Genomic DNA, 576716 nt, shown 5'->3' on the forward strand with positions numbered 1-576716 from the left:
GGGCAGAAGAGAGGTAAGGGCATGGAGGCAGGAGGAAAAAGAGGAGGACCTAGGGAACAAAACAGAGGAAGAGGGGTTCAATATTGACCCACGAGGAAAATCAGGAGATTGGAAAGCATAAATGGTGAGCAACACACTGTGGGGGTATATGAATGCATATAAAGAAAAAGTCTCTTCTCTCTAGGAGACGGTAATGTCTTGTCTCCCTAAGTGGTTCGTTCAGTAAATATTTAGAACAATTGAGATCTAGGGCTGAAAGGAACCTGAGAGGTTATTGCATTTACCTGCTTCCTGTTATTGAGAAGGAAACAGGCCAAGCCAGGGAGAGTCACTTGATCATATTCACAATGAGTCAACAGCAGATCTGGGACTCAAACTGGGTTTGAGGCCAAGGTCCCTTCAATTATTCTTTGCCGTCTCCCATTTGTTAACTGAGTGAATTGAACTTGTTCCATAAAAGAGGCATTTTGGGCAGAAGGCCATTACCCAGCTGGACTCTATCCAGGACACTCTACTTACAGCAAAGTCCCTTGTAACTCCAGAGGACGAGTTGTTTAGTCTTAGCCCTCTGTCACAGATTCACTCAGGATTCAGGCAATGGCTCAGTCAATAAGCATTTATTAAGCTCCTACTACAAGCCAGGCACTGTGTTAAGCAATGAGGATACCAAAAAAAAAAAAAAAGGGAAAAAGCCCCTCAGGGAGCTCACGATCTAATGGGGGAGACAATATTTAAACAACTATGTACAAACAAGCTATATATAGGATGAACATGCAATAATCAACAGAAAGAAGGTATTCGAATTAAGAGGGATTGAGAACAGCTTTCTGTAGAAAGGTAGGATCATATCTGGGACTCAAAGTCAGGAAGTGGGTGTTGGGAGGGAGGCGGGGAGGCATGGGGAATTTTAGGAAGCATGAAAAAGTTTGGAAGAGCCACTGTTGTGAGTGGGAAAGTGAGTTAATTAGGGAAGTGTAGAAAGATTGCCTAGCAGCACTAAGGGTCCATTTGAGGTCGAGTAACATAAATTTGTAGGGACCCAGCCAGAATCATTGTGAGACTTTCTTCACCTGTACCTAGTAGCATGTGTGTAGGAACAAAGGCAGTGGATGGTAGAAGTGATCCAAGGTTGATGCTTGTCGGAACACAGAGAACAATAGGATAAAGGGACCAGGGACTCAGGAGAAGACAGTGAAGAGTTGAATTGGTTCACCAAAGGGTCAAGATGGGGAAAGGAGGTGAGTGTGACCAGTACAAGGGCAATGGCCTGGGAGAGAACTGAGGTGTTGAGGGATTAGATATCACTGTGTGCAGGAAGCAGGGATTGGTATGGGAAGGCAGAAGGACAAGTGGAAAGCCAATAGACTATGATTGGATAAGGGAATTTCAGAGTTCATAAACATGGGGGTGGTGGCTTTGTGGGTGATGGCAAGATCTTTGTGTATGGGTAAGGTGGAGTGGAGGAGAAAGTCGTGGGAAGTGAGTAGGCTTAAGGAACTGAGAGGTTACAGAGTGTTTGAGGGAGAGTCAATATATATGTTGAAGTCCCCTCGCATGAGGATGGGAAATGGGGAGGAGAGAAAAATTGTGAGCCAGATCCCAAATTCATTGAGGAAGGAAGAGGAGTGATTTGGAGCTCTGTAGACAACCGTTCCCAGGATCATTGGGCGGTAGATACGGATTGCATGGATCTCAAAGGAAGAGAGGCTACTGAGTGATGGTGATAAGAGAACCTGGAAGTGGCTATACATACATGTATGGATGTGTGAAACATATGGCATGTAATGTGTGTAGTAAGCATACATGTGTAATAAAAGGCATGTTATGTAGTATGCTAGATGGCATGGTACACAGCATGATAAATGACATGCACAGCAGATAAATGATATAAAACAAGTGATAAATCACACATGTACATGATATTACGTTGCCTTATGTCAGATCATATCATATCCGTTCTGATGTTCTAACTTATTGGATTCTGTTTGAACCCACATCCTCTGACTTCAGAGTCAGTCCTTCTACTGTAGCATACCAACTTCCCCTTTAGATACATACTAGTGGTATGATTTTACACGTAATTTTAGACACATATCTCAAAACCTCAGTATTCTCGTCGGCCAGCGAAGACTCAGTCAACAAACACATATTAAGTGCCAACTATGTGTCAGGCACTGTACTAAAGACCTTGGACTACAAAGACAGCTACAATATTTTTCTTCTTAGGAATCTCATTTTAAAAGAACTCAGAAGAAAGCAGTGCCTTAACCCAGAAGAATGAATCTCTGATGGTGGAGATTCAGTAATTGTGTAAATTAATAAGGGAGATGGTTTGAGATAAGAGATTTCCTGGTACATCTCAAATCACAACCTTTAGGCAATCTTATACTTCACCTACAGATAAGGCCAGTCCATATTATCCCAAGTGATGGCATGTTGTCATTTTCTTTCAAAAATATTATGGTTTGTTCTACCAAGAGCTTAGAAATTTTCCAAATAGATTTAACTATTTATAACTATATAACATCCCCCATTTCTCACTAGGTTAAGAGGAGGTGAAATTATAAGACTTTTAAAAGGAGTTTCCTGTAGCTCAGTTCTCCCATCTCCTTTCCCACCTTAGAGAGAACTTTCCTCTCTTCTGGATCTACAACGGCAACAGTGAAGACAAGAAAACAAAAACCCATCCCCTCGACCCAGACTCTAAGTATATCCCTTAAACTCCAGAATCTTTCTTGGGACAGTTCAGCCATTCAAACAACATGGTAATGTAGGCTGTTTGCCCTGTTGGGGACTGCACTATCCAACAACGTAATGAGAGGTCAGGACTGGACAAAGGAGGGTGGATGTGGAGCTCTCTGTGCCTACGTGTAGGGAACACTATTTTTGCCCCACTAGAAGGAGGAAATGTCTTAATTAGGTTTAATCTTCCTTCATATCAACGGGGATGCCAGAGTGAAGGGGTAGAGACTGAACATAACATATTGATGAAAAACCAGGTGGCCAGATGCCAAGGGAAGATGAGATTTATGGAGAAAAAGGAATTGGAGGTGGGAGAGGGGAGTGAAAAATAGGAATTCTAAGTATAGAGAGGAAAGGGGACTAGACTGTGAGCCTAGACTCGTGGGTTTAGTCCAGGTTATGTTTGAGTCACAGTGTGATCCTGGGTGAGTACTTTCTTTCCTCTGGGCCTCAATTTCCCCCCACTAAAAGGGAGAGGGACACTCCTCAATCTTCACTCTGACATAATGACTACCCTCGTGGTCTGTTTTGAGCTCACATGAGAGAATAGGCATGAAAAGTGACAACAAATTGAAAAGCCTGAGAGACTGTGAGGTCACAGAGGCGACAAAGAGCAGGCCTTCTACTATGCCCTCTCTCTCATCATGACGGCAGTCAAGGCAAACCTGGGGTTTTGAAGGCTGTGTTAGCAGAACAGATGCTCTTGTGGGTCTACCACATCTGGAAGGGCTTGGTGATGGAGTGTGTGCCCGGGACTAGCCCACTAAGTTGTTGGAGGAAAGGGAGGCAGAGGAAGGATTCACGAATTGGATGAGGAGTCAATACTTATATAACAAAGGCTGTCCCCTACATTTAGCAGGAGGGTGCTGTTATGTGGCTTGAAGAGAGACAGAAGAGACACCTCTAAACCTTTCCCCCCTGCCCTTCTCCACGGAAGACTCTTAATCCCTGCCAGGAAGAGAAGCAGGAGGTTTAGGCCAGAAGCTTGGACACTCTGAGAGAGGGGGTACTGGGCTAAAACTGTATTTATTTGCTCCCTTAAACATTATTAATCTATGGGATGTGTTTTTCAGGTTCAAGCTAAATTTCTGATTGCTGCTTCTTAATGGGGAAAGGAAGACCCAAGCTTTACATCCAAGCCTTGACCCTTTTCCCACCAAATACCAGTTCCACAATGAACACAATGCAAATATGGCAGGTAGCAAGGAAATCCATTTATCTAAATTGATAGCACAATGGAAATCAGAGAAAGTATTCATAGGAGAATATATACTAGACAATATGGAGTGAAGGAGTTTTCCCATTGAGAGAACAGTCACTCAGCTCAACCAAAAGAGAGAGAGGGTCCTAGATCTCACCCAAGGGGCAGCTCCCTGACGTCTCTAGTGTAGCAAGCTGGGGATAGGGACATGATAGAAATTGCCAGTCCCTCACTTTTTAGCTTCTTCCTGGAGTGTTTCCTTCAGCAACCTGAAGTGGGGTTGGCATCATCCATCTTTTCTCTTGAAACTGGAAGCCAGAAGTGCCTGAAGACTCTCTTCTGTCCTGATAGCTCTGCTCCACCCCTCACACAGGTACAGGGCCTTGATCTCCACCAATGAGGAGAAAGTCTCATATTGATAGGCTTTGGGACTTGGGTTACACTTAATATTGTGGAATCATTTTGTACAATTCAATATAATTCAATATAAAGTATAATTGAATGCTAAGTTCTTTTAAGCACTGCAAAAATTCAGAGCAGGGGGAGCAATGAGTGACACGAAAAGGACAGTGAACATAGCTGACCCAGGCTTGAGTCTCCACTCTGACACCTGCTTCCTGGTCACTGCTGACTCATTCTCCCTGAGCCTCACTCCATATTTGTAAAACAGGGACAGGAACACATGCTCTTCCTGCTTCCCAGGGCTAACTGTGGGGGAAATGCTTTGTAAACCTTGAAGTCAACAAGCTCTTATTTGTGCCAGGCCCTATGCTAAGCCTGGGAGATTCAACAAAGGGAAGACAGACTCGACCCCCGCAAAAGCTCAATATTTAATGGGGGAGCCAACATGCAAACAACTATGTACAAACCAGATATAGATGGGAGAACTTGAAGGTAAACCCAAAAGGAAGGCGCTAGCATTAAGAGGGTGGGGGGGACTAAGCTCTGTTTTATCGTCGTCGGTCCTGGAGGACACGGGACTTGGTCTTGGAGGAGGCGGACATTAGGAGCAAGGACATACAAAGGTGGGGGTAGGCAGAGGTGGAAGTGCCTGTGTCAGGGGGCATCAAAGGACCTGAGCGGTCCTGACCAGAGTGGAGGGTGCCCACTGGAGAGCAGGGGAAGGTAAATTGAGTGACAGCCATCACCACTGCAAAGAAATTTCCTGAGCAGGAATTCTTTTCTTCCCCCTTTACAGAAGAGGACATAGGCTCAGAAAGAAGCGATTTGCCTTTGGTCCATATCAAGGTTATAATAACGGATCAATCATCTCAAGTTGGAAAAGTGCCTTCACAGTTATACAAACTGATGAAAACAGAAGAAATAAGCAGGATCAGGAAAACAATATATGAGATGACCGTGACCACAGAAATGGAAAGCACAACAAAGCAACCTGCGAAATCGATAATGACCAGGTCTGGCGCCAAAGGAATAGAAGGTAGTCCCCTCCCTTCGCTGCAGAGGCGGGCCACCGAGAGTACAGAACACTATAGATACGGCCGGACGCGCTTCATGGGTTGGTAAGCTTCGCAAAACTGTTTCTGTCTCTGCCTCTCGTGGTCATAAGGGACGGCTCTGTGGGAGGGACAAGGGATGCACTGAGAAATGCAGGTGATGCTAAAACAAAAGATGTCAAGACTTTTTTTTTTTAAGTGCTTTCCCACCCGGAATCTCATTCGATCTCGCGGATGATTCACGTGAGGAAGAGAGCACCTATTTTAGTAATCCCACCTCAAGTAGGAGGAAACAGGCCTGGGGAGTGTGTGCCTTGCTCGGGGTCACCGTGGTGAGTCGGCGGTAGAAGCATGACTACAATCCAGCGGTCCTGATGCTGCGTCCAGAGCTTTTCCAGAAATGTGGCTGCTTCAGGGACCAGAGGGGCAGACGTTGTCAGACTTCTGTTGCTTAAGAAAACAAGAGGAAAAGGGGGCAATAGAGGTGCAGTGTTTTCCTGGCTTAGTTCACCTGCCTGTGGCTAGAATAACTCATACTCCCACTCACTGACGGGATTAGAGGTCTGGTAACAAAACTGTTTGTGGAGTGTGAACATTGACGGTCAGCTTGTGGCCCTGCCAGAAGCCCAGGTGAGGAGATGGCAGTGGAAGCTGGCGCTGATGTCAGTCTAAAGACTAATACCTATTTTGAAATGTGAGGCCAAGGAGTAAATCCGCCCCATGATGTAAGGGAGCTGGAAGAGGCTTCAGGACACAGTGTCAGAGCTGGGAGGGACCTTAGAACACAGAATGTCAGAGCTGAGAGGGTACTTAGAACGGAGAATGTCAGAGCTGGGAGGGAGCTTAGAATGAAGAATGTCAGAGCTGGGAGGGAGCTTAGAATGGAGAATGTCAGAGCTGAGAGAGAGCTTAGAATGAAGAATGTCAGAGCTGGGAGGGAGCTTAGAATGGAGAATGTCAGACCTGGGAGGGACTTTAGAACACAAAATGTCAGAGCTGGAAGGAACTTTAGAACACAAAATGTCAGAGCTGAAAGGAATTTTAGAACATAGAATGTAATAGTTGAGAGGGGGCTCAGAACAAAGAACACGGAACTGACAGGGACCTTAGAACGCAGAATGTTGGAATTGAAAGGAATTTTAGAACATAGAGTGTCAGAGCTGGGGTGGGGCTCAAAACATATTATATAGAATTTTAAAGCTGGAAGGGCCCTTAGAACATAGAATGTTAGCACTGAAGAGGTCTTAGAGATCATCTAATCTAGCCCTCTTATTTTCTAGAGGAGGAATCTTAGTAGAGATTTATTGAGAGTAAAGGTTTTGATCAAGGGTACTCTGGGGACTTATGTAATGACTTCAATGCTTTTTAATGTAACTTTTATTTACTTTACCTTTTTTCAATTAATAAGTATGTATTTTCCCTCTCTCCCATGGGGGGGGGAGAAAGAAAAAGAAAAACAGAACCCTTGTAACAAATAGACATAGTCAGGAAAAATAATCCCTTTGGCCATGTTGAAAAACACATGTCTCATTCTGCATCTTGAACCCATCACTTCTGTCAGGAGCTAAACAGTATGCTTCATATTCAGTCCTCTGGAAGGGTGGTTGGTCATTGTATTAATCAGAGTTCCTAGGTCCTTCAAAGTTGTTTGTGTTACAGTGTTATTGTATAAATTATTCTCCTGGTTCTGTTCACTTCACTTTTCACCAGTTCATAGAAGTCTCCGGTTTCTCTGAATCTGTCCTTTTCATTGGTGAATAGTAGTTTTATGGTGAATAGTACTTTATTGCGTACATATACCACAATTTATTCAGCCATTTTCCAAGTGATGAGCACCCCTTTGGCTTCCACTTCTTTGCCACTAGAAAAGAGTTGTTGTTTTTGTACATAGTTGTTGTTTTGTTTTCCTATTTCTTTGATCTTTTGGGGTTCTGGCCTACATGTGTTATCACTGGGTTAAATAGTATGTATAGTTAGTTTGCTTTTGGAGTGTGGTTCCAAAATTCTTACTAGAATTGCTGGAACAATTCACATCTCCATAAATAGTACAGCAATATGTCTGTTTTCCTCAGTCCCTTTGACGGTGCTCATCTTTGCCAATCTGAGGGATGTGAGGTCAAACTCCAGAGCTGCTTTAATTTCTCTAATTATTAATGATTTGGAACATTTTTTTCACGTGGCTGTTGATAGCTTGGATTTCTTCCTTTAAAGACTCCTTATTTATATACTTTAACCATTTATCAGCTGGGAAATAGCTCTTAGTTTTATAAATTTGAATCAATTCCTTTCATATTTTGGAAATGTGTCCTTTATCAGAGAAACTTTCTGCAAAGATTTTTCTCCCCAGCTAATGGTTTCATTTCTATTATTTGCTGCATTGGTTTTCTTAGGCAAACAGTTTTGATTTTATGTAATCAAATTTGTCCATTTTATCTTCCATGATCCTCTCTGTCTCATTTGGTTATGTACTTATTTTCTATCTATAGCTCCAATATGAATTTTTTCCCTTGCTTCTCTGATTTATGATGTGACCTTTTAATATCTAAGCCATATCCCCATTTTGAGTTTATCTTAGTATATGGCATGAGGTGTTGGTCTAAAATTACTATGTGATAGATTGCTTTCCAGTTTTCTCAAGTCTTTTATTCAATGATGAGTTCTTACCTCAGCAGCTGAGGTCTTTGGGTTTATGTATCTTGTGTACCTAATCTGGTGGTCCATTGATTCTTGCTTTTTTCAGCCAGGACCATGTCATTCTGGTGACTGCTGGTTTGTAGGATAGTTTGATATCTGGTACTTCTAGGCCTCTTTTCTTCCCACTTTAGAAATCATTTCTCTTGAAAATTTTACCTTTGTTTTCTAGATGAACTTCATTATTTTTTCTAGCTCTACAAAGTAATCCTTTGGATATAGTTACTTCAATACTTGTTGCAAGTGAAGTTCAGGGAGTTTTAGTCCTGATTCTACGATTGATTTGGCTTGGGTAAAGATGAGATATGTCTCCTTTCTAAGCTTGTTTCTGAATTTTTTAAATGGGGATGAGCTGCTGGAAGTTCAAAAATGAGGATGGGTATGAAAAGTCTTATAAAGAATATTACAGGGGTAAAAGCAATAGCACTCAGTAATTATTTGGATGTGTGGTGGTGTTGAGAGTCAAAGGTAACTTTGAAGCTTTGTATCCGACTGACTGAGAGATGGTGCTATCAACATAGGAAAGTTGGGAGGAGAGATGAGTTCAGTTTTGCTCATATAATTTAAACCAGTGTGAGTGACAATGTGTCCCTTCCACCTCAAGGGGATTTCTTTTGAAAGAGGAATGGCCAGTAGTCCAATTTATGGACCCTCACTACATACTTGGACCTTCCTTTAGAGTAGGGACTATCTTTTGCCTTTCTTTTTATCCCCCAACTCTTAGCATGGTGTCTGACGTGCAGTAGGTACTTAATAAATGCTTCTTGACTCAGTTAACTTCATTAACTGAGATTAAGATGACGTTTTTGGAAGAATGGAGTTCATTCAGAATGAGAAATGATATTTTATTATTTTCAGGTACTTTATGTCAAATTGGCAACGGCTTCTAAACATGGTACTTAGAGACTTGATGCAATGAATAGGGGGAAAAGGGTGTATAATGAATAAACCTATTCATGGGGTGATAAGGCACAGCTCATTCACTGACAGTGAAAAAAATTCCTGGATTTGGATTCAGGGGACCATGGATTCAAATCCAGGCTTTGCTACTTACTAGCTGTGGCCAGTGATTTTTCTCAACAATAACTTATAGTCACGAGTTACCTAGATAACAATACTTGCAGTGAGTACCTCATAGAACTTGTGAGATCAAATGAGAATCTATGCAGTTTTCTTGTAAACCTTAAAAACTATAGAAATGTCAATCATTGTTAGTATTGCTGTTACCTGGGCAATCTTGGGCAAGTCACTGGACCTAAGCTTCTTCATTTGCAAAATTACAGGTTTAGACTAGATTATCTCCATTCAGTTTCACATCCAATAAAGGAATCCTAACAGCCACACCCCATACTTTACAGATGGACAAACTGAGGCCTGGAGAAAGAAGTGATTTGCTCAGGTCACACAGCAAATTAGTGGCAGAGATGGAGTTAGAACCCAGGTTAGCCATATTCTATTGTACAGGGCACTCATTACCATTTTATACATAAGGAAACCAGGACACAGAGAGGTGATGTAATTCTTGAAAAGTGGTAAGAAGTAGAAGTCTCAGTAAGTCCATATTATACCCAACTCCCATCCTGACAGTGTAGTGGTATAAGGGTGGGGTTCTACCTCTACCCCAATAAATATAATTATAGAAGATTCAGAAACTTCATATTGAATCAAAGTGTAAACTAGGTCTGAATAAGCTCTTTATCTATTTGAAAGGATTATAGGGTTTTGGCCAGTGGGTGAAAGGAAGATGAAACCATACAGGAAATATGTTATGATTGGCTAAAAAGATTAAGTCACACCCCTTGGACCATACATAAACCTAGCAAAGTCAGTTCAGAATAAAACTGTGAGAGTTGGAGTTCCAATTCAGAGGATCCTGGATTGAGGATTTCAGCTAAGCCCCTGAGAGGGAGTGGCTTGTGAGGAGGAAGAGAGGAGGGGATTTGCCTTTCTCTCTCTTCCCATGTCATAACCAGAGAAAATGGACCAATAGCAGCAGATAGTGTAACCAGCTGGGATCAAAGAGACAACCCATCCAGCCAGGAGTGATGGTCACCTGAGGAAAGGCAGCTTCAGGGATCAGAGATAAATGTTGGCTGTGGACTCTACTGAGGCACCGACTTTTTGGAGTCCGAAGGGGAACGTTAAGAAGTGTCCGTGAAAGGAGCAGAGAACTTCCTGGGCAGGAGTCAGGGGTAACGTGCCTCACTACTTTTATAACTAACTGTGCTCACTTCTCCATAGACCCTGTATTTGTGGGAGAATGTATACCTGGCTTTTTTGGGGGAGGGGGACAATAACTACAAGTAACTGTTTATGACTATTGTTCTTGCTATGTATGACTGCTTATTAGTGGGGAGCCCACCAGAGGTGGATCACGAATGACAGTACCAGAACCTAGGCCTTCAGTCAGCCCCCTCCTGGGGCCCCCAACTGAGAGTCTAGAAAGCGCACCCAGATGGAGTGCTACATTGATATATTCTAGTGAGATCTGCATGTAACTGGGAGACATCTTTTCTCTTTGTAAATATTATTGAGGGGTTCAATATAAAAAGAAGAAATATAACAGGGAAAAAATGTAAATTCCTTCACTTGGTTTCAAACAAATCAGCCAAATGAGTATAAGATGGGGGATGTGGCTGGGTAGCTAATACAACCTTACACTACATGAAACAAAGTCTAACATAGGATACATTCAAAGCGAGAGAGCTGACAGTTCCTGTTTTCTACCCTCATCTGGAGTATTATGTCCAGTTTGGGGGGCATATTTTGGAGACAATCTAGAGCATTTTCAGAGGAAGTAGACTGGGATGGAGACACAAAACCACCATTTAAGCATTGAAGGAACAGGGGATATTTAGCTTGAAGAAAACACAGGGGACATGATCATTGTTTCGATACCAAAAGGATTTTTAAGAGGAAGTGTGACATAAAACATGGTGGATGTAAATCTAGAAGACTGGAGTGTGAATGGTGGCTCTGATACTTTCTAGCTCTGTGACCCTGGGCAAGTTATTCAACCTTTCTGAGCCTTATTTACAAGGTTGTGAGAGAACTGATTTGTAGACTTTAAAGAGCCACATACAAACCAGACTTTTTGTTTGTATCTTCCCAGGTACAAAAAAACCCCCTTAAAAATAATTTTGTAAAAAGGCAGCAATAGACCAATGGTGGGATGAGGGAGGACTGAGAGGCTGATTTTTGTTTAATGTAAGGGAGTTAACTTCTTGGCAGAGATATTAAAAATAGAATTGCTTTTTCCAATAGATAAATGGTCAAAGGATTACTTCTCAAAAGAAGCGCTGCAAAGTATTAAAAGCCACATGAAAGTTCCAAATCACAAAGAGTAAGAGAAACGCGAATCAAAATAACCCTGAAGTTTCACCACACACTCTGCAAATTGGCAAAGATGACCAAAATGGCATAACTGATGATGAAGACTTGTGGAATGACAGGTAAACTAATGCATTATTGGTCTATATGTCCATACAGACTATTTGTGCCTGACCTGTGGCAGAGCCTTCTGAGCCCATGTTGGTCTCATCAGCCACAGGTGGACATATTGTACCTTGACTCCCAACGTAGTGATGTCATTTTGGTCCTCTTCAAGAATGACAACAGCACCATTATTGGTAGAGCTGTGAACTGCTACAACCAATTTGGAAAGAAATTTGGAATTATGTAAATAGTGACCAAAATGTCCATATCCTTTGACTCAGAGATCCAATTACTCGGCTTACACTGCAAGAAAGTCATTGAGAAGAAGAAAATCCCCACATACATCAAAACATACATAGCAACACTTTGTAACAGCTAAAGATTGGAAACAAAGTGGACACCTATTGATTGGGGAATGGCTTAACAAACCGTAGTACATAAATGTAACAGAATATTACTGTGCTATAAGAAGTGATGACTATGATGAATACAGAGAAGCATGGAAAGATCTATGTGAACTGATGCAGGAAACAACATACATAATAACAATGGAAATGGAAAAAAACATATATAAAAATATCAAAAGTAAATGTGGCAAAATTACACAATCAAGCAGGACTAGAAAGAAAAGAGAAGACAGCGCCCCCCCTCCCCCCAATCCACCCCTTCCTGGCGGTGAGAAGTTCACAGGTGTTGTGCACTGCACGTGTGTTTGGACTTTTTCAATGTATGGATCATTTGTGCTGTCTTTTTCCTCTATGTTATTATTGTTGTTATTTGCCTTTAAAAATATTACCTGTTATATGCGAGGGCTAATTGGGAAAACTAATGATATAAAAAATAAAAGATATTAATAAAAAATTATTTTAAAAAAATAGAGAGGCTATCTTGATTAAGTAATGAGAAGAAGCCTGGAAGGGATGCACTGGGTGGGAGATTACACTGATGACCCTAAGATCCCTTTACAGATCCTCAAGTCCATGATTCTCAGATCATGGAAATAAAGATGACTGATTGTCTCAAAGGTATTGAAAACTTAAAATGCAAAGTAACATAATTAAAACAAGCTGTAAGCCAGCTATTGCCCCACTGTTAAGTAAGAACACATTCTCCAACAGCTGAGCTTTGATAAGACACTTAAAACAATGAAGACAGGACTCAAAAAGAGGAAGAGGGAGGTAAATAACACACTTCACTCTAAAAATAAATACTAATCAAATTTATTTTATAAATACAGATGCTGAATTTTCTCCCAATTACCAGCAGATAAGTTTCCTACATGCCATTTATTATTGGTGGTGATTTTGAAAATTATTTAAATAATTGGTTAGGTCAGGATAAATAGACATTGTTAGGATTGCTATAAAAATATAGCTGGATACAGTCTTTCCAAAACTAATATTCTTAAAAAAAATGCCTCCAGAATTTCAAGGGTTGGGGGAGGAGCAGGGTACCACCAAGTACTGATTTGAAAACATTCGCAAGCTGTTCTAATCTTCATGGAAATTTAGTGAGGTTCTTGACAGCTTCAAAATGGACAGTGACGTGATAGTTTCCGCCCGAATTCCCACATTACCTCCTCTATCCCTCCTCCCCCTCTGCCCAAGCCATCTACATTTTTTGGTATTTTTTACAAGACAAATTTGAAAAGAAAAACTGTAAAAGCTGGGAACTCATCAGTGTTTGGGCCCTGGCCATTTAAAGCACTGGAAAAATTAAGTTTACAGCAATGAAAACTGAATTCAAATCTGTTCACTGAGACACTGAAATACTCTAGTTATAGGGAAAATGTAATTGACACTGCGAAGAAACTCAAGCTATGTTCTGTAAGGTGTACAATATTGGAAAAGGTATGAACCAAGCAAATGTGACCATCGGGGTCAGTTCCACCATGAACTGGCACTCCTGAACATGAGGGCTTCATATTGTGCAGGTCAAAGTCAGCAGATTAAACATCAAAGAGTTACAACAAGGATGACCACAGAGGGGAAGACAGAGACTCGGGCTTCATTTGGTTGAGTGGAACCTGAGATTAATGCCCACCAATGCATGTTCTCTGTGTCCTGTTCTCATCATTGGGACCAACGACTTGGTGGTGCCAGGGGCCCGACTGGAGGATCACACAGCATGCAGCTGCTCTTTGGGTTTGGCACTGACTTCAAAGACTTACTGCCAGATTTAGGAAGTAGATGCCATGTGTGCATTTTATTTTCTCTTCTGAGATGATGGTCCTGGATTTTGGTTGCTGTCTCCTCAGGTGGAGGACTGTTGTGACTCCTTCTCTAGAGGCTGCCAAGTGAATCCAGCTTCTTCCTTCACTATCTCCTCTTGAGAATAAACAAAGATGTAGTGTCCTCTGACAAAACCCTGCAGGGGACAATGAAGGGGGCTTCTGCCCTAGGCCCAGAGGGGAAAGAGCAGCTGATCTGGAATACATGAGATTTGTTCAAATGAAGTTAAAGCTTTTTCCTAGGAGTCTTTTAAAATTTCTGTGCATCTGCTCTGCCTAATACTGCAAGACAGCTGTGCGTATGTGTGTGTGTGTGAGAGAGATAAGATACATGGAAAATAATGATTGGTGGTGAGATATTCTAGTCTAATGTATCTATAAATCCAAAGGGAGCTCAGGGGAGCCCAGACAAAATATGAAGAGGATTTCAGGACCTGTTAATGCCTAAGATGTTATGTGGGAAAAATGCAGCTACTAAGCAGTGCATACTATATGTGCTATCCTATGTGGCCTAAGAACTCTGATAGAGTTAAGGAAAAACATTATATCATACATATTCACAGCTTCCTTTGGCCTGGTATTAGGGGGATGTACCATATGGTAGGTAATACAGGTCTGAAGAGGAAATTCAGACCTGGAAAGAAGAATCAGCTTCTGGGGGAGAAAACTCTATTGTTGTTTGTTTGGGTAACATATATAGTGAGAGGACTACAGCCTCTTTAAAAAGCTTGTAACCCTGGAGCTACATTCCTGAGGATACAGCACAGGCAGCAGCAGGGATGGAATCTGAGCTCTAAGAATGGTGAGTGATTAAATGGAGAGAACTGTGTCTTTATATTCACATCCACAGTATTTTTCCTCATCTCTTGACACGATCCAGCTATTCCCAATGTTCAGATTCATAGGGCTGGGCAAGCCACATTGATTTAATTGTATACAGCACTTGGCAGGGGGTTTGTTTTTCCTTCTGACTATAAATTCAATAAGTTAACATGGAGTTCAAATCTAGGGGGTTGGCCTGGTGTGTGAATTTCTTAAAAGCATGCCTGGCTTTTGGTCTCCCAGCATTCAACTCTATAAGTATTAGAGCTATGGCCCAAGAATGGGATTGCATCATGAAATCTGTAGGGTACTTGGAATCCTCTGTTAAGCAGTATTCTAGAAAATCCAACTGTTATTAAAAAAAAATCAAATTGTTGAGAGCCATGTCTAAAGAGGCCAGTATTAAAATGGAGAAAGGATGTGGCCGTTTGTTAAGACAGCACAGAGGAATATGACATACTTAAGTTTTTTACTGAGACAACTGGACACCTGAAAACTGGACACTGGGGAGATAAGCCCAGGGAGATAAGTTGTTGGATGGTGCACCTGTGTTTGAGAAACTCACCATGCTTAATTCTCAACCAGATAAAGGGCCAAGGACCTTTCAGGGAGCAGGGCAAACCTGGTCCTAGATATTCAGTTTCTGAACCACAGTGAGAATGTTACTTGTGATAAACAGTGACAAACAATAAAAGATATATTCATTCATTTTATGATTTATATATTATCATCTTCCATCCAAGGATAAAACAAAATTGTATGTAACAGAAGCAGATATACCTATAACATGGCCTGAACTAGATAGAAGCTTTTTCAAGCTAAAGAATTACTACTGACCTAGAACCAACTGTAAGGTCTGAAAAGCAAATATATGGAAACAGAGTGTAAGTCTACCTGGCCCATTCATACCCCTGACCCCATGTCCTGGCTCACTTCCCCAAGTCCACTTGCCAACATTAGAGGAATAGACTCAATCTGTTTTATTTTGCTCCATAATTAATACAAAGGATAAGTGCAACTTCATCTTCATTTGTGATCAATCAACTCTGTTCTGGTCCAGTCAATGACTTCTCCCTACCCACACTCACTTGTCCGAGCTCTTGCGTGGCCGGCGGAAGCTGGACACGTTTTCATTCAGTGCATAGATACGTCGGGAGAACTCCTCAAACTCCCCCAGCACTTGCTCATCACACTCCACAGCCACGGCCCTGTCCACTGGGATGCAGTTAAATGCTTCTATCTGGTCCCCTGAGCTCAAGCCCATCGCCTCTGTGCCAATGATCTCTTCAGCCTGTTCCACAGCACAATGGAGCTCAGCCCCTCTGGTGGTGGCAGGGGGCTCCTCCAGTTGCTCACCGCAGGCCGTGCTATTGTGCTCCCCGGGAAGGAGGGTTCCATTGACTGCACCAGGATGCCCAAGGAGCAGCTCCTGTGACTCCTGGCTACTGTTCACATTCACGTGGCCCCTGTTTAAATTATCATCAAAATCATCTTCTTTTTTCTTATTTTCTTTGGAGAAGTCCAAGGAGGTATCTAAGGAAGAGGACAAAGATGCCATTTTTTTCTCGGAATCTCCAACAGTCTTAATGGTGGCCACAGGTTGGGCTAATGCTGAGTTGTAACTGGGAGGAGGAGTTTTATACTGGAGTCTCTCATTTTCTGAACTGGCCCGTTTACGGTGACCTTTGTCTGGTGATGGGACCCCAGTAGAGAAGCCAACATCTGCACCCCCAAATATGGAACTTTGTCTCTTTGGAACTGGAATGGCACTGGAGGTGTGATGTCTGTCACTGGAAGACAAAGAAAAACAATACATTACTTCTCATTTAATAGTAATAACTTACATTTCTGTATCTCAAGTTTACAAAGCAATTTCCTTAGGTCTGTGAGGTAGGTAGGTGGTACAAATATTATTGCCCCTGTGGTATGATAAATAGGGTTTCAGATGAGGGGACCTCGGAGGTAATTTCCAACCGGGAGCCTATGATGATCTCCCAGGTATCGCCCTACATGATGGGAACTCTAAATTCCTCTCCCATAGCTTATGAGTGCTAGTGGTGTGTGTGCATTTGTAACTGAGGGTAATTATCAGAGCTCACCTAGGACCAGACAGGCAGACCTATAAATTACAGCTTTTAGCACTCACAGGAAAATCAAGCCAAATCTGCTGCCCTTAATTTGGGGGTTCTCCAGGTGATAGGTTGTCAAAACTTTACTCTGTGTGCCAAGCTTTTTTTCTTTTCTTTCTTTCTTTTTTTTTTTTTTTGGCCAGTTGTGGGACTGCTTGCTTTCTGTCTCCTGCTGACAGTGTTCTTCCCCCTCTAAATAATTTTCCAGCGAAGCTAGTTAATCAAACCAAAATAGAATATTAACACCACCCACAGACAATGCATTTGGTCCTGACAAGCCAAGCCTTTCATTTGCCACCCGAGCTTACAATAGGCATGCTTGAATTACCACAGCTGTGATCGATTACTCCAGAGTGAAATAGAAGCCACACCATGGGCAGCTGGGAACTCTTGGTGGGGAGAAAGGGGTGGGGAGGGTCATGGTCCATGAACCTGGACTGCCTTCCAGTGGACTTATGCTCTCAGTATATCATTCAGGTAGTGAGCTGAGGTGGGGGTGGGTGGGCAGGGAGAGGATGGATTCACAGGATTATAGTGTTTAGAGCTAGAAGCAAGCTTGAAGAACATCCTGTCCAACTATATTACAGAGGAGGAGACTGAGGTCTGGGGAGGGGAAGGGTACTGCCAAAGGCCAGACAGTAAATAAAATTGAGACTTGAACCTGAAACACTGTGATTCCCTTCTAAATGGACTTAATGGCTAATATTTAATATTTTTATATATGTGTGTTTGTACATAGTTACATGCATGTTTAGTATTTACATAGTGCCTACTATGTTCCAGGTACTATGCTAGGCACTTTCTGACTCAATCTCTCCCTTTCAACTAAAAAATAAATTATTAAGCACCTACTATGTGCAAGGCAGCACAGTGTAGTGGATAGACAAGTTGGGCTTGTAGGGGGGAAGATCTAGGTCTGAAGCACTTGTCTGACCCTGTCACCCCCCCATCCAATAAAACCTTGTAGCTCCCCATCACATATTCCATGATGAAATATAAAATTCTCAGGCTTTTAAAGCCTGTTATAACCTGACTTGCCTATCCCTACCTGTCCAGTCTTTGTACTACTTACTCCCCTCCATGATCCAGTGATATTGACCTCCTTGCTGTTCCTTGAACATGACACACTATCTCCTAACTCCATGCATTGATTTTCTTTTTTCTTTTTTCCTTCCTTCCTTCCTTCCTTCCTTCCTTCCTTCCTTCCTTCCTTCCTTCCTTCCTTCCTTCCTTCCTTCCTTCCTTCCTTCCTTCCTTCCTTCCTTCCTTCCTTCCTTCCTTCCTTCCTTCCTTCCTTCCTTCCTTCCTTCCTTCCTTCCTCTCTCCCTCCCTGTCCTTCCTTCCTTCCCCACCCTTCCATTCTTTCTCTCATCTGGTTTTCCCTACCTCATCCAGGCTGGATGTGCTGGGACCACACTTGGACCTAGCTTCACATGCACAGGAGCTTGGCCCTGCTCTGTTTCCAACCTCAGTACATTGATGCTGATCTTGGTGTGACCCCCAGATGAGCTCAAGATCTGCAGCTTGAGATCTGCCAGTCTCAGCTGCCCAGCAGCAAAGCTTACAGGTGTGTGTCACCATGCCTGGCTAACTCTGAGCATTTTCTCCAGTCTGGCATTCTCTCCCTCCTTGCCTTCCTGGTTTCCCTTAAGTCCTAGCTAAAATCCCATCTTGTGCAAAGAAGCCTGTGCAGATCCCTCTGAATGCAAGTGCACTTCTGCTAGGATTATCTTTAATTTAGCCTGTCTATATTTTATTTGTACATAGTTGTTTGCATGTTGTCTCCCACATTAGACCGTGGGTTCCTTGAAGGCAGGGACTGTTTTTGCCTGTTTTATTCCTACTGCTTAGCACAATACCTGGCACACAGTAGATGCCAAATAATTGCTTGCTGATCTGACATATCCTGGTCGTGTAAGTCTGACAAGTGCCTTCACTTCTCATTAGCCATGTACTTGTGTTTCAGCCTATCAGGTCACAGAGTCATGCCCATCTGAACTGGGAAACTCCTCGTCCTGAACTTCCTACAACTGAAATGGCAGGTCTGGTCTAACAAATGGAAGGCACTACATGTACGATCGAGTCCTATCAGAATACTCTGCTTGGGTTCCAGGCCACATCAGTGTCCTGCTCAAGGGGTCCCTGCTGCTTATGGGACAAAAAAAAAAAAAAAAAAGAAATGACTGATGCTGGAATGAAGGCTTCCTGTGATCTGAGTACAGGCTCTCTCCCTAGCCCTATTTCGTATAGCACATCTTCACCAATATACTCCTACTGTGCAAAAAAAGGGGTGATTCTCCTTTGTCCTGCTCATCTTGCAGGATTCCTCCTACGAGACTCAAATGACAGGATGTATTCAAAACTATTGCGAGGCATTATCCTAACTTTGTTGTATATTAAATGTTAAATGGTTAATGAATGTTCTACAGTAGAAATATCATGCCTGCCAAGATGGCAGAGAAAAGCCAGGAAGTTGCCTGAGTGCTCCTCAGTTTCTCTCGGAAAAAAAATGTTAAATCAAGCCTCTAAGAGAATTCTGGAGCAAAAGAATCCACAAAAAGAGTAAAACAATTTTCCGGCCCAAGATAACTTAGAAGGATTTCAGGAAAGGTCTGTGTCACTTGGGTAAAAGGGGAGCACAGCCCAGTGCAGATGCTGTCCAGGCAAGCCAGTGGGAAGCTCTTAGCCACAGCACAGATCAGCAACCTAGGCCCCATGGCCCAGGCTCAGCAGGCCAGCTGTGAGGTCTACAGTATCAGTGTGGCAGGCAAACTGTTAGCCTCAGAACCCAGGGCACAACACACGTGACTGGGCCAGACCACCCTACTGCAGTGGGAAAGCTACTAGCCCTAGAGGCCCCAGAGAATAAAGTCAGTGACCAGACCCTTGGCCCCCAGTGCAAGAAGCTTGGGACAGTACCCCCTGTGCTCCAGGAGCGGAGCTCAGCTTTAAAAAATGAGCAAAAAAACAAAGAAAGAGCCTTGACCATAGAAAGCTACTATGGTGACGGGAAAGATCAAAATACAAACTCAGAAGAGGACAACAATGTCAAAATGCCTAAGTGTGAAGCCTCAAAGGGGAATATGAATTGAAATTAGATGAAAACGATATCTTGCTAAAAGGTACCACAGAAAGTGAAGTAATATCAATACTAAACATATTTGCACCAAGTGGTATAGTATCCAAATTCTTAGAGAAGTTAAGTGAGTTATAGGAACAAATAGAGAGCAAAACTATACTAATGGAGGAACCTCAACCTCCCCCTCTCAGAACCAGATAAATCTAACCACAAAATAAACAAAAAAGAAGTTTAAGAGGTGAACAGAATTTTTGAAAAGTATCTAATGAGAGACCTCTGGGGAAAACTGAATGGGGACAGAAAGGCAAATACCTTTTTTTCAGCACTACATGGTCCCTAAACAAAAAGTGACCATATATTAGGCCATAAAAACCTCACAATCAAATGCAGAAAAGCTAAAATATTAAGTGCAAGCGTTTATAGATCATGATGCAATAAAAATTACATGTAATAAAGGGCCATGGAAAGATGGACTAAAAATTAATTGGAAACTAAATAATCTAATCCTAAAGAATGAGTGGGTCAAACAACAAATCATAGACACAATCAATAATTTCATCAAAGAGTATGACAATAATGAGACACCATACCAAAATTTATGTGATGCCACCAAAGCAGTACTTAGGGGAAATTTTATGTCTCTAAATGCTTACATGAGCAAAACAGAGGAAGAGCAGATCAATGAATTGGGCATGGAATTAAAAAAGCTACAAAAGAACAAATTAAAAATCCCTAGTTAAACACCAAATTAGAAATTCTGAAACTTAAAGGAGAGATCAATAAAATTGAAACTAAAAAAAAAAACTATTGAACTAATAAATATAACTAAGAGCTGGTTTTATGAAAAAAAAACAGTAAAATAAATAAGCCTTTGGTTAATTTGATTTAAAAAAATAAAGGAAACCAAATTACCAATATTAAAAATGAAAAGGGTGAATTTACCCCAATAAAGAGCAAATTAAAGCAATAATAAGGAGCCATTTTGCCCAACTGTCTGTCAATAAATCTGACAATGTAAGTGAAATGGATGAATATATATAGAAATATAAATTGCCCAGATTAACAGAAGATAAAATAAAATATTTAAATAACCCCATTTTAGAAAAAGAAATTGAACAAGCCATCAATGAATTCCCTATGAAAAAAAAACTCCAGGGCCTGATGGATTTATAAGTGAACTCTACCAAACATTTAAAGAACAATTCTAATAGCATATAAACTATTTGGAAAAATAAGCAAGAAGTCCTACAAAATTCCTTTTATGACACAAATGTGGTGTTGATACCTAAACCAGGAAGAGCCAAAACAGAGAAAGAAAATTATAGACCAATCTCCCTAATGAATATTGAGGCAAAAATTTTAAATAAAATATTAGCAAAGAGATTACAACAATTTATCACCAGGATATTACACTATGACCAGGTGGGATTTAAACCAGTTTCAATATTAAGAAAGCCACCAGCATAATTGGCCATATCAATAACAACAAAAACCATATGATTATCTCAATAGATGCAGAAAAACTTTTGAAAAAATATAGCACTCATTCCTATTAAAAACCACTAGAGAGCATAGGAAGAAATGGAGCTTTCCTTAAAATGATAAGTAGCATCTATCTAAAACCATCCTCAAGCATTATCTGTAATGGGGATACACTAAAGGCCTTTCCAATAAGATCAGAGGTAAACAAGGATGTCCATTGTCACCACTATTATTCTATATTGTACTAGAAATTTTAGCTTTGGCAATAAGAAAAGAAAAAGAAATTGAGGGAATTAGAATAGGCAACGAGGAGACAAAACTATCATTCTTTGCAGAGGACATGATGGTTTACTTAACAGAATCCTAGAGAAACAACGAAGAAACTTCTTGGAATAATTAACAACTTTAGTGAAATCACAGGATATAAAATAAACCCATATAAATCATCAGCATTTCTATATATTACCAACAAAGTTCAACAGCAAGAGATAGAGAAATTCCATTTAAATAACTGTAGACAATACAAAATATTTGCCACTTCTACTTGACAAAATAAACCCAGTAACTATATGAATACAATTACAAAACACTTTTCAGCCAAATAAAGTTAGATCTAAATAACTGGAAAAATATCAATTGCTCATGGGTAGGTTGGGCTAATATAATACAAAGGACAATTCTACCTAAATTAATTTACTTATTCAGTGCCATACCAATCAAACTACCAAAAATTATTTTATGGAGCTAGAAAAATAACAAAATTCATCTGGAAGAACAAAAGGTCAAGAATATCAAGGGAATTAATGAAAAAAATGCAAAGGAAGATGGGTTAGCTGTAACAGATCTAAAACTACATTATTTATTTATTCATTTTTGCAAGGTGACTGGGGTTAAGTGACTTGTCCAGGGTCATACAGCTATTAAGCCTCAAGTGTCTGAGGCTGTGAACTTGGATGGGAAAAAAAAAAAGTACTTTTATTTCAATAATCTCTCACGGAAACTAAGCGTTTCTTTAATTCATGAAATGCAGGCAAACAAATAGGATTTCAATGAGCTTCACCTGGTTGACCGACAGAGGGGTCATGAAGCAGAAAGGATAAATACTCAAGTTCTAAAGAGGGGAAGGGGAGCAGGTATAGAAGGAGGAAGAGGACACGAGAGAGAGTATGGTTAGAGATTCCTTTAACCAAATTTCTGGGGGATCCTGAATACTTTGAGTTCAATACTTTGATCCTGCATACTTTGAGAACTGCATTTCAATATAATTGGTATCCTTTGTGATCTTATGTATTTTATTTCATGCTTTTAAAGGTATTATTCTGAGAAAAGGTCCAGGTCAAGAACCCTTGGACTAGATGATTCAAGCCCTGAAATTCTAAGTCAAATAAAGGAGTCTCAGTACAAAGAATGTTAGAGCCTGGAAGAACTTCAGAAAGAATGTTGGAACGGAATCGTTCCTCAGAATGGAGCATTCAATAAAACAAGCCCATATAAATCATTGGCATTTCTATATGTTACTAACAAAACCCAGCAGCAAGAGATAGAAAGAGAAATTCCATTTAAAGTGACTGTAGACAATATAAAATACTTGGAAGTCTACCTGCCAAAACAAACCCAGGAATTATGTGAACACAATTACAAAACACTTTTCACACAAATAAAGTCAGATCTAAATAACTGGAAAAAAAATCAGCTGCTCATGGGTAGGCCAAGATAATATAATAAAAATGCCAATTCTACCTAAATGAATTTACTTATTCAGTGCCATACCAAACAAACTACCAAAAATTATTTTATAGAGCTAGAAAAAATCATAACAGAATTCATCTGGAAGAACAAAAGGTCCAGAATACCAAAGGGAATTAAGGAAAAGAAATGCAAGGGAAGGTTGCCTAGCTGTACTAGATCTAAAACTGTATTATAAAGCAGCAATCATCAAAACTACTTAGTACTGGCTAAGAAACAGAGTGATGGATCAATGGAATAGGTTAGCTACACAAGACACAGTAACCAATGACTACAGTAATCTATTGTTTGATAAACCCAAAGACTCCAGCTTCTGTGATAAGAACTCACTATTGGACAAAAACTGCTGGGAAAACTGGAAAATAGAATGGCAGAAACTAGGCATAGAACAACATCTCACACCGTGTACCAAGACATAAAGAGTAATACCATAAGGTATTTAGGAGAGCAAGGAATGGTTTGCCTGTCAGATCAATGGAGAAGGGAAGAATTTATGACCAACCAAAACAAGAGATAGAGAACATTATGAAATGCAAAATGGATAATTTTGATTATATTAAATTAAAAACCAACACAACCAAATTAGAAGGAAAGTAGAAAGATGGGAGACAATTTTTATAGCAAGTGTTTTTGATAAAGTCCTTATTTCTCAAATATATAGAGAACTGAGTCAAATTTATAAAAATACAAGCCAGTCTCTAATTGATAAATGGTCAAAGGGTACGAACAGGAAGTTTTCAGATGAAGAAATTAGTTATTTATAGTCATGAAAAAATGCTCTAAATCACAATTGATTAGAGAAATGCAAATTAAAACAACTCTGAAGTAAATCGCCTCACACCTATGAGAATGGCTAACATGACAGAAAGGGAAAATGATAAATGTTGAAAAAGATGTGGGAAAATTGGGATACCAATGTATTGGTGATGGAGTTGTGAAATGATTTTCAACCATTCAGGAGAGCAATTTGGAACTGTGCACAAAGGGCAATCAAACTGTGCATAGCCTTTGATCTAGCAATACCACTACTAGGTCTGTATCCTAAAGAGATCATAAAAAAGGGAAAAGGATCCACATGTACAAAAATATTCATAGCAGTTCTTTTTTTTTTTTTAAATGTTTTTTTTTTTTTTTAGAGGGGAAGTCAGGGCAATTGGGGTTAAGTGACTTGCCCAAGGTCACACAGCTAGTAAGTGCATCAAGAGTCTGAGGCCGGATTTGAACTTAGGTCCTCCTGACTCCAGGGCCAGTGCTCTACTCACTACACCACCTAGCTGCCTACCATAGCAGTTCTTTTTGTGGTGGCAAAGAATTGGAAATTGAGGGAATGTCCATCAACAGGGGAATGGCTGAACAAGTTGTGGTATATGAATTTAATGGAATACTACTGTGCTAAAAGAAAGGATGAGCAGGTGGATTTCAGAAAAACCTGGACTTACATGAATTGATACTGAGTGAAGCAGAACCAGGAGAACATTGTACGCAATAACAGTAACACTGTGTGATGATCAACTAAGACTGACTCTTCTCTGTAATACAATGATCCAAGACAATTCCAAAAGACTCATGATAGAAAATGCTATCCACATCTAAAGAAAGAACTATGAAGTCTGAATATAAACTGAAGCACATTATTTTCACTTTTTTGGTGGCTTTTCCCTTTTATTCTGTTTCTTCTTTTACGACATGACTAATGTGGAATATGTTTCTGTGATTGCACATGTATAACCTATATTGGACTGCTTGCCATCTTGGGGAGGAAGAAGGGAAGGAGAAAAATTTGAAATTCAAAATCTTATAAAATGAATGTTGAAAACTGTATGTAATTAGAAAAAATAAAATACTATGTACAAAAAAAATCATGAAAAAGAAAAAAAAATACTATGCCTTCTTTTTCTTCGGAGTATCCAAGATGCTACATATATTTGCTAAATGGTTAATCAGTCTCCAGGTAAGCCTGAGCAGACGTGCTCTTAATGTTAGATGGCTAATCATTCAATAAACATTGACTGCTTGCTCTTGTTTCTCCTCTCATAGTAGCAAACCTAGTGCTATGAACTTATGTTCTAGCCCTAACTATACTAAACCTCTGTGCTAGGGTTGTGATCTGTTTCCTGAACTGCTCATCAAATTCCTCTTCTAGGTGGCCTGTAACACTGACAGAGCAGAGCTTTCTTGGGGGGATGATGGGGAGGGTGAGAAATGAGTTGTCATCATTGTCTTTGTATTCCCAGGATCTACCACGGTGCCTGACCTATACTAGGCACTTAATAAATACTTTTGATTAATTTTGTGAAAATCTCCTCTGATTCCCCATACTGTTGGGTTGGGACACAAAGTAAATACAGGATTGGCAAATGAGCTGGATGGACTGTTACAGAGTTAGAGGAAGACAGAGTAGATCGCTATGGGTTGAAGTGGTCAGTGAAGGCTTCAGAGAGAAGTGGAAACTAAGTTGGACTGTGGATGAGGGAAAAGATTAGAAGGGGAAGGGTGGTGTTAGCTAGTCTAAGTTTCAGAAAACAAGCTCTTTTTTTGTGGAAAGGGTACAAGAAATTTTCTGGTCCTCATTAAAAAGATAGAATTCAGTGAAATGTATAATTAGGAAGTATCAACTTTCCAGCCCTATGTGCTCTACCTGCCCTCATCTACCACAGGATCACCTGAGTATTCTCACTTTCACTGATGACCAAGTTGTCAAATCTAAATTTCCTGGTAGTGTGGTACATCAGAAAGAACCCTAGACTAGATCAGAAGATGGGTTTGAATCCTAGTTCCTTTGCTCATTAGCTGGTTTTACACAAGTCACTTCATTTTTTCTAAGCCCTTTGGCTTTTTTCCTTTGTAAAATGAGGGAGTGCATCTAGATTAGGGATTCTTAACTTGGGGTCCATGAATTTGTTTTTGAATATTTTGATAACTGTATTTCAATATAATTGGTTTCCTTTGTAATCTGATATATTTTAATTTATGCATTTAAAAACTGGATTATGAGGAGGCTTTAATAAATTGACAAAAGGGTCCAAGACATAAAAAATGTTAAAAACTCTTTATGTAGAACATAGAGCAAATTATGGCCTGAAGGCTAAATTCAGCCCAACTCCCTGTTTTTTGTATGACCTGTGAGCTAAAAATGTTTTTATTGGCATAAAGCATGAAGTTTCCATAAAGAAGGTGGGTCCAGTGCAATGGGAGGTTGTCAAAGAGTGGGAGGCCCAAAAAACCAGGTCCAAAGTTCTAGCTATTCTACAGCAAGTAGAACATCTAGAGAAGAAATTTTCAAGGTCATTTCTAATACAACCTGAACACAGAATCACAGAATGTCAGAGCTAGAAGGGACCTAGGCAGACATCTAGTAGTCCAATCCATACCTGAATAAAATTTTCTTCTACAATTTATTAGCTAAGTGATTGTTTACCCTTTGTTTAAAGTCCTCTAGTGAGGCTCATGAGAAAACCCATTCCATTTCTAGAAAGGTCTAGCTGTTAGCAAAGTTCTCCTTACATAAAGCCTAAATTTTACAACTTCCATCCACTACTTTCAGTTTTAAGTCTTCAAAGGACAAAAGTTATAAAACAAGCAAGGTAATACAGTGATAATTAACCTTCTGTGATCCAGTGTGGTAGGGGAAGCTCAGAAAAAGGTGGTGGTAGTTCCATATATACTTCAAAATATTGCCAATTTTAAAAGGGGAATATAATTTAAGAAACATGAATACAAAAATGACATAGAACTTAATTAAATCTTTCAGTGATAATTCAGGAAACATTAGGATATTGTACTGCCTCAGTTATCTTTATGGATAACAGTTATCTCTGTCACAAAGCTCTGTGAATATGCCCATAAGTCAAATAGGTGAGTTCTTCCTAGCATCTCCATTTTGGAGAAGAACCCTCAATCAGCCACCCTTCATTATCTGGACTTAGCCACCAATGCCCCAGCCTGAGTATCTTTTCTTTATCTCTAATGTGTTTTAATGTGTTATCTTCTGTAATAAGCCTGTAAATTACTTGAAGGCAGGGATTATCTTTTTGCTAGTATTTGTATCCCCAGTGCTGAGCACAAAGTAAGCACTTCATGAACGCTTGCTAACTGACTGCAATGTGCTCTTAATGCTACCTTCTCTTTACAGCATTCATGGCCTGCCATGAGTTTTTCCCAATACCCCTTTCCAGCCTCACCATCTTCTACTACCCTGCTTCATACACACTATAATCCAGTAAAACAGCTCCTGCCTCTGTGCCTTTTCTTATTTCCTCCCCCTGGGTTGCCATTCCCCATTCTCCCCTCCAATCTCCATTTGCCAAAATCCTATCCATTCTTTCAAGACCCAGTTCAAATTGCCAACTCTTTCAAAAATCTTTCCCTTCTCTGAACTCCAACTACACTTATGGTACTTATCACAGTTTAGCTATTATCATAAGTATGTGTATGCGCAGAATCATAGACTGTCAGAGCTGGAAGGGACTTTTGGAGATGATTTAGGCCAAAGTCCTCATTTTGCAGAGAAGGAAATTAACACCCTATGTTATTTTCCTTTCACAGATCTTTTCACTTAAGAGAAATACAAAGCAGATCTCTTCATGCAAAAATTATGGAGAAATTCCGGGATGATATAGTCTCTAAGGCTTTTCTCCAGAATGAACATTCCAATGATTTTAAGAGATGGAGCTGTAGTAAAATACCAATGCAAGAAATTCTTCTGGACTTGTACAAACTCTAGGAACTGACTGTAACATAATATAGTAACATACAAACATTAAGCACTTACTATGTGAAAAGCCCCTGCGTTGGGTGATGGGGAGAGATGTTTAGGTTAGGTATTCCTGTGGTCAAGGAGCTCACTACCCAGTACCTTTTGAGTAAATGTCATGACAACTATTTGATAGAGGTTTTGTACGTTTTTTGCTCTCCTTCCCCAGGATCATATTTATTATTTTATATTTATAATTATCATATATTTATAATTCTTGATCATAATTACATTCAGTCTGTTATCCTTTCCTGAACAACTCACTCAAGAAGCTATATTCTCTCCTTGCTCAATTTTGAGGCAGTTTAAACTTCTGAAAAATTTTACTTGTATCTTTTTTATTTGCCTCCTGAGTTCTTAAAAGATATGCCAGAGGAGTGTGAGGTCTGGGAGATCATGTACCAAGCTAGCAAAGTTTTAAGGATGGCTTCCCTAACTGTTGTCAAAGACCAGCTTAATTAATAAGTGTAGAGAAGTGTATCAGTAAACCACCAGCTACTAGGAGATAAGTGATTTTTAACAAAAGAAACTTACAGGAGAACCTCTGGGTCATGTGAGCAACAAGATGGCTGACTAGACCTTTTCTGAGGCCTATGACCTCTCAAAGCTCTCTAAAGCAGGAATTATGTGCCAAAGATAAAGCAACTACAGCTGTTTTCATAGTCTATGGCACCCAGAATCCAAAAGGAGGTTAAAGAATAAAAACACTAAACCAAAACCTAGGAACTGAAGCTTCTCGACTCTGAGCTGACTCAGCACCCTTCCCCCACCTCTCATTTGATTGGCAGTGAGGCCACACTAGCAGACTCATGGACAATACACAGGATCACATCAAAATCTACTTCTGTACCCTGGTCCCTACTCCTTCTTTCCAGTGCTACTGAAGACTACAGCTCCAGGCCGTGAAAGTTTGCTTGGGTCTGGAAAGTCAGCTTGGCCATAGTGCTTCAGGAACAAAAAGGGGGCTTTAACCTAAAAGCACCAGTGCTGCAAAGCTCTGAACTCAGGCTAGAGAACTGAGGAACAGAGGGAGTAGGACAGGGCCCCAGGATAAGACACAACATGCAGTGTGTGTGTGCACGCGCACATGTGCTCTTGCACACACATATGCACAGGCATGCAGCCTCCTACCAAACCTGAGGGAAAGAGCATGCTGTTGGGGCTGGTTCCGATCACCCAAGTCAGGTGGGGAAGAGACCTAGGCTAGTGAACTGTGAATTGCCCAGTGAAAATAAGAAAACTAGAACTCAAGAAATTATTTGTTTCTGGAACACTCCAAACAACAGAAATGTAGGACGAGTGAATAAAATGCAGCAGGCAAGACCAGCCATAGCACCAGAGTGATAACAGACATCAGTAAGAGATTTTTTTCTAAATATACATAAGAAAATGGGGGTGAAAGTGGAAATCTAATAGAGGTAACAGAGAAGAGGGAGATGGGACATTATGGACATTCTGTCTACATGTGAACTTTTTTAAATTTTGTTTTGTTTTTGTGAGACATTACAACATGGGAAGATGCTGCTTTCCTGAGGGGAGCAGAGGGATAGAGGATAATGAGTGCTATACTGGGGTCAAGTCAAGAGTTAGCAATGAAGTAAAGGTGAACTCTGGTCACCTTTAAGAGAAGAGCTTACGGGTGGGGGATGAAAAGTCTACTTGTCCTAAGAGAGGGGGAATTAGAACCCCTGGGCGCAACTGGCACCTAGACTAACGGGAGAACACAAACACAGGAGATTTGCAGGCAAATGTAGAAAAAAGGTCACTAAAAGAGAGTACAGATCAGTACAGGTAGCCTGTATAAATCAGGAACCTCACTGGGTAGGGGCCCTTCCATGGGGCAGAGTCCTCTCTGATATCCACAATAACTGGCATTAATCTGGAAATGAAGCACATTGGAAAGGGGGAATCCATAGAGGCAAGTCCTATAAGGTAGTGGCAGAAAGTGCCCGGAGGGGAGAGCCTAAAATGGCTACCTTGGAAGCTTTGGTTGCAGGAAGAATATGGAGAAAAGAGAGCGATCAGACAAATTACAGGGGTTGTGAATCAGAGAACAAGGGTCTAGGGTAAACAGAAAGAGATGATGGATAATGAGGAGAATCAGAGAAATCTTTTTTGGAAAGGGGTACAAAAATGTAATTAAAATTAAGGAAGAGGATTAGCTGAAGGGGAAGAGAAGCAGGAATCTTTTATAACGGAGAGGAAATAAGAGGGAAAAGAAATATATAACCAGAGAAAAGGAGAGAAAAAGGAACTAATAAAAAAAATCCTAAAGATAAAGGGGTAGGAAAAGAGTAGAGGGGATCAGGGGTGGGGGAAAGAGAGCCAGTGGGAACAGGGCCACCATAAAAAAAAGACTAAAGTAAAGTAACTGAAGAAACATAATACTGTGTTTACAACAGAAGAGGGAAGTTAAAATTGAAAAGCTTCTGCAGAGACAACATTAATCCATCTAGGATAAGAAGGGAAGTGGCCAAAGGGTAAAAAAAACAAAACAAAACCTTTGTTATCAGATTTCTCTGATAAGGGTTTGGTATCAAGAAAACACACACACACACACACACACACACACACACACACGTAAATACGCACAACTAAAAGTCATTTCCATGAACTCAAAAAATAACTATATTCATAACCACATAAAGATATGCTCCAAATCACTAATAACAGGATAAGTGCAAATCAAAACAACCCTGAGGTTTTTCACTTCACCCTTCCAACGGGTAAAAATAACAAAAATGACAAGAGTCAATGTGGGAAGGGTTGTAGATAGAAAGGCACACTAAATACGTTGTTGATGGACCTGTGGTACAACCATTTTGAAACGCAATTTGGAATTATGTAAATAAAGTTACTGAACTAGAGACTCCATTACTGGGCCTATACTCCAAGAAAGTCATTGATAAGAAAAAAGTCACCATATACTCCAAAGTATTTATAGCAGTATTTTTTGTGATAGCTAAGAATTGGAAACAAAGTACATGCCTTTCCATTGGGGAATGGCTAAACAAACTGAAGTACACGAATGTAATGGAATATTACTATGCTATGAGAAACGATGTGTGTGATGAATACAGAAAAGTATGGAAAAATGTACATGAACTGATGCAGAGTGAAATAATCAGAGCAAAGAAAACAGTATACACAGCATCTCCAACAATGTAAACGTAAAGAACAATGACACACCAAAAAATCAAAAGTAAATATAACAAAATTATAAAGATGAAGTGGGACTCAAATGCAGAGTTATGAGAAGACACCTCCAAAACCTGCCCCTCTGTGTAGGTGGGAAGTTCACAAATTATTGCACATTGCACATGTTTTTGGACTTCGTTAGTGTATTGGTCAGTTGTGCTGACTTTTTCTTCCTCTCTAAAAATACTATTTGTCACATGGGACAGTTCTATGGGAGTGCAAGAGGAAGGGATATGTGACACAGTATGGTGATGTAAGAAACAGAAACTATTGATAAAAACTTAAAAAAGAAAGAAACCTGTGAAGATTGTCTAATAAAGGGTTATAGAGTGTATTGGGGAGGAAGCACTGACACCATTTTAATTATTCAAGTATTAAAGACACTCTTTATGTTCAAAGTCTTCAGTGTAAAGCCAATAGGAGAAGTGGAACCAACCCTGAAACAACTGTACTGAATCTTTAAAACAATATAAATTCTGTCCCAGCAGTGCTGTCCAAAAGTCTGATATTATAGGAGAACTAAAACCTGGGAGAGTCCTGTAATTTTGTTTTCTCATCTCAGCTCATCTTCTTTGTTTTCTGCCTTCCTCAGCACTGGTCTGGACCTTTCCTTCTATTCAGGGCATAGAGGCCTTCCCAGCACCTTGTAGCTGTGAGACTGGTGGATGGCACAGGGCCCTGAGGAAGCCTGCTTTCCTTCTCTGTCTACCTCCCTTGTGGCTGGAAAAAAAGGCAGGTGATAATCATAATCATCATAACAAGGGTTTGTAACACTTTAAAATTTGCAAAGTGCTATACATATGCTATTGTATTTGTTGAGATTTTTTTTAATGACACTTCTTTATTCAATAAACTACAGTGTTTCCCTATCGCTTCTAGCATGAAATATAAAATCTTCTGTTTGCACTCAAAGCCCATACTCTTCAATCCAGTGACACTGGCCTGCTGGCTGTTCCATGAACAAGACATGAACCATTAGTTCCAGACATTTTCTCTGGCTGTACCTAATGCTGGGAATACTCTCTGTATTTATCTCCACTTCCCGGCTTCCTTTAAGTCTCAACTAAAAATCTCATCTTCTACATGGAGTCATTCCCAACTCTACAGCCTTCCTTCTCTTAATTATTTCTTATTTCTCCTGTATATGGCTTGTTTTTACATATTTGTTTGCAACAACTATTGCCTTCCCCATTAGACTGTGAGCTCCTAGAGGACAGAGACTGTCTTTTCCTGCTTTCTAGCATATATGTGGGCACATAGTATGTACAAATAAATATTTATAGACTGATTGACTAAATTGGCCTAATACAATCCACTAGGCTTGGCCTGGGCCCTGGTTTAAACTGAGTGATGCAAATGGGACGAGAACATGGAGAATGTGTCCCTAATTTGTTGCCAAATTGGAATACCCCACACCCTTCACAGACACAGAAAAAATAGACCTTTCTATCTTTCTTGTGTGCTAATATACTCATCTATTTTCAGCAAGGCACCAGGAAGGTGAAGTGCAGGGACATTAGCCTATTTTTCTTTCCTTTTTTAATAATTGGAGAATTCATAGAGAACTAAGAATTCTTTCTTCTGTGACATATGAATATGTGATTGACCTTAAAAAAAACACACAAAAAACACCAAACCTATTCTCCCCATTTTTACTGAGCAGTGGGATATATAGCAATATGAATCCAAATACAGGAAAACCTCAGCTATCCACAAACCTTTAGAGAATGAGTTATGCTATATACCTCAGTTTTCCAGCCAACTGAGATCCTGTCCCCTTAAGCATCATATCCTCTAAAGTTTATTCATTTGGGGTAAAAATCTATCTAAAACTATCTAAAAGGTTCTTAATCTTTTTTTGAGTGTGTCATGGATTGCTTTGGCAGTCTGGTAAAACCTAGGGGCTCCTTCTTAGAATAATAGTTTTAAATACATAAAATAAAATACAAAGGAAACCAATTATACTGAAATGTAATTATCAAAATAGTAAAAAAAAAAAATGTAGACTCCTGTTAAGATCTCTTGACCTGAAAGTTATACATTCCTTTGCCTTCTTTAACAGGTTACTTAGCAACACCCTTGATAATATATAGGATCATAGTTTTACAGCTAGAAGGGCACTAAGTTGTCACAGAATCACAAATTCAGAAGTAGAAAGGCCTTAGAAGTTATCTAAACACTTCAGGGATGAGGAAACTGAAGCCCAGAGAAGTAAGGCCACTTGTCCAAGGTCACACAGGTAGTGACAGCTAAAATTCAAATGTGGTGTCAGGATCCTACATTCAATGCTCTTCTCACTGCTTCATGTTCCACCACCCAATCTAAGCCCCTCATTTTACAGATGAAAACAATGACATACAAAGATGTGAGGGGACTTGATAAATGTAGTATGTGGCAGTAACAGAAGTGGAGCCCAGGTTCCTGACTCCAAATTCCATGTTCTTTTCAGTGTACCATACACAATGCCTTCCTTGCTCATGATTGTATTATAATACATGGTTGTCCACAGGGCCTCCTGAGGTACAGAAGGCTTTGTTACCACACTGCCGGCCTCAAGGTTCCTGAGCGTACTTAGAATTTTTCTGTTTCCTTCTTCATCATTAACTGTCAATTCTCCCTGCTCTCAATCATTTAGATTCTCACAGTCCATTTCCCTCCTTTGAATATGTTGTTTCTGACCTGCCTTTCAAAACTCAAGCTAGCTTGTTTCCCATGAGCTTTTTAACCAAATCACCAAGTAGGATTTTGTCTAAAATTAAGAATGAACTGATTTTGGGAGCATTAGGGACTCTCCTATGAGTAAAATGTATGAGCTTTTAGTGCAAGGAATTTGTGAAATCTATTTTGGCCGCTTGGAAACCATACTGTGCTTCCCTCTTGGTTCTCTGATGTGTTCAGGAACCATGGAATGTTTTTGCATAGCTTCTCAACAGTCTTTTAACCCTATTTTATTTTCCTATTTAATTGAAAAAAATTTCCAAGATTTACCATTCAGTACATTTTGGCCAAAAGACAACAGATGAGATGTTTAACCTGATAAACAGAAGAAGGTGGGGTGGGGTGTGATGCTCACTATCTTTAATTATTTTATGAACAGTTAAGTAGAAGAGAGATTTGACTTCTTTTGCTTGGCTCCAAAGGGCAGAAATAGGATATATAGACACTGCAGAGTGCCAGACTTCTAGCTGATAAAAAGAAAATCTTCCTCACAGGATTGCCCAAAAGTTCTCCTTTTGGGATCCTGCATGACAGAATACAAAATGCAAGAGCTAGTAGGATATAAACTCCTCGAGGGCAAGCGCTATTTTGTTTTCGTCTTTGTATTCCCAGCAACTATCTCAGGGCTTTGAATGTATGTAGTAGGTGCTTAATAAATGCTTTCAAGCTGCTCAATTAAAATGAATTGTAGAATATGATTCTATTAGTACTTAACCTAGTGGAAAGTCCATTAGATTTACAATCAAAGGATATGCTTCTGTAATTTACTATCTGTGTGACCTTGGGCAAATCAATTACTTCTCTGGGCTTCACTTTTCTCAACCTATAAAGTGATTAGATTAGATAAGGTTTCTTCCAGCACTAAATCTATGATACTATTACCTGGATTCAAAGGATTTGAAGGACTGCCAATTACAGGCTGAAGAAGGGTGCAAAAAGGACTAGGAGATCTCATTTTGTCTGAAATTGATGTAGTATTTTTTTTCCTATATGGGAAGAAGTTATTAAAACTAATAGGTTTATTAATTACACAACCAATTAATAAAAGTAACAAGCTATTTCCTTATCAAATGAAATTTAGCACATTATGTAAGCCATAAAATACAACTTGCTAGGACATGGTTTCTCTTTTTAGAGAATTAGAACTTTAAAGACAGGGTTCCTAAGACTGGAGGCTTGGCTACATATGCACTGCAAAGGGCCAATGGCAAGGGCAAAGGCAATGCCAACTACTTCTACCCCCAATACGCCTTAAGGCAGCACTTGTGAGCTGAGGGGGAAGCTCATTTTCCACAAGACCAGGAGTATGCTTGTGTGATCTATGGTAGTGAGTCTTGGCCTAGCACAGTTTTAGCTTCAAGCAACTGGACCAAGTCCACTGGTTCACTTTACGTATTTGCCTGCACAGCCCTATGATTGGAACAGCTGTCTCCTCCAGCTTGGTTCAGAGCCAAGCTGGAAACCTGGAAATAAGACATCTGGGGCTTAATGCTGTAATTAAAGAGAATTTATTAAAAAACAACAACCCAGAGATACTGTAATTACAGATTTACTGGGCAATAGCTCCAAGAAATCATCAGAGATTGCTAATACTTTAACTGAACCCATGGCTGTTAAATGACTTAATAAACCTTACTCTATAAACAAGCAAAGCTCTTCCTAGTGGCCTCACAGTGTGGGGCTCTATGATGATTCTGTTTGAAGATATTCTAGAAGAGGGAAGAAGAAGAGGTGCTTATCTCAGATGCTTCCGAACTCTAGTCCCATCCCCATTCATATAACAGTTTCAAGTCTCTGTTTCAAAGAATGATACTGAATTAATAAGTTGATAAGATTACTGGCTTCTAAATAAAGTGGAAGGAACCTTAGACTTCATCTTTACTGAGGCCTTAAGACAGAACTAGGTGGCAAAGTAGCTAAGAGTTCTAGACTTGGGAGTCAGGAAGCCCTGCCTCAAATTAGCTGCCTGACTCTGAGCAAGTCCCTTAATCTCTCAGTTCCCACCTCAGTTTCATCTTCTGTAAAATGGAGACAACACCGATAGCTATATCAGGATAATAAAATGAGATGATGTATAGAAAGTACTTTGCAAACCTCAAAGTGCCATATATCCAATCACATTATTAAGCACATACTATGTGCCAGGCACCGTGTTAAGCACTGAGGATACAATTAATGAAACGAAAGGAGCTTACAATCTAATAGGAGAAGACAACACATAAAGGGAGGCAGGAAAGCTGAAGGGCTGAGGGGTGAGGGGTGGGGAGTGGAGGAGACTAGAGGGTATTTTGTTCTGTGGAGTTAAAATCATGCAGAGCAGCAGACTGCAGGAGAGAGTGAGCCAGAGAATTCCAGTTTCTGCCCTCTCTCAAGGAAGCATTAAGAGGACTTTGGTACTCTGCCCCCTAATCAGGGTAAGAGGCTGAGGGAAGTTGTGTCAGTCAAGGGTTATATAAATGCTAGCTATCATAATATAAATAATAGTTACAATAATGATTACGTCTTGCTTAAGGTCATATTAGTAGTAGTAGCAGAGCCGGGATTCAAATCCAGTTCCCCTTGACTCCAAAGCCAATCTACTATTCTGCATTATGAAGAAAAATAAAAATTTAGTGGTAGGCCAAATAAAAGAATTCTATATATTTTAAACAAACATGTGGTTTGAGCTTGAGGCCACTGGCTTATGCATGAATGATGATAATAATAGATGATATTTATATGTGATCTCATAACAATCTTATTAGGGAGAATAGATAGCATTTATTTTATAGCTGAAGACTCTGGGGTTTAAGGAGGTGAACATACATCATAAATCACAGAGGGCCCAGTCTTGAATTCAGACCTTTTGATTTCAAAAAGGATGTTTCTTCTGCTGCACTACACTGCTTCCCAGGCTAGAGTTTTGGCATCAAAGCCCATCCCTTCTCTAGAGCCATCCCTGACCATAACTTGTCATGAGCTCTCTTCTCAGAATCCTTCTAGCACTGAACTTCCATAGCATTCCCGTGGCACTGATTTGCCACCTGTTATTGTTAACTATCTTTTCTACTGCTCACATCTTACCTTCCCAAGTAAAATATAAGCTCTTGGAGAAAAGGGGACTAATCAGGTGAATATTGTACATTCTGTAAACTTGGGTTTCTTTGACTCACCCATTCTTTAGGATTAAATTATTGTTTCTGATTAATTTTTAATCCCTGCTTTGAATGCCCTTTATTGAATGTAAATTTTATTGCATTATGGTCAGTAAAAGATGCATTTAATCTTTCTGCTTTTCTGCATTTGTTTGTGTTTATGCCAAAATACTTAGTCAACTTTTGTGAAGTTGCATGCACAGGTGAGAAATAGGTATACTTTTAAACTCTCATGCATTATTTTCTAGAGGTCCATCATAGCTAACTTATCTAAAATTCTCTTCAGGTCCTTCATTTCTTTCTTTCTTTTTTTACTCTTTTTTTGGAGGGGGGAGGTTAGATTTATCTCCATTTTACAGATGAGGATGAAAGGAGTAAACTGAAGTAACTGAAGCTATTTTAGTTTTACTATCTATTTCTACCTGCAACTCATATAACTTTTTCTTTAAAAATTTAGATGCGATATAGAAGCCAAGACAGTAGGGTAAAAGCAGAGACATGCCTGAGCTCTCCCACAAGTTCTTTCAGATACCTCTTGAGAAGTGAATCTGAGCAGATTTGAGAGAGAAGTAGAATCCACTGTGAGGCAGATTTCCAAGCCAGGAGAATCCAGAAGGAGGGGGATCTGTGGTACTGGTCTAGGAAGGTGCCAGGTGTGCAGAACAACAGTCCACCATACTGGAGTGCCATACTGGAATGGGAGCAGGCCTAGCCCACCAGCTGCAGTGGTGATCCCCAGGCCTCTCAGCACAGGACAGTGTAATCCCGGAGAAACTCAGAAAGACTTCACTGGGCACTGATCCTTGGCACACACCAGCCAGCTCCAGCACAGCACCAGGTGAGCTGCAGCAGTATACAGCTTCTAGCTGACAAAACCAAAGGCCACAGCACACAAAGCCAGTAACCAGGCCCCTAGCTCCCAACACAAGAAGCTTGGGACTGGGCCCCAGAAGCAGAGATGCACTTTAAAAACCAGGAAGAAGGCAACGACCATGAAGAAGCAAGCTAGAAAAGTAAAAATGACCATTGAATTGTATTATCGGGACAGAGATCAAAAAACAAATTCAGAAGACAGTACTGACACTCCCACATCTGAAACCTCAAAAGAGAATATGATCTGGTCTCAAGCCCAAAAAACATTCCTGGAAGAGCTCAAAGAGGATTTTAAAAGCCAAATTAGAGAAGAATTACAGAATCTAACAGGAGAAAATGAATCCTTGAAAAGTAAAACTGGCCAAATGGAAAGAGAGATGCAGAAAGTATCTGAAGAAAATAATTTGCTAAAAATTAGAATTGGGCAAGTAGAAACCAATGACTCAACGAGGCATCAAGAAACAGTCAAATAAAATCTAAAGAATAAAAAAATAGAAGAAAATATAAAATATCTCATTGGAAAAACAACTGACCTGGAAAATAGTTCCAGGAGAGATAATTTAAGAATTATTGGTCTACCTGAAAGTGTGATGAAAAAAAAGAGCCTGGACAGTATCTTCCAAGAAATCATCAAGGAAAACTGCCCTGAGGTCCAGAGGGTAACATAGTCATCAAAAGAATCCACCAATCACCCCCTAAAAGAGATCCCAAATTGAAAACTCCAAGGAATATCGTAGCCAAATTCCAGAATTATCAGGTCAAGGAGAAAATACTGCAAGCAGCCAGAAAGAAACAATTCAAATATCGCAGAACTACAGTCAGGATCATGGAGGACCTTGCAGTTTCTACATTAAAAGATCAGAAGGATTAGAATATGATATTTTGAAATGCAAAGGAGCTTGGACTACAACCAAGGATCAACTATCCAGTAAAACTGAGCATAATCTTTCAGGAGACGGACATTCAATGAAATAAGGGAATTCCAGACCTTCTTGATGAAAAGGCCAAAGCTCAATGGAAAATTTGATCTTCAAATACAAGACACAAGAGAGGCATGAAAAGGTAAACAGGGGGGAAAAAAGAGAAAAAAACAACCCTGTTATTCAAGAAAGGCAAACTGTTTACATCCCTATATGGGAGGCTGACATTTGCTAACTTTGAGAATGGTATAGTTAGTATGACACCTAAAAGAGATACACAGACAGTGGGTGTGGGGATAAATTAACTGATGTGATTATAAAAAACTTAATTAAGGGATGAAAAGGGTTTGTAATGGGAAAGGAGGTAAGAAGGAGGCAGAAAAGGGTAAATTACATCACATGAAGAGACATAAGAACATATTATACTAGAAGGAAAGAAGGGAGGTAGAAGAGCAGTGTTTGAGCTTTACTCTCATTGGATTTGGTTCAAGGAGGGAATATACTCTATTAAGTACAGAAATCAAACTTGCCTTACAGGCAGTAGGAGCAGAAAGGGGAAAGAAGGGAGGGGGTTGGTTAGAAGAGAGGGAAGAAGTAGTAAGGGAAAAGGGTAAGATAAGGGGTGGGGCTGAAAGGGAGGGAATATGGAGGGAGGCAGTGGCCAAAAGCAAAACTTTTTTGAGGAGGGGAAAGGAGAAATAAAAACAAATGGGGAGGGGGAATAGGATGGAAAAAAAAGAAACAGATAGTAATCATAACTGAATATGAATGGAATGAAGTCTCCCATAAAAACCAAAATCCTACAATATGTTGTCTACAAGAAACACAGTTGAGACAGGGGGATACACATAGGGTAAAGGTAAAAGGCTGGAGTAGAATATATTGTGCTTCGGCTAAAGTAAAAAAAGCAGGGTAGCAATCCTAATCTCAGATGAAGCAAATGCAAAGATAGATCTAATTAAAAGAGATAAGGAAGGAAACTATATCCTGCTAAAAGGCAACACAGACAATGAAGTAATATCATTACTCAACATATATGCACCAAGTGGTATAGTGTACAAATTCTTAGAGAAGTTAAGGGAATTACAGGAAGAAATAGACAGCAAAACGATAATAATGGGAGACCTCAACCTCCCCCTCTCTGAACTTGATAAATCTAACCTCAAAATAAACAAGAAAGAAGTTAAGGAGGTGAATAGAATTTTAGAAAAGGTAGATATGACAAACCTCTGGAGAAAACTAAATGGGGATAGAAAGGAATATACTTTTTTTTCTCTTAGCAGTACATGGCACATACACAAAAACTAACCATGTTCTAGGACATAAAAACCTCACAATGCAGTGCAGAAAGGCAGAAATACTCAATGCATCCTTTTCAGATCATGAAGCAATAAAAATTATTTGTAATAAAGGACCATGGAAAGATAGACTAAGAATTAATTAGAGACTAAATAATATAATCTTAAAAAATGAGCGAGTCAAAGAACAATAGAAACAATCAATAACTTCATTCAAGAGAATAACAGTAATGAGATAACATACCAAAACTTATGGGATGTAGCAAAAGCAGTTCTTAGGTGAAGTTTTATATCTCTAAATGCTTACATGAATAAAATAAATAAAAAGGAGATCAATGAAATGGGCATGCAACTGAAAAAGCTAGATAAAGAACAAATTGAAAATCCCCAATTAAATACCAAATTAGAAATACTGAAAATCAAAGGAAAGATTAATAAAACTGAAATCAAGAAAACTATTGAACTAATAAATAAAACTAAGAGCTGGTTTTATGAAAAAAAAAGTAATAAAATTGATAAACTTTTGGTCAATTTGATTTAAAAAAAAAAGGAAACCAAATTCCCAGTATAAAAAAAGAAAAGGGTGAATTCACCTCCAATGAAGAGGAAATTAAAACAATAATTAGGAATTATTTTGCCCAATTGTATGCCCATAAATTTGATAATCTTAGGGAAATGGATGAATAATTACAAAAACATAAATTGCTCAGGTTAACAGAAGAGGAAGTAAAATACCTAAATAACCTCATTTTAGAAAAAGAAATTGAGCAAGCCATCAATGAACTCCCTAGGGAAAAAAATCTCCAGGGCCAGATGGTTTTACATGTGAATTCCACCAAATATTTAAAGAACAATTAATTCCTATATTTGGGAAAATAGGCAAAAAAGGAGTCCTACTGAATTCTTTTTATGACACAAATATGGTATTAATACCTAAACCAGGAAGAGTCAAAACAGAAAAAGAAAATTATAGACCAATTTCCTTAATGAATATTGATGCAAAAAATTTAAATAAAACATTAGCAAAAAGATTACAGTAACTTATCACAAGAATAATACACTATGACCAGGTAAGATTTATTCCAGGAATGCAAGGCTGGTTCAATATTAAGAAAACTAACAGAATAATTGATCATATCAACAACAAAACTAGCAGAAACCATATGATTATCTCAATAGATGCAGAAAAAGCTTTTGACAAAATACAACACCCATTCCTATTAAAAACACTAGAAAGCATAGGAATAAATGGAGTCTTCCTTAAAATCATAAGTAGCATCTACCTAAAACCATCAGCAAGCATGATATGTAATGGGGATAAGCTAGATGCATTTCCAGTAAGATGGGGGGTTAAACAAGGATGTCCATTATCACTCCTATTATTCAATTTGGTACTAGAAATGTTAGGTTTAGCAATGAGAAGAAAAAAAAATTGAAGGAATCAGAATAGGCAAAGAAGAAACTAAATTATCACTTTTTGCAGATGATATGATGATTTACTTAGAGAATCCTAGAGAATCAAGTAAAAAACTATTTGAAATTAGTCCTAGGACATTTAACATTTTTAATATTATGCTTTTCAAATTTTCAGATGACATAAAGCTAGAAGGGATGGTCAACATGCAAAAAAAAAAGGCCAGGTAGGATAATGGGCCAAAATTTATAAAAAATTTTTAAAAAAGAATAGTAATAAATGGAACATTTTACAGTTTGGCTCAAAATACCAATAAAATAAGTACAAGAAAGAGGAAGACACAGGTAAACAATAGTTCATGCAATAATTATATAGGAATTTTCAAACTATGCGTCAATAATGTGTAATGGCAGCCAGAAAAGTCAATGTGATTTAGACTGCATTGATAGAGGAACAGTGTCCAGAATGAGGGAGATGATAATCCCCTTGCACTCTGCCCCAAGTCTACCACATCTGTATTTAAATTCTGGGTGTTATATTTTTGGTTAGATACTGACACACAAAGAGGAAGGCAACCAGGATGGTGAGGGAACTAGAGATCATGCCATAACCATAGAGCATGTAGAAGGGATTGGAATGTTTGTCGTAGAGAAGGGCAGACTTAGGGGAGAGATGAAAGCAGTCTTCAAGTATTTTAAAAGCTGTCATGTAGAAGAAGCATTAGATTTGTTCTGCTTGGCTCTATATGGCATTAGGAACAATATGGGAAGTTACAGGAGCAGAATTCAATTTGATAAATGGAAAAACTTCTTTACAATTAAGGCTTCCAAAAAGTGGAAGGGGACACCTCAAGGAGCTAATATGGTTCTCTTCCACAGAAGTTTTCAAGTGGAGACTGATTAACATGGAAGGGATCTAGCAGAGGACTTCAGCTATGGGCTAAAGTAGATATCCCTCCTAAATCCAAAATTTTTAGTCTTATTTTCATTTCTCCTTTTCTCTTGGTACACATCCAATTTATAAAGGCTAGAGGGAGGTAAGCTCAAATCTGGAGAGATGCCTAGGACCCTGCATTGGAAAACACTTCTGACTTGACTGACTTTTTTTGGGAAAAAGTATATATGGCAAAAGTTGGGATGTTTTTGGGGGAGGTGATGGATATTGAGAGCTTTGAAGAAAAAAAGTATAATACAAAACAAAGTTTTATTTTGTTCCATATAGGATAGTCATGAGTTCTACAATTCTAGGAGTCTTAGATTCTAGTACCATCTCTGCCACTGCTTCACTTTGTGATCTTGAACAGTAATTTAAATTCCTTGGGCCTCAGTTTCTTTGCTAGCACTCACCCTATTAACACACTCTGTTGTCAGAGCTTATTGTTTTCATCTTCATGATATCTCTTATATATGTTTCCTCTTTCTGCTCACACAGAGATGAAACTTCTCTGTGAAACTTCTCTACCTTTCTAGTCTTCTTACAATTTTTTATTCCTTTTTTGTTCGGCCATTTTCAGTTGTGTTTGATTCTTCGTGTTCCCATTTGGGGTTTTCTTGACAAAGACATTGGAGTGTTTGGTCAGGTCCTTTTCCAATTCATTTTACAGATGAGGAAACTGGGGCAAACAGGGTTAAGTGACTTGCCCAGGGTCACACAGCTAGTACATATCGAAGGCTGGATTTGAACTCAAGGAGATGAGTCTTCCTGACTACAGGCTCAATGCTCTATCCAACACGCCACCTAGCTGCCCTTATCCCTTTCTACATACTATAAAATCTAGCTGTACTGGCCCACTTGCTGTACCTCACAGGCTGTGTTCAGACTCGTCTCTGCACTGTGTCTCATGCCTGGAATGCTCTTCTACAGCTCTACTACCTCCCCTGGATTCCTTTAAGACTAAGGTCACATGCCATCTTCTGTAGGGAGCTTTTCCTGATTGCCCCTGCTGCTAGTCCCTTCCCTCAAAGATTATTTTCAATGTGCACTGTATATACCTTGTTGGTACATAGTTATTTGCCTGCCCTACCCCATCATTAGAATGTGAGATCCTTGAGGGTACAATGTTTTTGTTTTTCCTTGTATCCCAGTGCCTAGCATGGTGCCTGGCATGTAGCATTACTTAATAAATGCTTGCTGAATGGATTACAACATAATAAATAGAGGACTTGCCTTAAAGCCAATAAGACCTGAGTTCAAGTGTCCCAAACTGGGATATGATATTCTGTTGCTAAAGCTTATTGTAAGTATACTTTTTCCCCTCTAAATTTTGTACTTCTCTGAAAAATAAGGACTATATAGTGTGAGCAGACCCTTGAACTGTCACCAAAATCCCCCTCAAGTTCCCACCTACTCCTTCTACTTCATCCATTCTGGTAGTCTCTCTGCCTGAAAGCTTGGCACCCTGATGCAGGATGGGAATTCTTTCACAGAATCAGATTCTTAGAGTTAGAAAGTAATCCCAAAGGTCAGGCAAGCCAATCAGTACCTAAACATAGAAAGCTCTACAATGTCCTTTAGAAGGGATCTTCCAGCTTGTATCTGAATCTATCCAGTGGTGGGAGAAACCCTCAACCCCCTAGAGCAGCTCATTCCATTGTTTTTATACTTTTAGTTGTTCAGAATTTTTTTTACTAACAAAGGGCTGAAATACACCAACCTGTATCTTCTATATATTGCTTTTCTTTCTGCCATATTGGGCCGAACAAACCTAACCACAGAAACATTTCTATTTCTAAATCCCAAGATCTGTCTTCTATTCCATTGTTTACTATAAAGTCTTCTGCTGCCACCAACTCTTGCTCTCTCTATCTTTCCCTTCTTTATTTCTTTCTGGTAGGTAAACTGCAGCCAGAAAGAACAGGGTACAGGATAGGTGATTATCTTTTAAAATCCCTCTGAAATGATGCTAAAAGTTCTACTAAATTTGTTTTGATGTTAAGCATTCTAAGAATCTATTATGAAACAGATATGAATTTGAGCCTTGAAAAATATACAAATATGGAAATATAGTGAAAATGAAATAAAGGAAAAATTTAAATATTGATGACATCAAGAGATCTCTGAGAGCGGGGGGAAGTTTAAAGCTCCTTGAGTAAAGCTCTATTTTCTCAGATACCTTTGTGTTGGCTCTATCTGACTACAACTGGGCCTCAAGCAGCAAAGTCTAGATAAAAAACAAAATTCACCATCTCAAATATGTCTTTTCCTCCCTACAAAATGTTTCCTCTGAGGAGCATTACTAGATCACAGCTGGTCAAAAATACTAAATTGTGATAGTCTGGATGCCTGCCAAAATCCACAGCTATGACCCTCTGGAATGAGAATGCTTAAAAAAAAAAACACCAAACTTTTAAACACCATTTGATCTCCCCTCCCCCTTTTTTGAGTAAGCTATGACCTCATGGCAGTCAGACCTCTAACTGGAGGTGTTTAAGTTGGTTTATGGCCATCTGAAATGTTTGAAGCTCTAGGCACAGCTCTGAGCCAGTATCATGTCAACTATGCTAAAAAGCAATAATAGTTTCTCACCTTCTTTTAAAGATTATTGCTTAAATAATGCAGAGTAATGACAGGGCCAAAAGGAGGTTGCCAATGTGAAGCTGAGGTAAAATCATGTCTTTTGGCAGCTAAGAAATTATGACAAAGTTTGGGTGTACATGTGTGTGTGTTTTAAAATACCATAAATTAAACTACTAAATGTTTGAGAAACTCAACTAAGGTTGAGCTTTATCTTTTTCTTTTTCAGATGCAAGTAGAAGTACAAAGCCACATTTTGGGAAAGCCAAATTTAACAACTAGATCTTATCTCCCCAAAGGGAGCTATAGTTTATAAGTCTGAAATATGTGGCCAGGAAGGAGTATAGAAGGTCTCTAACCATAGCTAGATTAAGTATAAGCATTTAATCTCAGTATGTTAAGGTAGAAAGAATATTAGACATGGCTCCAGAAGACCAAGGTTTCAAATCCTAGCTCGGTCAGTTGCTGACTGTAATACCTGGGGGTCAAGTAACTTCACTTCTCAGGCCTCAGATGCCTCTTGTAGATTACAGACATTTGTACTGCCTATCTCACAAGGTTACTGTGAGAAAAGTTCTTTGGAAACCATAAACCTTAATCTCAAATTTCATTGTTGTGGGTACTCCTTACAAACCTTTTGTAGACTAACATCATTTGTTTCTATGGTAGAAAAAATATATCCCTGGTGGCCACCCTTCTGGTGATGAGCCTCTTCAAGTTTTGCCAGACTAGTTCTTAGACAATTGTCTGTTTCTGTCTCAAAGCCATTTCACCTTGAGAGAACCTACCAAAAAGCTTGTACTTTTCTGGGAGTAGTTTTAAAGAGTCCAGAGGTCACCTCCCTACTATGAGGAAGCTTCAGAAAAAGACCTTAATGGAAATAAACTGTAAAGTCTTAAGCAAATGTGTTATTTGCCTTTTATGTTAAAAAAGTTTTGGAACACAGTAGAAATACAAACTATATTAGACAGCTTAGTTTGGTTAAAATCTGTGCCTTTGGGGCTCAATTGGTCACAATGCTTTGTGTTCATCTCAGAAAACTTTCTGGAAAAATCTGGCTAAATATAAACAAAGGTTATAAAAAAGTGGATCAGAACAAGGGAGTGATTTAGGTTTGATTTAAATGTGGCAGAAGTAAAAAGATGAATCCTTGGGAGACAAAGTTTCATAGGCAGAGGATAAAGTTAGTGAGCTGAATAATACCAGTCTCAAATGATGTGGTCTGGACACAGGGGCTGGTCATCAACCCCTCCTAGCTGAATCAACAGGGCACACCTTGAGGGAAGAGAGGCCAAGCCAAGAGAGGCTGTGGGGGAAATGAAGTAACACAGAGGACTAGAAGCCAACTGAAGTTGCTCTGAAGCTAGTTGGTTACAGAATTACACTCCCTGAAATCAGTAAGTATAGAATGACCCTCAGAGGAGATCAAGATGAGAACCAAATGATCCCAGGGAGGGGTCAAGTCAACAACTCAGTTCCATCAGCTTTCACCTTAAGGAAACGAGCCCCTATCCAAGGCTGGGAATTGGAAGTGAAGTTAGGCAACTAAATGTTAGGAGAGCTATAAAATGGTCTGTAGAATCTGACAAGGTCCCATCTTGATGTCATTTAAACTCAGTATAAGTAAAACTGTACAGGGGAACCATGTAAACAGAGCAAGAAAGAAATGCCAAGGCTGGTACCTGGAGGGATCCTGTGAAACACTAGAGACAATGAAGCAATAAACTGCTGCAAAGTAAGGAAAGGGAAAAACTACAAGCACAATAACATATCAACCATACTTTTGCTAGAGAAATCAAATCATGGGAAATCTCCCAGAGCCCAGCCTCAGTGAGGAGCCAATAGGCAAATTAAATCTTGATCACTGTAAACTTTCAGGTCTTCAAAAGTTTTAAGCCATGGCAAAAGGAAGTCTTAGGGCTGGAAGCCCAATGACAAAATTTATATGAAATAAAGTCAGAATGGCACCATGACCTACCATGGTGATTCTAAAGAGCTCTGGCAAGGACTACACCACAGGGACTTTATTTTGCTTGTCTTAACAGAAAAACAGCTGCCCCCATTTTCAGAAGAACTAGAGTTAGCAGTCTAATTATTCCGGGTAGGAGGGGCAGTGAGAATTTCACAGAACTTAGAGGCAGGAGGAACCTTAAAGATCACCAGTATTATCCACTCAGAATTACTAATAAAATCTTACATGTTTAGATGAGGAATTAAGAAATGGTAAGTAATTTGTGAATTATCACTTTGGTATTATGGAACTAAGTCAGGTTATGAATGCAGGTCAGCTGACTCCAAAAGAGCACTGGTGCTCTTTCTACTATGTCATGTTGTCTATAGATCCAAACTGGTACAGGTTCAACTTGGTCTCTCCATACCCTCTCCTAAGTCACACAGAGGCACTGACTATAATTGCCAAGAGACGAACCAAAAAACCAGTTGTCCATATTACCGAGAAACAATGTGGTATAGCAAAAAGGATGAACTTGAAATCGGGAGTCCCAGGCCTGGTTCTGCTACTTAGCTTTAACTAGGCCATCTTGGGCAAATCACTTTAGTGTGACAATCCTCAGTTTCCTTATTTGTAAAAAGGGAATAGTCTGGCCTGCCTTCCTACCTTTCAGAGTTGTGAGTTTTATAAACTGCAAAGTGTTAAAATGTAAAACATTACTAAAATCTAAGTAATTAGATTATTTAACAGTTTGGGAACAAAAAGAATTCCATCTGGATTCTGAAACTAAGGTAAAAGAGAACTGTTTCAATAATTCAACTTAAACTAGAAGTTCATAATGAGATGCCAAAAGATTACAGAACCTAGAAAACGCCTTAGAACATCATTTGCTTTCATCTTAGTCCACAAGTTCAATGAAGAATAAGACTTCACTAGAGAATCCTTGAAGAATTTTCAGTGATGGAGAACTATTCAGCCTAGTCCATCAATGGAAATATCTAATGGTCAAAAAGATAAAGGCAGCTACATAGCAGGGAAAAAAAATTGGAGTCAGAGGACTTAATTTCTAGTACTGCCTCTGACATTTCTGATCTGTGTGACTGTGAGAACAACTCACTTCCTCTCTCTAGGCTTGTTTCCTCATTTATTGTACTATCTCATCTCTAATGTTCCTCTAAGTTTTATGATTCTGTTATTAAGTAATAATTCCTATTCTGAATTTACTTTCTTCTCTTAATACTGATCCTTGTTAATCAGTTCAACTTTACACTGTCCTCAATTCTCAAATGTCTTACCCATTTTTCCTATCACCATTCATACTGTGACAAATCCTAACCTTACATTACCTCTACCATTTACATTCTCCACTTCTACTCACTGGTTGGTGAAAGCTGATGGAGCAAGACATACAATTGTGCTAAATGATTTACTACAAATTTGTATTATCTAATCTCAATTGGGCTATTATTGCCATAAGGCAATTACTTCCCCCCAATCGACTGTTTTAATCACATTCCTCATAGAAGTTGTTTCAAATCTTTTTCTTTCTCTGAAGGGCTTCCCTAACATTCCCTCCCTCACAGCAGAGGTCCTTGTCCCATATTTTACAGAGGAAGCAGAGGCCATCCACAAAGAGTGCAGTCTTCCCTATTCCCTAGTCTCAAAACCCCTTGACATCACTTTCTATTCTCTCTACTCCTCTAGTCCAGTCTCGGAAGAAGAGGGGGCCTTTCTCCTTGATCCAATCCAGTCTAGCAGACTGCCCCTCCCATCCCACTGTTCTTCTCCTCTTTAAGTTTCCATCTTTCCCTAGCTATTGATTACTTTCCTGCTACTTACAAAGGTGCCCAAGTCTTCCCAATCCTTACAAAATTCTTGACTTGACTCTATCAACTATTCAGATTACTATCTTAAATATCTCTAGATCCAGAGAGAGGAAGCATCTTGCCCAAGGTTTTGCAGTGAGCTAATAATGACAGAGCCTTGACTAGAACTCAGGGATCTGGGTTCTTTTCTCCCATTATACTGCCTGGGGAAGTGGTGTGGTAAAGGGGTGTCTGTGGTGAACATTTATTTCTGTGCCTTTGCACAGACTCTATCCCCAATACCTTCTGCATCTCTACTGTTTAAAATCTTTAGCTTCCTTCAAGGCAATGCACAAGTGCTGCCTCCTACATGAGATCCATTCTGAATCTCCTTGCTGTTATTTAGTTGTTTTTCAGTCGTGTCCGACTCTCTGATCCCAACTGGGGTTTTCTTGGCAAAGATACTGGAATCGTTTGCCATTTCCTTCTTCAGCTCATTTTACAGATGAGGAAACTGGGGCAAATATTGTCAAATAACTTGCCCCAGGGTCACACAGCTAGTGTCTGAGGCCAGATTTGAACTCAGGTCTTCCTGATTCCAGGCCAAGGGCTCTATCCACTGTGCCACCTACCTGCTCCATGCCATCTAGCTCTCCAAATCTCCTACCCTCTGGAAATTACTCTGCTTATATATACTGCTATATATTGGGTGTGCATGTTCTCCTCATGTGTAGAATTCCTGTGAAGCAAGGATGCTCTCATTGTGGTCTCTGTATCCTAACACTGCTTGTTGAATGAATGAAGAAGCATTTATTAAGTAAGCATTTACTATGTGCTGGGTACTGTAAGCACTGGGGAGGCAAATATGAAAAGCAAGAGACTGCCCTTGAGGAGTTTACAATTTAAAGACAAGGAGAACACGTTACATAGCAGGGAAGTGGTGGTCAGTGGTAGATGACTTGGTCTGAGAAGTTATGAGGATAGTGAGTAGAATCACTGCCATTTGACTGATGCTCCTTTCTTGGAATGGTAATGTTTATTTGATTATTACTCTCAGGGCTGGAGGCAGAAAAAGGAAAGATGTGAGACATTTGCACAAATGATAATCATGCTATCTCTGACTTAGCTCCTTGGTACACTTGGTCCTTTTGAAGTTGGCACTGACCCATTATGACTACCCTCAGGATTTGTTATTCAAGTAGTTTTGAATCCACCTAACTGTACTAGCCCAGATTTCTAACTTGTGTACAAAGACAGCATGAGTGATATTGTCAAATGCTTTGCTAAAATCTAGGTGACCTATCTCTACAGCATTCTTTTGATCTAACATTGTAGCACACCTCTTTCTAAAGAGGAAATGAGGTTAGTCTGACAAAATCTGTTCTTGTTAAAGCCATGTTGGTTCCTTGTGATCATTGCTTCCTTTTCTAACCATCCTTCTGATAACAATGTTTTTATAATTTTATCAGTCATTGAAGTCATGCTCACTTGCCTATAATATCCAAAAACTATTCGCTTTACTTTTTTTTTAAAAAGGCAAATTGGGACATTTGCCCCTTTCCAGTTCAGTAATAAATATCTTATTCTTCATGATCTTTCAAAGATCACTGTCATTGGCTCAGCAGTCACATTCTCCCATTCCTTCAGTACCTTAAAATGTAATTTATTTGGAGCTGGTGACTTGAGCAGGGCAGTTAAGCATACTTTTATTATTTTTCTACTTACATATGTCTTATATGTCTGCTTCTTAGTGGACTTTCTCTTCTGTCTTTTCCAGTCCAAAGATTCTTTTTGGCAGAGAATACAACCAAGTGAGAATTGAGTAGTTCAGCCTTCTCTCTTGTATTTGTCATAACTTTCTCACCCGCCCTCAACAATAGTCCTATCTCTTCTTTGATCCTCTTTCCCCCAACTCAGCTGAAGGAAAAGCTTTTTTGTTATCCTTAAGTTTTTTTTTTGTGTGTGCGCCAATCTCTATAAACTTTACATAACTGACAAATATATAGTACTTAAAGTTTGCAAAGCATTTCCCACATATTAATTATCTCATTTAAGTCTCTCAACTCTGTGAGGGAGGTGTTATGGGTATTATTATCCCCATTCTACAGATGAGGAAGCTGAGACTCAATTAGCTTAAGTGATTTGCCCATGATCACACAGCCAGTAAATATGAGATGAAGCATCTGACCCCAGCTATGACTTCAAGTCCAATACTCTATCCACTATGCCTCTGGACACGATTAAATTGCATAGTGCCATGTTTTCATATTTATCACCTGTTACCTGTCCTTGTCTCCATCTTATCTACGTGTCTTTTTATAATCTAACGTGGTTAACGAGTTCCCTGGGTTTTCATATTAGTTTCTTTGTCTATTTTCCTTTTCAAAAGAATTCTTTCTCTTTGGAACTTGAGAATTTGAACCTTAGGAGTTTCCCATTCCACTTAGGCAGACTTCCTCTATATAACTCAAGCTATGGATCCTAGATATATTTTCTCTGAAACATTCAAAATTTGTCCTTCCAAAATAGAGGATGTATGTCAGACCACATTTGGCTTTCCTCTCCTCTACCAGAGATTCTAAAATGGGTTAGCCACTTCCATAAAATGTTCACACCATTCTAACTCTCACAACTAGTTCCTCCCTATTAATGAGACTAAGGTTCAGAACAGAATTTCCCCTTGTTGGTACATCTGCTTTTTGAATAATAATAAAATAATAACAACAGCTAAAATTCACATAGTACTGTAAGGTTTGCAAAGTACTTCACATGTTATTTCACTTGAACCTTACAACAACTTGGTAGCTATTATCTCCATTTTACAGATAAGGAAACTGAGGCTCAGAGAATTTAAGTGACTTCTCAGGGTCACAGAACTGTAAGTGTATGAGACCGGACTTAGGCGCAGGTCTTCCCTACCCCAAGTTTGGCACCACCCAGCAGCCCATTAACTTATCCTGAAGAAGTCAAGAAGTGATTTGTCCGTCAACTGAGGAATGCCTAAACAAATTGTGGTAGATGGATGCTACCTTGCTAGAAGACTTGATGATATGGGGAACATGGAGAAGCATGGGAAAACATCTGAACTGATGCAGAACAGGTTAAGCACAACCCAGAGGAAAGCACATGATGACTGAAGAGAAGACAAACAACAGAAATGAAAATGAAAGTGAAAGCCAGTCTTGAGAAAGAGAGAAGCAACACTCTCTTTCCCTTTCTTTGCAGAGGCTGAGGACTATAGGGGTTGAACTTTGTCTATTCTGTCAGGTTGACTGACATGGTCAGTTTTACTGAACTGCCTTTCCTCCAACCTTTTTCTTATTCTTTATTATAAGGAATGGCTCCATGGCAGAGCATTTCGATGGTGGATAGCCAGGGAAAGTGTCATGTTTGAGGAAAAGCAAGGAGGCCAAGCATTATTGGGTTGAAGACTATGTGGAGGGGAGTAAGGAGATGAGAAAGGTAGTGAGGGGCCAGGTTATGAAGGGCATTAAAAGTGAAAAAGAGGATTTTATATTTGATCCTGGAGGACACAGCAGGATCCTGGAGTTACTGGAGTTTATTGAGTGTGTGTGTGTGTATAAGAGAGGGAGAGAGAGAGAGAAAAGTTTACTGAGTGTGTGTAAGAGGGAGAGAGGGTGGGAGAGAGGAAGGGGGAAAGAGGGAGGAAGGGAGGGAGGGAAAGAGAGAAGACAGACATGGATGGTTAGATTTGTACTTTAGGGAGACTACTTTAACATGCAATTAGAGGATAAAGTGGAGTGAGAGACTTGAGGCACAAAGACCAACTGAAGGTTGTCGTGATAGTCTGGTGAGGTGATGAAGGCCTAAATAAGGGAGATGGCAGTATCAGAGGAGAAAAGGGAGCACGTACAAGAGATGTTATGAAGGCAGAATGAACAGGATTTGACTTTTTGGACATGAGAGGGGTAAGAGAGTGAGGAATACGATTTCTCTCTTGAACTCCTTAGGAGTTCATAGGAGGCTTACAGGATAATTTCCACTTCAGTGTATGTTGCCACTATATATTTTTCTTCATGAGTGTATCCTCTTAATAGACCCCATTACTCTCTCCCCACTTTAATCTATTTTGTTCCTTTCTAGAACTATACTGCAATTGTGGGTCTCATTGCACCAAAGCTTAATGAAACCTATGAAGTTGAATTTGCCTCCTTGTGTTAGTATCTCCAGTTCGTATTTTCTTTGTTATCCATAATTTGTGCATAAACACTGAGACAATGAATTTTATTGCTGGCTCCTTTTTTGGATTTCTGTCTGAGTATCCATTACTCCTCTTTGTTCACTTTAACTGTTTTCCACGGATCCTAGTTTGGTGGAGATGGTGATTTCCTTTTCCCTTCCTTCTAGGTTTAATGCCCTTTTGACTGGACTTTCAAGACACCAGACAAACACATGTCATTAGCCCTTCTTAGGCACACTCTGTTCCTGGTGTATATTCTTCCTATATTTCAAAATGAAGATCATATCTCTTTAGACTAAAGTCATCCAGTTCCATCAACTACCCTATATGACTACATTTCTAATCTCTTCTCTATTGTGGTCATCTTCTTCTGGATCTGCTCTAGCTTTTTTAAATGCTGCTCCTATAATGCTGGATAGAACTGATAATTCAGGTGGGATCAAACCAGAACAGAGGACCATTACATCCTTTATTCAAGATAAGAATAAAACCAAATTTATTAAGTGCTAACTATGTGCCAAGTACTGTGCTAAGCACTAGGGATTCATGTATACATTTTGAAAAAGACAGTCCCTATTCTTAAAGGGATCCCACTCTAATTGAGGAAGATAATACAAGTGGGAGAGCTGGGCTGAGACCTGAAGGACTGCAACTACAGAAATGGCAACGTCTGAAAGACTTTAGCATACACTGAGAGGCTGCACAGGAGGAATGGTCATCAGGACTGGGCAAAAGGAAGGGAACATGCTTCCAAGAGTCAGGGTGGAGTGGAAATTCTGAATTTCAGTGGCTGGTCAGACAGGAAAACCTCCTGGACCTGTGATTCCACTGGTTTAGGAAGGTGCAAGGGTAAGGAAAATGATGATCATGCTAACAGCTAGTATTTACATAGAGCTTTAAGATTTGCAAAGTACTTTACGAATACTGTTGTTTCAGCATTTTACAAATAAGGAAACTGAGGCAGGTAGAGGTGAAATAACTTACCCAGGGTCATCCGTCAGTAAGTATCTGAGGCTCAATTCTCCCTGGATCTAGGTCCAGTGCTCTACCCACTCCTATATGTCTTTAGCAGAGTAACTTTCTCTACTAAAATAGATTTGCATCTTCTCTACATCTTATAGTTTTAGAAAGTTGCTTGGGACACTGAGAAGCTAAGAGACTTGCCCAGGATCACAAAACCAGTATGTCTCAGAGGCAGGACAACTATATGGAGGTAAAATATATCCTCTTGGAAGTTCAAGTTTAAAGCTCTGAAGTGGGTGAATGGATAAAATTCTCCTGGTAACTAACTGGTCACTCACTGGTCATAAAGAAGCCTTGGATGCTACATTAATTTTTGTAGGCCATTGGGCTGCTATGAAGTAGGCATTGATATATACTTAGTAAGTTATGTTTCCTTCCATACGCTAAATGTTGATGACTAAATTTCCTGATGGTGTTGTTTCTAACATTGCCTAAGGTGATCAAGGAATAGTTTAGACATAGGGAGAAGCTGATACATTAAAACCCACCAAATTTACTTCTAGTTCTTAGTGCCCATGGAATTCTCCATCTTTGCCACTATGCTATCAGCCTGTTTGGTACCAAAGTGGAGGTTAAATGACTAATGATCAAGATCAGAGAGCCTAGATTAATCAAGATTACTGGGCCCTGTTTGTGACATTCACTTTAAATGAACAAGCATTTTATTAAGTGCCTACTGTGCACAAGGTCTTATGTTTGCCACCAGGAATACAAAGATTAAACAGGGACACAGTATTGGCCTTCAAGCAGTTTACAACTTCTTGTGGGATGGGGAAGGAGGGGAAGAAACAAGATTGTCTTATATAAATAAGTATAATTCTCTCAATTATTCCTGTGATCTTTCAGTCCCATTGTATAATATATTGTCTTTTTCCAGTGTGAATCTTTGAGCTCTACCACTGAAACCTCCAAATAACTTCTCCTTCCTTTGGCTTCCTACAGTATTTTTTATCTTCTTCATTTACTTAGATCTAATCAGACCCCCACACACTCATTCACCCCTCATATTATTTGACTTTTCTCTGCTGTAAATCTTGTTTTCCTGAAACTGGGGGATTTCAGTCTGGGGGTAGGGAGAGGGATGGAAAAGAAGACATTGTCTTCTGCTGTCCTAATGTGGAAAGAGCGCTGGATGTCCGGTTAAAAGGATGTGAGTTTGGGTCTTCACTTCAATAATTCATTAGCTGCATGACTTTGATCAAGTCACTTCACCTGAGACTCTATTTTCCAATCCGTAAAGTGAGTGAGGTAATCTAGATGATCCCTCAAGTTCTGTTCTATTTCTAAATCCTGTAATCCATAAAATGGAGAGAATAAAACACAACGAACTTGAAAGCGTTGCTACGAAAGCACTCTATAAACCATTAAGTGACATATAAATTTAAGATTGTTGTTATGTCTTCCATGGGGTCTAGCACAGTGTTCTACACAGAGTAGACACTTAATAAATGCATGTTGAATAGCTGCTGAATGAATATATTTTAATTACTCCCAATTATTAATCACTTAATTATTCTCAATTATTTGAGGTTAAATGACAAACATTCAGGGATACTACAGAGACAGATGCAGGATTAAACAAAAGAAAGAGCCCTGGATTTGAAAACCATAAGACCTGACTGTTCAAACGCCAGCTCTGTTCTCTGGTATCTGTTTGACTTCATGCAGTCACTTAACGTCTCTGAGCCATATTTTCCTCCTATATATAAAATGAAGGGGTTAGAAGAGGTGGCCTCTGAGGTCCCTTTCAGCTCTAAGTCATTCTGGGAGGGAATTGATGTTTAGGGTAAGCGGCTAGCTAGCTATGATTAGAATTGGCTCTCCTTAAGAAGAACATACTTAAAAAAACCCCAAACCTGGTGATGTACTTAAAAATATTTAATTTTGTGCTAATGAATTATTAGTACAAAATGAAGGGAAGGGAAAACATCTAAATCTGTACCAAGAATTGGGATTGTTCAAAGTGGAAAAGAGAACCAAAAATAACTTTTATATCTATGAAAGGTGAGCATAAAAAGGATGTTGACCAGCTGTTTTCCATCCTGCCTTAAGAGAGAAAAAAGAGGAAATGGGTGTTAACCACAGGAGGAGGCCTGTAAGTTAAATATAAGGAAGAATTTCCTGCAGTGAGGGTGGTTAAACGCAGGAATGAGTTATGGAAGGAGACTGGTCCCCTTGAGATCTTAAAAAAATGGAAGAGATGCCCAAGCGCCCAGTGTATTCCTTCCTGGAGTCAGGACCTTGTCTATGGTTAGTTTCTTGGCATCAATAACTCTAACCAAACTACCTAATTCCTTTTATTGATGATTAGTCCATTTTGTTCATAGTAGGAAAACCAGCTCAAAAGAATATTTCTATGAGGCAGGCCTATCAGATGTAGCTACCTTAAACTTTCCCTTGGAGGTTTCAAAGACAATTTCATTTGACCTCTCATTAAAAATACAACTTTAGTCAGGCAACAGATCTTTGACAGTCCCTTTGAGGGTCACCTGACAGTCTGGGTGGAAATAGCACCTGTGTGTGATGGCAGAAGAGGAGAGAGGCAAATTCGAAGTGTATAAGAAGCCAAACATTAAAGAGATTTCAGTACTGGTCACTGCCTCATTTTCAAAGGCAAATGGTTTGGCTTGAATAAGCAATACCATTGTATCATCCATCACTATGTGATTTAAAACAACACTAGATTAGATCATTTTGTCTAGGTTGGAGTCCAAAGGGTGGACTTTCCTCAAAGCTAACAAAATTGGAACTCACTCAATGTAGAGCTTGCCAAAGTCCCAGAGTGCATTTGTGTTCTGCTCAAAGCCACTTGGTATGATGGCTTAAATTTGCTAAAAAGTCCAATATGGGAGCACAGTGACCCTTCACAATGTGCATCTGTGAGGACTGGCCTCAGTTTCATCCACAAGCATCAAGTGAAGTGTTTGATGCTTTCTATACCTCTTCTTCTTAGCCTCAAAGTCTGCCAGAAAGTATAGTTTGATTTTTTTTAATGGTCATTGTTTAATATTTCAGGTGTTTTAAGAATGTCATTTTCGAAAGGCCCACATCTGCTTCTGGAACCACATGTACTCTCTGATATCCCTAGGCATGAAATATGAGTGATGGCTCTATTCCTCACCACTAATATTAATTTTAACATGAGGTAAGTAGTGGGTCCAATATACATTTAAAAACTTTTTTCTAGGAAAAAAAGTGCTTAGCAAAAGAACTGGTGCATTGACTCACTAATTTAAAAGATTTTTAAATTAAGAGCTGTATGAATATTGAATGACAGTGAGCTCTTTGTCACTGGAGATGCTTTAGGAGAATGGAATACTAATTGTTAAGGATTTTTTAGAAGGAATTCAGGCAGCTAGATGGTGCAGTGAATAGAGTGCAGGGCTTGAAGTTAGGAAGACTCATTTTCCCAAGTTCAAATCGGGTCTCAGATGCTTATTAGCTATGTGACCCTGGGCAAGTCACTTAACTCTGTTTGCTTCAGATCCTCATCTATAAAATGAGCTGGAGAAGGAAATGGCAAACCACTCCAGTACCCTTGCCAAGAAAACCCCAAATGGAGTCATGAAGAGCCAGATATAACTGAAACAACTGAACAAGGAGAACGAATTCATTCACTGGGTAGGAGATTAGGCTAAATGACCTCTAAGCTTCCTTCCATTTGATAAAGGCACTAGCTGATCTCTAAAGCTCATTCAATTCACTAAAAGGAATCTCCTCTGAAGTCTCTGTCCAAAGTACCTCGAGCTGTGGACATGACCCTGATGGTTATGGAACAATGCCTAAGCTCAGGAAGTTTCTATCTAACTGGAAATGCTGTGAATGCAGCATAATAATGGTCTTCAGTTCTGTTATCAAAAGACCAGCTCAACCAAGTCCAAGCAGATTTGTTAACAGAAGGCAGGGTCTTATGGGCTCTTTTTTCCCCCTAGACAGAGTAACTTCAGAAGATTGTTCACTATATTGTGTAGGGGCTGTTGTGGTCAGTGTTAGTGAAGTGAGGATATACATTAATGGAATCATGGATCCCTGAGTTATCCAAAGGACAGGGAGGCAAGAAAAGACTACATGGGCAACAGGGACAGTTTCAGGAGATGCTGCTACTCAACTTGTGATTTTACTCTTACGCCATGTGTCCAAGTGCTTCTCTGTAGGTTATGTTACTAAGTACTCAGGGAGATCAATGGAAATCAGCCAACCCGCAGCAAAATAGTTGAGGATATTTCTCCTTTAGAGCTTTCTTCCTCTGAACATCATTGAACCTTTCTGCCTCTTAGAAAACCCAAACACATATATACATACCTGGGCCCTAAGTCGTTCAAGGAGTCAACTCAAAGTTGGCCTTTGTCATGGCAGCTGCAGGCAACTAAGTGAAGACAAGTGTAAATCTGGTTTTAGGCTTTCAGTTACACAACATGCAGTGAGAAAAAAAAACACTGTTAAGGAATTTCATGATGACACTTAAAGGTCAGTCCCCCTCCAATACAATTTCTATGTCCTGCCTCCCCAATTAGAGGTCATGTGGTATAGTGAAAGAAGTGCTAGACTCAGGATGGGAAGACCTGGTTCAATTTTTAGCTTAGACATTTTCTATCTGGGTGACCTTGGGTAAATCACTTGATTTTCTTGGGTCTAGGTTTCCTGATCTATAAAAATAAGATGACTGGATTAGGTGACCTTAGGTCCTTTCCAGTTCTAATTCTATGAAATCACCTCACCTCCCTTGTCTAAGTTTCTTCATCTGTAAAATAGGGATGATAATATTTGTACCAACTGTCTGACAAGAGCTATTTTCAGGAAAGTACATTTTGTAGGTATAGAAATGTAAAATGCTATTATTCTTGTAAACTCATCAGGGAAGAGACATAGTCTCACACAAAGGCAGAGAACAAGCAGGTATTTAGTAATTATTTGTCAAACAAATGAATGACACCTTAAGCAATATAACAAAGCGTGAAGAAAATGAAATTTGTCTTTTTTTAGAAATGACAGTTCTAAGATTAATGAGCACAGAGAACTGGATAAGGAGTTCTGCTTTCTTTTAGCACTGAGACAATTCTGAAGGAAGAAGACTAATGAAACAAGAACAAATGCTAGTAAAAAAATTCAAATCTTCTCTGCCATTTTCTTTCTATATTATCTCGGGCAAGTCACAACCTCTCTGGGTCTTAGTTTTCTCATATGTAAAACAAGAGCATTAGAGTAACTGGCCTTTAAGAGCTCTCTAATACCCCATAAGCCAAAATATTTATAGGACACCTAATATTGTGTACAGCTCTGTGCTGGGCACAGAAAGTACCCATTCCTAGTTTGGAAAAGTTCAAAGAATCATAGAGCTTTAAGAAACCTAGCTAATCCTTTTTAATCCTTCCTTATTGGAGATACAAGGAAACTGAAGAGGGAAAGTGATTTGCTAAAGGCTCCACAGCAAGCTAGTGGCAGAGTTAGCACTATAATCAGCTTCAGTGATCTTTTCATTAAAATATGTGGTGCTAGCCACAAAATGGATGAAGCAGACATCAATAATAACAACTTGTGCTCATGTGCTAAGTTTATGAAGTGCTTTTCTCCCAATAACCTTGTCAAACAAGTAGTGAAAGTGCTGCCACCATGTTGCTTCTCAAAGGTAGAGAGTAGGTCCTTGGGTTTTAACAGTGAAGCATGAGTAGATTTGGGATAGGTGGAAGAGAGTGTGGAGGCTATTCCAGTTAGAGGGATCAGCATGGGGTAAAAAATGAGCATGTGTTTGGGAGACAGGCAGCAGTTACATAACAAGCAGAGGTGGCTGAAGACTCGCAAAATGGGCACTGGCCAAGAGAGAGTTGCTTAGTTTTCTTCCTCTAGCCTGTTCACAGCCATCACAGAAAATCATCTCCAGTTCAGTTCCAGCGTACTCTTCCTGGGATCTATCACACAACAGCTCGCATGCATATTTTTCCCGGACCATAATTCAACTTTAGCACCAGCTGTATATACGTTTGTTGGTTTGAGTCTTCAGCCGTTTTATATTAAGTAGTAAATACAAAGGAAAATGAGATGTTTAAGTGACATATGGATGGCTTTGTACCAGACTATTTAAGAGAATGGCCCTGGAATACTAAGGAAAAAAAAACCCAACAACTAATTTTCAAGGTTGTGACTCTGAATTGTTACACCTGGGGTTGGTTTTCTTAGGAAAGCAGAGATTCCTTTTGGAAAGTAGTGGCATAAAACACCAAGATTACCTAGGTCTTGCTGTGCTGAAGCAAAAGCTCTGGTTGATTCACTGTCCTCCACTTGCATGCTGACCATTATGGTCCATGCCTTTGCTTACATCATTGTTCAAGACTGGAATAGATATCTTCTGCCCCATAGCCTACCTTCTCTTCTACTTTGCCTGCTGAAATCTTTACCTTCCTTCAAGTAGCAATTCTGATGCTACCTCTTCCATGAAACCTCCCTTGAGTTTTCAAAGTTGGCATTCAGACTCAGGTCTCCTGAAATGATTTCTCCCTCACAGAATTTCAGGGCTGGAAGTGACTCAAGAAGACAATACATACCTGATCAAGAATTGCTTCTACCACATACCCTGACAAATGCTCATCCGGTTCAATACAGGCTGATTAGATTAGGCTTCTTCCATGGAAGGTCTTTGTTTTAGTTTTATTGATATAGTTGGCTTCTCTATCTCATTCATTTTTTATTATACCTCTTCCCCCTTGCCAGTCTGGTGAGTTTGCCATTAGCAAATATAAAAACAAAACAAATAAACAACCAACTCAGCAAAACCGATCACAGCTTGTCTGACAGCACAGGCAGTGACTCTACATTCACAGACCCCCATAAAGTACAGGGTACAGAACTCTCTTTTTGCAGTCATTATCTACTTTGTATTATCACTGTTTATGTGTCGTCTCCTTTATTAGACTCTAAGTGATATGAAGGCAAGCATTATAAAGGTAGCTTAGTATAGCGAGGACACTAGATCTAGAGCAGTAAAAACTGGGTTTGAACCCTGGTTTTATACCTACTGCCTATGTGACCTTAGGCCTCTCATCTTCACTTCCTGACTTCTTTGGCTTCCTTCTACCTAAAATCCCACTTCCTACAAGAAACTTTTCCCTATTCCCCTTAATGCTAGTGCCTTCCCCTGTTGATTATCTCCAATTTATTCTGTCCATAGCTTATTTGTACCTACTTCTTTAGAAGTTGTTTCCCCTACTGTGAGCTCTTGGATAGCAGGGACTGGGTTATTTTGGCCTTTTGAGGGGTCTCTCTGGCACTTGGCACACTACTTGGCATATGGCAGGAACTTAATAAATGTCTATTGACTGACTTCCCCTCAATGGGCCTTTAGCTTCTTTCTTTACAAAATGGGGACTCAATAAGCATTTATTAGGTACCTACTATGTGAAAAAAAATTCCTCAAGGAATTTACATTCTACTAGTAGGATGCAATATTTACAGGTAAGTCATTTGAGGAGGGGAAGGGCACAAACAACTAAGGAGATCAGAAGAAGCTTCCTGATCTCATCACAGAAACCTGAACGGGAAGGGACCTAAAAGGTAACTTAATTCAAGCTCCTCATTTAAGTGGAACCTAAGATGAACCTTGAAGAATGCTGTTTCACACACACCAAACAGGAGGCACTAGAGTTTTCAGCCAGCCTCTAACAGGTTCATTCTTGATCTGGTCAGACAGGAAGGACAGGAAGACAGTTTTGGAGGGGTTAATAATCTTATTTTATTCTAGTCTAGTCTTCTCAAAGGGCTGCTGATAATGGGAGAACCAGCTCCTACAGCACTCCCTAACAACCCTTCTTGCAGGGGCAGTAAAGGGGGGGGGCAACTACCCCTACATCTAGATGGGGTCAATTGAGATAGGCATAGCTCATGCACTCCCCAGTACCTTCAAGCCTTAACAGGGGCCGGTTGAGATAGGTGCATGCATTCCTCTATGCATTACCTGTGGTTTCCCCCCTTATTGACCAGCGTCCACTTGCTTTATAGGGCAACAGACAAAGAAGGCATCTTGCCAACATTAAGCTCACGGGTTAACTTTAGCAATATCATCATTCCGCGTAAGCATAGTAAATATCACATTATGTAACCCCTTATCTCATGGAGCAGTCCCAGTAGGACTGCCTATCACTATGATTCTAGGAATTACTGTCTAGGATCCTTGGAGTTATTCTGGGAGTTATTATCTAACACCTGGAAACTAGACATTGCCCTGGCCATGGATCCCGAGAAACTGAACTCTAAAAAGGATAACACAATCCTTCTTACATAGAGATGCTAAAGATTCAAAGAGGAATAGGTGAGGAGGGTGTGTACCCCAGGCATGTAGCCAGCCTGGGCATGGATATGGGAGAAGAAAGGTCAAGTCCAAGAACAACAAAAAGATACTTGGTGAAGGGAGGTAATGTACAGTGATCCTGGAAAAGTGGGTTGGAACCAGGCTATGAAGAACTTTAAATGACAAGCTAAGGAGTTTATATTTTATCTTGGAGGTGAGAGGAAGCCACTAAAGCTTAAGGGAGGAGTGACATGGTCAGATCTATGTTTCACTAAGATTATTTTGGCAGCTGTGTGGAGGACAGAATGAAAAGGGAAAGAAAGGAAGCAGGAAGATCAATTAGAAGGCTACTACAACAGTCTGAACAATCATAATCCTTGCATTATCTGGATTAAAAGGTTGTGAGAAAAAACCCTTTGTAAATCTTAAAGTACTAAAGGGACTTATTATTATCATCATTTTTATTATTTTAAGTAAATCAGTACCATGATACAATTCTGAGGTCTGCTGAAGGGAGGAATTCAGTGACTACATAGACAGGCAGCAGACTTGGCCTACTCCATATTCAAAGAACATGTAGCAGTTTGCCTTTTGGGGGCCAATTTATGAATGGTGACAACCACACAGGAAATGAAAGTGTTTTGTTTTACAGAGAAATAAAATCCTTGCTTAGGGGAGTGAGTTTTTTTACCCTTTGCTCCTGAGGTTCCCAGGCTCAGGGTACTCCCTGATCCTCTGTCACTCCTGGAACTTCTCTGCTTTGTGGGTGCCAGACATGCTAGTTCTTGCTGCACTGGAGGTTATAACCCCCCCATGTTACTACTTCAATGGGCTCAACTCAGGATTCTTAGGCATGCTTCCCCTGGAAAGCTGTACTGGGGATCCCCTTGAGAACCATTTTATTAGCTCTCCTGGGTGAGAGCTCTGGGAAGAAGTTACTTATCCTTCACCCAGCTTTAATGATAGGGAAGGCTACAGAGAAAACCACTGCTTAGCAAAGGAATGGTACATTTTAGGGACTGAAATAAGTCAGTCAATAAATGTTCAACAAACATTTATTAAGCAGCTACCATGTGCCAGGGTTTGTGCTAGGAACAATATTTCTGAATACTGAACAAATATTTAATTGAAAGCTAAGGAGCCAACCACCCAGGAGAGGGATAGGAACCTGGTTCCAGGATGCATTATATGGTACAAGTTCACTTTGTAGTCATCCTGAAAAGCCATTTCACCTCTTGATTCCTCCTTTTATGATGTTTCCCAAGACAAACTCTCTACTGCTGCCAAACACATTTTTATCATCCTTTGAACAGACCTTGTGCTTTACTGCTTCTGTGCCTGGGCTTATGTTCCTCCTCTTCTTCCCTCTTAACATCTTGTAAAAACTTTTAAAAATGTTATCTTTTGCTTTTAGATTACATTCATTTCTGAGTATCTCTCTCCCCTACTCATCAAGCCTTTTCTTGTAACAAAGAATAAAAAGAAAAAGAAATGGCTTAGGAAAACTACACAATGCACCAGACATATCTGACAACTTGTTCAACAGTCCACATCCACAGCTTCTCCTTTCTTCAATGCAAGGAGATTGGTGCATTTTCTTAATTACCATCTAGGAGGCTAAGCTTGGTATTTATAATTACACAAAGCTCACTTTCATTTTTGTTGATTTTTTTCTATTTATGTTGATTTAGTCATTCCTGTTTACTTCATTCCGTATTAGCTCATAAATTGTCCCACGTTTCTCTGAATTCTTTATATGGTATAGAATATTCTGAATTCTTTCTTATGGTTCAGAAATAATGATATAACATGAATATATTATGATTTGTTTAGTCATTCCCCAGTGATGGACATCTGCTTTATTTTAAATTATTTGCTACTACAAAAAAAGTGCTGCTGTGAATATTTTGGCATCTATGAGACTTTTCTTCCTGTCCTTGCTGCCCAATGGCAGTGAAGGCAATGAGTATGGAGATTATGGAGATTTTGGCCATCTTTCCCCCGCCCCCCCCCCCCCTTCCTAAAGTATAAGTACAAACTGATTCTTGGAATGGATGGAACAATTCACAGTTCTACCGATAATGTATTTCCTATCTTTCTGTCACCCCTCTGACACTATTTTCCATCTCTGCCAATTTTCTGGGTTGGAAATGTGCCATCAAGAGTTTTTTTTTAATGGGCATTTTTAAATATTAGTAATGTTTTGGAGCAGCCTTATAGATAGCTGTTAAAATCTGCAATTCTTCTTTTGAGTACTTTTCTACTGAAGAGTGGCTCTTGCTCTTATATATTTGTTAATTCCTTATATATTCTAGGTATCAGATTCTTATTAAAGACTTTCCCCACAGTTGACAAATTTCCTTTCTTATTCTAGCTACGCTGTGTGTACATATGTGTTTGTGTACAAAAATCTTTTAATTCCATGTCATCAAAATTCCTTCTCTTTTTTAATCATCCTTACCCTTGGTTAAGGGTTCTTTACTAGCTACAGTTGTAAAAGTACCTCTATTCATTCCCCTCCTTGAAAAAAAATTGTTGGCATTTATAGAGTGCTTTAATGTTTGTGAAGTGTTAATACATATGTTATCTCATTTGACCCTCCCAAAATAGGTGCTATTATTATCTCCATTTTATAGATGAGGAAACTGAGGTTAAGAAAGGTCAACTGACTTGCCTAGGGTCACACAGCTAGTGAATATGCGAAGCAGGATTTGAACTCAGACCTTCCTGATTCCATGTCTAGTACTCTATGCACTATGCCACATTAAAGCATAACATTGGTGGAGGTTCTCCTTTATTAATATTAATTACAACACATTCTACATTGCTTTACAGAGTCAGGAAGGCCGGGCAAGTCACTTAATGCTAGTACTATTATACTAATTTTACTGGTAAGTCAACAGTAGTTAGGTAAAGAGATCCATCTATCATTACAGTAGGAAGGGGTCTTAATGTGCTCCTTTCAGACTTAAAAGAATCGAACAAAAAGATGAAGGACAAAGACATTATAGACCTGAATAGAACTTTATAAAAATTAAGAGATGATAGAACACTTGCAATTACTGAATGGCAATATAAAGGAGTTTCCCCATTTCTCAGCCAAGCATGGCACCTTTACAAAAATTGACCATGTGTTGGGGAATAAAAACTTCACAGGAAATGCAGAAAAGCATAATTGTGAAACATGTTCTTTATAGATCACAAAACAATAAAAATCAAATACAATAAAGGTCCTCTGGAGAAATGATCAAAAATTAATGAGACAAGATAACTTAATCCTAAAGAACTGATGGGTCAAAGAACAATTCAGAAAACAGTGGAACATTTCAGAGAAAAGTATGAGACAGTATAATAAAACATTTAGCTTTAGAGAACATTTATATCTCTAAATCATTTCATCAACAAAAGAGAGAAAGAACAAATCAATGAACTGGACATGCAGCTAAAACAAACTAGAAAAACAACAAATCAACCCCACCCCCACTAGACACCAAGGTAGAAATTCTGAAATTTAAAGAGATTAATAAAATTGAAACCATACCAAAAAATTGAAACCAAAACAAAACACTGAATTGATAATTATAATTAGGAGCTGTTTGAAAGAAAAAAACTAATAAAACAGATGAAAATGTAATCTGATTTTGAAAAGAGAAGAAAATTAAATTAATTATATAAAAAAATGAAAAAAGGAGAATTCACAAGAGGTGAAGAGGGAATAAGAGATACTATCAGAAATATTTTGCCCAGTTATGTGTCAACAAAACTGATTACTTATATTGTATAGATGGATGCTTCCAAATATAAAATCCTCAGATAAACAAAAGAAACAGATTATTAGAAAAATAAATTGAACAAGCTATGTGAATACCCAAATGGGAAAGGAAACCCCAGGACCAGATGGATTCACAAGTGAATCCTGGAAAACATCCAAAGAATTAATTGAAATACTGCACAAATTTGTTCACAAAAAAGGCAGGAAAAGAAGGGAGCCTTTCCAAATCTTTCTGATATAAATATGGTTCTGAGAGCTAAACCAGGGTGAGACAAAGCAGAGAAAGAAAAAGTAGACCAATAGTCTTAAAAATATTGACACAAAAAATTTAAAATGAAATATTAGCAAATAGGCTATAGTAACACATTATGAAGATTATACACTCTACCTGGGTTGAATTTATGCCGGGAATACAGGTTTGGTTCAATATAAGGAAAACTACAAGTATAATAGGCTATATGAAGAAAAAAAAGTATAAAAACCATATGCTTATAACAATAGATACTGAAAAAGCTTTAGACAAAATCCAATACTTATTTCTATTAAAAACACTACAAAGCACAGGAATAAGTGGACTTTTCCTTAATGTGGTAAGAAACAGCTCTCTCTCTTCCCCTCTCTCTCACAGACACATGTGTATACATATATACATATATATATTACACATACATACATATGCATACACATACACACATATAAAAATGGAGAAAGGTTGGAGGTCTTTAAAATAAGAATAGCTATAAAGCAAGGATGCCTAGAATCATCACTATTATTTAACTTAGTGTTAGAAATCCTAGCTATAATAGTAATACAAGAAAAAGATATTGAGATAATGACCAATTATGGGTAAAGATGAAGCAAAATTATTTTTTTCTGGAGATGCTTTATCTAAAGAACCATAAAAAGTAAATTAAAAATTAACTGAAACAATTAGTAAATCCAGCAATGTTATAAGACATAAAACAATTCCACATAAATCAACAACATTCTTGTATTTCTACCAACAAAATAAGCAGAAAGAGATAGAGAAATTACAACAAAAATAACTATGGAATGTATAAAATATCTGGGAGTTTATCTTCCCTGAAACACCAGGAATGATTTGAATGCAACTACAAAATATTCTTTATAGAAATAAAGACAGGTCTAAGTAACTTCTCACGGGTAGGTCATACTGATAAAATAACAATATCATCAAAGCTAATTTACCATCCTTAATGACCAAAGGCTTGTTTTATAGAGTTAAATTCTGGAGGAAAAAGAGTCCAGAATCTCCAAGGAAGTAATGAAAATAGTAGAAAAGAAGGGGGACTAGCAGTGTCAGATTTCAAACTACAGTAGAAAGCAGTAATTCTCAACACAATTTGTTATTGGTTAAAAAAACAAGAGATTTCTGTCGGTGTGACAGATTAGACTCAGGGCCCCCTCACCCACCTTTAATTGGGGCAAGAACTCATATTTGACTAAAATGGCTGTAAAAAGTGGAAAGCAGTCTGACAGAAATGAGGCACAGATCAATATCATATATCATGTACCAAGATGAGGGCAGTTAGGTGGCACAGTCGATAGAGTGCTGGGCCTGGAGGCAGGAAGACTCATCTCCCTGAGTTAAAAATACAGCTTCAGACACTAGCTGTGTGAACTTGGGCGAGTCACTCCAGCATCTTTGCTTAGAAAACCCCAAATGGGGTCACAAAGAGTGGAATCCGAATGAACAACAATAATCTCAAAGTAAATTGCAATTGAACACATGACCTAGAAATATAGCAACAGCACAAATCAAATTAGAGGAGCAATGAATAATTTACCTTCCCAATTCTCCAAATCACTAAAACTTAAAGAAATGCAAATTAAAGAAACTCTGAAGTTCCACCTCACACTCATCAGATGGGCAAAGATGACAAAAGAAGAAAATGTCAAATGTTGGAGGGGCAGTGGAAAGAGATTCACTACTGCACTATTGGCAGAGCTCTGAATTGGTCTACACATTTTGGAAAGCAATTTAGCACTATGCCCAAAAAGCTACTAAAAATGTGCAAACCTTTTATCCTTGTTATACTACTACTAAGCCTTGTATCTGATTTCGGATAAATCAAAGAAGGAGGTAAAGGATCTATATGTAGGAAAATAATGATAGTTGCTCTTTTTGTGATGTTCAAAAGTTGAAACCTAAGGATGGCATCTTCCCTACTGGGAATGGGTAAATAAATTATAGTAGTTATATTGGTATACATGGTAGTATATTATTGTACTGTAAGAAATGATGAAATGGGGCAGTTTTAGAGGAAATTGGGAAGATTTCTACAAACTAATGTAAGGCCAAATGAGCAGAATTCGAATGATTCATATAACAATAGCATTGTACAGAAAAAAAAAACTGTGAAAGAGCTTAGGACTTTCATTAACACAGGGATTAAACATGTCACTGACCTCCTGACAGAAAGGTAATAAATTTAAAATGTAGAAAGAGGTGTTTATTTTTGTACATGGTTACCATGGGAATTTGTCTTACCAGGCTATGAAGTTAGGTATTGAAGGTTCATTTAAAAAAAATTACTTAATGGGGATTGGGAAGCAAGAAAGATAAATTAATAAAAAAATTAAAGATAAACATGCTAATGCTAAAGATAAAAAGAAAAGAATTAGAATGAAGAAAAAATTTAGCCCTCAGATCTGTGGATAATGGAAGAGTTCATTGCCAAAGAAGGAATAGAGAGGAATACAGAAGACAAAGAGGATAACTGCTTTTATTTAAAATTAATTATGTTTTGCAAAGAAAACCAATTAGAAGAGAAACAGGTAGATGGAGAAAAAAATCTTTGTGGCAAATTTCTCTGATAAAGATCTTATATTCAAGATACTTAAGGAACATACTCAAATTTATGAGAATAAAAACAATTCTACAGTCAATGGGGACTTGGTCAAAAGATATGAAAACATAGTTTTCAAAGGAGATATCAAGCTATCAATAGCCATATGAAAAAAAAATCCTTCAAATGAATAATTACTAGAAAATGTAAATTTTTTTTATATATAAATTTATTTTTAGTTTACCACACATGGTTCTACACAATTTTGAGTTCCAGATTTTCTCCTCTCCCTCCCCCCTCCTTCCCCAAGATGGCATGGAATCTCATATAACTACCATGTATAACTTCACATTGAATTAATTTATACACTAGTCAAGTTGTGGAGAAGAATTATGACCAATGGAGTGAATCATGAGAAAGTAGAAAATGTAAATTAAAGTAACTCTGAGGTTCTACTTCAAGACAAAGACATCTTTTGACAAAGATAACAAAAAAGGAAACTGATAAATTTACTCAGCCTACCAATGTCATCCTCTAAGACTTATAAAGTACAAAACTGTACTGGTAAATAATCTCTCTCTGAAGCTAGACCACATGAGATAATGTATATAAAATATGCTTCACTAACTTTAAAATTCTGTATAAATGTCAGCCACCATTGATATCAGTAAAACGGTAGCATGTACTCTAGGACTTTGGGGCTGGAGGGCACCTTAAAGATCATCAGGTTAATCAGTCACACAAGCATTTATTAAAGGCCTGCTATATGCTGAGCACTATGCTGAGCACTGGTGTTACAAGCACAATAAATGAAAAAATTCCCATTCTTGAGGAGCTCACCTTCTAATGGAAGAAACAAATACACATATATGTTGTTGTCGTTGTGTTATTGTCTTTGCTGTTTGTCTTTTGTTCTCAAAGAGGACCATGACATCAGGGAGGTGATGCCCTGACATACACGTGAATTAGATTTAAGTGGAGGGGGGCGGGGCACTGTGTAAAGTCACCAGCCTTACTTTCTCCTCCAGAGCCATCTGGGTCCAGTGGACAGATATAGATCAGGACTACTGGAGATGGTCCTGGACGCAGTGGGAGATGTAATATCTACCTTGCCACATATATATGGCATAGATATGAAGTGGATAAATACAAATATAGACAAAATAGCTACATAGAAGGTTGTCTGAAAGGTAGGGTGCCAGCAATGAAGAATGACTTCATGCAGAAGATGGTGCTAGAGCTGTGTCTTAAAGAAAGAGGGACTTTACAAGGCAGAGGTAAGGAGTATGTGCATTCCAGGCATGGGGGACAGCTAGTGCAAAGTCATGAGGTGGAGAGCTGTGTATGAAGATCAGACACACCAGTTTAGCTGGATTGAAGAGTATGGGACATGGAGGGATGTCCAAGGAGGCTGGAAAGATAGGTGGGGCTAGGTTTTGAAAGGTTTTAAAAGCTAAGTAGAGGAGCTAATATTTAATCCTAGAGGTAACAGGAAGCCTCTGGAGTTGAATGAGAAGGGGAGTGTATGGCCAGTTTTGTACTTAAGGAAAATCACTTTGGTAGTAGCACGTATGGTAGAATAGAATAGTGAGAGTCTGAGGTAGGGAGACTGATTAAGATGCTATTTCATTAATCTAAGTGAAAGGTGATGAGTGTGTAAAATAAGGCAATAGTGAAGTACATGGAGTAAAGATTATCAAATGCAATGCATTCATTTTACAGAGGAAGAAACTAAAGGCCAGAGAAGGGAAGTGACTTGCCTGAGGTCACAGAGGTGGTAGAAGAGCTGAGGCTATAATGCAGCTCTCTCAAAAACTCAGTTCAATGTTCTTTCTACTACACCACACTTCACACCTTACAATTGGCAAGAAGAAATAAACTCCATTAGTTCCTTCCCAAACAAATTCTAGCAGCACTTAATAAATGTCCATAATATGCAAAGCATATTGAGAATACAATAGTAGCAAATTAAAGAGTTGGGCTATGAACCCAGGTCTTTAGACTTAAATTCTAGTCCTTCCACTGCACCATGCTGCTTGTAGAACGACTAACCGGTAATTCAAGCTATCATTATGGACCATGGCATTAAACGTGGCATATGTGGGAGGACAGACCCTCATCAATGCTTTCTTTGGCAGAAATGAGTTTTAGACCAACATCTTATATCATTTATCACAATAAATTAAAAAAGGATATGTGATCTGAATATCTAAGATCATACCATCAAAAGAACAGCAACAACAACAAAACACTAGCAGCAAATCATCTACATTTCATACTTATAGCTAGGAGGTGATTTTCCCCCCTTTTATAAGTAATTTTTTTCAATTATGAAGCATTTATTTTTTCCCCTCACCCAATGAAAAGAAAGAAGGAAAAAAAAGAAAGAAGGGAGAGGAGAAGAAAGGAGAGAGGAAAGGAGGCAGAACTTTTGTATTATATAAACAGTCAAAACAAATTCCCATGTTGGTCACATCCTAAAGTGTGTTTCTCATTCATTACTTTTCTGTCATGGGCCGGGGAGGGGTAGAGTTCTTTTTTTTAATCAGTTCTCTATAATCACGGTTCATGTCCTTGATCAGAGTTCTTAAGACTTTGAGAATCATTAGTTTTTATAATACTAATGTTATAGTATAAATTGTCCTTGTTCTGCTCGTTTCATTCTGCACCAGCTCACACAAGTCTTCCAAGGTCTCTCTGAAACCATCTCTTCATTTCTTGTAGTATAACAGCATTTCATTACATTCATATATCATAATCTATTCAGCAATTCCCTAGTCGATGAGCAACGCTTTAGTCTCCAGTACTTTGCCATACAAAAAAAAAAGCTGTTATACATTTGTACATATAAAACCTTTTTCTCTTTTTCTGATCTCTTGGAGACATAGGCCTGATAGTAGTATCACTGGGTGAAAGGGCATGCACAGTTTAGTAATTTGTTAAGCATAGTTCCAAACTGTTTTTTTTTTGCATAGCTAGACAGCTCTACTAACAATGCAACACTGTGACTATTTTCTAGCTGCCATTCCAACATCTGTCATTTTACTTTTTTGTCATATTTGTCAGTTTGATGGGCACAAAAGGTGGAACCTCAGAGATGTCTTAATTTTGCTGTAATTGTTAGTGACCTGAAGGATTTTTTTTTCTTACGTTCATTGAAAGCTTGGATTGACATACCTGTGAACAATGCTTCTCTAATTATTTAATTAAATCTGCCTTTGTTTCTGCAGAGTATTTATAACTAGATTCATTTAGTTACTGGGTGCAGCTTAAGAGGCAAACTCCCAAGTATTTCATAAACTCTGTTTTTATTTTAAATGGAATTTCTCTGTCTCATCCTGTGGAGTTTTACTAGTATTCTACAGAAATGGTGATGATTTGTATGGATTCAGTTTATATTCTTCAACTTTACCAAAGTTACTATTTACTTCAATTAATTTTTTAGTTGACTCTCTTGGGTCCTCTAGGTATGTCAACTGTAGTAAGTGATGATTTTGTAAGGAAGATAAGAAAATAAACAGTTGATCAGAAAAACCCAAACAACTTTGTATCAAATATCTCTAATATCCAAGATATTTAGACAACTAACAGAAATATGTAAGACCAAAAGCCATTCTACAACTAATAAGTGGTCAAAGATAGGAAGAGTTTTCAAAAGAAATGAATACTAACAATCATATAAAAGGAAGGTCCAAATCACTAGAGAAACATAAATCAAAACAACTGACATTTCACTTCAAACTCAGTAAAATTTCAAAGATGACAAAAGAAGGGAATAGCTATTGTTAGTGAGGCTGTGGAAAGATGGACTCAGTAATACACTGCTCATCAGTCCAACCTTTCAGGAAGACAATCTGGAATTATAGAAGGAAGCACATAAAATGCCTATACCCTTTGGCCCAGAGATTCTATTGCTAGGTATACACCCCAAGGAGGCCAATGGCAATAAGAAAGGCACCATATACATCAAGATATTTATAATATCATTTTGGGGAAGAATTTATGATGAAACAAGACGTAGAGAGCATTGCAAGTAAAATGGATAATTTTGATTATATTAAAAAGGTTCTATACAAACAAAACCAATACCACTAAGATTTGAAGGAAAGCAGAAAGCTGAGGAACAATTTTTATAGCAAGTGATTCTGATAAAGGCCTCATTTCTCAAGTATGTAGAGAACTAAGTCAAAATTTTGAGAATACAAGTCATTCCCAAAGTGATAAATGGTCAAAGGATATGAAAAGGCAGTTTTTCAGACAAAGAAATCAAAGGTATTTACAGTCATATGAAAAAATGCTCTAAATCACTACTGATTAGAGAAATGCAAATTAAAACAACTCTGAGGTGCCATCTCATACCTGTCAGATTGGCTAGTACGACAAGAATGGTAAATGACAAATGTTGGAGGGAATGTGGGGAAGTTGGGACACTAATGCACTGTTGGTGGAGTTGTGAACTAATACAACCATTCTAGAGAGCAAATTGGTACTATGCCTGAAGGGCTATAAAACTGTGCATACCTTTTGATATAGCAATACCACTACTACGTCTATATCCCAAAGATTAAAAAAAAAAAGAGGGAAAAGGACCTATTTGTAGAAAAACTTTCACAGCAATTCTTTTTGTGGTAGTAAAGAATTGGACATTGAAGGAATACCTATCTACTGGGGAATGGTTGAATGAGTTGTGGTATGATTGTAATGGAATATTATTGTGCTATAAGAAATGACGAGCAGGATGCTTTCAGAAAAACCTGGAAAGACTTATATGAACTGATGCAAAGTGAAGGAAGCAGAATGAGAACACTGTACACAGTAACAACAATATTGTGAGGATGATCAACTGTGAATGACTTGGCTCTTCTCAGCCATACAATGTTCTAAGACAATTCCAAAGGACTCATGGGAATCTGAATGCAGTTCAAAGCATACTATTATTTTTCACTTTGTTTTTTCATGTGTTTTTGGGAGGGGGTGTCTGTGCAGCATTCTTTTACAACATGATTGCACAGGTATAACTATATCAAACTGCTTACCATCTCAGGGAGAAGGGAGGAGAGGGAGAAAACTTGGAACTCAAAATTAAAAAAAAAAGAATGCTAAAAATTGTTTTTACACACACTTGGGAAAAATTATTATTTAGAATGGTAAAAAAAAAAAGATTCACAAGTTAGAATTTTCAATATAGAGCTACTTTTTTTGGCTACTCCATTAAGTCTTCAATTAAGGTATTCACTACAAAGATGTAAACCCAGCTGTGTTCCCCAACACTCTTGAACGTGACCCCAACCCAATTAAAATCTAATCTGTATCTGATTTTAATGTATTGATGTACAGATTAAAAAGAAAAAAAGAAACGTTTCCCTTTTGTGTACCTGACTTGTCATTACATCTCAGGAAAAAAATCAAGACTGCATTTGTGCCTCATATGGACAGTATTTTACTATTTTCCAATATTTTATTGCATTTGAGCATGATAACAATCCATTTAGGCTAGGGAGGTACTATTACCTCAATTTTATGTTTAAGAAAAATCAAGGCTCAAAAGAGTAAAGGTGTATGTTCAAAAACTACACTGCAAGATCACAGCAGACCTGGGACAAGAATGCAAATCTCTATCCTTTATTCTCTTTTCATTAACTTTTTTTCTCTAGGGCTTTGCCACCCTCACCCTTCCTCAGCAACAATGCAGTGTTATGGAAGGGTCCTTTACAGATTATCATGTGCAGCCCCTCTGACCCCACCTCCCATTTTACCAAAGCCTAGAAACAATTACTTGCCAAAGGTCTCACAGATAATTTCTTTCTTGTTCCCAGTACTTTGTTCTATTAACTTCCTAGCTACCAAATTCAAATTTATTTATTTTTTTAAGAATGAGATGTATATGTCCTTTTTTTTTCCTTCAAACTTCTCACTATGGAAGCAAACCTACAAATCGATCATAATTTTTGACCTCTTTGAGATATTAAGGGGATAAATTTGAAGTCTTATACTTTGGTTAGTAAGTCCACAAGATGGGGGGAACACGACTGTAGAGCAGTCAAGAGTAAGGACTGTGGTGTAGTATCCAGAATAAAGGTGCCAAGAGCTCCTTTGTACTCTGCCCTGGGTGAATCACATTTGGAGTATAATGCTCAGTTCTGAACAGCATATTTTAAGAAGTATATAACCTAAAGTTAGTCCAAAGAAGAGTGTCCAGGATGGAGAAGGAATTAAAAATCATGTCATATCAGGATCAGTGGGCATGGTTGGCGGGGGCGGGAAGGGAGAAGGGGAGGCAGGATAAGTAATGAACACTTGGAGGGCTGTCATATGGAAAAAAATTTAAATTCCCTTTACCTGGTCACAGAAGGCAGAGCGATAAACAATGAGTGGATGCAGTAGAGACAGATTTCAATTCAAATATACAAAAGATGAACTGCTTCATAAGATGATGTGTTTCCTACTGCTAGATCACTTTTTGGGATGTTGCCTGAGTATTCTTGCTTGGGTATTTCTAGCTTTGAGATTCTATAATTTCTGACACAACAAAGTAGAGAATTCTGACACAACAAGGGAGAGAACTATAGTAGTCTAAGGAAGCTTCTCAGAAACATTGCCCATGGTATAATAGATGGCTATTTTACAACTGAAACCAAGGACTTACCATCTGACCATCAGCCCATGCTCCATGAAATTTTTCAGGTTAGGAAGAGTCTGTCTTAAATCAGGAGTCCCTAGCCCATGTTGATATCTCAGCTGCAAAAAGAGAAAGAAAAAAGCAAAAAAACACAAACATGAAATGGGTAGGCATTGAGAATGGTCATTACCTCATTTATGAATTCGCTCATTTAGAGATGATCTGGATGAAGAACTAGAGGGCACCTCTCCAAAATGCCTCAGCCCTTTATAATCAATCAGCCCCCTAGAATTCCCCTAGGTCCTATCATGACAATTAGGAAGAACCAGCCACTCCCCATCTGCCTTGTACTCCTCTCCCTTCACCAGGGCTGCCTGTATGAAGCCTAGTGCAGTAAGTCCTAGGGGAGAGTTCGCAAGGCTAACACTTGGGGCTAGGCCCTTTGACTTCACTTACACTTTCCTTGACTAGGGTCTACCTAATCACCTGCCTCCACATACGGACATTCCTCGTCCCTCCTCCCCCAAACTGGCTGTGGGATTGATAAAAACAACCTCACCATTGCTACTGTTAAGGCTATAACAATCTACTGCCCTGAGATTCTGAGTAGAGCCATAGGGCAACAAACTGCCACTCAGTATCCCTGTGATTTTGAGTTGTACCTAAGCTGAAGCTCCTTGTCCTGGCCACCACTCTGCATTCCTTTATATGTAACCATGTCAGCCTCATCTCTCCTATGTTCTTATCCCACTCTCTCTTACCCTACCACTATTCCTTCATAGGAGCATAAATCTAGAGCTGGAAGGAAGGATATAAGAATCAAGTCTAAACACTCTCTCTCACCATTTCACGGATAAGCTACTGAAGCCAAGGGGAGTTAAGTGATCTACATGTAGCGTGACAAAGCTATTAAATGCCTGAGGCAGGATCTGAACCCATGTCTTCCCACATCCAAGGCCAGCACTTGGGGGCAGGGCCAGATTTCAAACTCAGGCTTCCTTGCTCCAAGTCTAGGGCCTATCTTCTACACTGTCCCTGCCTACCATTAGACTGCAAACTTTTCTATCAGTAGGTTCTACACCATTTATTCATTTTTGGACACAACATTGATCAGACACCCTGGCAAATGTTTGTTGGATTGAATTTTATAGTACCTTCTCTCCAGAAAATCTCATTAAACTCTTTTCTAGTTTGTATGTGACCTTCAGCTGATTTGGTCTGTAAATCAATGGTCCATTCATAGAAATAAATGTTCTGCATCCCTGCCCTGGAGAATTTTAATGGATAGTTTAGTTTGTCTTTCAGAATAGTCTGGGTAGAACAATGCTGAAGGGCCAGAGGAAGAGACTTAAATGACCTCCTGATGACCACTAACAACTGCCTGTATCTATAGTTAGTGATGTCATCTCTTGCAGAGAATACAAAAGCTTTTGCCATATGCTGATAAAAGCAGAATGGCTGATGTCTATAGCACATTCCTAAATGCATTGTTTCAAAAAAAAAAATAAAAGCACAAAATTGTTTACACATGGGCATGTACATTTCACCTGTGATTCATACAGAAAAATATTAAATATCAAAAAAACATGTTTAAGTAACACCACACTGCATTTCTGAGGCAATGCACAGTGACTCATTGTCCCACTTTCAATAATAGAAGTTATATGTTTAATTCTCTTCAGATGCCACATTGAAAACATCTCCTTCCATTGTTTCTCCCATTGAATGGGCTCTGCCTCAGTCAAAATGAGACCTTAGCTTGAAAAAGCCAAGGTCCCCCACTGCATCCAGGGCCATCTCCAGTTGTCCTGATCCATATCTGGTCACTGGACCCAGATGCCTCTGGAGGAGAAAGTGAGAATGGTGACTTTGCATAGCCCTTCCTCACTTAAATCCAATTCACTTGCATGTCATGGTCCTCTTGGAGAATGAAGGACAAACAGCAGCAAGCAAGCAGTTTCTCCCATAGTGTCTATAGTACATATGGAGTATTTGAATTGGATTAGAGCAGTATGAGTAAGAAATAGCCTAGCTCAGATGAAAGGGATATAGGCATGTAGTGTAAGAGAAGAGCAGTGCATCTGGAGTCAGAAGACTTAGGTTCAAATCCAAGTTCTGCCTGCTAGTAATGTGACCACAGATATGTCACTTTTTTTCTCTGGGCTTATTTCCTCCTTTGTAAAATGGGAGAATTGAACTAGATTGTCAATAAGGTCTCTAGCTTTAAAAACAAATCTTATAAACAAAACAGACCCCTATATCTGGTAGTCATTTACCTTGTCAAATGTTAATTCTTATTGTGTTTAACTTCAACCTTCCAGAAATAATAGTAATCATGATAATAATATACTTATACAATACCTTAAAGGTTTGCAAAACACCGCGCGCACACCATCTCAACCCTACCAGACAGATAATACAGTGCTGTCATCCTGATTTTATAAAGGAAGAAACTCATGTTCACAGAGATTATGGGAATATTGGTCCCCGGACCCACAGCCAACAAGAGTGTGGAGGTGGGGTTCACATTCGGGTCTTCTTTACTCTATACACTACACCATGCTTATTTTCATGCTAAGGATATTGTTAAGAGGCTGGTATACTGGATGTAAGCAAACCCAAATACACAAACCAATTTTAAATTACAGTTTGAAAGAAAGTATGAACTCACACACTCAGGGATTTAAACAATACTAGGTGGTAGTATAGTTCTTCTCCTACTCTGAGAGGCGCAAGAAATCTGAAATTACTTGTACTTTTCTGAAGTGGGTGTTGTCTTTATTTGTGAGTCCATGAAAGACACTCCACACTGCCCTGGAAGCTTGCAATAATCCATTGTGATCTCTCAGCAGGCTCAGATCAAAAGAAAAAGGTAGGCTCATAAAATATAGAGAAATAATTAACACACACACACACACAAACACACATATGTATGTATGTGCATGTATATGACCAAAAGCCTTTCCCTCAGTAGATAATGGCCAAAAGACACAAACAAGGAGTTCTTATAAGAAGGATTAATAAAAATATTAACAACCATATAAAAGAATGTTCCTAATCACTTATAATAGAAACGAAAATCTAAATAATCCTGAGATTTCACCTCACACCCAGCAACTGGCAAAAGTAACAAAAGATGACAATGGCCAATACTGGTGGGGTTGTGCAAAGATAGATACGCTAGATTACATTGCTGGTGAAGATGCGAATTAGCATAATCACTTTGGAAATTATGCAAATAATCAGAATGTGGAATTATGCAAATAAAGTGACCAAAATGTCTATATCCTTTGAGCTAGAGATTCCAATACGAGGCCTATATCGGAGGAGGTTTTGATAAGAAAAGTCTCCATATACACCAAAATATTGATAACAGAACTTTTTGTGATAACAAAGAATTGGAATCAAAATGGATACCCGCTGACTGATGGAAGGCTAAACAAATTGTGTTGCATGAATGTAATATGATTACTATGGTATAAGAAACGATGAATGTGATGACTACAGAAGAAATAGTGTTTAAGAACTGATGAAGGAAGTAAGCAGAGTAAATAAAATAATATACACAATGCCTAAACAATATGAACAGAGAGAACTACAAAAAAAGTGAATGCTGCGAAATTATAAATAAAGAAGAGATATGAGAAAATACTGTTACCCCACCCTTTTGCAGAGGTGGGAAGGCTACAAGTGTTGCATGCTGTGCATGTTTTCAGACTTTTTTGAGGTACTGATCAGTTATGATGATTTTCATTATTTGTCTTAAAAATACTACTTGTCATATGAGATGTCTCTCTAAGAGGGGGAAGGGAGAAGGGATACGAGGGAAAGTTATGGTGATATAAAAAGGACATCAGTAAAAACTTATTTAAAACAAAGCTGAACAAAAAAGGTAGGCTCACATATACCATGCTTATTAGTTTTCATGAGTCCGTAAAAGCATTTCTTTTCATACTCATTGAATGTCAGGGCTGAAAACAGATATTAAGAGATTATCTAGTCTAATTCTCTTATTTTAAAAGTAAGGAAACTGAAGCCTTGAGAAATTAAGTGACTAGTCTGAGACCTCAATTAATTAGCAGCACATCTGGAACTTGATTGTACATCTCCTAGCTCCTAATCTAATGCTTCTTTTATTATGTTATACTGTAGCTGATACCCAGAGTATAATATTCTTCAAAGCCTAACTGAAATGCCACCTCCTCTAGGAAGCCTTCTTTGATCCTTCATTGATAATATCCCTGCCAAATCTTATGCTATGCTTTGCAACTCCAATGTACTTTTAATGTGATATTATATATTTATAGCCATCTGTGCTTCTGTTTTAGGCTAACATATTCCTCTTTTCATACCTTCACACAGCTGTTATCATATGACCTCAGGGGCCATCCAGTTTAGTCCATGTCTGAACCATAATCTCATGAAGACATCCAGAAATGCAGAACACACTATTTTCTGTTGCAGTTGATTCCACTTTGGGCCAACTCTAAATCTTAGAAAGATTTTTTTTTCTATCAAGCCTAAATCTCTCTCTAACTTCTACCTACTGTTCTGAGTTCTGCCCTTTGGGACGTAAATCTAAAACCTGATTTCACATGACAATCTGCCAAATATTTAGATACAATCAACATGTTCTCACCCTTACTCCTTTTCCCCGAGCTTTCCGTTCTCCAAATTAAACATCTCCAGTTCTTCCAACTGATCCTCATATAGCATAGTCCCCTCACTGTACTGGTCACCCTCCTCTGGATGTGCTTCAATGTGTGAATGTCACTGGTTCTTCCTAAAATGAGCTACCCCAAAGTGAACATACTATTGGAGATACAGTGTGGGCAGGGTGTAACATCACACTACTACTACTCTTACCTCCCTAGTCCTGGGTACTACAGTTTGTCTCTATTTAACATAGCTCAAGATCACACTAGATTTTTGGCTGTTACATCATACTACTGACTCACTGGGCTTTCAAAGTCCACTAAAATCTCTGATCTTTTAAAGACAAACTGCTACACAGTCATACCTCCCCTATTATTGGATTGATAATTTGGATCCAAGTGTAAAATTATAGATTTATCCATATCAAATTTTATTTTATTGTATGTAATTCAACATTTGAGCTTGCCAAGATTTTTCTGGATTCTTGTCTAATGTAGTAACTGTGCCTTGTAGCTTTGTGTCATGTGAAAACTTGATAAGCATATCATGTATGCCTTTACACAACTCTCTAATAAAAATGTTAACCAGTCCAGGACCAAATACACTTTGCTGTAATTTTCTTTTAAGCCAATCTCTTTGGGTCCAGACAAATGGCCAGTTGTGAATTCACCTCAATGTACAACCAGGAAGCTCGTGTCTCTTCAATCAGTTTACAAGATTAGCATGCTAGGTTTTGTCAAATGTTTGGCTAAAATATGACACTGACATTCCCCTGATACTACAGTCTAAAAAATCCAGCACTTCTGTCACCAAACTTCAAGGGGCTACAATCTGGATGATTTGTTCTTGAAGCGATGAATGCTCTTTGTGAGCAGTTTCATTTCCTTTATGTTCGCTAATCATCCTTTAATAGTGCACTTCAGAATTTTGCCAGGAATTGAAGTCAATTCACTGGTGGAGTTTGCAGATCTCACTCTTTTTGTACTTTTTCCTCCTAAACTGGGACATTTGTCTTTTTCTAGCCCTATGGTATCTCTCTCATTTACCACAGTCTTTCAGAGACTACTGACAGAGGATCAATGATCACATTTGCGAGTCCTTTTAGTATCTAGGAACAATATTTGCCATGTAGTACATCTTTGAAAGGTATGGCCACTGTCCTCTAGACTCAACTGGTTCAGGGGACTACGGCTATTGATATGTGGCCTAAGTTAAAAAAAAAAAACCAAAAACTAGGGCACAAGTTAAAAGGCTTCTCCCTTAGCCTTCTTATAGGCAGATCACTGAGCAGCTAGAGGGTACAATGGATACAATGCCAGGCTAAGAATCAGGAAGACTCATCTTCCTGAATTCAAATCTAGTCTCAGACACTTACTGGCTGTGTGATCCTGGGCAAGTCACTTAGCCCTGTCTGCCTCAGTTTTCTCATCTATGAAATGAACTGAAGAGGGAAATGGCAAACCATTTCAGTATCTTTGCCAAGAAAACCTCCAATAGGTTCATGAAGAATTGAAGAGTCGGACATGACTGATATGACTCAGCAACAAGGCAGACCATCACTGCCAACACAGAGTGAGAGAAGCCACATCAAATAAGTCAACGATGTATCTTTGCTGAATATACTTTCCCTATGGCTAGGTAAACATTTTATTAATTGTTAGCTCTACAAGTAGTTCCGTTTGTTCCAATCTCAAACCAGGACCACCAAACCGGCCTGAGCCAAACCTGACCGAGAAATCATCCAGGTAACCAGGTGTTCTCTTACTAGCTCCCTATGCATCTTAGGTTTTAGCTCCCTATTAACCATTGTCATTTTCTCTCACTTTTAGTCAAAAAAGAAAGAAGAAGTAAAATATGATTTGAGCCTCTCTCTTTCCTTTCTTCCCCTCTTCCCACAACCACCCCAAGCACAAGTATTTTTCCTTCCTAGATCCACCACTTATCCTCATTAAGTTTTTTAATATTCTTTTTATTGCCCTTGGAATTTCTTGCCAACCTTAGTTCAATCTGAGTTTTAGCCCTCTTGAAACTAGTCTTATAGCTCCTTACTACAGTTCCATATTCACTCTGCCCTTGGTTCTTTCTCTGGTTGGTTGAAGAGTTCCCAGAGAATCTAGATCAGTCTCTTTAGACAATAACTCTTTTCCACATTTTAAGTCTTCCTCTTTGTACCTTCAAAATTTCATTTTTATCCCTCATAGGTCAGCTTCCTCTATAGAATTTTAGTCCATGGGATTTTATGCATCATTTTTCTATGAAATCTGTTCCCTATAATTTAGGGTACTGGTTAGACTATTCTTGGCTTTTCTTTCTTTTACCAAAAATTTTCAGATAGAGTGGTCACTTTCACCAAAAGTTTCTATCATTTCTACCTTCTTAATTAATTCATCTTGTGTGATTCTTCCTCATCTACGCAAATATCTATTCTTATATAACATAACCATTTCCTGAGAAGCTTCATTTCTACATACCTTAAAAAATCCTGTCCCCAAATTTTGGTCTAAGCTAGTCAAGTCTCTGACCTATTTGTGAATGTAAATGCCATGGGGACCAAGAGTCTGCCTAATTGCCTTCAACTGGGCTCTGAAATAAACACTTGCTGTAATAACGTATTATGTATGCCACCCAATGAAGCTAAACAATAGTTAAGAAGAATTTTGGTTTCATTTAGGTAGATCTTCAGCTTTAACTAACTGGTTTTAAGACTCTGTAGGAGTGGTTAGATTCTTACTCTACCTGCTGGTTGACAATAGGAGAGGAACACTTTATACCCAATACAGCAAATCAGGAGTACAGGGAATAGGCAATTTTTAACTGTGGATCAAGGAAAAATTAAATAAATGTTATTGTCTACTAGCAAAAGAAAACTCCTGCACTAAAATAACCAAGAAGTGAAACAATCTGACTTTGTAGTTCCTGGAACATAGAAGAGTGGGGAAAGAAAAGCAATGAGGGGAAAATATTTGGCTTAGAATAGACAACTATAACTATGTCATTTCCCTTAGCTATCCTTCCCCCTGTTTGAAAATATATGATTTTTCCAAAAGCCACATGTTGATTCCACCCTAAATTGACTATACAATCAAGGTAAGTTTCACTATGGAAGACAGATCAACTCTGACGTTAGTGTTCATGCTGTTGGATCTAACAAGTTCCTACAGTTTGATAAATGCTGCTTTGCTCAATCAGTGTTCCCACTGGCAGTTCAGGAGGTCATATTTAAAAATAAAATGGGGACTGTGCTTCTGAGAAAGAGATTCTTAGTTCTTGTACTCAGTGAGCACCTCACCTCCCACCCCCGGCAACAAAGAAGTCAATTTAAATATCGAAGTTGCTCAATTTTATTTCTATTTTTTAAATACATTTTTCCAAGCCAGGAAGGACTCTGGGGGTCCAGGAATCATTCTGTCATTTCAGTTTGGGAAGAAGAAAAATTTAGTTTAGACAACACGCGCGCACACACACACACACACACACACACACACACCCTTTCCAAACTATTTGTCTATACAAGGCCACTTAGTGCAAGGTTTATTGGTTCCATATGAGGGCTGAGCTATGCTATAGGGTTATGATACAAACCGTCTGTTATAATGACAGAATGTGGATTAATACAATCCTACAATATATGTTACTAAAAAGATCAACACTTGTGATGGGATTATAGTCAGATAGACAACAAAGAAAACTAGCCTGAAGCAACTGAAAAATAACAAATTAAAAATGTAATATATCAAAGACAACTCTGGAGTCTCATTTCTAGAGCCAAATTTTTGCTGAGCTAGTTACCAATCTTTCAACTTACCTCTAGAGTCTAAAGTTTCATAGTATGAAAAAACTAGTTTAAGAGCTTTTGAAAAACAAAAACAAATTCTTCAGTTGGAAGCAAACATACCCCGTTCAAATGTGTGTAAAAAGCTCCTAACAGAATACTTAATAAGAACAATAATAATGCTTCTAAAAACGAGTCATTTCAATTGATGCCTCAAAGGAAGAGTAGAAAACTCCAATCATAGTTCTCTAGTTGTAAGAATAACCTAAGCACTTTTCCATACCCCTGCTATCAATCATGCTAGTTTTTAAAAATAAGATGATTATGTTTTAATAGAAAGCCTGGACAATGTTGACGTCTGCTGTTTTGTAGACTAAGTAACTGAGAAAGTGATAATTTTTTTTCTTCCCTAGTCTGGTCTAGTCATACTAGTATTACCTTCTCTTAATGGTCAAAGGACCTTAAAGCAGGAAGGGACATAAGATATTATCTAATCCAGCATATATTCCACAGTCCTCTGGTGTTCTGTACACAGTGAAGAATGTGTTTTGTAGGAAAATTTTGATGCTAGTGATATTTTTCTTTATGAAATATATTAGATATAAAATCAGGTATCTGAAAGAAGACTGGGTTTGGCATCGGAAGATATGTGTTCAAGTCCTGGTTTGTGAACACAGGCAAATCATTTAACCTCACACTAGGTGTCATTTTCTCATTAGCAGAATGAGGACACTGGAGTAATGACCTTTTGAAAGTTCTTTCTAGCTCTAACAATCTATCATATTTATATGGATGGATGTGTGTTTCCATCGTCTCCACTAGGACCAACTGCAAGCCCTCCCTGTGAGATTTTTCCTTTATTATCTTTCTGCAAATCCTCTATAGAGGATTTACCTAACGCATCAGAGGCCTTCTGTTTTTGTTTTTAAGTTTTGTGAATATCAACACAGAACCTGTGTAGTCCATTTGTTTCTTCCTTGATTCATAATTTGCCCTTCTCTTTTTCCAATCACCTGTGTCCTTGATGATATTTATTAAGGCACTTTGGGAATAAAATATGTTGTAGGCTTATACTCACTACTTTTGTTGCTCTTTGGGTCATTTGCAATTCTGATTATTTCAAATGAGGCCATTCCTGGTTTCAGAGACATTGAGCATCAACAGGAATTAGAATGGAATTATATATAAATCAAAAATATCTAATGCACATAACATTTTTTTCAGCATGAAAACAGCCCCGATTTCTCTATTTTACTAAAGAATTTACATAGCCATACTGTATACCTGGGCTACTGCAGACTCCAGACTCCCATGCCCTTGTCAACCAAGAATTCACGGGTTCTACCGGCACATTTCAAAGTCAAAAACTTGCCCAAACTAAATTAATTTGGAAAATGATAGCCTAGTCTAAACCCCACCATGTAAGATATAAAGAAATTGAGCAATATACAATTATTCCTAACAATAATAGGCATGTTAGGAAAAACAGGAATAGGTAAACTGAAACACTGGTAACTAGTTCAACAGCTTACGTTTCTTTCAAGTTTTACAATTCAAAGACAAATCTCCTCAAAACTAGCTACCGGGCACCTGGGCAATTTTCAAGTGTTATCATTATCTTCATTTCCTAGATGGGGAAACAAAGGTTCAAAGAGCTGAGCTGAATGCTGCTACATAGTCAGCTAGCAGTGGATATGAGAGGAGAATCCAGGCATCTTGTCTTTTCCACCAGTTCTTTTTCCAATATTACCATATTTCCTCTTCAAGTGTTTGATATCACATATTAAGAAGAAGGGGGGTAGAGATGCGCAAGAACCCAGGTTTTCTAACTCCTACTTCAGAGATGCTTCCACTATACCATATGTTGTGCTGTCGTGTTTGATTTTAGACACCGAAGTTATTTTCGAGCTGGATTTATCAATATTGAATCTGTCAAGCCTAATCCTTCTCAAATAGGTGGACCATTGCTCCAGAATCTTCAACTGGCCAGAAAATAGTTAGAAACAATATTAAACTGATGCATCTTATTCCCTCAGAGTCGGTTTCAACTGTGGATGATGCCAGGAAAAGAGAGCTCTCTAGGTGTGGTCTTAACTACTGCCAAACCTTGAGAGTTGTTGAATAGGGTCAGTAGACCATACTGCTAGAATGGAAAATTAGGGCAGAGTTGGGCAAAGTTTCAGTTCAGGCTTCTAAATCACAACCCATACAGAAATGCCGTTCCTAACATCATTAAGTACTCTACAAAAACACAACTGATTAGGTAAAGCAACATTACAGACAATAGCTAGGTAAAGAGAAACAACAGGAACTCATTGGATTTTTGTGACACTACTCTCCCCTGGTTTTCATTCTGCCTACTTAGGAGGCTGCTAGGTGGCACCATGGACAGAGCACTGGACGTGGAGTCAGGAAGAGGTGGGTTCAAATCCTAACTCAGACAATTACTAGCTGTATGACCCATGGCAAGTCACTCAGTCTCTACAATTGAAAAATGAGGATAATAGCAATGATCACTCTTCCATCTCCTTTGCTAGTTTATCATCTATTTCTCTTATTTATTATGGGTATTCTCCAAGATTCTGTCTTCTTTCTACACTTTTTTGTGATATCATCAGAATCACTGAATATGAGAGCTAGAAAGGAGCTCTGTGCCTATTTAGTCCAACCCATATGTGAAAGGCATTCCCACTATGACACACCTAAGCATCAGCTGCCACGGGTTTAATGATCACCTCTATGCAGATGACTCCCAGATCTATGTATTCAGTTCCAGTCTCTCCCCAATCTTCAGTCCCACATCACCAATTTGGCCATTTCAAACTGGCTATTCCAGAGACAACTCAACTTTACATGTCCCAAACAGAATTCATTATTTTTTTCACCAAATCTATTCTCTTCCAAACACCCTGTTTCTGTCAAAGGTACTTCCATTCTTCCAGTGTCCCAGGTTTGTAACCTCAGGGTTATCCTTGACTCATCCACTTTCTCATCACTCCCACATATCTAATCAGTTGTCAAATCTTGCCACTTCTACCTCCACAACTCTACTTCTTCTACTCATATAGCCACCACTCAGGTCAGGGTCTCATTAGAATAGCCTGTTCATTGTTCTCCCTTTCTCAGGTCTCTTCCTATTTCACAATGCTGCCAAAGTAATTTTCCTTAAGCATAGATCTGAACGCATGACTCTCCTAGACATCTCTGTTTAGTTTTTAAAAAGCCATTCACCAACTTGTCCCACCCTGTCTTTCCAGTTTCACTGTACTCTCTTTGATCCAGCCAAACTGACTTTTGCTTTGTCACTCACACATGATACTTCATCTCCTAATGCCTGGGATGTATTCCCTCCTCACCTCAGCCTTACAGAATCCTTCTCTTCTCTCAAGACATAACTGAAGCACCATCTTCTATATGGAAAATTTCCTGATCCTTCTCACTGCTAGTTCCCTTTTTCCTAAATACCTTGTACTTAACTACATTGTTTTTACTCTCTTTTTATTCTGTATCTACTTAGGTATGTTGTTGCCTTCTCTATTACCATGGGAGCTCCTTGACAGTGGGAATTGTTTTTATTGTTTGAATATATATCCCTGGCACCCAGCAGATGTGATAAATACTTGTTGATTTATTGAACAATGTCATAGATTGAAGGAGGTAGTGTAACAGAATAGAAATGAGCTCAGGACTTGGACTCAAGAGAAATGAGTTCACAACCATGCTCTAATATTTATTAACTCTAGGTTTATAAGCAAATTACTGCATCAGAGCTGGATTAAATGGAACATGCACTGGAATGGTTTGGTCTCTAATGACTGACCAAGAATCAGTGTTGTGTAGTAGAAAGACCACTAGATTTGGAGTCAGAGCCTTTGGATCCAAAAACTGGCTGTCCTAGCAGGGGTTTCTACATCTAATGCAATGGCCCACTGAAAAGTTGAGGGTTCAGGGAAGGAAGAAGGGAAAGAAGGAAGGTAGACAGGAAATAAGCATTTATTAAGCACCTACCATGTGCCAAGCACTGTACTAAGCACTTTACAAATATTATCTAATTCGATTCTCACAACAACTCTGTGAAGTAGGTGTTATTATCCCAATTTTACAAATGAGGGAACTGAGAGAAATGGCAGTTAAGTGAACTGCCCACAGTCAAGCAGCTAGTAGGTGTCTGAGGTTGGATCTGAGTAGAGATCTTCCTGCTCAATTCACTGAATCGCCTAGCTGCTGTGATAAATTCTGTATGTCTATGTGCATGCACACACACACACACACACACACACACACACACACACCAAGAGATCAGAGGGCTAATCTATTTGAGAATCATTAAGATTCAGAATTGGATATTCTAACAAATTATAAATTCTACACACCTTAGGATTCTAAAGCAAAGATCCATCGTTGTAGATGAGTTCTGAGCATTAACATCCAATATTTATTAGAGGCTCACAAAATCATAGAATAAGAGATTTGGAATGGTCCTCAGCAGCCATCTAGTCCAACTCATACTCCAAAGGAATCAGTCATCCAGCTTCTCCTTAAAGAGCTCCAAAGGAGAGGGGGTCTATCACCTCTCAAGGCACTTTTGGATACCTCTATTAGAAAGCTGTTGTTTTTAAATATTAAGCCCACATTTGCCTTTTTGTAACTTCAACTATCACTCCTTGTTTCTGCCATCTGGAACCAAATAAAATAAAATAAAATAAATCTAATCCTTTTCCCTCCAGACAGCACTTCAGATACTTGAAAACAGCTATCTTATCTGTTCCTCTCCTCTCCTGCCCCAACTTCCTCCTCTCCAGGTGAAACATCCCTAGTGGGTTTTCCTTTCTTTTCTTCCCAGGGTTGGAGGTGGAAGTGGGATTTAGGGCTTGAGAGTGAGAAAGATATGGAGTAGAATAAAATAAACAGAGAAGGAAAAAGAGAAAACAATCTCACATACATTGATTCTATGTTTTAATATAATGTCCCCAATGAATGGGAGAGAAGTCCACGAACCATGAAGAGGTTACTAGGGTGAGGTAACTGTGTCCTGGGTGACCAGACATGGTGTGGAAGATTCAGTTGTCCCAGGTCTCTTCTCTATTTGGTTGCATTAACTTGTAGTAAAGTGGCACTGTGAAGACCTTATTGGTTCCTTTCACATAGAGTGTGGTTCCTAGGTTCCCTTAAATTCTAGTTTCTAGAACTAGAACACAGCACGTGTAGCACGTAACATGGACATTGTCATCCAGCAGAATTTGGTTTCCACTATGCTTAGCTCAGGAACTCCTTTCCTTGTGTTAAGGATATCAAAATATGCTGGGCCAGCTGAGTTCCTGAATGCTGTCATTGCAGTCTTACTATATGTGGCCCAGTTTCCTTCTTCTTTGTGTCCTAGGACCATGACAAAATCCCTGCACAAAGGCAAATGTCTTGTGGGATAAAATCCTAGGAACTCTAATCATCACCATGAGAAATATGGTCATAGGTCTGATGAGCCCTGTTATATGCTTCTATCCCTTGAAAAACTTTCATACCAACTACATGCACATGTAGACCAATACATCCAGAAGTCAATGATTTTGTCAAAGTAGGAAATTTTCCCACCAATATATTAGAAGATAACATAGATCTAACATCCAAAATAGGATTACATACTATACAAAAACATGATACATAGTAGAGTTGCACACAGCTAACCAAATAAAGAAAGCACATGCAAATACACAACAGAAACCATTATATATCCATATGCAGAGGTCATATTGAGTATATAACAGCTAAAGTTGGGATTTTATACTAAGTATACATTGTATGTACTCCACTAGTGAGTATCTATTGACTTTTTATCATTCATCAGCCTCTTCACTGGTTAGATCATAGCCTTGTGTACAAGCTGTGATGGAAGTACCTAGGGTACAAGCAGCCCTCTTGTCAAGGTGGGACTATCCAGGATCCAGAGACTGCTATGGGAGGAAGGGGGGCAGATTTTCTAATTTCTGAGGACCCTGAGTGCAGAAGCTACTACTATCACTACCTTTATTTCATTCTTCCTTTTTCTGCTTGCTTCTCCTCCACTGCTTCCACAGTGCTGTGGTACAAGAGGAAAAAGGAGTCTGACGATTAGACTGTCCCACAGGCTGGAGCCCCTGTACAGTGCTCAGGTATTTGCTCAGGTACTACTTCTGCTTGCTGAGCCTGATTCCTGTTTGAGGTAGGTGAGCTGTCTACTCTCCTTTCTACCCCAAAAGGCTCCCACAGCTAACTGGTAACTCTAGCTGGGCCAGGAAAAAATCAACTGGATGCACCTTCCACTTTTAACACCTCTGGATATTCTCTTTTCTATGTTTCTACCTGTAGCACGAGGCCTTAGGGTTCTGGTTGGTATATGTAAGGAAAGAAAAAAACACTAATACTTCAGATTTCGAAAGGATAAGCAAAACATTAGCCACTACTTCTCAAATTTCCCCCCAGTTCTCCATGGCAGAGAGCAAGACCCAGGCAGAATGGTCCAGGGAAAAGGATGCTTTTTTGCTGAGACAGGCTAAAAAGATTATTCTATATGTGAGGGAAGAGGAATGATCTGATTAAAAGAGGTCCTTTGAAAATTTTTTTATTCTTCAAGTAAAATTCAGTTACTTTTTAAAAATTAAGTTTTGGTTTCTTTAGTTGTTTGGTGAATAAAAATAACATCCTTTGAATATTTAATAAATGTCTGCCTTAAAATAAAATTCCCAAGTATACACCTCGATGGACTATGTCACATTTGTCCATGGGTCAGATACTTCTAGTATTTCTATGGTGATCCTCTGCCATACCACAACCTCAGTATCCTTACTGCCAATCTCCTACAGTCCCAATCCTAGACACAGGCTAAACACCATGATCTTTAACCCTTGTAAATCAGGCTCCATAGCTGGCCTCCACTCCCTTGGGAGTTCCACAGCTGGAAGGAGCCATAAAAACCATTTCATGCAATGCCATCATTTTGTACATGAAGGGAGGCACTCAAGATGAAACAAATAACAAGCAGGCAAAGCTAGGATTCAAAATGAGGTTTTCTAAGGTATACTTTTCTTTTTCTTAAATCTAGCCTACAATTTAATAGAGCAACAATTAAAAAAAATCATTTTCATGAGCTGCTATACTTTAAAAAAGTAAGCAACCAAGTGTGGTTATGGGCTTCTCTATATTTAGCTAATGTACAATAAAAACCTTGGTTTACCAAAAGAAATATTCTCTCTTCTCCCCCTCTCTTGATATTACTTTTTTAAAAATGGGAATATTGGGTGGTGGAGCCAAGATGGTGGCTGGAAGGCAGAGACTTGCTTAAGCTCGCCCCCAAATTCCCCCAAACACCTGTAAAAAATGGCTCTGAACAAATTCTAGAACTGCGGAACCCATGAAACAGCAGAGGGAAGCAGGTCTTCAGCCCAGGACAGCCTGGATGATCGCTGGTAAGGGTCTATAGCACAGTGCTGGGAGCAGAGCGCAGTCAAGCATGGGCCATGCCAGGACCAACCAGACTGGGAGTCAGGCAGAGTAGGCTGTAGCAGTTACCAGACTTCTCAACGCACAAATGCCAAAGACTACAGAGTAGGCTAGTGGGAAAACTGCTGGATAGAGGTTACAGGAGTCCAGCCACAGCCCTGGGGGTGGCGGAGGCAGCAGCAGGAAGCTCGTGCAGCTGCTTCCAGAGCTCCAGCATCTGCTGCTTCTGAAGTCCCTGGCTCACACACTGGGAGGAATCAAGCAGCAGATCACAGCAGGAGTGCAAGGAGCTCTTTGCTGGCACAGAGGCCAGTTCTCTTCCTTTGCCCTGCTTGGATCTGGGTTGTGGTCCTGGTTGGCAGTTCTTAGGGGAGGAGTGCTGCTGTGGCACAGCTTGCGGTGACAGTGGAGTGGAATTAGCTCTGAAAACAGCAGCACAGCCCCTCAAGCTTGGGACAAAGTACTCACTACTCTACAAGAAGTCTTACCCCAACAAAAAACTCAAGGGTCAAGTAGTTGGATGGCAACATGGCCAGGCAGTGAAAATGGACTCAGATTCAGACTCAGACTTTGGAATCTTTCTTTGGTGACAAAGAAGACCAAAACATACAGCCAGAAGAAGTCAACAAAGTCAAAGAGCCTCCATCAAAAGCCTCCAAGAAAAACATGAACTGGTCTCAGGCCATGGAAGAGCTCAAAAAGGATTGGAAAAGCAAGTTAGAGAAGTAGAGGAAAAATTGGGAAGAGAAATGAGAGTGATGCAAGAAAACAATGAAAAACAAGTCAATGACTTGCTAAAGGAGACCCAAAAAAATACTGAAGAAAATAACACCTTAAAAATTAGACTAACTCAAATGGCAAAAGAGCTCCAAAAAGCCAATGAGGAGAAGAATGCCTTGAAAGGCAGAATTAGCCAAATGGAGAAGGAGGTCCAAAAGACCGCTGAAGAAAATACTACCTTAAAAATTAGACTGGAGCAAGTGGAAGCTAGTGAATTTATGAGAAATCAAGATATTACCAAACAGAACCAAAGGAATGAAAAAGTGGAAGACAATGTGAAATATCTCATTGGAAAAACCACTGATGTGGAGAATAGATCCAGGAGAGATAATTTAAAAATTATTGGACTACCTGAAAGCCATGATCCAAAAAAGAGCCTAGATATTATCTTTCAAGAAATTATCAAGGAAAACTGCCCTGATAGTCTAGAACAAGAAGGTAAAATAGAAATTGAAAGAATCCACTGATCACCTCTTGAAAAAGATCCCAAAAATAAAGCTCCTAGGAATATTGTCCCCAAATTCCAGAGTTCCCAGGAAAAGAAGAAAATACTGTAAGCAGCCAGAAAGAAACAATTTGAGTATTGTGGAAACACAATGAGGATAATACAGGATCTAGCAGCTTTTTACATTAAGGGATCGAAGGGCTTGGAATATGATATTCTGGAGGTCAAAGGGGCTAGGATTAAAACCAAGAATCACCTACCCAACAAAACTGAGCATAATGCTCCAAGGCCAAATATGAATTTTCAATAAAATAGAGGATTTTCAAGCTTTCTCAATGAAAAGACCAGAGCTGAATAGAAAATCTGACTTTCAAATACAAGAATCAAGAGAAGCATGAAAAAGATAAACAAGAAAGAGAAATCAAAAGGGATTTACTAAAGTTGAACTGTTTTGTTTATATTCCCACATGGAAAGATGATGTGTGTAGTTCATGAGACCTTTCTCAGTATTAGGGTAGTTGAAGGGAATATACATATGTATAGACAGAGGGCACAGGATGAGTTGAATATGAAGGGATGATATCTAAAAAATAAAATAAAATTAAGAGGGGGAGAGGAATATATTGAGACAGGGAGAAAGGGAGAGATAGAATGGGGTAAATTATCTCACATAAAAGTGGCCAAAAAAAAGCAGTTCTGTTGCAAGGGAAGGGGGGGGGCAGGTGAAGGGGAATGAGTGAATCTTGCTTTCATAGGATTTGACTTGAGGAGGGAATAAAATACACACTCAACTGGGTATCTTACCCCACAGGAAAGTAGGGGGAAGGGGATAAAAAAGGGGGGATGATAGAAGGGAGGGCAGATAGGGGGAGGAGGTAATCAAAAGGAAACACTTTTGAAAAGGGAGACGGTCAAGGGAGAAAACTGAATAAAGGGGGACAGGACTGGTTGGAGGGAAATATAGTTATTGTGGATTATTGAGGAAGTGTTTTGCATAACGATACATGTGTGGCCTATGTTGAATTGCTTGCCTTCTTAGGGAGGGTGGGTGAGGAGTGAAGAGGGGAGAGAATCTGGAACTCAAAGTTTTAAAATCAGATGCTCAATAAAAAGGTTGTTTTTGCATGCAACTGGAAAATAAGATATATAGGGAATGGGGCATAGAAAGCTATCCTGCCCTACAAGAAAGTAAGGGGAAAAGGGATGCGGGGAGGAGTGGGGTGACAGAAAGGAGGGCTAACTGGGGAATGGAGGAATCAGAATATATGCCATCTTGGAGTTGGGAGGGGAAGAGAAAATTTGTAATTCAAACTCTTGTGGAAATCAATGCTGAAAACTAAAATATTAAATAATAAAATATGAAAAATAAGAAAAAATGGGAATATTGCCACTTAGGATCACAGGATTTAGAGTTGGAAGAAGGCTTTGATATCATATAGTCTACTCTCCTAATTTTACAGATGAGGAAACTGAGGACTACAGAAGAGAAATGACTTGCCTAAAGTCACATGCGTAATGAATAAATGGGAGAGGCATTCAGACTTCAAACCTGGTGTTCTTTTTAGTACACCACTCAATCCTTATTTCACAGGGATGCTGTGTTGGTAAACTAAAAAGTACACTATAGAAATGTGAAGAAATATTATTGCTATACCTCTTTGCACTAGGGCTATATGGTGACCTCACAGGAGGTGCCTGGAAGCTGGGTAGCAACTTTTGCAGTCTAACTTAAAAAAGCAATGGGTTCCCAGGCAATAAAATACTAACTTTATTTGTATTCATCAACATCAATTAATAAATGAATGTTAGTTGAGTACCTATTAAGTGCAAAATAGTGTGTTACACAAGTAAGAGAATACTCCCCCAAAGGCATAAGAACAAATTTATAGGTTCATAAATTTAGAATAGAAAGGGATCTTAGCAAATCCAGATTTAAATGCCCTCAAATGTTATAAGGGATAAAACCAAGGCCCATGGACAGACAGGTATTTGCTAAAGGTGAAATAGGTAGTAATAAGCCCAGAATTTGAAACTTTGCCCTTAAACACCAAAATTTGGGGTTCCCTACCATTTGAATCTTGCCTATAGACTCACAGAATGTTAGAGCTAGAAGAGACATGATATTATTTAGTCCAACACACTCATTCTACAGTTGATAAAGTTAATGTCTAGAAGGGGCAAATGACCTGCCCAAAGATACTGAGTTAATTAGAGGCAGGATCTAGAATAGATTCTGAGAGAATTGAATTGGCTCCAAACCTACTACCTCTTCTCAATTAATTTATGAGGGTATAGCCTCGAGTAAGCTCCTTTTCCTTTCAGGGCTTCAGTTTCCCTATTTCTAAAATGGGGATTGGATTAGATGGCTGAGTGGACTAGACTTCAATTATAAATAAGAATTATGCATAATTTCAGTTTGAGGAGATATGACAGATATACATGAAAATATAACTAAAAATACATGGCAGCCTGTGCCAACTGAGAGAACAGTAGATATAACAAGTGGTATAGAAATTCAGAGGCAGAACATTTCTGACTGGCATGGGCACAGTAGGCTTCACAGAGTTAGAAGGAAAGATAACTGGGTGTGGCATATGGGTAACATTTGAATGGTAGAGAGGTGAAAGAAAGTATATTCCAGACTGGAAGGAACTACATATAGAGAGATATGCAGGAAGAAAATGCAGGGAGTTTGGTACGCAATGTGATTATGCAGGAAGGTACTTGCAGGGGAATAACAGCTAGCATTTATGGGAGATAAGGCTGGGGTTAGACTGTGAAGAAATTTGAGTGCCAGGGTAAGGTATTTGCTCTTGCAGGCTAAATGGAATCACTGAATTAAATTCAGTAAGAAACATTTACCAAGTATTAATTGTATGCAAGGCTCTAAATTAGGTGCTGAGGAAATGAAAGATGAATAATAGTTTCCTCTAGGAGCTTACAGCGTAAGAGAGAAGATATGAGATGGAGAGAGATAAGTGATAAAATGTAGAATGAGACATGAGAAAAAAGAAGATGCATGTGAAGGACTTAAAAATTTGAGAAGGGATCAGTTTCATTTGGGGGTAACAAGGAAGGCCATGAAGGAGGTGGTACCCGAATCGGGCCTATGCTAAGTAGCCCGCATTTTATCTCATAGGCCACTAAAGGTCTGTCAGCAGTGGAGTGAAATATTTGGATCTATACACTGGGAAGCTTTTAATGCTAGTTCCATTTAAGTTAAATGAAGGAGATATCAGTTAGAAGGCTATTATTCTAGTCCAGGCAAGAGGTTATAGCAACCTGAACTAGGGTGTGGGCAGTGTAAGCCAAAAAAGGGGATTAAAGGGAGATACATTGTGGCAGCAGACAAATAAAAACATTTCTAACAAAAGGTAAATGTATCTCACATGTTTATTGGTAGAAATTACAAAAATTTTAAAAAGGTGCAAAGGAAATGCTTTATTTTAACTCTTAGCTATCACAGAAACACTTAGCTAGTTTTGCCAAGAAAATAAAACCCTTTCCCTGTTGGGTAGTTAACTGTTTGACAACAGTTACATCTCCACTTAGCTGTCATTCAGCCAAGCTGTACATATTTAATTCTTTTCATCTTTCCTTGTAAGTCAGTTTGTCCAGACTCTTAATCCTTCTTCCATTCTCTGAACTCTTTCCAGCTTGCCTGAAAGTTTCTGGTAATGAGGTGCCCAGAACTGAATGCAGTGTTTTAGAATCCTCTTGCCTCTCACTGCATTTTTTTTTCTGAAAAAAATCGATTTCATTATAACCTCTATTTCATGCCTCTTTAGTCTCTTTACAGAATTCTTCTAACCTCACATGTTTGTGACATATTTCAAGTGTAGTTGTTCATTGTTTAGTCTCTTTTTTGGACAGATCAGTAATAAAGTTCATTTCTTAGCAAAAGATTCAAGGAATAAATTTTCAAAGGTATGTCTCTCTCCCTGGACTGAATTGATATGAAGACCCTTTGGTTTGAAGTTAACTACTTTATTTCTCAGATTTACAAGTTTATTCAAAATTAGTAAGTAGTTGACAAATTAGCACTTTTCAAAAGTTAAATTTTTCTCCCATAAATGTCCTTTGTGTTCCACTAGTATTCCTCTAATGCCTCTAAGAATCACAGACATGACCTTAAGTTCTTAGAGGTTATGAAATCAAAACACAAACTCTGGGAGGCTTTATCAAGCTGGGAAGACTAAGTGTGGGTTCAGGGGTAGACTTTACTATGGCTAGAGTACAGGCTCTGTAGTGGGCCTTGTATTTGTAGTTCAAGGACCAGTCTAGCTAAGTTACAAGATGCTCATTAATAGAGGCTTGGTTTTAGGTTGATGAATTTTTTCAGCCTTAGAAAAACACGTATTCTGTGGTTCATAAGACTTGTAACTAAGTTATGACTCAAATACTTTTTTTTTTTTGGAGGGGGAGGGCAGGGCAATTGGAGTTAAGTGGCTTGCCCAAGGTCACATATCTATTAAGTATGTCAAGTGTCTCAGGCCAGATTTGAACTCAGGCCCTCCTGACTCCAGGGCCGGTGCTCTACTCACTGTGCCACCGAGCCACCCCAGTTCTAATACTTCTTAATTGTGTGGCTATGGGCAAATCACTTTTAAAGACTTGGTTCAGAATAACTGGCTTCAAGTTTAGACATTTCCTAGCTGTCTGGTTATTGCTTGCAAGTCATTTTACTTTATGAGACTCGGTTTTCTCATCTGTTAAATGTGGCCATTTAACAGTGCCTACCTCACAGGGCTGCTGTGTATAAAGTGCTTCACAAACCTTAATAAACTATATTAATGACAGCTGTTATGATGATGATGAACCAATAGATCATACCGCTGTTATGTAAAATTCCAGTAATTAAGTTTTAAATGACTGAATTTTCCCCCATAAGAAAAGTTACAAAGCAAAAAAGATTTCCAAGGTTGAAATTACATCATATGAAGTGACCCAAAAGATGTCTTGGTTGCTCCGCCAAAATAAAAAAATTGTAGAGTCCTATTGTCATTCTGCCCAGTAATCCATTGCTTGTTTTTTTTTCAAATGACAGTGCTCAACAGACCAACATCTGGAGTACAGTGTCTTGTTCTGGGCATCACATTTAGGGAGGAACATTGACAGGCTTAGAAAGTATCCACAGGTAGGGCTGCTAGGGTGGTAAGAAGCCATCTATAGATGGACCAGTTAAAGAAACTGGTGGGGCACTTCAGCGTCGAATAGGAAGACCAAGGAGGGGCATGATGGACAGGTCACAACCTTTTTGTTTCCTCATCTGTGAAACAAGAGGGTTGGGCTGAATGACCTCTCTGGGACATCTATGGCTCTAAATCTAAATTTATTTAAAATTATTATTAAACTTATGTCTTAAATATTTTAATTGAATTTAGTTTAATTGAATGTTAGCTTTTTCCTATGTATAAAAGACTATTATTGGGAAGGAAGATTATATTTTTTTTTCCTGCTTGGACAGATGGCAACACTAGGAGCAATCTATACTTTTTTTGGGGGGGGGAGGTAGAGGGAAAATACATTAAGTCCTTCTTGTTTGTCCTTCATTCTCGAAGAGGACCACGGCATTAGGAAGGTGATGTCATGACTTGCAAGTGAATTGGATTTAAGTGACAGAGGGCTGTACAAAGTCATCAGCCTCACTTTCTTCTCTCGGGCCATCTGGGACCAGTGGACAGATACAAATCAGGGCAACTGGAGATGGCCCCCACCTTAAGTTACTATCATTTGAATGGCGTAATAGAAACAGCCAAAGACACGGACTCAAGAGATCTGGGTTTCAGCCCTGTAACTGATATTCATTAGTTCTGTGACATTGCACAAGTTGTTTAGACCTCTGCAGATCATGGTTTCCTTCTTCGTAAAATGAGGACAATAATATGTGTACTCCCTTATTTCACTGGGTTATGACGGGGAAAACATTTCGTAACCTTTAAGAAACTCTGAAAAATGTGAGTCGTTATTACTAAAATATTACCTAGCAAGTTAACCAGCAAGAGTATGAGGAAATGGCCATAGGCTTGAAAGGTCTTAGCAGATTTAATTAACAAACATTTATTAAGTGCCTACTATTTACAAAGTCCTATTCCAATGTCTCATTGTGGCATGGAGGGTTCCTGAAGGCACCTTGGTAGCAATAAGTTCTAGCAGGTTTTACTAAGCTAAAGAGAGTACAAGTATAGAAATAAACATTTCTATGTGCCTATGGGCCAGGCACTGTATTGAATATTAAATATTAAGATAAATATTATCTCATTTGATATACAGCACAGCAATGGTTCAAGTCAACTTGAAAGGCAGGAAGTCTCCTGGAGTCCCCCAGGGAATCTGTGCTTAGACTTTCACTGTTTAATATTTTTATCAATGACTTGAACAAAGGCATAAATGTAACACGTTAGATTTGCAGATGAGAGAGCTGGGAGAGCTAGCTAACAAGGACTGACAGAATACAAAAAGATACTGACAGGCTACAACAATGGGCTGAACCCAATGAGAGGAAATTTAATAGGGACAATTGTTGAGACTTATACTTGCATTAAAAAATCAGCTTCACAAGTGTCTGATGGGGAAGCAGGACTTAAAAAAGATCTAGGTTGAAAGCAAAAGGGGTCAATAGGGTGAAATTGCAGACAAGGAAGCAAACGTAATCATAGTTAAGCAGCACTGAGAGGCAAGGTGTCCAGGACTGGGGAGGTGCTTCTCTCCCAGTATTTGTACTGAGGAGTGCTCTAGAGGATGGGGAACAAGGCAGAGAAGGGCCTTACATTAATTCCAGCTAGAGGACATGATAACTATCTTTTAAATATTTAAAGTACTACATATAGATAGAGATAGAGATAAAGACTGTACTTATGAATACATTGGAATAGGAAACTCCTAAATAAGGAAATTCCTACTAATGCTTATCACAACAACAATAGCTAGGTTTTTTTTTATAGTGCCTACTACATGGAGGCACTGTGCTAAGTATTTGACAAATATTATTGTATTTGTTCCTCGAAACAACCCTGGGAGGCAGTTATTATTATCATCCCCATTTTACAGATGAGAAAACTAAGGCAAACAGAACTTAAGTGAGTTGCCTAAGGTTATACAGCAAGCAAAGGTCTGAGGCCACCTACATTTGAACTCAAGTGTTCCTGGCTTGAGGCCCTGCTCTCTGTGCACTATGATACAACCAGCTGCTTTAAGGAGTTACCTAGAGCACTGAAAGGATGAGTGACTTACCCAGAAGACTTGCATGACCTGAGCAGAACCAGAAGAACAATTTCTTTGGAAGACTAAGGAACTCCTGATTCACACAGTGACCTACCACAATTCTAGAGTGCTCATGATGAAACATGCTGCTACTCACCTCCCAAGAGAGCCCTGATGACTCAAGAGTATAGACTGAGCATGTTTTCTTTTCTTTTTTGGGGGGGTGGGGTGGGGGGTGGGACTGGCTAATGCATGATTTGTTTTGGATGAACACACATCTTTGTAACAGTTTTCTTGTCTTCTCAATGGGTAGGGGAGGGAATTTTGAAAGGTGACCTGCTCAAGGTCACCCAGGTAATTAGGGGTATAGTAGGAATTCAAGTCTTAGGTCTTCTGACACTCATGTTGGGGACTCCTTGCACTACCCTCCATTGGATTTGAGCGGGTCCTAAAGGGAAGGATAAGCTTTGAAGACAGCAGAGAGGCCAGGGGAGCTCATTCAAGGTGGAAGGAAAAGAATGAACAAAAGGTCAAAAGCAAGAATAGTTATGGATGGTGTCCACTCAGTAGAAATCCTAGATGTGAGTCAAGTCATTTTTAGAGTGGACAAGACACTTTCTTCTTTTTTTTTTCTTTAATTTACTTAATATATTTAGTTTTCAGCACTGATTTTCACAAGAGTTTGAATTACAAATTTTCTCCCCATTTCTACCCTCCCACCCACTCCAAGATGGCATATATTCTGGTTGCCCTGTTCCCCAGTCAGCCCTCCTTTCTGTCACCCCACTCCCCTCCCATCCCCTTTTCCCTTCCTTTCTTGTAGGGCAAGATAAATTTCTACGCCCCATTGCCTGTATATCTTATTTCCTAGTTGCATGCAAAAATTTTTTTTGTTTGTTTTTGAACATCTGTTTTTAAAACTTTGAATTCCAAATTCTCTCCGCTCATCCCTTCCCACCCACCCTCCCTAAGACAGCAAGCAATTCAACATAGGCCACATGCATATCATTACGTAAAACCCTTCCAAAATACTCATGTTATGAAAGACTAACTATATTTTGCTCCTTCCTAACTCATCCCCCTTTATTGAATTTTCTGCCTTGACCCTGTCCCTTTTCAAAAGTGTTTCCTTTTGATTACCTCCTCCCCCTTTCTGCCCTCCCTTCTATCATTGCCTCTTTTTTATCTTCTTCCTCCTTCTTTCCTGTGGGGTAAGATATCCAATTGAGTGTGTATGGTATTCCTTCCTCAGGTCAAATCCAATGACAGCAAGATTCACTCATTCCCCCTCACCTGCCTCCTCTTCCCTTCCTACAGAACTGCTTTTTCTTGCCACTTTTATGCGAGATAATATACCCCATTCTATCTCTCCCTTTCTCCCTGTATCAATATATTCCTCTCTCATCCCTTAATTTAATTTTATTTTTTTTAGATATCATCCCTTCATATTCAACTCACCTTGGGCCCTCTGTCTATACACACACACACACACACACACACACACACACACACACACACACATGCATATTCTCTTCAGGTTCCCTAATACTGAAGTCTCATGAATCATACACATCATCTTTCCATGTAGGAATGTAAACAAAACAGTTCAACTTTAGTAAATCCCTTGTGATTTCTTTTTCTTGTTTACCTTTTCATGCTTCTCTTGATTCTTATGAAAGTCAAATTTTCTATTCAGCTCTGGTCTTTTCACTGAGAAAGCATGAAAGTCCTCTATTTTATTGAAATTCCATATTTTGCCTTGGAGCATGATACTCAGTTTTGCTGGGTAGGTGATTCTTGGTTTTAATCCTAGCTCCATTGACCTCCAGAATATCATATTCCAAGCCCTTCGATCCCTTAATGTAGGAGCTGCTGGATCTTGTGTTATTCTGATTGTGTTTCCACAACACTCAAATTGTTTCTTTTTGGCTGCTTGCATTATTATTATTTTCTCCTTGATCTGGGAGCTTTGGAATTTGGCGACAATATTCCTAGGAGTTTTCTTTTGGGGATCTATTTGAGGAGGCAATCTGTGGATTCTTTCCATTTCTATTTTACCCTCTTGTTCTAGACTATCAGGGCAGTTTTCCTTGATAATTTCTTGAAAGATGATATCTAGGCTCTTTTTCTGATTATGGCTTTCAGGTAGTCCAACAATTTTTAAATTATCTCTCCTGGATCTATTCTCCACATCAGTGGTTTTTCCAATGAGATATTTCACACTGTCTTCCACTTTTTCATTCCTTTGGTTCTGTTTGGTAATATCTTGATTTCTCATAAAGTCACTAGCTTCCACTTGCTCCAATCTTATTTTCAAGGTATTATTTTCTTCAGTGGTCTTTTGGACCTCCTTTTCCATATGGCTAATTTTGCCTTTCAAGGCATTCTTCTCCTCATTGGCTTTTTGGAGCTCTTCTGCCATTTGAGTTAGTCTAATTTTTAAGGTGTTATTTTCTTCAGTATTTTTTTGGGTCTCCTTTAGCAAGTCATTGACTTGTTTTTCATTGTTTTCTTGCATCACTCTCATTTCTCTTCCCAATTTTTCCTCTACTTCTCTAACTTGCTTTTCCAATCCTTTTTGAGCTCTTCCATGGCCTGAGACCAGTTCATGTTTTTCTTGGAGGCTTTTGATGTAGGCTCTTTGACTTTGTTGACTTCTTCTGGCTGTATGTTTTGGTCTTCTTTGTCACCAAAGAAAGATTCCAAAGTCTGAGTCTGAATCTGAGTCCATTTTCACTGCCTGGCCATGTTGCCATCCAACTACTTGACCCTTGAGTTTTTTGTTGGGGCAAGACTGCTTGTAGAGTAGAGAGTACTTTGTCCCAAGCTTGAGTGGTTGCGCTGTTGTTTTCAGAGCTATTTCTACACAGCAAGCTCTGCCACACCAGCACTTCTCCTCCCCCAAGAACTGCCAATTCAGATGGGACTCAGATCTTAAGCAGCCTCTGCACTCCTCCTCTGATCCGCCACTTAATTCTTCCCACCAGGTGGGCCTGGGGCCGGAAGCAACTGCAGCTGTAGTTCTGTCCTCAGAGCTGCACCTTCTCCGTTGCCCCTGGGGCAATGGCCCAACTGGGAACTCCTTTCACTCAGTGCCTGCAGTTTTTCCCACTTACATTCTCTGTTGTCTTTGGTGAGAAGTCTGGTAACTGCCACAGCTCACTGATTCAGGGTGCTAGGGCCTGTTCCACCTGGCTCCTAGTCTGGTTGGCCCGGGTGCAGCCCATGCTGGGCTCTGCTCCCCTCTGCTCCCAGCTCCGTGGGATAGATCTTAGCCAGTGACCACCTAGGCTGTACTGGGCTGGAGCCCTGCTTCCCTCTGCTATTCTGTGGGTTCTGCAGCTCTAGAATTTGTTCAGAGCCATTTTTTATAGGTTTTTGCAGGGACCTGGGAGGGAGCTCATGCAAGTCCCTGCTTTCCAGCTGCCATCTTGGCTCTGCCCCACCTTTTTTCAGTCTGAAAAATGTGAATTCAATATAACTAATCCCAATTCCATCTCCACTCAGCTGCTATTAACAGTCTATTACAAGAATCTACTATAATGAATCATTTCAGTGATTTCTAAGCACCTCTTACTCTGAAGAGTTAAAGTTGTGCTTCAAATGACAAAATGCTCAACAGAGTTACTCTTTGCTGCCACTTACTAATTATTTTTCTTTCTTCCCAACTTCCTCCATTTGAAACTAGATGTTGTTATTTTTGGCCCCAGTGGAATCAGGCACGTTTTAAAAGCACATACTGCTGCTTCTGAAGACAAGTCTCGCCAAAATGAAAAAGCCTAATATAAACAATATATCTAAGGGATTTTCAAGATAGGAACTGGTGTAATTTTGGGGGTGAAGATGGATTGTAGAGTGGGGCTGGAAAAAACAAAAGAAGATGACAATGGAGAGGCAAGACCCTTCTCTTTTGGAGGTGGGTTCACTCTCTGTCTCCATGCCCAAATTATAATAACACTTCACATTTAGATGACCTTTTGGTTTATAAACTGTTTTTCTAACAATAACTTAATCAAGTAGGTAGAGTTAATATAAGTATTATTCCTATTTAACAAGAGAAGAAACTGAGGCTCAGAGCTGAAGTGACCTGCCAATATTCACAATTCAAATATAAGAACCTAGATTTTAGCCCAGGTTCCAACTCTAAGTGCTTCTTTCACTGAAACATGCTGTTTCTGTAGGAGGTAAAACACCACATTTGAGTTCTGTACCCTGAATTAATAGAAATGGTAGAAATGACACAAATCAGGGAAGTATTTACATGACCTGTTACTACAGAAAAGTTAGTTTTGGCAATTTAATTTTTTTGTTACATTTTAAATTCCAAACTCTCTCTCTCCTTGTCTCCCCACCTTGCACTAGAGAAGGCCATTTCATGAACACACACACACATGCTCAAGCACAGACATACAGAACTATACTATGCATACTTCCACTTATCTTTCTCTGGAGATGGATAACATCATCTTTCACAGGTCCTTTCTACCTGTTTTTTATATTCTTAATGCTCAGAATAGCTTAATCACTCACAATTATTCTTCAAACAATATTGTTGTTATTGTATACAACATTTTCTTGGTTCTGCTCATTTCACTCTTCCTTATTTCATGCAAATGTTTTCATGTTCTTTTAAGATCACTGAGCTTATCATTTCTTATGGCACCACAGCATTCTATCATAATCATATACCACAACTTGTTTAGCCATTCCTCAATTGATATATATCTCCTCAACTTCATTTTTTTTTTGCCACCACAAAGGGAGGTGCTATAAATATTTTAGACCAGATAGGTTCTTTTCCTTTGTCCTTGATCACCTTGGAAAGCAGAACTAATAGTGGTACTGCTGGGTCAAAGGGCATACACAGTTTTATAACTTTCTGTACTGAGAAAGGAGACTATAATAGGTGCTTTCACCTTCTCTCCTCTCACTCTTCCTAAAACTATAATTTGGCTTCTGATATCATTCAATCAAAACTGTTCTCTCTAAAGATACCAATGATCTCCAAATTGCCAAACCTAATGCTTTTTTTCAGTCTTCATTCCTCTTGACCTCTCTGTAGCCACTGACACTCTCTATCATTCTTTTCTCCTTGTGTAACAACAATGTTAGTAGCAGCTGCGGTGGAGGTGTAAGGCCAATGCCAATAACACCAGCACACAGGAGGGCTGCTAGCACAGGTTCTTTGATCTGCTTTTCTAAGGAAAGCAACTTTAAGGAGTTTACAATCTTGCTTTAATTAAACATACATATATCACTCACTTAGTTCAGAGGAAAAAGTCAGCATCCTGAACTTCAGAGAAAACACAAACAGAAATTATATAAACAGAGCAAATAAACATAAATCAACAGACATGGCTTCTAGCTGTCTGAGCAAGACATTACATGCATAGCTACCAGAAACAGAAGCATCAACATCTGGGTTTTTCAAAGCGGGGAGGCTGTTTAATGGGGAGGCTCCTTAATGGCTCCAATGAGTGAGCCCCCAAACAAAATGCTAACCTCAGAGTTATATATATACTTCTTCAGGGTCAGAGTGCTGACCTCTCATGACCTAATTAGCAAAAAGGGTGTGGGCCTTCCTACAAACAAAGGCAAGACTTAATTAAAGGCACTTGGCACTGAGAAGCACTCCAAAAGAGAAAACAGTAAAAAGTCCCACTTTGCTTGCTCTTACACCTTGACATTCTCATCTCTCTCAGTTTTGGGATGTTCTGGGCCCATGGCCCACATCACTCTTGCGTATGGTCTGAATCAGACTAAAATGCAACTGGGAAGTATTAAACAAAATAAATAGACAATATTAATGTGTGGCTTTCGAAGTCAATATGTGGTGGCCTGCAGGGATTCTTATGTACAGTTTAATGGACTCTGCTTCTAATGGCCCCTGAGTTTGATAGCATTATTCAATCCTACCCTGAAATTACATATATATTTATAAAGTTTTCTTCAAGAAAATACAAATTTCTCTCACTTTTGTCTTTGTATCCTCAGCAGCCACCAGAGTTCCTGGCATATTGCAAGGGTTTAAAACATGCCTGTGAAATGAATTAGAAGTTATGCCTCTCTTAAAGGAGGCTAACATCAAGCTAATATTTATTAACTCCATACCACTGAACACTGTCATTTCCAATTTGTGTGATTTTGGACTCAGCGACTCAGTTTTCTCATCTGTAAAATGAGAGGCTTGGACTACATGGTTTCTAATACTCCCTTTGGCTATACATCCATCTTCCCTTATTTAACCTCACAGGGCAGAGAACTCCAGGACACTCCCCAGGAAACCTCTGTCTAAGACAATAAAGAACTGTAAGCCTGGCCATTCAATCAGTATCAAATCCACCTAACTGCACTGTCTTCTATCCCACCCCTCTCCACTCTTCTCCATAATAACAACACCAGCGGCTTTAACAAACTGTTTTGGAAAATCTCAGTAGGGTGTGTCTATGGCATCCCCCTCACCGACCAATCCATGAGCCCTGTTAAAAAAGTAAACAAGCTTAGACTGGCATGATCTGTTCTTGATGAAGTCACGATGGCTCTTTGTGATCACTGACTCTTTTTCTAGATTTTCTTCCCATTTCTAACAACTTGGGACACTTTACTTGATTCTGTAGTACCTCTCCCATTCTCCACCGTCATTCGAATATAGCTGAGTGTGGCTCATAGAAACATCTTTCAGTAGCTTTTCAGCATGTAAGAGGCAGATAACTTGAATTGATCAAGAATATTTAGGTGCTCTCTAACTTCCTTAATTATCTTGGGTATCAACTCCCTATTAGCTATTTTTGTTCTGTCCTTTCCAGTCCAAAGATCTTTCTCTTTAGCAGAGAAAACAGGAGAAAAATAAGAACCCAGCAGTTGTCTTCTTTTTCTCTTAATCACCATCCTACCTACCTGAAGTACTTATCTGTCTTTCCTTACACTTCCTTTGTTGTCCTTGGTTTTCTTGGAGTCTTTATTTACTTTGAGCTTTTGCATTATTGACACTATCCTTTATTTAAAAAAAAATACATTTTCATCATTTTTGTTGTTTTTATATTACCTACATTTTTCATTATATCCTTGACTCAAGCCCTCCCAGAAAACCTTCCATTATAGTAAGTTTAAAAAAGAAAATGTATTAGTTCCTTTGACCTTTTATCTTTCAAACAAATTTTATTATTATTTTTTCTAGCCCAATAAAACAATTTTTAGTAGTTTAATTGAGATAGCACTGAATAAGCAGAATTGCTATTTTTATTACATTGGCTCTGTCCACCCATGAACAATTAATATTTCTTCAGTTAAGTCTGACTTTATTTGCATAAAAAGTGTTTTATAATTATATTCCTATAGTTCTCCTCTCCAATTCTGTTTTTTAAGGTATTATTTTCTTCAGTATTTTTTCGTGCCTCTTCTACCAAGCTGTTTAATCCTCTTTTTGTCATTTTCTTGCATCACTCTCATTTCTTTTTCCAATTTTTCCTCTATCACTTTTATTTCTTTCTCTAACTCTCCTAGGGATTCTTGCTGGCTTTGGGTCCAATTAGCATTTTTCTCTGACCCTTTTCTTGTAGTTGTTTCCACACATTGTTGTCTTCTTCTAAGTTTATGTCTTTATCTTTCCTGCCACTATAATTGTTTTTTTTTATGGTCAAGTTCTTTTTTTATTGTTTGCTCATTTTTCCAGTCTATTTCTTCACTTTGAACTTTATGTTAAAGTTGGGTTCTGCTCACCCGGGGGTGGGAAGGCACTGTGCCAAGCTTCAGGCTTTTTTGTGCTGCTGTTTTTAGGGCTAATTCTGTGGGTCTGCAAATTTTGGTGCTTTCAAGTTGGTGTTACCATGGGAGAGGTGTGGTCACTGCTGTCTACATGCTGATCTTTACCCAGGAAGGGTTCCTGCCCCCCTGCAGTCAGAAGTACTAGTGCTCTTCTTGGCCCTGGAACTGTGATGAGGTCCTCTGATCTCCTACAGTCACAAGTGCTAGTACTCCTCTTTGCCCTAGAACCATGACCAGGGCCACTGCTCCCTTGTAACCAATCACAAGAGTTCCTCTCTTCCCTGGAACTCTGACCTAAAATTGCTTATGGGGAATAGAGCTGCTAATCATCACCAGCTGCACCCAATACCAAAAAAGGGTCTTATGGAATCTTTATGACCAGCTGTCTGATTCCCTTACAGTCACTGGGCTCAGAAAGCTGCTGCTGTTGAGGCCACCTCCAAGGCTCACTGTTGGTGCTCCTGTCACACTCTGGGTCTGTGCCCACCCTGTGTTACAGACCTCTTCTGCAGACCTCTTAAGTTGTATTAGGCTGGAAAAATGTCTCCCTTTGATATTCTGTGGGCTTTGCTGCTCCAAAATTTATTTGAGGCATTATTTTAAAGTTGTTTGGAGGGGAATGTTGGGAGAATTCAGCTGAGTCCTGGCCTATACTCTACCATTTTGGATCCTTCTTAGTCACAGAATTTCACACAGCGTTCCTAACACTGTTGTTATAGGACAAGGACAGGGTGCACTTGTGAGAGTGTCCACTTACGACTTGTGTATTCTTGTACAAATTACCTCCTGTCTCTTGGTGTTTTATCTATAAAATGAGGGGGCTGGTGCAGGTAATCATCTTCCCACCTGAAATCTATGATTTATGTCATGTTACTTTCCCTTGCTTCCATCTCTGTTAAAGTACTGTGCATATTTTTTCACATTTCTTTTTATTATGAATTTTAAGCCATAAAACTTTCGATTTAAAAACAATCGAGAAAACTGTACGTGAAACTGTGAACTGCTATGTATAATTTTCTTTAAACTGTGAATTAAATTTGACATGGGGGTAAACCTAGGAACAGAGACTGGACCTGGGGTTTCACTGGTATAGCCTCTTTATTAAATGACCTCCAGTTTCTCATCAACAACTGCCTACCGGACATTTTGAAGTGGATGCCCTGTAGACATCTTAAACTCAACATGTCTAAAAGTGAACTTACATTTTCCCCTAAACTCTCCCCTCTCTCAAACTTCCCTGTTAGTGTTGCTGTTACCACCACCCTCTCAGACACTGAGGCTCACAACTTAGGTGTCTTCATTTACTCCTCACTCTCATGCCTCCCCATATCCAATCTGCTGCCAAGGACTGTCAATTTTACCTTCAAACATCTCTTCAACATGCTCTTTCCTCTACTCTGACACTGCCACCGGCCTGGTACAAGCCCTCATTTCCTCGTGCATAGGCTACTTTCATAGTGTAGTGGTTGATCTGACACAAGTCTCTCCCCAGTTCTCTCCATCCTCCACTCTGCGGTCAAAGTGATCTTCTAAAGCACAAGTCTAATCTCCAGTGGCTCCCTATTACCTCCAGGATCAAATATAAAAATCTTCTGTTGGGTATTCAAAGACTTTTATAACTTATTTCTCCTACCTTCCCAGTGTTTTTAGACCTTATACCTTCCCATGTATTCTGTCATCTAGTAATACTAATCTTCTGTTCTTCAATACAACATTCTGTCCTCCAATTTCAAATCATTTTCATGGGCTGGCACACACACCTAGGATGTCTTCCCTCCCCATTTCTACCACTTGGCCTCCTTCAAGTTCCAGCTAAAATCTCACTTTCTACAGAAAGCTCTTCTGGATCCCTCTTAATTCTAGTGCTTCCCTCTATTGATTATTTCCCATTTATCCCGTATGTAGGTTTCTTTGTATATAGTTGTTTGTATGTTGTCTAAAGTGAGAGTGGGAGCTCCTCTGTATCGAGGATTGTCTTTATCTTTCTTTGTATCCTCAGCACTTAGCAAAGTACCTATCACATAACAGGTGCTTAATAGAGGCTTACGGACTGACCAATGCCAGAATAGAATTCCCATAAAATAAACTGATGAATTCAAATCAGGAGCAAAGGATAACATAAATGTGCCTTGGAGATGGCTCTATTATTTTCTGTAAAAAGGTCAGTTTGGGAGATTATGGAGTTAGTTTAAAAGGAATAGCCAACACTCCCCAGTCAAATTGTTAGCTTTGTCTGAAGCACAGCTGTTTGGATAGCTGGGCCACGAGCTTCCTTGGTTATAATAATGGGAAAGTAACATTTACATGTCTAAGTCTCTTTTAATCTCCTAAATACCATGGAGTGATGTTTATCAGGTTTTTAAGACACAGGCACATTCCACTCAGATGACTTCATCTTGAGATAACTCTTACATTACACCACTCATTATATCAGGCTTATATAAAGAAAAAAAAGTCAAAGGCTCACAAGCCTCTAAGAAGAAACTTAAGTGACATTATAAACCCAGTCAGATTTTTGTTTGGCTACATCAAGTAATTTCCTTTCTGTGGTTACTTTCACAGTCACAGTTCAAAAAACTGGATATGGTGACCAACACAATCAGTATTGTACATATCAGGTTAGCTAAAATGTGGACTTTGTTTCTCTTGCTTTCTTTTCCAATTAGGTTTCATTAGTTTTGATTTTAGTGCTTCATGGAGGGGCTTGACTCACAAGTGGTAAATACCCAAATATACAAAAATCCATTAAGGTTTCTTGGCATTCAAGGGCCTCCACCACCTTGTTTTAGCCTTTTATATACACTCATCCCACCTGTACCTGAACCTGTACCTGTACTTCACATTTCCTAATCAAATTCTTACCTTCTTTCAACATCCTGATTAGGTTCCAAATTTTCCATGAAGCTATAAAATAACAAAATCCCAAAGTTGCAATATACTTCAGAGGTTAGAATCCTACCCTTGGGAGCCAAGAGACCTGAAATCCTGTTTCTGTCCCTAGCCATGTGACCTTAACCAAGTCCATTCCCTTCCTTGGGCCTTAGTATAGTAAAATGAGACGAGACAGACTAGATAGTATTTTAGATTTTATCCAACTCAAATAAGCTGAGTTTATATGGTCACTCAGTTGAAACTACTCTAACAGGAATCCTTCCAAAACATTGTAACAAGTAATCTTCTAGGCTCTGCTTGAAGATTTCCGGTCTATGACCAAAGGGCTAAAAACTTTGACCCAACAATATGGTGACTAGGTGTATATCCCAAAGAGATAGAAGAAAAAGTAAAAGGACTCTTACATATAAAAATAATTTTAGCAGCACTTTTTTTGTGGTGACAAAGAACCAGAAATTGAGGCATCCATTTACTTATCAACTGCGGAATGGCTGAATAAATTGTGTTACATGGCTCTGAAGGAGTACTATTGTGCTGGAAGAAATGACAAGAAGTATAGTTTCAGGAAAAACCTGTGAAGACTTACATGAACTAATGCAGAGTGAAGCAATAAAGCAGAACCAGGAGCACACTGTACACAGTAAGAGCAATATTGTAATGATAATCAACTATGAAAGACTTAGCTTACTTTGACCAATACAACGATCCATGAAAATTCCAAAAGACTCATGATGAAAAATGTTATCAACCTCAAGAGAGAGAACTGATGAACTCTGGAGGGCAGACTGAAGTTGTTTTCTTAAAAATTTTATTTTCATTACTTTTCTTCCTTTTATTTTGTTTTGAACCATGCCTAATATGGAAATATTCTGCATGTCTTTACATGTATAATGAATATCTTATTGCTTGTCTTCTCAATGGGTGGGAAAGGGACTGGAAGGAGAGAATTTGTAACAAAAAAATACAAGAATGTTTTAAAAAATCAGTATATGATTAAAAAAGTAAAACACAAAACAAACAAAAGACTTCCAGTAATAGGGTGGGGAACTCGTTACCTTATGAGACAAACTGTCTTTCTGGACAGTTTAACTGCTAGGAAGTTTTCCTTTTATAGCAGCCATCCTTTTGATGGCTTCATGACAAGGGAGGTATAATTACCCACAAGAGTCTCCATTTCCTTAATTAGAAACTCTGTTATTTCTGTTACATCTCTCTTCTCATCTCATCCTGACCTATGTAGCACTTCTAAATCTATTCTTTGCTCTCACTGAGAGCTTTAATTCCTCTACCACATCGTTATTCTGTCAGGAATTATTCATATTCCAACTTCCTTTCTCTTCCTTTCCAATCTTGACCAGAATTTACCACTTCAATTCTACACTGTCCTCTGCTCTGCAATCCCTTGGCCTCCTTGTCGTTTCATTGCACATTCCTTCCAGTAGTAGGCAAACCTCAGCCTTAGAATAATTGTACCAATCACATTCTCTGACTCTATTCATGAGCTGCTGAACAGAACTAGAGGAAGATTCACAGTGTCTTTTTCCCCCTGTAGGATTCTACTCAGTATTGCTAGATAAGTTATTCATGATTGTAAGCCTAAATCTTTTGCCTTCTGGAATATATTCCAGGCTCTACAGTCCTGGAATATCATATTCCAAGTCTATAGTGGTGGCTGCTAAATGTTCTGTGATACTGACTATGGATCCTTGGTACACGGATTCTTTCTTTTGGGCTGCTTGCAGTATTTCTTTTTTGACCTGGGAGCACTGGATTTTGGCTATAATATTCCTCAAGAGTATTCACTTGGGGGTTTCTTTCAAAAGGTGACCAGTTGGTTCTTTCAATCTCTACTTCACCCCTTAGTTCTAAAAGCTCTGGGCAGTTTTCTTTCTAAGATTTCTTGAAATATGATGTTTAGGCTCTTCTTATTGGTCACACTTTTCAGGTAGTCTAATGATTATTGACCTGTTTTCCAGGTCAGTTGTTTATGCTGTGAGATATATCACATTTTCTTCTATTTTTTTCCCAGTTATTTGACTTTGAATATTTCTTGATTTGTCATGGAGTCATCAGCTTCTGCTTAGTCAATTTAATTTTCAGAGAGTTGCTTTCTTGGGTAAAGTTTTATACCTCTTTTTCCTAACTGTCAATTCTTTTTTTCCAATCTTTCTTCCACAGTTCTCATTTAGTGTTTAAGATTATTTTTTTGCTTTTAAAAAAACACTTGCTTTAACTTTTCCAGAAATTCTGGTTGGTATCCAACCTGCCTTTTTTCTTTGAGGTTTTGCTTGTAGATGTTTTTAAATCATTATCTTGTTCTGGATTTGTGTCTGGAACTTACCTATCATCATAATAACTCTTCATGACAAGATTCCCACCCCCCCCCTTTTTTTTTAAATTTTAAGTCATTGTGCAGCTGATGGCATGGTGGATGAAGTCCTGGGCCTTAAGTCAAGAAGACCTGAGTTCTAATCTGGCCTCAGACACTTCCTAGCTGTGTATGACTCTAGGTAAGTAACAACCTCTGTTTGCCACAGTGTCTTCAAATATAAAATGAAGATTTATAGCACTTACTTTATAGAGTTGTGAGGATTAAATGAGATATTAGCATAAAGTAGGTGCCATATAAATGCTTATTCCCTTCCCTTTCCTTCGGATTATTCTTCCAACCTACTTGACTTTATGTTTTTGCTATGCTCTGTGCATTTCAAAAGGGATGTCTGGCCTGAGCTTCTGTCGTCTTATGTCCTTTTGCTATTTTCACAGCTCAAGCTGGGGGTCTGCAAGTTTTCAGTGCTCCCAAAGTGACATGATCCAGGGTAAGGTCTCCTCATTTACTTCCTGGTTGGGGATCTGCAAGCTGTCCTTGGTTGAGAGTCTCAGTACACTGCTATTGGACTCAGCCACTATTAGCCCTCTGGGAGGCTCAGCAATTCCAAAGCAACTCCATTACAGGCTTCTATAGGCTAGAAATGAGTCCCCACTCTGTTCCTGGAACCAGAACTACACAGCAACTGTTTGATACCAGAATTTGTTCTTTGCTCAGTATAGCCCCCTGTTCTTCTCTGCCCTATTTCTGTGTCTTGGGCCTGGGTAGTGAGCAACACAACTGCTAGATGGCACCCATTCCTGCAGGCAGCCCGAGTTCAGAGATCTCCTAGGATCCTATTGTGGTACCCACTCTAGGCTCTCTTTCAGCACCTGGCCTCTGGAACACTCCATGGGCATTCTTAGATCCCATCCAAAGTAGCTGAAGACCTCTTTGTCTATCTCCCCAAGTTCTCCCTAGGCTGATAAAGGATTTTTTTGGGGGGTGGTGGTGGTGGATTTCTGGATCTGGAGGAGATTTGGTAGGTAAGCTAGTTTGTACTTCTTCTAATTCTTTTGCTATTTTGACTACCCTATCTGAAGTCTCACAATCTCGATGATGAGTTCATTATAAAAGCATGTCATCCAACTTCAACTTGTCCCTCACTGATGGATTCCCTAATTGATTCCCCATCTTAAGTCCCACAGACGTGAATTCAGTGTTTTTCATCCCTCCTCTTGTCTCTTCCTCCCCATCCCCCCCCCCAGCTGAGGGCTTTGTCTCTTATTAGTCCCATTATACAAATGAAGAAACTAAAGCAGAGACCAAGTGATTTACATAAGGTCACCTGGCTAGTACGTGGCAGAGCTGTTAGCTGAACTCAGGTCCACTGACTCTAAGTACAACGCTCTATCAGTTACATCATGCTGCTTTACCTTAGCATGATAATATAAGACCCTTCATAAAGTGGTTCCCATCAGGATTTTTCATATTAAGAATGTTGGACATGGAGTCACAAGGTATAGATTTGAATCCTGGCTTTTCCATATAATAGTTCTGTGACCTTTGGCAACTTGCATGTTTATGGGTCTCTATCTCTTCATCTGAAAAATGAAGAAACTGGACTCATCTTTGAAGTCTCTTTCAGTTTTAACATTTTATAACGACTTGGACAAGTAAGCAATTGACTCTAGATTTTTTCTAAAAAAATAATGAAGGAGCTCCAGACCAGACTAATATTTTATGGACAGATAAGTTAAGCAGTGGGAATGAAAGGACTAAAGCACCTTGTCGGAGCTGCTGATGCTTTCAAAATGTCTGACTCTTCGTGATCCCATCAGGGGTTTTCTTGGCAAAGATGCTAGAGTGGTTTGCCAGTTCCTGATGCGAAAACTAAGACAAACAGGGTAAGGGGCTTTGTTCAGGGTCACACAGCTAGTAAGTGTCTCAGGCCCAGATCTGAACTCACCGCGATGAGTCTTCCTGACTCCAAGCCCAGAACTCTACCCACTGTGCTACTGAACTGGACCGCTTACATTTACATAACACCTTATAGCTTACTAAGCATTTTTATCACAACAATTCTGTGAAGTAGGTAGTACATTTATTATTTATATTTTGTAGATGAGGAAACTGAGGTTCAGAAAAATTATGTGACTTTCATAAAATCAAAGCGCTTATAAGGAGAATTTGTCAAAATTGGAACCCAGGTCTTCTTATTCTGTGTGTGTGTGTGTGTGTGTGTGTGTGTGTGTGTGTGTGTGTGTGTATTGCTTCTACTAACAACTCTTCTTCATAAATACATTATGCACCTAAAAATATGATTTCTCACTACTACAAATAGTCTACAATTATGTTACACTTCTGGTTTGTACTTATTATATCATTTACTTACAGGTGTTTTTAAATCAATTATCCCTATACCCAATTTCCCCCATATTTGTTACTTTTAGGCTTTACAATTTCATTGTGGACCCAAAGTTATAAAGTCCATTTTAAGCATCAAAAGTATGTTCTCTCCGAATTCTGAACCAAGGATCATTCTCACACAAAATGAAAACGATGAGCACTCTAACCTGGAAACTGATTTTTGCATCTGTGTTACAGTGTTACAACTTATTTGATTTTGGCCATTTATCTAATGTGTCCACATCAATAAGAACACTGAAACTGGCAACTGAAATACACAAGAACACACAAGCCCTAAGATTCTACCTTTTCTAGGGAAGCTCTTCACTGATCTCTCCCTACTTGACTTTATTCTTCAGATCTCACACAGCTCTGTCTGTGCTTTTGTAATATACTCACACAATAGTGTGCATTACAGTTATCTGTATCCATATCTTATCTCCTCATTACACTGTATGCTCCATAAGGGAAGCTATACTCTCACCTCTCTCTATCCCATTCCTAGTGTAGTGTTCTACCTACAGCAGGCACTTAATATTTGGTGAATTAAATAAATTTTCTTTCTAGAATCAGAAATTTATATTTGACAATCTTTGATATACCTATTCTCCTAATACCTTTTATATGAGCTACCTCAGGTTACCCTAATTCAGTAACAAATAAAATCGGGTAAAATGTCTCCACAGATTCATGGTTCCTGATTCATCTTATGAGGATTCATCACAAAAACCCATAGGCCAGTTGCTACTCCTCTCTCTATGAGTCAATTACTTTTCTTTTGGAAAGCATCATACAGAAAGTACACTCTAACATGAAGGTATCACTTAAGAGTTAAGCCAAGCAGTTTTAGTTTATGGTGGTAAAAATTTCAGTGTAAATCAAAATAAATTTTTATCTTTTTAACATATATTTTCTCCACTACTGAAAAGAGCTAATAATCAAAACCAGCCCAATATTGACTACTCCCAGGTGGCAATAGTCAGTGACAATCCTTAAGAAGCCTACATGTAGATTACTCATGTGAACAAGCTGGCACTTGGAATCAGAAAGCACTTTCAGTGATCCCAAGCTGCTCTTTGCTGCAAAAACCCCCATCTTTTTTAATTCTATTATTTTCCTGGTAATGTTAAATGGCTGAATTGTGAAACACCATAATCTCAGAAGAATCATGTTTGTAAGTGACCTAAAAGGCAATGGGAAATGGTGGACAGGTAAGTAGGCTGTAGTACGTCATTAGTAATAACAAGGGCAACAAGTGCTGTCTTGTTTTTGCCTCTATTTCCTTTCCAATCATTCACTTTTAAATCCCTTACAATTTGGTTTGTGACCTCATCTCTCACCTAAATCAGTCTCTCCAAATTACCAATAATGTCTTCCTTTTTTTCCTCCTACAGCTCAATGAGCACTTATTAAGTATCTATTAATGTGTATGGAACTATGCTAGGATTTGAAGAGTCATTAGTGAGTCTAAACTTAACAGTTTTGGACTACTTATCTGTTCATCATTAATCTTTCCCTTTGGGATCCAGGGAATCGCTTAACTGTGATTCTTCTAGAACTTCTGATGTTCTATAATTCATATTTAATATCACCAGGAGAATAATGGAATTGAAGAGATGGGCACTGATAGCAAGGAGCAGCTTGAGATCACTGAAAGTGTGTTCCCATTCCAAGGGTCATCCAGTCATGTGTAGAGTTAAGCACTGTCACTGTCTGTTGCTCACCAAAGGGACAATAGGTATGAGACTGATTTTGAATGTCGCAGTTTTTAGGAGTATAAAGTACAATAATTAAAAAATATTTTTAAGATGTATTTTGACTTGACACTGAAGGTTTTTCCACACTGAATGAAACTAAAACTTTGTTTAGTGATAAACTCTAATCCTTTCCAATGATTAATTATTCATAGATGGGGAAACTAAAACTACATAGTTACTGTCAGAGTTGGGTTGTCAATTTGGAGGGTAGATGCTATTATCACCCCCATTTTATGAATAAGAAAACTGAGGCTCAGAGAAACCAAATACCCACTCAGAATTACATACCTATAAGTGCCCAAGACAGGATTTAAACACAGGTCTCCTTGGCAGGTAGGTTCAGCTCTCTTTCCACTATGCCACCTCGCTATCCTACCCATTTTTGTTGGACCTACCAGAACGACCAGTTATCCTTGATAGAAAGCCCAGGCCTACTGACTAGGGCTTTTTCCATTGTCTTACATTGCCAAGTCTTTATATAACTCTAATATAAAAGATATCAGGCTGAGGTTGGTCAAGAGGAAGAAAAGAAGAGATGATACCAACACGGAGAAATAATACTGTATCCATCAAGCATGAATAAGGCAATTATTGAGTGAGTCTTTCTACTTGTTCAGACAAAAGACAGGGTCTCATTAAAAAAAAAAGTCAACACAAACTTCATTGCTTCTATAAACAGAAAAGCTTGAAGCTTCAGTCAATAATGCATTTAAATTATAGCCAAAACTTGGATCCCACTGAATGTGATATTCTAATTTGAAGAATATCCCAGTATAAAAATGAAGCAATGAGGCTGGGAAGCTAGTTTTTCATATAGCTGGGAAAGGTATGGGATGTCTTCACACACACTGAAGTACACTCAAAAATGCTGCATGTGAATTACACACATACACACTTTTCAGAAAAATGGTCCTTTCCCCTACCAGGACACATAATACACTTTTTCCATGATGTTTTTAAGTAACATACCAAATGGCGTGGAGTCTGGGGATATGTAAAGATCTGTCATGCTAGAAGGACTATCTATTTTGTTACACATGGTATTTTTATCTTGCCCCCTGAAGATAAAAATAGTATGTAGAGACATGTCAAATGTATAAGACCTTTCCTCTACAAACATCTTGCTGAATAGAGTAAAAATCCTGAAGGGACCAGATAGTAAAAGAGGTACAACAGGAAATCTGTTAGCAGCAGTAGAATATAAAAGCAAAGAGCTGTAAAAATGTTATTCTTCCAGTGGGTGAAAACCAAAGGCACTTCCTTTGTAGGAACTGATACACATTTCTACCTTTTGCTTCTCTAGAATCATTAGAATGACACAGGGTAAGTATTTGACTAAGAGTGCATCATTAAAATAACTTATGGTTGTCACATTAGCTGATCAAATAAAAGGTCTCTAAATCTCTCTAAAAGAGAAAAAATTATGCCAGCCAATGAAGGGATAGTAGGGGTAAGCTGGGCGGCAGCGAGGAGGGAGAGGGAGAAAAGCAACAAATTGCTTACCTGTGCTATATTTTTATTTAGAAGATAGACACCATAATCAAACTGCAACTTCTCTCCTCCTTTGGGATACAGTGGAAACCTAGGAAAAGTGAAAGTAGCAACATTTTAGAAAACAGAAAGGACAACTGCCAAATTATAGATAACACATTTCCTGGATATGACATTAACATCTGAAGAACTGGACTAATTATTTGTAAAAATAATGGTGTGTCGACGTGACATCATCACGATGTCATCATACAAGAACAATAGCAACTTTCCTGTAGGGAAACCACGTAGCTCTTCATGCCAACAGAGAGCTAAAATACAATACTTATGAAAGTAATCCACAACCCCCCCAGGCTCAAGAGCAAAGTAGAGAACCTTGAGTGGCAATGGGGAGCAAGGAGTATTCCAATTCCACTGCCTCAAGCAGTGAGCAGAGGAGAATGAATGGAAGTGCAGCCAACGCTGGAAAGGGTGAACCAAAAGGCTGTGTCATCAGAAGGGAGCCAGGTCTTAATGACTGCCAGAAGATGGAAGGAACAGGAGAGGAAAATATTTAAGATGAAGGCAAGTTTGTTGCCTATGGAACAGGTATTCCAGAAGGCACAGTGGAATGGGTGGGTCGGTTGGGATTTGGACTGAAATAATTGAGGGGGATGTGAATAAGAAAAGGCAGAAAGATGAGGTCTGGATGATGACCTATGGGAGTTCAGAATCACTGGGATGTATAAGGAATGACATAGAGTTAATACATTAATCGTTACGTAGAAGGTGCCTCTACTTTTCACAGAAGAACCTGGAGATCGGGCAAGAGACATGTGCAATGCAAAGTGGAAGACAAACAGTCAAGTGGAAAGCCTCTGTTTCTCCTCTTCCTCTGAAAGCTGAAGGTTAGGCAGGAGACAGTGTATGTAGGAGATGGAAGTTGCATGCACGAAGCAGGTGATAAGTTATGTACCACTGTGGTGAGAGTGGACTGCAGTCTAGCGCAGGCACAAATGCAGGACACACCCCAGCAAGCTAGCAGCAGGCCTTGGGAATAACCGAATCGTCTGTGGTGACTCCCAGAACCCTCAGCCCACAGATGCTAAAGGGGTCGGGCAATTGGTGAGCAGGAGATTACAGGCAACCCTTTTCTGGAACTGGGAGCAGGACTCTGTTGCATTGAGCATATGTGGTTCCAAGTCACAGTCCCGGGGTGAGGTGGAACATTAGCAGGATATAGCTCTTGGAGAAAAAATAGATTTGATTTTCTTGGATCTGGAGATTAAAAGTTACAGAGGCAGATTTAGGCTTGATGTAAGGGGGAAAAAATCTTAGGCCATTAGAAATGTCCCAAAGTAGCATGGGATGCCATGGGAGATAACAGGTTCTTAGATGATCATTTGTCAGGGCCATCATACAGAAGATCGCCATTTAGGTAAAGGTAAGAATAATGGCCTCTGAGGAAAAAAAGATATAAGGGGACACTAAAGTTATGTTCAAGTATTTGAAGAGTTGTCATAAAGCAAATGGATTAAACTTGCTCTCCTTGGATCCAGAGAGCAGAACTAGGAACAATGGGGACAGTTTCAGAGGCATGTGGGCTTGGTATAGGGGAAAGGGGAAAAAAAAAGAACATCTCAATAATCATGACTACCCAACAGGAAAACAGGCCAGTTGCTCTTCACTAAATGTCTTCAAACAGAAATTGGACAACCACTTGTTAGAAATGTTCTATCCCCACTGAGATATGAGTTGTGTTGGTTGTACTAGATGCCTTGCTCCCTGAAGCCCCTTTCAACTAAAATTTCCTGTGACTACAGTCTAACCTTCACAATTGAACTTCTGTTCAATTTCTCACTCAGGACCAAATCTAAATGCCAGTTTAAGTCTCTTTAAAGAAACTTTTCTACATAAACAGATCAAAGATAACTCATACAGGGTTGAGAAGGAGAATTATGCTAAATGATTAATGCTTTATCTTGCTGATTCTGTAAAGGAACATGACCCTTAGGTAGAAAGCAATCTCACAAAGATGATAATTATTGTTTTCAATCAAACATTCGATTACTCTAAATGGCTAGAGAAAGACATGTGCCATAAAGCCTGTAAGATACTGATTTCTAATAAAATTAGAAGAGAGGGAAAAGAGTCTATTTGTTTTTGTTTTGACTTAGGCTCTAGAAAGAGTGACGAATAATACAATTTCAAAAAGGACACGCTGTGAGGCAGGTATTACAAAATGGTAAGCACTGATAAGTGAGCAAAGCCATGACATGCATTTATCCTATGTCAAAAAAATGCAAATGCTTAAGACCCCCCACAAGAAGATGCAGAACTAGATGCAGTAAAAATTAAGGCAGGACACATGTTTCAAACAATAACTGTAGGCATGAGAGAGTTGGGAAAATGTATCCAAAAGGAAATAATAATAAGCCATACCAGGGACTGAAGATTATCTGGGAACAGTACACATTCTAGCCTACAAAGAAACTACCTAATAGCTGAAGCATGGGAAAGAGGGCACTTTAGAACAATTGACTAGATCCATAAACCTCTGCACTCTGAGGCTGTTAACTTGGTGAGCTATCACATGTATGCCATCTGCACAGCACTCCAAATCCAGTGGAAACTCAGGTCTATCTCCATTTTCAGGTCATAAATATGGAAGTAGTTTCATATGTCAGAAGAGTAAATTGAGATAAGCATCCATTCATCTACATTCCTTAAAAATGGATTACACAATGTCTACTTTATTTTGACTTAATAGGGATTTCTTTATAGAAATGTAGATACAAGGCATATTTGTGACATTAAAACAGAATTTTAAAGAGTGATTAGCCTTAAATAGTTCACATAAGGCAGGGTTAAGGCAGATCGAATATTAAGACAGACTTCAAATTTTATACTACTTTCAAATCCTTAATGGGTCACCTCAAGTTGAACAGTATAATATCTTGTAACTACTACACATTTATCTTACCTTAGAAAACTACAGAGATTTATAGATCTTTTAAGCGATCCAGGAAAATAAAATCCACTTTAAAGCCCAAAACTATCACTATCAGGACATAAGATACAAATCAAAGGGATTTTATTTCAATATAGATGGAAAGTTACATTAGCCAAACTATCACTGAATTTAGATTATGAAGGATAAAGTTACAATTAACAGTATAATGGTCATTTAAGCATGACCATAAAACTGCCCTTAACATGCAAAAAACAGCTCATTTTAGGATAGTATTTCAGTAAATTGCTAAGAGAGTTATGTTTTCTATTAATAAAGATGGAAGCTTACAAAGCACAATTTAAAAAATTCCTCATATCAAATAGTTTTTAAATGTCCATCTCCCATATTAGAAACATGGACTAACTCTCAGCAGTACCTGGCACATAATAAGCATATAATCAATGACTGCTGACTGACTGCTTGCCTGTCTTTGTTCAAAATGTTCCCTGTTAGGAAAATATCCACCCCACTACCCTCCCTTTCATCTAATAAATTACTCTCTCAAATATTCAAATGAGTCTGTGAGCTCATCAATTTGGGCATTCTCTCCAAGGATGCAGACCTCAACCAATCTATATGTCCATTCTGCAACTCTTGCCTATTCCCTCCTGAAAATCTGTCACAGCAGGGATAGCCTGGATATGCTGGTAGCTAGGAAGCTCAGTGGATAGAGCACTTTTCCTGGAGTCAGGAAGACCTGACTTAAAATCTGTCCTCAGACACTTACTAGCTTTGTGACCCTGGGCAAATCACTGAACCTCTGTTTGACTCAGTTTTCTCAACTGTAAGATGGGGATAATGCCCTCTACCACCTAGCTGTTGTGAGACTCAAATGAGATAATAACTATAAAGCATTTAGCACACTGCCTGGCATATAGTGAGCACTATATAAATGTTAGTTAGCAGCAACAGCAAGAGTAGCAGTATTATTAAATGGTCAAAGGATATGAACCGGCAGTTTTTAGAGTAAGAAAGCAAAGCTATCAAAAAATATTCTAAATCACTAGTAATTACAGAAATGCAAATTAAAATAACTCTGAGGTACCAAATCATGCCCATCAGACTGGATGATGGAAAATAATAGGCATTCTAATTAAAAAAATGGAAAATAAGAGGAATTTTAATGCACTGTTGGTGCATTCTGCAAAGCAATTTGGAAGCATGCCCAAAAAGCTATTAAACAGTTCATATGGGGAACCTGTGGTGCCCCACCCCTGGTGTATACCCTTTAACTCAGTGATACCCCTACTAGGACTATACCCCTAAATAGATCAAAGAAAGAAGAAAAGGACCCATATGTACACAAATATTTATAGCAGTTCTTTTTGTGGTGGCAAAAATTTGGAACCTGAGGGAATGTGTATCAATTGGGGAATAGCTGAACATGTTATGGTATATGAATATGATGGAATAATACTTTGCTGGAGGAATAACAAAGGGGACAGTCTCCAAAAAATCTGGGAAGACTTATATGAACTAATGCAAAGTGAAGTGAGCAGAACCAGGAGTACAATTTATTTAATAACAATAATATCGAAGACTTAGTAATTCTGAGCAATACAATGACTAACCACACTTCCAAAAGACTCATTAGGAAACATAAATCTAACTCCAGATAGAGAGCTAATACCCTCAGGTGAAGAGTGAAGCATATTTTCTCACTCTCTCCCTTCCTTCTTCCTTCCTTCCTATTTCTTTCAATATGACTAATGTAGGATTTTGTTTTGCCTCACTATACTGATTTTGAATGGGTTTTCTTTTTCTAGCCTTCTCAATGAGTAGGGGAGGGAAAGATGCCGAGATTGAATTCAGAAGTGAAAATAAAACATATTTGAATTTTTAAAGGTTTTTGCATCCTCTACTTCTGTCAAGTAGTGCTAAAATGCTCCATCGCTTTTGTTTTAGTTGTTTTTCTTTATAATTTTCTTTATAATTTATACATTCTTTATAATCTATAATTATAATTCTTTATAATTTTCTTTATAATTTCTTTATAATTTTATCATTACTGGATGAATTGTTTTCCTGGTTCTTCTCTCTTCACTATGCATCATTTTATGTCTTCCCAGGATTCTATGAATTTCTCCCTTTTGACATTTTTGACAGTACAATAACAGTCTATCATCTTTATAAAATATAATTTGTTCAGTCATTCTCCAAATGATGGGTACACTCTTAGTTTATAGTTCTTCACTCCGGGAAAAAGGGCTTCTTTGACTATTTTTAGATATATAGGTCCTTTCCCTCTTTGGAGTATATGGAGGACCAGCAAGGAGGAGGGAGATGCTAGTACAAGTTTCTGTCATCCAGAAGGCATTCTAGGCATGATTTTACATATGATTTTGTCTTTTTTGGGGGGGAGGTGGATTATACTTGGTAATTGTTTTTGACAACCATTAGAAAATCAGTGAATCACCAAGAAAATAATGATAGGCAAAACTGTCGGTTGACTGCTACAAACTCTAATCATGTACAGAATTACTAATTATGTATTTATAATAGAACAGTCATACTTTAAAGTAATTCCTAATTACATATGTATATGTGTATATTTATTATGTACTATGTTTATTATGTATTATGTACATTTATATCTAACTTTCCATTCACTTACAGATCCAAATAACTGCTTATTAACTTGTGCTATGAACTGAGTAATTTCAAGTATTTCTCAACTGTATATGAAATCTGCTTTTAAGTTTTGATAGTATGACAGTGCGATCTCATTTAATTATGTACAATAACAATTTTCTTAAATCAATTACTTTTTAAAAACATCTTTTTAGGAATAAAATTGCAATTTGAGAATTAGAGCCATAATTTTATTTTATTATAAAATGTTATCTAATTGTAATTATTCTTTAATAATGGATAAATAACCTACATATATTTGGTAATTTTTAAAAATCTGGTTATTTTTCTTAGTTTTCAATTAAACAAGATATTGTCAAGATTAAAAAAAATTGAAATTTAAGATTCTGATGTAAAACAAAAAGCAGCTGCCTTTAACGATGAATTCATTTAAAATGTTGAATTATACAAGTGTTATAGTTCCTATAAAGTTGCAATTTACAAGGCTGCATTATGAAAATATTTATTGTAGCACGAATTATTATGTGATTTTGATATGTTCTAATTTTATTTTTACACAATCTTTACAAATAAATGTTTTCTTGTTCTATGCTTGAAAAATAGCACAAACATAAGGATTTCTGTTTATGCAACAGAAAAAGAGGATTTTATTTGAAACCATCAATCCTCAGATGTATTATGCATTTTGTAATAATTTTGATTACTTTTCTCTTTTTATTACCTCTTGGATTTCATTATTATTATTTAGAAGTATGCTGGTAATTGTGGATTTATTTTTTAGACTATGATGTTATTAAAGGTATTTTCTCAATTTGTATCTTTACTATATTCCTACATATTCTGAGTAAACCATCAGTTTATCAGTCAAAAGGGATAGTTTTATCTTTTCTTTGCCTATATTATGCTTTTTATTTCCTTCTCTTGTCTTATTGCTATTGTTCACATTTGTAGAACAGTTGGAAATGATAGAAGAGTGGCCATCTTTGCTTTACCCTAGCATTTACTAGGGAAACTTCTATTGAAACTTAATTGCATATGTTTGCTTTTGTTTTTACGTAAATATTTTTTATGACTTTAAAAAAAAAGATTTCTCAAAGCCTATATTTTGAGGTTTTTTTTTAAATAGTACTTGTCAAAAACTTTTAGAGATGTATTGGGATAATCATGGAGTTTTGAATATATTTATTTTTAATAGGACTGAATAAGCTGATTATTTTCCTAATATTGAATCATCCTTGCCTGTGTAGTATATAACTTATTTGGTTATAATGAATGACTTCTTGGATGAATTGTGATAGACTGTCTGACAAGATTTGATTTAAATTTTTAAACTCAATATTTATTAATGATCTGTAATTAATGGTCTATCATTCTCCTGCATTTTATCCTTTCCTAGTTTAGTTATTAGGACTATATTTGTTCCATAAAAAAAGTGAAGTAGGGTGCCTTCTTTCTCAATTTTGAGAATAATTTGTGTAGCACTGATGTTATTTGTTCTTTAAAAGCAAAATTTCCTGTGATTTCATCAAGACCAGACTTTTCCCCCTTTGGTAGATCCAACATGTGTAGTTCTATTTCTTTCGTTCTTTTTTTTTTTTTTTGAGATTGGATTATTTAAGATCTCTATTTGGGCTTCTGTTAGTCTAGGTATTTTATACTTTTGAAGGTATCCCCCAATTTCTTCTGTATTCTTTTTTTGTTTGTTTTTTCCCTTTAAACTTAAATACTAAAACTTACACAATAAGAAAAGAAAAAGAAGCATATTATAAACTTAAAAATTAAAACTTAAATACAAAATAAGGAGAGAAAAAAAGCATTGCCATGTGAACATCAGAATGTAAGAGAGGATTCAAAATATAAAACAATAAATTTCAATTTCAAGAAAGCCAATGTAATAAATACTATGCCTTGTGTTGAAAGCTGTCCATCTTTTCTTTGCTTTCTTCTAAGTTTCCTTTTGTTCTCTGCTGTGCATTTTTTACTTTGTTCTTTCCCCCCTTCCCCAAGCCCACCTTGGCCCAAGAAGGCTAAAATTAAGTGCAGACATATCTACATATACACAGACACACATACATATTCAAATACATACACACAAAAGAATATACACACGCATACATACCTATACACATATATTTACATACACAAACATATACTTAGGTATCCATAATCATACTCATATACACAGACATACATTCATATGCATCTATGTAAGACTGTACTATACTTATTGTCCTCTGTTTCTCTGAAGAACAGAAGGATAACCTTTTCCTTCATCAGTCCGAATCTTTCTGTATTTTTCCAAGTCTACCAACTTGTCATTTCCTGCACCACAGCAATATTTCAACCTTATACTGTCTAGTTATACTAAGTAGTCTAAGACAATATTGATTAATATGGCTGACATGTAGTGTAGTTTCCCTGTTTTTCTCTTTGATTAAATCTATTTTACCTTTAACTTTGTCTGAGGTCATGCTTATTACCTGTGCTTGTTTTTCCTAATAAATTCTACTCTTATAGTAATTGTGGCACTACCATATTTAAATTGTTTTTTTTGTTTTTTTTTTATGTTTTCTTGTTTTTTATATTTTCTCCTTGAGCTGGGGGTTTGGGAATTTGACTATCCACCTTTAGAGAATCGCTATAGGTTTTCCTCATAAGATATCTTTCAGGTGGTAGTCAGTGGATTTTTTTTTCCTATTTTTCCCTCTTGTTCTAATACTTGTAGATGACCTTCTTTAATTATTTCTTGTATGACGGTATCAAGATTCTTCTTTTGATTGTAGCTTTTAGGTAGTCCAATTTTTCTTATGCTTTGCTTCTTGATCTGTTCTCCAGATCAGTTATTTTTCTTATGAGATACTTCATATTCTGTTCTATTTTTTTCATTCATTATATTTTGTTTCATTATTTCTTGGTCTCTCATAACTTTGTAGGCTTCCTCTTGCCCAATTCTAATTTTCAAGGAGTCATTTTCTTCCTTAAGATTCTGAATCTTCTTTAATTGGTTGAGTTTCTTTTCATAATCTTGTTTTTCTTGGATTGTTCTTATTTAAAAAAAAGAGTTCCTCAATCTCTCTTATTTGATTTTTAAAGTCTTTTTAAAGTTCTTCTCTGAATTCTTTTTGGGCAGGTGACCATTTGACATTACTTTTTGGGGATAGGAGTTTTTTTCCCTTCATTATCCTTCTCTGAAGATGAACCCCATTCTTCTTTATTTATTCCCACAGTAACTTTCTATTGTTGGATCCTTTCTCCTTTGCCTGTTCATTTTTTTTTTTAAATTTGTAGTAGCTTATTTTTTTTGTTAATTGCTGCTAGTCCTGGGGTATGGAGGATAGTGCCTCTGGTCTCAGATCTTCTTTCAGTTCTCCCCTCTGGCCTGGAACCAAAACCAAGAACTCTGCCCACTTATAAGTGCCCACAAGTGTCTCTGCCCCACTGCTTCTACACTTAACAGGCATGTGCTGTTTCCTTCTTGCCCAGGGCCAAGTCTTGGCAGCACAGCAGGGTCTGGTATTCCTTATCAGCAGAAGTTCCCTTAATTTTCCCCAGCTCAGATGCAGACTCTGGACATGGTCAGGGAAGTAAAAGTTCCTGTGGCTGAGGCCCAGGCTATCTCCCAACTCAGCTAGCTCCAGGGCCACTTGCTATTTGAGTGGAACTAGCCTGGAGGTGTTTACTCTTCAGAAGGACCAAACCTCAGTCTTGGGATTTTTCTTTGGATATTCTCTCTGTTGTCCTAGGAGGATCACTGTTCTGCCCCGACTTTTGTTCATTTTTATCCTGTACATTTGTCGTGAGGTGCTATTTTGTATTGCTTGTGAGGGGAAATCTAGAGAGCTTGGAATTTTCTGACCTACTCCACCATCTTCCCAGAATCTTCTCCTTTTATTTTGTATTCTTAATTCTGGCAGCATATAACTGGGCATGGGAGATAATGATAGCTCTTTTTAATTCTTCTGGTTTTATTCTGATTTCACCTCAATCTTTTGGTATTTTGTGGATTTGATTTTCTTTCTTCTTTTTAATCAGATTAAGGTTTTATCAATTTATTAGTATTTTCAAAGAACTAGCTCTTAGAGCAGGAAATGGAAAACCACTCCAATATCTTGGGGCATATGGGGTGTTCAGGAAGGACTAGCACCTCTGGTGTGAGGCCCTGCCAAGCTCTTTTCAGGGCTGCTCATTCATCTTTGGTGTCCACCTGATTCACCTAAATCTCACAAGTGACTCCAAGCAGCTGTAGCAAGTACATTAGCCACACACTGGTAAACTATCTCAGCAGATGGGCTAAACTAGGTAATTGATAGGCCTCAAATATGCTGGTGAATTAGCGGAATGTCTATCCCAAGCATGTAAAGATGTTCACCAGCAGAATGGATAGATGAGAACAATTTGTTCCAACAGCCAGGAAGGCAGCTGAGGCAGGTACTTGTGAAGTGCTTAGAGTTTGGTCAGGCATCTAAGATGCCAAGGTCATCCACTGAAGCCTGAGCCATTGCCAGTTATGTTGATTTTTGTCTTGCCATTGGACTTCAATGACTCTGGAAGAGTGAGGATGATGACTTTGCACAATTCTGCCTCACTTAACTCCAATTTCATGCACAAGTCAAGACATCACACCATGATGTCATTCGCCCTCTTCAAAAACAAAGGATGAACAAGAGTCATTTGTACAATTTTTTTTGATTTCCAGTTTAACTACTTCTACTCTAATTTTTAGTACTTTATGTTCTGTGCTTATTTCAGATTTGTTCAGGTTGTCTTTATTTTTAAAAATGCATCTTCAGTTAATTAATCCTCTATTTTGTTAATGTTTTTAGGTTACTGTTTAAGGCTTTGTTAGGTTAGTATTTTAGGCTAATTAATTAGGTAATTAATAAGTTAGGTTAATGTTTAAGGTTTTTAGGAGTATCATTTTTCTCTTGAGGACTCCTTTATTTGCAAATCAGAAATTTTAGTATCCTGTTTCATCATAATTTTCTTTCACATAATTAGTAACTGTTTCCATCATTTGTCCTTTGACGCATTTATTATTTAGGATTTTACTGCTAAGTCTCCATTTGGGTATGTGCATTTTTGTTTATTTTCCCTTGCCTGATTCCTATTTTTATTGCATCATGGCCTGTTAAAGTAGTTTTCTATTTGGCCTTTTAACACTTGTTTGCAATATATGCTATATCCTGATACATAGTGAATTTTTGTAAAATTTTCATATGGTATTAAGGAATAAATGTATTCTTTAGCACTTCCACTTAGAAAATGGTATGTCTTTTTTAGCTCTATTTTCTCTAGGTATTTTATTTAATTCTCCATTTCCCCTTTTGTTTATCTTTCCATTAAAATTGTCCTAAACTTAGAGGAGCATTAAAACCTCCTCTAATACTGTGTCAGAGTCTATGTCTTCTCGTAATTGATTTAATTTTTTCTCATTTATGAATTTAGATGTGACAGCATTTGAAGCATATAAGAGTAATACTGATATTGGTTCATTGAATATTGTTCCTTTCAGCATAACAAAGTTTCCTTATTTATCTCTTTTTCTGTTGTGAATATTAGTTTTTGCTTTGTCTGATAACCAGACTGCAACTCTTGCTTTTTAGGATTCACCTGATGCAGAGTTTAATCAAGTCTTTCATTTTTATTCTGGTATGTCAGTTTTTTATTTATGTTTCTTGTAAGTAACAGATTGTGGAGTTTTGTTTTCTTGTCTGATATATCACTGTCATTCTATTGTTTTTTTTTTCAATCCATTCATTCTTATTTATTCATTTATATTTTGCTGTTTGTCTCCAATATTATTTTTAAAATTTGCAGAATCAGGGTTTTATTTCCTATTCTTCTGTAAAGAGCACACTATGTTTCTTAAGTTATTATATCTCCATCTATTTGAAGATAACCCTACTCCAATCAGCTCTCCTCCTCTCATCTTTAGATCCCACCCCCATTCCCCATCTGTCATCTCTTTGCCTAGTTTTGCTAAACTTAGTCATTTTTCTCTTTATCTAGTTTTCTAATTTCTCTCATTTTTTCTTCTATTACATGGTCAAACATGTAATAGAACTAGTTTAATTAATGTTTGAAATTTAATTTTCTGTATTTTCTTTTTTCCAAAAAGGATTTCTTTGCCTCACTTACTTCATTGTTTCTCTTCTTTCTATCATAGTCTCTTATTTATGACCCTTATTCTTATTTATGCCTTTGTTAGTCTCCATATTCCTTTTGGAATTAAAGCTACTAAGGTACCAATTTTGAGTTCTATCTTATAAACTATTTCTATGTTAATGCTTTAGAGATCTCACTCCCTGGGCCTTTGTGCCTTACTCTTAAAATTACCAATTTTTCCAGGTGATAAAGACAACAGAATTATTGCTCCATGGTAAGAATATCCTGTGTCCCTGTATTTGTAGTTTATTATTACCTTTTCCCCTCTCCATGATAACTTTTCGTCCATTTGCTATGAAATTTCCTTCGTGGGTCCATTACCTCCTAATCTTCTTGGGGTTAGTTGGCCACAAAAGCTCTAATTCCCCTTTATCCTGAGACAGGATAAATGGTTTCTCTAAGCCACAAACCTGTGCAGTTTATAACAACTGTAATGTCTCTATCTTTAACTATAGAGTATCACTCTTCCTTTACAGGAGAGTTGTTCAGAGGGATGCCTTCCTATCAATGAATCACGATTTCTTCTTTTTTTCTATCTCATTTCAATCTCTTTTTTTTGCCCCTTTACCCAATCTAAGGCAGGCCCAATTCTTGAAGGACTACAGGAGTTATTTCACTTCATTGTTAACCTTTGACTTTATCAGGGTACCACATGGTACTTATGCCCAAATCACCTTTTATATACTATTCCATTCTGTAATTTAGTTCCACAGAAAGCACTGATTCACCTGGAGGTGAGGTCTACACCATCACTACTATTTGACTTTGTTTACTGTTGTCAAGGATGTTGCAAGATGAATTATTTGCTCCAGTTGGTTTTCTTTGTAAGAGTGTTTCAATGTCTCTTAAAAATTTCAATATCTTTTGGCTTTTGGCATTTCTAAGGAGAAGAGAAGGGAAGCAGAATTGAGTTCTGTTGCAAGACCATAAACTCACTCATACAATCCTGCCAGAGTGTCATGGCTGCTAGAAAAAGGGTGCGAAATGAGCTCCTTAGGAATTAGCCTGCTTTGCTACTAGTTCACAGGGTTGTTGCCTTATTAAGGGTCTTGACATTTTATCTCTTGGATATAATCCTTACTTTGGAAAGGCCTAAGAGGATGTGAAGATCTGAGAAAATGTCTAGACCTCCACCCCCATTGGTCATATACCTTGGAGATATACAGAAATTTCGATGATTTTTGGAGATTTTGTATCTCCTACTTTTTACAGCCTGTTTCTTTACTGATTTTCTGGGGTTGTCTAAGTAAACAATCCATAATTTAGTTTTCTCTTTATTTATGCCTTTAATTTCTTCTTCTTGTTTTATAGCTATCACTGGTATTTCTAGAGCAATATCAAATATGAATGGGGAAAGAGGGCATCTTTCTATCTGCTAGGAAAGATAATGGTGTTTCTGTGATGCAAAAAAAATGCTGGTTTTGGTTTGAGAAACTTTTTTACATTAAAATTGGCTCTTCTATGCCTATTCTTTTAGGATTATTTGTTTTTAGCATAAATAAGTACCTGACTTTGTTCAAGACTTTTTATATATGATGTAAACATGCGATTTGGGGTGTTTTGTTATTAATATGATTATGTTCATTGTTTTCCTAAAGTTGAACCACCCATGAACTCGTTGTATAAATCCAACTTGGTCATGATGATTAATTTTTTAAATGTAATGCAGCAGTCTTCTTGTTGAGATTTTAGATAGATTTTTACATCATTATTCATTAGTGATATTGGTTGATAACTTTTGTTCCTTTTTTATTTTTCCCTGATTTGATATTAAAGCTCTACTTACCTACATACTTAGGAGTATGAGAAAGAGTTTAACTTCTCAATTTTTGAGATTAATTTGTGTAGCAAACGTATTAATTGTTCTTCAAATATTTGACAGCATTCACTTCTGACAATATATATACTCAATCCACCAAACTTTGATTAAGCACGTGCTGTGTACCAGGCACAATGCTATATACTGGAGATACAAATATATAGAATGAAAAAATCATTACTCTGAAGGAACTCAAGTTCAAAGGCGAGAGATAAGTAGATAGGAAAGTATACCCAGAATAAATACAGTGAATAACTAGCAATTATCTGGCACTTTAACATTTGTAAATATATATGAGGTAGTTAGGGGTAAGGGCACTAGTAGTCTGGGAAAGGGATCAAGAAAGGCTTCATGTGCTAAGGAAAACAATTTTATGAGGCAGAGATGAGGAATAATTGTATTTGAGACATTAATGATGGAGTGCAAAGGCACAGACATGCAGATAAAGTGTTATTTCTGAGGAATAGACAGAAATCTGGACATCTGGGCTGGATGGCAAACTGTGAAAGGAAGTAATGTCCAATAGAGCTGGAACAATAGGTTTGGGCCAAGTTGTAAGGCTTTAAATAAACAGGAAAGTTTATATTTTATCCTAGAGGCAATAGAACCACTGGAGACAACTTCGTAGGGAGTGATATACACTGTGCTTAAGGAAAATCATTTTGGCAGCTGGTCAGAGGATGGACTAAATTAAGAAGAGAATTGAGGCAGGGAGATCATTTAAGGACTCTTGCAATAAGACAGAAATGAAGTGAATCAAGGTGCTGCTGCTATGAGAAGAGAGAAGGGATCAGATGGAAGAGATGCTGGGGAGAGAGAAATAGCAAGATATGGCAGCTAAATGGATATGTGACATGAGGGAGAGTGACAGAACAAATGAAATGTCAAGGTTTTTAACCTGGGAGACTGAATAGTATGATGCCATCTTTGACAGAAATAGAGATATTTGGAATATGGAATTTGGGGAAAGACAATGCACTCTGTCTTGGACTTGCTAAGTTTGAGATCTCTGCAGGACATTCAGTTTAGAATGTCTAATAGACAGCAATGTGAGACGAATGCAGAAGACAGAATGGAGCTGGAGAGATTGAACAGTGAGGAATCTGCACAGAGATGGTAATTAAACCCATGGAATATAATGAAGTCACAAAGAAAGATAGTATAAGGAAGAGAATGCCATCTTGCTATAAACTAAAGTAGAAAACAGAGAGAAATTGCAGCTAAATGGAATAATGGTTCACAGGTTCTCTAGAGGCAATTATTGGAGTTGCTCACATCATGCATTAGGCAACAAGAAATATTATTTCATCAGATGTCTGACTACTCTGTCTTATGGAACTCAAGATATGTGAAACAACTGTAGAAGATGAAGCAGCAAAAAAAAAAAATCTACAAATATTCAATAAGACCTTTGATAATAAGTGATAATAAGAGCCTGGACAGCATCTTTCAGGAAATCATCAAGGAAAATTACCGAGTCCTAGAACCAGAAGGTGAAATAGTCATCAGAAGAATCCACTGATCACTTCCTGCAGCTTCTACATTAAAAGGTCAAAGGGAGTGGAATATGATACTCCATTAGACAAAGGAGCTTGGATTACATCAAGGATCAACTACCCAGCGAAACTGAGCAAAATCTTTCAGGGGAGGAGATGGATATTGAACAAAATAGGGACTTCCAAACCTTCCTGGTGAAAAGACCAGAATTCAATAGAAAATTTGATCTTCAAATACAAAACTGAAGAGAGGCATAAAAAGGTAAACAAGAAAGAAGAAACAACAATATGTTATTAATAAGAGCAATCTGTTTGTTTATATACCTACTAAGGAAGATGACACTTGTAACTCTTGAGAACTGTATTGTTATTACACCATGTAAAAGGCATATACATAGACACAGGCTGTGGGCATAAGATGACTTTGATGTGATGATAAAAAAATCTAATGAAATGGTAAAAAGGGATTATACTGAGAGAAAAGGAAATGAGGAGGCAGAAGGGTAAATCGCATCACATGAAAAGGCATTAAAAACCTATTACAGTAAAGAAAAAGAAGGGAGGGAGAGGAGCATTATTTGAACCCTACTTTCATCACATTTGGCTCAAAGAGGGAATAACATAATCAGTTAGGTATAGAAATCTAACTTGCCCTATAGGAAGTAGGAGGGGAAAGAGGAAAGAAAAGGGAGGGGTTGACAGAAGGAAGGGAAGAAGTAGTAAGGGTAAAGAGGAAGAAAAGGGAGGGGGCTGATAGAAGGGAGGGCAGACTGAAGGAGGCAGTGGTCAAAAGCAAAACTCTAGTGAGGAGGGAAAGGGAGAAAGGAGAGAGAAGAGCATAAATGGGGATGGGGGCATAGGATAGAGAGAAAAACACAGATAGTAATCTTAACTGTGAATGTGAATGGGATGAACTTTGCCATAAAACAGAAGCAGAGGGCAGACATCTTACACCCTATACTAAGACAAAGTCAAAATAGGTACATGATTTAGATATAAAGACTGATACTATAAGCAAACTAGGAGAGGAAGGAATAATTTACCCGTCAGATCTATGGAGAAGGAAAGATTTTATGACCAAACAAGAGACAGAGAACATTATGAAATGGAAAATAGATGATGTTGAATTACATTAAATGGAAAAGTTTTTGCATAAACAAAGCCAATGCAACAAAGATTAGAAGGCAAGCAAAAAAACTGGGAAACAATTTTTACAACCAGTATCTCTGATGAAGGCTTCATTTCTAAACTATATAGAGAACTAAGTCTAATTTAAAAGAATACAAGTCATTCCCCAATTGATAAACAGTCAAAGGATATGAGTAGGCAGTTTTCAGAGGAAGAAATTAAACCTATCTACAGTCATATGAAAAAATAATTGTGCATACCCTTTGACCCAGCAATACCACTTCTAGGTCTGTATCCCAAAGAGATTATAAAAACAGGAAAAGGAATCACACGTACAAAAATATTTATAGTTGTTCTTTCTGTGGTGGCAAAGAATTGGAAATTGAGGGGATATCCATCAACTGGAGAATGGTTGAACAAGTTGTAGCATATGAATGTAATGGAATACTATTGTGCTATAAGAAATGATAAGCAGGCTGACTTCAGAAAAACCTAGAAAGACTTCTATGAATTGATGCTTACTGAATGAGCAGAACTAGGAGAATGTTGTACACAGTAACAGCCACACTGTGCGATGACTGACCATGATAGACTTACCTCTTCTCAGCAATGCAAGGATCTAAGACAACTCCAAAAGACTCCTGGTGGAAAATGCTATCCACATCCAGAGAAAAGACTTTGGAGTCTAAATGTAGATGGAAGCATACTACTTGCTCTCCTTTTCTTTTGCTGTTTTGCTTTGTTTCTTCTTTCCTGTGGTTCCTCCCATTAGTTCAAATATTGCTTTACATCTTGACTAATGTGAAAATATGTTTAATATGAATGTATAAGTAGAGTCTATATCAGATTGCACATTGTCTTGGGGAGAGGAAAAGGGAGGGGGGAGGAGAAAATTCCAAACTCAAAATCTTACAGAAGTGAATGCTGAAAACTAAAAATAAACGAATAAATAAATAATTTTAAAAATAAAAGAAATAAGAAATGAAAGAGTTTAGAAACTTACCATCTACAAAGAAGCTTCACACTTATATAAATAATAACTATTTTCTTAAAAAAAGAAAACTTAAGAGATGGATATGGCAATGACTGAATAACACTGAAAAAAAAGTGAGAAAGAAATATTTTTGTTAAAGGAAAGACTCATTACTGATGTGGGAACCATTCCTGAATAAGCTGATAGTGTAAACAAAGATCAAAATAAGTATGTTGAAAAAAAACCTGGTGCACAATTAAAACAATTCCAATCTGACCTACTTTAAATAGTTATCAATGGGGAAAAGTGGGATATGAATAAAAGAAAAGACATCTACAAAATGTAGTAATTATATACAAAAGTTCAAACAATATAAATCAATTGCTGCAATGAAGAGACAGAAGGAGCTAAAAAAAAGCACTCAGAAAACAAACACAAGACTCACCAAGTAAAGATATAGTAGATAAAGGCAATGCCAGTTCAGAATACAGAGTCATTTTAAAAACTCTTACAAAGAAGAATCATAGTAGATTAAGATTAGTACCTCCTCATGAAACAGACTGAAATGGTGGAGGTCAAAACAAGTCAGTCAGTTAAAAAGCATTTATTATTATGTTCCAGACAAAGTGCTAAGCATTAGGAATACAAAGAAAAGCATATAGTTCCTGCCCTCAAGAAACTCACATTCTAATAGAAGAGACAACCAAGTACATGTAAGATATATAAATAGAAGAAACAGGGTAATTTCAGAGAAGGAACTAGGAGCTCAGGGACCTGGAAAGGTCCTATCAAAGGAGATTTGAGTTGAGTCTTGGAGAAAGTCAGAGAAGCTAATACAGAGGTGAGGATGGAAAACACTGCAAACATGGGAGATAGCTTATGAAAAGGCAGAGGAACAGAGAAGGTGGTCTGCTGCGCATGAGGGACAGCAAAGAGGCCAGTGAAGGGGCATCATAGATTTGTTAAGCTGTTTTTCAGTCATGTCTGATTCTTCATGACCCCATTTGGTATTTTCTTGGCAAAGATACTGGAGTGGTTTGCCATTTCCTTCTCCAGCTCATTTTACAGGTGAAAAAACTGAGGCAAAAAGGGCCTAGGGTCACACAGCTGGTAAGTGTCTGAGGCCAAATTTGAACTCAGGAAGAAGAATCTTCCTAACTCCAGGCCTGGCGCTCTATCCACTGTGCCTCCTACCTGCCCATAGAATAAGTTGAGGGAAGAAAATATGAGAAGGGCCAAGATGGCGGCCAGAAAGCAGGGACTTGCTTAAGCTCTCCCCCAAATCCCCCCAAACACCTGTAAAAAATGGCTCTGAACAAATTCTAGAGTTGCGGAATCCACAAAATAGCAAAGGGAAGCAAGTCTCCAGCCCAGGATGGCCTGGATGGTCATTGGGAAGGGTTTATCATGCAGTGCTAGGAGCGAAGCGCAGCTCCGCGTGGGCCGGGCAGGACAGACCACATTGGGAGTCAGCCTAGGAACAGACCTTAGGCCATGAATAATTGAACTGTGTTGGTTACCAGATTTCTCAACCCACAAACACCAAAGACCACAGAACAGGTTAGTGGGGAAACTGCTGGATGAGGTTAGAAAGCCATCTGGCCCCAGCCCTGGGGTGGCAGAGGTGATGCCCGGTGGTGACACCAGCAGCAGGAAGCTCCCAGAGCCCCAGGGGTCAGCTGCTTCTGGAGTCCTTGGCTTACACAGTGGGAGGAATCAAGCAGCAGACCAGAGTGGGAGTGTAGGGCTTGTTTGGATCTGGGTCGCAATCCTGGTTGGCAGTTGTTAGGGGAAGAAGAGTGCTGTTATGGCAGAGCTTGTGGTGACAGTGGAGTAGAAGTAGCTCTGAAAACAGCAGCATAGCACCTAAAGCTTAGGACAAAGCCCTCTCTACTCTACAAGCAGTCATGCCCTAATAAAAAACTCAAAGGTCAAGTAGTTAGTTGGGAATATGGCCAGGGAGCAAAAAAGGATGCAGACTCTGACTCAGATTCAAACTTAGATTCTAGAATCTTTTTTTTGGTGACAAAGAAAATCAAAACATACAGCCAGAAGATGCCAACAAAGTCAAAGAGCCTACATCAAAAGCCTCCAAGAAAAACATGAACTGGTCTCAGGCCATGGAAGAGCTCAAAAAGGATTTGGAAAAGCAAGTAAGAGAAGTAGAGGAAAAATTGGGAAGAGAAATGAGAGTGATGCGAGAAAACCATGAAAAACAAGTCAATGACTTGCTAAAGGAGCCCCCAAAAATACTGAAGAAAATAACACCTTAAAAACAGATTAACCCAAATTGCAAAAGAGCTCCAAAAAGCCTATGAGGAGAAGAATGTCTTAAAAGGCAGAATTAGCCAAATGGAAAAGGAGGTCCAAAAGACCACTGAGGAAAATACTGCCTTAAAAATTAGACTGGAGCAAGTGGAAGCTAGTGACTTTATGAGAAATCAAGATATTATAAAACAGAACCAAAGGAATGAAAAAATGGAAGACAATGTGAAATATCTCAGTGGAAAAACCACTGACCTGGAAAAGAGATCCAGGAGAGATACTTTAAAAATTATTGCACTACCTGAAAGCTATGATCAAAAAAAAAAAAAGCCTAGACACCATCTTTCAAGAAATTATCAAGGAGAACTGCCCTGATAGTCTAGAACCAGAGGGTAAAATAGAAATTGAAAGAATCCACTTATTGCCTCCTGAAAAAGATCCCAAAAAGAAAACTCCTAGGAATATTGTCGCCAAATTCCAGAGTTTCCAGGTCAAGGAGAAAATAATGCAAGCAGCCAGAAAGAAACAATTTGAGTATTGTGGAAACACAATCAGGGTAACACAAGATCTAGCATCTTCTACGTTAAGGGATCGAAGGGCTTGGAATACGATATTCCGGAGGTCAATGGAGCTAGAATTAAAACCAAGAATCACCTATCCTGCAAAACTAAGCATAATGCTCCAAGGCAAAATAAGAAATTTCAATAAAATAGAGGACTTTCAAGCTTTCTCGGTGAAAAGACCAGAGCTGAATAGAAAATCTGACTTTCAAACACAAGAATCTAGAGATGCATGAAAAGGTAAACAAGAAAGAGAAATTATAAGGGACTTATAATCTCATTATCATCAATATAACTCATTATCTTCCTCATTAAATACAATGGGCCTTCAAACTTCCCCTTTTTTGTTGTTGAGGGCACCACCATCTATCTATTTACTTAGGCCCTGAGGAGAATAAGGACCAATGAGTGATCAATGACTTTTCTATTCCATCACATACCCCTTCCTCGAAGTGGCCAAATCCAATCATTTGCCAAATTTCCTTGAGAATATCTCCATATTATCTCCTGCATTAGCTGCCTTTCTCTCTAGGTCCCTTAACTCACAAGTATAATATTCTTTCTTACTATGCCAGGTAGTCACAAATATAGTCATAAGGTAAAATCAGCACCAGAATTCTTGATGTGTAATCCAGTATTTGTTGTTCTACACAATGAAACCTTCTATCGTTATGATTACAGTTGGAACATTCAATAATTTGCACATAGCTGGTGTTGGACCCCTATTCTCAAGTGACTTGGATATCAAAGAGATACCAATCAATATATGTTTATTAAACACTAAATATGTGCCAGGCAATGTGTTGGGCATACAAAGACAAAAATAAAATCCCCTTTACTCTCAAATATCTTAAAGTCTATTAAAGAAGACAGCCTGTATGTATGCATGTATACAAAACAGTCAAAATAAATACAAGGTAACTTAAAGGGGAGGAGAAAGAATAACAGATGGGGTTGGAGATTAAGAAGATTTAAGTGGGAGGTGGTACTTGAGCTGTACTTTTAAAAAATTTAATATTTTTTTTTCATTTTTGTTAAATATTTCCCAGTTACATGTAAAATTTTTTCAACAATCATTTTTTTTAAATTGAGCTCCAAATTCTCTCTCCCTTTCCCCCTCCTTGAAAAGGCAAGCAATTTTATACTGATTTATACACGTGAAGTAACGCAAAACATTTCCATATTTGCCATGTTACAAAAGAAAAGACAAAAAAAGAAAAATTAAGAAAGTTCTTTTAAAAATATGCTTCAATCTGAACTCAGAGTTCATGAATTCTCTCTCTGGAGGTAGAGTGTGTTAGAAATATGCTTGACACTGAAATTCAGGTATCAAGGGCAATTTATTATTAATGAGGAATCCAAAGGAATTGGTAAATGTTCCTGGCCAGGAGCAGACGCAGCCCTTCTTTAGGAAGAGGGAGTGGGGAATACAGGAGTGAGAACAGCTTTATTCTGTTAGGCTGACACAGACTGATGAAGCATCAGCTCAGTACATCCCTTCAGAGAACGGATTGGTCCACTCTCTTCTGGGTTACAATCTTCCTTATACGCCCCTCACATACAACTCCTTGGTATGTTCCCCCTCACTCAACATACATCCCATGTTCAAAAATGGCAGAAAACTCCTTCCTGTGGGTGTGTGAGGTAATATTCAATTAGCTAATTAAGCATGCATGCCATTTGACCCAGTTCTCTCTTCAACCCTGACTCCTATCTGGCTGCTTTAGGCCAGTTTTGCCTATATCTGGAGTTTGTGGTTTTTAGAAAGCCACTAGCTATTCTCTCATTGGCTGGGTCCATCTACCTTAGTTGATTTTTATTCCCTTCTTTGTTCAAGCTGGCACTTCATTAATTATTCTGTGGAAACTTAACTTTCCTTAACTTTTACTAATCTCTCACAATCCCTACTCTTGTCTTTAGTAAGGATTATGTTTCCACACTTTTTCTCACATGAATTCTTCCCCTTATCCATCTTCCCTTTAAGTAGGAAAGGGGAGAGGTTGGTTGACACATTGACAAATCAAAAAGGTGCAGTCCCCTTAATAAACACAGACACAGAGACCAAAAAGAAAAATAAACTGAACAACCAGTTGTCCCTTTAAGTTTCAGAAGTTTTGTCTCATACTGCTGTTTGTCAGGGAGCATTATCTAATGAAATTGTCTGGTCCTTGGTATTTGTTCCAGCCATCCTAAGCACAACATCTCAGCATCTTCTTCTTCTTGTTTTCTTGTAGGAACCAGCTTCCTTTTGTTCATTCTCCTACAAAATCGACCTTAGCACATGCAGTTATCGATTATGTCTTTGGCAATTGCTTCTATCTCTTGTTTGGTTATGAATACATCTCCTACTCATAACTGAGGTGTATAATCTTTATCTTATAATTTTTTAAAAATATGATTTTTTTATATTAAGGTCATGTATCTATTTAGAATGTATTGTGGAATATGGTGTGAGGTGTTGTTTTAAATCAAAGATCTGCTAGAATGTTTTCCAGCTTTCCTAGGGAGTTTTTGTCCCCTAAGTAGTCTGTTTTCTGCTTTATCAAACACTGGGTTATTGTGTTCCATTGTTTCTGATTCTCCTTTGTTTATTGTCCCATTAATCTATATCTTTTATTTTTTAACCACCATCAGATGGTTTTGATGATTGTTGCTTTATACTATAGCTTGAGGTTTAAGCATGCCATTTCCCCTTCATCCCTACCTCTTTTCATCATTTCCTTTTATAGTCTAGATCTCTGGTTTTTCAAAATGAACTCTGCTATAATTTTATCAAGTTCTACAAAAAACTGCCATGGTATTCTAATTGTCATGGTACTCAAAGTGTGAATTAACTCTGGTAGCATTGTCATTTTCATTTCATGGACTGGCCAGGAGTACTGAATAAACCTCCAGCTATTTAAGTTGTCCTTTATTTCTTTAAGGAGCACTTTGTAATCAAATATATATTAGCATTTTGTGTGCTTTGCATAGATTGATCACTAGATGTTTTATGCATTTTATAGCTATTTGGAATGGGATTATCCTTTCCCTTATTGCTTCTTAGATTCTGTTGTCATACGAAATGTAGTTGATTTTTGAGGGCTGATTTTGTAGACTATAATTTTGCTGAAACTATTAATTATCTTGATCAGTATCTTTGTTTATTCCTGGGGATTTTCCAAGCATGCCATCATCATCATCAGCAAATATGGGTAGTTTCCTCTTTTCTTTCCTCTACACTTTTAGTTTCTTTTTCTTCTTGTTTTGCTACTGCTAACATTTCCAGGACTATATCAAATAATAGGGGGAAAACATGTATCCTTGTTTCACTTTTATCTTTACTGGAAAAGGTTCTAAGTGTACCCCCATTGCATATGATGCTCACTTTTGCCTTTAGACAGATGCTTTTTTATATATTAAAAAAGGTGCCTCTGTTTATACTTCACAAGTTTTTAGCATAAAGAAATGATGGTCTTTGTCAAAGGCTTTTTCTGCATCTGTTGAAATAATCATGTGGTTATGGATATTTTGGTTTTTAATATGATTACTTATGCTGATCGCTTTCCCAATGTTGAATCGTCCCTGGTATAAATCCAACTTGGTCATAATGAATGATTTCTTGAATAAATGACTGTAGTCTGTTTTCACAGAATATTGTTTAAGATTTTTGAATCTATATTCATTAATGATGCTAACCTACAGCTTTCTTTATGAGTTTTATCCTTCTGTGGTTTAAGTATTAGGACTATATGTGTCTCCTAAAAGAATTTTGCTAGGTTGCTTTCTTAATTTTTGAGAATAATTTGTGTAGTATGGGTATTAATACATCTTTTAAAAGTTTGACAATTCTCCTGTAAATTCATGAGGACCAGAAGATTTTTGGTAATTGTTTTTTATGACTAGTTTTCTTTTCTGAGATTGAGTCACTTTCTCTATCTGGTCATCTTGTCAGTCTGGGTATGTTTTTGAAGGTATTCTTCTATAACTTTGGGGTTCTCAGTTTTGTTTGTATATAATTGTATGCGATAGATTTTTATAATTCTTTATATTTCTTCTGATTTTTTGTGATTTTACCTTGTTCATTAATTTTTATTAATTTGATTTTCTGCCCTCTTCTTTTTCATCTGATTAAAGACTTATCCAATGAATTTTTTGGTTTCTAGTTTATTTCTCCTCTAATTTTTAACATGTGCATTTCTATACTTATATTAGAGTTGGTTTGGGGTTTGGGTTTTTTTGGCTTCCGTTTTTTTAAAAAAAATGTTTATTCAGTTCATTAATCTCTTTTTCTATTTTGATTATATATAATATCTAGGTAGCTATGTAATTTTTCTTTTGAGGGCTTTTTAGTTGCATCCCAGAAATTTTGGCATGTTGTCTGATCATTATCATTTTCTTTCACATAAGGTTTCTATGATTTGTTCTTTGATTCATTCATTTAGAGTTTCAATGTTTTCTCCATCTGGATCTTTCTTTTGTTTGTGGTATCTAATTCAGAGACTATTTTTATAGCCATTAGGTATGGCTGGTAAAGGATGTATTTACTATTTCTGTTACTTATCCAAAACAGAGAGAGGCACATTGAAATCTCTTATCACTATAGTATTACTGTCTGTATTCTTATTAATATTGTCTGTATTGTATTACTGTCTATGTGACCATGGAGCTCAGTTATTTTCCTTATGAATTTGGATGCTGAGGCATTTAAAACATAATTTTAATACTGATATTGGTTTGTTATCTATGGTTTCATTCTATATAATGTAGTTTTCTTGTTTATCCTTTTTATTTTTTGTATATTTCTTTTTGCTTTGCTGGATGCCATGACTGCACCTCCTGCTTTTCTTGATTTACTTGATGCATAGTTAAAAAAAAATTATCCCCTTGGTTTTGTGTATGTCTTTGTTTTGGTTCCAGTTGGGTGTTAGGCTCTTTCCTCTCAGGTGGTGCCACCACCCCTGCCCACCAGTCCCCTCCCCTTCCCACACAGAGTTTACTGACCCATCCCTCTCTTCCTCAGTTCTTTGGCACAACAGTACAGAGTACTGTCACAGGTATGCTGGTATAGCCTAGGTGGATTTCTATCCATTGGAATTTTAGTCTTTGAGGCACTAAGTGGGTGGGAGTGGGGGCTGAAAGGGGGTTGAGCTCTTGTCCAATCCAGACTTGTAAAATGTCAAGTGCTGGCTATCTTTGCCTCAGAAAATTTCTGCAGTTTAATTTGGAGCTCCAGGTACTGGAAAGAGAAGGTGGGAAGATTAAGGGCAGTTGTATTCTTTTGCAAGCCCCTTGGTAGGTTTGGTTAGCACAACCTTTCTGCCAGGAGCGGTGGGAAGTGGAGAGGGAGTGCTCAGTGTGCATGAGTTAGGCATTAGTTCATGGAGTCTTTACTTTTGGCTTCTTGGTATCCTATACCATGGAGACAACTGATATTGCCTTATGTCTGGCATATAATCTTTATTTTGGAGAGGTTTAAGAGGTTGTGGCAATCTGAAAAAATGTCTAGTCCTTCATCTTGTTGATCATGTCAGAGCTTATTTCTCTAAAAAAAATTTTCATGTCTCTATGGTACTTCAAAGTTTATGGACTGCTTTCCTCATAACAATCTGTGAGTTAAGTCATGCAAAAATTATGATCCTTGGTTTTGTAGATGAAGAAACTGAACTTACAGAGGTTAAGCAGCTTATTTTGGGTTACACAAGCAGTTAAGTGTTAAGAGTCATGATACAAACTCAATTCTCCTTCCTGACTTTAAGTACAATCTATTTTTCAAAGAATGAAAATAGGGACAAATGAAACAACCAAGAAGTCGGGCATAGGCTCTTTTATCTATGTACACTCTACAAAACATGAATAAAGCTGGCATTCTCTTCACACACACACACACACACACACACACACACACACACACACACACAGTTCCTAAAAACAGGAACTACATTTCCTTGATCTCATCCTTTTACACATCCACGAAGGTCCTGCATGCCCTGTACCTTGAACAAACTCCCTTCTTATCTCTCCAAGTTGAAATTTTTCTCTTCCTTCAAGGCTCATATGGAATGGCACCTTTTTCTTGAAAACTTCCCCAATTGAGAACTGTTTCCCCTCTTCAAATTTTCCATGATCACTTTAGTAAATTCTATAAGATGAACAACTGCCAGTATTCATTTTTATATCCTCAGTAACTAGCATAGCTCTTTGCATACAACAATAAATTGAATTTGCTAAAATAAATAGGTTATCAAAATGCTCTGATGATGAATACCATATGATTGTTTTTATTCATAAATTATCATAAGCTGCCTTACATACATTCTAGTTATAAAGCAAGCCACACACGCAGACACTGTGAAAAACGGCTGTGCCACGTTTATTAGCAGGACACTGAGAAAGGCTGTGCCACGTTTATTAGCAGGACACTGAGAAAGGAGACAAACTGGCATCACTGTGGAGATATTTGAACAACTGGTTCTATGCTGAAAATTTGTATCTCATATGTCCAGAATGCCTTTACAAAAACAAGCCATTTCAAAAGGATATTTTTAATTTTAAAAAGTTATCATCAACTGCTCAAATTAAATTCATTTATCTATTTTATTTCACATTGTGACCCTTTTTCAGTTTAGGAAGCCTCAATTCTAAGGACCATCTAACATTCCCTTGAAATAGCCTCTAACTTTAGGCATCATAACAATAATCAGTTTTAATAAGACACTAAAAAAGCAAGAAGGATCTGTTCAAACTAGGTCTACATTCTGTGAATAGCACCAATCAACAAAGGAGAAACAAGAGTGGGCAGTAGAATTGGTAAAAAAAAAAAAAAAATTAAAAAGCCTCTGAAGATTCTTAAGCTTTCAAACACATGAGGTAAAAGAATATCCACATGGGAGCAGGATTTGGCTAAACAGTAACAGGGACAAGGGAGCTTCTTTGGTTGAAAAAGCTGCTGTGAACTAAGAGGTTAAATCTCTTCCTAAAGAGTTTTTAAGGGCAACCTGACCTAGTATTATTATTTCCAAAATAGGAGTAATGACTTCCAGAGATGCAAAACAGATGAAGAGCTGGCTGGGAAGACAGACAAGTAACACCCAAACCTGTGTCACACAGACAGTAAATTTAACGTGCATCACAGGAATGAAAACTAATAACAGAATGATGAGGCCACAGGGCCTCTAAGAAGCAACCCATCATTTTACATATGGGGAAACTGAGGCTCAGGGAGATTATGTGTCTTATCCAAGATTGGATTGGTAAAGTGAGATGTATGTATGTATGTATGTATATGTGTGTGTGTGTGTGTGTGTGTGTGTGTGTGTGTGTGCGCCTAGATAGATGTATATATCTGTGTGTATACACACACACACACACAGGCAATTAAAAAGGTCCAAGAGACAATTTCTGGATGTGAGAAGGGATATTATGGTATCTTGTTTTGATCCCACAGAAGTTATATTGAGATTATCAATAGTCGTGAGGAAGCTTGCTTACCAAGATAATGGGCCATTCTGTTGTCACAGGGCTAGGCTGGGACAAACCAGTTGGACCAGAAAAGCTGGTCTGGGACAACCAGTTCAAGACTGAAGGGTCATGTCCTGGTCAAGTATGCTCACTACCTAATTTGCATAATCCGCATAAGTTCAGAAGGGAATGTAGGGAAATGAAGAATGTAAAATAATTCCAACACAGGAAAGGAGGGTAGAACCTGTTAACCTCACTCTTGTTTCTGTATTTTCACTACCATGTATGTCTATGAAACCTGTGCAAGTTAAGTAGGGAATGTAGAGAAATGAAGAATATAAACTAACCCTAACTCAGACAAGGAAGGTAAAACTGGTTAACCTCACTCCTGCTTCTATATCGGTGTGGGTGTTCCTAGTGAGCACACATTCTGTCATGAGAAGTATAATAAATGCCTTCCTCTGCCCACTCTGTTGCTGAGTTCTTTGAGTGGGAGTGGGTAACCACATGGATCTTCCTTAGGTTATGCAACCAGGAAAGCAATGAGCTATGTGAGCATGTCTTGGTCTTACTTCCTGACCCTGCCTAGGAAATCCTGTGACCCTCCATAGCCCTACTAAGGGGCCATCGCATGGTTCTTCCTGCCTAGGGAGTACTGTGATCCCCACAGCTGTACTAAGGGGCCATCACATGGTTCTTCCTCAGGGTCTGATCCTGCCTAGGGAGTCCTATGATCCCCACAGACTAAGGGACCATCCCATGGTTTTTCCTCAGGGTTTGGCCGTGCCTAGGAAATCCTGTGATTCCCCTGTGTTTCCTGTGTTTCTCACACTGGGTAATTTAATTATTTTATTAATAAATCCAGCATTTTAATAAAAGAATGATCATTTGGCCAGCAGTCTCTTAGACCAAAGACAATCATGGTAGTGGACTCACAGCTTATATGCCCATTGAAGAGGGCTGCTCCTGTGGGTGGCAATCAATTCTGATTAGCTAACTTGTGTTTGTCCTTTGTTTTGGAAGAGGACCATGACATCAGGGAAATGATGACATGACTTGCAGTTTACTTTGATTTGAATGAGGGAGGGTTGTACAAGGTCACAGCTTCACTTTCTCTTCCAGAGCCATCTGGATCCAGAGACCTGATATTCACCAGGACAACTGGAGATGGCCCAGGATGCATTAGGAGACCCTGGCACGAGTACAGGAAAAGGCATGATTAGCTAACAATTAATGAGAGAATGAGTATTACAATTGAGAGGCTGTGTGTGAACTCTGATTATGTCACTCACTTTTAAGTTGCCCCTAGCCTTGGACAATCTATTCAAAGAATTTATCCCCCACCCCCACCCACCCAAGTCAGAGAGGAACATAATGGCTTCCTCACCTGGGTGGGGGGGTCTGAGAAAGAAAGTTAGTCCGATCTCATCAGTAATGTCCTTCAAGAGACTGAACTTTTAATATTAAGACTTTGGAAAAAGGGATCTCCCCAAATCATTGTTTATTAATAATCATGGGGGTGGGCAAAGAATTAAACCCAGGTAACATGACTCCAAATCAGTCCAGTACTCTTTGTTTTATACCAATCTGACATTCTAATTTAACCAAACCATTTAATTTTGTATTAAAACTATTTGGGGACTGAATTACAATATTCTCTTAACTGATCTGCTTGATTCCAGTCTCTTCCTACATACCACTAGTAGATTATTCCTCAAAAAATTTTAATGACAGCCTCTAGATAAAAAAAAAAATCCTTCCATGTTTCCCCGACGTTTCTAGAAGAGAGTTCACGCTCCTTATACTAGGTCTTCTACAATCTGGACTCAAGCCACTTCTCAACTTGATCTTCTAAGATACCCCCATTTGGACCTTTTGTTTCAGTAAAAATGCACTACTCAGTTTCCTCCAGGCATGTGAGATGAATTTCTGCCTCTGCAATTTTCCTCATATTACTCTTTCTGCATGAATGCTATGCATCCTTCCTTTATAATATCTCCTATGACTACCAATGAAAAACAAGCATTTATTAAATGCTTATTGTGTGACAGGCACTGTTTTAGGTACTGGGTATATACAAAAATGAGTCCTTAGACTCAAGTAAATTACAATCTTTTGGGGAGACAACATATAAATTATAATTATGTGCCTATGTGTATATGTACAAGCACACATATATAAATAACATATATATACACATACATACACACACATGCATGTTATACATATAACTAAGTTACATGTATAATTGTGTACAACTAAGTTATATCTACGTGTACACATGTATATATACACACATATATACACACGCATATTATATATACACATATGTGCACGTGTATATGTATTGTATATATACATATGTTGGTTGACTGGTGTCCATTCTCAAAAAGGACCAAAATTACATCATTATGTTGGTGTCAAGGTACAGTGTGTCTGACTGTGGCTGATCAGACCAATATGAGCTCAGAAGGCTCTACTATAGGTCAGGCACAAACAGTCCACATAAACATTTGAAGTGGAGATGGCTCTAAATTTGTGCATCTGACATTTTTTCTGAGCTACTGCAACTCTGCTTTGCTCACAGAGCATAGTATCTTCTTTGATTAGGACACACTATGCTTGGTGGTCTTTTGCCAGTGTCTCCCAATCTATTTCAAAGTTCTTAAGAGAGAACTTGAGAGTGTCCTTGTTATTTCTTCTTGTGACTTCCATGTGAGTGCCTGCCTTGTGTGAGCTCTCCATAAAAATCTTTAATTGCCAGTGTCTCTCAAGTCTCACAATTGATTCCAAAGTTCTTGAGACCTTGAGAGCGACCTTGTACTTCTTCTTGTGACTTCCATATGAGTGCCTGCCCTGTGAGAGCTCTCCATAAAAGTCTTTAAGGCAAACATACATTTGGTATTCAAACAACATGTCTGGCCCATCACCTGTGTTCTCTGCAGGAGAGTTCTGAATGCTTGGCAGTTTAGCTGGAGAAAGGACCTTATCTTGCCAGGTGATCTTCAGGATCTTCTTAAGATAATTCAATGGAAGAGATTCTGTCTCCTGGCATGGCGCTCGTAGACTGTCCAGGTGTCACAGGCATACAACAATGAAGTCAGCACAATGGCTCTGTAGACCTTTAGTTTGGTAGGCAGTCTGATACCTCTTCTCTACCACACTTTCCTTCAGAGCCTCACAAACCTCACCATCTATGTGTACATTATCTTGGAAAGTATATTGCCAAGGTAAGTGAACTTGCCCACGGTATTCAAAATTTCTCTATTTGCTATAATTGATAGTTCCATGTATGGATGGTGTGGTGTTGGCTGGTTGAGAACCTGTGTTTTCTTGGTATTAATTTTTAAGTTAAAATTAACATAAGCATCAGAGAATCAATCCATACTTTGTTGCATCTCAGCATCAGAGGCTTCACTGAGTACACAAAACAACTATGAAAAAAATTCATGTACCAACTCTCCCTCCACTTCAGTCTTGGCTTTTAGTATTTCAAATTAAATAATTTACAATCAATCTGGTAGCTGAACTTGATGCAATTTTTGTCCTCATTAAAGGCCTCTGACAATGCTGCTGAAAACATCATGCTAAAAAGCACGGGAGCGAGTACACAGCCTTGTTTCTCTCCACCGGTGACTGGGAAAGCAAAAGGGCCTGGCCAAGCATGCCATCAAGAAAATGACACACAATACTGATGAACTTCTTCAGGCAGCCCAAATTTTGCCATAATTTTCCACAAGACCACATACGTACACACACCTGGTGGGGGACGGGGGTAATTCAAGGGATAGGGAGTTACTCCCAAGTAGGACGACCAAGAAAAGCCTTATATAGGAAGTGGTACTTTAGCTGAGACTTGAAGGAAGTTAGAGATTCTCAGAAACAGAGGTGAGGAGGAAATAACATTCCAAGAATAGGAGATAACTAGAATTGTTGCCCACCACCCATGGCTGAGTCAAAGATCCAAGGCAAAGAGGGGTACTTGTTAGTCTTGAGCCTGGCTGTTTGCTGAGCACAGAACAAGTTCCCAGAAGCACATGGTAGCTCTGTGGGTGGCTCAGATTCCAGGAGCAGAGCACAGCCTCTCAGACCAAATGGGAAGTTCAGTTCCTCTGAACCTGGAGAGCCTCCCAGCATACCAATAATGCCTTTAGAGACAGGAGAGGACAAGGACTGAAGATAAGTCAGAAGGGCGAGGAAAAAGTCCTGTCTAAGGGGTGGAAAACAGATTCACTTTGCAGAATTAAGAAAAGGAAAGAATGGAGAAGTCATTTGGTAGAGTATCTTAGATGCTAAGGCAGGGGAGTCACATTTAATATGAGGGGTTACTGCCTACACGATCTTGGGAAATCATCTGACCTCCCTCAGCCTCAGTGGCCGTATCTATAAATTGAATTCTGTGGACTTGACCTCTGACCTAAGACATCAGGAAGATGCTAGATATTATAGGATCACAGACTTGGAAGCACCTTGGAAAATGTAGAATCCAAACACTTCCTTCTACAAAGGAGGAAATGGAAGCCCTAAGAGGTTAAGGGACTTGGTCACAGTAAGATACAGAGCCAGGAATTGAAAACAGATTTTTTTTAGCTCCAAATTCAGTGCTATTTCCATTCCATCAAACTTCTCTTGAACATGGAAGTGACATGATGAAACCATGAAGTACTATATCCACTCTTTTAAAAAAGACATATATTGTTTTTTTTATTTTTAGTTTACAACACTCAGTTCCACAAGTTTTCAAGTTCCAAATTTTCTCCCCTGCCCCCGCTCCCCCCTCCCTCTCCAAGAGAGCATATATAGGTTCTATACCATATCCACACCTTCCCAAGAGAGAACACAAACACAGGTCCATTTAGAGACAGGGCAGTACTGGAAAAATAGAACTATGGTTCTATCAGTAAGAAGAATTAAAATTCACTCCAATGTTTGACACATATAAGTCAGAGAAATCTGGTAAGAACGAGTTCCTTTTGCTCAATGAAGAGCCTCCTTAACATAAGTTTCTACACTCTCTTTGTTTCTACTCAAAACTAAACTACAGACAAATTTCAGAAACCAGACACAAGATTCAAGTATAGAAAGTTATGTCTCTATTAAAAAGCAACTATGGTTTAAAAAAAAATCTGCCACTTAAATCAAAATCACATTCCACAACATTAACAATGATCCCAAATTTGTCTGGGCAAACAGCACCTGCTTCCCACAAAATTCACAAATGTAAAGAAAATTACAATTAAGCTTGCAAGGTGTGCAGAGCTGATTGGACCTGGGAATTCATGAAGACATTTCCATCTGGAACACAGATTGAAAGGAAAACCATCCACAATTTTAGCTTTCTAAAGATAACTCTTAACCACCACCTGAGTTTACAATCTATGTTAGCAGCACAGCTTTTAAAAAACACCTCTACAATTCCAAATAGATCTCTCCACAGCTACTCCCCAAAACATGCTCCTCAGGTTACAGAGTAAGTGCTTGAGAAATGCTTTAATTTTACTTTGGACTGTACTTGAGGTTTCCTTGGTATAGGGAACTTTGAGATCAGCACCTAGGATAACCCTTGGAGACTTCAAAAGCTGCCTGGGGCACTGAGCCTGAGGGACCTACTCAGGTGCACAGAGCTAGGCTATGTGAGAGGCAGGCCACTAAATTGAAATCTTCCTGAGTTGGAGACTCACTTTCTATCCACTGTGCAATAGGTTCCCTTTCACATATTTCAATTCTTTAACAACTATACACGATTTAAATTTTGATATTTTACATCGCCACAGATGCGTGCCTTATTTTCATAAGTAGATGATAACCACTAGGATTAAACACAAAATCCTCCGTTTGGTGTTCAAAGCTTTTCCGATCTTCTTAAACCTTACTTATCCTCAAGATTCTAATTCAGGGACAATGGCCCCATTGTTATTCCTTGATTAAAATACTCCATCTTCTAATTCCATGCAGCACCCCCCACATTTGGAATACTCTACCTACTCATCACCTCCTGCCTTCCTTGACTTCCTTCAAGTCTCAAGTCAAAATCCCACCTTCCACCTGCCTTCCCAACTCCCCTTAATGCTAGTGTCTTTCCTCTACTGCTCTTCCCAGATCTTCCATTGGAGGAGGGGGGCCCCAGGGAGCCACCTCATCATTTCCCATATGGCTGCTCTCCTAGAAGTCATCATTATCTCTAGAAACATCTTCCTGCAGGCAACATCAACTCTGAAACTCATACCTCCACAGTACCTTTTCTCATAGGCTCCTCCTCTCTGACTAGAGAGGGTGAACATCAGAGGGCTACTTCTAGATCCTCTATTTAAAAAGAGGTCCCAAGACAGCCATCTAATCGTCTCCCACCCGCCCGCAGAACTTCTTCATGGCCCTGCACTAGGTACCCTCCAAAACAAATGCTTTAAAGTTTTTGTTATGGAACTTTTTTTTTTTTGACAAAGCCAATTAAGATCATTAGTCAAAGTGTGACTATACAGTAACATCTACAACCTACTGTAATGCCTCCCCCTCTCCTAAACTTAGAAATAAGGAATCATTGAATATTTAGGTGCGAAAAGACCTCAGAAATGATCTAGTTCAACCCACACTTAAACAAGAATCTTTGACAAATGGTTATCCAGTCTTTCCATAAAGATCTCTAGTAAAGGATAATCTGCTGTATCCTGAGGCTGCCTACACGACTTTTAAAAAGTTCTTAGGAAATTCTCCCTTCTATCAAACTGATAAACTTCCATTCACTGCTGCTAGTTCTGCCATCCATGGCCAAGCAGAGCACATTTAATCCCTCTTCAACATGACAACCCTTCCAATACTTTAAGACAGTTATAACATCCTCCATGAGTCTGATCTTCTACAGGTTACTTCCTACTCATCTCATAGTAATACCTACTTCCTTCAACTGATCTTCATGGGACATAAACTTGAGGTTTGTCACCATTCCGGTACACTGTCCAGCTTAACTATATCCTCAAACTGTGCTATGCAGAACTTAATACAATACAAATACACTGTTTGGTGTTCAAAGTTTTTCTAAATACTGTCTAATAAGGGCAAATAGAAAAATAATTCACCTATGAACCAACTCTTGTGGAAAAGCTACCTAAAAACTGGTTCTACAGGGGCTAGTCTCACTTTCTCAGCAATCACAACTACTGAATATCTGAAAAAGAAAGCTCCCACCATTGTCTCTGGCATTGTCAAATGGTTCAATATCAGAATTGGATATAGTTTTATTGAGGCAAATGATACTAAAGAGATAATTCCACCTATATGGCCATTGCACCCTAACAGACCATGCAAGCTTTTCATCTGATTTGCTGCTGAAATCTGCTGTATGTGTTGCTTCCCCTACTGAAATACGAGCTCCTTGAGAGCACAGATGATCTTACTTTTCTATTGTGATCTCCAGTGCTTAGCACAGTGTGTAATACATATTCACTCATGACTTCTTTAGTCCTAAACACTATGCCTTTCAGTGCAGACAACTATTAAAAGGAGTAAATTTAAAGATGAGATCTGCTACAAAGTACAATTTGTGAAAGCTTTCCTGCTCTTTTTTCATGCTTTCCAAGATGTCTCTTTTGAATAGCCTAAAAAACCTTTTTTTTTGGGGGGGGGGCTACCATATCACACACTAAAACCCTCAGATCTTTTTCAGATGAGATACTGCCTAGTTGTACCTGTCAAATGTTTCAGCCTGTCAAGATCTTTTTGGATCCTCACACACACCTTATTAGCTGTTCCTCCCAACTGTGTGCATTTTGTTACTTTGAAAAAGCCTACCCTCTAGAGTGATGCCTTCCCTGGAGTCAGGAAAACAGGGATTCAGATCCCACATGAGATATCCTAACTGAATCTGTGTGACATGGGTGAGTTCTTTAATCTCTCTGTGCCTTAGTTTCTTCATCTGAAAAACGAAGGGGTTGCACAGGATGGCTTATAAGATATCTTCCAGCATGAAACAGATGATTGTTTGACCAGTGGCAATTGGGATTGATGGGAATTGATGGGAATGTTAAACAATACAGGTCTAAGTACATATCCCTGGGGCATTCCACTAGAAACCTCTTTTAAAGTCAGCATCAAGAAACGGATGACTACTTTTGGGGTTTGACTATTAAAACAGTTCCATGTCTGGCAAATAATATTAATCTCCCAATTGCTCTCCATCATGTACTTCAAAAAATGCATGAGTGACTATAAGAAATGTATTACCAAAAACTAGATAAACTATATCTACAACATTTCCCTGATCTACTTGCTAAACATATTTCTCAAAAATTCTGTTGGTCCGGAATGACCTGGTTACAATGAAACCATGTTGATTCTTTGAGATTGGAAATTCCTTTTCTAGATGTTTACTTCTTTGGTACCTGTCTTATGCTATATAATTTTTTCTTTCAAATAATTTTTATGGATATATTTTTTACATTATATTCACTTTTTGCCATTTACATTTTTTTTAACAATTTCTCTCTCATTCCCCCTTTCCCAATTTAACAATAAAAAACTTGAATGCTCATGATATGCATAGTAAAGCAAAACAAATACCCACATTGGTCATGTCCAAAAATATATGTCTTATCCTGCATTTTAAGTCCCTCTATGGCAGGAGGTAGGTAGCATGATTCTTCTTCTGTTAGGACTCTTTCTTTCCCAATTTTTACATTATTTTTCTTGAGATTCTTGACTTTCCCTCTTCCAAATAAATTTTGATCTTTTTCTAGCTCTATAAAATAAAGCTCTGGTTGTTTGACTGGTACATCATACATATTTCTGAATATATCAGTTTCTTACTTACATTGGAAACAATCCCTCGTAACAAAGATAGAACAAGAAAGCACCACCCCCCTCCCCCCCCCCCAAAAAGGCAGTCCAGCCAGCAAAAGTGGTCTGATCACATAAGCAATATTCCATCTCTGTAGTAAACGGGATAAGTAAATTGTTGCTATTCCTCTTTAGGGTCAAGTTTCTTAATCATTACAATTGCACAGTGCTTTGCTTTCTTTTCCTTCTTTCTTTTGGTATTGTTGCAGTATTTTCCTGATTCTGCTTACATTACTTTGCAGCATTTCATAGAAATCTTCCAATGTTTCTGGAATTCTTCTCATTCATTATTTTTGTGTCATAGTAACATATCATTATATTCACATACCACAATTTGTGTAACTATTCCAAAACTGATTGGCACCTACTGTTTCTAATTCAATTTTTGCTACCACTAAAGGTACTGCTATAGCTAGTTTGGAATACATGGGTCTTTTCTTTCTGTTTCTGACCTCCCTGGGGGTATATGACCCTCAGTAGGATTTGTGGTACAAAAGATATGGTCTTTCTAGCCACAGTTTTAAGTATAATTCCATACAACTCTCCCAAATGGTTAGAAGCAAGTCACAGCTCTATTAAGAATATATTAATCTTCACCTTCCCAAATCCTGCCCCAGCCTCCAACAATGACTATTTTCATCTTTTGTTATCTTTGCCAATTTGCTGGGTAGGAAATGAAACCTGTTAAGTTGTTTTAATCTGCATTTCTCTTATCATTGCACCTGTTAAATTTTTTTTTCCATATCTTTTTAAATCACCTCCATTTGGAACCATGTTTTAATATGGTTATTAGAAGCTTGTGATTCTTGAGAGAACTGTTTGTTCATACCTTCTGACATATCCTTTGGGAAATGACTCTTGGTCTTCTATAGCAGATCCTCTTCAGAAATATTTGATATAAAGATTTTTCACCCAATTTACAGTCTTCCTCACCATAGCTTGCATTGATTTTGTTTGTGCAAAAACTTTTCAATTTCATGTAATTAAAATTTTCTATTTTATTTTGTGATCACCTATATTTTTTGTTAAGATTAATTCTACCCCTAGAAATAGCTATGAAAGGTGCCTGATCTTGTTCTTATTTTTTTCCATCCTTAATGGAAATTTTTTTCCAATAAAAATATCCTTAGTTTTTCCCATCTAATTTTTAAAAATAATCCTTTCATATTCAGGCCAACTATAATTTGTAAGCTTCTTGTAGTTTATGGTATAAGCTATAAGATTCTGGTCTCAATCTAATTTCTTTTTAATACTCTCCAGTTTTCTCAGCAGTTCTTGTAAAACAGGGAATTCTTTCATTTTACCCTCTTGAGTTTATCAATTTTTTTTGATCTTTCAAAGATAAAGCACAATGGCTTGGCAATCACATTTGCTAGTTGTGTTTTCTCTTTATCAATGGACATAACTGGCCTCTAACAGCAGTTCTAGCCTTTTTCTGATATAGCTAATATAGCTGATATAGCTGATATAGCTAATAAAAAACAAAATCAATAACTGTACCTTCCTTTCCAGTCTAGACTCATTTTGAACTTTAGCACTGCTGATGCTATTCTTTTTTTTTTCCCACTTTCTTCATTCTTATATTTTCACTGAAAGGTAAAAACTTCCATACAGTTTTACAAGTAGCCATATTCTCTCACCCCAGATGACTACTGACAATGCCTTTATTTTTCAATAGATGCCAGGGAATCCTTTGTCTTCTTGGTCATGGTGGGGATGAGGTGCATGTGGTCATCAACACATCTGGTCATCAACACATCTGGTCACACAGGACTCTAGCTGCCTCTTCACCTGCTGCTCCTTGCTCTCAGCATCCATCAAGTCTTTGGCTTTGTCATTGCACTGCATGGTGCATTGAGCCAGGCAATCCTGGAATTTCTCCAGTTTGCTGGTCACAAGGGCCTGTGCCTGGGCCAAGGGAGCATGGCAACATTCAATGCACTGATGAAGTGCTGCATAGAGGCCTGGGTATCTTCACAGCAGCTGGCACTGCACCGAAACATGGTAGCCTGCATCTTGCGGATATTCTCCCGCTCCAGCCCTTTCACCATGGTTTCCACCACCTCCTGCACCCGCAGCTGCTGCGACTCCACCATGGCGTACACCCCCGCCCCCCAGCCCCATGCCCTGCCCAAGTGCCCTAGCCCAGGGTCCACATGGAGCCCCTTGCTGATGCTATTCTTAAGAGACTTTCATAGTCACCTTCCATTATCTACCCTTCTTTCATCTTCTTTACATGTTATTTGTTCTTTTTTTATGTTTGATTGATGTCATTTATTTTTTATACTACCATCCCTTTCCAATACATGCACTTTTGATTGCTCTCTCTCTGGTAACAAAGAAAAACCTAAGATATTACATCTAATGGTGTTTAAAAAAATGTTACGCTTCTTGAACATAAAGACATAAGTATGTTTCAACATCTGTTCCCTGACAGCAAGACAGTATTTGTAATTAATCTCTGTTCATGTATCTTTTCACATTGTCACTTGCATTATTGCAGACTTTGTGCATATAACTCTTGGTTATACTTTCTTTGCTCTGTATTCTTCACATTTTACATCTTTAAAATTTTTTATTCGTGTTTTTAAATTACTTTCATTTCCAAATATATCCCTCTTCATTTCCCTACCCAAAGTCATAGTCTGTAACAAAGCACAAAAAAGAAACAAAAAGCAGTTCTGCAAAACTAATCAAAATATCAACTAAGTCACTCACTATATGTATTGTTCTAAACCTATAGGACTTTACTTTTAAAAAAAAGAGAGAGGGGCACATTTACCCATTCCCCTGCCCCCAACCACTCCGTTGCCTCACTAGGGGAAATATAACATTCAAGTTCTTTTTTTTGTTCTTATATAGCTTTTTAAAAGTTTACAGTAAATTGCATTCACTTCAACATAAAGAAATAAGTTTTCCTTTCCTTTCATTAAAAGGTGAGTGTGGGTGTTGGGGGGGGGGTGGAGTGGAGAGGGAGAGGGAGCGAATTCTGAATTTCATTGTTAGGCAACTGATTATTTTTAGGCCTTGGAGTTCAATCTATACTTTAATTAGACCCTTTGAAACCTGTTCTCTCATTATGTAGGTACATGTCATACTATGCCTAGCTTTTCTTGACTCATAATAAATTCTAATATGGAATGATCACTTTTCTCCAAGGTTCTTGTTGTTGCCACCTCAACAACCAATTTCTCCTTGCTAATGAGAATCAGGTCTGTTACCGAAGTTTCTTTCACTATTTCCTCTCCCTTTTGAAGTATTACATTGTCATAAGACAGGAGAGTAAGGCAGGCAATAAACATTTACTGTGCACCTCCTCTTTGCCAGGCTCATATCAGCATGGTATAGTGGGTGGAGCACCAGGCCGGGAGTGAGGAAGATGCATCTTCCTGAGTTCAAATCTGGCCTCAGATACTTACTAGCTGTGTGACCCTGGGCAAGTCACTTAACCCTGTGAGTCTCAAGGACATGGCAAACCACTCTAGTACCAAGAAAATCCGAAATGGAATCATGAACAATTAGACATAACTGAAAAATGACTCAACAAAAACACAAGTGTGCTAGGCTTAAGCAATGGGGATACAAAACAAAAGTTAAAAGACAGTCTCCCTCCTTGAGTAGTTCACAGCCTGATGGGGGAGACAACATGTAAACAACTATGGACAAACAAGCTGTATACAAAATACATTGGAAATAATCAATGGAAAGAAGGCACTAGAATTAAGAGAGATTGGGCAGGGGCAGCTAGGTGGTTCAGTAAATACAGCACCAGCCCTGGAGTCAGGAGGACCTGAGTTCAAATAGGACCTCGAGTACTTGACACTTACTAGCTGTGTAACCTTTGGGCAAGTCGCTTAATCCTGATTGCCTTGTACCACCCCCCCAACCCTCCCCCACCCCGCCCCTCACCAAAAAAAAAAGAGGGTTTGAGAAAAGTTTCTATAGAAGGTGGGATTTTAGCTGGGACTTGAAGGAGGCCAGAGAAGCCAAGAGTCAGAAGGGAGGAGGAAGATCACTCCAGGCGTGGGAGACAGTCAATAAAAATGCCTGGAGGTGGAAGATGGGAGTTGCTTGTTTCAGAAACAGCAAGGAGACCACTGTCCCTGGATCAAAGAGTAGGGAGGAGGGTCACATAAGGTGTAAGACAATTAGGAAAGGTGGGGGAGAGGGACAGGTTATAAAGAGTGATGTGCTGTATAAAGTATGAACAAGAAATTATTAAGTACTGTGCTTTTTATGCTACTGAAGCATGTAGCTTTTAAAGGGAGAAGAAGTGAATACAAACTAACAGGAACAGGAAAGACTTCCATGGGAATTGGCATCTAAGCTATATTCCCCAAAAGGCTAAGGATTCTAACTGGCCCTATTACAAGCATAGGGCCAGTCAGTACAAAGATATGAAGTTAGGGGCGAGCATGTGAAGGGTGGGAAAGAGTCAAGCAGGCCAGGCCGGCTGGAAGGCAATCTATAAATGGCACAATATTAAACAAGACCAGAATGGTACACCTGAAACAGACTGTGAGGGGCTCAAAATGTCAGGCTGCAGAATTTGTACTTTAACCTAGTACAAAAGGAAGCCACTTAAAGGTCCTTTAATGGAGCAGTGACACGGTCAGAACTACACATAAGCAAAATTTTTTCAGCAACTATTGCCTTAGTTCAGAGCCCTCAATTCTTGCCTTGATCAATGCAACAATTTCCTGATTGGTCTTCCTTGCTCAAGCTCAGAGTCAAATCATCCTAATCTCAGATCTGATCATGCGACTCCCCTACTAAACCAACTCCAATGGCATCCTATGGCTTCCAGGATATTGCCAAGTATGGAGGTACCCTGCACCCTGCATTTTCCTCCTCTGATTGGCACAGTGACCAGTATAGGCTATGTCTTTAAAACCAACCAGATACAGACAGTGACTCTTTCCTGCATGCTCTTTCTGCTGCTTCTAGAGGGTAAAGCTCACAGTTCACCCGTAGCATAGGTACCATGAATTGAATCATGAATGGGAAACATTTTCTGACCCGTTACCCCTACCCATTATTTACCCCAGCTCCAAGAAAGGAACCTGGGGTCTCTGTTCTCCATTGTTTGTCTTTAGTTTCAGACACCAGTGGTAATATCCCACCAAACCCAGGAATTTGAGCCAAGGTCTTGAAAACAGGATTACAGGTGGGATGATGCAGTTAGCCAACCTTGATAGGAAAGCCCAGAGAAGTTGGGGTGCCTGGGACTCAAGTCCAAAGGAGATTTGGGACTTGGAACTGGGAATGTGTGTCTATAAGAACTGAGGAAAGCTATGACCTTAATCCTTTTCCTTTTAATTTCTTTTTCCAAAGACATCTAGTGGTATATGTAAAGCGTATAGCAATATTGCTTTGATCAGGCAGTCAGAGCCCTGTCTGTTGGTCTTTATGCTAATTTCCCTGATTGTATTTTCTTTGACTTTCAGGGGGCTGACTTTTCCCCTGAATTAGTGAATGTAATTAAAAATAGGATTGTTAACCCCTTTTTGAGCAGTCTTTCTTTAAAAGCAGAATAAAGAACCTGTACTAGCAGGCCATCCTGAGTATGCTAGGGTGCTTGCTGGTACAGCAGGCTGGCCCCAACCTGGCTTCCAGCCTCAGTGGACATTACTCTCTGTCCTGCACTTTGCAATCCAGCAAAACAGGCCTTCTCTCTCTTCCCCATACAAGAAACTCTATTCACATCTCCTTGCCTTTACTGTGCTGATTGCAGTACCTGACACATAGTAGGTGCTTAATAAAGGCTTTGTGACTATCTGGCTGATTGTTCCCCAAGTCTGGGATGTACTCTCTCTCTCTTTCCCTCCACCTCAGAGTTCTTTTCCTTTAAGATAAAGCTCAGGTACTGTCCTAAACTGTTTGTGCCCTCCTCCCAAGACTATCTTATATTTAACTACTTAGCATACATTTTTATTTATTCTCTTTATATTATTCTGTATACGCTTATATAAAAACTTTTTGTCTCCCCCATTAGAATACAAGATCCTTGAGGGCAGAGATTGTTTCAGTCTTTGTGCTCTTATTCCCAGCCCCTGCCACAAAGCCTTCCATGGGGGTGACCTGTGCACGTTGACTGAAGTAGATTTCAGAGAAGAGAATCCAATCTATTGAAGGAGGCTATTGAAACAGGTTGGCAGGAGGTAATAAAGGTGACCTTTCTCAACCTTAGTTTCCATATTTATAAAGTAAGACTGTCCCACCTATCTAAAATGGCTGTTGGGGAGATTTTTACTAGCATACTATATAAATGTGAGCCTATCCAACTGCTTCTGAATGAAATGACCATTGAGAATGCAAATCAAGCACAAGAAAAAATATATTCTGCAATGCTTAAAGTGAAATATCTGAGGCAAAAAATATATAAATGTAAAAACCAAAGTAACACTGACTATTCTCCCTCTCTCACCCTTGGTTTCATACAATTCAGATTTGGAAAAATTGTATGTTTAGAGACTAATATGGTATATGTAGTTTTTAGCATTGTATTTACATTTTGTTTTACTACTTCTTGATGCCTCATAGGTTCCACTTGCTCAATTCTAATTTTTAATGAGTTGCTGTCTTCATTCTGCTTTTGAGTCTTTTTTGTGTTCTTCTTCATGCTGGTTAGCTTTTCCAGTTGGTTGATTTTATCTCTCAGGGTGTCATTTTCTCTATTTAGATTCTGAATCTCCGTAGTCATTTTGCCAATCTTATTCGTTAAGGACTTGATTTCATCAGTGGTTTTTTTTTTTTTCATTTTTTCTTTTACCTCCCTAATTTGGTTTTTAAAATCCTCCTTTAGCTCTTCCAGCAATGCTTTTTGGGCTTGAGACCAGTTCTTATTCCCTTTTGAGGTATCAGATGTGGGTATAGTGTCATTGCTATCCTCTTCCAAATTAGTATTTTGATCATGCCTGTCTCCATAAAAAGAATCAATGGTCCTTGGTTTTTTTGTGTTCTTCTTCATGTTGGTTAGCTTTTCCCTGGCTTTACAATGAATTTTTGCTTTTGGGGTTCAGGGCTCTCTGTCCCAGGTTTCTTGTTCTGGGGATTGTGAGTCTAGTTACTAGCTTTGTGTATTATAGCCTTCAGTTTCCTGAGGCATGGGGGAGGGGTCTGGGTGCTTGAAGTATCCTCTTTCCCAGGTGTGCTCTCCAGCACTGTTGCTCTTCAGCAACGGTCTCAGCTGTTTGTTGTTTGTGCTGGTGTGTGCCACTTCCCCTGGGGGTGCAAGGGTATGTCTGGGCTCCTGGTGTTGACCCCTGCTAGCTCTGCCCCTCTGGGACTCAGGAACTCCCACTGCTCAGCCACTGAACCCCCACTTCTGTCTTCTCTATTTGTGTTTTTTTCCTGAGGAATTCTCTGGGTCGGGGTGGGGTGGGGGGAGGGATTAGAGCCATTTACCTGGCCATTATGTCTCCCCGAAGTTCAAGAAGACTTATTTCATACCTTTGGGCTGCAAGCCTCAGGAGTTGGTATCTCATGGCTGGTGGCATTACGCTGCTGCCTCTCGTCGCTTCCACAGACTCCCCTCAGGAGGCCTGGAGATCTCCACCAGTTTCAGCAGCCAGCTTTCTCCCAGCCTGTCTCACCGGTTGGTTTCTGCAGCTGCTTCTGCTTTGGTGCTGTCTGGAGCAGCTCCGCACGCTGAGCGCTCTCCCAGCCTGCAGATCCGTCCCATCGGCCTTTTGGACTCTCCTAGCTTAGAAATTTGCCCCACTCAGACTGCTAGTGGTTTCTAACTCTCTGAAATCTGCTCAGATTCACCTTTTTATAGGTATCTGACAGAGCTTGTGAGAGAGCTCCGGTAAGACGCTGTTTTCACACAGTCATCTTGGCTCAGCATTGTATTTAAAGATAGATAGAGACTTGCTGCTACAGGAGGCTGGCCCAAAGACAGAGATTTCTTTGTAAGTTTCCTGAATCATACCGTCATGGAATAGCCTTATTTACTATTTCCTCAACATGCATCCATGGTCTAATGCGACCGAATTTTACTTGTTCCCTAAAGACGCTCTGCGCTTTGCTACATCCGGCCTCTGTTCATGTTCCCTTGATTATAAGTACTCTCCTCTCAGCTCTATCTTTCTTAATTCTCCCCATTTCCTAAAGACACAACTCAAATGCCACACTCCATGGAGCCCTCTATGATTCTCTTGCCCTCAGTCAAGAAATAATTCCTTCCTTCTTTGAGCTAACAAAACTGTGTCATCATTAAATGTTTATATGTTTTATCCTTATAGTTATTTGTGTAGGCGTCTTATTGTCCCTGTTAGACTGTGAAAGTGCTATCCTTTGTTGTATTCCCCCTGCACAGTCTTACAAATATTAAGTTCTTAATAAATATCTGTTAAATGAATTAGTAATGGTAAGGAGACTAGCAGTCATGTGATATAAGGGTCAGGTGAAGAAACTGGAGATCCTTACTTTGGAGAAGAGAAGGTTCAGAAGGAGATATGATAGCAGTCTTTAAACATATGAATGGCAATATGAAAAAGAGATTCAATTTGCTCTTTTTGGTCCTGAGCACTGACCTAGGGACAGGAGGGGTACATATGCAGAGAGACAGAATGAGGTATAATGTGAGGTGTAATGTAAGGAAAAACTTTGTAGCACGCAGGAAAACTGGGCCAGAAGTGGAATGAGTAGCCTCCAAAGGTAATTAGTTCCTCATCACTGAAAGAACTCAAGTAGGGGTTGGATGATCATTTACTAGGAATGTTGTAGAGGGGATTCCTTAACAAGTTGGATTGGATGACCTAAGACTTAGAGCTGAAAGATTCCTTAAAGATTATGAAATTCGACCATTTATTTTTACAGATTAAGAAACCCATGGCAGAAAGGTTAAATTGCTAAATATCACACAAACAGTAGGTAGCAGAGACAGGCTAGGAATCTTGGTCTTCTCATTCTAAAGATAGAACCCTTCCCACTATACTATATCTTTTAGGGACCTTTCAACTCTGAAAGTTTAAGACCCTAAAAAGTAATTTGACCAATGTAGATAACTCACAATTTCACTTACTACATTAGCCTCTTCAAAAGCACCATAAGCTAACTTTCACAGTAACTCCCATGGGTTAGAAGTGAACTACAAAGTCAAAGATTTCAGTAATTAAAAGAAATTAATCACAGATAACTATTAGGCACATAAGTTGTGCAGAAAAATACATGGCATGTATGGAGGAAAAATAGGTCAAACAGATGGTGGGTGAAAAAAGATGAGAGGAAAAAAAGACTTTCTGGACAGAACAGAATCTTCATTTAGTTGATTTGTAAATCAATTTGTGTATGAATATGATATAAAGTTATCTCTGCTTTCTGGATATCAAAAATTAAAATTAAATGAATAAAGTAGGCTTTCTAGAATGAAGATACTTTCTAGGAATTCCAAGATATTTTGGAAATAAAATTTGAATTGTGAATATGATGAAAGCAAACAAGTTAATTCATTATCTCATCATACAATTTCAGAGCACAACACACAATTTAAGGAAGATATCAAAATCATTCTACTTAAGGCCAGACTTCATTTTGGGGCATATGTAAACAGGGACTGCAAGTTGATTGCAATTAATATGAACAAATTAATCAATAGCCAACTTGTTTTTGCCAACAAATTTTTCCATTTCTGAACAGTGTTTTGGAGCTACCCTCTGACAAGTGCTTACCACTCAGCAAAATCTCATTTTATTTTACAGTCTCATATTTGTTATTGGGCTAATCTTTACCTGTTCAACATCACACAACAGCTTAAATATTTGAATGGCCCAGCAATAAATTTCCATCATCCTCCTGGGTCAGTCAGATGTTAGCTGTTAAGTAAAGCTAAAAGGATCTATGCTCCATAAATTTCCTACAGGGTCCACATTTGCTCCTCTGGGCTTTCAAGCCCAAACATCTTTATAGCTATACATAGTGATTTATTAACTCCTCCTTGTTTTTATCCAATAAGATCAATCACATATGTATCAATATGCCGATGTGCTGGCGACTATTTTTTATTGTTCATATAACCACCTGCCTTTAATACAAACTCTGTTTTAAAGTTTTTGTAAGCGATAGCTAGATTTTAACTGCCCTCACCTGTTTCTAATTTGTTTTTAAAACATATGGTTTAGCTCTGTTATTCAGTTCTAAACCAGTGCTTCCTCTTGTAGACAAAATGATATGGAAGAAACAAATCCTCAAAAAAAGACATTTGGAGGATGTTTTTTCACCCCCCACACACTCTTGTTGTTCTGATTACTTCTAAAACACATTTCTGACAGATGATAGAAAAAATCATTATTTAAGAGGTATGAAGTTATTAAATTCCAGGGCAGAAGAATTCTTCATGTGTCCTAAATTAGGATCTCTGGTTCTAGGGCTTATGTTCCAATTTTAGGACTGACTAAAGCAAGGAGGTCATAGAGTTAATACCAAGGTGGAATAATTTCATGACCACAAATATTTGTAACAAAGAAGGATAATAAAGTCATGCCTAGTTGCCTGTGGGATCAGGGAAGAGATTTCACTCCTTTCCTTACATTTAGGAATCCACACTTGGCCAGGTGTAACCAAGATTTTTTATTTTCCTCCAATTTTTCTTACTCTCTTTTCCTTCCCCTAAAGCTAGACATAATGATCCAGGGGCAGGATTCCAAAAGAGACAGAACAAAGATCTTATTCAACATGGCAAATCCAATATTAAAATAAACAGTCATAGGCCCATATATATAGAAATGGGAGGGTCCTCAGAAGTCATCTTCGCCCACTCCTTTCCAGGTGAGGGAACTGAGTTCTATGGAAGTCACACAGGTGGAAACCATCAGAAGCAGAATTTGAACCCAGATTCTCTGATTCTAGAGCTATTGCTTCTTTCATGTTGTAGAGTTTTTGTTCATAAAAGAGTTTATCCTCATGAAAAATGAGTAAGAGATATGTACAGGGGAAACTCAGAAATCAGCAGAGCATTTTGCAGCTCCAACCAGCTATCAGCTGCCTTCTTCCATCGCCACCCCCCCTCCCTTTATTTCTAGCTGGATATAATGACCTATCTGCTTTTCCAGGTTTATACTTATTTGAAGAAAATGACCAAGTGTCATAACTTATGCTTCAAAATATGCAAAACACTAACGTACTATTAGTGTAATTGTGAATTAGTCCAGCCGCTCTGGAAAGCAATTTGGAACTATGCTTAAAAAGTGACCCAAAGGTACACACCCCTTCAGCCAGAGATCACTAATAGAAATATTAATTCAAAGAGATCAAAGAAAAAGAAAAAGGATCCATATCAATAAAAATATTTACTTATTGCTGCTCTTTTTGTTAAGGCAAATGACTAGAAACTAAGTGGGTCCCCATCAAATGGGGAATGTCTAAACACAGAATGGTACATAAGTGTAATGGAATACTATTGTGCCATAATAAATGACAAAAGGGATGGTTTCAGAGAAACTTGGGAAGACTTTTATGAACTGATACAGAATGAAATGAGCTGAGCCAGGAGAACTATTTATAACATGGCCACAGCACTGTAAGGACAACCAACCATGAAAGACTCAAACAATGAAAGACAATGACCTGCTATGACTCTAGAGAAGTGATAAAACACACTACTCCCCTGCTAGCAGTCAGGTGATGGGTTTAAGTTACAGAATAAGATGTGTGGTTTGGAAGACATACAGCTAGTGTAGGAATTTGTTTTGCTTGACACTATGCATATTTGCTAGAAAAGTTTTTTTTTTTTTTCAGAAGGGAAGGTAGGAGGAAAAGTGCTGGAACATGGGAAGAGAACAGGAGAGGGGAGGGTAAGGAAAGGGGAGGGAAAGGAAAGAATGAAGGCCTGAAATGATCACAAGCAGTGATTAAAATCAGTTTTAAAAGGGGTATGTTGAGCATATCATATACTTTAAAAGAAAAGCAAGTTGCACATGATAGAGATATGCAGTTTCAAGTACAATCCCCTTTTTCTGTTTTACTATGCATACGGAAGTGCTTATTGTAGTTGGTTTTTATTAACGTCAGAATTTTTAAAAAAATTAAATTTGAAAAAAAAAGTGCAAACTAAAAGCTGAAACCAGTTTAGAAGAAACCACAAAGAAAAGAGTCTAGACTTAAATGATTTTTATAGCTTACTTAGATGAGGTATTGTGCTCTGAGATTATATGATAAGAATTAATCAATTGGCTTATTTGCATTCGTTACCTTAAAAAATGGCATTCCTGAAATAGCTTTAAAAATACTTAGAATTTCAAGAAAGTATCTTAATTCTACAAAGCCTACTTTTTTCATGTAATTTAAATCTTTGGTATCCAGACCACTGGTAGAATTTGTAAGTAGTTCTTTAAGCCTAAGTATATACATACTGTATTTAAAAGTATTTACATAGTAAGTATTTACACACACAGAAAGTAGACAGAACTTTGTAAATAGTTCTTTAAGGCTATTTATAGCCTTTATTTTAAAACTGACTGAATGAAATAAGGTATTTTTTTTATCCATACCACAAAGTCTGGCTTTGTTCCCATATATTTATCCACATTATTTTCCCATAAATTTCCTATGATGCCAATCAAAGCATTTACTTCAGGGAATTGATAAAATGAATAGGTCTATATTTTCATGTAATAGATAAAGGGTGGAAAAATAATAGAGGAAGAACAATAATTAATTGATTGGTACTCTGTTCAAATCTTTGTAATAAGCTACTTAAAAAAGAAAGTAGGGAAAGATCACTGAAATTGGAGCCACCAGATCTGGGTTCCAGTTTGGTTTTCACACTGCGCAACCATTAAAAGTCATCCAAAATCTATGAAACTTACTTTCTTCATCTGTAAAATATGAAAATCATATTTGCATTACCTACCTCACAGGGTTATAGTTAAGAAAGAACTTTCTAAAGTACGATGGAAACATGAACTATCGAGTAAGATGTTTTGACTTGGGAATGGTCATAAGGACAAGAAAACACCTGAATTTCCACAAGTATATTTGAATATTTTGTATTTTATGGTAGAATCCAACCTCAATCACCTATAAATGATGCTTAAGGTTTTCTTCAAATAAGCTTCATACATAGATGAACAGTGGTTCATGAATTAGTTAATGTCTTCCATATGAAACTCACTTGACTTTTGTTTTAGATTAGAAAAATAAGCATCAAGCTGCTTAGAATATTCATTCACTTAGTCACTAAACATTTATTAAGCACTAATTATGTGCCAAGACTTGTTTAGGTTGCAATATCCTCACTCTTGAATATTCTTTCAACCTTCCCTATGGACACGCATATGAAGTAAGCAAGAGAGAAGCACAGTTTATATATTTCCTTTAGTTTTATAAAGGAAATGATTTGGAACGTTTTCAAATTGCCAAATTTTCAAACTAAGATATTGCTAATTCAACTGCTAATAGAAAAAGTAGACTTACTGTGAAATGACAACTTAATAATCTAATAAATTAAGAAAATGGGGAAAACATATAAAATTTTTCACATTATGATACTAGTAACTAAGTAGGAAACAAAAATACATTTATTCATTTCATATTAATAAATATCATTGATTCAGATAGTTAAATAAGAAGCTCTTCTGGGTATATGAGATGTAATTATGATATGAGACCTTATTTTTAAAAAGTTGACATTTCAATAAATATTTACCACAGATTTAGTTACGTGCAAAGCCCTTTGCTCAGTGCATGGATACAAATATAAAAATCAGTTAACATTTAAGGGGCTATTATGTGGCCAACTGAGCAGCTAGGTGGTACAGTGGATTCGAGCACCAGGCCTGGAGTCAGGAAGACATCTTCCTGACTTCAAATCCGGCCTCAGATACTTCATATCCATGTGACCCTGGGCAAGTCCCTTAACCCTGTTTGCCTCAGTTTCTTCATCTGTAAAATTAGCTGGAAAAGGAAATGGCACACCACTCCAGTATCTTTGCCAAGAAAACACCAAATGGGGTCCTGACATGACTGAAAAACTGAAAAACAACAACAAACATGTAGCACGCACTGTGCTAGACACAGAGGCCATAAAGATGGTAAAGTCACTACCCTAAAGGAGTTTACATTCTAAAGGGAATGCTACATACATATGTAAACACACATTTGTATTTACATACAAAGTTAACCAGAGGTAACTTAAAAGGGGGAAGCATTAGCAGAGGGAAGTGGGAGGAGGCAGGAAAAGTCTCCTCCAAAAGTTAGTATAATAGTAGCTTCCTACTGCCAAGAGTTTCAGGTCCCAAGGTGAAAGACAAAGACACAAATAAGTATGATACAAGGTGGAATGTAACAGGGAAAAAGGAAAAATCCAGACAAAATATTCTGGGAAAATTCAAGGAGGGATCAGGGATGGCTTAGTAGAATATGTTGCACCTGAACTAGGGCTGGAAAGAAGACTCAGAATCTCAGAGCTTGAAATCACCTTAGAGATTATCTACTCCAAACCACTTATTTTAAAGATAAGGAAAATAAGACTCAGTTCAATGACTTGCTTAAGGTCATTCATACATCTCATAGTTGTTCAGTCATTTCAGCTGTGTCTGATTCTTCAAGCCCCCATTTGGAGTTTCCTTATTTGGGAATTTGGATCTCCATTTCCCAGGTTTGCTAGTTCTGCCCTCTATTGTCAAGAAACAAATCTAACACTTATTCTTCATGAAAACCCTTCAAATACTTGAAGAAGGTTATCATGCTCTTTGAAGTTTTCTTTTCTCCAGGAAAAATCAATTTTCAACAAAACTTTGCGTGAGGTTTCCAGATCATTTCCAAATACTTCAACTATGCTGGCTGCCCTCTGCAAATGAACTCCAACTCATCAATGTGTTCCCTAAGTCACTATGGGCATTGTTTCTATTAATGCAACTTAGGAGAGAAGAAACCTTCAGGCCAATAAAACCAAAATTCTAGAGTAAGATTTATAATTTATTCTTGCTATATTTCATCTTATGATTCAGTCTGTTATTCAAAACTAAAATCTTTTTGAGTGTCTAATCTTTACCTGTTATATTAGCAATCTGCGTGCTTCATATTAGGTTAATTTTACTGGCAACTATCTATGATCTAAAACTCTGATGAAAATGTTGAAAAGAACAGGGATAAGACCTATGGTACTCTACCACAGACCTATTCCTGGCTGAAAACAATTCATTAACCACCACTATTTTTATCTAGTTCAGCTAGTTCTACTTCTATTTTTATCTAGTTCAGCATTAATTAATTCATTAACCACCACTATTTTTATCTAGTTCAGCAAATCTACTTCATTGTCTTATCTGCACTGATAGCATGAAATACTTTGTCAAATGCTTTGCTGAAATCCTGGAATACTGTGTCTATAACAAGCATTCTTCTGATAAATAACTGTCTTGTTTTTGATGAACATATGTTGGCTCAAAGAGGCCACTGTTTCCATTTTTAACTACTTATAGCTATATCTTTAATAATGTTTTGAAATTTTGCCAATAACAGACATCAAGCTCACTGGCCTGTTTTTGAAAAGAGAATTTATATCTGTCTGTCTCTAGTGTTGTGGCAGATCTTCTATTCACCAATTTTCAGAGCTCATCAACAGTGGTTCAAGCAATCACATGTGCCAATATTTTCAAAACCCTGGAATGCAGCTCACCTAGCCTGATTTCTCGAAATTAGTGAACTTCGCTAGGTGGTTATTTAACTCGTTTTAATTCCCTGTAACCTTTTTTGTTATAGCCTTGCCAATTTGAAGAGCATTCTCCTAGGTGGAGAAAGCAGAAAGAAAATAGGAAGTAAATAGTGCAGTCTTCCTCTGCTGACCATTATCATCACATTATCCATAAGAAGCAGTGAAACTAGCTCTCTGAAGTTGAGGTGTGGTTTATTTGTGACTCTCTCTGCCCAGTATCATCATCCTTTTTAACTAGCCCCCTGTAACCTATCTCTACCTATTCCCCAGTTGAATTTGATGAATTTCTATACTCTGTGTCTGTGCTTTCAACCTGTATGACTAATTGAGATAAAGAGTGAGGAACATTTGATACCCAATTCCACCATCCCTTCCTCCATGATTGCATAACCCTCTTCTTGTGCATCCCAAGTAGGAGAAATAATAAGTTCCATCACCTTCTTCCTTCTTTCTATTTTAGTATATTCCTTTTAGCTCTGCTTATTCTTTCCACTCTCAAAACCATCAGAATAATATAGAGAACCTTGTCCTCTGTGTACCTTTTTACTTTTCAATGCCCTTTGAGGTTATTAAGGTTCTGAAGGGAAACTTGTTTCTTTTCCCCTGTTTGACTATTAGGATCTCATCTTCTAGTCTCTTACAATTGCTTTAATAAATGTGTATTTCTAGGATTCTCTTGAGGCTTTTTAGCAGTTCAAAGTTTCTACTCAGCTAAAGTCTTTTCATCAAGAATATCTGAAAGCCTTCTATTCCATTAAAGAACCATTCTTTTCTTCTCCTATAAGATTTTACTCAACTTTATACATTATTTTTGGTTGTAAAATTATATTTTTCATCTTTCGGAATACTGTTTCCAAGCACTCCTTCACTTAATGTAAGAGATGCCAGGGCTTGTGTGATTGTGACTATAGTTCCTTGATATCTAAAATATTTCTTTCTGGATACTTACAGAATTCTTCTTACAGAAGGTAGGATTTTTATCTGAGACTTGAAGGAAGCCTGGAAGCAAAGGTGAAGAACAAAAGAATTCCAGTCATGGGGACAGCCAAGTGGAAATGCAGAGTTGAAATGGAGTGACTTATTCAAAGAACAACAAGGAAGCCAGAATCACTGAATGGTAGAGTACAAACAGGGGAACTAGGTATAAGAAGACTGGAAAGGTAAGAAGGAGTAAGCTTATGAAGGTCTTTAAATGCCAGATAGAGGATTTTATATTTAATCTTAGAGGTAATAGGAAGCCATGGGAATTTCTTGAACAGGAAGGGTGACATGTGCTTTAGGAAGATCAATTTGAAAGCTAAGTAGAGGATGGACTGGGGTGGGGAAGGAAATGAGAGACTTGATGGAGAGAGACCAACCAACAAGTTTTCGCAATAGTCCAGGCATAAGATGATAAGGACCAAGGTGCAGAGAAGATAAGTGTCAAAGAAGATAAAGGGGTCTATGAGAGATGTTTCACAGGTAAAGTTGGCAGGACTTGGCAACAGATTGGATATGGGGGAACAAAGTGGGGAAGGAATTGAAGATGACACCTAAGCCTAGCTGACTGGGAAGATGATGATGCCCTTAACAGTATAAGGGTAGTTGAGAAGAGGAGAGGGTTTTGAGGGGAATGATAGTAAGTTCCATTTTGGAACTGGTGAGTTTACAATATCTACATCCAGTTCAAAGTATCCAACAGATAGCTAGCGATATGAAACTAGAGGTCAGGAGAGAAGTTAGAATAAATTAGAACTATGAATCATGTGGCCTTGAAGCAATTGAACATAGTTAACACAGTGTTTGATTAGGACTCCAGCTACTAAGAAAAGGACTGAGAAACAAGCAGAAATTTTATTTAGACCAACATCTTGCCCCATATACCACAATAAGCTCCAAGTGAACATACAACCTATACATAAAAGATCATATCATAAATTAGAGGAATAGGGAAGGAGATATGTTTCAGAACTACAAAAAAGGAAGAGTCCTTGACCAAACAAGGCATTGCAAGGATCACAGATAGTTTCAAGTCCAAAACATCATGAAGTATGGTTATTGGTAAAATTACATTCATTTTCTAAATTTATTCACCAAGTAAAGGAAGAGACGGAGGAGGGGAACAGAACATCTGGACAATGTATGTGGAATGGAAAACCTATAGGCAGCAAGAGTAACCTGTTACTGCGCTGGTCAGAGTTCTAAGGATTTATATTTTTGCTTTGTGAGAGATAACATTTCAGAAATTTAAATGTACTATTTTCCCACCAAAATTAATTTTTTTCCATTTACCAGCTCTCTTCTCAAAATACCCAAGCAAAGAGAGTATTCTATCTTCTTAACAAAATACCAAACAAGGCATTCCTCTAGAAACAACAAAATTAAAAATGGACTAATCAAAATGTTTCTTGGGCTGTTTTTCTTCTTAGAAGATGCTTTCCACTTTAGCTGGCAGAACTACAAGCTATAGCGTCTACTTATTAGCATTCGCTTAGTCCTTAAGTCTCAATTTCAAGTGCTTTTTCAAGGCCATCGCTCTCAACCACAGGGAATTGGAGAGAAGGCTAGTTATGGCACTGCAGCCAACTGGAAATGAGCCAGTAGGGAACAGGCTTACTGAAGTATCACATACAAACAGTGGTTAAAAGCAGAGTCTCCCTAACCCCTACCAAAAAAAATTCTTCCTTTAATCAGAAGGGACTGAAAAGAACCACATTTCAAATTCTGAGAATATTACATGAATGATTAAAGTACAGATGAAAGGGGGTCAAATTTGAGCACTACAAACTATTTATCCCCCATGAGTCTCTCTGAAAAGGGATATATGGAGTGTGTCACACCTGGGCAGAGATAATCAACTGAATACAAAATTATCCTCACATATAACTGTAGTCTAATCTTTTTTGAATGTTTACCAAGAACCCAAGTTTTTGGAACATTAGTTTGGAGAGAATGGATATTCCATTCAAAAGACATCTGGTGAACCTGGTAACTAGGTGAATTCTATGAATCCTCTGGGATTTTTTTTTTAAAACAATATGCTATAGTGCTCTGTGTGGATATGTGCATGTACATACACACACACACACATATACATATATATATTTTTAAACACCTCATGTTAAATGATCTGCGGTACTTCTATTTTCTAGGTGGTATTTTGTTTTGATTTGCTAAGCCACCTCTCTGAGTGGATAAACACTGATTATTATTTTTCTGCATCTTTCTAGCCACATAAATATGTTCTTATACTTGTGTATTTTAGGGCAAGTCAACACTGGGTCATTTCAGCATATTTGCCAAATAGTCTCCGACAGGATAATTTTAGTGTTTCCATTTGAGGGTCCAAAAAAAATCTAAATAGATTTTTTTTGGGGCAAAATAACTTTCAAATTAGTCTTAGAATTTCAAAAATCATTCCCTAGCCTTGTATTAGGGTGGTATTTTAATAACAAATTGACTCTGTAATCTGGCATTCAAGGTCTGCAAAAATCTGGCCCTAACCTACCTATCCAACTTCATCTTCAACTATTCCCCATCCATAAGTCCAGCTCAAGCTAGACTGGCCTACTCACTGTGCCCTCCAAACGCCTTGCTCATTGCCACCTCCAGGTCTTTTGCTTATGCTATTCCAATAGCTTAGAGGATTCTCCCTGTACCATTCCATCTTTCTAAAACCTATCTACCTTTCCTCAGGTCTTCTCAGAAGACAACTACTTATTCTGGCTCACAGCAATCTCTTCCCTTAAATTCCTATCAGCCATATGATGACAACCACTTTGACATTTTCAACCAGTCAACATCATTTATTTTTTATAACCAGCCTATGATTTCATCAGTGTTGGTAGGAGGCTCCTAGTGAGAAGCTCCTTCTACACTGTAAATTTATATGTAATCTTCAAGTGTAGTCTCTGAAATTGTCTTGGGTCCCAAGACTTGCCTAGGAATCACACAATCCAGGTCTTTTGCTTATGCTATTCCAATAGCTTAGAGGATTCTCCCTGTACCATTCCATCTTTCTAAAACCTATCTACCTTTCCTCAGGTCTTCCCAGAAGACAACTACTTATTCTGGCTCACAGCAATCTCTTCCCTTAAATTCCTATCAGCCATATGATGACAACCACTTTGACATTTTCAACCAGTCAACATCATTTATTTTTTATAACCAGCCTATGATTTCATCAGTGTTGGTAGGAGGCTCCTAGTGAGAAGCTCCTTCTACACTGTAAATTTATATGTAATCTTCAAGTGTAGTCTCTGAAATTGTCTTGGGTCCCAAGACTTGCCTAGGAATCACACAATCCATGTCAGAGTTTGGGCCTGAACCTAGCTCTTCCTCTGCATTCACTTATTAAAAGCCTACTGCACATCAGACACTAGGCTAGGCACTGGGGACAAAAAGGAAAAAGTGAAATGGTCCCTGACTTCAAGTTCTATCCAAAACAGCACACACACAGACAGGAATACAGAAACTTGGAATGACACCACTTATATCTGTAATTAAAGACAGCAGGCATGCACTGTCTCCTATTCTTAATTATCTTTTCATTTGTGTGAGCCTCATCTCCTTAACTAGATTGTACTGTATGTTTCTTAAGTGCTGGAACTCTCTTTTATACTTCTCTATTGTCTAAACAACAGCCATCTATAAAGAATAGTGCTACAAAAATAATAATTGCAGGTGATGCAAAGTTCAATGGAAAGAAGCACATGGGCCTAAAGAGCCTCTAGCATGTTAACAGAAATAACATATGTGATAGAAGTTCCGTAAAAGACAGCATCAAAGACACAAATGAGCAGAAGAGATAAGCTAGTTATTTACCAAGAATGTGGTTAGTATGTGGAGAGCCTAAATATTATGCTGATGTCCACAAACTTTACAAATGGATAGGCTGCCACACAGAAAAACATCAACAAGAACTGCCAAGACTAAGAAGATGGAGCACCTGTATCAATGAGATCACACAAACTGAGATCCCATCTGCATAGGCTCCCCACCACCTCCAGGAACAAAGCCCTTCATAATGTAGCCCCTCCTACCTTTCCAGTCTTCCTATACCTTACTCTGCCACTAAACTCTTTGATCCACTGACACTGACCTCCTTGCTGTTCCACAAACAAGACACTCTTATCTCTTGGCTCTGTGCATTTTCTCTTACTGCCTCCCATGCCTGGAACACTCTCCCTCCTCCACTCTGCCTACTGACCTCCCTAGCTTCAAGTCCCAACTAAAATCTCATCTTCTGCAGAAAGCCTTTCCTAACTTCCCTTAATTCCAGGGCTTGCCCTCTGTTAATTATTTCCTCTTTAACATCAGCTTGCCATATGTGTGTGTGTGTGTGTGTGTGTGTGTGTATGTGTATATATATATATATACATATATATATATATATGTATATGTATATCTGTTTGTATGTTTTCTCCCCCCTTTAGATTGTGAGCTCCTTGAGGAAGGGACTGTCCGTTGCCTCTTTTAGCACCTTCTATGCTCCGCACCATGTGTGGCATATAGTAGGTGCTTAATAAATGTTTAATGACTTACTAACTGAAATGAGATCCATTATAAGCAAGAGTAATAATACTAATAATAGTTCACATTGATACAGTGTTTTAAAGTTTCCAAAATGACTTCCTCTGAAGAAACCATGAAGGTAAACACTGCCAACTATTTCTCACATTTATAATGAGGAAACTGAGGCTCCAGAAGGTGACCAGTGACACTTCTGCTGCGCCTGCTACTGTGCTGTGCACAATGCAAGAAGTAAGCACTCCAACAGTATGTGCCAAGCTAAAACCAACATTCCTTTAAGCAAGTACAGATCAACCAGCTCCAACGCACAGAACTTCAATGCTAGCAATGGCAGTTTTAATGTCTCCATCTGCATGCTATAGAACAAAGCTGCACTCAGTTTCCATTTCAAATGACAGCTAGAATTACCAATATTCTACAGAAAGGGGGCACCACATCTAATAGGGAACATGAAGAATTCTTTCCACAGAACGTAACTAAGGCTGGTAAATCTGAGTTATTACAGAGGAATAATGAATTTATGATTGCATATACAATCATTTTCCTTCTGAAAATCTTTTTAAGGGTAAATAAAACCTGAGTTTCTTTCCATCATATTTTTCTTCATCAGACAGTCACCAATTTCATGATTATTGAAAGAAAATAAATCACACTTTTGTCCCTTCAAGATCACAGCAAATATCAGAAGGCAAATTTTTGCAATAGTTTTTCTTTCGTAATTATGGACAACATAGCTACTTGATTCATAAAAAATAAAATATTCTATATGGAACATGTTACAACTTGGCATACTGACAGAAGTTCTCTCAAATAATTCATTCATCATCTACACTTTTAAAAGAGTATATAAATTTAACTGTCAATCTTGAACTCCAAGAGGCCTACCATCCACTACTGCCAGTATATTTAGCTTACCAATGTTATGTTTAAACAAATTAAAATAATAAAAGACTCCAGTTGCTTATTGGTGTAATTAACTTGCAGCAATAAATTCCTACATCTAACCACAGTTAACACATCTAATGTTTCATCACTAGAATCTCTACTTGGTGAACCTGGGGGCTGGTATTAACATTAATGGGAATTACTAATAGGCAGCATGGGAAGAATTAATTCTTTTGTGAGTCTCTTAAAAAGGTTTCTAATTAATACGAGTGAGTGGCACCAAGTCTATGCATTCATAGCACCAATTATCATGGGGAAAGTAGAGAAGCGTGAGTGGAACTGTGACTCTGGCAATAATTCTGATCAAGGAGTTTCTGTTTGGTAATGTGCAAATGACAAGAACTTTGAGAGAAAGTGGTCATGTCATCTTTAAGTTAGGAACCATCATGGAATGAAACATAGAATGCAAGCAAATGTGCACCACAGACCACACCTGCCACGGTATCCAGATGCTTCTAGACTACATAAAATAGTAATTTGTTTCCTCCTCCCAACATGTTAACTATTTGTTGTTCAGTCGTGTCTGACTCTTCATGACCCCATTTGGAATTCTCTTGGCAAAGACACTGGAAGTGGTTTGCCATTTCCTTCTCCAGCTTATTTTACAGATGAGGAAACCAAGGCAAACAGGGTGAAGTGACTTGCCCAGGGTCACACAGCTAGTAAGTGTCTGAGGCCAGATCTGAACTCACAAAGATGAGATGCTCTTTGACTCCAGTGTCCACTCTATCTACTGCACCACCTAGCTCACATCAACATGTTAATTAGTATGACTAAAACTGGTTACTACATTTTCAACATTAGTCACTAGAGCTATTTTAATATTGTTGGAAAAGAACTTTTATTTTCTTCTTCAGAAAAATAAAGATCACCTTATTTGGGAATGTGGAAACACCATTATTCCCACTGATGAGCTGAATGATCATGGACAAGTCATATCCACTTTCTGAGCATCAGTCTCCTTGGCTATAAAATGGAGATAATATGACTAACTCACAAAGACAAGGCCATCATGAAAAAAGCACTCTATAAAAAGTCTTAAAATAATATACCTGGGAGTCATCATTATTCACCACAGAGCTGAAAATAAATTATTAACTAAATCAAGTTTCAAAAGTATTTATTAAACAACTAATATGTGCCAGATTGTGCTAAGTTTGAGGAATGCAAATAAATAAGAATTTAAAAAAAAAGTCCCTGCTCAAGGAGCTCACTGTCTAAGAAGGGAGATGATGTGCAAAAAACTATATATGAATAAGGTATGTACAGGATAAATTGGAAATCATTGATAGAGGGAATGTACTAGTATTAAAGAGGAGCTGGAACTTGAAGGAAGTTATGAGATAGAAACGAGGAAGGACAGAATTCCAGGCACGGAGGATGACAAGTAAAAATGGACAGAGCTGGCAGATGGAGTACACTGAATAGCAAGGCTTGCTACAGAATTAAGAGAGTATGTTCAGGGATAAGGTATAAAAAAACTGGGAAGGTAGGAAAGGACTAAATTATGAAGGGCCAAACAAAATGTTATGTATTTGGAGGTAACAGGAAGGCACTGGAGTTTATTGAATTGAGTGGCAGCAAGGAAGGGGAGGGAAATAGTATGGTTAGTTTTGTGCTTTAGGAAGGTCATTTTGACAGCTGGATAGAGGATGAACTGGAATATGGAGAGATTTAAGGCAAGGAGGACCAACCAGCAAGTTATTACAATAGTCCAAGCATGAGATGATGAAAGCCTGCATGAGGCTGGTAGCAATGTAAGATGAGATAAGGAGATGTATATGGGAGGTGTGAAGGCAAAATCAATAAAACCTGGCAATCGATCAGATATGGGGGGGTGAGCGGGGAATGAGAGAGAAAGAGGAGTTGAGACAACAGGGTAAATTCTATTATCCAACATGGTAAAAGAATAGGAGAGGTTTGTGCCAAGAGAGCTTATATACCACATAGTGTCATAGAAAGAATCATGAAATCCCAGAATTTTAGAATTACAAGTAGCCTCAGAGACCATCTTGTGCACCTCAGAACTTGTAAGTCAGAAGACTTTAGTCTGGGACTCATAAGTGTGGGGTGAAAAATAAACAACTCCCCTGGGGAAAAAATTACAGTAATTATTCCTGGTTCTCAAAATTTTAGGGAGCTAGAAAAAAGAGTCTCACAGGCCACTATCCTAATCTCTCCAGCCAAACATTACCCTTCCACTTACTGGGTCTAATGTTCCCTCGAACAACTCTCTTAACCCCCAACCCCAGCTGTAAATCCCAAAACACACAGACACATACACACCAGAGTGACATTACTAATGACACATCAATGAAGTCTATTTTTAATTAAAAATAAATGATTAATTCTTGCTAGAAACCAAAACACATACATTGTCATACGATAAACATTAATAAGGGCAATGAGAGACCAGACAAAGGGCTGACTGGAGAGCCTTCTAGCCTGCTCCTGGTCAAGGGAACACCTGAAGATACCCTGACCTAACAGTCCAATAATCAACACACAGCCCACAATATATTATTTCCTCTGATCCACCAAAATACCAACAACAAAACAAACAAAAAAGAATACATCAAGGTTTTAAACTTTCTCTAAAGGAATCATAAAATGGAAAACCCAAAATAAAGTTCAAGTGAAGGTTATATGTCACAGGCATCTGGTTTCTGTGCTTCCTCCATAGTCCATTGCATTACTTCATTTGATTAAAGTTAGGTGGAGAGTGCTAAGATGACAATAATACTAGAGAAGACTTCCTGATCTACAGACGATAGGATCACCTCTATAAACGCGCATGTCATTAAACAATCTGCTCAACGATGGATGGCTGTGTGTCAGCAATGAAACAATTTTGGAATCACTGCTCACACTAATTTTCTTCCTTTCCCCCTTTTCGTGAAATGTGTAATCTTTCACAAGGTGTTCATTTCCTGTCTTAACCCACCATTTGTGAGAACCCTCAGCCACCACCTTCTGCATTGCTATTCTGTCATCCTCTCCTGCCTGGATTTCCAAAGGTCCACATTTGCAAACATTCTCTCCTCAACAAAGTCCAAATTGCGGGCTGCTGGAGCCTCAAATTACACCATGCACGGAAGTTAATAGTCTTACCTCTATCTCCCGGGACTCCATAAAATAATGATTGTCCTGGAAGGAACCTCTAAAGTTTAAAACTATGACCTGCTTTACAGCGTCCCAAATTACCTAACAGCACTTGGAAAGGGAACATCTCTTTAATATATCTTTGCCTCATTTTACCAATTAAGATGAAGAAACTATGTCGAAAATGTTACCCTGAATTACAAAATGGGAGAGAGAGTATGGTATAGGATAGAGTAGAACAAGTCAGGGGGTCTGTGTTTAAATTCTGCTTCTATCACTATCTGAGTGAAAATGGGCAAGTGACCTAACCTCTCTGGGATTCAGTAATCATCTATAAAATGAGAGAGTTGGACTGGGTGGCCTCTAGCATCACTTCCAACTCTACATATATGATCCTAAAAATGTTACATCTAGAAGGGCCAGAAAGCTAAAAAATGCTAAGAATGAAGAATAGTAGAACTAGAGGGAGTAGGGAATATACAGTGCCAGATCTGGGAGATTCCTTAAAACAAAGAGAAGATTATTAGAATTAGATGGGAATACAAAAAGAACAGCAACAAAAATTATTACTCATTTCTACAGCATTTAAAAGGTTTACAAAACACTTTCCTCACAACTCTCCAGTGAGGTAGGAAGTACAAGTACTGTTATTCCCAAGTTAACACGTGAGTAATTAGTCAGACCTTAGTGCACAAAATATTGGAGTGGGAAGGAGCCTTTGAGTCCTCAACCCCTGACATTGCAAGGGTAAAGAGAAAAGTGATTTGCCAAAGGCAAATTCTGCTAACTATTAGCAGAAACAGACATACAAAACAGGTCTTTCAACTCCTGGTCCAGTGTTTTCTTCACTACCCTAACATACCTCAAGATTCCTGTCAATCAAACAAACGATAAACATTTATTAAGTGCCAACTATGAACTAAGCACTGTTTAAAGTGCTGGGAAGACACAAAGAGGCAAAAGACAGTCCCTATCATCAAGGAGCTTACAATGTAATAGAAGGGACAAGATACAAACAAATATGTATAAACAAGCTATATACAGGATAAATAGTAAATAATTAATAGAAAAAAAGGCACTAAAATTAAGAGTGGCTAGGCAGACTTCTGGCTGGGCAGCTAGTTTGCTCAGTGGACAGAACACCAGGACTGAAGTCAGGAAGGTCTGAGTTCAAATTCAGTCTCAGATACTTACTAGCTATGTGACCATGAGCAAGTTACTTAACCCTGTTTACCTCAGTTTCCTCATTGGTAAAATGAGCTAGAGAAGATAATGACAAACCATTCTAGTATCTTTGCCAAGAAAATCCCAAAAATGGGGTTGGAAGAATAAGACATGACCAAAACAACTGAATGAGAAGAGAAGATCACTTCTGGGTCACATGAGCCACAAGATGGCAGTCTAGACATTTTCTCCCAATTACCATAGCTTCTCCATCTTCTCCAAAACAGAAATTATTCTGCAAAGTGGCAAAACCATTTTTGAAAGCAATTTGGAATGATACAAAGAGAATGACTTAAAATAGCCACATCTTTTAAACCAGAGACTCAGTTACTGGCCTTATACCCCAGGAAAGCCATCAATAAAAAGAAAATCCCCATGTATACCAAAATATTTAGCAGCAATTTTTGTGATACCTAAGAACTGCAATGCCCATCAACTGGGGAATAGCTAAATAAATTGTGGTAAGTGGATGTAATGGAATATTACTATGATGTAAGAAATTATGTGTGTGATAGATATAGAGGTATGTAAAGATGCATATGAACCGATTCCCTCTGAAGTAAGCAGACTCAAGAAAACAATATACAGAGTAACAACAATACAAATAGAAAGAATGACAACCCTCAAAAGTAAAAAATAAATGTAACAAAATTATAAAGATTAAACAGGACAGAGTGAAGATATGAGAAAACACGCCCCCTAACCCTCTCCCTCCTCCACTTTACTTATTGAACTTTCTTGCTTGTTTTAAGTCCCAACTAACATCCCTTCTTTTATTGGAAGCTTTCCCCAATCTCTCTTAATTCTAGTGCCCTTCCTCTGTTAACTACTTCCGGTATATAACTTGGTTTGTACGTATTTGTTTGCATGCAGGACTATCTTTTGCTTCTTTGTATCCCCAGAACTCAGCACAGTGCCAGGCACACAGATGTCTGGTAAATGTTTATTGATTGATTGACCCCACTCTTTTGTGGAGATGGGAGGTCCACAAGTGTTACATATTTCACATGTTTTCAGACTTTTTCAATTTTTCAACTAGTTGTGCTCCCCCCCTGGCCCCCCCCCCAAATTATGTGTCATATGAGATGGCTCTCTGGGAAAAGGAAGGGGAGGAATACATGAAATACTATGGTTGTGTAAGAAACAGAAAATATCAATGAAAACAGATTAAAAAAAAAAAAGACTGGTTGGGAAAGGATTCCTATAAAAGATGGGATTATAGTTGGGATTTAAAGAAAACCAAAGTCAGTAAAGAGCACTGAGAAGGGAGAGTATTGCAGCTATGTGGGATAGCTAGGAAAAATGCTTGTAGCTGAGAGATGAAGTGTCTTGTTCATGGAACATGCAGGAAGGTCAGTGTCACTGGTCAAGAAAATTGACTTCTGCATTTGTCTCCATATGCCTAGGGTTAGGGTTATCTTTAACTCTCCCCTTTTCCCTCAACTCTCACATCCAGTTAGTTCCCAAGTCCCCTTAATTCCCCATCTGAAAAATCTCTCAAAACAATTTCCTCTTCTCCTTCCCACTAATTCTACTATACTACAATACCTTGGTATCATCCTTTTAAACTACAACAGACTCCTAAAAGGTTGTCAGTCTCTACCATTTTGTCTCTCCAAATCCACCGTTTTTACTAAGGCAAGGATATTTTTTCTTAATAATAAAAATGGATCATTTCACACCTCTCTCAACTATTCAAATTAATCTAGTAATCATTGATTTAAATGTTCTTGTGGAAAAAATTCTCCATTTTAGTCACAAGCCTGTTAAAAACTCTTACTAACTTTTCTCTTTCTCTTTGTCTCTCTCTCTCCCTCTTCCCCCCTCCCCTCAGATTACCTTATTTTTCACAGACCATGACCAACATGAGAGGTCTGAGTTTTCTCAAACAAGATTAGCTTTTATGGAGACCAAGCTTGAGACAACTGAAATGTGTTCTCTATTTCACAATGGACAATACTGATAGTAAAAAGATGGGCCTTTGTTTCTAGGAGAAGTTTAGGGGCCACTAAAAAAGCTTTGCAATTTCTAAAATACAACCCATGCTTTTTCCTTCTGTTTGATTCTGCGCTCAATTCATTGTTCTTTTAAGAAATAAAAATCCTTATCTCCATCTCCCACAGCCACACTCTTCATCTCCCCAGTTGTCTTTAAATTTTCTTAAACTACTTTTAAATGCACTTATAATCTGCCCCTTCTTATTTCCCCCCCCAACCACTGAACAAACAAAAAACCCTAGAATTAAAATCATCATTGTAAACATCCATAGTCAAACAAAACAAATCTATATATTTGCCATGCCCAAAAAGTATGTTTCTCTATCTGTATTTAAGATGATCACTTCTCTGGTAGGAGGTGAACATCATGTTTCACTTTCCGTCTTCTGGAATCATCATTTATCACAGTTCAAGTTGTGATGTCTTTCAAAGCAGTTTTTCTTTATCATGTTGCTGCCATTGTGTAAATTTTTTCTTCTACTTTTTTTAATCTACATCAGTTCATATAGATCTTTCCAGGTACCTTTGAAATTGTCCATTTAACCATTTCTCAAGACATAATAATATTCCAGTACAATTGTATATTGTAATTTGTTTAATCATTCCCCAGTACTACATTCCCTTTACTTTCAATTTTTGTCTACAACAAAAGGAGCTGCTACAAATATCTGCATACAAATAGGTCCTTTTCCTCTTTCCTGTAGGGTGGGAAGTGGGGAGGGGTAGCGGTGGTAGGTTGTAATAGGCCTTGCAAAGCCCTATTAGTGATTTAGGTTTTTTTCCTGTACAATCTGTTTTCTTTCTAATTTTCATTAGATTCATTTGTGCAAAAAAAACTTTATAATGAAAACTGTACATTCTATCTTAGGTGATTTTCTCTTTTACTTGTGTAATCATGAACTCTTCCCTTCTCCCTAGATCTAAAAGGCAATTTCTTCCTTGTTCCTCTAATTTGTTTGTGAGATGACCTTTTATATTTAGATCATATACCCATCTGTAGCTTTTCCTGGTATGTGGTATAAACTGTTGGCTTAAATCTAATTTCTACCAGACCGTTATCCAGTTTTCTCAGGGGTTTTTGTCAAGTAACTGGGGTAACTGAATTTATCATACTTTTTCTATTATGTTTATTTGTTTCTGTATATTGTAAAATAATCTCTTCTACTAGTTAATCACACTTAAAAAAAACCAGTATTGTTTTAATGATTAGCACTTTGCAGTACAGTCTGAGCTCTGACACTGATAGACCCCTTTCCACTTTTTTCATTATTACCTTTGAGATCCTTTCCTTTTTGTTCCTCCACTTGAATTTATGATTTTTTTCTAGTTGTATGAAATACTGCTTTGATAGTTTGGCAATGCACTGAATACGTAAGTTAATTTAGTTAGTACTGTCACTTTTATTATATTGTTTCAACCTACTCATGAGGAAATAATGTTTCTCCAATTAATTAATTTATTCTGTATTTCTTTGTCATGGTGGGGGGGGGGCTCATTCTATTTCATTTATTTGTTTATTTATATTTTTATTTTATTTATTTATTTTTGCTTTTTTTAAAATTTATTTAATTTTTCAGCACTGATTTTCACAACAGTTTGAATTACAAATTTTCTCCCCATTTCTACCCTCCTGCCCATTCCAAGATGGCATATATTCTGATTGCCCAGTTCCCCAGTCAGCCCTCCCTTCTGTCACCCCACTCCCCCTCATCCCCTTTTCCCTTACCTTCTTGCAGGGCAAGATAATTTTCTATGCCCCATTGCCTGTGTATCTTATTTCCTAGTTGCATGCAAAAACTTTTTTTTTGAACATCTGCTTTTAAAACTTTGAGTTCCAAATTCTCTCCCCTCTTCCCTCCCCACCCCCTCAAAGTGGCAAGCAATTCAACATAGGCCACATGTGTATCATTATGCAAAACCCTTCCACAATACTCATGCTGTGAAAGGTTAACTATATTTTGCTCCTTCCTATCCCATCCCCCATTATTCAGTTTTCTCCCTTGACCCTGTTCCTTTTCGAAAGTGTTTGTTTTTGATTACCTTCTCCCCCTATCTGCCCTCCCTTCTATCATCTCCCCTTTTTTTAGCTCCTTCCTCCTTCTTTCCTGTGGGCTAAGACACCCAATTGAGTGTGTATGTTATTCCCTCCTCAGGACAAATCTGCTGAGAGCAAGATTCACTCATTCCCCCTCACCTGCCCCCTCTTCCCTTCCTACAGAACTGCTTTTTCTTGCCATTTTTATGTGAGATAATTTACCCCATTCTATCTCTCCCTTTGTCCCTCTTTCAATATATTCCTCTCTCATCCCTTGATTTGATTTTATTTTTTTAGATATCACCCCTTCATATTCAACTCACCCTGTGCCCTCTGTCTATACATATATGTATATATACATATATATATACACACACATATATATATACACACATGCATATACATACACACACACACACACACACATATAGGTCTCTAATTTCTTTTTTTCCTTTATACAAAATGTTTGCTTTTAGATTTGGACAGTATTATTTACTACATTAAATAAAAGTCAATTTATTCTTATGCAATTTTTTTAAAACAGGTGCTAGATTTTGTCAAAAGCCCTTTAATACCTATTGAGATAATCACATATGTTTCATTATTTATATTACGAATATAATTAATTATATTTATACTCTCCATTATGTTCAACTACCCCTGCTTTTCTGGTATAAACTCAACCTTGTTACAATCTATGTATAATCTGCAAAAGAAATCCAAAACACCAAAAACAAAAAAAAAATAGCTGATAATATTTTTTTTAAATGTTTTCCATCAATGTTACTCAGGAATATTGATCTGTTGTCTTCTTTTACCATTCTGTCTCTCCTTGCTTTAGGGCTCGAGACTTATCTGTATCATAAAAGGAGAGGAAGGGTGTTTTTCTATCATTTCAAACAGTTTTTATTACATTGGAATTACTTATTCTTTGAATGTTTGACATAATTCACTTATGAGTCTTGCAGTTTTAATCTCTGGTTGTTCATTTATGGCTTATTTAATTTCTTTTTCTGATATTCAGTTATTTATATTATTTCTTCTTTTGTTATTCTGGATATTTTAAATGTTGGTAATTATTCATCTATTTCCTCTAAGTTATTGGTTCAGACAGTACATAAGTAGTCAAAATAATTTCTGATACTTTCCTTTCTTTTCTCAGTTATCATGAGTTCTTTTTCATTTTTGTTACGAACAGATGATTTTTTAAAAAATCATATGAACTGTTCATTTTATGAGGTTTTTTAAAACAGCACATTTTAGCAATTCAATGGCCCTTCTGCTTTTAAATTTCAGAATTGCTACTTTATTGATGACTTGAAGATTTTTGATTTATTGCTGTTCAAGTTTGTGTGTCCAATTTTCATTGATTTGTTCTTTCTCTCTTTTGTTTGGGAAAGCATTTAGCAATACAATTTTTCCCCCTAAGAACTGCATTAGCTACGTATTACAAGTTCTGGCATGATGTCTCACTTTCTTTGATGAAATTTTCTATTACATGTATAACTTGTTCTCTGACCCACTACCAATTCATTAAAATTATGTTTGTCTCCAATTACTTTTTAATTCTTTCTTTAAGTACCCTTCTTAAAGCTAATTTTTGTTCCATTGTGATGAGTAGATGATAAATTTAGTGTTTCTCTTTTTCTATATTTTTGGAGAGGTCTCTTTCTGCCCCAATACATGGTCGATTTTTGTAATGCCACACATATCTCCAATGCCTGGCACACATTAGGGTTCTTAACAAATTCTTGTTTATCAAGATGGCTTTATTGTACTCCCAAAGACAGAAAGAAACTATTTTCTACCCAGAAGTATCCGGTCATTTCATACTGCAGTACTCATGATAAATCTTCACAAAAAGTCTGTGATGAAGATGACTATAACTTATACATCAAAATTGGCTGCAGAGGAAGATGAGGTCAGAAAATAAAATGACAAACTCAGTAAGAGTCTCCAAATCAAATCAGCATACATTTAATACTTAATGACTTTAACGGAAAGCATGGAATAGGTGTGAATGATGAACAGTATATCAGAAATATGAGCCAGGAAGAAGAAATGAAAGAGGCATGTTACAGACCACACAGAAGCCACACTTTACATCATGAATACTTTCTTCAAGAAAAGAATCTGTAGATGACATGGCAAACACTGAATAATGATCAAAAAAAAATGAGACCGATAATATTTTAACAAACAAAAAAAAAAGACCTGTAATTGTTGGAATTAATAGGCTGTCTTCCCTCCTTCATGTCTGCCTCCTGGCTCCCTTGGCTTCCTTCAAGTCTCAGCTAAAGTCCCATCTTCACTCTCACACTGCTCCAATTTGTCATGTGCACATCTTGTTTGTAGCGATTTCTTTGTATGACATCTCCCCATTGGACTATGAGCTCCTTGGGAGCAGGGGCTGTTTTTTGCCTGTCTTTGTATGCTTAATAAAGTCTAGTTGATAGACTGATTTCCATTTCCAAATTGGATATCTGTATACAACCTGATCACTGACAAGTTAATTAAAACAAAGATCAAAATTGGTTAAAACAAAATAAGGCATGCAATTTAAACCATTTAATCCTGAACTATTAACACAAATAACTGCACTTATACAGGAGTTCTAATTACACTTTGGGGTTAGCATCATAACCCCTCTAACTAATCTATGTGGGGAAAAACAATGTCTTTCCTAAACACTGTATCTCCCCCAGGACTGTGCAGTGTGTTATACACAGAGAGTACTTAATGTTTGCTAAATGACATAAATGAGCTAGCTGGAATTTAAAAAATAATTCCCTCATAATTAGTGAAGAATTTCTGACAAAGATTCTTTTTGCCTCATCTGCACTCCCATGGTGGCAAACAAAGTGCATGCTGAATGCCTGAGTGCTGCAGACACTGGGCACATGATGCTGCTGTGTACTCAGCAAGCACACCTTTAACCAAACATCTAATCCAACGAGATATCTGGCCTCTAACAAGTCATAGCTTCTCCTGAGCCTGAAAACTGTTTTCAGCTCTAAAATACTATGATCCTCCAAAAGTTAGAAATCTACTATTTCTACATTTTCACTCCCATCCCATATGGTAAACTAAGTTACTACTAAATGAAAAGAATTAAAGAATAATGTACAGTTACAAGAGCTCTTTCCTAGGAATCAGGAGGTCTTTGTTGGAGTTCTAATACTGGCTCAGCTACCAACTAGCTGTGCAACCTTAGGCAAATTACTCTGCTTCTCTGGGACTTAATCTCATAAAATCACAGAATTAAAAGGAACCAAAGGAATACTATATTTTTATTTCTCCAGGAAGAATGTTGTTTTTTTATAGCAAACCTTTAAGTAGTCTTTCTGTTTCTGCTTGAAAGAGTTGTAGAGGGCTTAGAGTCAGAAAGTCTAAGATTCAAGTCCTGCCTCAGGCACTAATTAGATGTGAGAGAACCCCTCTCAGCTTTGGTTTCTTCAGCCATAAAATGAGAGAGCTAGATACAGTGGCCTCTAATTTCCCTTCCACCTTTAATCTATGGCCCTTATGACTTTCGGTGATGGAAAATTCATCATCCAATTAAGCAGTCCATGCCATTTTTATATAGTCCTGTTTGTTTTTCTTCATACTGACCTAAAATCTGAGTACCCAAAATTTCTATCCATTAAAGTTCTAGGTTTCACTAAGACAAAGTAGAATAAATTAATCTTCCTCATGATAACTTTAAAAACTTGAAGAAAATGATCACGTCTCTCCCTTAAGTCTTCTCTTCTCCTGGATAAACATCACCAAATCCTTAACAACTCTTCCACTAAAAATAAGTTACTGATTAAATGCTAAAATTCCATTAATTTATTTTAGTCTATAAATCCTTTTGGACAACTTTCAGATGAGTACAGATTTCTCAAATTAGGTCAATTCCCATAATTAAGCAGAAAATATTGAACTAACCATCTTGTTTATTTCAGAAACATTGTTATCCCCTCAAAATTAAGTTTGTTTGCTTACATTTTTAAGTCTAATTCCAGCAGATGTTTAAAAGTAAGGAAAAACAGCAAACCCAAGTATTCTTCTTGGCCCACACTACCCTTTCTCACTGCCCCAAATTATTCACTTCACTGCTATCCAAATGGTTTGGGGTCTACTCCCTTCACTAAATGCCAGGGATAACTAAGAAACCATAATAAAAACTGAGATGAAAGGTCATAAGAAATGTTCTAATTTATAGGACACACTATGTAAAGGCTGCAAATTAAAACCACGCTACTTAATGCTGGGTGCAAATCAATCCAAGTGTAAATCTCCCACTTCTGGACAGAAGCCATCTGATTTAATTGGATGTGATGAAAGCAAGCAGATGCTAATTTAGCAAAAAGAGCATTTATTTTGAGACCTACTGAATTATATTTAACATTTGAATTAACACACAGAAGCTGGGAAAATTTTATGGGAAGAAATATAATTCTTCATATAAATTGGTGTCAACAGGTGTTTAAACTTGCACGAAGCAGACAGCAGAAGCAAAGAGCAAGAATTATAAGCCTCTGACAAATTACTTACTGATATATCAGCTTATGTTTCTAATAAAATTCTTATATTGGAGATAAATTCTGCCTACCACTACCACTGTTTCTGAAACAGACTCTTCATCCAAATACTTTTGTACTTTAAGGGTCCATGACTTCATGGATAACACAAGTCTCACAAATGTCATAACTGCAATTAGTAGATGATCTTTTTGAGTTGCTGAAAATAAAAAAAAATTGCTGCCCCAAGTCCCACCTAGTGACGACCATCTCTGTGTCTAGTTCAGCTGGTTCTCACAACAGATAAAATCAATTCACCAACAAAGCCCTGGCATTCTTCCCAGTTCAACAAGATCTGCCAGAGCTTGTACACTACTTTGTCTTTTTATGTAGTTTCCTTGTTATACTGGACGACTCTCTAGGCGGGAGAAGAGGAGAAAAAGAGATATAGGGAGAAATCTAGGCAATATCAAAACAAAGGATGGTAATAACAACTTATATTCAAACAGAAGTTATTAGCTGCTCTGCTTTTGGTAGAGAGAAGGCTCTAGCACATGTCTGGATAACTGAAGTCTCCTGTCCTGATGTATGTACCCTGCCTCTTCGCTGGATTTGTACTCTGTTTCTCAAATTCCTCATCTTTTTCTTCTTTTTGTCCAGCTTCTTTGCAGTGTACACCAATGATAAGATCATTCTGTTTCTCCTTTCTCTGACTTTTTTGTCATGTTTTCCCTCCCTGGTTCCTCAATAAGAACCCTGTCCCCATCCTCCTCTGCCTTCAGCCCTTACCAATCCTGTCTCTCCTGTAGGAGGTACTCCCATCCATAGCCACAGTCCAAACATGGTGTAACCAGAATGGCCTTTGTTTTCTTTGAATGACTCAGCTTGCCTCATTGGGCTTCCCTGGACACTGTGGCTTGCTCTTCCGGGGCAGGAGGCCCGGGGAGCATGCCGGGAAGCAGACAACTTCCTGTGTGATGAGTCATGAGGCTGGCTGAGGGGAGGTGTTAATGTCTATGCTAGGGGGAGGGGCCAACTCAGGAACCAATCGGCCCTGGTCATTCGGGCGGAGCTTGATGATGTCAGAGACCCTATAAGAGGGGAGAGGACAGCTCGAAGAGCTCTCTCTTCCTTTTCCGGTTGGAGCCAGCGACAGTTACAACGACAGTTACAGAGGCAGTTACGACAGTTACGTCAGTTACAGCCACAGCTGAAGCAGGAGCTGCCAGTAGCAGAGCTAACCTACGGGAGAAAGCTGAACAAAGACTTCAGGCCATTACAGCGACAGTTACAGCGACAGTTGGAGCCAGAGGCAGTTACAGAGGCAGTTACGACAGTTACGTCAGTTACAGCCACAGCTGAAGCAGGAGCTGCCAGTAGCAGAGCTGACCTACGGGAGGAAGCTGAACAAAGACTTCAGGCCAGTGGGTAATCTTATTACCATCGAGGGGGAAGCATGATTTTGCTTTACGCAATCATGCTTCTCTGTAGCCTCCTGGTTACTCTTGCAAGGCGTACTTATTGGGCCTGGAAGATTTTGATCAACATATCAAAATGGGGCTTCTGGTTCATGGGTTGGTTACTGTGGAGCCTAAATAAATGTTTTGATTCTTCTGCCTTCTACTTTGAGAGTTTCTTATATCCGGCGGTTCCGAACCTTTCAGACATGTTTATGATCCTCTTTGAGATTATAAACTCTGCCCTCCTGATACATTTGGCGTCACGAACAGGATCGCTAGGTATAAGATCTCTATTTAGAAGCAGAACAATTTCAGAGGAAGAGATGAATATCCCAGGATGGGAGGATCCATTTTATTCCTCCCTAGCAAAAGAATTGGCTAAAAAAGCTGGACCCTGTGAAAACTGGGAACCAAGGCTACGGAGAGGAGATCCTAGGGATTTGGAAAAGTGTTTACGAGAAGTTGGGATTCAGTCAGGGGCATCACTATCTAGGCAAAGCTGGATAGTGTTATCAGCCTACCGGCTAGTATACGAAAGATTGAGATTAAGTGAAAGACATGGGGGCACTCCTACCCCACAGGAAGAAGGGGAATCTCAGATAGCAGAAGACCAAACTGACTCAAATGAGAACTTTTCTATTAATGTGGCTAAGAGCAACAGGAGACCAAAAAAGCCCAGAGTGCATTTCAACCCAGCCCAGAAAGAGCCTGACTGCCTGCTTCGTCCTAGCCATGGTGGCAGAGGAAGTGAGTGGGGAGAGAATGAGACAATGTTAGGGGCTGAGGCACAAAACACTACTGGGGTTCAGGATGTGCCTCACACAGAGAATAGGAGATGGTTAAATGATCAGACAAGGGCTCGACCCATACAAAGGAGGAAGACAGAAACCCGAGGTGAAGATTCAGTTACAAGGGAAATTCAGGAAGATTTCTCACCGCAAGAGGTCACAGATATTTTGAGTAGATTCAGCCAAAGAATAGGAGAACCATTGATATCTTGGATGGTAAGACTCAGTGATCAAGGGGCCGGTGGAATATCAGTAGATGGGACAGACTGCATGAGATTCATAGGTATCAGCCATGATCCTCTAGTTCAACAAGCTTTTAGGGAACATCATCAGCAAGGAGATGGTGATAGCAGGACTACTCTGTTGGCATTAGCCGCTGTGGGATGCAATAAGAGATATGCTACTGATTCTATGTGGCCCACTGAGCACAGACCCTGGTATTCACTTAGAGATTGTATCATGAGACTAAAGGAGGAGGTAATGAAGACTGCCATTATGACAGGAACTGCAGACAAATATTACAATGATTCAATGGAACTGCCTCATAGGAATTTAATAATTAGGACAGCTCCCCCTGCTTATAAACAACTAATTTTGAATTTATTACTTGGAGAAGTAGGGAGCCGTCTTACAACAGTGATAAATAAGATTTTACAGTTATATGACTTAGGTGACTGGGGAAGGGATAGATCTCCTCAAGAGAGAAGGGTGAATAACCAGCAAACTTGGCGCCAAAGGAGAGTAACAAGGAAAGAAATGTTTACTGCTTTATTGAGAGCAGGGGTAGGTTTTGAAATGATAGATGGAATTCCAACCAATGAATTATATAGAATGTACAGAGATAAAGGCCTTGATAACACGAGAAATAGGGAAATAAGAACTGCTCCTGCAAGCCCACAAGCCACTCAGAGTGAAGGTGACCTTGTGTGATTAACGGATGAAAACTTGTACATCTGGGGAAAGGCTGAGAGGACAATCTTAGTCTCTATCTAGGGTGGGATCCTCTTGGCTTCCTCATTATGTTCCTTTTGAAAAGAAACATTTCCCACCTGAGTTTGGCTCTGATGTTGGATCTTTGCATAACTGAAATCTCAACCAAACTTGAGATGATTTTATTTGAAGAATTATAGTCCATACTTGTCTATTCTTTTTGTCCTTTGTTTTGGCTAACCTTGTTGCTAGTTTTGTTTCCTTCAGGCTTAAGCACCCTGCACTTTCCGGTGACTGCCTAAGCATGTAGCATTCTTGGAATTCCTGCCAGCTTGTTAAAGAAATGACCTCTGGAATGGGACTTTTTGGGGGCAGGGCCATCTCTACATCCAATTTCAGCATGAAGAAGCTATGGAAAATGAGACCTTCACCCCTCACCCCAAGATTTTGAGCCCCAATCGTTCAAGGGGGGTGGAAATGATGATAGTGTTCTGTTTACTTATTTTGTGTTATCCTTGCTGTGTTGTTTTATTGTTATGATATTATTGATCCTATGTAATGGATACAAGGATTTAGGGGTGGATATTTGAATTATTAATAATTATTTTGGGGATGATTGATTGAAGAGATTATCTTGCTGGGACCTAGGGGTGGATCACATTTGAATCGTAAACCAATATTTAGGAATGTCACCAAATGATATGTTTTGCTTTATAATGAATGATATGTTTTAGTTTCCTTTGTAATTGGATCACAATGTATGTTCTAGGATACATGGCTGATTAGATTATGTATCCTATAACAAGGGGTGGAGTGTAACCAGAATGGCCTTTGTTTTCTTTGAATGACTCAGCTTGCCTCATTGGGCTTCCCTGGACACTGTGGCTTGCTCTTCCGGGGCAGGAGGCCCGGGGAGCATGCCGGGAAGCAGACAACTTCCTGTGTGATGAGTCATGAGGCTGGCTGAGGGGAGGTGTTAATGTCTATGCTAGGGGGAGGGGCCAACTCAGGAACCAATCGGCCCTGGTCATTCGGGCGGAGCTTGATGATGTCAGAGACCCTATAAGAGGGGAGAGGACAGCTCGAAGAGCTCTCTCTTCCTTTTCCGGTTGGAGCCAGCGACAGTTACAACGACAGTTACAGAGGCAGTTACGACAGTTACGTCAGTTACAGCCACAGCTGAAGCAGGAGCTGCCAGTAGCAGAGCTAACCTACGGGAGAAAGCTGAACAAAGACTTCAGGCCATTACAGCGACAGTTACAGCGACAGTTGGAGCCAGAGGCAGTTACAGAGGCAGTTACGACAGTTACGTCAGTTACAGCCACAGCTGAAGCAGGAGCTGCCAGTAGCAGAGCTGACCTACGGGAGGAAGCTGAACAAAGACTTCAGGCCAGTGGGTAATCTTATTACCATCGAGGGGGAAGCATGATTTTGCTTTACGCAATCATGCTTCTCTGTAGCCTCCTGGTTACTCTTGCAAGGCGTACTTATTGGGCCTGGAAGATTTTGATCAACATATCAAAATGGGGCTTCTGGTTCATGGGTTGGTTACTGTGGAGCCTAAATAAATGTTTTGATTCTTCTGCCTTCTACTTTGAGAGTTTCTTATATCCGGCGGTTCCGAACCTTTCAGACATGTTTATGATCCTCTTTGAGATTATAAACTCTGCCCTCCTGATACACATGGGTAAGACCAAACAGGTAAAATGTGCCTCCCTGCATTAAGGTCTCTAGTTCTTCTGGCTTATTGCCAAGCCATTGTGCATTTATGTATAGACACTTAATGCATGTGGAAGACACCTAAGTGGCTCCTTTGTTGGCTTTTGTCTTGTGTGAATCCCAAGCTACTCCCTCCAATATTTCACTCTGGGGATATACAAAAGCAGTCTTTTCCCTTTCCAAGCTCCTTAGTTTGAAGCCCTTTTGATTAGATATGCAAGACACCTGGCAAAAACATTCTTACCAGCTTCTGGTAAATAGACTCCACTTCTGGCCAGGAATCTGTCAAACCTATACTGAAGGCATGATCCAGAAATCCAAATCCCCTTTTGTTATGTCACATTTTTGGACAGCTGTTCACTTCCCAAATCCTTCCGCATCCCTTTGCCTTTCTATAGGCAACAATGAGAAAAACATAATCTATACCCCTATGGTCTTCAATTTATTGTTCAAGACTTCACAATCACTGGCAATACTTCTTAACTTCCTTATGAAGTGTCACTTGTACCTGCATGAATCAAGTGAAGTGGGCAGGTATCCACTTGGGCATGTGGATGGCATAGTGAGAAGAGTTGTGGGGGCCTAGTGTCAGGAAGACCCGAGTTCAAATCCAGCCTGAGACACCTGCTAGCTGTGTGACCCTGGGCAAGTCGCTTAACCTCTACCTCAGTTTTCTCAACAGCAAAATGAGCATAATAACAACCCTTAGCTCACAGAGCTGTTGTGAGAATCAAATGGCATAGCATATTTAAGGTGCTTTTGCAAAACTTAAAGTACCATATAAACGATAGACATGATTTTTTTATAATGCTCAGGAAATTCCCTGTTAATGTCTTAGATACATTGCCATTATGAGGTCAACAAATAGCTTCCTCAGGGACCCTGAGAGCAAAGCACCCCCCCCCTACGATTATTGCCCATTTCTTCTTCCTTGGTCCTCTACTGGAGGCTCCCTCACCTGATAGTTCCTGTGGCTTTACTAATTTTTTTCTTGGGGAGACAAGTAGCTTTTTCCTCTTCAGAACAACCAGCTCTTTCCTCCTTAGAAAGTGCCCCAAGTCTGTTTTTAAGCTTTAATTATACAGCTGTATTTTTCCTTCCCTTTCTCCTCTGTTTAACACTGTTCCATTCACCATTATCCTAACAAAAGTGGGTCATTTCTTCTCTTCCTCCTCCAAATCCCTTTTTTCCCCACTGATCCCTTGCTTCTGTTTTCTTTAGGAACCTTTCATTCTCCCTGACAACTTAGAGCTTGAATCTCCTAACCTTCTCCTCTAGAAGAGAGATATCCTACCCTTAGAACACATAAGTCATTCTGGTTAGGGAAGAAATACAAATATCTTAGCTTGGATTCAAGTCACCGTAAAAGTTCCCCTACTTTCAATTATAAAGGTTGAAAATTTTAGCCTTGTTTTTCACTTCCACTTTAAGGAAGGGGCTAAGTGGGCTATGCTTCCTCTCCAACCCTCCTGTGCTGGTGACTCTCCAGAGTTTGTCTCCAGCCCCCTCCTCCCCATCACCTTCCAAATACCGCCCCCCGCACCATACACACACACACATAAAGACCTGCTTTTCAGCTGTCTTCCTCCATTAGCATGTAAACTCCTTCAAATCAAGGGTTGTCTTTCTTTTTTGTTTGTATTTGTATCTCCAAGACTTAACACTAGCTCCATGCTGTCTGACTTTCTGAAACTACTTGTAGGTGTGCATACTTCAACCCTAAGCACTTAGTTAAAACTTTTTACAAGCAATTATCACCTCTTAATAAGTTGATAGCCTTGACAAAAATTCCCTGTCTCAACAAAAGTTCATCCATGGCTATACCCAGTTCCACTTCAGCCCCTTCAGTTTCACCAATTTGCCACACCTATTTGCTTAGTTCTCTAATGCCAGACTCTTCCCCTTCTGCTGATTATCTCCAATTTATACTGCATGTATCTTTGTTGTCGTCATTATTCGTCCTTCATTTTCAAAGATAACCAATGGCGTCACAGGATGCCGTCACTTACTCATGAATTGGATTTAAGTAAGGGAGAGTTGCACAGTCATCAGCCTCATTCTTTCTTCCACACAATGAAGTCCAGTGGCATGACAAAAGTGAGGATGACTGGTAATGGCTTGGGATGCAATGAATGACCATGGCATCTTTTATGTATGACCAAGCTCTAATCACACCAGAGTACCTGCTTCAGCTGCCTTCATGGCCTTTGGAACAAACTGTTCTCATCTGCCCATTCCACCACGAAAAGTCTTCATGTGCTTGTGGTAGACATCCCTCTAACTCACTGATGGGTCTGAGGCCTGTCAGTTACCCTCAACCTGGTTTAGCCCATCTGCTGAAATGGTTTACCAGGGTGTGGCCACTGCTCATACTAGAGCTTCTTGGAGCCACAGGCGAGAGTTGTTTGTTCAGAGTTGTTGGCTTATTGTCACCCCATTAAGCTCTGAGTTCCTTGAGAACAGGGACTGTCTTTTGTCTTTCTTTCTGTCCCCAGGCTTAGGCTCATAGCAGGTGCTGAAGAGCTGCTAGGTAGCACAGTGGATGCAGTACCCGTCCTGAAGTCGGGAAGACTCACTTTTCTGAGTTCAAATCTGGCCTCAAACAACTTACTAGCTGTGTGACCCTGGACAAGTCACTTAACCTTGCTTGCCTCAGTTCCTCATTTGTAAAATGAGCTGAGGAAGGAAATGGCAAACCACTGCAGTATGTTTGCCAAGAAGACCCCAAATGGGATCACAAAGGGTTGAACATGACTAACCAGCAACAATTTAAGGGACAACTAAATGGTGCAGTGGATAGCACACTGTGCTTGGAGTCAGGAAGACTCATCTTCATGAGTTTAAACCCAGCCTCAGACTGAGTGTGACCCTGGACAAATCACTTAACCCAGTTTGCCTCAGTTCTTCATGTGTAAAATGAGCTGAAGAAGAAAATGGCAAGTGGTAAACCACTGAAGTACTTTGCCAAGGAAATCCCAAATGGAGTCAAGAAGAGACAGGTATAAAAACAACAACAAAGTTGTTTAAGAAAGGCTTAATGACTGAATCTCCATTTCTTCCAATACCATCTCTTACTTGAGTGGTCTTGCCAGCCTTACAATTCTAAACACTACTAACTCTAATACTTCCAGATCCTCTTTAATCTGTTTATACACTCTAATCATCCTTAATCCTGATTCTCTTACAGTCAGGAAGTAAAATTTAGATCAACAGCTGGATTGGAGATTTTTCTCCTCCAAATTCTTCCAAATTTCCCCTCCCCAAATTCAATCTCTGACCTCTCCATCACCACTCCCTTCAAATCCCCAACACAATTTTGTTCACTATTCTGTTCAAATTCTTCTCTCTTCTCCTACTCCTCCTACAACCAACCATCTGCCATGGAAGCCAGCAGTAGAATGTCACTCTGATAACATTTTGTCATGTTAAATATTCTCAGTTTCTTCAAGTCATCCCCATATAATGGGAGTCATAAACCTTTTGTGTGTGGCAGTCTAGTGAAGCTTTGGGCTTCCCTTTTCTGATGAATCCCTTTTCAGAATAATGATTTTAAATGCATAAAATAAAAATACATAGGATTACAAAGAAAAGCAACTATATTGAAACAGTTACCAAAATAAAAAAAAAATACATTCATGAGGCTTGAGAAGGGTTAAGAACCCTTGTAGAACATGATTGCCAGTCCCCTCCTTGTCCCTGTCACCTTCCGCTGGATTTGATCCAATTCGTCAATGTTTGTTCTAAAATGTGGCACCTAGGCACAAAATTCCAGATATGGTCTACCCAGGATGAAGTACAATAGGACTATCATCACCAGAGCTTTTGTATATCGTATTTCAATTAATCTTGTCTAAGACTTAATTAACTCTTTCCTAACACAATACAATATTGACTCCTACTGAACTCAAAGTCTACTCAAATCCCTAGGTCTCTTCTATACAGTTTTGTTTTTCCATATCCACCCCCATCCAGTACTGGACATTTAAAGAAGCCACATGAGACAGGTAGTACCAAATGATTCCTTTGAACTGCCCTTTATATCCAGGACAACAGAAGAATATCCCCTGTCTACATGCTTGCTAGGAGAAGGGGAAAGAGCCACCTGATTAGTCCAATACTTTGTTTGATACATGTGTATGTTCCTCTTGTCCTAATTTTTAATGGTTTTTTTTTTTTTGAAAAGAATCACTTTCCAATAACTGCTAGTCCCAACAACCCCCAACTCCACTCTCATCCTCCCACCCAGGGATTCCCCACTTTTAATCAAGAAGTACAGTTAAGGAATACAAAGTAACACATTGGTCATCTCTGACAAAATGTGCCTCATCCTTGACCTCTCTCCCTAGAACCCCAATGAGGGAAGCAATTTTTTACTTTCAATTCTATGGACTTAATATTGTTAACTGCACTGATCAGAGTTCTGATAGCTTTCAGTATTATTCTCCTTTATCATATTACAGTGGTCACAATTTAAATTGTTCTTGTAGTTTGTAGGTTTCTTTTACATAAATGGATATTTAATTGCTGTACACACAATGACAAGAGAGGGAAAGATGCAGTACCATTAAGATAGCTCATTCTCACTCTCTTGGGAACCAGGTTGATGTAATGATTGTGATTTTGGTCTGACATCACTACCATATGTAATCCTGAGCAGTTGGTGCAGGGAGACAGAGCCCAGTGCTTAAACTTAATAGACATAAATTCAAGTCTCCAGTGCTACACTTTACTACTTGTGTCACCTTGGGAAAGTCATTTCACATCTATAAGATTCAGTCAAAAAAGAAAATAATAATACTACCTCTAATACCGGTCATAGGGCTACTGAGGAAAGTATTTTGTAAACTGTAAAGAGCTAGTTAGTAGTTTCATCGACTTCAGCAAACTACCTGCTTTGTGTATTAGTCCAAAATACAAGTTACTGGCAAGAATGTAGAACGTTTTTGGCCTTATTCTCCTGATAATCAAACCTACATAGAGATATAACCAGGGAACACAGGAAGTATCACTATCAGCATTTCTGCACATTCAAACATCATCAATCACTATGCAAAAATTGTTCATCTTTCAAGAATTTCAATTTGCTTCCACAGGAAACGCTAAAGCCATACTCCACATTAATGCCATACTCCACAAATGCCAGTCACACTGACAAACACTAGGAGAAGCTCTGGCAACAGCAGACCAGCTGTAATCTGGAATTAGCCCACTTAAAAAAACTTTCATTTTCTTATATTTTTCAATTAACAAGCATTTATTTTCTCCACCCCTCCCTTTTAAATGAAAAGAAAAAGGAAACCCATGTAACAAATATGCATAAAAAAGCAAAACAAGTCCCCACACTGTCCATGTCCAAAAATTTATGTCTCATTCTGAAACTTGAATCCATTGCCTCTGTTGGAGGGTTAGGAAAGAAAAGAGAAACAAAGTTCCATAGTTCTTCAACAGTCCTCTGGAATCACTGTTGGTCACTGCATTCATCACAGTTAAGTTTTTAGAAGTTGTCTTTATAAATTCGCTGTTATTGTATAAATTGTTCTCCTTGTTCTTACTTCATTCTGTGTTAATTCATACAGATCTCAGGTTCCTATGAAGCTATCATTTCTTAGAGCATAATAGTATTCTACTACATACATTCACATACTATAATTTACTCAGCCTTTCTGCAATTGATGAGCAGCCCTTCCCCACTTAGTTTCCAGATCTTTGCCAGTGAAGAGCTGCTACTTGTGTACTTAAGTACTTTTCCTCCTTCTTTGATCTCTTTGCAGTATGGTTTACCTCTCACTATTATCTAAAGGTACTCTATATTCCAGTCAAAATGGACTATTAACTGTTTCTCAATTTTATTCTATCCTCTCCTGTCTTCGTGATTTTGTTTATGCTGTTCTCAAAGCCCAGAGTGGACTCTCTCTACTCCAGTCCATCACTCATACTTGTATCCAAAGTGATTTTACTTAAATGAAGGTCTGACTACATTACTCCCCTACTCAATCAAATTCAGTACCTTTCTATTCCCTTCAGGGAAAAACATAAACTTCTCTATTTAGTTTTTAAAGACATCCACAACTTGAGCCCAACTTATCTTCCCAGCTTCAGTTGACATTACTCCCCATCCTATACTTTAAAATCCAGCTAAATTAGCCTTCTCCCTTTTTCTCACAGTGCAGTCCATCTCTTATCTCTGTGCCTGTGTCCTGGCCATCCCCCACACCTGAAATGAACTCTCTCCCAAACTCAGTCTCACAGAATCTCACTGTTCTAAATAAAACATTTTCTGATTCCCCCTCTTTTATTTAACTACTTGGTATTTATGCTCTTTGAATTTATTCAGTATATATTTATAAGTATTTATTGTCTGCCCCATTACAATGTAAGTTTCTTGATTACAGAGATTGCTTCATTCTTTGTTTTTGCATCCCCAGTGCTGAGCACAGTTCCTTATATAAGTGCTTAATAAATGCCTACTTACTGACTGACTGCTCTCCTCTGGCCCCTGCTGAAACCCTTTTTTCCCCAAGGTCCAGTTCAGGTGCTCCCTCTTAAAGAAAGCTAGCCATGAACCTTTCCAAGTCAGAAATTATTAGTTACTCCTCCACAGCACTTTGATCCTCTCTTTTAAATTTGTAATCTAATTTGTATTTTATTTACTTATTTATTTGAGTACATGTCTCACCGCCTCTATAAGATTATGCCCTTAAACACGGGAATCATTTTGTAATATTTTGTACCTCCGACACCAATCAGTTTTGCATTCAGCTAGTGCTAAATACATGTTTATTAAATTGAAATGAATGGTAGCCTTTTGGTAAAAGCATATGCTAATAAAACGATCTGTGTCTAAATGAGTCACCCTATTTATGGAAACAAATGCGTAGGAAAAGGATGATTCTTAGGACAAGAGAATTAGCTATTCCAGGACATGAGCCTCTTAGAAGGAGATTCAGAAAAGTAACAAATGACATTCCTCTTTCAAGAGAAGCTTCTGCTTGGGAATTACCATGAGAACCTGGTGAAAAAACACTTAACCTCTGTTCTGCTGGTATGTCAGGTCAGGAAGATCCTGCCAAGTGCTTTAAAGAAATCATACTGAATCTACAAAAGATGGTGTGACAAATTTGGCCTTTAACCTTATTTCTTCTTTTAAGAGTTTACTGCACTTTATTTACATCCACTCCCCCTCATGTATCCTGCAGGCTAAGTGCTTGAAAGGCTGAGCACAGCAGCTGCTCTCAACACACCACAAGATGCTGGAAGTCTATCTGAGTTATGTCAATTTACCTACTAGAGCACTGGGTCTACAAAGGTCCCACGTTCATTTTATTACATTATCACTGGAAAGGTAAAGGTTTATGAAAAGCATCAGTCTTTTCTTCTGTATTTTTGAATACTAAAAAGATGGGTCAGTCAGATCCTCTCTCTCTCTAGCCTAGGTTTTGTTTAGAGCTTTGCACTATCACAACTGCTTGATCTTAATAGCACAGTGGATAATCTCATTCGTAGGTTCAAAAAGCTTTCAAACAACTGAATATCAGCTTTCTTCAGGTTCTGCTCTGAAAGGCTGTAGCAACGGCATCATTTTTGTAAGTTCAAGGAGGCAAAAACCCAGCAGAGCTGCACTGGAGCTGCCTGCTTACTTTATAACCAGCTGGACTTCAAGAGACCTGGTTGGATCATATGATTTAAAAACCATGACTGGGAAACATGCCCTACACTTCCTAAAAGACAGAGCTCCGGTCTTTTGAAAGGATCAGCAATGCGTCTGCTGGGACTGTCTGCTAGAGGTGACAGCAATACTGCAAAAGTGACAAGAACCTCAGCACATCTGAACTTCTAAAAGAAGGCCATTGTTAATATGTGCAGAACTCAGCCTGGAGTCTAAGGTGAAATTCTGCCATTCTTCAAGGCCTGGATCAAAGACTATTTCCTTTATGAAGTCTTCATTCAGCTCCCCAATCAGAAATACGAGAAGGAAGGTACATTATTACTCATGTATAATGTTATGGTCTTTTTTTAAGTCTTGATTTTTGTTAACTCTAAATAGAAGGAAAAGTGACGTACAACACTTCTGTTTCTGAAGAGCCTCAAGCATTACTCTTTCAAATAGTTCAATGAAAGATCTGAGAGCACATACATTCTTCATTCACAGAGGAGGACTGAGAAGATGGGACCACAGGATCAGATTTAGACCTGGGAGAATCTCAAAAGCCATCCAGTCCAACCTCCTCATTTTCCACATGAAGAAACTGAGTCCCACAAGGGTAAAGTGGCAGCCTGGCGCAACAGAGAGACCAGACTTAAAATAAAGAAGACATGGGTTCAGTTTTCACCTCTGACACTAATTATACAATCATGGGTAAATTACTGAACCTCTCTGAGATTCAGTTTCCTCACTTGGACAATGTGAATAATACTTGTACACAACTCGTAGACTCAAAGCATTTCACAAACCTCAAAGCCCTCTATAAATACCATTCACTGTTTTTGTTACTGCCCACAGTCGTACAGACAGTAAGTGGCAGCGCTGAGCTCTGAACTCCAAATCTAGCTCCCTTTTGACCGAATTACACTCCTTCCAGGCATTGTGGGTCAGAGGACCTAAAGGAACTCTCTTAACTGTCACATGTGCTTCCAGTCTTACCTTACATCATTGTCCTTCACAGATCATAGCTAGCAAGCAAACTGTATGATGTGCAATCCATTGAACATATCATGCATGTTCTCAATTCTGTGGCTTTGTTCACATCATTTCTGACATCCTTCAAGGTCTGCCTCAAAGGCCATTTCCTTTATGAACTCTTCTTTGACCTCCCAAGTTAGAAAAGACGCCTACCATTCATGAACTTTTAGTACTTTTCTTGCACTTCTCCCTCTGCTGTGTATTATATTTGCAGTACTAACATTTTTATTATTTTGTCTATCAAGTGTTAAATGCTTTGATGACAGTCTAAGCCTAATTCATTTTAGTAATCCTTCCCTATTTCCCACCCTAACAAGCAGTGTCTACAGCAGTGCCTTTACTTATAAAATGATAGACCAGATGATCATTCAAGTACCTTCTAGTTTTTATCTATGAGAGTGCACAGAGTAGAAGTTCACTAAATGTATGATGAATGACTGTACTTCAAGGATTCTTAGCCTTTTTTGTGTCATGCACCTATATGGCAGCCTGGGGAGGTCTCTGGATCCCTTTCTCAGAATAATGTTTTTAAATGCATAAAAATATGTAAGATTACAAAGAAAACTTATTACCCTGAAATAGAATTACTGAAAAAAATTTTAAGTTCTTGGACCCCAGCTTAAGAACCTCTGCTCTAATTCTTCAGTCAACAACTGTATCTCAAACCCAGCTTCTCTACCTGTAAAATGCAGCTAATAATATTTTCAGTACTTACTTCACAGAATTATGGGAAGGCACACAAAGTGCTACATGAGTATAACATTATTATTTACGAAATAGGGATAATTCTTACACAACCCCTGTAAGGCAGTATTGTAATGCTCAAATGATGATCACATAAATTACTATGTAACCAATATAAATGATTGACTCCTACTCTAGTGATTCTTTCATTGAGTTGCACTGAACATATTCAATTATTGGCTACTTAAGTGGCACAATACAGAAAATTGCCATCGATTTAAAGACAATTAACAAAACTTAACAAACAAATTATTCCCACCCCATCCCTCACTGCCCAAAATATTTTGAAAACTCGCTGTTCAGATTTTGGTAAAAACAGCTGGCAGGGAGAGAGGAAGAGTCTCTAGCAATTAGGCTCTGGTGACATTCCTTCATTTGGTGCAGCCATAAGCCTCAAAGTGAAATATCTAAAAGATTCCATAGAGTTCCCTTGACTGTGCAAGTGTGTAAGACATTCCTCAGACAGGACAGTGTTCCAGACCGGCATTTCATAAAGGCCAGATGGGGGATGAGAAATGGGCATTGTCATAAACACTGGACAGCTAAGACATCTTAGACTCAGGACTTCAATACTACGTATACCAATAGTCAGAAGATTCAGACAATATTGAAATGGAGGATTCCTAAGACAATTCTTTTAGAACATTACGGCCAGTAAGTTACTCAATTCTTATTTCCCAACTGCTACAAGAACACCAAAAATAACTTGGACTCTGAAAAACCAAACTCAAATTCTGGCCTTGCCCCTATCACACAGGAGAGTCAGCATTGGTATAGTGGAAGTAGTACTTGGTTAGGAATCAAAAGAGGTCTGAGTTCAAATCCGACACTTACTAACTCTATGACTGTGGGCAAGTCATTTACTTTGTACTTATGGGGAAAGGTTATAAGGAAAGCACCTTATAGAAGGTTATTTGTAATATTCACGAAGAGCCAACTTGATGTATACATGGCCAATAATCGGGTCAATGACTTTTATCACATTATACTCTCTATGGTGTGCAACAAAAAGCATACAAAAAGAGACACTTACTCTCTCTCCTTTTCAGTCAACTTGTCATTGATATTGTCTTTGATGGTTGATCTGGATCCCTTGTGAATTATGGGGTACCTGAGGGGCACTTGAAGGAAGAAGGAAATCATGGAGACCAAATGTGCTGTGTAACCAAGAGCAACAGCAATGCTTCCATCATCTTTTGCTGCCGATTCAAAGACACAAGAAATCCTTATTTACCCATAGAAATTACCTTTGTAAACATTAGGATTCTGTTTTCAAAAAGAAAATAATTTTTTCAACTATTAAATAGCAAGACACTAAGAATTAATCTAAACATGAATTTTTTCTTTTAAATTATAAATCTGTTTTTAAAAAGCCTCTTGCTTGGGGCAGCTAGGTGAAGCAGTGAGTAGAGCATCGGTGCTGGAGTCAGGAGGACCTGAGTTCAAATCCGGCCTCAGACATTTGACACACTTACTAGCTGTGTGACCTTGGGCAAGTCACTCAAACCCAATTGCCCTGCCTTCCCCACTCCAAAAAAAAAAAAGCCTCTTGCTTTACCCTATTCCTTTAAAAGTTGATTCCTATTAAGCAAAGTAATAAGAATTATATTGGGTATGTTCCAGGCACCCCACGTTACAGGCATACCCGGCATAACATAGCCTTCACTAATGTCCTTCTCCAAGAACGCTATTGATGCATTATAAAGTAAGCTCCATCTTCAACAGTTTCAAAACACCAATGTAATGTCATTTGGTTAAATGATCAGTGACAATCTGATTTAGCATTCAAGCCTCATCAGAGTTAACTGCCAGGATCATCAGATGTTTACTACCACCATTCTCCTTACTGTACGTGCATAAATATTGTCCCTAAAGAACCGCACCACCTCCCACCTCATAACATTTTGGCCATGCTGTATTTTTGCATAATCAATTATCAATGAGGCTAGGCAAGATACCCTTGTAGTTAACACTATAATCAAAGACTATTCAAACTTCTGTGTCCTTCCTCCCCAGCCTATAACAAGGAGGGCCATAGTCACCACAGTTTATTAGATACTCTGATATTAGTTTGGAGTAACTAAATACACAGATCTATAGAAACATGACATTTCTTCAATTATTAACAACTCTCTAAATGGTAGACAAAAAAAGGTTAATTCTGAGGTTAAAAACATAAACCCATAAAGCACGTTATAAAGTTGCACGCCTGATGGCTTCATGCCATTAATAAAAGTGATGCAGAAATAATTCTAGAAAAATGGTATTATCTAGAGGTGAGACAGCCGGCACAAGGAGACAATTCAACAGTTCACAGTTCTGAAATAGTCAACGCAAAAGGTTATAGGTCTTATAGCCTGTACACCGTCTAATCCATGTATTTTAGACAGAAGCGCTCGTGGAAAGATTTTATATTATCCTACGCAGAGAGTAGTTGTCTAACTTTTAAGAAGCTATGGATAATTACATTTTTAACTCACCATCCAGTTTTCTGCCACTGCCTACAAAGTGATAAATGATCGTTCAGGCACTCAACTGACAGTAAGTAATGCAACATAAAAGCTTTCTCCATTCCTCAGAGAGGAAAAAAGTAATTGCCCAATGTGTCCCCAAGGTTTAAAAAAAACCAACCAAATCACTTAAAAGGTTTAAATGCATAATCTGAGAAATTCCAGGTGAGCGATACAGAATTCATAAGAGAATAAGGAATAACCTCTTCTTGTATATTCTGTGACTTCACCGACATTCATTGCCTTCTTATGCTGTTCTTTTACCTCTAGCAGTGTAACTTCTTATGAAAGGGAGCCTATTACAACCAGCCACCCTTGATGATGAGTAGTACTACTGTAGAGTGGAAGTAATGCTTAAATTGGGAGTCAGTCAGCTAGCATTTATTAAGGACCTACTATGAGTCAGGAACTGTGCTAAGAACTGATGATACAAAGAAAGGGGGGAAAAAAGTTCCTGCTCTTCAGGAGCTCACAGTCTGATGGGAAAGATCAACTAAATATAAATAAGATACAGATAGGATAAATTAGAGCAGTGTCAGAGGGAAGAGTAAGATAAATGAGAAGTAAAAAAGTTTCTTATAAAAGAAAAAAAAATGAGACTTTAAGGAAACCAAGGAGGCTAGGAGGTAGAAATGAGGAGGGAGAAAAATGCAGAGATGGGGGACAGACAGTGACAGTGCTTGAAGTTGGGAGCTGGAATGTATGGTTGAAGAAACAATAGGAAGGTCAATATCACTTTACTGTAAAGTATGTGGCAAGGAAAAAGGTGTAAAAAGATGGAAAAGTAAGAAGGGGCCAGGTTATAAAAAGCTTTAAAAGTCAAACAGAGGGCTTTATATTTGATCCTGCAAGTAATGAAGAGTCACTGGAATTTCTTAAATGGGAGTGATATGGTCAGACTTGGGCTTTTGGAAGATCCGTCTGACAGCTGAGTAGAAAATGGACTGGAATGGAAGGAGGCAGAGAGATCACCTAGCAGGCCCAGCATGAGGCAGTGTCAGAGGAAAGAAAGGGGAGTATGAGAGATGTTATGAAGATAGGGGAAGGAAGTGAGGACGTAAGGATGACACCTAGATCTCAAGTCTGAGTAACTGGAAGGATGGTGGTAGCCTAAATCATAATAGAAAGTTTGGAAGAGGGTAGAGTCTGGGGAGTAAGATGATGAGTTTGGTTTTGCACATATTAGTTTAAGATGTACACAGGACATACCATCTGAGATGTGTACTAGGCAGTCAGAGATAAGAGCCTGGGGGGTGGAAGAAAATCTGGTCCAGGACAAATAGATCTAAGAGTCGTCTCTACATGGATATTAACTGAAAGCATAAGTTGATAAGACCGAAGAGAGGGAGAGGGCTCAGGACAGAGCACAGTTATCAGGCCTGGCTGGGATAAGGATCTAGCAAACAAGATTGAAAAGAAGAGATCAGAAAAGCAGGAGAACCTGGAGAACAGTACTGCAAAAGTCTAGTAAGAGGAGTATCCAGGAGAAGAGGGTGAGAGATCGTGTTAAAGGCTGCAGAGAGGTCAGGAGGGATGAGGATTGAGAAAAAGCCACTGGATTTGACAATTAAGAGGTGATTAGGAAGAGTAGTTCTTGTTGAAGGAACAAGTCAGAAGGCAGACTGTAGAGAGTTAAAAAGAGGATGAAGAAAAAGAAAGTGGAGGCACCTATTGTAGAGAGCCTTCTTTTAGGGAGGAGGGATAAAGGATAATAGCCAGCAGGGATAGGTGGATCAAGTGAGTCTTTTCTGAGAATGGAGAAGACATAGTCATGTTTGTAAGTAGTAAGGAAACAGCCCGTAGAAGATGGGATGGGATGGGACAACTTGTGCATATAGAGGGGTTTGCCTTGGCAGGGAGAAGATCCACTTCTTCATGTGAAAGGAGCTAAAGACCTAGTCTGCCACTGACTATGTGTTCTTGGGCAAATCAAACACTTCCTATTTCCAGAGTTTTGGTTGACTCATTTGAAAAAGGCAGGGGTGGTTTTGGGGCGGGGAGTGGTTTAAGGAAAATAGTGTACAAACATAAATGTAAGCTATATTATTATTCCCAGTGAATTTTCCAGCCTGTTATAGCAGTCTCTCTGAGCGTACCTTTGATTAGCCCAGAGAAAATGAAAGTAGAAAACAGGCAATATTCAAATTGGGAATCTGGATAACATTCACAGGCAACTGCTGGTTGGGGTGGTGGAGAGAGTGCTGAACCCGGATTCAAATCCTACCTCCAATGTTTATTAGCTGTGAAACCGTGGATAAAGCATTTAGCATCTAGAAGCCTCTGATTCCTCCTATGTAAAATGGAGACATGAACAGCTGTGGCACTTAACTTGAAGGGTTGTTCTCCAGGTCAAATGAGATCATGGACGCAAAGAACTTTGAAAATCTTAAAATGCTATATAAAATTTTTTTTAAATGTTACAGATGCTACACATCTTACATATTTGTTTCAGAGTTGCCATGTTGATTATTTTCATTTATAATGTCAATTTTCCACATTTGTATAGCAGTTTCAAATTTACAACCACCTCAGAGTTTGGTGGTGCTCCCATATACTTATAAATTAGAAAATGGAGGGTCAGAGAGGTGAAGCAGCTTGCCTGTAACTGCACAGTTGGCAAGAAGGGTTAGACCTGGCTGGCTAAGTCCAGAACCTATTAGTTTTAAGAAAAGTACCCACCTTTAAGTGTCATAGAAGGGTCAGCTCTTATGATCATTAACCCATTGAGAATCAAGAAGTGAGTCTCCTACATTCTTGTTTTTCCCCAGGACCAAGCATAATGGTCACAAATCTCACACCAAGATGAATTTCATTCATTTCTACTTTGGAACTCAAATGACCTTTACACAGTTCCATAACAGTTAAGTGGAGATGAAACTGATCTATCATGAGAATTTATTTAGAAATATTCAGTGCAGGGTAAGAAACATTAAATCTAGAGCCAAAAGTCTTAGATTCAAATCTTAACTCTGCTACTAAATTTTCCTATCTGCAAAGCACTATTATTCATGAGAGAGATTTCAGAACCAGAAGGGAGTTCATAAGCTATATAGCACAAATGCCTCATTTTTACACATGAAGAAACAGGGGCTCAAAGAGGCTAAGTCCTTTGTCAAGGCCACACGGCTTGTAAATAGTAGAGGCAACATTCAAATGCAGGTCCTTCAGTTACCTATTCAGTGTCTTTCCTTCTCCAGGACTAGATAACCTCTAAGGTGCTTTCTAACTCTAAACCCTATGATCCTAATTTTCTTTCTGATATGATTTGACAGAGACAGAATTTGAAAACCTTCAAGGGATGTTGGGGTGGGGGGTACACGCACAATGCGTGCACAGCAGCAGGTGGCTTCTCAATTAGTCTCCAAAGAAGTTAAATGTGCAATGCCAAAGGCTCTGCTATTTTTAATTAATTTTATTTATTTATTTTTGTTCCCAAAGGGGTCCCAAACAGCAAGACCTTGAATTTGTGTGCTATGGGAACAAGCCATTGCCTCAATTCATCTTTAAGTATCAGCATGATACTTTAAAGTCTTTAATGATTAAAATGATTTTGTTTAAATTGAAAAATACAAATATATACATATCTGAAAGAAGTCCCCAAAAGTGGAAAGCTAAATTCAAAAAGGAATGCATTTACCACTGTCACCACCACAGCACACCTCCCTCTGCCTATCAAAACAATAAAACAAAGCAACACAAAAACCCAACTGCATCATTTCCTACTAAGAGATACAGTTTGTAACAGGGCTTCAGTCACAGCCTTGCTATTAAACATAGTGGTGTTAGGTTTCCAGTGCTGTGGATTTATATTAAAAAGAATTTTAAAGGGACCATAGGTAAAGCCATACAGGGCCCAGGGGGTTTCCACAGCCTCAGAAGGAAAACCACCTCCCGGTAGGGAAGCTGCTTGAATTGGGGCTGCTTCATTAGCTCAAACCTGAAGACTGCCACAGTCTCCAATGGGAAAACTGGAACTCCTGTGGTTAGTAATGGGCTATGCCTGGCCCTGGAGCCTTGGGCAACCTCGGGCAAAGTGTTGCCAACCACTTTCCTCCCTTACACCAAAAAGGGACTGGCTTCCAAGTTTCCAGATCTTACAGGCTTCTCACCTGCCAAAATCTGAGTTCAGGTTCTCCAAGGTCTGCTTTTCCAGTAAGACCTGATGACGTCCCTAACACCTAAAGCAGAGCAAAAATTTCCCTTCCTTATGCTACTCCAGGGGGCTAGTAAGGTTCTAGATAGTTATGCTAGGAGAGGGGAAAAGTGAACAAAAATGAACCTCATGTCTGTGACAGAAAAAAAAGAAAAAAACCCATTTCAACCATCATTTTCCCTCCACCAATTCCTTAAGTCTCTGTTTATCATTTAGTGCTTCTGTTTGGTTTAAAGTTTCATTACCTATTAAAGACTGATTCTTTGGTATTTTTCTGCAAATGATATCAAAAGCTCTAACACTCATTTCAATAGCTCCTCAGAGTTTATAAAGTATTTCTTCCAGAACAACTCTGTAAGTTAAGGTAGTATTCATATTTACAGATAAGGAAACTGAGGCACAAGGAAGATGAGCAACTTACCCATAATCTCATAGGCCTACAATTTAAACTCCTCTTGACTTCCTAATCTAGCATTTTTTTCTACCACTAAGCACTTTGCAAAGCATACTTTGTGTACCTAAAGTGGTTTCCTAAGATGAATATTGGGAGGTACCCAGGGAAGTCAAAGTTAATACCATAAAACTGAAAAATGGATGTGTGCCATTGAAAAGAATAAAATTAGGAAAAAAGTATGTACTAGCACATACAGAAAATTACTGTAAGGTGTTTTTGCACACTACAATCATTTATTCATTGTCTATCATGTGCAATACACTGATACATATTAGGGAAAATACAAAGATAACTAAGACGAAAATAAGATGAACATATAGTGTTATGAGACCAGAGGAGGGAAGGATCACCACTGACAGAAAGAATCAGGAAAAGTAGCATGGAAGAATAGAAACAATGGAAGGCTGGAAGTGTACTGATCTAGATTCTCATATTGGGTTATTATTATGGTAACTGTTCAGTTATTATGTGACTTTGGACAAAACATATTTTATCTCTCTGGGCTTCAGCTTCCTCATCTAAAAAATGAGGGGACTATTCTAAAAGTTCTCTAATTGTGTCCCGTCCTAAAATCAAAGAGTTTATAAAGCTTCAAGGTAGGGGTGGCATTTAAGGTCTGCTTGAAAGGGTACTCAAGATATCAACCATCAACAAACAAACCAAGCTGTTACTGGCTTCATAAATGAAATTCATTTCAATTCAGGAAAGCTTTTTTTTTAAAGTCTATACTTCCTGGGAATTAACTTGAATAGGAGAGAATAAAACATTTTACGTTTTCAGCAGTCAGATTTTTATTTTTTAGTAAATACTATAAGAATTAGACTAGTTCCTCTAGAAAGAAATACATAAATATATATATTCATTGGGTAAAAACTATAACACTGCTGTCTCCAACAGTTTGAGCCAAGGTAGGTAAATGGACACTCCAAAGGAAAACCAAATAGGAATCAAAAAGCTTCACAGGGCAGACTGAAGTGACAGACCACCACTTTAGCTTAACACAAACAAGATGTACAGGAGTTCTTTAGGATTAGAAAACTGGAGTTCTTGCAGAAGGCTGACAGCAAGAGTGAGAATGACAGTTATAGAATATGACTTGGGATATTTATTTAGTACCATTCCATTTAGGCCTTCTTGAATGCTTTTGAGTTTTCAGAGCCAAAAAGCTAAATTGAGGGTTTCCACTTGTCACTGAGCACAGATTTATGGGAAATACCCTCCAAGGAACATTAAGGCAAAAAATCAGTATAGAGATTGTTTTCCACAAGTTACAGAATAGAAATTTGGTACTTACAGCTAATACATAACTATCCAAAGTCAAGATCAGTCTGGTTAATCAACATTGCTTATAAGGAAAATGACTGGGCTCTTGAGAGAGGAAAGTTAGAGATAGAGAGCTGGAAGGGCCTTAGAAATCATATAGTCCAATTCATTCATTTTACATAGGAAAAGAATTCATTCATTCAACATTTGTTAAGTGCCACAGGACACAGTGTTAGGTTTTGGAGAAGAAAAAATACTTAGATGGTGGAGCCCCTCCTTGGGGGCTCGGAGAGGGATGTCCTTAGGAAGCTCAAAGTCTGGTAGAAGAAAATGAGATAATTGGCTACTAAACTGAGTATTAGTTCAACTAAATGCTTTAGAGAACTAATCAATCAACCAACCAGCATCTAACACATGTAAGACAGTGCTAGGCACTGGGCATGCAAAAATAAAAATGAAACAGTCCTTTGCCCTCAAGAAACTCACTTTACAATGGGGAAGACAACATGTATGTATACAAACATACATACACACATTGTAAACCTGTCAAAATAAATGCAAGGCAATTTCAAGAAAAGGAAAGGAGCTGGGAGATGAGGAGAAGACTCACGTAAAAGCAGAATTTGAGATGAGGTTTAAACAAAAAGAGGCATTCGTTCTAAGAAGTGGAGAGTGAGAAGAGCATCTCAGGCATGGAATAGCCAGTGCAAAGGCTTGGTAACTAGAAGTGGAGAGTTCAGTAAAAGTAACAGCCAAAAGGCCACTTTAGTTAAACTACAGTATGGGATGGAGAGTAATAAGTAAGACTAGAAAGGCAGGTGACAACCAGTTTGGGAAGGGCTTAAAAAGCTACAGAGGGCAAGTAGACTAACTCACCTCTGCTCTAGCCAGCCCCAGCCAGTACAGGAATGTCCCTCTAAGGCCCCTGTGTTGAAGGGTGGACTGCTGACCATTGACAGAATCTTCCTGTTCCCATGAGCCCTGAGGAGGAAATGTGTTCTCTGTTCATTTAAGGAGCTGCCTCACTGGTTGTCTCAGGTCAGGTGCTGGACTTGGCATCAGGAAGACCTGGTTTCAAATCCTGCCTCAGATACCACCTGTGAGTGACTCTAAACAGACTCAAAATGTGGTGGCTTTAAGTCGGCTCCATTTGCTTGAACAACACATGACTTCTTTAGGGAAAGAAAACCTGATGATTCAGAGGTCAACATGATATTCACCAAATCCTCACTCACTCAGGCAACACAAATGAAGAGCACAGAGTTAACTAAGGTGACAGTTACATGAGTGCAACTAAGGGGATGGATGTGAAAGATCTGTCCACTCATTAGCTATGTAGAAAAAAGGATATGAGAAGTTACAGATAACTCTGAGACTGTGAACTGAGATGGTTGCCCAGTGGTGCCCTTTACAAAAAGAGGACAGTTCACGAGATGGGATGGTCTGGGGCAAAGGGGGAAGAGTTTGGCTTCAGAATTGTTTACTTTGAGATATCTTTGGGATATCCTGTTCAAAAAAGTCCAAAGGCCAGTTGATGACATGAGAATGGAGGTGAGGAGAGAAGAGTAAGGATGTATAAACACATCTACGAATCAAATGCATAGAAATTATAATGACACCCATGAAAGCTGATAAGGTCACTAAGAGAGAATGTAGAAAGAAAAAGCCTAGGAAGTAAACTGGAGGTATACCTAAAGTTAAGGGCATGTTAGATAATGAGAAGAGAAAGAGAATGAGGATTAGTAGTAAGCCAGGTTGCATAGCCAAAAGAAAAGAGTGCCATGAAAACCCATAGAGGAAAGAATATTCAGGAGAGGAGGGTGGGAAATAGATATCAGATGCTACAAAAAAGAAGGATAAAGACTAGGAAAAAAGCCATCAGAATTAGCAATTAAGAGATCAATGATTTTCTCAATATAAAGAAAATGAAGTTTTAAAAGAATTACAACTGCATGAAATAATGTTTCAAATCAATAATAAAAAGCAAAATACAAACAACTCTAAGATTTCACCTAATACTCAGCAAACTGGCAAAGATGACAAATGACGAGAATAGTCAATGTTGGAGTGGTTATGGAAAAATGGGCACAGTGGTACATTGTTGGCAAAACTATGAATTGGCTTAACCAGTATGAAAAAATTTGGAATTATACCAGGAACTTGATTAAAATGACTATAACCTTTGACCCAGAGACTCGGCTGCTATGCATAGACACCAAGGAGGTCAACAACAAAAGCAAAGGACCCACTGCAATGAAATATTTATAGAAGCATTTTTTGCAGTAGAAAAGGACTTGAAACAAATTAGATTCCTATCAACTAGAGAAAGGCTACACAAACTGTGGTACATGTATATAATGGAATATTACTGTGTTGTTTAAAAAAATTAATAGGATGAATGCAGAGAAGCTTGGGAAGGCTTAACATGAATTGGTGCAAAGTGAAGTAAGCAGAATGAGGAAAACAATATATACAATAACTACAATAATGCAAAAAAGAACAATAAAACAATCAAAGCTAAATTTTGTGAAGTTATAATTATTAAGTTTCGCCCCAAAGAAAAGGTAAGAAAATGGGATGTTACCTTCCCCCCTTTTTCTTTACAAAACTGAGAGGGTACAAGAGTGGAGCATAATTATTGGTGTGGAAAACCATATTATACTAGGCTTTTGGATAGGTTTATTAATTTTGCTGAACTAATTTTCTTCTCCTTATTTTTTGTTACAAGGGACACCTTTGACAGGAATGGAGAGGTGGGGAGTGGGAGACACAGTAGGAAATGTAAGTTATTTAGAAACAAAAAATACCAATTTTTAAAGAGATTGGTAACTTGAAGGGAGTAGTTTCAGTTAAGTGATAAAAGTTGTAAGACAGACTGCAAAGGGTGGAAAAGCGAAAGAAGGGGCAGCTAGGTGGCACGGTGAGTACAGCACCGGCCTTAGAGTCAGGAGGACCTGAGTTCAAATCCGGCCTCAGACACTTGACACACTTACTAGCTGTGTGACCTTGGGCAAGTCAAAAGTAAGTGAGAAAAAAAGAAGTGAAGGTAACGGATATCGAAAGCTTTTTTCTGGGAGTTTGGTTGTAAAAAGGAGGAGTGGTACAGGACAATAGTTTCACAGGATGGTAGAGTCAAGTAAGCTTTTAAGAATCAGAAATATTAGTAGGTGCCTGGGAAGGAATCAATATTTAGAGGAATATTTCCCTAAAAAAAAATTTAGAAGAACACTGAAGACTGGAGAGAATTTTTTTAAAATATAAGGTCCAAAAAACAATACTATTAACGGCTAAATCACTAATAAACCTCAGGAAGGTAAAATAAACTTTAAAAAAAAATGAATAGGACGGGGAGAGCCAAGATGGCAGCTGGAAAGCAGGGATTTGCATGAGCTCCCCACCAGGTCCCTCCAAAAACCTATAAAAAATGGCTCTGAACAAATTCTAGAACTGCAGAACCTACAAAATATCAGAGGGAAGCAGGGCTCCAGCCCAGGACAGCCTGGATGGTCACTGGGTGAGGTCTATCGTGCTCAGAGCTGGGAGGGGAGGGTAGCAGAGCCCAGCATGGGTGGCGGCAGGACCAACCAGACCAGGAGCCAGGTGGAACAGGCCCTAGCACCCTGAATCAGTGAGCTGTGGCAGTTACCAGACTTCTCAACCCACAAACACCAAAACAACAGAGAAGGTAAGTGGGAAAAGCTGCGGGGGATGGAGTGAAAGGAGTTTGTGCTTCAGCCACCACCCCGGGGGGGGGTGGCAGCGGGGGTGGTGCAGCTACAGAACTACAGGTACAGTTGCTTCTGGCCCCAAGCCCACCTGGTGGGAGGAATTAAGTGGCATATCAGAGCAACAATGCAGAGCCTGCTTAAGATCTGAGTCAGGTCGAGGCTGGTGGTTCTTGAGGGAGTGCTGGTGTGGCAGAGATGGCTGTATAGAAATAGCTCTGAAAACAATAGTGCATCCCCTCAAGCTTGGAACAAAGTAGTCTTACTCTACAAGCAGTCATAACCCGATGAAAACTCAAGGGTCAAGTAATTTGGCTGGGAACATGGCCAGGCAGCGAAAATAGACTCAGATTCAGTCTCAGACTTTGGAATCTTTCTTTGGTGACAAAGAAGACCAAAACATACGGCCTGAAGAAGTCAATAAAGTCAAAGAGCCTACATCAAAAGCCTCCAAGAAAAACATGAACTGGCCTCAGGCAATGGAAGAGCTCAAAAAGGATTGGAAAAGCAAGTTAGAGAAGTAGAGGAAGAATTGGGAAGAGAAATGAGAAGGATGCGAGAAAACCATGAAAAATAAGTCAATAATGACTTACTAAAGGAGACCCCCAAAAATACTGAAAAAAATACAGAAGAAAACAACAACTTAAAAACTAGACTAACTCAAATGGCAAAAGAGCTCCAAAAAGCCAATGAGGAGAAGAATGCCTTGAAAGGCAGGATTAGCCAAATGGAAAAGGAGGTCCAAAAGACCACTGAAGAAAATACTACCTTAAAAATTAGACTGGAGCAAGTGGAAGCTAGTGACTTGATGAGAAATCAAGATATTATAAAACAGAACCAAAGGAATGAAAAAGTGGAAGACGATGTGAAATATCTCACTGGAAACACCACTGACCTGGAAAATAGAACCAGGAGAGACAGTTTAAAGATTACTGGACTACCTGAAAGCCATGATCAAAAAAAGAGGCCAGATATCATCTTTCAAGAAATTATTAAGGAGAACTTCCCTGATATATAAGAGACAGAGGGTAAAACAGAAATGGAAAGAATCCACAGATCACCTCCTCAAAAAGATCCCAAAAAGAAAACTGCTAGGAATATTGTCACCAAATTCCAGAGCTCCCAGGTCAAGGAAAAAATACTGCAAGCAGCCAGAAAGAAACAATTTGAGTATTGTGGAAACACAGTCAGAATAATACAGGATCTAGCAGCTTCTACATTAAGGGATCGAAGGGCTTGGAATACGATATTCCGGAGGTCAGTGGAGCTTTGATTAAAACCAAAAATCACCTACCCAGCAAAACTGAGTATCATGCTCCAAGGCAAAATACGGACTTTCAATAAAATAAAGGACTTTCAAGCTTTCTCAGTGAAAAGACCAGAGCTGAATAGAAAATTTGACTTTCAAATACAAGAATCAAGAGAAGCATGAAAAGGTAAACAAGAAAGAGAAATCACAAGGGAGTTACTAAAGTTGAACTGTTTTGTTTACGTTCCTACATGGAAAGATGATGTGTATGATTCACGAGTCCTCAGTATTAGGGTAGCTGAAGGGAATATGCATAGATAGATAGATAGATAGATAGATATGTGTGTATGTATGTGTGTATATATATATGTGTATATGTATGTGTGTATATATATATATATGTATGTGTGTGTGCGTTGCATGTGTGTGTGTATACATATATATACATATATATATATATTTATACGGACAGAGGATACAGGGTGAGTTGAATATGAAGGGATGATATATAAAAAAATAAAATCAAATTAAGGGATGAGAGAGGAACATATTGAGAGATAGAGAAAGGGAGAGATAGAATGGGGTAAATTATCTCACATAAAAGTGGCAAGAAAAAGCAGTTCTGTAGGAAGGGAAGAGAAGGCAGGTGAGGGGGAATGAGTGAATCTTGCTCTCACTGGATTTGACCTGAGGAGGGAATACCATACACACTCAACTGGGTATCTTACCCCACAGGCAAGAAGGAGGAAGAAGATAAAAAGGGAGGGATGATAGGAGGGAGGGCAGAGAGGGGGAGAAGGTAATCAAAAACAAACACTTTCGAAAAGGGACAGGGTCAAGGGAGAAAATTCAATAAAGGGGGATAGGTCAGGAAGGAGCAAAATATAGCTAGTCTTTCATAACCTGAGTATTGTGGAAGGGTTTTACATAATGATACACATGTGGCCTATGTCGAATTGCTTGCCTTCTTAGGGAGGGTGAGTGGAGAGGGAAGAGGGGAGAGAATTTGGAACTCAAAGTTTTAAAAACAGATGTTCAAAAACAAACAAAAAACAGTTTCTGCACGCAACGAGGAAATAAGATACACAGGCAATGGGGCATAGAAATTTATCTTGCCCTACAAGAAAGGAAGGGAAAAGGGGATGGGAGGGGAATGGGGTGACAGAAGGGAGGGCTGATTGGGGAGCAGGGCAACCAGAATATATGCCATCTTGGAGTGGGAAGGAGGGTAGAAATGGGGAGAAAATTCATAATTCAAACTCTTGTGAAAATCAATGCTAAAAACTAAATATATTAAATAAATAAAAATAAGAATAAATAAAAATTTAAAAAATGAATAGAAACTGGAAGAAAAAAAGAGGAGAAGGGAACACATTCCAGGCACTGAAATTATCTAAGTACAGGCATGGAGGTAGGAATGCCATAGCACAGTAGTGTTTTTATTTGCGTCTTTGTTTCATGGGGTTTGGAAAGTTGGTTTTGGGGGAAGAAGCAGTGAGTAGCCATTTGGCTACAAAGAAAAGGAATAATGTGACACATGGCTGGAAAAGTAGGGTAGTACCAGATTGTGGAGACCCCTGAATTCCAAGGAAAGGAATGTGAAGATTACTTAGTAGGTTATAAAGTCTCATTAAAGATTTTTTAGTAAAGAAGTAACATGGTAACTTTGCCATGTAAGAAAAAATTTTCTTAAGGTGTGAAGGATGGTTTGGGCAGGGAAACAGTAGAGGAATATGGAAGCTACTATAATATTTTGTGCTGGGGGGTGGGGTAAGTAATGAGTGCTTCTGTTTGGATAGTGGTTCTGGGAACAGAAAAGCACTGATGAGAGAGATGCTGTGGAGAAAGAAGTAAGAGAACTTGGTAACTGACAGTATTGGAGAGGTGAGGGAAAAGGTAGAATCAAAGCTAAGACCTAAGTTAGAATGCAATAACTGATAATCATCACATAAGGTAGTAACTCTGAAACAAAAGAGAAGCTGGAATAAACAACTAAGGAAGTCTCGATCCCAGTATTCCACTACTAACTAGCTAAATTTCTATGGGCAAATCATGTAACCCATACTATAAAATGGGGCTACTATATTTAACCTATCTATCTCACAAGGGTTTCTAGAAAGATCCAATAAAATAAAGTTTGTTAAAAAAAATGCTTTTAAAAATGTAAAGTACAAATTTAAGGTGCAAGTATTGTTAACTGATATAGTAAAATGGAAGTTTCTCTGCGTAAAAAATGACAATGCTACAGCTATAATCATGCTACCATAACTAAAAAGTGTTATCCTGGGTATTTCCTTTACAAAGGGAGTGAGAGGTTTAGAAACTGAAAAGTAAAAGAATGAATAAATAAAAAAGCATGTATTAAGCACTTCTTGTTTACTCATTATCAGTCATATCTGATTCTTTGTGACCCCTTTTGGGGTTTTCTTGACAAAGATTCTAAAGTGGTTCACCATTTCCTTCTCCAGCTCATTTGAGGATGAGGAAACTGAGGCAAACAGGATTTAGTCACTTGCCTATGGTCATTCAACTAGTAAATGTCTGAATCCAAATTTGAACTCAGGTCTTCCTGACTCCTGGCCAGCACTCTATGGACTGCTTTACCTGTAGCTGCCCTTATTAAATGCTTACTTACTACGTGCCAAACAACTAATTACAGAACTTGAGCTGATAGGCCTGCATCTGACATGCCAAGATAAAAACAGATTGAGTTGATAATAGAGACAAAGCCATGCTTGAATTATCTTTATCCAAAAAAGGTGGGAAGGAGATAGGAACCATAAATGAAATTGGTATCACATTATTTTCATTACTTATTTTACATCAAAGTGTTAAGAAAACTTCTATGTCTATTCAAACAATGACAACAGAACAGAAAGCTGACTGGAACCAGACTTTGGCAATTTCAAGAAAGGAAAAGATGCTGCCAGATAATAACTCCATTTAGAGCCAAAAGATGCAAGGTCACAATTCCCAACAAAAATCAACTTTGGCAGGAATTTTGTCTAAATTTATTTGTACCTTGCATCTTCTTTACAACTAAGCACATGCTCTGCACACAGGAAGAGTTTCATAAATAGCTGTTGAAATGACTCTTCTGGAATGTTATAAGCCAAAATACCTGACAATTACTCTTCCATATGTCTAATGGAAAAATAACATTATTTTAAAAAGGGTAAATAAGAAGAGAATCCCTAATAATGAAATGTAGTGTCTAAAGCCTGGGAAACTTTTTTTTAAATCCTTAAAATATACATATATTCTCAAGTACAGCCTAGTGCTTATATTCTTTAAAAAATTAAAGCAGATGGGGGGGTCAACTATGTGCATATAGTAATAAAAAAATTAAACTTTTCTAACAGGGAAAGGACAAAGATAATAAAAAAAAACTTTCTATCACTTTGAAAACAAGAATATTATTGTCTAATACCATTTATTTGATCATTGTAATCATCCAAACTTCCATTATCCATAAACACAGAGTTGCTTACAATCCACCCAAATGCCTTAGAGGTCCAAGTCATCAAAAACTAGCAACTAATAAAAGAAATGAACCATTCTTGCAATTTGAAACTGTAAATTCACCAGTAAAATGGCGTCTATAATCCTCTAATTTTTATTTTATTGAACCTAGATGTAAGGGTTAATTGTTTTTTAATGACTAGACTAGATAATCCCTTGTGGTTCTACATACACTTGTTATCCCATGTAGGATCTCTAAGGTCACTTTCTAGCTCTAAATCTTCTAAGTCTCTGAATCTATAGAATCATGAAGCTTAGTAAACAATATTTTATATAAAAAGATGAAAGTTCTCAAGAAATATCCCACAGAAGTGAAGGTGATATAAAATGTATTTTTTAACTCCCATATTGACTTCCTAAAACACACTCATATGTCGATATACATAAACATTCATTGCATTCCCAATAAATTAGAGAAAAAAGAATACCTTGAAAATCCTCAGAATTAGGCAGCTTTACACCGCATACGAAATAATCCTTTCGCTCATTCTGTGAATTTAACCAAAGACACAAAATCAGTTCCTTAAAAAGTTAAGAAAATTCTACATAAAATCTCAGAGTCTTCAGCAGTCAGCATTGATTTAAGCATTTTTTTCATGATTTCAAAATGTTATCAAGTAAAAAGCCATATGAAATTTTCATCCCAAAAATATATTTTGAAAAATTCCAATATACAGGATGAGAAATTCAAAATGAGTTCAATAAATTATTATCAACTACCTCAACTACCATTAACATGAAATTCATTCTTTTCCATTCTCCAAATCATTTGTTAATTTAAAAATAAGCAAAGGAACTTATCAGATCTGGTAATTTTGTTGTTCAAGTAAAAACTCCTGACAGTCACTTCAATTCTGTTTTCTACATTAGCTCAGAAAATGTAGATTCATAATCCAAAGACCTGGGGATATACACAAGGTATATTTTTAAAAATAAGTCCCAAGGACAAATGAAAATAAATCATTTAGTCAGCTGGATCTTAAAGGTGGACAGGAACATATAAGGAGTTTGTTGTAGCAATTCATTTGTCTACTTGTCACAAATAATTCAGCTTGTGCTAAGACTTAAACTGTAGAAATAGAGATGAGCTAAAACTCAATCCAATACATTTCTGAATTTAGGTTCTTTGAGCGGAGCCTCAGTTCCTATGTCTTTAAAAGTTATGTCCTCCTACTTCTAAACTGTGATTCTATGCTACTTAACAACTTAATATAAGAACGTACTCTAGTTTAGAGAAAGGTGATTTCAAAATGGAATATAATTGGTGTATAGGGAAAATCTTTTGTAGATAGAATAACTTACCAAATCAATGGGGTAAATGTAGGAAAGCTCAGACAACAACTGCCTGCATCGAATTGTCAACTGTGCATTAGTCTTCAAAAATAGTTCTCTAAGGAGGGAAAAAAATTATTTATAAAAGGTAAATTTGCCCATAACAAAACACCATTTTTCTGCATAGTACCCTCATCTATGTGACTAGCTGGCTCAAGTCAACTCCCAAGCACGGAAAGTACTGCATCTCTACCCAGCCATTTCTACTTGCAGAAATCCAAAAAAAAATTCTTTCCTGCCAAATGTCACCTCTGAAAAGAAACCTCCCTTGATGACCCTGGGTAGAAATAATCTCATCTTCCTTGTACTTTTAATAATGAATTGGTTAGACTTTTCCTATGGAATTATCTTATTAGGATTTGCATTATATTTTTTTCTTTAAATCTTATTTCCTCATAAGATTACAGGCAATTATGGAAAGACCAACAAAACCAACTACTACACTGATTTCAATCAAATATTTACTATATGGCTGGGGACATAAGGAAAAAGCAAAAACAGCCCTTGCCCACAAAGAGCTTACATTCTAATGAAGGAGATGGCATGTACATAAATATGTTACACAAGACACATACAAAGTAAGTGGAAAGTAACATTTAGAGGAAGGCACCTCATAGCAAGAGGATGGAGAAAGGCAACCCACAGAAAGAGGGCAGCTTTGAAATTGAGTCCTGAAAGAAGCTAAGAGAAGGTAGGGATTTTAAGAGGTGGAGGTGCAGTGAAAGATCACTGGAGTCATAAGGACAAGTCTTAGAGCTCATGTGTGAGGAACAGCAAGAGGGCCAGACTGAGGAGGAGAGTTCACAGAGGGAAGTGATATAATAATAAAACTGGAAAGAGAAGAAGGGCCCTGGTTGTGAAGAGTTTTAAGTGACAAACAAAAGGGTTCATCTTTGATCTGCGAGGAAATAGTTGTTGGAGTTTGCTGAAAATGGGAATGACATAATTAAACTTGCATTTTAGGAAGATCCCTTCGGTAGATGTGAAGGATGGACTGGAATGGAGAAAAACGAGATAAAGTGACTAATTAGGAGGCTGTCGTGGTAGTCCAAGAAAGGTAATATGAGCCTCAACTAGAATAGAGTTTTTGTTAATAGAGAGAAAGGCATGTATTTGAATTGTGGGGAAAGAAATGACAAGATCTGGCAACTAATTGTATATGCAGGCTAAAAATGAAAATGATACCAGCACTGTGGACCTGAGGGTCAGGAAGGGTGGTGTCTTCTAAAGTAAGAGGAAGTTAAGTAGGAAAGTTCACAAGAGGAGTAGGTTTGTGGGAGCCACGGTGGGGAAGATGTCCAATCTCTACAATTCTTCTATATTCTTGTTAATAGTATCTATTATTTAAAGTTTTTATAACTACAAGTATCATCCATCATTTGTGAATGCAACTGAACTGATACTGTTTATGAACGTATACTCATGTGTACTGCTTTCTTGGCAAACTGAAGCCATTCTCCCCTTAATATCATATCTCTGTGAAGTCCCTTTCTTCCCCATCCTTGATCCCCAACTAAGTCAGCATTCATGTATAGAATCCAAGGTGAAAGCCCTAACTCCTTAAAGCAAATCTTCCCTAGGTTAGCAAGCCTCCAAGCTGTTCCTTTTAGCAATATTCAAGCTAGCCAGAAACAAGAGAGAGGGAAAAAAAAAGCTCCTTAAGCTACTCTGATTGATTGTTCTCTGCTTACCTATTCAATTTTAATACTTTGTCTTACATCTCTAAACAGCTGGGAAGACCACTCCCAGTTTATAAAACTGTGGTAACACTCAGCTTAGCCCAAGTGAAGTAGTTTTGTTTTTTTAAATAGCTTCCTACTTTTTATAGATAATTCTCAAATCCTAAACAAAGAGAGGGATGAGCTCCCAGATCCCACTCTCGGCATCACATTTGGCCACCAACGTTTCTGAATTCCTGGGAAATTGAAAACTAAATAACTTTAACGTGTGTCATAGATAGGACCATTTTCATACAGGATGTCCCAAATGTCTTAGTGAAGTTTTAAGCTTTAATAGTTTCTGCTTCCCTGTAAAAGAAATAAAGATTGTGAGCCACTCTGGGTATGGGGAGGTGAACAACTTGCACAACCTCCTTTTTCCCCAACATTTGTTGTATTTGGTGTTAACACCTGGGGATAGTAACCGCATCCATGCTAGTTAAAGTGAAGGTGGGTACCTTATTCTCCTACCCCTACAAGCTGATCTGAAACATTAGGACTTTATGCTACTCAGAGAGCCAGTGGGAAACCATTGCCAGTGCTGAAACTCTTCTGCCCTCCAATAGCAGTTCCTCCAATCCTTTTCCTCCACTGGCTGGCAGAGACCTAACTCAAGACACAAACTTGAGGAGCACACCATCTCTACTGTCTGGAGATGTCTACTGGCTACAAAGAATAGCCAATATTAGTTTCATTTACAGAGTCTTAAGTTTTATGGATATGGCCTGTTTCTCCCCAGGGAATTACTCATTTCAGAAAAGCAATTGTAACTTAATGTAGGGAGTAGTGTAAATTAGAAAATATGATCACTTCTCTTCTTTAATTGTGTATGTGTGTGTGTGTGTGTGTGGTCTCAAAATAATCTTAATGCATTTGGGAAAGGCAGGGGGCACTAGAGCAGCCTTTCTAAGTCAAGCATCGACTCTATCTCATCTCTGTATCCCCAGTATCCAACACCGGGTCTTTCACCTGAGCAAGTGCTTAAACAACATTTGCTGAACTTAAAATAACTGAAACACAAAGATTAAAGCCCAGTTTGACAGAAGAAGAAAAAGTAAGGACTGAAAGCAGGAGTCTTCACTGCTAAATGCTATCAATCAACAAATCAGTTTCAAAGTGCTTAGCCTTATGTTTGCTGTTAAGGGCTCTGCAAAAGAGACACAAGACATTATTCTTATTTTTGTGCATTTAACAATCCATACGAGGAGACAAAAATGTAGCAGTGAAAAACAGCAGCAAAGCTGTTAAATGCCAAACTTCAGCGAAGAGAGATTTCAATTTGAATCAGAGTAATCAATGTAAAGCAAATATCACTAGGTTAGAGTCAGGACACTGCTGGCATAAAAGCCAAAAGCTTAGATGTTGAATCAGGACCCAAGTTTAAATCCTGGCTCTGACACTACCTTACTTCCACTGTGAAGTAAAGGAGTTGGATTAACGACAACAAACTGGGCATGTGGACACATCAGCAGAGTGGGCTATCCTAAGTTATCAGCCTAGGAACCTGGATTCTCATCCTGTCTGGTACCACACATCTGGCTGTGTGAAATTATTTAAGTCGCTTAATCTGTCATGGCTTTGGTTTCCTCCTTTATGAAATGAAGGAACTGTACAGGATGATATTTAAGGTCTTTTCCAGCTCTAAAATCATGAGATTGTGTATGAGACCACAATTTCACAGAGGAAGCAAGGCTTGCTTTGGACCTTGAAGGATGGATAAAGATTTGACTAGAGAAAGAGCAGGAAGAAAGAGTATTTGGCAAGGAGGAATAGAAAGGCACATGCAATCTAAGCAAAGACACAACAAGGCGGCAAGGAATTAACAGTGGGGAGACAAGTTTAATTACAGCAGAGGTTAGAAGTCTGAAAACAAAAACAAAAAAATAAGGCAGGCAGGTTAAGTACTATTAGATTCTAGAGAACTAGAAAGTCACACCCAGGAAATGAGAATAGGCAAAAGGAAACAACTATAGGCCCACGCGTGGCTTTAGGGAAGACAGAATGAAGAGTGGGTAGCCTGTTGGCAGCAAAACTAGTCAGAACGTTATTGAAATAGTCCAGACTTTTCATGATGAGAATCCGACCAAGGATAGTGACCATGAGACTCAGAGAACAAGTAAATCAGAGAACTATTTTGAAGGAATACAATTTTAAAGATATTGTGGAAGGACATGTGGCATTTTCAAATTTAAGTGCCAGAGCTGTCACTACTTATGTGACCCTAAGTAAGTCATTTCATTCTCAAGACCAAAGCAACCTCTCATCACTAAATTGCTTTGTAAATTATAAAATGTTATATAAATGAGAAATGATAACTATAATAATCAAATTATATTACATATTATCATATAATTATAATATAATTTACTATCTCATCCTACTCATCTTTTCAATAGGGTTCAGATAGAAGCTGTCTGGGACAAATTATTATCCTATTTCCTTTATATTCAATGGCCTGTAGACTATTCCACGGGTGCGCAAAATAACTGCTTTTTGTGATTTTCTGGTGAAACCAGTTTGACTTCATCCTTGCACATCAAGTAGTTAATATAAAGTGTTGGGGGTTTTTTCCAACTCATTTCATTGGGAAACCATACTTACTTATAGTTAGGAGCCATGGTAATTGATTCAAGTCTAGGCAGAATCCTAATGGTCTTAAAATGCTTCCTTGAAAAAATACCACACTTCATATGAATCATTCTTGACATGACTGAATTGATGGCATGTTTTAAATAAAGAACAGTTTTTCGCACTGATATTAAATTCTCTAGCATTCTCACTATATTTGGATATTCCAGTTTCACTAGAGTCAGTTTTACATTCTTTCAATATATGAATGAGCAGAGGGCATAACTGAGTCGAAAGCTATACAAAAATCAACAAAGTAGTATGCATATTGTGACACTTTGGGATACCTTGTTTAATAATTATCTAATTAATAAATCTCTTTACACCTGTAGGGCTGCTTTTCATGATCTCTTTACTCCTAAGCCAACATACCATTTTTATATAAATGCTTATAGACTTTTTACCCACGATACAAGCAGTGAATACGTTTTAAAGTACACAAAAAGGTACATGGCACATATTTAGAGGAAACACTGGTGTGCCTATCATTTGGTAACAGATACATGATGCCTTTTGTCAAGAATGGTGGGATCAGACTTACAGTTGAGGGGAAACTAACAAAGTGCCTTGCTAACAATTAATCATCAATATGAAGTAATTGAGCTAATACTTATAAATCTCATCTAACCTTCCATTTTTCAGTTTTTCTCAATCTGGAGTTTCAGTTACTTCCTTTGAAATAACTTCTGTCACTGATTATATTAATGGTGTTCAAGCCTTATTTTATGGAATATCTATTTGGTCATGATATATTAAAGTATTATAATGATAATTTTCATTAAAAAGAAGACAATATAATGAAACAAATTTGTTCATGAAGATGAAGTGGTAGAGAAATAAAATCATCTAGTTCTAACAAGATATACTGTGATACTTGGTAACTTCATTGCAAAGGTTTGAAAAAGTGAAAACAGGAAGAAATATATGGGAAAGCAAGGTTCCCAAAGAAATGAGAGAGGCCAAAAGACTTACAGAGTATGCGGATACCTTATACTTTCATATCATAAACATCTTTTTGGAAAAATAATTAGTAGGTATTGAATAAAGTGAGCTCTAAATAACATCAAAAAGAGCAAAATAAATCATATTATGATGGGAAAAGACTTGTTGTTGGTGTGGGAGTGGGGAAGGAAGGGAATGGGAAAAGAGAGTAAGGACATCCAGGACAGACAATAAAGATGAACAACAAACTAGACCCAGAGATTAAAAGGAGAGAACAGAAGGGATTGCTTTTAGAAAAGTGAAAAGTTCCTTTCATGAACAAAGAGCTCATCTTTTCAGTACTAACATTTTACCAGTGTTTCTAAATGGCAGTGAGATGTGGAACACCCCAACTTCCACGAGTATCACACAGAGGGCAACAGAGATAGGTATGATGAGTGTAAACAGGCTGCAACACGAGTAACTCTGGAGAAGAATAAGAACTGTATGTTACGAAAAAAAGATGGGCTAGGTATGGACGAGAGCAAGAAGTGACAGGTGGACAGCCTGACTGCTTCCCTGGTTGTCGTTCAGTTATTTTTCAGTAGTAGCCAACTCCTCATGACCCCATTTGGGGTTTCCCTGACAAAGGTACTGGAGTGGTCTGCCATTTCCTTCTTCAGCTCATTTTATGGATGAGGAAACTGAGGCAAACAGGGTTAAGTGGCTTGCTCAGGGTCACACCGCCAGTAAGTGTCTGGGGCCAGATCTGAATTCAGGAAGAGGAGTCTTCCCAATTCCAGGCCCAGTGCTCTATCCAATGTGCCACCTAGCTGCCCTGCACCACCTAGCTGCTCAGGAAAACAAGAAAGCCCTCTAGCACATGGAGTGGAACCCCTGTGGTGACCTTTGGGGAGAACATGAAGGAGTGGCAGTGGTAGTAGTGGTAGTGGGGGGGTGGGTGGCAGTGGCGGTGGCAGCGGCAGCAGCAGCAGCAGAAGAAATGAGAGAATTGACATGAGATGAAGATCTGAAAATGATGCTAGAATTTAGGCTGAGAAACAGGAAGACTAGTGCCAAGAATAATAAGCATGGGATTGGTACTTTGATTAAGACTCTGTATGGCAGGCTGTAGAAGCATGTGGGACACCCCAGGAATCTTAGAAATGAGCAACACACACCATTCTGGAGAGCAATCTGGAACTATGCCCAAAGGGCCATAAAATTGTATATACCCTTTGACTCAGTCATATCACTACTAGGTCTGTATCCCAAAGAGATAACAGGAAAAGGACCTATGTGTACAAAAATATTTACAGCAGCTCTTTTGTGGGGGCAAAGAATTGGAAATTGAGGGGATGTCCATCAACTGGGGAACAGATAAACAAATTTGTATATGATTGTGATGTAATACAACTATACTATAAGAAATGATGAGTAGGATGCTTTCAGAAAAATCTGGGAAGACTTTTATGAACTGATGAAAGGGCAATGAGCAGAACCAGGAGAACATTATACACAATAGGAGCAATACTGTATGACAATCAACTGTGAATGACTCAGCTATTCTCAGCAATACAGTGACCCAAAGCACCAAATCCACCTTCAGACAAAGAACTGATGGAGTCTGAATGCTGATTGAAGCCTACTTTTTTACTTTCTTTTTTGTTGTTGTTACTTTTTGGTCTATGTTTTTCATTTTTTTAAAATTTATTTTATTTCTGAGCTAATAATTCACTATTTCACAAAAACTGTTGGGAAAACTGGAAAATGGTAGGGCAAAAACTGGGCATAGACCAATATCTTACACCATATACCAAAATAAAGTCAAAATGGGTTCATGATTTAGGAGTAAAAGCTGATACTATAAGTAATTTGGGAAAGCAAGGAATAGTTTACTTATCAGATTTGTGGAAAAGTAAAGAATTCATGACCCAACAAGAGATAGAGAGCATTACAAAATGCAAAATGGATAATTTTGATTATGTTAAATTGAAATGTTTTTGTACAAAAAAAGCCAATGCAACAAGAATTAGGAGGGAAGCAGAAAATTGAGAGAAAATCTTTGCAACTAGTATCTCTGATAAAGGCCTCATTTCTAAAATATACAGGGAGCTGAGCCAAATATATAGGAATACAAGCCATTCCCCAATTGAGAAATGGTCAAAGGATATGAACAGGCAGTTTTCAGAGGAAGAAATTAAAGATATCTATGGCATATGAAAAAATGCTCTGGATCACTACTGATTAGAGAAATGCAAATCAAAACAACTCTTAGATACCACATCTCTCCTGTCAGATTGGCTAAAATAACAAAACAGGAAAATGATAAATGCTGGAAAGGATGTGGGGAAATTGGAACATTGTTGCATTGCTGGTGGAGTTGTGAGCTGATCCAGCCATTTTGGAGAGCAGTTTGGAACTATGCCCAAAGGGCTATACAAATGTTCATACCCTTTGACCCAGCAATACCACTTCTAGGGTTGTATCCCAAAGAAATCACACAAGCGGGAAAAGGACCCATATGTACAAAAATATTTATAGCAGCTCTTTTTGTGGTAGCCAAGAATTGGAAATCAAAGGGATGCCCATCAATTGGGGAATGGCTAAACAAGCTGTGGTATGTGAAGGTGATGGAGTACTATTGTGCCATAAGAAATGGGGATGATACAGACTTCATAACAACCTGGAAAAACCTACACGACATAATGCTGAGTGAGCAGAGCAGAGCCAGGAGAACGTTGTGCACAGCCACAGATATATGGATTCCGTGAGGACCAACCCTGACATACTACGCTCTTCTCAGCAACCTAAGGGGCAAGGACAACTCCAGGGGACTCACGATGGAGAATGCTATCTTCATCCAGAGAAAGAACTGTGAAGTTTGAATGCAGATCAAGGCGCACTACATGCTTGCCTCTTTTTGCTTCTCTTTTGTTTTTGGGTTTGTTTTTTTTTTTTGGTTCTGTTTCTTCTTTCTCATGATTCATTCCATTGGTCAAAATTCTTCTCCACAACTTGACTAGTGCTTAAATTAATTCAATGCGAAGTTATACATGACAGTTATATGAGATTCCATGCCGTCTTGGGGAGGGAGGGGGGAGGGAGGGGAGAAAATCTGGAACTCAAAACTGTGTAGAACCGTGTGTGGTAAATGAAAAATAAATAAATAAATTAAAAAAAATTATTTTATTTTTAGCTTATGGAATAAAAACAAGCCTTTCTAGAACATAGTATAATAAAAAGATGATTGCACATAAGCTGCAAATCTATACACATCTTGCTATTCCTTTCAAACATGCAACAAAATTATCATGTAAATTTCTCTTTTCTTTTTTTTCTTCTCTATACCCCAATCCCCTGCCCTAGTGATGGCTACCATTAGACACAAATAAGTATAAATATATGTGTGTATATGTATACATGTGTGTATATATGTATCTGTGTATGTATGTATGTAAAACCATTCTATATATACTTCTACCTATCAGCTCTTCCTCTGGATGCAGATAGTGTCCTTTTTCATAGGTCCTTTATAGTTATATAGTCTGTGTTTTCTTTTACAACAAGACAAATATGGAAATGTTTTGCATGACTGAACATGTATAATCTACATCAAATTGCTTGCCTTCTCAATTATGGGGGAGGGGAAAAAGGGAGGAAGAGAATTTGGAAATAAAGTTTTTAAAAATGAATGTTAAAATTTTTTGTTTATATGTAATTAAGAAAAAAATTAAATGGAAAAAAAAGAAAGAAGCAACATAAACAGGACTTGAATCCAAGCCCTCATACTAATGAACCAGTACTTTCCCTGACTTTTATGTTACGTTATGCTCTCCCCTCATCTTGCACAGACCCCAGGCAAACTCCACAGTAAATCAACACTTGATTCACTGGTGCTAATGTGCTCCCATTTACCTTTTGGCAGTGCACTCCTTTCTCAGCTCACTTAAGGATTCCTTGTGCAGTTGCAGCTTGAGGTGTTCGGTCTCAAATGTGCTTCCTGGAAAGAAACAGAGCAAGATTTTAGAAATGGACTGTACTTCTGGTAAGGAATGCTTCCAATTTCAACAACACAGGCAGCCCTAGCAGGGTGCTGTAATCCTGAGATACCAGAAAGTCACATCATTCCCTTTGCAAACCACCGCAGGTAAGGGCAAATGATACAGCTGAGCCAAAGCTACTGAGGGAACTATTCCCTGAAATGGAAGAGATAAACATAATTGTTTGTGCAGAGTGGATAATTATAAGATGAAAATGAGAGATTATCTTAAGATTGAGGGTAACCTCTCTACAATGAGTGAAAAAACATGCTTTAGTTTGAGTGAGAACTCCCTTCACTTTCATAGCTCTCAGCCTTTCTATTACGTTGGTTTTAGTAAATTATAGAGATTGAAAAATTGATCACAGGGCAGCTAGGTGGCACAATGAGTAGAGCACCAGCCCTGAAGTCAGGAGGACCTGAGTTCAAATATGACACACTAGCTGTGTGACCTCAGGCAAGTCACTTAACCCCAATTGCCCTGCCTTCCCCTCCAAAAAAAAACAAAGAAAAAAAATTGATCACTCTTCAGCCAAGTTAGTGATGAGCCCTTTCAATGCAGGTATGTCGTTTTACAAACTTGATCAGCAGACCTGAATACAAAAACATTCCAGCTTCATAGAACCATACGGACCTTGCACTACATTAGCATGGCTTTGAAAATCAAGGACTACCTCCAGGCCAGGATGAAGCACGAGAGGAGGAACTTAAAAGAGAATTCCTGGTTACTAATACTACTAGTTATTATTGTTGCTATTATCATTAACAAGAACAATACTTTTACACTCATGTGAGGCTGTACCTGTTGTAAAGAACTGTCCTCACAACATTCCAGATGAAGGTCATCAGATGATTACTACTCTACATTATTTTATAGATGAGGAAACTCTAGCATAGAGAGGCAAAGAGGCCTGTGACTACATGGACAAAAAATTACAGAGCCAGGACACAAATCCAGCATCTTAGGACACCAAGTCTGCTGTTCTCTTTTCTAAGCCTGTCCTCTTTCTAATCCAGGCCTTGGGGTTGTAGAAAAAAAATCTGAATTGGAAGTCAGAGAACCTGAAAGCGAATTCTGGTTTTGCTGCTTATCACATAAATTTGGGCAAATTATTTAGTCTCCCTGGGCCTCAATTTTATGTGTAAATCAATCAGCAAACATTTACTAAGCACTTACTATATGCCAGGCACTACACTAAGGGCTTGGGATACAAAAAGAGGCCAAAGACAGTCCCTTCCCTTAAGGAACTTACAATCTAGTAGGGGAGACAACAAGCAAACAAATATATATAGGAACCTGATGAAGGCACTAAGATTAAGAGAGGCTGAGGGAGGCTTCCTGTAGGAGGTGAGATTTTGGTTGTTCAGTTGTTTCAGTCATGTCTGACTCGTTATAACCCCACATGGAGTTTTCTTGGCAAAGATACTGGAGTGGTCTGCCATTTCCTTCTCCAGCTCATTTTAGAGATGAGGAAACTGAGGCAAATTGAGGGGTAAGTGATTTGCCCAGGGTCACATAGCCTGTTAGTGTCTAAGGCTGGCTTTGAACTCAGGTCTTCCCGACTCCAGGGCCAGCAGTCTATCCACTGTGCCACTTAGCTGCCCAGTAAGATTTCAGATGGGATTTAAAGGATATCAGAGACGTCAGAGGAGAGGAGAGAGTGTTCCAGGTATGAGGCACAGCCAGAGAAAATACCTAGAGCCGAGAGATAGAGTGTCTTGTTTATGGAACAGCTAGGAAGCCAATGTCACTGGATCTAAGAGTACATATTGGAGAGTAAGGTAAAGTGTAAAACAACTATAAAGAGAGGAAGGAGCTAGGTTATGAAGGAATTTGAATGACAAATAGAGAGGTTTGTATTTGTTCCCGGAAATGACAGGAAGTTACTAGAGATTAATGAGTTGTGCGCGTGGCTGTGTGTGTGTGTGTGTGTGTGTGTGTGTGTGTGTGTGTGTACGCATGTAATTAGAGTGGCTGAATGGAGGATGAATTGGGAGTAGTGGGAGACTTGAAACAGGCCGACCCATTTGCAGGTTGCAGATATACAGGTGTGAGGTGATAAGGGCCTGCACAAGTGGTGGCAGTGTCAGAATAGAAAAGAGGGGCATATTTGAGAGATGTTGCAAAGGTGAAATCAGCAGGCCTTGGTGACAGCTTGTATGTGGAGAGTGAGAGATAGCGAGGAAACCAGAACGACTCCTAGTTTGAGGATAACTCCTAAGAAGCTGGCTTCAGCACTTCTTAAACTCTATATGGGGTCACAACCTACAGTTTAAGATGCGCTGAAGGAATGGAAAGAGTTTAAGAAACCCTGGACCTCTATTTCCAAAAAAAAAAAAAAAATTTTATAAGCTCATCTACTCTCTCTAATGCATAGTAGATTCTATAAATACCAGAAGAGAAAATGAACAAAAAGTATGCAAAGTCGAACAAATTTCTCAAATTTAGCTGTCTAAGAAGCAGCAATCTTATTTAGGCTGATGCATATGGTTATATAAATCAACATAATCATGCGTACCTATGTCCCTAACTTTGTTGTACATTAAAATTGTATTTTGAGGTTCTTTTTTAAAAGTATTTTATTCTTCCCCAGTTACATATAAAAACAATTTTTAACATCCATTGTTTTAGGGGTTTTTTTGGGGGGGGGCAGGGCAATTGGGTTTAAGTAACTTGCCCAAGCTCACACAGCTAGTAAACATCCATTTTTAAAACTTTGAGTTCCAAATTTTCTTCTTCCCTTCTCCCCTCCCATGGAGAAGACAAGCAATTCCATATAGGTTATACATGTGTAGTCACGCAAAACATTTCCATAAATAGTCATGTTGTGAAAGAAAATATACACAAAAAACCCTCAAGAAAAATAAAGAAAGTTTAAAAAAAGTACACTTCAATCTGCATTCAGATACCATCAGTTCTTTGGGGATGGAGAGCATTTTTCATCCTAAGTCCTTCAGAGCTGCCTTGGATCGTTGTATCGCTGAGAATAGCTAAATCATTCACGTTGATCATCTTACAATACTGTTGTTACTTTGTACACAGTGCGTTTCACTTTGCGTCAGCCTATGCAAGTCTTTCCAAGTTTCTCTGAGAGCATCTTGCTCATTATTTCCTATACTACAATAGTATTCCATCATAATTACATACCACAATTTGTTCAGCCATTCCCCATCTGATGGGTATCCCCTCAACTTCTAATTCTTTGCCCCCAGAAGAGCTGCTATAAATATTTTTGTACGTATAGGTCTTTTTCCTTTTTTTAAAATCTCTTTTGAGAAACAAACCTAGCAGTAGTATTGCTAGGTCAAAGAGTATGCATGGCCTTATAGCCCTCTTTGGGTATAGTTCCAAACTGCTCTACAGAATGGCTGAATCAATTTACAACTCCACCAACAATGCATTAATGTCTCATTTTTGCCACATCCCCTCCAACGTTGGTCATTTTTCTTTGCCGTCCTATTAGCCAATCTAGTAGGTATGGCTAATCAACAGTGAGTTAGAATATTTTTTCATATGGCCATAGATAGCTTCGATTCCTCTCTCACCTGTTGGTTTTTTTAAATCCATTCCACAGAACATTACAGTTACAGTGACTTAAATCACTAAAGGAAATAGGTCTGTACTGTTCTATAAATTGGTAGGCTGAATAACTTATTTTGAAATATCAGTTTGAAGAAACTTGTGACCTTATTATAAAATAGATACTAAAATTAGACACTAAAACAGGATTCTAAATATATTCAAAGATATTCTCTCATTCTCTCATTCCCTCTCACCACCAAAGTGATTTTCTTAAAACTGCAATATTGTAAGAATTAATTATTAATCTCCAGTGGCTTCCTATCACCTCCAGGAGCAAATACAAAATCCTCTTCTTCCTACCTTTTCAGTTTTCTTACATCTTATGTCCTAACATGTATTCGTATCTACCCTGGCCACCTAACTGTTTCACAAACAAGACACTTTATCTCTCAGCTCTAGGCATTTTCTCTGGTTGTCCCCATGCCTGGAATGCTCTCTCACCTCCATTCTAACTACTGACCTCTCTGGCTTCTTTTATTTATATCCCAACTAAAATCCTACCTTCTACAGGAAGCAATCCCTAACCTCTCTTAGTCCCAGTGCCTTCTCTCTCTCAATTATTTCCTTTTTATCCTGTATCCAGCTTCCTTTGTATGTTGTCTTCTCCATTTAGTTGAAAGCTTCTTGAGGTTAGGAACTGTCTTTTCCTTCTTTCTGCATTCTCAGTACTTAGTACAGTGACTGGCACATAGCAGTGGCTTAATAAATGTTGATTAATTGAGATGGTTGGTTATAGAGGAGAGGTTGCTACTTCAATGCCATTAGTTCACTGAATTGCTACCTCATTAGAGTTCTTGGTGTTCTAAACCATGAAAATGGCTGCAATCACTTTATCTCTTACACATAATTACTGCTTTAGAGTGGTCTGAGAGGTATGGAGGATGGGAGAAAATGTCTAGTCCTCAATTTTGTTGGTCATATGACCCAGAATTCCAATAGTCTCTTAAAAGCAGGAATAGAATCTTTTAAAAAAAATTATACAATATCAGACAGTAAGAAACAAAGAAATCCACTTACTGTGGTATAAATTTGCAACAACCTGATATATATATGAATAATGCAAACATGCCACATTTCCCACCCACAGGTGACAGGAGCAGAGGGTATTTTTTATGATTTGGACAGTCAATTCCTTTATTTCATAGTATAATATGAGGCCCAGAGAAGTGAAATGACTTATTCAAGATCACAAAGCAAATTAATGATTCAGTCATAATTGGGAAGCAAATCTCTTGAATATCATTCCCAAGGATACTCTAATGCTATTAAATAAGGTCTATTTTACAGGAATTAATTTCATTCATCCTTATAAGAAAGTACCAAAAGAGGCAAAATGTCTAACCTATAGTGCACAGTTCACAAAGGATGATAGCAGCTAATCACTGCACAGGCACACCTGCAGAAAGTATAATCCCCAAAGAGATGACAACAACAGTATTAATTCCAGTATCCATATGGCTCCTGGGCAAATGGAGAAAAAGGAAAATTCACTTCTCAGATACTGAATAGGAAAAATATTAATGTAATGTTTAGCTATAGTGTTCACCATATCCTCTACACTGAGGCAATGTGGTGCAATGGAAAAAGCTCTGTCCTTGGGATTATCAGATTTAGGATATAGAAAGGACCTGAAAATTTTATTCAATTTTTTCTGACTTAAAATATAGGTCTTTTTCTATTATACCATGCTTTCTCTGAAACAAAAATTAATGTCTTTAAAGGTCTTTACAAGTTTAAAATCTAGTTCAAGGCCCTCACTGATGTACTATATCTAGGCACTAGCTCAAAGCCTTCATTTTACAAATGAGGAAACAGAAGGCAGGAAGGAACTACTCATTATTTTCATAAGTGAGGAAACTGAAGGGAGGGGAGAAGGAAAACAGCTTCATTAAAAATCATGTGACCAGTGGTTGCCCTACTTGAAGTAGGGTGACTTGACTGAGTAAATCTCAAATCCATATGTATGCATACATATGTACATATACCCACACACACAAACACACATATATGTGTGTATGTACATAAATAAAAGTCAAACTCACATTTTATAGAGACTTGAAAATAGAAAACAACAATAATATCCTTCTTCCACTAAAGTTTTTTTGGAGAAAAAGTACTTCCAGGTTAATTTACTATTACTTCAGTAATCTTTACATGAATTTGTCAATATATTATCCATTCCTGAAATATGAAAATACCTCTCATATTAATGTACAATCCTCATATTCACATGTTTAACTTCTGCAACTTCAAGCATTCAGGTAATTTTATTAGCAACCTCATTTTCACTTTCATGTTGGTAATAGCCTACCTTCACAGCTATGAACAGTAGAGAAAAAAATGAAGGCTGCAATGTCCATAAGTCTATGCAGCAGCCGGTATTCTACTAGGTTCTTCACCAGTCTTGTAAAGTAAAGACCACCTTCCCCTCCACCCCCGCATTTATTGCACATTTTCAATGTTTGCCTTTAAAACGAGTTTTGTGTTGCAATTATGCCCTCAAAGCACAGTACAATTCCTTTGGGCTTTTAAGTCCAAGTATGCAAAGTGAGTGATGAGGCTCAGTAAGAAAACAAAGGTGCTAGATAAATTTCACGCTGGAATGTCTGCAACTGCTGTTGGCCTAATCAACCAGTGGGATAGAGACATCAAGACTGCCAATCCCATCATCGTTAGAAGCCTCAGTATCAACTCACCTCTGCTATGCTCCCATACTTGGAGCACACTGAAAGAACTCAAATGGCACATGAAGCAGACACCACTGACAGATTATGTCAAGCTGGAGCACCCTACATGAGCTCCAATGCCATCCACCCACCAAGAAAGCCACTGTCAGACACCTAGCCAGTCTTGGTGTCTTCAAACAGCAGCGACAAAAGTCCCAGCAATCTCTCCCTTGGTTTTGAGAAGGCAGCCAAGGCAGAAAGGTTTATAGCAGTAGAGTATAAAGTATAATGCCCTCGGACCACCATCTGACGTAGTGGAAGGTAAGGCTCAGGTTAAAAAAAAGGTTTTAGTTCAAAGAATTTTATTTCCTGTATAACATTTATGGGACTATAGATTTCATGTGTTATAAAAAGTGAATACTGTCTGAAATCAATAGTTTGGTTTATTTTTAATTGAGATGTTAGCACAAAAGGTCACAGAATTCTAGGGAATTACTAGCAAGAAAAAGTATTTTATGCATGTTATCAATTTTTTTGTGTGTACTGCATTTGATGGGTTATTTCACGGTTACTTTGTTAGGAAAAGTGCATATCATCAGAATTAATATTGTTATAAAACTGTTTGCAAAAAAAGTATATTTCAAGCACCCTGTAGCAAAAGATTGCAGTTTTGAGTAGTCATGGGAACCTAACCCCCTATTTCCCATAGGTTCAATGTATTAACATTAACATTTTTTACTTTGATGCTGTTTTCTAGGAAAATTACCCCCTTGAAAGTTGAAGATTGAGTGTACATTACCAAGTCTACTACAAAATCCTTTCCTGAGGTTTCAGACGTTTATGTGGAAGTTCCCCAAGTTGTTGCTTTGCTCAATCTAGCCATCCTAACCTGCTCAATCATGAAGTAGCAACTGCTCCTACCCACCATTCATTTCCTGATCTGTCAACCTTTCTAGAAGGGAGAAAATTCACCCCCTCCAAAAAAAGTCCCGCTCTTTTGGGTGCCCCTGCCTTACAAAAAATGATCCTAAAAATCCTCATCACTTCCCATGGAGCATGGATCTTTAAGACTTTTTGGTTTGTAAACATTTCTCTCAGGGAGAAAGAGGACCCCCAAAGACATGCCCAGCTTTAAGACCTAGGATTTTATGAAATTACCAACACATCTCCCCCTTGTCTCTGAAAAGGGGAGGGAGAGACGATACAGAAGTATCGTCTTGAAGTAATGGGAAGACTGAAACTGCTTTTTTAGAAGATGCTAATGAAATGATACCTGGTTTTTCTTTAATATAATAAGCCAAATTACTAATCCATGCTAGACATGAATGACTATTTGTGAGTTTGTTTCTTAAATAACCAGTAATACCAAAGAGTAGTTCTTAGACCAGCTAGAAGTTACCCCCAAGATTATAAAACTTAAAAACCACTTCAGTACTACAGAGTAACAGGCCTTATTACACAGAAGGCAAAGTAAAGCACAAAGGAGTTAAGCAATTCAATAAGCTATCACCATTAATAAAATCTATTTTTTGGATGTCTCCAACAAAACACCCATGTCCTGCAGAATTTTCACGTGTGTGTGTGTGTGTGTGTGTGTGTGTGTGTGTGTGTGTGTGTGTGTGTATGCACGTGCATGCACCTGGATTCTTCCAAGAGCTTAAATTAATCCATATGGTGCTATTGGGAGGTAGTGATCCTTGATAAACAGATGTGTAAAAAGACAAACACGTGGAGTAATTCTTTTTTGGTTGCTCAGAGGAATCAGTAGCAGGGCCCAGATTAGAAATCAGAAGTTCCAGCCTGTCAGACCTGACTCTAAGTTCACAGGCTCAAAACCCTCAGGCAAAATAAGTACTAACAAGGGAAAAACGTCACCCTGAGTATAATTCATATTAGTAAACTATTTCACCACCACAACCAAAGTGCACTAAATCACCACTATAAATGAAAGAGACAGATTTTGTTCTTCCACCATAGCAAAACTCGTAAAGTAAAACCTTCTGCAAATCACAGTGCTCTATAAACTAATTTAATCAAAAGTCATGAAATCACAACATACCCAAATAATCTGTACTAAAGGGGCACAGGAGCTACTTTCATCACCACTATGTACTACTTAGGGAATTCTAAGTGGCACTAGTAAGCTTAACTTGTACAAAGGTAGCTTTCTAAGTGAAATTTGCTTTGTATAGGAATACACTTGGCAATTTTCCTATAAAGAAGGCTGCTTGCTGTAGTAGTAAAAACACAGGAAAATGGAATCAAAAGTCTCATATTCAAATTCCAACTCCACTCCTTACTAGTTTTGTGACCATGAATAAATCACTTACCTTCTCTCAGATTGTCCTGACCAGGTAACCTTTAGGATGCCTCCCAGGTCTGTAATCTATTATCCTACCATGGTGTTAGTGAGGTTGGAACTGAAGTTCTCAAACAAGATCAGGCCCTACTAACACATTCGGATGCCAAACCTGACAGATCCCCAAATGGGTGGCTCTCCTACACCCCACGCCTCACTAGTTTTTTGGCAAGAACAGTGGGAAGTGGCAACATCTCCCCTTCTACGCTTAGGATCAACCCTGTTAGCACATATCCAACTCCAAGTAATCCCCAAGAAGTAAAAACCACTTTTCCTCATCAAAAGGGGACAGTCAGTCGGTCAACAAACATTTATTTAATAACTTGCTCTGTGCTAGGCAATGTGCTTAGGATACAAAGAAAGGTAAAAAATATGGTCCTTGCCTTCAAGAAGCTCACATTCCAATGAGGGAGACAAGATGCAAGTAACTATGTGCCTACAAGACAGCAGACAAAGAAATAATCTCATAAGGAAGCACTAGCAATGTAGAGGTAGAGGAATTAGGAAAAGTTTCCACTGAATTATTGGAAATTCAGAGTTAAAGGATGAGTTTCTAGAAAACAAATTCTTGGCAAAGACTTGGAAAAATTCATTTCTTCTCTACTTCAGAGAGGGTAATTAGTTTCTCATCAAGGCTAATTGACCATCTTTGTGGGGGAAAACATTAAGGGAATTCACAACTTAGGTAAGAGGTACAGGAGTTGACTTCTAAGACTCCCTTTTCAATTTTACAGTCATATCAGGAGAGGGTGAAAAACGTTTTGTAATAAAAGAACAAAAGTGAAGATGGAATTAGAAAGCATCGCCACTAAAATATGATTAGACTCTAGAGGGATGATTTTCAGAAAGCATTAGGAACTGCATAGGTGGACAGTGTGGGTAAGACAACTACAAAAAAACTAGTCTATTAAACTGGGTTCAGTTGGCACAAAGACTGAGTTTACATGAAAATAAGGAAGTCGCTACCAGGGAAGGTTATGATTCTATCCCTGGAGATCTTTACAAATGGGATAGAAACCATGTGTCTTGGATGGTTTAGGTGTTCACTTGTCTACAGCTCAGAAAACCTCATAGATTCCCTTCAACTCTAAAGTTTTGTAAAGACTTCAGCTCTAGATATATACACATTGTAAGTACTAATACATGGTGCTGTGAGGTTTACAAATATCATCTTTTATTCTTACAACAGCCCTGTGAGGCAGGTGCTATCATTATCTCCATTTTAGGGACTGGGAAGCTTAGGCAGAGAGAGGTTGAGTGATTGTCCCAGGATCACACAGCTGGCAGGTACGTGAGACCACATTTACACTGAAGGTCTTCCTGACTCCACACCCAGTTATTCTAGCCACTTTACCACCTAGCTGCCTTAGAGAACTTTGTCAATGTTAGTTGCTATCATTAGCATTATTCCAACTACATGATTTGAAGAGGGTAAATCAAGGAAGTTAGTAAAACAACCAGGAACATAAGTCAGAAACTCTGATCTCCTGAATTTATCTATTAGGCACATATGTACATATATCTGTGTGTATACATATGTCTATATATCTATTTCTATATCATACAGAATTATATAGAAATATTTACACACACACATACACACACACACTTGCATACATACACATACACATACACACACACAAAATGGATTCGATAAAACATTTTGCTTTTTTAGGAAAGGCATTATATTAGCCCCCTAATTTCCTTCTCTATGTTCCTTTGAATTATTAAGTTCATAATACACTTTTATGACATCCACTACAGCTAATTCATTCCAGGAATTCTATAAACAGCCTTGCCCAGTGTCCTTTAATTTTAGTGTCTTCCTCTGATATTACCTCCAATTACCTTACATATATCTTTTGTGCACATAATTTGCATGTTGTTCCCTACCACTTAGTGCAGTAACTGACACATGTTAAGTGCTCAACAAATAATAATATCTAGTATTATATAATGCTTTAAGGTTTGCAAAAAGAGTTACAAATACGATCTTCTTTGATCTTCATAACAACACTGGGAGGCTGGTATTATATTATGTCCATTTTATAGATGAGAAAACAGAAGCAGCAAAGGTTAAATGACTTGGCCAGGGTCATACAACTAGTAAGTTTCTGGGGCATTATTTGAACCTAGGTCTTCCTAACTATAGATCAGGCACTCTACCTATTGCATAAGCTTGCTGATTTGTTGACAGGAACAAGGAGTAGAAGTTACAGAGAAAAAGGCTTTGCTTTAATGGAAGTAAAAAGTTCCTAAGATTAGAGTTGTCCAAAAGTGACCTATCAGGATATAACAGTTCCCCACTACTAATCACTCATCAAAAGAGTTGCAGAGTGTATTTTTAATCACATAACAGCTGGAATACATGACTCTTGAGGTCCTTCCAATTCTGAGAATCAATTCAATTCTACCAAAATTTATTAAGCACCTACAGCATTATTAAGCACCTACCGATAGAGCACTCTGCTGGTCACAGTAATAAAATAGGGCTTCTACTTTTAAGGAGTTAAATTCTAAGAAAGATAATTCAGTGAAACAAACATTTATTTCATCCTTGTTGTGTGCAATGCCCTTTACTGAACATTGGTGGAAATCAAAGATACTTCCAAAAATATACTTTTTTCACATAAGATACTTCCTACAATACTTAGTCATGTGAATAAGAGGGTTATATGTGTATGTTCAGGGTCTTTGGTCCATCATAAGGATGTCAGAAAGGGGAAAATTCCTCACATTTTCTAATGATTTACCATGCCATTATGTGTTCAAATTTCATTAATTTCTAAAATAGGTTGTTTTTTTCCTTCAACGACAATTTTGGAATATGACCAAGTTCAAGCTCCTTTAGGACACTAGCAGTCTAAAATTGAATGTATAATCAATCAACATAATACTTTTTTCTCCAAGATTTTTCCCTAAAAGCTAATAGCCCAAATAAGACCTGAATGAGAAGCTGGGAAACACAAGTAAAAATGATTAAAACCCTAGCCCTCATGTTGTCGAGAGAGACATCTACCAAAGCAGCGTTAAACTAACATTGTGGGGGGACAAATTGCTAAAAGTTTATTTTCTACATGTTTTTAAAACGGATCTGATTTTTAAAAAATCATCTGACCACTTAAAATATTTCAAACATCAATTAAATATGAAATTAGAAAGCCAGATTGCACTATTTAATGGAGCTAAAAGAAGGACCAAGGTTGTGTGTTCCAGAAGGTTTCTATGCAGATGACTGGGTTTTTTTTTTCTTTATTTTTTTTGCAATGATTTGATTACAAAGTTATTTACAGAACATGCTGATGAGGGCAGGGATTATGGGCCTATAACTAGAAAATATCATATGGAATCCAATGTTAATGGTGAGCCATTTAAAGAGAATCTTAGGTACTAACTGAAAGTTACATATTATGATAACATATAATAGATAAAAAGGAAAAATCAAATTAGATGGATCTACTATGTTCTAAACCTAATGATGCCTCTGGATGCAATGGTAAATTTGGATATGTTTTACTGTCCCATGAAATTAAATGACAGTGAAACAACTCCAAGTAATGATGATAATCATAATGGGGGTAGGGGTACAGAGGTACAGCGTACTGATAACAGCACTGGAGTAAGCCTGAAACATCATTCTGAAACTTACTAGCTAGCTGACCTGTAGCTAATCAGTTTACCTCTGATACAAAATTTGACAGCCAGCTGGCACAGTGGATAGAGAGCTGGGCCAGGAGTCAGGAAAACCTAGGTTCAAATACAGCTTTAGATATTTACTAGGTATGTGACCCTGAACAAATCACTTAACCTCTGTTTGCTTCAATTCAATTCAACAAATATTTATTAAGCTCTATGTACCAGGAATTGTGCTAAACGATAGGGATACAAAAGGGGCAAAACAGAGTCCCTGCCCTCAAGAAGCTTATACTGTAATGAGGGAGACAACATGCAAATAAATATATACAGAGGAAGATAAATGCTGAATAAATTGGAAATAATTAACAAAAAGAAGGCACTAGGATGAAGGGGAAGGAGGTAGAATTTCAGTTGGGAATTAAAGAAAGCAGAGAGGTCATTAGCTGGAGCAGAAGAGGGAGAGTGTTCCAACCTTTGGGGGACAGCCAGAGAACATGCTTGGAACCAAGACACTGAGTGCCTTGTTCATGGAACAGCCAGGAAGCCAGTGTCACAGGATCAAAGAGTACAGATCTTGGAGTAACGTATAAGAAGACTAGAAAGGTAGGATTGAGCTGGATTACTAAGGACTTTGAATGCCAAATAGAGTTGCATTGATGGAAGAATCATCCATACTGAAATACTAATTACAAAGTACTATGTGGGATAAAGACAAAAATTTTGAGAATTCAATTTAGCAAAGAGCAATACAATTAACAATAAATTACTTCATTTAGATTACTCAGATTCATTGTATATAAAGTCAAATGTAAATATATTAGCCATAACTAGGTGAGAAAGAGGAAGTGATTTCCCCCCTGGTTTTATTCTGCCCATTTAGAGAAAGATGAATATATGGATGACAGAGAGAGGAAGAAAAGGAAAACTAATAAATGAGAATGATAGATAACTCCTCCTCTGTGTCTTTACTCACCTTTGTCCTGTAATGCAATTTGCTGCTTGTGCAGTAATGCCACTTCCCTCCCCAGGGCTTTCTTTTGTCTTTCCAGTTCATTCCGAAGAACCAAAAGTTTCAGCTGTAGGCACTCACTCTCCTTTTTCTAGAGAAAGAAAAAAAAATAAGAGACCTTCAGCATTCATAAATATTAAAAAAACTACTGCCAATGAATACTCAACAAACAACCAGGTTTCATTAAGTTTTAAAAGCAAAAACAGCCGCTGCTCTCAACGAGCTTACATTTCAATGGGAGCATCAGAAAATCTAAGTGTGAATCCTGCTACTACCTGCCTGTTTAACTTTGGAAGGTCACATCTCCTCCACGGTTTTCTTCTTCTCCATATGAAAAAGACAAAGCTGAACTAGATGACCTCTAAAGTTCCTTCAAGTTCTAAAATCTAGGATGCTGTGAATCTAATTAGAAATAAAATCACCTGTACTGAAAGGCCACTCTTTTTTGAGAGCCACAGATCCTTCACAGACCATCTGATGCTCACATTACAAGGCAGTGCCAAGTAACGGGGAAAAGTCCTGAACTTGTATTTGGAAGACTTGGCTTTAAGTGTTAGTTGTATCAGTCACTCATTATATGCCCTTGGGGAAATAGTTTAACCTTTCTGAATTTCAGTCTCTGAATTTCAATCTGTAAAATGGGGATAATAATAAACTATCTGCTTCATAGGGTTAGATCATTTATGTGAATGTACTTTTTAACATTAATATACAAATGAAAGCTTTTATTGATTTTTTTCTCCCTTTAAATTTGGTATCAGGTACAATTTGATGGAAGGAGCAGAGAAACATGCATTTATTAAGAGCATTTTAAGTACAAGGTACTTAAGCACTTTACAAATATCTCAATCTGATTCTCACAACAACACTGTAAGATATGCAATATTATCGAGGAAATAGGCATAAAGAGGTTAAATAATTTGCCCGGAGTCATACAACTAGCACATATCTGAGGCCAGATCTAAACTCAGTCTTCTTGACTCCAGGCCTAGTGTTCGACTGCTCCATCTAGCTGCCTGGTAGAAGAGAGAAAGCAATTTGTTCAAGTTCACATTACCTGAAGTACAGTAGAAATCATCTGAAATGAACTCCAGACCTTAAGTATTTTCTGGCCATATCAACTACAAACTACACCACTTCTCCCAGGCCTTCATTACCACCTCCTCCCTCTCCATCATGGAAAACCTGACTTCTACATGGGCCCTTATAAGAAAACTTCCAACTTAGCTTACCTGGAACCAAGACACCAAGTTACTTCCTGGCCACTCCCTATAAATCTTCCTTTCACTCTCCACTCCAAACACTTCTTTCCCTACTGCCCTTTTCTTCATCTGTTATTTTGTTTCCCCAGTAAAATTCTTCTTGCCTTGCTCCTTGAGAGCAGGGACTGTGCTGAATCCCTAACCCTCAGCAGAGCTGTTAATTAATGCCTCTTGTATGCCACTCATGATAGGATCACTATCTAACAGGGTTACCACCCCTTCTTTTCACCACAACTTCCAACATGAGTTAGGCTAGTTTTATCCTGAAAGTCAGGGCTTCATTGGCTCAAGGGGCCAAGGCTCAAGCTGCAGCTCGTACCAACAGGCCTCAGCCACTGCACCACATCTCACTGATATGCACGCCATAAAACAGGAGCTTGAGAGCAGGAGTGAGGAACAGACTTGGGAACGTGTGGGAAGAAAGCCCAGGGATTATCCTGTTACTGCACCACAACATATAATTTCTCCTACAGAGGGAACAGGGCCTGGGTGGGCTTTTACCACCTGGAAACCAAGAAGGATTCAAGAGCACTTCAAACAGCACCTTAATGAGTCACTAGAGTTGGCTGCTGAGGTCATAGCCCAATAGAGCCAGCATGGCGATACTTTCCACAGCAGAGTTACATAGGTTTGGGGAGCTCTCCAGGGACTTACTATGGCCCTTCAAGGCTGTCTTTTGGCTAAAATGGTTATATTTAACTGCACAGGGATCTGCAAGGGAGGGGATGATATTTCTAAAGTAAATGAGTCTGATAAATTTATTTGATCTACTGGAGGTGAGAGGGTATGCCACATCCAATGACCAACCTGTCTCAGGAGCAATTAGATCCCTCTTTTTGGGCAGAGTCCTGGTTGATATGGGTCTTTACCTCAATAGAACTGTTCTGATATGTACTGATCAACTGCCGAAATTGGGGCAAGAGATTTGCATAGTGGTAGTCTGGACAAATACTATCAAGGCAAACAGGTACTCTGAGGATTAGGGCACAGAGCTCCCTCCTCACCTTCCTAGGTAGGCAAAGGAAGATGACAGTCTCATAGGATGCTTTGGGAATGGCTCCTGAAACAGAGAGGAGATAAGAAAGCAATTGATGGCTAGCCTGTAGGGGTACTAGCAAAACTGTACTATGAAATCCAACACAGAAAAGCAGGAACCATTCAACACCATTCAAGCTTAATGAACCTTCCCCTCTCCACAAAGGTCCTGCTTCATCTGGATCACCCACATGAAATTACAGAGAATAAATCATACAGGAAAGTGAGACCATGAACTCCTGGGAATCAGTATCTGTGTGAAACCTCTTTGCAGGTTATTGTGGATAAGGATTAAATGCAAACACTTGGAGCTACCCAAACCACCCAATATATTTAACACCAAACAATATCAGGTCTAACAGGGGTGAAAGATATTTCTTCTCTAGTTACAAGGATGAAGGAAGCTGGAGGACTCATTATACCAACTCCCTCTACAATCAAGTATGGCCTAAGAGGAAGACAGATGGCACCTGGCAGCTTATGGTGAATTAGAGAGGCTAAGCAAAGTTGTCATGCCCATTCCTGAAGCTGTTCCTGACTTTGTCAAAGTGATAAGCAAATGAGGTAGTCAAGGCCCAAAGGGAGTGGGATGGGATTACTGACCTTACCAATACTATTTTATCTATTTATATGGCTGAGATTATCCAGGGGAAGTTTGCTTTCACCTGGAAAGGAAGTCATCCTTCCCAGGGCCACCTGAACTCTCCCTCACAGCCATTGCACCCTCATTCTGGTAGGCTGAGAACTGAACGATGCTTCCCTTCTGAGGACAGATATATCACAAACTTGATGACATTATGTTGATCAGGAGGGATGAGATTACAGAAGCAGAGGCCATAAATCATTTGCAAAATGCATCCTACTCCACATTTCCCATAGCCACACTCCTCTGCACTTCTCCATCATACCTGAGGAACCTCTTCACCCTGGCATGACTTCAGGCCTCACATTCACATCTCTTCGGTATACTCTAGCCCTAGGGCCCTGACTTCACTCTGATTAGGGAGTGGAGAATACAGAGTGCTTCCTGGAATCTCCATTTAAGGAGAGCACTCAGGCCAACTATCTCTTCATTTCCCGGTGGGCTGCACTCCTCTGAATGTCTCTAGCAGGCCCCTTCACCCAAAGGGTTACTTTCTCACTCCCCTCTGATTTTCATCTTCCTTTTGAATGCTATCCTCATTAGATTGTGAGCTCCTTGAGGGCAAGAACTGTCATTTACCTTTCTTTGTATCCTCAAAGCTTGGCATATTGCATGGCACAGAAAGGTACTTAATAAATACTTGGCTGACTGTTATCTTTCATTCTGGAGGAGGACCAAAATAACATGACTATGTTGGAGTCAAGGTACAGTGCGTCCAACTGTGGCTGATCAGACCAACATGAGCTCAGAAGGCTCTCCCACAGGTCAGGCACAAATAGTCCACATGAACATTTGAAGTGGAGATGTCTCTAAATTTGTGCATCTCATGTTTCTTTTGAGCTATTGCAATTCTACTTCATTCATAGAGCACAGCGAATTCTTTGATGCAGCCATACCATGTTTGATGGTCCTTTGCAAGTGTCTCCCATCTCATGACCAATTCCAAAGTTCTTGAGACTGTCCTTGTATTGCTTCTTCTGACCTCCATTTGAACACTTGCCTTCTGTGAGTTCTCCATAAAATAGTCTCATAGGCAAACATTAAGTTTGGCATTCAAACAATGTGGATAGGCCATGGGAAAAGCACTCTCTGCATCAGAGTCTGAATGCTTGGCATTTCAGCTCAAGAAAGGCTCTCAGCATCAGGTACCTTATCTTGCCAGGCGCTCTTCAAAATCTTCTTAAGCCAATTCAAGTGGAAATGATTTAGTTTCCTGGCATGGCGCTGGTAGACTGTCCAGGTTTCACAGCTATATATGAGGTCAGCACAATGGCTCTGTAGACCTTCAGATTGGTAGTCAGTTTAATACCTCTTCTCCCCCACACTTTCCTTCAGAGCCTCCCAAACACTGAGCAAATTCTGTCAATGCATGCATCAACATCATCATCCACATGTACATCCCTAGAAAGTACACTGCCAAGTATACTTATCCACAGCATTCAAAATCTCTCCATTTGCTATAACCAATGGTTCCACATGTGGATGGTAGATAATGGTGCTAGCTGGTGGAGAACCTGTATTTTCTTGATGTTAATGGTTAGGCCAAAATTAGCACAAGCAACAGAGACCTGATCCCTACTTTGTTGCATCTCAGCCTCAGAGTCTGCACTGAATATATAATCATCCGTGAACAAAAAGTCATATACCAATTCTCCTTCCACTTTAGTTATAGCCTTTTCAAGTTAAATAATTTACCATAAGTGTGACAGCTAACCTTGATGCCATTTTTGTCCTCACTGAAAGAGTCTGACAACATTGCTGAAAATATCATGTTAAAAGTACGGGAACATGCACACAACCCTACTCCATTCCACTGATGACTGGGAAAGTGTGACAACATCGTCCATTATCCAGAACCTGTGCAAGCATGCTGTCATGAAACTGATGTACAATACTGATTAACTTCTGGGCAACCAAATTTTGACGTAATTTCCACAAGCTCACATTTAACCATATCAAAAGCCTTGGTCAGACTGATGAACATTGTATACAGACCTCTATTTTGCTCCTTGCATTTCTCCTGGAGTTGTTGGGCAGCAAACACCATACTGACCACTTCTCAGCCACATGGGCTCTCACAAATACATGACCATCTTCCAGGTGAAGGATCAGCCTATTAAGGAGGACCCTGGCAAGAATCTTCATAAAATTTTTCTTTGACCCTCATCCAGTTTTTTCATGGTGGGAGCAGAGGCACTGATGATGGTGGCATGGTGCTTTCCTGCAAGTGGCAACCGCATTGTCATAAGCCTGTCATTCACTCCTTTTGGGAGGTATATAATCTTCTTGACTACATTAGTTTTGATTGCAGAACTTATACCAGCTTCACAATGCTCCCCCTATCACTGAGGCCACTCCAGAAAAAAGTATATCCAGCTCTAACTTCAGGAAGCTGGCCTTCATTTGTCAGCCTTATTTCATTCAGGGCTGCTAATTGGATGCAATACCTACTGAGTTTTCTCACAATAAGAGCTACTTGTCTTTCAGGTCTAATGGATTTCATGTTGTCCATAAGGGTGTGAACATTCCATGTACCAATGATGAACAGAATCATCTTCACAAAAGTTTTTGTACTATTTTTTGTGTTTCAAACACAGGGTAGGATCCCCGCCTGCCATGGTAAGAAGGCCAGTTTTGCGTGAAGTAGACAATTTTTATGGCCCCTTTCCTAACCCCTTCCTATGCCAGCAGATGAGCAGTGTGATACTTAAAAAAGGCTGCTCAGATACCCATGGGGTTGCTGAATCCCACTGCTTCTTCATCCAATGAAATGACCCTCTAACCTGGGCCACCTATGTGTAGAGTTGTGAAAATAGCTCTCAGTATATCTGCACTTGCTGCTTCATCACTTGCCCATCACCACAGGACTTGGACATAGGTAAAAATGATAAAATGCTATGGGTGATGTCTTTTGACAAGCATAAATTGGATTTAAGTGAGGAGAGTTGCATGAAGTCACCAGCCTCACTCTCTCTTCCAGAGTAATTAGAGTCTGATGGCAGGACAAAAGTAAAATGGTGATGGCATGGAATGCAGTAAATAATCTTGGTATCTTTGATATCTAACTAAGCTCTAAGCATTCCACAGCAACTGTTTCTGCTGTGTTCATGGAGCATTAGAACAAATTGTTCATATCTGCCCATTCTACCCGAGGAAGTCTTCACATCCTTGGTGAAGACACCCCCACAATACACGAATAGATTTGAGGCACACTAGTTACCCGCTACTGGTGTCACCCATATGCCAAGTCTACAAAAATGGTTTACTGGGATGTGGCTGCTGCCCATGCTACAGCTCCTTGGAGCCACAGGTGAGAGCTGAGAGGCAAGTTGTATACCAGAAGTGGAAAGCAGCCCTGAAAAGGTCTCAGCAGATCTCACCCCAGAGATACTAGTCTTCCCTGACACCTGCACACCCATATAGATCAGCTATCTATACAAGGGAAAAGTGTGGGAAATCAATCTGAGGAAAATCCAGTGTCTAGCCCACTCAGTCAAGCTGAGGAATATATCCTTGGTGGGTGAAGAAAATTAAGAGTATTCTAGGCAATTTATAAGTAGCTATTGACATTTAACCTTAACCTAAGACTTATCAGGCTCTTCCAACTTTTTGTTCAGTTTTGTCCTCATGGACCAAATGTCCACGGGCTATTCTTGGTAAAGATACTGGAGTGGTCGTTCATTTACTTGTCCAATTTTATGCAGGCAGGGGTTAACTGAGTTGCCTAGGATCAGGCAGCTAGCAAGTGTCTCCAGTCAGATTTGAACTCTGATCTTTCTGACTCCAGGCCCAGGGCTCTATCCACTGTTCCACCTATCTACCTCTAGTTTTGGAGAATCCATATTTCCCACCTATGTGCTGATGGCCCTCTGTATTGGTAATTAAGGTGGGACTTTTTCTTTACTGTTTTCTCTTTTAGAATGCTAAAGTAATGAAATGTCTTTGAATAAGCCTTACCAGGTGCAAAGCCCCAGGACCATACCCTTTTGCTAATTAGGTGTGAATCCTCCAGGCCCTGACATGGGTATATAAGACCCAAGGTTGGTCTTTGACTTTTGGGGGCTCTCAGTCACTGGAAGAGTGGCACGGGACTCTGGACAAGCAGTTGTTACGAGCCCCCGGCTCGTAAACCCAGATGCTGAGGCTTTCCTGGTAACTATGAGCTGTGATTTGATCTGTTTATATTGTATATGTTTGTAATTTGTATTTGCTCTGAAGTTCAGGTTGCTGGCTTTTCCTCCTGAACTAAGTGAATGATATTTGTATGTTGGATTAAAGTAAGATTATTAACCCCTTACGGTTACTTTCCTTAGTAAAGCAGATCAAAGAACCTGTGTTACTGGCCTTCTGTGTGCTGGTTTTGTTGGGTTTACACAGCCACAGTAGCTGCTAACAAGATTGTTGATACAACTCACATACCAAGTCACCTGCAGGTCCTCCTCTTTCTACTAGGATCTATGCCAAGCTATGGCATTGAAAGACCTAAAGTAAGCTGTCCAGCAGTCTCTCCCCTTGACACTGCTAGGCCCATGCTTTTAGAGGTCTCTGTTGATAAATACCAGGATGACTGGAGCCTCTGGCAGATACCACGGAATTATCATGCCAATTCCCTAAAGCAGCCACTCATGCCATTTCTGGAAAGCAGCTGCTCACCAGTTACCAGGCCCTAGCTGCCACTCAATAGATGACACAGGGTTACACAATTACTCTTTGTTCAGAGTTGCCTATTATTAATTGAGTTATTCAAGCTGGTCCCTCTAACAATATTGGTAGGGTCCACATGGCTTTTATTTTTTTTTTGAGATTTTTTATTTTTAGTTCACAACATTCGGTTCTACATAATTTTGAGTTCCAGGTTTTCTTACCCCCCACCCCAAGACAGCATGGAATCTGGTATATCTTCTACATATAACACACCAGTCAAGATGTGAAGAAGAATTATGACCAATGGAATGAATCATGAGAAAGAGGAAACAGAACCAAAAAAAAAACCCAAAACAAAAACAAAAGAAAAAAAGGGGAGGGGGGGAAGCAAGCATAAAATGTGCCTCAATCTGCATTCAGACTCCATAGTTCTTTCTCTGGATGTAGATAGCACTCTCCATCATGAATCCTTTGGAGTTGTCTTTGTACCTTGTGTTGCTGAGAAGAGCAAAGTCTATCAGGGTTAGTCCTCAAAGAGTCCATATATCTGTGGTTTTGTATAATGTTCTCCTGGTTCTGCTCTGCTCACTCAGCATTATGTCGTGTAGGTCTTTCCAGGTTGTTATGAAGTCTGTATCATCCCCATTTCTTATCGCACAATAGTATTCCATTATATTCATATACCACAACTTGTTCAGCCATTCCCCAACTGATGGACATCCCCTTGATTTCCAATTCTTTGCTACTACAAAAAGAGCTGCTATAAATATTTTTTTACACATGTGTCCATTTCCCACTTGTGTGATCTCTTTGGGATACAACCCTAGAAGATGTATTGCTAGGTCAAAGGGTACGAACATTTTTATAGCCCTTTGGGCATAGCTCCAAATTGCTCTCCAGAATGGATGGATCAGTTCACAACTCCACCAGCAATGTAACAATGTTCCAATTTTCCCACATCCTCTCCAGCATTTATCATTTTCCTGTTTTGTCATTTTAGCCAATCTGACAGGAGAGACGTGGTACCTAAGAGTTGTTCTGATTTGCATTTCTCTAATCAGTAGTGATCCAGAGCATTTTTTCATATACCTATAGATATCTTTAATTTCTTCCTCTGAAAACTGGCCTGTTCATATCCTTTGACCATTTCTCAATTAGGGAATGACTTGTATTCCTATAAATTTGGCTCAGTTCCCTGTATATTTTAGAGATGAGGCCTTTATCAGAGACACTGGCTGTAAAGATTTTCTCCCAATTTTCTGCTTCCCTCCTAATCTTTGTTGCATTGGCTTTTTTTTAATACAACATTTCAATTTAACATAATCAAAATTATCCATTTTGCATTTTGTAATGCTCTCTATCTCTTGTTGGGTCATGAATTCTTTTCTTTTCCGTAAATCTGATAGGTAAACTATTCCTTGCTCTCCCAAACTGCTTATAGTATCAGCCTTTATTCCTAAATCATGAACCCATTTTGACTTTATTTTGGTATATGGTGTAAGATATTGGTCTATGCCCAGTTTCTGCCCTACCATTTTCCAGTTTTCCCAGCAGTTTTGGTGAAATAGTGAATTCTTAGCCCAGAAGCTGGCCTTTTTGGGTTTATCAAAGAGTAGATTGCTATAGTTGTTGACTTCTCCATCTTGTGTACCTATTCTATTCCACTGATCCACGACTCTGTTTCTTAGCCAGTACCAGGTAGTTTTGATGACTGCTGCTTTATAGTATAGTTTAATATCTGGTATGGCCAGGGCACCTTCCCTAGCATTTCTTTTCATTAATACCCTAGATATTCTAGACCTCTTGCTCTTTCAGGTGAATTTTGTTATTATTTTATACAGCTCTGTAAAATAATTTTTTGGTAGTTCGACTGTTATGGCACTGAATAGATAGACTAATTTAGGTAAAATTGTCATTTTTATTATATTAGCTCGGCCTAACCATGAGCAACTGATATTTTTCCATTTATTTAGGTCTGACTTTATTTGTGTGAAAAGTGTTTCATAATTATGTTCATATAAGCCCTGGATTTGTCTTGGCAAACAGACTCTCAAATATTGTATAGTGTCTACAGTAACTTTGAATGGAATTTCTCTTTCTATCTCTTGCTGTTGGCTTTGTTAGTAATGTGTAGGAAAGCCGAGGATTTATGTGGGTTTATTTTATGTCCTGCAACTTTGCTAAAGTTGTTTATTATTTCAAGTAGTTCTTTACTTGATTGTTTAGGATTCTCTAAGTAAATCATCATATCATCTGCAAAAAGTGATAATTTAGTTTCTTCTTTGCCTATTCTAATTCCTTCAATTTCTTTTTCTTCTCCACATGGCTTTTATTGGTAAATGGAAATGGTATATTTGAAATCATGCTTGCCTATGTCCTTCCAGCGTTAGCGCCCCGGAAAAAAAAAAAAAAAAAAAAAAAAAAAAAAGTCGTAACTACACCAGAGGCCTCAAGATCCTTGACTCCTGAGAGAGTTCTGGGGAAATTGCTATGGCCTGCCTCGGTTGATAGGCTTCCTTTCCTTTGGGATGGTTTAAACAACTCTTACCCAGAGAGGGATTGGGTGAATCCCTTACAGAGGTGCCTTACATTCTTTTTAAAGTTTTTAATCTATGACTTTTGCTTTTTACATTATCACATTTTTCCCCAATACCTTCTCACCGAGAGCCATCCCATAGAACAAAGAGTATTTTTTGAACTTAAAGAGAAGAAAAAAATCAGCACCACTGATCAATATATTGAAAAACTCTGAAAACACATACAATGGGCAACACTTACAGATCTCCCATCTTCATATAGGGGTGGCTTCAGGGTGTCCTCTCATATCTCTTATTCAAATAATGCTTCACTTTCATAATTTTGCTATGCTCACTTGATTTTTTTGTGTGTAACCATTCCTTCCATATACATTGTAGCCACTGTGTATAATTTTTGGAGGGCTCTGCTTACTTCACTCAACATCAGTTCATGTAGATCTTTCCATGTTTCTCTAAATTAATCACATTCAACATTTCTTAAAACACAGTACCATTCCATTACATTCATGTACCAGAATTTCTTTAGCCATTCCCCAATCAATGGGCACCTACTTTGTTTCCAATTCTCTGTGATCACAAAAAGTACTACAAATTTGGTAATATATGGGGACTTTCTTCTGATCACTGGCTTCCTTGGAGTATAAGCTTAATAATGAAGTTTTTGGAACAAAGGATATAGACAATTCCAAATTACTTTCCAAAATGGTAGCACCACTTCACAAGTCCTGCAACAAGGTATCAATATGTGCCTCTCATTTCACAATTCTTCTGACCTTGATGACTGTCATTTGTTGTCATCTTTGTCAATTTGCACGGTATGAGGCAAACCTTAGCAATGGGTTTGGTGTCTAATTTTTTAGCAGCAAGGGGGGATAAAACTGTTTCTATATAACTATGATGAATGTGTACTCATTTACCTGGAGGAAATGAAATCCCTTAACTGACATAGTGGCAATCCTGAGTCCTTGATAAAGGTAAGGGAGAGACCATACCCATACCTTGTGGATGTAGGGGGCAGACCCACTCATTAAAACATCATACTTTCTCAGTCACAAGAAACACTACTGCTCCCACTCCCCCTCCAAAAAAAAAAAAGAGAGAGAAAGAAAAGAAACAAACAAAAGAATCCCAAATGAAGAAGTGCCTCTTTTACTTCCATAAAAATAAACTTCATCTACTTTGATTTGATGCTGTTCCCAAGGCCTAGAATTTAGGTGACTCAGGACTAACTCTAATCAAAAGGCATTTGTGTGGGCACTCACAGTAATACCAGTATATTAGACTATACCTGTCCATATAAATCAAAAATTGTCTCACTTCATTTCCAACATGTAGACTACTAGAGAAGACAACTTGAAAATTGCTAAAGCAAATAAGAAGGGGAGAGAAGAATAGAAAGGAGTAATGGTAGTAGTTGATCAGAAGAACTTAAAATATCAATTATTTACTTATTATCTAAACATGATGATGATATTAATAAATAATTATTGTGTGGTTGTTGTGTTTGTCCTTTGTTCTCGAAGAGGACCATGACATCAGCAAAATGATGACATTATTTGCAATTGACTTTGATTTGAGTGAGGGAGGGCTGTGCAAGGTCACTAGCCTCACTTTCTCCTCCAGAGCCATCTGGGTTCAGTTGCCAGATATTCACCAGGACAACTGGAAATGGCCAGGATGCATTGGGAGACCTGGCCCTTTCAGGCTAGGATCTTTTCAGGTTCTCACTTTTAGTGAGGTAAGACCCATTCAGTGAATAAGCCTCTTTAAGAAGTTAATTAAGGGATGGCCTCTTTAATCAAAACTCAAAAAAAAAAAAATCAAACTGGGAAGGGAAGACCCTCAGGGTTCCCGGCCAAAAGAGAAACAGTTACTATTTAGTATAGTGTGCTACATGAGATAGAAAGCTGGAGAGAGTCAAAGACCTGGTTTCAAGTTCTCCCTTTGATATATCAGCTGTATAACCATGGGCTAGTTGCTGGACCTCTCAGTGCCTCAAGCAATTCTCTGAGACAGTAATTAAAGATAAGTTGTGATCTGCATGAGTGAAGAAAGTTTAAAACACAGGGTGTTTCAAAAGAGTTAATAAGTTCTTAGCAAACCTTAAATCAGCTATGTAAATATTAGTTGTTACTTATCATCATCATCATCATCATCATCATGATCATCCTATACAGATGAAATCAAAAGTCCAAACCAGACCTGTACAACTTGGCAGTAGGTAGGGGCCAAAATTAAAATAGGCTAAGCTTTGGGCTGCAGATAGGTTTTTAGTGCCTCACTTTCCAAGTAAAGGTAAAATTAATGATTTAACTATTTTGCAAATAAATCATATTTTTTTAAAAAGTGAAATTTCAATTAATACCGATTAATTACACTTAATTACTTAAGATTTTTATTTACCATAAAATCACTTCTCTGAGACTAGAAACAGACAATGGTTGGTTGCCAGGGGTCATGTGACAAACAGGACAGAACAGGGCTCAGTGGCAATCCACCAGCAGTTACAAGACAGGCACGATAGTGACTAGTGGAAGGCTGGGACATGAACAAACATCTTTATCTTCTTTTACATATTCTACATTTTTCACAGCCCCCTGAAATCCTTTGGCAGGCCACAATAGGCCCACAGGCCATATATTATGCAGGCCTGGTCCAAACCATAAAACAAAACAAAACAAAAAATAGCAGTTCCTGTTTTGTTTTGTTTTGTTTTTAATGATGCAGTGTGGTATGTAAAGCACTTTCCTCACAACAATTCAGATTTATATAGACATAAAGTTTACAAAACAATTTTCTCCTAAAGAGCCACTAGAGATGGGTAGTGTATATATTATTATCCCTATTTTACACTGATGCTAAGCCAAACTGTGCAACTTATCAAGGGTCACTAAGGCAGAAAGCATCAGGGCCAGAATTTGAACCTAGGTCTTGGTGCTTTAAATCCAGTATTCTTCCCGTTATAACATGATATGTCTCCACAACCACCATGTGAAACTGAGAGAAAATGAAAAGAGTATGGAATAATATATAGAAAACAATTACAAGTCTGACTGAAGTACAGAGAAGGATAAAAGGCAGACATGGTTGAAAGAGAGTACAATGCAGACTCAGAGGAATAGTAGACAGTATGGGCCAAGCTCAGTGTTTCCTAATCAAGGCATTATAACTTACTTGAGGAGGAGGACATGAGTGTCTATCAATATATGCAAAGCAAATGTGGAACAGTCCCTGTTCTCAAGGAACTTACATTCAAAAAAGTAAAGTGCTTTGGCCCAACTTAACAAAACCCCAGTAGCAGTGATAGGATTATAATTAAGGAAGCTAGTCAGTGCTCTTTCTACCATTCCTTGTATTCAAAGATACTGTCTATCATTCAGAGGGCTCCCCATCTCACAACACAACCCACTGACCCAACAAATTTTCACTAACATGAATGTTCGCCCATCACTTAAGGTATGTTGAGACACATTTACAAGTATGCCAAGTAATTACACAATCTGGGAAGTACAGTAAGCTTTACCACAATGTGATACATACATTCCTAAAAATGGACTGTGCTATACAAAATCACCCAATAAAAACCCCAGGGCTTATGAGGGTAAGTGGGTAAGGGAAATAACACTCAAAAATCTCATCAGTAACATATTAAAAAAAAGATAGAGATCTAATAAAAATGGCATCACACTTTTATGTATGTTAAATGGATAACTACTAATAAATAGTGGCCCCAGCCACTGACCTGAAACTGGGACTGCACAAGCAAGTTGGGTGGGCTGTAATTCCAGGCCTCTGGCCACAGAGAAAGAGGGTAAAGTAGGGGCAGAGTGCTGCTGACTGGCCCTTCTCTAAGCATTGCTCCTATTGGACTAGAAAATATACAATAAATATGGCACTTTGTCTTGAAAAAGATTGTGAAAGTGGGTGTATGAAGGGTTGTAGCTTGAGTTATTGTGAAGTGGCACAGTTTTCACATTCTATTTCTTGTGGAAGAAAGCATGCAGAAGCAAACTCAAAATTTGCTTTATATTCAAAATGTTCCTTCATGTCTTAATTGCATTAGACCAAAGGCCAAACAACAACGACAGCATTAGAACAAATTTGCTTTTTCAAAACACACATTATAGTAGAACTGACAGAACTGGGATTGAAAACAGTATCGTGAAAAGAGCATAGGGTTATGAAACCAGAAGGTCTACCTCCAAGCCTTGGCTGTGCTACCTAAGTAGTTCAATGACCTTGGGCAAATCACTTAATCTTTGAGGCTCAGTTTCTTAATCTAAAAAACGGGGATAATAATAGATCTATTACCTAATAATAGAATTGTTAGGATCAAACATAATGAACATAAGGCACTTTGTTTGTCATTATTATTGTGGCCAGTAGAAAACAGTCTATATGTGACTTAGAAATAAAGGAAGATAATGGAAAATCATCAATGAAAAATAATGGAATAAACTAGATGAATCAGTGGCCATTGAAAATTATTTTTGGCAGCAAAATACAGAACAGTTTGAAACAACCATTTCTCACCCAAATATTTTCTTTCTCAGTTCTGAGATACTGATTCTAAACAGATGGCACTACCAATCCATTAAAGCAGCCAGCCCAAGAAAACAGCAGAGAAGCTGACAGTTATTAGTACAAATTGGATGAGGCAGACTCGGTGAGACACTCCTATAAAGAGGCTTCTGTTGACAAATGCTCTGGCAACCCAGAATTAAACATGAGAGTCTCTCTCTTAGTATAGCTGGTTTCCTTGAAGATTAGCTTAAAAATGGCAAAGAACAAGCATGGCACCAAATAAGAGATATGAGAAGATATGCTCAGCCCAATACTTTTCAAGGGTAGAAGGTCAACATGTATAATTATTATAGATATTTTCAGACTGTTTCTATGTGTTGATCAGTTTTACTAATCTTTTTCCTCTTCCTCCTCTTTTTTTTTATTTAAAAAAATATTTGTTAAGTGGAGTGGCTCACTGGGAGTGGTGAGGGAGGTATACTAAAAAAAATTCTGGTGATGTAAAAAATACCTAGCTGAAATGTCACCTCCTCCAGGAGGCCTTTTCTAGTCCCCTCAGCTACTAGTGACATCAACTTTAAGGTGACCTTCCATCTCTTTTTTTATGTTGAGATTTCTGTGTTATCTTTCCCATTAAAATGTAAGCTCCTTAAAGGCAAGGGTTGTTTTTCTTTTTTCTTTATATTCCCATTACAGGCACAGTGCCAGACACTAAGTAAGTTCCTTTTGATTGATTAATGAATGAGTAGATAATCATGGCATCACTTCTGATCTTTTCAAAGCATATCAAGATCTTAGAGTATATTCTGAATCAAAACAGTGAGACCATTAAGAAATTTCTTTCTTAAAGTCCACAAGGGAAAAAAAGGGGCAAGAGATGTCAAAAAGAAAAAGAAACAGGACTGAAACAAAAAAAGATTAAACATCGCAACACCCAACCAACAGGTGAATCAATGCTTTTGTGGGAATTAACTACCAAAGTGGGAGACACGTAAAAAGGGAAAGGGGAAGAAGATAAAGGAGAATATGTGACATACCCAAATCAAGTCAAGAAATTAACAGTGAAAGGAAAATAACTCTTACAGTCTTTCAGGAATAAGAGAACCTACAGGAGAAGGCATGAGGAGGCAAAAGGAGGTATTAAAATGAGGGGAAAGAACAGGGTAAATCTGGTTTTCAGTGGAGGGAGTACCACTGATAGATGCTCCCATAGAAGAAGAAAGACACTATTGTATAAAAGGGGATAGGGAAATTTACAGAACTCAATGAAGTAGTAACAAAATTCATTTGGAAAGGAAAAGACTTAAAATATACCAAGGGAAATAATGAGAAGGGGTAGAGGATATTGGGACAATATCACCTTCAAAATTCAAACAGGAGTCATCAAGACCATTTGGTGACTAAAAAAATAGTAAGGAGGATCAGTGGAAGAGACTAGACAAGAAATAATTATAAACAATGGAATGCAATAACAGTATTTGATAAACCAAAAAATATAAATTACTTAGAAAAGTACTACTTGATAAAAACTGCTGGGAAAACTAGAAAGCAGGGGCAGAGCCAACTGGAAAGCAGGGACTCACTTAGGCGCTTCCCCCAAATCCCTCCAAACACCTGTAAAACATGGCTCTGAACAAATTCTGGAGCTGTGGAACCGACGAAATAGCAGAGGGAAGCAGGTCTCCAGGCCAAGACAGCCTGGATGGTCGCTGGGAATGGTGCTGGGAGCAAAGCGCCAGGACCAATCAGATGGGGAGTTGGGTGGAGCAGGCCTGAGGGCTATGAATCATTGAGCTATGGTAGCTACCAGACTTCTCAACCCACAAATGCCAAAGAGCAGATTAGTGGGAAAACTGCTGGATAGGGCTGAGAGCAGTCCGGTCCCAGCCCCAGGGGTGGTAGAGGTGGTGCTGGGGTGACAGCAGCAGCAGGAAGTTCCTGCAGCTGCTTCCAAAGCTCCAGCTGTGGCAGCTTCCAGAGTCCCTGGCTCACATGGTGGGAGGAATCAAGCAGCAGATCAGAGCTGGAGTGCAAGGAGCACTTTGTGGGCACAAAGGCAGGTTCTCTTGCTGTGCCCAGGTTGGATCTAGGTCACAGTCTTGGCTGGTGGTTCTTGGGGGAGGAGGAGTGCTACTGTGGCAGAGCTTGCGGTGACGGTGGAGTAGAAGTAGCTCTGAAAACAGCAGTGCTTGGACTCTAAAGCTTGGGACAAAGTACTTTCTAAGAGCAGTCATACCCTGACAAAAAGCTCAAGGGTCAAGTAGTTGGCTGGGAACATGAACAGGCAGCAAAAAAGGACACTGACTATTGAATCTTTTTTGGGTGACAAAGAAGATCCAAACATACAGCCAGAAGAAGTCAACAAAGTCAAAGAGCCTACAACAAAAGCCTCCAAGAAAAATATGAATTGGGCTCAGGCCATGGAAGAGTTCAAAAAGGATTTGGAAAAGCAAGTAAGAGAAGCAGAGGAAAAAATGGGAAGAGAAATGAGAGGGATGCAAGAAAACCATGAAAAACAAGTCAATGACTTGCTAAAGGAGACCCAAAAAAATACTGAAGAAAATAACACCTTAAAAATTAGACTAATCCAAGTGGCAAAAGAGTTCCAAAAAGCCAATGAGAAGAAGAATGCCTTGAAAAGCAGAACTCGCCAAATGGAAAAGGAGGTCCAAAAGACCATTGAAGAAAATACACCTTAAAAATCAGATTGGAGCAAGGGGAAACTAGTGACTTTATGAGAAATCAAGATATTATAAAACAGAACCAAAGGAATGAAAAAATGGAAGACAATGTGAAATACCTCTTTGGAAAAACCACTGACCTGGAAAACAGATCCAGGAGAGATAATTTAAAAATTATTGGACTACCTTAAAGCCATGATCCAAAAAAGAGCCTAGATATCATCTTTCAAGAAATTATCAAGGAAAACTGCCCTGATATTCTAGAACCAGAGGTTGAAATAGAAATTGAAAGAATCCACTGATCGCCTCTTGAAAAAGATCCCAAAAAGAAAACTCCTAGGAATATTGTCACCAAATTCCAGAGCTCCCAGGTCAAGGAGAAAATAATGCAAGCAGCCAGAAAGAAACAATTTGAGTATTGTGGAAACACAATCAGAATTACACAAGATCTAGCATCTTCTATATCAAGGGATCAAAAGGCTTGGAATATGATATTCCAGAAGTCAAAGGAACTGGGATTAACACCAAGAATCACCTACCCAGCAAACCTAAGTATAATGCTCCAAGGCAAAATATGGACTTTTTCCCCCAAAATATGGACTTTCAATAAAATAAAGGACTTTCAAGCTTTCTCAATGAAAAGACTAGAGCTGAATAGAAAATGTGACTTTCAAACACAAGAATCAAGAGAAGCATGAAAAGGTAAACAAGAAAGAGAAATCACAAGGGACTTACTAAAGTTGAACTGTTTTGTTTACATTCCTTCATTGGAAAAATGATATCTGTAATTCATGAGACTTTTCTCAGTATTAGGGTAGTTGAAGGGAATATACATACATATATATATATACACACATATATATATATATATATATATATATATATATATAGACAGAGGGCACAAAGTGAGTTGAATATGAAGGGATGATATCTAAAAAAAATATAATTAAGGGGTGAGAGAGGAATATATTGAGAGAGAGAAAAAGGGAGAGATAGAATGGGGTAAATTATCTCACAAAAAAAGTGGCAAGAAAAGGCAGTTCTTTAGGAAGGGAAGAGGAGGCAGGTGAGAGGGAATGAGAGAATCTTGCTCTCAGCAGATCTGACCTGAGGAGGGAATAACATACACATTCAAATTGGGTATCTTACCCCACAGGAAAGTAAGAGAAAGTGGATAAGAAAGGGGGGATTACAGAAGGGAGGGCAGTTAGGGGAGGAGGTAATCAAAAGCAAACACTTTTGAAAAGGGACAGGGTCAGGGGAGAAAACTGAATAAACGAGGACAGGATAGGATGGAGATAGTCTTTCACAACATGACTATCATGGAAGTGTTTGCATAATGATACATGTGTGGCCTATGTTGAATTGCTTGCCTTCTTAGGGAGGGTGGATGGGGAGGGAAGAGGGGGGAGAATTTAGAACTCACAAATGTTCAAAAAAAAAAAAACATGTTTTTGCACGCAACTGGGGAATAAGATATACAAGCACTGGGGTATAGAAATCTATTTTGCCCTACAAGAAAGTAAGGGAAAAGGGGATGGGGGAGGGGAGTGGGGTGACAGAAGAGAGGGCTAACTAGGGAATGGGGCAATAGAATATATGCCATCTTGGAGTGGTGGGACAGAGTAGAAATGGGGAGAAAATTTATAACTCAAAATCTTGTGAAAACCAATATTGAAAACTAAAAATATTAAATAATAAAATAAGAATTTTTTTAAAACTTGTCTTTATATGTAACTGGAAAAAAATAATTTAAAAAAAAGCACCTCAAAAAAAACTGGAAAGCAGTTTGGCTGAAGTTAGGCTTAGATCAACATTTTACACCATATTCTTTAATCATTCTAAATGGATATAATACTTAAAAATATCAAAGGTCATATTATAAAAAGACCAGAAGAAAAGCAGATCATATACCTTTTACAGCTGTGAGTAGGAGATATATTTTTAACCAAACAAGGACTACAGACAACTGCATAAGATAAACTAAATAACTGCACTGATAAGGGTTTAGTATCCAAGATACACATATATGTAAAATCGATGAGAGATAGATAGAAAGAAGAAAAACCATCCCCCAATAATGGTTAAGTGATATGAGCAAACAGTTCTCAAAAGAATTGCAAACAATCATATGAGAGAACGCTCCAAATTCCTATAAGTGAAAAATGAAAATCAAAACAACTGAAGTCTTTACTTCACACCTTGCAAACTACAAAAGATGACAAAAGATGAGAATAGTCAATGTCGAAGGGGTTACAGAAAGACATGCACCCAAGTACATCATTGGTGGAATTATTGATCAGTATTTTAGAAAACAATTTGGAATTATGCAAATAAATGTCTGTACTCTGACCCAGAGTCCATTAGTTGGCCAAAAAGGCCACTAATAAGAAGAAAGTTCCCACATATACCAAAATGTTTATAGCAGCACTTTTTGTAATATCAAAAACCTAAGGAAGCAGAAGCTCATTGACTGGACAATGGCTAAATAAAGTTTGGTACATGAATATAATGGAAAATTACTGTGCTATAAGAAATGATGGACATGACATAAATAATCATGGAAAGACCAGTCAGAGGTTCCCAAACTTCTTTGGCCTACTACCCCCTTTTCAAAAAAAAAAATTACTCAGCACCCCCCTGGAAATCTACTTTCTTTAACACCTTAACGGTTTGTTTTTTTTTTTTGAAATTTGTGTCACCCAAAGTTACTACCACCCCCCAGGGGCAGTATTGCCCACTTTGGAAACCTATTATATAGGAACTGATGAAGTGAATTAAGAATAGGCAAGAAAACAATATATACAATGACAATAAAAATGTAAACAAAAAGAACCAGAAAAAAATAGTATTTAATATAAGGAACAAGCATGCCCCAAAGGTAGAAATGAGAAGATATACCCACACCATCCCTTTAGAGAGGTGAGAGGTCCACAAATGTTGTACACTGCACATATTTTCTGATTTTTTTTTTTGAATGTATTGATCTATACAGCAGTTAGGTGGTGCAGTGGATAGAGCACTGGGCCTGGAGTCAGGAAGACTCATCTTGTGAGTTCAAATCTATCCTCAGAAACTTACCAGTTGTGTGGCTCTGGGCAAGTCACTTAACCCTGTTTGCCTCCATTCCTCATCTATAAAATGAGCTGGAGAAAGAAATAGCAAACCATTGCAGTATCTTTGCCAAGAAAACCCCAAAATGGGGTCACAAAAAGTCAGACATGACTGAAAAAACAACAAATTTATTTTATCAGATGGCTCTCTAGGCAAGGAAGGTGGTGGTGTTTTAAAAAAATAAAGAGAGATCAATAAAAACTTAGTTAAAAACCCAAACAAAGCAAAACAAAACAAAACAAAAAAAAACTTCAAGGACCTATAATTTCCCTTGGTGAAGATCCTGTTTCATTGACACAGTTAAGCTTTTCGTTACCTTAGCAGATGTAGTACATTGCAGTGGAGAGCTGAACTTGGTGACCTGTGTTCAAATACCAACCCTGACAATACAGCCATGGACAAGTCACCAGTCTGAGTCTCATTTACCTCATGTACAAAATTCATCTTATACCCAAAAGATCTAATAATGGTTACTGTGAGATTCAAATTACATTTAAAAACTTCACGTATTTTAAAGTGTGATAAGTTTTTTTAAAATTAATTTTTAATTTTGAACATTGATTTCCACAAGATTTTGAGTTCCAAATTTTCTCCCCATCTCTCCCCTCCCCCCCAAGATGTCATGCGTTCTGGTTACCCCTTCCTCCAGTCTGCTCTTCCTCTATCACCCTGCCTTTCTTACCACCCCTTACTCTTATCACCCCTTACTTTCTTGTAGGGCAAGATAGATTTCTATACCCCACTGCCTGTATGCCTTATTTCCCAGTTACATGTAAAAACAATTTTTAACATTTGTTTTTAAAACACTGAGATCCAAATTCTCTTCCTTCTTCCCTCCCCATCCACCCTCATTGAGAAGGCAAGCAAGTCAATATATGCTATACATGTGTAGTTATGCAAAACATGTCCATAATAGTCATGTTGCGAAAGACTATATTTCCCTCCATCCTATCCCACACACCATTTATTCTACTCTCTCCTTTGACCTCATCCCTTTTCAAGTGTTTGCTTCTGACTACCCCCTTCCCCAATCTGCCTGCCCCTCTATTATCCTCCGATACTCTTCCCCCCTAACTTTCCTGTAGGGCAAGATACCCAATTGAGTGTGTATGTTATTCCCTCCTTAAGCTAAATCCGATGAGAGTAAGGTTCACTCATTCCCTCTCACCTCCTCCCTCTTCCCCTCTATTGTAAAAGCTTTTTCTTGCCGCTTTTATGTGAGATAATTTATCCTATTCTATCTCTCCCTTTCTCCTTCTCCCAATATATTCCTCTCTCACCCTTTAATTTTATTTTTTAGATATCATCCCATCATATTCACCTCACCCTGTGTTCTATCTCTCTCTCTCTCTCTCTCCCACACACACACACACACACACACACACACACACATATATATATATATATATATATGTATATATGTGCACACATGCATGCGCGCGCGCACACACACACACACACACACAGAGTCCCTCCAACTACTCTAATAATGAGAAAGGTCTCATAGGTTACAAATATCATCTTTCCACACAGGAATATAAACAGTTCAACTTCCTATTTACCCTTCTCTTGATTCTTGTATTTGAAAGTCAAATTTTCTATTCAGCTCTGGTCTTTTTATCAAGAATGCTTAAAAGTCCCGTTTCATTGAATAACCATCCCCCCCACCCCCGCCAAGTATTATACTCAGTTTTGCTGGGTAGGTGATTCTTCTTTTTAGTCCTAGCTCCTTTTACCTCTGAAATATCATATTCTAAGCCCTTTGATTTCTTAATGTAAAAGCTGCTAGATCTTGTGTTATCCTGATTGTTTCCACAATACTCGAATTGTTTCTTTCTGGCTGCTTGCAATATTTTCTCCTTGACCTGGGTATAAGTTATTATTTTATTACCTTTATGTGGTACTGTGGCTGAAAAAATGTAGTCAAATATCTAGCAATTACCTTCACTTTACTTAGACAGCCTGGTGTAACAACAATTCAGCTAGCAGCCCAACAACAAGAATGCCGCCAGCACAGGTTCTTTGATCTGCTTTACTAAGGAAAGTAACTTTACGGGGTTAACAATTTTACTTTAATCCAACATACAAATATAACTCACATAGTTCTGGAGGAAAAGCCAAAAACCTGAACTTCAGAGCAAATACAAACAAATTACAAACATACACAATATAAACAGGCCAAATCACAATTCATAGTTACCAGGGAAGCATCAAAATCTGGGTTTACGAGCCAGGGAGCTCTTAACAACTGCTTGCCCAGTGTCCCATGCCACTCTTCCAGGGACTGAGAGCTCCCAAGCAAACAACTCTGTTCTCTCTTTTTTATACAGTCCTTAGAGGTCATCTGATAGATCAGAACTTAGGTGCATACCATTGGCTCTCAGCAACTCCCCTTAGGGCCCTGGGGGCTTCCCACCTCTCTCAAACTAGGGACCTAGTTTGCTAACCAGTCCTGGGCTTCACACCTTATTAGTAAAAGGGTGTGGGCTTGGGGTTTAGCACCTAGTTAACAAAAGGGTGTGTACCTGGAGCTTTGCACCTAGTAAGATTCAATCAAAGATAATTAATTAATTTAGCATTCTAAAACAGTAAAAAGGTCCCACCTTAATTACCAATACAGCTGGTCCTGAGAGAACAGACACAATCTGTTACTGGATCTGTACTTTCCAACTTGGTAAAATCTGCCCAAAGTCATTCTCTATCTTGTATAAGTTTTAAGAACACAGCAACATTATCCACACCTCTCAAAATGATAAGGCCTCACACCTCTGAGAAAAAGGACTTTACGACCTCTAATTTATTACATTAACTACAATAATAGAAACCTTAAAAGTATGCTTCTTTGAAATCTAATATACATACATGCATACACATATATATGGAGATGTGTGTGTGTTTATGTATACGGAGATATATATGTATATATACACAGAGATATGTGCGTATCTCCATATATATATATATATATATATATATATATATATACATATGTACATGTGTGTGTGCGCGCACGCGTGTAGCAAGCTTACTATCTTAATTTTGTTTGGCTCTGGTTAATATTAACATGGATTCTAATTCCTTAAAAACTGGAGCCCAGTAGTGAAGGATGGTAGCTTTCTGCCATATTGAAAAAGAAGAATAGGTTATGACTGACACAGGATTCAAAATTCTTTCCAGAAACAAACCACAACATGAATATCAATATATAGATAACTGAGAGTTAATTCGATACCTCAAGTAAGGATGAGGAAATCTAAGGTGGGATAGGGAGCACTGAGCCACACAGTGAACTTGTGAAGCTATATGTTTTAAACTCATATAGTCTGTGATTTTGATCTTTGTAAAATATCAACAATTATGTTTAATTAAAACAAAATTAAACATATTTTTTCCATGGTGAAACAAATTATATACTGTCACTCAGTAAAAGTAACTTGGTAGATCTGCAATGAGTAAGGAAACAAGAAGACAGAAACCTAGAATTTTATTCCTAGACAGAGATTCTGAAGTAAGTGGAATAATATAGATATAGATATAGATATAGATATAGATATAGATATAGATATAGATATAGATATAGATATAGATATATGTATATATACAAAAGAGGGTCAAAATTAGTTTGCCTTTTTTTTTCTCCTCCGCCCTTTAAAACATAAGGCCTGGAACTGAATTCCTTATTAGAATGCACTCACAGAATGGTAGGATTCATTAACTTTCATAAAGGAGGAGAGAGTTTAGAAACATTCAATCCCAATTCCCATTTCCATTTAAGTAGAACTGCTTCACAGCAACAAGCCTCCCAACAACATTTCTGGCAAGTTTCCAAAGCAATAATCAGATCACCCTTACTATAAAGTCATAGGATAATAACTCAAGTTACAGCATGTAACCCTTTTAAGTGTAAACAGTGATTTCCTCACGACCCCAGGAGGCAGAGAGCGCAAGTATCATTATTCCTGCTTTACAGATGAGGAAATAAGTTCTGAGAATTTAAGTGATCTGTACATGCTTATGCAGCTCAAACCCAGGTTTCTTGACTGCAAGTCCAACACTCAGGGCACCAACTCTGACTGTCTCTTAGATTCAGAGCTGGAAGGGGACCCTGAACCAAAGACCCTTGGAAGTAGCACTACTTCTAGTCCAGTACCCATTGCCATCATCCTGGGAGGAAATCACTGGGGAGATGCGACCAGACAGTTCTCCTGAAGGTGCTACAGCCACATTGATTAAAGACTCAAAACCAAAGTCCTGGTCACCAAAGTTTTTGGCACCATCATGCAATTCAACATCAAAATGGGGTGGAATTTGATTAGTGGAAATGCTATTACAGAAAGAGTATTACTATCTGCTTTTCTACTACACCTTAAGGGCCTTTCCATTTGACTTGGAGCTGAAAGATTCCCCCCCACCCCTTTCTAATGGGAGTTTGTCATCATCTCCATTAGAACGTGAGCTCCTAGAGAACCAGCACTTTTCTTGTGTGTATTCCCATCACTTAGCATGAGGCTTTGCATATAGTAATTTTTTTATAAATGCTTTATTCATTTATTTATTCATCAAAACACCTTAGATGTCTCCTAATCTCATTTAAAGAGGAGAAAGGTGAGGCCCAGAGAGGTTAAAGGACTTACCTAATGATGCCACACAGTGAAGTAACAGAATGGGAATTTGTGAACAGGTATTAACACCAAAGCCAGGGACCTCTCCCAGCTCTTTTAGACATGTTATATGACCTCAATAAAATAAAGGTGATAAATTCAATGATGACGAATATCCCTTCCAGCTCTAAGTTCTAGGAAAAGCTCCAACATCTTATGATGGAGACTAATTTATGAAGGAATTACTGACAAGTGGAACACATGCATGCCTGTCTGTAAAAGCATACTGTGGGTACCACATATTCTACACAGGCCTTGGGACCTGAGGGGTTGAGCAAGTCACATGATATCAGTGACTGGATGCCAATGTACAGCCCTAGAACAGTGTCTCCTAGGTAGCACCAATATCTAGTAGCACTCTAGTTCTGCTTCAGTGTTGGGATAAAATGGGGCACTCACAAGTCACTCAAACATTAACCAAAAAAAAAGACTTATCTTACCTTAATACAGCAAGGATAGGCAGCAAGGACATTGGCCCTTAGCTTCTCTGAAATTATTCTTGGGGGTGGGGTAAGGTCTAATCTAATCTAGTTGCCTGAGGAAACAGGAGTTATTAGGTATAAACTGGAGAAGAAGCAACGGAACTGGGATGATGGGGACTTCTACTCCATTTCCTACCAGTCATCTTGATCAGAGACTACTTGGGGGCCAGGAAGCTAAAAATCTGACCAGAGTTGAGGGAGTTAAATGAGGAGCCCCTGCTACCCTATGCAATCGGGATAACAGAGTTATATCTCTGTTCTAGTGAGTTCAGGTGGGAATTGGGCAGGTTTGACCCTCTAAAGATAAGTTCCCTGTCCACCCTGCTATAAAATACAGGAAGTCCAGGTGGGTTAGAAATAGAAACCCCAAAGAAATAGGCAATTTGGAATAAGCCACCACATGAAAGACAAATCTCAGGATCATAGGACCAAAAATTTAGAGTTAAAGGGGGTCTCAAAGGTCATGTGGTCTAATTCCCTCATTTTACAGATGAGGGAATTAAGGTATGCAGACAGGAAGTGGCTTGTCCACAGGCACAAAGGCAGTGAGTGAGTCAGGATTAAGACTCAGGTCCCAGGATCCAAGTCCAGAACTCTTTCTATTGTACCACAAATGTTCAGATGAGAGATGAGAGGTCAAATTGGAAGTGTTAGGTTGTGGGGAGTAGTCCTGGTATGAGTAGAAAAAAATAATTGGAACCCCCTTATTTGTTCAAAACATCCTATACTTTAAAAATCAACTTAATTCCCCAAACTACTGCTGAAATCTCTACACTTGTAGAATATGTGAAAAACATCAGAATTCTCCACCATGCCACATCTTCATATAATAACCAGGTGTGGCCAGTATAGAAGGTCACATTGGGAGTTGGTGCCTTATGATGGAATACTGGGAACTGAATAAGACAGTCGCCCCCAATTCACTCTGACCGGGAAATATTCTTACAACGTTCACACGTTGGTATCAAATTCTCCTATGTATTGTCCTAATATTGCTTAATATAATTTGGACAATGTGCCTCATCCTGCTGTGGTTTCCTCCATTATCATATTGATAACATCATGTTGGTTGAAGATTCTTTCAACTATTCCCACTGCTACTGAGGTATGCAGTCATTTCTCATCTCCTCTCTCAGTGAGTAGAGATTTAACCTTCAGCCTTTCAAGATTAGCGAAATTTGGGAAGACTCATTAGATGGAGTATACTTAGTCCATGTCCACTACAATGCAGGATAAACTGCCAGGCACTGAGCTAAGTACTTTTATAAACATTTTTTCATTTGATCTTCACAATAACCTTAGGAAGTAAATGCTATTATTATTATTCCTATTTTTGCAGCTGAAGAAACTGAGACAGACAGAAATTAAATGACTTGCCCAAGATCACAAACTAATAAATATCCTAAGGCCAAATCTGAACTTGGGTTTTCCTGATTCCAGGACCAGTTGTTTATCCACTGTGCCACCTTGCTGCCTCTATAAGGCACTCAAACCAATGGCCCTTGAAGCAGTAACCTTTCTGAGACTACCACCTAATATAGTACATTGGTAGTCACTGAGAACCCAACCTAAGGACATTCTCTGTTGTTGCATTCTGCGATTTCCATCCTTGGGTGGGTTATTCAAGATTTTAAGCATACAGAGTAATGGGATCCAGAATGCCTCCACTGTTAAGTGGAAATGGTATATTTACGAATATGCCAAACCCCTTCACTACCATCTTAAGCACCTTTATTATAAATAAAGTCTTTGGTCTCCCTGTGGGTAGTGTCTTTATTAAACCTCCCATCTCCCCTCCTCCCCCCAACAAGGCCAACTCTCACCACCTGGCCATTTTCTAATTTATTTGGACACTTCAAACATCTCTGATGCTTGGTACAAAGGTGGCTCTACCTACTGTGAATATGATGTTCACCCCTGGTTTTCTACCAGTTTCTAGTAAATACCTGAGGAATGAAGTCCTCCCTGCAAGCTGAACTCTAGGCTGCATAATGGCCTGTACAGTTGCCCTCCAAGGAGGGAAGGAGCAAGTCATAATTTATAAGAACTGATATGAATTCTTAGACTGTTGCGTTGACTTCACCAAGAGGTAGAAAGTCTAAAAGCTCTAGATTATCAAGGCTACCCCCAGTATATTTTTGAAAATACATAGAAAGAAGTTCAGGAGGGGACTTAAAGACCAGTAGGACACTGTTGGACCTACCATTCAACATGCCACATGTAAGAAAATCAATTCCATATAATTCATCTTTCTCTGTTCTTTATATAAGGAAATATTCATATTGATATTTCTCAAGTTCATAATTTATTTTTAAAAAATTTAAAGAAATAAAAAAAATCAAAAGGCAATGGATGCTATGGAAGAACCAGGGAATTTTTATACTCCATGCGAGAAAACATAGCTAGGAATGTGAACCTAGGTATAGGTGTCCCCTAAGAGAAAGATAGTAGCCAGGACCCTAGGAAAAATGTTAATACAAGTGAATGGGAGATATTATGTCAGGCCAAGGGACAAGTTACAAGCAAATGGACTATAAACTCTTCGCTTCTCCTTACAGACATAATTTTGCAGATGTTCTATAGTGGCCATACTCCTAAACTTTGCTTGGCTTGAGAAGTCAGTCTTCTTTTCATAGTTGTTTGGTGCTATCTTCAATAGACCTCTGATCAAGTCATGATCCTGGCATTACCATACTTGCTCTAATTTCAAAGAGTTGCTAGGATTTTTGTCCTGTTTCTTTTCCTTTTTTTTTTAAAGGAAGTGCTTCATGCGCTGTTCCCCCAGAGCACACTATCTACCAGTTCAGGTCTTCATCCTGGAGGGAATATGCCAGGATTAAGACCAAGAGCAGATTGATGTGGGGACCACTGGGCCTTTACAGTGACTAGGCCACTTGGTATAAGTGATTCAAGTCATATGCACAGCCCCCCTTCAGCATAGAGACCCAGAATAAGGATGTAGGTATTACCGTAACAAATATTGTCCAATCTAGTTGGCTAAATGTACTAGGACCAGTCTTTGGTAACTTGACAAATCCCAAGTAAGGTAGTGCCAAGAAGGAAGTATAACTCTTTGGACCTAAAAGAGTCCAAACCCTTCATTTTAAAGATGAGGAAACAGAGATCTGGAGAAGTCAGTTCACCATGGAAGGTAAAGCGAGATTTAAGAGGAAGCAATTTTCTGTATCTGGTGCCTCAAATATAGAAATATCCTATCCTCCTACTGTTCTTAAATATCAGTGCAATATTCCTTGCACTGGATTCAAAGGGTTCAAACCCACATCTCCCAACTACAAGTCCATGCTGCACTCAAACATTAGTAAGTAATATAATGTTGCTAACATAAAATTTACAACCCAAAGATAAAAAGAACCTTAGAGATAATTTAGTGATACATTCTAGAACTAAAAAGAACCAGACCGAACATCAAGATGGAGGCCTTGGATTTGTTTGGGCCTTCAAGCTAAGAATGATTTTTACATTTTTAAATAAAATTTTGCTATTATATTTAAAACTGTTAAAACCATTCTTAACTTATAGCTGCTGACTCCTTATCTAGTCCAATTTCTTATTTTTCAGAGGAGGAAACAGCCATGGGAGATTAAATGATTTGCCTAAGGTCAAACTTTTGACAAGTGGAAGAACCAAAATTCAAACTCAAGTCTTCTAAATCCATATACATGTTCCTTCCAACACAACATAAAAGGGAAACAAAATGAGATCCTAAAGAAATAAAAAGCCTAGGGCCACAGTTTATCTTAATCCTGTTTGTTTTAATTGAGGTTTCTATTTTTCTGAAAAGGGATCACCAGTCTCTTTGCTCAGGGAAAATAACAAATCTAAAACTACCTATTACACCATGTCCAAGCAAATTTTAAAGTTGACTGCTTACTGAGGTTCAGTCTCTTTTTCTCCCAGCAGCTATTTTCACTCACTATACAGTTTATGCTTATAATTCACATTTTAAAAGAAATAAATGAGACTGGCTGTTAGTCATCTCTTGGATAATTCTGATGTATTCCAAAGTTTCCACTAGCAGCATGAGCTTGTTATATTGTTAGCAGAGGAGACAGTTTACCTTGAACCTTTAAAAACCATCTTAAGTCTAGGTGAAAAGTTCTGACCCATCCCAAAGAATGTGCTGAGACTACCACAAAATCAAGAGGCTTGAAGAAGGAAAAATACCCGAACCTACCAACTCATTACTTGTGGATGTAAGTCGTAGTTTTTCTTCAATCTCCTTTCCGATTTTCTGAACAGTCACCTGAGTCTGTTTAATTGCACATTGAGCTCTGTGAAGCCTGCAAATAAAAGTTACAGTGAATGAAACCCAGCTTCTTGACCCAGCAGAGGAAAGGAGAGGAGAACTCATGGTTTTCCTACCCTTTCAAATTTACAAAGAGAGCACTTTTCTCACTATAATCTGCTGTAAGGGAGGTGGTTCAAGGATTATTATTCCTATTTTACAGGTGCTCAGAGAATGGGAGTCACTGGTCCAACTGAGAAATGTCAGATATAGGCCTCCATCCAACCCAGGGCTCCAGACAAAGCTCCTCTCACTGTGCTGGGCCAGCCTCTCACATGGATATGATCATTTATCCCACTGACTAACAAGAGGTACCAAAGTCAGAACAAGGACAGTAATATAGCACTTTACAAATACTTTTTCATAACAAGCCTATAAAGAAGGTGAAACAAGTATTTTTATTTCCATTTTATAGATGAAAACACTGAGACACAATGATGCTAACATTTACCCTAGGGCATACATGAACATCATGGAGCATCAGACTCCGAACTCGAGTCATCTGACTCAGAAACCAATACTGTCTGCACCATTCTACTTCACAGGCTAAAAAGATATAAACATGATAGAAAAGTATGTCTATTAATTCAAAGAAACAAAATGATCAATTTCTTCAGTCTTCAGCATATTTCAAAGCATTCACAACAACTGTAAGAACTACAGGAGGAGTGGAAGAGGCTATCCTGAGAGAGCCCAAAATATATAGATCACTCTCCATGCCAGAAATAAAATTATAGGGAATTAATTTTAAAATAATAGAACTAAAAAGGACTTCAGAAGTTACCTAATACAACTCCTATCTGTCACCAGAACCTCCTCAATGACAGTACCGACAAGAGATCATTAAGTCCTCACTTGAAGACTTCTGGAATAGGCAACTTAAGTGATACTCAGGGGAACTCACTCCATACAAAGATTTAATCTGAGAAATTAGCTAGATATGACTTAGAGGGGGGAGGGAGGGTTGTTTAAAAAAAAATTTTTTTTCATTTAAGTACAGACCTGGGTTGTACTAAATGCCTTCTAACATTCATTTCAAATCTTGCGATTCTTTAACTTCATTATTATTAGGAAGCTCTTCCATATATTGAACTAAAATCTCCATGTAATTTCCATTTGATGGTCTTATTTTTGTCCAATTTGGAGATAAATATCTAATTCTTCTTTCATATAACAACTCCTATGTTTGTTAATAGGTAACACTATTATAAAATTATAAACTTGAGGAATTTTAAATTTGGAAAGGGCACTACAAATCAACTAGTCTTGCTGATGAGCTAACTGAAGCCCAGAAAAGAGAAGTGATTTGTCTAAAGTCAACAGCTAACAATGACTTTCGCTGAATAATATTTACTTAATGCTAAAAAAAAAAAATAACACGCTCCCAGTCTAAAATCCCGAATTAGACAGCTAGGTCTAACCAAAAGGGAGTGGGGTGAGAAAGAAAAAAGTCTGGTAGAAAGGGAGAGACAACAAGAGATAACAATGTAAAAGGTGTTGGTGCATGGGAATAAGATCCAAATTAGCTACTAGGTCCATAGTAACACTTCATCGCAACATCTGACCAAAATCAAGGCTAACTGCTAAACGGTAAATCAGATGAGAACTCTGATTTTAACTTTTCTGTTTCATGTATTCTTCATATACTTACACATCACAAAAATGATAACCACTCCATACTGAGTGTTATTTCTGCAACAAAGATCTCTTTACAACAGATCTAACAGAGCTGATTCCTCTGCCAACAATAAAATTATGAACCCACGCACATACACATTTCAACCAAACTTTGAATTTTCATAAACTACTATATGGCCACAGAGAATTGCTTAGCTCATTCTACTCATTATTCCTATTTTCCTAATGGACAGAGTTTTCTCAAGATTCCCAAGGAATCCCACTGAAGAAGTGTTACCCTACTCTCCAAGCTTCTGGTTGTGACATGTTTATTTGTTTGTTTGTTTGCTTTCAAATCCTCCAACAACCATACTGTCTCTCAGTGTTGTACTTTGGGGTATTTAAAAGAATAGAATTCAGGTTCCTTATTGTAATGATACAATGGTCTCCAGATCCATCTAGATCCATGAGAACAAAGTTAAATCTGAAAAAGAAAAAAAAAAGTGACTGGCTTCTCAGCTTTCTCTCATACAATTTCCTCTCACATGCTCTCTAAAAATGTTCCTCACCCAAACTAAACTGATGAACAGAAAGATTTCTAAAATCTCTATGAATCATCCTACTCTGCAGCCTTGCCACTATCTTGGGCTTCTCAGCAGAGCAGGTGCAAGACTACAGTACGGGAGAAGGGAAAGAGTCAGATTTTTAAACATTTTTGTTTTCAGATGTTAGGCTCTTTGGCAGTTAAAATCCTATGAGCCAGTAAAAACTCACTACAGATCAGTGATTGCGAAGAACTCTTCTACCATCCCAGAAAAGAGCCCATACTCTTCCTCCTCCACATCTTGTCTCAGGTGATCTCTATACACAGAATGGCCTCTTTCCCTCCTATCATTCCTTCAAGATCAAGTTCAAATACTCCTGCTTCTAGAAAGTCTTCCCTGGTAGCACTAGTAAGAAGTAGCATTTCCTTCATGTGATAGCATAGCACTTTGTACTGTTCTTATTCATATTATAACTGGTGCTTTATATAGGTATGAATATATGTATATTTTGTGTCACATCTATAAAATTATAAGTTTCTTGAGGGCAACGTGATGTAACAAAAAAATATTGGAAGTAGAAATGAACAGACCTGAATTCAAATCCTACCTATGACATTTATTAGCACTGTGACTATGAGTAAGTTGCTTAACCTTGCTGTGCCTCAGTCTCCTCAACTGTCAAATGGGGATAATACTTCAAATCCCTGAGATTAGGGCCTCTTTTTTTTTCTTTTGTATTCCCTTCACTTAGCACATAGTCTAGCACATGATAGGCATTTAATACTCCCAAGGAATGTTGTGAGGAAAGTGCTTTGTAAATCACAGTGTCACACAAACACAAAAGATTATTAATATTTTTAACTCTCTCAGTACCAAGCACAATAGATAGCCAAGAGCAGGTACTAAAAAAATGCTTATGACATGAATGAGTCATTGATTTCAAAATAATCAACATTTTAACTTTTCTAAGCTATGCAAACCATATCACTAAAAGATAAATATTTGTTTTTTGTGAAGGCAAAGAACTAGAAACTACGGGGGTGCATTTCAATTTAGGAATGGCTGAACAAATTATAGCATAAGAATGTAATGGAATATTATAATGCTGTAAGAAATTAAGATCTGGTTTCAGAAATTCTGGTAAGACTTGTATGGACTGATTCAGGGTGAATTAAGAAGAATTAGTAGAACAATTTATATTGTATCATCAATACTGTAAAAACAAATCATTTAGAAAGATTTAAGAATTCTGGTCAATATAATGATTAATTATGACTCCAGAAGACTCATGACAAAGAATGCTACCAACCCCCTAACAGAAGAATGATATAGTAGTATGCAGAATGAGACACAAATTTTTGGATTTATCAATATGGGAATTTGTTTTAATTATGATTATTTGTTAAAAGGGTTTTGTTTTTCTTTTTTTCATAGTTGGAGGAAGGTGATGTGGGGAGAAAAAAATATATGCTTGATAAATGAAAAAATTAATTTTAAAAAGTTCTAAATAAATGGCTAATAAATTAAGGAACACTAATCTAGAGAAATAAATATCATCATAGGTAAAATTCATGGTAATCAATAAGAATTTCAAGGCATTCCTAATTGGAATATCTGCTAATAGAGGAAACAACAAAATAGTCTATTTCTTTAAAAAGAGAGGGGGAAGGAAGAAAGTTCTGTCTGAAACTCACTGGTACTATGCAAACAACCTTGTCAAATGGTTAAGACTTTGAAAATAAAAATGATTCATGACCATAATTAATGTATGACTTCAACTATTTGGCTCTTACTGCCCCAGACGATTTCTGATCTTACCTTAGGGGCTTAAAACACACAGACAGTGTCACATTTCCTCCAATCTTCAGTGTTATCCAAATAAAATTTCAGAGCCCTTGCTACATCAAGACAGTGCAATAACGTTCCCTTTGTAACTTAGCAGGAGAATAAAGTTTTGGAGTTCTGGGGCTTTTAAAAATAACACAAAACATCTCGATTCCACCTCAGGGAAGGGAAGCAGTCACCCTATCTCTACAACTGGCTGCCTGGTTTCAAGAATGTTCCTTGATTTTGCAAGCCTGGGAAAGGAATCCACAAGGAAAGAGAATATTATCTAGTCCCTTAGGGTGACTGAAGAATCACCATAATGCCAACTCCAAAGGCCAAAAAAAAAAATCTTCCTTTCATTAGTGCTGGGGGACAAAATAATACTGCACGGTATATATTATGGTCAGAGAAATGTTATTTCTGACAGTCTGTGTGAAAAAGACCTGCATTTTGTAATGCAATAAGAATCAACAGTGTGATATGGTGCTCAAAAAAATGAATCCAGCCTGCATTAGAAGCAGTGTCCAGAACATAGCAGGTAATGGTGCCACTGTCTACTGTCTGGGCACAACTATAAGGAGAATACTGCATGACCCAATTTAGAAAGGACATCAACAAAGCAGAATGTTCTAAAAGGAGGGTAACCAGGATAGCAAGAGGACCTACAGTCCATACCCATGCGGATCTCTATAAGAAACTGTAAGAAGGAGGTCAGTCCCTGCTTTCAAGGAGCTCACATACTAAGGGGGAGATAACATACACAGAAGGTTTCAGCTGCAAGGCACATGGGAAGGTCTCAAAATCTTTAGTATGCAACAGAGATGATAATGCCTCTTCTTTAATTATTTCCACTGATAAAATGATATCAATTTCTGGTGTTAAATCATCTAAAAATGCTAAGGATGGGGCAGCTAGGTGGCACAGTGAGTACAGCACCTGTCCTGGAGTCAGGAGGACCTGAGTTCAAAACCAGTCTCAGACACTTGACACATATACTAGCTGTGTGTGACCTTGGGCAAGTCACTTAACCCCAATTGCCCTGCCCAAACAAATAAATAAATAAATGAAATGAAATGAAATGCCAAGGACTCTGGCAAGAATTTTATTTTCTGGCTCTTCAGTAGCTGGGGCTACAGCACCTGCAGGAGCTGTTGCCAGGCTGCATCTCCACAGGGTCTGCATCCCAGGATGATGGCTGGTGACTACAGACTGGAAGCAATGCCGGCTCCTTACATTCAGGATCCTGAGCTATCTCCACTGGGATATGAGAAGGGACAGTAGTCATGGTGGTGGTGGTGGTGGTGGTAGTAATGGTTTAACTTGCTTGGCACGTGCTGCCTCCTGTCACTCTCCCAGGGTGTCCTGCTGCCTCAGGTAGACTAATTTGTCTGCCTTGTATCCAACAGATGGCTGACAGGTGGTCAGGATGGGAGGTCCTTCCTTCATAGGAGCTGCTTCCCCAAATAATGTCTGAGAGGGCTGGGCAAGACAGCAAAGGTGATCTGAGTGGTACTGCCACTGCCAAGCATCTTGCACATCAGCTGGTATTGGTCCTGATGTTGGTGATGAACCTGGGGCTCTTCTCCACAATGATGTCTCCCTTCAATGATGGCTATGGGGGTTGGGATGAAAGTAAAACTGGTAGTTTGGAGTGACTGCTAATCCCAAGGCTCTTGGGTTTAGGGTCTTGGGCTGTCACCATCAGTTTCTGAAGAGCTACTATTGAGAATACTTGAAAGTAAATAGGGAATAGGGAAAAGATGTGCTCCCCTAGTCTTCCCTGTCTATGCAATTTGGTTTGTCTCCTCTCCCCTCTCTCACATCATGATTATCCTATTTGACATCCAAATCAGATTTTTTTTTAACACTCCTCTATTCTATTAAAAAAAATTATTTTCAGAAGTAATCACGGAAGTGAAACTAACAACAATAATGCCCCCCCAAAATGCAATGAATGTGTTCACATCGAATACAGCACATATAATATGAGTAAAAATAAAGTAAAAATTACAGTAAAAAAAAATGAAAATAATAATGGATTAATATTTTAGTTACATTAATACATTTTTAAATGGGGGGGAAAATTTACACTTACATATTGTTCTGTTGCAGTAATGAATAATAACACAATAGTTTCTGTTTTCAAGCCTTAATTTCTGTAAATTTGTCAGGCTTTGTCAAAATTAATCTGCTTTACGTATTCATATTCAATAGCCAATATGGTCAGATTTGTCGATCTATCTTTGCTCACAGGCGATTGAGAATACTTTTTGTTAATTTTAATTTTGAAAAGTCTCGCATGAAACAAGAGATATATGGGTAGAGAAAGTCTTTAGGTATAAGTTTGACAGATTTTTAAAAATTCTATTTCACAGGTAAATTTTAACAAAACTGAAATGATTGCAAAAGGTACAATTTAAGCAATTACTAAATCATACCAATGATGTAACACTGTATTTTCTTGATATATTCTTTAGTTTCAAAACAATTTAAAAAGAATTAATTTCCATTTTAAAGAACTATTCAGTTTCAGTAAAATATTTCATATATGAATTGAGATTTTCCCTAACCAAACAGAAATACTATACTTCTAAGTTCACATTGTCCCTATTTTAAATTTAAAACACAAGTATCCAAGTGGTTACACAGAATGAAACAAAGTAAGTACTTCCAGTTGTCTTTACCATCACTGTACTATCATTGTTTATTTCTGCAGAGATGTGTGGTACCACAGCATCTAGAGACACAAAGTACACCTAAAGTGACTGCCAATGATTCCAAACCATTAAGAACTTACTCTGGAAATAAACTCCTTGACTGTACAACTGAGAATTCTCTGAATTAACTACCAAAAAAAAATACAATATTTACTGTTTTTAATTCTCCACAAATATTGCCTAAAGAGGGGCAGACTACTCCCACCACCTTGATATTCTAAGTACCACTTATATTGGCACATGGCCACATAAATTTTACCTGTTTCATATGTAAACACCCTCAGGACAAGGATCATAAATCCTTTTTAATATCTGAACCATGGTTAACGTCATATGGGTTCAAGAAAGAATGATGGCCAAAAATCAGAAGACCTAGGATTGAATTTCAGCTTCCTCATGTCTGAGTTGTCTAATCTTGGGAGACTCATTAACCACCCTGGGTCTTAGTTTCTTCCTCTGTAAAATGAGGAGAGATAGACTCTAAAATCCCTTCCAGTTCTAAATTCTATGATTCCCATGATCAGTACATGGGAGGCATTCAATAAATACTTGATGGATGGAATATGACTTTGTCCTAAAAGACCAGAAGCTTACCATAATAACAGCAGCTTACAGTTCTTTGGCTTAGACCTTTCCTAGAGCAGGATACAATGTCCAGCCCTTGCTTAATCCCCAGTGTTAGCAAGGTTGAATCAGACAGGATACTACTGACAGTCACAAAATTGCCCACACTCTAATGGAAAAGTAAATAGTAACAGGGTGGGTTTGAAACTTACTGGGCCGGCTGAAGTGGGAACAGAGGCATGTGACACTCAACGTGACAGGTTAAACGAAGAAGTGCCCTTAAAAACAAACACTGGAAAAGCAACACAGTTACGGAACAACAGTCAACTGCTGGCATTTCCAAATTGCATCTCAAGTAACAGCTTCACTTCAGGAAAATGAAGTTTCAAGCGAACCACATTTGGCTTAACAGCAGGCTAAATTACTCCCAGATTTTCTCATAATAATGTCCATGTGCATTTTAGTAAGCTTAATTTAAAATATATGCATTATATATATATTAAATGACTCTTATGAAGTATACTGAATATGTACGTATAAGACACTTATAACAGCTAAGTAGCCTAAACTTAGTTTCAGTTCAAAAGTCCTTGGACTATTCCACCAAAACACCTTCAACAACACTTCAAATAGATTTGTGACTCAGATTTCCATTTGTTTCAAGATATTTCTTCAGTGATCATTTATGGTACAATAGATGGGTCAGTAGAAGAGAGGGAAGAAGAGGGAGAAGGGAGAGAGGTACGGAGAGAAGGGAAAGGGTGAAGGGAAAGGGAGCGGGGGATAGAAAGATACACAAAGGGAGAAGAGAAAAAGAGAGAGGGAAAATAGGAAGGGAAAGGGGTGGAAAAGGACAGACAGAAGAAGAGGGAAAAAAGAGGAAGAGAGCATTCATTTTAACGGGGGACGTGTGTGTGTTTGTGTATATACACACACATATATCTGTATGTATGTCTACACACATAAAACAGATATAAGGTAACCTTAGGGTGGTAAACATTAAAAGCTGGGGGTTACAGGGTGTTGGTGCGAGAGGCTGGAACCAGCAAAGGCTTTCCATATTCTAACCCATCCAGATTTATTTCCTACTATTTCCCCCAAGATACGTGTTATCCACTAGCCAAGTTATTTTCTTTATTTTTCCACAGATGCACTTATCTCCACATCTTTGCTCATATCATTTTCTATTCCCTTCGCCACATAACACCAATACCCTCGCCAGCACATTTTTAAAGACCCAGATCAACTCCCATTTTCTTTACCTCTTTCCTGTTTATTTCATATTAATCTGACCTCTTTACATTTACTACTGTCCTTCTAAATGTAAACAGTACCTTACTATCTTAAAGACTGTGCCTATAACTTATCCCATAATTATTTTACATGAATGTTCTTGGCTATACAATAGACTCCATGCTCCCTTTGACTTTATGCTTCTCACTCTCTCCTTAATCCCTTTCCACTTCCCCACTAAGCCTAGTTCAGGGCTGAACACTGTAGGCACTTGACATAGCTGTTTACTGAGTAATATAAAATCAATTCAAAACATGGCATATTACATGTGTTAAGATAGCATTTGCTTTGTTGTGACTCATCAGGTCCAGTATTACTTGGAACTGCTCCAGAGTCAGAGGGCTTATATTCAAATCCCATTTTTATACTTATTAACTTGAATAATTTAACTTCCCTAGAACTTAGTTTCCTCATCTATAAAATGAAGGGGTTGAACTAGACAAAAGCCTCTGAAGTCCCTTCTAGTAATAGCTCCATAATCCTACGATTATGAGTATGTATGTAAATAAAATTAATTTTTTCACAAGGAATTATAGTATCTTAGTTTTAGAAAGACTTAAGAAACTATCCAGTACAAACTAAGCTGAACAAGAATTGCCTTCTATAGCATCCATGAGAAACAGACCCAGACTCTGCATGTAATGAGGAAATCCTCTATCCACTAACCTACCTCAATTAACTTTTATAACATTCTGTATATTAAGCCAAAATTTGCCTCTCTGCAATTTTACATTGCCATTAGTTTTGCCTTTTGGGGCCAAGCAATATAAACTTAATTTTTCTTCCTCATGAGCATCCATCATATACTTGAAGAGTATTCTAACAATGTAAAATTCAAAAACTCACTGAATGTTTCAGTTACAAAAGACTTTTGAGATCATCTTGCAGAACTTGGCTAAAATTTAAAGTGATAATATGTCCTGGTCATGTTCTTAAGTCAAAATAAAAATTACATGATATACACAAAATACTTGGAACCAAAAGACCTGGGTTTGAATAGGGAGGGAAAGGAGGCAAGGAGGGAAAATTTATTAAGTGCCCACTATATGCCTACTACTGTGCTAAGCGTTTTGCAAATATTATCTTATTTGATCCTCACAAAAACCCTGGGAGATAGGTTCTATTATTATTCCCATTTTACAGCTGAGGAAACTGAGGCAAATAGAGGTTAAGTGACTTCCCTAGGGTCCCACAGCTAGTTAATGCCTGAGGCTGGATTTGAACCAAGTCTTCCTGACTCCAGGTGGAGTGCTCTATCTACTAAGACTTTGGGTTCCTGTTTCCCTTACAATAGAGATTAGTTTTCCTTAAAAGAGGACAAAGCTATCCCAAAATCTGATTGATCCTAACCTTCCTCGTCATCTAAGAACATGAAAAGTCTCACCCATACGACTCCAGGCCCCTCCAACTTGGTGGATGACTATACCAAGACCTTAAGATTATACCAAGTCAGAATACTTTGTCCTGCTGAACAGACTTGTTTCCACACGTAGACAAGAGGGGTCATATCTCTAGAAGCCAAGTACCATTATTAAGTATGTAGTCTCTCTAAGTTAGAGCTAAGGAGACCTTTTTTTGTTTATTGTTCAATGACATATGAATGCCTCATTTCATCCCAAAATTGAAGCTGAACTAACAGGATGCTGGTGTCAAGACAACCCTTACCAAATCTAAACTATGTTCCTCATTAACTAAGGCATAAAGAACAAATCATTTTGGCTCTCTGAGCCTCACTTTCCTCATTTGTAAAATGAAAATAATACTTGTGCCACCTAACTCCCAGGGCTGTAAAAGAGAAAATACTTTGCTAACCTTAAAGTGCTATAGAAATGGGTTTTTAAGAAAAAACCATTAATTTTTATTATTCCAAATGGCTTATAAAATCTTGGATTCTTAAAAGTGGAAGGAACCTTTCAAGGTCATCTAGTTCAACTTCCCACCTAATACAACAATCATCTTCACAACATCCCTTATAGTTATCTAATCTCTACTTATATATTTCCAATGAAAGCTCACTATTGATGAAACATACTGCTCCATTGTCGGTTATCATGAAGTTATTTCTTAGATATAACTGAAATCTGATTCCTAAGTCCTAGTTCTGCCTTCTGAAGTTTAAAAAAGAAATCTCTCTTCTAGTACTCAGCTTTTCAAATACTTGAAGACAGGTATCATTATGTTCCTTTAGTCTTATCTCTAAGCTAAACACATCCAATTCCTTTAACCATACCTCTTAAGGTGGTTTGTAAAATCACAGAACTCAAGATCCTACTTGTTTCACTTTGATTAGCAGACTGCCTTGCACATATCAGGCACTTAACAAACATCAGATACATGGACAGACAGATAAATACATAGATAGAGGGAAGAAAAAAGAGGAGACAGAACATTTATTAGCCACTAGGCACTGAACAAAGCACTGGGGATACAGTCTCTCAACTCCAAAAAATTGCATCGTAAGGATGGAAGCCAACACATAAAGGGGAGCTGGAAAGTTCAAAGGATGGGGTACCCAGACTGGGACAAGACGACTAGTGAGAAGATGAAAACGTCCAGTGTGATTCGGAGTGGAAGTGAAGTTAACATGGCTGGGACCCTTCATGAAATAGTGGCTCAGGCTAGAAACGACCTCATCAATCAAGAGAGCCAGACAGTATTTGATGACAACTGAATTAAAGGGCACACTGACAATTTCCCTTTTCATGACATAGCAGCAGAGAGCACTGTTACTGTTAACTGGAGTCAAAGACAACGCAGTGCAATCAACATTCTTGCATGAAAAACCTGCCGCCCAATCATCTAAGTTAAATAATCTTTGTTTCTGAGATACTGTTCCAGAGCTGAGTGGTCCTCCTTGGCTCAACAAAGTTTCTATGTGGCCAACTATCTGAAGAAAATACACAAACACAAAATTCCTTTTAGAGGGGCAATTTTGTTGTTTTAAGCACACACAAATCTAAACACAAGTGAACTCCCAGAGGAATGTTCCCCCCACCATGCCAATGCTAAGAACCCTTGAAGTTGGTTCCAGAAAAGAAAGCAGCACATCACAAAGTTCTCCTTTCTCTGGTCTTGTTCCTCCCTCTGCATTCCACTAGGCTGCCAGGCTTCTAAACACACAGTATAATATCTCTAAGATCCTGAATGTATTTTATACTCAGGAGCAAGCAAAAAATAACTAAAGGACAAAAAGAGAATGTCCCCTTAAAGCAGGACCCATTAGAATAGGCATCTCTTTCAAGATATGCAGGTAGGGTGCAGACATCTCAGGGCTAGCCACAGAAGGAAATATACGCCGAAAGGGAAACACTTTCAGTGTTTAAGATTAGACAGGATGAAACCACAGGATGTTGTTTGGGTAACCACTACATTCCCCACTCTGAAGCTGACCAAACCACAGCTCCTTTCAGAGGAAGAAAATCTCAGTGAGCAGGACAGCAATTCTATTCAAAATTCATTCAGTTACCATAAGAGTGGCCCAGTGCTAAATGCTTAAAAATAAACAAAGATAAATAAGGTATAATACCTGTCCTCAAGGAGCTTGCAAACTAATGGAGGGTGATAAGACAAGAACCCACAGATATTCACTAAAAATAAGAAAGGTTAGTAATAATGTACTTGCTTAGTATCAAACAAATCAAAACAAATGGACTTTCAAATTAAAAGGATGGGAGAAAGGGAGAAAACTGATTGCGCACATCCATCAATAGAGACCTCACAGAGTAGCTATAATGAAGAAAGAAAAGCAGTATACCCACCCATGTTTATGGGGGACAAAATTCAAGAAAGAAATGACTAGTAAAATCTATTGCCTCAAATGCCTATACATAATGGTACAAAATTTAGGCAAAGAGGAAGAGGAATTAGAGGTCCTAATGAAAGGAGAAAAATTTGAACCCACAATTATTATGGAGACTGGGTGGGGCAAGACCCATGCTTGGAATATGGTTCTAGATGGGTATGCTTTATTCAAAAGAAATGGGAAAGTATAAACAGCATATGTTTACATTAAAAAATCAGGAAGAGAAGAATATGGTAGAGAACATTTGGGAGGGGGAAATGGAAGAGATTTTTTTTTTCTTTAGAGTATTCCACATTCCACTTGGACAGAAAGAATTCATTTTAAGAAAGATGGCAAGCATACACAGTAGTAAATGGGAGACCTTCAATTATCAGGCAATCTGCTGTAATCATACAAAAAATTTTATCATACAAAAAATTTGATACAACTTTTCTCCCTTAAGGTCATTAATTTTTTCATCATTTTTATCTAATATTTTAGTTTTCAACATTGATTTCCACAAGATTTTGAGTTACGAATTTTCTCCCCATTTCTACCGTCCCCCCCATTCCAAGATGGCATATATTCTGATTGTCCCTTTCCCCAGTCAGCCCTCCCTTCTGTCACCCCACTCCCCTCCTGCATCCCCTTACTTTCTTGTAGGGCAGGATAGATTTCTATGCCCCATTCCTTATATATCTTGTTTCCCAGCTGCATGCAAAAAAACTACTTTTTTTTTTTTTTGAGGATCTGCTTTTAAAACTTTGAACTCCAAATTCTCTCCCCTCTTCCCTTCCTACCCACCCTCCCTAGGAAGGCAAGCAATTCAACATAGATCACACATGTATCATTATGTAGAACACTTTCACAATGCTCATATGGTGAAGGGCTATCTATAGTTCCTTCCATCCTATCCTGTCCCACTTTATTCAATTTTCTCCCTTGACCCTGTCCCTTTTCAAAAGTGTTTCCTTTCGATTACCTCCTCCCTCTAACTGCCCTCCCTTCTATCATCCCCCCTTTTTTTATCCCCTTCCCCTTACTTTCCTGTGGAGTAAGACACCCATTTGGGTGTGCATGTTATTCCCTCCTCAGGTTGAATCTGATGAGAGTAAGATTCACCTGCCCCCTCTTCCCTTCCAACAGAACTGCTTTGTCTTGCCACTTTTATGTGAGATAATTTACCCCATTCTATCTCTCCCTTTCTCCCTCTCTCAATATATTCCTCTCTCATCCCTTAAATTTATTTCATTTTTTTAGATGTCATCCCTTCATATTCAACTCACCCTGTGCCCTCTGTCTATACATACGTATATTCCCTTAAACTACCCTAATACTGAGAAAGGTCTCATGTATTACACACATAATCTTTCCATGTAGGAATGTAAACAAAACAGTTCAATTTTAGTAAGTCCCTTATGATTTCTCTTTCTTGTTTACCTTTTCATGCTTCTCTTGATTCTTGTGTTTGAAAGTCAAATTTTCCATTCAGCTCTGGTCTTTTCACTGAGAAAGTTTGAAAGTCCTCTATGTTATTGAAAATCCATATTTTGCTTTGGAGCATTATACTCAGTTTTGCTGGGTAGGTGATTATTGGTTTTAATCCTAGCACCTTTGACCTCTGGAATATCATATTTCAAGTCCTTCAATCCCTTAATGTAGAAGCTGCTAGATCTTGTGTAATTCTGATTGTGTCTCCACAATATTCAAATTGTTTCTTTCTGGCTCCTTGCAGTATTTTCTCTTTGACCTGGAAACTCTAGAATTTGGTGACAATATTCCTAGGAGTTTTCTTTTTGGGATCTTTTCCATGAGGCGATCAGTGGATTCTTTCAATTTCTATTTTACTCTCTGGCTCTAGAATAACAGGGCAGTTCTCTTTGACAATTTCTTGAAAGATGATATCTAGGCTCTTTTTTGGATCATGGCTTTCAGGTAGTCCAAAAATTTTTAAATTATCTCTCCTGGATCTATTCTCCAGGTCAGTGGTTTTTCCAAAGAGGTATTTCACATTGTCTTCCATTTTTTCATTCCTTTGGTTCTGTTTTATAATATCTTGGTTTCTCATAAAGTTACTAGCTTCCACTTGCTTCAATATAATTTTTAAGGTGTTATTTTCTTCAGTATTTTTGGGGGTATCCTTTAGCAAGTCACTGACTTGTTTTTCATGGTTTTCTTGCATCCCTCTCATTTCTTTTCCCAATTTTTCCTCTACTTCTCTTACTTGCTTTTCCAAATCCTTTTTGAGCTCTTCCATGGCCTGAGCCCAATTCATATTTTTCTTGGAGGCTTTTGATGTAGACTCTGACTTTGTTGACTTCTTCTGGCTGTATGTTTTGATCTTCTTTGTCACCAAAAAAGGAATCTAGAGTTTGAGTTTGAGTCTGAGTTTGAGTCTGAGTTTGTTTTCGCTGCCTGTTCATGTTCCCAGCCAACTACTTGACCCTTGAGCTTTTTGTCAGGATATGACTGCTTGTAGAGTAGAGAGTACTTTGTCCCAAGCTTTAGGGTCCAAGCACTGCTGTTTTCAGAGCTACTTCTACTCCACTGTCACCCCAGGCTCTGTCACAGCAGCGCTCCTCCTCCCCCAAGAACCACCAACCAGGACCGTGACCTAGATCCAACCTGGGCACAGCAAGAGAACCTGCTTTTGTGCCCACAACGTGCTCCTTGCACTCCTGCTCTGATCTGCTGCTAGATTCCTCCCACCATGTGAGCCAGGGTCTCAGGAAGCAGCTGATTCTGGAGCTCTGGAAGCAGCCTCAGGAGCTTCCTGCTGCTGCCACCACCACTGCTGCACCACCTCCACCAGCCCCAGGGCTGAACTCGATCCCACAGTTTCCCACTAACCTGCTCTTTGGCATTTGTGGGTTGAGAAGTCTGGTAACTGCCACAGCTCAATGATTCATCATCCTAAGGCCTGTTTTGTCTGGCTGACTCCCAGTCTGGTCTGTCCTTACATGGCCCACGCTGGGCTGCGTTCTGCTTCCAGCACTGTGCGATAGACCCTTCCCAGCAACCATCCAGGTTCTCCTGGGCTGGAGACCTGTTTCCCTCTGCTATTTCATGGGTTCCACAGCTCTAGAGTTTTTTCAGAGCCATGTTTACAGGTGCTTATAGGGATTTGGGGGAGAGCTTAAGCAAGTCCCTGCTTTCCAGCTGCCATCTTGGCTCAGCCCCACAAGGTCATTAATTTTTAAACTCTTCTTTTTTTCATAAGCTGACCTCTTTTTTTCAGAGGACAGTTATTTCTATCTGATAGAAGTACTTTCAGCTCTTTGGTTTCTCAAAAACTATTATAGCTATCAGGACTAGTAGTTCACTTTTGTATCATACACAGACACATATGAAGAATTTTGTAGAATACTGTAGAATTTACAGTAACCCCTCGTTTATGTGCCCTCTACAGCAAAAGAAATAGAATATAAACTGCTTAAGGCAGAACCTGTCTTTCTGTTGTTCTGTCTGTCCCAGGCCTTAGCACAGTGCTTAGCACATCTTAGGCACTTAATAAATGCCTGCTGACTGACAACAGAAAACTTGAATGTCATCCTATTCAATTAAAAAGCAACAACACTACCCCTCGCCCAAAAAAATCCATGTGGAATATAATCCTGAAAATAAAAAAGTACAGTAGAAACTCTGGATTCCATTAAGCAGCAACTGAAAGCAAAAATTAAAAAGGTAAGAGGATACAAAGAATCAAAGCAATGCAAAGAAAAAAAAATCAAATGCAAAGAACAACTCAACATCAATCAAAAAACTAGAGATGTGAAAAGCAAAGAAAATAGAGGAACGTGGAAAATGCAACTGGATCAAACAAGAAAAAGAAAGTTTACACACAGTTAAATACAATACATGATTTTTAGAATAGATACTGACAATCCTTTCAGATTATTTGAACCCCCCAATAAGATCCAAAGCCTGAATTAACTAACCAAAATGCTTTGTTGTACTCTAAAAATGCCCTTTTCTGTGTCAGCAACTTCAAAGACCAGATAAGATTGACAAGGGGTACCTTTCCTGTTGGTGACAGGATATCTGCAACCAGAACAGTGGAATTTCTCTTATCTTGATATTCTATGGACCTTTGCATCTTGGGATCTATCTAAGTGACACTGCCTTGTCAATTGTCTTGTCTTACTGTGTTTATGACCCATTCAACTAAGAAACTTCCCTTCTTATGATATGGAGACCATAAGCTGGAGTTGGGATTGCTTCTTAAGCCTTGTAATTCTTCTTTCAGTCAATTGGAAGTTTGCTTCTGATTCCATGATCATGTATCTGCTAGCTTTAAGGAAATAAACAATATGAATTTATATATTACTTAGCCTGTTTGTCTCCTTTAACAAACTTTCAGGTCGACAATATACCAAAAGAAGTGAAGAGTGCCAGCTTCTCTACAAAGTGGGAAAGCAAAGCCTTCATAATTATTGTCTGAAATGCTTCACAACAGCACATGAATTACTAGCAAAGCACTGTTTCCTTTGAAACACAAGTCTAACCACATCTTTCTTATCAAAAAGCATCACATTATTTGCTACCAAAGCAAGAAAACACCAGTGATCTCTCCAAATATAGGCTAATTATATGTTTATGTACTTTCTATAAAGTATTCACAGCCTGCATCACTACAAACAACAACACCACTACGAACTCTATTCAAGAACTCCAGTAGCTACTTATTACTTATCAAAATGCTTTGTTTGGCATCTAAAGTCTTCCACGACCTGGGTCCTTCTTACCTTTCTAGGCTTCTTACACACTGTACACAAATCCACTCTCCAGCTACTCTGGTCTACTTGCTCCTCACATAAAATATTCCTTCTCCCAGTTCCATGCATCTGCACTGTCCCCAGTGCCTAACGTCTCTCCTTCCTCACCTCCAAATTCTAGTTTCCTTGGCTTCTTTTTAAAACTCAGCCTAAATCTCATCTTTTGCAATAAGCTTGTCCTGCACACACACACACACACACACACACACACACACACACACACACACACCCCTATGCCTCTAAAATTATCATTTATTTACACTGTATATATCTTATATGTACATAATTACTTATATGTTACACCTCATCAGAATGTAAGCTCTTTCTAAGAATGGGCTGGGGGTTTTGCTCTTTTTTTTTTTTATTCCCAATGCTTAGCATTGTGCCTGACAGACAGCAAGGGCTTAATAAAAAGCCAAAGAGTCAATTTACTGGGTATGAGGTAAACAGCTGTTTGATTTGCATCTCTTATCACAGAGACTTGGAACAAATTTTCATATGAAAGATTATTAATAGTTGACAATTCTTTTAAGAACTACTTGTTTATATCTTTTGGCTACTGATCTATAAAGGAATGGCTTTTGGGCTTCTACATTTCCAGCTGCCCACATAGCTTGATTATCAGCACTCTAAAGATAACTGATAAAAATTAACCAAAAAATTTGTTTAAAAAAAGGGCTTTATCTCCTCAATAGATAGAGTATTTTTTTTAAAAAGCCACTTCTATCAGCACACTTTGTAATATTTCCTCAATTAGCTTATACCCAATGCATAATTGGCACAACAACACAAGCACAATGAACCCACCGCCATTTTAAATGATCATGAATTAACAGCAAGCAATTTAGAAGAATAAGATCATCTGAAGCCATTCGGTGGCAAATGAATTAAACAGCACACTGTGACAATTTCCCTTTTCATGACATTAGACATTATAACCTACCCTCTTCCTAGTCTTCTTATACTTCCATATACACTATGATCCAGCAATATTGCCTTTATTGTGGTTCCTCACATACAACATTTTATCTCTTCACTTGGTGATTTTTCAATGGCTGTCCATCATGCCTAGAATGACGTTTCTCTTCATCTCTGCCTCTTGGCTTCCCTGTCTCTCATATAAGACTCTACTAAAGTCATACTTCAGCAAAGGTTTTTCCTAATCTCTCCTCCCCCACCCCCAACCCCATTGCCCCATTGCCTTCCCTCTGAGATTGTCTCCCAATTACACTGTATAGATCCTTTATGTACATAGTTGTACATGATCTCTCCCATCTGATGTGAGCTCCTTGAGGGCAGGGGAAACTTTTGGCCTTTCTTTGTATCCTCAGTGTTTAGCACAGTGCTTGGCACATAGTGAGCCTTAATGATTATTATGAATTCATTGATAAATAATAATAGTGACAAGTAACATTCTTATAGTACCTTAAGATTTACAAACTACTTTCCTTACAATAAATCCTGAGGAAGGTGGTGAAAAATTATCCCCATCTTATAAGTAAGGAAATTGAGGCTAACAGAGATAAGTGGCTTGTTTAAGGCCACATAGTTAATAGCAGATAAAAGAATGCAAATTCAAGGCTCCTGTCAATATACCACGATGCCTCCCTAATATAGGATTGAGAATCAAGAGAACTGGTTTCTGGTTTCAGCTTTGCTACCAACTAGGCAGGTAGCCTTGAATAGGACATCCAACCTTTCCAGGCTACAATTTGTTCTCCTATAAAATCTGTGTGGCAATAGGGGGATCACAATTAAGGAATTTTGAAGAAACAGCCTAGCTGAGTGAAAGAAAAAAAAAAAACCATTGCTCTTAGTATTAAAAGGCCTGAACTTAAGTTTCCCTAAAATCTTTACTAGGTATGTGACCTTGGATAAAGCATTCTTCTATTTACTCTCTGTGTGGTATACAAAATAATTCATTTTTTGTTATTTCTTACTATGCTGTTCCAGCCTCCTAGTAAGGACTCTTCCAAGGAGATCTCCAACTCCTGCCAAGGGACCATGCAGCTTGATGAGAGATCACTCCATCTGGGGTCCATTTACCTGAACCATGAGCATACACTCTTCCCTCATCCACCTTTTACCTCTTACTAGTCTAACAGTAATTAAATCAATACTATCATTCCTTCTGCAAAAGGAGAATCATTTGATTGCCCCAAGATTCCATTAAGCTTCCCTGTAACCGTGCCACTCCCTGGCCAGAGAGAGAAAGAGAGAGAGAGTCAAGAAGTCTCTTCCTACTAGAATGTAAGCTCCATGTGGTTCTCTTTTGTATTTGTATCTCCAGCAATTAGCACAGTGCCTGGCAAATTGTTTAAGAAATGCTTTTCATTCATTCACTCATTCTTGAATCTGCTTCCTACTCTGTAAAATAAGGAGGCTGGATTAAATGATCTCTGTAGTCTACTGCAGATCTGAAATTCAACAACTTTATGGTGTTGGAAAAATAAGAGCAAAATCCACATTGTTCTGGCGAATAAAATTAATCAAGAAATTATGGAAAGGAATATTTACCTAAAGTTTGTGAGGAGTGGATATATTCAAGAAGAGCTTCAAGTCGTACTATACAAATTTACTTTACTTTTAATTTACCCCGGAACTTTCTGTTTCTTCAAACAACCTCCTTCCACCTAAGACTTCTTGAATTACTCCCATCCAGCCACCTCAACACCAAATAACTCAATTCATCATATGGAGAATTCAGCATTAAAGCAAATGCAATACTTCATGTTTCTATCAATTTCATTTTCACTGGAAATTGGTGTTTTCAGGTAACTGATTATACCTCATAAGCAAATTAATTTTGAGAGACACTTTCGATGGAAAAAATTTACTTGGCTCCATACATTCTTTCCACAGGAGGCACCATCTTTACCTCCTAAGCAACACTTAAAAAAAATTTAGAACTGCAGCATTCAACACTAGCTACTGGCACAAGCCAACACATACTGTACCTTGTCAAGATTTTTACTCAGGGTAATGAATTTATTTATTATAAATAATGTTTTGAGTCTATTCAAGTGGCTCCACAGAGTAATTTTACATGACAATTTTTTCCATCATCAGGATCTACTTATATTAAAAGAGAAAGATTTATTTTAAACCGGCATTTAGGAGTTATGATTTTCAAGTCTAGAAGGGAAAGCTTAGTGGTGAAGCATCAGACTTGGAAGGCCTAACATGTTTACAGTAGGTGGATTTTTTCCCTTACCAATCACGTAAATGTGTTAGCTATTTGCTCCATACAACAAAAAACGTCTATGATGTTGTGATTTTTTCACATGAGAAGTAAAAATTTTAACCATTTATTTTTAAACACAGACCTTAATAGTTAGAATACAGTGATATTATTAGTTCTACAGCTCACTTTTAGACCTCAGAAGTCTACTCAACTGACCTGACCCTGCAAAGAATTAGCAAACAATGAGTACCTACCAAACTTCCTATGCTAGTGGATACAAGAAAGGCTTACATCTAGTTCTAGGTTCAAAGATCTTAGAAATTAGTTTATAAACATAGAGATAACAATAGACAGCAATAACTGACATTACAAGCAGTATATAGGACTAAATAAATAGGATAGACAATATAGTACTATTTAAACTTCAGCTACTAACTGTTCAGAGGAATGAAAAATAATGGACAAACTACACCTGTTCAATGAATCATTTTCTAGTTAAGTCCTGTTAGTAATGACCTATAACCCGTAGCACTGCACATGTAACTTTACTTGTACCTCTCATATATACTTTAGTTTCCTGCTTCAGTTAATTATGTCATATCCCACTATTACAATGAAACAATCTCTGTATTCTGAGGGGGGAAAAATACTATGTCTTTATCTAAATTTTTGTGGCTCACCCAACTGGTACAGTATTCTGCTCAGAGTAGGTACTTAATGTTCTATTATATTTTTCGCTATTTTATTAAATACTTCCCAATTAGATTTTTAAATGGTTCAGCAGCTCTTGCTGGTTTAGGCATCAAAACCAGGTGGCAATGAGAGCTGTATTTGCCATCTCTGGTCTAGAGGGTAAAAACTTCATAGGATCATCGATTTAGAGCTGAAAGAGACCTTAGAAACTTAGAAACTTTCAAGACCAATTTTACAAATTAGGCATGGAGAGGTGCCCATTAGACAAGTGAGAAATTAAAGAAGCAAGCAACTGGAAACCAAGCTATTGCCTGGAGAATGGCAAGGAGATGGTGACATGAGTGTATTGGAATGGTACTGTCCTCTCAGAAATGATGAAAGTGACAAACACAGAAGTATGGCAAGAAATAACAACTAAGGCAAACTGAAATAAGTAGAACTAGGAAACCAACAGACATGACAACAACAACGTAAACTGAACCAACAAAAAAGTGATGGAAACTGCAGGCTATGAAACGGCCATAAATCAAGCTACACTCCAAAGAAGAAATATGAGCACCTCCTCCCCTATTTCCAGGAGATGGAGGCTATGGGTGTCAAACACTGCATACAGAGCTTTTTCTTCTCCTCTCCTCATCTCAAATCACTCAGATGCCTTCTTCCACTCTCTCCTCCTTCATCCCTGTCTCACATGAAGAAAGGGCCTTTCTTCTTACCAAGGATAACCTCTCTACCTGCACAAGCAATCCCATTCTGTCCCATCTTAAAATAAAAGATGACCCCTCCACTCTCTCATTTATCTTCAATCCCTCCCTGTCAGTGGCTGCTTCCTTCCTATCTACAAACATGCCCAGACCTCCCCATCCTCAAAAAACCCTCCCTCAATACATTAGCCATCCACACTAGCTCTGGTCCCATATCTCTCCTCACTTTAGTGGCTAAACTTCTTAAGCACCCCCAGTGCACCAAAAGTTACCAATGACCTCTTACTAGCCAAACTGAATGGCCTCCTCTTAATCCTCATCTTTCTTGACATCCTTCTGTACAGGCTTTGACACTTTTTTAAAGTAAATTTATTATTTAATTTTTACTTTTTGGGGGGGCATCATCATTCTGTACCTCCCACCCACTGAGAAGGAAAGTAACATGATATCAATTATTCATGTGAAATCATGCAAAACATATTTCCATATTAGTTGAGGAAGAGGAATAAAAAAGGGAAAAAATATGCTTCGATTTGGACTGGTTCATTAGTTTTCTCTCTGGAAGTGGATAGCATTTTTCATCATTAAGTCCTTTAAAATTCTCTTAGATCACTTTCTTTATCAGAATTGCTAAGTCCTTCACAACTGACCACTGTCACAATATTGCTGCTACTATGTAACAAGGTCCACTGGTTCACTTTGCATTAGTTCATATAAAGCCTTTCCAGGTTTTTCTGAAACCATCCTGCTTGTCATTTGTTATAACACAATAGTACTTCATCACAATCACACACCACAGTTTGTTCACCAAGTGACAGGTATTCCCTCAGTTTCCAATTCTTTGTCACCACAAAAAGGCCTGCTATAAATATTTTTGTACATATAGGTCCCTTCCCTTTTCTTTGATCTCTGGAATACAGACCTAGTTGCTCAGTCAAAGAGTATGCAGTTTTATACCCCTATGGGCAAAGTTCAAAATTGTTCTCCAAAATGACTAAACATGTTCATAGCTCTACCAATAGTGCATTAGTGTCCCAATTGTTTTACATCCCCTCTACAATTTGTCATTCTCCTTTTCTGTCATAGTAGCCAATCTGATCCATATGAGGTTGCTCATTTGCATTTCTCTAATCAATAGTGATTTAGGCATTTTGTCATGTAAATATAGTCTTGGTTTCTTCTGAAAACTGCCAGTTCACATATTTTGACCATTTATCAATTAGGGAATGGCTCTGATTTTTATAAATTTGATTCAGTTCCCTATATATTTGAGAAATGAGGCCTTATCAGAGAAACTTACCGTAAAAATTTTTTTTCCCAGTTTCCTACTTTCCTTCTAATTTTGGTTGCATTGGCTTTGTTTGCACAAAACCTTTTTAATTTCATGTAATCAAAATTATCCATTTTACTTCCCGTGATCTCCTATATTTCTTGTTTGGTCATAAATTCTTCTTTTATCCATATATCTGACAAGTAAAATTTTCCATGCTCCCCTAATTTGATTATGATATCACTCTTTATGTCTAAATCATGTAACCATTTTGACCTTATCCTGGTATATGGTGTGAAATGTTGGTCCATATCTAGTTTCTGAAATATTGTTTTCCAGTTTTCCCAGAAATTTTTGTCAAATAATGAGTTCTTATCTCAAAAGCTTAGATCTCTGGGTTTATGAAACACTAGAATACTTTGGTTATTTACTATTGTGTACTGTGTACCTATTTCTTAGCCACTATCAGACTGTTTTCATGATTACCACTTTGTAATATAATTAGAAATCTGGAACTGCTAGGCTGCTTTCCTTTACCTTTTTTTCATTGATTCCCTTAAAATTCTTGACTTTTTGTTCTTTCAGAAGAATTTTGTTATTATTTGTTTTCTATTTAGGTAGAATTGTCATTTGCATTATATTGGCTCAGCTCACCCATGAACAATTAGTATTTCTCCAGTTATTTAGATGCCTTTATTTGTGTGAAAAATGTTTTGTAATCATGTTCATATAGTCTGTCTTGGCAGGAAGACTCTCAAGTATTTTATACTGTCTGCATTTATTTTAAATGGAATTTCTCTTCCTACCTCTTACTGTTGGATTTTGTTGGTAAGATACAGAAATAGTAATGATTTATATGGGTTTATTTTATATCCTGCAATTGTGTTAAAGTTGTTAATTATTTCAATTAATTTTTAGTTGATTCTAAGTATAAAATCATATCATCTGCAAAGAATAAGCTTCTTTCCACATTGCCTATTCTTACTCCTTCCATATCTTTTTCATTTCTTATTGCTATAGTTAGCATTTCTGGTAAAATATTGAATAATAGTAGTGATAATGGACATCCTTACTTCACCCCGATCTTACTGAGAAGGCTCCTAGCTTATCCTCATTACAGGTAATGATTGCTGATGGTTTTAATTAGATACTACTTATTATTTTAAGTAAAATTCCATTTATTCCTATGCTTTCTAATAGGAATGATTATATATTTTGTTAAAAGCTTTTTCTACATCTACTGAGATAATCATATGATTTTTTTTTGTTGTTGTTTTTGTTACTGATATGGTCCATTCTGCTGATAGTTTTCCTAATACTGAAGGAGCCCTGATTCCTAGTACATATCTCACCTGGTCACAGTGCAATTTTTGCATAAATATTCATTATAGAAATTGGTCTATAGTTTTCTTCCTCTGTTTTGCTCTTGCTGGTGTAGGTATCAAAACCATATTTCTGTCATAAAAAGAATTTAGTAGGATTCCTTTTTTGACCATTTTTCCAAATAGTTTATAAAGTATTGAAATTAATTGTGCTTCCTATGCTGGTGTTTAATTGGGGATTTGGGATTTGTTCCTTTTCTTTTTTTTAACTGCATGCCCAATTGACCTATTTATGATTAGATTAGTTTCTAATTAATTTTTAATTTAGAGTTCCATTTACTGAATGTAATTTTTATTACATTATGGTCTGGAAAGAGTGCATTTCATATTTCTGCTTTTCTACATTTGTTTTTACACCCTAACATATAGTCAATTTTTGTGAAGGTGTCATGTACAGCTAAGAAAAAAGTACACTCCTTTGAAGTCCCATTCAATTTTCTCCAGAGGTGCATCATATCTAACATTTCTAAAATTCTATTCTTCTCTTTAACTTCTTTTTTTAAAAATTTTATAGTTAGATTTATCTAGTTGTGAGAGAGGGAAAGGTGAAGTACCCCACTAGTATAATTTTACTTTCTCTTTCCTCCTGTAACCCATTTAACTTTTCCTTTAAGAAATTGGGTACTCTGGGGCAGCTAGGTGACTCAGTGAGTAGAGCACCAGCCCTGGAGTCAAGAGGACCTGAGTTCAAATCCGGCCTCAGACACTTGACACACTTACTAGCTGTGTAACCTTGGGCAAGTCACTTAACCCCAACTGCCCTGCCCAAAAAAAAATAATAATTTGGGTACTCTGCCATTTGGTGTACATATGTTTAGAATTGATAGTACTTTGTGGTCTATGTCTTTTAGTTAGGTCTAATTTTTGCTTTTGCTCTGCCTAAGATCATAATTGCTACCTCTGACTTATTTTTTTTTACTTCAGCTAAAGCATTAACAGATTCTTCTCTAGCTCTATGTGTGTCATTCTATTTTGAGTGTGTTTCCAGGAAACAAAATTTTATTGGATTCTGATTTCTTATCCATTCTGCTATCCACGTCCCTTTTATGGGTGAGTTCATCCCATTCACATTTAAAGTTATGATTACTAACTGTACATTTCCCTCCATCCTATTTTTTTCTGTTTATCCTCTTTTCACTCTGTTCCTCCTCAAAAGTCTATTTTGCCTCTGACCCTCACCTGCCTAAATCCACCCTCCCTTTTGTCACTCCTCCTATCTCTTTTCCCCTTCCCTTTCTACCCTGTTAGGTAAGACAGATTTCTATACTCAGTTGAATGTATATATATATATATATTCTCCCCTCTTTGAACCAATTCTAATAAGAGTGAGGTTCAAGCATTGTCCACCATCACTCTTCCATTATCCCCTCCACTATAAAACCTTTTCCTTGTGTACCTCCTTTATGTGAGATAATTTCCCACATTCTTCCTCTCCCTTCCCCTTTCTCCCCAGTGCATCCCTCTTTCTCACTCCACTGAGATCATCTCAATGTAACTGACTTATACCCATGCCCCTCTATTTAAACTACTTCTAACTGCCCCAATGATGATAAAATTCTTAAGAGTTAAATATATCATCTTTTGATACAGGAATGTAAACAGTTTAAACTCATTGATTCCCTTATGATTTCCCTTTAATATTGACCTATTTATGCTTCTCTTAAGTCTTGTGTTTGAATATTAAATTTTCTATTCAGCTCTGGTCTTTTCCTCAGGAATGCTTGAAAGTCCTCTATTTCATCAAACATCTATTTTTTTCCCCTGAAAGATTATACTCAGTTTTGCTGAGCAGGGTTTTCTTGGTTAAAATCCTAGCTCCTTTGCCTTGCAGAATTGCATATTTCAAGTCCTCCACTCCTTTAATATGGAAGCTGCTAAATCTTTTGTGATCCTAGCTGTGGCTCCATGACATTTGGATAGTTTCTTTCGGGCTGCTTGCAATATTTTCTCTTTGACCTGGGAACTCTGGAATTTGGCTACAATAATTCTGGGAGTTTTCATTCTGGCATCTCTTTTAGGTGGTGATGGGTGGGTTCTTTCAATTTCTATTTTAACTTCTGGTTCTAAGATATCAGGGTAGTTTTCCTTTATAATTTCTTGAAATACAGCATCTAGGCTCTTTCTTTCACCATGGCTTTAGTCGAATAATTCTTAAATTATCTCTCTTCAATCTATTTTCCAGGTCAGTTGCTTTTCCAATGAGATAGTTCATATTTTCTTCTACTTTTTAAAATTCTTTTGATTTTGTTTTATTGTTTCTTGATGTCTCCTGGAGTCATTAGCTTCCACCTGTTCCATTCTAATTTTTAAGGAATTATTTTTCTTCAGTAAGCTTTTGTGCCTCTTTTTCCATTTGACCAATTCTGCTTTTTAAGAATTTGTTTCCTTCAATGAATTTTGTACTTCTTTTCCCATTTGGCCAATTCTGTTTTTAAGGAGTTCTTCAGTGAGTTTTTGTGCCTCTACTGCGTTTTGGCCACTTCTGGTTGTTTGTTTGTTTGTTTGTTTTTAAGGTATTTAAGGTATTTTTATGTCTCCTTTACCAAGCTGTTAATTCTCTTTTCATTATTTTCTTGCATAATTCTCGTTTTTTCCCCAATTTTTCCTCTACCACTTCTACTCTCTTTAGCGCTTCCTGAATTTTTTGTATTAGGCTTGTGTCCAATTAGCATTTCTTTCCTTTGAGGCTTTCCTTAGAGCTATTTTACACTGCTGTCTTCCTCTGAGTTTGTGTCTTCATCTTCCCTGTCACCATAGTAGCTTTTAATGGTCAGGTTTCTTTTCTGTTATTTGTTCATCTTTTCAGCCTATCTGTTGACTTTTAACTCTGTGTTGAAGTTGGACTCTGTTCCTGGGGTGGGGTGAGGCACTTTCGCAAAGCATCAGGTTTTTGAGCTACTGTTTTGAGAATTAGTTCTGGGGGGTCTGTAAGTTTTTCAGTACTTCCAAGGTGGTGTTATCCAAGGGGAGGTGTGGCCACTGCTCTCCTAGCCTACACTCTGGTCTTTACCCAGAAAGGGGTAAAGCCTGAAGCCGCAAGTGCTATCATTCCTCTTGGCCCTGAGTGTGGTTCCGTGCTGTCCAGTAGCCGTAAGCACTAGTTCACCTCTCCACTCTGAAACTGTGACAAGCACCCCTGTTATCCCGTGGCAGAAAGCACTAGTTCTTTGCCCTGGGACTGTATATGGTCAATGCAACAGGGTCCTGAGTCCACTGTTAGTTAAGGGTCCCCTGTAATTTCTCTCTGACCAATTTGCCCAATCCCCTTACCATGTCTGGGCTGGGAGCTCTCAAACCTGCTGCTGTCTCCAAGGTATTTCCTTCAGTAGTGTTCTCTTTATATATTAAATTCCTTACAGTCTTTTTCAACACTAAATAAGAAAGTCTTTATCACCAGAGGAATTGATGATGGGGAGAAGAGTAGACAAAATGAATTTAACTATGTATTTTCTTTACATGGGGGGGGGCAGGGAGGGTTGCAGCAGACAGAAAAGTAATGTGGAAACATACAGAAACGGGCCAGGACATATTCTTTAAACATTATTTTAATTTTCAGCAACACTATAGCAAGATAGCTATTGATAGCTATCAAGAAAATCAATAGGGAGAATACACACTACAGGAAAACTTCAGAGATAAAGACAACTCATCAGATATGGCATGCTACACTCTAGGAGGCAGCTTGGTATAACAGAAAAAACTCTGGGTGTACCATCACAGGATCTGGGTTCAAGTACAGACTCTGCTAACAATTAGCCACAATGACCCCCGGGCCAAGTACTTTAAGTCTCTAAGCCTCAATTTCCTCATCTCTACCACAAAGAACAAATACAGGCAACGCTATGAAATTACAAACTCCACACACTCAATCTTTCTATCACTCTGTACATAAGAAGGCATATTTGGCAAAGACACAGATCTCAATTTACAGTATCTGTAAATCTGATATACAATATGACCATCCCAGGAAACACAGACTAAATGGCAGTTAACTTCATTTCTAAATTGCGTTTATTTTGGTAGCAGACATACCTAATCGATATCCTTCCTGATCAAGCACAAAACAAAACTGATCCTTTCAAAAGCAAGTCTGTGTAAAATGAAGAAGAGCAAAGGTACCTGGCCAAACACAGGCCTCAGAGCTCCCTGCTTGCCAAACATCACTATTACCTTTAGGATGAGCAGCCACGCTTGTGGTTGTTGGAGGGTTTTTCTAGTTATGCTGGAGGTGTTAAAACTTTGATAAGCCTAAAGTCCTCATCCGTATTTGTTGATCTCCACAGTTCAGAGGAAACATGAATGTTCCTGTCTCTGCTTTACTGCAATTGGCTTCCATCTACTCTCTCTCACGGTCCAAAGAAAGGAAATAGTTTTCCAAAGGCATTATGTAAGGAGATAAAATGAAATCACCAGGGTTACAAAATTTATGGAGCCTTCACTAAAGAATGCTAAGCTTGATGAAGTTTTTAAAGTTCCCAGAGACATTTCCTCACATTTGAATGTCATAAAATCAAGGAAAAAAGGGCTCTTTAAAATGTTCAGCGGAGGAGGAGGGGAGATTTTAAGTAGTTTCTTACCGAAGCAGAGAGAAGACATCGTATGAATTACGAACACAGTTCTGATCTACCTGGAGAAGACTGTTCTTCTGGGCATTTGAACAACCCTGAAAGACATCAATCAACAAGTCAAATTAACAATGACCTCAAATTCTCCAGTTAATACAAAAACAATAACCTTCTGCCTATGGGTTAAAATACAAATTACTCTGCCTAGCATTCAAAGCTTTTCAAAATCTGACTCCAACCTACCTCTTCGACCTCATTTTACATTATTCTAAATTCTAGCCCAAATGTACTACTAGTTCCCAGATTTCATCCTGCCCTCTCCTACTGCCTCTACATAAACTCTCCCCCATTCTTGGAATGCACTCCCTCATCTCTTCCTCTTGACATCCTTTTCTTACTTTAAGTCCTTTACAATTCAGTGCCACTTTCCTCCAAGGAAGAAAGCCTCCCCCAATTCTTTTCCCTCCTGCTCCTGAAGCAGAAAGTTATGTCTCACACCTCAAACATTCTCTTTTTTGACTGGATCATAGCCTCCTTCGCATCTAACTTAAATTGAGACCTGTACTCATCCTGTCTTCTATATTCGAATATCCTTGAGGGCAAGGCTTGTGTTGACATTCATCTTTGCAGCCTTTAACCCCAGTACTTACCACTCTAACTGCCACAAACTAGATGCTTAGGAAATGCCTATTTGACTTAATACAATTGATGTGTATATTTTTAAAGTTGGCCAGCATGGCTGGATGTTGCAGATAAATGAGATTTCCAGATAACTAACTAATGACTTACACATTTACCACAGAGATAATTTCAAAACTGGATCTGGACTGTCATTCACTTTGCTATCTAACTTTCCCAATTTAATATCATCCATATATTTTAATATATGCCTTCATCCAAAGCATGAGTAAAAATGTCAAATGGAACAAGAACAGAAGCTTGAAGCACTCCATTAGAGACCTCCCTGCAGAACAGCCCTGATCCACTTGACATTTTCCCAGGCCAGTCCACAAAATCTTATTTAGAATACCATATGTCTGAATTTAGGAAGTTGCTCTTAACAACCCCCAGCTGCTCCCCAGAACAAAAGGTCAGCTTTTAAAAACACTAAGGTACTCCAAGTGATGCTATATGTATCAGAAGCTTGAAACACCACAATCTCCAAAGATTCAAAATCATGGGCAACCCAATGGAGAGAAATCACTGGGTGCAAGTAGGCTAAAGTCTATCTTCAAAGATAATCAACACTCAAGAAGTAGAGTTAAAAGCTATTATTCAGGAAATGCATTAGCAGGGGGAAATAAAAGAGATGGGCTGATTACAATAAGAGGTTAAGAACTGAAAAAGTGGTAATAAGAAAGTGATGGGGACAAGTATAATCAACTCTGTCTAGAAGGTCAGTATTGAAGAAAAGGAGGGTGATAAGGCTATAGAGGAGATGTGAATTTTAACTTGAAAATTATCTGTTAATTTCAAATTAATACTAAATTGGTGAATAATTCTCACACAAATGATTAACATTCTTTTTAGAGAAACTGCCAGACATATTCATGGACAATCAAATCAGACAGACACACACACACACACACACACACACACACCTGGAGACAAAGTGGCGTATTGAAAAGATTACGGGAATGGGACTGAAGAGCCCGAATAAAATTCCTGCTTTGATATGAATTACCTGTATATCTCTGAACAAGTCACTTACCTTTTTAGGCTTATGTTTCTTCATTTGTAAAAAGAAGGGGTTAGAGATAATCTCTAAGGTCTTTCTTCTAGCGCTAATATTTTTTTGACTATATGAACACTTAAGAAAATTATTAAATCATCTTTTCTGCTTCAGCCAGCACTTAGCAATTGACATTCTTGAAATGTGCTAGAAGGCATGTTCTTCACACTAATTTCAACAACTGAAAAGTTGCAAAAGATGCCTGATGGAGAATTTTGATGGAAAGAAATAATTCATTTATCTGTCATCCAGTTATCTGTGTGAGATACTGACAAATGCCAAAACCTCAAGGGGATTTATTTTAAGTGTGTCACTCAAAATTCCTCTTATAAGAGAAAGAAAGGCAGTCAGCTATTAGGAATAGGTACACCTACTAGCTTAAGAACTGGAAGCCAATAGAAAATTAAGTTAATTTCAGTCACTCTGCAGCACATAATCAATTAATGCATCTAGAGCCAGTGAGGAAAGGCAATTTAAAGAAATGAAAATGCACAATTTGGTGGATTTCTTATTGTGAGCAAGTATAAGACCAATAGTTTAGAATAAGGAATAAAAGCCCTCCTATACCTTTACTTTCTTTTAAGTTTCTTATTTTTCCATTTTATCTGAAAATACAGATACAATATACATATATGCATACATGTATCTGTACACACATATGGCTATTAGTCATATACCTATATTTAACTAATAATCATTCCTGAATGGATAAATGGTCAAAGTATATGAACAAACAGTTCTTCAAAAGAACTGCAAAGTATTCCTAAACACATGAAAAAAAAGTTTCAAATCACTAATAATAAGAGAAATGTAAATCAAAACAACTCTAATGTTTCACCTCACACCATGCAAATTGGCAAAAATGACCAAAAAATGGCAATTGTCTATGTTAGAGGGGTTGTGGGGACACAGGCATACTAATACGCTGTTGGTGGATCTGTGAAATGGTACAACCATTTTGGAAAGCGATTTGGAATTATGCAAAAATAAAGTGACCAAAACATCCATACTTTTGAACCAGAGACTGCATTACTGGACTTATACCCCAAGGAAGCCATCAATAAGAAAAGTCTCCATTTACTCCAAAACATTTATAGCAGCATTTTTTGTTATAGCTAAGAATTGGAAACAAAATAAATGTCCATCAATTGGAGAGTGGCTAAATAAATTGTGGTACAAGAATGTAATGGAATACTACTGCATTGTGAGAAATAATGTGTGTGAGGAACACAGAGTAGCGTGGTAAGAACTATGTGAATTGAAGCAGAGTGAAGTAAACAGAACCAAGAAAACAATATACACAGTAAATGTAACTATAAATAGAAGGAACAATGATGCACCAAAAAATCAAAAGTAAATGTAACAAAAATATAAAGATCACGTGGGACTTAGATGAAGAGAAAAGAGAGGACACTCCCAACCTACCCCTTTGTGAAAGTAAGAGGTCCACAGGTGTTACACATTGCACACATTTTTTGATTGTATCAATATATCAATCAGCTGTGCTCAATTTTTTTTCTCCTCTCTTAAAAAAACCCTACTATTTGTCATATGAGATGGCTTTCTGGGAAGGGATGAGGAGAGGAATACATGGGATACTGTGGTGATATCAGAAACAAGAGACATCAATAAGGTTATTTAAAACAATAATAAAACCAACTGTGATGTACCACCTCACACCCATGAGATTGATTAAAATGACAAAAGAGGGAAATGACCAATGGTGAAGGGCCTAAGAAACACAGGTGCATTAATGCATTATTTGTAGAGCTGTGAATAGTCCAACCATTCTGGAAAGCAATATGGAAGTAGGACTGAAAAGCTATTCAACTGTGCATACCTTTCAACCCTGCAATACCACAATTACACCACAAAGATACCAAAGAAAGAGGAAAGGGATCCATATTATAAAAAAAAAAAATTTATAGTAACTCTTTTTGAGGTGACAAAGAATTGGAAACTAAGGGAACATTCATCAATTGGGGAATGGCTGAACAAGTTAATGGCATATGAGTTCAATAAAATACTACAGGAGTATTAAAAATGATGGACGGTTTCAGAAAAATCTGTGAAGGGTTCTATGAACTACAGCAAAGTTAGCGGAATAAGCACAATTTATAAGATAACCAACTTTCAAAGACTTGGTAGCTCTGATCAACACAATGACCAAACACAAGTCTAAAGGACTCATGATGAAACATGCCATCCACATCAAGATAGGGAGCTAATGGACTCACAGAGTGCAGACTGAAACATCTTTTCTTCTCTTTTTCTCTGTATTTCTTGTTCTTTGACATGGATAATGCAGCAATTTGTTCTGCACGACTATACATATCTGTAATGTTTTTCTTGCTTTCTCAATAGGTTAGGGAAAGAGAAGTGAGGGGGAGAATTTGGAACTGAAAATAAAATAAAATAAAGCTGAATTGTAAAATAAATTAAAATAATCCCAACAAATAGTTGCCCATCATTTACCTCAAAACCTCTTGTAAGGTGGAATAGCCAGACAAAAAATCCCCTATTCTTTCAACAGATTCTCCTAAAGCACAGATGCCAAGCCCTTCATCATACTGGATGGTTCTACTACCTAGCGACTTTACAATTTATCAATGTCCTTCATAAAAGGTGGCATCTCAAACTAAACAAAAGACTCTGTTTCTGACCAAGGTAGAGGACAACAGGAATATCACCTTTTTTTCTGTACTCTGTGTCTCTTAATGCAGAGTAAATGGACTCACTGCCAAGTCATACTGCTGATTCTTGTTGCCACTTTAGCTCCCAGATCTTTTTCCATAGCAGATGTTACCTAAACATATCACTTGCTATTTTGTATTTATGAAATTAATTTTTAACTCAAATATTCAACTTTATATTTTGGATCCTGACTGTCATCCAATGTGCTATCTACTCCTCAATTTTTTGTCATCTAAGATTTTGGTAAGCATGCCACTTAACTGTTTCCTTCAGGTCATGAATAAAATGTCAAAGAGCAGAGAAACAAGCATTTCTTAAGTAGCTGTTGCATTCAAGGCACTGCCCTATGTATCCTGGTGCATTTCCCTAGAGACTTCCCTCCAAGTTAACATGGAACCACTAATGACTACTCAATTCCAAATCTACTTCAATTAATAATAGCCAACATTTATATAGTGACTAATATGTGCCAGGTACTATGCTAAGTGCTTTACAAATGTTATTTATTGTATTTTATCCTCACAACAACCCTGGCAGGTAGGCACTATTATTATCCCTGTTTTTACAGAAGAGGAAACTGAGGCAGAGTTGTTAAGTGACTTGCCCAGGGTCACATAGCAAGTTGGTATCTAAGGCCAGATTTGAAGTCAGGAAGATGAGTCTTCCTGACTCCAGGCCCAGTCCTCTATCCACCATGCCACCTAGATGCTCATAATAAATGTATATTTCACTGAATCTGGTATATATGTATGAATCTTGTAAAAAATGCATATAATTGTGTCAAAAGCTTTCCTAAAGCATTTGGCAAAATTCTGCTAGGAATTAAAGTCAAGCTACAGAACAATAAATCATATTGCATAAACTGAAGTCTCCGATCTTATCCTTTCAAAAAAAAATTTAAATTGTCAAATTTTCCTTTCCTTTCATGTAACATTCCTCTCATTCTCCATAATCTTTCAAAAATCACTAACAATAGCTCAGCAATCACACTGGCTGGTTCTTTCAATATTCTGAGATCTTGTTCTTCCAGGAAAGGTAACAATTTCAGAAACTAGATGTTTTCTTACTATAACTTTAAATAACTTGGATTTCAAATCTCTATTAGCCATTTTTGCTGTGCCTTTTGTAATTAAAAAAAAATCCTTCTCTATCGGAGAGAAAATAAAAATAATCAAACTGCTTTTACCTTCATTCCATCACCAACTATCATCATCTCACATAACCAGAGTGGCAATCACTTCTTTTACTTTTACCAACATCCCTTTTTGTTCACCTTAGTATTCACTGCCAGCCTCAGCTCATTCTGAGACTTAGCACTCCTGACAATATTCTGCAAGATTGTGTTATGCTTTTATGTTCATTTTATGTTACCTGCTCTCGTTTCCATCCTTTACTCATCTTTTTAAAATCCATGTTGGTCACTAAGTTCCCACACAACCTCACCAATCTATTTACCTAGCTCCCCCTTTCCTTCCTTGTTGGAATTGCTTTCTATAGCAACTTCTGAATTTCATTCTGGAGAGCTTCCTATCCCTCCTAGGCTGATTAATTTTGTAGAATCTTATTTGGCCTATGAATTCTATCCAACCTTCCTCTGAAAGTTTTGGAACATTCTCTCAAAACCTAGACTGCATATTAGACTATGCCCAACTTTTCTCTCCTCTATTAAAAATTTTAAGATGGAGAAGTCACTTCCCCTGAAGGGTGCCATCATTTATATTTCAGCAATCAATTTTTCCTTGATGATCAGAATGATGTTTAGAATAGAAATTGTCTTCATCATTTCTTCCACCACGCAGAAGAAGAAATTATCACTAAGTCAAGCCAAGAATTTATGAGATGCCTTGCTTTTAACATAAAAAAGCTCCAGCAAATCAGCAAATGCCCTAATAACTAAAGTTACCCACCACTGTTTTATTATACACCTTAGAGTAACACTTATATGCTTCCTGGGGTCCTCATCTACTTGGTCTTTCTTCCCAGATAGTCTTTATTAATACTCCCATGAAAATATCATGTCTATTTTATCTTTCTCCAACTTCTCTCGACAACAATCCTCCCTAAGCTACATCTTATCCCAGTTCCTAAATTTCCTCACATAAGTTTTGCTTCTGAACAAATATTAATTCATTGCTACCCCACCCTCCCTTTTATCTATTCTCTGCCTTTTGAATAAGGTATATAGCCTTCTATATCTACAATAAATTCCAACCCATTAAGTCATAAGCATACTTATAAGGTCAGATTTTTTTTTACTGGCATTTGTATGTCTAGTATACCATGATTATTACCCAAAATCTGTGCGTCTACATATAAACATCTGAGATCACAGGTTTTATTGTTGGCTCCTTTTTTGAATTATGTTTCCTATGAGTTGTAAGACAGTCTTCCTGACAGTCTTTTCCCTATGTTGTAGCTATCACTCTTTTCTGCCATCTAGACTAGCAAATAGAGTGGGCCGTTTCTCCCTATGCTTCCATTTTCAGTTTCAAGTTCTCTTGAATGGATTTGTAAGACCCTAGGCAACTCCTTTTCCCCCCCAGTTAGGTACACTTAATCCTTTCTCAAGGGCTCATAATTCTTGTATCTTAAAACTGTGGTTTAGAAATCTAAATTCTATTCTCAGACACCAACTTCTTAACCAGATGCTCACTCTACAAACCACCATTATCTCCCAAAGCCCCTGCTTTCAATCACCAGCAGTGCTGAAAATACCACCCATGTCCCTAAGATACTCAATTTCTTGCCAAGGACATCATAATCCCTATTAATGCTTCCTAGGCTCCTTCTGCCAGCATTGCTTGTCCTCTTGTGAAGTGGGAGTGTAGTGATCGGGTCTGACAAATCTCCAGGGTCTGTCACATCCCAGCTACATTCTCTGAGAAGATAGACTTCTTTTAACATTAATGCCAGGTCAACCAATAGCTGCCCCCATCCCATTCAAAGAGTCACTCTCTATTCAAAGAGTCTCTTCTATTGACCCTTACTGAATATTAACCTCTTTCTTTATGCTATCTATGGATCCTCATCATTACTTTTTGGAATGCTATCAGGTGTTTTCTCCACAGAAAAAGAAACTTAATTGCGACCTGAACCCATGTTGGGCCACCAGAGCACTGAAGAGTCATCCTTTACTAACCAAGATGTAGTAAAAATTACCAGAAATGATGTGCCTCTGAAGGACTCAAATTTAAGTGGAGACTGATTTTATCCTAAAATCTTGGTGTGCAGAAAACAATGAACAGAAACAATTTCATCTCAAATTATTTTAGCTGCATCCCAAAAGTTCTGGTATGATATCTTATTGTTGTAAATTGCCTGAGAACTATGATCACCACAAAGACCAATCACCATTCTAGAACACTGATGATGAATGATATTCTGCCCCTTGGCAGAGAAGTGATGGACTAGACGTACAGAATGAGACATTTGTTTTCAGACACAAGGAACGTATTTTCTAAGGCTATGCATATTTGCTACAAAGAAGGGGGTGCAGGAGTTAGCAAAGTTGGGATGGAATGGATAGATAATGATAAGGATACTAAAAGAAAAAAAAAATAATGGATCATTTAAAAAGTACACAGAAGAGAAAAGAAGTTCAAAGGAGGACATAAAATAGCACTGAAATTATCATGTTGAATTAGAAATTTAAAAAACACATTTTAAAATTTTGAATTTTAACACAATTTCATATAATTTCTTTTATCTGTTCTTCTTTGTATTGGGAAATGTCTGTGTTTGTTGATGTTTGTCAAGTCCATAAAAACAAAGAAGAAAACGTTTAAGTAAGCCATAAGGAATGTTTCCCCAGTGACTAGAGTCCACTATCAAAACATGAGACTGCCATAACAGCTTACACTTATAATGCACTGTAAGCTTTGCAAAATACTTTATTATCTCATTTATTGCTTTGTTAAGTAGTACAAGTATTAATATTACAAATTTATAGATGAAGAAACTAAAGACCCAGAGAACTAAGATGGTTACATGGTCATGGTAATATGGCTTATCAGTGAAAGAGCTAGAAGTTGAACCTGTATTTTTCTAACCCAGAGTCGAGTTAATAAGCATTGATTGAGCACTTACTATGTGCAAGGACTGCACTCAACACGAGGAATAGAAAGAATGGCAAAAGATAGAGCCAGATATCAAGGAGCTCAGAGTCTAATGGGAAAGACAACACGCAAACTATGTACAAACGATATATATGGTAATGTGGGACAATCTCAGGGAAAAGGCACCAGCATTAAGTGGGAATGGGAATAGGAAAGGCTTCATGCAAAAGGTAAGATTTTAGCTAGGACTTGAAGGAATCCAAGGAAGTCAGGAAGCAGAGGAGAGAAAAAACCCCATGCATTGGAGATCTTTCGGTGAAAAAACATGGGAGACAGAGGTCTTCTATAAGAGATCCAGTGTCACTGCACCATATCACAGAGTACGTAGAGGGGAGGCTGGTGTAAGAACATTGTAAAAGTAAGCCAGAGAGGATTTTATCTTTGTTGCTGGAGATTACAGAAAACCACTAGAGTTTATTAAATAAGTGGGCGACACTTACAGACCTGGGATTTAGGAAGACCACTTTGATGGCTGAATGGAGGACTGAAGACACTTGAGGCTGAGAAACCAATCAATAGACTACTGCAACAGTCCAGGCAAATAGTGATGAGGCCTGAACAAAGTTGGCGGCTGTATCGGAGTGAGAAAGGGACGCATTCGAGATACGGGAGATGCTAAAAGGGCAGAATGGACAAGAAATGGCGACAGACGAGGAAAAGGGTGAGAGGGAGAAGTCAAGGTTGACACGCCAGGTGACTGGAAGATGAACAGTAATAGGAAAGTTTAGAAGACAGGAGAGTTCGGAGGGAGTCAGGGAGAGAATAAGTTCAATTTTGAACACGCTGAGTTCAAAATATTTACAAAAGATCTAATTTGAGATGTCCAGTAGGCAGTTGGAGATGTGGGACCAGAGGACAGGAGAGAGGTTAAGACTAGACAAACAGATCTCAGAACCATTTGCATAGAGATGATAATTTAATCTATGGGAACTAATGAGATCACCAATTGAAACTGTATAGAGCAAGAAGGCAGCCCAGGAGAGGGCCAAGGATAACCACAGTTAGCAGGGACGACCTGGATGAAGATCCAGCAAAAGAGAATGAAAAGGAGCTTTCAGAGAAGTAGGAGGTGAAAGAGGAACATAACGAAAACCTAGAAAAAAGCACCTCATGTTCTTTCCACAGCACTGCAAATTAAGAGGATCCCCTTCAAAATTCCATTTAAAGCCTTGCAAATGACCATTCCCTTACCTATCCAAGTAGGTGTTATAATTTCATTCATTCTAAGTGCCTTTAAAGTACAAATAAAAAATATATTTGTAAAAATAAAAGGCAAGTACCAAATTTATTTGCAAAGATACTCAAAACAAATGTTTATTGAATCAACAAATAACTACTCCATTATATGCTCACTTGGACATAGTCTAAGCGTCCACCAGTCTTAGCCCAAGAAGAATTCAAAGAAATCTTTCTGCTGAGCACCTTCAAGACCTGGAAACCCTTCACTCTGGAGTCCTGATAAAATCCAGACGTTAGTACTCCATTATGGAAAAAATATAAGATATCTCTGTTGGGCCTTTCTTTGTACAGCCAGCACTAAGCACCATGCCTAGCACACGGCAGGCATTTAATAAATGTTTGCTGATTGACAGGATCACAGACACTCTCATAAGACAAATGAACTCCCAAACACTTATTACCACAATTTCTGACCCAGGAGGCCATTCCTTTCCTCCCATAGTTTTAAAATTGACCAGAAATTACAGCGCTCTCAGAGAAAAGGCAGATAAACCTTGAATCTCAAAAACAGGAGTCACAAAAGCACAAGCGTGACTAACCAGAAGCCAAAGCACCGTCTTTACCTCAGGCAACTGAAAAGGCTGCTCTTCTCCCCACTCTTTTGAAGCGTACATACAGGCGATAATGACATTAGTTAGTAAAATGAACCTTCCCAGCACCTAGTACAATGCCTGGCATTTAATAAAGGCTTGCTGAATTAACCACAATAAGATACAAGTAAATCTTGAATTAAAATGACAGTACTGCTTTCTTCCTCTACCCTACTCTCACAATAATGGAAAGATTACTAGAGGCAGTCAGGTACACATTTTCAAGTCTCAGGTATCGCAGTAAGATTTCCAGAGTGATCTTCCAGGATGACTGGTCACATCTCACTGTGTCCATTCCCTGAAATCCAACTTTTAAGAGCAGGGGAAGTTCCTGTCACTTACTCTGCCCAAGATCCATAGAGACAAAACTTACTCGCTGCAAAAGGGGCCACACAACTCACATAAAAGGGTAATAAATAATTGGAACACAAACACTGAGGGGGAAGTTGTGAATCTAAGGCCTAGAGCAGGTTCCAAGTCATCACTACTGAAAAAGCCCTAGACATGTTCTAACATGTTGTCTTACCAGAAATACCACAACCAAGCTAGACTCATAATGCTGCCTGTAATAACCACCCCCTTACAAATAAATGACCTCAAATGACTGATATGTCTCTCCCCATACGCTTATGTTTGCTCACTCATGTTGACAGCTGGTATGTTAATGCTGGGAGAGCCCAAGTCCCATGCCACTTGCTGCATGATGCCCTTATTTAAAAGCCTCATTTATATAGTGACATATACTATGTGTATACAAATATACTCCCATATATTTTGGGGGCAAAGAACATAATTCTTATATCATGAGACTGAAATATAAAATTTAAAAAGCAATTCAGTTAAAAGAGATCCCTCAACATTTCAAAATGATCAAAGTATTCATATTCATCAAATGTATAACAAATTTTTGAAAGAGTAGTGAAATGCTAATTTGTGTTTATAGAAAGACAGATAAGGATAAACTAGATAAAAGATAAAGGATTCCCAGATATACTGAAGAAATTTTTTTTAGGTGACTACAATGCTTTGTAGACTGCAGTTATTTAATATAAATTTATTAAACTGAATGCTATGGAGCAGACCAAAACTATGATTATTTATTGATAAAATCACAGTTCATCGGAGCTAAGAGGTTCCTTAGCGATTATCTAGTCCAAGGGCCAAGATGGTGAAGTAGAAGGAAGCAATGCAGCTGAGCTCCTGTCCACAACTTCTCCAAACAGATGTATAAAATACACCAGATCAAATGCTGATGGAGAATCCAGAAAAAGTCACAGCAAATCCTTTCCACAGCCCAGGTGAGTAAAGGGAAACAGAGAGCTCTGTAGACCCCGGGGACAGGAGTACAAAGCAGCACCAAGGAGAGGCTTCAAACCAGCACAAAAGGAGGTCCCAGACAACCACTGGGGCACTGCATCAGGGACAGGTGCCAACTGACAGCTTTGCTGCTCACTGCACAGTCCCAGATCACAGATTCAGGATGGAAAAAGAATGGGAGCTGTGTACAGCTTAGGGAAGGAGGAAGAGAAAGGAGAATTTTCAGAAGCCAGCAGCTGCAGCAGTGGCTGTAATAGTCTCAGTCTCAAAGCAATGTCTTACTTCTAGCATTTAGCCCAGTCTGCAGAGGTATAACTAAGGCAGAAAACTCAGAACAAAGAGGATTCTAAAATTCTGCCACTCTGAGGTAACACAGCTTCCCGCTAGTTTTTAGGGACAGATTCAAGCAGGAGTCTTTGGTTTCTCAGAACCAAACTTAGGTCAAGAACTTACAGAAGTCAAACTGGGGGAATAATCAGATTTTGCCATGGATTAAATCCCTTTGAAAGCCCTGAAAGCTTACAGGTCCCCAGCCTGTCCCTGTGATCCTAGAATAGTACAACACTGTACACTCCAAGAAAGCAACAGCAGGACCTGCCCAGAACTTTCCTCCAGAAGTGTGAAGAGCCCAACCCTAACATCAAGTATGAGGTCAAGAAGTAGGCTAGAAGAATAAGCAAACAAACAAACAAAAAAAGAACCCCAGCATAATGAGCTATTATGGTGGTAGGAATGCTAGCGACCCAAATACAAAGGAAAATGACTCCAAAACATCTACAAGCAAAGCCTCAGAGAACAACAGTGCTTGAATACAAACTCACCTAGAATTCTCAGGAGTCATGAAGCAGAAGGTTTTGTTTTTTAAAAGAGTTAAAAATGTTTTAATGTTTTATAAATACAATAAGGGTGCTTGAGGGAAAAAATTGGAAAAGAAATGACAGTTATTGAAGAAAGAATTAGAAAGAGAATTTACAGTTTGGCATAAGAGGTACAAAACTTTGCCCAAGCAACAAACTGTTTGAAAATCAGAACAGATCAATTAGAAGCCAATGATTCCATATGGCAATAAAAATATTGAAACAAAATCAAAAGGCTAAAAAATTGGAAGATTATGTAAAGTATCTCATAGCAAAAACAAGTTACTTGGAAAACAGATTAAAGAGAAAAAATTGTAAAAATCATTGGACTATCTGAACATCGTGATCATTTTGGAAAAAAAAAAAAAAGCCTAAACATCCTATTTCAAGGTGTCATAAAAGAAAAACGCCCAGATCTCTTAGAACCAAAGGGCAAAGCAGAAATAGAAAGAATCCACTGGTTTCCTCCTCACAGAAACCCCAAAATGGAAACTCACAGAAACATCACAGACAAAATCCAGAGCTTCCAGGTCAAAGAATACTGCAAGTAACTAGGAAGAAAAAATTCAAATACTAAAGAGACACAGTCAGGATCACACACAATTGAGCAGTCACCACCATAAAGGAGCAGAGAATCTGGAATACAATATTCTAGAAGGCAAAGATTATAGGCTTACAGCCAAGTATAATAAATTACCCAGCAAAATTGAGTATAATGCTTAAGGGGGGAAAGTAGAGTGTTAATGAAATAGAAGATCTCCAAGCACTTTTAATGAAATGAGCAGAGCTACATAGGAATTTTAAGGTTCAGATACAGGAGTAAAAAAGAAGCATTAAAAAGGTAAGCATGAATAAATAATGATAAGAGACTAAACAAAGATAAACTGCTTACATTCAAATACAGGGAGATGATGCATGTGTCTCCTCCAAAACACAGCATCATCAGGGTTCATAGATGGAGTTCAATTAGACAAGGCCTGGGAATAATTCCGTTGTCTTCATGATCTTAAGAATGGAATGAGAGGGGCGGAGGCATATGGGGATGGGGGTGGGGGTGGGAGTGGAAGAGAGAAAGGAAAGGATGTATAGGAAAAAGTATCTTTCATAATCAGAGTGGACAGGTAAATATCAAAGAGGAGGAGGTGAGCAGGAGTGGCTGACACCTGAACCTAACGAAAAATATACATATAAACATACAAAAACATACATACAGACACATATACATACTCAGCAGGGTGCAAAAAAATTTCACCCAACAAGATAATAGGAAGGAAAGGGGTTAGAAGGGGGGAGGGATTAGTCTTAAGCAAAGCAAACTCTAAGGATATACAAAAATATTTATAACTCTTTTTGAAGTGGCAAACAACAGGAATCTGATAAAGGGCTCATAAATTGGAGAATGGATGAACAAATTATATAAGTATAATGGAATATTATTGTGTTCAATTCTTATAAGCAAACTTTCATCACTAGGGACCAACGATTCCAGAGGACTAATGATAAAATGTGCTACCCACCTCCTGATAGGTGAAAAATTCAGAATGCAGAATGAAACAAATACATTTTTGACATGGTAAATGTGTAAATTTGTTTTGATTGTCTATATGTGTTTGTACTGGGGTTTGTTTTTCTTGTATTCTCAGTTGGGGATAACGGAAGGGGAGGAAGGATAAGAAGGGAGATCTTGGCTGATTAGAACAAAATACTTTTTCTATCTTCTTTTTTTAATTTTTTTTTAAATTTATTTATTTTATTTATTTAATATATTTAGTTTTCAGCATTGATTTTCACAAGAGTTTGAATTACAAATTTTCTCCCCATTTCGACCCACCCTCCCACTCCAAGATGCCATATATTCTGGTTGCCCCGTTCCCCAGTCAGCCCTCCCTTCTGTCACCCCACCCCCCTCCCATCCCCTTTTCCCTTCCTTTCTTATAGGGCAAGATAAATTTCTATGCCCCATTGCCTGTGTATCTTATTTTCTAGTTGCATGCAAAAACTTTTTTTTGTTGTTTTTGAACATGTTTTTAAAACTTTTAGTTCCAAATTCTCTCCCCTCTTCCCTTCCCACCCACCCTCTCTAAGAAGGCAAGCAATTCAACATAGGCCACATGCGTATCATTATGTAAAACCCTTCCACGATACTCACACTGTGAAAGACTAGAACAAAATATTTTTTAAAAAGAGAGAGATTACCTAGTCCAATCTCTACTTTAAAAATTAGAAGGAAACTAAGCCCAGAAAAGGAATTTTGCTTACTCAAAATTACACAGTGATTCAATAATAGAATATGAACCAAGTTTTCTGGTTCCAAGTCCAGTGTCCCTAGCCTATGCCATGATGTATCAACTAAGGCTCTAGATGTGCTTCCCTTCCTAATGGAACCTAACAATGCACCAAGTTGGCTTTTGGATTTTAGAAGACTAAAAACTCAGACTGTATGTTCTTACAAGAAAGATAGCAAGGTTTTGCCCCACTCATCAACAGGAAGTATGGCATTTCCCCAGAATCTCTTTTAGCCTTTTGGACTATGTGAAGAGACAATTGGAGACCCCATGGCAATAGCAGGATTTATAAATGTAAAATTTAGGATAAATTGTTTTTTTGAAAACATCAATCAGAAACTAATCTGAACTAAATAAGAAGAATTAAAAGGATTTGGCATTATGCAAAATATGGTATAATTAGTGCTTTGAAATTTGAATGGACTTCAGTTGGTTGGTAAACTTATGGGCACAGCACATTTCTTCAAATATACTAAACGCCTTGCATCTGTCCTGTGGAACACTCGAGATTTATCACAGCATGTTCAGTCTATCTTTTCATCCTCACATAATCCACACCCATGGATCAGGCTTCTGGTTAATTCATAAACTTTAGCCTGGTGCTCTGAAATGACCAGACTGCATAGAGCAGGTAGGGTGGTTAGAATCTGAATGCTTTCTAGCCACCATTTCTTTAGAGCTAAAATATAATAGCTCACATGGCAAAGGTCCAGAATATCACCCTGGATTTAGGTATTCATTATAATAACCAGATCAAGTTATTACATGCAAAATTCAAGAATTCATCTAATCTTTGTTGTTTCTTCTACTTTGAAAAAGAAAAATGACAAACGAATTTGAAGTGTATATACCCCTGAGTTATTTGTGTATGAGTACTCATTTTTACACTGCTGCAGTGCCAGGAGACATAAACAAAAATTATGCCACATCTCTCTCTCGGCTATTACAATACAAGCTACCTAGAACACTTAACCCATACTTCTGAATTCACTGCTTATACATATGGGATGTGGAAATCAGCCAGGGCTCAGTGAAGTGAATACTAATAGTCATCAAATTCACTTCTCAATTCTGTAAAAATTAACTAAATATAAATCATTTAGCCACTGTTGGCCTCAGTTTCCTCATCTGTAAAATAAAGGTAAAAATCCCTATTCTATTTACGTCATACAAGGACCTTCAGCCATGAAGATCAGAAAAAATTAAAGCACTCTATCAACTATGACTGCTGTATAAATGGGTAGGAAGTCACCACTCTGTACTGACCCAAGGACATATGACTGAACTTCTTAAATAAATGCCTGTAGTCAGCCTAATTTTTCTTTGTCATTTGCTGCTTTCTCATTTATGTAGGATACTGAATGTGCAGATCAAGCAGCTACTATAACTTGTCCTAAAAGCATTACAATATGCCTACTTGCATGCAATATTAATTTTAAAACAGAAGGAGGCCTTTTCTGAGTTATTTTCTTGCTGTTAATATCATAATCATCTTACCTTAAACACCAGTGAAATACAAAATATTCTCATTCCAAACTCAACCACCGAGGTGTTTCAACCTGTGCGCCAGGCTACTTGCTTTAAATGGAGAAACAGCACCATCTTGTGGATGCTTCTAGTGCTGCTGCTAATGGTACCTTTTTTTCTTCTAATAACTGAAAAATTAGTTTAAGATTATTTCTTACTGCTCTAACTACTCCTGTGTGTATGGGGAGGGGGAGGTGGTGTACCACATAATTTACATTTTATAATATAGTATCTTGCTGATACTCAAAATGTATATACCAGTACAGTAGATAAGTAGCACAGGACGCAGAAGAGTGTAACTCTCCTGATCAAAAATCTTCACTGCTCTTTCCTGAATACAAAATACTAGACTCACAGGATCATAGATGCCCTTAGCTCATCCAGCCCAAATCCCTCAATCTGAAAATATGGAACCTGAAGCCCAAAGACAGGAGATGATTTTTCCAATGACAGCAGGGCTGGAGTTCAAACCTAGACTTTCTGAAGCCAATGCTCTTCTCCCCCTCCAAGCTATCATCTCTTCAAATCACCTCATTTTATCATCGCAACAATCCTCCAAGGTAAATACTATAGGTATTTTTTTTTAATTTTACAGGAATTAGGCAGAAAGTTAAGGAAGCTGCACAAGTTTATGTAGCTACTAATTTTTTTTTTTCTTTTTGTAGGGGGGAAGGCAGGGCAATTGGGGTTAAGTGACTTGCCCAAGGTCACACAGCTAGTGTGTCAAGTGTCTGAGGCCGGATTTGAACTCAGGTCCTCCTGACTTCAGGGCCGGTGCTCTACTCACTGCACCACCTAGCTGCCCGCTACTAATTTACTAATTTACTAATAACCTATATTTCCATCCCAAGTCTCCTGATCCCATGCCCAGTTCTCTTTCTATTATACCATGGAAGGCAATGGTAACAAATGATCAATACCTATATATTTATGCCAATGAAACCTACTTTATGAAAACTCTTTATGCATATTTGTTATTCATTCATTTTAGTCATGTCCAACTCTTCATGATTCTATTTTTGGAGTTTCCTTGCAAAGACAGTGGAGCAGTTTGCCATTTTCCTTCTCCAGCTCATTTTACTGATGAGGAAACTGAGGCAGAGTTAAATGACATGTCCAGGGTCACACAGCTAGTAAGCCTTTGAGACCTAATTTAAACTCAGGTCTTCCTAAGTCCAAGCCTGGCCTCTATCCACTGTACTACCTAGCTGCCCCTCTATGTATATACCAAAATCCAGACTTATCTCTTCTCCCCTACCCCAACCCCCCAAAAAACCATAAGGAACTGATTAACTGCCTTACAAAAGACTCTTCATTTCATACGAATACGCTAAAGAATTTGTTTGTACTGGTTAAACAGGGTATTAAAATACAATTCATTTCCTGAAATTCAAATGAAAGATGTTCAGAAATACATTTTGTATAGTGAGGTATATTTGTACAGAGAGTAATGCTTACACTACTTACCTTGTGCTCAAATGGAGCTCCATAATAGCCATCATTTAGCCCAAAAATTATTTCATTTTGATTGCGAGCATGAATCTAAAAGAAAAAAGATACACTAAAATAGGTTAACTAGTTCTTCTTATACCTAGGAAGTTGTTTTTTTTAACAGACAATAAAAATAAAAAGAGGTCCTGATATATTTTTTTTTAAATGAATGCTGCTCCAGGGTCATTATGTGATTTAAACAAAGAAAGTCACTTGAGTTGACAACCTTGTCCTCTGGAGCTCTCCATTCTCCCATGCTCTTCATCCCAAGATCCTTAAGAGACAGATGAGATACTGCACAGGTACAACTGACTAGATCTGGAAACTGATTAGATTCAGCATTTGAAGAAGAAGGAAGAATCTAAGATGAATTTGAGGCTATGAACCTCAGAAACTGGGATGATAATTGTATACTCCACAGAAATAGGTGTATTTAGGTGAAAGACAGATTTAAAGGAGAAAAGAAACGAGTTTCACTTTGAGGTATCAGTGGGACACCAATATGAAGATGGTAATCAGGCAGTTGGAGATGGAAAACTGGAATCCTGGATTAGGGCTAAGAATACATATGCATAAAGGTGATGAATGGGAAGAAATTATCTCACCAAGAAGAGAGTATAGACAGAAGAGATAAGAAGGCGCAGGACTGAGCTTTGGGAGAATCAGTGTCAGGATACAGAAGATAATAGAGAGAGAGACCTGGTCATATTTTTTCATTCTTTGTACTCATATTCTCAATACCTACCACACTGTTTGAAACACGGTAGCTTAATAAATGGTTACTGACTGACTGATTCTCCTTACATATGGAAGCATGCAGTGAGTGGCAATGCAGTAGACAACCTAACAGAGTAACTAGTAGTATGTGTAAACACCAATCCAAAAGTTACCTGTTGACCCACGTATTTTAGTCCATCCAGAGAGACTTTCCACTCAATCAGCAGCTGATAGAGGTCCTTCTTTCCACCCCAGATCCTTACCACAAAACAAGATACTGATGTGTCAAGATGGTCAGGCATTATCCCAAAATCAAGACTCCTCCAAGTTGGATTCTGTTGATGGAGGGAAGAAAGCATAAAAATAAAAGATAATTTCTTTACAATTATTTCAATTAAGCTACAAATTAGTATCACTTTAAAAACTGAACAGTCTTTAGACTATATTAACAAGTCACTAAGCGAAATAATGAGATATTCCAATTGACACCCAAGAGATTACAATGATACTACTCATGAAAATCATCATCAAAAATGTACAACACCTCATATAGCTATAATCATCAGGGAATGAAATGCTTCCAGTAAGTGAATTATCCAGATAACTAAAATTTACCCTTTTAAAATTACTAAAACTTTTTGCTTAAACTGTATTTAACAAAAACCTTTCTAAAAATAATAGCCCTAGAAATGACAAGAAGAATGATTTCAGAAAACCTGGAAAGACTTACATGAACTGATGTACGTGAACAGAATCAGGAGAACATTCCACACAAAAACAGCAATATTGTTCTATGAAGAACAGCGAATGACTTCACTATTCTCAGCAATACAATGATCCAAGACAATTCCAAAGTACTAATGATGAAGCATACTATCTGCCTCCAGAGAAAGAACTGAGGTGGTTTGAATACAGACTGAAGGATGCTACTTTTCACTTTCTTTCCTTTATTTTTTTTATTTTATTTGAGTCTTCTTGTACAAAATGACAAATACATAAATGTTTTACATAATCACCCATGTATAACCTACCTCTGATTGATTACCATCTCAGGGGAGGGGGAGGGGAAGAGGAAGAGACAGAATTTGCAACTCAAAGCTTTAAATAAAAATATTTTTTAAACTAGCTCTCATTTCTCTAGTACTTTTCTTACAAAAACCTGTGGGACATATCAAATAACCATTATCAGTTCCATGTTACAGATAAAGGAAAAGGCGAAGGAAAGGTAAAGCTACTTGCCCAAGGTTACACTCTCCTGGCTCTGTGCATTTTCTCTAGCTGTCTCTCATGCCTGGAACACTCTCCCTCCCCCACTGTCTACTGACCTCCCTGGCTTCCTTTAAGTCCCAATTAAAATCCCTTCTTTTACTAGAAATCTTCCCCAACCCCTCTCAATTCCAGTGTTTTCTTTCAATTATGCCCTATTTATCCTTTTATAGCTTGCTTTGTATATATTTGCTTATATGTTATCTCCCCAATTAGATTATATGCTTCTTGAGGGCAGAAACTATCTTTTGCCTCTTTTTGAATCCCCAGCACTTAACACAGTCCCTGGCACACAGTGGGGACTCAATAGATGTTTACTGAATGAATGAATAATGATGGAACAAGAACTCAAACCTGGGCTTCTTGAGTTTCCAGTTTCCAGTATACTTTCTAATACTCCGTGATGACTAACAAAATGTATACCTGCCTTAATAAAGAATGCTAAACACAATGTAACCTGTTTTTGGTTACAGAGTCAACATTATGAACAACTGTGGTATAATGGAAAGAAAAACTGGTTTGAATATCAGCCTTACCACTGGTGTGGTAGCCACTTTATTTTTCTAAGTTCCTATTTCCTCCCATGCAAAATGAGGGGGTGTATCATTTCCAAGGCTGCTTCATGATCTTTAACTTTTTCAGTCATAACTGTAACATTCATTATTCTACTAAGCTATAATAGTTTCATTGGCTACTGAACTATGTACATAAACATAAATAACCTTACAAATATCCCTAGAGGGTCTCCACTACTAGGCTTTTTCAGGTTGTATTACATCTGTTTCATTCCAGTAAGACATCGATTCTATTTTATTCATTTTCTTTCCCAATTAACAAGTGCTTAGAAGGAGGAGGAAAAGAAAGAGGAGATGGAGAAGAAAGGGAGAGGGAAGGGGAAAGGTAAGAAGAAAAATAATGACAAAAGTCAAGCAAAGCAAATTCCCAAATTGGCCATGTCCAAAACACAGGTCTCATTCTGTATCTTGAATCCACCACCTCTCAGACATCATTTTTTAAATTGCTATCAAGGTCTACTTAAAGCATCATTCCCCAGAGTCAGGCCAAGGCACTTGTCTACCCTAGGCAAGAATGGAAAATTATGCCTTCTGTGCACTGTCCAATGGAGTTTCAAAGTCTTCACACGAAACATGAAAAATCATAAAATATGTGCCATTTGTTTTGCTAAGGAGAGCAGAATTCTCAGGCATTAAATATGCCCTATTATAGAGTAAGACCTATATAACTACAACTGCACCCTTTGATCAAGTCATCCTACTGCTAGAATGATATACTAAAGACAGACCAATCTAGACAAGAATATTCATGGCCACATTATGATCATTTAAAAAAACAGAAATAACCCATGTGTTTAATGACTGAGTAATGGTTGAAAAAAAAACTGGCATGTATATCTAATGGAAAATTATTCTGGCAAAACAATGACAACTGCTGACCTATATTGATAGAGGGAGTTTCCTCATCCGTATACCAACAAAATCATAAATCCAATCCCTAGTTCTAAAAAATGATAACTATGAAAAACTGGAGAAGGAAATGGCAAACCACTCCAGTACCTCTGCCAAGAAAACCCCCAGAGTCAGACATGACTGAAACAACTCAACAACATGAAAAAACAAAAACAAAATTTAGTTTCATGCATTTTCTATTCTTTGTTGTCGTCGATGGTTACAAAGTTTAGCATTTTAAAATATGTACATTTACAAAGTTAATATTAAAAGGTATCTCATGACACCACAGGTAACTGGTTACCTTTCCTACTTCTAGTGCTGACTCTAGTTTCCCCCAGCCCCACTGCCTTGCTTTCTTCTAATCTGTTTCAAATCAATATGCATTTATTAGGCACCTACTACATGCTAGACAATGTGCTATATACTGGGAATACAAATACAAAAATGAAGCAATCCTTATTCCATGAAGAACAGAGCTCACATTCTACTGTACTTATGTAAATTTATTCAATTGGATCTATGATCTCATGAATTCAGGATCTCCTTCCAGTAACGAAGATTACAACCCATCCATACCTTCCCATCCTATGTGAATCTTTTTATGACCACCTAGAAATTCACCACAGGAGTTCCAGACCACATGTTAGAGGCCTTCCTAAAGTTCCCCTGACATTTAAGGAAGACCAGGGAAGCACTCTGGCTATCCACATCACTTTTCCCACATAACTAGTCCACCTTCTTTCTGTCATACTGATAGCATCCTTTACTCCTATTCTTCAGAGTTCCTCTGGTTATATGATGCAGCCTTCTCACACTCATCATTTACCTTTCCACTGCCCTCTCTGCCATATAGCAACAGTGTCAAATTTTTTTTATTGAAAGTTGGGCATGTGCTATTATGGGAAGCTTGAGGGTCAGTAAAAGTGCTTTGCAATTTTCTGAAAGTAAGGTAGTCCATTCTCCTCCTCCTTCAACTCTAGCCCCAACTCACCCTCTGTATTACATCTTAAATACACAGACTGTTAGATAAGCTCTACAGGATATCTATTCAGATGAATGCTGAAAACATTCTTCATCCATTTGGTCTTTCTGGTGTGGACAGACAAGACAAACTCCCACTGAATGATTACAGATTTTTTCCAGGAGGATCTGAAATGTCTTGGGGCTTGATGAAATCAATGTTATCCACAACAGGATTATTTGGAAAATCTCACAATCCACAATGAAACATCTCAGGAAAGTCTGGCAAGATAAACAAAGTCATCCCAAGGTCGTTCAAGGATTAAGACAGAAAAAGGACTATAAAAAGAAGAAAAATAGAATAGATTTGTAAGAACTACTACAACAAATTTTCTCCATCAAGAACGCTGGAACCACCATACCTGGACCCCTATGTCACAATTCCTAAGGTGATAACAAAGTAGAAATGGCACTAAAGAGAAAAAAAGATAGGAAAGGTAGCCAGATTGGATCACCTATATAAAGAAGAAATTTCGCTGGTAGCAATACAATTAGAAGGGCATTGAGGGAACAACATACAAGGAAACTACAGGATGAGAGGATCTCAAAGGCATGGAAAGATCTCAAACTGCTAATATCCAAAAAAAGAAGTGACTAAAACAATATTAACAACTACTGACCTCTAGATCTATTTTCTCATCTCTACAAAAAAAATGGTATGAATATCATTTATACATGAATTGCCGTCACAGTCAATGAGGTTACTAGAAGGCATTCTTAATGAGGCTACTAACAGAGGACAAACAGGCTTTTGCAAATGCCATTTAACACTGGACCATATCTACATCATCACACAGCTGACTGAACAATGTAAAGAATGTAAGATCCTATTATGCTTAATGTTTATAAATTACAAAAGAGGCAGCATAGCGCAATACATAGACAACTGGCCCTGGAAAAAGGGAAACCTGGATTCACTAGATTATATACTAGCTGTGTGATCCTGAACATCTCATAAACTCTCAGTGCTCTTGGCAATTTTCTAAAACTACAAATTTCAGGAAAAGTATTGCCTTGCACTAGCAAAGAAAATTCTTCAGCAAGTATAGCCAGTATCAATGAAATCACAGAACTAGTCCTTAACCCTAACAACAAAAAAAGGAATGGACTCAGGAGAACAAATCACTGCCTTATAGGATCTTCTACGAGATGTCTCACTATATAACCAACATCACTTAGGATGCCTTGGAAGACGTTAGGTAACAGAAATAATCCTGTTTAATACCCCTAAAAAATAAACAGATGAAATATATAACAGAGAGAGGCAGGCTTGCCAAAGGTATTTGTCACTGTTATGGAGAAAACCCAGTGCTAAGTCCAGGTTGAAGATGGATTCCTTGTAGATCTTTAATCGCATATTGAATAAATATAAAGAAATTAAATACAACACATTTAAATGCAAGGTAGTAACTAAGTGTAGACACTACAAATGGGGAGAGGACAACAGCAAAGTTTCATGTAAAAGATAGTGCTTAAGCTGCTTACAGAGGAAATAAGGGATTCTGTAAGGTAGAAGTGAGAGGGAGTGCATTCTAGGCATGGGGGCAGCCAAGGGCAAAGGCGAGGAAACAGAAATCAGAGGGTTATGGGTGACAAAAGGCCAGTTTGACTGCTCTCCTAAAACATGAGAAGGGAAGTAACATGATCAAAAGAATGAAAAAACAGAAGAAAATGTAAAATACCTCACTGGAAAAACAACTGATCTGGAAAATAGATCCAGGAAAGACAATGTCAGAATCACTGGACTACCTGAAAGCCATAATCAAAAAGAAGACCTTCACAACATCTTTCAAGAAGTTATCAAGGAAAATTGCCATGATGGCCTAGAACCAGAGGGCAAAATAGGCATTGAAAGAATCTACCAATCACCTCAAGAAAGAGATCCCAAAGTAAAAAACTCAAAAGAACATTACAGCCAAATTACAGAACTATCAGGTCAAGGAAAAAAAATACTGCAAGTGGCCAGAAAAAAAACAATTCAAATATCAGGGAGCCACAATCAGGATTACATAGGACTTAGCCACTGCAACATTAAAGAATCAAACATTATGGAAGATGCTATTCTGGAAGGCAAAGGAATTAGGACTACAACCAAGAATCACCTACCCGGTGAAAGTAAGCATAATACTCCAAGGGGAAAAAAATGGTCATTCAATGAAATAGAAGGATTTCAAGCTTTCATAAGGAGAAAGCCAGAATTGAACAAATATCAAGACCCAAGAGAAGCCTAAAAAGGGAAACAAAAACATAGGGGAATTGATGGAGTTGAACTGTTTATATCCCTACATGGTAAGACCAAATTTGTGATTCTTAAAAACTGTACCAATAATAGTTGTGCTGCACACACACAAACAACCACTAAATAGCTAGAAGAAATATACATAGACAGAGAGTACAGGTATAAGGTGAATTTGAGGGAATGACATAAAAAATAAGGGATAAGAAAGAAGTACACTGGGCACAGAAGAGAGAGGTAGAATAGGGTAAATTATTTCATATGAAGAGGCAAGAAAAACCTATTAAAGTGGAGGGAAAGATGGGAGAGTTGGCAATGGGCATCACTTGAACCTTACTCTCATCAGCATTGGCTCAAGGAGGGAATAATATACACAATCAGCTGACTATAGAAATCTGTCTCACCTAACAGGAAAGTAGGAAGGGACAAGATTAAATATAGGGGGAGGGGAGAGAGACTGAAATAAGGGATGGGAGATCAGGGGAGGTAGTAGACAAAAACAAAACACTGTCAAGATGGGAAAGGGTAAAAGAAGAAAGAGTACAAACAGGAAGAAAATAGGATGAAGGAAAATACACAGACAGTAATCACAATTGTGAATATGAATGAGATGAAATCTCCCAGAAAAAAAGAAATGGATAGCAGAGTGGATCGAAACACTCTTGAAGCAGAGATACACACACAGTAAAAGTAAAGGGCTGGAGCAGAATCTATTATGCTTCAGCTGATGTTAAAAAAAAAAAAAGGCAGGGGTAGCAATCCTGGTCTCAGAGAAAGCAAAAGGAAAAATAAACCTAATTAAAACTGATAAAGCAGGAAAATATATCCTGCTAAAAGGTACCTTAGACAATGGAGTAACATCAATACTAAACATATATGCACCATTTTAAGTGGTATAGCATCCAAATTCTTAGAGAAGTTAAGTGAGTTCCAGGTTTATGACCAAACAAAAGATAGAGAGCATTACACAAGGTAAAATATATACTTTTGATTCTATTAAATTAAAAGGCATTTGCACAAACAAAAACAATGCAACCAAGATTACAAGGAAAGTAGAAAGTTGGGAAACAATCTTTATAGCAAGTGTTTCTGATAAAGGCCTCATTTCTCAAATATATAGAGAACTAAGTCAACCATGCAGAATACAAGCCATTTCCCCAATGATAAATGGTCAAATATTCAGACAGTTTTCAGATGAAGAAACCAAAGCTATTTACAGGCATAAGAAGAAGTGCTCTAAATCACTTTAGATCAGAGAAATGTGATCACAATGGCAGCTGGAAAGCAAGGACTAGCATGAGCGCCCTGCGAAGTCCCTCCAAAAACCTATAAAAAAAATGGCTCTGAACCAATTCTAGAACTGTAGAACCCACAAAATAGCAGAGGGCAGCAGGACTCCAGCCCACGACATCCTGGATGGTTGCTGGGTGAGCTCTATTGTGCATGGAGCTGGGAGCAGAGTGGAGCAGAGCCCAGCATTGGCTTGGCAGAGTGGGCCCTAGCGCCCTAAATCAGTGAGCTGTGGCAGTTGCCAGACTTCTCAACCCACAAACACCAAAGACAACAGAGAAGAACTGCAGAACCCACGAAACAGTGGAGGAAAGCAGGGCTCCAGCCCAGGACAGCATGGATGGTCGCTGGGTGAGGTCTATCCCGCATGGAGCTGGGAGTGGAGCAGAGCCCAGTGCGGGCATCGGCAGGACCAACCAGACCAGGAGCCAGGTGGAGCAGGCCCTAGCGCCCTGAATCAGTGAACTGTGGCAGTTACCAGACTTCTCAACCCACAAACACCAAAGACAACAGAGAAGGTTAGTGGGAAAAGCTGCGGGGGACAGAGTGAAAGAAGAAGTTCCTGGTTCAGCCACCGCCCTGGGGTGCAGCGGAGGTGGGGCAGCTACAGAACTACAACTGCAGTCACTTCCTGCCCCAGGCCCACCTGGTGGGAGGAATTAAGTGAAATATCAGAGCAGGAGTGCAGAGCAGGGCCTGCTGAAGATCTGAGTCCAGTCCAGGTTGGGGGTTATTGGGGAAGGAGGAGTGCTGGTGTGACAGAGCTGGCTGTAATAGCTCTGAAAACAACAGCGCATCCCTGCAACCTTGGAACATAGTACTCTTTACTCTACAAGCAGTCATACCCTGACAAAAAACTCAAGGGTCAAGTAAGATGGCTGGGAACACGGCCAGGCAGCAAAAACGCACCCAGATTCAGTCTCAGATTTTGGAATCTTTCTTTGGTGACAAAGAAGACCAAAACACACAGCCAGAAGAAGTCAACAAAGTCAAAGAGCCTACAACAAAAGCCTCCAAGAAAAACACGAACTGGTCTCAGGCCATGGAAGAGCTCAAAAAGGATTTGGAAAAGCAAGTTAGAGAAGTAGAGGAAAAATTGGGAAGAGAAATGAGAAGGATGTGAGAAAACCATGAAAAACAAGTCAATGACTTGCTAAAGGAAACCCCCCAAAAATGCTGAAGAAAACAACACCTTGAAAAATAGACTAAGTCAAATGGCAAAAGAGCTCCAAAAAGCCAATGAGGAAAAGAAAGCCTTGAAAGGCAGAATGAGCCAAATGGAAAAGGAGGCCCAAAAGACCACTGAAGAAAATACTAGCTTAAAAATTAGATTGGAGCAAGTGGAAGCTAGTGACTTGATGAGAAATCAAGGTATTATAAAACAGAACCAAATGAATGAAAAGTGGAAGACAGTGTCAAATATCTCATTAGAAAAACCACTGACCTGGAAAATAGATCCAGGAGAGACAATTTAAAAATAATTGGACTACCTGAAAGCCATGATCAAAAAAAGAACCTAGATATCATCTTTCAAGAAATTATCAAGGAAAACTGCCCTGATATTCTAGAGCCACAGGGCAAAATAGAAATTGAAAGAATCCACAGATTGCCTCCTCAAATAGATCCCAAAAAGATATCTCCTAGGAATATTGTCACCAAATTCCAGAGCTCCCAGGTCAAGGAGAAAATACTGCAAGCAGCCAGAAAGAAACAATTTGAATATTGTGGAAACACAATCAGAATAATACAAGATCTAGCAGCTTCTACATTAAGAGATCAAAGGGCTTAGAATACAATATTCTGGAGGTCAGTGGAGCTAGGATTAAAACCAAGAATCACCTACCCAGCAAAACTGAGGATCATGCTCCAAGGCAAAATATGGACTTTCAATACAATAGAGGTCTTTCAAGCTTTCTCAATGAAAAGACCAGAGCTGAATAGAAAATCTGACTTTCAAAGACAAGAATCAAGACAAGCATGAAAAAGTAATCAAGAAAAAGAAATTGCAAGGGACTTACTAAAGTCGAACTGTTTTGTTTACATTCCTACATGGAAAGAAGATGTATATGATTCATGAGACCTCAATATTAGAGTAGCTGAATGGAATATGCATATGTATATGTATATATATATGTGTGTGTATATATATACATGTGTATGTATGTATGTATATATATATATATATATATATATATATATATATATATATATATAGAGAGAGAGAGAGAGAGAGAGAGAGAGAGAGAGAGAGAGAGAGAGAGAGAGGGAGGGCACAGGGTGAGGTGAATATGAAGGGATGATATCTAAAAGAAATAAAATCAAACTAAAGGATAAGAAAGGAATATATTGAGAGAGGGAGAAAGGGAGAGATAGAATGGGGTAAATTATCTCGCATAAAAGTGGCAAGAAAAAGCAGTTCTGTAGGAAGGGAAGAGAAGGCAGGTGGGGGGAATGAGTGAATCTTGCTGTCATCAGATTTGACCTGAGGAGGGAATACCATACATACTCAATTGGGTATCCTACCCCACAGGAAAGAAGGAGGAAGAAGATAAAAAAGGGGGGGGATGATAGAAGGGAGGGCAGACGGGGGAGGAGGTAATCAAAAACAAACACTTTCGAAAAGGGACAGGGTCAAGGGAGAAAATTCAATAAAGGGGGATAGGTTAGGAAGGAGTAAAACATAGTCTTTCACAACATGAGTATTGTGGAAGGGTTTTACATAATGATACGCATGTAGCCTATGTTGAATTGCTTGCCTTCTTAGGGAGGGTGGGTGGGAAGGGAAGAGGGGAGAGAATTTGGAACTAAAAGTTTTAAAAACAGATGTTCAAAAACAACAAAAAAAAGTTTCTGCATGCAACTAGAAAATAAGATACACAGGCAATGGGGCATAGAAATTTATCTTGCCCTACAAGAAAGGAAGGGAAAAAGGGATGGGAGGGGAGTGGGATGACAGAAGGGAGGGCTGACTGGGGAACGGGGCAACCAGAATATATGCCATCTTGGAGTGGGGGGAGGGTTGAAATGGGGAGAAAATTTGTAATTCAAACTCTTGTGAAAATCAATGCTGAAAACTAAACATATTAAATAAATTAAATTAAAATTGATAAAAAAAAAGAAAAGATCACCCTATCTTTACTCCTCTACCTACTGGGAAAGGTTTTAGTGTTCCCCACTGTAAATAAAGTTGGCTTTCAGATATGAATTTAAAAAAAAAAAAGATTAGAGAAATGTAAATTAAAACAACTCTGAAGTACCACCTCACACCCAACAGATTGGCCAATATAAAAAAAGGAAAATGATAAATGTTGGAGAGGGTATGGGAAAATTGGGACACTAATGCATTGTTGATAGAGTTGTGAACTGATCCAAGCATTCTACAGATTATTTGGAACTATGCCCAAAAGGCAACTAAATTGTGCATCTCTTTGATCCAGCAATACCACTAATAAGTTTGTATCCTAAAGAGAACATTAAAAAAAGAAACAGGACTTACATGTGCAAAAACATTAATAGCAGCCCTCTCATGGGGCAAAATATTGTAAACTGAGGAAATTATGGGGATGCCCACCAACTGGGGAATAGCTGAAAAGCTGTAATATATGAATGTAATGGAATACTATTGTTCAATAAGAAATGATTAACAGGCAGATTTCAGAAAAACCTGGAAAGACTTGTATACAACCTGATGCAAAGTGAAAATCAGCAACATTGTGTGATGATCGACCAGAAATGACTCAGCTCTCAGAAACACAATGATCTTGTGTTTGTACTTCATTCTTGAAGAGGACCATGACATCATGATTTGCAGTTGACTTTGATTTGAGTGAGGGAGGGCTGTTCAAGGTTACCAGCCTCACTCTCTCCTCCAGAGCCATCTGAGTCCAGTAGCCTCATATTCACCAGGACAACTGGAGATGGCCCAGGATGCACTGGGAAACACTGGCCCTTTTAGACTAAGGTCTTTTCAGGTTCTCACTTTGAGTGAGGTACCACCCATTCAGTGAATAGGCCTCTTTAAGAAGTTAACCAAGGGATGGCCCCTTTAATCAAAACTCAAAAACAACAAAAAAATCAAACTGAGAGGGGAAGACCCTCAGGGTTCCTGGCTAAAAGAGAGACACTTATTATTTAGTATTTACATTCACTCTGGGCTAGGAGGACTGGGACCTATTGTCCAATCTATGAGCTCCAGAGTGAAATGGATTTAAGGCTTAGTTCTTGAGAAAGACATCTAGGCAGTAAATCTGAAGTTAAGGAGGCAGCCTTTAGCCATCCCAAAAGAGCACAGAAAGGATGAAGGAAAGAGGATGAGGCAGAGGGAAAGGGCAGTGGGGAGGGGGAGAGAAAGAGGGAGGTGGATAAAGGGGGGAGGGGAAAAAGGGGACGGGGGGGGGGGGGGGGACGGAGGGAGAGGGGAGAGGCTACTCTCAGATTGTGTTTGTCCTTGTGTTGGTAAGCAAAATGGGCTCTTAGCACTCAGTTCAACCAAGTGCCCTTGAAGAGTTTGGCTTTTGTTTCCTTTGATTAATTCAGTGTATTTCATTGAGTCTTACTAGGTGCAAAGCCCCAGGCCCAAACCCCTATTAGGTGTTAAGCCTATGTGGGTGTGAAGCTCCCAGGGTACTAAGGGGAGATGCTAACTCAAGAGCCAATCATTGGAGCCTAAGTTCTGGTCATTGAGATGACGTTTGATGACGTCTGAAATGGTATAAGAAGAGAAGACAGAGCCGTTTGCACAGGACTTTCACTCTTGGTGGAGCTGTTGCAGAGACTCAGGGCAGCTGTAGCTAAGAGCCCTCCAGCTTGTAAACCCAGATGCTGGGACTTTGTTAAACTCTGGTAACTATGTGTTGGGATTTGAATCAGACAAGGTCTGTCTGTTGATGTTTGTACTTTGTATTTTGCTCTGAGTTCTGGGTGCTGGCTTTTTCCCCTGAACTAAGTGAATGGTATTTGTATGCTGAATTAAAGAAAACTTGTCAACCCCTCAATGTTGCTTTCTTTAGTAAAGCAGATCAAAAGAACCTGGGCCTTTGCGGCATGCTGGTAGCATGCTTGTTGTTGGGCTTGTGTTGGTCTTTCACCCCCACAACAGCTGCTTGCTGGATTGTTGAAACAGTCCTTTATTCTCAAAGTGGACCATGACATCAGGGAAATGATGACATGACTTGCAGTTGACTTTGATTTGAGTGAGGGAGGGCTGTGCAAGGTCAACCAGCCTCACTAAGCTATGTACAAAGAATTCACAAGGGAAAATGCTATCCAGATAAAGAACTGATGGACTGTGAATGCAGATTGAAGCATACTTTTTTTCACTTCATCCTTTTTTTATGTTTTTCTCTTTTGATCTGTTTCTTCTTTCACAACTGTGAATAATATGGAAATATGTTACACGTGACAGCATATGCATAACCTATATCAAATTGCCTACCATTTTATGAAGAGGGGAGAGGAAGGAGAAAAATTTGGAACTCAAAATCTTATAAAAATGAATGCTGAAAATTGCCTTGACACATAATTGGGGGGAAAAATACTATTAAAAAATTAAAGGGACAGGATTCTGGGAAGATGGCAGAGTAGGTCAGAAAATTCCAAGCTCTCAAGATTTTCTCCCACAAAAGAGTTAAAATAGCACCTTAGGTCGAACAGAGTGTAGGTGGAGATAAAGAAGAATAGGGGCACAACCAGAGTCTTCCTGCGACAATTTGAGAAGATTGGAAGAAAAAATCCCAGGACCCAGTTTGGTCCCTGGGAAGAGGAAACACTTCCAGGCTATGTTCCATTTTAAAGAAAAGCAGCAAGGAGCTTAAACAAACAGCTAATTCTGGGGTTAGCTGGTCTGAGAAGCAGCCCCAGCCACAGATCCAGCTGTGCTGAGAAGAGCAGCAGAGGCAAGAAGGAACCAGTACATGCCCAGTGAGTGCAGAAGCAGTGGGGCAGAAAGCCCCTGGCTGTGGGCACTTACAGGAGGGTGGAAGTTTGGCTTTGGTTCCAGGCTAGAGGGGAGAACTGAAGATCGGGGGCAAGAGGCACTATTTCCCACAACCCAGGGTTAAAGGTGATTACAAAAATCAAGCTATTACTACAAAAAAATGCACAGGCAAAGAAGAAAGAATCCAACCACTGAAAGCTAATATGAGAATACAGATGACCAAGGTTCATCTTCAGAGGAGGATACCGAAGTAAAGAAAACCCCCAAAGAGTAATGTCAAATGGTCACCAGCCCAAAAAGAAATTATAGATGATTTTAAAAATGATTTTCAAATTCAAATGACAGAGATGGAGGAAAAATTAAAAAAAGTCAAAATGGGTTCATGATTTAGGAGTAAAAGCTGATACTATAAGTAATTTGGGAAAGCAAGGAATAGTTTACTTACCAGATTTATGGAAAAGTAAAGAATTCATGACCCAGCAAGAGACAGAGAGCATTACAAAATGCAAAATGGATAATTTTGATTATGTCAAATTGAAACGTTTTTGTACAAAAAAGCCAATGCAACAAAAATTAGGAGGGAAGCAGAAAATTGGGAGAAAATCTTTGCAACTAGTATCTCTGATAAAGGCCTCATTTCTAAAATATACAGGGAACTGAGCCAAATATATAGGAATACAAGCCATTCCCCAACTGAGAAATGGTCAAACGATATGAACAGGCAGTTTTCAGAGGAAGAAATTAAAGCTATCTATGGCATATGAAAAAATGCTCTGGATCACTATTGATTAGAGAAATGCAAATCAAAACAACTCTTAGATACCACATCTCTCCTGTCAGATTGGCTAAAATGACAAAACAGGATAATGATAAATGCTGGAGAAGATGTGGGGAAATTGGAACATTGTTACATTGCTTGTGGAGCTGTGAGCTGATCCAGCCATTTTGGAGAGCAATTTGGAACTATGCCCAAAGGTCTATAAAAATGTTCATACGCTTTGACCCAGAAATACCACTTCTAGGGTTGTATCCCAAAGAAATCACACAAGCGGGAAAAGGACCCATATGTACAAGGATATTTATAGCGGCTCTTTTTGTGGTAGCCAAGAATTGGAAATCAAAGGGATGCCCATCAATTGGGGAATGGCTGAACAAGCTGAGGTATATGAAGGTAATGGAATACTATTGTGCCATAAGAAATGGGGATGATATGGACTTCATAACAACCTGGAAAAACCTACACGACATAATGCTGAGTGAGCGGAGCAGAGCCAGGAGAACATTGTACACAACCACAGATATATGGATTCCGTGAGGAACAACCCTGACATACTTTGCTCTTCTCAGCAACGAAAGGTGCAAGGATAACTCCAGGGGACTCACGATGGAGAATGCTATCTTCACCCAGAGAAAGAACTGTGAAGTTTGAATACAGATTGAGGCGCACTACATGCTCGCCTTTTCTGCTTCTCTTTTGGTTTTGGGGTTTTTTTTTTGGTTCTGTTTCATCTTTCTCATGATTCATTCCATTGGTCATACTTCTTCTCCACAACTTGACTAGTGTATAAATTAATTCAATGTGAAGTTATACATGGCAGATACATGAGATTCCATGCCGTCTTGGGGAGGGAGGGGGGAGGGAGGGGAGAAAATCTGGAACTCAAAATTATGTAGAACCGTAAGTGGTAAACTAAAAAATAAATTTAAATTAAAAAAAAAAGAATCCAAGAAAAACAAGAAAGTTATGAAAGTTAAGTCAACTAATTAGAAAAGGAAATCCAGAAACTTAAAGAAGAAAATGACACCTTGAAAATTAGAATTGGGTAAGGCCAAGCCAGTGAAATTCTAAGAGTGCAAGAAATAATTAAATAAAATATGAAAAATGAAAAAATAGAAGAGAAAGTAAAACATAGGAAAAGCAACAGATTTGGAGAATAGATCAAGAAGGGAAAATATAAAAATAATCGGAGTAACTTAAAGTTATGATAAAAAGGAATCTTGATACAATAACACAGGAAATAATTTAAAAAATTAAAAACCACAACAAAAAAAGTCTGTACACAACATTTCAAGAAATCATGAGTGAAAACTGCCCAGATCAGGGGGGTGGAGCCAAGATGGCAGCTGGAAAGCAGGGACTTGCGTGAGCTCCCTCCCAGAACCCTCGAAACACCTATAAAAAATGGCTCTGAACAAGTTCTGGAACTGCAGAACTCACAAAATAGCAGAGGGAAGCAGGGCTCCAGCCCAGACAGCATGGATGGTCCCAGGGTAAGGTCTATCCCACGGAGCTGGGAGCAGAGATGAGCAGAGCTCAGTACGGGCTGTGCCAGGACCAACCAGAATGGGAGCCCAGCAGAACTGGCACTAGCGCCTTGAATCAGTGAGCTGTGGCAGTTACCAGACTTTGCAACCCACAAACACCAAAGACAACAGAGAAGGTTAGTGGGAAAAACTGCTGGGGACAGAGTGAAAGGAGTTCAGGGTTTGGCCAATGCCCCAAGGGCAGCTGAGAAGATGCAGCTACAGAACTACAGGTGCAATTGCTTCTCGCCCCAAGCCCACCTCGGGGGAGGAATTAAGTGGCAGATCAGAGCAGGAGTGCAGAGCTACCTTAGATCTGAGTCTGGTCCAGGTTGGGGATTCTTGGGAGAGGAGGAGCACTGGTGTGGCAGAGCTTGTTGTGTAGAAATAGCTCTGAAAACAACAGCACAGCCTTTCAAGCTTGGAACAAAGTACTCTATACTCTACAAGCAGTCATATCCCCACGAAAAACTCAAGGGTCAAGTAAGTTGGCTGGGAACATGGCCAGGCAGCAAAAACGGACTCAGATGCAGTCTCAGACTTTGGAATCTTTCTTTGCTGACAAAGAAGACCAAAACATACAGCCAGAAGAAGTCAACAAAGTCAAAGAGCCTACAACAAAAGCCTCCAAGAAAAACATGAACTGGTCTCAGGCCATGGAAGAGCTCAAAAAGGATTTGGAAAAGCAAGTTAGAGAAGTAGAGGAAAAATTGGGAAGAGAAATGAGAGTGATGAGAGAAAACCATGAAAAAGAAGTCAATACTGACTGGCTAAAGGAGACCCCCCAAAAAAAAATACTGAAGAAAATAACACCTTAAAAAATAGACTAACTCAAATGACAAAAGAGTTCCAACAAGCCAATGAGGAGAAGGCCTTGAAAGGCAGAATTAGCCAAATGGAAAAGGAGGTCCAAAAGACCACTGAAGAAAATACTACCTTAAAAATTAGACTGGAGCAAGTGGAAGCTAGTGACTTGATGAGAAATCAAGATATTATAAAACAGAACCAAAAGAATGAAAAGATGGAAGACAATGTGAACTATCTCACTGGAAAAACCACTGACCTGGAAAATAGATCCAAGAGGATAATTTAAAAATTATTGGACTTCCTGAAAACCATGATCAAAAAAAGAGCCTAGATATCATCTTTCAAGAAATTATCAAGGAGAACTGCCCTGATATTCTAGAGCCACAGGCAAAATAGAAACTGAAAGAATCCACCAATCACCTCCTGAAAAAGATCCCAAAAAGAAAACTCCTAGGAATATTGTCGCCAAATTCCAGAGCTCCCAGGTCAAGGAGAAAATACTGAAAGCAGCCAGAAAGAAACAATTTGAGTATTGTGGAAACACAAACAGGATAACACAAGATCTAGCAGCTTCTACATTAAGGGATCAAAGGGCTTGGAATATGATATTTCGGAGGTCAATGGAGCTAGGATTAAAACCAAGCAAAACTTGAATATCATGCTCCAACATAAAATATGGACTTTCAGTAAAATAGAGGACTTTCAAGCTTTCTCAGTGAAAAGACCAGAGCTGAATAGAAAATTTGACTTTCAAACACAAGAATCAAGAGAAACATGAAAAGGTAAACAAGAAAGAGAAATCATAAGGGACTTACTAAAGTTGAACTGTTTTGTTTACATTCCTACATGGAAAGATGATGTGTGTAATTCATGAGACCTCAGTATTAGGGTAGCTGAAGGGAATATACATATAGAGAGAGACAGAGGGCATAGGGTGAGGTGAATATGAAGGGATGATATCTTAAAAAAAAATAAGGGATGAGACAGGAATATATTGAGAGAGAGAGAAAGGGAGAGATAGAATGGGGTAAATTATATCACATAAAAGTGGCAAGAAAAAGCAGTTCTGTAGGAAGGGAAGAGGGGGTAGGTGAGGGGGAATGAATGAATCTTGCTCTCATCGGATTTGACCTGAGGAGGGAATAACATACATACTCAATTGGGTATCTTACCCCACAGGAAATAAGGATCTCTTAACTGCCAAATCTAATGAACTGTTTTCATCTCAACTCTTCATCCCTCTTGACCTCTCTGCAGTCTTTGACACTGTCAATCACCCTTTTCTCCCTGATATTCTTTCTCCTGGTTCTCCTCCTGTCTGACTACTTCTGTTTTCTTTGCTGGATCTTCATCCAAGTCATCTATTAATCATGTGACACACTACCCCAAAAAGACATCATCTTAGGCTGCCATGTCTTCTCCCTCTACATTATTGCACTTGATATTATCAGCTACCATCTCTAGGCATGAATCTATGTAGGTGGGAAAACAGACCTAACCTCTTTCCTGACCTCAAGTTTCACAACTCCACTGCTGAGTGGACATGTCAAACTAGGTATCTCATTGACATACTAAATTCAATATGCACAGATCTTAACTTATTATCTCCTCTACACAACTCTCTTAACTTCTCCATTACTGTCAAGTGTACCACCATTCTTCAAGTCAACCAAGGCTCACAACCCAGCTATCACCTTGAAATCCTCACTTTCATATCCAATCTACTGCCAAATCCTATACATTCTACCTTCATTGCATCTCTCATACAGTCCTCCTTCTCTCCTCTAACACTGCACTACTCTGGTGCACTACTAGCTGGTCTCCCTACCTCAAAAGTCTATCCCCATTCCAGTACATTCCTCCACAAAGACATCAAATTGATATTCCTAAAGTGTAAGTTTAACCATGTCATTACACTATTCAACAAATTCCAGTAGTTCCCTATTGTCTCCACGATCAAATATAAAATCTTTGTTTGGCTTACAAAGCCCTCTATAACATGACCCTTTCCCATCTTTACATCTTCTTACACCTAACATCTACACTATGATCCTGTTACATTCCTCAAACAGGAATGTGGCCAAATTCTGCTTGTGCATGGAGTGAGCAGCATTAACATAATGCATTTAGTTACTCTTTTCTTCTTTAAAGCTATCAATGAAGTGGTAAAGTCCCCTATTAGAAGAGATTCACCAAAAATATCATCTGTTGACATTTGTGGGGTATCACTGTATCACTGGTAAAAATTTTGCCTAATATGATCCTTTAGTATGTATTCTTGGCTTATAACTTTATAACAGAAGGGCCTCTAAGACTTATGGGGTCTTACTAGAAGTGTATGAGAGAGATAGCTATCAGATGTCAATCTTCTTCAGCCACAAAAAAAAAAAAAAACAGTCTAAACTCTTTGCAGTTCATAACACATTTAAAACCAAATTCCTTGGCAAAGATGCCTCTGCCAGTTCTTCATTAGCACTGGAGTTCCCAGGGGTGATAATTCACAATGCTTATGTATTTATCTTCAAAATCTTCCTCTGTCCAGAGTCACGCATCCTTTGTGTTCATTTTCATTGTTCATTCATTTCATATACACTGAGAAATGTATAGCGTAGAGCTACAATAGGACAGCCCAGGACGTATTCAGAAGTTTTTCAAAACAAAATTCCAACACCTGAGATTAAGTCTCACTTTTTTTATATGGTGAACATTTTTTCTTACTCTCTCACTTACTGGCTTAGAACAAGATTGACACTTCCCAGGTTAACTCCTTTCTCTATGGTCTCTCTGTCCCTCCCTTCCACTTTCCCTTTAAGAAAGATGCCACTGCACTTACTGTTTCTGCCTCACAGAAACACTGGAAAGATGAATGTTAATGGCATTGCTTTTCAATCTGTCACCCAAACTGACTGTACCTTTCCACTGCCTGGTGAGATTCCCTATTAGCCACTCATCTGATTAATAAATAGTCTACTAGGAACTTAAGAAACCCAATTTCATAAAAAGAAATTGAACAAGTCATAAATGAAGTCCCAAAGAATACTACCCCAAAACAACATAGATGAAACTGCAGGTGAATTCCATCAAGCATTCAAAGAAAAATTAATTAGACTATTACATAAATGATCTGCAAAAAAAAAAAAAGAAATATAAAGGATACTACCAAATGCCTTCTATGATACAAATATGGACTTAATATCTAAAACAAGAAGAAACAAAGCAGCGAAAGAAAACTATGGGTGAATATTTCAAATGCAAAACTTTTAAATAAAATATTGGTGAAGAGGAGGTGGTAAAATATCAAAAAGACTATGCACTATAACCAGATTGGATTTATACCAAGAATGTAAGGGTGGTTTCCTATAAGGAAAATTATAAACATGATAACATATTAACAACAAGAACAATAAAACTTAAATCAGTAGACAAAGAAAAGGTTTTTGACAAAATACAACTATTTCTGTTTAAAAAAAAAAACCTAAAAATCAAAGTCTTCCTAATATAGTAAAACAGAATCTAACTAAATCAAGAGCCAACATTATACATAATATGAGAATAAACTCGAGGCCTTTGCCTTTCTACAAGATCAGGGGTCAGTCAATGGATATTCATTAAGTACCTAGCTTATCTCAGGGACTATACTAAACAATAGAAATACAAAAGAAGGCAAAAGGCAATACAGCTGAAAGTCTGAGAGGAGAGACAATATGCAAACAACTTTATTTATATGGGTTATCTTTCTTTCTTGAAGAGAACTAAAATGATATCACTACATTAGAGAAAAGTTACAGTGTAGCTGATCCCACCCAATAAAAGCTCAGAATGCTCTACCACAGTTGGGGCACAGAGTCCATGTGAACATCTGGGGTGGATTCTCTAAATTTGCGTATCTTGCATTTCTTCTAAGCTACTTCAATTCTACTTTGCTAACAAAGCACAGCACCTTCTCTGATGAGGACACACCATGTCAGGCAGTCTTGTCCAAGTGTCTTCCATGTCACATAATCAGTTCCAAAGTTTTTAAGACAGACTTTGAGAGTATCCTTGTATCACTTTTTCTGACCACCACATGAGTGCTTGCCTTATGTGAGTTCTCCATAAAATAGTCTTTTAGGTAAACATAGCATTTAAACAATGTGGCCAGTCCCATCAGAGTTGTGCTCTCTACAGTAGTAAACATAGCATTTAAACAATGTGGCCAGTCCCATCACAGTTGTGCTCTCTACAGTAGTTTGAACGGTTGGCAATTCAGCTTTAGAAAGACCTCAGTATCTAGTACCTTATCTTGCCAAGTGATCTTCAAATTTAGTTTCCTGGCATGGCACAGGGTTCACAGGCATGCAACAATGAGGTCAGCATGATGGCTCTGCAGACCTTCAGTCTGGTAGGTAGCCTAATATATCTTCTCTCCTACACTTTGGAGTTTCCCAAATACTGAGCTAGCTCTGGCAATGCATGCATCAATCTCATCAACGTGTACATCCCTGGAAAGTATATTGCCAAACTAAATAAACTTATCCACAGCATTCAAAACTTTTCCATTTGCTGTTACACCACATATGGATGGTGTGTTGCTGGCTGATGGAACACCTGTGTTTTCTTGGTGTTAGCTGTTACACCAAAATTAGCAGCAGAGAACTGATCCACACCTCTCCTTGGATCATACTACCTCAGAGGAACTGAAAATTTACAGGTGCCTACAAGTAGCTCAGAAAACAGCAGCACAAAACCCCTGAAGCTTGGGACTGAGCACTCTCCACTTTGGAAGCACAGTCATACCTTCACAAAGAGCTCAAAAGTCAAGTAACTGGCTGGGGAAATGAGCAGATAGCGTAAAAAACTCAGACTATAGAATCTTACTTTGGTGACAAAGAAGATAAAAACATACAGCCAGAAGAAGTCAACAAAGTCAAAGATCCTACATCAAAAGCCTCCAAGAAAAATATGAATTGGTCTCAGGCCATGGAAGAACTCAAAAAATATTTTGAAAATCAAGTAAGAGAAGTAGATGAAAAACTGAGAAAAGAAATGAGAGGGGTGCAAGAAAATCATGAAAAACAAGTCAGCAGATTGCTGAAGGAGACCCCAAAAAATACAGAAGAAAATAACACCTTAAAAAATAGACTAACCCAAATGGCAAAAGAGCTCCAAAAAGCCAATGAGGAGAAGAATGCCTTAAAAAACAGAATTGGCCAAATGGAAAAGAAGATCCAAAAGTTCACTGAAGAAAACAATTTCTTAAAAATTAGAATGGAGCAAATGGAAGTTAATGACTTTATGAGAAATCAAGAAATTATACAACAGAACCAAAGGAATGAAAAATAGAAGACAATGTGAAATATATCACTGGAAAATCCACTGACCTGGAAAATAGATCCAGGAGAGAAAATATAAAAATTATTGGACTACCTGAAAGCCATGATCAAAAAAAGAGCCTAGACATCACCTTTCAAGACATCATCAAGGAAAACTTCCCTGATATTCTAAAGCCAGAGGGTAAAATAGAAATTGAAAGAATCCACCAATTGCCTCTTGAAAAAGATCCCAAAAGGGAAACTCCTAGGAATATTGTCCCCAAATTCCAGAGTTCCCAGGTCCAGGAGAAAATACTGCAAACAGTGAGAAAGAAACAATTTGAGTACTGTGGAATCACAATCAGGATAACACAAGATCTAGAAGCTTCTACATTAAGAGATCGAAGGGCTTGGAATATGATATTCCAGAGGTCAAAGGAGCTGGGATTAAAACCAAGAATCACCTACCCAGCAAAACTGAGTATAATACTTCTGGGGAAAAAAATAGATTTTCAATGAAATAGAGGACTGTCAAGCATTCCTGATGAACAGATCAGAGCTGATTAGAAAATCTGACTTCCAAATACAAGAATCAAGAGAAGCATGAAAAGATAAACAGGAAAGAGCAATCATAAGGAACTTATTAAAGTTGAACTGTTTACATTCCTACATGTAAAGATGGTATTTGTAACCCATGAGAGCTTTCTCAGTATTAGGGTAGTTGAAGGGAATATACATACATATATACACATATATATAAAATACACACACACACACACACACACACACACACACATATATATATATATATATACACATATATATATGTACACAATGTGAGTTGAATATGAAGGGATTATATCTAAAAAATACAATTAAGAGGTAAGAAAGGAATATATTGGGAGAAAGAGAAAGGGAGAGATAGAATAGGGTAAATTATCTCACATAAATGAGGCAAGAAAAAGCTGTTATAATGGAAGGGAAGAGGGGGGAGGTGAAAGGGAATGAGTGAACCTTACTGTCATCAGATTTGGCTTAAGGAGGGAATAACATACATACTCAATTGGGTATCTTCCCCTACAGGAAAGTAGGAGGGAAGGGGATAAGAGGGGGATGAAAGAAGGGAGGACAGATTGAGGGAGGGGGTAGTCAGAAGCAAACACTTTTGAAAAGGGACAGGGTCAAAGGAGAAAATTGAATAAATGGGGGATGGGATAGGATGGGGGGAAATATAGTCTTTCGCAACATGGCTATTATGGAAGTGTTTTACATAACTACACATGTACAGCATATATTGAATTGCTTGCCTTCTCAAGGAGGGTGGGTGGAGAGGGAAGAAGTGAGAGAATTTGGAACTCAAAGTTCTAAAAACAAATATTAAAAATTGTTTTTACATGCAACTGGAAAATAAGATATGCAGACAATGTGGTACAGAAATCTATCCTGCCCTACAAGAAAGTAAAGGGAAAGGGGATGGGGGGGGCAGGTGGAGTGGGGTGATAGAAGGGAGGGCAGACTGGAGAAAGGGGCAATCAGAACACATGCAATCTTGGGGTGGGGGGAGAGATGGAGAAAAAATTTGTAACTCCAAATCTTGTAGAATGTTAAAAACTAAAAATAAATTAATTAATCTTTAAAAAAAAGAACATAAAATGTCAAATGATATACAGACAAGGCAAAATCATTTTTCATAGAACTTCTAAAGTTTCTAGCCCTCAGTTTTCATAGATCATAAAGAAAGAGAAATGGACTGAAGTGCAAGATATCATAATTTTAACAACAAAACTTTGTTTAATTTAAATAATATAATCAAGACTATAATATAATCTACACTGTACTATAATATAAATATAATGTAACATAATATAATCAAGACAGTCATCCACTAAAGCCCTCCTCTAATGCTTCACACCACAGTATGATAACCGTATGTTCTAAAAGGCTTTACAAAGAGCCAGCCAAGCTAGAAAGACTTCAAAAATACCCCTTGCTCCTCCAGGTCTGATACGTAAACTTGCTGCCTTCCTCTCCATCTCTGATAGATAAACTTGTTACCATATCAGGCTCAAGCCTTCATGGCACATCCTTCCCTCTCTTCCCCACTGCCCTGCTCTCTGATTACTTCCACAAGAAATGTGGACTCTCTCTCTGGGTCTCCCAACTCTGATGGGTGGGATTTTTTTTTGCCTTAGTTTGCCAAAGCCCAAGCCTCCAAGACACTTCCTATTCTTTGCCACACCCACACCTGAGAAACACTTCCCTCCTTCACTCCCTTTCCAGCACCCCTTGATGTAATGTTTTTCTCCCTTTAGAATATAGGTTTCTTAAAAGCAGGGGCTGTCTCACTTATATGTGTACTCCCAACACTCAGCACAGTGACTGGCACAAGATAAGAGCTTAATAAATGTTTATCTTTCTAAAAAGAGGTCTCAAATAGACTATTTGCCTATTATCTGAGGGCCACACTAGCAAAGTTTGGAAGGGTTCATCCCCAGAATACTGGCCACCAGTTAACAATTTTTTACTGCTATAGCAACTCACAAATATTGTCTAATAAGATCTACTAAGGGGTTGCAATCTGTATTGCTGGAGAGTGCTGAAATAGTGTAGCCTTGAAATACTCATAAGCTATGTATGGAGTCAGGTGGACTTTCATCCTACATAAAGTCTGAAAACCATTGCTCTAACAAGACAATAATTACCGTAATTTTACTGCATCTGTCATCCTACATTTCAAAGAATACAATAAACGTTTAATTAAAGTTCAGAATTACAGAGAACTGATATCATTAGTTCACCAATGCAATATCTGAGACAAGTTGTGGCTTGTCCAGCTTTGCAGTTTACAAACAGCTAAAAGAATCTCATAAATCTATAACACAAGTGTACTGCTCTAAAGCAGCTTTTGCTGTACATGGAGTCAGAGCACTGGATTTCAAATCTCAGCCTTGCTACTTACTAGTGAGTGACTGGGGCAAGTCATTTAATCTTTCTTGGCTTCAGTTTTCCCATTTGTAAAATGAAAAGGTCAAACTAGATGACCTCTAAAATCCTTTCCAGCTTTAAGTTTTGTAACTGCTAAACTTTTACAAACCACCACCAGTTCCCTGTTTCATCCTACTACCACTGTACACAGTACCTTCAATTGACTCCCATATGGAAGGAATGCCAGGCTCTTGACCACTATGAATGCTACCCAGCTACCAATGTCCTTCCTAAATGCAACACCTAGACCTGTTTAAAATATTTCTGATGTGATCACTTTCCTAGTCCTGGGCACTCTCTCATGCCATCAAAAAATACATCAGCTTTTCTGGTTGCCATATCACACAACTGACTCATATCTATCTTGCAATCTACTAAAAACCCCAGATCTGTTTCAGATGCACTGCTACCCTATCATGCCTCCTTCTATCTCTTATTTGTGAAATACAAGGGACCACAAGATTCACAAGAGCAAAAAAAGCAGGCTGCATGGTGCAGCAATATAATACAATGCAATGAATGCTGATTAAGCCCCAGGAGGTGCCAGCCACCTAGGGTTACAAATAGGAGATAGGGGGAGAGGACAGTCCCTGACCCCACAGACCTTACAATCTAATGGGGGGGGGAAGACAACCCAAAAAAGCAGCTCAAAATGGCAGGGGGAGGGAAGAACCTGCAGGGAGCATAATGGTGGAGCTGAATCCAAGCAGTGAAGCTGGTGGGAAATGAAGAGTTGGCTGAGCTTCTGAGTCTTCTTTAAACGGAGGCTTTGGGAAGAGTTTTCTGGTCTGACCTCCGGCCAAAGGAGCAAAGGCTACTGGTAGTGCTGATGGGGTCTGAGTGTCAAAACTGATGTAATCACCATGAAGATGAGTTTCCTGGTGATGAGGTTTTCAGATGGGAAGCAGGGAGGGGTGGGGGCAGAGAAGATGATGGTCAAGTCTAATCCAAGCAGTGCAGCTGGTGCTATGGCACAAGCATATTCCCATTCTTAGCCTTAGATTCCAAGTGGAGATTCCAGTGAGAAAAGTGAATGCTCCCATGCATTTGGACAGCCTAGGTCAGGTGAGCACATTTCTTCAGGTTACTAGAGTGAGAAGCAAAGGGTGAACAGAAAGAACACTGGATCTGGAGGCAAAGAGCCTGAGTTCAAGTCCCAGCTCTGCCTCATACGAGCTATGTCACCTTGTGCAAACCCCTAGCATCTTGGAGACTCAAAAAACTTGTCTTTAAAATAAGAGGCTTATATGAGATCATCACTAAGGCCCCTTTCAGCTCCAAGTTAATGATCCAAACACATACACAATATTCTACTCCTGAAACTATTACTGACTGTTCTTGCCTTCAAGCTGCTATGTCTAGCTTTCTTATCTGGAAAAAGGAATTATCAGTATTATTATTGCTGTTAATACTAATACAACACTGCATTTTGTAAGTAAGACTGATGATACCACAATATGTTCACTGACATCTCCTTAAGGACAAAAGCCTTAGTTTTGCTATCTTTATACCCTACACAGCCTAACAACATTGTCTAAAATATAAGTGTTTAATAAATGTCTGAAGAATAAGTGAAAAGAGCACGAGTCAGAAGACTTGATTCCAAATCTCTTCTCTGCTACTGTTCTTTATTTGACTAAGCAATTCATTTAACTTCTCTGGTCTGTTTCCTCCTCTAAAGAATGAGGCAGTTGGACTAGATAGCTTTTAAATTCTCTTCCAGCTTTAAATCCCATAAATGAATGCATACATAGTGCTATTGCTCCCTGGGCAAATCTACCTTTTTAGAAAACGGCAACGTGAAGAAAATAAATGTAAGTGGATCTCTAGATATCAATACAGTCATAAGGAGGTAATGTGCTCTCCCTTCAATCATACCCACACCAGTGACTGTCTATTGGGCTCATGTATAAGACAACCCCCCAAGCAAAAGTGGATGCATTCCAAAATGTCATATACACTTAAGCATACTCAGTAACTCAGACTCACAACCTTTTAAAAGACATGTAATAATCACCCCATTTTCAGAAGGGCATCAGGAAGCTGTGAAAGCAACATTTCTACTAGTTTAAAAGAAAACAGATACTATTTGCCAAAATACATTCATAACCACTCCATTCCTAAAGAAAGCCTGCAGTCCAGGAGGCAAGAATACTTTAAGTTGAATTTATAGGATTTAGAGCTCTATGTGACTTAGTTCAAATCCTCCATTAAGATATGAGGAAACTGAAGCCCTGAAGTTAAATAACTTGCCAAAGTAACAAAGGTTAGTGACAACTGAGATTCAAAACCAGGCCTCTGACTCCAAGTAACATTAATTACATAAGCATTTACTAATACCTGAAATGTACCAGGTACTGTGCTAGCGACTAGGCATGCAAAAAGAAAGCATGGTACAGTGGAGAGGACATTGGGCTTGGAGTCCCTACCTTCAAGAAGCTTATTATATTTTTTGGACTCCAAATCCAATGTCCTTTCCACTGGACCATGCTGCCTCGTTTCATTTTATGTGCCTGAAGAGATAGCCTGAGTTCCTGTTCAGTTCCCAATACATCACAAGTAAGCTTCTGTCAGACTCCTAAGAACAATGACTCTCCTTTTATCCTCTTAAAAAACACAAAGGAAGGCTGCCAGATGATGAGCAACAATTTCTGCCTTGTTCAGCACATATAGCCTGCCACAATTCCAATGACTGACTTGTCCATGATTTTGTGCTTTTACATAATTTTAAATTTCTATTTAACTTCTACATATATGTGTGTGTATGTATCTATAACTATAAACAGTCCAGTGTAAGATTAGACCACTTACTGGTATCATTTTGTCTTGCTCACTATGGGAGCTATTCACTCACTAAATGGACGGCATGACAAAGCACAGTCTAGAAAAATTCAGACTGACTTCCTAAAGTCATTAGGTGGCATACTGAATAGAAACACATTGGACTTGGAATCAGGAAGACCTGAGTTCAATGCTGTCCCAAACATTTACTAGTCTTTTTTAAAACTTTGGGCAAGTCACTTACAACTCTCAGATTCAGTTTCCTCACCTGTAAAAATGGGGATGATAATCTACATAAAAAGGGTTTGGAGAGAATCAAATTGGATGATTTATGTAAAATGCTTTGGAAAGCACTATGTAAATGTTAGCTATTATTAACATTATTATTCCTAGAGGTGCTTTTAAATATTGAGTCACTGCCTAACCATGAGGGGCACTGAGATATAGTGGAAATACTGGACTTATATTCAAAAGATTCATATTCCTAAACCATCAGGCCTAGAAAGACACTTAGATATCATCTAGCCCAACTTCCAAGAAGAGTAAATGATCTTTCATGGGGAATACCACTACTAAGAGTAGCTGTTTGGGATTTAAAATGAGCTCTGCTGCTGTCCAAGTCCTATGCTCTAATATACAACAATGCTTCATTATATTCAAGTGGTTCTTTTTATTTTCTTTGCATTTGTATTATTTCAATTCATGAAACAAAACAAGTATTTCCATAACACAGCACAATAAATACAATGACGGCACATGAAACCGTAAATCTACCATGTACAACTTGCTATTCTCTCCAAATATACAACAAAGTTTTCATGTAAATTCCTTTTTTTCCCCTTTTTTGCCTTCTCTTCCCCCACTCTGCCTAGAGATGGCTATCATTAGACATAAGTAGGTGTGTGTGTATACATACATATGTATGTGTATATATATATATACATATATATACATATATATATATATACACATATATATATAAAATTACTCTATGTGAAATTATCAGTTCTTCCTCTGGATGCAGACAGCATATTTCTTCATATGTCCTTTATTTTTAATTTGTGTACTTGTAACAGTCAAAATTATTTAGTCGCTCAAAGCCGTTCTTAAAAGAATATTGCTGTTACTGTACACAGTGTTCTCTTGGTTCTGCTCACTTCATTCTTCATCATTCTGTGCAAGTCTTTCCATGCCTTCGAAGATCATTGAGCTCATCATTTTATAAAGCAAAACCATACGTCACAACTTGTTCAGCCATTCCCCAACTGACAGGGATCCTCGCAATTTCCAGTAATTTGCTACCACAAAGAGAGCTGATATGAACATCTCATTCACATTAAAAGTTATAATTACTATTTGTGGATTTCCCTCCATCTTATTTTTACTCACTATTTTCTTTCTTAGACTCTCTTTTTACCCTATCTTCTCCCCCCACCCTCCCACCCTAGGGCATTGGTTCTAAACCTGGAGTCCAGGAACTCATGTTTAAAAGTATTTTGATAGCACTATTTTAACCTAATTGCCTTCCTTTGTAATCCTGTGTAATTAATTTTATGAATTTAAAAATCTTATTCTGAGAAGGAATCCACAGCCTCCAGAAGACTGACTGCCAAAGGGATCCATGACACAAAAGAAGTTAAGAACTTCACGCTGTAGGAGCAGAGTTAAATGTGGCCAGAAAGGTGTGTGAGAGTTAAACCATGAAGTCTTAAATTCCAAGCTAAGAAGCTTGTTCTATATGAGCAGGGGAAATGGATGGCATGGTCAGACCTGCTGTTTTCCTCATTTTACAGCAGAGGATCCTCAGCCTCAGAGGAAAGACACAGTTTGCCTAAGATCACAAAGCTAGTAAAGAATATCATTGGAACCAGAACTATAACTTGGACTAAATATTTCTTGGCCTTCCCCTTTTTGTTTGTAAGAAGACAGATTATGAGTGTGGAATGCTGCGCATACACTGCACTGCCAGATGCTATTACTATGTAGGGTGTTTTCCCTCAACAGTTTTTCTTTGTCATGAAGTTTCATTGGAGATGAAGGGTGAGAAAACACTATCTATCTATCTGTATCAAATCACCAGAGGTGAAAGGTGAGAGTAAATATTATATATGTATGGAAATTACTGATATGAAAACAAAAGGTATCAATAAGATATTTTTAAAGAACATTTTCCCATTTTTAGCCTCAAAAATATCTGTCCTGTCTATCTCAAAGAGCTACTGGAATAAAAGCACTTTGCAAATGGTTAAGAAGCTATAAAAATGAGCTACTATACAACTTATAGCTCAAATTTGCTACAATTAAAGTCATACAGACTACAAATGAGAAATTACAAAAGTTGGGTCTACCTGATTCTCTACTCTTTCGCAGAAAGACATTCAACCCTTTATCCTGACTTTAAAGCCAGACTTGTACTTTATCAGCCACCATCAAGACATAGACTGCTCACATACTGTACCAGCTCTGAATTACTGAAATTTAGTACTGTTTCCCTCTTCCTAACTTACTCATCAGGGAAGGATGTCTGTGGAGGATTTACCTGTTATTTGGAAATGGGCAGCACCAACAAAAATGAAGCCTTACTTCAGACTGGCCCACAGTAGTGCAGCCCACAGCTGATGTTACAGGTCCACACCTGAATCTCAAACCTTGTTCCCTCTTCAAATTGTCTTACAACACTTTGCTGGGTCTTCTTTGCCATCAAATATTACCCTGTATGGTACTTTTTGCATACATGCATTACATCCTCCCTATTACATTACAAGCTCCCTGAAAGCAGAAACAAGGTCATTTTTCATCTTTGTATCCATTACTATAAAGCACAACTCATGCCCCAACAGCAAAAGCTTAACCTCTTGAATGACTTCTTGGTAGGGTCAACAGGAATTAATGCTCATGGTCACAATGAAAAAACCTATAGGCAGCACTGGATCAGGAGACAAAATGTCTGGATTCTAGTCCCAGTTCATGCACTGATCGGTTACATTACCTTGGATAAATCCTTTATCTCTTTTAGGGCATCAATTTCCTTATCTATAATGAGGGGGTGAGATCAGATGATCCCTAAGGTGCTTCCCTTCCATATCAAACTTCAAAGATTCCTACCACAAGGAGTGTGCTAGGATTCCATGACTATATGAATTAAAGGTAACCAAAACAAAAACCATTTTTAAAAGACTACCTGAACAAATGAAATTAATACACTGAAGAACAATCAATAAGCATTTATTTATTCATTGCTTATTATGTGCGAGGCACAAGGCTAAGTGCTGGGCACCCAAAGGGAGACAAAAAAACAATCAATGCTCTTGAGAAGATCAAGCTCATAGACTAACATGTAAGTTAACATGCAAATAACTATGTGCAAACAAGAAATACAGAGGAAAAGTTGGGGATAATCCCAAAGGGAAAGCACCAAGATTAAGAAGGACTAGGAAAGGTTTCTTGTATAAAGTGGAACATCAGCTAAGACCTGAAGGAAGCTAGAAGTTGTAGATAAGGAGGAAAGATTGCCAGGCATGAGGGATGGCCAGTAAAAATGCTCAGAGTTGGGAAAAAGAATGTTGTATGTGAGCAACAGCAATGAGGCCAGTCAGTAAATCACTCAATCATTAAACATTTATTGTCTTCCATGTGCCAGACACTGTGATAAGCACTGGGGATACAATGGAAAGGAAAAAACAATTTCATCGTCAAGGAGTTCACAGTCTAGTTAGGGAAAGAACATGTGAACAACAATGTACAAACAAGCTGTATAAAGGATTAATTAGAAATAACCAACAGAGGGAAGGCACCAGAAATAAGAGAGATCAGGAAAGGCTTCTTGTAGAAGCCACAACCTGTGACCCTCAGGCTACTTGCAGCATGCCAAAGGATCCTTGAAGGAATCCAGGGAAGCCAAGAGAAAGACATAAAGATAAGAAAGAGATAAAGCAAGGAGAACAGCCAGTGAAAATACTGGAACCAGTAGAGAAAGTATCTAATAGGAGAAACAGCAAAGCGGCCAGTGTCACTGGATCACAGAATTACATGGGAGGTTAGTGGGAGAGGAGGGAGAAGTTAATGTATAAGAAAACTGGATAGGTAAGGAAGGGCCAGGTTATAAATGGCTTTGAACAATAGGGGATTTTATATTGATCCTGAAGGTGAAAGAGAGCCAATGGAGTTTATCAAGTGGAGGAGATAATCTTTAAGAAGATTACTTTGGGAGTTGAGTGGAGAATGGACTAGAGTGGGGAGAGAATTGTGGCAGGGAGACCAGCCAGCAAGCTACTACAACAAATCTAGATATGAGGTGATTTGGACCTGCCCCAAGGTATCAGCAGTGTCAGAGGAGAGAAGGGGGCCATATTCATGAGCTAATCCAAAAGTGAAATAAACAGCCCTTGGCAAGAGATTAGATATAGAAGGGGAGTGAAAGTGAAGAGTTGATGATGAAGGATGGTAGTGCCCTAGAAAGCAGTATGTAAGTTGAGCGGGGGGAAAAAGGGAGTGGGGCCAAAAATAATGAGTTGACTTTTTAATATATTTAGTTTAAGATGTTTACAGGACATCAAGTTCAAGATGTCCAAAAAGCAATTGGAGATGCAAGACTGGAAATCAGCAGAGAAGGTAGGGCTAGATAAATATATTTAAAAATCATCACTCTAGAGAGGATAACTGAATCCATTCAAGCTGCTAAGATCACCAAGTGAAACAGCTTAGAGCAGGGCTGTCCAAAGTGCAGCCAGTGGGCCGCATGTGGCCCACAGTGCGATTTTATGTGGCCAGCCTGTGTTTACTACCAGTGTGGAAATTGACATAAATGCTTTAACTAAAGCATTTATATTGGTTTCTGCGCTTGTGGTGGACACAAGCGGGCCACATGGGGGTGCACAGCCCGTATTTTGGACAGCCCTGGTTTAGCAACCTTGGGCAAGTCACTTAAATTCTATTTGCCTCAGCTTCTTCATCTGTGAAATGGAGATAATAATAGCACCTACCTCCCAGGGCTGTTCTACAGATCAAAGGCAGTAATATTTGTGAAGCACTTAGCATAGTGCCTAGCACATAAGAGGTGCTGTATAAATGTTTGTTATTAGGATGAAAGTTACCCTCTAATTTAGCCTAAGATCACATTAGCTTTTGGGGCTACTATATAATACTGCTGATTCATATTGAGCTTGGAGATCATTATAACCTCAAGATGTTTTTAAGAATAATTACTGTCTGACTATGCCACTCCCTTCTTAGACTTGTAATACCAGATTTATTTTTTGCACTGAGAAGATGAAAAGTAATTCTGTACAATTTTCTAATTGATCCTATTTACAAATAATTGATTTTGCCCTGTAACTGTTTAAGTCATGTTTTGTCTCTGAACTTAGTTCAGAGTTTGGCTGGCCTGTAATAGGTTAAATTTTAAAATCCATCTATTCTTGCCTCAAAGAATTTTGCTAACCTTCGGAAATGAGTTTGGGCCTGATGTCTTTCTTTCACCAAGCTATCCTTCAAGGATTTGTAGTTTGCTGTCCAAAAGTCTGGGCTGCTATCTCACCTCTGCACTCAGACAATGAGCACTTCTTAGTCTCATAAGAAAAGAAGGGGGCAATGCTAGCACTCATTACCTAACTTCCCAGCAATCATGTTGTTCCCTTGTTGTTGTCCTTGCTCTATAACCAATCACATCGCCCATAATTCTATGATGTCATCTACCCCTCTCGGTTCTTTGTTCTATACTCCCTAAAATCCTATACACTTCACATTTATCTTTATTCAATTTCACCTTATTAGATTCATCTCATTGCTCTACACAATCGAAATACTTTTGGATATCTCATAAATCACTGATAAAAATGTTAAACACTATAGGGTCAAGCACAGATTACTGGAGTACTCCCCCGGAGACCTCTAATCATGGTATCATTGAAGTACTAATAACCACTCTGTGAGTCTAGACATCCAATCAACTCTGAATCCATCTGGCTGTATACTTACCTAATCTATATCTCTAAGTCTTTCTCCACAAGAATAACTGAGATACTTTATCAAATACTCTCTAGAAATCTAAACACTATCCACAGCATTCCTTTCATGGAACAGTTACAATAATTCTATCACGAAAGAACATTAGGTTATTCTGGCATACCCTGTTCTTGATGAAGCCATGCTGGCTCTTTGTAATCACTGCTTCCCTTTCTAATATAACTCACCATGTCTTTAATAGACTCTTCTACAGTTTCCCAGGTAGTGAAATCATATTCACTAGGCTAAAGTTTGAAGACAAAGCCCAGATTCAGGAACTAAAGATGGAGAGATAAGTAAATATAAGAGGTCACAGACCACAATAAAGAAGGATAATACATCCAAAGACAAGCAAAAAGCTAACCTAGAAAGAGAAAATAAACCCCTAACAACTGCAAGCAGATATTCAAAGGAAAAAAATAATTTATTCCACAAAGACCAACATGAATACTTAGAAAAAATGAAGCATGACTTTTTTTTTTAAAATGACACAAAAGCTCAAAGGAAAAAATGGAAGAATAAGTAGAATAAAAGAAAAAGTGGTAAACCTTACCCAAGAAATGGGTCATCAATCAAATAAATGATCAAACAGAAATCGATGTATCTTTGAGATAAGAGCCATTAGAATGAAATCAAAAGACTGGGGGGAAAACAGAAAAAAATGTAAGATAGATTTCAAAAATAATTGACCTGGAAAAGTCAAAGAGAAATGATTTAAGAATCAGACTCCCTGAAAACCATGACAAAAGCTTCTAAGATTTGCTGGAACTACAAGATGAAGTAAAAACAGAAAGAATCCATCTATCACCTCATGAAAGAAATACCAAAAGAAAAAGTCCCAAGAATGTGATAGCAAAAAATCAAGATCTTCCATATCAAAGAAAAAATAATACAAGCCATAAAGAAAGAGCTCAAATACTAAGGAACAACAATCACTATCACACAAAAATTGTCTTCTACTACAAACAAGAGGAGATTCTCAAATAAAATATTCCAAAAGACAAAGATGAACATAATCTGACAGGGAAAAAAAATCAACCTTCAATGTAATGGAGTACTTTCAAGCACTTCAGATGAAAAAAGAGAGCTTAGCAGGAATTCTGAAATGCAAAATACTTAAGAGAAACCTAGAAAGGTACATTTATTTGAGCAACTGAGAGGTACAGTATGATGATATAATGCTAACATGTTAATAAAAGGAGAGGAAATGTGTCCGTTAAAATGTTCAAAGGGTATAGAGAGAGCTAAAATAAGAAAAGGAGATGGCACAGAAGTGGACTGGCACTGGCACTGCTGTGAAGGACTGAAGGGAAAGACAAGGGAAGATAAAAGGAATGCACTATTGTAGAAAGGAGGAAGAAAAGAGTGGAACTTCCTATTTCTCAAAACTGAGGTATGTGAAAATGTACAAACACCAGGGAAGGAGTTGAGGGGAGTGGGCATTAGGTGAACCGCACTCTTTTTTAAAAATTATTTATTTAATATTTGTATTTTCCAGCATTGATTTCCACAAGATTTTGAATTACAAATTTTCTCCCCATTTCCACCCTCCCCCCTTCCCACTCCAGGATGGCATATATTCTGATTGCCCCATTTCCCAGTCAGCCCTCCCCTCTTATACCCCATCCCCCTGCCCATCCCCTTTTCCCTTACTTTCTTGTAGGGCAACACAGATTTCTATGCCCCATTGCCTGTATATCTTATTTCCCAGTTGCATGCAAAAACAACTTTTTTTTGAACATCTGCTTTTAAAACTTTGAGTTCCAAATTCTCTCCCCTCTTCCCTCCCCACCCACCCTCTATAAGAAGGCAAGTAATTCAACATAGGTCAAACATGTATCATTATGTAAAACCCTTCCATAATACTCATGTTGAGAAAGACTAACTATATTTTGCTCCCTCCTACCCAGTCCCCCTTTATTCAATTTTCTCCCTTGACCCTGTCCCTTTTCTAAAGTGTTTGCTTTTGATTACCTCCTCCCCCTATCTGCCCTCCCTTCTATAGTCCTCCCTTTCTTATCCCCTTCCTCCTTCTTTCCTGTAGGGTAAGATTCCCAATTGAGTGTGTATGTTATCCCCTCCTCAAGTCAAATCTGATGAGAGCAAGATTGACTCATTCCCCCTCACCTGCCCCCTCTTCCCTTCCAACAGAACTATTTTTTCCTGCCAATTTTATGTGAGATAATTTACCCCATTCTATCTCTCTCTTTCTCTCTCTCTCAATATATTCCTCTCTCATCCCTGCCCTCTGTCTAGTGTGTGTATGTGTGTGTGTGTGTGTGTATTCCCTTCAGCTACCCTAATACTGGGGTCACATGAATTACACACATCATCTTTCCATGTAGGAATGGAAACAAAACAGTTCAACTTTCGTAAGTCCCTTACGATTTCTCTTTCTTGTTTACCTTTTCATGCTTCTCTTGATTCTTGTGTTTGAAAATCAAATTTTCTATTCAGCTCTCGTCTTTTCACTGAGAAAGCTTGAAAGTCCTCTATTTTATTGAAAATCCATATTTTGCCTTGGAGCATTATACTCAGTTTTGCTGGGTAGGTGATTCTTGGTTTTAATCCTAGCTCCTTTGACCTCCAGAATATCATATTCCAAGTCCTTTGATCCCTTAACGTAGAAGCTGCCAGATCTTGTGTTATTCTGATTGTGTTTCCACAATACTCAAATTGTTTCTTTCTGGCTGCTTACAAGTATCTTCTTCTTGATCTGGGAGCTCTGGAATTTGATGACAATATTCCTAGGAGTTTTCTTTTTGGGATCTTTTTCAAGAGGCGATCGGTGGATTCTTTCAATTTCTATTTTACCCTCTGGTTCTAGAATATCAGGGCAGTTCTCCTTGATAATTTCTTGAAAGATGAAAGCTAAGCTCTTTTTTTGATCATGGTTTTCAGGAAGTCCAGTAATTTTTAAATTATCTCTCAGGATCTATTCTCCAGGTCAGTGGTTTTTCCAATGAGATATTTCACATTGTCTTCCACTTTTTCATTCCTTTGGTTCTGTTTTATAATATCCTGATTTCTCATAAAGTCACTAGCTTCCACTTGTTCCAATCTAATTTTTAAGGTTGTATTTTCTTCAGTGGTCTTTTGGACCTCCTTTTCCATTTGGCTAATTCTGCCTTTCAGGGCATTCTTCTCCTCATTGGCTTTTTGGAGCTCTTTTGCCATTTGAGTTAGTCTATTTTTTAAGGTGTTATTTTCTTCAGAATTTTTTTTTGGGTTAATGACTTCTTTCTCATGGTTTTCTATGAACCTCACTCTTATCTGAACCAGACAAAAGAATGCTGAACACAGATTTAAAGAGGTTAAGGTAGAAATATATTAAACTCAACAGTGAAAAGGGTAGGAGTAGGATGTAAGAGTAGATATTAAAAGGGAAAATAATACAATAAAAGGAACAATCGCAAGCAAAATAAACTCCTTTATCTTGAAGGGGAAATTAAAAGGAAATAAAGCAGACCTGCACAATCTGCAGTCAAAGGATTTCCTCTACATACAAAAGATGTTTTCCTCTACACTTTTTGTGGACCTCCTGAAACCCTTTGGCATGTCACAAGTGGCCCTGGGGCCACAGGTTGTGCAGGCCTGAAATAAAGGAAAAAGAAAAGAAAGAAAGTGGAGTCTAAAGAGGCACCCATCAATTGAGGAATGGCAGAACAAACTGTGGGATGTAACCAACTGTGGTCAAGCAATATTATTGTAATATAAGAAATAACAAAAGAGACAATTTTAGAGAATCCTAGGAAGTAGGAACTGAGGCAGTGAAGTGAACAGAATAAGAGTTAGACAATAATTTAACAACAACAGTAAAGAAAAGCAACCCTGAAAAATTTAAGAATTCTAATCAAAGTAATGGCCAATCGTGGCTCCAGAGGACCTATGTAGAAACATGTTACCCACCTCCGTAGTCAGGTGATGGATTCAAAGTGTGGAAAAAAGATAAGCATTTTTTTTTTTTGGAAATGGCACCTATATGAATTTGTTTTATTTGACTACGTTGAGCTGTTACATGAACTTTTTGTTTGTTTTCATCAATTTTAATTGGAGAGGGAAATAACAGTGGTGGTTGGGGAAAAAAAGATGAAAAGAAAAAAGAGGATCACTGAATCATTTTTAAAAGTGCACAGAAGAGTACAGAGGGAATTTCAGAAGGAAGCATACACAAACAGGATAGTTTTGAAACGAATAGTTGAATTAGTTTTGTACATTTTTTGTACCTTTTTTGTTTGGCATTCAAAATCCTTCATAACATAGTTCCTACATAACTTTCCAATCTTACTCTGGGCAAAATCTCTGGCTGTCCTCCAGGCCTGAAATATTTTCCCTACTCATCTCCACCTCCTAGATTCCTTTAAGTCCCAACTAAATCTCACCTTCTGCAGGAAACCTTTCTTAACTCTAGTCTCTTTCCTCTGTTAATTATTCTCTATTTATCCTTCATATAGCTTTTTGGTATAGATCTGTTTGCTTGTTGTCTCCTCCATTAGACTATGAGCTCCTTGAGGGCAGAGACTGTCTTTTGCCTCCTTGTATATCCCCAGCACTTAGCACAATGCCAGGCATATAGAAAGAGCTTAATAAAGGCTTGCTGACTAACCAATAAACTAGAACTTACTTATTATAGAAGATTTAAGAAATAAAAATAAACGTTTTATAAACAAAGTAACATTAGGACTAGATCTCAATTCACGTATAAATAAAAGGAAAGAGTTTCAAATACGTTTACACTTACTACAGGGGATCTATGATATCTCTCATGTAAACGTTCCCTGAATTCATATACAACATATCCTATCCACGTATTTTCTTCAAATCCAACTGACCATGGTCTCAAAGAGATCTTTTAGAGATTGTAAATATCATTTTAGATGCATTTTTCTAAGTATATTTAAATACACATACATGCAATTATATGAACCTATCAAAACAAAAACTTACCAAAGAATTCTTGATCACTTCACTCCTATAAAATTCTAGAAAAGGAAAGAAAGAACAATTAGTACTGAATAATAAACAAAACCTTTACTATACTCTCTAACCTATAATCATTTTTCTAGTAAATTTTCCAATTAACAAAATGCTTTAAAAAGTTTTTGGAGATGTTAGTTTGCAATCTCTCACTATCCCCAGATGCCCAAACTTAGACATTAGAATTTATATTATAACAATATTAAAAAACATATTAATCACCCGATCAAGTCACAGCAATAAGAGTGAAAGAATTTTAAAATTGATTTTCAAAAACTTTCAATAAAGGTTTAGTTTAATAAAATAATAACTGAAATGCATTGCTTTATGGTTTATTAAATGTTTTCAATACATAATTTTTATTTATTTTCTCAGGTCAATAAGGTAGGTGATGCAAATATTTTTATTCCAATTTTACAAGTGAAGAATTTGAAGCTCAAAAAGGTTAAGCAAGTTGTCCACAATCACACAAGTGTCTGAATCAGAAGTAAATCCCAGTTTTTATAACTTCCTAGTCTTATATTATGATAGAAATCGGAACTGGACCTGGAATTTCTTTAGCACAGGAATTCCTCGGTGAAGAAACTCTCTACACTAATGCAGGTCAGTAACTCCTATGCAACTTATAGTCAGAGAACTGCCTAGATTAAAGATGTCACATTGAAAGTGGGGGAGGGGGAGAAAACTAGATTAAAATATTATAGGAAACATTTAACAAAATAAATAAAAATACAACATAATGTTAATTTGTGGTTTTCTAGATCAATATGCAGCCAGTAGGGATCCTTCCTATATGAGTTTGAGCCTAGAACACTGAGAGGCAAATCAACTTATGTCTTACTGACTTTGAGGCTACCTCTCTTCACTATACCATGCTGCGTCTCATATAAGCATATGTGAAAGTAAGCCCTTCTTTGTATTGTTTTCATAAGCTCTATTCTTAACAGAGACAGATATATAATATAGCATATATAGGTATAAGAGAATACAAAAGCATAATATAAATATAAAACATACAAAAAATGACAATAGAATAACATCAAGATCCTTGATCTAATTCTAGATATACTTATTCTATGACCTTGAAGAAATCATTTAATCACCTTAGGTCTGATCTCAGTGACTGGTAGTTATGGAACCTACATAAATAATTGCTAAATTAAGTATACTTTTTTCTGCATCTTGCCAACAATACTCAACAAGAAGCAACAGAAAAAGAAATCTCATTCAAAAATAACTAGAGAATGTAGAATCTATTCAAGAGTATACCTAACAAGACACAAGCAGAAACATGAATATAACTAAAAACACTCTTTACACAAATGAAGACAGACCTAAATAGCTGGAGAGATATTCACTGCTCATGTGTAGGCATTGTCAATATAATAAAAATGACAACACTGCCTAAATTATTTATTCAGTGCCATACAAAAACTAACAAAGGATTACTTTATAGCTAAAAAAAATAATAAGAAAATTCATCTGAAGGAATGAAAAGAAGTAGGAAAGGAAACCTAGCAGAACCAGATCTTAAAATATACTACAGAGAACTAATCTTCAAAACAATTGGTACTCATTAAAAATCAGACAGATCAATCAATGCAATAGATTACATAGACAGTAGACAGAAACTAATGTAGTAGCCTAGTGTTTGATAAATACCGAGACCCCAACTATTGAGTAAGGGCTCAATATTCCACAAAAGTTGCTGGTAAAATTAGAAAATCGGTCTGGCAGAAATTAGGTATGGACCAACATCTCACACCATATACCAAGTTAAGCGCTCTATGCATACACAACTTAGACATAAAAGGTGACATCATAAACAAATCAGATGTGTAAGGAAAAAACTACCTTTCCAATCTGCGAACAAGAGAACTCATAACCAAACAAGAGATAGTTTCACAGAAAATAAAAGGGGACAACTGTAATTGTGTTAAATGTTAAAGTTTTTGCACAAACAAAACCAATGGAATTAAAATTAGAAAGGATACAATTAACTAGGTAAAAAAAAATCTTTGCAGTAAGGTTTTCTGACAAAGATCTAATATCTAACATAAAAATGAAATGATTCAAATTTATAAGAACAATATCCATTCCTGAATTGATCAAAAGACAGGAATAGACAGTTCACAAAGAAAAATATCCAAGCTATTAATCACTATATGAAAGAAGTTGAAACAATGCTTAGGTTCCACCTCCTACCCATTAAATTGGCAAAAATAACGAAAACAGAAAAAAGTGATTTTTGAAAGAGCTGCAGGAAAACAGACATACTGCTGGAATATTGGTAGAGCTGTGAATTGTTGTTCTAGCTGTTCTGGAAAGCAAACTGGATCTTATATCCAAACAGTCACTAACTTGTGCATAACCTCTAATGTGATGATCTATTACTGGGCCTGTACCAAAGAGATCAAAGAAACAGGAAAAGGACTCATATTTACAAAAACGTTTATAGCAGCTATCTTTGTTACAACAAAGAACTGTAATTAAAGGGATGACCACAGATCAAGGAATGGCTGAAAAAATTATGACATGAATGTTAATGACATATTATTAGAAAGGACAAATGAGATGTTTTCAGAGAATCCTTACGGAAATATTTATGACGTGATACAAAGTGAATTGAATAGACCCTAGAAAACACTTTCTACAACAATACTGTAAAGCAGCAGTTCTCTCTAGACTACACTTTCAGGACTATTGTAAAGCAAAGGGCAGCTAGGTGGCACAACTGATAAGAGTGCTAGGCCTGAAGTCAGGAAAACTGATCTTCCTGAGATCAATCTGGCTTCAGACATTTAACAGCTGTATGACTCTGGTCAAGTCACTTAATCCTGTTTCCCTCAGTTTCCTCATCTGTAAAATGAGCTGGGGAAGGAAATGGCAAACCACTCCAGTATCTATGCCAAGAAAACCCCAAATGGGGTCATGAAGACACGACTGAACAACAACAATTGTAAAGAAAACCCCAAAAGATTTATGAATTCAGATCAATGCAATGACTCACTACAATTCCAGAGAACTGATAATGAAACATGTTACTCCCCTTCTAAAAGAGAGGTGATGAACTCAAGATGCAGAATAAGACATACATTTCTTGACATGGCCGAGGTGGGAATTTGTTTCTCTTAACTATGTATTTTCTTTTCAAAGGAACTATTTTTATTTTGTGTTCAATGGGGAGCAGGAGATAGAATGTTGGGGAATGCAGTAAAGCAAATAATAATAGGATTTCAAAAAGAAAAGAAAAGTTCTTAAAGCTATTAGCGGGGAGGGAGGAGTGTACAATGGGGAACAGAAGAAAGTCCAGAAGGAAACATAAAACGATCAGGAAAGCTATGAAAATTACATGTTGAATTTATACTTTTATTTTTGAAGGAAACAATACATATTAGAGATTGGTGGTTTCACATATACTCTTTTTTCTGTTCTACATTGTATTTGGAAATATTCTGTTTCTGGTGTTCATTAAATTCAATTAAAAACCTCAAAAAATTGCATGTTGAATTTATTATATACTTGAAAGGAAAAGCAAGCTATACCACTAGATATGAAATTTCTATTCAACTTTATATATTAAAATGTTTGCTTCATATGAAATTTTTTTAAAACATTAAAAAATTTAATGCCTCCTTCACCCCACCCATGAAGAAGTATGAAAGTACTAAGTACAGAATCAAAGAATTTCTAAATTGGAAGGGGATGCCTCAGTGGCCATCTAGTCTAAAACACCCAAAAAGGAATCTCAACTATAGTATGGCTAACAGGTAATCCTTAAATTCTTCCAATGAAGGGGAACCCAGTAATTCCCAAAGCAGTCCATAAACTTTCCAATAATTCTTTCAAGCTAGTCTTTCTTAATATCAAACCTATATTTGCTTCTTTGCAACTTTCACTCACTGCTCCTATTTCTGCCCTACCAGGCTAAACAGCTAAGTCTAGTATCTCTTATACATGAAGACTTAGGAACCTAAGGTAGCCAACCTAAGTACAAATAATTGAATAAAATAAACGGCTGACCTGACACAGTCAAGAGTTAAAAACGTTTACTTAACATAAAATGATACAGTTGTTAAACACGCATCAGAGATTCATGTTGACAATCCTGATTAACTTAAACATTTCCTGTTTTCCTTCTTGCCATTAAAACAATGCTCTTCCCAAGAAAGTATTGTTTGAATGGAGTGAAGAATTCACAAGGTCTTGGGTCTTATTCCCCACCCCCACCTCTACAATTTATGTTCATGAGGATGCCAGGAGATTTTCTATTATGCATAAAAATGCCTTTGTATGCTAGCTGACCACTTAGGAAGGGGTACTGGACAGCTGTATTCTCAAATTTCCACATAGTCTCTATTTCTAGTGTATTTCTACAGTATAGGATCTTCCCCATTCTACCTGCTTCCTTCCTTATAATGGTCCTTGAAATACTTGAAGACAGCTATAGTTCCCAGCTCACTCATTCCCTGGACTGCTTCACCTCCTCAGGAGCCCTGCCCTCATCATAGAATGGCTGCCTTACCTAGGGTCTGCTGTCCTGACTGATGAGTCTCTGGCTACTATCACCATTTCTTTTTTTTCTTTCAAATTCAAAATTTTTTTTTTATTTTCAGTACCAAATTTTCTCCCTCCCTCTAGCTCCTCCCCCACCCATTGTGAAGGCAAGAAATACAATACCCATAATATGTATGATGTCACACAAAACATATTTCTATTTTAGACATGTTGCAGGGGTGAGAAGGGAGCAAAAAAAAATAAACTGAAAAAAATGCTTCAATCTTCACTCAGACTTCATCAGTTTTCACTCTGGAACTAGATAGTATTTTTCATCAAGAGTCCTTCGGAAATGTCATGGGTCATTGTATTGATCATAGAAGCCAACTTGTTCTTAGTTGATCACTGTTACCATACTGCTGTTACTGTGTACAACGTTCTCCTCGCTCTACTGACTTCACTTTGTAGCAGTTCATGTAGGTCTTCCCACATTTTTCTGAAACCATCCTGCTCATCATTTTTTACAGCAAACAGTATTCCATTATAATCATATACAACAACTTGTTAAGTCATTCCACAATTGACAGACATCCCCCCTCAGTTTCCAATTCCTTGCCATCAAAAAGAGTTGCTATAAATATTTCTATAGAGAAAGATCTTTTTCCATTTTTCTTTGATGTCTTTGAGATTCAGAACTGGTAGTGATGTTGCTGAGTCAAAAGGTATGCAGTTTTATAGCCCTGTGGGCATGGTTCCAAATTGTCCTCCTAAATGGTTGGATTGGTTCACAGCTCCACCAATAGTACATTAGCGTACTTATTTTTCACATCCCCTCCAGCATTTGTCATTTTCCTTTTCTATCATCTTAGCCAATCTAGTGAGTATGAGATGACACCTCAGAGTTAAATTTTCATTTCTAATTATTAGTGATTTAGAGCATTTTTCATGTGACTATTGATAGCTTTTATTTCTTCTTCTGTAAACAAACTGCTCATAGCCTTAAATTGGGGAATAGTTCTTATTTTTATAAAACTGGCTCAGTTCTCTACATATTTGAGAAATTAGCCCTTTATCAGAAAACCTTGTTGCAAAAAAAAAATTTCCCAGTTTCCTGCTTTCCTAATAAATTTGGCTGTATTGGTTTTGTTTGTGCAAAAACTTCTCAACTTACTGTAGTCAAAATTATTCATTTTATCTCCCTGATCCTCTCTATCTTTTGTTTGGTCACGGATTCTTCCCTTGTCTATAGATCTGGCAAGTAATTTTCTTTTCCAATTCTCCTCTAATTTGTTTATGATATGACCTATTACATCTAGATCATGTACCCATTTTGAGCTTATCTTGGTGATATGAAATGTTAGTATTCCAACTAATTTTTAATCAGTGCTTCAAAGGCCCTTTATTCAATGCAATTTTTATTGTAATATGCTCAGAAAGGAATGCATTTAGTGATTCTTTTTTCTGCATTTGTTTGCAAAGTTTTTATGACCTAATATACAGTCAATTTTTGAGAAGGTGCTTTGCACAGCTAAGAAATACTATGCTCCTTTATTCCCATTCAATATTCTCCTGAGATCTATCATATCCAATTTTCCTAAAATTGCATTTATCTCCTAACCTCCTTTCTCGTTTACTTTAGGGTTAAATTTTATCCTTAGCTGAAAGAGGCAAACTGAGGTCCTCCATTATTATGATTTTACTATTTCCTCCTGTAATTCATTTAATTTTTCCTCCAAGAATTTGGACACTATGCCATTTGGTGCAGTATTAATATTAATTCACTGTCTATGTTACTTTTCAAGAAAATGTAGTTTCCTTGATTATCTCTTTTAATTAGGTCTGTTTTTCCTTTTGCTTTGTTTGAGACCATGATTGCTACCCCCGCCTTTTTTAATTTAGTTGAAACATAATAGATTCTGCTTTGGCTGCTAATTTTAACTCTGAATCTTTCTGTTTTAAGAGTTTCTTGTAAAGAACATACTGTTGGATTCTGGTTTCTAATCCATTCTGCAATCTTCTTCTGTTTTATGGGTGACTTCATCCCATCCACATTCAGTTATGACTGCTCACTATCTATTTTCCATCATCCCATTCTCTTATATGTATCCTCTTTTTTTTTTTCACCCTGTTCCCTCCTCGAGAGTGTTTTGCTTCTGACCAATGCCTTACTTAATGTACCTTAATCTCCGACCATTCTGGCTATTGCGAAATATTTTTATGACAGGTTGAGAATTTTACAGAACATGCTGTGCTTAGTCACAAGCAGTCAGTTTGATATAATAAGTATACAAACACCAAAATCAGCATGCACAAGATGATGATGGCTTCAAATAGCTACAGAGACAAACCTATGTTGCTTGAAATATCCCTGTTGTCATACGGCAAAAACATATTTGCAACGTAATTGGGCAGTTGTTTTCCCTGCTTAAGATGCTATTAAAGAATTCACAACACAAGTACCTTAGACCACTATTGCACTGCCTTATGCCAAAGTGGGCTGAATAATAACTGTAATTTTTTGGTCAATTTTTTTAAGCAGGTTTGGTCTGGTACACTTTCTAGATTTTTTGGGGTGGGGGGTACTCATTGTACTTTCTCTTACTCTCCCATCTTGGCTCTACCTCTTACATACTGGCTCTACCTCTTTCTGACTGTTTAAAGTATCCCTTTCCTAGTTTGATTAGTATCACATTTATTACACAGAAATGTGGTTGATTTTTGCTGGTTTACTTTGTAACCTTCAATTTCCTTCTAATTGGTCTACCAGTCTCAACTCCCCGTTCTAATCCATCCTCTGCTCTACTGCCAAAGTGACTTTTCTAAAATGCAGGTTTGATGGTATCACCAACTACCTCAATAAATTTCATTGTTTCCCTATTACCTTAAGGGTTAAATATAAATCCCTTGCTTGGCATTTCAAGCTCTTTATAACTTAGCCCATTCCTAGTTTTCTTAGACTTACTTGCTCCCACTCACTCTATGATCCAGCTACACTGGCCTCCTTTATTCCTTGCACATGACAATCTACTGCCCATCTCCATGCCTTTGCAGTGGCTGTCCCCTGTGCCTGAAATGCATTCTCCTATTACCTCCACCTACCAGTTTCCCAGAGTTCCTTTATGACTCAATTCAAATACCATCTTTTTACAGGAGACCGCTCCCAGTGCTAGACCTTCCAAGTTACCCACCAAGGTAACTTTTCATCTACTCTGTATCTTCTATATTTCTACTTATTTATATATTGTCTCCCCCCCTTAGATTGTGAGTTCCTTGAGGGCAAGAAGTCTTTTTTTGTCTTTCTTTGTATCTCCTTTTCTTTGCAAAGTACCCAGTACATATTATGTACTTAATAAATCCTTATTGACTAGCTGAAATCTTGAAAACATGAAGGAAACCAATTGTAATAAAACTAAAAAAAATGGAAGTAATCTTAAGAGACTGATGCACAGAGAAATTAACAAAAAACTTGGATTTTAAAATACTATGTGCAAAAATGTTGAAAGCAAGTGCAAGTAACATATGATGATTACAATGATAATGAAAGAACAATGTCAAAGGTGTTAAGACTCAGAATGAGCTGAGGCTGAAAAAGGCAAAGGGCAGAAAAAAAATTTTACTTATGTTGAAGAAAAGAAGAGGACAAAAGAAGAGTTAGGACCATTGCTCTTGGTGGGTAGACTGAAAACAATACTGTCCTATTCTGACTTTCCTTGTTTTCTCTACTAAGCTATGTTTGAGTTAAAGTTACTTGGTCCAGACAAACTATATCCTCTTATACTAATTAAGAAATGGCAGAAAAGAGGGAGAGGTAGAGACAAAATGGCAGAGCAAAGGCAAGGAATCACATGAGCTCTCCCCTCCACATACCTTTAAATACTAACTATAGACAAATTCTAGAGGGGTAAAACACACAAAAAGATAGGATGAAACAAATGTACAACTTAGAAGGTCAGCAGGAAAGGTCTGTCACAACTGGGTGGATATGGAACACAATGCAGCATAGGCCCCACCATAGCAGACCAGGAGCCTCAGGACATAAGTAGACCTGGGGAGGTACTGAATCCCCAGCAGCTCTTGGTCCACAGCTGGGGGGGGGGGGGAATGGGAGGAGTTTGAAAATCAAGAGAGGTAGAGGAAAAACTGGGAAGAGAAATGAGAGTGATGCAGGAAAATCATAAAAAAAAATGAGTCAACAGTCTGGTACACGAGATACAAAAAAATACCGAAGAAAATAACACCTTATAAAACAGACTAGGCCAAGTGGTAAAAGAGGAACAAAAAGCCAATGAGGAGAGGAATGCCTTAAAAAGCAGAATTGGTCAAATAGAAAAAAAGGCACAAAAATTCAATGAAGAAAGAGACTCTTTAAAAAGGAGATGGACAAATGGAAAAGGAGGTACAAAAGCTTAGCGAAGAAAACAACTCCTTAAAAACTGGAATCAAGCAAATGGAAGCTAATGACTGTCTTTTTTTTAATTATAAATTTATTTTTTATTTTTAGTTTACAACACTGAGATCCACAATTTTGGGGGTTCCAAATTTTCTCTCCCTCCCTCTCTGCCCCCTCCCCACCCCAAGACAGTGTGTAATCAAATGTATGCTTAAATATACCTTCACAATAAACTTATTTACATAGTAGTCCAATTGTAAAGTATAATTATAACCAATGGAATGAATCATGAGAAAGAAGAAACAAAACCAAAAAAGGAGAAAAAAAGAGAACAAATAGTTGGCCTCAATCTGCATTCAGATTCCATAATTCTTTCTCTGGATGTGGATAGCTTTTTCCATCATGAGTCTTTTGGAGCTGTCTTTGAACCTTGTATTGCTGAGAAGGGCCAGGTCTATCAAAGTTAGTCCTTACAGATACCATGTGTCTGTAATTGTGTGTAATGATCTCCTGGTTCTGCTCCCCTCACTCAGCATCAGTTCATATAAGTCTTTGCAGGTTATTATGAAGTCCATCTGTTCCTCATTTTTTTTTGAGGGGGCAGGGCAATTGAGGTTAAGTGACTTGCCCAAGGTCACACAGCTAGTACATGTGTCAAGTGTCTGAGGCCGAATTTGAACTCAGGTCCTCCTGACTCCAGGACCAGTGCTCTACTCACTGCGCCACCTAGCTGCCCCTGTTTCTCATTTTTAATAGCACAATAGTATTCCATTACATTCATATAATACAATTTGTTTAGCCATTCCCCAATTGATGGGCATCCCCTTGATTTCCAATTCTTTGTCACCACAAAAAGAGCTGCTATAAATATTTTTGTACATATGTGTCCATTTCCCACTTGTGTGATCTCTTTGGGATACAGCCCTAAAAGTGGTATTGCTGGGTCAAAGGGTATGCACATTTTTATATCCCTTTGGGCATAGTTCCAAATTGCTTTCCAGAATAGCTGGATCAGTTCACAACTCCACCAACAATGTAACAGTGTTCCAATTTTCCCACATCATCTCCAGCATTTATCATTTTCCTGTTCTGTCATTTTAGCCAATCTGACAGAAGAGATGTGGTACCTAAGAGCTGTTTTGATTTGCACTTCTCCGATCAATAGTGATTTAGAGCATTTTTTCATATGACAATAGATATCTTTAATTTCTTCCTCTGAAAACTGCCTGTTCATATCCTTTGACCATTTCTCAATAGGGAATGACTACTTATAAATTTGGCTCAGTTCCCTGCATGTTTTAGATATGAGGACTTTATCAGAGACACTGGTTGTAAAGATTTTTTCCCAATTCTCTGCTTCTCTCCTAATCTTTGCTGCATTGGCTTTGTACAAAATCTTTTCAGTTTAACATAATTAAAATTATCCATTTTGCATTTTGTAACACTACCTCTTGTTGGGTCATGAATTCTTCCCTTTCCCATAAATCTGACAGATAAACTATTCCTTGCTCTCCCAAACTGCTTATAGTATCAACCTTTATGCCTAAATCATAAACCCATTTTGACTTTATTTTGGTATACGGTGTATGATATTGGTCTATGTCCAGTTTCTGCCTTACCATTTTCCAACTTTCCCAGCAGTTTTTGTAAAATAGTGAATTCTTAACCCAGAAGCTGTATTCTTTGTTTTTATCAAAGAGTAGATTGCTATAGTCATTGACTACTGCCTCTTGTGTAGCGAACCTATTCCACTGATCTACCACTCTGTTTCTTAGACAGTACCAAGTAGTTTTGATGACTGCTGCCTTATAAGACAATTTAAGATCTGGTATGGCTAGGCCACCTTACCTAGTATTTCTTTTCATTAATTCTCTCAATATTCTGGACCTTTTGTTCTTCCTGATAATTCTGTCATTATTTTATCCAGCTCTGTAAAATAATTTTTTGGTAGTTTGACTGGTATGGCACTGAAAAAGTAAATTAATTTAGGAAAAATTGTCATTTTTATTATGTTAGTTCGGGCCTAACCATGAGCAACTGATGTTTTTCCATTTATTTAGATCTGACTTTATTTGTGTGAAAAGTGTTTTGTAATTGTGTTCACATAGGTCCTGGGTTTGTCTTGGCAGGTAGACGCCCAAATATTTTATAGTGTCTACACTAACTGTAAATGGAATTTCTCTTTCTATCTCTTGCTATTGACTTTTTTTAGTAATATACAGAAATGCCAAGGATTTATGTGGGTTTATTTTATATCCTGCAACTTTGCTAAAGTTGTTTATTATTTCAAGTAGTTTTTTACTTGATTCTCTAGGATTCTCTAAGTAAATCATCATATCATCTGCAAAGAGTGATAACTTAGTTTTTTCTTTACCTATTCCAATTCCTTCAATTTCTTTTTCTTTTCCTACTGCTAAAGCTAACATTTCTACTGTCAAATTAAATAATAGGGGTAATAATGGGCATCCCTGTTTCACCCCAGATCCTACTGGGAATGCACCTAGCTTACCCCCATTACATATCATGCTTGCTGATGGTTTTAGGTAGATGCTACTTATAATTTTAAGGAAGACTCCATTTATTCCTATGCTTTCCAGTGTTCTTAATGGGAATAGGTTTTAAATTTTGTCAAAAGCTTTTTCTGTATCTACTCAGATAATCATATGGTTTCTGTTAGTTTTGTTGTTGATATGATTAATTATGCTGATAGTTTTCCTAATATTGAACCAGCCTTGCATTCCTGAAATAAATCCTACCGGGTAGTATTGTATTATTCTCCTGATAAGTTGCTGCAATCTTTTTGCTAACATTTTATTTAAAAATTTTGCATCAATATTCATTAGGGAAATTGGTCTATAATTGTCTTTTTCTGTTTTGACTCTTCCTGGTTTAAGTATTAGTACATTATTTGTGTCATAAAAAGAATTTGGTAGGACTCTGCATATTTTCCATATATTCCATAAAGTATGGGAATTAACTGTTCTTTAAATGTTTGATAGAATTCACATGTAATGACTCTGGAGATTTTTTCCTAGGGAGTTCATTAATGGCTGGCTCAATTTCTTTTTCTGAAATGGGGTTATTTAGGTATTTTTCTTCCTCTTCTGTTACCCTGGGCAATTTATAGTTTTTAAATATTAATACATTTCCCTAAGGTTGTCAAATTTATGGGCATACAATTGGGCAAAATAATTCCTAATTATTATTTTCATTTCCTCTTCATTGGAGTGAATTCACCCTTTTCATTCTTGATGGTGATAATTTGGTTTTCTTCTTTTTTTTTTTTAAATCAAATTAACCAAAGGTTTATAAATTTTATTGGGCTTTTTTTTTTTCATAAAACCAGCTCTACGTTTTATTTATTAGTTCAATAATTTTCTTGATTTCAATTCTATTAATCTCTCTTTGGTTTTCTGTAATTCTAATTTGGTATTTAATTGGGCATTTTCAATTTGTTCTTTTTCTAGCTTTTTCAGTTACATGCAGAATTCACTGATCTTTTTATCTATTTTATTCACGGAAGTACTTAGAGATACAAAACTTCCCCTAAAAACTGCTTTTGTTGCATAATATAAATTTTGGTATATTGTTTCATTATTATCATTCTCTTAGATGAAGTCATTGTTTCTATGATTTGTTCTTTGACCCATTCATTCTTTAGGATCAGATTATTTAGTTTCCAATTAATTTTTAGTTTATCTTTCCATAGTCTTTTATTACAAATAATTTTTATTGCATCATGATCTGAAATGGATGCACTGACTATTTCCACCTTTCTGCAATGGATTGTGAGGTTTTTATGCCCTAGTACATAGTCAATTTTTGAGTATGTGCCATGTCCTGCAGAGAAAAAGGTACATTAAATTTTATCCCCATTCAGTTTTCTCCAGAAGTCTATCATATCTACTTTTTCTAAAATTCTATTCACTTCCTTAACTTTTTTCTTGTTTATTTTGAAGTTAGATTTATCAAGTTCAGAAGGAGGAAGGTTGAGGTCCATAACCAGTATAGTTTTGCTGTCTATTTCTTCCTGTAACTACCTTAACTTCTCCTCTAAGAATCTTTATGCTATACCACTTGGTGCATATAAGCAATGATATTGCTTCATTGTCTATGGTGACTTTTAGCAGGATATAGTTTGCTTCCTTATTTCTTTTAATTATATCTATCTTTGCTTTTGTTTTGTCTGAGATTAGGATTGCTACCCCTGTTTTTTTTTCTTTTTTTGAAATTTTATTTTATATAATTTATTTAATATATTTAGTTTTCAGCAGTGATTTTCACAAGAGTTTGAATTGCGAATTTTCTCCACATTTCTACCCTCTCCCCACTCCAAGATGGTGTATATTCTGGTTGCCCTGTTCCCTAGTCAGCCCTCCCTTCTGTCACCCCACTCCCCTCCCACGCCCTTTTCCCTTCCTTTCTTGTAGGGCAAGATAAATCTCTACGCCCCATTGCCTTTGTATCTTATTTCCTAGTTGCATGTAAAACATTTTTTTGTTGTTGTTGAACATGTTTTTAAAACTTTGAGTTCCAAATTCTCTCCCCTTTTCCCTTCCCACCCACCCTCCCTAAGAAGTCAAGCAATTCAACATATGCCACATGCGTATAATTATGTAAAACCCTTCCACAATACTCATGTTGTGAAAGATTAACTATACTTTGCTCCTTCCTATCCTATCCCCCTTTATTGAATTTTCTCCCTTGACCCTGTCCCTCTTCGAAAGTGTTTGTTTTTGATTACCTCCTTCCCCATCTGCCCTCCCTTCTATTATCCCCCCTTTTTTATCTTCTTCCTCCTTCTTTCCTGTGGGGTAAGATACCCCATTGAGTGTGTATGGTATTCCCTCCTCAGGTCAAATCAGATGACAGCAAGAATCACTCATTCCCCCTCACCTGCTCCATCTTCACTTCCTACAGAACTGCTTTTTCTTGCCACTTTTACGCCAGATAATTTACCCCATTCTATCTCTCCCTTTCTCCCTCTCTCAATATATTCCTCTCTCATCCCTCAATTTGATTTTATTTTTTTTAGATATCATGCCTTCATGTTCAATTCACCCTGTGCCCTCTGTCTATACATATGTATGTATATATATATACATATACACATATACATGTATATACACACACATACATATATACATACATACACACACATATATATACATACACACACACAAATATATACATACACACACATATATATATATGCATATTCCCTTCAGCTACCCTAATACTGAGGTGTCATGAATCATATACATCATCTTTCCAAGTAAGAATGTAAACAAAACAGTTCAACTTTAGTAAGTCCCTTATGATTTCTCTTTCTTGTTTACATTTTAATGTTTCTCTTGATTCTTGTGTTTGAAAGGCAGATTTTCTATTCAGCTCTGGTCTTTTCACTGAGAAAGCTTGAAAGTCCTCTATTTTATTGAAAATCCATATTTTGCCTTGGAGCATGATACTCAGTTTTGCTGGGTAGTTGATTCTTGATTTTAATCCTAGCTCCATTGACCTCCAGAATATAGTATTCCAAGCCCTTCAATCCCTTAATGTAGAAGCTGCCAGATCTTAGGTTATTCTGACTGTGTTTCCACAATATTCAAATTGTTTCTTTCTGGCTGCTTGCAGTATTTTCTCCTTGACCTGGGAGCTCTGGAATTTGGTGACAATATTTCTAGGAGTTTTCTTTTTGGGATCTTTTTCAAGAGGCAATCTGTGGATTCTTTCAATTTCTATTTTACCCTCTGGCTCTAGAATATCAGGGCAGTTCTCCTTGATAATTTCTTGAAAGATGATATCTAGGCTCTTTTTCTGATTATGGCTTTCAGGTAGTCCAACAATTTTTAAATTATCTCTCCTGGATCTATTTTCCAGGTCAGTGGTTTTTCCATTGAGATATTTCACATTGTCTTCCATTTTTTCATTTCTTTGGTTCTGTTTTATAATATCTTGACTTCTCATAAAGTCACTAGCTTCCACTTGCTCCAATCTAATTTTTAAGGTTGTATTTTCTTCAGTGGTCTTTTGGACCTCCTTTTCCACTTGGCTAATTCTGCCTTTCAGGGCATTCTTCTCCTCATTGGCTTTTTGGAGCTCTTTTGCCATTTGAGTTAGTCTGTTTTTTAAGGTGTTGTTTTCTTCGGTATTTTTTTCAGTATTTTTCTGATTCTCCTTTAGCAAGTCATTGACTTGTTTTTCATGGTTTTCTTGCATCATTCTCATTTCTCTTCCAAATTTTTCTTCTACTTCTCTAACTTGCTTTTCCAAATCCTCTTTGAGCTTTTCCATGGCCTGAGACCAGTTCATGTTTTTCTTGGAGGCTCTTGATGTAGGCTCTTTGACTTTGTTGACTGCTTCTGGCTGTATGTTTTGGTCCTCTTTGTCACCAAAGAAAGATTTCAAAGTCTGAGACTGCATCTGAGTCCGTTTTTGCTGCCTGGCCATGTTCCCAGCCAACTTACTTGACCCTTGAGTTTTTCATCGGGTTATGACTGCTTGTAGAGTAAAGAGTACTTTGTTCCAAACTTGAGGGGATAGGCTGTTGTTTTCAGAGCTATTTCTACACAACAAGCTCTGCCACACCAGCACTCCTCCTTCCCCAAGAACCACCAACCCACAAGGGACTCAGATCTTAAGCAGGCTCTGCCTTCCTGCTCTGATCCGCCACTTAATTCCTCCCACCAGGTGGGCTTGGGGCCAGAAGCAACTGTACCTGTAGTTCTGTAGCTGCACCACCCCCGCTAACCCCCCCAGGGCAGTGGCCTAACCTCGAACTCCTTCCACTCTGTCCCCTGCAGCTTTTCCCACTAACCTTCTCTGTTGTCTTTGGTGTTTGCGGGTTGAGAAGTCTGGTAACTGCCACAGTTTACTGATTCAGGGTGCTAGGGCCTGTTCCACCCAGCTCCTGGTCTGGTTGGTCCTGCCGCTGCCCACGCTGGGCTCTGCTCTGCTCCGCTCCCAGCTCCATTAGCGATAGACCTCACCCAGCGACCATCCAGGTTGTCCTGGGCTGGAGCCCTGCTTCCCTCTGCTATTTTGTGGGTTCTGCAGTTCTAGAATTTGTTCAGAGCCATTTTTATAGGTTTTTGGAGGGACCTGGTAGGGAGCTCACGCAAGTCCCTGCTTTCCAGCCACCATCTTGGCTCCGCCCTTCGCCTGTTTTTTCACTTTAGCTAAAGCACAATATATTCTTCTCCAGCCTTTTACCTTTACCCTGTGTGTATCCCCATTTCAAATGTGTTTCTTGTCAACAACATATTATAGGACTGTGCATTTTAAGCCATTCTGGTACCTGCCTCTGTTTTAAGAGAGAGTTCATCCCATTCACATTCACAGTTATGATTACTATCTATCTGTGTCTTTTTCTCCATCCTATTCCTCCCTGCCCCCATTTATGCCTTCATTTCTCCCTTCCACTCCTCAAAAGAGTTTTGCTTTTGACTACCACCTTTCTCAGCTTTCCCTCAATATTGATTAACCTCCCTTATTTTACCCTTTTTCCCTTGCTACTTCTTCCCTCCCTTCTAACCACTCCCCTTTTCTTTCCCCTTTCCATTCCTACTGCGTGTAGAACAAGTTTGAATTCTATACTTTTCAGGGTATGTTATTCCCTCCTTGAATCAAATCCAATGAGAGTAAAACTGAAACACTGCTCTTCTCCCTCCATTCTTTTCCTCTATTATAATGTTTGGAGCCTCTTCATGTGATGTAATTTACCCTTTTCTACCTCCTCCTTACCTCTTCTCCCAGAACAATCCCTTTATACTCCTTAATTATGTTTTTTATCATCATATCAGTTACTGTATACTGACACCCTCAGTCTATGTCTATCCCCTTTAATTGCCATAACTGTACCATTTGCTAGACTGATGTGTGTGTGTATATATATATATATATATATATATATATATATATATATGTATATATATATATATATCATACATAAAACAATATAATCATATATAAGGATATAAACTATTTGCCCTTATTGAATACTAAGGTTGTTTTTCCCCCGTTTACCTTTTTATGCCTCTATTGGGTTTTGTACTTGAAGATCAAATTTTCCATTGAGCTCTAGCCTTTTCATCAGGAAGTTCTGGAATTCCCTCATTTCATTGAATGTCCGTCTTCTTGCCTGAAAAATTATGCTCAATTTTGCTGGGTAGTTGATCCTTGGTTGTAATCCAAGCTCCTTTGCCTTTTGGAATATCATATTCCAATTCCTCCTGTCTCTTAATGTAGAAGCTGCAAGATCCTGCATGATTCTGACTGTAGTTCTGAGATATTTTAATTATTTCTTTCTGGCACCTCGTGGTATTTTCTCCTTGACCTGATAATTCTGGAATTTGGCTACTATATTCCTTGGAGTTTTCAATTTGGGATCTCTTTCAAGGGGTGATCAATGGATTCTTTCGATGACTATTTTACCCTGTGGTTCTAGGAACTTGGGGCAGTTATCCTGGGTTATTTCTTGGAAGATACTGCCCAGACTCTTTTTTTTTTTTTCATCACGGCTTTCCATTAGATCAATATTCCTTAAGATGATCTCTCCTGGATCTATATTCCAGGTCAGTTGTTTTTCCAATCAGAGATTTCATGTTTTCTTCTATTTTTTTCATTCTTTAGATTTTGTTTGACTGATTCTTGATGCCTCATAGAGTCATTGGCTTCTACTTGCCCAATTCTAATTTTTCACTTAGCTTCTGAACCTGTTTTCCATTTGTTTAATTTTACTTTTCAAGGAGTTATTCTCTCTAATTAGATTCTGAACTTCCTTAACCATTTCACCAATTTTACTTTTTAAAGATTTGTTCTCATCAGTGAATTTTTTTTTCCATTTTTTCTTTTACCTCTCTAATTTAGTTTTTAAAATCCTCCTTGAGCTCTTCCAGGAATACTTTTTGGGCGTGAGACCAGTTCACATTCCCTTCTGAGGTTTCAGATGTGGGTATAGTGTCAATGCTGTCTTCTTCTGAATAAGTATTTTGATCTTCCCTATCTCCATAAAAAGAATCTTTGGTTTTCTGGATTGCTTCTTCACAATGGCTGTCTTTTTCCTGGCTTTTTGAAGTGGACCTCTGCTTCTGGGGCCCAGAAGGCTCTGTTCCTTGCTTCTTCTGCTGGGAACTGGGGGCCCAGTCACTGGCTTTGTGTGCTGTGGCTTCTGGTTTCGTGAGGTGTGGGGGAGGGGTGGTCTGGCTGCTGGAAGTCTTCTCTTCCTCTAGGGGTGCACTACAGCATGAGGGGGGTCCCAGCAGTTGTCTGTGCTGGTGTCTGTCACTTCCCCTGGCTGTGAAAAGGCACCTCTGGGTTCCTGGTGCTGATGCTTACTGGCTCCACTCCCCTGGGGCTCAGGAACTCTTACTGTTCAGCTTGAAGCCCCACTTCTGGCTCCTCTATTTCAGGGTTTCTCCCAAGGGAGAATTATCTGGGTGAGGAAGGGAGGGATGAGAGCCATTTTACCTGGTCTTCATGGCTCCCAGAAGTTCAAGAAGATGACTTTCAGACCTTTAGACTGTGGTCTGCAAGCTTCAGGAGTAGTTGCTCTCACGGCTGCAGGCACTGCACTACTGTCTTCCTTAGCTCCAACAGACTCCTGCCCTGGACTGAGAGGCATGAGGATCGCCACCAATTTAGTACGCTCAGTGCTCTCTCAGCCTGGATATCTAGGTCAGTTCCTCAGCTGCTCCTGCTGTGGTGTGGTCTGGTGCAATTCTGCGCTCTGGGTGCGCTCCCAGGACACAGAGCCATCCTGGTGACCCTGCAGACTCTCCTGGCTTGGGAATTTGCCAGTCTGCTAGTAGCAGAAGCCACTCTCTCAAATCTGCTCAGATTCCCAGATTCACTTTTTAAGATCTATCTGAAAGAATTTGTAAGAGAGCTCCCATATGTCCCTGCTATCACTCCACCATCTTGGCTCCGCCCCCAAGATAATGACTTTCTCATAAAAAAGCTTTCACATAAAAGAAATCAGGAAGCAATAAAACAAAACCAAAGGAATAAAAAAAAACAGAACATGTGAAATATCTCATTGGAAAAACAAGTGACCTAGAAAACAGATCCGAGACAGGTAATTTTCAAATTACTGGAAAACCTGAAAGCCATGATCAAAAAAAGAGCCTAGACTGATCTTTCAAGAAATTATCAAGAAATACTATCCTGATATTCTAGAACCAGAGGATAAAATAGAAATTGAAAGCATCCACCAATCACCTCCTGAAAGAGATCCCCAAATGAAAACTCCCAGGAATATTATAGCCAAATTCCAGAGCTCCCACATCAATTAGAAAATATTTCAAGCAGCCAGAAAAAAAACAATTCGAGCATCGTTGAGCCACAGTCAGGATAGCAGAAGATTTAGCAGCTTTTACATTAAAGGATCAGAGCACTTGGAATATATTCCAAAGGGCAAAGGAGTTAATATTACAACCAAGAATCACCTACTCAGCAAAACTGAGTGTAATTCTTCAGGGGGGAAAATGGATATTTCATGAAATAAAGAACTTTCCAACATTCTTGATGAAACGACCAAAGTTAAATCGAAAATTTGACTTTCAAATACAAGACTCAAGAGAAGCATAAAAGGTAAACAGAGGATATCATAAGGGAATTAATAAGGTTAAACTGTTTACATTCCTATACAGGATGATGATACTTGTAACTCATAAGAGCGTTCTCATTATTAGAGCAGTTAGAAGGAGTATATATAGACAGAGGGCATAGATGTGAACTGAATATAAAAGGATAAAATCTAAAAAAATAAAATTAAGTGGTGAGAGAAGAATGTACTGGGAGAAAGGGAAAGGGAGAGGCAGAATGGGGTAAATTATCTCACAAAAAAATAGGCAAGAAAAAGCTTTTACAGTGGCAGGGAAAAGGGGGGAGGTGAGAGTGAACCTTACTCTTATCACAAGTGGCTCAAAGAGGGAATAACATACACACTCAATTGGGTATATTAATCTATCTTATACTACAAGAAAGGAAGAGGGAAGGGGATAAGAGAAGAGAGGGCAGATTGGGGGAGGGGTAGTCAGAAGCAAAACACTTTTGAGGAGGAACAGGATGAAAGGAGAGAGAGAACAGAAAAACAGGGGCATAGGAATTAGGGTTGGAATAGGATGGAGGGAAATATAATTAGCAACTGTTACTGTGAAAAAAAATTTTGAAGCATATTTCTCTGATAAAGGACTCATTTCTCAAACACATAGAGAACTGAATCAAATTTACAAAAATAAGAGCCATTCCCCAACTGACAAATAATCAAAAGTTATGAACAGTTTTCAGATGAAGTATCATAGCCACATGAAAAAAAATGCTCTAACTCACTACTGACTGAAGAAATGCAAATTAAAACCACTCTGAGGTACTACCTCATACCTATTAGATAGACTAATAGGACAGAAAAGGAAAATGACCAATGTTGGAGGAGACGTGGGAAAAATGGCACATTAATGCACTCTTGGTGGAGTTGTGAACTGATTCAACCATTCTGTACAGCAATTTGGAACTACGCCCAAAGGGCTACATGAGCTACCAATATCACTACTAGGTCTGTATCCCAAAAGCGATAAAAAACAAAAATAAAAAAGACTAATATGTCCAAAAATATTTATAACAGCTCTTTTCTGGTGGCAAAGAATTGGAAATTAAAAGAATGCCCATCAATGGGAAATGACTGAACAAACTGTAGTATGTGATTATGATGGAATGCTATCATGCTATAAGAAATGATGAGCAGGATACTCTCAGAAAAACCGGGAAAGACTTACACAAGCTGATGCAAAGTGAAATGTACTGTGTACAAAGTAAGAGCAACACTGTGTGATGATCAACTGTGAATGACTTAGCTATCCTCGGCAATACAATGATCCAAGACAACTCTGAAGGATTTACGAAAAATGCTATCCACTCCCAGATCAAGAAGTGATGGTGTCTGAATGCAAACTGAATCATACTTTTTTACTTTCTTTATTTTTCTTGAGGTCTTTTTTGTCTATGTTTTCTTTCACAGGAGTTAAGACATGAACTGTTTTGCATGATGATACATGTATAACCTATATCTAACTACTTACCTTCTTAATGCAGCCGGGGGGAGGGGGGAGGGGGGAGGGCAAGGAGGGAAGAAGGAAGAGAATTTGGAACTCAAAGTTTCAAAAGCAAATGTTAAAAATTACTTTTGCATGTAACTGGGGGGAAAAATAGTAAATTTTTAAAAAGTAAAAGAAACTGGCAGAATCACTGAAGTACTACTAGTGACATTTGAAAAATGATGGAGAATAGGAGAAATATTACAGGACTAGAAGAAGATGTTCTCCTGATTTTTTTTAAAGGAAAGAGAATGGCATTTATCAACTACAGGCAATAAATTTTAAAATCCTAGTATAATTCTAAAACAGCTCATTAAAGAGATGGTTAGTGAAAATCTAGGAAAAGAAGTATGGCAAGGAGCCAGCCTGATCAAGGTAGAAGAAGACTGGAAAGGTAGGAAGGGACCAAGTTATAAGGGGCTTTAAATACCAAACAAAAGTTTGTTTTTGGTAAAAGAAGCATATCGAGCTGGAACAATGGAGAAATGGAGTTTATTAAGGGTGATATGAGCAAATCTATTCCATGAGACATTAAAAACAAAGTTAAAAGACTGAAAAAATAAAAGAACATGTAAAATATCTCATAGCAAAAACTAGTCTGCAAAACAGATCAAAGAGAAAAAAATTTAACTACCTGAAAGACATGACTGAAAAAAAGAACCTAAACACATTACATTTCAAAAATCATAAAAGACTGTCTAGACCTCTTAGAACCAGAGGGTAAAGTAAAAAATAAAAAGAACCCATTACTTTTCCCGTGAAAGAAACCCCAAAATAAAAACTCCCAGGAACACTGGCCAAAAACCAGAGCTTGCAGGTCAAAGAAAAAATATTCAGCATCACACAAGACTTAACAGACACAATTATAACAGCGTAGAAAGTCTGGAATTAGACATTCTAGAAGGCAAAAGACATAAGCTTACAATCAAGAACAACTTACCACCCCAAGGAAGCCATCAATATGAAGAAAGTCCCCATATCCTCCAAAATATTTATAGCAGCACTTTTTGTGATAGCTAAGAATTAGAAACAAAGTAGACGCCATCAATTGCGGAATGGTTAAAAAAACTGTGGCACATAAATGTAATGAAATGTTACTGTGCTATAAGAAATGATATGTGTGATGAATACAAAGAAGCATGGAAAGTTCTACGTGAACTGATGCAGAGTAAAGTAAGCAGAGCTAAAAAAAAAACAATGTACAAAGTAACAATGTAAATGGAACACACACACGCACGCACGCACACACACAGACGCACAAACTCACACACCACAAAAGCAACAAAACATCAAGATCAAGCATGACTCTAATAAAAAGATATGATAGGATACCCCTAACCTGACCCTTCATGGATGTGGGAGGTCCACAGCTGTTGAACCCTGCATGTTTTTGGACTTCTTCATTGTATTGATCTGTTGTGCTTATTTCTTTTTCCTTTTTAAAAATACTATTTGTCATATAGGATAACATTTTGGGAGAGGTAAAGGACAGGATACTTGGAATAATTATCAAGATTAAAAAAAACAGAAAAGATCAACAAAAATTTATTTTCCAAAAAAAAAAAAGCATAAAGCTTTAAAAAAGAAAGAATAACTTAACCAGAAAAATTGAGTACAATCTTACTTGGGGAAAAAAATAACCATTTAATTAAATGAAATTTTTTCCAAGTATTCCTAATGAAAAGTTGCTGAGTAGCAACTTTAAAATACAAATAAAGGAGTCAAGAAAAACATAAAAAGGAATACAGGAATGATGTATCATAATCATAAGGGAATAAACAAAGGTAAACTGTCTATATTCTAATAAAGGGAAGGAATGACTCATCTCAAAATTCAATCCTCTCAGAATTTTACCATCAGAGGTCATAATCTAACTATATAAAGGGTTTGGAAAGGATTCTGTTATGTTTTGATGAAAATAAGAAAGAAAATGGAAGGCGAAAGAAATACATGGTGGGAGGAGATGAAAGGTGAGGAAAATTATCTCACATAATCTGCTGCCCAAGTAGAAGTCTATATAAAGAAGGGGAAAGGGGGAGTGGAGCCAAGATGGCAGCAGGAAAGCTGGTACTTGCTTAAGCTCCCCACAAAGTCCATCCAAACACCTGTAAAAAATGGCTCTGAACAAATTCTACAGCTGCGGAACCCAAGAAATAGCAGATGGAAACAGATTTCCAGCCCAGGAGAGCCTGGATGGTCACCAGGAAGGGTCTATTGCATGGTGCTGAGAGCAGAACACATCCCAGCATGGGCCACACCAGGACAGACCAGACGGGGAGTCAGCCCGCCAAAACAGGCCTTGGGGCAATGAATCATTGAGCTGCAGCAGTTACCAGACTTCTCAACTCACAAACACCAAAGAGCAGGTTAGGGGGAAACTGCGGGATCCAGTTCAGAGTGTTCCGGCCACCAGCTGTGGGAGTGGAGGAGGTTGTGAAATGGTGGTGGTAGCAGCAGCAGGAAGCTCCTGAGGCTGCCTCCAGAGCACCAGCATCAGCGGCTTCCCGAGTCCCTGGCTCACACGGTGGGAGGAATCTAGCAGCAGATCAGAGAGGGAATGCAAGAAGCGCTTTGTGGGCACAAAGCCCAGCTTGCTGTGCCCTGCTTGATCTGCATTTCGGTCCTGGTTGGTGGTTCTTGGGGGAGGAGGAGTGCTACTGTAACAGAGCCTGGGGTGAAAGTGGAGTAGAAGTAGCTCTGAAAACAGCAGTGCTTGGACCCTAAAGCTTGGGACAAAGTACTCTCTACTCTACAAGCAGTCATATCCTGACAAAAAGCTCAAGGGTCAAGTAGTCAGCTGGGAACATGAAGAGGCAGCGAAAACGAACTCAAGACTCAAACTCTAGATTCCTTTTTTGGTGACAAAGAAGATCAAATCACACAGCCAGAAGAAGTCAACAAAGTCAAAGAGCCTACATCAAGAGCCTCCAAGAAATATATGAATTGGGCTCAGGCCATGGAAGAGCTCAAAAAGGATTTGGAAAAGCAAATAAGAGAAGTAGAGGAAAAACTGGGAAGAGAAATGAGAGTGATGTGAGAAAACCATGAAAACCAGTCAACAACTTGCGAAAGGAGACCCAAAACAATAGTGAAGGAAATAACACCTTAAAAAATAGACTAACTCAAACGGCAAAAGAGCTCCAAAAAGCCAATGAGAAGAAGGCCTTGAAAAGCAGAATTAGCCAAATGGAAAAGGAGGTCCAAAAGACCACTGAAGAAAATACTAGCTTAAAAATTAGATTGGAGCAAGTGGAAGCTAGTGACTTGATGAGAAATCAAGATATTATAAAACAGAACCAAAGGAATGGAAAATGGAACACAATGTGAACTATCTCACTGGAAAAACCACTGACCTGGAAAATAGATCCAGGAGAGATAATTTAAAAATCATTGGACTACCTGAAAGCCATGATCAAAAAAAGAGCCTAGTCATCACCTTTCAAGAAATTATCAAGGAAAACTGCCCTGATATTCTAGAACCAGAGGGTAAAATAGAAATTGAAAGAATCCACCAATTGCCTCTTGAAAAAGATCCCAAAAAGAAAACTCCTAGGAATATTGTCATCAAATTCCAGAGCTCCCAGATCAAGGAGAAGATACTTATAAGCAGCCAGAAAGAAACAATTTGAATATTGTGGAAACGCAATCAGAATAACACAAGATCTAGCAGCTTCTACATTAAGGGATTGAAGGACTTGGAATATGATATTCTGGAGGTCAAAGGAGCTAGGATTAAAATCAAGAATCACCTACCTGGCAAAAATGAGTATAATGCACCAAGGCAAAATATTGACTTTCAATAAAATAGAGGACTTTCAAGCTTTCTCAGTGAAAAGACCAGAGCTGAATAGAAAATCCGACTTTCAAATACAAGAATCAAGAGAAGCATGAAAAGTTAAACAAGAAAGAGAATTCTTAGGGGACTTAGTAAAGTTGAACTGTTATGTTTACATTCCTACATGGAAAGATAATGTGTGTAATTCAGAAAACTTTTCTCAGTATTAGGGGAGTTGAAGGGAATATAGACAGAGGGCACAGGATGAGTTGAATATGAAGGGATGATATCTAAAAAAATGAAATAAATTTAAGGGGTGAGAGAAGAATATATTGAGAGAGGGATAAAGGGAGAGATAGAATGGGGTAAATTATCTCACAAAAAAGTGGCAAGAAAAAGCAGTTCTGTTGGAAGGGAAGAGGGGGCAGGTGAGGGGGAATGAGTGAATATTGCTCTCATTGGATTTGACCTGAGGAGGGAATAACATACACACTCAATTGGATATCTTACTCTACAGGAAAGTAAGGGGAAGGGGATAAAAAAGGGGGGGGGGATGATAGAAGGGAGGGCAGTTGGGGGGTAATAAAAAGCACACACATTTGAGAAGGGACAGGGTCAAGGGAGAAAAGTGAATAAAGGGGGACTGTACAGGATGGAAGGCAATATAGTTAGCCTTTCACAACATGAGCATTGTGGAGGTGTTTTGCATAATGATACATGTGTGATCTATGTTGAATTGCTTGCCTTCCTAGGGAGGGTAGGTGAGAAGGGAAGAAGGGAGAGAATTTGGAACTCAAAGTTTTAAAAGCAGATGCTTAAAAAATTTAAAAAAAAAATTTTTTTTGGCATGTAGCTGGGAAACAAGATATATAGGGGATGGGGCATAGAAATCTATCCTGCCCTACAAGGAAGTAAGGGGAAAGGGGATGTGGGGGTGTGGGGGGAAAGGGGTATAAGAGGGGAGGGCTGACTGGGGAAAGGGGCAATCAGAATATATGCCATCTTGGAATGGGGGGGAGGGTAGCAATGGGGAGAAAATTTGTAACTCAAAATCTTGTGGAAATCTATGTTGAAAACTAAAATATTAAATAAAATATATACAGAGAAAAAAACGCAAAAAAGAAGGGGGAAAGGGCAGAAGCAGGATTTTAGCTGAGACCTGAAGGAAGCCAGGAGATGGAGATGAAGAGGGAAAGTATTCTAGAAAATGCACAGTCAGGAGATGGAGATTTTTGGTAAAGAAACATCAAAGGGGACCAGAGTCAGTAGATTATAGACTGTGTAGAAGGGAGTAAGGTGTAAGATGACTGGAAAGGATGTGACTACAGCTGTGGTAAATGAGGTGGAGCAGAGGAGTAGAAATGAGTAGTTAATGTACTTACTGGAAGTTAAGTATGTGAGGCAGCATCCCTATATATGTATGGGAGAATTAATATATTTCATTCTTGAGAGCTCCTCTTCTCTGTTTTATAGGCTGACTACTCTTATATAATTTTAGTCCCTGAAATACACTGCCTAACCATCCTCTGAACCCTTTGAAATATCTTCTCTCCCAAAATCTAGAGTTTGTGTCATACTATTTATGCCCAGCTTTCCTCTCCTTTTCTCACACAACTCCTACAAGCTCCCCATCACTCTCACCTCATGAAATAAGATATTCGTAAAGCACTTAGCACAGTACCGAGCACATAGTAGGTGCCATATAAATCCTAGCAACTAATTCATCATTCTTAAGGAGAATCAGATCCTTTACTTTTCAAAGGCTAAAATTACAGGCAAAACAAGTCAAAAAAGTTATTAATTCCTTTGCTTTAGGAGGAAAAAGAGCTCTGGCAAATGTCTGAGTGAGTAACTGAAGCCCCCAACGCTACTCTATCATGTTTTTGTGCCAGGTTTGTAACATTTCCCAAACTCATCTGCTTCCACTTTCTTACTGGGTAATCTGTAGTATACTCCAATGAAAATGTCACTCTTGTCTCTCTCTCCACTGATTTTTATCCAAGTGTGCTCCACCATGCTCCGTTATCCTCCTTTTCCCCCACGTTTCTAGATTTCCTCCTATGAATATACTGTCTTACTATACAATACTATTCCACTCCAGTATCTTTCATCTTTTACCTCTCTTATTTCTTTTGAATATGGCCCATCCATCCAGAGTCACTTTACATTTGTCTCCTGTGACCCTACTATTCTTGCTTTAATACAGATACTCTCCATATCTAGCTTAGTGGCAAAATTCTCCTTTTTCTCCTCTCCCCTAATCTTTTTAGTCTAAAGCCTTTTTGAAAAGATTTGCAGGACATCACTCAAATACATTCATAATACCCTTTGTTAAGCATCCTTCCTTTCTGGACAAGAGTCCCTGAGTCCTACATTTTAAGCTGGGGTACAGAAATCCAAATCCCCTTATCACCCACCTTCTCAACTCAATGTAGATACTCTTCTAGATACAAAAGCCTGACCCAGGAGCAGGTCATCCACAAATGATTTAACGCTATGTTTGACAACAGATCCAACCGCTCTGGAGAATAATTTGGAGCCATACCCAAAGGGCTATAAAACTGGGCATACTCTTTTGACCCAGCAATACTACCATTAGATCTGCATCCCAAAGAAAATTTTTTTAAAGGGGGCAGGAGGAGGACCTATATACATACAAAAATAGTTATAGCAGCTCTTTTAATGGTGGCAAAAAATTGGAAATGGAGAGAATGCCTATCAATTGAGGAATGGCTCAACAGGTTGTAGAACATAATGGTGATGGAATACTGTTGTGCTATAAGAAATGATGAGCAGGATGGTTTCGGAAAAACCTAGGAAGCCTTATATGAACTGATGCAAAGTGAAGAGATCATAACCAGGAGAACCCTATATACAGTAACAGCAGTACTGTAACAATGATCAACTGTGAAAGACTTAGCTACTCTAATCAATACAATGATCCAAAATAATTCCAAAGAACCCATGATAAAAAAAATGCCATCCACCTCTAGAGAGAGGCTTTGAGTGCAAACTGAAGCATATTTTTTTTTAAACTTTACTTTTCTTGCTTTCTTGGGCGGCAACAGGGTTAATATAGAAATATATTTTGCCTGATTTCACATGTATAACTGTTATCATATTGCTTGCATTTTCAATGGGTGGGGGAGGTGGAAGAGACTGTGGAACTCAAAATTTAAAAAATTAATGTTGAAAATACAACATTATATTTCACATAAATGTGGAGTTTGAGAAGTAAATGGCAGCTCTCCTTCTGACTGGTCTCTAGTCCCTGCAACAGACAGCCCTGTACACACTAAGCCACAGCCCTTTGGGAAAAACAAAGAGTGTTCAGAAAAGCTTTACTGAAATGTTTGACTGTAATATAGCATTCTAAAATCAACTAACTCCTATTCACTACAACAAAATGACAGCTTCAGGACAAGGAAACACCAACAATAAAAAACATTCATAATAAAGAAAGGAGTCATTTACTTCTAATGAGAATAACATATAATCTATTTACAATGTAGCAATATTATCCTACATATGATATATTTTGAAAATTCAAAGGCTTTCATTCTATAGATAACCAGTCCTAAAGAAAAACAAAATAAGACTATTCTGGGGATCACCAACAGCAAAGATAATACTAACTTGGTATATATAGAATATCTTTTTTCTGAAGAATTCAAAACACTCAATACTGTGTTACTGAGCTTGTCCATTATCTACAGGAATACTGCTACATATGTCAACATTTCTCAGGTAATAAAAGAGCTAAAAAAAAAATCATCAAAACTTGTCCTGAGCAACAAGTTTGGAAGGAAGACAAGATTGGAATCCAAGTCCTAGGACAAGCAGCATGATACAGAAGTAAAAAAGATGCCAGAATGGTATCATGAGTATAAAAGACCTAGATCTGAATCCAAGTTCTATCCCTGGCTTATTGTGTGATTACTGGACAAGTCCACAAAATTAAATTCTACTCAACTCAACTTTCAATAAACTTCTGTTAAGTACTTACTATGTACAAGGACCTGTAACGGGTACTAGGGATGCAAAAACAAAAATAACAATCTCAAGCATAAGCATTCTACTGGGGAGATCAGTGAAGCAAATTGAAACCTACTCCATGCTTTAGAAGTTGTTCAAGTCATTACAGTGGAAAAAAATTATACCACTAGACTGGTGCTGAACCTCTCAGAGCTTAACTAGACTAGCAACACCTGCTACAGTTTACATTTAATTAGCATAGCCTTTGAAAACACAAGGTTCACTTCCATACCACAATAAGGTGTTGGAAGAAAAGTAGATTTCATCTTTAAAACACAGTAAAAATCACGTTAACTGGCAATGTGTCAGAAAATGTTCTAGAGCCAGAATTTTTAATATGCCTCCAATCCAAAACCACCTCCTAAAAATCAAAAAGGATACTGGTAATGCTAACTGGAACAGGCATGTAATCCCAGAGAATCAGTGATTGTTCTTCTATCACTGCCAATCTGTATGCAAAAAAATCAATGATTCTGTCTATGACCTCCAGCTCTCCAGCCTGGGAATAACTACCCTCACTCAAGGAAGGCTGGCAGAAAATAGGTTTAGACCAACACCTCCATCAAATACTAATATCAACTCCAATTGGAATTATTATCTATACATAAAAAGTCACATCATCATATGTGATGTGACTATGTGATCTCTGGATAGGAGAAGAGTTCATAACCAAATGAAAGAGAGGATCACAGAAGGTAATTTTGATTACATAAAATTAAAAAGTTTTTACACACAGAAAATTAACACAAGTAGGATTAAAAGAAAGAGTTTACTGGCAGGAAAAATCAAGCTGCTCTGACAAAGGCCTCATTTCTAAGCTATATAAGGAACTGATTCAAACGTTAAAAGAGTAAGAGCCTTTTCCCAACTGATAAAAATGGTCAAAAGATCTGAATAAGCAGTTTTACGAGAAAAAATTCAAGCCATAAACAGTCATATAAAAATGCTCCAGAACACCAATAATTAGAGAAATACAAAATAAAACAACTCTGAGTTTCCAAAGCATGCAAAAAAACAAAAATGACAAATGTTAGAGAGGCTGTGGGAAAACAGGAACATTAATGCACAGTATATAGAGCTATGAACTAGCCCAGCCATTCTGCCAAGCAATTTGGAATCATGCCCCAAACCTAATAAATTGTGCATGCCTTATGACCCAGTGATACTGCTACTAGGTCTATATCACAATGAGATCAAAGAAGAGAACCCATATATACAAAAATATTCATAGTAGCTCTATTTGTGGTGGGAAAGAACTAACTACACACTGAGAGGATGTTCATCAAATGAGGAATGGCTGAACAAAATTATTGTATAAAACCAGAATGCTACTGTACTGGAAGATATTTTGAAGAGGGCAATTTCAGAAAAACCTGAGAATAATAACTCGCATTTCTATAGCATTTTAAGCCTTTATCCTGGGAAGTAGGTGCTATTATTATTACAATTTTACAGACGGAGGGTAAGTGACTTCCCTAGAGTCACACAACTGGCAAGTATCTGGAGCAGAATTTGAATTCAGGTCTCCTGACTCCAAAGTATAGCTGTCACCTACCGACACCACCTAGTCACCTCACTTGAACTGAGAAGAACAATACTGTAAAGACAAACAACTCTAAAAACCTGGGAACTTTGATGAACAAATGACTGACCATAATTCCAAAGGATCCTAGATGAAACTACCCACCTCCTGACGGAGGGAGGGACTCAAGGTGCAAGATTTTTGGATGCAGGCAATTCAGGGATTTGTTTCACTTGACTATGAATGTATCTTATAAAGGTTTTTTTTTAGGGGGATTAGGGGTGGGTTTGGGGAACAAGTGAAGAAGGAAAGAAGGTGCACTTTTGTTAAGTGAAAAATTAAAATTCAATTTAAAAAATAAATGTCACTTGAATTTTTCACCTTTATCCCATGACTAAATGTGAATTCTCAAAGTCCTATACTTATTGTTACTGACTTTTAATAACCATCTTTGTTGTTATTATAGCTATTACTAAAACCTTGTAATTACATAGAGTTTTACAGACTACCATGCACTTTCAAATCTGTTGTCCCATCTCTAAGTCCAAAACAAACTTTGTGAACTAAGTACTATGTAAGCATATTCCTAAGATCATAAAATTTGAATTGAAAGAGCCCTGAGAAGTTGTCCAGACCAGTGGTATCAAATTCAAATAGAAACAGGGCCACTAAACCCTACATAAGGATGCCTCCTGCCATATACTGAGTTAGAAAATCACACGCTAACATTTTTTTTATTTTCTACTGTATTTTTACTTATTTTGTTAAATATTTCCTAATTACATTTTAATCTGGTTCACGCAGCAATGTGGCTGCTTGTCCTAACACCTCTGATCTATACCAACCCCCTATTTCTTTCCATTGCACACGTGCCCATTTTAAAGATGAGAAACTTGGAGGTTCAGAGAGAAATAATTTGCCCCAATTCAAGTAGTAGACAACAGCAAAGCTATACCTAGACCTCACGTTTTCTTTTTCCCAGTCCAGTGTTCCATTAACTCTTTGTTCTTGCTCTTTTATAAAACCAATCAAATGACTATATCAGTTTCGTTATTGATAAGGCAACAGAAGAAGCTGCAGAAGAGCTAGGTGACAGTACATACAGAGTAGGACTCAAGAGTTAGGAAGACCTGAGTTTGAATCCTGCTTCCAATGCTTCAGTTGTGTGACCCTGGGCAAATCGCTGTCTTTGCCTCAGTTTCATCTGTAAAATAGTGATAATAACAGCACCTGCTCCCAAGGTGGTTGTTAGGTTTAAACGAGATAACAAAAGTGTTATACAAATGCTAGTTAAGAGGAAGAGGAGAAGCAGTAGTAGTAGTAGTAGCGGCAGTAGTAGTAGTGGCAGTAGTAGTAGTAGTAGTAGTAGTAGCGGCAGTAGTAGTAGTGGCAGTAGTAGTAGTAGTAGTAGTAGTAGTAGTAGTAGTAATGCTCATTTTAAACTGTTATTTCTTTCAGGATCCACAGCACATGAAATTCAATAGACAAAAAGAAGCCACAAACATTCACAGCTTAATTTCTTTCGAAAAGTGATCCCAAAAGTAGAACCAGAGTTATTAATATAGTCTAACTTTTCCTTAAGTCTTTACCTTATCTTCAAACCCTTCCAGTCTTCTTCCCATTCACTGCCCTCTACACACTCTACAATCCCCATCACTGGGCTACTTGCAGTTTCTGGGGGATGACACTCCATCTCTGTATGCACTGCACTAGCTGCTCCTCATGCCTGGAATGGTCTTCCTCCACAACTCCACCTCTTATTAGCCCTGGGCTCCCTTTGAAACTCACTTTATGTCCCACCTTGTTCAGGAAGACTTTCCCTACCACCCCCCCCCTCTTCCTCCATTGCTAATACCTTCTCTGCTCTGACAGTGTATACCTGTATTACCTAGTTATCTGCTTGTTATTTCCCCATTAGAATGAAAGCTCCTTTAGGATAGGAAATGTTTCTACCCTACTTTGTATCCAATGTTCATATTCCTTGCACACAGAAAGTGCCTAATAAATGCTTGTTGAAAGCGTGGCCCCAAAGAAGAGACACAATAAGTCATCCCCTTCCCACTCCTCCACTTGAAGAGGCAAGAGGTCCACAGGTGTGGAATACTGCACTTATTTTCATACTTTTTCAATGTATTGGTCAATTTTGTTGATTTTTCCCTTCTTTCTCTTTTTCTTTTTCTCTATAAAAATATTCTTTGTTATATGGGATTGATGGAATCCAGCCACTGCCCCAGCCCCAATCTAGCCACTGTTACCACACCCAGTATCTCAACTTCCTCAAATGCCTCAATGCCTCACTAGAACAGCAGGTGTGTCAAGCGCATCCATCAAGTCTCAGACAGGACCACAAGAGCCAGCCAATCAGAAAGCAGCCAATAGGACATGGACCAGGATGTCTGACCACTAAATCACAGCCTAAGTGGACGCCTGAACAGTAACAGCAAAGAACTGTCCTAAGGTGAACTTATGACATAGAAAGGCCTATCATAACATCATTATCATATGAAAATGTCCCTCCCCCTCCCATCCCACCCATCCCTATACTCCCTCCACGGCAGGCTTTCCTGTATGCAATCTGGGTAACCACATACACAGCTCCACCAAGGCTAAGACTCCTCCCATATCAATGAACCCCTCCTATATTTAAATATTCACATATATTCTGTAAAGATGTAAATGCATCTTTTGCTCTATAAAAATCCATGTCTTGCTAAGCTATGGATTCCTTCTTGGAGCCCAGCCTACTTTCTAAGAAGCATAATTCTCAAAAAATGCCCTTGCTTGAACTGGAGACAGTCTGAGTCTGTGAATTCTTTCAAGATGACCCCCACAACACACAGTGAAACCGAAACAGGATGACACTCTGGGAGGGGGGAAGAAGAGATATTCTGGGAGGAATTTTGGTAATATAAAAACAAAAGATATGAATAAAATTTATTTTTTTTAAAAGAGGTGATTGTTGACTATGGGAAGACAAACCAAACCATGCAAGGAAAGATGATTTGTAAGTATTATTTTTAAGGACCAGCCTAATAAGTCTGGGTTAAAGACAAACATCAACCAACACTCATAATAAAAAATATAAGAGTTACTGCTGTTCAAGCAACCTAACTTAAGTAATGTTCTTTTAATTCATGTAATGAGAATTGCTATTCATTTTCAATTAAAAAACTGTAAGAGTCTAGAATTAAAAATGGCAAGTATCTAGAGAACTTCTAGTCTAAGTTCTTCATCATACATATAAGGAAACACAAACTAGAGAGGCAAAATTATTTGCCTCAGGTCATAAGGAAATAATCCAGAACTCAAATCCAGGTTCTCTGATCCCAAATCACTAACCCACAGGTGTCTCTCAACATGTTTCAAAAGGATAAACTCCTACATAAACATACTTGTAGGGAATGATATGAGAAAAGAATGGGATGTAACAGCCCATGGCTTCCAATACATAGCTTCCTTTACCTTTATATATCTTTTCACTATTGCACAAGTGAAGGGTGAAGTAGGTATCAAGGAGTCGGTGGCCATTCCTATTAACAATGTTCCGGGCAGCAATATTCCGGAGATGTCGAAGACGGCGCTAAAAAAAAAAAATGGGAAAAAAAAGTCATTTAGCTTTCTCCCTAAGGAAAAATTTCTGGAAATCTTACTTTTCATCATCTTTAAGTCTACGCGATTATGCTGTTTATTCATTTATTTTCCAAAGACTATGGATAAATCACTTTCTTTTTTGCCTCAATTTTCTGATTTGTCCAATAAAATTAATGACACCTCACCCATCTACCTCACAGGATCAATATGAGAAGGAAATAACATAGATGTGAACAAAATTCCAAAAAGCATAAAGTACTGTAGAAATGTAGGGAATTACTATTATTTTCCCCAGCACCTAGTATAGTGCCCTGCAAATAGCTGGTATTTAATAAATGTCTGCTAAATTAAACTCCCTAAAAAGTAGTACTTCCCCACCTCACCCCCACAGAAAGTATGCTAAAAAAAATCCATCTGAAATGGAGTAAAGGGGACTGTAATAATTACATACACCCTGCACTGTTTTCAGATGTCTGGAAGCTCCTCTGTGCAATCAGAGATAAGAAAAGAAGAGTCGAAAATAGTAGGCGCTCACAGGCTATTCCATCCAACAACAAGTTGTTGAGAGAGTTCAATGTAAATGGTATTTCACCCACATCCAGCCTTGGTCAGACCTCCACCCGCAATTCTGGCTCTCCTCTCCTACAATGCTTCCAATGATGGCTGCAATAGTAGAGCATGTGTTATTTTGAATCACTGATGCTGGCAACTCAAAAGTTATATAAATAGCCATGTAAATGAGCCAACAAGAACATAAGATAAACTGAAAGAGGAACCAGATAATCTCAAATCAAGTCAACAAGTATTTATGAAGCAAGTGTCAGGTGATGTGCTAAATGCCGAGAAAAAAGCAAAACTAGTCCCTGCTCACCAAGGAGCTCACAGTCTAATGGGGGAGACAACATGTAAAAAACTATGTACCAAAACAAGCTAGGATAAATTGAATGGAAAGGACAAATTGGAGACAATCTCAGAGAGAAGGCACTAGCATTAAGAAGGACCAAGCAAGGTTTCTTGCAGAAGGTGGAATTTTTGCTGTATATGAAGGATATAAAAGTAGCCAGGAGCTAGAGATGAAGAAGCAAAGCATTTCTAGCATAGGGTACAGCCAATGAAAATGCACAGAATCAGGAGATGAACTGTTGGTGGAACAGCAAGGAGACCAGTGTCACTGTATCATAGAGTATATGGAGGGAAGGAAGGTTTTAATAAGACTGGAAAGGTAGGAAGGGAACCAGTTATGAAGAGCTAATTCTAAAATTCATAGAATTTTATATCTTATAGATTTTCAAACTCTCAGAAAAAAGAAACCAATAATGACAATATTGGGGTGGAGCCAAGATGGCGGCTGGAAAGCAGGGATTTGCATGAGCTCCCCACCACGTCCCTCCTACAAAAAAAGGCTCTGAACAAATTCTAGAACTGCAGAACCCACAAAATAGCAGAGGGAAGCAGGGATCCAGGCCAGGACAGCATGGATGGTTGCTGGATGAGGTCTATCGCGCATGGAGTGGAGGGGAGCAGAGCTCAGCGTGGGAGGCAGCAGGACCAACCAGACCAGGAGCCGGGCAGGACAGGCCCTAGCACCCTGAATCAGTGAGCTGTGGCAGTTACCAGACTTCTCAACCCACAAACACCAAAGACAACAGAGAAGGTTAGTGGGAAAAGCTGCGGGGGACAGAGTTCGCAGTTCAGCCACCGGCCCAGGGGCAGTGGGGGAGGTGCAGCTACAGAACTACAGCTGCAGTCACTTCCGGCCCCAGGCCCACGTGGTGGGAGGAATTAAGTGGAGGATCAGAGCAGGAGTGCAGAGCCTGCTGAAGATTTGCATCAGGTCTGGGTTGGTGGTTCTTGAGGAAGGAGGAGTGCTGGGGTTGCAGAGCTGGCTGTACAGAAATAGCTCTGAAATCAATGGCACATCCCTTCAAGCTTGGAACAAAGTACTCTTTGCTCTACAAGCAGTCATACCCCGACGAAAAACTCAAGGGTCAAGTAAGTTGGCTGGGAACATGGCCAGGCAGCAAAAACACACCCAGATTCAGTCTCAGACTTTGGAATCCTTCTTTGGTGACAAAGAAGACCAAAACATACAGCCAGAAGAAGTCAAGAAAGTCAAAGAGCCTACAACAAAAGCCTCCAAGAAGAACATGAACTGCTCTCAGGCCATGGAAGAGCTCAAAAAGGAGTTGGAAAAGCAGGTTAGAGGAGTAGAAGAAAAATTGGGACAAGAAATGAGAATGATGCAAGAAAACCATGAAAAACAAGTCAATGACTTGCTAAAGGAGACCCAAAGAAATACTGAAAAAAATATTGAAGAAAACAACACTTTAAAAAATAGACTAACTCAAATGGCAAAAGAGCTCCAAAAAGCCAATGAGGAGAAGAATGCCCTGAAAGGCAGAATTAGCCAAATGGAAAAGGAGGTCCAAAAGACCACTGAAGAAAATACTACCTTAAAAATGAGATTGGAGCAAGTGGAAACTAGTGACTTGATGAGAAATCAATATATTATAAAAGAGAACCAAAGGAATGAAAAAGTGGAAGACAGTGTCAAATATCTCACTGGAAAAACCACTGACCTAGAAAATAGATCCAGGAGAGATAATTTAAAAATTATTGGACTACCTGAAAGCCATGATCAAAAAAAGAGCCTAGATATCATCTTTCAAGAAATTATCAAAGAGAACTGCCCTGATATTCTAGAGCCAGAGGGTAAAATAGAAATTGAAAGAATCCACAGATCACCTCCTCAAATAGATCCCAAAAAGAAAACTCCTAGGAACACTGTCGCCAAATTCCAGAGCTCCCAGGTCAAGGAGAAAATACTGCAAGCAGCCAGAAAGAAACAATTTGAATATTGTGGAAAAACAATCAGGATAACACAGGATCTGGCAGCTTCCACATTAAGGGACCAAAGGGCTTGGAATATGATATTCTGGAGGCCAATGGAGCTAGGATTAAAACCAACAATCACCTACCCAGCAAAACTGAGTATCATGCACCAAGGCAAAAAATGAATTTTCAATAAAATAGAAGACTTTCAAGCTTTTTCAGTGAAAAGACCAGAGCTGAATAGAAAATTTGACTTTTAAACACAAGAATCAAGAGAAGCATGAAAAGGTAAACAAGAAAGAGAAATCATAAGGGACTTACTAAAGTTGAACTGTTTTATTTACATTCCTACATAGAAAGATGATGGGTATGATTCATGAGATCTCAATATCATAGTAGCTGAAAGGAATATACATATATGTATATGTGTATACATATATATATATATACATGTGTGTGTCTGTGTATGTATATATGTAGGTATATATGTGTGTATGCATATGTATATATGTATATGTACATATATACACACACACAAAGGGCACAAGGTGAGTTGAATATGAAGGGATGATATCTAAAAAAATAAAATCAATTTAAGGGATAAAAGAGACCGAATATATTGAGAGAGGGACAAAGGGAGAGATAGAATGGGGTAAATTATCTCGCATAAAAGTGGCAAGAAAAAGTGATTCTGTAGGAAGGGAAGAGGGAGCAGGTAAGGGGAAATTTGACCTGAGGAGGAAATACCACACACACACTCAGTTGGGTATCTTACCCCACAGGAAAGAAGGAGGAAGAAGATAAAAAAAGGGGGGGATGATAGAAGGGAGGGCAGACGGGGGAGGAGGTAATCAAAAACAAACACTTTCGAAAAGGGACAGGATCAAGGGAGAAAATTCAATAAAGGGGGATAGATTAGGAAGGAGCAAAACATAGTTAATCTTTCACAACATGAGTATTGTGGAAGGGTTTTACATAATTATACGCATGTGGCCTATGTTGAATTGCTTGCCTTCTTAGGGAGGGTGGGTGGGGAGGGAAGAGGGGAGAGAATTTGGAACTCAACATTTCAAAAACAGACGTTCAAAACCAACAACAACAAAAAGTAGTTTTTTCATGCAACTAGGAAATAAGATACACAGGCAATGGGGCATAGAAATTTATCTTGCCCTATGAGAGAGGAAAGGAAAGGGGGATGGGAGGGGACTGGGATGACAGATGGGAGGGCTGACTGGGGAACTGGGCAACCAGAATATACGCCATCTTGGAGTGGGGGGAGGGTAGAAACAGGGAAAAAATTTGTAATTCAAACTTTTGTGAAAATCAACGCTGAAAACTAAATATATTAAATAAATATGTATAATCAAGCAAAAAAAAATAATGACAATATTAAAGTTTCTATACCCTTACACCCAGGCTTGCTAGCCTCATCCTGGCAAGAAAAGACTTTTTTTTTTTTTAATGACAGCTAACTAATTCATAAGGTCTTGCCTGTAGGAACCAATTGCTCAGCCCTAAAACATTCTCTCTCTTCAGGTTAACATCTATAAATCTGCTGCATCAGGAATACTAATATAATAAATGCATGTAAATGTAATACAATACGCATTTATACCTGTAACCAGACAGGAAAACACACTACCATACTTTTCTGAACAAAGCCTAGATACTGTGACTAATATCATAGACTCTTAATGTTTAATAGACTTGTATAATCTAAATAGAGAGCACAATGTTCTCTAAGAAAAAGTTCCCAGCACTCACTTTAAAAATGCTTCCATTTCCAGGTTTCCCATCATTACTATAACATGCCTTCGCTCATGCAAACAATTTCTTCCGACACGTTTCCCACTCACCTTTATCACAATTTTAAAGACTACGCTTCAAAGTTCTTTCTTTGACACATACTATCTGCATGAACACAGGCAATTCAATAACCACTCCCTGTTCTGGACAATTCTCTAAGATTACAAATGGCATGCTGCTACATTTTGTGGAAGGAGTTTTCATATTGGGAATTCCCTATACTGATGAAATGACAGGTCAGAAACAAAATTTAACTACCGTTAAACTATTAGATAAACTATTGTTTATCCAATAAGTCCACATGCTGTTCTCATGAAGAAGGCTCAATATATCCAAATTGGGTTCCTGATCTGTCTGGACCTTACATTATATTCACCCAACAATTAACTCAATTTTAACCTGAATTCACAGAGTATGTATAATGGCAAACTAAATAAAGTAACAGTCCCACTTAAACTGTGTGCTGGTCAGACCACATCCAGAATGCTTGCTCAGATGATTGGCTCCCCAAGCACAAAGGATATGTCATTAATTTTTGTGTTTTGTTTAGCACTTTGTAGATAGCACATGCTCAATAAAAGTTTTTCTTAAATGACAACAGAATTCCAAACACCACATTTCAAGCTGAACTTGACAGACTAAAAGGTATTCAGAGGAAAGGGACCATTCTAGTGAAAGTTCTATACCCTATATATTAAGAGGAAGACTAGACAGGGAACTTGATAGCTAGAAGAGTTACCATGTGGAAAGGGTCCTAAGAGCAGAACCACAATGAGCAGGTGAAAGTTGTAGGAAGGCAGATTTCGGTTCACTACAAAAGAGGGCTTTATAACAATTAGAGCCATTTAATAGAAGATGTTGCCTCACAAGGTAATGATTACCCAACCACTAGAAGTAATCAAGTTTAGAATGACCATTTATCATATATATCTACAACATCAATTTCTATTTAATGGGAGGATATATTAGATCATCTCTAAGGTCCTTTCTAACTGTAAAATTATATCATTTTAATCATTAGAATAACAGAAAGGGTCCAGGAAAATCAGAAACAGGTCTAATATTCTAAAGCAGCAGGGTAGATTATCAGTGGGTTTTGAGCACAACAAAGTGGATAAAGCACCAGACCTAGAGTCAGAAAAACCTGGGCTCAAATCTATCTCAGACACTTACTAGCTATGTGAAGACACTAGCTAGGGAAGAGACTTAACTTCTCCGGGCCTTAGTTTCCTCATCTATAAAATGAGGAGGATGGACTTAATGACTTTTAAGGTCTCTTTCTGGTCTAAATTTGTAATCCTATAATTCGACTATCACCAGTTATAGGTACCATTTTAAAGGGCACTGTAAGAAATTGTAAGAGTTGACCATAGGCTCTAGGAAACTCATTCTAACACTATATATTGCAGAGACGGTATTGACTTATATTGGTAGAGAGACTCTCCTCTCCAGGGAGTTCCCTATGTGTGTGAAATCACAGCTCTAGCCCCTACTCCACCCTTCCCATAGGAAAAAAAAAATCATCATCTATAACCTCCCACAAGAGTAGCTCCACATAGTGGTGCCAGCCATCTGGCCATCATCTTTAGATCCAGCACACTGCAACTTTGGATTTTACCACTGGAATGTCAAGGACAAATGGCTGAGCTTCAGTCGCTACCCTATCAACTCCACTCCAAACCATGCTCTTCAACCCTCCTAGACTCCTTTCATGTATTATCATCTCCCATTAGAAAGCAAGCTCCTTCAACATCATCAACATCATCATCATCATCACCATCATCATCATAATCAGGATACACACACACACACACACACACACACAAACGTTTACAAAGTACTTTCCATAGGTTCTCATTTGATCCTGTGAAGAAGACACTATTATCTCTAACTTACTGATAAGAACACTGAAGCTGAAAAAAGGTAAGTAACCTCATCTAGTGGGGGCAAGAGAATCTTTTAGTGCCACTCCCTGCCTCAAATCTCTACCTAGAGCAGTCCAATCTACACACTGCTGCCAAAGTTATTTTCCTTAACTATATCACTACTCTGCTCAACTGATTCTAGTGGCTTTCCCACTGCCTCTAAGATAAAATATAAAGTCCTCTGTTCAGAGGAGCTCTGTTAAAGCCCTTCCTGACCCGGTCACAATGTACTTTTCCAGCTTCACTGGACATTTTTCTTCCTTCCCTCCAGTCTTCAATTGAGCCGAAATGATCTTTTTTGTTCTGTTTTCTCTTGGATCTCCTCCTCCCTATACGACCATACCTTTTCAGTCACCCTTACAAATTCAACATGTGTGAAACTAATTCATTTATCTTTACCATCCCATCCCTCAATCGACCCCTCTTTTGAACTTCCCTATTACTGTCAAGGACACCATCATCCTCCCACATCCACAGTGTCATCCTCAACTCTTCATTCTCACTCACCCTACATAACAAAACAGTTCCCAAATCTTGTTATTTCCTTAACCACAACATCTTTCAAATGCACTTCCTTTTATCCACTCACACAGCCATTGCCCTAGTCCAGGATTCTATCACCTCTGGCTTCCTAACTGGTCTCCCTGACTCTAGTCTCTCCCAACTCCATTCCATCCTCCACTTAGCTACCAAAGTGATTTGCCCAAAACACAAAATCAGTCTGCATGAATCTTGTATGCACCTATTTCTGTATATACTGTCTTCCCCATCAGAATATGAGAGCAGGGTTGGCTTTTTGCTTTTTGTCCGTACCCCCAGTACTTGGCATACAATAAGTATTTAATAAATACTTACTGAAGGATTGATCATCATGTATTATAATTACCTATGTTTGTATATTACTAGATTATAACCTCTAAGAAGGCAAGAATTTTATCATATCTAAAATCTGTAACTCAATCAGTTTACAGCAAAATGTAGGCACTTCACTTGAACTGAATTTATGGAATATTAGGTGCTGGCTTAGATACAAAACAATCTGTCCTAATGGAATTAAGAGTCTAGAATAAATTCAGAGTCTAGAACTCAATATTCTCCCCACCATTACCCCCAAACAACTTAATATCTTCAAAATGGCATATTTTATGTTAGTCTTCAAATTTGGTAATAAAAGAATGAAATAAATCCCTCTCTATCTGTAATCCTCCACTAATGTTCTTCTTCCAATGACGCCCAGTTATGTATTATATAGATCAGTACTTGGAAGGTCAAAGGTTAAGTTCAAAGGAATTTGTCACCAGGCTGCCTAAAGAGAAATGAACTTCCCACCACAGCAACATTCAAAAACTACTAAGTCACCATTGTGATTTGCATAGGTGAACAAATGAATGCGGGGAAAACCACAGAAGGAATATACACAGTGCCAAAATCATAGACCCTTAAAGCACTGAAGTAGTAAATGCAACAGAGAAAGAAAGTCTATACGTTGAACTGTAACATTTTCAATGACTAAAAATTGACTCACTTTAGGTCAAAGGGACCCAAGGCCAGAATTAATTGAAAAGTATAAATTACAGACTTTTTAGGGAAATACAGTTTTATTGTCTATACAATCAATAGAAACCAGTGAGTACAACTGAGGCCAGGTATTATCTGCAGCAGATATCCTGGATTACCAATATCTCCACCAAAACAAAATTATTCAGACACAAACTGGTTACCCACTTCCTTACTGATAACAGAGATGAACAAATGGGGACTCTGGATTAGCAACCAGAGTAGAATATGATAGGGAATGGAATGGGGAATCTCTGCAGAGCACTCAACTTCATGTTCCTTAAGGTACTAAAAAGATGGATCACAGCTTTGATCTAGATGGCTAGTCCAATGAATATGTTATATATACCTTATTAGAGGGCAAACCCTCTTGCCAAAAGAATATATATTTTTGACTCAAGAAGAATGAATACAGTATTCCCAAAGTAAGATCATCTCTTAGAGCAGACATACCAAAGATTGAATAGCCTTCTGGATGTGTCAATACACTCCCCCCTTCAAGAAACTCCAGTGACTCCCTACATTGCCCCTAGGAGAAAATATAAACTTTTCTATTTGACATTTAAAACCCTTCTCACAACAAAAATAAACTTCATATTGGGGAGAGTCAATGAGAAGAGCAAGTAATGATGTAAGGAAAAGTTAGGAAAATACCAAGAAAACAAAGAATATCTGCATCCTTTGATTCTGGTTGTCATTAAAATGACTGGCAGGATATTTCCCTTTTTTTCAATACAGATTAAACATTAGTATCTTTTTTGTTTTGTTTTGTTTTTGGAGGGGGGAAGGCAGGGCAATTGGGTTAGTTAAGTGACTTGTCCAAGGTCACACAGCTAGTAAGTGTGTCAAGTGTCTGAGGCCAGATTTGAACTCAGGTCCTCCTGATTCCAGGGCCTGTCCTATACTCACTGTGCCACCTATCTGCCCTAACACTAGTGTCTTTAAAAAAAACAAAACCTTTATAATATGCCTCAGTACAGCCTACTTTTCCAAGTTTACCGTACACTGTTGTCATTTACTCTACATACTAGTCAAATTGGCTTACCTGCTATTCCACCTACAGGATATTCCACTTCCTGTCTCCCTGACTTTTTTAAAAAATATATTGTATTTGTTTCAATCAGCAAAAATCCACCTTGTCAACCTCCCATCATGATATCCGCCACCCCAACTGAGAGCAAAAGAAAAACAAAACCATTACAAGCATGAATAGTTAATCAAAATGAATTTCCACATTACTTGAGTATTAAAAATTTTTTGCCTCATTCTGTATTCTGAGTTCTTCATTTATCGGGAAGTGGGTGGCATGTTTTATCATTAGTCTTCTGGAACCATGGTTTGTCACCATGCTGATATCAGAGGTCTTAATTCTTTCAAAGTTATTTCTCTTCACTATATTATTGTCATTGTATATAACTTGTTCTCCTGGTTTTGTTCACTTCCCCATGCATTAGTTCATGTCTTCCCACTGAAACCATTCCCTTCATTCTTTCTTACAGCACAAAAGTCACATATATTATATACCATAACTTAATCAATGATTCCCCAATTGAGTAGTATACTCATTCAAATTCCTATTCTTTGCCACTGCTGCAAAAAGACTTGTGAACTCATCCAACCATTCTGGAAAAGAGTTTGGAACTATGCCCAAAGGGCTATAAAACTGTGCATACCCTTTGACCCATCAATACCATTACTAGGTCTGTATCCCAAAGAGATCAAAGAAAAAGAAAAGGGACCCATATGTACAGCTCTTTTTGTGATAGCAAAGAATTGGAAGTGGAGGGAATGCCCCATCAATTAGGGAGTGGTTGAATAAGAAGTTGTGGTATATGATTGTGATAGAATAGTATTGTTCTGTAGGAAATGCCAAGCAGAATTGTTTCAGAAAAACTTGGGAAGACCTATATGAACTGATGCAGAGTGAAGTGAACAGAACCAGAAGATCACGGTACATAGTAACTGCAATATTGTAACAATAACCAACTGTGAAAGACACAGCTACTGTGATCAGTACAATGATCCAAGACAATTCCAAAAGACTCATGATGAAAAATGTTATCTGCCTCCAGAGAAAGAATTGATGAACTCTAAGTACAAATTGAAGTATAATTTTTTTTTACTTTATTTTTCTTGCTTCTTTTTTTGCAACATGGCTAACATGGAAATGTTTTATATGAGATCATACATACAACTGATATATTGCTTGCTTTTTCAATAGGTGAGGGAGGAAAACAATTTGCAACTCAAAACTTTTTTTTAAAAAAAAAAGAATGTTAAAAATAATTTAAAATGAAAAAGAAAGAAAATGTAGGTCATTTGCCATGAGTTCCCTCTTCTTCTGCTCATCTCAAAACCCACTGACACCTCATTCTTCTCCTCCAGTCTTTGATAATGACATAAGACATTCTCTCTACCAAGGGCACTTAATCCAATCCCATCTCATCCTGTCCTGCCATAGTCTCCCACTCTACCCCTACCTTCAAAACATTCCTATCTACCATTGGTCCCTTCCCAATCAGCTTCAAGTATGTCCAAGTCTCCCCATTCCTAAAATATCTTCACTGTACCCTATCTTCCACTCAACTTACTGTCCTATCTCTCTCTTTCATTTCTCAGCCATTTGGATTTAAAAAAAATCCATACTTATTGCCTTCATCTCTCCTCACTCTCAATGCTTGGCAATAAGGAGTCTGAACATGTCACTCACATGAAACTGCTTTCTTGAAAATTAGTATACATCTTAATTGCCATATTCAATGATCTTTTCTCAGATTTCATCCTTTTTGACTGCTCTGCATTCAATACTATTTAGCTCCTTTGTCAATTAGTCACGTCAAGCTCTTTGTGAACCCATTTGGGGTTTTCTGGTTTGCCATTTCCTTCTCCAGCTCATTTTACAGATGACGAAACTGAGGCAAAAAGGGGTAAATGACTTGCCCAGGATCACACAGCCAGTAATGGATCTGAGGTCAGATTTGAATTCAGGTCCTCCTGCCTCCAGACCTGGCACTCTATCAAACCTCCTCCTAGATACTCTCTTCATTCTCGGTTTTCATGACACTGCTCTCTCTCTCCTGACTCTCCTCTTACCTGTCTGATCTCTCCTCATATCTCTTGCTGGATCACTATCCACATTATGCCCTCTAACTGTAGGTGTACCCTAAGGCTCTGTCCTGGGCCCTCTGCTCACCTGCTGACCTCATCAGTTCCAATAGGTTTAATTATCAACTCTATGCAGATAACTCACAGATCTACATACCGTTTCCAGCCCCAATCTCTCCTCTGAACTTTTATCTTACATCACTGACTGCCCATAGGATATTTATAACTGGATGTCCCAGACACTTTGAAAACTCAACATGTACATAACAGAATTCATTATCTTTCTTCTAAAATCTACTCATCTTCCAAACTCCCTTATTTCTGTTGAGGACACTACCATTCTCCTAGCTGTCCAGATTCATATACCCAGTGTACTTGATTCCACTGCCTCTCTCAGCCCTCATATTCAAGCAATTGCCACATCTTGCCTTTTCTACCTCTTTACTGGTCTCTTTGCCTCACATCTCTCCCTAAGCTACACGGTAGCTAAAAAGATTTTCCTTAAATTCAGTTTTGACTAAGTTATTCCCTTACTCAAACTCTAAGGATTTCTAAAGTTGTTCCTAATTCCCCATCCCCCCGTTACTAGTACTTACCTGGTATTTATTCTGGATGTGCTTATTTATATACACGCTGTCCCCTCTTCCACCCCCAAAAGAATTCAAGTTCTTTGAGGATGGAGACTGTTTCATTTTTTGTCTTTATATCCCCAGTGCCTAAGCACAGTGCCTGACACATAGCAGTCACTTAACTGCTTGCTGAATCAACAATGCTTGGTTACTCTGTGGTCCCTCATGCATTTATGCAATAAGTTCCTTTATTCATTCATGCTTTCAAATTTATCTTAAACTACCATTACTGTGCTCACTAAGATTATAAGCACAGTATGGAGCAAGGTAAAGTAAACTCATCCATACAACCAGGGCTGTCCCTAAAAGAGAACAGTAGTGAAGTACTACCCAGAATGTAAGTACATCAGAGGAACTCTCTCACCCTCTCTGCAGAAAACCATTAACCTATTAAGGATAGTTCATTATTAATACTACTGCATGAAAAAGCAATAGTTATGGGCTTTACAATAACAAGGATAAGGAAGAAGAAGGAAAACAACTCCTGCTCTTACTAGCTGCATATCTCTTGCAGCTCATAAGGGTCATCAAAGGACAGCCAACTTCAAGTTTCTCACCATATGGCAATACTTAATGAAGTCACATTTTGGGTTCTCCGCCTAAGAATTATGCCTAATTTAATTAAACATCCCACAGAACACAGAAATAGGAGACTGGACTAGATACTCTCTCATATTCCTTCCAGTTCTAAGACACAATGATTTTCTAATATTTTACATTTAACAAGAGTTGTTGTTGTTGTTTTAATCAACAGAAATTTATTAAGAACTGTCTATGTGCCAGGCACTATGCAAAACACTAAAGGTACAAAGAGAAAAACACAATAGCCTCAATCCTCAAATGGTAGAGAGGAAGGAAGGGGATTTATTAAATATCTGCTATGTGCCAGGTACCCTAAGAGCTTTAGAAATATTATTTATTTCATTTGATCCTCACAACAGCCCTGGGAGGTAGGGGCTAATGTTATCCCCACTTTATAATTGAGAGAGCTAAGACAGGCTCACTTAACCACTGTTAAGGTCACACAGCTAGTAAGTTCCTGAGGCAGGATTGGAATTGAGGTCTTCCTGAGGCCTGGCACAGTGTTCTTTCCACAGTGCCCCCTACCTGCCTCTACAAGACAATATATACAAAATACAAACAAAGTAAACATAAGGTAATTTTAAGGAGGGAAACAGTAACAACTGGAGGGAATTAGGAAAGGCATTATAGAAGAGGTGGTTCTTGAGCTTAGCTTCAAAGAGTCAGGACTCTAAGAGATGGAAGTGAAAAGGAGTGCACTACAAGTACAGGGGACAGCCTGTGCAAAGCAAAGACAAAAAAGATGAAAAGTCATGCAAGGAACAACAGTAATGTTCCCTTCATGCTGCAGGTCTACAACTACAGTGGCTGAGACGTCCTGCCCACCAAATTAATGTTTTGCAGCTACTTTTCTTTTTAAAAACACTGTAGATGCTAAGTCACTACTTTATTGATACATTTATTTTGCTTTGTTTTCTTTTCCTGACTCTTGACATATTCTAACTGGTTTCCCAACTATCATGAGTTGGTCCAGTTAGGACTTGTGATCTTGGCTAGCCAGCAGACCCCCTTACCACACAGCAGGCACAGCCAAGACAGCAACTATTTGCTTCACTAATCCTGCAGCAGCAAAGACCTGTAGGAAGGTGATGTCACCATCAAGAAAGGAATGGAAAAACCACCATGTAGATATGACTGATGATGTGAACATTCTGATAAAAGGGTACTAAATTTGATCGTGCCACTCAATAAATCAAATCAAAAGTAGGCAGATTTTCTGTTTTCAATGGAAATATTCATATTATATGGATTTTTAAAAAAAAATTTTAAGTTCCACAAAGTCATCAGATTGTATTAAATTTTCTGCTCTGAGCAGAAGCAGATTCACATAACTCTAAGAAAAAATTAGAGGGAACAGTGGGCAACAGGTAAGCCAGTTTGGCTGGGAACACAGAATGTGAAGGGTAAGATGGGTATTAAGTCTAGAAAGGTAGGTTTAGGCCATGTTACATGCCAAACAAGAGTTTGCACTTGATCCTAGAGGTGACTGGAGGATTTTGAGCAAGACAGTGATATGGTCAAACCTGAGCTTCAGGAATATCACTTTTGCCACTCTGTGGAGAACAGATTACAGAAGGGAGAAAATAGAGGCAAAGAGACTTATTAAGAAGTTCTTTCAGAAGAGTCCAGGTAAGGTAAAATGAGAGCCAGAACTAAGGGTGATGTTGTGTGAGTGGAGAGAATGGGTCAAATGTTAGAGATGTTGTAGAAGCAGAATTGACAACTGACTGGATACAGTGGTTGAGGAAAAGTGAGGAGTTAAGATGATACCAAAGTTTTGAAATTGGATAACTACAAGGGCAGTGATATCCTGCACAGAAATGAGGAGGCTGGGAGGAAAGGCAGGTTTGCAAGAAAAGGTGAATTCTATCTTAGGCATATTGAGTTTGAACCAATAAGAATTTAGTAACACAAAATAAAACCTCAAAAATCAACAACATTTCTACATAATCATAAAGTCCAAGTATCAATAATAAAAAGGGAAATTCCATTCCAAGTAACAACTAAGCACATAAAATATCTGGGCATCGACCTACCTCAAAAGGTTTATATCAATTCCATTATAAAGTGCTCCTTACAGAAATAAAGAACACCTTAAATAGCTGGAGAAATATTCACTGCTCATAGCCAGGCTATGCCAATATAATAAAAATGACAATACTACCAAAATTAATTTATACTTTTAATGTTATACCAATCAAATTATCATGGGGACACATTATAGAATTTGATAAAATGATAACAAAACTTATTTGGAAAAACAAAAGATCCAGAATATCAAAGGAAATGATAAAAAGATATAGGGATGAAGGAGGAATAGCTCCTCCTGACTTCAAACTATATAATAAAGCAGCAATCATCAAAATCATTCAAGTATTAATTAAAAAATAGAGAGATTAAGAGAAAAGACTAGAGAAGGGAGGATCAGAAACAATTTGATAAAATAGAGAATATAAATTACCTAGAAAAAAATCCCTATAAAAAAAGCTTCTGGGAAAACTGGAAAGCAATCTGGCAGAAATTAGACTTAAATCAACATCTTTTTCTTTTCCTTTACTTTTTTATTACATTAATAGGTATTTATGGAATAAAACAAACATTTCCATAACACAGTTCAATAAAAAAGATGATTGTACATGAAACCGCAAATCAAATATGCATAAACTGCTATTCCTTCCAAATACACAAATTTCATGTAAATTTCTTTTTTTGTCTTTTTTTTTCTATCTTTCCCCCATCCAGCCCTAGGAACAGCTACTAATAGACACAAATAGGTGTATGTGTAAAATTATTCTATACATATTTCTATTTGTCAGTTCTTTCTCTGGATGCAGACAGCATCTTTCTTCGTGTCCTTTATAGTTAATTTGAGTACTTATAATAGTCAAAATAACCTATTCACTCAAAGTTGTTCTTAAAGCAATATTGCTGTTACTGTACACAAATTTTTCCATGTTTTTGTAAGATCACTGAGCCATTCCTCAATTGATAAGTGGTCAAAGGATATATCAACAAAGAGTTCTCATAAAAGAAGAATTGCAGAGGACCCACAGCCACATGAAAAAATGCTCTAAATCCCTAATAAGAAGAGAAATACAAAGTAAAACCACCCTGAGGCTGCACCTAACACCCAGCAAACCGGCAACAATGATAATAAATGGCAACAGACAATGTAGAGGGGATGCTGAATGACAGGCACACTAATACATTGTTGGTGGAGTTATGAAGTGATACGACCATTTTTTAAAACAATTTGGAATTACGCAAATAAAGTGACTAAAATGTCTACTCCTTTTGAACCAGAAACTCCATTATTGGCCTTATACCCCAGGGAAGTCATTGATAAGAAAGTCCCCACATACTTCAAAATATTTATAGCAATTCTTTTTTGTATGATAGCTAAAAATCGGAAAAGTAAATGCCCATCAATCGGGGAATAGCTAAAGAACCTGTGGTACATGAATGTAATGGAAAGTTACTGTGTTGTAAGAAATGATGTGTGATAAATACACAGAGGGAAAGAGTTACATGAACTGATGCAGAGAAAAGTACACAAAATCAAGAAAACAATACACACAATGACAACAACAAAGTAAATGGAAAGAATTACACACCAAAAAAATCAAAATGAGCCTAACACAATTAAAAAGATCAAGCAGGACTAGAATGAAGAGATGAGAGGACACTTCCGACCCACTTCTTTATGCCTTATAATTTAAGCCATCGCTTATCATTAAATGTTTCTCTTATTATGAGACATACGAAAGCAACTCAGTGGCAAAAACCACTGTTATAATTCTGTACAGAAATGAACTGAATATAAGGTTTTACAAAGCAGATATATGCAAAATTTAAAATATTTATTAACATGCATAGTAAAAAAAAATTGCAGAGGTCCACAGGTATTACACATTATACAAGTTTTTCCAATTTTTTGATGTATTAATTCAGTTGCACTGATTTTTCTTTCCTTTTTAAAAAATACTATTTGTTATATAAGATAAAATTCTTGGGAGAGGAAAAGGGAGAAATACTCAGGATGATGTAAGAAATAGAAGACATCAATAACAACTTCCAAAAAAAAATTTATTAAGTATTTACTATCAGACTATTGATGCAAGATTGGAGCTCGAGAGAGACTACAACTAGATACATAGAACTGGGAGTAAATCCATAGGAGCTAATGACATCACCCCCAAAAAAAAATAGAAAGAGAAGAGGGCCTCTGACATTATCTTGGGATATATCCACAGATTGAGGGTGGGACATGGGCAATGAGCCTGCAAAGGAGGCTGAGAAGAAGTAATATAAAGGTAGGAGAACTAATAGTGAACAAATATCATTAAAACAGAAAGTAAAGAGTAATTCAATGATGTTCTCTCATTTCTTTCTCACAACAATCATGAGAAATAGGCAGAACATGTACTTTTTTTAAGCAATAAGAAAGGTACAACTCAGAGAAGGGACTTATCCACATTAGTAAATGGCAAAACCAGAGCTATAAAGAACCCAAGTCTTCTGGACTCATAAAATTTTAGAGCCTCAAAGGACCTTAGAGATAATCTAGTCCAGCTCCTTCATGTTAGAGATGAGAAAACTAAGGCAGAGAAGGGGAAAGCAGCAGTTAATAAATGGTAGAATGAGAAATGAAGCCATGTATTGGTTCTCAGTCTGGTACTTTGTGATAATCATTTAGTATCATTTGAACATCGATAAGGGCCAGATCCTGAACTAATCAACCAGAAGAAGAGCCTCGACCTAACAGATATCCCTTTGTTCTCTGGGTAAACTCAGAGAATACCTCTTCCTATGTCAACAAGACCACACGGAGCTGACTTAAGAGCATTTTTTCCTCTGTTTATGGCCATTAAGGATGAGACCCCTTTTTTTTTTGGAGGGGAGAAGGCAGGGCAATTGGGGTTAAGTGATTTGCCCAAGGTCACACAGCTAGTAAGTGTGTCAAGTGTCTGAGGCCAGATTTGAACTTCCAGGGCTGATTGCTCTACTCACTGCGCCATCCAGCTGCCCCTAAGGATGAGACCTTTAACCCAAGACACTACCTTGAATAGTGGGACTTTTCTTATCTTAATATTTTATGGACATATAATATGCTAAGGCATGTTAATGTAAAGAAAACACAGATATCCTGGGTTGTATTTTTGATCAACACTTTGTCAACTCTCTTATCTTGTTGTGTTTATAACCTATTCAATTAAGAACATTCTTTTCTCATAGTGACACAGACATCCTGAACTGGGATTGTTCTAAAATGTATTTAAGTCTTCTCATTCTTTTGATCAGACAGTCAAAACTTAAGTTTTGGCTCTGTGTACACGTGTCTGCTAGCTTTAAGGGAATAAAACAACATGAATTTATATTATCACCTAACCTGTTTGCCTCTTTTAAACAAACTTTCAGGTCAACATTTGGTACTTTTGGATGAAAAATTCCACCTGTAGTAGAAGTTTTTCCAACTTGAGAAGATTAGTCAGCTAACCCAAACTTTAAGAACTTAGGGTCACATCCAGGACATAAGGAGACAGAAATCCAAAGCCCACTTATGCAAAAATCTGCACCTGTGAGGGTTACAAAGAAAAAAGATAGTCCCTGTCCTCAGAAGGAATGTCATATAACAAGTACACTAAGAACTAGAACATGGAATGAGTTCATAAGAAAAATGCAAGTGCTATGGTGGTTCAGAGGGCCACTCTGTTAGAGGCAATTTCCCAAAGTACTATACTGCTTAAAAAAGACAATTTTAACATTCAGTGTCTTTTCAATATGGACATTTTTCTGGGATTTCACTGGATTTGGTTTATCCTCAGCTTGTTTAAAAATGAGGTGGGGGTTTATCTCCACCCTAAAAAGGGCTTTTCAAGGTGAAACAAGGATGTAAAAGAGAAGACTCAACCTGGAGACATCGGTGGGAAAGGTTTCACTTCAACAAGCCAATATTAGGCAGTTAGTGTGTATAGTAGGTTGGCTCTAAACACAGATTAAGGGAACAGGGAAGTTGCCAAGGCATAAGAAGGTCATACTTATTCACAACTTACACATTGTTTAGTCCCAACTCCTTTCTGGATCAGCTAGTTAAACCCAGGATTTGAATAAATATTAAAAGGCTAGGTCCCAAGTTAATTCAAATAAAACATTCTTTGATAACTGCCAATTGGCTGGGTATCTTGTAGATATACAAAGCAAGCTATTCCATATTTCCATAGCAGAGTAGAAGGCAAAAATGCTGGATCATTCCATCAAGATGTAAAGCCTTTTTATGTGCAGATCTGTTTTTAAGACAACCCCCTCCACCCCACACATACAACATTCTTCCTCTAACTCAACGTACCTTCAGTCACCATTTTTCCTCTCTTATTTCAACTCTAAGGTTCAATATATAGAAGCTTAGATCAGACCTGAACAACTAACTTGGCAGTAGGTAGGGGCCAAAATTAAAACAGGCTAAAATTCTTCAGGTCACAGATAGTTTTTTAGCAGCTCGCTTTCCAAGTAAAGGTATAATTAATGATTAAACTATTTTGCAAATAAACCATATTTTAAAAAGAGAAATTTCAATTAATATCAATTAATTACACCTATTACTTAAGATTTTTATTTATCATGAAATCACATTAATGTTAAAAAAATTACTTTGCTAAGCAGTACAAGTTTTAATATTTTTTTAGGTTTTCTTACTGTTTATATTTAGTAATGACAGAAAACAGAGCAAAAAGATATGACTGGCTTCTCTCAGACTAGAGACTCACAGTGGTTGATTGCAGCAAGTCATGTAACAAACAGGAGAGAGTGCACAGTGGCAACCCACCTGCCAAGTTACGTACAGGCACAATAGTAACCAGTGAAAAGCAGGTTAAGCCTGGTGTGGACAAAGCACTTGGTATAACTTTACTTTCTTTTACATTCTCTACATTTTTGGTGGGCTACAAGCAGCCTGTGGGCCATATGTTGTACAAGCCTGGCTGAGATAACAGATAGGTTACCCTCAGAATCAATAAATTTGAGATGTGTCATTTAGAATATTTGAAGTTGACCTGATAAACCAATGTGGGAGGTAGCTTTCGTTGCAGACTAATAGCCCTGGAAGCCCTAAGCTCTTCTATTATCAAAAATCCCAAAAGAGCCTTTTCTTCACCTTTACTATTAAAAAGTATGGTACTGGAGATTTCTTTACTACAGAAATCTCAAATACATATGCATATGTATATGCATATACACATACATAAAGTCATCATGTTCTACATTCTAAATGTAAATGTACTCCAAGTCCAAAGCTCTATTCATTGCACCATGAACCAACCAATCATATCTCCCCTAAGTCTTCCCCTTGCTAGGCTAAGCATTCCAGGCAAGGAAAATGCTATAATCAAAGGAACAGGGACAGCAAGAGTGGATAGTCCAATTAGGCTGAAGCTAAGAGTTCATCTAGGAGAGTGGTAAGAAAACGATTTTCCTAAAGCCTAAGTCTGACCATGTCATCTCCCAAATCAATAAATTCTTGTGGCTCCCTACTTCCTTCAAGATAAAATGTAAAGCCCTTTTGTTTATCATGTGAAGTGCTTCAAAACCTGTTTTTTTACTGTCTTGTTTTTCCTGTCTTTTTACTCTCCCTTCCCCCGTCCATGACCTTTACTCTCCTGCTCTACTGCCTTACTAGCACTCCCTCAAGAGAAAATGTTCCACCTGCTTCTGTGCCTTTGCACTTGTGTACCCTCTGTCCTCGCTTCCCTCTGAGAATCCCGCACATCCTATAAAAGAGTTCAAAAGGCATCTATCTACCCCAGCTCTACCCCAACCCCAAAACTTTCCCTTTTAAACATTACTTTCCATCTACTCTGTATATGTCTATGGTATTTTACATGTTGTCTCTCATTAGAATTCAAGCTACTTAAGAGCAAGGACTGTTCTTTCTTTCCTAAATTCCCTGTGCCTGGTAGACAGTGCTTTAAAAAGTATACTGATGAATTATAAAGTAGTTTTGAGTCCTGATTGTACAGGCTCTTGAATGAGATGCTAAAATATATATAGACTATCCTTTAGGTAACTGAAAATCACTGAAGTTTTCTGAATAGGGAAGTGATAAGAAAGAAAGCAGTGGTAGCAGCATACAGATCTTATAAGAAGAAAGAATTGACGCAGAGCTAATCAATTAAAAAACAATCAATCAATATTAAGCACCCAATATGTGACAAGCACCCTGCCAGAAGCTTATAGATCACAGATTTAGAAGTGGAAGGGAGCTTCGGGTCATCAAGTCCAACCCCTTCATTTTACAGAGAAGGAAACTGAGGCTAAGAGAAGTTCAGTGATTTGCTCAAAGTCACACAGCTAATGTGTATGGATTTGAACTCAGGCCTTCCTAGCTCTAACTCCAGGGCTCTATCCACTATACTACCCAGCTGGGGATACAAAGGTGGGGGGGGGGGATGGAACTCAGTCCCTTCTCTCAAGGAGCTTACATTCTATCAGACACAAAATAAACACAAGATAACTTCAAAGAGTAGGAGAAAGCTGAGTAATCAGGAAAGGCCTTATGTAGAAAGTAGCTGAACTTACATGGAAACCAGAGATTCATCTAGGTAGAAAAGAGGAAGTAGTTTATTTCATATGTGGAGGACAACCCATGCAAAGGCAGATACAGAAGTAGGGATGGGATCACAGGAGCCTGAATTATGGAGATACTAGGTATCCAAAAAAAACCAAATGAAGGAATAATCAACAATAATTAGTTGTTAATTTCACAAGGGAGAAGAGAGAATAAAATATAACTCAAAGGTTTTCTTCCTCAGCAACTAAAAGATCAGTACTGCCACTAAGCACTGTACAATAGAGAAAGCAACACTGGACTAGGATTAGGAAACCTGGTTTCTAGGCCCAACTCTACCACTTATAAGCCATGTATTCTTGCTCATAAACTAAGTGGCAACACCAAGACCAGACAGGAAATTAGAAACATGGTCCTGGAAGGGACTTTAGGGGTCATCGAGTCCAACCTCCTCATAATAGATGGGTAGTAAATGCTTTGTTGATAGACTGATATCAATAATAACAATAGCTAACATTATCTCATTTGAACTTCACAACAATCTCGTGAGGCGCATACAGATATTTTATCCCCAATTAAATCAAGCCTTACCTCTCTTGCAGTCCTCACCCTAAATTTCTGATAATGTATTTAGCTTAATTTAAACCATATTAAAAACTACAAAAATATTGTAAAAGCTAAACTTTGTAGCTTTTCCCAATTAGCACTTAAGTCAGTTGTATACAATTTCACCGTATACACAGCTTTTCCTTTCTAAAGGCCACCCAACATCATCCCTTTTGATCTCCATTTGAGAGAAAATGTATCAACACTCTACAAATCACTTGACTACATGTGACCAGTTTGCAAGCAAAAGGATATATTTGTAGTCGAAACCTTTCATCTGAAATACACTTCTCAAAGTCAACTCATAACAAGACTGAAAAAAAATATTTTGTATACAATTTTGTATTGAAACCAATTACTAATTACTAAGTGTGATACTCCAAAATTATCCTGGACATTTACTGCTACCTCATACCCAAAGAAAGAGATTCATACCTTTTTGAAAGGTACAAATAAGTCAGAATTGAAAGTATACTAATAACTCCCTGTGTAGAAAAGCATCTATCACTCTTGTGCATCAGCTCAGTTCTAACTCATGCTGGGCAGTAACATTAATACACAGCCACTATGTTCACATTAGATCCCAAAGTTGCTTCATCACATAAATTGTGGTAAAGCTGTCATTCTTTCTTGGAAGAAAGAAACTCATAAAAATTCCAACTCCCACTTTTACTTATACATTGTTTTCACATTCAGTCTCTCTGGCAGCAACTTTGAGAAGCCTGACAGGGCAAACCAGAGAGAGGCCATCCACCAGCTTCACAGACATACAGAAGAAGACCACTCAGAAAGGAGTAAAACTTCTGTACAGCTTCATGGCCTAAAGAACAAAATGGACTACAGCCATTCTGGGTTTCCATGTGTCTGTCTCACTCTTCCTACTTATAATAATTATGCTCTATTGCATGAGACTGCTGTAAAGAATAAATGATATTTGCAAGGTGTTTTAAAATGTGCAAAATACTTTAGAAACATCTCATTTGACCTCCATAATAATCATGTAAACTCTTACTCTTACTATCACTTCAAATGTAGTGAGGTTTTAAAAAGCTAAATGTTTTTCCCAAGATAATACAACTACCAAGTGTAAGAAGTAGAATTTTAAGCCAGACTTCTCTACATTCTGTAGCACTCTACCCATTCTTCCCAATATACAACAAACACTTATTAAGCACCTACTGCGTTCTGGGTTTTGCCCTAGGTGCAAAGAAAGAAAATTTTAGATAATCCCTGCATTCAGAGAGCTCACAGTCCAGGAGACAAGTGACACCAGCACAGGTAATTATGACAAACAGTATTACATAAGTCAAAGTACCATGTGAGGTCATGAACATCCAGGGAAAAGAAGGGAAGGCTTCCTCAAGGAAATGGCATTTACATCTCTGTTGAGCTTTCGAAAATGGTAGGACTACAAGGGGCAGAGTGTATGTATTCTAAGCACACTATGGAACAATATCTAAATGCTATAGTTATCAATGAATCAAGCAAAGAAGAGGAGGTAAGGAGAGAAAGCATATCTTCCACGAATGGGAAAGAGCCAGCAAAAAGGCACAACTGAGCCTGAAGATGTCATGTCAGTGTAGCTGGATCATAGAGTTCAGGGAGGTAGTAAAGTGTAAGAAGACTGGAAAGGCAGGAAATGGATGGGTTGCTAATAGCTTGAAATGCCCCAGAGAATATTTTATCTTTGATCCTGGAGGTAAAAGGGAGCCACTGGAGTTTACTAAGAAGGTAGAAAATCAGGCTGGCAGCTTATTAGAGGAAGAATTGGAATGAGTTTAGTTTTGGACATGTTGAGTTGGTGATGTGTACAGGACATCCATTATAAGATGTCCAAAAGGCAACTGATGATGCAGAACTGGAACTCAAAAAAGAGGTTGGGGCTTCAGATATACATCTGGAAATACTCTACATAAAGATGATATGGTAGATACCCACTCAATAGGAGTGACCTGGACAAAGATCTAACAAACGAAACTGAAGAGAAAGATTAGATAGCATTAGGAAACCCAAGAGATAATAACAGTTTAACAAAAAAATCTAGATGAGGATGTACCCAGGAAAAGAGGGTGATAAACCATGTCAACAGCTGTAGACAAGTCAAGAAGGATAAGGATTGGGAAAAGTGCATTAGATATGACTAAGCAATCATTAATAACTTTAGAGAGAAAAGCATCAGTTAAATGATGAGCTCAAAGTCACAAGTGCAGATGGTTTAGAAGCAAGTGAGAGGAAATGAAGCAAAGGCACCTAATATAGATGTATGGCTTTCTCAAGTTTTGCCAAGAAAAGGAGGAGAGATTTAATAGCTACCAAGGACAGTCAGATCAAGTGAGGGTGGTTTTTTTTAAGATTGGGGGAGACATAGGCATGTTTGTAATAAAGGAATGAACCAAAAGATAGGGAGAAACTGAAGATTAGAGAGAAAGTGAGAATGATAGTGGAAGCAGTATCCTAGAGAAAATAGGAAGGAATGGGATCAAGGACACATGTTTACTTTATCAAGGAGAAGGGCAACCTCTTCATTAAAGATAGTGGTAAAGAAGGAAATAGTGAGGAATAAGACATCTGAGTAACGTGAGATGAGGAGGAAGGAACTCTCTGCAAATGACTTCAATTTTTTCAATAAAGTATGAGGTAATATCCTCAGTGGAGAGGATAGGGGAAAGAATTCGAAGGGAGGTTTGAAGAGGGATGAAAAAGGTTAGAGTAGCCAGCGGTGAATGGAATTTCTTATCAATTAGAGAGATATAAAAGGACTGCCTTGCTGCCATGAAGACCCAGTGAAGATGATTCTTTCAACGAGGTTTGAAATCTAGGAAACACTCTCAACTATCCCTCACACACCAAATCCAATCAGGTATATCAATTCTACCTCCAAAATATCTCTCACAAAGGTCATCTTCTCCCCACTCACACTACAACTACCCTAATTCAGCCCCTATCACCTCTTTCCTGATCTATTGCAATATCCTCCTAATTGGTTCCTCTCCTACTGGTCAGCCTGGTCCTTCTGTCTCCCTTGCTGACTGATCATCTACCTCATACCCCCTAAACATTGTTGTTCCTCAGGGTTTGGTCCCAAGCCCTCTTCTCTTCTCATTCTTGGCAACATCACGAATTCCTATGAGTTTAACTAACATCTCTATGCAAATAATCTATAATCTCTCCCGAGGTTATGTTCTCATAGTCAATGCCTACCAGACATTTTAAACTCAATGTGTCCAAAACAAAACTCATTATCTTTCCCTCTCAATCCTCCAGTCTTGTAAACTTCCCTATTTCCATTGAAGACACCACCACCCTCCCACTCCCCCAAGTTCATAACTTCAATATCATCCTTAACTCCTCACTCTCCCTTACCTCACACATCCAGTCAGTTGCCAAATCTTGTTCCTACCTCCACAACACCTTTCACTTCCAAATCCTTCTTTCCTCTTACATGATTAGTATATTAGTCCAGGTTCTCATTACCTCTCACCTAGATTATTGCAACATCCTCCTAATTAAGTTCTCTGTCTCAAGTTTCTCACCACTCAGTACACTGCTGCCAAAGTAATTTTCCTTAAAAAAAAAAAAAGCATCATGTAACTTACTTAGTCAACTATCTCTAGTGGCTTCCTACTGCCTCTAAGATTAAATATACATGAGCGTGCGCGCGCATGCATGTGTGCGCACACGCGTGCACACACACACACACATATATATTCCTCTGTTTAGTTTCTAAAGCCCTATACCACCTGGCCCTAACTTATCTTTCTAACCGCATGAGATATTATACCCCTTTGCATACTCTGCAAAGGTCAGAAGAAAACGGTCTTCCCTCTGTTCTTCACAGGACACTCCACCTCCCATCTCCACCCTTTGCGCTGGCCATTACTTATGCCTGGAATGCACTCCCACCTTACTGCCACCTCAGAGAGTCCTTCACTCTTTACTTTAAGATACAGTTCAAAAACCATATTCTGCATGAAGTCTTTTCTGATCCCCTTTCAACTGCTAATATCTGCCCTCCCAAACTACCTTGTATTTAACTACTTTGTATATATGTGTATTTATTCCCTTTATATTGTATATGTTCTTATATTTTGTCCCTATTAGAATAAATGCTACTGGAATAGGGATTGTTTCACCTTTTTGTACTTCGTCTAAAGTATTTCTAATTCACATAAATAGGAGATCTCTCATTCGACACATTTCAGGTGCTTAAAAATACTGGTTGAGTGATGATTTCCCAGCATTCCAGCCCTTCCCTTCTTTAATCCATCCTCCACGTAACTATCAAATTGATATCCTAAAATATAGGTCTGACCATGTCACTCCCTAGATTAAAGAAAAAAAGTGACTCCCTATTGCTCCTGAGATTAAATACAAACTCTCATTTGGAATTTAAAGCTCTTTCCAATCTGGCTCTAGCTTCCCTCTGAAGGCTGGTTATACATTACTCCCTTTATCTACTCTCTAAGTTCCAACTAAAAAGGCCTAATTGCTATTCTTTGTAGACACATTCCATCCCCATTCCCTGTGTTTTTACACAGGTTATCTCATGACTCCTTATCTCCACTTCTTGGAACCCCAAGGTCCCTCCAAGACTCATTTCAAGCGCTACCTCCAAGAGGCCTTTCCTGATCCCCCAATCACCACTCCCCCTGAAATTAGGATCACAGCTGTAGAGTTGGAAGGGACCTCAGAAAGCATGTAGTCTAACCCTCATGTTTTACAGATGAGGAAACTTACTTTTTATTTTTCATATAACATGAAAATGCTCACTCCCCCAGTAAAATGTAAGCTCCTTGAGGGCAGGAGTGGTCTTTTCATCCCAAGACAAGCATAGTACCTGACACATAGCAAACTCTTAATAAAGGCTTGATGAATTTAACTGGATTCTAGTCTAAAACCTACAGAGCTATGGTGCTAAGAAATAAAGTACAGGTATAGATAATAAGCTTGTTATAATTATCATATAATAACATATGATATAGGACCAGGAACTGATAGACCAGAGTTATAGTCCCAGCTGTACCACGAGTTTGCTACAAGACATTTGGTAAGTCACTTAACTATACCTCATATTTATATAACACAATGCAGTTTACAAAAATGATTCTATAATTAAGTCTTAGATTTGAATCCCAGCTACATTACTATGCCACATTCAGCTTCAGTTTTCCCATATGTAAACGAAGAGGGTTGAAGGGCAAGGTCTCTTCATTCTAAACATCTATGAGTCTAGCTAATTCACTAGATCTTTACAACAATCCTATATGGCAGGCAAGGAAGAGATTATTGCTTGAGTACCCATTTATGTAATAAGGGAATCAGATTAGATCAGAAATTCTTAACCTTAATCTGTGAATTTGTTTTATAATATATTGATAATTATATTTCAATGTAGCTGGGGAACTTGTTTACAATATTTTGATAATTATATTTTAACGTAACTGGCTTCTTTTGTAGTTCTATATATTTCATCTTATGCATTTTAAAACATTATTCTGAGAACGGGTCTATAGGCTTCACCCAACTGCCAAAAGGGTCCATGACACAAAAAAAGTTAAAAACCCCTGGACTAAATGAGTTCTAAGGTCTTTTCCCATTCTAAGTTCTTTAATTTGGTGCTTACATGTAACCTTCTCAAAGGAAGTTGGAAACAAGGCTATTTGACACTAGTGCATAAAGGAGTAATGCAGATATATGGAGGGCCCAATCAAGTTTTCAATTTTCTATATGTTCTTCTGTCCCTCTAATCTAACACAGTAGTGCAATTACTAAACAAAGCAATTTGAAGGATACTTCATTCACATATTATGGAAGAGATGTGATACCCTTTTCTTGAAATAATCTAAAGTATTTCTAATTAACATCTCAATTTACATGCTACTTAAAATAGGAGATATCTCAAATGTTCAGTCTCTTCAGTTCATTTATAAAAGTAAGAAGCACATATTTGGAAACTAATTAAGAAAACTTTTTCATCTTCTCAAGTCCTTAAGGTTCACCTGATTCATTTCAATTCTGCTCTTGTTCTATTTCAGGCAGTTTCACTTCTTAGTTTCATACTATATAGTCTGAATTGTGACCCTGCTGGAGAAAAATGTTAATATATGAACCAAATATCAAGTTATCTTTTCCTCTTATAGAAAAAATGAAAAATGTTTTCACATGAAGTACATGCAATGTAACTGACCAAAAGGCCAAACCTAACTGGTGCCACCACCTGGGACAAACCTGCTTGTCAAAGAGAAATAATGATCCTAAGATCCTAAAGATCCTGATGCAAACGTTTAAGTTTCTGAGGCTTCCTGAATTCCTGTATTCACCTTCTCTTGCTTGTTACTAATAGGAGCTAAAGGAATTTAGAACAGAAACATCTTCATTAATTACAGGAATATCCCCAATAACTTAACTTGACCATAAAATTGCACAACCACCTCATTAAAACATTAGAAACCAAGTCCAATTTAACAACACTAAACCCTCCCATAACAGTAAGATTAATCCTTCTGCCAACACCCAGATCTAGTTCTTTCCTCACTCCTGCAGAAATGTGTTCAGTCATTCCCTTTCCATCATGTACTTTCCACCTCTCTGTCTCCACTAACTAGTGCCTATCTACTTAAGATCTTATTTAATATTAACCATGCCTAGCCTAAGAAAAGTCTTCTTTTGATCTATAAAGCCATCCAGAAATATTCCCATCTCTTCCCTCTCCTTTTCACATAGTTGTCTTCAGTCAGTCAGTACAATCAATGCCTCCTTCCTCAGGACACACTGTTTAATCCCTTGGGATCTGACTTCCTCCCTACCACTCTACTGAAATTAATCAAAGGCCACCACCAAACTCCTAATACCTAAATGCAACAGGTGGTTTTTCTTTTCCACCCGTTTTCATCCTCTTTGACCTTTCCAGAGCTTTTAACAAATTAAATACTCCCCTACTGTGGACTCTCTTTCCCCTCTTGGCTTCAGAGACACTACTCATCCTACTTCTTCACGTGGATGCTCCCCAATATTTTGTCTTTGGCATTCTTATTTTCCCTCTACACTTTCCCTTAGCAACCTCATTTACTCTGATTGCTTCAACTACCATTTCCATGTACTCCCTAATCTTTATCATTAACCCTAACCTAACCTCTCCCTTCTGACCTCCCCATCCCATATGTCCAAAATGATGTTTCATCAGCACTGAGAACTGAAAATATCTAGAACTCTATCATCTAATCCAGCCTAAACCTATACTCCTTTTTTAACCTATTTCTCTCTGTAGCACACTATTCACCAAGTTTTCCACATACAAAACCTGAACTCTGACTCTTCTCTCATCCTTACCCTCTCATATCCAATTATTCAATCAATACAACATTTATTAAGCACCTATTATCCACCATGCCTGCAACGTGCACAGTGCGGAGGATACAAAAAATGATACAATCCTTACTCCCAGAGAACATGCATTCTAACGAGGGAGACAAGGACACAAACACATAAAGAGGAAATACAAAGAGAATAAATACACAGTAGTGGGGTGGGGGAGAGCTTTAATATCTGCAGGAGAAGGTCAAGAAAGATATGTAAAAAGTAATGTTTGAGCTATGTCTTAAAGGAAGAGAAATTCTATGTGGCAAAAATGAGATGGGAAAGCATTCCAGCCACAGCAAAGGCATGCTGATGGGAGGTGAAGTGTCATGCATGAGAAATAGAGGAAAAAAACTGGTTTAACTAGATCTCAGGGTATAGAAAGGGAAGTAGAAATTTTCAATGAGCCTGGAAAAATAATTTAGGGCCAGGTTCTAACAGGCTTTAAAAAGCTAAATAGAGATATTTATGTTTTATTCAAGAGGGAGTAGGGAATTTTTGCAGTTTATTGAATAGGGGAATAACATTGTCAGATCTATGCTTTAAAAAAAAATCACTTGGTCAGACAGTTACCAAGTCCTATCAGTTATAAACCCACAATCTCTCTTAAATCCCTCCCCTCCTATTTATTTGCACTGCCACCACTAATATAGGCTTTCATTACTATCCACTATACTATGACAAAAAAAATTCTAATAAGCCTTTCCAACTTCACTCTGTCCTCCACAAGCAGGCTGTGTCACTTCTTTCCTTTTACAACCTTCAGAAACTCCCTAAGGAGTAAAATCCACATCCCTTTGCCTTGCCATTCAGGGTCCTCCACAATTTGGTGCCATCCTACCTTTCTGGCCTTACATCACTTTACTGTCCTTCATGTACTCTCAGCTCCAGCCAAAATGGACTAATCGCCCAAATATGCTTTGTCCTTCCTTACTCCATGTCTTGCCTCATGCTTCCTTTTATGCCAGGAACATCTCTCCCACTCTACACCTCTCATTAATCGAAAAGTAGAAATTATCTGTTTGTATCTTATCCCTCTCCATTCTACTTTAATGGATACATGTATACATTATACATTCTATAATGGATACAATCTACATTCTACTAAAACATAGAAGTTTTTAATGCTGACAACACCACATTATTCACACAATTACCTACTTAGAACAGTTCTTATGAAACTGACCCTGTAACACTATTTGGCCTACCACGGTTTTGCAGAACCAATTAATGACATTAGGCAGGGTATTATTATATGCCCGTAATATATTAAAAGTCACATTATTCCTGGCACTGCAGTGGACTTCAGTGGGGAAAGTATAACTAACAAATGATTAATTTCGGTGTCTATGGACTAACAGTAAGATTTGGACAAGAAAGAAAAGCAAAAGTGGTTTGTTATGAGTAAGGTGTCCTCTATCAAAACTGTACTGGGAAGGGAAAGCTCCGTCAAAACTGTACTGGGAAGGGAAGTGGGGGGAGGAGGAGCCCTGTGTCAAAAGACCTTGGCTTCCAATTCTGGCTCTGCCACTGACATGCAGTGAGATGGTAGGTAAGTCCCGTTCAAGCTCTGAATCTACATTTTCAATTATTTCCTCAGTACCTCCTTATGCAATTACATATTATAGTTACAGGAAAATGGTCAAATCCTCACCACACACACACACACACACACACACACACACACACACACACACTTTAAGTTCCATAAACGAAGGGCATTGTCTCATATGAACTTTGTATCTTTCTCAGCCTTGCACAGCCCTCTGCACAAAGCAGGCACTTGACAAATGATTGGTTAACTGAATTACCCTACCACATTGAAAAAATCACTTTTATAAATTTTAAAGTGTTGTATGAATGTAGGCTATTCTTCTGTTAATTTGTTTTTGATTGGACTTGTGAAGTTCCTAGTGAATCTACCAAGGCAGATGGGCACCTTTTCTGCAATTTAGTCTTAGAAAGTTGCCTGGGATACTAACAGGTAGTCACATATTCAGTGTGTGTCCCAAAGAGAGCTTGAACCATGGCATCCTGAACTAGCAGACCAGCTCTCTACCTACTATGAACACTGCCTCTAATGTATAGAAAGAAAGAAATGTTAATTTGAAGTCACAAGACCTGGGTTCAATTCCCAGCTCTGCCACAGACTGTGTGACAACTGACAAGTCATTTTAGAGGTTAACTTTCTTTTATTCCTCTGTAGAAGTGGAACAATAATACTTGGACTAGCTATTTCACATCTGTAGCAAGGAAAGTGCTTTGTAAAGTGTAAATGCCGTACAAATGTGAGCTATTATTAGTAGTGACTAAAAATTAGCTAATTGTTTAATATTTTAGTATATGTTTTCATCACTTTCAACTCTAAGGTCCTCAAAGGCAGTTCAAATATTCACTGAAGCCCACCACTTTATTGACTTGGTCGAAAGACTTATCTCTGCCATTGAGAAATTTAGTTCTTTACTGAGTTCTGCACATAATAGGTTCTCAATAAATTTAGTTAGCTGGCATTTTTCTTTCCTGAAGAAAGAGGAAGGAGGTTCAGAGGAAAAGTTCTCAGCTGAGCTTTTAAGAATATGTAAAATTACTACCATAAGTTTACTTCCAGGTTCCTACCTAGAAGGATGTGAAAGATATTCATTATGATGTCTTTTATAATATAATAATTTATTATGTCAATAGAACTTTAAAAAGCTTAAAAACCACTGGTTAATTATAAACCTAAACCAAAAATTTTAAAGTACAGACAATCTCCACAATTTCAAATTAGGCACTTATCTGAGTATAGGTAAGAACATATCCCACCAGAACGAAAGGCCAAGAATGAGGAGTTCCATTACAGAGAAACATGGAACTTTAGAGCTGGAAGGGACCCTGGAGATTACCCCCTCAATTTCATACATCCAAGACAATGAAAGAGGACAGGACTTGGAAGTCAGAAGACCTAATAATTGTGAAGAAACTCAATTCTACCTCATTATCCAACATACTTGTGGGCAAGAAACTCAATTCTACCTCATTATCCAGCATACCTATGGGCAAGTCACCCAACTTCCACGAGTCTCAATCTCTCCATCTGAATCTGAACCAGAAAAAAACAAGGACTTTTGTAAATTCAAAAGAAGGCCAGGAAGGAAAATACTACCAACTAAAACATGTTTATAAACTTAAGCTTTTGTAATGCTAGAAAAGTGTAGAGATTAATATTGTCTTTTAGTTAGGAATCACATTTTAATCTACATTTTTTTAAAAAACACAAACAGGCAGGTTTAAAATCAAGCATCACCTATTAGGGTATCAAATTCTATATACTTTCTGCCAGCACAAAAAGAATGTGGCCCTGGCTGTAGGTGGGCAGAGAACCAGAGAAGCAATACCTTTTAAAAGGTGTCTCATACCAAGCCTAGAAACCTGAGCATTCCAACCCAGATGGTAAGCTATGTTTGCTTTCCAGCATACTAAGTAAAAACCAAGAGCAAAGAACTCATGGAGTCTTCACCATAGCCATCCAAAGCATTCCAAAAGGATGACACCTAAGGAAGATGCTACAGCCATACTTAGCATTTGTATGGCATTCAACACTTTGCTAAGATCCCAAGAATCTGACAAATACAAAAAACAGCCAAAAATCACAGAGTAGTATTTGCAAGAACTTCAAAAACCATCCAAACCTAGCCTAATCTGTTTGAGAGTCTCTTGTAACACTCCAAAAGTGAAACTTAGTAAGTTTTCAGAAAGCTCTTCTAGGTTGTTAACCAATGTTCTCTTTCCCTTTCTCTATCCCCTTACCTCACCCAAAACTCAAAGCTCCCCCTCCTAAACCTTCTGGCCAACTTTCTCAAAGTTTCCTTATTATCCTTCTCTGAGTTTTCCTTCATTCCCAAGCTCCTCACCAGCATAAAAAGCCAGCTGACAATTTTTCACCAATCCCTTCCCCTAAGGATCTTGAGTCTGAAAAGGCCCTTAGAAATCATTTAGTCCCACACCTCCTCAACTTACAAAGGAGAGAATGAAGGCAGAGAGAGGCTGAGTGACTTGCCCAAGGTCAGAGTGCTAACAAGCCAGCAGAGAGGGGGCTCTTCTGCCTTCAAATCCAAAGCTCTCTCCTGCTCACTATGTGAAGCAAAGTGCCATCTATAACAGTTAAGATCATTCTTCCATACCAAGCTACCTCCCCCTCACACCCTGGAAGTCCTCACCACCTCCTCTCCTCTCATAATCACCTCTTTCATTTCATTCCTCTCTTCCTATCCTTCCCCCTGCCCCCTTCCCTGTAACCCACCTTCATCTTTATATTCTTAAGTACCACTTGGAATCCTTAAGTATTAGGAATGAGGAGGGAGAGAGGCCACTCTAAGAGGACTGAAACCCAGAGGAGGGGGAAACGACCCAGAAGCTATGAGGAAAACCATGATCAAGTCTCATTAAACAGTGGACTCTGTGGTAAGGAGGAGATGATCCTGACTCCTCCACAGGGAGAAATGATCTCTAAAGAACACTACCACCATGATGACCACCACCGTCTCATCACCCTGAAGTATCGAAGGAGGAAGTATCACAGTTACCGTGAGGGAGGTGACCTGGGGAAGTGACCAATGAAGCCATAGAAAAAGGTAGTGATCTCTGTGTTGGGTGACCATGAGACCACCACCACACTACTAACAGGCCTCTTTTAAATGACCTCAAAGCCCACTTTCCTGCTGCGAACACACACACACACCCCTCCTACAAGGATGAGATGAGGCTGGAGGGACAGAGGGAAGGGTGAGTATAACTATAAAGCACTAAGGGGACAGTGAGAAGAGAGTATGACTAGCCTTAAAAGGACAATTGGGAGGGAGGAGGGTCGGGAAGAATGGTGATTATGAAATCTTGAGAGGACGCTATATGGGGGGGTGGGGGGAGGGGTGAGAAGAACGGGACTATGAAGACCAGAAGGGGAAGGGGGCTTGTGTGACCATGGAGCCAAGAGGGGAAATGGGGTTGGGGGGTGACCATGAAGCTCAGGGAGAACAGGGGAGGGAGAGGTTACTATGAAGCCCAGAGCGATGGGGGGTGGGGGGATGACTATGATTAAGTCTAGAGAGGGCAGTAATGGGAGAAGCGGGTGACTATGTAGCCCGGGCGTGGGGGTAACTATGAAGTTCGGGGGGTAGGGGCGGTGACTAAGAGCCCAGAAAGGACAGTGCTGAGGGAAGCGGGTGACTATGAAGTCCAGACAGGACAGTTCACTATGAAGACCTGAGAGACCGGGAGGGGGAGGGGGGTCGCGGGCTGACGAAGAACGCAGAGGGGACAGTGGTCGGGAGTCCGGAAGGCTAGGGTGAGCCCGGAGCCCCAGGGGCAGAGCCTCCGCAGCCCCTGGAAGGCGCCCGTGCCGCCCTCGGGGGAGCCCGGGGGCCCGGTACGGGACGGGCGCCCGGCGCGCGGCCGCGCTCACCTGCTGCGACGGCAGCTCCACATGCAGGGCCCGCGAGGGGGCGGCGGCGGCGGGGCCGGGAGCCAGCGGGGACACCCCGGCGCCCGGCAAGGCGACCACGGCGGCGGTGGCGGCCAAGCCGCTCATCGCGAGCCCGGGACTGCCCCGCGCTGGCGTCCGCGCTTCTCCCGCATCCGCGCTCCGCGCCGCTTTCTCCGCCGCCTCCTCCTCCACCTCCCGCTCTTCCTCTGGTGCGCTCGGTCCCTCGTAACGCCCCACACGTCCGAAGGCAAGTGGACGATTCCACCGCGGGCCGCCTCTACCGCTCCTCACGGAAGGGCCATATTACCGCAGTGCAAAACCTCTCTCCCGGGCCGGCCGCTGCCGAGACCCGGCGCGCTCATTGGCCCGGCTCCACAGGGGGCGGGACTGTAAGCAGCCTCCACCCCCTGCTATTGGAAAGACCTCCCGTCGATCACTCCCGAGGAGGACCGGGAAGCGGGGCGGGGAAAGGAAGGTGGGGACCCGCCGAGCGGCCTAAATTGCGTCGGTCGAGCAGGACTGAAGCCGGGGGAATGGATTTTGACTGGTCTGCGGCCTCCCGCGAGGGCAGAGCCTCGTGACAGGAGCTGTTGGGTTATTGGTCCAAGTCCCCGTCGATCGAAGCAAAGGGGAGAGAGAAGCGAGAATTGAAGGGGTCGGGGGAGGAGCGCCCTGGGTCTCCCCTGTCACGTGCAGGTGGCTGTAGCGTCATCTGAGTAATGACAGTATATACTCTGAGCCACTTCCGCCCGGACACAGTTACCATAGTAACGAACTACCTAGGAAAAGGGGTTGTAAAAGGTACAGGGTATCTGGGAGCCAAGGGTGCTGGAATTACTATACTTGTGAGAACACGTGGGGCCCCGACAGCAGCATTGGACTGACTTCTAGTTAGCAAACATTTGCTGAGCGCCTTGCATGGTTCCCCATTGCCTGACAAATAATAATAATTAGCAGTCGTGCAACTCAGCAAACATTTAGCTTGGTGCACCGAATAGAGAGGCGGGACTTTCAGGAAGCCCTGGTTTGGAATTCTGCCTTTAACAATTAATAGCTGTAAATCATTTAATTCTCTAAGCCTCAATTGTCTCATCGGTAAAATGAGGATAAGATTTGTAGTACCTGGTAGGAGAGCTTACGATCTGACAGAAGAGCTTGCAAGCTAAGCATAATAAAGATGATAAAAGCTACCTCTCAAGGCTGATTAGCGTGCAAGTTTGTTTGGTTTTTTGGGTTTTTTTTGTCATCCCCGTTTTATAGATGGGAGCAGAGAGGAACTGTTAGCCTAAGGTCACATAGCTACTAAGTAGCTCATTCAAGAAGCATCCTACTGTAGTGGAATAAGAAATAGGTTTTGAGTTGGAAAACTTGGTTTAAATCCCAGCCTTGCTACTTACTTCCTATGAGACCCTAAGCAAGTCATTTAATCTTTCCTGGCTTCCAATTTCTTCATCTATAAAGTGGAATTGAACTAGACGACCTCTAAGATCCCTATCAACTCCAAATCCTGTGCTACTGTAAACCTACATCTTTTGACTCTAAACCTAGTATTAAATATAAGACCAAATCCCCAGCTTGGCATTCACATCCTCAGAGACCTAACTTTCCAGTCTTTTCACCAACTGCATCCATTTCAAACGCTCTCCTGCCAAATTTGCTGTTCTTGGAGTAGAAACAATAACCTAACAATTGTGCTTGTTTCTTTCCTTCAAGCTCCAAACAGATGCTTAAAACAAGCACTCTTGATAGGAAAAAAAAATTCCCAAAGCACCACTACTTTCAATGCCCCAGTAGGCAACAGCTACTCTAAAGAGCCTTGTGTGAGAGGCAGTGAAATGATCCAGAAAGCACTGGATTGGGAGAAGACCTAGGTCCAATTTCCAGCTCTGCGACCTGTGTGATGTGGTTAGACAAATCACTTCACTTCTCTGGGATTGTTTCGCCATCCGTAAAAAAGGAGGATTCAATCAAAGTGGTACAAATAATACATGACAGAAATAGTGAATGTTAGAAGTCACTAACTGCTTCACATCCTTTGACCTAGTGATCTTCTGACTGAACAAATACCCCAAAGAAGTCAAAGACAGAAGGAAAGGTCCCATACGAAGAAACCCACAAGAATTTGTGAAGTTCTTGCTACGTATCAGCAATGTACCCAATATTGGGGATATGAAGAAAAAGCAAAACCAGCCCTTGCTCTGGGTCTTAGAGAAAGCCAGGGATTCAAAGAGGTGGAGGTAAGAAGGAAGAATCTTCCAGGAATGAATGACAGCCAGACAGTGATGAGAAAAGCAGTATGTGTGAGGAATAGCCAATATGGTCACTCTATAGTATGTAAGGGGGATAATAAGATGGTAAAAGCAAGAAAGGATCGGGTTTTAAATACCAACAGTGCTGGCTTCTATTTAATTCTAGAGGTAACAGAGAGCCACTGAATTTATTGAGTGGGAGGAACATGGGGAGGGAAGGGAGTGACATTGTCAGGCTTATGATTAAAAAAAATTAATTTGGCATCTGTGTGGACTAGATTTGTAAAGCCTCATCAGACAACCGTTTTGCTTTCTTGCTTTTCTTTTTCTTTGGAATGTTTTTTGTTGCTTCTTCCTATACAATATGGTTCATAATTCTTCAGGCACTCTGTCTACTAATCCCTTAAGTCTATTCATCACTTCCACTTCATATTCATATGGAATGTTATTTAAGTCACACCTTTATGGTCTGATGGTTTTCCCTACTTTCTTCAATTTAAGTCTGAATTTTGTAATAAGAAGCTCATGATCTGAACGACAGTCAGCTCCAAGTCTTGTTTTAACTGACTGTATAGAGCTCCTCCACCTTTGGCTGCAAAGTATACAATCAATCTGATTTCTGTATTGACCATCTGGTGATGTCCGTGTGTAGAATGGCCTTTTGGGTTGTTGAAAAAGAGTATTTGTTATGACCACAGAGTTGTCTTGACAAAACTCTGTTAGTCTCTGTCCTGCTTTTTTTTTTTGGCCTTTCTAAGGCCAAACTTGCCTATTATTCTCATTATCTTTTGATTTCGTACTTTAGCATTCCAATCCCCTGTGATGAATGTGATATCTTTTTTTGGTGTTATTTCTAACAACTATTGTGGGTCTTCATAGAACTGAGCAACTTTGACATGTTTGGCATCATAGGCTGGAGCAGAGACTTTTATTACTGTGATGTTGAATGGTTTGCCTTGGATCTGAACAGATATCATTTGGTCATTTTTGAGATGATACCCCAATACTGCTTTTCTTACTCTTTTATTGACTATGAGTGCTACTCCATTTCTTTTAAAGGAATCTTGCCCACAATAATATATGTAGTGATCATCAGAATTAAATTCACCATCCATTTAAATTCACTGACACCCAAGATAACAATGTTTAATCTTTCCATCTCCTATTTGACTACATCCAGCTTACCTTGGTTCATAGATCTTATGTTCCAGGTTCCTATGCAATATCGATCTTTACAGCATCAGATTTTCCTTTCGTCATCAGATGCATCTGTAGCTGATCTTCCTTTTGGCTTTGGCCCAGCCATTTTATTAGTACTGGAACTACTTGTAGCTGCCCTCTGCTTTTCCCCAGTAGCATGTTGGACACCTTCCAATCTGAGGGGCTCATCTTCCAATGTCATATCTTTTATCATTGTAGTGCTGACCATAGAGTTTTCTTGGCAAAGATACTAGTGTGGTTTGCCATTTCCTTCTCCAGTGGATCACCTTTTGTCAGAGGTTTGCAGTAACAAAAAACATTCCAAAGAAAAAGAAGATCAAGAGAGTAAAATGGCTGTCTGGTGAGGCTTTAGAAAGAGCTGAGGAAAGAAAGAAAGCAAAAAGGAAACGAGAAAGGGAAAGATATACCCAACTGAATGCAGAATTCCAGAGAATAGCAGGGAGAGATAAGAAAGTTTTCTTAAATAGCAAGGCAAAGAAATAGAAGAAAATAGTAAGAGTGAGGAAGATAAGAGATTTCTTCAAAAAAGGGAAGTTTCATACAAAAATGGCTGTGACAAAAGACAAAAATGGTAGGGATTTAACTGAAGCAAAAGACTTCAAGAAAAGGTGGCAAGAGAGCACAAAAGAATTATACTGAAAAGCTCTTAACATCACCAATGCTCTAGAGCCAGAGATCTGGGAGAATGAAGTCAAGTGGACTTTAGGAAGCATTACTAAAAATAAGGCTATTGAAGGTGATAAGATGCCAGCTGAACTATTAAAAACTCTGTATGCTATTAAAGTGCTGACTCAATATGCCAGCAAATTTGGAAAACATAGCAGTGGCCACTGGATTGGAAAAGATCAGTTTATGTCCCAGTCCTAAAGAAGGGCAATGCCAAGGAATGTTCAAATGATCAAAAAATGGCATTCATTTCACAAGCCAGCAAGGTTATCCTTAAGATTCTGCAAGCTAGGCTTTAGCAATATGTGAACTGAGACTTACCAGAAGATTAGGCTGTTTTTTTGAAGAGGCAAAGGAACTAGAGACCAAATTGCCAACATTCCCTGGATTATGAAGAAAGCAAGAGAGTTCCAGAAAAACATCTATTTCTACTTCATTGACTACACTAAAGCCTTTGTGCGGATCACAGCAAAATCTGGCAAGAGTTCAAAGAGTTCAAGGATCATCTTAGTTGTCTCCTAAGGAACTAGTATGCAAGCCCAGAAGCAACAGTTAGAACTAGACACGAAACAACTGATTGGTTTAAGATTGGGAAAGGTATATGACAAGGCTGTATATTGTCACCTTATTTATTTAACTTATATGTAGAGTATATCATGTGAAATGTGAGACTGAATGAATCAAAAGCTGGAAATAAGGTTGCTGAGAGAAATATCAACAATCTTACATATACAGATGATATCACTCTGATGGCAGAAAGTGAAAAGGAATTAAGAAGCCTCTTCATGAGGGTGAAAGAAGAGCGTGTAAAAGCTGTCTTGAAGCTTAACATGAAAAAAGAAAACCTAAGATCTTAGCAACTGGTCCTATCACTTCCTGGCAAAGAGAGGAAGAAGAAATAGAAGCAGTTTCAGATTTTATATTCTTGGGCTCAAAGATCACTGCAGACTACAACTGCTGCCATAAAATTAAAAGACACCTGCTCCTTGGAGGGAAAGATATGGCAAATCTAGACAACATACTAAAAAGCAAAGATGCTTATAAAGGTCTGTATAGTCAAAGCTATGGTTTTTCCAATAGCAATGTATGGTTGTAAGAGTTAGACTATAAGGAAAGCTGAGCACTGAAGAATCAACACTTTCCAAATGTGATGCTGGAGAAGATTTTTAAAAGTCTCTTGGACAACAAGGAGATCAAATCAGTCAATACTTAAAGAAATTAATTCAGGCTATTCACTGCAAGGTCAAATACTGAAGCTGAAGCTTAAATACTTTGGTCACATAAGGAGAAGACAGGACTCATTGGAAAAGACCCTGATGTTGGGAAAGATTGAAGGCCAAAGGAAAAGGAGATGGCACTGGATGAGATGGATAGATAATGTTATGGAAACAATGAACATGAACTTGAACAGACTTCAAGAGGTAGTGGAGGGGCAGCTAGGTGGTGCACTGAGTAGAGCACCGGCCCTGGAGTCAGGAGGACCTGAGTTCAAATCTGGCCTCAGACACTTGACACGCTTACTAGCTGTGTGACCTTGGGAAAGTAACTTAACCCCAATTGCCCTGCCTTCCCCGCTCCAAACAACAAAACAAAACAAACAAACAAAATCAAGAGGTAGTGGAGGATAAAAGGGCCTGGCATGCTATGGTGTCGTGGGGTCATGAAAAGTCAGACATGACTGAACAACTGAACAACAACAGTGGACTATATTAAAATGGAAAAACAAGGCAGGGAAACAAATCAGAGGTGATTAGGGCCTGAACAGTGGGACAGCTGTGTGAGTAAAGAAAAAGGTGTATCTGATAGAAATTGTGGGGGTGGGGAAGATGACAAGATTTGGCAGCTGACTGGCTATGTAAGGTAATGGAGAATGAAGAGTTAAGGATGCCTAAACTGTGAACATGGTCACTGCGAGGATAGTGGGGAGTAATAGGGAAGTTTGGAATGGAGGTAAGTTTGAAGAAAAACATACTGAACTTTTTTTTCCAACATGTTGAGTTTAAGATGCCAATCAGACAACCACTTCAAAATATTTGAAAGGTAGTTGGTGATATACAAGACTGGAGCTCAGAAAAGAAGTTAGAGCTGGACATATAGATCTGGGAATTGTCAGCATAGCTATGATAATTTAATCCATGGAAGTTGATAAAAATCCAGGTTCTTGAGTCTCATCAGGACTTCTGGCTCCCAGCTTTGAGAGAGAAGGATAATGCCAACCTCACTTCAAGTTGCTAAAGAGAGAGTAAGACTCTAGGAAGAAGCTGATGTAAGAGCAGCTGGCAAGTCTCGTGTCCCGATCCACATTTCAACAACTTACGTTGCTTTAGCATTCTTTGATGATGTTTTTAAGTGTAACTCTGTGATCTTGATCCCATCTGCCTAAGACTCTCCTCCTATGTACCTGCACGAGGAATAGAGTTTAGGGAGAGTTTAGGAGAGTAAAGATCTTTGTCTTCTGGCTTTGAGTCCAAGGAAAGTAGGCAAGAAATTCTATGTTCATGTCAGGAAGACAGCTCTGAAATGAAAGAAACAGTCAGTATGTAGAAGAGTTGCCACCTTGGTCTCTATCCCCAGCTTACTACTTCAGAGACTACTTTAGAGACTTAAGGGAATTTCACCCTGGGTGAGATCTGGGACTCTGACACACACTCTCTCTGTCTCTCTGTCTCTCTCTGTGTCTCTGCCTTTCTATCTGTCTGTCTTCTGTCTCTTTCTCCCTTTGAGATATATCACTCCCAGTGGAAGAGCTCATTCATTCTTTATATTGTCTAGTATATTCTCAGCTATATAACTTCTCTGATTTTTGTTTGTTATTGGCATTGACAAACGGGTTTGTTTGCTATTCACTACGTATGATCTTAATGTAGTCAGCATTTAGTGGGAAAGCAGTCAAGCCTTAGATGTATAGCTTGGGGCACTCTCCATTAAGGAAGAGTGATCAAGAGTGCAGCTTGACCCTAAAGATTATTTCCCTTAGGTTAACAATACATAGGGGAGCAGATAGATAAAATTCTAGCCCAATACCCCATGTTTCTGAGGATAGCAGTGCAGCTAGCCTTGTGGCACCAAACTTCTGTTCTTCTCCTGGAAGGAATCAGTCTCTCTTAGAGAAAGAGGGGCAGAAACATCCTCTCATGCCTCTCAGCAAGCTATAACTAAATAGACCCATGTGGACACACATAATCTACATTAGAGGTTACCAAACTTATTTGACCTACCTCCTCTTTAAAAAAATTACTCAGCGCCCCCCCCCCCGGAAATCTACTTTCTTTAACCCTTCAACAGTTTTTTTTTAATTTGCATCATTTCAAAAAAATATAAAATTTTTTAAATGACATATCTTAAATTTAATAATTTATTGTAAATTTGTGTATTTTTTCCTGCATTGAAATTTAGATGATGCAGTACTGCATCATGTAACTGTATAGTATCATATTGTAAACAAGTCATTACATGCACATACTCCTGCTGATGCATGCTGGACAATGAGTGACACATTTGCCGACCAACACTTGCTTGTTAAGATCTGTTGGCGGACTTGACCACTGACTGGTTATATCTTGAATTTTGTGTGCTTATTTGGAAAATAATGTAATCACTACAACTTTAATTCTCTTAAACAACAGATGAAAAATGTACAGATGGCTTTTCAAGATTTTCTTATCTTCTTTCCTTATGCTTCAACCACCCCCTTATTTTTATTCAGCACCTCCCAGTTGCACCTGAAGCGACTACCATTTCTCCCCCATCATTCCAATACCCCCCAGGGGGCAGTATCACCCATTTTGGGTACCTCTGACTACATGGAAAACACACACACATACACACACACACATACACACACTCCCTACATACGGCATTTCTGAAATGTTTTTAATCCGCTATGAACCACCGATACAAAATCAATGCATTCCTCAATATCCAGCTCAAAGCTCACCTTCTCTAGCAAACTTCCCTTGCAGACTTTCTTCCCCCTGCTAATTCAGTACTTTTCCACTTTCCAAGCATCCTAACTCCATGTCCAGCTCTTTCTATTATTGCATGTTGTCAGTTATCAAACAAGTAAAGAACAGTGTACACAAAGACATGGAGGCAATGAGAAGCAAAGAGCAAAGAGGATTCCTCTTACTGGCTCCCTGTGTCAGGACATGAAAGAAGAAACCATCAGACCTAGAAAAGGTGGCTGGGGATAAAGTGTCTTCTGGAGAGAACAAAGTTTCCCAAAGTACAAGTATTTGGAAAGAGTGAGAAAGGAAGAGATCTAGAGTGAAGAGGATTTTGTTAATGCTTAAAAAGGGGGGGAGCAGAGAGAGATTCTGAAGGCACAATGAAAGGAAGGGAGGAGATAGAAACTGGAGAGGAGTAGGAATGAACTGGATGAGCATGGGAAATCAGGAAGTGATAATATGAGCTCTTGTTTTTTGCTTAAGTAGACAAATTAGGGATTAGGGAAGAAGGAAAGGGGGAGTTTGCTAGCCTAGGACAGGGTGAGTACAGGTTAATCAGGGACCCCATCCCTCCTGAGTTCTAGAAAGGCAAGGTATCATGAAATTGTAGAAGGCCTTAAAGGCTGGGCTAAGCACTTTGAATTTTATTCATTAGGTAATGGGTAACCATTGAAGATTATTGAGCAAAAGAAAGGCATGACAAAATCAAGGTATTAGAATGATTATTTTTTCAGTGGTATAAAGGATAGATTAGAAGATAAACATAGTGGAAGTATAAAAAGGTATCAGGAGGCTATTGCAACAAGGTAGGAAGGGTGTCATGAAGACCTATACTAGGGCGGTGGCTCAGAATAGAGAGGACAGGACAGATGGGAGAGACTCTTTGCTCACAAGTTTTGCTGGTGCCTGTATAGACCAAGTGGGAAAGCCTACATACAAATTCATTTCCATTGACAAGTGCTGTATGGCCAAATTGTAGTGGATCCAGGGGAGGGCAGCCAACCTAGAAAACATGATGAGTATAAAGAATCAAAAGTTTTGGTTATTGAAGAGGCTCAGAGATAAGGCTTAGCTCATAGGAAGGACTTCCCAATCCACTTGGTTGTTTATGCTCTCTCCCACCCCTCATGGTCATATATAGTCATGTTTATATACTTACTCGTTTGCATGTCACACCCACTAGTAAAATGTAAGCTCCTTGAAGGCAGGAATTATGTTTTCTTTTTGTTTTTTTACTGAGTACAATGGCACATTTAATCTATACTTTTGATATATTTTATATTATATATTTGTTTATTTTATACACCTTTATATATTTTAAATATTTAATATATGCTAAATTTAATATACACTTTTAAGAAAATTGTACATAAAAGAAGTTCAAGGGTTCACATTCAGTCCTTTCCTTGTTCTGTTTGGCATATTGACATTTTTATTCATTGGTGATTAAGTTCATGATAAGACAAAACTGCTTATTGGATTAGATTGATAAATAGATGGATGGGTAGGCTAATGGATGTTTGAGTGTGCTTCCCTGGCATGAAAGAAGACATTTTGTTTCTCCATGCCTGAGCTACCTGCAGGTGTAGAAAGAGAGGCATTTATAAATCTGTATTCCTTCTCTGAATCAGAGAGAGGTTAGAACAAACAGGGCATGGTTGAGTTCTTGGAACAATGAGTTATATCAATGTAGAGATCGCTTGGATTATTCTCATTCCTTGGTAAATTGGCTTTTGTACTGAGGTGACAGTTGAAACACTTTGTTCCACCAGGTTCCCAGAAACTAAAGAGTATAAGCAGAACAAAGCAAATAGATCTGCCCAAGAGGAATAGAAAGAGCAAAGGGCTGAGAGGTAAGAGATTGGAGTTCTAGCTTTGCCCCTTTGGGCAAATCACTCCACCTCTCTGTGGTCTAGTTTTCTCTGCTGTAAAAGGAAGGGCCCTCAGAGGGCATCTAGTCCAAATTACATGAACAGCATTCTCCTTGAAAATACAAGTGATCATCCAGCCTCTGCCTAAAGATCTAGTCTATTGAAAAGGGCCCCACGATATACCTCCAAAAACTGACCATGCCCTTTGGGACAGCTCTTCTAATAATTGAAGTTTTTCTTGATTGGCAGCTAGGTGGCGCAGTGTTTGGAGTGGTGGACTTGAAGTCAGGAAGACAGACCTCAGTTTGATTATGTTTGACTTCAGACAATTGAACTGCATGGTTTAACCTCTCTTTCCTTCAGCTTCCTCACCTGCAGAGTGGGAGTGACAGTGGCACCTATCTCAAGTGAGATAATCTTTGTAAAGCAAGCCATCTTGCCAGCCTTAACATGTTCTATAAATGCCAGTTATTGCTGTTGTTCTTGTTATATGGAAGGAACTTAATTTTTTCCCTTGTATTATCAGTGGGAGGCTCATCTGCTGTGTCTTAGATGTGGCAAAGGGGAAATGACCCAAAGAATTTTTTTTTAGTTAAATTTTACTTTTTTCAATTGTTAAGCATTTTTTTCATCCTCCCCCACTGAGGAAACGAAAAAGAAAAAAAAACTCTTGTAACCAATAAGCACAGCCAAGCAAAACAAATTAGCATATTTTTGTGTCCAAAAATGTATTTTCGTTCTGCATATTAGTCCATTGCTTCTCTGCCAGAAGATGGGTAGCGCTCTTTATCATCAGTCCTTTGAATCATAATTGAGCTGGGATATCGTTGCAAACTGCTTTCCAGAATGGCTAGACCAACTGATAGCACTCCAACAGTGCACTAGCGTGCCTAATTTTCCCACGATCCCTCCAACATTCCTCTTTGTCATCTTTGCCAATCTGATGAGTGTGAAGTGGAACTTCAGAATTGCTTTAATTTCTATTTCTCTCATTATAAATGATTTGGAGCATTTTTCATATGGATAAGCACTTGCATTTAAAAGAACTTGGGAAGATTGGGAGGGTACTTTTGTTAAACTTTTAGGCTTTCATGGGCAGAAAACATACTGTCCGGGAACTTGGGAAGAAGTTGTCGCAATCAAATATCCTTGGGCAGACAGCTAGGTGGCACAGTACATAAAGCCCTGGGCCTGGAGTCAGGAAACCTGAGTTCAAATTTGATCTCAAACACTTACTGTGGGACCCTGGGCAAGTTGCTTACCTCCGTTTGCCTCAGTTTCTTCATCTGTAAAATGAGCTGGCGAAGGAAATGGCAACCCCCTCCAGTATCTTTGCCAAGAAAACCCCAAACGGGGTCTCAAAGAGTTGGACATGACTGAAACGACTGAACAATAATGTCCTTGACAGAGACTGTCTTAGATCTGAGAAGAGCAGAGTAGTCACTTCAGGGTTTCTCCAATGTTTCAGAAGACACAGGCTTGCTCAGCATTATACCTCAGCGCTGGGCTTGTGTGTACAATGTCCAGGTTGTGTCATACAATGAAGTTTCCACATCTTCTATATGAGGGTAATAAGATAGATGATAAATCCCCCCCAAATGCACTGGGGTCCTCTCGTGTCATGAGCTGTTTTCTAACAGGGTTACATTTAGGGGGCTGTCCAGGATTTTAATGTAATACACCGCCCTTCTGTATTTACTGTAGCCAAGTCTGGACAGTCACTTGGAAGTTCTAAGACATGAACCTAGTAGGCCTTGAAATGTTCCATGTTGGGGGTAAGCAATGAAAATAGTTGCTTAGTTATTTGAGGACGGGTAAACAAAAATGGAGAGGGACCTTCAGAAACAGCTTGTTCATTTTGGGGATATCAGTGAGTTATGACAAAAGTACCATTGCTGAGACTTTATTATCTGCCTTGGACTCTCCGAATGGGGAAGGAAAAAGAGTAAGCGTTTATTAAGCATTTACTGTGTGCTAAGGGCTTTACAAATATTATCTCATTTGATCCTCATGACAACGCTGGGATGTAGGTATTTTGTTATTACCCCCATTATACAATTGAGGACACTGGGGCAGACAGAAGTTAAGTGACTTACAGCTAGTCTGAGGGCAGATCTGGACTCAGGTGGGTAAAGAATATTGGTTATGGAATCAGGATTAGGGGCCTAATTAGGGGTTGTGCTTCTGGGGCTTGGCAGTACTGCAGAGAAATTCCTACCCTGAAGGCCTATGAAAAAAGACATATCCCATGACAAACTAAGGTAGAACAATGGAAAGCATCTGCCCAGCACACTCTAATCACTTCCTGTTAAAGTGCTAACTTTTCCCCAGAATGTCCCAACAACAAACTGAGTCATTGAGCCACCTAGCTCAGCTCCATACTATTCTTATTTATCTCCCAATGCTGCGTTCCCCTCATTTATCTTAAGTCTTTTCAATGCAGTACAAAAAATTATAAAAATGAACAGCATTCCTTAGTGTGGTGGAGAACCTGGCTGTGGTGCTTGCTTTTTGTTTAATCTGAGGTATGATTTCCCTTCCAGCTACGAGAATAAAGGACAATGCCTTGACTTAACAAGAAAACTTGGAACACTGAATTAATTCTTCAGCAAGGTAAGGTGTTCTAGAGGAAAGACCGCAACTACTGCCCTACATGAGCTCTGTGAAGCTAGGGATACTTCCAAAGTCCTAGAGATATACACAGGGATGGGGTAATCTCCTTTCTGAGACTTGGAATCCATGTGTAACCTGAGCCCCACTCTCTAATCATTGATTGAGATCAGTGTCATGTGCCTGCATTAGGGTGGGGTGGAGGTGAGGGGAGAGAGAGGGAGGGGGAAGAAAGATAATGAAGGAAAGGAAGGAAGGAAGGAAGAGAAGAAAGAGAAAGAGAGAGAGAGAGACAGAGAGAGAGACAGAGAGAGAGAGAGAGAGAGAGAGAGAGAGAGAAGGAAGGAAGGAAGGAAGGAAGGAAGGAAGGAAGGAAGGAAGGAAGGAAGGAAGGAAGGAAGGAAGGAAAAAAGGAAGGAAGGGAGGGAGGAAGGAAAGAAGGAAGGAAGGAAGGAAGAAAAAGAAAGAGAGAGAGGAGAGAGGAGAGAGAAGAAAGAAAAAGAGAAAGGAAGAAAGGAAGGGAAGAAAAAAGAAAGAGAAAGCAAAGAAGATGGATGATACCAACCTCTCTTCAGGTTGCTAATGGGAGATTAAGACTTTGGGAAGAAGCTGATGTGAGAGGAGCTGGTGGTCTCTGCTAAGTCGCTGTCCATAGCTTGTTATGCTGAAGACTAAGGGAATTTCCCCCTTAGGTGATATCTGAGAATCTCTCTTTTGGTTGAACTGAGATAGCTCACTCCCAAGGAGAGCTCCCTCTCTCTTTATTGCCTAGTCTATATTCTCCTATGTATACTTTCATTGATTTTTGTTTTGCTATTGACTTGGATAAAGGGTTTCTTTGCTATTTTCTGTGTATGTTCATTGTGTAACTGGTATTTGGTGGAAAGGGAGTCATAGAGCTCTACATAGAGCTTGAGTCCCTCTTTTTTCCACTGATTAATAGAGATCAGGAGTTTAGATTGAACCTCAAAATTATATCCCCAGCCTAGACTAATAATATTTAAAGGAGAAAATGCATATAATTCTAACCTGGTATCCCCTCTTTCAGAGGAACGTAGAAGGGCCAGCTTCTAGCCCGAACCTGGTTGGTGGCGGGGGGGGGGGAATCCTCTTCCCCTTTCTTCTAGGAATGAAAGTCTCCCTTGGAGAAGTGTAGGGAGAGGACATACTAGAGATGTATCTATCCTGCCTCCCTGGGAGCTACAACACATAGACACCCTTCATTGCATTAAAAAGATGAAATCCTTTTTAACCCCCTGTGGCAAGGGGCTGTGCAGGCAGCAATGTGTTTTCTGGCTTTTGGCCCTCTCATATTGGCTCTCTGCCTCCAACTTCACCATCTGCCCTCTCTGTAACCATGACAGAACAGGCCCTCTTCTTTGTTAAGGGCTTCCTGGCAGGTGGCATCACTGCAGCTATCTCCAAGACTTTGGGAGCCCCCTCCAGAGTTAGACTACCATTGCAACTGCAGCATGCAAGCAAACAAATCGCTGCTGATAAGTAGTAGTACAAAGGCATGATGGATAATACAGTCCGACTTCTGAAGGAACAAATGTCATGTAACTTAGCAAATGTCACCAGATCTTTCCCCACCCAGGCCCTTAACTTTGCCTTTAGGGAGAAGTATAAGCAGGTGTTTTGGGGAGGAGTGGACAAGTACACACAGTTGGGGAGATATTTTGCTGGTAATCTTCTGGTGGTGCAGCTGGAGCCTCTTCTCCCTGCTTTGTCTCTTCCTTGGATTTTGCTTAGCAGCTGACGTTGGGAACTCTGGCACCGACAGAGAATTCAAAGACTTGGGAGAGTTACCAAGTGTGATGGAATTCTTGGCTTGTATTGAGGTTTCCATGTCTCAGTGGAGGGCATTATTATCTCTGGAGCAGCTTACTTTGGAATTTATGACACAGCAGAAGGTAGGCTCCCAGATCCCCCAAACGCTCATAATGTGATCAGTTGGCTGATCGCACAAATAGTAACTGACTGTCTCCTATCCTTTTGATGTGGGTAAGGGAGCAGATGATGATGCAGTCTGGGCGCAAAGGAACCATTGTCATGTGTTACTGCTGGAAGAAGATTGCTAAAGACGAGGGTAGCAAAGCTTTCTTCCAGGGTGCCTGGTCCAATGTTCTTCGAGGCATGGGTGGAGCTTTTGTGTTTGTCCTGTACAGCAAATTGAAGAAAGTAATCTAAGTTCATCCTAACTAAAAATGGAAACAGTGACTATAGATCACGTAGAATACATAACCATACCAACCATTTTGGATCACTGACCTTCAAGAAATTCTTCTTGTCTTTTTATCCAGGCCAGATAGAGAAGCCAGAAAAAGCTCTTAGAAAAAGGGATTCATTTATTGTGAGCCATGATTCACATAATGGCGCTGAGGATGATTCCATATATTGATTCTATTGATTTGGGGGGAAAAAAACCACTTAGTGTGGATCCAAGGAGGCAGATAAACTTAGAGCATCTAGTTTAAATGCTTTTTTGTAGGACTATAAATTTATATTAAAGTATTTTTTAAAATCATGTCTCCCATTTGTACTTAAGCATTATATATACTGTTTTGCACAGCTGACTATTTGGCAAGTTGTGATGATCTTCAGTAAAACAATAAATACAAAGAACAGTCTAAAACAATCAAAATAAATGAAATTCTCTCTAGGGAATGAAGGATGGACTATGGAGATTGTGGCAGGAATACTTGGCTATAAGACCCTTTCTCTAACTGTCAGCAACGAAATGTCCCTGGAAAGATGGGCTCATGCAGTAAGGCAGGCTCTGAAACTAGCATTATAGCCTCAGGTGGATCACAACAAAACCTTATGGCTATTTTCATGGAAATGTGATCCATACCATAACAGCCCAGGGCCACTGGGGTTTTGCACTAGAGCAAGCAATTCAGAAGGTAAATAGAGGCATGTTTATTCCTCTATCCCTTCCAACCCCCTACTTTGGGGATTATCTCACAATACTCTTTCTCTGTGTCCAGGGGTGTGCTTCCTTCTTCAGTGGCTTCCTTCCTTCAAGTGGTATGGATCACATTTCCCTGAAAATAGCTGTGATGTTTTCTTGTAATCTACCTGAGGCCACAATACTAGTCTCGGAGCCTGCCTTGCTGCATGAGCCCATCTTTCCAGGGACATTTCGTTGCTGACAGATAGAGGAAGCTGATCATCATAACTGCCAGTGGCTTCAATTGCTTCTCATCAGCACCATTCTCATACACGCTAGGCCTTAGGCGGTGTAGAAAATTCATAGTGTCATCCTCTTCCTCCTTTTTTGACCCTAAGCTGAGTCCTTTCCCCAGAACTGTCTGGTTTCAGGATCACAAACTGTGAGTTATGGCTCCGAGTACAGTCAGATTCCTTCAGGAGGAAAGATTTAGAACCATTTTTAGAGTATGCCACCAAAATCTAGCACAGAAAAATGGAGATATCTAGTAGAGAGTGCCGGGGGACCTGTATCTGATCTTTTACAGGCCCTGGAGATCAAATGCCCCTCCACTAACCATATTCAAATAGTTGAGGGAACCTGGACAACCACTATGCAAACATAGAAGCTGAAGAGGACATTCACCTCAGGTTCCTCATTGGAACCCAAAAGGAGGGTGAAGAGCATTCTAGCTCTTGACTAGTGAAGGCAATGACGAGAAGAGGAATCAAAGGTGCAGTGACCTGTATCTTTAGGGGGAGCTAGGTGGTGCAGTGGTTAGAGTGCCAGGCCTGGAGTCAGGATAGACCTGAGTTCAAATGTGACCTTAGATACTTACTAGCTGTCTGACCCTGGGAAAGTCACTTAACCCTGTTTGCCTCAGTTTTCTTATCTGTTTTTGGGCAGCTAGGTGGTACATTGGATAGAGTACTAGGCCAGCAGTCAGGAAGACTCATCTTCCTAAATTCAAATCTAGTCTCATACACTTACTTGCTGTGTGAGCCTAGGCAAATCACTTAATCCCATTTGCCTCTGTTTACTCATCTCTAAAAAGAGCAAGAGAAGGACACGGCAAACTAATCTGGTATCTTTGCCAAGAAAACTGCAAATGGGGTCATGGAGAGGAGGATATTACTGAAAAATGACTGAACAAAACAACTGACCATATCTTAAAATGTATGAACCCCACCAGATTGGCCCTAGTGTTTAGGGCAAAGGTGGGGAACCTGCGGCCTCAAAGCCACATGGGACCCTCTAGATCCTCAAACGTGGCCCTTTGACTGAATCCAAGCCTCACAGAAGAAATTCCCTTAATAAAGGAGCTATTCTATAAAAGATGGGCTGTACCCGAGGATCTAGAAGGCCACATGTGGCCTCGAGGCTACAGGTTTCCCACCCCTGGTTTAGGGGATCTTAGAAAAAGAACTGAGATTGAAACAACATGTACTGCCTGAGCAGTGGGACTGGCTGCTCAGCACTTAGTGGCAGGGCCTTAGACTTGAGCTGGAGGAACTCTTACTAGCCATGTGACTTGGGCAAGACCCTTCACCTCTAGTTTCCTCATCTGTAGAACAAAGGGATCGGACTAGATAGGGGAATGAATTGGGTACCTTCACTGAGTCGGATCAAGTTAATGAAGGAAGAAGAGGTGTGAGAGATAAAAGGCCAAATATCATGGATTTATACTCTAAGGAAGGGGCCTTAGAGGCCATCATCGTATGTTCCTCTCATTGTGCAGTTCAGGAAACTGAGGCTGAAGAAGTTATGTGAATTACTCAAGGTGACCCAGGTAGTCAGCATCAGATGATAAACCCAGGTTCTTTGCCTCCAGAACCAGCACACCATCCACTCTGCCACTCTGCATCCTTAAGGAAATAACAGTCAGCCAAACTGGTCCATGATGGGTTATGGCAGTACAGAAAACCTCTCTGGTTTCTGGTCCTTACCTTCTTTGGGACTGGCTGTCTCTGCTCTATCCATACACCCTTCTTACGCCTAGCATTCCTCCCCTTTTTTGGATTATTTTATCCCTGAAAACTTCCATGACAGAAACTTCCATTTCCTATGTTGCCTTGTGTATTGGTGCCCCACTACCAGTGACATCAGAGATGTGAAACACAAGATACATACCTGAGCAAGACCCTGACCTTCCCAGATATATGGAATGATGGATCCAGAAGATCTACCCATGAATGGGGAGGGAGGGAAGTTAAGAGGATGATGAAAGAAAGAGAAGAGGGTGAAAGAATGGATGTACACAGGAGCCACACAGTAGAAGAAACACGCTATGCTCTGTTTTTCAAAGTTGCCGAAGGATGGCCCTACAATTTTAGGGCCTTGGTGCCCTAGTTATGAATCAACCTAGTTGGATCCCTTTTCCATACTTCCCGTCCTATTTTAGAGATGTCAGCTTCTGCCTGATGTGGCAGGGAAGTGCTGCCCTAGTATGGGGGGTGGAGGTACTCTTCTCCTCTGTGCTCCTAGCCTTGTGTAGCTGCAGATAAGCCATGTAGCCTTTCCTTGTTGTTGTCGGGTCATTTCAGTCATGTTTAACTCTTTGAGACCCCGTTTGAGGTTTTCTTGTCAGAGATACTGGAGTGGTGTACCATTTCCTTTTCCAGCTCATCTTACAGATGAGGAAACTAAGGTAAGCAGGGTGAAGTGACTTGCCCAGGGTCACACAGTAAGTGTCTGTAGCTGGATTTGTACTCAGGAAGATGAGTCTCCCTGACTTCAGGCACAGCAATCTATCCACCGCACCCCCTGTCTTAAGATGCCTTTCCTAAGATGTGCCAAATTAAAACCTATTGCTCTTAGCATCGAATGGCTCCTCTAATTCTTCTTTGAAGTCCTGTATATGTCCCCAAACTTTAGCATCAGACTGGGACATGAATCCATCCACATGACCAGTGCTAAGGGAGACCTTGCTAATTAAGTTCTAGCCATGGCAGTGCCTACCCTTTCCACTAGAGCTGGTGAAGCTTAAGTTCAGGAGTCAAAAGTCAGTTCTAGGAAATGTCTCCCTTTGCTCACTGGGTGATAAGGGAACTGGCTTTCTTCCTTTTCCCCACAGAGGACGTTGCGCCTCCCCACCCCTATCTCAGTGCCTTTGCATTGACTAAGTCCCATGCCTGGAATACACTCCCTCCCAATTCTAGCTCGTAGAGTCCTTCTCTTCATTGGAATATGCAGTTCAGGAATTATCTTCTGCTTGACACCTCTATTGATCATCCAACGGTTAGTGCCCTCCCTCTCAAACTACTTTGCATTTAACTACTCTGCTATTAGCCCCTTTATGTTCATGCTGTATTTATTTTTATGTGAGCTTCTTGAGAATAGGGGTTGTTTTGTTTTTTTGTATTTTTATCCCCAATGCCTATACTTAAATGACTGATAGAAGCCTGCCAAAAATGTGAGGAAAGCAGGCCTGGTAAATGTTTAACTGCTTCTCTGGAGTGTGGGAAAGTACTGAGACACATTTTTAAATTTAATTTGCCTCAACACTTTTACCAATCACAAAGGCATGCCTCTTCCATATTTTTGTTGGGCTTCTATCAATCGATATGGGCCATGCCCAATCTTAACACTCAATGCTGTTCTCCGTTACCCAGCACTTCCAAGTGCATGCATGTGTGCATAAAAAAAAAAGTGCATACAAGATATATGCAAACTAGGCAGAAGTCCTGGGGAGTGGGATGGGATGTCACCACTTCTTTTGCAGCAGACCTACACTGGAAAGAAGTGGTGAAGCAGGGGACAGTTTTGCATCTAAGCTCCCCAAACCTCCCCACTTCCTCTGAGCTTCATTGCTGGATGGGGCAAGAAGTTATGTTCTGCCCATCCCTTCCTCCTAAGGGGTGGCTTGTCCTACAGTTCCTGGGCACAGGGGGGCCACAAATTCTTCCCAGCACCCCCATCCCCACCCTGCTCCACAGCCCCACTTCTCATCATTCACAGAACGTTAGCATTGGAAGGGAAAAGGCAACGGGTTTACCTTCCAGCCTTACTACATACTGCATGACAACAGGTAAGTCATTGAACTTTTCTGTTCTCATTTTCTCCAAATGAGGTGGTTGGACTAGATGACCTCCGAGATACCCCCTCCCCCACTGCTTTAGGTCTGTGCCATAGAACGAGTTAGAAAGGGCACTATGGATGAGCTAGACCAGCCACCTCATTTTTCAGATGTGGACACTAGGGTCCAGAAAGGAGGTAACAATCCAAATTTATCTTTGATTAATGTTCTGCATACCCGGCACTCAATCTGATACCAAATGCTTCATACCATTCTTTCATTACCTCTGTCCTTTCCTCCCTCTCTCCATCCTTTCCCTGTCCCATATCCAGGGCCAGGTGCTGCCTCCCTTCCTCCATCCCACAGTGATGCCTCTTCTCTAAGCTACCGGTCTCATAACCCCTACCCATTCCTAAGTTAGTGGGTATGGTCTGCTTCCCAAGCTACATTACATATTCCCTGACAACAGGAGCTGCATCTCCTTCCCTTGTATCTCCCATAGCCCTGAGAATAGTGGCAGGTGAGGCTGAAAAATTAATCTGCCTATGGAAAGCACTGAAAGCCATGCTGAATGTGGAACTGATCCCAGAGACAATGGGGAGCCAATGAAGGATATGAGGAGAGGATAGATACGTTCCAGTAGGCAGGGCTGGGGTTGGGGTAGATTGAATTTAGGAGGAGTTACAGATCTTTGAACCTGGGAAACAAGGCAATGAAGAGACACAGACAAAAATGGGGAAGGCAGTTCTGTTCCGTTTGGGTGAGCAGTTTTCTCAGTTTCTTCATGTGTGCAAAATCCTTTCTCCCTAGGAGGGAGAAAATCCTTTTAAGGGGTAGGGTTCACAGTCCCTCCTCCTGTCTGACCCATGGCCCCTAGGGTAAAGCATGTATGCAGGAGATGTACCTTAAGTCTTAATTAATTCACTGATTATCGAAGCAAGACTATTGGCAGAAAAAAAAGGGCTGGGTTTGAAGTCAAGAGAAGCTGGGTCCTAAGCTCATGCCTAAGCTAGGTCATCCTGAGCAAGTAACCTTACCTCAGTGAGCCTCAGTTTCCTCATTTGTAAAACTGAGTACACCTGCACGACTTGCCTTGTAGGATTGGTGAGAAAAGCATTTCAAAACCCTTAAAACCTTGTAGAAATGTGCATCATCTATACTCCAACCCAGGGTTCAGCCTTACCAGCCAGAGGCCTCTTTTCCTAGGTTCCTCCACTCCCACCAGGCCACAATACCTCCCCTTCCTATCCACCGAGAGAAAGACTAAACACCACAGGAAAGATACAAGTCCCAAATAAAGTTTATTTTTATAAATTTGTACAAAAGTTTTGATATGGCACAATGATTTGAGAAATATGAAGAGAGAACATATACATACAGGCTCATTTTGCCATAAGATGCTGGGATATGAGAAGGCATTTCTGGTCCCCCTGCTCTGCAAAGGCACATAGATGAGAGGATCATATGGATTGACACTGGAAGAGAACTTAGAGGTTAAATAATCCATAGACCTCATTATATAGCAGGAAAATGAGGCCCAAGGGAGGTGACTTGCCCAAGGTCACGCATATAGCTAATGACATATATGTGAGGTTTGGCCTTCAGGTAAGCGGCACCACTTGTCAGGCCCTGGATGAAGGAACACTCTGAGGTCAAACTCTTCCTTTCATAAACTTTTAGCTGTTATCAAAGGTATGGCTTGGGCCCAGGGGTTGGTTCTGTATGGAGCCTCATTTCACTCAGGCCACACAGGTCATTCTCCTGTTATGAAAGCTGACCTGCATTTCCCCAGCCAAGAAGGAGCCCACAAGCCCCAGTATTGTATTTCTGTTCCCATCTTCTGCTTAATGAAGTGGAAACTGAGGCCTAAATCTGTGGAATGATAAGGCCAGGGTCACCCATGCCGTAAGTTAGGAGCATTTCATGCCAGGCCCGGTTACCTGTGACATCCAGAGTTGAAAGAGAAATATTTAACAAAAGGGAATGTGGGGTGGGAAGGAGGGAGGATAGCATCAATGGGCTATGTTCCCACAAGTCTATGTGTGAGAGAAAGAGTTGAAGGTGGAGGGAAGTTGGGGACTATGCAAAAAATCTCAAAAAGTAAATGGTAGTTTTCAGGCCCCTTCCAGTCCCACTCCCCTAAACCAACAAGGGGAGATAAAACATCAGTGACTTCCTCATTTACACGTTACCATCTCTAGCTTGGAAAGGTAGTTCTCTGTTGAATGAAATTACACAAAGGGCCACCCCACTTGTTTAATATAGGTCAGGGTCAGTGGCAGCTCAATAGCATTAGAGGGTCATCACTTTCACGTGGACTTGTCCCCCAACAACATGACAGTCCCTACTACTATCTCATCCTTAGTTGGGACTGTCATGTTGTTGGGAGACAAGTCCACATTAATGTGAATCCACTAGGGCTGGGGACAGGGCAAAAAGAATGTGGTGGAACTGCAAAATTGTTTCTCTAGGGTCTCCAGTGAAGCTTACAGGATTATAAGATCCTCAGGCTAGGAATGATGCTAGATCTTATCTGGTCTAACCCCAACATTTTAATAGATGAGGAAGATAAGACAGGAAGTATATTGCAGAGCTTGGATTTGAATCCAGCTTCCTCTAACTTCACATGCAGGATGCTTTCAAATACATTCCTGGTCTCCTCGTCATTATTAGGAAGGTCAATTAAATCGTCAATTAAATATAGGAAGGTAGCTTTTTTTGGTTTTTGATTATGGAACGAGAGATCAGGTTGAGAAATGTGGGGAGAAGCCAGAAAAAAATCAGCTCTTAAGAGTGGGATGGACTAGAAGCAAGAGAGTTTGGATACATTCACTTTTTTTCCCTTAAAAAAGACCTAACATTGTAATATTTTAACAAAATTATTATTTTGTTATTATAATTTTTTTAAAATAACCCACAGACACCCATGAGGCTTCCAAATTTACAGAACAAAAAGCACTTGAGAACTTGGTAGAAAAATGATTTGAGACTGACTCTTCCCCCAAGGGGGAGGCCGCTGGCTGCCTGCCACCAGCCCAGTCCACTCAGTTCACTTCCAGAACTTCTGTCTCAGGAAGACCAAACTTAGTTTTGTGCTTGTCAAAGAGTTTCACCAGGGACTCCATGTACATGCCATGGTATAGGTCGATGTCCTTCTGGCTTGGGTGCTCAAGTTTGGGGATAGTGATGGGCTCGCCCACTGTCAAGGGAAAGATGTTATCGGTTATCTTGTTAGAAGCCATGATAGGCTGACCTCCTGCCCACAGCTCCCGCACCCCAAACTCATCACTTTTACAATACTAGCAACCAAGAGGGGAGGGAAAGAGGAAAGAGCTTCGGTTTTGCAGTCAAAGGACCCAAGCTTAAATTTCCAATCCAGTTATTTACTACCTGTGTACCCTTGGACAAAGTCAACTCACACATTTCCTCAACTATCAAATGAAGGGTTGGACCTGATTACCTAGAAGATCCTTTCCAGTGCTAAACTTTTATAATCCAAGTTCAAGTCCTGCCCCTAGTGCTTGTAGCCATGGTGCCGTGGAGTCGCTTCAACTCTCAGCCTTAGTTTCTGCATCGTGAAAAAGGGATAAGAATAATCTTTGTGGCTACTGAGAGGAAAATCTTTTGTATATCTTAAAGCACCAAAGAAATGTGAGCTATTACTTATACTGTTTCCTAAAGCACTTTCCACATAATAGACCCATTAAGGTAGGTAGTACAAATATCATTTGTTGTACAAAAGACAAAAATGAGGCCTACACAGCTAGGAAAGTGGGAGCTAACACCCAAACCCAGGTATCCTGACTCTTGTCTAATGTTCTTTTCATTATACAATGTCAGAACTGGGAAGGTTTTGTGGTCTAATGAAAAGGAATTAGAAGACATGAAGTTGAGTCTTGGCTTATCATTTTTTTGATGGAGAAGCTAAGACACACAAAAAAGGTATGGCATATCATACACATGTTGGCTATGTGACCACAGGCAAGTCACATCCCCCCTTTCTTTGTGATTAAGTAACCCCCCTCAACTACATAAAACAAGGATAACACTTGTACTACCTGGTTCACATGGCATTATGTGCAAGCTACTCATTTTACAGATAATAAAACTGAGGCCCAGAAAGGGAAAATTACTTGTGACACAGCAATATACCATCATGAGAAGTGGGAGCAGAAACCAGGACTCCTGACTTTCCAATACAATGTCCTTTCAACTTTATCAGTGATCTTTGAAAGAAAAGAATTTCAGCAGACAGAAAAGAGGAGGCAGTAAACTCCAGGCATGGAGGATGGCCGGCATGGATGGCCAGAGGCGGGGTTGTGGGGAAGGTTTGGAGAACAGCTAATAGTCTAGTCTAGCTAGAATGTAGAGTGTACAAAGTAGGGTGAAATAAAGGTGAGCTGAAGCTAGATTGTGGAGGGCCTATTAAAGGAGCCTGCAGCTGTTCAAAAAAGACTGTAAAATGAGGTCAAGAGAAGGTCCCTTCTAGTGCAGCAATGGATCTTCAGGGGGCCCCAGCTTTAGCTGGCTTCTTCTATCCCCTTAACTTTCCCTTCTTGCTTCTTCTTTGGTGGCACCAGAAATGCTCTCCCAGATTTAGCTCCCAGTCTCTTAGAGGGCCTTTGTCTTCCCTGCAAAATGTCAGACACCAGCTAAGTGCTGGTAAGTTTGTTTACTGATCCACATTGAGCTTCAGGCCCCACTCTGCTCCTTTGTTTTCAAGAAGCTGGGCTGAGAGTCACTGTCTGATCTTAACCTCAGCTCTCTCAGTCTGATTTTTTCTTTTACGTTACTATGGTGGTCTACACAGAATTTCCTCAACGACCTTGAGAAGTATGTTGTGCAAAGGCAGCATGAAAGGGACCACTTTGTCCAATTATGTAGTTGAGGAAACTGAGACACTGGAAAGTGTAAATGACTTGCCCAAAGTCACACAGGTAGTAAGTGTCAGGGGTGGGGTTTGAACCCAGGTCCTCAGCCCCAGAGCCAGTGTCTTCTCCATGTACCATGCTGTGACTATCTCCATTTTACAGATGAGGAATGGAGGCCCAGAGACACTGAAATGACTTGTTCTAGGCCACCCAGCTAGTAAGTAGCAGAGGCAGGATTCCAAGCCAGGACTTTTGGCTGCAAATTCAGGGCTCTCTGAGAGTACACTGTACCTTTCCTGCTGTGTGACTATATCTTAGGGAGGCCAGCTCTGAGTCCAACCTTACTCCCACCCCTGACATAGGGGTTTGTGAAATGATTTATTCTGCTGTATCTTCAGGTTCTACTTGGGTGGCTATCCTCCATCCCCACCCCTGCCCTGTCCTCAACCCTGCTTACCAACTGTAGTGATGGGTTTAGAGTACGGCACTAGGCCCCAAGTATTGGAGGAGAAGAAGCCCCGACCATGGAAAAGGCAGGGAGCAAAGCCAATGTATTTCTGGAACTTCTTCTGGACCCATCGGCCCCATGAACCTTCTTCAAAGATTATTTGTTTGTAAACCTCATTCTCCCCAAAGGAATAGATGGGAACCAAGTCAGCCCTAGAGGGAAAGAAACACCAAAGAAACTTTCAAGTCTTTGTCACACCTTCAAAATTCATTTTGTAATAAAACTAAAAATAACAATGTGTGGCCTTGGACATGTCACCCCCCTCTTTAGGCCTCATTTTCTTCACCTATAAAAGACAGAATAGGTGAGTGAGATGATCTCTTTGGTCTCTTCTAGCTCAGACACTCTAGGTTCCACGTACTAAGCAAAGCCCTTCCAGCTCTGACATTTTATGGTCTTTCCTAAGGCTTAGTTTCCATATTTGTAAAATTGAGATAATCTCTCTCATCCCTCCTCAACCCAAGGTGGTTGTAGGGACCATAGGAATTATAGAACATCAGAACCTCCAGAAAGAGGGGCTTTGGGAGATCTAGTCCAAGCTTGTAATTTTACATAGGAAAAAAATGGAGGCTGAAAGATGGGAAATGATTTGAATAAGATCCTACAGCTGAGAAGCTCACTGAGCTTCCTGGCTAGGGTTCTTTTTAATACTCTACAATCAGGTGCAAAGCCTGTCCACTGCCCTCCTTTCCCCAGCCTGCTCACCCGTGTCTCAGGGCTAGCTTCACAAAGCCTTTCCGGTTCTTCAGAGTGACAGCATTCTTTCCTGGTGTGGAATTCAGGGACTCGGCAGCACCCCCCACCACGATGATGATTGCATTGCCGCTCCCATTCTTGGAAAGCAGATAGTCGATGGTGTCACGGTTGACAGGGCAGATACCTGTGGCAGAATAGAGGCATCTTTGAGGAAGTCAGCAGTGTCTTGGGTTCTTCCGGTCCCAGGGAAATAGATGTCTGGACCTGGGAGGCCTACTTATTGTATTTTTAAACTCTTTTCCTTACCGAAGTTCTGTGATGTAAGTGGTACAATAATATTATCCTCATACTTTTACAGAGAAGCAGAGTCAAAGGGGGAGCAGTATGCCAGTGGTCAGTGTCACTAAGAGGGGGTCAAGTATAATAAATTATTTTGGTCTGGACCCGTGATTCTATCAGGGTAATGAACCCCTCATGTGGAAACTCCTCCCATAGATGCAGATCTTCGACTCATCTGGAACTTAAGTTTTAGAGAGCCCTTCAGGATACTGAATGACTCATCCATAGTAGATCATACAGCTCCTATGTGCCCAAGGCAGGACTTGAACCCAGGTCTTCCTGATTCCAAAATTTCCTCTGTTACTATATCAAATTTCATCACATAATGTTTATGACAATAATTGATTTTTAAAGCAGTTTAGAGTTTACAAAGTGCTTTCTTCACTACACCTGGGAGGCAGGTTGTATATACATACACACACACATAATATACATACGTACCTATGTGTACACACAGAGAGACATAGACATGTACATTTCATATGTCTAACTTTATAATTATATATTATCCATAAAGATATACTTATAAATTTTATCATTTTACAGATGAGGGAACTAAGATGCATCATCAATAAATGACTAGGTCACATTCACATGGCTATTAAGTGGACACGACTATATGGAACTATGTGTGCACATGGTGAACTGTGGACTTTAGTGAATTTTGCTGGGGTGAAGGATGGTAGATGAGCCATGGCCTGATCCATGTTAACATGGCTAACTACAGTTTTGGAAAAGGAGAAAAATTAAGGGGCTAGGTGCCAACTATGGCTATGGCTTCAGAATTCCATGAGGGGGCAGCATCAGAACAAGAATCACAGACCACAGATTCACTTATTTGGAATTTAGGGATCTAAAAGGAGCCTTCCGTTTCTCTAGCAAATCCAACTCCCTCAAATTTAGATATGAAAACTGAGGCTTGTCCAAGACATGCTAGAAATAAGCATCAGAGTCAGAATTCAAATCTAGCTCCCTTTACTCCAAATCTAATGCTCCTTCCATTTTCTCTCCAAGAATTCGGAGAAACGGGACGGGCTCAACTCCCTCTCCAACATCCCCCTCAACAACTCCCTCTCCTCTCCCTCTCCAACATCCCCGACCTGGTCATCCAGGCTTCACTCTCCAGTCTCTGGTACCTCCAGATGCATCGTAACATTATAAGACTTGGGCTCATATTCCAGCTTTGTCACTTATTTGGCTGTGTGATCTTTGTAAAGTATTACATTTATTTAATTTGAAATTGTTTTATATGTGTGTATGTATGTTTATTCTCTCCACTGACAGAATATAAACTACTTGAGGGCAAGAGTGGTTTCATTTTTGTCTTTGTAACCTCGGTGCTGATACACAGTGGGTGTTTAATAAGTGCTTGGTGTACTGACTAAAGTCACTTACTTCTTTGCCTCAATTCAGTTCTAAATTTATTATCCTATGACTTTAATCTTTTCAAAGCATTTTCAATGTCCATGATTTCATTTGAATGTTACAACCACTATGGGAGAGGCAGGGCACCCCCATTTTAGAAAAGAGAAAATGATGACCAGAGAGACTGAACGATTTGTCCAGGGTTACAGTGGATTGGTCAAATCTCACTTGTTCTTAGAACACAGTGTCACAGAAAGAAGGGATCTTATAAGGTCATGTTGGCAAGGGTTCCCTGTGAAAAATTCTTTAATAATAGTGCTATTTTTCCCATCCGGAATATGAAATTATATATTTTCCAAAATATGTGATAAAATTTTTTACTATGACACTTCTAAGATTTCAAGAATCTGTACTTTCCCGGGCACCCACTGGCACAGATGGCAATGACACTACAATTAGTGTATGGTTTCCTTAAGCTGCTATAGCTGAAAATTTTAACACCCTGAAGCTAGCCAGGTTATGAGCCTCTCTGAAACTTAGCTGTTAAGCTAGGACTGGAATAAAAGATAGAGTCTGCCACCAAGACCAAAATGGAGTGAGGCCTTTTTAAAGACTGGCAGGATCCACCAGAGCTTGTGCTTGGCTGGCACAACCTTTGAGAACCCAGGGTCACCTTCACACTAAAATGAGACAACAAAGGACAGACAGCATCAGTGAAAAAAGACCACATTTCCACTGTTTTAGTCCCAGAGGTCCCTAGTTCCTCTTTATCTTGGGAGTAATTTTAAACCCTCAAAGTCTCCTTCACCCTAAATTAGAACTGTTCCAACAATATATCCTATTACCCAAAGTATTGCCAAATTAGTTTGGCAAATGCTAGGGGAAACCTAGGGAAAAGATGTGCTGGGCTCTTCCAAGCCAAGATGGAAGGGCTTTGTGGCAACCAGGACTATGTGACAACTGAGGCTGTTTGGCTTAGAAACTGTACTAGCCTCTAAGGTCACATCATGGGTTGGTGGGAAGATTGTTGGACTCTGTACATTGCCAATCTTTGGTCTGGTTTTTTTTTTTTACCTTTTTTGTCCCATAAATTATAGTAATACCCCTTTAGTCAACCCCATGGACCTTATATAACAATTGGTTTGCCTCTTTCTGGAACACTGTAGTTACGTAATAGTGTGGTATTATTAACACGCCTGTTTGTGTCTTCCTTGCAAGACCAAGTTCCATGAGGGCAAGGACTGTATCTCATCTAAATCCAAAATACCTCTCTCCCCAAGGGTGCAGCACAACAAGCATTCAATCAACATCTGTTTACTGATTTCCAGCACACCTTATGATGGCCCTTTTGGTAGAGATAGCCAGAAACTGAGAAAGCACAGGAATGAGTCTCTCAACTAGAGAAAGGATGGAAAGAGGTAGCCTTGATGCTTTCCCCAAACATAAGAAATAAGAAGGAAGTCCCTAGGAACTGAGATGAGAGGCCCCAAAGGCAAAACACAGACAAGTTACTGTTCTTGGAAAACCACAGAGTAGTAATACTATGTATACCACATAGTAGGAAGATCACTAAGTCTTGGAGTCAGGAAACCTGAGGATAAGTTCCAGCTCTAACATATCCTATCTGTGAGACATTGGACAAGTCATTTAGCTTCTCAACTTCAGTTTCCTGATCTGTAAAAAGGAGATACATATTACTGTTACTACCTTACTACCACCCCTAGAGAAAATGCTACTTCCCTCACAGGGCTGTTATCAGTTAAGTACTTTATGAAACCTAATGCACTACCCAATGTGAGTCATTATTATTCTTACAATAGGAAGTTAAGTCAATATTTATTAAAGTGCCTACTTAGTAAATTTTTACTAATTGCCTACTATGTGCCTGGCACAATGCTAAGCCCTGATGACGCAAAAAAAAAAAAAGGTAAAAGACAACCTTAGCTCTTAAGGAGGTCATAGTCTAATGAGGAAGATAGCATGCAAACAACTATGTAAAAACAAATTATATATGGGATAAAGTGGAAATAAATAACAAAGAAGGATTTTTGTTGATCTGTGTCCTGCTTTGCAACAAGGTTAATATATAATCTATATCAAAGTGCTTGCCTTCTCAAGGAGTGAGGAGGTAAGAGAAGGAAAGAATTTGGAACTCAAAAATTATTAAAAATGAATGTTAAAAATAGTTTTTAAATGTAATTGAGAAATAATAAAATAAAAACATTCTTTAAAAAAGTAATTAACAGAGAAGGCACTGGAATTAAGGGGAAATCAGGAAAGGCTTCCTAAAGAAGGTGGGATTTTAGTTGGGACTGAAGTCAGGGAACCAGTAGGCACAGATGAGGAGGATCATTTATGATCTAGAATGGACCTTACAATTTTACAAATAAGGAAACTGAGGCCTAAAAGGAAACATGACTTGTTTAAAGACACAAATCAGTAAGTGGAAGAGCTGGGATTTGGACCTTGGTCCATTGACTCCTAATCCTATCCCCTTTCCACTGTACAATACTGTTCTTAGGATAAAGTCCCAAGATAGGAATGGGCTCGGGACAGGGAAAAATCCTAGAAAACGGCTCCTTAAATAGAATTTTTAGGAGATGAAAGGACCTCAGAAATCCTCTAGTCCAATTATCTAATTTTATAGATAGGGAAAGTAAAGGAACTTGGGCACCTTAAGGCTCATCCTTGACCTGTGAAGATGGAATCAAGGAACACACCAAGGGCATCCTGTCCCTAAACAGGACTTGGTGGGTATGTGTAGAGAAAAAGCAAAGAATGAAATTTTGGGGGGTTCTCTTCCAAGGACGTGGGAAGAATGCATTACCCTTTCAATTTCTTACCTCCAGACATTAAATATTCTCTTAACACAGGGACCCTGAAGTTCCCAGCTAAAGTTGCCAGATAAGGCCGGATCCCAGGAAATTTCTTTCCAACCTCTGTGGCCTCAGTGCTGAAGTTGCAGAAGGCCCCCAGGCCCATGATACCATGGGGGTGATACCCAAAGATGTAATTCCGGGTTGTCAGCAAGTTGTGAGTCTTCACCAGCTGGGATAAAGAATTGGGGGGAAAGGGAGAGAAAGACAGAATAGAATCTCAGAGCTGGTAAGGACATCTGGAAAGTATTTAGTCCAATCTCTCACCCGGTACAGGAATCTCCTTAACAGTATGACACACAGTTGGGATCCATGCTTGAAGACTTCCAGTGATATTAAGCCTCATTGTGTTTTTATGGAACTTGTTATGTTATTGGACAGCTCCTCTGGATGCTAGAAAGTTCTGGCTCCCAATGACTTTAACCCACTCATTCTGATTCTGTCCACAGGGGCCACACAGAACGACCACTTGTCCTTAGGTGAGTTTTATTTACTTTTGTTCTCTTTCTCAGTCACAGGCTGAGTCTGAATATATCGACACCAATAATAATTATTATGAAACTAATAATTATAAAATGAATGTTAATAATTGAATAACATTTCATTTCTATCTATCCCTTCTTCTCCTCCCCTATTCAACAAAAGTTTATATAAAGAGCTTTCTTTACAATAGCCTTCTAAGATAGGTAGTTAAAGTGTTACTTCCCCCATTTTACAGATGAGGAAATAGAATCAGAGTGACTTAATGATTTGTTCATCGTCAGGTAACTAGTAAATGTGGAGGTTAGAATTCAAACTTCCTGGTATCCTGAGTCCAAGTCACAGGATCACAGATTTTGAGGGAAAGCCCCTTAGAGACCATCTACTCTAACATCCTAATTTATGGCCTTTTGAATGAGCTAATATATGAAAATGCTGTATAAGTGATAATATTACTAGAGGCCACAACAGATCTCTAGGGGAGGGAGAAGCCAAGCCCAGCTACTTGTGGCAGCCCAGACTAGGGAAAACAAAACACAGCAGGACCTAGAGTCCTTGGGCTGACCTCCCATCCCCCTACTGTTGAGGACTATAGACAAGGCTGACCAGGCTACGCCTGAGAATGCTCTGAAGCGAGACACTATCATTGGTCATTCCCTACTCCTTCACCCCCAGGAGGAGATAGATACTTTTAGGAAAGCCTCACAGCACTGACTGCTCTGTATACCTCACATGCCCCTTCCAGGACCCATCCCCCAAAGTATCCATTCCCATAGACCTATCTGGTTCTTGCCAGGGACAAAGGCCAGGGTAGTGTTTTATTTTTTAATCACACGAGGGGGAAGGGACAGAACCCCAAAAGTGGACAATGACAATCAACGTCAACCTCTGCCCTTTAGAATGCCAAAGTCCTGTTACTTGCCTGGAGTACAAGCTGCAGCACTTCAGGGTAGGGGGTGGGAGAAGTGATGTTTGTTTTTCAATTGGTACTTGGAAAAAACAAGGCCCAGAGCCTGGAATTTCCTGGATCTTAGCTTCATGCTTCCAAGGCAAGGACCTTTTGCTGTTTGACTGGGATGAGTTGAAAATGACAATAAAAAAAGTTTTCACTGAGCTCAGGGGTGAATATAGGAACTTAGGTGCTACTACCTGCTCCATCTCTATTTCTCTTTTTTTCTCAATAAAAATGATGCTCCGATGCCTCATGCAACAGTACCCCTGCATTCTAAGCAGGCATAAGCTCTGGCAGATCCAGCCAACCTGGAAAGGCTTTGAGTATGAACCTGGAGATGGACTGTCATCCAAGGACCAGACTAGCTAAGCTTAGAAGGGCTTATCAAAATAGAGTTTGCTACAGAGTAGTGAATATTTTGGTCAAGATAACCCACAAAATAACACCAGCAAAAGCTGATGTTTCTATCATGTTTGAAGGTTAACAAAGCTGTTTACATCTATTATTTTTCATTGGCTCCTCAAAGCAATAACAACAGTGAGCATTTATACAGCACTTTAAAGTTTGAAAAGTGCTTTATTATTCTCATTTGGTTCTCACAACCACGCTGAGAGGTTTCCATTTTACAGATGAGGAAACTGAGGCAGAAGTAAGCTGACTTGCTCAGGATCGGACAGCTAGTAAGCATCTGAAATCACATTTGAACTCAGGTCTTGCTGACTCCAAGCCCAGTGCCACCTAGCTGCCTGGGGGGGAGGGGGAGAGGTGAGGCAGGAGCAGGGTAGAGGAAGGCAAGAATCATCACCTTCATTTCACAGATGGTGAAACTGAAGCCAGAAGTGAAATGACTAGTCCAAAGTCACATAGTGAACCAAGTGCCTGATGGGCAAGTATATACATGAGTTTTTATCTGTCCTTCTAGAAGCATTACAAGAAGCAACATCATGTACTCCCAGCAGAGCACAAACACCATTCAACTTGGGAGTCAGAGGATCTCAGTTTCAATCCCAGTTCAACCGCCACACTGTGGTACTTTTAAATCACTTTTTCTCTTGAGTCTTAGTTTCCTCATCTATAAAACGAGGAGACTGGACTAAATGATTTTTATATTCTTTTTTAAGCTCTAAAATCTCATTTACTTTTAGCTCTGACAGTCAGTATTTCAAGCACCCTTCCATCTGTGCTCCTTTGCATGCCGGTTAGAGCCAATGTTCTCAGTGCTATGAACTGGGAGGAGAGAGGATTAATGTGGGTCCAAGTTGTTTGGGGGGATGTCCTGGAAGAGAGAAGACTAAGCTATACCATACCCAGAAGTCATGAGCCATCAGATTTTTCTTCCCATGTTCCCTACCCACCCTTCAAAGGTCCCCCATCTCAAGTCCTGCTTCTTCCAGGAAAGCCTTCCATTTTTACTACAACCTACAGGGAAATCTTTCTCGTCTGAATTTCATTTCCACTTCTTGTCAGCAGGGCACCAAGTACACCTCAGGATCACAGAACCCCAGTGTTAGAGCTAGGGGAGCTGGGAATCAAAGGCCACCCACTATCCCAAACTATCACAAATGTCTTTGCAAGGTTCACTTCATTCAGTTAACTGAGGAAGAAGGGAACTTTGAACCTGATTTATCTAGAATCTCAAACCTTCACTGTTTTTCTAGTAATGAACTGGTCAAAGAACATACAGGTGGATTTTACTTTACACAATAATGACATAATTCCTGGGAAGTTACCTATATACTAAACCCTATTTTTAATTACATTGAGGGAAATCTGCTCTTTTTAAAGGAGTCCTGCGGGGTATCCTTTTGGATGAAGTAACAATTCATTCTGTGGGAGGCAATATAGTATAGTAGATATCTGGGCTGGAGTATGAGTTCTGCACTTGCTAGCCATTTGGGGACAAATTTTTTTGACTTCTCTAGGTCTCAGTTTCCAGTAAAATAGTGATAAAACGCTTGTACTGCCTGTGTCATAGGGTTTTCTGTGTTCTTTGTAAATCTTACGACCCCATATAGATTAGGCTGGAGGAAATACAAAGTTTACAATCTGGTAAAATGACTTGGCCAGGAATACCTTCTCTCCTCCCATCCAAATCCTATCTATCCTTCAAGACTCCTCTCCCTCCCACTTCCCTCGTGTACCACTCTAGCCCCCACACACAACTTTCTCCTTTCTTGGGACTCTCATGGCACTTACTACCTGAACCTTTTACTCTGGCCTATGCAATATAGGGTCCTGCACACAAAAACTGCTGTTTCACTAAACCAGACTCCCTAGTTGGAGATGTGGCTGTCCTTCCTATCTGCCCTGAACCCGAGGCTAGGCACCCAGCAGAGGCTCAGCAGGGAAAGCTCAGTCTATGACAAAAGAGTCTTGATCTTTAAGTCAGAATAAACATGCAGGTTTGAAGCCCTACTCTCAGACTTACTACTGTGGGACCCTGGACAAGCCACTTTCCTTTTTGAGGAAAAGGAACAGGATCTCAGTTTCTTCATTTCTAAGATACAGATAAGTTAACTGTATTGATTACCTCACAGGATTACTGTGGAAAAAACCACTTTCTAAACCTTATAGCATTATAGAGTTCAGAGCGAGAGGGGGAGAGAAGAGAATAAGCATTTATTAAAATGCCTACTATGTGCTGGGGACTGTGCGAAGTACTTTACAAATATTATTCCATTTTTTTCTTGAAACAACCCTGTGAGGTAGATGCTATTATTATCTTCAATTTACAGTTGGGGAAACTGAGACACAATGCAGCTAAATGACTTGCCCGGGGTCACACATCTATTATGTATAAGAAGCCAGATTTGAACTCATATCCTCCTGACTCTGTGCCCAGTGCTCAGTGCATTATGGCATCACAGAGTTGGAGACCTTAGAAGTGATCTAGTTCAGTCCCCTCATTTTACAGATGAAGAGGCTGAGGCCCAGTGTGGTTATGTAACTTGCCTAAGGTCACAAAGCTAATAAATGGCAGGCTTGATTTCAAATCCAGATCTTTAGACTCCCAACCCACTGCTCTTTTATTGTGTCACAAGTTATTATTAAATTGCTGAAAGAAAAGGACCTGTATGCAACAAAGCCCCAAGAATCCAGCACTTCTCAGGCATGCTTGAAGGGTTAGGAATATAAACTTAGCATATCCCGTAAGTTGATGGCTTCTTTGTTCTCGATCTACAACTAAGGTCAGTGTCTGTGATAAAGTAGGTAGAAGACAATAACTCAAAGGATCACAGATTTAGAACCAGAAGGGACTTAATGGCCATCTAGTCCGATCTCTTTATCTTTCAGATGAGGAACTGAACCCCAGTGAAGTTGACTTGTTCAGGGCCAACGAAAAAATAATGAAAAGCCCTCAGGCAGTCAGATGGACAATGTTATTCTCACAATCACCCCATAAGGTAGCTGCTATTATGAGTCTCATTGTAGAGCTGAGGAAACTGAGGCACAAAAGGGCTAGAAGCCTCTTTTAGAATGTAGAGGTAGAAGGGTGTTTTGAGATCACTGAGGCCAGCCCCCGCCCCCACCCCCACCCCATACACACACACACACACACACACACTTTTTTTTTTTTTGCAAAGAAAGTAACTGAGGCCAAGAGACAGGGAGTGACTAGCCCAAGGTCACACAGAGTAATGTAAGAGTAGAGGCTAAATGAATCAGTCAATTGCCCTCATCCCACCTAAAATCAAACAAACAAACAAAAAAAACTAGACAAAACAAATTCCCTGCACAGGCTAAGTGTGAACATATGTGTCACATTCAGCATCTTGAATCCATCACCTCTCTGACCAGGGGTAGGCAGCATGCTTCATCAGTAGTCCTCAGGAATCCTGACTGGTCATGGTCTTGATCAGCATTCTGTTATCACCATCATGAATAAGCATTTATTAAGCACTTACCATCTGCCACATGGGGCAGCTAAGTGGCACAGTGGATAGAGCCTGACATCAGGAACACTCATCTTCCTGACTTCAAATCTGGCCTCAGACAACTTCCTAGTGGTGTGACCCTGGACTAGTCACTTCACCCTGTTTGCCTTAGTTTCCTCATCTGTAAAAGGAGCTGGAGAAGGAAATGGCAAACCACTTTGCCAAGAAAACCCCAAATGGAGTCACAAAGAGCTGGACATGACTGAAATGATGTGCCATGACCTTCAAGATGTGCCACACACTGTATCTAGCACTAACAGCAGCATGTACTATACCTTGACACTTCCATCAGATGAGAACACCTCTTCTGAACTAATCAAAGGCATTAAACTGGGTGTGAAAAGTACTTAATATATTTGGAACAAACAAAATATTTTTAGCCTGTTGGGTGAAATGACCGTACTATTCACAGGAAGTCCGTGAGTAGAAAAGCTGTCTCTCGGGTAGTGTATAAACAGTAACAAGCTAGTTCAGGATCATCTCCAGTCTTTCTGATGAATATCAGGCCACTGGACCCAGATGGCTCTGGAGGAGAAAGTGAAGCTGGTGCCCTTGCACAACCTTCCCTCACTCAAATCAAAGTCAATGGCAAGTCATGTCATCATTTCCCTGATGTCATGGCCCTCTTCGAAAATGAAGGACAAACATAACCTGTGAGTAGAGTGAGCTGCCTGAAAGGGGACCCGGCTAGTTGGGTAACTCATCTCGTCCTCTCCCTCTCCTTAGGAAGGTAAATGTTAATGGCCAGAAGCTGCCCAGTTCACTCTGAAGCTCATAGTTTGGACCACAATAGGTCCCTGCCCAAGCTCTCCACTTAATGGCTTGTATTTTGGGCCCTCCTGGCTTACAGTGAATGTCAATGGTAACTTTCTGTTTGGAACAGCAACCCTGAGGGTCTTCCCCTCCCAGCTTGATTATTTTTTCTTCTTTTTTCTAATTAAAGGAGCCATCCTTTGACTCACTTTTTAAAGAGGCCTATTCATTGAATGGGTGTTACCTCACCTAAGTTAGTACATGAAAAGGCCTGAGCATACAAGGGCCAGGGTCTCCCATTGCATCCTGGGTCATCTCCAGTCATCCTGATGAATATCAGGTCACTGGATCCAGATGGCTCTGGAGGAGAAAGTAAGGCTGGTGACCTTGCACAGCTCTCCCTCACTCAAATCAATGTCAACTGCAAGTCACATCATTATTTCCCTGATGTCATGGTCCTCTTCGAAAACAAAGGATAAACACAAACACACAACAAGTTCAGAATCAGTATTGTGGCAGGTGAACCTAGAGGAGAGAGCAACTTCAGCCAAGCCCTCCAACCTGGAAAGAAAATGCTTGGGTCTGAAGGAGAGAGAACCTCTGTCTCCTCCCTGCCCCAACCCCTCTGACCAGAGGATGAACCTTCTGAACTTCAAAAGGCTGGAAAACATTGGATTTCCTATGAATGTTCCAGTACCATCCTCGGAATATCAGATCATTTACATTGGGAAGAGGGGACCAGGCACATTAGGGAAAAGCAGCTTCAAGTCTGTACAGGAGCCCAGCAGAAAACTATATCCTAGCTAAGGGGACCCTTGTGCTCCTTCCTGATGATATCCAGCTGTGAGGGAGGGAAACCTTGGCTGGCATTGCCAGGGGAAGGGCAGAAGCCCAGAATCATCTGGTGGCCATGGGATCTGTCTTCAAGGACAAGGTGCTCAACACTGCCTGAAAGAATGCCTGGCCCATAGTGATGTGATCCCCAATGAGGAATACTATGGGGGTAAGAGGGGGGAACACCAACTTTATGTCCCACTCAGGGAACTGGTATGTTCCACATTCCAAGGACTCTTGGCCTTCCCCAACAGAAAGGAGTACTGAAAAGGAAGCAGCAGTCTCTGTGCTTGTGACACCAGCCTCGGAGAACTGAGCTTTCCTCTTGTCCGGCCTTGAGCCAGGACTCCACGTGATTCCCTGTCTAACTCCACTGCTCCAGAAGATGCCCCTTATGTTCAGGCTTCCTCCAGTAGAATACTCCTTGAGGGGAGGGACCATTCTGCTTGTTGCACTTGTATTCCTAACACTTATCTAAGTGTTCTATTTATCCAAGTGTCTGATGTGGCCTTTGAACCCAGATCTTCCTAATTCTAGGTCCATCCCCCAATCCACTAGTCCTCTTCTATTCTTAGAGAGTGGTCCATGGCACTGTAGGTAAGTGACTTGTCCAAGGTCACACAGTCATGAGGCAGGACCTGAACCCAGGTCTTCTTGAATCTGAAACCAATTCTTCAACTGACCCACTTCCATTCTCTATCCAGTACACTTCATGGCCTCTCATGTTTAACATGGCTTTTTTTTAACTGGATCTGTGATTTCATTGGTATAAGGAATTCTCCCTCGAGGCACGCCCTGTACCAAAGGCAAGCTGGCACCTGTTCTATAACTTATTGTCTTAGAGAACTGCATTTGGGAATCGCAGAGCCAGGAAATTCATTTGCCACTCCCCACAACCTCACCCAACACTTAACTGAATTTCTTTGCCTGGTATTCAAGGGCAGGCTGGGCTATTCTCTATCCTTAGTTTGGGCTTAGGGGTATAAAGGACCTTAAATACTGTCTAACTCAGCCTCTTCATTCTGTAGGGGGGAAACTGAGGCCAGGGGAAGGGAAGTGTGTCATGCAAAGTCGCACATAACAACTCTTGGAGCTCGGATTCAAACTGAGGTCTTCTGACTCCAACTCCAATGTTCCTTCCATTCCATACAATGTCTGAACTGTACTACCCCTAGGACTTCCCTTACCAGCTTCCTGTCATGCTTGCGAATGACCTCCCTCACTAATTTAATTACCTACTGAATTCTCTCCGACTCCTTAAAGCCAAACTCCCCTGCCGCATTTCTTAGGAAGCTGTCCTTCATCCCCTTTACTCAGGTGTGATCCTCCTCCCTCCCCAGTAGACATCTCAGAGCCTCTTGGGCACTTGGTATTGATGCTGCTACTAGGAGTATCCACTACTAGACCGTGAATTCTATGAGGAAGGGGATCATGTCTCTCCCCTGGTGCCTTGTAAATAAGGGACCTCAGTGAACAAACACTAAGGCCCCAGAGTCTCCCATTACAACAGTCCACAGGGATACTAGGGTAGGAAAAGTGAATGTTTACTGGATTTAAAGGCACTTACCCGGATGGGAAAATAATCTCGGAAATACCGCCATACAGCCCAATTTCTCACCCACTTTGATCTCCTGCCACCTTTAAGAAGAAGAGGATAACTCATGTCATGAAGTTGAGTGGAGGCACAGAGGACAGATTATGGGATACAGAAGAAGTATAAAAGGTCCTAGAGACCCTAAAGACACTTCACATAGTAGTTCTAGGTTCTGACCTGGGTACCACATCTCGGGAAGGACAACAACAAACAGCAGGGTGAGAAGACTGGAGTCTGGGCAATAAGAGGACTGGTTGAACAACTGACGGGGTTTAGCCTTTCAAAGAAGAAAAGACTTAGGGACATTTGGAATGATGGATGATTTGAAGCACAACTAGAAACAGGGAAAGTTGTAGAAAGGTTTCAGCTTAAAATAAGGAAAAAAAGTCCTAACAATTCAAGCTGTCCAAAAGTGAAATGGGGTATCTTAAGAAGCAGTGAACCACCCATCACTAGAAGTGTTCAGATACTTGTCATGGATCTTTTGAGGGGATTCTTCCTCAGGTATAGGTTGGACCAATCTCTGAAGCCTCTTCCAACTCTGATTCTGTGGGAAATGATTTTCCCTTTTTATGTGAGGTTCAGGGGGGAAAGCCAGATCCTCTAGCAAATAGCAAAACTGGGGATTAAGTACCTTTCTTTGGGGTGTTCCAGTCAAAGATCAGCCACGTGAAATACAGTACTGAAATCAGCCAACAGTCTGTGCAGAATATATACATGAAGATGAGGCTGCATGTAATTCCTATGGGGGGAAAGAACAAAGAATCAGTGGGACCTTAAAGACTGCAAAAGTCCAATGCCCTCATTTACAAAAGGAAACCAAGACCCAGAGAAGGGGAAATGTCGACATATTCAATTCACAGGGCTAGCAAAGCCCACCCAGTCCTGCCCATTCTGTGCATCTCTTGTCCATGTCCTTCCATAAGTTTTCTACAGGGGATCTTACTCAATATACTAAAAGCCCTTCTTAATTTCTCCTGACGTTGTGAGTACACCAGTAGGGGTGTCCAGGCTGTCATCCCTTGCCACGTGGCCAGCCCATCTTGTATAATTCTCTGATGCCACCTTTTATTGCTTTAACTCTACAAAGTTCTTCATTGGCTCTATGTTGTAGCCTGCTCATGTGCACCATGAGCCTGTCCACTGCCCTCCGTGGGATATCCACTTTCAATTCTCCAAAGACCACTGCTGTTTCATGTCTCACAGCAAAGACCACACAGACATCTATTGGAGTGTTCTCTCTCTCTCTCTCTCTCTCTCTCTTTCTCTCTCTCTCTCTCCCCCCCCCCCATGCCAAAAGCACAGCAGCTTATATAACTTCTTGATTTGTCTTGGTGATAGTTTAATCTTTCGAAAGGATGGAGGAACTAACAAGAGGAAATTCTATTCAGGATCTGATTTCACTAACAGGGAAGAAACAGTTGCTGGGGTAGAAACGATGGGCACCTTTCAGGGAAAGTGACCATTTCCTCTTAAAGGTAGATATGAGATAAGGAGAGGAAGCTGGATGTAGTTGGACACACATGCACCCTAGAACTGGGGAAAGCACATTCGAAAGAATTTAGGGGGAAGACAGGCAGCATCTAATGGACTAAAGTTCTATAGGGAGAGACAGTGAGGATGGGACTCTCAACAATGTAATTCTGAAAACACAAAGGAAGTGGCAATGAAGAGGAAAATGGGGAGGTGTCTTCAGAAACTGATACAGAACTCATGAACTGGGATGTTTAAAAGCCATGTACAGAAGATGGAAGCTAGACCAGGTTAATGCGAGTGAATATAAAATAGCAAGATAGTCTAGCACCAGCAGTGCTCAAGTTCAGAGTAGGCTGAAGCTAGTGAAGAGAGTGAAGGGTAAAAAAAGGATTTTTAAAACAAATTTTAAATATTGGGAGGAAAGTAGAGGATCACAAAAAGGATGAGACATCTATTTGAGATGGACAGGATAATAACCAGTAATTGACAGAAGGCAGAGCTATTACGTATTTTTTCCTCTGTTCTCTAACAACAATGACTCTGACACTAGAAATGGTAGAAAATTAGCTAACAAGGACTTCATACTCAAGGTAAGGAAGGAGATTCATAATATCTAATTGCCCTTGTGAATTTAAGTCACCTGGCCAAGATGAATTATATCCTCTGGTAAGACAGATGTATCTTCGATGTCTTCCTGGCTATATGTCTAACACCAAGTCTTAGCTACAGTCTCACTCTGGAACCTCCCTCAATGCTTAAGGCCTCCTCAACTTAGAACATCTGCCTTGTTAGCTTCCTCCCATTGGTTAAGTTCCTCCCCATGGTTCCATTTTGGGGAGGGGCCTAGGCTGATTCCCAGCCAGGCTTCTAACTTTCCAGACTATGCTTCCTTGGGGGTACCTTCACTTATCAGGTTTTAAGTGTTGTCTTCCTTATAAGTTCATTGAGGGCAGAGGCTGTATTCCATATGTATATATGTATCTCCAGTGCTTAGCAAAGCGCTCAGCACATAGTAAGCCCTTTATCTTAATAAGTATCAGCTGCCTTGTCTAAGCTACTGGAAGTGATATGTAAAGGACCACTTTTCAAATAGTGAGGGGGAAAAAGTCCATCAACTATAGGCCAGTAAACTTGAGTCTGGTTCTTGGAAAAATTGGATCACTGGATTATTAAAGAGATGGGTAATGATCATCTAGTAAAAGAAGCAACAATCACATATACCCAGTATAGTTTAATTGGAGATTAGGAGCACTACATCAAAGAAATATTGCAAATACAGTGTAACTACATTTTAGCAAAGTATCTGATATAAAGCATCACGTGTTATTCTTGCGGAAAACATGAAGGAATACAAATCAATAGATAATATAGAATTAGCAAGATTAGAACGGCTGAATGATTGAATTGAAAGAATAGTCATTAATGATTCAATGTCAGCTTTGAAGGGGGTCTCCAGGGGAGAGCACCTGGGATCTGTGCTTGGCCCCATGCTGTTTAAAACTTTTGTCAGTGACATATAAAGGCATAGCTACAATGCTCATCAGATCAGCAGTTGACACTAAACTGGAAGAGACAGTTAACATTCTGAATGACAAAATCAAGATCCAAAAAGATCCTGCCAGGCTAGAGCATTGGGCTGAATTTAGTAAGATGAAATTCAATAAGAGGAAGTGCAACTAATCCTACTCTTGGGTTCAGAAAAATCAACTTCGCAAGTACTGAATAGGGGAAGCATGGATATATAGCAGTTTGTCTGAAAAAAAAAACCCTGGGATTTTTAGAAAATAGAAGGGAGGGGTGGAGCCAAGATGGCAGCTGGTAAGCAGGGACTAGCATGAGCTCCGTACAGAGTCCCTCCAAAAACCTATAAAAAATGGCTCTGAACCAGCTCTAGAACAGCAGAACCCACAAAACAGCAGAGGGAAACAGGGCTCCAGCCCAGGACAGCCTGGATGGTGTCTGGGTGAGGTCTATCCCACACGGAGCTGGGAGCTGGGAGCTGGGAGCTGGGAACGGAGTGGAGCAGAGCCCAGCCTGAGCGCCTTGGACCAACAAGACCAGCAACTGGGCAGAGCATGCCGTAGTGCCCTGAATCAGTGAGCTGCGGCAGTTACGAGACTTCTCAACCCACAAACACCAAAGACTGCGGAGAAGGTTAGTGGGAAAAGCTTCGGGAGTGGAAGGAGTTTGTGGTTCGGCTTCCAGCCCCGGGGGCAGTGGAGGTGGGGCAGCTACGGCTGTTGTTGCTTCCGGCTCCAGGCCCACCTGGTGGGAGGAATTAAGTGGCGGATCAGAGCAGGAGTGCACAGCCTGCTGAAGATCTAAGCCCAGTTCGGGTTGGGAGTTCTTGGGGAAGGAGCAGTGCTGGTGTGGCAGAGCTGGCACCTCCCCCCCAAACGTGGAACATAGAACTCTGTAGTCTACAAGCAGTCATACCCCGCTGAAAAACTCAAGGGTCAAGTTAGTTGGCTGGGAATATGGCCAAGCAGCAAAAACGCACCCAGATTCAGTCTCAGACTTTGGATTCTTTCTTTGCTGACAAAGAAGACCAAAACATACAGCCTAAAGAAGTCAAGAAAGTGCAAGAGCCTACACCAAAAGCCTCCAAGAAAAACATGAACTGGTCCCAGGCCATGGAAGAGCTCAAAAAGGATTTGGAAAAGCAAGTTAGAGAAGTAGAGGAAAGATTGGGAAGAGAAATGAGAAGGATGCAAGAAAACCATGAAAAACAAGTCAATGACTTGCTAAAGGAGACCCAAAAAAATACTGAAAAATACACTGAAGAAAACAACACCTTAAAAAACAGACTAACTCAAATGGCAAAAGAGCTCCAAAAAGCCAATGAGGAGAAGAATGCCTTGAAAGGCAGAATTAGCCAAATGGAAAAGGTGGTCCAAAAGACCACTGAAGAAAATACTACTTTAAAAATTAGATTGGAGCAAGTGGAAGCTAGTGACTTTATGAGAAATCAAGATATTATAAAACAGAACCAAAGGAATGAAAAAATGGAAGACAATGTGAAATATCTCCTTGGAAAAACCACTGACCTGGAAAATAGATCCAGGAGAGATAATTTAAAAATTATTGGACTACCTGAAAGCCACAATCAAAAAAAGAGCCTAGATACCATCTTTCAAGAAATTATCAAGGAGAACTGCCCTGATATTCTAGAGCCACAGGGCAAAATAGAAATTGAAAGAATCCATCGATCGCCTCCTCAAATAGATCCCAAAAAGAAATCTCCCAGGAATACTGTCACCAAATTCCAGAGCTCCCAGATCAAGGAGAAAATACTGCAAGCAGCCAGAAAGAAACAATTTGAGTATTGTGGAAACCCAATCAGAATAACCCAAGATCTGGCAACTTCTACATTAAGAGATCGAAGGGCTTGGAATGCGATATTCCAGAGGTCAATGGAGCTAGGATTAAAACCTAGAATCACCTACCCAGCAAAACTGAGTATCATGTTCCAAGGCAAAATATGGATTTTCAATAAAATAGAGGACTTTTAAACTTTCTCAGTGAAAAGACCAGAACTGAATAGAAAATTTGACTTTCAAACACAAGAATCAAGAGAAGCATGAAAAGATAATCAAGAAAAAGAACAAGAAAAAGAAATTGCAAGGGACTTACTAAAGGTGAACTATTTTGTTCATATTCCTACATGGAAAGATGATGTGTATGATTCATGAGACCTCAGTATTAGGGTAGCTGAAGGGAATATGCATATATATATGTTTATGTATATATATATGGGTGAATGTGTATGTATGTATATATCTATGTGTATATATATCTATGTATGTGTATATATATATATATATATATATACACAGAGAGAGAGAGAGAGAGCGCGGACACAGGGTGAGTTGAAGATGAAGGGAAGATATCTAAAAGAAATAAAATCAAATTAAGGGATGAGAGAGGAACATACTGAGAGAGGGAGATAAGGAGAGATAGAATGGGGTGGATTATCTCGCATAAAGGTGGCAAGAGCAAGCAGTTCTGTGGGAGGAGGGGAGAGGGCAGGTGAGGGGGGAATGAGTGAACATTGCTCTCATCAGATTTGGCCTAAGGAGGGAATACCATACACACCCAGTTGGGAATCTTACCCCCCAGGAAAGAAGAGGGAAGAAGATAAAAAAAATGGGGGGGATGATGGAGGGGAGGGCTGATGGGGGTGGAGGTAATCAAAAACAAACACTTTGGAAAGGGGACAGGGTCAAGGGAGAAAATTCAATAAAGGGGGATGGGTTGGGAAGGAGCAAAATATAGTTAGTCTTTCACAACATGAGTATTGTGGAAGGGTTATACATAATGATACACATGTGGCCTATGTTGAATTGCTTGACTTCTTAGGGAGGGTGAGTGGGAAGGGAAGAGGGGAGAGAGTTTGGAACTCAAAGTTTTAAAAACAGATGCTCAAAAACAAACAAAAATGTTTTTGCATGCAACTAGAAAATAAGATACACAGACAATGGGGTGTAGAAATTTATCTTGCCCTACAAGAAAAGAAGGGAAAAGGGGATGGGAGGGGAGTGGGGTGACAGAGGGGAGCGCTGACTAGGGAACAGGGCAACCAGAATATATGCCATCTTGGAGTGGGTGGGAGGGTAGAAATGGGGAGAAAATTTGTAATTCAAACTCTTGTGAAAATCAATGCTGAAAACTAAATATGTTAAATAAATTTAAAAAAAAAGAAAATAGAAGGGAATAAGCAATTATTAAATGCTGACTAGTTCTAGGCACTGTGCCTTACAAATATCATCTCATTTGATCCTCACAACAACCCCATGAAGTAGGTACTGTTGTTATCCCCAATTTACAGTTAAGGAAACTGAGGCAACCAGAGGTTAAGTGACTTGCCCATTGTCATACAGCTAGTGAGTATAGGAAGCTAGATGTTAATTCAGGTCTTCCTTGCTCCAGGCCTAGCATTCTATCTGCTGCACCATGTTTCAGTTAATTGTAAACTGAATTAGTCAGGAATATGACTTGGAAGCAAACAAGCTAATGCAATCTTGGGCTACAATAAGAGAAGCACAGCTTCTAGGAAGAAGGAAGTGTGTCAAATTTATAAGAATACCAGTCATCCCCCAACTGATAAATGGTCAAGGGATATGAACAGTTTTTTGATAAAGAAATCAACCATATAACAAAACTATATATAATCATATGAAAAAATGCTGTAAATCATTATTGATTAGAGAAATGCAAATTAAAACAACTTAGAGATATCTTATACCTATCAGGTTGGCTAAATGATAGATACCCTTTAATTGGAGAATAGCTACACAAGCTGTGTGTATATATGATTGTGATGGAATACTACTGTGATATAAAAATGATGAGTTGGTTTATTTAGAAAAACACAGAAAGACTTGGACCTATGAAGCAAGATGCTATTCACACCTCCAGAGAAAGAACTAACAAACAGAAATATGCATAATATGGTCTTACATATATGTATATGTGTATGTTTATAGATATGTATGCACATATATACCTATGCATGTGTGTATGTGTGTGTGTGTGTGTGTGTGTGTGTATCTTTGTACTTAACCGTAGCCTTCTCTGGGGTGGGAGGCAGATAAAATAAAAAATGCACAGCAGAGAACAAAAGAAAACCTAGAAGGAAGCACCAAAAAGCTGGGTATCTTCGAAAAAAATGTGCAGTACTTATTACATAGGTTTTCTTGAAATGGAAATGAAATTTATTTATATTGAATCCTCTCTTATGTTCTGCTGTGTAAATGGAAAGTTGTTTTCCTTTTCTCGTTTTGTATTTAAGTTTAAAATGAATATAAAAAATTTTTAAAAGGAGGTGGTGATAACAGGTCCTCAATACTCTGTCCCGGTCAAACTTTATCTGGACAACTGCAGTCAGTTCAGGACATCAAAACTTAAGGACATTGCTAAGTGGGAGAGTGCACAGATGAAGAAGACCAGGACGGGGAAGGTTCTTGAGTCTGTGCCATACAGGGATCATCTGAAGGAAGTGGCTTGAGAAGAAGTTTCAGGACACATGCTGGCTTGTACCTGAGGAGGGGAGAAGGGAGTAGACTCCCTCTGTTGGGCCCTAAGGAAACACCAGGTGGAAGCTGCCTAGAGGGCAGATAGCAGGGAAAAAACAAAGCAACAACAACGCTTCTTCACAGTAAGAGCAGTCCAGAAGTATACAGCTGTCTTAGGAGGTGCTGTCTCACAAGAAGATGGATACCCATATCAAGTATTTTATCATAAGGATTCCTTTGGGGTTGGGCTAGATGCTCAATGATGACCAACTGTAAAAGGCTATGATTCTGTGAGTCTGTCCTTGAAGAGAGATTTCAACAGACAGTTGGAGACATGGCAGGAATACATTCCAGGTGTGGGAGATGGCCTGTACAAATGCACAGGGATAAAAGAGGACAAGTGGCAATACGTAAGAGGTCATAATACAAGGTGGCAAATTTGACCTCATGGGAATCACTGAAACCTGGCAGACTAAACATACGACTAGAATGTGGATTTAACAAACATTATTAAGCATTTATTATATACACAGAATTAGCAGGCAGCGGGAGAGATATAACATTTAGATAAGACAAAGTCCTTGTCCTCATGGAGCCTGCAGATCGGGACTATGAAACACAAAGTGTATGGAGGAGAATGCCAACAAAAACTGCTTCAGAAAGAAGACCAGGGCAATGGAAGAAAGACTGAGAGTGGAGACAGGGGAGGCCTGTGCTGGACTGTCAGCCAGAACAATTACTAGCTCTGTAGCTATGGCTTCCCAACTGCAAGGGGGCTGTCATACTTGGCACCATGTACCTCACAGCATTTTTACAGATCTGTCTTGCAGAAATGTGACTATTCGGGACAGATAATAGCAATAGCAGCTGCCATTTACACAGACCTTGAAAGCAGCAAAGCACTGTCTGTACATCTTCATACATATGGCATACATACACATTAGATTTCAGAGTAGCTCTAAGAGGTGGTTAGTGAGTATTGGCTAAAGACTACATTTGATCCTAGAGGAAATAGGAAGCTTTTGGAGGTTCTGAATCAGAGGAATGGCAAGGTCAGAAGTGTTTATTAAAACAACTGACATGAAGATGGGGCTTTATGGTTTGTAAAACACTTTGTACATATTTTCTCATAACTGATATTGAGGCTCAGAAAAGTTAATTGATTTGTTGGTAAGTTTCAGAGTTAGGAAATGAACTCAGGTCTTTCCTAATTCCAACTCTAGCAGTCCATTTACTAGACCATACAGTCTCAAAAAAGATTATTCTGACAACGGCATGAACCAGTATGGTGTTCATGAAAGAATCTGGAGTAAGTACTTATTAAACTGCATAACTAGGGACAAATCCCTTCCCCACTCTGGGCCACAGTTTGCTCATCTATAAAATGAAAGGATTGGACTAGGTACTCTATGATTCCAGTTTAGTTCTGAATCCTATCATCTTATAGAACTTAGTATTATTTTACAGATGAGGCATGTTCAACATAAAGACAAACACAGCTACCACAGAATGGAATGGCCTGATTTGGGAAATGCTGTTTCTTATCACTGAAAGTCCTGAAGTGGGCATTTGAAGGGCCAGTTTTGGGGGATGTCTTAGAGAGATTTATGCTTCAGGTCTCTAAGGCGTTCTGAGATCCTTTTCATTCAGTTCTGATTTAACAGTTCACAATTATATGCTTTAAGACTATTTCTTCAGAAAAGGTCTCAGAGGTATGCAGGGCAAGGATTATTATTCCTTACCTTATGGATGAGGAAACAGACTTACAAAGGTGAAATGATCTATATTGAGGGTCACATACCACATGTGACCTAAGGTCTGAACCTAGATTCTACTGACTCCATGTCTTCGATCCTTTCAATTAAACAAACACTGATTAAATATCTACTGTGTGTTAGGCACTGGGCACACAAAGACAAAAATGGAAAACAGCTGCTTCCTTCAAGCAGTTTACATTTAATGGGGGTCTGGGGAAGACACACGTAAACACACAGTTAGAGAAGGAAGAGAGCTGGGGAGTCAGAAGGGGTTTCACACAACTCCATCTCCTGGGCCTTTACACTGGCCATTCTCTCCTCCTGGATCACTCTCCCACTTCACTTGGGCCTCTTAAGTTTCCTTGACTTGTTTCAAGATTCCAGCCAAATACCCCCTTCTGTGGGGGTCTTTTCTGGTTCCCTCAGCTCCTGGTTTCTGCCCTTCTGAGACTATATTCCATCTGCCTTGTATATATCTTGTACATCCTAGTGATTTACATGTTTTCTCCTGAATTGGAATGTGAGCTCCTTGAGGACAGGACTGTTTTTGCTTCTCTTTGTATCCTGCAGTGGTTAGCACAGTTCCTGGCACACAGTAAGGACCTAAAATAAATGCTTATTGACTGACTGGCTAAAGTTTCATAACATTGAAGACTGAAGCGTGACTTGCCCAGGGGTCATACGATAAGCAGAGCCAGAACTAGAACCCTGGCCTTTTGATGCCAACTCCAGTCACCTTCCTACCATGCTCCACTGGCACTCATGATTCAGTCCCTTGGCCATTAGCTGGGTAGAAGTACAGCCGAAGCAGGGCACTGAGAAACAAATTCAGGGTTAAACCGAAAGTGGTTTCAACACAAGTCCCTTGTGTTACAAAACTAGGCACTGCCCCTTTGGGCCAGCTGGTTTGGTTAGAGGGTCATCAGGGGGAGTGGTGACTGGCAAGAAGGTTAATTATCATTGGTGTGTGGGGCCTCCAGCTTGATGATGAGGTTCCCCGCCTACTAAGCTTCCCAAACATGCTCATGTTCCCACCCCCTCAGTATGCTGCAACCACCAAGCCCTTGGCCTGGAGGAGTGACAGGTGAGGAGCCCCAGCAGGTTTGCCGGCTCTGGTTTGGTCAGGATCAATCATTAACTTGCAAACTATGAATCCAGCCAAGCAGGAAGGCTCTGATAATCTGAGGCTATATTTGGCCTACTAAAGTCTCCAACCTGATTCCAGGCTCCTGAAAGGAAAGAGCTTGGAAACAGGGTCAGAGAAAGGGAAGAGGAGACTATCTGGGCACATTTTAGGTTCCAGAACAGGACGATTATGGTCTGGCCTAGCCAATTTAGTAGTTAGTGGATAAAGTTAAAGATGAAAGGCCTGGCCCTGGCCTGAGACCCAGTCCCAGTCTCATACTGAGCCCTAACCTTTCTGGCTCCCTTCTCCAGATGTAAAAAATGGGTATACTAACTCCTAAAGTATGCTTCTCTCCTAGCGCTGTTAACAGTAAGGCTTGATTGAGGCAATAAATGATAAAGTGCCGGTACACTAGCGGAACCATTATTGCTGATATAATCACCCTCCCTCAACTTCTCCTTGGATGACTTGGTGTCCTAGGTTCTATTCTAGATGAATGTGAACTCTGAGGTCCTCTGAGCTAGTGAATTCTTAACCACAGGTCCAAAAAGGGCCTGCATGTTAGTTATCTTAGGACCAGCCTAGGAAACAGGCTGGCCAAACATGAATGATGATGAAGTTTCTACCCATGGCAAGTTACTACATTCAGTGCCTCTGAAGGCATGGAAGGGTTGGCTCTATATCAGTGGAGGGAGTACCCACTTGCGTGAAATAACAGATTCTTGAGCTGAAATAACCACATTGTCAAGGCTGTTTTCTCCGAGTCCATGTTTCCCATTGTTCCCCGGCCTCCCGGCTGTCACTTCAATTATTCCAACATTTGCTAGCTATGTGACCTTGAGGCAAGTGACTTTCCTCCTCCAAAACTCAGTTTTCTCATTTGTAAAATGAGGAGAATGCTAATTACTTCGTCTTCCTACCTCACAGGGTTATTGCGAGGAAATCATTTTATCTGCCTTTAAGTGCTATAGAAGTGGGAGTGTGTTCAATACTATTTTTTCACTTACCTTTTTTGTTCTGATTGTCAGGGCACATCTCTAACCATTTTTTTCCATTCCAAGCCTAGGTTCTGTACCCTGCCCCCAACAGCAACAATAACCATCTTACCCAAGACAAGGAAGGAAAGGACCCATTGTAGCACAGAGATGACCTGAAGCTGTTTCTCGACCTTAGATTTGTTTAGCCAGGGGATGGAGAACAGGTCCTGCAGTGCAGAGAGGATGCTAGAGCCAGTGCCTAGACCAGAAAGAAAAAGAGAATCAGACTCCAAAATCCTCAGAGCCACAGAAACTCAGAGCTACCTCATAGGGCATCTATCCAATCTAGGGCTGAATAAGAATCTCCTGATAAGTGATCATTCAGCCTCTGAAAACCTCCACTGAGAAAAAAGTAAGCTCATTCCATATATGGATAGCATTAGAAGTTTTTCTTTAAGTAAGTTCAATATGAAGGTATATTAGAGACTATATCAAATTACACACTGTCTTGGGGTGGGGGCAAGGAAGAGATGGGGAGAAAACTTGGAACTCAAAATCTTATTGAAGTCGATGTTGAAAACTAAAAATAAATAAATTTAAAAAAAAAACAAAAAATAAAAATGTAAAAAGCCAGCTTCCACTCATTGCTCTAAACTCAGTGGCCATGCAGAACAAATCTAATCCCTCTTCCCCGTGACAGACATCAAGCACTAATGCCAGTTATCGTGCCCCACCCCTTCCCTTTGGGTTAAATATCCCAAGCTCCTTCAACCAATTCTTGTATGGCAAGGCCTGCTCCTCTCACCATCTCGCTCACTATCCAGTTTGCCAATGTCTTATATAAAATGTCTTTCCAGAACTGAATATAATAATATTCTAGATGTGGTCTGGCCAATGTAGAGAACAACAGGATTTTCTGACATTACAGATGACTCATTTCACACATTTCTGAGGGCAAATAGCCCTGTACTCCTCCCCTGGGGTGGGAGGGGGGAAGGGGAGGGACAAAGATGAACAAGACATAGTCCTTGACCTCATAAAGGTCACTTGGCAGGAATGACATAATGAGTAAAATTGCTGGATTCAGAATCAGAAAGACCTGAATTCAAATCCTACCTAGGGGTAGGAATTAGGGCATTTTAAGCTGTGAGAGTATAAGCAAGTCATTTAACCTCTGAGCCTCAGTTTCCTCATCTGTAACATGAAGATGATAAGACCTTGTAATAATACTGCATGGGGTTCTTGTATGACTCAAATGAGATAAAGTAGCAGTTTGCAAACTTTCAAGTACAACTGAATCATTAACAAAATAAGGCAGATGTGAAAGGTACAAGGCATTATGGGGATTTAGAGGGAGACTTCACTGGCTTTGAAGGAGACAGGAAAGACAAAGGCTGGGAGGCTTCAAGGGAGAGGTAGCATTTGGCCATGGGAACATAGATCAAGAGCCTGAGAGGACTCAAAAGCCATCAAGTCCAACCTTCTCATTTTACAGATGCAGAAGCTGAGGCTCCAGAGGAGAAGTGCCTTGCCAAAGTCACTCAGAAAGTAAAGCCACAGGAGTAGGATTTGAACTCGTCTTTCCACTTCAGAGCCCTCTGATAAAGGGAGAGGGTTTCAGTTGGCAGGGAGGGTATGGTGGCACCCAGGGCTTCACAGAAGTAGATGGATACTTTCCAATCACTGCATGAAATGGAGAGCACAAGTACTATTCACCTTCATTTTAGGGACAAGGAAACAGGTTCAGCGAGGGAATGAGACTTGTTCAAAGTCACAAAGCCAGTGGTAAATGGCAGGGCTGGGACTGGAAGCCGGGTTTTCTGCTTTCAGTCCATTGCACTGTCTCCACTGTACCATACAGCACAGGTTAGGCAAAACCAAAACATATGAGGAGGAAAATACAAGATGGGTTAAACGGACAAGTTTGGCTGGAGCAAAGAGTACATTAGGAGTAGAAGTGGGACCTAAGACTGGAAAGGCAAGCTGGGATTTATTCTGATCACCAAGGAACACCTGAAGGTTTCTGAGGAGGGAATTAACATGATCAGAATTGTGCACACCTAAGATTAGTCAGGTATCTGTCTACAATGTATTGGAGAGGGAGAGAATGTGGGTGTGAACACTAGTTTGAAGGTTGTTGCCCAAGTCCAGGGACAAAATGATGACTTGAACTAGGGTGTGTGCCATGGGAGTGAAGAGAGGATGGATGAAAGAGAGATTGTGGAGATAGAACTGAAAAAAAAAACTGAATGAGTATATGAAGGATCCCTTTGCAGATTACCTATTTAAAAATACTAGTATTTATCATGTTAACAGTAACGATCCCTTCCACCTTATACTGTTAAAGTGCTTTCTTGTCTATTAATTAGTTCAACACTGTGGTTCAGCTATCAATATGCTTTCTATAAGTTCAGAAGATTCAAGGGCTATAGGGGACCTGACAATTTACAATATTAAAAGTTGGAAGAGAATTTAGATGATCTAGTTCAGCCCCTTCATTTCAGAGAAGGAAAACCGAGTGACAACACTGGGATTTGAACATAGATCCTCTCATCACAAATTCAGTGTTCTTTTCTTTATATCACAATGCCTTTCTTCTGCTCCTATGTTAATGTGTATCTTAGATCTGCACAGCTCCCTGGAACACTCCTTGCCCAGACCCATAGGCAGAGAGCTACAAACTACCTGGAGAGAGCCGAGGCCTGAAGAAGAGTCCTTATAGGCTATCCCAGCCTCAGAGTTACCCAGAAAGTTGTTGAGGGATGCTCTCATGAGAGAGGACCACAGAAGGTATGATGCAGTGCGAGAGGCCTGGCCTTCCTTGGAAGCCTGTACATCCTGTTGCCGATAATGAACCCAAATCAGTTAAGGGGAAGGTATCCTTTTTTCAGCTAAGCTCTAGGACCTTGTCCTCTCTCTCCTATCCCTCCCACTAAACCCTGCCATAAGTCACAGAAAACTTAACATGTGTCAGTTGCTACATTCTTCAGAATCACAGAATTTCAGGAGCTGAAAAGGAACTCAGAGGTAATCTAGTCCAATATCTACCCTGAAGTAATCCTTCCTACAATATCCCTGACAACAGTTATTCTGCTTCTTTTAAGAGACCTCCAATGTTGGGGGTCATCTCCTCATTACCTCACAAGGCCACTTCTTCTACTTTGGGGCATCTTAAATTATGAGGAGGATCTTCTAGACATAAAGCCACAGTCTGCCTTTATGCACACCTATCCATTGCTCTAACTTCTGCAGTCTAGTGCCAGGTACAATAAGTCACATCCCTCTTCCACGCAACAGCACTTAAAGCGCTTGAATACTGGTGTTCCATCTTTACTTTCCACCCTGACAGAAGTCTTTAACATCACTTGAGCAGTTCTTCAAGTGACAGGGACTCTCTTCTTCTCACCATTCTAGATATCTCCCTCTGGAAGGACTCAAAATTATCAATTTTCTCCCTAAACTGTGTTTTCCAGAACTGGACATAGCATTATAGACATGGTATGAGAAGGATGGAAGACATCTCCGCCCCGCCCCCACCACACACACACCCACACACACCCACACACACATACACACACACACACACACACACTCTTATTCTGGACAGTAGGACAGAGGAGGAGGAGCTGTGCTTAACCCTATTCTCTCATTGGGAAATGAGTGGCTTTATCCCTAAAGGGTTTTAAGGCTTCAAGGGAAGTTTCAGGACTGGGTTTCTTTGGGTAGTGGGGAGAAGGGGGAGGTCCTTTCAGGCACTCCTGACATCACGCCAATATAAGCCCAAGTAGAAGGCCAGCTCTGCCTAAATGTCTTGGTCTAGGGGGTAGCCAGGAATACTTCAGGGAAGGGATGGATAAAAAGGAAGGAAAACAACAGAGTAATACTTGTGTTTTGGCCAAAGACGAGATCTTTACTAATACTAATTAGTACCTCTGTATAATTAAATTTACAAGGTCTGAAACTGTTATTAGGCTCTTGAGAAGGCAATCTAACTATCTAAAGCAGCATCAAAACAGTTTAATAAGCCAGGATATGCAACTGTACATGTGACACAGAATTCCAGTCAGGAATTCTAAATTGATTAGAGTGTAATTTTATCCATCATCCTTCAAACACTCAGCACAAAAGGAGATTTCAAGTCTTCTTTTTAAAATCTGCATAAGAGTTCCAACACTTTCTTGGTGATGTGTAGCATAGGAGGCCTTTAGAATACAAAAGTTCTTACTAATACTAGAACTAAGTTTCTTTTACTATTGCCTTTTCCCTTGTCAGGAGAGCCTGAGACTTCTCAGACATGAAAGACATGGAGTCCTTATGGAATCCTCAAATCTTGGGAGGGGACGAGGGACACAACATGGCTCTTGACACAGAAAACCTTAATCTGAGGAAGGCAAAAGCCCAAGTTTGTGAGGGCAACAATGGGCGTTGCCTCACTCAAAGTGAGAACTTGAAAAGACCTTAGCTCAAAAGGGCCAGGGTCTACCATTGTATCCTGGGCCATCTCTAGTCATCCTGTTGAATATCTCGCCACTGGATCCAGATGGCTCTGGAGGAGAAAGTGAGGCTGGTGACCTTGCACAGCTCTCCCTCACTCAAATCAAAGTCAATTGCAAATCATGTCATCATCTCCCTGACATCATGGTCCTCTTAGAGAATGAAGGACAAACCACACAACCACAATCACACACCCCTTCTGGGGGCTCCTAATCTAATGGGGGAGGCAAAATATATATCCACAGTAGGAGGAGAATGGAAGGCATGAGGAGAACTAGGATGCTTATAAAAACCCCAAAACAGGGCTTGCCAAAGGTCATACAAGTAACAAGTAGCAAGTAGCAAAGCTGGGATTCAAGTTCAGGCCTCGTAATTCTAAACCTTGGGGCTTTGTTTGGCACTTGGTGGTACAGCCAAGGGGCAGAAGTGTGACCTTGAGGTGACATCAATGGGCTGACAGTTGGAAGCTCAGAGGTCTATTCCTAGCTCTGTCATTGGCTCACTGTATGATCCTAGATAAGTATGTCTGTCTCTTCCCCTCTCCAGGGCTCTATCTTATCTAAAAGGAGGCTATTAGACACAAACTATCTCCCAGGCCCAACTCAGACATCCTATATTCTAAGTCAGAGATCAAATCCTTCTCCTCAAGGAGTCATTGTGCTCCACTAATTCTTTGGAGAGAAAGATCCTGAGTCCCCAGGTACTCTGCCCAGTGGCTTAGTTGTCACAGTAGATAAGAGGGACAAACCCATAGTCAGGAAGGTTCATCTTCATGAGTTCAAATCCAGCCTCAGACACTGACTAGCTGTGTGACCCTGGGCAAGTCATTTCACCATTTGCCTCAGTTTTTTCATGTGTAATGTGAGTTGGAGAAGGAAATGGCAAACCACTCTAGTATCTTTGCCAAGAAAACCACAAATGGAGTCACCAAGAGTCAGACATGACTGAAAACAACAACCACCTTTACGGAAAACACACAAAGAAGAGAGAGAACATCTACCCCACCTAGATTTCCATGGCATGAGTGGGAGACAGATCCCTTGCCTTAAGTATGATGCTGGAAAAACAGTTTTCTCTTGGGTGGCTTAGTTTAAATGCTGCAGGAGAAAATCCCAATGTTTAGCTGTAAGCTACCAGAATGTATGTTTGGGGCCTTTCTGGAGAGAACAGATATCTCTCCCCTTGGAATGAAGATTGAAATAGTTTAAAGCAGGCTGGGGCAGAGAGAGGTGTGAGGGTAAATTGGCTAAACATACATAGGCCAGTTGGGTGTACTGGACAAAGCCTGGGCGGTAGGGAGAGCCCAGGCCGCAGGAAGAGGAAGAGAGAAAATGAAGGGCAGAAAGGGGATTTAATATGAGATCCAGAGATTGGGTGAGGGAATATGGTATATAGCAAGTGGTGGATGGGGATGTGAGACTCAGCAATCGGTATAGAATAGAACAGGCTACAGGAACCTACAGAAGAAAATATGACACAAACCTCTATCCCCTGTTCTACCTCCCAACTCATATTACAATTCTGTTACTGGTAGAGTAAGATCCTATCCCAGAAGTTCCAGGGCAAACCTGCATTTATAGTATTATCGAAGGATTTTGAGTAAGAAAGATCCCATAAAGATCACAGGATCATAGATTTAGAGCTAGAAGGAATTTCAGAGGGCATCAAGATAAAAACTCACATTTTTAATAGATTAGGCACTGAGGCAAATAGAGATTAAGTGACTTGCCCAGAGGCACACTGCTGGTAAGTATGTGAAGTGAGATTTGAACCCAAGTCTTCTGAACTTAAAATCCAGTGCCTTACTACTCAATCAAAATGCCTGATTAGATTTAGTTCCAAGCATTCATTTTACAAAGGAAACTATGGCCCAGTGAGTTTAAGTGACTCTCCCAGATCACACACAAGGTATAAGTAACACAGCCAGGTCTGTGGACAAATGCACACTCTTTCCACTATCCCAAGCTGCCTTCTGGGAGGTTTACAGAATCCCTACAGCGAGCGGAGGAATGATGTCCTACTTGGCCAACCTGAGGAGGACTGCCATCTCTACTTCAGACAGCTAGGGAATGCCTGCGGGTGTGGGAGTAGAAAGAGCACCCTTTCTCAAAACTCTGAGAATCTGTGTATGGGTCTCATTGATCAGAGGACATGAGGAATATGACAAATTCAGACTTTGCCAGTCCAAAGTCTTTGAGGCAGGTCCCAGTAGGCAGAAATGACATCATGAGAGAATGGGAAGGGGGCAAAATGAGGTGAGAGTGGAAGACTTATCACTACTAGTGGGGAACCCCAGACTATTTGCCAGCTCACTGGTCCATGATGAAACATGATCAGAATTTCAAAGTTAGAAAATATCTCAAAGGTCATCCAGTCTTTGCTTAAGGAAAAAAACACTCCCTCCTAAAGCACCCTGGGCTATTTTGAGATGGCTTGAATTGCTCTAAGTTTTTCCTTATTCCTTACTGAAACCTATATTCCTTGAAACTCTCTTACACCCCCACCCCACTGCTCCTCGTCCTGTCTTCTGTAGCCAAACAGAACGATTCTAATCCTTCTTCCACAGGACAGACCATCAAATATTTGCAGATGGCTATTATGCTCTCCAATCCCTCCTCCAAGTCTTTTTCTTCTTCAGGCTAAACATTCTTAGATCTTCCAAAGAATCCTTATGTGGTCTAGTCTAGTCTCTAGTCTTCTGAACATCCTGGTGTCCTCTTCTGTATTAAAATGTGGTACCCAAAATGTCACATTGTACTCCAGAAGTGGTCTTACTAGAGGAAAAGTAGAATAGGGCTAATCATCTCTTTTACGATGCACAACATGCCTCTTATAATGCAATCTAGAATCAAATTACATTTTTTGGCTGTCATGTTATGCTGTGGACTGCTTGTAGTACTCTGAAATCCATAGACTTATTTTCCCCACAAGCTATTGTCTGGCCATGTTCCACCCCACCCTCCAATTCGATACTTACAAAGTTGACTTTTTTGAACCCAAGTAGTGTCTTACATTTACACCTATTAAATTTCATTTAATTAGATTTGGCTCATTGTTCTAGCCTTTCAAAAATTTTCCGGATCTCTATTCTCTTGTTCAAAGTGTTAGCTTTCTCAGCTTCATGTCATCTGCACATGTGAAAAGTATGCCATCCATTGCTTCATTCAAGTATATGATAAAGACATTGAATCACACAGGGCCAAGGACATATCTTTGGGGCACTTCACCAGGAATCTACCTCCAAGTTGAAACTTACTCACTAATAACTAATTTTTGGATCTAATTATTAAACCAGTCATGACTCTTCACTTTTTGGAGGGGTAAATGGAGGACATAATAAACTAAGTGATTTGTTCCTGGTGGCATAGCTACCAAGAGGGGGAACTAGGCCTCAAACCCAGGTCTCATTCTGAATCCAGCACTCTTTATACTATCTCAAAGTCTTAAGTGGCTGCTATAACTAAGCCTTCCAGAACACTGGAAATAATCAATGGGGAGGGAGACCTCAGGTTCCCCATTTTGCAAAATAGGAAATAAGTCTAGTGAGACTCTCAGAACTGGAAAGGTCTTTAGAGATCATCTAGCACCTACACCTGAGCATTTCCCTTCTACAACATTCCTGACAGGTGGTCATCCAGTGATGGACAGCCCACTTCTTCTCCTTATTTTGGGACAGTTCTAATTGCTAGGAAGTTTTCCCTTAAAATAAACAGAAATTTGTCTCTTTGCAATTTTTACCCTTTGCTCCTGGTTCTGCCCTCTGGGGGCCCAAGTGGAACAAGTCTGTTAGAATTAGGCATTCCAAATCTGTAACAGTGTGAGAAATCTATATTATATATAGATTTTAATGAGCCACTGCGGGTTTTATGTGCACAGATTGCATAAAAAGAGACCCAAAAGAGGAGAGGGAGCAAGAAGAACAAGTGTATAGATAGAATTTTGAACAAAACTTCTTTCAGTTCACAAGCACTCAATTTCTGAAAAACACTTAATTAAGCCTTTGGTATAGACAAGCATTTTCTCAAGGTACAAACTGAAGTCAGTTTTTATAATGATCCTATTTAACAAAATAATAAGAAAAGACAGTAAAACAAGGTAGTAAGGTGCTACTTTTATGACACGTAGCAGGACAGCTAGGTGGTACACTAGATAAAGCACCGGCCTTGGAGTCAGGAGGACTTGAATTCAAATCTGGCCTCACACACTTACTAGCTATGTGATCCTGGTCAAGTCACTTAACTCTGATTGCCTTTCACCACCCCCCCCTCCAAAAAAAAGACATATAGCTACTCCAAATTTGAGGATATGTAGTTTTAAGACTGTTTAGGCCCTGAAATTTACTTTCTTGAAAGACTAATAAATCTCATGCCTATCTCTGAAGATGTGTTCTACAAGCAAATCCAGGACCAAAAATTTCTCTCAAGGGCCTAAATAGTTCTTCTAATTTCCTTTGTAACTTTTTCCTCACATAAGACTTTTATACAAAGGAATCATATTTTCACAGACCTAAGTTTCAATCTTTTTTTTCTATACACACTAGCTGTGTAGCTCTGGGCAAGTCACTGAATCCCTCTGAACCAATTTCCTAATCCTTAAAGCGTTCATCAGACTTGCTCTCCCTATCTTGAAAGGTCACTGGAGGATGAAGAGCTTTGCTCAATGTCCCACATCAAGTTGTGGCAGTCTAGCACACCCCCATACTCCATGGCTCCTCTTCCCTCTTCCTTCCTAACGTTTAATTCTCACCTCTTTCTACTGTAGAACTCATGTATTTGTGTGTATTTTCAGAGCGCATGTGAATTAAAAGAAAAAATGACATGAGAGTCTTCTGTGGGAAGGTGAGTGGTTTAAACTGTGAGGGCTGTTCCTCCTCATTCTTCAGGATACAATCTCATCATTCCTGGGGTTGGCTGGGATGGAGCTAAGGTTGGCCAAGCTTTCCTTTGAACCAGAAAGTCTGGTCCTGATGTACTTTACAAAGAACCTAGTTCTAGGAGTTGGGTGGGTTTAAAGTGAGTAGGAGAGAAGAAGCATAAGAAAGATATTACTTCTAGGTGAAGGTCCTGATGTCCAACTGGCACTCACCTACCCTACTACCCAATCCTACCCTGGGGAAGGGGGAGGGAAAGAAATTGGAAGGAGGGCAGTGACCCATTTTACAGGACAAAACTGAGCCTTGAGAAACCTGTGAGCAGTGGTGCACTCTACTGAGGCACGGGACTTGGGCTCTAACCTCCTACTTTGCATGAGGAAACATAGCTATAAGACTTGAGAATGAGAAGAGTCTGAGAGAGAGCGCTAAATCAGGGTACACGATGAGAAGAACATAGGAAAGGAGGCCAAATGACCACCTGTAGGTGACTTCACAGGATGTCAGTCAACAAGTACTTATTAACTGCTTTCAGGTCAAGTACAGTGTTAAGTGCTGGGAATAAAAATAAAGGTAAAAACAGACCCTGCCCTCAAAAAGCTCACATTATAATGTGGGAGACAAAGGGTAAACAACTGTACAAACAAGCTATCGGAAGTGTAAATTGGAGGTGATCTCAGAGAAAAGACGCTAGTATTATGAGGCTTCTTGTATACGGTAGGACTTTAGCTGATTCTTAAAGGAAGCCCAGAAAATTATGAAGTGGAGGTGGAGAGGGAGAGCATTTCAGGGATGGCAGACCGCCAGTGCAAAAGCAAAGAGATGGGAGATGGAATTTTGTGTTTGAGGAAAAGCAAAGCTAGTTTACCTGGATCGTGGAGTTTGTGGAACGGACTAAAGTGTAGGAAGAATGGGAAAAGGGGGTCAGGTTGTGAAAAGCACTTGGTATTTGATCCTGGAGGGAATAGGGAGCTGCTGGAGATTACCAAGTAGAATGGAAATGTGGTACTGAGAGCTCTGAAGACTCTTCCCACTCAGATTGTGTAGGACTGAGTTGCCAATCAGAAGACAGCAGTTTTAATGCCCCACATTTCTATCATGCTTTAATATTTATAAAGTGTTTTCTTCACAAGAGCCCTATGAGATGGGTGGTGGAGGTTATATTATCCGCATTTACAAGGGAAGAGAGTCTAGAACGACAACAAAACCCCTTCGCATTTCTGTAGTTCACAAAGTGCTTTCCTCACAAACAACCCATGGTGGTAGGAAGGGCAAGTTTTGTTATCCCCATTTTATGGTTGAAAACTGAGTCTAAGAGAAAGGAAATGTCTTGCATGTTGACAGATCTAAAAGTATCCTTCAGGGTTTAAACGCAATCCTGACTTCAAGACCCTTAATTTTATTCATTCATTCATTTATTATCTATTTATTCTTTGCTTTTTATTTATCATCCCCCAGTACTACACTTCCTCTCATGAGGCACAGGGAAGTGGTTCTAGTATGGGGCTTAGGCATAAGAGGTTTCTCAGAGATTATCTGTGAGGTGTAGACTTTAAGGTAGAGAAGAGGGTTCTACTTCAAAAGTCCACTGCAAACAAACATCAGAGAGCCTACAGCTCCTGCACAAGCAGAGCCTCTTTTCTGAGTAATCTCTTTTCCCTAGTTCACTGGAAAAATCAAGGGGGAAAATGATTCTGGCCTTTACATTTGAAATACCTTTTCGACTAGCTTGTGCCAAGGCAGAGTGGAGGAAGCAGAATGAAAATAAGAATCAGGATTGGGCTGACTTATTGGCTTGATATTTGGTCACAATTCTAATGGTGAGGGAGAAGAGCTTGGCCAGCCTTCATCTCTCTTCCTCCTTACCATTAAGGGACCTTAAATATCATTCCTCAGTTCACATATGGGAAAATCAAAGCTAACTGAGAGGTGAAAGATTATCTAGGATCATCCAGCGGCTGAGCAGGAACCTGAACCCATGTCCTCTGATTTCCAGTCCAGTGTTCTTTTCATCAAAACACAACATAGAACTAGAAGTAAATACTGAAACATAGCCTGTCAGAACTAAAAGAAACCTTAGAAATCATGGAGTCCAAGCCCTTCATTTTAACAAAGAAATTGAGGCCCAGAGAGCTGCACTGATTTGCCCAAAGTCATTATAGGTACACAGCTAGGATATGAATTCAAGTATTTTTAGATCCTAATTTAATATTTTTTCAACTATACCATATGGCCTCTCAGTATTGTCTGACATTTATGGAAGAACTTTTTTTGTTTAAAAAAATCCCTATAGCTCTTTCAGCATTAGATAATCTAGATGCACTAAACTAGGTCAATCTTCTGGGACAGGAGCTCAGTCACCAAAACTAGGCCTTGATTAAAAAAAAAAAACGACCTGCAGGTGAGGTGCCTCTCTCTCCCTTAAACCTGCAGTTGGCTGGGGCTGCCAAGAAGACTTTTATTTTTATTTTCCCTCCTCCAGATTTGGGCTTGGCTTGTCCTACATGCCTGGAATGGCCTGCCTCCTCCCATCCCTTACGCTTGAAACCCCAGTTTCAGGCTCACCTCCTCCAGGAAGCGTTCAGTGATTAGAGTTTGATACCACTTAACATTCTCTGCTTACTAGGAAAAAAAAGTATGCATATTTGTGTCTGTATGTGTGTATGCATATACGCATACACGTATAGACACATATATGCATACACATATATATGCATACATACACACACCCCTATATGATGATCTTAGGATGACCACTCCTTTCCAAGGTTGTTTCATCAACTTTATATCTTGGGGATAATAATCCTGACACTATGTACCTTAATAAGGTTGTTGTGGGGAAAGCACTCTGTGCGATGTTGTATAAATGTCAGCTATTACTATATTCATAGAATTATAGCCTTTTTAGATTGGAAAGATACCTTAGAGATCAAAATTTCTCAGATAAACTGAAGTCCCAGAGTAGGAAAGTGATTCGCCCAGGGTCACATAGTAAAAGAAAGCCAAGGCCAAGATTAACATCTAGGTCTCCTGACTCTTAAGCTCAAGACTTTTTTCTGAGTGCATTAACTTGCCTTCCTGTGCATCTCATATGTCTCTTTAGAGGAAGAGTTAGGTGTTTATCAACCACCCCCGAATGGCTATAACACAGCTAACCTGCCAAAGTACATAATAGATGAATTTTTAAGGTGACAACTGTATATAGGGCAACATCCAATCCTGGCACTGTCATTAAATCAATCTATGACCTTTGACAAGTCACCTCTCATCTTTGGAACTATGATAGAAATAAGGGGTGGGGGGAGTTGGACCAGATAAGCCCAAAGAAATCTTCCACCTCTAAAATTCCATGTCTGCCATACCATGCTCTTGTAAAGATTTCAGTTTAGTTCATGGAATTTGGGGTTTCTGCCCAGAGAAGGAACTAAATCCAGAAGAAGCTGCATACAGCGATCAAAAAGCCCAAAGATCTCAGGCGCTGGCAATTATCTTCTCCTATGCTCCTTGCTCCCTCCACCCTACTGCCCAACACACACAAGTCCATTTTTTTCTTTTACTCTGAAGGTGAATGTTGTGGACCAAAACCATCTAGGGCATGGCTGTTTTGGATATTGGTGCTGAAATCAGATGTGAGAGGAAGCCTTAGAAGGCTATTATTCTCTGAGTAGGTGGGAGTGGGGGGTAAGGAGTCAGGAAGGGAGTGTTTGTCCAAGCTACCACAAGAACCACTTTAGAAATGGAGAGACACTATACTGTTAAGGAAAGACACCTGGATCTGAATTCAGAAGGTCTGGGTTGAAGTTCCAACTCTACCACTAACCTGGTACATGACCTTTGGACAGGTCAGTTCTCTTTTGGGCAATTTCCTCCTTTGTAAAACAAGGGATTTGGAGTCTAATCCAATCCCCAAGGTTATATGAGGTCTATGTCCTCAGGTTTCTTCTGGATCTAACATTGTATGTTGCATGTAAGATCTCTTCCAGTTCTACAATTGTTTTCTCACATGCTGTAGCATTGAAGGGCTGGAGGACCCCAAAGGACACTTGTATAACTCTCCTCCATCAAGTAAGAGATACAAATCTTGTTCCCTCTTTCAGAGCAGGCTTGATCATGGACTCCCCAAACTGTATCAGAAATGGCTTCTAGAATATGCAGGGAAGCCTCTTATAAAAGGCAGTTTTGGTGAAAAGAGTCTAAGCAGTAGAATTAAAAGATCCACGTTTGACTCTTGGATATATGCCTTTTTAGCCAGGGGAGCATGGGCAAAAGTATTTCACTACTCTGGGCCTTAGTTTCCTCATTTATTAAAAGCAAACCTTACACAGTTATGAAAAATAAGGGAATACTGATAATTTTGTAATAAGGAGCTTCTCATGCATAAAAATTATGCATAATTCTTTGGTAAATATCAGTATGGAGAACTCTCTGACGGCCTGTTGCTTATTTATCCCAAACAAGGCATAATATAGTGAGATGCTTGCCACTATCATGAAGAATAGGCCTTGTGGAAGGTCCAAATAGAAGAGGGATTCCCAATACATGATGTTCTCCAGCTGATCCTACTTATAGCTATATTGCTGATTAACGCCAGAACATTATAGGACCTCCTCATAATAGAGATCTGTGATTATTCAACAGAGATTGGTCTAATAATATACAGAAGACAAACAGACAAAAAAGCCCTTTGTCCAGATTACAATATGCAACAAGATGTCCAATCTGCTGAAATGGTACATCTGTACATTTAGTTTGCATATTGCAGACAGAAAAATTAGGCCCAAAATTGAATGGAGGGAAGAGAGTAGGCTGGATGGCATTTGTGAAGTGGCAGTGCTTTCAAAGGGTCCCAAGTCACTTGGATCCATTTTGTCAACAGAAATGTTCTCCAAGCCACAGTATCCAAGACATTCAAGTTATGGATGACTCAGAGAGAAGTGGTGAGATACGTAATGGGCATAAGTAAGCTGCATCATATTTACAAATATAAACTATGTCCAAGAAGTGGAATAAACACTATCACTAAGGACACATATGATCAGACAAAGACGTGTGATAGTCACAAGGCCTGAGTAGACAGATAACTTCAACATGTAAAATATCCCAGAGTAGGGCCTCCAGCATGTTGGGTGGATCTTCTGCGGAGGAAGAACACAGACAAGAATTACCCAGGACCACGAGATCTAGATGGGTTGCAATCTGCACTGACAGAATACTCACATCCCAGATCCTCCGAAGTACTGAAATCATTCTGTAACAAAAAAATCTCTATATATTAGCACGTCTTTTTCTCACTCTTACACATACGCAGAGGCGGTAATGGTACTAGACATGGGTGATGGAATCAAAGTCAGCTTGTCTATTAGTTTTCTGCAGGTGGCAAGCAAAGGGTAGCTCTAAAAACAACAGGTATGCCTTGTCACAATGAAAATTCGGTCAACAACATGGGCCTTGAGTATATTAGGTCTTATGTGTTGTATAGACTTTATATATATATATATGTGTGTATATATATATATATATATAAACATATATATATGTGCTTGACTAAATTCAGGAGTGACAGATCACATTACAAACTGATTCTTCACAGGGTTTTTAAATGGTGGGTTTTCCTCTTACACGTAAATGTTTATACAGATCAGAGAAGAGGTTTCAAAAAGGTTAACCTTTCAAAAGGTTAGAGTCCTCTCCAAGGCTTAGGTTTCTTTTGTTTGGCCCAAGATGGAAAAACTATGAGTAAAGAGGAGGGGGGAGGGGCTGTAGAGGCAGGTTTCAGTTTTAATAAGCTTAAAATTGCACTGACCTCTGGGACACCAAGTATTTGGGAAAATTTCCTAATCAGAGCTATCCAAAAGCAAAATGAGTGCCCCCAGAAGTATTTAATTCTGTTTAATGCAATCATTGGTTCACTATTGCTGGGCTGGGGTATCTCATAAAGAATATGCCTGCTCAGTTATGGGATAGACCAGGTGACCTCTGAGACCTTTCCAATTCTGAGATTCTTTAGAACCAGAGGATATTAGAAATCATCTATTTCAACCCTATATTTTAGGATGAGGAAACTGAACTCTAATGACTCCCCTAGAATCACATACAGGGTGTTGCAAGATAGTTTTCAGCTTGAAGGGCTTAAAAATTAGTGACCTGATAGATACTAGGAAAGAGGAAAGCAGAAGAATAAAGCAAACTTCTTAAAATCAATCACAAGACAGAGTATCTCTAAAGTCAGCAGGACAATACATTTTGGTAAATAAAAACTGAATTCACACCCAATTTTTTTTTAACTCAGCTACTGAGCTAATGAAGACCTACCTGCAACAGCAATTTAACAATAATAATGATAGGGGACTTTGGAATATCTCTTTAGAGGTTGGCATTTGATGCTCACAACAACCCTGAGGAGACTTGCTCATGGCCATATAACCCGTCAGTGTCAGAGCTAGTTTTTGAACCAATGCACCTATTGACTTCAAGTCTAAAACTTTCTCCATACTGCCTCTTAATTTAACTGAGGTTGGACTCATTTCCCATGGCCACTCTGGTCTACATGACTTAGAGCTGTTAGTCTCAAGAAAACAAAGTGTTGTATAAGAAAGATAAATTGAGAGTCAGTAGACCAAGGTTCTAGTCCTGGCTTTGACGCTACCTTACTATATATGATTTTTGGCAAATCACTTGACCTTTGGGTTTCTTTCTCTGTAAAATTATGGGGTTGGGCTTAAGTCTCTTCCGGTGCTAAAATTCTAAGTTTTAAGATCCCTGCCAACACTAACATTCTTTGTTCTATGTTCCTCCTCGGAAATCCAATTCTTGCTTCAAGTATCAATTCCTAGAAGAAAAGAAATAGGATAAAAGGATCTCTGTCCTAAAGTGGTTTGGGAGGTTTCAGTGACTGATCAATTCCTTCCTGACCCTTTCCTCTCCCCATAGATCTATATCCATTCTTAGCAAACATCTGCTAAGGGTTAACGATGTGACACACTCAGCTCCCCACTTTCCTGCTTCCCTGTTGGATACCCTCATCAGAAAACCAATACACTCTCTCTGCTTTAGACTGAAAAGATCTGGGCCATCGAATTGCTCTACTGCTAAGCCCCCTTCCCTACCATCCTATCAATTCCATTCAATCATCATTTACTGAGTTCCAACTGTCTGTTTGGAAGAGGTGGCTTTAGAAGGAAGAGAAGTTCCTCATCACTGGGGATGCTGTAGAAGGGAATCCTAGAACAGATTGAACTAGAAGGCCCCCAAGGCCCTTTCTAGTGATGGTTTTACTCACTGGTCACCCAGGTCATGAAAAATGAATCATAACCACAAAATTCTTCAAAGCTATATAGTTTGGAGCAAGTTATGCAGAGTATGACATGACTTCTTTTGTGTGGACATTAATATGCTAAAACAGAACAGTTCAATGGAAAGTACACTGGAGTTCTGAGTCAGAAGGGCGACTTTGAATCTAAGCGTTACTTCTTAATACTCAGTCAAATCATTACCCTTCAGTATAAAATGAAAGCAATAATCCCTGCCTGCTTCTCTCAGAGGTGTTGTCAAGAAAGCATTTTGGAAACTGTAAAGCACTTATATTAAGTATTAGTTTGTTATTATTATCAAAGACACAGTCTCTACCCTCCCTAGAGGAACTTATGGTGCACAAGATATATTAAAAAATAAAACACCTCATACATATAGTCATATAACACTTACAAAGCAATTTTCTCCTAAGCCTATGTCAACCAGAGATGTTAAGGGACTTGCCAGGAATACACACCTAGTGCCAGAATCAAGATCTTCCAACAAATCCAGTTTTCTTTCTATCTTATTGCAATGCCTTATCCTGAGCAAGCAGTGACCAAATAGGAAGAAGATAGCAAGATTAACTGAGGCATACTCTAGGTGCCAAGGAACTCAGAAAAAGGACAAATCGGTACTTAGGTAAAGCTTCCTGGAAGAGATGGTACCTGAGATGGGCCTTGAAGCATGTGGAAAGGAAAAGAGTAAAGAGAATGGATTCTAGGCAACAGGAAATGGTACCCATGAGGCAGAATAATACACAAGGTGCTTTGGAAAGGATTCACTATTAGTACTCACAGAAAATAAAATAGCATGCATGGCACTCTGGAAAGAACATTACTCTCTGTGTTAGTAAATCTGGTTCAAATGCTGGTTCTGATGCTGACAAGCAAATCATTTTAGCTTTCACTTGTTTTCTCATCTGCAAAGTGGGGATAATACTACCTGCACTATCTACCTCACAAAGGTGCTGTGGGGAAAGTATTTTATAAACCCTAGTCCTATAGAAATGTGAATTACTATTAACAATCAAAATGAGGTTCAGAATATAGTTGGGACAGGAAGCTAGAAAAAAGGTGGCTCAAGGTAGCTAACTCATCGTCCTCAGTTTTGCTCACATCAAATCTGGAATATCATGCTTCATTTTGGGTGCTACGATTAGGAAGGAACTGGGAATGTTGAGCTTTGAGAAGACCTGGCATTGGGGAGAAATAAGAAACTATGACATGATGGCTTCCTTCATGTATCTGAAAGACTAGGATATGGAAGAAGGGTTGGACATATTTTGCTTGACCTAAAGAGCAGGACTGGAGCAGTCGGCAGAAGTTGCAGGAGGCAAATTTTGGCTCAAAGGCATGGGAAAACTTCCTAATAATCAGAGCTATCTTGTCTAAACTCCCGGAGGACTGACCTTTTTTTGTCACTGAATTAGCAATGCCTAGTGTGGTGCCTTGCACACAGTAGGTGCTTTATAAATGTTTGTTGTATTGATATATAAATCAAGCTTCTTGGGATAGAATAACACTTGCTCTACCTATTTCAAAAGGTTAAGGATGAAATAATACATGTGAAGTGTTCTGCAAATGTAAAAGGCCATATTTAGAGGAAATGCAGCATAGTGGCAAGAGAATGGGCTTTGGATGCAGGAAGATCTGAAGTCAAGTCCTGCCTCAGGCATATACAGGCTATGTGACCCTGGGCAAGTCATTTATAACCTCTTAGCACTGTGATCCTCCTCCTCAGGAGGGTGATATCCTCATCCTGGGGCTCCATATAAGAATGAAATGAAATCTCCCTTTCCTATCCCTGTTACTGTTAGCTTTGTGATGTCGGGCAAGTCATTTCCACATCTGTTAAAGTATAAAATAGGAAAAATAATCCTATGTCATTGGTCATCTGAAGTAAGTGCTTTGTGAATAATAACTGGCATTTATTGTCAGTTAATGTGGTTGCAAAGTACTTTGTGCATTATCTTGTCTGAGTCCCATGAACCCCCTGAATTAAGTACAACTACTATTACTTCTACTTAACAGAAGAGGAAACAGCCTAAAAAAGGTGAAGTGTCTTGTCTATGGTTACACAGCTAGTAAGTATCTGAGGCAAAACTTGAACCCAAGTCTCTCCTAATTCCAAATCTAATGCCCCTCCCACTATGTTATCATGAAGAAGTAGGAGCTATTCTGTACCCTCAGGCTGTTAAGAGTTGGGAAAGATCTTAGAGGTCATCTAGTTCAAGCCCCTCATTTTATAGCATTAGCCCCTTCTTCATCAAGGTTGGTTTCCTCCCAACCTCTTCATCTCTATTAAAACCTCATTTCCTCTAAGAAGTTATCCCAGACCAGCTCCACCTACTCTCAGAGCTCATCATAATGCATAGCTCTGGTCCTACAGCAGTAGGTATGTCCTTTTATATTATGTTAATTTGCATGGGTGTGTGCATCAATGGGGAATGAATAGGGGACGGGGTGGGGAAGGCCTGGCCTAAATAAATAATCTTATCAAACAACAGATATTGGAAGAAGCAATAAGCCTGATAAGCCCTAAGAGTTGATAATGCCCATATGTGAATCAGTGTATAATTCCACATTACATTTTGTGGTATAAGTTTCAAGTGCTATATGGGTCAAATGAGAGACAAATCAACGATGGCTAGATTAGCCAGGAGAGGCTTCCTGGAGAAAGTAAAGAGAGTTTTGCCTTGAATAAAAGAAGCATTGGGAGAGCTGGAAAACAGCACAAGCAAAGGCCAAGTCTGTCTCTTTAACTAGGAGTCCCCAAAAGGGAAAGGGCTACATCTCTCCAAGGGTAGAAGACCCTGTCTCTCCTTTCACATTAACAATTCCTTGTGGGCAGGAGTAATAACTTCCCCTTTGATGGGGAGTTCTCTGACGGTGGGTTATGTGACCATTCCAAGGTTCTGCACCCAGTGAATGTTATCTTCCATGACAAGTGACTTAAAATATCTTCATTTGGAAGGTGCTGCACTCTAACGTCTACTGGTAGTACATTAATGGGTATGTTTTCCCACAGCCCTTTCAACATTAGGCTCTATCTTCCAACCAACAGAAGTGAGGTGCATTAAACGATGTGTTTATACTTACAGCAGCCTAGCAATAACGTTTTTTTTTAAGCACAGGACTAGTTAGGATTCAATAAGTATGTTCCATGAATAAAAGTCTAGGTGGTTCATCTATTAGATTTCCTAAAGTTGTGCCTACTTAACTATGCAAACTTGGTATCCTTCTCCAGGTACTGTTTCTTCACATATAAAATTAAGAGGTTAAACTAAGTGGTATCTCGGGTCTCCTTCCAGCTTCAACATTCTGTGAGTCTAGATTTACAACAGAGACAGTGCAAACTGGCTGCAAACACAGTGAGCAATGTCTGCTTTGAGCACAAAAGGCCGGGAGTTCTCACACAGCCTGGGAAGCTGCTCGCACTTTTAATTCTACTACCCTGCACCACACATGCTTTCTAGGGGCATTTAATAATAATAATGATAATAAATATTATTATTCTAGGGGCATATATCTGGCACACTCTGGCTACTGAGGGGCCCTCATCTTTAATCCAAGTATAGAACCAAGTACCCAGTGGCAAATCCCCGCACTACTTGACTGTAAATTTTAAATAACCAGCAGAGTGGGAGGTAACTGAGGTTGCTTGGTGACAATGCCAGACTCAAGAGTACATCAGCGTAACAGTCACCATCGAATTCCCCAAATGGGTTGCAGTCACGGTACAGGGACATGTGAAATGTAGAAACTGGTTTCTTCTGAAAATGTCCTGAGCTCCAAGGAGTCCTGAATGATTCAGTCATAGGCTTCTGTGCTTTTACTGTGGTATAAGTCAAAGAATATTAAATTTGTTATCAAAACATCACAGTTTAAGTCTCATCTCTGTCATTTACTAGCTGTGTGACTTCAGGAAAGTTCAAGTCATTTCATCTCTCTGAGCCCGTTCTGTCACCTGTAAAGGGGGAGTGATAAAAGGCAGTTATGAAGAGAGCCTTTTGCAAAACAGAAAGCTGACCATACTTATTTTGTCCTGGTCTCCTAGTATAGGTGGCATTACCCCTATTTTATATTTCCATACTACAAAAGATGTGGCTCTCTCTCCACATATACAATTCATTCTTGAGGATTGTGATGGCTGAAATAATTCTCACCTGGTGGTAAGCCTCTTTAAACTTAGCTAGATTGGTCCTCAAACAGACACACAACAGGCCTAAATAACAAGTCTTTCCAGGTAGGTATCAAAGTTTGCACTCTGTTGTCCCAGCCTTAAAGAATTCAGGATCACCTTCACGCCCCAAAGATGAAATTTAAAGGAGGAACTCCATTTTACTGAGAAAAGAGTAAGGCATAAAAATAGAAGAATGGTCAAGTGTCATACGATAAGTCAGAAGCAGAAATCAAACCCATGTAATCCTGGCCCCTTATACAAATTCTTCCAACAACAGTGAATAAGAACATGTAACATTTTGCAGACTCCTAGAATTTGAAGAACCTCTGACAGAGGTTTCCTGAGCAGGAATACCCTCAACAACACACTGGCTCAAACATTTATTGCTGAAAAGGATCTAAGAGGTTGGCCAGTCTACTGTCAATCCAGGGTCTGCTTAAAGATCTCTGACAATAATCTCACTACCTCTACTAAGCCAGACTGTCCCATCATTGGTCAGCTCTCATGGTTAGGAAGTTTAACCTTGTGTCCTGCTGAAATCTGCCTCTGCACCTTCTGCCCAGTACTGCTAATTCTTCCCCTCAAGGTTGAGTAGAACAAGTATAAGTATCACAGAAGGCATTTTCAGAAGGTTTTCGAAAGTCTTCCGAGATCTGTAATTCCTTGAAGGCCAGTTGGTCCACAAAAATTTATTTATGACCTCCTATGTGCCAGGCACAGTACTTTCTTGTATGTCTCATTTAGCTGCGTAATCTCTTCAAGAGCAGAGAGCATCTTATATTTAGTACTGGATGAATAAATTAAATAGCATACTTTTATTCCCTGTTAATACACAGGCCGGGGCTAGGTACATACTAAGTATTTAAGACAGATTTCATTTAAGGACCTCTTCCTCCGCTGCTACTATGATGATGGGGGAAGGGGTTAGAAGGCTAACTGGTCTCTGCTGGCCTGCTCCCTCGCCAAAGGGCAAGTGACTTTTTGTGAGGACTTGCCAATAATATGGCAGTTTGCCTGCCCTTGTCCCTCACATGTGCCTACAGATAAAGGAAATTTTTTTACCTCTTCCTATATAAGGCCTTCTCCTACAAGGTTTAGTTTCTGACAAATTTCCTCAAAGTTAATTTAACACTACTTTCTAGAGGTAATATAGTGCTGAAAAAGGGATTCCTGTTCATGTGCAAACTAGATTAGATGATCTGGATTGAGTCTGAGGACTTGGTTCAAGTCCTGCCTGGCTCTGCAATTTACTAGCTTTTGTGACCCTGGGCAGGTCCCTTCTCCCTCTCTGGGCCAATTTCTTCATGGGCAAAATGATGGGATTGGACTAGACAATCTCAAAGGTAGGTCCCTTGCAATTCTGTAATTGTAAGATTGAAGAAGGGAGAGGGGCTTGCTATCCTCTTCTACCTTTTCATTACCTTCTCTGATCTTTCCTAGGCCTCAGGTGAGCCAGCTGTCCCTGAGAGCAGGCCAAGTCCAACTCGCCAGTGGGAGGCCCTGAGGGAGAAGCTGTAGGCCACTGTTCTGATACAGCTGGCACCATGGCCAGGCTCTTACCTTCAATCTTCACTTGATCAGTATAAACAGAAGCTTGGGCTCCAGAACTGCTGACTCAAGACCGAGAAAGATCTATGAGGCCTGATAGCCAGCCATTTTCACTCTGCCCTCTCCTGCCCCTAACCAAACCCGGAGCTAAGGGGGTCAACATTAGCCTGGCAGACTGTGTTCAGGTGGTCCTTAGTGACCTACATGGTAAGAACTGGTAGTCTGGTAGGCTGCTTCCAGATAAAGCTGGGCATGCATGATGGAGAAGACTAATGACTTACGGCCAAGGGGAGGGGCTGGCTCTTGTCCAAGACTAGACACCTAAACACCCAGCCCCAGTCCCACCCCCTATCATAGGGCTATAAGGAAAGTACTTTGTAAATGTGTTACCTGGGACTTGGAGAGAGGAGGAAGAGAGAGAGAAACATTTGAAAGCCCCAAAGCCCACTCAAGCCACTCAGATCTTAGGTGAACTTTAAGATGCTATCCAGCCATAAATTCCATAAGTGATCTTCCCTATCATATTCCATTACCTTCGCTTCTCACATTTTTTTTCTGACCCTTTCCTCTATGGTGGAAAATGTATTAAACTGAGAATCGGGGGCTTATGTTTTACTCCCTGCTCTGACATGAGCTCCTATGTGACTCTGGGCAAGTCACTGTCACTCTGCACTTGCTTTCTCCTCTGTAACATGAGGTGGCTGGAAGAGAGGAGTTCAAAAACAAAAACACCCAGCAGCTCCCATTTCTAATATTAGACGATGCTTATACAATTACTTTAATGTCTTTACATATATTCTCATTTAATCCAACAACCCTATGAAATAGGTAGTACAAGTATTAGCCCCATTTTACAGAGGAATTGAGGAAGAAACCGAGTTTGAAGTTGAATTTGGTGTTCAGTTGTTTTTCCTAATGTCCAGCTCTTAGTGACCCCATTTGGGGTTTTCTTGGCAAAGATACTGGAGCAGTTTGCCATTTCCTTCTCCAGCTTATTTTACAGATGAGGAAACTAAGGAAAACCAGGTGAAGTGACCTACTGAAGGTCACATAGCTAGAAAGTGTCTGAGGATTCTGCCTCTAAACTCAAGTCTTCCTAACTCCAAGCCTGGGGCTCTATCTACTGATCCACCTAGCTGTCTGCCCTAAGTTACTTAGTTTAATAAATGTCAAAGTTGGGGCTAGAACCCAAGTCTTCTAATTTTAAGGTCATTATCCACTAGGCCACAAGGGGTTTTCAGAAATCCACTACAGAATTGAAGGATTCCCCCTTCCCCCTTCAGGAAGACTAGTCAGCCTCCTTTGTTGATGTTAAAAGAAGGCAGGCACAGATATTCAAAAAGATAATCCCAAATATTCTTCTTGTTGTTTCACAGGGGAGGAAAGAAAAGTGTCATGTATTCTAAATCATGCCGGGTGTAAAAAGGTTATCATCGAGGGATTTTATTTACATGATTTTTCATTGATCACGGATAATCCACCAGGTGGATCTACTTGGGGACACTTATGCAAGTCCTTCACACTAGCCCCCTTCAGGTATTCAGTGCTCTAGGCAAATGGCCTATTAGGCATTATTCCCCAGATTTCTCCTCCTTCCTTTGGGGAATAGTGCTTAATAGGCCATCTGCCTAAAGCACTGAATACCTGAAGGGGGTTAGTGCCAAGAAAACCCTAAATGGGGTCATGAAGAGTCAGACATGACTGAAAAGAGACTGAACACTTTCAAGCCCAATACTCTCCACCTCCCCACCAATGGCCAGCACACAGTCCCTTCACATCTCCGTCTAGTGAAATTCTTATTTTCCTTCAAGACCCAGCTCACATTTCCACTTTCCCATGAAGCTTTAGCTTATTTCCCACCTTCCACCTCTCGGCTCCAAGTCTTCTTTTCCTTCTCATGTTTTCATAGAGCATTTTGTCTGGATCCTTTGTCCCTACTACAATGGCCCTGTTAAATCCCTGGGGTAGGATGTAAACACCTTCAGCGCAGAGACTCATTTTATCTTTGTACCCTCAATGCTCAGCATCGGGCTTTGTGTACCTGTGACTGTATTTGAAAAAGAGAGGTAGCATGGAGAAGCGGTATGGTATAATGGAGAGATCATTAAAGTCAGGCTCCCATCGTCACAAGCTTTGTGACCATGAACACATCACAATCTATGCCTTAGTTTCTGCATCTGTAAAGTGGGAAGGTTGATAATAGCTAACATTTCTTTAGCACCTGAAGCATCCTAGGTGGCACCATAGGGCATAAAGTGCCTGACTTGGAATCAGGAAGACCAGAGTTCAAATCTCACCTCAGACCCCTACTGTGTGACCGTGGGCAAGTCATTTAACCTCTCTGTGCCTCAGTTTCCTTATCTGTAAAACAGAGATAATAAGAGCACCTCTCTCCCAGGGTTGTGTGAGGATCAAATGAGGAAACATATCACTTCCCTCACATACGCTGCCTTCTTTCCTCTGAAACTGTCACCACCCGGTGTCGGTTTTTATCTCCTCATACCTGGACTATTGCAATAACCTGCCAGTTGATCTGCCTGCCTCAAGTATTTCTCTCCCCACTCCAGTCTATCCTCCACTCAGCTGCCAAAGTGACCTTCCTAAAGAGCATTTCTAACCATATCACACCCATATTTAATCCACTCCAGTAGCTCTTTATCACCTCCAAGATCAAATATAATTCTGTTTGGCATTCGAAGCCCTTCACAACCGTCTTATATACAAACACACACACACACACACACACACACACACACATTCGAAGCCCTTCATAACCATCTTATATACAAACACACACACACACACACATTTGAAGCCCTTCATAACCATCTTATATACAAACACACAAACACACACACACACACACACACACACACACCACCTTTCCGGTCTTCTTACACTTATACCACTTTCCTTTGCCCTTGCTCTGCCCTCCTGTATTCCAGCAACACTAACCTCCTTGCTATTTTCCTCAAACTCTCAACCCTCATCATTTTCAGTTGCTATCTCCCACACCTGAAACAATCTCCTGCCTCATTTCCACCTACTGGCTTCTTTCAGGTCCCATCTAAATGCCACCTTCAAAGGAAGTCTTGTCTGATTTCTCTTAATTCTAGTGCCTTCCTTGGGGTGATTATTTCCAATTTATCATAACATAGCTTTTTTTGTATATAGGCGTTAGCATGTTCTCTCCTCCATTCGACGGTAAACTCCTTGAAAAAGGGACTGTCTTTTATATTTCTTTGTATCCCCAGAATTTAGCACTATACCTACCACACACTAGGTACTTAATAAAAGTCTACTGATCAGCATATGTGAAGTGTTTTGCAAACCTTAAAGCACTACATAAATGCTAGCTATTATTACTGCTAAGGAGCAGAATGGATGGTATTTGGCTCAGAGTCAGGAAGAGCTGAGTTCCACCCAGCCTTAGACTCTGACTAGCTGTATATACCTCTGAGCAAGTCAATGTCTGCCTGTTTCCTCATCTGAAAAATGGGAAAACGATGGTACCTGCTTCTCAGGGTTGTTGTAAAAACAACATAAGGCAACATTTGTAAAGCAGTGTGCAAACCTTAAAATGCCATACAAATGCTAGTTCTTTTAGTATTATTATTACAAAGCATTTTACATGTATTACTTCAATTGGCAACAATCTTTGCACTACCTACTTCACATGGGTTAGCTGGAAAGAAAATACTCTCTAAACCAGAGGGAGCTACATATGTGTGAGCTAGTAATTCAACTAAACAAACATCGATTAAGTCACTGCCACCTTTGCACCTGTCCTTCCCCCAGCTGAATCTTACAGGGCCCAGCTCGAGCTTCCTCTTCCAGGAAGCCTTCTCTGACTACTCCAGCACACAGTGATCTTCTTCTCTGAACCATAGCTTTACTGAATATTGCCCTTTTCCCAGCACTTGATTGTGTTATACAATGACCTGTACTGTCCGTGACTAGTAAAGACTCCCATTTTTATAATGCTTTAGTGTTTATAAATTGCTTTCTTCATGTAACCTTGTAAAAATAGTACTATTACATCTCCATTTTACAGATAAGAAAACTGAGGCTCAAGAGATGAAAAGTCTCATTTATGGTCACACATCTAGTGTGTGACTTGTGTAAGTTTTCTATGTTAAACCTTGTCTCAGACCTGATGTAAACCCTCTAACTTTTTAGTTTTTTTATAGGATTTAGTTCAAGCGTTACCTTGGGGTCCATGAACACTTAAAATTTTTTTTGATAGTTGTATTACATTTAAAAACATTTTTTTTTTCTGAGAAGGAATTCGGGCTATACCAGATTGCCACAAGAGACCAGGACATGAAAAGGGTTAAGAATCCCTATTTTAGTCTAACCCTTTTATTTTACAGAGAAGAAAAGTGAGGCCTAGAGAGAGGTCTGTTGAAATGAATGCGGCAAACTGCCCAAGGTCACCCAGTCGGTGGCTTTACTGGATTTCAAATGAGGTCCTCTCACTATGAGCTCTCTCCACTACGATGCTGCCTCTCATCAGACTAGCTCATGACTGGTTAGAGCTGAGAATATCAAACTTGCTCCACTGCCTGGTTTGAGTGCCATCCCCTACTCCCACCCATTTTTATTGTGCTGTTCAATCTCTTTTCAGTCATGTCTGACTCTTCATGACCCCATTTAGGGTTTTCTTGGCAAAGACACTGGAGTGCTTTGCCATTTCCTTCTCCAGCTCATTTCACAGATGAGGAAACCAAGGCAAACCAAGTTAAGTGACTTGCCCAGGGTCACACAGCTAGTAAGTGTCTGAGATCACATTTGAACTCAGGAAGATGAGCCTTCCTGACTCCAGGCATGGCACTCCATCTATGGCACCCCCTAGTTCCCTAGCAGCAAATCTCCTAAAGAGTAGATCAGTAGAAGAAAAAAAAGGGGGACCAGTGTAAGAACAGGATTCACAACATGAATAATTAGCGCTTAAACAACAGGGTTGACTGTCTAAGGGACCCAGAAGAGAGTGAAGGAATATTTCAGTAAATATGTTTTCTAGTAAACACATGATCTCTGATCCTATTTTCCCTGTGATGTTAAACTAGGGAGGCACAGTTTCAGCAGCAACCTCTGGCCAAACTTGACCCAGCCCAAGGATTCAACTAGCCCTATCATTAGTTTCCCCGATTCCATTTTGAAAGACAGCCGCAAGCCAATAATTTCTCCCCTTTATTACCTGATCTGCCTTAATATTAGATAATTACAGAAGCCCAGATTTGGAAAGGACCTCAAGAGCTTATTTGTTCCAACCTTTACATCAGAACACAAGATATGTGTTAAAGACTCAGAGGCCATCTAATCCAATCACTTTACAAGTGAGGAAACTGAGGTTCAGAGGGGAAAATTATGGATGAATGAACGACAAATATCACCTCCCTCCCCCAATCATGTCAGCCCTAAAGTCCCTATAGTTGAGGTTTCTATCTCTGGGGTGATGTAGGGGAGGCTATTGTCTTTCGTGGTGCCAATATCAAAAGGTTCAGATGTGTCTTCAAATATTCAGGATCAAGCACGCACAATGAAAGGCAAAATGGTATTTAATGAATCCTAGCCCTCATTTCCTAGCTGGGTGGCCTGGGTACAAATTACTCAAGTCTAACAACCAGTCTTCCTACATGCAGACAAATAGACAACAGAAGCCACCAATTAGCAAGCAGCGTGACTTGCTGCATGGACCTTGTCAACATCCTCAACAAAGTCATCTAGCTTCGCAGTGACGGGGAGCTCACCACCTACTGAGACACGCCATACTCCACAATTTGCACCTCAGTGTTAAGAAATTTCTCCTGTTAGCTAGGTAAAATCTGCCTCTCTGTAACCTCATTTCTAGAAATCACAGGGATTCTAGAGTCCCCAAGAGAGTAGGGAAGGAGGCCCAAGCTGCCAACCACCCCACCTCATTCAGTGCCACCCCCCCCCCAATCTATGGGATTTAACCTTCACTAGTAGCGGGGATTAGTAAAGAAAGCACATCATCTTCCCCACTCCCCCCAACCCAGCCAAGAGGAGCCTAGGACCCTTCTGTGCATAGTATTAGCTTCCATCTGGGGGAGGGGTGAGACGCCAGCCTGAAGAGGGGACAGTAAATAGAAAAACAAGTCCACTCGTAATCACTTTTTCTTTCTCTTTTACAGAAGCTCCTTTTCAGGGATTTCACATACCTTGGGAGACCAAGGAGGAATAGATGCCTCACCTCTGTCTAACCCTATCTTCTTCACCTCTAAGTGCCCCAAACTTAACCTTCTTAGATCTTTCACCCAACTAAAGCTACACAGGTCTCATCAGCATTAGAACAAGCATTTCCTTCCTCAGCTCCTCACACACAAAGCTAACTGCTCCCTCTTCCATAGCCCTTTCTTATGCATACTTCTACTGCATGACAAAACCTGAGGACCCATTCCTCTTTTTATTCCCCAACCCCGCCCCCCTCCTCAATCACAACAACATCTGGGGGTGATTCTCTCACTTGGACCGTACTACCCTGCCCCCATTATAATATCTGAGATGGGGCTCCCCTCAACACACCTCCCGGGCATTCCCCATCAATACCTCTCAGGGCCTCCCCTTCACCTGCTAATTAAGGGGAACCCCTCACCTCCCACCAGCCATTATCTGACTGCCCCCCATGACATTTTAACACCTGAGAGGTCCCCCCTCCCCCCCATCCTTTGGACAGCCCAAATGATGAGGTCTGAGACCTTCCCCCAACTCTATTTTAATATTTGAGAGGGGCTCCTCTCAGTCCCCCGACGCCCCGTATTATAAGATCTGAGGGGCCTCTCCTCATCAGGTTTTAACACCTGAGAGGGGTTCCCTTCACCCTATCATTCTGAACCCCATGCCAAACTCTCCCAGGGGCCTCCTCTCACCTCCATTTTAACACCTGAAAGAAGTTCCCCTCACTTCATCCCCTGAACACCCCTACCTTGGGCTCTCAAGACATCCCCTTTTGACAGCTGAGAGGGGCTTCCCCACCCCTCACTGCCTGACACCCCTTATCCTGAGCCTCCCTCCCCTTTTGACATCTAAGATGGGCTCCCCTCACCATGACACCCCCTCCCCTCCTTGGCGGCGAGGGGTCCTCCCAATACCCCCCACTCTAACTGCATCCCAAGGTGGGTTTCCCAGGGTGCCTCCCGCCTGGCCCTCACCTCGCAGGACCCCAGAGTAGGCGGCGATGAGGGTCTTCATGGCCGCTCAGTGGCCCGCGGGAAGCAGCCGCCTCCTCCCCGCGCGCCCCAGCTCCATCCCCCGGCCCGCAGGGCCAGGGCTTCCCCCGGAGAGGGGGCGGGGTGAGGGGGCCCGAGCACCGCCTGTCCTGCGGGACGGCAGAGGTGGACGAGGTGGCGGCGGCAGGAAGAAGAGGAAGAGGGTGCGACGACCCGCGGTGGTGGCAGCAGCGCACCGGCACCGGCACCGTCACCGGCGACGGCGACGGGGAGGGGGCGTCCCGTGCGCCGCGTGCGCTCGCTCCGGAGCCGGCTCGCTCTGCAGCCGCCCGCCTCGGGAGCGCCTCGGTTTATTAACCTCACAGAGAGGTCACGCCCACCTCCGCGGGAGGTGGGGCTGGGTGCGCGAGACGGCCCGCCTTCTCACTCCAAGACTCCATCCCGGAGTATACCAAAGCTGTCCGCAGGGGGGACTCACGCCGACTGTCATAATTTCCTCTCTTCGGCCGTGCGTATGCAAACATTTGGAGAACTAGCAAGAAGGGGCTAAGTACAGTTCTGCCTGTTGTCCGAAATGGAGGAAGGTTCTCTTTTGGGCCCCTTCTCTACCCACAACCCTTCCAAAAATATCCCCCCTTCCTCTTCCAGATGGACCAGTTGTTATGGCCCGGCGGGTGGGGGCGGGGTGGGGGAGGGGGTCTAGAACGTGGAATGGGGAAAGGGACCGCATGCCAGGGCACTTAGAGGAACGAAGAGAGCTGATGGGGAGGTTAGCTGATTCTCTGCTCTAACGCCCCAGTTTTTTCAGAACAGGAAACTGAGATCCAGGAATGTAGAATGAGTTCCCTGACTTTGCGCAAGTAGCATAGTTGGAATTTGAACTGTAGGTCCTTCCCCTCACCTTTAAAAAAAATTGTGTATTTTTAATTAACAAACTTTCCTCCCCGCCCCTCCCCTTCGCCCCCCATCTCATCTGTTCTCTTGGAAAGAAAAAGAAAACCCTTGTAACAAATATGAATTGTCAAGCACGATGCATTCTCATACGGTTCCATCCAAAAATGAAAGAAATGGTTTCAAAGAAACCTCAGAAGACTTGTATGAACCGATGAAGAGTGAAGTGAGCAGAAACAGGAACAATTGAAGTACTATACTTAGGTCCTCTTGGACCAAATGCCCCAGCTCTTCTTACAACACCTTGTGGAATGTCAGTAATTACTGGTGGTGGGGTGGTGGTGGTGGTAATAGATTGGTTTTGTGTCATTTATTAAAATTATCTGAGTTTGCTTCAACCTACCAGACTGGGAGTTTCCTGAGGGCAAGAATTGTGTCTCATTTGAACTTTGTCTTTCTCCAAAAACCAAGCACAGTGTTCTTCACAAATAGGTCTGAATGCATATTTGTGAACCACAACTAGGTCCTGATTAGTGAATAATAAATACTTTGAGGTGGTCTGCATTATTCAAGTTTGTACTGCACATCTCCATTGGGCAAGAACCAATCACCCTATTTTTTTTAATTTAAATTTATTTATTTAACATATTTGGTTTTCAGCATTGATTTTCACAACAGTTTGAATTACAAATTTTCTCCCCATTTCTACCTCCCCCCACTCCAAGATGGCATATATTCTGGTTGCCCTGTTCCCCAGTCAGCCCTCTCCTCTATCACCCCCCTCCCCTCTCATCCCCTTTTCCCTTCCTTTCTTGTAGGGCAAGATAAATTTCTAAGCCCCATTGCCTGTGTATCTTATTTCCTAGTTGCATGCAAAAACTTTTTTTTTTGAACATCTGATTTTAAACCTTTGAGTTCCAAATTCTCTCCCCTCTTCCCTTCCCACCCACCCTCCCTAAGAAGTCGAGCAATTCAACCTAGGCCACACATGTATCATTATGTATAACCCTTCCACAATATTCATGTTGTGAAAGGCTAACTACATTTTGCTCCTTCCCAATCCATCCCACTTTATTGAATTTTCTCCCTTGACCCTGTCCCCTTTCCAAAGTGTTTGTTTTGATTACCTCCACCCCCATCTGCCCTCCTCTCCATCATCCCCCCCCCCTTTTATTTTTTTTTATCTTCTTCCCTCTTCTTTCCTGTGGGGTAAGATACCCAACTGAGTATGTATGGTATTCCCCCTCAGGCCAAATCTGATGAGAGCAAGGTTCACTCATTCCCCCCTCACCTGCCCTCTCCCCTCCTCCCACAGAACTGCTTCCTCTTGCCACCTTTATGCGAGATAATCCACCCTATTCTATCTCTCCCTATCTCCCTCTCTCAGTATGTTGCTCTCTCATATCTCTCCCTATCTCCCTCTCTCAGTATGTTGCTCTCTCATCCCTTAATTTCATTTTATTTCTTTTAGATATCTTCCCTTCATCTTCAACTCACCCTGTGTCTGCTCTCTCTCTTTTACACATATATATATATATACATATATATAAACACATATATATATACACATACATACACATACATACATATACACATAGATATATACATACATACACATTCACTTACATATATACATAAACATATATATATTTATATATATATTTATATATATATGCATATTCCCTTCAACTACCCTAATACTGAGGTCTCATGAATCATACACATCATCTTTCCATGTAGGAATGTAAACAAAACAGTTCCACTTTAATAAGTCCCTTGCAATTTCCGTTTCTTGATTACCTTTTCATGCTTCTCTTGATTCTTGTGTTTGAAAGTCAAATTTTCTATTCAGTTCTGGTCTTTTCACTGAGAAAGCTTCAAAGTCCTCTATTTTATTGAAAATCCATATTTTGCCTTGGAACATGATACTCAGTTTTGCTGGGTAGGTGATTCTAGGTTTTAATCCTAGCTCCATTGACCTCCGGAATATCGCATTCCAAGCCCTTCGATCTCTTAATGTAGAAGTTGCCAGATCTTGGGTTATTCTGATTGGGTTTCCACAATACTCAAATTGTTTCTTTCTGGCTGCTTGCAGTATTTTCTCCTTGATCTGGGAGCTCTGGAATTTGGCGACAATATTCCTAGGAGATTTCTTTTTGGGATCTATTTGCGGAGGTGATCGATGGATTCTTTCAATTTCTATTTTACCCTCTGGCTCTAGAATATCAGGGCAGTTCTCCTTGATAATTTCTTGAAAGATGATATCTAGGCTCTTTTTTTGATCATGGCTTTCAGGTAGTCCAATAATTTTTAAATTATCTCTCCTGGATCTATTTTCCAGGTCAGTGGTTTTTCCAAGGAGATATTTCACATTGTCTTCCATTTTTTCATTCCTTTGGTTCTGTTTTATAATATCCTGGTTTCTCATAAAGTCACTAGCTTCCACTTGCTGCAATCTAATTTTTAAAGTACTATTTTCTTCAGTGGTCTTTTGGACCTCCTTTTCCATTTGGCTAATTCTGCCTTTCAAGGTATTCTTCTCCTCATTGGCTTTTTGGAGCTCTTTTGCCATTTGAGTTAGTCTGTTTTTTAAGGTGTTGTTTTCTTCAGTGTATTTTTCAGTATTTTTTGGGTCTCCTTTAGCAAGTCATTGACTTGTTTTTCATGGTTTTCTTGCATCCTTCTCATTTCTCTTCCCAATTTTTCCTCTACTTCTCTAACTTGCTTTTCCAAATCCTTTTTGAGTTCTTCTATGGCCTGGGGCCAGTTCATGTTTTTCTTGGAGGCTTTTGTTGTAGGCTCTACGACTTTGTTGTCTTCTTTAGGCTGTATGTTTTGGTCTTCTTTGTCACCAAAGAAAGAATCCAAAGTCTGAGACTGAATCTGGGTGCGTTTTTGCTGCCTGGCCATATTCCCAACCAACTAACTTGACCCTTGAGTTTTTCAGAGGGGTATGACTGCTTGTAGACTAACGAGTTCTATGTTCCACGTTTGGGGGGGAGGTGCCAGCTCTGTCAGACCCGCACTACTCCTTCCCCAAGAACCCCCAGCCTGGGCTGGGCTTAGATCTTCAACAGGCTGTGCACCCCTGCTCTGATCCGCCACTTAATTCTTCCCACCAGGTGGGCCTGGGGCCAGAAGTAGCAGCAACTGTAGCTGCCCCACCTCCGCTGCCCCTGGGGCTGGAAGCCAAACCGCGAACTCCTTCCACTCCCGCAGCTTTTCCCAGTAACCTTCTCAGCAGTCTTTGGTGTTTGTGGGTTGAGGGGTCTGGTAACTGCCGCAGCTCACATATTTAGGGCTCTAGGGGCCCCATCCGCCGGACTCCAAGTTTGATTGTTCCACACAGCTCAGGCTGGGCTCTGCTCCACTCCGTTCCCAGCTTCCAGCTGCCAGCTCCCAGCTCCCAGCTCCCAGCTCCCAGCTCCCAGCTCTGTGTGGAATAGACCTCACCCAGAGACCATCCAGGCTGTCCTGGGCTGGAGCCCTGCTTCCCTCTGCTGTTCTGTGGGTTCTGCCATTCTAGAATTGGTTCAGAGCCGTTTTTTATAGGTTTTGGAGGGACTTGGTACAGAGCTCACTCTAGTCCCTGCTTACCAGCCGCCATCTTGGCTCCGCCCCCCACCCTATTTTTATATAATTATAACTTCTTTCATTTCAAAAAGGACCACTCCAGGGGATTTGTGATTAATGTTAATCAATACTGAATTGTAGTTAAATAGTCTCTCTCATTTTACCAGATGAAGAAATCGATCCCTAGATAATAGTAGCTAACATTTAGATAAGTGCCTACTGTGTGCCAGGCACTTCACAAATATTATCTCATTTGATCCTCACAACAATCATGGGAGGTAGATGTTATTATTACTGCCGTTTTACAGATGAAGAAACTGAGGCAGACATTAAGCGACTTGCCCATGGTGAGACTGGATTGAACTCAGGTCTTTCTAACTCCAGACCCAGAATATTATTCACTGCGCTACCTAGGTCCTTACTCAAAAATCACATGGAGTTCATGGCAAAACCAGGACTGGAGACAGCACTGGGAAGAGGGAGGAGGATGTTTTCCGATACTTTTTCTGCTACTTCTAGCTACAGGGATTCCATTTTTTCAGACAAGAAAATGTATATAAAGTACTTTGCAAACCTTAAACTATTACATAGATATGAGTTATTTATTTTACCTCTTCTCCCCATTCTCTGCTTAACGAGATGACAGACAGTGATGGACTGGCTGCATTGGAGTTATGGAGGGCACTTCTATCCTGCTCATCAAGGAGCTGCCAAAGTGATTTTCCTGAAGCACAGGCCAACTGTGTCAACCCCCATACTCAGTAAATTCCGTGGGTTCCCTATCACCTCTATGATCAAATACAAAATGCTCTGTTTAGCATTCAAAGCCCTTCACAACCTAGTCCCCTCCTACCTTTCCAACCTCCTTACACCTTAGTCCCTGACAAGTACTATTCGATCTAGTGACACTGGCCTCCTGGCTGTTCCACGAACAAGATACTCCAATTCTTGGCTCCTGGCATTTTCATTGTCTGAAATGCCTCTCCCTACTCTCCTCTGCCATCTGGCTTCCCTGTCTTCCTTCATGTCTCACCTAAAATCCCATCTTCTATAGAAAGCCTTTCCCAACCCCTCTTAATTTTAGTACCTTCTCTCTGTTGCTTATTTCCTATTTATTCTATATATAGCTTATTCATGGGGACCATCTCCAGTTGTCCTGATCTGTATCTTGCTACTGGACCCAGATGGCTCTGGAGGAGAGAGTGAGGCTGGTGATCTTGCACAGCCCTCCCTCACTTAAATCCAATTCACTTGCAAGTCATGGCATCACCTTCCTGAAGTCATGGTCCTCTTTGAGAATGAAAGACAAACAACAGCTTATTCATATATATTTGTTTGCTTGTCACTTCCCCACTAGATTGTGAGCTCCTTGAGGTCAAGGACTGTCTATTGCCTTTCTTTGTATCCTGAATACTTAGTAGAATGCCTGGCACTTAATAGGAATTTAACAAATATTAATGGATTGATAGGTTGATTGACGGCAGCCCCATCCAAAAGGAGTCCATTCAATCATGGGGAAAGTGTTTTAATAAGGCTTTGCTATTTTTGAAATTCTGTGCAGAATATGGATCCAGTCATATTTTTGTCAAGTCCAATCTCCTGCCTAATGAAGGAGTTCCCTTAACAGCACCATTTCACCCCATGAACTACTTGGACTACTCCAGTCTTGGATCTCTCTGATTACTGCGAAATTTTTTCTGAAAGTGACCTCGACCTCAAATTTTTCATAGTATTTGCCTGGCTCCTCATCTGAGCTTAGGACATTCTGTCATGTATCATTATTATAGTTATGTACCTGCTATCTCCTCCAGGCCCCACCTCTATCAGATAATAAGCTCCTAAGAGCAGGAACTATGTTTTTATCCTCAGTGACAGACACAGGGACTAGTCCTCGAGGATTATATTTCCCCAAGTCTTTAGCTGAACATCCTGAGGTCCGTCAACTAGTCTTCTAGCTTCATTTTCACCCTGCTTGCCATCCTGAGTGATTTTTAGAATTGACTCTCCAAGTAGTTTATATAGCTCAGAGTGTGAGCTATAACTAGGGTGAGGTAGACCGGGGCTTTTCCCCAATAAGGACATATAAGGTGGAGGAAGAACATTTATACTTTCCCCAGCAGTCCTCTCATCTCTAGCCTCGTTACCTGCCTTCTCAATAGAGGCAGGGAAGGGAAGGGAAGAAGCATTTATTAAGCACCTGCCATGTGCCAGGAACTGTGGTAGTGCTTTACAAATATGATCTCATTTATCCTCATGACAATCCTGGGAGGTAGTTGCTATTCAGATGTGCCCAACTCTTCCTGACCTCATTTGGAGTTTTCTTGGCAGAGATACTTAGGTGGTTTGCCATTTCCTTCGCCAGCTCATTTTACAGATGAGGAAACTGAGGCAAACAGGGTGAACTGACTTGCCCAGGGTCCCACAGCTAGTAAGTGTCTGAGGTCATATTTGAACTTAGGTCTTCCCGACTCCAGGCCCAGTGATCTACCCCCTCACTGTACCATCTGGCTGCCCTTCATCTATCATATTTCCCACCCCACCCCCACAACCTCCACATTTCTTGGAAGTCTAGAGAGATCAGGGACCATCAGTTGGATAGAAGAATCCTTGGCCCACACTCTTTTAGGGGGAGCTACCCCCTTTCCTGGAGCAATTCTATTTAGGTTGGGCTGTCCACCATGTTATAATACTTATATACCCTCCCCATCTTCCAATCGACTGAATTCATCCTAGATTCAAGAAATCCTAGCTGCAGCTCTGACCATCTCCCTGAGATCTGCCATCTCTTCTCGTTCAGAATACAATGCTTCTATTAATTCAGCCTAATATCATAGAATCTGGGCAGGATGTGCCAGTTCACCCTGAGGCAAGCATGAACATTGACCTTCAGGAAAAGAGCTGAATGGTCACCCCAGGGTATGTTAACATTTCCTCCCCCATACACATATCAGGGTTTCTATACATGCCTGTGGAGGTCATACTAATGTTTTTTTTTTTAACTGCCACATCACATTGTTGACTCATACTGGAAGTCCACATCATGACGTAGCAGCTGAGCCAATCTAGCCACATCTTCCCCCATCCTGTCTTTGGGCAATGGATCCTTCTGAATCAAAGTATAGGTCTTTATATTGATGTGTATTCATCTTAATCTTGTTAGATTTGGTCTGTTGTTTCAGCATGTCAAGAGACTTATTAAAGCCCTGACAATTGTCCAGCGTGTTAGACATCTATCCTTCTTAGTTTTGGGTCATCCGTAAATCTGATGTATAAACCATCTAGGCCTTGATTCAAATTACTGACAAAAATGTTGCTCAGTGCAGGGCCGGCAGTGTCTCTGGTGTTTCACTTGATACCTCCTCCCAGGTAACATCAAACACTTTTGGGGTACACCTGGTTTCAAATCTACCTAATCCCTGTACTGTCATACATGATTTTGTCTATTTGATTGGGTAGTGGACACTCTGTTTCCTGGAGTTCACCATACTGGTGCAGGACTTTAGCCCTACTGAAGCTGGGAAGTCCCATACTCAAGTGATCCACCAACCTCAGCCTCATCCAGTAGAAGGGATTATAGACCTGTATCACCACATCGGCTTATATTATCACTTAACCCACATATTTTATCCACAAGGATAATGTGACTTTGTCCAATGCCTTGCTGAAATCCAAATATGTTGATCTCTATGTATCTCCTGTTTCAAAGTAGGGAATTAGTGAGATCCCTGTTTTTAAGGGACTTATGTTTGGGAAATCAGAACTATGTATTATATATACATAAAAATAATTAACAGTATGTCATAACCGTCAAATAAGCAATATTAATAATGCTTCACATTTGCATTAATAATGACAAAAATATTGCTATTTTTATGTTTATGTTAATTATGCCATGGACAGCTAGGTGCAGTGCACAGAGCACTGGGCCTGGAATCAGGAAGACCTGAGTTCAAATGTGGCCTCAGAAACTTCCTAGCTGTATGATGTTGGGCAAGTCCCTTACCCCTGTTTGCTTGAGTTTTCTAGTCTATAAAATGGGAATAATAACAGCCTTTAACTCCAAGGTTGCGGTAAGGATCAAATGTCATAATAATTATAAAAACTCATTTAGCACAGTGTTTGGCACATAGTAAGCTTTATATAAATGTTAGCTATTATTATTTTAGCTAATATTTATATAGTGCTTTAAAATTTACAAAGTATTTTATACGTATTATCTTCTACATACTTACGGGAAATCTTTCCCAACCCCTCTTGATTCTACTGATAACCCTCTGTTAATTATTTCCTATTTATTCTGTTTATAATTTATTTGCTTATATTTATTTATTGTCTCCCATTAAATTATAAGCTCCTTGAGGGCAGGAGCTGTCTTTTGCCCCTTTTTGTATCCCCAGTGCTTAGGACAGTGCCTAGCACATAGAAGGCACCTAACAAATGTTAATTAAGTGATTGATTATCTAATTTGATTCTCACAATGTCCCTGTGAGATCATCCCTCTTTTTTAGATGGCTAAACTGTAGTAGAGAAGGCTAAATGATTGCCCAGAGTCTCATGGCTTATAAGTATCTGAGGCAGAATTTAAACTCAGGTCTTCCTGACTTCAAGTTCAGCAGTTTACTGTTTACAAAGCACCTTCATATACATGATTTCATTTGATTTTTAGACTAGACATGTGATGGAGACTGGTCAGACCATTATCCTGAATAGTGAAATGATTGGCCCCAAGGTTATAGAGGTAGTCAATGGCAAAGGGAGCCCTAAAATCTAGCCTAGAATCCTACTAACTGGCAGCTAGGTAGCCCAGTAGATAGCATGCTAAGCCCAGAGTCCAGAAAAACTGAGTTCAGATCCAACCTCAGACACTAGCTGTGTGATCCTGGGCAAGTCACTTAATCCATTTTGCTTCAGTTTCTCATTTATAAAATGAGCTGGAGAAGGAAATGGCAAACCACTCTAGTGTCTTTGCCAAGAAAAGCCCCAAAATGGGGTCATGAAGAGTCAGACATGACTGAAAGAACTGAACAACAACAGACCCTTACCATCATTCTTCCTCTATGTGAGGAGTTCTTAACCTGGGGTCCACAGACCCCTTCCTTGGATAGACTTCTATGGGTCCATGAACTTGGACGGGGAAAAAAATACAGTTTATTTTCATTATCTCTAACTAAAATTCAGTGTTCATTCAATTACAATTTAAAAAAATTAATCAGCGGTGCCCACAGACAGCAAGTTGTGCTAACCAGATGGCCAAGGGCATCTAAAACATCAACAAAGCAAGTTAAGAATCTCTGCTCTATCTTATGCTGCTGTGAGAATTTTTTGAACTAAGAAGAAAACAAAATGGGTTAATCTTTTGGGATGTCATAGAGGGCCTCTCTTAAAATACGTTTCCATGAGGAAAAAACATTGACTCTTCATGAGAGATTTACGCTTTAATTGAAATTAGCTGATTCAGTTGGTCGGCATCAGGGAATAAAGGCCCTATGTAGGGTGAGGCATAGAACAGGTGCAGTTGTATTGTGGACAGAGGAGGAGAGGGAGTGCTCTGAGTATGGGATGCCATCCTAGGGGATCTGAGAGCAGGGATATTGGGCTGGAGGGACAACCATAATCATCTTAACCTACTTACTTGGCAGGCTGTGGTAACAAGGGCAGCAAGCTAGGAACCAAGAGAATGGAGTCCTAGTCCTGGTTCTGCCGCTGAATAGCTGTGTGACCTAGGCATGTCACAGCCCCTGTCTGGACCTCAGTTTCCCCTTCTGTAAAACAAGGTGGTTTGACAAGATAATCTCTAAGATGCCTTCCAGGACTGACATTCTACAGTCTGTGATCTAAGAATGCCTAGGCAGCACCGTAGTGCACAGAGCACTGGCCTAGAGTCAGGAGGATCTGAATTAACATGTGACCATGGACACTGGCTGTGTGACTTTGGGCAAGTCACTTAACCCCTGGCTGTCCCAGTTTCCTCATCTGTAAAACGGGAATAATATGGGACTCCTCTAGAGTCGTTGCAAGGATCAATAAACATAAAGTGCACATAGTAAGCACTATGTAAAGGCTAGCTATCTTTATTAATATTATCATTCCATATTCTGTGTTCTAAGGGAGGTAAGTGGTACAGTTGATCAATAGAGCTCTAGGCCAAGAGGCAGGAAGACCTAAATTCAAATCCAGTCTCATACACTTACTAGCTGTGTGACCCTGGGCAAGTCACTTGACCCTGTTTGCCTCAGTTTCCTCATCTGTAAAATGAGCAAGTCACTTAACCCTGTTTGCCTCAGTTTCCTCATTTCTAAAGTGATCCAGAGAAGGAAATGGCAAATCAGTCCAGTATCTTTGCCAAGAAAATCCCAAATGTGGTCACAAAGAGTTGAAAACAATTAAACAACAACAACACAATATACTTAGTTTGGTTCAGTTCTTCTTCCTCTCTTCATTTTCTGGTTCCTTTTTTTTTTTGGAGAGGGTGAAGGCAGGGCAATTGGGATTAAGTGACTTGCCCAAGGTCACACAGCTGGTAAGTATGTCAAGTGTCTGAGGCTGGATTTTGAACTCAGGTCCTCCTGACTCCAGGGCTGGTGCTCTACTCACTGAGCCACCTGGCTGCCCCTGTTTTTATAGCACATTGGGTAGTAAAGTGTTGGAGTTTAAAAGTGGTCTCATCAATGAAGAGGCTAGATCAATACAGAAACTACAAATCCATTCCATTTTTCACCCATTTGTTTTCCTCTTTCTGGTTTAATCTATAAATGGTCTTGGGGGTGGTTAAACGTTATCTCAAGATTTCTATTGACTCATTCTCCTCAGCGTAACTCTTAGGTATTTTATGAGGCGATTACTCATAATCTTTCACATCCTTCTCCATATTTCTCAGCGCTATGCTAGTAGGCTTTGTGGGACTTATATAGTAGGTGGTATTGCTCTTGGCTTCCATGTCTCTCTGATTGGCAAGATCAAAGTATTTGCTCACTTAAGTAGTTCCTGGGCTCCTTTGTTGTTTAATTTTAGGGACTACTATAGCTTAAATAGTGGTAATCACAGCCAGTGTATTTTCCTTTCTTTCTTTCCCATTTAGGGTGTAAATAGCTTGTTAAAAAGTCAAGTTGAAGCTATTACAATTGTAAACCATTTCTTCTATTCATTTTCATCTGTATTTCTAAATTGGTGTTTTAACTTTTGCTTGAACTAGTCAGTGTTTTGTGTGCAGAAAGAAGATTTAGAAATGACTTTTACTTTGTTTCCTTAAATTATGTTTTCTCAAATAAAGATCTGCCTTCTCTCCCTCCCACTTTTTTTCCTGATCTCTACTAAAGCAAGAAAAACAAAATTTCCTGTTATAAACATGTATGGTCAAGCAAAACAAATTCCTACATTGGCTCTGCACCAAAAATAAATGTCTCAATCTAGATTCTGAGTCCATTACCATGCCCTCAAAAGGTGGATAGTCTGATTTGTCAGGAGTCCTCTGGAATCATGTTTGGCCATTGTGTTGATCAGAGTTCTTAAAACTTCAAAGTTAATTGTCTTTATGATATTATTGTAACTATAAAAATTGTTCTCCTGGTTCTGCTCACTTCACTGTGCACTAGTTAATACAAATCTTTCCAGGTTTCTGTGAAACTATGCCCTTCATTATTTCTTACAACACAGTAGTATTTCATCACATATCATAATTTGTTCAGCCATTCCCCAATTGATGGGCAATCCCTCAGTCTCCAATTCATTGCCACCACAAATAGAGTTATTATAAGTATTTTTGTACATAAAGGTCCTTCTCATCTGTCTTTAATTTCTATGGAGTATAGAACTAGGTCGAGTATGCAGAATTTAATAGCTTTTGGAGCATAGCTCCAAATTGCTTTATAGAATGGCGGGACCAGTTTATACCTCCCCCCATAGTGATAATATACTGTTTTCCTATAGGTTCCCCAACATTTGTCATTTTCTTTTTGTTTTTGTTAATTTTGCCAATCTGATGGGTATGAGGTGATACATCAGAGCTGTTTTAATTTGCATTTCTCAATTATTAGTCACTTAGAGCAATTTTCTGTACGGCCATTGATAGCTTGTATTTATTCCTCTGAAAATTGCTTATTCATATCCTTTGTCATTTTATCAGCTGGGGAATGGCTCTTATTGTTATAAATTTGAGTCAGTTTCCTATATATGTAATTAATGAGTAATCAGAGAAATTCACTGCAAAGATTTTTCCCCCTCATTCACCTGTTTTTCTTGGAATCTTAGTTGTGTTGGGGTTTTTTTGTGCTAATTAAAATTTTTTTAAAAATGTAATCACAGTTCTCCATTTGTTTTTCTGTGATCCCCATCTATCTTTTTTTGGCATGAACTTTTTCTTTATTCATAGATATGACAGGCAATTCTTTCTCGCTCTTCTAATTTATCCGTGATGTCATATTTTATGTCTAAGTCCTATAACCATTTGGAGCTAATCCTGGATGTTGAAATGTTGGTCTACGCTTAGCTTCTATTAGACTACTTTTCAGCTTCCCCAACAGGTTTTGTCAAATAGTGAGTTATTTCCCCAAAAGAAGAGATCTTTGGGTTTCCCAAACACTACCACGCTCATTTCCATATTGTGTATCTAATCTGTTTTACTACTCAATCTCAATACTTAATCAATACCAAATTGTTTTCATGATTACTGATTTGTACTATAGTTAATGATATAGTACTGCTAGTCTCCTTTGTTCTCATTTTTTTTCATTAATTCCATCAATTAATTCTGAATCTTTTGCTCTTCCAGATAGTAATGAATTCTGTTATTTTTTCCAGCTCTATAATCCTTTGGTATTTTTATTTGCATGGGAACTGAATAAGTAAATTAATTTGGATATGATTTTTATTTTTATTATCTCTATTTTTTATTGCCTCTGCCTACCCATGAGCAATCTCCAGTTATCTAGAGTTGCCCTTGTGTAAAGAGTATTATGTAGTTGTATTTATATAGTTCTTGCATATGCCTTGGCAAGTAGACTTTCAAGTATTTTGTATTTTGTGTAGTCATCTAAATGAAATTTATCTTTTTATCACTTCTGGTGGAATTTTGGTGGTGATATACAGAAATGCTGATTATTTACGTGTTTGTTTTACAATTTTGATGAAATTGTTAATTATTTCAGATTTTTAGTTGACTCTCTAGAGTTCTTTAAGTAAACTATCATATCATCTACAGAAAGCAATAATTTTGTTTCCTCTTTTCCTATGCTTATTCTTTCAATTTATATATCTTGTCTTATAGCACTATATTGAATACCAACAATAATAATGGACATTCTTGCTTTATTCCTGAACTTATTGGAAATACCTCTAGTTTATCTCCATTATAGATAATTGTGCTTCTTAATTTTAGATAAATATTTGTTTTTAATTGTTCAGTCATGTCTAACTCTTCATGATCCCATTTGGGGTTTTCTTGGCAAAGATACTGGCATGGTTTGGCATTTCCTTCTCCAGCTCCTTTTACAGATGAGGAAACTGAGGCAAACAGGGTGAAGTGACTTGTCCAGGTAGCAAATGTCTGAAGCTAGATTTGAATTCAGGTCTTCTTGACTCCAGGCCCAGCACACTATCCACTGTGCCACCTAGCTGCCCCATTTAGATACTTCTTGTCAAATAAATATTAACATTACTATTAATGATAATAATAATCATAGCTAGCATTTATATAACACTTTGAAGTTTTCAAAGTACATTGTAGAGATCATCTTATTTGATCCTCATAATAATTCATAGGAAGTAGGTACTATTGTTATCCCCATTTCATAGATAAGGAAACTAAGGCAGAGATTAAATGACTTGCTCAGAGTCACACAACTAGGCAGTATCTGAGGGCAGACCTGTACTGGGGTCTTCCTGACTACATGGTCACTGCTTTATTTATTGCACCACTCAGTTTATTCCTATGCTTCACAGTGTTTTTTGTTTGTTTTTGAACAAGAATGGGCATTTTTCTTGCCAAAACCTTTTTCTGCATCTAATGATATAGTTGCGTGATTTTTGTTGCTCTTGATATTAATGTGGTCAATTAAGTTTATGGTCTTCCTAATGTTGTACAAGAAATGCATTCCTGGTATAAATTCAACCTTGTCATAGTGTATAATTTTAGTAACATGTTTCTACAATCTCCTTGCTAAGGTTTTATTTAAAATTTTTGCATCAGTAGTCATAAGAGATATTAGTCTATAGTTTTTTCTCTGTTTTAACTCTCCCTAGTTAAAGTATCAAGAGCATATTTGTATCATAGAAGGAATTTGGTAGGATCTTTTAATTTCCCATTTTTGAAAGAGTTTATGCTATATTGGAATTAATTGGTTTTCAACACTTTTTGACAGAATTCATTTGTGAATCCATCTGGAGGTTTTTTTTTCTTTTAGTAGTTCATTTATGGCTTATTCGACTTCTTTTTCTAAGATTGGGTTATTTAAATATTCTATTATTCTATTAATATGGGCTTTTAATGTTTTTGTAAATATTCATCCATTTCATTTAAATTATCAAATTTATTGGAATATAATTAAAGTAATTCTTAATAATTTATTTTATTTCTTCTTCATTGGCTGTTAATTGACCTTTATCATTTTTGATGAAGGTAATTTAATTTTCTTCTTTCTTTTTTCAGTCAAGTTAGCTAATGATTTATCTACTTTTTAAAACTCTAGCTGCTAGTCTTAGGTATTATTTCAATGTTCCCCCCCCACCTCAATTTTGTTAATCCATTCTTTATTTCCAGGATTTCTATTTTGAAGTTTAATTGGTATATTTAATTTGTTGTTTTTCCAGGTATTTTAGTTTCATTCACAATTTGTTAATCAGCATACATTTATTAAGTTTCTATTGTGTGCCAAGCACTGTGCTAAGCACTTAAGGATACAGAAAGAGACAAAATACAGTCCCTGGCCTTTAGGAGCTCACAATCTAATGGAGGAGACAAGCAAGCAAATGTATACAAACAAGCTATATACTTGATAAATAGGAGATAATGAAGAGAGGAGAAGCACTAGGAGGTGGAATTTTAGTTGTGACTTAAAGGAAGCCAGGGAAGTCAGGAGGCAGGGCTGAGAAGGGAAAGCACTCCAGGCATGGGGGACAGCCAAAGAAAATTCCCAGAGCTGAGAGATGGAGTGTTTTGTCACTGGATCAAAGAGTATGTGTTGGGGTGTAAGGTGTAATAAAACTAGAAAGGTAGGAGGGGTCTAGGTTGTGAAGGGCTTTGAATACCAATAGAGGATTTGGTATTTGCTCCTAGAGATGATAGGGAGCTACTAGAGTTAATCACTGAGTAAGGAAGTGACATGATTATGCCCATACTCAAGGAAAATCACTTTGGTGAATGATTGGAGGATGGATTGGATGGGGGAGAGACTTGAGGCAGGCAGACCCACCAGCAGGCTATTTCAATAATTCAGTTCTAAGGTCATAAAGGCCTACATCTGAGTGGTGGCAGTGTCAGAGGAGAGCAGGGGATATATTTGAGAGATGTTGCAAAGGTGAAATCAACAGGTCTTGGCAACAGATTGGATATAGGGGGTAAGACATAGAGAGAAATCAAGGATGACACCTAGATTCCAAGCCTGAAGAACTAAAATTTAGAGGGGTTAGGAAATGCTTCTACAGTTTGGAGAACAGGGGGAGAGTTTAGAGAGAAAAATAATGAGCTCCGTTTGGGATATGATGAGTTTAAGAGGTCTACTGGACCACCAGTTGGGGATATCTGAAAGACAGTTGGAGATGTGAGATTGGAGGTCAGCAGAGAAACTGAGGCTGCACAGGTAGATTTGAGAATCATCAGCAAAGATATGGTAATTAAATCCATGGGAGCTGATGAGATCACCAAATGAAGTAGTATAGAGGGAGAAGAGAAGAGGACCCAGGACAGAACCTTGTGGGATGCCTATAGTCAGAAGGTGTGATCTGGAAGACGATCCAGCAAAAGAGACTGAAGAGCAGTTAGAGAGGTAGGAAGAAAACCAAGAGAAAGTGGTGTTTGAAAAACCTGAAGAGAAGAGAGTATCAAGGAGAAGAGGGTGATCGACAGTGTCAAAGGCTACAGAGAAGTCAAGGAGAATGAGGCTTGAGGAAAGGTCATTGGATTTGGCAAATAAGAGATCAACAGTAGTTTCAATGAAATGATGACGCTGGAAACCAGATTATAAGAAATTAAGAAGAGAGTGAGAGGAGAGAAAATGGAGGAACCTATTGTAGACATCTTTTTCAAAGAGTGTAGCTACAAAGGGCAGAAGAGATGTAGGAAGATAGTTTCTGGGATGGAAGGATCAAATGAGAATTTTTTCAGGATTGGGGAGACATGGACATATTTGTAGACAGTAGCAAATGAGCCAATAGAGAGGAAGAGATTGAAAGTAAGTGATAGAGTAGGGATGACAGAGGGTGCAATCTGTTGGAAGACATGCAATAGAATGGGATCATTTGTACAGGAAGAGGAATTAGCCTTAGTAAGGAATAAGGTCACTTCATCATGTGAAACAGAGGTGAAGGAAGAGATGGTTGCAGAAGGTATCTGAGTGACATGAGATAAGGAAGAGAGGGAAAGAGGGAGCTCATAGTTAAAAGTCTCAAGTTTTTCTTATAAAATATAAGATAAAATTCTCAGTTGAGAGGGTGTAGAGGAGGGTCATGGGAGGTTTGAGGAGCGATGAAAAAGCTTGGAGAAACCACTATGGAGAATTGGATAGTGACTTGATGAGAGAGGAATTGCCTAGCACCAAAGAGGGCCCATTTGAGGTTATGTAACATAATGGTTGTATGGTTTTCTACATCTTCATTCAGGGCACACTTGGTGAAATGTTAAGGGAAGAAGGAAGTGTGTCAAGTTGAATTGGTTCATTAAGATGTCAAAATGGGGAAAAAGGAGAGAGTGGCTATTGCAGGGGAGATGGCCTGGGAAAGAGTTGAGGGCACAAGTGATTGGAATTCATGGCGTGGACAAAGAGTAGGTTTTTGTAAAGGAAAGCAGAAGAAGAGATAAATCATTTATGGTCATAATTCTTAAATGTAGGAGTGGTACATTTGTGGTTGATAGCAAGATCAAGGGTATGGCCATCTTTGTGTGTGGCTGAGGTAGGGTGGAGTAGCTCATGGGAAGTGGGTAGGTTGAGTAACTAAGTGTTATGGTGCTTGAGGGAAAATCAATATGTATTTTGAAGTCCCTTAGTATAAACGCAGGAGTTGAATAGGAGAGAAAAATCATGAGCCAGGTCCCAAAGTCATTGAGGAAGGAAGAAGAGTGACCTGGGGGGGTCTACAGACAATAGTTACCAAGATTTTGATTGTGTAGTAGATATAGATAGCATGAACAACTTACAGGATACCTTGAATGCCAAATGAAAAGTCTAGTTTTATTCTGCAGACAATGGGAAGCCATGGAAAGTTTTCTTCTAGGAAATGATATGCTGGTAAGATGGGAAAGGAGAGAAGCTGGAAGCCAGGAGATTAGTACATTTGCCTTTGCAAATGGGTCTGGGTGAGAGATAATGAGAAAATGGATTAGGGCCAATAAGGCCATGAACCTGTGACAGTGGAAAGGGATTGGGGATACATTTAATATAAGATTCTCAGGAAAATGGCATGACAGCAAATGACTGATTAGATGTTGAGGGAAATGTGGGAGTAACCAATTATTCCAAGGACTGGAACCAGAACCTCAGAGTCCTGACTCACAGGACCATGTAATTTAGAGCTAGAAGGGACCTTAGAAATAATCTGGACTGACCCTCTCATTTCATAAAAAAGAAAACTGAGACCCAGAGAGGCCTGGGTCACACTGGTTATAAGTGGCCAAGTCAGGTTTCAAACTTAGGTCCTCTGATTCTAAACCCTGCGTTCTTTCTATTTTATCCCACCATCTGGACTCTTTCATCACAAAATAGCCAGCTACTGTGTGGACTGACATGGGAGAGGCCCAGAAGAATTGGGAGGGAAGGGAAAGGGAACTTGAGGTCCCGAATGGTTTTCAGGAACCGCTATGACAGCATCCTTACTAATATAGAGAAGAAATTGAAAGCATGTATCCCCAATGCCCTGTTGCAATTCATCTAGAATTCTCAAGTTGCCAAATTTCATATAAAGGTTTCTTACTCAACTATTCTTGGACAAAATGATCAAGAGGTAGGGTGGAGAAAATGTAACAAATACTCAGTCTTCATGGTAAAACAGGTGTTCCTAGGGTTCCAGGAAAGACTCCAAACAATCTCTGGCCTGGGAATCAGGAAACCTGGGTACTTGTCCTGACTCTGCCACTGGACTTGCTATGTGACCAAGTTGCTTCACCTCTCTGGCCCAGTTTTGAGGACGTAAAGTGCTTTGCAAAGGTGCAGAACTATGAAAATGGCAGCCATGTAGTGAAAGGGAAGGTTCTTTGAAAAGTTGTTATAAAAGTGGTGGGAAGACTTCTCAAGAGGGTAAAAAGTAACGCTTGTTTTTCCTTTCTCCTCCATCATAGGCTCCCAGTGAAAGGGTAGGAGGAAAGGGTAGGAAATTTAAGGTACAACTTGTAAATGGCATCTTTGCCTTTGTTGTTTATAAATTCTCATGGTAGCCTGCCAGGGGACAAGTAGGTGGCACCTACTTGTGGCACCAGGCCCAGAGTCAGAAAGACTTATCTTTGTGAATTCAAATCTGGCCTCAGACACTTACTAACTGTGTGACCCTGGGCAAGTCACTTAACCTGGTTTGCCTCAGTTTCCCCAGCTGCAAAATGAGCTAGAGAAGGAAATGACAAACCATTCCAGCATCTTTGCCAAGAAAACCCCAAATAAGGTCACAAAAAGTCAGACAAGACTGAATAACTAAACAACCACAAGCCTTCCAGGAGACCATAAGTGCATGGTGGTCAAAGATGATGGTGATAAATGTGGTTGAACTAATTTCATTGGTGAAGGCCAAAAAGACCAAGGTTTCTGGGTTCAATAATTCCATTGACCTACTTTGCATGAAGAAAAGGTTTGCACTTGTGATACTTAGCCACTGCTCCACACTAGACCCCAACCCCAGACCGACCTTTGATCCTAAGCTCACAAAGAACTTTAATACTGGTCCCAGACCCTGGTGAAATTGTTGGTCAGAAAAGACACTGAGAGAGCATCATAAAAGACCATTCTACTCAGAAGGCTGAATTGGATTTCACCTGACCTGATTGCATCACTCACTTTCTGCTACTTATGTCTCTAGGTCTCAGTTTACTTGTCTGCAAAATGAAGGGATTGAACTAGACAACCTCTAAGGCCCTTCCAGGTCTAGATCTTTGATTCTATGAAAGAATGTCCCAGGCTCAGTGTGCTCTCATAGCCATTTCCTGGAAAACAAGCAAAACTCAACTCAAGTGCCCTCTCTGCCAGGAAGCCTTCCCTAACAATTTCTAGCCCGTCCAGGGGTCAGCTATGAGCAAGGTTATGGAGGCAGAGCAGGGATTATTATCCCTCTCATTTCACAGAAGAGGGAACTGAGGTCCAGAGAGGTCAAAGGATCATAGCTCAAGGTGAAAAATCTTATCCTAAGTTTCTCTAAATTTGAAAATCATGTTTTCTCTTTTTCCCTTTTTCCTACATTATCCCATATTATTCTGTCCCATTTATGATTTATCCCCAAGCAGCTGGTGAGCTCTCTGAGGGCAGGGATAAGGTCTGATGGTGTTTTTGTTTTAACCAGAAGCTTATGAAAACCAGCCTCAGCACTTTATTGGCACACAATGTACTGTGTGAACTAGATTGTAACAAGCTGAAGTTAACTGAATATCAGAAGCTTCCATAGCCTCCCTTTTGTGAACATGGCTCTTTGGGAAGGAGAGAGGAGGAACAAATCCTGCCCTTGTCTTCCTATAAAAAATGTAGCTCGTATTTTATCGAGAACCTTCTGGAAGTTCCTTCCATTTTATCCAATAAATTCAATTCCACAAATATTTATTAGGTGTCTACTATGTGCAAGGTACTGACAGGCACTGGAAATACAAAGTTGAAAAATGAATCGCTGACCCCAAGAAGTTAATATTCCAAAAGGTATGGGAGAGAAGGATAGGTATGTACACAGTCAAGTTAGCACCTGATAAGGGCACAGAAATGCAGACAAAGCACTCTCAGAAGATCTCAAGAGGATGACAATAATTTTAGTTAGAGATAGGATCAATCGGTCAATCAGTCAATAAACATTTATTAGACACCTACTATATACCAGGCACTGCACTATGCTAAGTGCTGAGGATACAAAAAGAGGCAAAAGATGGTACCTGCCCTCAAGGAGATTACAATCTAATGAGGGAGACACCGTGCCAACAAATATATAACAAAGCAAATAATTAACAGAGGAAAGGCAGTAAAATTAAGAGAGATTGGGGAAGGCTTCCTGTAGACAGTGGGATTTTAGTTGGGGCTTAAAGGAAGCCAGGGAGGTCAATAGTCAGAGTGGAGGAGACAGAACATTCCAAGCATCTGGGACAGCTAAAGAGAATGCTCAGAGCCAAGAAGTGGAGTGTCTTGTTGGTGGAATAGCCAGGAGGCCAGTGTCACTGTATCAAAGAGTACGTGGTAGGGAGCAAGGTATAAGAAGACTGGAAAGGTAGGATGGGGCTAGATTATGAAGGGCTTTGAATATCAAGCAGAGAATTTTGTATTTTATCCTGGAGCCACTGGAGTTTATTGAGTAGATGAGTGATGTGGTCAGACCTATATTTTAGGAAAATCACTTTAGTGGTGGAATGGAGAATACAGAGAGACTTGGGGCAGGCTGACTCACCAGCAGACTTTTGCAATAATCAAGGCCTGCACCAGAGTGGTGGCAGTGTCAGAGGAGAGGAGGGGGCATATTCAAGAGATGATGCATGGGTGAAATAAGCAGGCCTTAGCAACAGCTTGAATATGGTGTATGTGTGGGGAGGGGGAGGATAAGACATAGTGAGGAGTCCATGATGACTCCTAGGTTGTAAGCTGGAAGGACCAGGAGGATGGTCTTACCCTCCATAATAATGGGGAAGGTAGGAGGGGGGAGTAGGGTTTAGGGGGAAGAAAGTGAGTACTGTTTTTGGACATAGTGAGTTTCAGATGTCTACTGGACATCCAGTTAAAGATATCTGAAAGATTGTTGGAAATGCAAGATTGAGGTCAGTGGAGCGATCATGGCAAGAAAGGTAGATTTGAGAATCATCAGCATAAAGATGGTAACTAAGTTCATGAGAGCTGATGAGATGACCAAGTGAAGTAGCGTAGCATGAAGGGACCCAGCTGTAGAACCCTGGAGGACACCTGTGGTTAGAGGGCATGACCTTGTGGAGAATCCAGCAAAGGAAACAGAGGAGTAGTCAGATAGAAAAGAGAGTATCAAGAAAGAGAGCGTGCTCAACAACGTCAGAGGCTACAGAAAGGTCAAGAGGAAGGAGGATCAAAAAGGGTCATTGGATTCGGCAACTAAGAGATCATAAGGTGAGGTGAGAGAATTTAATTCACTTCAACTCTCAAGTACCTGAGCTGGGCGTTGAAAGATTTAAATAGGTGGAGATGAGGAGGGAATGTTTCCAGGTACGGGAGGTGAATAACACAAGTACACAGATGTGGGAAACAGCAAGATGAATTTGAGAACATTAGCTCATAGAGTAAACACAGACCTTAAAGATCATCTAGCCCATTTATTTAGTTTTATAGATGAAGACTAAAATTTAGAGTGGTAAAAATAATTTGGCCGAGGTCATATAGATAGTAAGTATCACAATTAGGGTTAAAACCTCAATCTTTTAACTCCTTATCCAGAATTTTCCCTACTAAACCACCGAGTAATCTGGTTTGGCTAGAAAGAAAGGGTATGAAGATGAGTACTGTGAAATAAAGCTGGAAAGATGAATCAGACTGAAATCAGATTGTAGGAGGCCTTGGATGCTAAACCGAATTATCTGGATTTTCTTCTGGAGCCGATAAGGAGCTACTGAAATACTTTGAGCTAGAGAGCTATATGATCAGACATGGACATTAGGAAGATTATTTGGGGAGCTATTTGAAGACTGGTTGAGAGACTAGAGGTTAACTAGACCAGTTAAAAGGCCATTGGGATCGTCTAGGTGAGGTATAAGGAGGTCCTAAACCAGAGAGTAGATGAGTCTCACGGAAAGTTGAATATAGAGATGATGTAAGGTTCTGGGCAGAGCCTTGAGGGAGATAGATAGATAGATAGACAGACAGATAGATAGATAGTTAGATGACAGATAGATAGATAGATAGATAGATATGTATCTATAGATATCTATCTCTCTATCTACAGAAAGAGAGAGAGTGACGGAAGTAGGAAGGGAGACAGACACACACATTCACACACACGCACACACACTCACACACACACAATTTGTGAATAATCTGAATAGAAGTAATCAGAAGGGAATAGAGAAGCCTCACAAAGGAAAGAGTATAGAGATGATATAGAAGACCCAGGTGGATACCAACTGTTAGAATGGGGGAAAAAATGAGTAAGAAAGAGACTGAGCAGTAGGAGGGAAACCAGAAAAAGAGTACAGGGAGTCCAAGGAGGAGGGAATATCCAGAATGGGGCTTGTCAACAGTGGTGAAAATTGGAGAAGGGTCAAGGAAGAAAATATTAAGAAAAATCATGGGATTTGGCAATTAATAGATCATTGATATGTGACCAACAACATGGTGGACTAGATATTTTTCCCAGTCCTTTCTAGTTCTCAACTCTCTCCCAACCAAAGAATAATCATATGTTAGATATAGAGCAATTAGAGCTGAATCCATGGGAAAAAACAAAAAATAGAGATCCCTATCAAGATAAAATCTTTACTAATTAACACTAGAGAAAGCTAATCCTTAAAGCAATCATTCATCACTCTTCCCGCACTGGCTTCCATATTCCCAGGATGGATCCACAAATACAAATATGGGCTTGAGCCTGGAGCCCATCTTGGAATACTCTCCTGCTAATAAATTTTGCTGGTGTACCTCACTTACTGCCCATTTCCCATCCTAAAAAAGTGGCAAACTGATTCTTCCCAGCTAAATGTGGAGAATTAGGGTAGAGAGAAGCATTCTGCCTTCCACCTAGAGTTGCTCCCACCTTCAAGGCTGCAGGTACTCTGACCAGAATAACCTCCCCTAACTCTGAAAAAAAAGCAGCAAATGTTTATTTAGCTCAGCCAGAGGAGAAAAGGAGCAGAGAGGAGGGAGACACTGGGTCAGAGAGCTGGCATGAGTAGTTATACCAAGCCCGAATGAAAGGAGATTGAAACCAAGCTGAGGCTAGTTCTGTTCCTCCCACCCCCAGAGGCTATTTAGGGCAGGGAGCAAGGTCAGCAAAACTTAGATCTGCCAAAGTGAATGGAAGCTCAGGTAGCTTTGCAGTGCATCTTAGTGATGTAACCACTAGCAAAGGGGAAGAAATCATAAAGTAGAAGAATATAAGGGTGAAAAGACTGAAACTTCAAACATTTCAAGAGGAAGAAAATGAAATAAAAACCTTAAGCAGAAGCAGATAAATGACCAATAAGGATCCTAAACTAGAAGGAAGGTGAGTACTAAATCCTCAAGGAGATTTCAAAGCTCTCTCAACAAATATTACAAAGCAAAAGAAAGTGAACCAATACTGGATTAAACACAGAATACTGTGGAATCCTAAGAGATCATGGAATATCAATAAGAAATTCCAGAAAGGCTCAAATGAGAAATGAAATTCATAGAAAAAGAAATAAGGAGTGAATATATTAGAAGTTATAACTCTCCATGCAATAATTTAAAAATTGTAACACCTCAATTGATAGACTAGAAATAATTGAACCCACAGTGTAAAGTTTCTTCACAGAAGCAAGAAAAAAAGGAAGAAAAAAATTGAAATGAAGGAAAATCTAACAAAAGAGAAGCAAAGGGTAATGGCTTTAAAAAGAACATTAAAAAGTCAATGTCATTGACTTCAGAGACAAGATAGGGAGAGATAATTAGGAATAATAGGCCTCCCAGAGGAACATAACACATTTTTAATCAAAAAGAGCACCTCAAAGCAGGAGATAATATAGTAAAAGCAGCCAAAAATTCAGAGTATAGGAAATACAGTATGAAACAAAAGAATACATAGTTCACCTGGCGAGGGGGACCATTCTTCAAACTCCAAGACACATAGTGGTTAAATTTGATCATTCCAATGACAGACAACAAATTCTTTAAACAGCCAGGAGAAAGATCCTAAAATATAAAAGAAAAGAAATTTGAATAACACAAAATGAGTCCATACTTATTAGAAACTACAGAAGGGAAAAAAATAAAGATGCTCTTTTTAAAAGCAAAGATGCTTAAGTTGCAATCCAAAATTATATCTATATCTATATCTATATCTATCTCTATCTATCTATACACACACACACACACACACACACACACACCCCTATATATGTACATAAGTCATCAATGGAAAAAATGACATTCTACAAAAGAGAAGTATTTGAAGCATTCTTAGAAAAGAAACAAACAGTAAGATAGATATGAACAGAATATTTATCTGGCAAACAAACCAAACAACAAAAACACAAGACAAGCAAACTGATGTAATTACCAAGGAAAGAATAAGCAATAAAATAAATTACTCCACGGTTAGAAGTTTTTTTAAAAAACAGAAAAAAAGAGTGACCTGGAAGATAAAAAAGAGGTAGAAAAACCACACTGGGGGATAAATATGTAAGTGGAATTTTTAATAGTAGGGGAAACAAAGGTTGGAAGGAAGAACTGAAACACCATGAATGGAACCCCACAAATCCTTACAGGTAAATCTAATTTTTTTATGAGACAACATTGAATAGTTGGAGAGTGTATGGATAGGAAGATGGGAGGTGAAGAACAGAGGGCAATGTGTTACTTACCCTTAATAGATTCACTAAGTCAATAAAAAGAAAGGCATCTCCATTTAAGGGGATGAGTTTTTTTTGTTTGTTTGTTTTTTTGGCAGAGCAATTGGGGTTAAGTGACTTGCCCAAGGTCACACAGCTAGTACATGTGTCAAGTGTCTGAGGCCAGATTTGAACTCAGGTCCTCCCGACTCCAGAGTCAGTGTTCTAGTCACTGCGCCACATAGCTGCCCTAAGGGGGCAGGTTTTACTGAAGAACACTTCTATGTTGGAAGATATGTATTCTATCAGTGGGAGATCAGGACCATATGATAAGTTTAATCATGGAAGGAACTGATGCATTGAGAGATCACCTGTTCTCTGAGAGTATTATACTTCTATAGACAACATCTTGAACCCAGGAGAAGGAACATGGGAGCTCCTAGGGACAAATGGCACCCAGAAGGAAGGGGATATGGACTCAGAGATGAGATGACACAGTTAGTAAGAAGGAGAATAATTATGGGGAAGATGGAGTGGAGGATGGAAAGGAAATGTAGAACTGGGCTGAACAATTTGAAACACAGGGTAATTTTTTCCCTGTTTTTAATCTACTTTATTTTATTAATGAATTGATACTTATAAGAGTATAATAGAAAAGGAAAGGAACAAGGTCTATAAAAGCAATAATATTGAACTTTTTTAGAAGAGGGAGATTAAATCAAATTACAAAGAATTCATGCAGAATTCAAAGAGATTAAATAAGGATAAAGACCATGTGTCAGAGAACAAAATCTCAAAACAGACAAGAGAAGAAAATGAAGAGAAGAATGCAAAGAAATTCTTTTTAGGAAAAGGCAGAGAAATAACATAAAATAAATTGGAGGGGAAGAGATGGGGCAGGGGAACTAGTCACTTAGGAGGGAAGAAAGAAGAGGAGGAAGAGGAAGAAATAAAATTTAAAAAGCAAAATAAATTAATACAATTATTGACTAAGTGTAATGGCCAATGAGGGCCCAGATTTGCTGTTTCTGATGGGTTTAACAGAACACATGCAATATTCTCTGCCAGTTTCAAACCTAATATGTGGAGGCTTGGTGAGCCTGCTTCAGCCATGAGTGACTGAAGGGCTGGTACTGTGGTGACGAAGTTGCCCATTTGTCTGGGGAGCTAGAAATGACAATGCATACAAAAAGCTTGAGTGGATAGCGTCTCAACTTCTTCCATGTTAATTCTTGAGTGAGGAAGACTGTGGTGAAGTCCACGTTTTGAGGATGGACAGCAGCAAATGGTATCTGCCTTCGTATCCCCACCCCTCCTTGGCCACAGCAGTACTAGAGACATGAATGGAGGGAAACATAAACCTAACTCTCAACTTTAAATATAAATGTATTAAACAATCCAATTCGTGAGAGAGGCAGAACCTATAAGAAAACAATCTCCAAAACATGTTGTTCACAAGAAATACATCTGAAAAGCAGACTTTTCAATCAAAACGAGAGGCTAAAACAAAATTTATTATATATGAGGTGGATTAAAAAATAAGAATTGCAATTACGTTATAGACAAAACAAAAATAAAAATTCACATCATCACTAGGGATAAATGGGGACAGAGAGTGAACCAATATCAATATGAAACCGTGGCCATACAGACTTTTTTCCCCAGTACTTTTTAGTGCAAGACGCTGGGGAAGGCATTCAAAAGACATTCAAAAAAGGTGTGCAGAATCTCCCCAAATCATTAAAAATGTATCAAAGATTTTTCGTTATGGATTTTGCCCCAGTAAATTTTCTGGGGACAGCAAATATCATAAAAGGTATTAGGAGAGGGAGGGAGAAAGTGTAAGGGTGGAGCACCATTGATTGAGTCAATAAGTCAGTTCTCATTTAAAACAGATGATATCGAGATGGGGAGGAATGTGTCTTGATCAATCAAAAACTGCAATAAGTGTGGAAAATCCTTGATCAAATGGATTGAGGTTGTACAGTAATACGTTCCAATTGTCCAAAAGAGCTTAGGCATACTTCAGGAATCATATTAAAATACCAAGCCAGTTCAGGTCTGAGAGATTAGATGAAGCATGAGCCAGGAGATAACATTCCAGCAAAACTTTGGAAAAGGAAACACTGAGGTGGAGGGAAGATGGGAGGAGTCATAGTAGAGAATATAAGTTTTTTACAACAAAAAATATCAATTTTTTTAAAAGTGCCCATTGGTGACCTCAGAGCCACCTCTGTAGAGTGACGTACGTTAGCCTGATGAATAAGCCAATCAGAGTAAGAGTCACAGGAAGAGGAAGAACAAACATTAACGTGCTCAGCACTTTACAAACATTTCATTTGAAGAAGAAACTACCCGGGAGAGACTTAAGGTTATAGAAAGAGGTGAGGTTTATGGCGATGCACAGGAGCAGGTGCTGACCTTAGCAGTGAATGGAGTTCACTAACGGACCTAGATCAGCATCCCAAGCAGTCATGCGTCTACCCAGAGCCCAGATTTCTGCTTCTTGAGAACATGGTGAGCCCTGCTAGGTCTTGTCAGCCAACTACTGGGAATGCGTGTGGTGCAATCAGAGCCACTAGAGGGAAATGAATTGTTTCTTTTTGGGGCCCACACTTCTGAAGGTCTTACTGGAGAAAGAATTTCCTACAAAGGAAGCATCAGCTAGTTTGGCTCACTTGTTGCAGTGGTAAAGTCTTGGTCCTCAAGGGATTTCCATTGCTCAGCTCATGGTCTTGTGTTAACTCCATGTGAGACCGATGTCTAGCACATGCCGTTATCCCAAGGCCAAAAAGAGGGGGAAAGGCAACGATGAGCTTCTTTCTCTCTTTTTTTCTGAGCCATCGGGTGGGCAAGGACACAAATAACTAGGTTGTACAAAATAATAGGAATTACATATTTATTATTATTATTATTATTACTATTATATAGTCGGCTAGGTGGTACAGTGGATAGAATACCAGGCCTGGAGTCAGGAAGATTTGAGTTCAAATCTGGTCTCAGATACTTACTAGCTGTGTGACCCTGGTTAAATCACTTAACCTTGTTTGCCTCAATTTTGTAAAATGAACTGGAGAAGGAAATCACAAACCACTCTAATATCTTTGCTGAGAAAACCCCGAAAGGGGGTTGCAAAGAGTCGGACATGACTTAAAATGACTAAACAACAACATTTATAATATACTTATACATATATTAATTCCTATGTTTTCACCATTTCTCTGTACATGTAATACCCCTCTTCTATACCTCTATAGGCAATCCATTTGCTATGCTCTATTCTACCTCTACAATAACTTTCATACTTCCCCCCTTTTGTTGTTGTTTTTATGAATAATTTATTAATTGTTTCTTTTATTCAGTTTTTTAGCCATAAGTAATTTGTAACATCTTTTAGAGTGCTGGCCTTCAAGGATCTTTCATTCTGAAAGAGAGCAGCAAGTCCCTCTCATTAGGCCTCCAGTTAAACTTGTTTAGTTCGATCTCACATTTCCAAATCTGCTTCCTGTGCATAGCAATTCAATTCAAAGAGTTATCTTTAAAAAGAAAAGTATGTCTCCCCTCTTCTCCCTAGACACACACCACTACCATTCTAGTTTATGAGATATATTATATACAATACACACACTCACACATACCAGGTTCTAGGGATGACCCAGTTGGTAGCCATCCTTTTAACACTGGAACCCCTACTAGTGTGCTTTCCTTTAACAATCTGCCAGTAGACACAATTATTTCCTAGCAGAGGCTTAATAAGAACTTATTCAAATATAATTCAAATGGCATAGTGTAAGATTTGAAATGTATCTCCATTAATATTCCAATTTGTCAAATTTAGCTCAATGTTCTATCCCATCAAGACCTTTTTGAATCTGCATCCTATCATCTGACATGTTAACAAAACCTCTTAACTTTCTGTCATTTGCAATTTGAATAAATACATTGTCTATACCTTTACCCAAGACATTTGTTAAAATGAGCATTAGTTAAAGATTGCCTGGTAGTGTTTGAGGGCCAAGTTGTGGTTAGTTAACACGTGTCCCTAGTTACCTAGTCTACTTGGTTTCATGACTTCCTGTAGATTTCAGTGTTTCAGAATGGTAGCAGAGACAAGAAAGAATGGAGGTGAGGCTCAGTTGAGGATTAGCAGGGCCTGAACAGCAAAAGTACAAGGGAGGAAAGGGTCCAGTGTAGAATAGTCCATAGTTGGTAGCTGGTTAGCTATAGATAGGGTCAAGACTATGAAAGGAAGAAAGGAAGGCAAAACATGATGAACCAGAAAAACAAAGAGGAATAGATGCAGAGGGATTGAGGGACCAAAATTCTCCCTAAAGATGAAAAACAGTTTTAGGAGGAGGAGGCAATGGGAGAGGTGGAAGGACAGGAGTTTGTAATTGTGAGGGAAATTTCAGAGTTCAAGATCTTGGAGATGGAATGGTTTGGAGTGATTGAAGTCTAAGGTTTGACCACTCCATTGAGTGACTAAGGCAGAGTAGAGATGGAGGCCATGGTCATTGAATAGGCCAATGACCCTTTGGGGACTTTTGTTTGGACTCTTTCTGGAATCCTCTTCCTTCCCCTGGCCTGCAACCCTATGAATCTCTGCCCTAGGGCCCTCTTTTCCTTACTGGTGACTCTTTCTCCAGCACCACCATTTCAGGAAGGACACCAGCCATGCTTTGCCTCTCATGCCTCTGTTTCTCTGAAATCCCTCTTCTCACTTGCCAAATTGCCCCTCCCTTACACTTTCTCTCCATCCTCTTCCTTCCTCTTTATGTATTGATTTTCCCATTGCACTGTAAACTCCTTGAGGGCCAGGACTGTATTATTTACTTGTATTTGCATCCTTGGGCTTAGCACGGTGCCTGAAATATGGTAAGTGCTTACTTAATCTCTCCTCTCCTCTCTTCTGGAGAAAAGGACAATCTGCCTCTCTACCCCCATCTCAAGTATCATACTCTCATTCCTTAGGGTTCCTTCCTTCCCTCCTTAGCCTCTTTCAAATCCCAGGGATACTATACTCTCCCCTTTCCCCCAGCCAGGGATGAGATCACATCATAAGAAAATACAGGAAAAAGTCAACTCTGGCCTTAGTTCTACAAACCTGAATATTGGCAGCCTGGGAAGCATGAGCTCCTCCTGGCAGGCCTTCTTGACATATCCAGCCTTGCCAGTGTCCCTGACCTGGAGAGACAGAATGAAGCAATCACTCATTTGGCTCATGCTTCGACCATGTACCTTCATCTCTACCTCCAGCTGCTACAGGCCAAAGAGCAGCAGGTGTGTGGTGGCTCAAAGGCCCTCCAGAATTTTAGAAACACAGAGTCATACAGTAATAGAATGCTGGTCTCAAAAAAAGAAAGAATTAAATAATCTTATTCTCAAAGAATCAGAGAGTTACAGAATCTTAGACTCATGGATGTCAATTCATAGAAAATGCAACTGTTAAAATCATGGAACCAGTTTTGGAAGCACGGAGTTTTAAACTCATAGGATTGTAGAACCCTGTGATCTGAGACAAAAGGAAGCTCAGAAATCACATCTGCTCTAATCACCCAGTGTTGGAGTCCCTTCTACAGGGTCCCTGAAAAATATCTGTCCAGCCTCTGCTTGAACAATTCTACTGGAAGAGAGTTCATCAATGTAATAGTAACAGCTGACATTTACATAGAGCTCTTAGGGTTTGCAAAGGCTTTTATATCCATTATCTCACTTAAGTCTCATAAGAGCCCTAAAGGCAGGTGCTATTATTATGTCACAACGTAGGTGTCATCCTCAGCTCCTCACTCTCACCCACCACCCCCATCCAATCAGTTGTCATACCTTATTGTTTTCTACCTTTATAACTTCTCCTGCTTTTGTCCCTTTCTCTCCTCTGATTCTGTAATCGCTGTGGTGCGTGCCCTCATCACCTCATACCTGGACCATTGCACCAGCTTTCTGGGTGGTGACCCTGCCTCAAGTCTCTCCCCACTCCAGTCCATCCTCCTCTTGGCTATTAAACTGGTCTTCCTAAAGCTCAAGTCTGACCAGGTCACCCCCTCATTCAATAAACTCCAATGACTCCCTAGGGCTTGCAGGATCAAACACAGAATCTTGTTTGGCTTCTAAAGCCCTTGGTAACCTAGCACCTTCCTACCTTTCCAGTCTTCTTACACCTTTCTTCCCACTCCCCTCCACTACTCTGCTATCCATTGACACTGGCCTCTTTGTTATTCCCTGAACACCATCATCTGACTTCTATCATTTGCTCTGGCTGTCCTCCCTGTCCCTCTCCCTCCTTATCTCCACCTCCTGACATCCCTGGGTTCCTTCAGGTCTCAGCTAAAGTCCCAAGAACCTTTCCCAGCCCTCCTTAACCCTCTGAAATTATCTCCAATTATTCCATCTATATCTTATTTGTACATAGTTGTTTGCATGTTGTCTCCTATATCAGACTGTGAGCTCCACGAAAGCAGGGACTGGTTTGGGGTTTGTTTGTTTTTTTATCTTTTTGGCAGGCTCCCCAGAGCTTAGCACAGAATCTGTCACATAGTTGGTACTTAATAAATGCTTGTTCTCCCTACAGTTGCTCAAGGTCATACTACTTTCAATAGTCTTAGGTAGGAATCAAAACCTGGTCTTCACGACTGCAAGTTCTTCACAGTAACCAGTATACCATATTATCTCAGGAAGACCTGGGTTCATATTCTACCTCTAACACATGGGGTGTGCTACCTTGGACTAGTCACTTAACCTCTTCTGGCCTCAATTTCCTCATCAGCAAAATGGAGATAATGAATGTTTACAGAACCTACCTCAGGAGGCTATTGTGAAGCTCAAATGAGATATAAATATAAAACAGTATACGAGGTTTATAATCTTAGAGAGTCGCCTGGTAGCACTAACAGGTTAACTGACTTGTCCAGGGTTCCATGGTCTATGCAATAGAATCATAGGGGCTCTTCCAGGTATAGCAAGCAATACATGTCAGAGGTAGTATTTGAACTTAGGTCTTTCTGACTCCTACACTACCTCTCATTTAAAAAAAAATTCCCAATTACCTATAAAGAAAATTTTAAACATTCATTTAAAAATTTTTTTGAGTTTCAAATTTTCTCCTTCCCTTCCTCCTTCCCTAAGACAGCAAGCAATTTATTATAGATTATATATGTGCAATCGTATTTCCATATTAGTCATGCTGTGAAAGAAGAAACAGACAAAAATACCATGAAAAAATAAAGAAAGCAAAAAATAATATGCGTCAATCTGCATTCAGATTCCTTCAGGTCTTTCTCTGACTACCTCTCAAAGCCCTGATTACCAAGTCAGTTAGTTCTGCTGCAGGCTGATCCGAATTATTTTTCCTTAAACTGACCTGAAGCTCTAGCTCCCTGTAAGTTCTAATTATTGGCCCTAGTTGTAATAATATACCGTTGTGCCTTCTTCCAGTTTGCCAAGAATTTCCATGTTATGTATGTCACAGCAGTCCTGTGAGAGGGTCAGGATAGGGATTCTTGGTCCCTCTTAGAAATAAAGAGACTGAGACTAGAAGAGGTCACTTCCTCCAAGGTCAGACAGCTGGATTAGAAAGCAGGTCTCGATTCTTAGGGCAAGGATCTTTCCACTTATGCCTGCTGCCATCTTATTCAGGAGGTGGGGAAGACTCTGTCATCCACACTTCAGTCTTCTGCTTTTTTTCTTCAAGAAGATCTTCTAGATGGAAGTGGAAAATGGCTCCAGAGACAGAGGAGTTCCTAGACGACAGATGCTTGTTGAGTGAAGAGGGGAGCTCTTCTGGGGTTGGCACCATTCCACCCCTGTGACAACTGGACAAATTCCCACCACTGTTTACCTGTCACCCATTATGTGACGAGCAGGGCAGCTAGGTGCTGCACCCAACCTGTAGTCAAGAAGACTCCTCTTCCTGAGTTCAAATCTAGCCTCAGACACTTACTAGCTATGGGTCATAGGCAAGTCACTTAACCCTGTTTGCCTCAGTTTCCTCACCTGTAAAAATGAGCTGGAGAAGGAAATGGCAAAACATTCCAGTATCTTTGCTGAGAAAACTCCAAATGGGGTCACGAAGAGTCAGATCTGACTGAAAATGACTGAATAACACCAAAATGTGAAGAGCACAGTGCTGGGGAAAGCACAAAGATAGAAAAGATACGGTCTTTGTCCTAAAGGACCTTATAACCTAGGAAGGGAATATGCTACAATAAAAATTCTAATTTGCCTATACACTGAAAAATAGTCATCCAGCCATTGTTCGAATGACTGCCCAGAGGCAAAGAGGTGGATAGAGTGCTGGACCTGAAGTCAGGAAGACCCGAGTTCACATCTAGCCTCAGATACTAGCTGTGTGACCCTGGGCAAGTCACTTAACTTCTACCTGTCTCAGTTTCCTCCACTGTAAAGTGGGGATTACAATATCACCTACCTCTCAGGGTTGTCATGAGGATCAAATGAGATTATATTTGTATTGCTTATCACCGAGTAGGCCATTAATAAATGCTGTTTCCTTTCTCTTTCTCCTTGTATTGAGGGGGTATCCACTATCTACTGGCCTATTCCTTTTTCGATATACTGTGTAACTGTGGGCAAGGTATCTCCTCTCTCTGGGCCAGTAGAACATAAAGTCTTTGAAGGCAAGAGGCTTTCATCTTTGTCTTAAGTTCTTCTTGACACTAAGCCTGGGTCTACCTCTGGATCTTCTGCCTGGTGCCCCTGTTTCTGCCCTTTGGGGACCAGCAGAACACATCTCTTCTCTCTTTGGTGTGACAGTCCTTCGGATACTGGAAGGCAGAAAGAACTCCTTCTAAGTCTCCTCTTCTCTAGGATGAGAAGGTTCGATCTCACTCCTTCAACCAATCCTTATAAGGCACAAATCCATGGCCCTTCATCATCTTGGCTGCCCTCCTCTGGATGATCCCCTTGAACGTCATTCCCAAACTGTGTGGTACTCTCACTTCTCTCCCTCCAGATACCGCACAACCTAAAATTACATTAGGGTTATTATCTCCTCTATTTAAAAAGATCAAATTCACCTAGGCTATGTGACCATGGACACATCAATTATCCTTTCTGGTCCCCGATTATACCATCAACAAAATAAAAAGGTCAGACTAACATATATTGTATTATATCTAATGTATTATATTAGTTATAATATATCTAATGTTACTTTCCAGCTCTTCCCTTCTATTCTCTAGCAGGAGATATTAACCTCTATTGGGTCATAGACACTACCCCGCCCCCCACTCCCTGCCCCTTGTAGTTTGTAAAGCTTATAGACCCACTTCTCAGAATAATAATTTTAAATGCACAAAAGATTACAAAGGAAACCAATTCAATTGAAATACAGTTAGCCAAATAGTTAAAACAAGTTCTTGGACCCCAGGTTAAGCTCCCTGGCCAATGGGCTCTCCTATACTAATATATGAATCTTTTAAATATTTGTTAAATTCTATCTATAAATACAAGGCACTGGGATATTAAGATGAATAAGACAGTACTCTAGCTCTCAGGGATTTCATAGTCTAATAGGACACTAGAACATAAGCCAAGATAAGACCACTGCAATTAGAATATGGTTGATACAAAGGAGAGGTTTAACATAATAAAGGTAATAGCTGACATTTATATATAGTACCTTAAAGTTTGCAAAGCTGGATCCTCATTTCAACCTCACAATAATCCTGAGGGACAGATATTTAATTTCCTATTATATCTATTTTACAGATGAGAAAACTGAGTCTTAGAGAGGTTAAATGACTGACCCAGGGTCATATGCAGTTGGAATTCAAATAAATTAACAACCGGTTCTCCAACAAACAGAGCCGAGGCCCTGCTGCTGCTGCTGACATGGTGGGTGAAGGCCCCGCCCCCGCTAACAACGGTTCACCAAATTCAACTTAAAATTAGGTAGTGGTTCTGCCAAACCAGTGCAAACTGGCTAAATCCCACTACTGGTCATATGGCTTATAAATTTCAGAGACAGGACTCAAAGGGAGATGGATTACTGTAAAACACTCCTTACTGGTTTCCCCTTCTCTAGTTTCTTCCTTCTTTGATCTATCCATCATAGAAAATAAACTTTCTAATGCCCGTATCTCACCACATTATTCTTCTGCTCAAAAATCTTTGGCGTCCCCCTTTTGCCTAATTTTGAAAACTTTAATTTGGTATTTAAGGCTGTCTCTAGTCTGGTTCCAAACTACCTTTCCAGTCTCATTCCATATTACTCTGTATTGTACAATCTACTATCAAATTACCTCTCCCTTCAATTTATAAATCAACAAGCATTTATTAATTACCTACTATGTTCCAGACATTGTACTGGGGACTGGAGATAAAAAGACAGAAATAAAACAGTCCTTGCCCTCGAAGAGATTACATTTTAACAGGGGAGACAACATCCACACACATGTGTATATACAAAATACATGGGGTGTAGGGGTGTGTTCAGGAAAGACTTGTACCTCGGGTGTGAGGGCTGCCAAACCCTTTTCAGGGTTGCTTTCCACCTTTGAGGTCCACCTGATCCTCCCGTGCCTCCAAAAAGCTGTAGCATACGCAGCTGCCACAGCCCAGTACACTATTTCAGCAGATGGGCTAAACCAGGCTGAGGGTAACCAGGGAGTCTCAAACCCATCAGTGAGTTAGGGGGATGTCTATCCCAAGCAAGTGAAGACTTCCCCTGGTGGAATGGGCAGATGAGAACAGTCTGTTCCAACAGCCATGAAGGCAGCTGAAGCAGGTGCTGTGGACCACTTAGAGCTTGGTTAGACATTGAAGACGCCAAGGTCATCCACTGCATCTTGGGCCATTACCAGTCCTCTTGGCTCTGTCCTGCCACTGGACTGTAATGAGTCTGGAAGAGAGAGTGAGGCTGACAACTTTGTGCAACTCTGCCTCACTTAAATCCAATTTATGCATGAATCAAAAGATATCACCTACACCATTTTACTATTTTTACCTATCTCAAAGTCCTGCGGTGACAGGCAAGTGATGAAGCAGCAGGGGCAGATACACTGGGAGCTGTAGTCACAACCCTGTACACAGGAGGCCCAGGCCATAAGGTCATCTTCTCACTGGAAGCATCAGTGGAATTCGGCAGCCCCCTGGGTGTCTGAGTAGCCTTTTAAGGCTACTGCTCACTTACTGGTGTAAGGAAGGGGTTAGAAAAGGTGCCCTGAAAATTATCTGCTTACCCAACCCTGGCCTGATTACTGGGGCAGGTGGTGCTGTTGAAACACAAAAATAAATGTACAAAAACTTCTGCAAAGATGATTCCACTCACAATCAGTAGATGGAATGTACACACACTTACAAACAACACAAAACCCAGCACACCTGAAAGACAAGCAGCTCTTGTTGCAAGAGAACTCAGCAGGTATTGCATCCAAATAGCAGCCCTGAGTGAAACAAGGGCAGCAAATGAAGGACAGCTTTCCTAAATCAGAGCTAGATATATGTTTTTCTGGAGTGGCCACAGTGAAGGGAAGCACCATGAAGCTGGTGTAGGTTTTTCAATCAAAACTAACCTAGTCAACAAGCTTGTAGGCCTACCAAAAGGAGTGAATAATAGGCTTGTGACAATGTAATTGCCAGTTGCAGGAAAACACCATGCTACCATCGTCAGTGCCTATGCTCCCAACGTGACTAACCCTGAAGAGGTCAAAGAAGAATTTTCTGAAGACCTGGAGATCTTATTGTCAATGTGCCAAAAGTTGGAAAAAGCAACAGCAATGGTCATTTACTACTGAAGACTTGTGCATCTCATGACCTTCTCATCACCAACACTGTCTTCTTTTTACCTAAATGCAATAAGACTTTGTGAATGCACACTTGCAGCAAACATTGGCATTTAATAGACTAAGTGATTATAAGGAGAGGCGACACATAGGATGTGAGGGCGACAAAGACAATGTGTGGTGCAGAGTGCTGGACTGATCATAGACTTATCCTCTCCAAGCTAAATATTTACATTCAACAAAAGCAGTGGCCCCAAGGCAAAATGACTACCTGAAGAATTAATGTCAACAGATAAGAACACTTCTCTGAGCTGGAATAGTTTGTTGCTAAACTGGAAGGAAAGTTGAGCCAACACACAGTTGGCAATAGTAGAGCAGAAAAAGAGTGGGCAGCTTTCAGAGATTTGGTGTACAGTACTACATTTTTTCATGGGTCAAAACACTCTTAAACATCAAGACTGGTTTGGTGAAAATGATGGGGAAATTCAGAAGCTGCTGAATGAAAAATGAGAACTCCACAGGGCTTACTAACAAGATAGCTTGCCCATTTCTAAGAAGGTAGCATTTAGTTCTATCAAAAGTGAAGTACAATCAAAGCTTAGAGAAATGCAGGATTCTTGGCTCAGTAAGAAGGCAGATGAAATTCAGTTTTATACTGATAGTAACAATCGAAAGCACTTTTATGATGTCCTGAAGACTATTTATGGGCCAAGACTGTTTATGGTGCATCTGAACTATTTAATGCAGATGGGGACACATTGATTAGTGATAAGGACATGATCCTGTAGAGAGGGCTAAACACTTCCCCGGTGTTCTCAACAGACCATCATCAATCAATGCTGAAGCCGTTGGCTGTTTACCTCAGATTTAAGTCAATTCCTTCCTAGCCGAAGTTCCAAATGAAGAAGAGGTTCTGAATGCCATTAGGCTCCTTTCATGTGGCAAAACACCTAGTGCTGATTCTATTCCAGCTGAGATTTACAAGGCAGGGGGTCCATTGCTCATACAAAAGCTGACTGAAATTTTCCAGGTTGTGTGGCAAGATGAGGTTATCCCCCAGGAGTTCAAGGATGCCTCCATGTCCATCTCTATAAAGGTAAAGGAAATAGCCTGTCCTGTGACAGTCACAGAGGGATCTCTCTCTCTCTTAGTCATTGATGGCAAGATTCCTTCTTAATAGGCTGATCTTTCACCTGGTTATTTACCTGGGAGCCAGTGGCCAAAGGGCCATAAATATGGTGTTTGCTGACAACTCCAGGAGAAATGCCAGGAACAGAACAGAGGCCTGTACACAACATTTGTAGAGCTGACCAAGGCCTTTGATACTGTCAGTTGTGAGGAATTATGGAAAATTATGCTAAAATTTGGTTGCCCAGAGGAGTTCATTAACATTGTACATCAATTTCATGATAGCATGCTTGCCCAGGTTCTGCATAATGGACCATGCTCTTACACTTTCCCAGTCACCAATGGAGTGAAACAACGTTGTGTGCTTGCTTCCATGCTTTTTAGCATGTTTTTAGCTATGTTGTCAAATATCTTCAATGAGGACAAATACAGGATCTAGGTTAACTCTTGCACTGATGGTAAATTCTTAAACTTGAAATGGTTACAAGCAAAGACTAAAGTGGAAGGAGTGTTGGTACATGATTTTTTCTTCACAGATGATTGTGCACTCAATGCAGCCTCTTAGGCTGAGATGCAACAAAGTATGGATCAATTCTCTGCTGTTTGTGCTAATTTTGGCTTAATAATTAACACCAAGAAAACACAGGTGCTTCATCAGACAGCACCCCACCATCCACATGTGGCACCATTGGTTACAGCAAATGAAGAGGTTTTAAATGCTGTGGATAAGTTCACTTACCTTGGTAGTGTATTTTCTAGAAATGTACACATAAAAAATGAGGTTGCCGCACATGTTGCCGCAGCTAGCTGTGTTTGGGAGGCTCTGAAGGAAAGTGTGAGAGAGAAGAGGTATTAGACCAGGAGTTGGGAACCTGTGGCCTCGAGGCCACATGTGCTAGGTCCTCAAGTATGACCCTTTGACTGAATCCAAACTGATTTGTTCTGTGAAATTTGAATTCAGGAAGGGCCGCACTTGAGGACCTAGAGGGCCACATGTAATCTCGAGGCCACAGGTTCCCCACCTCTGTTGTCGACTGACTACCAAATTGAAGGTCTACAAAATCATTGTGCTGACTTTGTTGTTGTATGACTGTGAAACCTGGACAGTCTACCAGCACCATAACAAGAAACTGAATCGCTTCCATTTGAATTGTCTTAGGAAGATTCTGAAGATCGCCCGGCAGGATAAGATACCAGACACTGAGGTCCTTTCTTGGACTAAACTGCCAAGTATTCAAACTCTGCTTCAGAGAGCGCGACTCCGATGGGCTGGCCATGTTGTTTGAATGCCAAAGTACACTTGCCAAAAAGACTGTTTTATGGAGGACTCACACAGAGCAAGTGCTCACATGGTAGTCAGAAGAAGCAACACAAGGGCACTCTCAAGGTCTCTCTTAAGAACTTTGGAACTGATTGCATGACATGGGAGACACTGGCACAGGACCACCCAACATGGCATGCCCTCATCAGAGAAGGTGTTGTGCTCTATGAGCAAAGCAGAATTGTGGTAGTTCAAAAGAAATGTGAGATGGGCAAATTTAGAATTCACCCCAAATGTTCACATGAACTATTTGTGCCCAGTCTGCGGTAGAACATTCCAATCTCACATTGGTCTGATCAGCCACAGTTGAATACACTGTAACTTGATTCTAGCATAGTGATATCACTTTGGTCCTCTTCGAGAATGAAGGACAACAACCAACCAACCAACCAACCAACCAACAAGATAACAGGAAGCAGGGCTCCGGGAATTGGCACTAATAGCCGCACGAATCAGGAAAGGCTGTATACTGTATATGAGATCCTTGAAATTGGCCTCCTTCTGTCTATATATTCACATACATGGTGTACTTCTGCCTGTTGAAATCCTTCTTTTCCTTCAAGGCCTGAATCACATAGGACATCCTTAAGGAAATCATTCTTGATTGCTTTCTCTGACCCTTACCCCACTTTAGATTTTCCTACAGGATCGTGGATCTCTCCTTTACCCCAGTTATATCATACCTTGTAATGGTGTTTATGTTTTACTCTACCCAGTAAAGAGGAAGCTCCTTGAAGTCAGGGGTCTGTTTGGATTTTTCTTTGTGTCTTTAGGACTTGGCACAGGGACTGCCCCATTAAATGTTTGCTGAATAGACTTGAAATGAATTGGAAATAAGAGGAAAGCATTCATGGGGAGGCAGAAACTTGCCCCTCCTTTGAACAATCAATGCTCCGTGTGGAGGGCTACTGGGCTTGGTTGAAGTGTTGTGACTTTTAGGAGCGATACACATTGGGCTGAGGATTTCCAAATCCCCAATTGGGCAATTTCCTCCATTATGTCAACTACTGTTATCAGTTATTATACATATGATATTTAGAAAGAAGCTGAGATAAAAGTGGGGAAGTGGGGGATGGAAGGAAGGGAATTTGAACCAGGGTCAGCAGTCTGGCAACAGTGTGGATTTTGCCAACTGAATCCAGGGCCTGGGCTGGCTCCAGGATTTGTTTGGTCTGTCTCTGAGTCTGAGAAGTAAAATTGGGGAGATGGGGCTACAGTTTTGAGATCATGAGCACAAATGTAGGGATGATTTCTGTGTGTGTATGTGCATAAGTATACACACAAATATATATATGTAGCAAGTACACATTTATTCATATATATGCATAATTTATATATGTATATTCGCAAATATAATATTTTATTTTTAGACAGGTTCTCCCTATCTTACTCAGGTGGGAAGTACAATGGCCACTCGTGGGCTTGATACCACCATTGATCTTTGACTTACTCCCTGACCTGGAACTCCTTACCCCTCTTTAGGCAGCCTGGTGGTCCCTTGGTCCCTTGGTCCCTCAGGGCTGACCATACTATTGCTAGATACCCAATCAACTTAGCCCACTGCATCTCAGACCTCCTGATCTTGATAGAGGCACCTCAGATAGTGCCACTCAGTGGCACAGATAATAGGAATTATATATTACTTGTTAAATGAAATTTCTCTTTCAATGAACAATAATCTATTGTTTCTCCCTCTTATTCCCCTTTCCATTGGGGGAAAAAGGTAAAGCAACAACTTTGTAACAAATGTGCTTTGTCAAGCAAAACAAATTCCACACACACACACATACACACATACGTGTGTTTCCTTCTGCACCCTAAGTCTATTCCCTCTCTCCTAACAAGGTGGGTAGCATACTTCATCGTGGGTCCCTTGGAATTGTGGTTGGTCATTGTATTGATCAAAGTTCTTAAGGCTTTCAAAGTTGTTGTTATACAAACAGTTCTCCTTGTTCTGCTTACTTCACTCTGTATCGGTTCATATAATTTTCCTAGGTTCCATTGAAACTGTCATAGGGATCCTTTGGCATAGGAAAGCATTGTTGCACAATGGATAGATAGCACATTAGATGTATAGTCAGGAAGATCTGTGTTCAAATCCTGCCTCTGTGATTGTGGGAACGTCACTTAGCATCTCTGGATCTTGGTTCCTTCTACTCTGAGATAGGGATAACAAGAGCACTGATTTTACGGGGTTGCTATTAGTCTCTGATGAAATAACATATGTGAAACACTTTGCAAAACTGAGAGCAGTTATATAGATGTGAGCTTTATACTTGAATTATTATGCTTGAATAAATTACAGAATATCTGAAATCCCTGATATGATGCAGAAGCTCACAGTGGGGAGGCCATCTGATCCAATCCTTAACTGACCAGGAATCTCCTTGACCATATTTCTGACAGATCCATCCTCCCCTTGAAGACAGGTCCCAATGCCTTTCCAGGAGGACAGCTCCTCAGGTGGGGAAGATTATCCTGATATCATGCTGAAATCTGCTTTTTTGCAACTTCTGCCCACTGGGTCTTGTTCTGCTCCCTAAGGCTAAGCAGAACAAGTCTATCATCTCTCTCACATGCTAGCCCTTTAAATCCTTGAAGACAGCCTTCATATCCTTCTCAGGTCCTCTCGATTTTTCTGTTTCTTTTTTATATACTAAGATCCTGAGGTTTTCTTTCACTATCGTGCTTGCTCTCTTCTGGACATTCATTAGATATATCTCTGAAGGGCTTTTGGTTTATTTTTTTTCTTTTATTAAGAAAAGGTTTGTTTTTTTCAATTGACAAAGATGTATTTTTTCTTCTTTCCTTATCCTCCCTCCCCCAACACATTGAAAAAAAAGCAAAATAAAATTCTTGTAACAAATATGCGTAGTCAAGCAGTCATTCAATCAACTAGCATTTAATAAGTGTTTTCTACATGCCAAGCACTGGGAATATAAGTACAAGTAGATAAAAAGACAGTCTCTGCCCTTATGGGACATGACTGGCCTTGGCAGCCTCGCAGAATGGAGGTTCTGGAGGAGCCATACAATCACAGGAGGGGAGGGTTTTTCCCATATGTAGGTTCTAGGGCTAGAGTGAGGCTTCAGGAAGGGAACCTAGGGCACAGTGAGGCTGCAGGATCCTCTAGGAAGTCAGAAGGGAAATGTGAAGAGGAAAACAGCAAAATAGGTTCTTGCTTTAGCCATGTGCAAAAGAGTGTCATTTTGCACTGTGAATCCTCCATTAGGAAGTGGGTAGCATGCTCAATCCATCATCAGCTCTTTGGAGTTGCTGTTGGTTGTTGTAGGAGTCAGCGTTCTCATGATTTCAAAGCTATTTTGTCTTTATGATGTCGCTTTTGTTGTATAAACTGTTCTCCTGGTTTTTCTCACTTCACTCTCCATCAGTTTATACAAGTCTTCCAAGATTTTTCCAAAATAATTCCTTTATCATTTTTAAGTAAAATTTCACAGAAATTTTCCCAGTTAAATGTAAAAAAAAAGTATGTTTCAATCTGCACTCAGATGCCATCAGTTCTTTCTGTGGAGATGGATAACATTTTGCATCATGAGTCCTTTGGAATTTTCTTGGATCATTATATTGATCACAGTTGATCGTCGTACAATATTGCTGTTACTGTGTACAATATTCTCCGAGGTGACTGTGTGACCCTGGGAAGTCATTTAACCCTGTTTGCCTCAGTTTCCTCCTCTGTAAAATGCCAAAACACTCCTGTATCTTTAACAATATAATCCCAAGTGGGGTCATGAAGAGTCAGACACAACTGAAAAATGACTGCACAGAATCTCCCATGTTAGAACTAAGCTCCTTGAGGGCATGGACTGTTTCACCTTTGTCTTTGTATGCACAGGTGCTTGGCACATAGAAGGCACCTATAATTCTTTTTGATTGGTTGTATTATTTAATTTCTTTGGAGTCCACATAAGAGGAACACCTGTTGGGACTAAAGGAACATCTGATGGGACTAATGAATTTTTCATTTCCTAGAACTCCTGGGTTCAAAGTGTCCTATATATTACTTGCAAACCTGCTGGGGCACACAGCTGAGTAATAGGTGTTTTATCATACACCATTCCTTACCTTATTGCTTTTATCGATTCAATGCAGAGTGGAGTATCTTCTGTCTGTAAATCTTTAAATGTTTTGTTGTTTGGTCATTTCGGTCACGTCCAATGACTCTTCATGACCCTATTTGGGGTTTCTTGGCAAAGATACTGGAGTGGTTTGCCACTTCCTTCTCATTTTACAGATGAGGAAACTGAGGTAAACAGGGTTAAGTGACTTGCCCACGGTTGCACAGGTAGTGTCTGTCTGTGGTGGGAGTTGAACTCAGGTTTTCCTGATTCAGCCCACTACTCTATCCACTGAGCCACCTACCTGCCCTTAAAGTATTACAGAAAAGTTAACTGCTATACCCTCTGCTCCTATCTCTAGCCAGCTGGCTTGATCCCAAATGAGGCGAGGATAGGGAGGAGGAACCTCTCCAGGTTCGGTCATCTAATTCTTTGGTTCAATTCCCCTTCCCTTTCAACCAAAAAAAAATCCCAAACCACATTGAAACCCAGTCTCACCAGGGGGAGATCATAATCTCCCATCATTAAACTCCTAAACTTGTTCTTCATTTCTGACACAGCCTTCTTCCCCTGACTCCCTGTTCTAGCTGCCCATCACTCCTGTTCTGGTCTCATTTTGCTCCTCCACAGTTCTAATCTGGTAGGCGATCAATGTCAACTCAATTATACGTTGCCTTCCACACTTGACTCTGTTGTCCCTTGATCTTGTTGTCATTCACATCCTGCTAATTCTTAGTCCTCAATCAGGTCCACCATCCACCATTTCTACTCCTACTCTTATGCTGTAACTCATGTTGCCAAATACTTTTGGCTTTGGTCCACTACAAATTGTCTACTATCTCTATATTACCTAATCTCACTTGCAGCCTCAGTGCTTCTTTGTCTGGGTCTCTACCCAAACCCTCTCAGGAGTTGTTGCAAACCTCTTCTCCATTATCCTTTGTCTCAACAGTGACCTCTTCTCATACTTTATTGAGAAAAAGTGAGGCCAATGGTGTGAGGTGCCTGTCTTTTCTATACTCCACACCCCAAAATACTCTTTACATCTTTGCTTCTTTCTTCCTTTACTCTAGTCTCTGAGGAATTTTTAGGCCTCCCATACAGCCTTTCCACAGAGGACTTGGCCTCCTACTTAACTAAGATAAGGATGCTGTTCATTACAAGGGTCCTCTTCTCCTCAACTCCAGACTTAAAATCCCTTGATATCACCCCCCATTCTCTCCATCTTTAATCCAGTTTCTCATGAAGAGGCGACCCTTCCCTTCACTGACCCTATTCCCTCAAATTTTACTCTTCATCCCTTTGCCTCTTATCTCCACCAGCAGTGACACCACAATCATCACCTTCTCTAATCTTCAATCTCTTCTTACTTATTGATTCCTTTATTGTTGCTTACAAATACACCCAGGTCTCCCCTGTCCGCTTGATTCTACCAGCCCCTCAAGCTATGATACTCTATCTCTCCTCCCTTTCACAGCCAAATTCTAAGGAAAGCTGTTTGTCACTTCTCCACTTCTGCATCTCACTTCTCTCTAATCTGTCTTCCGATCTGATTTCTCAAGTGAAATTTCCCTCTCCATAGCTACTAATGACCTCTCAATTATCATATCCAATGGCTTCTTCTCACCTCTCATCCCCTTCTGGGTGCTGCATTTGACTCTGTTGACTCCCTTCTCCTGGATTTTTTCTCTTTTGAGGATTTTTGTGACACTGACAACTCCTTCTCAGTCTTCTTTACTAGATCATCATTGTAATCATGCTCCCTAATTGTGGGTACGCTCTAAAGCTCTGTCCTGGACTCCCATCTTCCTTTCTTAGTCTTCCCTGCCTCCCTTCAAGACTCAGCTCACTTGTACAAGAGAGGAAATTTCCAGATGCTAATTCCTTCCCTTTTTGGATTGCCTTCATTTATTCTATGTATGTCTTGTAGGTAACTAGCTATGGCCATATTGGCTTCTCCATTAGAATTTATATTCTGTGAGGGCAAGATCTATTCTTGCTTTTTTTTTTGTATCCCATTTGCTGGCACACAGCAAGGGCTTAATAAATGCTTCTTGACTGATTGACCCTTTTCCTTTCTTCCCTCTCTATACCAGGAACTAAACTAGGGTTGTTTGTGTTTTAATATTTTGATAACCACATTTCAATGTAATAGGTTTCCGTTGTAATATTATGTATTTATTTTGTGCATTTAAGAACATTATTCTGAGAAGGGATACATTACTTTCCTCAGATTGTTGGAGTCCATGACACAGAAAAAGTTAAGGAACCCTGTTCTATACTCACTTTCTTAGTGACCTCATTAGTTCCAATGGGTTTGATTATTGTAGATGAGGCATACACATGTGTATATGTACATATGTGCGCACATGTGTGTATATATGTGCACATGTATATATAAGTACATGTCGTTATCTGATAATACATACCTTATACATACACATGTGTATGTCATAGCTACCTTTATGTACATGAATGTATACACACATATATATATTTATACACACACACACACAAACATATATATATATATATATATCCCCAGCCCTCTAGTCTCTACCCTGAGCCGCAGTCCTATATCACCAACCATCTATTGGGCACTGTGTACTGGATGCCCTTTATGAATCTCAAACTCAACATGTCCAAAACAGAATTCATTCTCTTTTACCTCCAAACCCATTCCTTTTCTGAACTTAACTATTTTTGTTGAGGACACCACTATTGTTGCAATCACCCAGGTTCTCCTTGTTGTCATTCTCTACTTCTCACTCTCTCTCTCATCCCATCTATCCAGTCAGTTGCCAAGTCTTGTGGACTTTACCTCCACATCTCTCTCGTCCATCACCTTTCCTCCACTTATTTGGCCATCATCCCGATTCAGGTCCTCCTAACTGCTTTTTTTTTAACCTTTTGAAATTCCTTTTTTTAAAAGCTGAAACACGTTTTGTTGATTTTTGGGGGGTTTTGTATTGTGTCTATTTCCCAATATATCCCTCCCCCTTCCAGAGAGCCATCCCTTATAACAAAGAATAAGAAAAGATGGGGGAGGGGCAAAGTTCATCGAAACTAAACAACATATAACGAAGTCTAAAATTAATGTAGTGTTCCACACCCATTCCACACCCGCTCTACCACTGCAAAGAAGGGAAAGAGGCACATTTTCATTCTTTGAGGTCAAGCTAGGTTATTATTATGCAGCATTCATATTTTTTTGTTGTTCTTTCCAGTTCAATTGTTGAAGTCATTGTGCATAGTATTTTGCTGGTTCTGCTTATTTCCTTCTGTGTCAGTTCACATAAATCTTCTCATACTTCCCCGATTACTTCATATTCATGGCCTCTTATGACACAGCAAGATTCCATTATATTCACATAGCACAATTTCTTTAGTTAGTCCACATTTGATGGGCATCTACTTTTTCTTTCCCTTCAGTTCATTGCTATCACAAAAAGGCTACTATAAATATTTTGGTGTGCATGAGATGTTTCCTCAGGTCTCCCCAAAAAGAACCCTTGAAGGTTATTTCATTTTTTTTCTTTATATCCATGGTGCTTAGAAAATGGTAAGTTCTTAAAAGATTGATTTATTGATTGTCCTTAACCTCTATGGGATATATGTATAGCAATGGGATTACAAGTTCAAAAGGAATGGAAATAACTTTGTGTGTGTGCAGGTGTGTGTGTGTGTGTGTGTGTGTGTGTGTACAGGAAGTATATTTTAGTAACTTTGTGGGTTTTTTTTAGCATAATGTTAAACTACTTTCCAAAATGGTTGGAACAATTAATAACTCCCTCAGTGTGTATTACTGCACCTGTCATCTTGAAGTCTCTTCCTGGTTGACTATTCCCATCTTTTGTCATCCTTGCCAATTTACTGGGATGAAACCTCAGAGCTGTTTTAATTCGCTTAATTTTTCTTACTATATTTTTTGTATCAATATTTAATGGGAATTAATAGTTTGCAGTCCTTCTTTTTAGAACTGTTTGTTTATATCGACAGCGGTTCCTATTCTTACTTATTTGTGTTAGTTAGTTTTGAAAATCATACTCTTGGCAGAATTCGATGCCAATATTTTGTTCCCAATTCATAGCTTCCCTTATTTGTACAAAACTTCTCAATTGAGGAGAGTATTTTGTATATTTTTAAATGCTATGTAAATTAGGTCTGTTATTATTAAGATGAAAGTTTTTTCCTACCATGTAAAAATATCTCTCTACCACTCTGATATGTTATTATAATTATTAATTTTAATAATTAATATGTTCTACCACTTACTAGCTTTGTAGGCAAGTCATTTTACCCAAGCCCAGTTTCCACATTGGTAACATTGAGATATTAATCTTTACAGTTCTTGTAAAATGGGGCTAATAACCCCGTTGCCAAAGCAGTTGTTCCATAACAACTGATAAAGTAATCCTTGCCTTACCACCTCTCTCAAGAAGGAAATTGAGGACCAGAAATTTGAAGAGACTTGCCTGATGTCATACAGAATGAGGCTCAAATATCTTCCCATCCACATGACATATTCCTTCTCAGAGAGTCTTAATCTGATGGAATGTCACCTGAGAGAAAGAATTTCTGTTCCCGTGGTTCTCTGGTGGGAAGTGAGGGAAGGGGGAGGGCTTGTTATTGTGTGTGTGTGTGTGTGTGTGTGTGTGTGTGTCTGTGCCTGTGTCTGTGTGCCCGTGCATGCACCCTCTCCAGGATGGTCTTCCCATTCTCTTCCAATGATACCATTATAGTGTCTGACTATACCTCGTATCTGACTACACTGCCTGAAGACCAGATATATACATATGCCCTGTTTTCCTTTCCTCTCCCAGCTCTAATTCCTGGCCTACTCATTTTAGGACAGTTGCACACTCCCAGAAAGGGTCACAGGCACTGTCTTGCAGAGAAGCCTGCACCTCCCAGGCAGACATCATCCTCCCCTGCCCTGCAACCATCCACATGAAACCAGCCTGTCATGGGACACTTTAATTCAACAACTTGGGCCCCAGGTCAGGAGGTCCATGCTTTCACTCCTTGAGGACTTAGAACTTGGAACACGGGTTCATTATCAAGATAATAAAAGGTCCTATTTCTACAGTCCTTCAGAGCTTGCAAAGTACTTTTCTCAACACCATAACACTGAGAGGAAAGTGCAAGAATGATTATCTTCTGTTTACAAAGTTGGAAACCTGGGCAAAGGTGAATTAACTTATCCAACATCCCACAGCTAAGTAGAAGAGTCAGAACTCAAACCCAGGTCTTCTCATTCCAAGCCCAGTGCTCCAGAAGGACCTTAGCAATCTTCCACCCTGACTCATCATGATAATAACTTGCATTTATACATTTTTATGGCTTGCAAAGCACTTAATACCCATCATCACTTTGGCGATAGGCTTCCAGGTTCTGCTCTCTGAATCCTCAAGACAAGACAAAGTAAATAATTCAGTTTAATTTGTCATTTTTAATGCCACTGTAGAAATGGAATTAAGCACCTTCTCTTTTCTATACAGTATGCTAGGTGTTGGGAAAATAAAGACACAAAATGAAAACAGTCTCTGTAGAGCAAATAACATTATCCTAAAGGTAAATTGGGTGCCACACCATCTGACTCTGAGTCTGGGCCTTTTTCCAAGGGAAGTCTGGTTTCTCCTAGCTTCAGTAGCAGCTAGGTGGTACCATAGAGGACAGACCCCCGAGCCTTGAGTCAGGAAGACCTGAGTTCAAATCCGACCTCAGACACTTGCTAGCTATTTGAATCTGGGCAAGTCACTTAACCTTGGCCTGCCTCAGGTCCTTCTGTTGAGGGATGAGGGAAATGAGGTCCAGGAACCCCAAGACTGGAGTCCCCCGACAGGGTCATTGAGAGGGAGTGCCCCTTAAAGACCTGAGTACTGGAGAGGGTCGGGGCTGTCTGGAATGAATTCGTGATCTCAAATATTCTTTAAGTCAAGGTGGCAAAGATTTATTGCGCTTTACAGGGGGCAAGAGTTCTTAGGGAACCTGCAACCTCACATGGCTGCAGGAAAGTTTTTATAAGAGATTTAGAGGGGAAACATGTCAATTAGGTGTTTTGGGGTGGGATTAAGGAGTGGTTAAAGGGTGATCAGTTCTTAAAGGACTGTATCTTTTTGTATCTACTGCAAAGGTATCTTGCCAGAGTTCACTGGGAAATAGCCCAAAGGGGGCTACCCAGGGGTGTGGTTTTGACTGTGAAACAACACTAAGTCAACCATCAGTCAGGGCTGGCTGGAGATATCCAGGTTGCTTCCATCAAATGTCTTGTTAGACGTTTGACTATGTCTAGGATACATATCAGGAAGGTCAGTAACTAGTAAATATTGTTATGTCCCAGTGCACAGCCAATTAGCACGTACACAGGGAGTTGGACCAATAAATTCTATATGTGCAGATGGCTACAGTATCAGGAGGAGAGATAAGTGTTTTGCTAAGGCATGCTGCCCTTGTACTGGAGAGAATCTGCTAGGTCCAATGCTTTGAAGCTAGGGAGAGATGTGATTTTAGAACTGGATGTGATTTTAGAACTGGGGTCCCGACACAAGCAGAGGCTAAGGAGAAATGTGATTTTAGAATTAGGGTCCAAGCACAGGCACCCCATCACTTCATCAGTAAAAACAGGGACAATAATAGTACCTATTTCCTAGGGCTGTTGTGAGGATGAGATAAAATAATTGCATTCTATGAATGCAAGCTAGCTATTTTTCTCCTTCTTTGCTGTACCTTTGGTCCTAATTCAAGCCTACCTTCTCAGTTGCTTGGGTCTGAGAAATCAGGTCCTCCTATCCTGCTGGCTCTCCCCACTCATACCTTTCCCATTCGCTGTGAAGTAGCTTCAGTTGTTAGGAAATCTTTCCTTTTGTCAAGACAAACAGCTTCCTCCCTGTAACTCACCTCCATTATTCTCACTGTTAGAACCAAGCCAAACCACCTTCATCTCTCTTCCACATCCCAGCCCCACAAATGCCGGAGGCAGAGATCACACCCTTGAATTTCCTCCTCTCCAGGCAAAGGTGTCCTTGCTCTCCTTAGCTGGTCTTCTGTGGCCTAGTGTCCAGTGCATATAACCAAGAAAGCCTGAATTAGGCTCGTGGTAGCTGTGTACTTAGAATGGACATCTGACCAACCAATGAAAGGATGGAAAGGTGAGATGTAGCCCACCTTTCCTCATGACAGCCAGTCAGCTGTGAGGCTTCTCTCATCCATCCTTTATCCCCTAATACTCTCCTACTTCACCCCCTCCCTCTGGTGTGTAAGCTCCCTTCCCTTCCCTCTTCCCTTTTTTTCCCTTCTTTTTACCAATATTTCCTCATTTTGTAATCTCTAAGGTCTCTTTCCTGGGTTCATATCCCAGATGAGCCCAAGTTGGCAGTTAGATGGTACAGTGGGTAAAGTGCCAGGCTTGGAGTCAGGGAGACCTGAATTCAAATCTGGCCTCAGACACTTACTAGCTGTGTGACCCTAGGCAAGTCACTTAACTCTGTTTGCCTCGGTTTCCTCATCTATAAAATGAGCTGGAGAAACAAATGGCAAACCACTCCAGTATCTTTGCCAAGAAAACCTCAAATGAAGTCACAGAGAATCAGTCATGGATAAAACAACCAAACAACAACAAAAACAAAAGGGTCTCTTTCCAAACTTAACAATCATATCCCTTACAGCCTGAACTTTCCAGACTCCGTAGCATTGCTCTTACTATACTGTTGTCGTGCCTTGACTGTTTACTCCACCTGCCCCCGTACTGGGCCCTTGCCTCACCCCAGCCTTGGTCTCTTAGGGTCATACTCATCATTTTATGTTCAACTCAAATGGTACCTCCTCTAGGAAGCTTTTCCTGATCTTCCCCTCCTTTCCAGTTACTTCCCTAGGACCACATAAAACCCTTTGCTTTCACCTAATGCATTTGCCACAGGCTGTTGAATATGATATTTGTTCACTGGTGTTTGTGTCTTTCCCCCTACAGGACTGGGAGTTCCAAGAACATAGGGACTGTCTTGATTAAACTTTGTATTCCCCCTTCCTCCAGTCCCAGTTTCTAGCACAAGGTCCCATAAATGCTATTACAGGGACAGTTATATTAGCTATATATAGATATTATCGTGTAGCTGTTTAACCGAATTGGATTATCCCGAAGCTTACTGATCTGCACGTTGTCTCCTCTATTGGACTGTGAATTCTTTCAGAGCAGGCACTCTCTGTTACCTTTCTCTGTATCCCCAGAGCTTAGCACAATGCCTGGCACATATTTGGCACTTAAAAAACATTTATTGACTGACTGGCTGGGAACTGGAGCAAATGGAACCTTAAAAGTATCCACTCAAACTTCTAGAACCTTAGAGCTGGAAGGAACCTCAGAGGATAACATGTCCAGGTTCCTTTTTAGTGCATGAATGTCCTCTTCAACATCTCCAATAAGTTATCATCTGTACTCTGGCCAAAGACCTCTAGTGACAGGGAGCTCACTACTTCCTGAATTAGCCTGCTTTGCTCTTGCGCAGGTTCAAATTTTAGGAGGATTTTTCTGTACCATTGACTGAAACCAGTCACAGACAGGAGGGGAAATAGAAGTAGTTGGATGCGGGGGAAGGGAGAAGAATCTTCTCTCCAGACTGGGTGAGTCTCTTATCAGACAGGGCACGAGTCTGGGCTCTGGAGGGTAGCATGATATGGGCTGTCTAGGCCAAAGGTTGTCTATGTTGTTAATCACTGGGCCTGAGGCAGGAGCACACTGGCTCTTGTCTGATGCAGTGGGGGAGGGAGTGCCTGACTTTGTAGCGGGAAGCTACAAGCTGTGTAAGCCAAGGCCTCTGGGCATTAGATTTACACACAAGAATCCTAGTGTCTTCAAGCCGGGACGGACCCTCAGAGGTCACATCTAGCCCCACTTCCCTGCCAATGCAAGAATCCACGGCCTCTGCTTGTTTATCTCCAATAACGAATGGGGAGCTCACTTCCTCTCAATGTAGTCATTATGATCCATAATGGGACATTTTCTACTTGTCAGAAAGTTATTTTTTATATTGAATCAAATTTTGGCTCCCAGTGACCGGCCCCGCTCCTCCTATCCACAGGCTAGGCACAACAGGCAGGGACACTCTGGGGATCACCAATGCCCCTGATTTCTCCTTGTTGCCTCTTTCCTTACCCACCTCCACCACTCCCTCCCTCAGACTACCCAGGGCCCCAGAGTCTAATCAGACGCTCAGGACTCCACGCCTTTCACTACCACCTCCTCCCCACCCATCACAACCAAAAATTCCTCTTGTAGAATCCTGGCCATCTTGCCCTTCTTTGATCACGGTGTTCCAGCTCCTGAGCAGGAATTTTCTCAGGCTCTCCCTAACACCTAGGATGCTCTTCCACCTCCCATCTGCCTCCCAGGCTCCTTCAAGACTCAGCACAAATCCTCATTTCTGCCTTTCACTGTCCTCCCCATGGCTAGTGATTTCCCTCTGAAGTTACCTTCCATTGATACTGTCCATATCTTGCTTGAGACTTACCTGTTTGCATGGTTTCTCTCATTTTTCTCTCATTAGAATATAAGCTCCTTGAGGGCAGAGACCATGCTTTTTGTTTTTGTGTTTTGTGCCCCTAGTCCTTAGCTTAGTGCCTGGCATATAAGTCCTTAAGAAATGCTTCTGTACTGACTGTGCTGAGGAAAGTCTCTGACGTTAGTTCTCAAATCTTCAGCATGAGGGCCACTCTCTGAGCTCTCTATCTCTGGGAAGAAAGAGAATCGTGTCCCTTGGGGAAAGATGTGGAAGCCCCAGGAAAGTGGTGGAGAAGGCATAAAGGGGCCAGGGTGACACCTTAACCTGAAGGTTGGCTCTATATAATAGGAGGCTTGCCCCAGTAGAAGCTGGGGATTCATAGCATCTTGAATCTTAAATTCACAGAATCTTACATCTTATGTAACCCAGACTTGTCTGGGAATGCCCAGCCCTCCCAACGGGGAGGCATCCTGAGAGGCCTTTGAAGCGTGTCTAGATTGCCTAACGTGGAGGCCACTTGTTCCCTACCATGTGGGCAGCCTCAGACACTTACTAGCTGTGTGACTCTGAGCAAGTCACTTAGCCTCTGTTTGCCCTAGTTTCCTCACCTAAAATGAAGATGGGATAGCCAGGTGTCTCAGTGAATATGTGCCCTGCCTGGAGTCAGAAAGATTTCTTTTCTTGAGTTCAAATCCCACCTCAAACACTTACTAACCGTGTGATCCTGGGCAAGTCACTTTATCCTGCTTGCCTCAGTTTCCTCATCTGTAAAAAGAGCTAGAGAAGGAAATGGCAAACCACTCCAGTATCTTTGCCAAGGAAACTCCAAATGGGGTCACGAAGAGTTGGGCACCACTGAAAAATGACTGAACAACAAAAAAATGAGGCTAATAAGAGCACCTACCCCCCACCCCCTGCCCAGGGTTGATGTGAGGATCAAATGGGATAATAATTGTGAAATGTTTAACACACTGCCTGGTACTTCATAAGTGTTGGCTATTATTAATGATAATAATAAATATTTTGTAGACCTTAAAACACTAGAGAAATGTTTCAATATTACTTTCTGGCCTTTTTTTGTATCTCCAGTGCTTACTGAAGTGTCTGGCTTGTAGTGGGCCCGTAATATAGGATTGTGACCTTGATTTGACTAGACTTGAAATGACAGAGCTGTGTTATTCCTTGAATTGTTTGGAAGAGACCATAGGGTAAAGCTTCTGGGGCTCAGTCAGTAAATATTCTTCTGAAGGCAAAAACAGGGGCTGGACTGACCCCTCTGCATCCTCAACTTCTCTTGGCAATCTCTGCCTCCCAAATCCCTCTGCTCTGGCCCAGACTCAGTTTCTCCAGGAAAGAAGACCTGGGCACAGAGTGGGTACAAACCCATTAGTGGGTAAATGAACAAAAGGTGCCAGCTGGTATAGTTCTTTGGCTGGGACAGGTGGGTCTGGAAGTGAACATACCGTAAGGGCTGAGGCCTTCTGGCTAAGGACACCATGGTTGGGGTGGGAATCTTGGTTGGCATGGGAACCATTCTGGGCTGGTCTGGGCATCAGCAGACATTGGTGAGGTCATCTACCTGATAGATGATAGTTATTTGTATGTGTGCCTTAGACTTTCCTGCTCCCCTCCCCCTTAGACTCCAAATTCCATAATGGCAGGAACTCTGCTTTCTCTAAATTCTGATTTTTCCCCAGTGCTCTTCAAAGAGCTTTGCATAGAGTAGGCTTAATATATCCTCACTGCATTTGTTTAAATAGAACATGGGACTTAGAGTCAGGAAGACCTGAGTTTAAATCCAACCTCAGGCATTTACTAGCTGTGTGACCCTGAATAACTCATTTAACTTCAATCTGTCTCAATTTCCTCATCTTTAAAAGGGTAATAAAAATAACACCTTGTTCAAATAAGATGATATTTGTTAAATGCTTTGCAAATCTTAAAACACTATATTAATGCCCTCTATTACTATTATTTTATTGTTAGGGATGAGGGGAACACTAAAAAATCTAAGACTTGGACTCTCCCTAAGTGAGTCAATTCAACATACATTTATTAAGAATCTTTTGTGTGGAAAATGGTGGATTAGAGGCAACCTAGATGCACTTTCTCAATATTCCTCTTCAAATGACTATAAAATAACACCTCAAATCAAATCAATTTTTTTGGAGTGGCAGAGTCAACAAAAGTTCAAGGTGAGACATTTTTCTGGCCTAAGGAACTTAGGATGTGGGCAGGAGAAGCCTATGACACTGAGGTGGAAGTCTGTCTGCTGCATGTGAGATAACCTCCTCTCTAGCCCCAGGTGATCAGAGTCCAGCTTTGACATAAAGTTCAAAGTCAAGAAATAGACTGAAAAAAAAATGAGCAAACATGCACACACACACACACACACACACACACACACACACACACACAAGAATTTGACTATAAAAAGCCACTATGATGAAAGGGAAAACCAAGACATAAACTTCAAAAAACTGTGACAGCAACAAACAAAGCCTCAAAGAAAAATGCTAATTAGACTCAAGCCCTACAAGAATTCTTGAAAGAATTAAGGAAAGAGATATGAGTGGTAGAGGAAAAATTGGGAAAAGAAATGAGTGATGCAAGAAAATTATGAAAAGAGAATTGACAGCTTGGTAAAACACACACACACACACACACACACACAAATACTGAAGAAAATAACACCTTAAAAACCAGAATTGGCCAAATGGAAAAAAGGCACAAAATATCAGTGAAGAAAATAATTCCTTAAAAATACAATTGGACAAATGAAAGCTTATGAGACATCAAAAAACAACAAAACAAAGTCAAAATATTTTTTTAACAGAAGAAAATGTGAAATATCTCATCAGAAAAACAACTGACCTGGAAAATCAGTTGAGGAGGGATAATTTAAGAATTATGGACTATCTGAATTCAGGACTACCGGAAAGTTGTGATCAAAGAAAATGCCTACAGACATCATATTTCAAGAAGTTATCAAAGAAAACTGACCTGATATCTTAGAACTAGAAAGTAAAATAGAAATTGAAAAAAAATCCACCAATCACCTCCTGAAAGAGATCCCCAAATGAAAACTCCCAGTAATATAACCAAATTCTAGAGCACCCAGGTCAAGGAGAAAATCTTGCAAGCAGCCAGAAAGAAACAAGTCAAATATTGTGGAACCATGGTCAGAAGATTTAGCAACTTTCATGTTAAAGGAGCAGAAAGTTTGGAACATGATATTCTGGAAAGCAAAGGAGCTAAGATTATAACCAAGAATCATCTATCCAACAAACTGAATACAATCCTTCAGTATGTTGTTTACAAGAGACATACTTGAAACAGAAAGACACACAGAGTTAAAATAAATGGCTAGAGCAGAATCTAATATACTTCAGCTGAACTAAAAAAAAAAAAGCAGTAGTAGCAATCATGATCTCAACAAAGTAAAAGCAAAAATTGACCTAATTAAAAGGGATAATCAGGAAAACTACATTTTACTAAAAGGTACTATAGACAATAAAGCAATATCAAAAAAATTTATAGCAAATTTCTCTCATAAAGGCTTCATTTCTCAAACATACATTGAGTGTAGAAGTGAGGCAAATTTATAAAAATAAGAGTCATTCCCCAATTATAAATGGTCAAAGGATATAAATAGGCAGTTTTCAAAAGAAGAAATCAAAGCTATCTTATGGTCATATGAAAAAAATGCTCTAAATCACTATTGATTAGAGAAAGGAAAATTTAAACAACTCTGAGGTACCACCTCACATCTATCAGCAATGACAAAGGCTAGAGGGTTGAGAGGAAAATAGATATGCTAATGAACTGCTAGTGAAATAATGAATTGGTCCAACCATTCTGGAGAACAATTTAGAACTAGGCCCAAAGGGCTATAAAACTGATCTTGGGAGCAGAAGACCCAATTTTGACTTTTGTCAAGCCATTCCTCTTAGCCCTAATTTCCTCATCTGTGAAATGAAAAAAAAATTCTAGCTTTAAATCCTGTGTAACTAAAATAAATGAAATCCCATTTCTTAATAAATACCTAGAGATGAGACATCTTAGTGATCATAACATCCTTTCTCTAGTCAGTATAAATGAGGAAGATTTTCTAGGTCCATCATGAATCCACTTCTCCTTGGGCTCAGGAAAGAGTCAGGAGCCCTTTCGGGTGCTGAAAAATTATATCCCAGAACACAAAGTCACCTCCCCCTTCTCCTCTCCAATTGTACCCCCCCTTACCCATCTCCCTACATCCCCCTTACTCCCTATTCTCCCCTCAGCCTCAGGTGGCTACAGGCTACATAAGCCTCAACAAGATTGGCCCGATTGATACTAGGACCAAGGTGGTTCCTCTTCCCTGAGACAGACAGACAAAGGCTTCAGAGGGTGGGGCCAGGCCTTTTGCCCAGGAGAATGATGGTAGCCTCAAAGGGGTGGTGGGCTCAATCAATGTCAAGTCACAGAATTCCAAGGCTAGAAGACTTGATCTCACTCCCCTGGAATGGAGGCCCCTTGAGGAAAGGGCTCATTACTCTTAGGCTCAAAGGGCAAGCTGATTTATTTCTTGGACTGACACATTCTACAGGAACCCCATACCTTCCTGCTTCACCTTTAGCACAGAGAGCAACATGTGTAAGTATGTTTGCTGGTATGGTGGGAGAGGAGAGATGTGGTAATTCCCACGAGAATGCTGAGTGTACCAACGTTTGGTACAACGGTAATCCTTTCGCTCCCCTCTCCTTGCTTTCCTCATGTCCTTTTATATCCATTGGCTATTTTATCTTTCCAATAGCTTAGTGAGGCAGACAGGGCAGGGATCAGAGAAACTAAGGGCTAGAAAGAACCCAGGCTAGTCTAGATTAGACTGATTGAAAGGAGAATCCCCTCTGCAGGACTGGGGCCCTAGGATTGGAATCAGTAGGCTTGGGTCTTAGGTTTCTGGCTTAGAAAGGCAATTCCCCCAGCTCTCTTCCCTTTCTTAGGACAATTCCAATAATAATGCTAATACTAACAAAATAGTACCATAACATCATAAAAGCTCATACTTAGCTTTCGAGGTTTTGTAAACATTCTGTAAGGAAGGTAGTACAACAACAGATGAGGAAATTGAGGGACAGAGAGGTTTAGTAATTCACCTAAGGTAATACCTTGGATTAATAGTAATGATAATAATAATAAAAATGGTAGCGACAATTAGGTGGTGAAATGGATAGAGCACTGGGTGTGAAATCAGGAAATGTGAATTCAAATCCAGACTCAGATATTTACTAGCTGTGTGATCCTGAATAATTTACTTAACTTTTCTCAGTCTCAGATCCTCAACTGTAAAATGGGGGATAATAATGGTACCTCCTACCAGGGTTGCTATGAGGCTCAAATGAGATAATAATTGTAAAATGTTTCATAAATCTTGAAGTGCATTATAAATATTAGGAATGATGATGATGATGAAGATCATAGTAATCTGGCAGATCTACCCAAAATAGAAGACTGTGAGTATAAGAATCAATTTAATGAAATATGGACAGGCTTATCCCCAAAGGGTTGCCTCATGGCATGATAATTTTTTTTAAAGTTACAACAACTCATGAAACATCCCAATATGACTTAGAAGGTCTATGATAAATATTTGTGAAGGGAGGACCCATATCCATACATATGGATAGAGATGTTTCTATTTTCTCTCTCTCTCTCTATCTCAACAGCAACAATAACAACCAACTTTGTCATTTGTATAACCTCCCTTTCCAGAATTCAGTCTTATGACAAACAGAAACAATCTAGTATGGAGCAAACAAAACCTTTGAGTAGCCAAAAGAGTTGTCATAAAGCCCATGCACCAAAGATCATGACCTCGGTGACTTAATCTCTCCCCCCAGCTCACATTGTCTTTTCATTCTTATTTTATATTTAATTTTGACAACGCTTGATAAAAGTCAGCATGTAGTGACAAGAGCATAATGTATTTTAAGTGAGAGGACTTGCATAATGGCTTGGCTTTCCTCCTTACTATTTGAATGATCGGGGCTGTAGTTTCTCATTAATAAAATGAGGGGTTTGGAGTAGTTGATCTCTAAGGTCCCTTCCAGCCCTGGCATTCCATGTTCTAAGTTTCCTTATAGGTCTGAAATCCTGTGTTCCTAATTCTAGCGCCTTCCCTCTGTTAATTATTTCCTATTTATCCTGTATATAGCTTGCTTTGTGTATATTTATTTGCGTGTTGTCTCACCCGTTAGACTGTAAGCTCCTTGAGGGCAGAGACTATCCTTTGTCTTTTTTTATGTCCCTAGTACTTATCACCTTAGCACAGTGCCTGGCACATTGTTGTTGTTGTTCAGTCCGACTCTTCGTGACCCCATTTGGGGTTTGCTTGGCAAGGTCACTAGAGTGGTTTGCCATTTCCTTCTCCAGCTCCTTTTACAGATGAGGAATCTGAGGCAAACAGGGTTAGATGACTTGCCCAGGATCACAAAGGTAAGTGTCTGAGGACTGATTTGAACTCAGGAAGGTGCATCTTCCTGACCCCAGGCCTGGTGCTCTATCTACTACACCATCCACCTGCCCAGCCTAGTATATAGTAGGTGTTTAATAAATGCTTACTTATTGATTGAGTGATCACATCACTAATATTCTATCAAGTAGCTGTCAGTTGTAAAGCACCTTAAGTACAAAGTATATAGAGATGTAGAGACAGAAATATATATATATATACATATGTGTATATACATATATATATATACATACACATCTATATATATATTACATATAGTGCATATAGATATAGAGACAGAAGAGACCTCAGAGATCACTGAGATTTGTAAAGCATTTCCTATAGATGGCAAATCATTTGATGCTCTTGACAGCTCTGTGAGGTAGATAGCCACAGATGTAATTATTCCCATTTTACAGACGAGGAAACTGAAGCTCATTTGACCATGGTCATGTGGCCAGTAGATGTCAAGGACAGGATTCAAACTCACGCTCACTTGACTCCAAATACAGGACTGTCTCCATTACGTGACATTGCCTTATAGTCAATAGACCAAGATCTCTTCGCCTCTAAATCCTGTAGTTCATATCTCAGTTCCTTTGCTTAAAACATGTGTGACCCTGAGCAAATTACATAGCTGCTTTGAGCCTCAGTTTCTTCATTTGCAAAACGGGCACAGTAATACCTATACTATCTACTTCAGATGACGATTCTAAAGAAAGCTTGAAGGCTTGACAGCACTTTCCTAACCACCATCCCATGACATAGATAGTATGAGTGCTATCATTCCCAGTTTACAAAGGAAAAAAACTAAGCCTTTGAGGAGTAAAGTGACTTGTCCATGATCACTCAGCTAGAAAGCATCTAAGGCTGGATTTGAACCCAGGATTTTTGACTCAAGTCCAGGGTTTTTTCCAATATACAATGCTGCTGAAGGAAAGGGAACAGCTAATATCTTTGTTGTTATTTGATTCCTCGGCTCACAACAGATTAGAAAAAGTAGATTAAAAAGGTTTTGTGAGGACCATCGATGTTAGCACACACTAGAAGTGAAGTCAGTCTGAGATTAAAAAAAAACAAAAAAACAACCTTACAAAGAGCAGAGAGGGGCTTCATAAAGGCCAGAAACCTGGGACCATTCATTGTAGGGTCAACCAGCCTCACATACCTCATTAAGACATTACTGGCTTCCCACCTGGTGTACCAATTGATGTTTATAATGACAATAATGATATGGTAAATGATAATACTACTAATAGCTTTATGGAGCACAGTATCTTTTCTTTTACATATAAATTTATTTTCAGTTTTCAATATTCACTTCCATAAGATTCTGAATTCCAAATTTTCTCCCCATCTCTCCCCTCCCCCCCACCCCAGGACAGCATGCACTTTGATTACTCCTTCCTTCAATCTGCCTTCCCTTCTATTACCCCCCACCCCCTTCTCTTATCTCCTTCCCTTCTATTTTCCTGTAGGGCAAGATAGATTTCTATGTCCCATTGCCTGTATATCTTATTTCCCAGTTACATGTAAAAACAATTTTTAACATTCATTTTTAAAGCCTGGAGTTCCACATTCTCTCCTGTCTTCCCTCCCCACCCACCCTCATTGAGAAAGCAAACAATTTGATATAGGTTATACATGTGTAGTCATGCAAAACACTTCCACAACAGTCGTGTTGTGAAAGACTAGTTATATTACCCTCTATCCTGTCCCACTCTCCATTTATTCTATTCTCTCCTTTGATCTGTCCCTCCACAAAAGTATTTGCTTCTGGTTGCCCCTTCCCCCAACCTGTCTCTTCTATTATCTTTCCTCTCTTATCCCCTTCCCCCCTGCTTTCCTGTAGAGTAAGATAGATTTCCATACCCAATTGACTGTTTATATTATTGCCTCCTTAAACCAAATCTGATGAGAGTAAGGCTTACTTATTCCCTCTCACCTCCCCCCTCTTCCCCTCCATTATAAAGGCTCTTTCTTGTCTCTTTTATGTGAGATGATTTACTACATTCTACCTCTCTCTTTCTCTTTCTCCTAGTACATTCCTCTTAACACTTGATTTATTTTTTAGGTATCATCCCTTCGTATTCAGCTCACCCTGTGCCCTCTGTCTACATATACACACATACATACATACATACATATATATACATATACATACAAATACATACATATATGTATATGTGTATATATATGTATATATATATACATATATATATTCCCTATAACTACCCTAATACTGAGAAAGTTCTCTTGAGTTACAAATATCATCTTTCCACATAAGAATGTAAATTGCTCAACTTTAATAAGTCCCTTATGGTTTCTCTTTCTTGTTTGCCTTTTCATGTTTCTCTTGATTCTTGTATTCAAAAGTCAAATTTTCTATTCAGCTCTGGTCTTTTCAATAAGAATGCTTGGATATCCTCTATTTCATTGAAATTTCATTTTTTCCCCTGAAATATTATACTCAGTTTTTCTGGGTAAGTGATTCTTGGTTTCAATCCTATCTCCTTTTACCTCTGGGATATCATATTCCAAGCCCTCTGATCCCTTTGTGTAGAAGCTGCTAAATCTTGAAAAGACCAGAGCTGAATAGAAATTTTGACTTTTGAATACAAGAATCAAGAGAAACATGAAAAGGAGCACCGCCCCCCCCCCACAAGCTTTGAAAAACCCAGATGTTGGTGCATCTCTGGTAACTATGAAATCTGTCTGTTGATCTGTTTATAATGTATGCTTGTAATTTCTGTTTGTATTCTCTCTGAAGTTCAGGATGCTGGCTTTTTACCCCGAACTAAGTGAATGATATATGTATGTTTAATTAAAGTAAGATTGACTCCTAGGCCAGGGCTCTGACCACTTTTGCATGCTGCCCTTTATTGCCTACTGACCTTTCAGGGGTGATTAGGGATACAAAACCAAGACCAGTGCATGCTGGACCAATAGGAGAGTGGACTGGGCTGGGAGAAACCCTTGAGCTGGCTTCTCCTCTCAGCCTTCTCAGTTGTCCATCCTCCTTGCCTGGGCTATAACAAACTATATCCCCTCTTTGATTAGGAACTCACCTCCTCCAAGGCTTAATGGCACTTCCCCTTCTCACCTCAATACTGTGGATTAATAGCAAGTAGATTTTTTTCTTCCCAAGAACCAAAGACCTACCTGGGGGGGGACTGTAAGTTCTCTGGTGGTAAGGACAACTCATACCTTTTTGTATCCCCCAGTGCTCAGTTAAATGCCTTGCACAGAACATGAACTCAGTCAATGTTTGTGGATTAATATGATTCACTACAAGCATCTCTACCCTTAAACTATAATCTAGTGTCTGACATCTTCAGCTTCTTCTCAGGCCTCCTGAGCTCTGGAGCTAGACAAAACTGAAGGAATTGTATCAGAGGCCTCAAAAAAAGACTTAGATTATTATCAAGTACTCTTGATGTCTTTATAGGAACCTAGTGAATAGAGTGCTGGGCCTGGAGTCAGAAAGACCTAAGTTCAAATCTAGCCTCAGACTCTTAGTAGTTGTGTGACTCTGGACAAGGCACTTAAATTCTTCTTGCCTCCATTTCATCAACTGTAAAATGGGGTTAAAAGTAGTACCTACCTCACCAGGTTTTTGTTTGGACCAAATGAGATAATATGTGTAAAATGCTTTGCACAGTGCCTGGCACATTAGGTGCTTAATAAATGTTGGTTTCCTTCCTTTCTCTTGTCATAGTAAAAAATATTGCACGTGCCCAAAGAGTAGAGAAGTTAGCGAGACAAATTGGGCAAATTGTGCCCTTCTATTTCCCCCTTCTACTTATGGGAAAACCTCCTGGTATAGATGCAGTCTGGACCTAAAGATGTTAGTCTAGATTTTGTGAGGTGACTCTGTACCTGCTTTTGATCCCAGGAATTATGCTGCCCTTTTGCCTTTTCCTAGTTCAGAGAACTCTCCAGGTTGGCCCCAGTATCAACTCGAGGCTAGTGTCTATTCTAAGCCAGACATTTGAGCCTGTCCTAGAACAGGCCTAAATGCTTGAGGCATCTCCAAAGTAACTCTTTGTCCTATATTTTCTCTAAATTGGAGTCATTTGGGATTTGGTTGCATGTGTATCAGTAAGGCAAGATTCATGACCTCGAGGATGACCAAGAACATGCCTTTATGGCTCAGAATCACAAAGTATGAAAAATTCTCTAGGTGGAGGGCAGAGGAAATATGACATTTATTTAGACACCAGAGGATCATATCCCAAGAACAATAACTCAATTCAATATACCAGTAATTAGATTCCAAAACCAGTAAGCCGACCTCAATGTAGCAACAAGGAAACTATAACACAGTATTATAGCAAGGAGCCAAGTCATCCTGTAACCTTCCCCCCTGCAGGGGCCTCTCCATAAACACTCACAAATGCTAAATGTCTACTTGCCTGCATCCTTTTCCTGCTTAGTTCTCTGGTCTCCGAAGCTCCCTGGTTTCCACTCTGCTCCACACTGTTTCTGCAGCTCTGTCATCTCAGAGTTCTTACTTTTCCTCCTTGGGCTGAATTGTGAACTCTCACTTCTGACTTCTGAATTCTCAGTTCTCAATGGCTACCTTCTGGGTGTATATACTCTTTTTAGGGCCCAAGGGCTTCATGACCAATCAGCAAATGGGTGGAGGCCTGAGGCTTGGCATCTACTTTGCAAAAAGGTGTGGGAAAGATCTTGAATCACTAGCACCACATCATATATATTGTTTCCAATCAATGACTCGATTCAGACAAAGGCAAGACTCAAAGGCATTTGACTGCCTTAGTGCTGAGAAGCATTCCAAAACAAAATACAACAAAAGGTCCCACTTTACTTGCCATTACAGTATGTTGTAGGGAAGTTTATGGACTTATGTGTACTCACCTCAGCTCCCCCAGTCCTGACTGAACCTCAGTGATATACCAGAATCAACCAGCCTAAAGGAGAAGGGAAATGGGAGCATTTACCTCCTGGATTTCTTTCTTGTGACTGAGTCACAAATAGCTAAGGGGTTGGGTGTAGAGGTAGCTCAACTGATCTTTCTCTGCCCCTGACAGCTGAAATGGGCTTCCAAAGCCAGAGCCCATGTCATGTAATTATATTCTATGTAATGTTCCATATAAGTTCTACCATTGGCTGTTTTTATCTTCTGGATTTTAGTATCTGGACAGAGTTGGATGTGAAGATTCTATTACCCCATTACTAATTATTTGGGCCACAATTTATCCTAGCCCTTTATTCAACCTTTCTTATAGGCTAATTTGAGGGTAATCTTAAAAGACATTATAGGACTGTCTTTTGCTTCTTACACAGCCTCTTTAAAGAACAATCCATAGTAAAATATATCCAGAAAATCTTTTTTTGTCTTCTCTTAATTGGCTTTTGTACTAATGATAATTTCATCTTTATCTTTCAAAAACTGATATTTCCCTTTAAAGGATATCACCTTACCACCAAATATCTAATAATAAATTTAAAAGAATAGGGGAACAGGAAAACTTGAATGTTCCCAAAACATAATTGAATCTCCCCAAAATAATTATAGCTTATAATATCAACATAAATGGTCTGTTTTGGCTCCTCCCATAATCTAATTCCAGGAGAGAAAACTTTATTTTAACATGTATTTAAACCAGCACCAAAGTAATCTCTAAAAGTGGTTTTGTTGAGAAATTTAAATGAGTATACTCTTGAATGAATGTCATCAAATGTTAGAAACATACTTAGTCTAGGAAGAAACAATACTCATTGGAAGGCCAAGAAGGTTTTAATTATATCTTACACTTATTCCTTCTGAATAAATGGGTACATCCCCTGAATAGAGTAAGGGGAGTACAAGGGACTCAGACAAATGCCTGTCCTTTTATTGGCTCCTAATTCTAATCTGCTGCTTGGCTCTTCATTGGCCAGATGCAACCCCCTGAACTGCCCACTCATGCTTCCCTCAAACAGCATCTTAAACATGAGTACAAGCCTCTAACCTGTAACCCAATCAGAAGCCTGGTCTCTGCTAGATTACAGCTCTGATCTAATCAGTCACCTGACTTGCATTCTGCTAAAGCTCGGGGAGAGGGGCAGATACTTTCAACTCTGTGGAAAAAAATTGCTTCCACCATTTCTCCCGTCAAATGATAATATCTTCCTGCTCCATAAATCAAAATGAACCCTCACCATGCCACTTTCTTTTCTGTATTTGTGTGGATTCCTTAAGCCCCTGTGTTTAGTAGAGAAACCTCAAAACCTTCAATTAAGTGACAAAGAAACCACCTGCACTTTTAAAGGGACATACTGGCAAGTAGTTTTGGTTATCTGAAGTCCAAAGGAAGAAAATGTACATGCCATTTGGCTTAGGCCTTTTCCTCTCACGAGCTTGAAATTACAAGGAAATGGAATGATGTTGACTCCCAAGACTCAGAAAGCGAGTATGCTTTCCATTGTCTTGTCAACCATAGTGATTACTTGTCTACGACTCCACAATAAAAAAAAAAACACCTTGCCATCAATTGTATGGAGTTATGTGATAGTGATTTTTTTTTCTTGGTAGTAACCTTTTAAAATAGAAACACACAGTATAATGGTTATGTTTAACTAGGAATCACAAGAAAGTACAGTACAGTGCATAAATAATCATTACTTATCAAGAATAGTATACTTTAAAATGATGACAGTTGTTTTAAACTGAAGATTTTCATTTTGAAAGAATTCTATCTCAATATGTTTACTGGAGATATAAAAATGATCTTACTTATAGAAAAACACATCTATTTTTCCTGACCTGTTTTTATATAGTAATAAAAGCTGTTTTTGAAAAAAAAATTCAGTAGAGACAGCATACTGTGATGGGAAGAAGCCTGGATTTGGAGTCAGAAAACTTGGGTCCAAATCCTAGATCTTCCAATTACTACTTATATGGAGGACCTGGGCAATTCCTAGTCATTTTGATGGGGTACAGGATCTGGGGGCCCCTTTGAATTCTCCTTGAATCTTCCCACTTGATGAGGCTTTTGCCTGAGACCATAGGTCTTTCATTATCACTAGGCCCAAATCTTGGTTAATCTTAACCTGGCCTAGCCCTCCATTGTCCGGCTAGTTTCCACCCTTGATCCTATCAAAGTGTCTATGCCCAAATCTGTTACCCATAAACTGGCCAAGCCCTATGTTGTCTGTTGTCTCCAGGTAACCTTCAGCTACTTTCCACCCTTAATCCTATTCTCTAGGTTCCTGGAGTCTCACCCCAGTCTCATCAAGCTCCTCCTTAGACTCCCTAAACCCCTCCCCCCATCACCCCAGGACCACCCTAGATCCCTCCCACAATCTTTCTGTATAAAAGTTTCATCTTGCCTCCACGAAGGTGCTCAGATTCAATCCAGCTCAGATTGAATCTGGCAGCATCACAAATGGTGAGATTTCTTAAGACTCAACCCGATATAGTGAACCTTTAATAAACTTTGTTTTTCTCTTTGGCTGTGAGAAGGCTCGAGTCAAATTCATTTGAGCAGGGCCTAGCATGTTGGTATTTTGGGGTCTTGTGCACCCCTAAAAACATGGTTCTTTAACCTCAACAGTTTCTCTTTCTGGAACTCAGTTATTACCATCTAGAAAGCAAAGAGGTTAGAATAGATGACCACTGAGATCACTGTAAGCTGTAAATCCAAGGATTCTATGGTGACAGAGGCATTCCAGTCCAATTCAATCCAATCTAATGAGCACCTACTATATGCAAGGTGCTAGGTTAGTCATTGGGGTATACTGCATTTCCCCATGTATAAGATGCACCCTTTTAAAGAAAAATTTGGGGTCTAAAAACTGGGTACGTCTTATATAGAGGTTGTAGATTTTTTTTTAGTTGCATTTTTGCTTTTTCGTGCTTGCTGTCTTTGAGCTCATTGTTTTGCATTTTTTTCTGAGTATACTAGGTTACGTTTTGCCATGGTCTGCCCAGAAATGGCTCAGAAAAGTTTTTCATACAGTGGTGAACTCAAGTTAAAAGTGATCCAGTTTGCAAAAGTGAATGGAAATCATGCTGCTGAACGTAAGTTTGGTCCTCCTCCAACTGAGAAAACAATCCGAGACTGGCTACAGGAAGAAGAAACCCTACTGAAAACGCCACGGCAGAAATAGGCCATGAGAGGCAAGTCAGCAAAATGGCCTGATTTAGAGACAGAATTGAAGATATGGATTGAAGAGCAAAGGGCAATTGGAATTCCTGTGTCCACAAAGATAGTTCAACATGAGGCAAGAAGAATTGCTGATGAAATAGAAGTTACTGATTTCAAAGGAGGACACAATTGGTGCTTCAGGTTCATGAAATGGAATGGACTAAGCACGTGTACATGCACCAGACTTGCCCAAAAGATACCTGAAAGCTATGAGCAGATGAATAAAACTTGAGTTCAATAACTTTATGTAATACATTTTTTTTTTCAAATTTTGGGCCCCAAAATTAAGGTGTGTCTTATACATGGGGAAATACGGTAAGCCTCCTCTGTCTGGGATAAAGGATCTTACAAGCTATCAGGGTGGTAGGGTACAGGATCTGGGAGCCCCCTTGAACTTCCTTGAATCTTCCCACTTGATGAGGCTTTTGCCTGAGGCCATAAGCCTTTCATTATCACTAGACTCAAATCTTTGATACTAGCCCTCCATTGTCTTGCTAGTTTCCACCCTTGACCCTATTAAAGTGTCTAAGCCCAAATCTGGTACCCTCAAAATAGCCTAGCCCTATGTTGTCTGGTATCTCCAGCTACTTCCCACCCTTAATGCCATTCTCTTGGTTCCTAGAGTCTGACCTCACCCCAGTCCTGGTCAAGCTCCTCCTTAGACTCCTCTTCAAGACCCTCCCTAAATCCCTCCTCCCATCATCCCATGAGCATTCTAGATCCTTTCCACA

General features: G+C 39.2%; 2 protein-coding genes and 2 pseudogenes across 2 annotated transcripts; 1 reads left to right on the forward strand and 3 right to left on the reverse strand.

Annotated features, from left to right (window-relative positions):
• Window positions 1-12727: 12727 nt before the first annotated feature.
• UVRAG (UV radiation resistance associated) lies at window positions 12728-428983 on the reverse strand. The gene is made up of 15 exons (XM_036745375.1): window positions 428603-428983; window positions 394076-394193; window positions 360273-360307; window positions 322112-322273; window positions 321198-321272; window positions 303387-303472; window positions 274347-274452; window positions 244533-244659; window positions 231192-231276; window positions 221977-222064; window positions 221103-221163; window positions 204832-204997; window positions 118254-118332; window positions 75319-75410; window positions 12728-16365 (listed from the first exon to the last, which is right to left on the reverse strand). Exons 1-15 carry the CDS (start codon window positions 428726-428728, stop codon window positions 15660-15662), a joined length of 2112 nt encoding a protein of 703 aa, XP_036601270.1. The 5' UTR covers window positions 428729-428983; the 3' UTR covers window positions 12728-15659.
• On the reverse strand, window positions 156165-156596 carry LOC118838151 (annotated as a pseudogene).
• Window positions 428984-442544: 13561 nt separating the features above from the next.
• Window positions 442545-443377, forward strand: LOC118836728 (annotated as a pseudogene).
• A 6039-nt stretch (window positions 443378-449416) lies between these two features.
• DGAT2 (diacylglycerol O-acyltransferase 2) lies at window positions 449417-508598 on the reverse strand. Its single transcript, XM_036743474.1, has 8 exons — window positions 508250-508598; window positions 478818-478946; window positions 467972-468079; window positions 467311-467381; window positions 458757-458961; window positions 454219-454393; window positions 453463-453665; window positions 449417-451333 (listed from the first exon to the last, which is right to left on the reverse strand). The coding sequence occupies exons 1-8, from the start codon at window positions 508287-508289 to the stop codon at window positions 451179-451181; spliced, it is 1086 nt and encodes a 361-aa protein (XP_036599369.1). The 5' UTR covers window positions 508290-508598; the 3' UTR covers window positions 449417-451178.
• Between the last annotated feature and the right edge of the window lie 68118 nt (window positions 508599-576716).

The sequence above is a fragment of the Trichosurus vulpecula genome, chromosome 2 (assembly GCF_011100635.1).
Source record: "Trichosurus vulpecula isolate mTriVul1 chromosome 2, mTriVul1.pri, whole genome shotgun sequence".
Classification (NCBI taxonomy): domain Eukaryota; kingdom Metazoa; phylum Chordata; class Mammalia; order Diprotodontia; family Phalangeridae; genus Trichosurus; species Trichosurus vulpecula.

Excerpts from the sequence above, each read along its gene's own strand:
- UVRAG (XM_036745375.1), bottom strand. The coding sequence starts at position 428,728 with ATGAGCGGCTTGGCCGCCACCGCCGCCGTGGTCGCCTTGCCGGGCGCC. Across the intron at positions 222,065-231,191 it reads AAGGAGTGCACTGCCAAAAG|AGAACTATTTTTGAAGACTA; the intron begins GTAAATGGGAGC and ends TTCCCTCCTTAG. Across the intron at positions 221,164-221,976 it reads ACATTTACCCCATTGATTTG|AATGAGCGAAAGGATTATTT; the intron begins GTAAGTTATTCT and ends TTAAATTCACAG.
- DGAT2 (XM_036743474.1), bottom strand. The coding sequence starts at position 508,289 with ATGAAGACCCTCATCGCCGCCTACTCTGGGGTCCTGCGAG. Across the intron at positions 478,947-508,249 it reads CTACTCTGGGGTCCTGCGAG|GCACTGGCTCTAGCATCCTC; the intron begins GTGAGGGCCAGG and ends TTTCTGGTCTAG. Across the intron at positions 458,962-467,310 it reads GAGATTATTTTCCCATCCGG|CTGGTGAAGACTCACAACTT; the intron begins GTAAGTGCCTTT and ends TCTTTATCCCAG.